The sequence below is a fragment of the Pelodiscus sinensis genome, chromosome 2 (assembly GCF_049634645.1).
Source record: "Pelodiscus sinensis isolate JC-2024 chromosome 2, ASM4963464v1, whole genome shotgun sequence".
NCBI lineage: Eukaryota > Metazoa > Chordata > Testudines > Trionychidae > Pelodiscus > Pelodiscus sinensis.
The window spans coordinates 229,879,529-230,452,483 of NC_134712.1; the positions used below are offsets into that span (position 1 = coordinate 229,879,529).

Below are 572,955 nucleotides of genomic sequence, written 5' to 3' on the forward strand. Positions count from 1 at the left end.
TGATAGGTCTCAAAATGTAACTGGAAACAGAGAATTATCGTCAAGAGGATGTGTTTCTTCAGGGACTGGTCCTTGGCCATATACTGTTTAACATTTTTATTAATGACCCAGAAGTAAACAAAAATCATCACTGAAACAGGTCACAAAAGGCACAAAAATTGGGGATGTAGTAAATAATGAAGAGGATAAATCATTGATACAGAGCAACCTGGATCACTTAGTAAGCTGGGGAACAAGGATACAACGTGCATTTCAATATGGATAAATATAAATTTGTAATAAGCCATATTTACAGGATGGCAGACCCTATCCTGGGAAGCAGTGACTCTGAAAAAGATTTGGGGGTTGTGGCTAGTCAGCTAAACATGAACTCTGATGTAATGCTATAGCCAAAAGGCCTCAGATTCATAAAGGGGAATCTTAAGTAGGAGTGGAAAGATTATCACTCCTGGGGGAATTCTGCATCAAAAAATTCTGCATATTTTGTCAAAATAACACAATATAATCAATTATTATTATAAATGTCTATCAAGGATGGGCTAGACAGTACTGGGTCCTGCCACGAGGGCAGGGGACTACATGCATCTGACGAAGTGGGTCTTTGCCCACGAAAGCTTATGCTCCTACACTTCAGTTAGTCTATAAGGTGCCACAGGACTCCTCGTCGCTTTTGCAGATTCAGACTAACACGGCTACCCCTCTGATACTTCTAGTCCTAGTATTCTATCATTCTGTGATATTTTGGTAATTTATTTAAAAATACCTTTCAGCAAGTATGTCTATGACAATTCTAATAAATATTTAAGAAATGTTTTTTGACAAATAACAAATTTTGACAAATCTTATTATGCATATTAAAAAAAGAATTCCACCACTAGTCTTTATGGGCACACCTATGCAGCAGAGCTTAAGTCCTCCAGCTTGTCGTTATTTCGAAATAAATGTTTGTAGTGTAGTTGCACTTTTTGTTATTTCGGAATAACTACGGTGTAGACATACCCAATGTGCCCCCTGCTGGACTACTATGTCCATAATACAAAAAGGATAGTGAAAAACTGGAGAAGGTTCAGAGACTAGCACAAGAACGACTAAAGGATTAGAAAACATGCCATATAGTGAATGAGCTCCTTGAGTTTATTTAACTTAACCAAAAGAAGATTCAGGGATGACTTAATTACAGTTTGTAGGTACAAACACCTGAAAAAAGTATTTATTAATCAACACTTCAATCTAGAAATGAAAGCGTTCTCAAATAGGGACTAAAAAACTTGGGCTACGTGTAGACTACACCTCTGTCGACAGAGAGATGTAGATTACGCATGTTGAAATTGTTAATGAAGCAGGGATTTAAATATCCCGCGCTTCATTAACATCAACATGGCCACCACTTTTTTCGAAACTGAGATTTTTTGAAAAAAACTGCAGTCTAGACACGGATCTGTCAAAAATAAACCCTTTTTCGACAGATCCAGTATTCCTCAAAAAATGAGGTTTACAGGAGCTGCCGAAAAAGTGTTTATTTTCAACAGACCTGCATCTAGACTGTCTTTTTTTCCCCGAAAAAGCTCCGTTTTGAAAAAGAAGTGGTGGCCATGTTTATGCTAATGAAGCGTGGGCTATTTAAATCCTTGCTTCATTAGCAATTTCAACGTGCCTAATCTACATCTTTCTGTCGTCAGAGAGGTGTAGTCTAGACACAGCTTGGGGATATATATTTGGCCAGTCAGACACAGGCAGAGGTGGAAAGATGGAGTGCTTGTGAGGACTATAATCACCCCAAAATTTGCTTTTGCCCCTCCTCCCAAAAGCCATCCTTCCCAACAAAAAGGTCAAACATAATGCAGAAGTAAGAGTTGCATGATATGGCATTGTCATCTTCTGGAGTTCTGCACTGCAGCTGGTGGCAGTGCTACAGAGCTGGGCACCCAGCCAGCAGCTGTTGCTGCTATCAAGCCACCTAGCTCTGAAGATAGTATGCTACTTACTGCTGGACGTAGTGCTGCCTTCAGAATTGACTGACTGTGAAAAGTGATTAACAAACATACAAATACCACATTTCACAGCAGATTCAGTACCCAGTTGCTGCTTTCAGAGCAGCGAAGAAGGAAGGGTGGCAGTGATGCATTAAGTCAGCTGTGAAAAGTGATATTGACAAAATTTATGTGCCCTCCACAGTATTAAACAGTAAATATTTTTAAAAATAATTTCTATACTTATAGCAATAATTCAATAAATTGTATTTCTGTCTTAAGAGTGAGAAAATGTAAGTTAATTTTAAATAGAGATATACATTTAGTATTTAAAATAGCATTAAATATAAAACATTTTAAATGTATAAGGAAGATGCACTCAGAGGCTTGCGGTTTGAAGGGCTCACTAATACAAAAAGCTTGAGAACAACTAGTATAACATAATCCAATGACTGAAAGTTGAAGCTACTCCGGGGTGGGCAATAATTTTTGATGGGGGGGGGGGCACTCCACGAATTTCGAAAGTGGTCAAGGCCTGCACTCTTCCATGATATTAATGAAGGTGGTACGGGGTCTGGGATGGAGGTTAGGGGCAGAAGGGAGGTTGGGGTGAGGGAGTTTGGGTGAAGGAGGCAGTTGTGACCTGGGGTGCAGGAGGTTGGACTGTGACCTAGGGCAGGGAATAGGGGAACAGAAAGGGGTGGAGGGGTTTGGGTTGTGAGCTAAGGCAGGGGGGGACTGTGATCTGGGGCAGGGGACTGGGGTGCTGGATCTGGGAGGGGATATGGGTGCAGGAGGGGGGCAGAAATGAGGGGCAAAGGGTTGGGGAATGGAGGGGCTGAGGTGCCAGAGGCAGGCTGTGGCCAGGAGACTTACCAGCTAGCAGCCTGTTCCTAAATCAGCCTCTCTCTGCCTGCCCTGCCCACACAGGCTGCAGCCATGTGCTCTGTGAATAATTACAAGCCCCTTGTGCTTTGTGGCTGCCTATTATTGAAATAGGCAGCTCCCATTGGCCAGTTTCTGGACAGAAGCCAGCGAATGGGATTATGCTGGGGGCAGGAGCAACTCCTAAAGCTTCCCCCACTTTCTTCTGGGCTCAGTTTAAGTGAAAACGCTCCGCAGCCACATTTCTGAGAGGCATGTGGGCAGGGCTAGGCAAGCAGGGAGCCTGCCTGGGGCTCTTCACAATGTCCACAGGCCAGATCTGGTGGTTTGGTGGGCCAGATGTGGCCACAGGCTGTATAGTGCCCAGGCCTGGGCTAGACAAATTCAGAATGGAAATGTAAACATTTTAACCGAGACAGTAATTAGTCACTGGAACAACTTACCAAGGGTCATGGTGGATTTTCTATCACTGCTAATTTTACAGTCTAGAAATTATATTGTGAAACTTCTATGGTATATTATGTGATCACAATGGTCTCTTCTGTATTTGGAGTTTATTAATTTGGTTTAAGCATATCTATATTATTATATTATAACATGGCAGCCCCTGGAATGTCGATTTTCCCCTATCCTTAACTAGAATTCAAGATGCAACTACTGTATATTTTAAGAACTCCACAACATCAATTTATCCAGGTAAAGATACCCTTTTGGGCCAAATTTAAAGCTCTATTCCAAGAACTCTATAGCTGGATTCCTTCACCTATGCAGAATCCCACTGAGAATTCATTTCTCAGAATAGGATCAAGGTCTAAGTTTTGTGCGTTTATAATAATCAAATCATTAACATATTTTAATATTCCAGTTAATGTTTTATTTGAATTTAAACAGGCCTCTGTTTTAAAGGTAAGTATCATGGCACTGTGCTATTGCAAGAGAGCCAGAAGACAAAACTGACCTGATTATTTTCTTGGAATGACGTGATAGATATGCTGCTTCTTTTGATGTACAATACGTGAATAGTGGGAAAAATTAATTATTTAAGTTTTAATAATTAGAGGTACTGTTTTGACATAATTGTTGAAAAAATTGTTTTAAATCTACCATTGACCCTATCAAAATAATAATGGGTTAGATTTAAGTATTTCCTGTATGTTGTTTGAAACCTTGCTAAAATTAAGTTGTTGCTAACAAAGTTTTAGTCCTGTGGTTGTGCACTTGGCTTCCTTCCAACCCACGCTCTCAAAGTGCTTTACACACAGTAATTAATCTTCACAACATCTCTGGGAGAGGTAATTATTTTGCATGTGTTTCTGATGGATAATAGAATATTTGTGGAAATACTAAGAAAGGGGCTGTTATTGATTGAAATATGATCTCTTTTTATATGATATTTTCAAATGTTAGAGCAAAATGGAAAAGTTTATATTAATTTATATTTTCACTAGGTGTTTCAGCATAGTGCTAACAATGTCATTAGATTTTTACCCTTTTATAAATTAAACATTAATATTCGTTCTGTAAACATAAATGCTTTCTTAATCACAAGGTAAGGAGTCTTTCAGTGCATTTTTTCTAGGGTTTAAACTTGCTGCTAACTTTACATCTGAATTAAAACTCAGTTGTATTGGTTTTCTTCTTAAGAGCAAATATTCAAAAGAGAAGGTTACTCACCTCAATAGTAACTGATGTTCTTTGAGATGAGTGTCCCAGTGGGTGCTCCACATTAGATCGGTGCGCCGCGACCAAGCCTCAGTTCGGAGATTTCATAGCAGATTTCCCTGGGGCCGTGCAGGCGTGCACCAGCAGTTGCACGCTGTTAGGCTGTAGCATTGCGCCTGCACAAGCCCCTCCCCTCCCACTCCTCAGTTCCTTTTCTACCCTGAAACCATGGCTTAGGAAGGCCAGGATCCTGAAGTAGAGGGGATGAAGGGAGGGTTGTGGAGCACCCATGGGGACACTCATCTCGAAGAACGTCAGTTACTATCAAGGTGAGTAACCTCCTCTTTGAGAAAGAGATGTCCCCGTGGATGCTCCATATTATGTGTCTACAAAGCATTTCCCCTTTAGGGAGGTAGGAACTTCAGATCTGGCAGAAAAGTGGTAGAAAGAACTGCCTTAGCTAGTTTCAAGTTGGAAAGAGGTTCCTGCGTAAGTGCATAGTGCTTTGAAAATGTGTGGTCGGAGGACCACGTGGCAGCTGCATGGATGTCTTTTATGGATACTTTATGAAGGAAAGCTATCGAGGTAGCCATGGCCCCGGTTGAGTGTGCTCGTATGTACTCTGGAGAGAGCACATCTGACTGTGCGTAGCAGAGCTTGATGCAATCCAAGATCCAGTGGGAGAGTCTCTGTGATGAGATGGCCTGGCCCCTATCGTGGTTTGCTATTGAAACAAATGGTACATGCCCTGAATGGTTTCATTAAGAACATAACATAAGAACGGCCGTACTGGGTCAGACCAAAGGTCCATCTAGCCCAGTATCCTGTCTACCGACAGTGGCCAGCACCAGGTACCCCAGAGAGGGTTGACCGAAGACAATGATCAAGCGATTTGTCTCCTGCCATCCCTCTCCAGCCTCTGACAAACAGAGGCCAAGGACACCATTTTATCCCCTGGCTAATAGCCTTTTATGGACCTAACCTCCATGAATTTATCCAGCTTCTCTTTAAACTCTGCAGATAAAAGGAGAGCGCTCTACGCAGGTCAAGAGTGTACATTTTCATCTCTAAAGAGTTGGCATGTGGTTTAGGGAAGAAAGTGGGAAGATGTATTGTCTGGTTGACATGGAAGAATGAGTGGTGTACTTTGGGGAGGAATTTGGGATGGATACGTAAAGTGACCTTGTATTTAATAAAGATAGTATATGGGGGGTCTGCCATTAGGGCTGTGATCTTTCCTACCTGTCTGGCCAAGGCAATGGCTACCAGGAAAACCGTTTTCATGGCCAAGTGCAATAATGAGGCCATCGCCATTGGTTCGAAGGGAAAGCTTACTTAGAGCATTCAATACTAAATGCAGGTCTCACGGTTGCATTGGTGGATTGATATCTGGATAAAGTGCCTACAGGCCCTCTAAGAACTTCCTGCTGAGTAGATGAGCAAATATGGATGAGTTGTCTATCATGGAGTGAAACGTAGTGATGGCCACAAAGGTGAACTTTAATGGAGCTCATTGCGAGACCCATTTGTTTAAGGTGCAGAAGATAGTCGAGGATGGTAGGTAAAGGGGCTGTTGAAGGAACCAACTGGTGACAAGCACACCACTTCGAGAATCTTTTCCATTTCTGAAGGCAAGTCTTGTGGGTGCTCTGTGCCCTACTGTGTAGAAGGACCATTTGCACTTGCTGTGAGCAGATCAACTCTAAGTCGGAGAACCATCCAGGAGTCATGCCTTCAGGTGTAGTAAGTAGAGGTTCGGATGGGCATCTTGGGAGCCCAAGTGAAAAAGGAGATCCCTGATGCAAGGTAAGTGGATCGGTGAGGTGCGGGTCATCACCGCTAGGAAGGGAAACCATGGCTGGTGTGGCCATGCTGGTGCTATAAGTATGAAATGGGCCCTGTCCCTCCTTATTTTGTGAACTACCCTGTTCAATAGGGGAATCAGAGGAAATGTGTAGAATAGGTAGGACATCCATGTGATGAAAAAGGCATCCCCCATTGACCTCTTGTCTATTCCTGCCCTGGAACAGAATAGGGGGCATTGACTGTTGGAGTACGTGGCAAACAGATCTATGGTAGGGTGACCCCATCGGCAGAAGATGTCTGCCAATATGTACGGATTCATTTGCCACTCATGCTCGACCAGAAGGGCTCTGCTGAATGCATCTGCTATTGTATTCAGGATGCCTGGAAGATCCATTGCGGTGATAATTGTGTTGTATTTCAAACACTAGTTCCAAAGTGCTATGGCCTCTGTGCACAGAACTCGAGCTCAGGCCACCTTGACGATTTATGTAAAACATTGCTGCACCATTGTGTATGTACAGTCTGACATGTCTGTTGGTGATGAATGGGAGGAATTTGGGGCATGCATTCTTGACTGAAGTTCTAGGACGTTTATGTGCAGATTCTTGTTGGTGCTGGACCACAGGCCCTGGCAGGTATGATGGTGCAGGTGGGTGCCCCATCCTTTAAAAGATGCAATTGTCGTCTTGGAGACGGATGGTTCTGGTGGGCGGAAGGAGACTCCAGAATATAGGTTCCTTGGACTCAGCCACTAGCTAAGGATTCCTTTACTACTCCTGGAAGAGCAAGGGACTTGGATAACAGATGGACATTGGGTTTGTACACCTGTCCCAGCCAGCTCTGTAAGCATCTCATGTGCAGATGGGCATTGCCAATTACGAAGTTGTACTCTTCCACGTGCTCCAACAATCGAAGGCATTTGAGTGCTGTTGTGCAGGGGCTGGATCGTAAGGTATTTATCGAGGCCACGATTTTTTGAAAATGGTCTGTAGGTAGGGGTGCAGTGGCTGTTGTCAAATCGAGGCATGCTCCTATGAACTGTATCTTTTGTGTAGGATAGAGTATCTATTTGGCTTCATTCACCTGAAGGCCCAGGGTGACTGACAGAGAGTGGCAGGAATCATGTGAGCATGACTTGAGGAGGCAGACATCTAGGTAAGGAAATATGATAACACTTTGTTTCCTCAAGTACGCTGTGATGACCACCAGCACTTTTGAGAAGACCCTCGGGACCGTAGAGAGTCTGAAACGAAGCTCTTTGCATTAGTAGTGATGAGAATCTACAACAAAACAAAGAAAACGCCTGTGAGCAGGGTGGATGGCAATGTGAAAGTATGCCTCTTGCAAGTCAAGGGATGAGAACCAGTCATCCTTTTCCAATGCTGGTAATATGGTAATAAGTGTTGCCATTTTGAATTTTTGTTTCTGTATGAATTTATTGAGCCTTCAAAGCTCCAGTATGGGCCTCCAACCCCCCGATCTTTTCTCTGTCAAAAAGTAGTGAGCAGAATCCCTTGTTTCTAAATTGTGTGAGGACTGGTTTAATCATCCCAATGTGTAACAGGTGCTCTATTTCTTGTTGAAGGAGGGTCTTGTGAGTGGTCCCTGAAGAGGGACTGGAAAGGGGGGTGGAGAAAGGGGTATGGACACAAAAAGGGATAAGGTAGCTTTTTTCAGTTCTCTGCAGGACCCATCCATCAGAGGTTATATGTTGCCAGTTGTTGAGGAAAGGCAAGAATCGATGATGGAAGAGATTTGCTTGCGTTGACAGTGATGGAATAGGTGAGAGGCTCTCCAGACTCTCGACTGATGATCAAATTTGCTTGTTGGGCTGCTGTGACTGAGGAGTAGTAGTAGAGGAAGGGTGGTGATGTTGGTTTCTGCCTATGTTCTGCTGCTGGTGATCTTGTCTATTGTAGTGTTGTGTATAGGGGGGGTATCCAGGTCTCGGATAAGGCTAATACCTATATTGCCTTCTTCTAGGTTCTTGTTGTGGATCCCGAGAGAGTGCAGCATTACTCTGGACTGGAGAGTTTTGTTGGTGTTAGCTGCAAACAACTTCTGGCTGTCGAAGGGCAGATCATCTACTGTAGCTTGAATCTCCCTGGGGAATGGAGTGGAGCTAAACCATTATGCCCTTCTCATTACTACCAATGTTGAACATGCAGCTGTCAGCGGCATCTAAGGCAGTCTGTAATACTGTTCTTGAAATTGTGTGACCTTTGGATATCAGTGCTATGTATTGTTGCCGCTTAGCCTCAGGAATGTCTGCAACAAAGTCACTCAGTTTGGTGTAATTTCTATAATCGTATTTGCTCATTAAAGCTGCATAATTCGAAATGCAAAATTGTAAAGTAGAAGACATATTTTGCACCCAAGTGTATCAAGTCTTTTGCTATCACGGTCTGATGCAGTAGACTGGTATTGTTGTTGCTTGGATTTTTGTTGTGTAGCCTCCACCATGAGAGAATTAGGTGCTGGGTGGGAAAAAAGGAATTCTGAACCACTGGGTGGGACATAATATTTCTTATCAGTTCTCTTAGCAAGAAAAGAGATTGATGCCAGAGTTTGCCACAGCGCCTTTGCCGGTTCCATTATTGCTGGATTGATTGGCAATACTATCTTGGATGGTGTTACTGAGTGAAGTATGTCTATTAAGTCATGTTGATTTTCCATCACCCCCTGGAGAAGAATGTTCAATTCCACAGCTACACGTTTAAAAAAGTCTTGGAAATGTGCAGTGTGGTCTGAAGTTGTTGAAGCTGGGGCCATCAATGACCCCAGCTGGAGGGGGGAGGGGTGTCCTTTGGATCAGGAGGAGTCACAACCTCCTGTGAGAGTGGTTCTCCCTGTATTTGTTTGGAGGGGGAGTATTGCACTCTGTCTCTCTTCCAGCTCCACTGGTGTTTCTGGTAAAATTGCCATTTGTCTCACTATTGCCAATATGAGTAAGGCTGAGGTGGAGGTGCTCAGGGATTGCCATAATATGGAGGCATATTCTCGAATCTGGGAGAGTAGATACTCTGAGCTGTGTAAAGGGAGTTCTCTGCTGAAAAACCCCCTGGAGAAGTCGTCGTAAGAGACAGATGAAAGTTTTTCCCGAGAGAGCGATCCCTGTGATGTTAACATAGGAGGAGAGCTCTCTGGGTATGTCTACATTACAGAGTTTTGTCGGAAAAATTGTCATTTTTCCAACAAAACTTGAGGAACATCCACACTGCAATTGTATTAGTCTGCAAGAAAATCGAAAGAACAGAGGGTTTTTTCTGGCATTGGTAATCCTCATTTGAGGAATGAAGCCTTTTTGCGAAAGAGCTCTTTCACAATAAGGCGTGGGTGGACAGGGAAGAGGGAGCATCCATTCAGCTTACATGTGAGAGCATGTCCATTCAGTCTGGATGCTCTCTTTCAAAAAAGCAGATCACTTTTTTGATGAACTTTTGCAGTGTGGACGCTCTCTTCCGAAAAAGCTTCTTCTGAAAGAAGCCTGTAGTCTAGATGTAGCCTCTGGCTGTAAAAATGGTGATTTAAACGTGGATGAGACTAGAAAGTTTCTGTGTTGAGTGTTGTGCCCAACAGGTGTAGCCAGTGCTGTAGTTGGGAGGCACGGAAGCTATCCGCAGCATGGAATCATGCCTCGGTGCCGAGGGCAGTTGTGGTGCATTAGACACTTCTGTGGTGGAAGCTGAGGCACCTGTTAACATAGTCGGTGCCACATTCTCATGCTGCGTGGGCAAGAGTGTATCATTGCCAGATGGTGCTGCAGCCAGTGAGGCAGGCAACTTGAAGCCTGTCACCTCAGAATGCAGTTTAGTGCATGCATGCTGTTTGCCTCTGCTGGGGGCTCCAGAGACACCATCAGAGTCATAAGTACTGAGACACAGTGCCACCACGGCTCTCGGCACCAGCCGTGAGGGGGATAGCCATTTTGGTGCCATAGCCCCTTGAGGCACTGAGGAGGCTCTCTTTTTGGTGGGCTTTTTGGATCCCTGCTGTTCAGGTTCCTGGGGCTGGTGACCCGGATTGGAAGCTGGTTGAAGCGAGTTTTCTAATAAAAACAATCTGAGTCGTAGGTCTCTCTCTTTTCATGCCCAGGTTTTAGCTTTGCGCAGTGAGGGCACTTCTGAGAAATATGCTGCTCTCCAAGACAACGGATGTATTGTGAGTGACTGTCCAAGAGTGGAATATGGTTTTTACATGAAGTACAGTGTTTAAAGTCAGGTGATCCAGGCATGTCCCCGTAAGCAGTCAGAGACTGCAAGGAGGGATTAGCTGGGAGAAAAAAGGAAGAAAGCCACTTATACTAATTAATATTTCACACACACACACACACACACACACACACACACACACACACACACACACACACACACACACACACACACACACACACACACACACACACACACACACACACACACCTGGCTCGACAAATTATGGAAAACTCTACTCGCCAGACAAAAAAGGGACTCACCACCCTCCCCCCCCAAAAAGTGTTTTCTTACGGCAGAAATTCCTAATAAGAACAGTAATTACTAATAAGTTATTAATAAATATCACCCACATTATTATTATGAAATATCTTATAAACCTCTACCTTTTCCCTCTGCTGCCATGTCTCCTCCCCTTGCTCCATCAGGTCCCCTGGTGCCTGCTGCCCCCCCAGCCCCTCACCCTCCTCTGCTGTCCTGACTCCTGCCCTTCTCACTGCCCTCAGACTTCCTAAACCTACCCCCCTCCACCAGCCCTTCTCTCCCCCCTGTGCCCACTCTTTCAGTAGCCCCACTCTGATCATGTGAGCTACCCCTTCTCATTCCCTCTCCTAACACCTCCTTCTACACACCTGCCCTGCCTCTCTCCTCTGGTGCTGGTCCCTCCCCTGCAGGTGTCTGCCCTTCTGCTTCACCCCCACAATCCTCTGGCACCTGCACCCTCCTGGTGCCTCCCCCTTCCCTCACTGCCCCTGCCCCCCTTTTTTCTCTGATACCCACCCTCTCACCACCCTCTGCCCTGTTCCCCTCATGGCCCTGTGCCCTCACACATGCCTTGCTCCATCCCCGCCTTCCTCATGCCCACTCCTTTCAAGCCTTCTCCCAGCACTTCCCCCTTTAGCCCCAGTGTCCTTACCCTCTCTTCTCCCAGCATCACCCTATTCCCCCCTCCAACTGACACCTCCCCTCCTGCCCTTTTCCTCATTGTCTGCACTTGGCCCCCTGGGATTTGTCTCTCCTGCACCCCTGTCCCTTGGTGCCTCCCCCTTTCTTCTTCTTCTTCTTGTCCTTCTCTTGACCTCCTCCCCTCAGCACAAGCCCCTTCCCCATATTTTTCCCTTTCCCCCTCTCCCCTCCCCACAGCCCAGCCCAGCCCCTTCCCCTCCCCCAGGGCCAGATCTAGGTTTTTTGCTGCCCCAAGCAAAACATTTCCCCCCCCCTTTTTTTGTTCTTTTACACGTTTGCATTTTGCAATGGGTGTTTTTTGTTTGTTTTCATTTTTGTCCTGGCATTTTAGCCCTATAAATAGGGAATAGCATTTTCATTCTTTTTTTTTTCCATAAAGGCAAAGGCGCTTCAAATGAACTCCCCCTTTCACTCGCAGCTAGGTCACAGCAGCCTTTTCCCTGCCCTGTCCAGCCCCTCCCTATGGACAAGCACCCCTCACTCCCGACCCACAGGGGGAGCAGGATGCAGGGACAGCACAGAGTCAGAGGTGTGGAGGGAACAGTGCGAAAGTACAGGGATGGCGCGGGGAACGGGAGGCACAGAGCCAGAGGGACACAGGAGTCGGGGGGAGCAGGGTGCGGTGGAGGCACGGGGAATGGGACACAGGGAACGGGAGGGGCAGAAGGATCGGGGTCTAGGGGCAGGGCAGGGAACGGACAGCACAGAGCTAGGGGGGCAGAGATCGGGGGGAGCAGGGTGCAGTGGAGGCATGGGGAATGGGATGCGGGGAACGGGAGGGGCAGAGGGATCGGGGTGTAGGGGCAGTGCAAGGAATGGGCAGCACAGAGGTGGGGTGGGGCACGGTGCGGTGTGCAAGGGCGGCACAGAGCCAGAGAGTCGCAGGGAAGAGGGAGAGCAGGGGATCTGGGGTGCAGGGGCGGTGTGGGGAACGGGCGGCATGGAGACAAAGGGGCGCGGGGTGGAGTGAGCCAGGCAGTCAACAGGGAGCGGTCTCTCGCTGGTGAAGGGGCTGGGGCTGTGGCAGGACTGGAGCCGGCAGGGCAGGGTGGGGCCTGGCTGCACCACGTGCCGCAGCCAGCTCCCGGGAATACGTGGCCAGAGCCGAGCTGCTACGGCCCTTTAAAATCGGTGGGGCCATGTCACACCAGCATCCTGGTGTCTGCCGGCGTCTTGCCCTCTGGCTCATGCCCTGCCACCTCGCGCCAGAACTACACGCAAGCAGCCCGGTGGCAAGAATCGCTGCTCTTCCACCTTCCTGGCAACGCTCTGCTCCTCTGCCGGCTGGCGGATCGGATGGGGCCGCGCTGCCCATAGTGCGGGCTTCGGCCAGCTCGTCACAATGGTCCACCGGGCAGTCCGCCCCTGCACTCGCCAGCTGGTAAAATCTACTCGCCGCGGGCGAGTGTATTTGTCGAGCCCTGTGTGTGTGTGTGTGTATATATATATATATATATATATATATATATATAAAAAAGTAACTATTTAAAAACTAATTAACAATTATAAAGAACTTTAGTTTTAAAAAGTATAATCATGTAGACGCGAAGAAGCTAGGGAGCACTGCTGAGTAGAGAAGAAACTGAGGAGTGGGACGGGAGGGGCTCGCTCATGTGTGATGCCTACAGCCTAACAGCATGCGACTGCTGGTGCACACCTGTGCGGCCCCAGGGACGCTGCTGTGAAATCTCCTATGTGAGGCTCGGCGGCAGCGCGACAACCTAATGTGGAGCACACATGGGGATATCTCTCGAAGAAGAACTTAAGTTTTAGCTCAAGCAGTTCAGATGTTTGGGTTGCTGTTAGATTTAGTGGGGATTATTTATTGTCATTATCAGGGCTCGACAAATAATGTAATCTTCTCACCCGAGGCGAGTAGATTACCACCCGAAAGAGCCGGCACAGAGCGATCTGCACATGCGCAGAGCATAGAACCGCGTGGCTGGCGAGCAAGGCTCACCGCCGCTTGGCAAGCCCTGGTGATTATGATGGGGCGTACTCGCTCTGCAACACTGAACGGGATGGAGTTAACTCCATCTTGAGAGTGGAGGAGGCCACACCCCCTTTACTCTACTGGGTATGCTCGGGCTGCAATGCTATAAAAGAGAGCAGCTCTGCTCAGTTGGATCTGGCAGCTGGAGGGAGAGGACATGGATGGCCAGCTCTCTGCAAGCACCAGCAGTGGCCCAGTTGCTGAGATTCTACCATGCAGGTCAAAGACCCAAAGCATCTAGAGACCCCTCAAGATTCAGAAGCAGGTGGAAGTAACCAGATCCCAGAGTAAGGAGGGGAGATGGAGATCCACTAGTGCAGAGAGACATTGGAAGCAGCCCAGGAATGGTGACGGCCATAGGGTGAGTGAGCCACCACTGGAGAGTCAGCATGTTACGACAGGAATTTCCCTGCTGACTCAGTGACTAGAACGAGCCACTAATAGGGCCCTGGATCCCCCTGCTGGGGGATGTAAAACATTCCCCTATTTATTACCTCTAAAAATGAACTTTGACCATTGGTCTGTATTAGGACTATGGACTTGTGCTGCCCTGCTAATGGGAGTAAGTTATATACCTTGGCCATTGGGTCATATTGAAACTATTGAATGATGCTGCCCTGCTAATTGGGACAATTTAGAGACTTTGACCATTGGTTCATATCAGGACTATGGACTTGTGCTACCCTGCTAATAAGGGCGATGTATAATTTTGGTCCATAGGGTCGCATTGGGATTAATGAACTGAGCCGCCCTGTCAATAAGGGCAAGATATAGATTGGGATTCAGGGGCTAGAGGACAGGAGTAATCAGACTTGGGTGTGCAAGATTGGAAGCACGGACTGGGGAAGAAAAGGGGCAAATGCAGGCATGACAGGAGTGAGGTAAACACCCCCTACCCGCCCTGGACAACTTCTTCACCTCAGTCATATGATAGTCATGTATTAAACATTACTGGTAGAAAAAGAAATCTTAGTGTGGGGGAGGAGGAGCGGGAGGGGGTTTGGCATAGAAATATCTTATTTTACATAGCTGCAAGCTGCCCTCTAGAAGCTGATACCTGTGCCAAAGCACAGCAGTTTATACATTTCTCGTATAAATTATCAGTACACAAGTTTCAGCTTTTATGCATGCAAAGTTTTTCTTCCAAATTTTATTGTTAGCTGTGAAATGTGTGGGTACATTGGCATTTATCAGTACTAGAGCATGTGCTGAAACATATCAGGCAGTTAACCAGAAGGTACCCCAATAAAATGTAACCCTTTTTTCCCATTAACATCAGGAAATCTAAATAATAAAAATATAAAGGATATGCCATTCTTAATAAAGGAAAGATATTCAGTCCTTATTAACTCTTGTGAAGTTTAAACAAGTGTATACAATATGATATACCACTTGGGCACGAACAGGGTACTGTTGGTACTGAAACTCTTTGGGAAACAATTGACATATCCCAGAAAAAGAACTTTTGCTGCAGACAGATGACAACTATTAATCCTCAAGTTACTATAAATAATTTGCTGAACGTGGCTCTTTTAAACTATAGTTGACATGATAATTTTGATATTGACTAAAATCATATGACATCTTTACTTAAATTCAGGATTTCTGCTCTGAGCAGATTACAGCATGGAAATGTGTGAAGAACCATTCAGAGGCAGCATTTACAATACAGGTTGTTTGAAGTTCAGTGATAATGTATAGCTTCCTTTCAAATGCTGCCATTTCTGGAGTCTTCAATGTAGGTAAAATAGGAATTGCCTTACTGGTATCTAGCCTGGTATCCTGCCTTTAATTATAGCAGACAGCAGGACCTATCCTCCTCAATCATTAGTTCCAGGGATACTTTGAAAAATATGGACATTTGCAGAGGTTTCACTTAGAAATTCAAGATGTGTAATTATATTGTCATACAAAAGGTGATAAGTTTTTTCCTTTTGTTTACTTGTTTATTAATAAGCTAAAGTAAAAACAGCAGCAAGTATATTTCTACCAAAATTTTATCATGTAGGAAAAAGAAATGTCTTATCCTATTACACTATGTAGCTTGTTTTGTTCAGCAAAGTAATATCAGAAGTGAATAGTATCTTTGAAGTAGTGACTGTTCTATATATAACCTTTATGTATTTCTATGGTGTTTTAAGCTGATCCAAAAATTACTATCACACATTTAAAAAGAGCTAATCATGGTATAGAATTCTCTCTGTTTGGAAAATTAAGTTAGTATTATTTTTGCAAGAAACAAAAGCTCTTTTGTGTGTGAGGGGGTATCTTTAACAATATACTCTCTCATCTGCAAAGACCTTTTTGATTAAAAATAAGAGATGATGCATATTTGTTGCCAGTGCCAGTTCCATCTGAAATTGAAAGTCTTCACCATCTCCATGTCTTTGTGTTGCAATCATAGAGAACAATGATCTGAACTGTGAAATATAGGGCTTTTGGTAAATAAATAACAACAATTACTGAGATACTGACAGCAAAGGTGTATGTCAGAGGCAAGATGGACAGTGAATTTTCCTGATTTGCTCTGATAAAAAGGGTCTGACTGATAACAGATTTTAAAAATGTAGATAGCTTTTACATCCTATAAATTGAGGTAAAAAAAGCCTGAGACATAAAGGATAAAGTTAAAGAAAGTTGCTTTTATCCATTCTTTAATGAATGCTTTAAAATGCGGGAGGGAGGGGGAGAGAAACCTTGCTCTAGTATTGGCTTTTGAACTAGACAGAATGACAGAAAGGAGAGCTGATAAAAGTTGCCCGATGAACACTAATGGATGTTTTAAATGTCCATCGAAGAACAGTAATGTTAGTTATTCTGAAAACGTGCACTAATTTATACACGATACTAGGGATGTCAATGTGAAGATTGAGTACACAATTAACGGATAAGACAGTGCCTGTGGGGAGCCAGTTTTAAGCTGGCTCCCCACGAGCACTGGATCTGCCTGCCTCCCTCTTCCCCCCCCCCCCCCCCCCCCATGCTGCTGCCTTGGATAGAGGCAGCAGCACAGAGGGTGAGCGGGGCAGGCAGGAGCCAATATGGCTCCACAGACCTGCTTACTCCCTCTTTCTGCCTCCTACAGATTGGGGGAGGAGGGAGGAGCCAGCTCTTAAGGATCAGCTCCAAGATGCTGCCTCTATCAAAGGCAGCAGCACGGAGCAGGGAGAAGCGGCAGTACGGGGCAGCAGGTAGGAGCCAGTCTGTGGGGAGCTGGTATTTAAATTGGCTCTCCTTGTGGACCAGCTCATACCTGCCACCCCATGCTGCTGCCTCTGATAGAGAGACAACAGGGTGGCAAGGGACTCTCCAGCAGTAGAGCTGGGAGCACACTGGCTGCTGGCCCCACCTCTGGGGACTATGTTATGTAACTGCTAACATGTAATTCAATTACACGCTATCTCACATACCTACACAGTACTTTAGGACCTAAACTCTCTCTACTATTTAAGAGTACATCTACACAGCAGACAGTTATTTCAAAATGTTAAAATACTGTCAAGCTGGAGGACTTCTTACTCCGACTCCTTTAGCCCTCACTGTATGAGGAGTAAGGGATGTTGGAGGAAGAGTGCTCTAATTCGAAATAAGTGCTGTGTTGACACTTCCAATTTTGAAATAAGCTATTTCAAAATAAGTTACACAATTGACATAGCTGTGATACACAAAGATGGGGAAAGGCATGATTAAAAACCATGTAGATAACTATGGTATATTCTCTATAGAATATATATTACTATAAAATAACTGATAGAGTTATGACCTTCTTTCCTGTTTTTCTACAGCAGTGATGGGCAACCTAGGTTAGTGTGGGCCGCAGGAGTGGCCCTCCTTCATCTCAGTAGGCCGCAAGTTGTCATAACCAAGACAGTCTCCTAGGATAGGGTAGTTTTGCTGACTAGAATTTTGCAGCGTGAGCTGATTGTACTGTAGCAGTGCTTACTGGATACAGAGTTAGTGCACAGCTCTCACATCCAATGTTACACACAATCAGCATGCACCCTCGCTTCATCTGCTCATTTTATGTGTGTGTCACTTTAATAATACTAGTAGGAAAAAAACCCTATGCAGATTGAAGCCAGAGGAATGTGACAACTCTGCATGTAGGCAATGGTAAACAAAATGTATTGTGGGTCACACAGGTCACACGTAAAACCTCGATAGGCCACATGTAACAGTTCCCCACCACTGTTCTATAGCAGCGGTTCTCAAACTGTGGGCCGGGATCTCAAAGTGGATCACGATTCTGTTTTAATGAGATTGCCACAGCTGGCATTAGACTTGCTTGGGTCCAGTGCCAAAGCTCAAGCCCTACCACCTAGGGCCAAATCATGAACCCCTCCCAGCCCAAGAACAAAACTGAACCCTAAGCTCCATTACGGAGGGCTAAAGCCCAACAGGGGTTAACGCGCTTGGGCTTCAGCTTTGCTCTCTGCCCTGGGCTATGGGAATTGGAGGAGCTCAGTCTTCAGTCCCCTTCCTTGTGGTCCTATAGTAAGTTTCCTTGTCAGAAAGGAGATATGGTGCAATCAAGTTTGAGAATTCCTGCTTCACAACAATAACTTGTTCTTGGCGTTGAAGCTGCTCAGTAATTCATCTGACTCCTGACTGACCTATGTGCATTTATCTTCCTTTTTTATTTGCCAGTAAGAATCCTCTTTCCATTTTGCTTGTATTCTATCAACACAATGAAAGCACCAGTTTAAAATGTTGTCCTTTTTCTAAATAAATGTAAACCACTAAAAAACAACAATATGTTGTATGAACTATTCAGAGTGAGAACAAACAACTTTATATTAGTACAGGAACAATTTGCAACATCAGTATTCCTCTCCAAATATTTAATTCATGTAATTAAAAATGTTTCAAAAGTCATGTTTATGAAAATTAAAATAATTTGTGTTTTGAAGCTGTCACGGACACACGTTAAGTATATCTAAACGTAGTATTGAAAAGAACAGAGTTCATGGTGAGCTGTTAAGGGAGCATATCCTGCGATTAGCTCCATCCATACATATCAAGTTACAGGCTCAAGGTTAGTTTACCTAAAACTTGACCAACTATTTATGTTTGGAACTACTATATAATAAAGCCCTTCCTCTTCCCCCGGACATTTATTTTACTGGAATTCCTGAGTAATGAAGGAAAGATGTTTTTCACATGAAAACTAATTTAACTGCTAAATATTTAATAAACAGTGAAAATAATGTTTTGGAAAGTTGTAAGAATACTTTGATATAGCGTTTCCCAAACTATGGTCCGCGGCCCAGTACCGGGCCTCAGCGTGCCTGGTGGCTGCTCATGCCCCTGCACCCGGAAGTGCCAGCGAGTTAAGAGCCGGGGCCCTGCTCCAACACTACATGGAGCTGGGTCTCTCTCCGGCTCTGCCTGGAGCGAGCCCTGGATCCCCCTCCCCGCCGGCCTCTCCGCGCGTCCTCCCACCCTGCCCCCAGAGCATTCCCCTCGGCCCTGCACCTTCCCTGCCGCACGCAGCTCCTCGCCGCCTGCCGCCCATAGGCGGCGTTGCACGTGGGCGGGGAGGATGCCCAGACGTGACGTGACATCATGGCCCGGGGTTTTGAAACCCGCGGGAGGCACGTTGTGGGGGCTGGCTGGCTCCGGGTTCATCCTCCGGGGCCTGAGTGCGGACTCTGGCCCCGCAACATGGAAGGAGAAGGTAGGGAACCAGCTTATGCGGCGGCGGTGAGGAGAGGCGTGGGGGAGGGGTGGAAGGAGAAGGGGCTTGGGCGGGGGAGGGAAAGGCACCAAGGGACAGAGGTGCAGGAGAGACAAATGGCAGGGGGCCAAGTGCAGACCATGAGGGAAGGGGCAGGAGGGGAGGTGTCAGTGGGAGGGGGACAGGGTGATGCTGGGAGAGGAGAGGGGAAGAGCACTGGATGGGGGAGGTGCTGGGAGAAGGCTTGAAAGAAGGGGTGGGCATGAGGAAGGTCAGGATGGAGGAAATCGTGTGAGAGAGCACAGAAGGGCAGGAGGGGAATGGGGCAGAGAGTGGTGAGGGGGTGGGTATTAGGGAAAAAGAAGGCAAAGGGAAGCACCAGGAGGGTGCAGGGCTAAGGGAAGGTGCAGGTGCCAGGGGATTCTGGGGTGAAGAGGAGGGGAGAGCTGGCCACCGGAAGCAGAACTGGACGGGGGAAGCAGAGCAGGCTGGGGAGATTGGGGGGCTGGTGGAAGCAGGGCTGCCGGGGGGCGTGAGGTTGGGGGCTGGGAGCTGGCCAGGGAAGATGTGGACGGGGTGGGAGAAGCGGCCGCTGGTAGGAGGGCTGGACACAGGCAGCGGGGCTGGCCAAGGGAGATTGGGAGGAGAAGTGGGGGAGAACTGGCTGCCCGGGAGGGGGTTGGGGGAAGTGGGGCTTGCCAGAGGCGCAGCAAGGGGAGCAGGGGGGAGGAATCAATCTGCCTGCAGGGAGTGGGACTGACCTGACCTCATTCCCCCCTCCCCTCCCATCCACAAAGCACAAGTTAGTCCAGCACAGGAATTCTGTCTCTCCCCTCTTCTCCCCCCCCCTTGTCTTGAGTAGTTGCGAACTATCTGGCTGGTAGACACACTCATGCAGCCTGAGCACATTTACCAGCCAGGCAGTTCGAAACTACAAACTGATACATCTAGTAATAATACAACTTACCTACTGAGAAAATACCAGACATGTTATATGTCTGGTATTTTCTCAGTTTGTTTTTCATGTGTTTATATTTTTGGGCTGCAAAAAGCAGAACTGAAAAAAATAGGGTTCCAATTAAAGTAAAAAGTTTGGGAAACCCTGGTCTAACCAGCTTTCTGTCTGTCTTACAGCCCATTTATCCAATCCATATTCCTTAACTTTCTGGCAAGAATATTGTGGGTGACCATATCAAAAGCTTTGCTAAAGCTGACACTGGGAGATTTGGGAGGACCAGAAACAACTTATTTGAATAGTCATCATTTGATTAATGAATATGCAAATATGCAAATGAACATTACTGGTCCTCCAAAAATTCGTGAATGGATTTACTGGTCCCCGTGTCAAAAAGTTTGGGAACCCCTGCTTTGATAGATTCCTATTGTTAACAAGAACTGCACAGGTTAGATACAGTAGTTTAAACCACAAAACACATCTCTCTGGAGCTAGCAAGATTTCTACATCTGACCTTTTCAAAATAACATTTCCTGGCAAATCTCAATTTAAATAGTACCCCTTCTGGAACTGGTGTAGCAGTCTTTAGATTCTAGTTACGATATGGTTGCATGTAAAGGATACACTGATGAAATTTTATGCTTCATTTTTTACATTATATTCTTGCTTCATCAAAAATGTGTATTCAGGTAATATAAAGATTTTTGTGGTAACTATTTTAACTACAACACATCTTTTTTAAAAAAGCATTACTGTTTTAGCTTTTTGTATTGAAACTATTTTTATCCAGTCTCATTGTTGATAAGCATCATATCAAGACTATTGTAATTTTGTGTAAATGAGTCTCTGATCTAACTTTCAGGAAAATTTGCACATTGTTTAACTCAAGCTATTTTTTTGTAATAGTACAATCATGAATAATTCAGTAGTACTTCGTATTTATAGTATTTTAAATGTTCATATAGTACCTCAGTTATGAACTGACTGATCAATGACACACCATTTGGAACTGAAATATGTAATCAGGCGGCAGCAGAGGAAAAAAAGCAAGTTATAATACTTTGTTAAATTAAAGCTTAAAAATATTTGACAATGTGAGGAAGCTGTTTCTGTGCTTGTTTCATTTAAATTAAAAATGTTTAAATGCTGAAGTTTCAAAGCAGCTAGTCAATGTTCAATTATAAACTTTTAAAAGAACAACATTTTGTGCAGTTACAAACATTTCAGAGTTACAAGCAACCCTCATTCCTGAGGTGTTTGTAATGCTGAGATTCTACTGTAGTTCTTCACAAACATGGATGTCCAACACTACTGTGAGGTATTATTTCAGTTTTAAAAATGGAAAGTATGAGACTGTGAAGTTAGTTGCCTACGGCCACAGAAATTCAGGGGTAGCACTCGGCTTAGAACAGGGGTAATTTTTACTCACAAACAGTATTCATCATACCTCTCAGCCTAAACTGTTACTTGCAATAATATTAAATTACTGCTATAGATCCAAACTGGACAAATGAAATACTATTAGAAAAATCTATATCACTATTTTATTCAAATTATTCAAATTTTTAAAATAGCTACTGAACTATTCATAAGCAGTAAAAATGTGCTGTGTTCAGAAAGTTTCAAATATACAACTGTAGTTATTTTAATACTTTATTTTGATTTAATTGTAGGTTCAACTTTAGTCCATGTGCTATACTAGATCTAGCTCAAATCTGCATATTATTTAATTACAAAACAATACTGGAAAACCCATTTTTGCCTTTTTTGCTTCATATGTGAACTATATTGGCAACTGATCTGACCAATTGTCATTGCCTATCTGCAAATATCCAGAGGGACAATCAAAAAATGAAAGTTTAAATTCTGAAAAATAAAGGACAATCAGTGTCAAGATGCAAAACATCAGTGGACTCCAACTTTTTTAAGCACAAGATCATTTTTTAAATTTGTCAGTCCAAGATCTACCTCTCACCCAAGTTCCTCTGCCCTGCCCCTTCTCCAAGGCCCTGTCCCTGCTGCACATCTTTACTAAGGCCCCATCCTCCTTACTCTGTGAAGATGGGGTCCAGAGGAGGGGGACAAAGGGACATCAGTGCCCCCTGCCTTTGTCTCCTGCAACCTGCACAACAAGCAGGAGGCTCCTAGGGAGTAGCTCTGAGACTCTGGGCAGGAGCGGCAGGGCAGTTGAAGTGCCAGCACTCAATAGCTTTCCAGCCAAACTAGTCAGGATCACCAAGATCTACCAGTAGATCCTGATCCACTGGTTGGTGATCACTGCTATAGCCATTTTGCAAGTGTGACTTCCAAAGAGGTTAAAAGAAAATTCACTTTTAATTACTGCCACCCAAGATTTGCATTGATGTATCTAGAAATTATCATATTTACAAAAGATACCTCTAGTAATCATACAAAGTTGAGAGAGTTTTCTTTGAGAAGAATGCATGACAACTTACTTATTTTAGTATTACATAAGTTCAGAGATGTAGAAACAAGGCACACTGCTAAGAGCAACTTTTTCTTTTTTAAATTTTTATTTTAAAAGATGCTATCAGGTAGATGCATAACTGACTGGATAACCATTCTCAGAGAGTACTTATTAGTTATTAATGGTTCACAATCACGCTGGAAGAGCATAACAAGTGGTGTTGTGCAGGGGTCTGTTTTGGGACTGGTTCTGTTCAGTATCTTCATCAACAATTTAGATGATGCCATAGAGAGTACAATTATTAAGTTTGCAGACAATATCAAGCTGGGAGGGGTTGCAAATTTGCAACCCCTCCTTTTGGGTTTGGAGTCTTTTTGGCCAAGTTTTGCTACCCTCCAAAACACAGCAGATGTTAACATATTGAAGTTCAGCACAATACATCTTTGAAAGTAGAAGCTTACAATAAAAAGACTGCCACATGGGTAAGATGACAAAAGTAATAGGCAACACTGCAATTCATGAATACAGTGTAGCTCTTTTAATACAATATCTGATAAAGAAATATGCTAATTAAATTTGAAACAAAGACAAATTTATCTTACCATTAATTGCTTTCCAGGATGTCAGTCAGGAAATAAATTTGAATTGAGAAAATTTTGGGACCTACTTGTCATCCTCTGGTGCTGTCTGCTAGCATAGAGCTTCTCAAACTGTGACAATTTAATCCTAACTTTAATTCCTATTTTATAGGAGTGATCATGTCTAGTGAAACAAGTTGGATGGGGGAAATCTATATCGGTAATGTATCTCCGAAAACAAACAGTAAGATAAAATGTGTTTTCCATCACAAGGTTTGTTTAGCAGTACTCTAATTTAGAGTGGGAGAGTTCTAGAAACCACAGGATCTGGCTGCAAACTTAAAGTGCCAAGAGGATGACAACACCACTAAGATACCCATGTATGCTACCTTCAACTAGGGGTACTTGCAGATACTCTGAAAGACCCCCATAAGCATGTCCCACATGAGGTGAGGCAGTAAATTCCAAATGGTAGTGCCCTGAAAACATTAACAGAGCTGGACTGTGGCTTCATGAAGCTCATCCAGGGAGGCTTGTTCAGCCGAAGCCCAAGAAAACCTCATTACAGTAAAACTTCACTAGTCCAGCATCCAATGGTCCGGCACTCCTGATGGTCTGGCACCATCTGGAACCCGGAAGTGCTCTGGGCAGCTGGATAATTGGAGCTGCTCTGTCCCCGGCTTCCCCGATTCAGCCACTGGTCAGTTTCAGCAGCGGCTGACTTGGGGAAGTCTGGGGCAGAGCAGCTGGGGTGCTGCCAGGTTGGTCCTGCAGCGCCAAGGGGCGCAGCCCCCCCCCTTCCGATAGTCCAGCATATCTGATAATCCGGCACCCCCTGGGTCCTAAAGGTGCCGGATTATCGGAAGTTTACTGTACTAAGAATGTTATGCGATTTCTGATGGAAGAAGCTAGCTTTGGAATAGAGCTGGATGCAGAAACTGATTGGCTACGTCTAGACTGGCATGATTTTCCGGAAATGCTTTTAACGGAAAAGTTTTCCATTAAAAGCATTTTCGGAACAGAGCGTCTAAATTGGCACGGACGCTTTTCCACAAAAGCACTTTTTGCGGAAAAGAGTCCGTGCCAATCTAGACGTGCTTTTCCGCAAAAAAGCCCCGATCGCCATTTTCGTGATCGGGGCTTTTTTGCGGAAAACAAATCTGGGCTGTCTACACTGGCCCTTTTGGGCAAAACTTTTGCGCAAAAGGACTTTTGCTCGAACGGGAGCAGCATACTATTTCCGCAAGAACACTGACAATCTTACATGAGATCGTCAGTGCTTTTGCGGAAATTCAAGCAGCCAGTGTAGACAGCTGGCAAGTTTTTCCGGAAAAGTGGCTGATTTTCCGGAAAAACTGGGCAGTCTAGACAGCCATTAAGTATGACAAGAATTATTTACAATTACTCTGCCTTTTATGGGGGCCCCATAAAATATGATGAGCAAAGATGGGAAATTATGAAAGAATGAAAAAAGCAAATCTTCAAAAATCTCCAGACACCCAGAGAATGACAGAGTGCCATTTTATGGCTTTTGGAATTTGGACAAATATTAGGAACAGAAGTTTCTTGGTTGAGATGGAATAAGGAAGTTGCTAGAAACTTCCTGGAATAAGGAGATAGCTAGAACAATTGCATAGGGCTATTTTATTTGTTTGGAATCTGAAGTAGTGAGGGTCACAAGCCAAAGCTACCAAGCATTGTGCCTTGCATATTTTGCTGAAGCAATGACCACTTTCCATAACAGGAGGTTAAAAGATACCAGGATAAAAAGGATTTTAAACAGAGGCTTTAAAAGAATCCTTTGGTTTTCACAGTTAACCCAGGGATTTCATTTGTGATTGTAGGTTTGAGCAACCTTGAAAAACCTTCTAACCCCTAAGGCACTGAACCTCTCTTCTTAGACCTTCTTTGAAGAAAAAGAAGATTTCCCTCTAAGCCTTTTCTTGCTCTTTTCTACATGGAACTGACCCAAGGGGATAAGATCAGGTCATATTATACATACAAGGGATGTAAAAAGTTGTTTAAAAATGTAACCTTGTAACTGCTAAAAATCCTAGTGCTTAATACACTGCAGGTTCCCAGGGAGTCATTGTGTAATCTGTGCTAGGTGAGGGGCAGAGAGGTCCGGGAAAGAGTGCCATTGACAGGACTGCTCCAGCTGGCAGGTGCAGCCACTGCCTGTGGTGGGCCCCGCAGGGGCCAGTTCTCCCCCAGCACTGGCTCTCGCCTGCCTTCCTGCCCCGCTGCCTCTGTAGGAGGCAGTGGGGGAGGAGGGTGTCCGTGGAGCCAGTTCCCCACATGTATCAGTTCCTTCCTGCTCCCCTCATCCTCCGCACTGCTGCCTCTCTATCAGAGGGACCATTAAAAAGCCAGCTCCCCACAGCCACCACCTCCCCCTCCTTGCAGCTTCTAATAGAGGCAGCAAGAGGGTGGGGAATGCGTGCAGTTAACAGGATTAATTGATAAGCCCAGGTTTATCGGTTAATTGTGTAGTCACCTACACATTGATATCTCCACTGGATTCCTATGATCAACAGACCTAGACAAGGGATTATGCAGTTGATATTTCTGCCATCATCCTGAAGGTGGTCAAAGAGGCAGAAGCATGCCCAAAAGTAACACAGTATGATTCAATGAAGCACAGCTCTCTGACTGAAGAAAGAATTGATCCAGAATTACGGTGATGCATAAGTGCACTTCCATGAAGTCAATAGATGCCAAAAATTGCTCTTCATTGATCACTACCAGGATGAATCACATACATTATTTATCAAACCATCATATTGGTTCTGAAGTAAAGTCATTTCAAATGTAGGATAACCACAAATAATCAGACTTCTTGTTGGCTACAAAATATCTTGAGTAGATCAATTTGTCCAACTCATCTAGGGAGAAAGATGTGATGGACCCAATCTTGAGAAGATGGGAGGTTTCAACTACTTTACCTCTTGTCTAGTCAGATGAAAGCATAGGATATCTGTCACGTAGTGCTCCTGAATTACTCAAAGGACCAAGCATCCAATATGACACTGGAGGAGATAAGCAGGAAATCCTTCCTCCTAGGATCTGCAGCTCTGAGGCAATAGAAAAATACTTGGAACCTATCATATCCTGATATTGGGTAAAGGAGAACAAGATTCCAGTTTAAAGTCTGTCTTCCAAAAGGACCATTTGTTGGAACTTATCACTATTGGACATGTAGTTAAGTGGAGAACACGAGGTGAAGAAACTGAGCTCTTTTATGAAACGAGAAAAGAGAGGAAATGGAGTCTTGCTCAAGAGGCTTGATAGAGCAAGAAAAGAGGTTTCTTCTTCTGAAAACTTGTTGAGAGTGAATGGACCCTTAAGAGTCAAGAAACCGAACTGTGAGGACATGTCCCCTCTGCAAGTAAGAAACCAGAGAATCTGATGAGGAAGCACTGAGAAAGTCAGGATGTTGGCTCTTACCCCAATGGGGTTTTGGATAATATTGTTTGCTACTAGAAGACACCTGGAGAGATTCCAGTGGGCCACATTTTGGGAAATGGTGGAGAAATTTCAATCACATTGAATTTGTTATATTGAGTTCATGTGTCCAGTAAGACACTAGAGTCTCTGAAGAGAACTGAGGAGGTGACTAGATGCAGAAGATCAGGCTTCTCACTTAGTCAGTATCCATTTCCATTATACAGCCTAAGAAGAGCATCTGCACAAAGATGGAGTGATAAGGCTGGATAGGCTTCATTAAACTAAACTTGGCCCTCCCTTGAATGGAAAGAGGGTAAAAAAAGAAATAAAGATCCCTTCTTTTGCAATGTGCTTTTGAGGTGTGGGCACACTTTTGCGCAAGAAGTCTTTGCGGAAGATCTCTTCAGCAAAAAGTTACTTGCGCAAAAATCGTGCAGCATAGACAAACACCCAGTGTCTACAAGGGCAGAAGCCGCATCTTAGAAAATTCATAAGAAGGTAAAATATAGATAATATGGTAGAAAGTTGATATGTTGACTTATTTTTATTCAATGCAGTTGCTGGATGAATTTTGCCCATTTTTAAGTAATTCAAGATATAATTTAAATAAATATGTTCTCGCTTTTCTGAAGGTGACCAGATGTCATACTGTTGTTGTCAATCTGTTATCAGCTATAAAGGAGAGATATAAACTGCCTATATTCATCTCAACAGTGTGCTAACTCTAAAATCTGCTACTATTGTATTAGTTCTACTTCTCAAAATGGCTACTATATATTTAGAGTTCTGGAAGGCATTAATCTTTCATTCCTTCTAAAATCTTTGTATATTTTGAGAATTGTCATAAGTATGAGATTTGACTACAGACTTAGATTATTTGTCAAAGATTGTGACTTATTTCTTGCACAATTATAAAACATTCTTCAATGAATTTACATTTAATACATTTCTACTGCAGTCTACACATGGTGCAAAGGAATCACTTAATGTCACCTCAATGTCTCAATTTAGTATATTACTAAAATGATGGTGCAATTTTATTATTTACAGGATGATTTATAATTTTTCACTGATACAAGAATAAATAGCTGTTTCTACTGATCTCTAATAGCAGAAAATCCCTCCACAGGTGGAGTCTCAATGATGCAGAGTATTCACAATCTTTACTATCTCATATAAGTAACCCAGAACAGATTAGTGCAGCCTCAAAAACGACGTACTGTATCTAGGGCAGCTTCAAGATGCACTGATGCAACATTTCCAGTCTATGCCACTGGGGCTTTTTTGCAGCCTGGATTGCACCATCTGACCCCTGATCACTGTCTTCTGAGATGCAGATGTCCCTACAGGGGAAAGGTTCAGACTGCACCTCCCTGAGCAAAGCAGTCAGATGAATCAATACCTCATAAATGTATACATGGACAGTTTAAACAAAACTATTTATATATCACAGGGTTTTACCCCAAATAAATATCTTCAGGTTATTGGAAAAGACCTTTGGTAAGTAAATGTGTTTTAAATATACATTTAGATCTTTAGAGAAAAGTTTAGAGGACCAGTAAAGTTCTGTTTAGAAGGGACAGAGAGAATCCACTCTAGAAGATATAGTCAATATTTCTGATGCAACGATTTTATAATTTGTAAATGTGACAAGCATCAAATTTATTATTGAAAACATGTAAATATAAAGCATGTGCATAAGTCAAGTTATAAACAGTCAATTACACAAGAATACTCTATGTTAATAGGCAATTTAATTCCTTTTTTTAAATATTTTGTTATCCACACTTAAATGTATTGGTTAACCTGTTGAGTTTTCTAGGCTGTGTTCTGATTATTTCAAATCCAAACAATGGACTAGTGGTTTTTAATATTTTATTTTGCTTAAAGTATACATTTCTCATGCTTGACTATATCTTCCCACCAAGATTTTTTTTCTTATAAGCAAAACAAACGTTTGCAAATAACAATACAATACATATATTTTGTGCCCTATGAAGGCTTGACTATTTGCAGTCTTTCTGAAGTATAGGAAGAAATTCAATGCAATGTTTTTGTCTACTCATGCTCTAGTCACAAAACAGAAATTAAAAAAAACAAAGAAAACCTTTAATGCATTTGCTTCAGAATTGGGAAGAAAACTATTGTAGGTTTTAAATTGCATGTAGAAAATATGTAACATTAAACAAAGGGCCCAATCCCTTATTCGTGATCAGAACTCCCAAAGACCCTAACAGAAGATGTGGATGTGCAAGGAAAAGGTAGGTCCTTCATATTAAACATTATTTTCATAGTTGATAATTAAACTTTACAACTGGAAGACAATGACCAGCTTGCACTGAAAAATGTACAAGCAAAACCTTTCCCCAGTATGTGTATGTAAAATGATTTAAACATTTTTCTTTTGAAGCCACTGCAAGATCATTTTGGGGGTGGGGCTTATCTTACTGAAGAAAAGAAAACTGATCTCTAAAGATACGGGATTAAAAAAATCTCCCTTTTCTTATTATGCAAAAAAGAGGCTATGAGGAAATGTTTGTTCCCATCCATAGTTCACACACTATTTAAATAATACAGTTTAATGAGCCCTTGCGACTAAACTGCTCCTACTTCAATACAAGAAAATGAAAAGATACAATAGATCAAATCTTGCCCCACCTTCTCCCAACCCCCCTCTCTCTTAGTGAAACGGACTTACATTGTTTAAGAGCACCACAGCGCCACCAACACAGATCAATGCAAAACAAAAAAGATCTCCCACCGTGTGAAAAAAAATGCGCCTAGAAAAATGCCAAAAATTACAAAATGTCTCCCAATTGCACCTTCTCGGAGAAAAACAAGACATCTCTGTGAAGTGTGGCTAAATAGGAGCCTTTATATAAATATGCCTTTGAGCTGAGTGCTGTAAAAGAGAGCTCATTTTCAAATAAAAAGGCCACTGTTTAGGAACAGACATAACAGGGTTTATATTAAGTTATGTCAATCTCCACCTTCATAAACCAAGGGCAGTCCTCCCCCCCCCGTAGTGTGAATCAAAGTAATCCATCAAGTGCTATCAGAAACGGCATAATAAACTATTTTAGCTACAGTCACAATAAATGTATGAATATATCCCTATAAAAATTAATTAATTATAAATTGAGTGTAGACAGACACAACGATGCATACATTTATCATTCCCTACAAAACAAGTCCATCTTAAAAATATCTGATTTCTTATACACCTAGCCATAATTTAAGTGCAGTTTATGCTTCAAATACATTAAACCTTAAAGACGGAAACAAAACTATTTATCGAAATTAACTAGACAGCTTTAACTGGAATACGCACGAGATCAAAGCTAAAGAAAAATACAAAGATATATTTTGCTAAGTAACACAACGAAAATCCTTTGTTAGATATTAATCGCAGAAATATAGCAACAAATTAAAAAAATACTGTAAACTTACCTTTCCAAGAGGCAAAAAGGACAGTCCTTGCAAAATGACTGTAACAATATCGGCTGTATACTTGTTCCCTTACAAACAGCCATCTCCATGCAGCAAAGCGATATCCAAACATCTTTAGAATATTTTGTAAATAGAAAGTGGTACTTTCTTCCATGATCGCTGGGCGAATTAAGAGGTTTTCTTGAGGGTCTGTGGGCGTTTGGAAAAATCGGAGAAATATCCAAAAAAGATTAAAAGCAGTAGGAGCCAGAAGACTCTGGGGTTAACAACTTTGTAATGGCAAACAGGCGTGTTCTGATTGGATAGGAGGGCAGTGTCCCTACAGTCTGCACTATCCCCCGCTCTCCCCCTTCTGCAGCCTGGAAAAAATGCAGTGTGCCATTTTACACTTGAATTTTAAACACACACCCAACAAAATGACCAAAGTCTATGCTTCACAGTCAATGACGACGCAAAACAAGTCTCTTCAAAAGTCTACATTGCTATTTCAATAAAAACCTCTTTAAAAGGGCCACAGAAATAATTCAGCCTTCTTCAGCCAGAGGCTTTACCATTTTTCCTCCTACTCCCCTTAAGTTTTTACCAAAAACACATTAATCAACGTTTTCTAAACGTCTCATGCAATTTTAAAAGAAATATATCAACATTATTATGTTTTTACAATATTATAGAATCCAAGAAAGCCAGTCATGCCTGAAACAAAATCCATGATTCCTTGATATTGGGAGGATTAAATCCCAGAGAATATTCAGTTGTTTACAAATCTAAATACCTACCTTGTAATATAACTAAAATAATATTAATTTCAACAGATACATCCACTGTGGCAGGAATAGTTTTTCCTTGAATAATGTTTAAAAACCCCTCCTTATACTGACTGACAGAATTTTACCATGCTGCCCACAAACAAAATGGCTGTGGCACTGAGTTTTTTGGATCCTCCCACCGTGCCTCCCCTTGGCCTCCAGGAAGTGGTAGAAATCCAAAATAAAATCAATACTAAAAGTACAATGCACGGTGTAAACTCCATACGACATCATTAGGGATGTTGGATGGTGAAAAATATGTACAAATGTCCCACTTTCTCAAGGATATTTATTGTTTTAAAAAGGGAATCAATCACTGGAGGTTTAGTGACTGTGTAATTTGAACTTCCTGCTTTACATATTTATAAGGTCTTTCACCTATTTTGGCAGGCTTTCAAATTAACTGGGTTGGGAAATTTGATGCTGTGTTTTTAGTTGTGAGCTGAGTCAGGTACTCAGTGGCTGGGACTGTGCTGTGGAAATGAAGGCAAATGCTAACACTTTAAAATTCAGTACAAAATAAAATAAAAATCCTAACATTGCAATGTTATAGTGAGAATTTAAATATGCAAAAGGCAAGATATTCAAATGTATGGTTCCCACAGTAACTGTAATGTAGGCCCCTTGCACATAAAAAAAAAAGCAGTTTGTATTCTGGTATGTTATTTATATATATGGCTTAGGGTAATGTGGGTGAATTATATTTTTTGTGGAACAACCTTGTCACATGCATCTGACAAAGTGGCTACATCTAGACTGACATGATTTTCCGCAAATGCTTTTAACGGAAAAGTTTTCCATTAAAAGCATTTGCGGAAAAGAGTGTCTAGATTGGCACAGACGCTTTTCCGCAAAAGCACTTTTTGTGGAAAAGCATCCGTACCAATCTAGATGCGGTTTTGTGCAAGAAAGCCCCGATCGCCATTTTCGCGATCGGGAATTTTTTGCGCAAAACAATACCGCGTTGTCTACACTGGCCCTCTTGCGCAAAAGCATTTGCACAAGAGGGCTTTTGCCCGAACGGGAGCAGCATAGCATTTCCGCAAGAAGCACTGATTTCAGACAGTAGGAAGTCAGTGTTCTTGCGGAAATTCAAGTGGCCAGTGTAGACAGCTGGCAAGTTTTTCCGCAAAAGCAAATGCTTTTGCGGGAAAAACTTGCCAGTCTAGACGCAGCCAGTGAGTCTTTGCCCAAGAAAGCTTATGCTCCAACTCTTCGGTTAGTCTATAAGATGTCACAGGATGACGCGCTGCTTTTGCAGATTCAGACTAACACAGCTACCTCTCTGATACTCAACCTTGATTTTTTACTTAGTAATAACTTGTGTATTTTTGCAGCTTATATCATGTTTAAAATAACTTATAACTAAAATTTAAAAGAAACAATTGCACATTCAAATTGAATTTGCTCATTCTGAAGTCTGTGTTGGCTCCTGTAATCACTGTGTTCACTTTGATTTGTATTCACTCTGTTTGCTTTGTTGTGCTTTATGTGATTCAACCGTCCTGTGATATTCTGGACTGACTCTGTGTTCGTGTGCAAACGCGCCTCAATTTCCCTGGGCAGTGCAGCACTATCTGGATGAAGAGGGGAAGGCTGGGCATGACTCACTGTGGAAGTCTCTCTCACATCCTGAGGACCAGGTGACACAAATAACACCTTGGGCCTGGAAGCAAGACAAAGCAGGAGGCAGGGCTGCCTGGGGGGCTGTGAGCAGTGGCTATGAGTGCGAGTTAGTTTTCGGCTGGCCTGGAGAAGGGAGCCTAGCCCTCTGGCCTCCCCTTTCTCCAAGATGGATTGTGTTGACTGTTCTGGTTTCTGTGGGTACATCTACACTAGCCCCCTAAATTGATCTAGGGAGGCTAATGAGGGTGGCCGAAATTGCAAATCAAGCCCGGGATTTAAATATCCCGCGCTTGATTTGCATGTTCCCGGCTGAAATTGACTAGCCTGAAGTAACTGCTCACATCTACAGGCAGCAGTGAAACAGGATTCCAATTTAAAGCCCCTAAATTGAATTAGCTGATAAACCTCATTGCAGGAGGAAATTCCGTTTCACTGCCGCGTGTAGACGCGGGCAGTTACTTCGGGCTAATCAATTTCTAAAATGGCGACCGGCCGGGAACATGCAAATCAAGCGCGGGATTACTTAAATCCCAGGCTTGATTTGAAATTTCGGCTGCCCTCATTAGCCTCCTTAGCTCTATCTAGGGGGCTAGTGTAGACATACCCTGTAACAACAAATCTGGGCTCTGCTGTGTCCCTGTGAACTGATAAACCTTCTGTGCTACTTGCTGGCTGAGAGTCACATGTGACTGTGTATGGAGCTACAGGGCCGGGTGACTCCATCACACTTTGTGACGGTGGCAGGAGTGGGATGGACTGCACCCCGTGGATGGAGCATCCAGCAATAAGTGACTGGGGCACAGTGGAAAGAAGGAGGGCTTGCAAGAGCCAGCCACGCTGGAGGCAGTCTACAATCTAAACCGAGTGTGATCCTCGAAAGGGGGTGGCGAGGAGTCCTGTGGCACCTTATAGACTAACTGAAGGGTTGGAGCATAAGCTTTCGTGGGCAAAGACCCACTTCGTCAGATGCAAGTAGTGGAAATTTCCAGAGGCAGGTATAAATATGCAGGCCAGAATCAGGCTGGAGATGACGAGGTGGATCCAATCAGGGAGGATGAGGCTCACTTCTAGTAGCTGATCTGGAGGTGTGAATTCCAAGAGAGGAGAAGCTGCTTTTGTAGTTATCAAGCCATTCACAGTCAATCTCTTGGAATTCACACCTCCAGATCAGCTACTAGAAGTGGGCCTCATCCTCCCTGATTGGATCCACCTCGTCATCTCCAGCCTGATTCTGGCCTGCATATTTATACCTGCCTCTGGAAATTTCCACTACTTGCATCTGACAAAGTGGGTCTTTGCCCACGAAAGCTTATGCTCCAACACTTCAGTTAGTCTATAAGGTGCCACAGGACTCCTCGCCGCTTTTGCAGATTCAGACTAACACGGCTACCCCTTTGATACTCGAAAGGGGGTGTCCCCTATAGGAAGGGTTCCACTGCCGACTGTGAGAAGTGGTCCCAGGAGGCGGAGGGGTCTCTGATCTAACCCCTGGGGGTTATGACACCTAAGGAGGCTGACACACTGAAGGGTTTCTTCCTGGGAATCGTGAAGCCCTATAGCATAGGCCTGTGCATCTGCACCCCTAGGAACATCAGGGAGATGGCCAATCCCCATCTTCTGCGGAGGAACAAGAGATTTGTAAGTGTAACAGACTAGTGAAAATAGATCCTGTCTCTTGGAGACAGACAAAATTGGAGAATTAAGCTGAAAGCAGAGGAAGAGATTAGTATCTACAGTACAATGAATCTTGTTACCTGACTGACTGGAGGGAGAAAACCTCCCTGCTGTTGTGAGCAGAGGGGACACACCCAGCCAGCCTTTTGTCTCAGTTAACCACAAGATTTCAGGATTTGAGTCCACAGGGCAAAAGGAGAAGGAAAAAAACTTGCTTGTACAAAGGAAAGCTGCAGTTTATTCCTGAAATGTCAGAACTCCGTTGATATTGAGGCAAAGTTGTGGCCTGACAAAAAACTGGAAATGTACAATTGGAATAGATGTGTTCTATTGCTGATGTTAATTTCTGTAGCCAGTATGCATGCTCTTTGGAAAAACTGTGGAACATGTTAAAAATTATACACATTGGGGATCATGCTGCAAAAGCAGATCTGATCCACTATTGTTCTTACCAAGGGTGTGTCTAGACTACAGAGTTTTGTCAACAAAAGTGGACTTTTGTCGACAAAACTATACCTGCATCTACACTACCGCTGAGTTCTGTCGACATAACATCGACAGAACTCAGCAGTTTTGTCGACGCTGGTAAACCTCATTTTACGAGGCATAACGCCTTCTGTCGACAGAGTTCTGTCGACAGAAGGTGTTATTGCATGTAGGGTTGTGTCTAGACTACAGGGTTTTGTCGACAAAGCAGCTTGCTTTGTCGACAGAACTGAATGTAGTCTAGACGCTCTTTGTCGACAGAAGCTTTGTTGACAGTATCTGTCGACAAAACTTCTGTCGACAAAGCCCTGTAGTCTAGACGTACCCCAAGTTTTACCTTGGGTTTGTAAAAGAGTGCAAGGATACTGTTGTCTTCATGATAAGCCTTGCTACGATGAAGCCTGTTTTAGGCAGCCCAGTATATTACACTCATAAATAATTTAAAATGTGTAATCCTCCTCCCCAGCAAAATTAGGATGCTACTTGACACTCACACCTTTCCTGCTGTAAGCAGTTTCTTGGGATCCATAGGGCCTGACTCACTTCCCATGAAGTCTTTCCATTTCTGTTAGCAGGAATGGATTGGGTCCTAATAGATGGAACTATGTTTTCCAATGTGCATTATTTTGCATTTATCAACATTGAGATTCATCTGCCATTTTGTTGCCCAATCACCCAGTTTTGTGAGATCCTTTTGAGGCTCTTTGCAATCTGCTTGGGACTTAACTATCTTGAGTAGTTTTGTATCACCTGTAAATTTTACCACCGAACTGTTTATCCCTTTTCCCAGATCATTTATATTTTCAAGAGTCACAGTCCTGGCCTGGTTTTTGAATGGGGCTCAAATGTGGGCTGGGTTTGCCCAGTCCTTGCCTGAGAGATCCATACTCATTGCAGACACCAATCCATTCGGACCTATCAACCTAAGTACTAGTGCTTTTCTGTGTGAGCACACCACCATCACCTCTCTCTGGACTTCTTCTGCATCCCTGTCCTTCATAGAGTCTTAGGGGTGGAAGAGACCTCAGGAGGTCATCAAGTCCAAGCCCCTGCCAAAGGCAGAACTAGTGCTTTTTTTGTGACGGTACGCCACTGGACGGTATACTGACACCTATTTTCCCTGCATACCTTAAATAAATTGCATTCTCCTCGAGCATACAGACACCTCTTTTCCTGGGGCGGCTAGGCTCCTGATGGAAGCCCGCTCAGGACACGTGGCTCTTAAAGTGGTCATGACCACATTTCAAGCCCACCGTGTTTTTGCTCAACAACTTTTCCCCTGGAGTACTGGCACCTTTTTTCTTACAAAAAAAGCACTGATCAGGACCAACCATAACTAAATCATCCCAGCCAATGCTTTGTCAAGCTGGGCCTTAAAAACTCCTAGGGATGAAGATTCTTCCACCTCCATAGATAATCCATTCCAGTGCTTCCACCCTCCTAGTGAAATAGTTTTTCCTAATATCTAACCTAGACCTCCCCCACTGCAACTTGAGACCACTGTTCCTTATTTTGCCATCTGTTCTCTGTCACTAATGAGAGCAGCCTCTCTCCATCCTCTCTGGAACCTCTTTTTTTCAGGTAGTTAAAGGCTGCTATTGAATTCCCCCTCACGCTCCTCTTCTGCAGACTAAACAAGCCCAAATCCCCCAGCCTCTCCATGTAAGTCCTGTGCTCCAGGCCTAATCATTTTAATTGCCCTCTGCTGGACCCTCTCCACTGCATCCACATCCTTTTTTGTAACGGGGGACCCAGAATTGGACAAATACTCCACATGTGGCCTCACCAGTGCTAAATAAAGAGGAAAAAATAACTTCTCTAGATCTGCTGGAAATGCTCCTTCTAATGCACCTAATATGCCATTAGCCTTCTTGGCTATAAGGACACACTGTTGACTCATATCCACTGTAATCCCCAGGTCCTTTTCTGCCAAACTGCTGCTTAGCCAGTCAGTCCTCAGCCTGTAACAATGCTTGGGATTCTTCTGTCTCAGGGGCAGGACTCTGCACTTGTCCTTGTTAAGCCTCATTAGATTTCTTTTGGCCCAATCCTCCAATTTGTCTAGGTTATTCAGGACCCTATCCCTACCTTCCAACATATCTACCTCTCTCCCTAGCTTAGAGTCATTAATAAAGATGTTGAACAAAACCGACCCTAGAACTGACTCTTGGGGCACTCCGCTTGATTCTGACCACCAGCCAGATATTGAGCCGTTGATCACTACCTGTTGAGCCCAACAATTTAGCCAGCTTTCTAGCCACCTTAGTCCATTTATCCAATCTGTACTTCCTTAACATCCTGGCAAGAATACTGTGCGAGACTTTATCAAAAGCTTTGCTAAAGTCAAGTTATATCATGTCCACCGCCTTCCCTATGTCCACAGAACCAATTACCTCTTCATAGAAGGCAATCAGGTTAGTCCTGCATTAATTGCCATTGTTGAATCCATGTTGACTATTCTTGATCACTTTCCTTTCTTCCAAGTGCTTCAAAATGGATTCCTTGAAGATCCCCTTCATGATATTTCCTGGGAGTGAGGTGAGGCTGACTGTTCTGTAGCTCTCCGGATTGTCCTTCTTCCCTCTTTTAAAGATGGGCACTACATTTACCTTTTTCTAATCAACTGGAACCTCCCCTGATCTCCACGAGTTTTCATAGATAATGGCCAATGGCTCTGCAATAACATTAGCCAATTCCCTCATCACCCTCCTTTAATCCTGAATGGATACAGAAAACAAGAATCATGGGGATAAACTGTCAATGGCTCTGCCATTACATCTGCCAACTCCCTCAGCAATCTCGGATGCATTAGATCTGGCCCTATAGATTTGTGTAGGTCCAACTTTTTCTAAATAGTTCGTAACCTGTTCTTTCTCCACCGAGGGCTGCACACCTCCTTCCAATACTATGTTACCTAGTGCAGTAGTGTGGGGACTGATTTTGTCTGTGAAGACAGAGGCAAAAAACACATTGAGTACTTCAGCTTTTCCCACATCATCTGTCACTAGGTTAGCTCCTGCATCCAGCAAGGATCCCACACCATCCCTGACCCTTTTATTGCTAATATGCCTGTAGAAACCTTTCTTGTTACCCTTTTTAGCTGCAATTCAAATTGCGCTTTGGCCTTCCTGATTACACATCTGCATGCTTGAGCAATGTATTTATACTCCTCCCTAGTCATTTGTCCAAGTTTCCACTTCTTGTAAGCTTCCTTTTTGTATTTAAGCTCATCAAGGCTTTTACTGGTATGCCAAACTGGTTGCCTGCCATATTTGCTTTTCTTATGGCGCATCGGTATGGTTTGTTCCTGTGTCTTCAATAAGTCTTCTTTAAAATACAGCCAGCTTTCTTGGATTCCTTTCCCCTTCGTGTTATCATCCCAAGGGATCTGCTCATCACTTCTGAGGGAAATCTCAGTCTGCTTTTCTTAAGTCCAGCGTCTGTATTTTGCTGTTCTCCTTTCTTCCTTTGGTCAGGATCCTGAAATTGATCATCTCATGTTCACTGCTTCCCAGGTTGCCACCCACATGTAATTCCCCTATTAATTCCTCCTTCTTTGTGAGCAGCAGGTTAAGCTGCACATGGCCCCCAGTTGGCACCTTTCAGCACTTGTACCAAGGAGTTGTCTTCAACTTCTCTCAAAACTTCCTGGATTGTCTGTGTACTGCTCTATTGGTCTCCCAAAAGATGTCAGGTTGATTAAAACCCCGCATGAGAACCAGGGCCTGTGATCTCCCTCTATATACTTTTCTCTATATACTTTTCTCCCTCTATATACTGGAGCTCTGAGCAATCATCCTGCTTTGTTACATACAGTGCAACTCCTCCACCTTTCTCACCTGCCTGTCCTTCCTGAACAGTTTATACCCTTCCATGACAGTCCTCCTATCATGTGTCACCCTACCAAGTCTTCATTATTTCATTCAAATCATAGTTCTTTGACTGGGCTACCTTCTGCATCTCTGCCAAATGGGCATTGTTCACTCCCCTGTCCATGTCCAGTGGGTGGTGCTCCAGGCCTTTCTTCCTCTTGTGGTGGCTTTTCTATCTTCAACCACCCAATGATCTCCTGCTCCCTGCATTGCCTTTTCAATGCATTTCCTCTGTACAAGGCCTACTCCATCTTGGGATCTGAACATGGTCCTCTCTGCCCTCACCAAGCCATGCTTCAAACCCTTTACCACCAGCTCCCTTGCCCAACTTTCCACGAAGGTGATCTTGGTGGCCATATCCTCCAGGCAGCACAATAGCAAACTGGCATCCACGATGGTGAATCAATCATTTACCATTTTCCACAAAGACACGGTCTCCTTATATCTTATTCCAAGTTCCTTCCTCCTTCCACCTCAAGTAGAGTACACATCACCTGGTCTTCTATCCTAACTGCACATGTTCCACTCCATTAATGTCTATTACGCAGTAGTCTTTTATCTCCACTGCACCTGTGACTTCCAAGCTTCTCCCTGGCTCAACATAGGGACATCATGTGACCATGACAAAGTGGTGCCAAGGTTGCACCCTTTCTTCCCAATGCCTCTCCAAGTGGATCTGCCCTTGTATCTGCTCTGCACTGTCTTGTGCTTCCCTTCTGTCAAAAGTCACAGGCCACTCCACACAGTTATATGCTGCCACATGGGCTTTCCTTGCATATGTTCCGTGACAAGAAATATGTCATATGGCTACTTAGGCCTCTATCTACACACCTTTTCCTCTCACTATACCATTGTCCTCTTTACGGTGACAGATGTCTCAGTCAGACATGCTGTACTACAGACTTGGTCTTCTCAGGTGCCCTTGTGTCTGCCTCCACACTGACTACTTCTTGCTAGCCTATGTTTGGAATCCACATAGGGACATCACGTGAAGAAGAAGAGGAGATGGTTACATATTGTAACTGGAGGTTCTTTGAGATGTGTGGTCCCTCTTTGGATTCAATCCTCCTTCCTCTCTTTTCCTAGCTCTATTTTCTTCATGGTATAAGGTAACTAGAGTGGTGTTAACTCATTGATCCTTTTAAGCCTTGGATATGCCACATGACTAACATAAGTGTGGGTCAACAGATGCTCCTAAGAACAGTTCTGGCTCTGGTGCATGCATGCCTGCATTTAGAAACCAAATTTGAATTAAGCATTCTGCTATTTTTAATTAATTTTGACATAGCAGTTTGCATGTATAGATGCTATTAAAGTTAATTCGAAATAAAGGCTGTTATTTCGAATTAACTTTGCAGCGTGGACATACCCTGACATAGTAACAGCATGGACAGAGATACAAGTGTGTCTTCACATCACATCATATTCTGCTGACAGACCTTCATCCTCACAAATGTTATCGTTGTTATCACATTCCTGGGTCTTTCTTTGGCTGAGACTATAATTTGTTTTGAATAGTGATTTTCTCATTTGGACAAATGACCACTAGGGGTAAGAATAAGATTATCCAACTCATTTTCACTTAGTTTGAATCATTTCTAGGTTTTAGAAAAATAAATGACAGTATAGATCTATTATTATCATAACAAAACCTATTATTTCCTTATGAAATTGTTGCCAACCAAAATAAAATAAAATAAAAACTTGCTGCATATATGTAGTAAAAATTCTAATGAATAGCATGAATTGAATGCAAGCTGCTGGAACATACTTTTCCTTACTTGAGATCAAGAATGGAGCAAAAAGCATTTAGACCATAAATTAGTTCTCATCACATGAATGTTTTATTTTTAAAATTTGAAGCTGTATGTGGACTGCAAGGACAGAACAGGTAATAGATCATTCACTTCTTTTGTTTATTTTATAATTCAAAACTATATTTACATTTTGTCACAAACTCAGATCTCATATCAATTTTCAAACAGGAGGAAATTCTTACTAGTAAATTATGAAACATCTGAAAATTCATATTTATAATGGTTAAGCAGTGTAAGTAGTGGCACTACAATAACTGCCCCTTAAGTACAGGCAATTTAATTGGTCCACTACCATCCTTCTTTACTTTATACAAACATTTTTTATAATTCAGTGATTGTTGGGAAGAACTGTGCTTTTGTTTCAACTTTTCCATTTTGTAACACATGAGGACTTTTGTTTTAGAATGCAAGACTTGAAATGAGGAACATTTTCGAGGAAGGTTCAAGTGAGTTAATGTAATATTGACTATCCTAATAAGACCGTTCAAATTTGCATTTCTCATTTTTCATACGTCATTGTTCTGTTGTTCTCTTTTTTCCTTTAAGAATACTAATGTAATTCTTATTCAGTACTGAGACTCACTGCAATCTGAAGTAAAATGCCAAGTGTCATCACAAAAAAAGAAAAGATTAACCCAGCCATATTTCCTTAGGACTGAATATTAGTAATGTGTTTACTGTCTGAATGTAATAATCACTGAACTTAGTTTCCCAAATTACTCTATAACAGCTGGCCACATAATGTTATTTCATTTATGTTTCCAGTTATGATGAGTTGTACAGCCCTTCTGGGATGTCACCTGACATGCTGGAGTCCCACTGAACCTGCACGTTCCACCAGCCTCTGTATCCACACCCTGTTGCACATACACACAAGAAGATTCAGCTCAGGGAATTGTCCAGCACATTGAGGCACATACCTTCTGGAATTGAGTGTAAACCTAAAATTGTATTGTCATGTGCTATATCTAAGTAGTCCATGGGACAGGTGGGAACCAGTGCTGGGGAGAAGCTGGCTTAAAAGTTGTCTCCCTGTATAAACTGGCTCCCACAGAGCCCCCTGAAGACCTGTGCTGCTGCCTCTGAAAGAGAGGCAGCACCACGGCGTTGGGGGGGGGGGGGAGGGGAAGGTGATATAGTTCTCTCTAGAATGCACACTTGCACATCTGCACAGAAATAATTTAAGTGCTGCCCACCTTCTTAGCAGAGCTGCACAGAAGTGTGATGGCAGCCCAGCCTCTTCCACAGTCCTGACGCTGTACCTGGAGGTGGAAAAAGGTAAGCTGGTGGACTTGGTGGGAGAATAGTGGTGAGGCAGTGGGGGCTGCTTTTTTAAAAAAACAACCTCAGCAGCAGCTTGGCAGATCTCTAACCCCCGCCCGCTCTTTGTCCTGGGTTTCCTCCCACTTCTCTTTCCAGGGCAGCCCCGTAGATCTCCTAAATAAGTAATTTCTTGTGTCAAAACAAAAATTTATTTTTGTTTCACAAGTCATAACAAAAGACACACACATACACATATATACAAAAATGTATAAAGACGCTAAAATTGTTTTCATGCGTGTCAAGCCAAGAGATGTAATCTTTAATTTCAAGCATAAACTGAAACAACTATTTCATTTCATGAATCAATACTACAAATAAAATATTTTATTTGCCATGTCAAGAAAATGGACAATTTTGTATTATTCCTCAAAGGAACAGATACATGTAAGATACCAAATAGCTACTGAAAATTTTGCAATATTAATTTTCTTTTTATTTGATTTCATGTTAAATAAACATTTGAAGTCATGCACCTTGTTAAATTATTCCTTGTTTTAGTATTCTTTCTTCCACAACATTTAAAAAATATAAATCTAAGATATTTGTTACTGGCTGCAACAGCGGCACACATCTGAACAAGTGCACATGATCTCAATATTGGTGCACAAGACAAAACTCACTCTGCTCATGGTGGAAACTCTTAGCAGGAACACTGGCAGGTGGTACATGTGGGAAGCTGGCTTTCAAGCTGGTTCGTACTGCGTCTGTGGAGCTGCCACCTCCACGCTGCTGCCTCTGATCCAAGGGGAATGAGGGGCGGGTAGGCAGGAGCTGGTGCTTACCAGGAGTCAGCTTAAAGAAGGCTCCCGACAAGCACTGGTTCCTGCCTTCCTCCTCTGTGTGTAAACAAACATGTAACCACTTTTACAAAAATAAATGTTTACTAACATCCCTAGTTATGACCCCAATTTAATGGGGTCACCATGATTAATTTAGATTTGCTGGGGCCCAGGGACAAAGCCATAGTCTGAGCCTCATTTCCTGGAGCCAAAGCCAAAGCCCAAACCTCACCAGCTAGGGCCAAGGCTGAAGCCCAAGCACACTATCTAGGGCAGAAGCTCAAGTGCTTTTGCCCTGGGCAGCAGAGCTCAGGTTACAGGTCCCCTGCCTGGGGTTGAAGTATGGTTGCCAACCCTCCTAGTTTTTTGCCTGAAGCAACTTGAAATCAGGCTTGATCTCTCAGACTCCCAAAAACCAAACTAGAAAATCAGCCTTCTAGGCTATGTCTACTCTGCAACACTACTTCAGGATACCGAAGTATCCCGAAGTAGCTATCCCGCATCTGCCCATTATTTTGAAAGAATAACGGGCTTGCTATTCTGATGTCCCCATAAACCTCATTCCTCAAGGAGTAAGGGATGTTTTGGATTAGCAGGTTATTTTGAAATTTGGCGCTGTGTAGACAGCGCCAAATTACGAAATAAGCTATTTCAAAATAAGATTGAAATAAGATACGCAGTTTGTGTAGTTCAGATTGCATGTCTTATTTTGACCTACAGTGCAGTGTAGATGCACCCTGAAAGTCCAGTGGCACAGCAGGACAAAGGCAGGCTCTCTGTCTGGTCTGGCTCTGTGTCTCTCTTAGAAATGGTCAGACTTCCCTGTGGCTCCTGGGCAGGAGGAGTCTCTTCAGTGGGGATTGGAGGTGGTGCTGTGGGCACGGGGTAGCACAGCAAGTGACCTGCCCCCACTCCTAAGGGTGGCATGGCAAGCGACCTCCCCCCCGTCCACTTACGGGCTGCAAGGATATGCTATCCACTTATGGAAACTGCACAGAGCCAGCGCAGGTAGGGACCCACTGGCTAGGACTCAGAGTCACATGAAATAAGCTTCCTACCCCAGCCCCAAGCTTCCTTCCTGAGCCCACACCTCTCATCACCTCCTGTACCCTAACCCGCTGCTCCACGCTCAGCCCAGATCCCCAGCCTGCACCCCCAATCACACCCAAATCCTATGTCCCATCCCAGTGAAAGTGAGTAAGGGGCAGGGCATGAACATGATTCATGGAAGGGGGCAGGACAAAGATATTTGGGTTTGTGTGATTAGACCAGGAATGGGCAATATGTGGCCTGTGGACTGGATGCAGTTTGCTAGAGTTAGTCCCTGGTGGGCCACCAAATGCTTTATCTACCTGCATGTTTGCAGATAATGCTGCTTGCACCTCCTGTTGGTTGCAGATTGCCGTTCTCAGCAAATTGGAGTTGCAGGAAGCAGTGTGGCGTCGGACACCAGCAGCTCTCATTGGACAAGAATGGTGATCTGCAAGTATCTGTACCTGCATATGCGTAAGAAAATAAAGCGTCTGGAAGCTCGCCAGCAGCTAACGCTCGCAAACTGCTTTTGGCCCACAGGATGCTTGTTGCTCACTCCTGGATTAGACAGTTGGAAACCCTAAGCTGAAGCCTTTGGGTTTTGACTTTGGCCACCTCGCCAGGGTGATGGGGCTTGTGCTTTATCTCCCGTGATGAAGGGTAGCAGGGCACAGGTATGTTTAGACTTCAAGTCCCCTCTCCTGCAGTCAATTTTTGTTGTCAGAAGGGGCTTGTGGTGCAATGTAGTTTGAGAACCCCATCCTACTCAGATCCTTAAACTAGGGATGTAATAGTATAGTCAAATAACTGATTAAATGATAAGCAAAAGCTTATCAGTTAATGCTATCAACTATAAGCATTTAAATGCAGAGCATGTAGTAGGAGCCAGGCAGGCATCCTGGCTCCTGTTGCCTTTTAAATGCAGAGCCATAGTGGGGGTTGGTCTCAGACCTGGCACGAGCTGGGACTGACCCAGGCTGCTTTCACTTATCGACTAATTATGCAGTCAATAAAAAATTCTATTGACTACACAGTTAGTAAATTACCTGATTCTTAACATCTCTACCTTAAACACTTGTCAAAGCCCCTCAATTCTATGACTTTACAGAAGTACAAAATTCTTCTTTCTACAAAGCTAATTCTGTCCCAAATTTAAGGTTAGATATTCCTCATTTTATAAACCAGGAAACAGAGGAGGACAGGATTATAACAGTAAGAGGAATTATTGTAGTGAATGGCACCCCACACCTGTCTCGTGCACCGTTCTCAGGCACCAGAGGCTTTCCCCAATGCTATCGGAGCAGTGGGAAAAGCCTCCAGGGAGTGTGTCAGTGCAATGCTGGTCCACTGGCCCGGGGAGCGAGAGGGAGCAGCAGCATGCAGCTGTTTCTACACTCCGTTTCTGGCTACCTCGGGGTTTTTCGCCCTCCCCCTATAGGAAGCCGGCACTGGTAATCTTGCAGGGGGCCATGAGGCTGTAGTGCCAGCACAGGATCCTGGCTGCAGGGGGATCAAAGTGGGGGGCCGGACTTGAGCTTCAAAAGAGACATATCTGGCTCCCTAGTGAGCTATATTTGGCTCTCAAACCATAGGTTGAAAAGTAATAGAGAGGTAGCTGTGTTAGTCTGATCTTGGTAAAACAAAAGGAAAAAATAAGTAGCACTTTAAAGACTAACAAGATAGTTTATTAGGTGATGAGCTTTTGTGGGACAGACCCACTTCTTCAGATCATATTCTGAAAGTGAATTGGCATGACCATATATAACAAAGGAATACAATGAAGAAAGTAAACAAATGATATACTGACAAATCAGTTATTAGAACAGAAGGTGGGGATGAGGGGCAAGGAAGAAACGAGGAAGGAGGAAATAGCTTATTGTAAATCAATAACTGGCTAATCTGGAGTTAATACAACTATCAATAAGTGGGGAGGCTGTCTTTGTAACGTGTAAGGTAATTAGCATCTTTATTAAGGCCCATTCGCAAACTGTCGAATTTAAGCATGAATAAAAGTTTTGAAGTCTCTCTCTAATCTGGTGTTAAAGTCCCTTTGAAGTAAGATGCACGTTGTCAGGTCTTTAAGGGAATGGCCAGTTAGATTAAAATGTTGATTAACAGGTTTTTCCGTGTGAAGATGTCTGATTTGTGGGCATTAATTCTTTGGTGAAGTGACTGAGCAGTTTGTCCAATATACATTGCAGAGGGACATTGCTGGCATCTGATGGCATAAATCACGTTGCTGGATGTACAGGGATATGAGCCCTTGATTGTATAACTGACATGGTTAGGTACAGTAATGGTGTCTCCAGAGTAAATATGTGGACAAAGTTGGCAATAGGGTTTGTGTCAGTCCCCGTAATACACGAGGTTCGAAGGGATGCCGGAAAGGATGAGACCACAACTGGGGGTTTCAAAAAGAACAAACTGATTTTATTTTGATGGCGCCAGACAATCATCAGAACAAAAATTAAACAGATTGCCATACAACACAAAACAATTCCCTGAGGCTTTTCTAAATCACAATAATTCCCAATAACTGCCCAGGGGTTAGGAACAGTTGAATTAACACTGGTATTATCCATAGGGCTGACTATTTACACAACTTTATACAAGGAAACAGTAAAAAACCTAAACCACAACTATTTATAAACTAACTTAGTAACTTTTTAGCCACTGTCACTTGGCAAGCAATAAGGACAACTAAAAAATCAATTAGGATAGGGATGATGGTGGGGGGGGGGGAGGTGTTATACCAGTTCTGGAGACAGCAGGAACACAAGTACCGGTCACACGCTCATAAACTGTCTCCACTCGGGTCGACCAACTCGGAGTACGCTCAGTAAGACTCAAGAGCGGTGGGTGCAAGGCGTCTGGGTGATCAGGCCAGGCGTTCACTCAATGCGAATCCCCAGTGAGAGAGGGGCTGCCTGCCTGTTTTATTGCCTGTGAACTTATCACCTTATAGGTTGGTTTTTGCTGCAGTGGGTGGAGTAGCAGGCCTGAGCACCAGTCAGCCCACTGGCTGATCTGTTACTGCAATGGGTGGAGCGAGCAGGGGAAGATTATTAATTTACATGTCCTTATATGGAAAACACTCCACCTCACAGACAGAGCCCCCTATACCAGCCTCAGAGGTATTACAGGCTATGGCTCCCTGCGACGGGCAGCCATTTCTAATGTTCTGTCTTGGACAGTTTGTTGCAAGAGAAAGTTCCAGGGTTAGTATTAATGTGGTATGCTCTGTGGTTGTTAGTAAGAATCTTCCTGAAGTTAGGTGATTGTCTATAGGAGAGTATAGGTCTGTCACCCAGAGCCTCTTGGAGTGTAGTACCTGTTCCACTATAGATTGTAGGTTATTGATAATGTGTTGGAGGGGTTTAAGTTGGGGACTATAGTTGATGATAAGTAGTATTCTATTATTGGTTTTCTTGGGTCTATACAAGTGGTGTTCTATTGTTGGTCTGACCCTATCTTAAATCCTGTATCACTGCCTAAGTCTGCACTCCAGGAAGGTGCCTATCTGTGGAGGAACTGGGAAAGATAAACATCCAAATACATAAATCACATGTGAGCCTCAAATCTAGTAGACATGCTCAGATGTCGCATACCAGATCAGGCCCTAGATGTGAATTAGGCATATAGATGCTTATGTTTCCTGGTTTGTGAATCACTCTGTTGTTTGGATGGGAGATAATCTCAGAGGGTATGTCTACACTACAGTGTTATTTTGAAATATCTTATTTCGAAATAGTTATTTCAAAATAGCTTATTTCAAAATAATGCATCTACATACAAAATGCATTTCAAAATAGCATTTTGCTATTTCGAAATAGCGTGTCCACACTGAGTGGACTCTGAATCGCATTTGAGGCTGGCCGGAACCAGTTCTGGCAGGGCACCAGGTCAGGATTTACTGTGTGGGTCTGCTGCCTGAGGCTAACTGAGGTCTGTGCTTAAAGGGCCCCGCCCCCCCAGACAGCCAGTTCTAAGGAGTCCCTGCTTGCTTGTCTACCTTGATGAGGGACAGCAAAGCATTTTGTCTTTGCATGCTCTGATTGCCATCACTCGGGACACCACAGCATTCTGCAACATGGGGCCAGAACTGCCCCTGGGCACTCTGGTGCTTCTCTTGGACGTGTTGCTGCGAGAGGGGGCTGTCACTATCCAGGAGGCCCTGTGGGAGAGCTTCCACCCTGAGGAGCACTAAGAGTCTCCCTGGTCTGCCCCACTGGGGGCTTGTGCCTCATTCCTTCCTCACCTGCTTCCACTTACCCCTCCCTAACCTCCCTTCCTGATGTCAAATAAAATACATGTATTTTCATGAACACAAACTCTATGGCAGCTATCCTGCCATAGTTGGCCGCGTTCTTCCGTCTAGTGCAGAGATCATGGACGTTGGGGGCATCCCCCCCCCCAACTTGAATAAGGTTCATGATCTCCACCCTGGACCAAGAAGGTGCCTGCCTTCTCTGGACCCTGGCAGGCTCCTGGGAGCTGGCAGACTGGTCCTGGGTAGCGGTGGAGGGCTGGCTGGCACTGGCTGCCTGGCTCATCCTGGGGCCACTGGGTTAGGTGCAGCAACTGCTGGCTCTGGGCTGGCAGACTTAGAGCTAGCACAGGCCCTGTGGACAGAGTCTACCCCTTTAAGGGAGGCGGGGAGGGAAAGGAGCTTTCTTGGTTATGCTCAGAGTGACCACCAGGGCACCCTGGGAAAGGCTGGAGGCTCCCTATTTCAAAATAAGCGTCTATACAGTGCTTATTTTGAAATAGCAATTTCAAAATTGGCGCTATTCCTCATGGAATGAGGTTTACCAATTTCGAAATAAGCACTCTGCTATTTTGAATTAAATAGCGGTTTGGCTGTGTAGACACTAGTATTTTGAAATAACGGCTGTTATTTTGAGATAACTTTGCTGTGTAGACATACCAAGAGACACCTAGCATGAGGAAGCATTGCACAGTGCTCACAAGTGGAAATATAGGCATCTAAGGAATTTTTACTGAAGAAATTTAGGCTTGGTCTACACATTAAAATGCTAGGTTGACATATGCTGTCTTGTGTCTACCTTATTGTTCATGTGCCTACTTAAATTTGTCTCCCACTCATGTCAGTGCTCCATTATGACAACACAGAAATCACCTCCTCGAGCAGCATTAAGCCATCATCAACGTTCTAAAGTAGACCCACAGCCTGAGTGTAGCCACTGGCTATTTTGGTCACAACTGTGAACTCCAGTGTGCAAAGAGGAAGAGACTGGAAGGTCTCCCTCTCCTTTAAAGCCCTGCAAATGTTTGAAATGTCTTTTCCTGATTGTCCTGCTTGGCAGGCACACCTAGCAGCTCTCCACTGCTGTGTACAGTTGACCAGCTGACTATACTAGCTACGTTTCAGACTAGGTTTCAGACTACATGTTTCATGCCAACTGTGGTTGGACGTAGTCCTGTAATTTAAAATTAATCTTTAATTCTTGAAGACTCAAAGACAATCCTGGAAGGTTGACAACTCTCCTCTAGACTAATTTGGAAAAGACAGAAGACAGTGGATCTTCTGAGCCTGTAGAAAGAAGAGGCTGTGCAAATTCAGCTATTAACCTGCCATAGAAACTTTGGGTATGTCTACACTTGCAGCCTACTTTGAAGTAGGGCTGCAAATGCAGGCATTTGGAATTGCAAATCAAGACCGGGATTTAAATATCCCATGCTTGATTTGCATCGTCCCGGCCGGGCGCCATTTTTGAAATTTACAAGCCCGAAGTAACTGCCCATGTCTACACACGGCAGTGAAACAGGCATTCGAAATAAAGCCTCACTGCAGGAGGAATAAGAGGTAGTTTGAACTAGGGCTTTATTTCCAACGCCCGTTCCACTACTGCGTGTAGACGCGGGCAGTTACTTTGGGCTTGTAAATTTCAAAAAATGGCACCCGGCTGGGAAGATGCAAATCAAATGCGGGATATTTAAATCCCGCGCTTGATTTGCAATTCCGAATGCCTACATTTGCAGCCCTAGTTCGAATTAGCAAAAACTACTAGCAACCCTTGATTTGGGGTGTTAGGTGTCAAAAATACTTTTGAGGACCTGGTTTTATTACCCAAACCCCACATCACTGTTCCTGGGAGGCTCAAGGGTCTGAGTGGGCTGCCATAAATCCCCACTGACCACTGCTCATTCCCATAGGGCCTTACTGTGTCCCTACTATTTTGTCTCTCTCCCAAGGAGCTTCTCCTCCCGCTGGTTGATTTGCCTGCCCAATGGCTATTTCTGAGACTATTAGTAGACTTTTTCATGTTTGTTTTAGGCACACTGATAAAGTCTAAAGTAAAACAAAAAACAAGCACAGACCCCAGGGGAGCAGCCTGAGCCGATGCAGCTGAAGGCTGCTTGGATTAAGCCGCGGACACCAGCCGCACAGCCCCGGACGCCGCCACTGGCAGCTCATCTTAAAGCCCAAAAGACTCTTCTGTCCCGCTCCTCAAGGCGCAACCGCTTCGCGGCAGAAAAGGCCAGAGAGAGGCGCGCTGCAGCGCGCGCTCCCGCCGGAGGGGCTCGAGCTGGCGTTTGAAATGCCGGGGCAGCGAACGGTGAGGGTGGGCGGTTGCGGAGCGACCGCGCGCGTCCCCTTTGACCTCATTCCCCGGGAGAGCAAAGACCAGCGGTAGCGGGAATCGTGCGCCCCGTGAATTGAACACCGAGCTTCGTCTGCCGGGGCTGCTCGGAGAGGTAGGACTTGTCCTGAGGACACCGGGGACCCATGTCGATTGGGTAGTGATGCCTTGTTTTCTAGGCTCTGGGGGAACTGAGTGGGGTGCCCAATCCACCCACAAAGCCTCCTCCCGTAGGGTTTTGGGTGAACTGAGTGGGAATGTCCGAAGGCTCCACAGACATCCCTCCCATAAGAAATGGGGAGCCAAGTGAGTATGCTCTAACTCCCCTCACTCCCTGCAACACTCCCTTTAAGGACTGGGTGAGCTAAGTGGGGATACCATAAATCTCTACAGGTCTGTTTCTCTAGGGTCAGGTTATGACTATACTACAGACCTTACAGTGGCAGAGCTGTACCAATTGCAGCTACTACTCTGGGGCTACGTCTACACTCCGGGTTTTGCTGGAAGAGGCAATGCAAATGAAGTGCAGATTAGCATTTTCTCGTGCTTCATTTGCATAATCTCTTCCAATCCGTTTTTGTGCAAAAACAAGCCGTGTGGACGTTTCCTTTTTGTGCAAAAAAATCCTTTTGCGCAAGATCCTTATGCCTCAAAAAAGGATGCATAAGGATCTTGTGCAAAAAGGGGGGGTTGCGCAAAAAGGAAACATCCACACTGCTTGTTTTTGCGCAAAAACCTCTTCTGCAAAAAGAGATCGGAAGAGGTTATGCAAATGAAGCACGAGAAAATGCTAATCCACGCTTCATTTGCATTGCCTCTTCTGGCAAAACCCATAGTGTAGAAATAGCCTGGAATCTCCTATGTATCTTGCTCTATGCTAATATGAGAGAGCTCTAGGATGTTCTAGACTTTATCTTGTGTAGGTGCTAGGGGCTGTCCTAAGGGGGCATGAAGCCTGGGACAATCCTCCCTACCCTGCCTCTTGCTACCCCTGCTCTGCCCCCGCCCTGTTTCCACTCAACTCCTTCCCGGAAGTCTCCATCTCTACCCCACCCCTTCCCACTCCTCCAATCCCCATTCCGCCCCCTCACTCTTCCTGTCCTGAGTGACAGAGTGCTGTCCACACTGGCACTTTTGTCAGTGTGTTTTTTCATATCCCTGATCGACAAAAGTTTTACCAGCAAGAGTGCTAGCGTACATATAGTCTTATGTGGGTATCACACAGAACCTCTAAGGGTATGTCTACACTACATTATTTTGAAATAGCCTCTAGTCACAAAATTCATTTCTAATTAGCATTTTGCTATATATCTACACTGATAGGATGCTGAATCCCATCTAAGACTGGCCGGAACCAGTTCTGGCAGGGCATCAGGTCAGGAGTTACCTTGTGTGGCTGCTGCCTGAGGCTATCTGAGCTTAAAGGGACCCCTCGGACAGCTGGTTCTAAGGTTTCCCTGCTTGCTTGCCTACTTCGCTGAGGGATGACAAAGCATTTTTTCTCTGTGTGCTCTGGTTGCCCTCAGGACACCATAGCACTCTGCAGCATGGAGCTGGAGCTGCCCCTGGGAACTCTGGTGCTTCTCCTGGACGTGTTGCTGCGAGCCTGGCAGCACTCTCTGCAGGCAGTAACAGTCTCTCTGGTGTGCCCCACTGGGAGCTTGTGCCTCATTCCTCCCTCACGTCCTTCCACTTACCCCTCCCTAACCCCCCTTTCTGCTGTACAATACACGACGTGTTCATTACAACAAAGCCTCTTTATTGAACAAAACTGGGGTGGGGGAGGGGGAATGAAACTGAGGTAAGACTGGGGAAAGGAGGTGGGAGAGGGAAGGGGAAACCTGGGAGGAGGGAGCTGACAGAGGGAGACAAGGAGATGAAGGGGGAAGAGAAGCTCAGGGCTCAGAGTTGGGGGTCTCGCTGGCCCAACTGTCTCCCAGCACCATGAGTGTGGGGGTCTTGGTGTCAATGGGAGTGTGGGGAGGAAGAAGCGGGAGAGGGAGAAGGAGTGGGGGGAGGAGCAGGAGACAGCAAGCTCTGCCCCAGGGTCGATGACCACCTGGGGGGCACGGACCGTCCTTCCTCCAGGATGTGGTCCACGGCATCAAAATAGGGGCAGGGGTCTGTGTCTGCCCCTGGTTGGGAGCTGCCCCCGGTGGCCCTGGCATAGGCCTGCCGCAGCTCCTTTATTTTCATGCAAACCTGCTCCTGGGTTCGCATGTGACCTTTGGTGGCCAGGCTGGCAGCCATCCGCCTGTAGACGGTTGCGTTGCTCCATTTAATGCGGAGATCATGGACATTGGAGGCACCCCCCAAACCTGAATTAGGTCCCTGATCTCTGCACTGGACCAGGCAGGCGCCCGCCTTTTCCAGCCCCTGGCAGGCTCCTAGGAGCTGGCAGACTGGTCCTGGGGATTGGTGGAGGGCTGGCTGGCACTGGCTGCCTGGCTCATCCTGGGGCCACTGGGTTAGGTGCAGCAACTGCTGGATCTGGGCTGGCAGGCTTAGAGCTAGCACAGGCCCTGTGGACAGAGTTTATCCCTTTAAGGGCTCCGGGGAGGGAAAGGAGTTTTCTTGGTTGTGCCCAGAGTGGCCACCAGGGCACCCTGGGAAGGGCTGGAGGCCCCCTATTTCGAAATAAGCATCTACACAGCGCTTATTTTGAAATATCAATTTCAAAATTGGTACTATTCCTCGTGGAATGAGGTTTACCAATTTCGAAATAAGCGCGCCACTATTTTGATTGAATTTCGAAATAGCGGTTTGGCTATGTTGACATTGGAAAAGTTATTTCGAAATAATGGCTGTTATTTCAAAATAACTTTGCTACCCTAAGATTTTAGTTAGCAGTGTGTGTGTATGTCTATTTTGCTTTACAGAGTCTCCTTTATGAAATCTCAAGCTACTGGGAATGCCATAAATCTTACATATGCAACTCTGTAGCATCTTAGTGTACTTAGTGGCAGGGATTTGGAGCAATCAAATTTTTGAATAGTGACTGCTCCAGTTCTGCTCCGACTCCGCTCCGCGCTCTGACTCAAATTAATTTTTAACTAAATAAAAAATTTCATACTGTAATTTTGAAAAAACATTATTTTTATTCAGAGTTTTAAAACAATTTAAATGTCATCAACAATGATACAAACTAGAATCATTCATAATTCAATCTGTAAAAAATTATTGCAGCACTCAAGTCGTCTTTCATAGCCTGCTGCAGATCATTTAAAATTCACTCTAAAGCTGAAAACAGTCGCTCTACACTAGCTTGCATTGTTGGCATGCTCGAAGCAATTCTATAGGCAGCTTGAATGCGGTGAGGGTAGCTGTGAATGGCCTCAAAAACAGACTTAACTTTTAGCCTACCAATAGACTCCATCGCCTCACAGTCTTCTCAAAAGTTTCTCTCGAATAATGTTTCATTACAATTATGAATCTCAGTAACTCGTCGGCATCTTTCTTGTTTATCCAATTCCTTTTCGAAGTCGTCATCTTCTGAAGAATTGGTGCTTGAATTATCTCCATTTCCCTGTGATGGTTGAAGATGTCTCAGGGATGGATGCTCAAACAAGTTCAGAGTGGAGACGGAAGTTTGAGAACAGCCTGCTATTTCTGAAGGATCTGAACTTTCCGAAACCGCAAATTTGATTGTTGACGACTCCTTTTGTTGTGTTTTGTTTTCTTTAACCTCTTTCGCCGAGTTCAAATATAGCAATAGATTTTGTTTTTCGAGTCGTCGAGCAATATCAAGGAGCCCTTCCTTTGCCTTTGGTATTTCCTTTGAGGTAAGAAGAATCCGATACCGTGGGTCAACATAAACTCCAGCAAGGAAATGAATATTGTCAAAAAGCTTCTCTTCATGTTTCTGCATGGAGGATAGAATTCCTTCTGCAATTTGTCCACCATTTTCTTGCAAGAATTTTGACAGTTTTCACCATTCCTTCATTAAAACTCCCGGGGTTATATCGACAGCTTGAAGATTCACGGTTGTTTGGTTTAGCTTTGCCAAGAGGTCTTGCAGGTTCTTCACTTCGTCCCATTCAGCTTTTTTTAACTTGAGTTCTCTTGTTCCAGCAGCAGTCACTTCTTCACAATAAGATTGAAAAACGAGAAGCCGATCAATCATCACAGATGTTGAACCTCAGCGAGTCACAGTATCCAATGATTGAGTTACCCCGTGTAGATCAAGCAGTACACTTCGAATACTTGGGGTTCATAGTTTGACAACGACTTGTCGAATTTTTGCCAGAAATTTATTCACATGTTCTTTGTTCAGTCCATCCCAGACTGCCAACTGAAGAGTGTGAATACCACACCTCATCAGTTGGACTTTTGAGTCGTCCTCATGAAGTCATGTTGGAAGTATGAGGCTAGGATCATTAACCCATTGCGCAGCAGCATCCATGTTGGGTTCGATTTCATCCATTCCTTTAGTTCCTTCATCAGGAAAAATAGCTTCAGTTCTGTCCACATCCCTGTTCTCAGAGGTAGAAATGGTTTCGTTGTCATCGCTGAAATTTTTGACGGCACATGTCACGTTTGGTGAATTGTCAATGCAGATGCTCAGCACTTTCATTTCACTGATACCAAATTTTTCTAAAATAGCTTTTGCTTGACTTTTCACGTAGGAAGAACTGTGACACCCTTCTGTGTCGATTATGTCCAAGTTTTTTACCACAGCTTTATCTTTTCCTTCTTCGTAGTACTGAGCATTGATTGCAAGGAAATTTCTGTTTCCACGGGTTGCTGCATCCATTTTCAGGTAGCACAATTTTTGCTTCAAAGCTTTCTTGAGCTCTTCGTGATCAGACTCAGCTGTACTGACAACTAAATGACGACCCGCGTCGTGCCCCATCGAAATGCTAAGCTGCTGACCCATTTCACCTGCAATTTTTTGGACTCCTTTGTTCTTTAGGCTGAAGGTAGTGAGCGGTGTTGAACTCAAGCAAACCATCTCCATCAGCCCTTCACTGAAGGTACTGGCATCCATGGTGACTGTAAACTTTGAGGACTTTAAATATGAGTCAAGTTTTGTTTGCTCAATTTTGGGTTTCTTTTCAGATGAAGCGCCGAAAAAATCTTTTCTCCAGGAGTTTTCAAAGAGCCAGATGGATGTTTAGCCACGTCAACTTTTTGTTTTAACTCATCTTCCTGGTCCTTTTTTGTAACCGGCACTTGCTTCACTTGTCTTGAAGCTACATGGTTTGAGCTCGCTAGTCACTTCCTTTTCCACCTTGCACGTTGCCGATTTCTTCTTTGCTTTCCCCAAAAGCCCAAATTTGGGCTTTTCAAATTCAAAAGTAAAGATGTCATTGAGATCCTTTTCCGTAAATCGTCTATCAATCATGGGGGGTAGATTTGATATTTTTCTTGAAGCCATGGCTAAATATTCTTGTGCCGCTACCACATCCAAATGTTTCTTGTTATGGTCTTCGAAAAGCAATGAACAAAAGCATTACATTTTTTTATAATGTACCTGCTTGTAATATCTTAACCACTTAAGGTACTTGGAATTTATTTTGGATTTTCTGGACAAAAATGATTGCATTTTCTTTTAATACAAAATTACTATTAAAGTATATTTTACTATTTTAACATGTTTCTTGCAGTTTTAATGAAGTAAGAAGTCTTTTTAATATACATAATTAATATATATTTGTATTTATAAATTGCAAGTTAGTTTTTCTTATGAAATTTTGCGGTAAAAATATTCAAAATATTTTCCAAGTTTTTAATTAATATCTCAAAAACGCTTTAATATAGATATAGTAATGAAATTTAGTATGTGCTGTAGCATTAGTATGTGCTATCGCGGTTCTACAACATTAATTGTTGGGACGTAACGAGGCTACACTTTACAAGGTTGAAAATAAACACATACTAATCTAACTAATCTACGCGAGTACATACTTGCCTAACCTTGGCACAAAGGTGGGAGCAGTCTGCAGTGTTGCCGGATGTCTGATAATTATCTGATTCTTTAATAAAACATATCTCCAAAAAACTTTTTAATTTTGTATCTGTACATTAAATCTTGATTTCGGCCGAAGTGAGAATAACTGTGACATATTACGTAAAGTGGTAAAGTAGATGTTAATATCAATTGTTACATAATGTAAAACTTTTTGGCACCTTTAGGACATTCTTGCTAAAATATCATTCATTTTGGATTGAAAAAAACAAAAACAAAAAAAACTGGAGCAGTGGAGCAGTCAAAGATTTTCTGTGCTCTAGCTCCGCTCCAGCTCCGGGCAAAAACCTGCAGCTTCACTGCTCCGTGCTCCAGCTCTGGGCTCCGCTCCAAAGCCCTGCTTAGTGGGATTAAGAATCCTTCAGATCTTCAATAGAGTATTGGTGTGTTGAGTGAAATTCCTTTGAATCCCATAGATCCTCTATAAAAAAGATTTACAATCTTTTTCATACTGTGATTCCACGTTACTAGAGAAGAACATTTGGGACTATTCATCCCATTTAGCAATAAAAATGTCCCTCTGAAACCTATTTGTAACCCCCCTGGGTTGGGTGCATGTGCATGTGTGTGAAAACTCCCTGAAGATTAAAAACCTGTATTCTACAGGATTCTAGCATGTTTAATGAAAATGCTACATTGATCCAAATTTTTCTGCGTTTTCTTTTCAGTTTTGGATCATATATCACCAGAAAGGCCACTGAAACATTTAAGAAACTCTCCTGATGCAGGTACTGCCATGAGGTGGGGCAGGGACAACTTGCTCTTTTCTTGATGCATTCTTTCAATGTGTACTCTAGATCAACTAGAACAGTGGCCAAATTAATGCATAGTTGAAGAACATATGACAGCCTTAGGGCCATACAGGTAGTTTATATACAACGTGGATGTGGCCTATGTAACATACAGAGCTACATATGCAGCCAATAAAGGTAAATAGGTTGAGGACCACTGAAGGTAGTGAGCTTCCGAGCCAGGGCTGACAGACTCAGTCTTGTGGGGTTTGTGCTAGTATTCTAAATATAGCTATATGGACAGACAGAGCTTTGAAGTGGTGGTTTGGGCTCTGAAGCCTAGGGAGCAGGCCGTTGACTCAGGCTAGATGGCATGCTGCCATGGGCTGTCAATATACCTGAAAAGGCCTGAGTCCACATCATGGAATTGGAAGGAACCTCTAGAATTTATCAACTCCAGTCTTCTGCACTTGCGGCAGGACGAAGCATCATCTAGATCAGTGGTGGGCTACGTGCGGCCCAAGGGCCATGTGTTTGGCCCATTGGAATTTTATATGCGGCCAGTGAGACATTTTGTTTACTTTTACCCATGTGTAGGGTTGCCAGATCATGCTGGTTTTTGTCTGCATAGTTTTTTCCTACAAATATTACTAAAGTGACACACACTTAAAGCAAGGTTATATGAAGTGCACTGTGTGTGGATTGCACACATCAATCCACTGCGCTCCCTCTGCAGCCAATAAAAGTGCTGCTGTGGTTCAATTAGCATACTCCCCAAATTCTAGGTAGGTAAAACTATCTTATCCTGGGAGACTATCTTGGTTACGACAGTCTAGTGGCCCACTAAGATAAAGGATGCATACTTATGCAGCCTACTAATTAGCCTAGGTCCCCATCACTGATCTAGACCACTGTTTCTTAAACTGTGTTCTGCGATAGACCGGTGTGCTGCGGAGAACAACAGAGTTCAAAATGGCTGCCCTTAAAGGGGTAGGCAACCTTTTTTTTTGCTCAATAACTTTCCCCCCGACCTTTTTTTTCTCAACAAAAAGTCCTTGGTGTTCTTCATAAAAAAATTATTGTTTGGTGTTCCTAGGTCTTAAAAAACATAGGAAACACTGATCTAGACCATCCTTGAGAGTTGTTTGTCTAACCAGTTCTTAAAAATTTCCAATGATGGAGATTCCACAACCTCGCTAAGCAATTTATGTCAGTGCTTAACTATCCTGACGGTTAGGAAGTTTTTCCTAATGTCCAATTTAAACTTTTCAATCTGCAGTTTAAGCCCATTGCTTCTTGTCCTATCACCAGACTTTAATGAGAATATTTTTTCTCCCTCCTCCTTGTGACAGATTTTTAGGTACTTGAAAGCTGTTATCATGTCCCCTCTCAGTCTTCTCTTTTCCAGACTAAGCAAACCCAGTTCTTTCAATCTTACCTCATAGATCATGTTTTCTAAACCTGTAGTCATTTTTGTTATTCTTTTCTGGACCCTCTCTAATTTGTCCATATCTTTCCTGAAAAGAGGTGCCCAGAAGTGGACATAGTACTCCAGTTGGAGGCCTAAGTAGTGCAGAGTAGTGTGGAAGAATTCTTTTGTCTTACTTATAATACTCCTTTTAAAGCATCCCAGAATGATATTTGCCTTTTTTGCAACAGTGTCACACTGTTGACTCATATTTAGCTTATGGTCCACTATGGTCCTACGGATGTAAGCGACTAGTCAACTACCAGAGAGAGGCAGCAAGGGGTGGGTGGAGGGGATGGCGAGAACAGGAGCTGATGTGTGTGTGTGTGTGGGGGGAGGGAGGATAGAGGGGGATGGCTTAAAAGCCTCAGGGGTAGGAGATGCAGAGATGTAGCTGAGGGACTGGGTGCAAGCCAGGAATCAGCTCATTCCCGGCTTGCGCCCAGTCCAAGATGCTACACCTCTGCTTTTTAAATGTATTAAGCACCTCCAGCTCTTAATACACTAAATCAGAAGTGCAACCTCTGGGACCAGGTATGAGCCAGGACAGCTGATTCCCAGTTCAGGCCCGGTCCCCCCCACTGTGCCTCTGTTTTTTAAATGTATTAAAAGCCTAGTACTATACTTTTAAATTACTGTTTAATTAACTTCCTGAAATTGAATGCTACTCTGATGGAGGTCTGGGGTGTTTTTCCTGCCAGTGGGATGTTACTTTTAATTATATTATGGTCACTATTACCAAACAGTTCATCAATAGCCATGGTGTCCAACCAGTTCTATAGTGGCTACTGTTACCTGTCCCTGGATCAGCCAAGGAAATAACTTAGACAAAGGGTGGCCTAGAGCAGCACTGGAGCTAATTTATTAGTATAGATTTTTAAGGGTAAGGTGATATTCATACACACATCACGTTCATACTGACAGTTAAAGGTAGGCTGCAAGTGTGGGGTAGTTTACTTTCAATTTCACAAGCTGGCCAGGCTTCAGCTTTCTGGAGATTGACCACAAAGGTGATGAGGTTCGCTAAAGTTCCTTTGGATCCATGGGAGGGACTACTGCCTCTGGTTCAATCCCAGGTTTCACGTCCCTTTTGAGAGGAGATGATTTCTTGGCTGCTCGTCAGTTAATTTATCTACATTGCAGGGTCTTTGTTTGCCTTAAAAGGTTACAGATCCTAAACTGCCTTTGATTGGGTATTTCTCATTCACACTTCACACTCATTCTACAGATTACATACATATTCATAAGCATACATTAAGCAATATGATTTCTAGGCAAAGTCTGGCCTCATGGCCTCAAGTAACAAGAAACTTATCATATAAATTGTATTGCTTGATACACTAAAGAAGACCTAATGTAAACAGTATGGGTTAACATAATACAAGGCATAATAAAGAGCTTAACATAAATCGTAACCACGGTCAAGGAAAAGGGGAAATCAGAGGGGTATACTCAGCCAGCTAGCAGTCAGTGTGTGTGTGGGGGGGGGGTCATTGTGACTGACTAGCTATAGCTACTGCTATAGCGAACTAACCACATTGTTCAAGCCAACTAGCCATACACAACCGGCCAATTAGCCACATTTGGCTAACATGTTGGACACCATGGAACTAAAGTCTCCTCTTGGACCTGATCCTGTACTCCAGTTAGGGCTAAATCAAGTATTGCCTATCTTGTGTTTCAGGAGTTGACGCTCCAAGAAGCAGTCATTTAAGGGTTCATGCTTTCTTGATCATTAATAGAGCTTTTCGCCTACTCCTATACTTTCTTTCATCTTTCTCTTGGTCCTAATATTATTTACTGACTCTTTTATTGACTTTTATGTCCTTTGCTAGGTGTAACTTATTTTGTCCTTTAACCTGATTTTGTCCCTACATGTTTGTGCTATTTTTGTAGTCATCCTTTACAATTTGTCCTGATTTCCAGTTTCTGTAAGAATCCTTTTTTGATTTCCAGATCATTAAAGCACTCCTGATGGAGCCATATTACTCTCTTCCTGTTTTTCCTGTATTCCTTTGCATTGGGAGAATTTGTTGTTGTGCTTGAAATATTGTGTCTGAAACTGCCCACTCTTCTGAACTCCATTTTCCCTTTTCTTCCATGGGACCTACCTTACCTACTTATTCTCTGAGTTTGTAAGGCCTGCCTTTTTGAAGTCAGTGATCTTTATTCTGTTTCCTCATTCCTTCTTTCCCTTAGAATCATGAAATATATTATTGCATGATTACTTTGGGTACATCTACACAGCAGTGTTGTTTGGAATAATTGATGTTATTCCGAAATAACATAGTGTGTGTCTACACTACAAACCTTTATTTCAAAATAATGTTGAGTTGAGGGACTTCTGTAACCCTCATTTTATGAGGAGTAAAGGAAATCGAAGGAAGAGTGTCCAGGCGGCTCTTGTACATTCCAAAGGGAGAGGAGCAGCAGTGGGACTGGTGTGAGTGAGACTTTTTCAAATCCCCACTCACGCTGTTTCCTCACTGCCCCTTGCCTCGTTGCCCCCTGAAGTTATTCTGAAATAACACTGCTGTGTAGACATACCCATAGTTAAAATGTTAGCAGACATGGAAGCCTGGTTTATATTGGCACTCCCATTGATACGGCTTTTGGAGTTATTCTAATGTCAGCAATAGCCTTTTCCAACGTTGCTTTCTTCTTAAACCTTTCTGTTTCTGTTTCTAGATATTTCAGTTCCTTTCCTGTCAGGTTTTCTCAGTTATTTACATTTTGATAGTATTGTCTAGGTTGGTTGGTCCTGCCTCAGCACTGAGGTTGGGCTAGATGACTCCTAGAGATCTCTTCCATCCTTTCATTTCTATGTTTGTGTTAACAACTTTTGTTGTCTTTCTGCTTCCACCACACATAGGCTACAAAAGCAATGTCTTAGCACCTGTGTTTGTAACCAAGGGAACCCCCCTGTTAATCTACTTGGATTAGCACTGATTAGGCTCAGCCATGTGTTTAATGCCTTGGGTAGTAGCTTTTATTTTTCTGCAGCTGTTTCATTACATAAAGGACTTAATTCCTCTATCTGTTAAGTCTGAAAGAGAGTGCTTGGCGTATTCCTTTGGTTTAATCCCAAAGACTGTCTTTGAATCAAAGATCCCTTTAGTTACCATTAGCACCTTTCAGCATTATAATCTATACGTTCTCCATAGTTAATAATACAATTTAAAAACATAACAGTCAACTTTATTTTCCTATTATTTTTTACTTTTCCCCTTGGCGAGTTTTATATCTTATGTTTCTACTGCAAAATCAACAGAAATTGATTCATTTGGTTTCATTTTTTATAGTACTTCACAGGTATCTTTCATGGTGTTTGTGCAGATATGGAAACCAGGATTTAGTTAAAGAACATTTCTAGAGATCTTGCCAAAATTATAGAAATTAAAACAATTTTAAATTTCTTTGGCTTTATTTAAAAAAAAAAAAAAGAGCAGGCAGTATTAAAAACACAGGAAAAAAAAAGGATTCTGCAGTTTGATTGGTGGACATCACTTGGGTTCAACACAGATGCAAGGGTCCACTTGTAAAAGTAATTGCAGGATCAAGGCTCAGACCACACAGGATTTTGCATAATCATTAGCTGTGATGGGTGTTTTGTCTGAGTTTTTATCCTACATACCTTTCAAAGCAATTACATTTAATAACTCTATTGCAAGGTGTTTATAATTGTTCAGATAATAAGCTACAGATTTTACTCTTGTGTCTTTTTTATTAAGATGAGTGTTATTGCACAAAATATTTGTAAATATGGGTACTTTTGTTTGTAGACATTTGTTGACTGCTCAGTAATTAATTTAAAACTAAGTTTTTCTATAATTTCACTCAGAATTTCTAGACAATGAACTTATATTTTTATAAATAAATATAAATGAGTTACGTTTTAATGAGAAATTGTGTACATTTCCTCCCCCAAATTATAGGGTGACATAATAAATCTTTTGTCATCTATATTTGGAAAGATAGCACAAATAGCAATATGAAAGCAACAAAGCAGATGAAATCCAGCACTACCAGAGAAACGAATGCGGGAACATCCACTTTTAAAAAGAATGCATCTGTGTTACAAGGTTCATCTCCTAATAATTCAAAGATAAAACATAAAATAAAGTTCTTGGCAAATGATAATGAGCCACTGGTCTTCATACCTCCAGCTTCAGGAGAGTCGATGGTAAAATATTGTATACCAATTCCATCTGAAAATAAACCTGATAAGGTAGATGAACTGCAGATGCTAAAGGATATCACTGATCATCTAAATGAGGTATACATTTCTTATCATTTGATTGTGAATTCTTAGTTCAGATAATATTTGCATTTTATTATTTTTTGCTTTAAGAGTTATTAGGAGAAAATATGCTTATTAATTAATATAAAATTATGTGAAAACGTTTTTTGCAGCTTGTGCACACAATGGAATATGTGTATGCTAAGAAAGTTGAACAGAATGAGGAAGAGGAGCAGGAAGAGGAAAAGGAAATGGAAGAGGAAAAGGAAAAGGAAAGCTCAGTTGTATGTGTTATATAATAGTTCTATATAATAACAGATGTAAAAATGTGTTTTCTAGCTTTAGTAGTTTCTCTTAAAATGTCAGGACCAACAATAACTTTAACTCACAAAATTGTCATATTCTTCCTAGAGCCATTGATTAATCACAGTTAACTTATGTAGTTAACTAAAAAATTAATCACAATTAAAAACTAATCATGATTCATCACACTGTTAAACAATAGAATTCCAGATGAAATTTGTTAAATATTTATGTGGATGTTTTTCTTCATTTTCAATATTGATTTCAACTACAACACAGACCAGGCCGACACAGACAGGGCCATTTTGTGGCTGTCTCTGCTCCGTTCACTGGTGCTGTACATGTAGGCGCTTGCTTCGGCATCAGGGTTTGTCTGTGTGCTTTTCCCGGTGTGGAGGATGAGTCGGTGATTGCTATATTCATGCTCTGTGTCAGAGCGGGTATTGCTGAGGCAGAGCTCAGCACTGTAGAGCAGGAAATGGCCTCCACATCTCCCCGGTCATTCTGGCTGAGGGACTAGGCAATAAGGATCTGGCAGGTGAGACCCTGGTCCTTTGATGTCCCTGAGGTGTTGGAGACGCTGACCTACGTTTGGGAGGGACTGCTATTTGATCTAATGAGAGGTCTCTCGTCGGCTGTAAAGCCTCTCCAAAAAGGACATGCGGAGCCTCAGCTCCCGATCTTTTCTTGCCCTGGCCGACACGCTTCTATAGTGTTCACATTTTTGTGGGGTGTATGACTCCCCCAGACAGCTAACACAGCAGCTTTGACCATCAGAAGCTGGTATGGATTCAAAATATAAACTGCTTTCTTTGTTTTATTATATTTATCACAAATATATGCACTGTAAAATGATAAACAAAAAATAATATTTTTCAAATCACCTCATACAAGTGCTGAAGTGCAGTCTGTTTGCCAAGAAAGTGTAATTTACAAATATTGATTTTTTTGTTTACCTTCTTTTATTCAAAACCAAAAAAATGTAAAACTTCAGAACTTACAAGTCTACTCAGTCTTACCTCTTGTTCTGCCAATTGCTAAGCAAACAAGTTTGTTTATATTTGCAGGATATATTGCTTCTTGCTTCTTGTTTAGAGTGCCACCAGAAAGTGAAAACAGCAATCCACATGACACTTCAGTAACTGGCACTGCAAGGAATTTACTGCCAAATATGCAAAATATTTGTATGCCCCTTCGAGCTTTGGGCAGACATTCGAAAGGGAGTGCTTCCATGCTGATGATGCTCTTTAAAGATGTAAGCAGGGTCCAAATCACTGCTTCCATTCCAGCCAGCTGGAATGGGAAAGAAATCCTGGTTGTGTTTATGTAAATACAGTTTGCCTCGGCTTTGCTTAGATATGTTATATATTTGGCTGTTACAATGGTGCTTTGCTCATTGTATCATCTTGGCTTGTGCTGAGTCACAAAATGTATTAATACTAATTGTAATGTCTGTAATTTTGGGGGAAATACAAAAGAAGAAAGTCTGTGCTGAACTTGATACAAAGGAGGGAAACATTTTCAGTTTAAAGAATGAGATTCTGGGTGTGTGCGTGTAAGTAGAGTTCACTCAGTTTTCTTAGGCCTCCTAGATATACAACTATTACAATGGTGTTTTGCCCATTGTAACCACTTTGGATGCTATGGCGTCACACACTGTGTTAGCACTGCATGCAAGAATTGTGAGATCTGATCACCAATGCTTGTCAGTTATTGCGGGAATGCAGAAAAGTCAGACTATGTTTAACTCAGCTCAAAGAAGAGAGACTGTCAGTATAAAGGAAAAACTTAAAAAAACAACAAATGGTCTAGTAGCACCTTAAAAACTAACAAAACATGTAGATGGTATCATAAATAATGGAAAGGAGAAAAAAGACAGTGAATAGATTGGAAATTTCTGGAAATTTCCACTACATGCATCTGACGAAGTGGGTCTTTGCCCACGAAAGCTTATGCTCCAATACATCTGTTAGTCTATAAGGTGCCACGGGATTCCTTGTTGCTAGTTAATAGATTGTTCAAGTTACAAGAGGCTGATAAGAACAATTAGCACTTCCATCGTGTGTTTGGTTAAGTCATTAGGATGTGGAAGGTAGTGTGGGAGTCAGATGATATCCATCTAGTGACTTAACCAACCAACCAACCAACCAAACAGTGCAGATGCTAATAGTTCTTATCAACCTCTTGTAATTTGAACAATCTACTCTTGTAACTTGAACAATCTATTCACTATCTTTTTTCTCCTTTTTTTCCTCCTCTCCCTCTTCTCTAAGGGTATGTCTACACTACCCTCCTAGTTCAAACTAGGAGGGTAATGTAGGCATACCGCACTTGCAAATGAAGCCCGGGATTTGAATTTCCCGGGCTTCACTTGCATAAGCGGGGAGCCGCCATTTTTAAAACCCCGCTGGTTCGAACCCTGTGCAGCGCGGCTACACGGGGCTCGAACTAGGTAGTTCGAACTAGGCTTCCTATTCCGAACTACCGGTACACCTCGTGGAATAGGAAGCCTAGTTCGAACTACCTAGTTCGAGCCCCGCGTAGCCACGCTGCACGGGATTCAAACCAGCGGGGTTTTAAAAATGGCGGCTCCCCACTTATGCAAATGAAGCCCGGGAAATTCAAATACCAGGCTTCATTTGCAAGTGCGGTATGCCTACATTACCCTCCTAGTTCGAACTAGGAGGGTAGTGTAGACATACCCTTATTTATTCTTGGATCTGGACTTTCAATACTTCAGTCATCTGAAGAAGTGGGTTGTGCCCATGAAAACTCATGATACCATCTACAGGCAGTCCCCGACTTACGCGGATCCGACTTATGTCGGATCCGCAGTTACGAACGGGGCTCGCCCCGGAGGACACGGACTGCGGGACCTCGCGGTCCTGCCGCCCGTGTACTCCGGGGCTTTCTCCGCGTCTCCCTGGTCTGCAGACCAGGAAGACGTGGAGCAAAGCCACGGAGGGGCTCGGGCAGCAGGGCAGCCCAGGCGCGCCTGGGCTTCCCCGCTGCCGGAGCCCCTCCTCGGCTTTGCAAAGCCTCGGGGAAGCCGGCAGCGGAGCAGCCCTCTGGGCACTACTGGACCAACCCGGCAGCACCCCAGCTGCTCTGCCCCAGGCGTCCTGATTCAGTCGCTGCTGGTCAGTTTCAGCAGCGGCTGAATCAGGACGCCTGGGGCAGAGCAGATGGGGTGCTGCTGGGTTGGTCCAGTAGCGCCGAGGAGCGTCGCTACTGGAGCAACCCAGCAGCACCCCAGCTGCTCTGCCCCAGGCGTCCCCAAGTCAGTTGCTGCTGAAACTGACCAGCGCTGACTACAGGAAGCCCAGGCAGAGTTGCTCTGCCCCAGGCTTCCTGGAATCAGCTGCTGATCAGTTTCAGTAGCAGCTGACTTGGGGACGCTTGGGGTTCTTAAGTTGATTCTGTATGTAAGTCGGAACTGGCGGTCAGTTTCAGCAGCGGCTGAATCTGGACTCCAGTTCTGACTTACATACAGATTCAACTTAAGAACAAACCTACAGTACGTAACCCGGGGACTGCCTGTACATATTTTGTTAGTCTTTAAGGTGCTACTAGACTACTTGTTGTTTAAGTTTTTGTATATTTCCTGTTCTGTTTTACCTGCATTCTGCCATATATTTCATGATATAACAGTCTTGGATGATGACCCAGTACATGTTTGTTTTAAAAATGCTTCCACAGCAGATTTGACAAAAACAAAGAAGGCACCAATATGAAATTTTTAAAGATAGCTACAGCACTCAAACAAGATTTAAGAATTTGAAGTATCATCCAAAATCTAAGCTGGATAAGACATGGAGTATGCTTTCAAAAGTTTTAAAAGAGAAACACTTTGATGTGGAAACTATAGAACCAGAACCACCAAAAAAGAAAATCAACCTTCTGCTGGTGGCATCTGACTCAGAGAATGAAAATGGACATGCATCAGTCTGCAGTGCTTTGGATTGTTATCAAGCAGAATCCATCATCAGCATAGACACTTGTCGTCTGGAATGGTGGTTGAAGCATGAAGGAACATAAAAATCTTTAACACATCTGACAAGTAAATATCTTGCAATGCCAGCTACAATAGAGTCATGTGAATGCCTATTCTCACTTTCAGGTAACATTGTAAAAAAGAAACAGGCAGCATTATCTCCTGCAAATAACCAAACATAGTTGTCAGTGATTAGCTGAATAAGAAGTATGACTGAGTGGACTTGCAAATGCTAAAGTTTCACATTGTTTAATTTTTTAATGCAGGTTTTTTGTACATAATTCTATATTTGTAAATTCAACTTTCATGAGAGATTGCGCAACAGTACTTGTGTGAGATGAATTGAAAATACAATATTTTGTTCTTTGCAGTGCAAATATTTGTAAGAAAAGTATATATAAAGCGAGCACTGTATTCTTTGCATTGAGTTGTAATTGAAATAAATATATTTAAAAACAGAAAACAGCAAAAAAGTATAAATTTTAAAAATATTTTGATATTCTATTAACAGTGTGATTGTGATTGATTTTTAATTGCACAATTTATTGCTATTAATTTTCAATCCTCTTGACAGCCCTAATTCTTACCAATAAAAATAATTTAGTACTATAAATTTACAAACATAAATAAGCTCTCAATCACAGGCATATAAATACCAAGATAGTTAGAATAACAACTTCCAGGTCGTAAAGGTTTTAGTATTTAAGGTCTTACAGCTCAAATCCTGAGAAGTGCTGAGGACCTTCAACTCCCATTAAAACCAGTATTTTGCAAGATGGGTCCCTGCATAAGGGATACTTTATGCATTGGTTTTATGTCTATTTAATTATATTGGTTTATTTTACATCAGTTTAGAACAGCGGTCTCAAACTTTTTGGCCTGTGACCCAATATGCTGAACACAGACCTTTCCATGGACCATCAGTGGACCATCAGCCCATAATAATAAAATGGGTGTGTGTGTGTCGGGGGTCCAGTGCAGGAGTGGGCTTGGGGTGGAGTCTGACTGGGATGTTGGGTGCAGGAGTGAGCTGAGGGTGGGGGAATCTGGGCATGAGGGGAATGGAGGGCATTTACTTGGCTCCATGCCTCCTGCCGCTCCTATGCACTCTAACTTGCTGCTACTATTGGCTGTGATTCCAGCTGAGGGAAAAGCCTCCGGGTGAGTAGTTTCCTGTGCTGCCGTTTCCCCAGCCAGGGGGCATGGAAGCAGCAGCACGACATGCTGATTCCTTCCCCTGAAAGCCAGATCCTTCCCATGGGGCTCACCCTCCTCCACTGGTGAAGGGGGTGGAGTGTTTATGGGGAGCTGGAGCATCAGTGCAGGCTCCCTGCTGTGTGTGTGTGGGGGGGGGGGGGGGCGAGGAGGGATCGGCTGAGCAAGATGGTTGTGGACTGTTAGTGGTCTGCAGACTACACTTTGACAACCACTGATTTAGAAACATATAATTTAATCAAATTAACTCACAAGCGGGGATCCACGTACACCATTGTAAAAGTATGTATTACAGACAAGGCTGGTAGCAGCATCTTTTATGAACATTATCCAACATTTCTCATTGCAAGAACCTATTTTTAGTTGCATATATGTTTGCCAAATGTCAGTCTTTTGGACTGAGAATTTCCATCCAAATTGTCTATATCTAGGTGTTCTTTTTTCTTTTGAAAATTTCAGCTAAAATAGACAGTCATTACTGAACTTGAGGTTAGGAAAAAATACAGTGCTTCACAACTTTAAAAATATTCTGACAACCTTTTCTTTAAGAAGCTATGCTTCTTGGGCTTTGAAATAAGGACCTGAGATTTGACAAGGGTTAACCTTTGTGTCATTGATTTGCCTGTTGCTGTTTTGGTAAAAATCTGTCCAATTTTGACTAAATCCTAAATCCACCTCTATTCACACATGTCCAATAGAGATGTAATGTTAGTAACTAAACTATCCTCAGTTTCTGTTCTCACTGAATGTGCTGACGCCACTCACAGAATTTAGTGCAGAATAGACTGCACAAACTATCCCTCTAGAGAAACTGAGCATCCACTCACAGCTGCTATATTTGACTAGGCTGTGCATGTGCCATCCTGCAGACCTATTGAGCATTATCTAACCCAAGGATACAGGGGAAAAGCCAGACTTTTCCTGTTTCTTAGGGCTAGGCTAGGGATGGGTCAGAAACCATTTGTAACCAGAACTCCACATTGCCCTATAGAACCTGGAATGGAACCCAAGTCTCATCATTTTTCTTCGAGTGCTTGCTCATGTCCATTCTGATTAGGTGTACACGCGCCGCGTGCACGGATTCCGGAGCTTTTTTTTCCCCTTAGCAGTATCCATAGGGCCAGCAGGGAGCCCCCTGGAGTGGCGCCGGTATACCGGTGCATATATACCCCTGCTGGCCCCTCCACCCCCTCAGTTCCTTCTTACGGCCTGTGACGGTAGCTGGAGCATGCTTTCAGGCTGTTAGCCTATCTCTTAGCAGCTGTATTCCTTATCTGTTGTATTATAGTTCTAGTTGAATTTTTATGTAGTTAAGTAGTTGTTAAGTGCTGTAAATATTTAGTTAGATAGGGGAGCACAGCGGAACCCTCCCCGTGAGCTCAGGGCACAATAATCACGGAAGTGAGGTTACTTCTATGCTGCAGCAGCCTCAGAGCTCGATGTTGAGTGATAGTGACAATGAGGATCAAGAGGAAGTAGTTTTCTCATCACAACAATCCCCTGCACCTTAAAAGAAATCTACTGAGGTTATACTGCTACCTAAATGACATCAGGCACAGTCACTTTACCTATGCTATGATCAATCATGGAAATGCATTCCCATTGTGGTGGTCATCATGGGACCCATGGGCAGCATACAAAGCCTGCCGACAATTCTTCCACCTTTCCTGATGAGGCCATCATTCCACATCCATCTACACTGGCAGATGAGTTTAAACAATTATAAACATTGTTTAAATGTATAGCTATTAGGACCTTTTCCTAGAAGAGGTTCAAAGAAATCAACATAAGCCATCATCTTCTTTGAAGACAGTTCATCCCATAAATACAGTTATCCTTGAACCAGCAGAAACAGGGTGGCAGCCACCTCTTCCTTACAAAAAATATTATGTGCCGGTTAAAGGACTGGATTTCCTGTTTTCTCATACACAATCAATTTTGCTACTGCTTGAAGCAGCAAACCGAGCCAAACAAACACAACACAACTCTACATCACAGGACAAAAATCATAAGTGTCTAGACCTCTTAGGCTACAAGATCTATACCGCCTAAACACTACAATTCCTTATTGTCAACTACAATGACTTCATAGCAAAATATAACTACAACAATTATGGAAGGCTCTTTGTGTTTACCTTGGACTTCCTTGAAGACGAGACCCCAATTCAAACCCATGCTCATTGAAAGACAACTGGTTGTCAGGACTACCTCACAGCCCTCACTAGATGTTGCTGATACTGTGACCCATACCACAGTTACAGCTATTTTGATGCACAGAGCCTTGAGGCTTCTGTCATCCAGTATCCCAAAAGAACTACAAGTAAAGATAGAAGACTTGCCTTATAATAATGATAAATTATTTTCATCAAAAACCAATGAAGTTTTCATACCATGAAGGACTCTCACGTGATTCTTCACATGCTTGGCATTTATACATTGGCCTCTAAGGGTACGTCTAGACTACATGCCTCTGTCGCCAGAGGCATGTAAATTAGGCTACCAGACATAGGAAAATGAAGCGGCGATTTAAATAATCGCTGCTTCATTTAAATTTACATGGCTGCCGCGCTGAGCCGACAGCTGATCAGCTGTTTATCGGCTCAGCGCGATAGTCTGGACGCGCGGGTGGCGACATCAAAGGTATTTGTCGACCACCCAAGTATGCCTCCTGGGATGAGGTATGTAGTCTAGATGTACCCTTAGAAGAAGCAATACCGACTCTACCACCAAGACAGACTGTATGAGTCAGGCAGACAAAGAAATAGATCACCTCGATATCGTCAGGCACAACTTCAACAACCGGTGTCTAAACCTACAGTGCACAAGCCTGTTGTACAAGAGGTGTACACTATATCTCACACAGGTTTACAAATGGCTCTTGATGCTGCTGACACAGTGGATACGTGTGTTCAAAAAAGGACACGTGTGTTCAAAAATAGAAAGTTTCTTTATTTAACAAAACTGGAGGGGGGGGGATTAACCTCTGGGGAAACTGGGAAAAGGAGGTGGGAGAGGGGAAGAGAGAGGGTGGGAGAGGGGAGGGGAAACCTGGGAGGAGGGAGCTGGAAGGGGGAAGCCAGGGGAAGAAGGAGGAGGGGAAGTATAAAGCTATGGTATGCCATATCTTCAGTACTGTGTACAGATGTGCTCTCCTCACCTCAAAAAAGATGTTTTGGCCTTGGAAAGGGTTCAGAAAAGGGCAACTAAAATGATTAGGGGTTTGGAACAGGTCCCATATGAAGAGATGCTAAAGAGACTGGGACTTTTCAGCTTAGAAAAGAGGAGACGGAGGGTATGTCTACACTACCCCCCTAGTTCGAACTAGCGGGGTAATGTAGGCATACCGCACTTGAGGTGTACCGGTAGTTCGGAATAGGAATCCTAGTCCGAACTACCTAGTTCGAGCCCCGTGTAGCCGCGCTGCACAGGGTTCGAACCAGCGGGGTTTTAAAAATGGCGGCTCCCCGCTTATGCAAATGAAGCCCGGGAAATTCAAATCCCGGGCTTCATTTGCAAGTGCGGTATGCCTACATTACCCCGCTAGTTCGAACTAGGGGGGTAGTGTAGACATACCCAGAGGGGGGATATGATAGATGTCTATAAAATCATGAGTGGTGTGGAGAGGGTGCATAAAGAAAAGTTCTTCATTAGTTCCCATAATAGAAGGACTAGAGGACACCAAATGAAATGAATGGGTAGCAGGCTTCAAACTCATAAGCGAAAGTTCTTCTTCACAAAGCAAATAGTCAACCTGTGTAACTCCTTGCCACATGAGGCTGTGAAGGCTAGAACTATAACAGAATTTAAAGAGAAGCTAGATAAATTCATGGAGGTTGGGTCCATGGAGTGCTATTAGCCAGGGGGTAGGAACGGTGTCCCTGGCCTCTGTGGAAGGCTGGAGATAGATGGTACGAGACAAATGGCTTGATCATTGTCTTTGGTCCATCCCCTCTGGGGTAGCTGGTGTTGGCCGCTGTCGGCAGACAGGCTACTGGGCTAGATGGACCTTTGGTCTGACTCAGTACGGCCGTTCTTATGTTTTTATGTTCTAAGCTCAGGGCTCAGGGTCGGGGGTCTCACTGGACCACCTTGATTTTCATGCAAACCTGCTCCTGGGTTTGCATGTGACCTTTGGTGGCCAGGCTGGCAGCTATACTGCCCTAGATGGCCACTTTCCTGTGCCTAGTGTGGAGGTCGTGGATGTTGGAGGCCTCCCCCCAAACCTGGATGAGGTCCACGATCTCCTCACTAGACCAGGCGGGCGCCCGCCTCTTGCGGCCTCAGGCAGGCTCCTGGGAGTCGCCAGCCTGGTCCCGAGAAGAGGCGGAGGGCTGGGTGGCAGCGGGTGTCTGGCTCATGCCGTGTCAGGTGCGGGGTCTGCTGGCCGGGTGCTGGCAGGCTTGCACCTGGTACGGGCACCGTAGCCAGACCGTAGCCCTTTAAGGGCTCTGGCGCTGGGAGGGGGCAGAAGAGTTTTCCTGGTTTGGCCCAGAGTGGTCACCAGGGCAAGCTGGGAAGGGCTGGCCTCCAACTAGTTCGAATTAAGTGGCTACACAGTCCTTAATTCAAACTACTTAATTTGAACTAGGCATTAGTCCTCATAGAATGAGGTTTACCTAGTTCGAATTAAGCGCTCCGCTAGTTCGAATTAAGTTCGAACTAGCGGTTTGCATGTGTAGCTGTTAGTTCGAATTAACTTTGTAATGTAGACATATCCACACTGATTTGCAGTTCTTGAGGTCCAAGATGCATAATTTCATATAATCATACATCTGACGCACAGATGCTTTCTGTGGTTCACGATAGCATTGGATCATTTTAAGTACAGAGTTCTTGCCTTCAGACTGGTTAAAAGACAGGAAACAAAGGGTAGGAATAAATGGTAAATTTTCAGATTGGAGAGGGGTAACTAGTGGTGTCCCCCAAGGGTCAGTCCTGGGACCAATCCTTTTCAACTTATTCATAAATGATCTGGAGAAAGGGGTAAGCAGTGAGGTAGTAAAGTTTGCAGATGATATAAAACTGTTTAGGATAGTCAAGACAGAAGCAGACTGTGAGGGACTCCAAGAAGATCTCACCAAACTGAGTGATTGGGCAACAAAATGGCAAATGAAATTTAATGTGGATAAGTGTAAAGTAATGCACATCGGGAAAAATAACCCCAACTATATGTACAGTATGATGGGGGCTAATTTGGCTACGACAAATCAGGAAAGAGATCTTGGAGTTATCGTGGACAGTTCTCTGAAAACTTCCACGCAGTGTGCAGCTGCAGTCAAAAAGGCAAATAGGATGCTAGGAATTATTAGGAAAGGGATAGAAAATAAGACCCAGAATATCTTATTGCCCCTGTATAAAACTATGATACGCCCACATCCTGAATACTGCGTACAGATGTGGTCTCCTCACCTCAAAAAAGATATTTTGGCCTTGGAAAGGGTTCAGAAAAGGGCAACTGAAATGATTAGGGGTTTGGAATGGGTCCCATATGAAGAGAGGTTAAAACAACTGGGACGTATCAATTTAGAAAAGAGGAGACTGAGGGGGGATATGATAGAGGTATATCATGGAGGAACCAGTCTAAGGAGAGGCCTGGAATCCAGGGGCCTAGGGACCCCATCTCAAGAGGTCTGAGGTATCCTCACCCAGACTCCTGTAAACACATCACATCTATACTGTGCTGTATCCTTTAGAAGCAATAAATCCCCTTTATTCTACCGGCTGGTGGAGTCTGTTCTTGCTGCTACGGGCGTGCAGGAACGGGGGAACCCTGACTGCGCCGTCACACCCATCTTCCCCAAAAATGTGTTCATTGGAGCAAGCTGAAGACGAGGTCATGAAAAGACAGGGACTTAAGATTTAAAATGATCCTGCTGGAGTAGTCCCTATGCCCTGCCTCAGTTCCAGGCCCTGAACCTTCTATGGCCCAATCTATTCCTTAGTCTTTGACCCACAAGAAGAGTTCAAAAAAGCGCTCGGCTTCTTCACCTCAGAGCGCTCTCCTGACAGTTTGGCACCCTTTGGCTATTTCAGGTTGCCCACCACCCCAACAACGGAGACCTTAATCACCTATGATGCACCAAAGGTCTCTGGCACACCTGTACCTCATTCTGTGGGTTCACACTGCCCAGGTGCTGATGCAGTAGGCTTGAAGTTGCCTGTCTCTCTCTCACTGGCACCATCCTGTACCAAAAGCAGTGAGCCAGTAGCGCCACTGGTAACTCTAAAGCTGTCCACCATTATGGCACTGCCGTATGATGGCACTGACATTCCAGCTCTACCATCTATGCTGGCATCACAGACCACTGCACTGTCTGTCTACAGCAATACTGTGTTTTGAGCACCATAGCGATCCTCTGGTATTGCCAACACTGAATTCACCATTCCTTGGCACCAATATCTCTCCAGGCGCATTGGTACCATACCATAACTTATCTCCAAATGCTCCTTCCAGTGATGATGAAGAACACCTGGAGATAGCTTTTTCACCTTATCATTCCCCTCTCACTCATCCATTCTCCTGGTTATCTTACACCAGAGATTTTTCTACGTGGTATGGTCCCCCATGGATGGGACCCCATATGTCTTGCCCAGCCACTGGCAGTACTGGATCCCATGAGCACCTCATCATAGATGGCTATCTAAAAAGCATCACCATAACTTGTAGCAATTCTCTCCCAGCACCATAAAACTCACAGTTGACAGAGGGACAGGACGATCCCACACCACCTCAAACAGAAATACCTGCTCCAGATGTCTCGCCAGATAATTCCACTTTGTGCTTTTCACCAAATGAGGCCATTATGCCTCCTCCTCCTATACAGCAGACAATTTCACCAATTTTCAGGAGCTCTTTAAGAGGATAGCTACAGAGCTCAACATCACTCTAGAAGAGGTAGCAGAAATCCAACATGAACTTACTGATATTCTCCAATTGGCATCATCATTTAAGATTGCACTTCCTATCAATCCTTCTGTAATGAACCTTGCCCAAACCATCTGGCAGACTCTAGCTACCATAACTTTCACCTGTAAAAGAGCAGAAAGGAAATACTATGTTCCTCTTAAAGGTTCCGATTTCCTCTTTAAACATCCAGCTCCAAACTCCCTGGCTGTAGAAGCTGCTCAACAAAAGAATAGCAGCATTTCCATTCTGTTCCTTCTGATTGAAATAGTAAAATATTAGACCTTTTCAGTCATAAAGTTTATGCCTATTTTACACTATAATTTAGAGTAGCCAATTACACATCCCTCCTTAGTAAAGGTCCACTGTTACTGCAATAATAATGCGATGGGCCTCTTAGTTTAACTTCTTTCTCATGGGAGATACAGTCCACTGTTGAGGACCTCCCATTTGAGGGAGAAAAACTCTTTACCACCACGACCACTGATGTTCTCCATACTATGAAGGACTCCAGGGCTACTTTCTGATCTCTAGGCATCAGCCCACCGGCACTTAGAAGACAACAATAAAGATATCAACCATACCCAAGACTACATTATCTGGCTTACTCTCAGCAACCCTGTAGGCCTTTTGACCACCAATCGCAGCATAGCAGACCCAGATCTCAGTGCAGTTGTCCTCCCAATGCCTACCATGCCTCATCCCTCCAGCCCAATAAACAGATTTGAGGCAGTGGTCAAGAGCTTGGAAAACCTTTAACCTCCTCCAGTTACTACAATACCTCCTAAAATATTTGGTCACCATCGCCTTCCTTTTGATAACAACTGGCATGGCATCACTTTGAATCAATGGGCTTTGCAAACTATTAAATTAGGCTGTACTACCCCTTTTATTTCAATATCCCCACCCAACTCCCACCCCATCCTCTTCAGGGACCATTCTCACGAACAATTGATCCTCCAGGTGGTACAATGTCTCCTCCACTTGGAGCCATTGAATCCTTACCTGCCTAATGTAAAGGAAAGGGATTCTTTTCCCAGTTTTCTCACAGAGAAGAAAAATGGGGGATGGCACCCTATTCTTCATCTCAGAGCTCTTAACAAATATGTAAAAAACAGAGATTCAAAATGGTGACCCTATTAACCATTATTTCAGTACTGGAGAGGGGGACTGGTTTTTATCCCTTGACCTGCAAGACACACATTTCCATGTGACTCTACATCCAGCTCACAGACATTTTCTTCAGATTCCTGGGTCACAATCACTACCAGTACAGAGTCCTACTTTTTGGCTTCTCCACACCACCCATACATAGTCTTTTCCAAGATGTTGGCAGTTGTTACTACTCTTCTGAGAAAGAAAGACGTTATTATTTTTCAGTATCTGGATGACTGCCTCCTCAAGAACCTTTCCTTCAGGACTCCCAACAAAGCACTATTATAACCATCTTCTGTTTCTAATACCTTGGCTTACAAATCAACAAAATCAAATCCATATTCATCCCTACTCAAAGGCTGCAATTCATAGAAGCACAATTAGATGCAACAATGGCAACCATTTTTCTTCTATGAGAAAGATTCAACAACATCAGGTCCCTGGAAAACAATCTGCAGGCAGTCCTGCAGTATACTGTTTATGACTATCTCCGTTTGTTTGGAAACATGGCCTCCTGCAGTGTAGTCGTCAAGAATGCTCACTTCTTCTTCGAGTGATGTCCCTGTGGGTGTCGGGCTCATCCCAGCACTGCAGATCAGAGTCTTCAACAGCAGTAGTCAGCTGGACCATGCATGTGCGGTCAGCATCTTGCGACATTCACACCCTTTCTCTCATGCGCATGGTCTGGCTCCTGCCAGTACTTTCCGTGAAGGGCTGATGGAAATGGTTTGCTTGAGTTCAACACCTTTCACTACCTTCAGCCTAAAGAACAAAGGATTCCAAAAAATTGCAGGTGAAATGGGTCAGCAGCTTAGTGTTTTGGCGGGGCACGATGCGGGTCGTCATTTAGTTGTCAGCACAACTGAGTCTGGTCATGAAGAACTCAAGAAAGCTTTGAAGCAAAAATTGTGCTACCTGAAAATGGATGCGGCAACCCGTGGAAACATAAAATTTCCTTGCAATGAATGCTCAGTACTTCAAAGAAGGAAAAGATAAAGCTGTGGTAAAAACCTTGGACATAATCGACACTGAAGGGTGTCACAGTTCTTCCTACATGAAAAGTCAAGTAAAAGCTATTTAAGAAAAATTTGGGATCAGTGAAATGAAAGTGCTGAGCATCTGCGTGTGCCATCAAAAATTTTAGCGAGGACAACGAAACCATTTCTACCTCTGAGAACAGGGATGTGGACAGAACTGAAGCTATTTTTCCTGATGAAGGAACTAAAGGAATGGATGAAATCGAACCCAACATGGATGCTGCTGCGCAATGGGTTAATGATCCTAGCCTCATACTTCCAACATGGCTTCATGAGGACGACTCAAAAGTCTAACTGATGAGGTGTGGTATTCACACTCTTCAGTTGGCAGTCTGGGATGGACTGAACAAAGAACATGCGAATAAATTTCTGGCAAAAATTCGACAAGTCGTTGTCAAACCACGAACCCCAAGTATTCGAATTGTACTGCTTGATCTACATAGGGTAACTCAATCATTGGATACTGTGACTCGCTGGGGTTCAACATCTGTGATGATTGATCGGCTTCTTGTTTTTCAATCTTATTGTGAAGAAGTGACTGCTGCTGGAACAAGAGAACTCAAGTTAAAAAAAGCTGAATGGGACGAAGTGAAGAACCTGCAAGACCTCTTGGCAAAGCTAAACCAAACAACCGTGAATCTTCAAGCTGTCGATATAACCCCGGGAGTTTTAATGAAGGAATGGTGAAAACTGTCAAAATTCTTGCAAGAAAATGGTGGACAAATTGCAGAAGGAATTCTATCCTCCATGCAGAAACATGAAGAGAAGCTTTTTGACAATATTCATTTCCTTGCTGGAGTTTATGTTGACCCACGGTATCGGATTCTTCTTACCTCAAAGGAAATACCAAAGGCAAAGGAAGGGCTCCTTGATATTGCTCGACGACTCGAAAAACAAAATCTATTGCTATATTTGAACTCGGCGAAAGAGGTTAAAGAAAACAAAACACAACAAAAGGAGTCGTCAACAATCAAATTTGCGGTTTCGGAAAGTTCAGATCCTTCAGAAATAGCAGGCTGTTCTCAAACTTCCGTCTCCACTCTGAACTTGTTTGAGCATCCATCCCTGAGACATCTTCAACCATCACAGGGAAATGGAGATAATTCAAGCACCAATTCTTCAGAAGATGACGACTTCGAGAAGGAATTGGATAAATAAGAAAGATGCCGACGAGTTTCTGCGATTCATAATTGTAATGAATCATTATTTGAGAGAAACTTTTGAGAAGATTGTGAGGCGATGGAGTCTATTGGTAGGCTAAAAGTTAAGTCTGTTTTTGAGGCCATTCACAGCTACCCTCGCCGCATTCAGGCTGCCTATAGAATTGCTTCGAGCATGCCAACTACGCAAGCTAGTGTAGAGCGACTGTTTTCAGCTTTAAAGTGAATTTTAAATGATCTGCAGCAAGCTATGAAATATGACTTGATTGCTGCAATAATTTTTTACAGATTGAATTATGAATGATTCTAGTTTGTATTATTGTTGATGACATTTAAATTGTTTTAAAACTGAAGAAAAATAATGTTTTTTCAAAATTACAGTATGCACTTTTTTATTTACTTAAAAATTAATTTGAGTCAGAGTGCGGAGCAGAGTTGGAGCGAAACTGGAGTAGTCACTATTTGTGCTGGAGCGGAGCAATTCAAAAATTTGATTTCTCAAAATCCCTGTCAGTAGGTTCTGTTTTTGTTACATAATGTACCATTAAAGTCATTTGTTCCTTATGTCTGATGTCAGGTGTGCAGTCCAGAATAACAGAGTAATATCTTGTTGACTTCAGATCTGCCATAATCTTCTATTTGACTTTTGTTGCCAGTAACTGTATGATTTCATTTTAAATTGTTTTTCCAAGGTAGTGGTGTGTGTACATTTCTTGGGTAGTGACTCTTCTTAGACGCTCCTGGAGTACAGCATCAAACTCAGCCGTCAGCTCCACAATTTTAAGGAAGTTTCCATTGTTTGGCACATACAGCTGATCCGAAGTGCCATTCAGTGCTAGGTTTTGGGTAGCAAGCATTCTCACAATGGCAGTGAGCTTTTTCAAAACATTTTGCCAGTAAAGAGACTCTGATGCAGTCTTCTCTTGATGCTGATCATCTATGGTGGCCTTTAATCTTAGTCTCATCTCAAGCTCTTTCCACTCATGGAATGCTCTCTGGTGATTTGCTGCCTTATCATGGCATGCCAGATTTCTAGCCAGATTTTTCCAGTCCTTTGTTCCTGTAGAATCCAATGTGGCTGGAACATTAGACTGGAAGAGTTTGCAACAAAAATAGTATGCAGTATTCTGCTTTTTTGAGTACATAAGCAATGGCCTCTTCAGTTTGTCACCATTGGTGATTTCACGCCAGTAATGCGTTGGATGGAAGTTTCTATTTTCATTGTCTTTGGGGAACATGAAGTTTTTCACTTGCTGTGGCCCATGCAGTACAAGGAAGTCCTTTAGGCTACTACTCAAGTGGGTCCACAGTCCTGGATCATCCAGACTTAAGGAACTCAGCAGCAGCTGTTTCTTGCACAGTCTTCTCCGATCTACACTTTTCTTCAGGAATGTGCATGGTTACATCAATTTGAGATGGAGATATGGATGCTGCAGTAGCTGCCAGGTCACCTGCACTCTGACTAACTGGAAGATCAGGCATCTCCTCACCACTCACATCCTCACTGGGGCTGGAAGGCTCATGGTGAACAGTTGTGTCTATGTATCTCAGGAGAGCTCCTTCCTGCTTAGATAGAAAAGCTTCCTTTGCTTGCTTTCTTTTTCTGAACGTTGCTCCAGAGGGGCGTTTTCTTCTTTCACTCATGACTGCTGTTCTGTGCCAGCTAAAGTGGCTCTCAACACTCAATTGAAGGGGACAGATAAGCAGGCAGGTAGCAGGGCCTGAGTAAGGGACGATATCAGCGTCTTAAGGGCCTAACTGGCTCCTACTACTTCAGTTGACTGCCTGTTCTCCTCAAGTGGGTTCAGGGAAGCAGCAGGAAACAGGAAGCTCCCTGAGAAGCTCGTGTTAATCAGTCCAGGCTCCTGGGGGTGCTAGGGAGATACATAAGAGGCTCCTCCTCCTCTGTTTCGCTGTAACTCCTGTTGCTTTCTGTTATTCCCTTTCACCTTTTCTCATGCCTGCCTGCAGGGGTGGCCCGTGAGCCTAGGCAAACTAGGCAGTTGCCTAGGGCGCTGCTGGCCCGGGCACCCGATGATGATGTCACGGCCATTGACGGCTGTGAAGGTGGGGGCACTGATCGCGCCTTCCGCCTCAGGCGCCAGCTACCGCAGCCTGCCTCAGGCCACTCCTGCCTGCCTGTTATGTCTCTTGTGCCCTCCTTCCTCCAGCATCTCTGTGCATCAAGAGCAGAGAGAATACATATGCACCAGCAGCAGACACAATTTTCTACACTCTGGGTCCTAGTGGTGCCCCCCCACAGTCTGGCACCTGAGGCGGCCGCCTCAGTTCGCCTCATGGTAAGGCCAGCCCTGATTAGTACCCTCCCTATCTATTGACTTTGATCTTTATCTGCTTCGTTTTAGCTGTCCAATCTTCAGGTGCTTACTGATGGCCTATTCTGCCTTCCTGTTTTTCCCTTTCATATTTTCATAACCTCTGCTCCTTGTTCCCCCCCCCCCCCCTTCCTTCTCCCCTTTTTAATTTGGGTCTGCACATCCTAAACTCAAAACTTCGGTCATCTGAAGAAGTGGGCTGTGCCCACGAAAGCTCATGATACCATCTATATGTTTTGTTAGTCTATGAAGTGCTACCAGACCAGTTTTTGGTTTTTAAGTTTAAGTATATCAGTACAGTAAAATAGTACAACTTTTGTGTATAGACAGGCTTTAACCACACAATGACTGAGGTAAATTTTAGAGATTATAATTGTAGATTAAAGGGGTGACTCTTCAGAAGTGAATGTGTGTCTCCTTGTGTAGGTACCATATCCAGGGCTGGAGCTACAAGTGCCAACTTTCCACTAGGCTGGAGGGTACTCACTGTTCAATCCCTAGTTCTGCCTTAGGTTCTTTCCCCCTAGGATCCTGCCACTTCCCACACTCTCCACTGAGCCTGTCACACCCATGCTTCCCCCCTTCAGTGTCTCCCACTGAGAAAGAGCTGATCACAGTGGGCAGAAGGAAAAGGAGGAGGCACTGACTGGTGGGGCTGCCAGTGGGTGGGATGGGCTGAGAGTGGTGGTGGAGAGATGATCAGGGCTGGTGATATATAACTGTTGCTCTTTGGCAATGTGCATTGGCAAATTCTGGCTCCTTCTCAGGTTTAGGTTGGCCACCCCTCCTTTACAGATTATAATTGAAACAAATATTTTCATTGTTTCAGCCTTAAATAAGTACACCTTTTTTCATTTTTTAAACATTTTAAAATAACTGCACTGGACAGGTATTTGAATGTAATGCATGTGTTCAGAATCCCTTACTTAAAGTACCACCACCAATAGATTAGGCTGATTTATCATCATATGTAAGATTCTACAGTATTTTAAATCAACTGCAATATCAAGGTGTAATAGCAAGGGAGTATTTGTTTAATTTTTTTTTAGCATAAAGTGACATTACTATCAAATAGGTTATACCTCAAAACAAGTTTTTCTTAAAATAAAATCATATTAGGATTTTAAATGCTCTAATAATTTAAAAAATTCCAATTGGAATAGAGTTCTGTAAGTTAAGTAATTTCTTAGTGTTGAAAACTCAGACCCAACATTATGATAGTTCTGTCAGTATGCAGACTGTGAAGTTAACTACTGTGTTTATTTTTATTCAACTTGTACAGTGAAATATTGTAATGCAAAAAGTGTTAAAATATTTCTATTTTAATAATCTTAATGCAACCTAAAATGTACATTAAATGACTTTATAAACACTTCCATGATTAAACTAGAATGTAATTGGTTCATTTAACCCAGGTCCATTTTTTGTCATATTTTAAAGGTTTTTAAGACAAAATATCACAGTATACAGAATTTCAGCAGAATATGAATGGATTGTGTATTTTTTTTTCTTTTCTCTTTAAAAGGAAAGTGTTAAGGATATGACTACATTCCTGTTATATTTTTCATCAGTTGCAACACAACTAGAAACAGCATGTGAGGAAGAAAAGCAAGTATGTAATGTTAAGCTTAGAAAAGAAAGGGAATGGATATAAACTTTTTGAATTTTTCATTGGTTTGCTTTTTGAGAATTGTCTTTATAGGTGTGCAATCAAGAGGTCTGTACAATTCTCATTCTGCAATCAGGTAACTATTTAGAAAGCAGTTATTACTCTTCTCACACATGTGTGGATAATTAATATGGGTATATATGAGAACTCATGATTCCTTTCCTTTTTATGACTGCCATAGGCTTTAAATTCAGGCCACATCTACACTGAGAGATAAGATCGAATTTATGAAGGTTGATTTTTTAGCACTCAGTTTTGTAAAGTTAAAGGTGCATGTCTCCACTTTGTGCAAGAATTCGATGTTGTTTGAAGTAGCACATCCCCAGTAGGTTGGCTACCATTGACTTCGAGAGGAATGCACTGTGGGTAGCTATCCCACAGTGCCTGCACTAGCAACAGGTGGTTCTGGATACATGTAGTCAATGTCCCATAATGCACTGCCTTCCATCTTCACTCCTGCTTGACAACAATGGCAAATAGTCTTTTCGCACCCTTTTTTACGTTGGTTATCATAGAATCATAGAATACTAGGACAGGAAGGGACCTCGAGAGGTCATCAAGTCTAGTCCCGTGCCCCCATGGCAGGACCAAATACTGTCTAGACCATCCCTGATAGACATTTATCTAACCTACTCTTAAATATCTCCAGAGATGGGGATTCTACAACCTCCCTGGGCAATTTATTCCAGTGTTTAATTACCCTGACAGGAACTTTTTCCTAATGTCCAACCTAAACCTCCCTTTCTGCAGTTTAAGCCCATTGCTTCTTGTTCTATCCTTAGAGGCCAAGATGAACAAGTTTTCTCCCTCTTCCTTATGACACCCTTTTAGATACCTGAAAACGGCTATCATGTCCCCCCTCAGTCTTCTCTTTTCTAAACTAAACAAACCCAATTCTGTCAGCCTTCCTTCATAGGTCATGTTCTCTAGACCTTTAATCATTCTTGTTGCTCTTCTCTGGACCCTCTCCAGTTTCTCCACATCTTTCTTGAAATGCGGTGCCCAGAACTGAACACAATACTCCAACTGAGGCCTAACCAGCGCAGAGTAGAACAGAAGAATGACTTCTCGTGTCTTGCTCACAACATACCTGTTAATGCATCCCAGAATCATGTTTGCTTTTTGTGTAACAGCATCACACTGCTGCATGGGTGTATAAGCATGGAACCCTTTGTGGATCTTGTTGAGCATCAACGCTCTCCTCATGTTAAAAAGGCACCAAAAAAGAGGAGTGATGGGGTTTTTTTGCTTCTCACTTGTGTGCAGCACCCAACTGATTTTTCTGTGGATTAGTGGCTCTTGACTCTAAAAAGGTTCCCCATCCCTGTTTTATAGGCAAGTTCTACTTGCATCCTTATTTGAGGTTCATCCCAAAGGTATTGTCATCTTTCCATATTAGCCAGCCAACTTATTTGCCTGCATTCTACCAAAAGACACATTCTAAAACCCTTCTGACAAGAAGGAACTGTGGACACTGGGGCTACCTCTAACCTTCATACTTGCATGCAGTGGTGTGCAGGAACAGAAGAAGCTTGAGCCATCCAGTGTGTACTACTGAGGTATTAGAAAATGAATTTGTAATGGTCATGCTTGTGGTACACAGATACCAAGTGCAGAGTGGGAATGTGCAAACCATTTCAAAGAACAACAGTTCTTCTTTGGGTGATGTCCCCGTGGGTGCTTCACTGTAGGTGACGAGTCTTCCCTGGAGCCACAGGATCGGAGACTTTTTCATAGCAGTTAGCAGTCGGGCTGCCCATGTGCAACAAGCATCTTGCACTGCTGGCGGCTTGACAGTTGAGCACGGACCGACCTCCTCCCCTCAGTTCCTCTTCTACCGCCCTTGGTGGAGGATGGAGCTCCCCTGCTGCTTCAGGCACTTGTCTCCTCACAGGAAAATTCTCACTCTCTTCATCACCGTTTGACCTCAATCAATTACAAATCATCTTGTTACATTCTTCCTACTTCAAAAGAAATCAAAAACCAAAAACACTGGGGAATATGCTGTTCCCTGCTGCTATGCCTCTGCGGCTTCTCTCTACCCCCGCCAGCTACACTCTTAAAACAAACAAACAAACAAACAAACAAACAAACAAACAAAGGACAGAGGAAGAAGAAGAAGAAAGAAGAAAGATGGGGGAAAAATAGAGACCTCATAAAATGGCAGCCTTTATACACAAGCTAGATGACGTTTGAAATAAGAACCCCCCCCCCCCCCCCGCTCTCAGCCCTGAGTACCAATGGCTTCCAATATGCCTGGCTTGCAGGGGTTTAAGAAATGGCTCCATAAATCTTTGACACTACCGCTCAGCGCAGCAACTTCTCCAGATGCCTCTCCCGGTGCAGGCTGCTGTCAGCTTGCAGGCTGACCAGACGGGGTCTAAAGAAATGCTGATGAACAACAAGGAATTTAGGGAGAGTGCCAGTGAGCACAGACAACCCTCTTCACTCCCATCAAGGGAGCAGTCCTCAGCACCGTACCCATTATACTCATCGCCACGCTACGGGCACGGGCACATAAAGGTGGCCAACTACAACCAGAGGAGTGCATTCTCCTTGTAGCATTTGTCTCCCACCACGTCAGCAAGGGCATCGCTATACAGCATGCCCCATACCATCCTCTGTGGCATCCAAACTGGTACTACCCGCCTCCACATTGCCCACTGCACTGGGCACCCTGGGATTATTGGGCACTGCCCAAGTACCACTGTGCTAGCCCACCACCCTCACCGAAAAGGCTACCTCCAGTCTCACCATCCCATACCCTGGGGACCATACCGGACTCAGAAGAGGATGACGATCAATTACTTGATGATCAGGATGACACTCGGCTTGCGCAGTCACTACAGGGCAACTCTTTTTCCCCTCCTGAGGAGGCTATAGCCCCTGATGATGAACATACCACAGTGGGCCTGAAGCAGTTTCAGGATCTTTTTAAAAGGGTCACTGCTACCCAAGAAATAAAATTACAGGAGGTCAAGGAGAAACAACACCATCTCCTAAAGAATATTTGCCCGTCATCACAGACAGAATCACGTTGCCCATAAAGGAGGCGATTATAGAGGTTTTCCAAGGATATCTGGTAAACACTGGCATTGGCCCAGCCAAATTGCAAGAAGGCCAGCAGGAATTATTTTGATAAGCACAAACCCCCTTTGATAAGCACTAGCTTTTTGCGACCAACACTGATGAGATCCTGCACAGCAGTAAAAATTTGCGTACCATGTTGCATATCCTAGTCATGTACACACCATCATACAAGCGCAGGCATTATACCCCCCTACAATAAAAACTGGGACTCATACTATAACCGTACTCAATATAGATCATATGAATACAATCACTCCAGACAGCGCACCCAGAGGAACCACAAACAACAACCATGTTCCTCTGGTGACCAGGCCCCTAAGCAGCAAATTTGAAACATTGGTTGAGGGCCTGCCTGACTTCCCTAACCATCCAGTGCAACAAAGCCAGAAACATCTATTCGACCACAAATTACACCCATTCCTTCATTGCTGGGCCTCCATAACTTCTGACCAGCGGGTCATGGAACTCATCCGAATGGGATACTCAATTCTATTCATTTCCCTCTTTCCTACCCTTCCTCCTACCCCGTCCCTCTTCAGGGACCCCTCTCATGAGATACCTCTCAAGCAAGAAATCAATCGACTTTTCTATCTAGAGGCTATAGAGGCAGTAGGGGGTTGTACTCAACTTATTTCCTAACCCAGAAATGCACAGGGGGCTGGAGACTGATCCTAGACCTCTGCAAACTAAACAAGTTCCTGCGAAAGCAGCGATTCAAGATGGTCATACTGGCTTCAATCATACTAGCACTGGACAGAGGGGACTGGTTCACAGCCCTTGGCCTACACGACTCATATTTTCACATTGTGATAGTGTCTGTGGGCAGGACGTATCGGAGATTCATGGTAGGGAATGCGCATTTCCAATACAAAGTCCTACCTTTCGGCCTTTCTTCGGCTCCACGAGTCTTCTCAAAGGTCCTAGTGGTGGTCGTAGCATATCTTTGGCATCAGGGGGTCGTCACCTTCCCATACCCAGATGACTGTCTAATAAAGGGCCATTCCAGAATGGAAATTGAGAATATGATACTAAAGACCAAACGACTTTTCAGCTGCTTAGGTCTATTAATAAACGAGCAGAAGTTGACTCTCAATACAGTTCAAGACTTGGAATTCATAGGGGCGCCACTTGACTCCATATCAGCCAGGACATATCTGCCATGGCAAAGATTCGATATGTTACACAACATTGTCACTACACTACTCATCAGCCCCAATACGACGGTGCATACCTGCCTTCAGCTCATGGGCCATATGGCAGCCACCACCTATGTGGTCCAATATGCGCCCTTACACTTCCGAGCCCTGCAGCACTGGCTAATGTCAGTCTATACACCATCATGGCATTCTCTGCACAAGGCAGTTGTTATACCCAGACACATCCTGGAATCTCTAAGATGGTGGACATTCCCCAGCAATCTACTCGAGGGGTGCCAGAACCATTAGTCCAGAACCGTCCATATTCTTACAGGCAACATGACCACCATGTTCTACATCAACAGACAGGGAGGAGCACATTCTCGATCTCTCTGTGCAGAGGTCTTTGAAACTGGTATATCCAATATGGGGTCACACTAAAAGCAGCATACTTACCAGGAAACAACAACACCTTGACAGATGCTTTGAACTGCAACTTTGCCATGGATCACAAGTGGGAACTCCACCCACAGGTGTTAGATTCTATCTTTCGCAGGTGGGGCCATCCTACAACAGACCTTTTTGCAACCGTAAGAAATGCCAAGTGCCCTCGTTTTTGCTCCCGGGCGGGACTGGGGAAGGGATCCAAGGGAAACACATTCCAGATCCCACGGGATGAACCGATTTACTATGCTTTCCTGTCAATAATACTAATCCCCAGAATCCTGTACAAGATCTATCTGGATACAGCCTGAGTCATTCTAGTGGCTCCATCCTGGTCTAGACAGACCTGGTTCCCACATCTACAGTACATGTCCATCGAACCACCCCACTCGCTCCCTCAGTGACGCAATTTTCTCTTCCAGAACTCTGGCAAGCTACTGCACCCAGATCCACACACCCTTCATCTCCATGTCTGGCTCCTGTGTGGTTCTGAGGTGCGGAAGTCGCCTGCTTGGATCAAGTAAGAAACATCCTCCTTCATAGCAGGAGGCAAACCACTAGAACGACTTACCAGCAAAAATAGAGACTCTTTGCATCCTGGTATTGTCAGAGACAACTCAATCCAGACAAATCTTGATCCATACGATACTCGAGTACTTATATGGCTTAGAGAGTGAAGTCCTATCAATGTCTTCCATAAAAGTACACTTGTCAGCCATTACTGCCTTTCATGACCACATAGAAGGGTCATCAGTGTTTGTATATCCCGTGACAAAAAGATTCCTTAAAGGCCTCCAGAACCTCTACCCACCTCATAGAACACCAACGTCCTCGTGGGTCCTGAATTTGGTTCTGGAGACCCTTATGAGACCCCTCCTTTGAATCCATGTCACTATTGCTCCTCACAATGAAGGTGCTTTTTCTAGTGGTGATCACGTCCGCAAGGAGGATCAGCGAGTTAGGAGCCCTAATGGTGGGTCCACCAAACACGGTCTTCGCTAAAGATAAAGTGACTTTGAGACCACATCCAGCCTTTATACCGAAAGTCAACACTTGCTTTCACATTAATGAACCCATAGTCTTACCTGTGTTCTTTCTGAAGCCACATACATCACCTACACACACCATGCTTCACACCCTGGATGTCAGAAGGGCTTTGGCTTTTTACATCGATAGGACTCAGACGTTTTGCAAGTCCCCATGTCTGTTTGCCTCTATTGCGAACTATTCCAGGGGCAACCCAATTTCCACACAACGCATTTCTAAGCTGATAGTGGGTTGCATTCCCCAGTGCCACTCATTGGTAACAAACCGCTAAAAACAGCACCAAAAGCACCTGTGTTACAGCAACATCCACAACATTCCTTAATGGTGTACCTCTCAAAGACATTTATTGGGCAGTCACCTGGTCATCGGACTATATGTTCTCAAAATATTATGCCATTATGCCCCAATTGGCGGTTGACACATCAACTAAAGAAGAAAAGGTAGTTACTCATCTTGTGCAGTAACGACTTTTCTTTGAGGTGTGTGTCCCCATAGGTGCTCCACGACCCTCCCTTCTTCCCCCCTACTTGGAGTCCAGGGGCTCTGCGATAGACAAGGAACTGAAAGGAAGGGGTCGGGCAGCACTCATCTGTCAAACCGCCAGCAGCACGAGAGGCTCACTGTGCATGCATGGCCCAACTGCTATGAAAAAGTCTCTGAACCTGCGGCTCCGGGGAAGACCCATCACCTACAGTGGAGCACTCCCAGGGGGACACACCTCAAGAACAGTTGTTACTTCACAAGATGAGTAGCTTTCTTTTACTGGACATATTAGTAACTTTTTAAAATTTTTGACATGTTAAAATCAGAAGAGTCAGTGAATTTCGGAGTTGGTTAGCTGATTTTAGAGAGTTATATTAAGGTATAAGTAGTTTATATGTACACTAAAATAAATATTTAATTAGCATAATGTTAATTCTATTGTTTTAAAGAGAAGGATTGGGGAATTGAAAAAATCTTTAAAATGTTAATCTTTATTAGCTATTTGTAATTAATACTGTACTTGAAAAATGTGTACTTTGGTTTGAATCTGTTTCCCTTTTCACTTGGAGATGTCTAGCACAGTATGAATGAATTACTGGAAACAAATATTAAACAATAAGAAATGTTAGTCGATATGAAATATTGTAATAGTAGGGAGGATCCACGATCACACAGCGTGTGTCTGATAATCCAGAAGGTAAATCTCTCTCTCTATATATAAAGAAGTTTTTCCTGATGAGGGACAGAATTACATCATCAGGTTTGAGAGGGAGGCTGGTGAACGTAGTGAGCAGTGGGTACAGTTCACTAGTGGATTTTAAAATTTAAAATAGAAAGTGATAATCTGGTTTAACAGGAGAAAGGAAAGGATGTATTTAAACAGACAACTCTTCAGGGTCCATTGTTGACAAAAGCTCTGTGTGGCGTTGCAACAAATGAGTAAGGGGAGATTGTGAAGTTTAGTTGTTTTGCTTACTTGAGGTTCTGGGCTAAAATTAACCCCTTTAAAAAAAGGTGAGGACAATAGTATCACAATAAGTTCTTGGTGTGGGAGTCCAGAACATCTTAATATATTCAATGAATATTTTGCACATGTCCACTCTCACCCTGACTTGATTAGTCTAATTAACTCAAGCAACTTCTTCCTTATATATACCCCTGCTTCTGTAACTTCCATTCCAAGTTGTGTGTGATGAAGTTGCTTTTATTCACAAAAGCTTATTCGTTTCTAAGGGCTTGTCTACACGACAGAGAAGATAGACTCCCAAGAGGTTGATTTTCTAGAGTTTGGTTTAGTGGATCTAGTGTAGACCCCCAGATTGAGGGTAGCTCCCACCAGTATTCTGTACGCCTCGTTTTGTGAGGAGTAAGAGAAGCTGACGGGAGTACGTGCTGTTGTCGGCCTCCTAAAGTGTAGATGCTGCAGTGGCTTGGATTAAGGTTAACCAAATCCATTTTGCATAGCTGGATGGTGCACCTTAAGCCAACCTGCCTGGTCAAGTGTAGACCAGCTCCAAGTGCCACAGGATTCCTTGTTGATTTTGCATAGGAGTGATTTTCACCCTTTGTCAGTGCTGAGAGACTAAAGGTTTTTTGCTTGGTGATAGGATTTGATTCTCCTCTAGGATTTTTTCCCCCAAGGCCATTTCTCTTCTTCTCTTTATCTCCTTTATCAGAAAAACATTCTTTTTCCTTGGCTGAACTGCTTCTCTTTGTCTCTCTTTATTTTTCAATATTCTGTATGCGGTATTACCTTAAACATTTTTATTTCTTTCTTCCATTTGTTAAATCTTCTTGCTAAATGTTCTCCTGTCAGCTTCAGCAGTACTTATTACAGGCAGTCCCCGGGTTACATGGATCCGACTTACATCGGATCCCTACTTACAAACGGGGTGAGGCAACTCCGCACTAGCTGCTTCCCCCCAGCAGACCAAGGAGACACGAAGCTAGCGCCCCCCCCAGCAGACCAGGGAGACGCGGAGCAGCTTTTCTCAGCAGACACCTCAGCTTGAGAATAAAGGACTGAGGGAAGTGAGGTGTGGGAGAATAAAACTGAGCTCTGGAGAAATGTTTGGCTAGAGTTTCCCCTACAATATGTACCAGTTCCGACTTACATACAAATTCAACTTAAGAACAAACCTACAGTCCCTATCTTGTACGTAACCCGGGGACTGTCTGTATTCTCTTTTGACTCTTTCCACTTTTTATAGAGGAATGGAATACCAGGTCTATACTTGACCATTTTTTCTCTCTAAACAGGAAGTACTGAACATTTGGTGCCAAAAAGTTGGATATTGAAATGTGTATTAAACATGTTGGTTAAATAAAAGGATTGTTTACCATATGCATTTGAATCTGTCAGACTAAAGCAGTACATTTTAAATCAAGCTAGTTTTTCCCTTGTATAGAAATGATGATGACTAATTCTGCCTCAAAGAGTTGATTGTTTTCCAAATAGGTAATCTTATCTAAAAATAAATTACCATATATTTGGTATACTTATAGTAGTTTAATTCTAATTATACTACATTCATTTAAAATTCTTAGTAATCTTAATTTTTGTCTTTCTAGATATTAGAATCTTTGCTGAAGGTAAGGATTATGTGTTGACATACAGTATTTTTATTATTTTCATGCTTTCAAAAGTAGTATTTTGATTGTGAGTGTCTGATAATCTATATATTTTTCTCTTAAAGTGGTTTGGAAAGGTAGTCCAGCAGATGGAAGAGGTAAATCTAACATCTATTATTGTTTTTAATTTTGGCTTAGTTTTGTTAAGAAAGAACTAGGATATAGGGAGAATCTTAAACATCTGCATAACTCTCATAGGGTATGTCTACACTACCCTCCTAGTTCGAACTAGGAGGGTAATGTAGGCATACCGCACTTGCAAATGAAGCCCGGGATTTGAATTTCCCAGGCTTCATTTGCATAAACTGGGCGCCGCCATTTTTAAATCCCTGCTAGTTCGAACCCCGTGCCGCGCGGCTACACGCGGCACGAACTAGGTAGTTCGGACTAGGCTTCCTAGTCCGAACTACCGTTACTCCTCGTGGAATGAGGAGTAATGGTAGTTCGGACTAGGAAGCCTAATCCGAACTACCTAGTTCGTGCCGCGTGTAGCCGCGCGGCACGGGGTTTGAACGAGCAGGGATTTAAAAATGGCGGCGCCCAGTTTATGCAAATGAAGCCCGGGAAATTCAAATCCCGGGCTTCATTTGCAAGTGCGGTATGCCTACAGTACCCCGCTAGTTCAAACTAGCGGGGTAGTGTAGACATACCCATAGATAAATACATTATAGTTAAGATTATGACTGTTGATTCGGTCAGATATTTTGACCTTCCTCTTAAAAATAATTAGCAAAACAAACCACCAAAAACAACTGCCCAGGGCTATACTTGGTAATGTATTTTGTTAAAGAAAGTGCTTTATTACATTTTGAATAACTGTCCATGAAAACATTTTAGAATCCTTTTCCTTTTGAAAATTTCTAGAGGAAAACATTAACATTTTGAATTTCTTATAGCTCTTGCTTCCCTTGTATTGTATGGCCAATAATACATAGCAAGATGTGCAATGATATTGAATATACTCAGCTGACATGGCTAGTTCATTAATTTTTTTGTTGAAAATAATTAGAATAGAGTAATTCATCCATTTTGAGCATCTTAGGTCTGTGAATAAACCATTGACCATCACTTGTAAAAAACAAACCACCACCGCTATTTCTTACTGTATAAGTTCTATAAACAAGTATGTAAAATGCTAGCATTCTAAAGTTTTGTTTTCGCTGATGGCTATGGAAAAACATTTCATAACAGATGCTTTTTTCTCCCTCTATTGCAAATAGATGTTAAGAGATAGAATATTTCTGTGTTTAATTATGTTTCAGCTAGGAGAAGATGAACTTGTTCCAGACTGGCAACTTCCTTTGGCTGATAAAGACATAACAAATAACATTACTAAATTAGTGCAACACTTTCAAAAGCTTGAAGAACTGAAAGGCCGTTTTCAAGATCTTCCCAAGTCCATCCAGATTCCTGCTGCAGCCAAGCAGTAAGAGAACTGTAAACTATCATTAGGATTACTAAATATGAGGAAAAGTAAAATACAGAAGAAAACTGAGTATTTAAAAAAAAGTTTTTTAGACCTATATAACCATTTATTTCCCTAACAATTACAAAGTGACACTTTAATGGATTTTAAATATAATATTTCAAGACAATGTAGAAATACATATAGGAAAAATGCTTATTTAAATATCATTTTGCAATATACTTCTGATCCTGTGTTCCAAAGCAGAAATTGTATCATAGTTTGAAGATCTAAGATTGACAGAGTTTACTTTAAATTATATAAAAATATGAATTTTAAGAAGTGGCCGGAAAGCATCCTAGCAATATTCAAATTGTCCTACTTTTGAAAGGAGAAATTGAGAAATTATTTCTAATCTGAGGCTGGGACATATGTGAAATCAAACTTCTTCTTCATAAAGGAGTTGAAATGTTTTAATTACTCTACTCTGACTTTACTAGCTGAGGAGTGGACTGAATATCTCCAAATGGGAGTCTAGTTCTGGTGAACAGAATATAAATGTTTGACGATGAGGTAGGGATGAAAAACGGGGACTGTCTTTCTGCTCTGTTAGAGAGGCAAAAAAAACTGGTTTAAAGTATGTATTTTTCATAGAATCATAGACAATTAGGGTTGGAAGAGACCTCAGGATGTCTGCTGTGTCTTCAGTACTAAATGCTGACTTCTATCCATACAGTCTTCATTTTTTATAATGTGCTGCAGGATGGATAGTTGGGTCTCTAGTCCTTTAACTTTCTCTTCCAATATGGAGATCATCTTGCACTTTGTATAGATGAAGTCACTTCTATCCTCTGGGAGAAAGGCAAACATGGCACATCCTTTGCAGGTCACAACAGCTGATCATTCAATATCCATATTGTTTTTCTTGCAGGAGCCTCTGCAGATCTTGTATTTACTGCTCATAGAAGCCTCTCAGGCATAACATGTCTGGGAAATCCCCGCAGGCAAACTCCCTCTGTTTGCTTACCTTCTGTTCTCTGCTCACTCAGTTCCCACAGGTTGCTTTTTTATAAGGCTGATGACTTGAAGCAGTTGCCCGGCTCAAAGCCTTCCCATCAATCAACCACTCAGAAAAAAAAGCACTCCCTCACACTTTTCACAGAAGTACAAGTACTCTGAGTCCTTCGTTGACCCTGGACTCCTGTAGGGGCTCTGTTCATTTTAAAGATTGAAACGCTGCATGGAGCCTAGGCTCCACTGACCCTGATGTGTTGGCCAAGATGGTGGTCACTGCAGTACCATTCTGTTTAAAGGATTTAATTTATCCTTTTTCTGGAGAGAAAAAAGATTATATGTTTTTGATCATTTGTAGATTTAGAGTTGCTTCTTTCTCTCTCTCTCTCTCTCTCTCTCTGTGTGCAGGGCCATCCGAGGGCCTGGGGCAAGTCCCCCAGTGTCTGAGGCCCAGGGCCCAGGATAACTCCCTCCCCCCTTCCTCACTGCACGCCCCATCTCTCCCCTGATCTTGCTCTACCCATCCACTAAGTGCTGGCCCTGCTCCTCCCCCTTACTCCCTTCCTGAGCAATGCGGCCCAGCAGCCTGCTGTGCCCTCCTAATACTACTGCACCTTGCTTCTCTATGGGTGGCAGGAACCAGAGTTCCCCAGGGGAGGGTGGGGCTCTCTGCTTCTTGCTGCCACTGAGAAGACATGCACAGTGGGCCAAGAGGGGGCAGTGCAGTGGAGCATAGCCACTCTTGCTCCCGCCACCGATGTGGTGAGTGTGTGAGAGGGAGGCGGTCCCTGCTGCTCCTTTAATCCCATGTACCTCCTGTCCATAGGACAGTTTGGGTGGCTGCTGCAAGGCCCCTAGAAATGTGGGGTCTTTCATCCTATGGATGGTGTGTTTGTGTGTGTGAGAGAGAGAGAGAGTGAGAAGAGAAGAGCAGAGAAGAGAAGAGCTTTTACCATGAGGGAGAAAATACCTTTAGGGAGGGAGGCAGAGTTCAGATAGCAAACTCAGGTTGTTGCCTCAGATTCAGGGCCCAAGATGGGAAGACTTTAGGGTGGATGGAATTCTCTCTGTTCAGTACTGAAAGATTGGTGGGAATCTACCCCAGGACTGATCGTATTACATAAGAAGCAAAAGAACCCCCTTAAAAGTGTGTGTGTGTGGGGGGGGGGTGGGGGAGGGGTGCTGGTGCCCAAACTGTGGCCTCATGCCACACCACCCCGAGGCCCTGTCCCCCCATTATCCATTTTCCCTGATACCCAGCCTGCTCTGTCCATTTTTACTGATACCCCACCCTCATACCACCTCTTCTCCCTGAGCCCTTGCCCTTGTGTTTCCCCTTCTCCCCGAACCCCCACCCTTGTGCTGTTTCTTCTGCCCAAACACACACCCCTCATTCACTTCTCTCTGCTCTTCTCTGTCCCCTGCCCAGTCACTTACCTTTATAGCTGGTAAAATGTGCATGTGTGGGGAGTTATAGTCCCTGATACTCCCTCTTTCACTGCCCCTGCATGACATTTTTACTAGAATAAGACTCCAGACTACAAGATAAAATGCAATTTGGGAGTACAGGTACAGTGAACAAATTGTAATTATGTCTTGCATCTTCACTTACATATGATGTTCTTTCTTTCTTTCTTTCTTTCTTTCTTTCTTTCTTTCTTTCTTTCTTTCTTTCTTTCTTTCTTTCTTTCTTTCTTTCTTTCTTTCTTTCTTTCCTACATTTATGCTGTTAGTGTAAGCTGCTTTTGTTTCATCCTAGAGAAGGTTGCATTTTAATATTAGGTGAAGTGTTCTATTTATATAGTGTGAACATATTGTTTTGTAAAGTGTGATGGTACCTTTATGTAAAGTACAATAAATTGCATTTCATGTTGCTGAGCTGTTAAAACACAGAGATGAGGATTTAGAATGAAAACCTTAATTATAGTGGTGTATAAGGAGCTGTGCAAAGTACAGTAATGCTTACAGGGAGGTAAAAAATACAATTATATGTATACATTACTTCTTCGAGTGCTTGCTCATGTCCATTCAACATATTGGTGTGTGCCTGCCACATGCACTGGTGTTGGAAGTTTTTCCCTAAGCAGTACCTGTGAGAGCTGGACTCCCTAGCCCTCCCTGGAGTGGTGCACATATGCCACACTATATAGGATGCTACCCGGGCCCTCCCTCTGCAGTTCCTTCTTATTGCCAGTGACTGTGCTTGGAACAGAGTGCTCCAGCCTTAGCTGTAGCAAGGCATTCCCTTTGTAGAGTTGATAACTAATGGAACTTAAGTACCTCTGAACTGTTGGACTTTGTTCTTCTAAAAGACTTTGCCTGGGGATGGTGCATGCCTTACTCCCCCAGCTTGAAAGTCTGCATTGCGTGCAACAGGCCTATGTCAATCAGTGATCCAAATGCTGACTGCCCTTATTACCTGGGGGAAGGACACATCTTGGACAAGTGACATATTTGTAGGTCTTTCTATCCCAGAACCATGAAAGAGCAAAGCATTTGTCTCAGAGTGCTCTTAATGGAGGCTGTCCTTACTCCGCAAGACCAGTGACTTTATTTGACACCAAGTATGTGTGCCTTGGTGCACAGTGCACTGCTGACATCGATGGCTCAGTGCCGTTTGTCACCCACTGGCCCGGAAAGGCCTGCTAGGAAACTGGGAAGAGACAAGTCCCCTCATAAGGACAAGGGGAAGAAGGGTGACCAGTCAGCCGACAGGCCAGAAAAAAAAGCTCTCAGCCCCCTCTCCGGGTCATCTTTCTAGGTGTTGGAGGTCCATCTCCCCTTCACGCTGTAGGCCTCCCAGGCCACACAGGACATAAATGCCATGCTGGTACTGCTGTTCCCAATACTCAATGGGGCTTCGGCACAGGGGAAAACCACCATTTGGCCTTTGATCATCTGACACAGTCTTATCAAGCTCTCCTTCAGTGTCTGAGACAAGAGCGCTCTGAAGTCCTCATACGTCTGCATGTGAGAGACCAGGGCACAACGTTGTGGTGCTGGAATTAGTGTGCAGACCTGTGGAGGCAAGCACCAAATGGCACCAAAGGGACAGTGACTCTCCCTATTTGCCACATCAGCAATGGGACTTCTCTCTACAGCACCAGCACTGTTTGCCACGCTGTAGATACTCACTAGCACTGAGTCACTCCGGCCACAGAGGCACGTCCTAGTGCTTTTGGTCCCTGTCCCAGTACCATGACTCCTCCCTCTGTTACCATTCCCCAGACTCGAGGAGTGATTCTTCAGGGCGCCGTAGCTCCTACAGACACATGGAATGCTCCTGGTCACCGAGGTCTCCATCGGTGGCAGAGTCCTGTTATCGAAGGAGTCCCCACTCCCACTCCTCGTCTTGGGTGTTGGCGATCTTCCGCTCCTGCAGTGAGGCCTAAGATGTGGTTTCCAATCCTCTTGCACAGCAGTTGGAAAAACCCTTGGCGCTGTCCACCTCAGCACCACTGGTGCCATCTCAGGGCACGCCATGGCCCCTGTCTTAGTGGCAAGCTCAGTGGTGCCCATGGACTCTGTGACAGACCCGGCCGGGTCCGCACTGACCGCGGGGGAAAGACCCCCGCGGTCCACGGGAGAGCGACTGCCGCAAGGGCCGGCAGCTGGCTAAACGGCGCGCTGCCAGAACGGACCCGCCAGAGGATGCGGGCAGATGCGTGCCGCTGGACAAGGAGGGAGGCTCAAGCCGCAGAGCCGCGCCCGGCTAGGGTGCTGCGCTTCGCCTCACAGGGCGGGGCCGCGGACGTATGGCGGGAGGAGGGCCGCGGGCAGGACGCCGGGGATGCGGGGCTTACTCCCACGGCGTCATTCACCTGCGCCTACAAAGGCGGCGGCGGCCCGCCGAGAAGGGGGAAGGGCAGGGAGCCGTCATCCTGGCTTCCAGGGGGACCAGGCACCCGGCACCCCGGACAACGAGAAAGGATGGCGCAAGCAGCTGGCGGCTCGCCTTGGGACGGACTCGGCACCTTCGGCGGGGTAAGCGAACCGGCATCGGCTCGGCCGTGGGGGCTGACCGACGGGGAGTGGAAGCAGCCCGGAACGGGACCCTTTTGGCGCCCGTGGGCAGACGAGTTGCGGGCACCAGCCCCGTCTGCCATGGGGGACAGCCGTTAGGTGCTGTACTCCACTTAGGGCTCTGGGCTGGGACCCGGAGGTGAGGGTGGGCCCGGGTTCCCCACTCCCCACTCACCCCAACCCCGAAGCACGTGTTCGGAAACTAGAGACGTTCGCACGGGGGCGGGGCGAGGACCGAGTCGCAGCCCCGACCCCCCCCAGACGATTAATAGCCCCTGAGGGGCGGGGGGGCCCTGCCCCGGACCACGGGGGAAGGGACTCACGTGGTGGTGGGTCCGCCAAACCCCCCCCGCCCAACCTAGGGCAGAGGGGGTGATAGCACCCATCGGCTGGCACCGCGATTAAACTGGGCTAGGGACGCCCGGGATGGTCGAGAGACGGGTGGGTCTGCAGAGCCCCCTCTAACCTCCCCCGGAGGGATAGGGGCGCGGTGTTCGCACCCAGAAACCCCGTCACAGACTCCCTGAGGCTTTCCAGTATAGCCCCAGCTTACCTGCTTGGTTACTGGAGTGTCCCAGGCCCCCTCAGTGCCACCAGTGTTTCACAGGCCTCAAGAGGATGTGGGAGGCATCAGCCCACCCTCTCAGCAGACAGTTGGGGTGAGTGACCAACCCCCATCTCATGAGGAAAGCCAGTCAGACCTGGCCTCCTCCTCTTCATCGCCGGATGAGGTGTAATGGCTTCTTCCATGGCAGTGCCTCTGGAGGATTCAAGAGCACATTAAGACCTCCTGAGGTGGATGGCTAATGGTTTGGATCTCTAGGCTGAGGAGGTGCAGGAGACCTTGGACTCATTGTTTATCCCAAGATAAAGACCCAAAATGCTTAGACTTGTTTGGCAGAAAGAGTTATTCTTCAGCCAGCTTTCAGCTGAGGGTGGTGAACCACTAGGCTTTGTTTGCCAGGTACGAAGTCAACACCTGGCAGGCACTGACCAAATTTGAGGCTTCCTTACTTGAAGATTCACGCAAGGAGTTTAAAAGCCTTGGTGGAAGAGGGGTCTTCGGTGTTGCTGGCAGCCTTACAGGTGGCATCTGACACTGCGGACTTGGCTGCTCTCTCTATGGCTTCCGCCATCTCCATTAGGTATGCAGGCTGGCTCCTCCTGTTGGTCTTGTCTCTGGTCCATCCAGGACCTCCCCTGTGACACTAATGCCCTGTTTGCAGAACAGACGGACACTAAGTTGCATGGGCTAAAGAACTCCTGTATGACCTTGGAAACCTTGGGCCTCTACGTCCCTGGGTTTGAGAGGAAGAGGTTTAAGCCCCAGTACTCTCAACCAAAGGGCTAGTATCCCTGCCAGAAGAGAGCCCATTCCTGTCCAAAGCCCTCTAAGTGGAGACCAGGCCTCCATCTTCCATCTAGCCAGCTATCAACCAGCCACATGAAGCCTCAGGGCAAGCATTCCTTTTGAAGGTGCGCCGGAGGACAACATACCAGACTACCAAGATCCTGCCTACCTGATCTCGCTCAGGCTCCATCTCTTCCTCCTGGCATGGAGGGACATCAGATTGGACTGTTGGGTTCTAGCTACTGTCCAGCATGGCTAGACCCTCCAGATCTCCTCCTCACCACCCTCCTACCCTTCACCTTCATCCCTCTTCAGGGACCCTTCATACAACCTTCTTTTTGAATAGGAGCTATCCCAATTGCTCCAGGTGGGAGTAGTGGAGAAGATACCACCGAGTTCAAGAGCAAAGGTTTCTACACTTGCTACTTTTTGATTCCCAAGGCAAAATGGGGTGTATGGCCTATATTGAACTTGCATGGCCTCAACAAATTTTTGGTCCACCTCAAGTTCCACATGATCTCCCTGGCCTCCATCATTCCCAATCTGGATCCCGGGGACTGGTATGCTCTCCTTGATCTCAAGGGTGCATCCTTCCATATTGCAATCTTCGAACATCGTAAGTGCTTCCTGAGGTTCATAGTGGGAAAGAACCACTACCAGTTTGATGTCTTGCCCTTTGGTCTGTCTACGGCCCCCAGGGTTTTCACCAAGTGCATGTCGCTGGTTGTGACATACCTGAGGCACCAGGGAGTACAGGTGTACCCTTACTTAGACTACTGGCTCATCAAAGGCCTGTTGAGACTAAAGGTCCAGTGTATATCTCCTCCTGGACACGTGTGTTAGCCGGTGGCCGGGGTGATGAGTGATCTGTGAGCCTTATCACACCCGAGTCTTTAGCTGCTAGGACAGAGTCCCTTCACAGCGGGCAACCCTAACGGCCGATGGATGCCCCAAAGATACACCCGAGTGTTTAACTGCTAGGACAAAGTCCCTTCGCAGCGGGCAGCCAGGGAGGCTGATGGGCGCCCCAAGAGTCAGCCCCATGAAGGCGGCACGACTCAACGCTCAGCTCTTATTGCGTTTACCCCTGACCACGGTACAATAGCCAAACCGGCTATGGTTCTTTTGATTGTGTTTGGTTCTGTTACAGCAACAGGAGGAGTCAGGTTAAGACTTAAACAGTTACTACTTGATTGTTACAAGGCAAACGTAGCTTTTAAATGTTACTGCTGTGTTACAGATAACACAGTCACTACAAAGACAAGACAGAAATACAATAAAAGTCACTTAAAGGTACCATGGAACCCTTTGGTTCTCTGAGCTCTTATTGAATGCGCGCAAAACAGACAGCTAGCAGGTATATTTTCACCCCTGTGATCCTTAGTCTGGCGAAGCCAGTGTTTCTCTCAATCCCAATGGGAAGCAGTCGGTACGAGACGAAGGCATCCCTAAAGTCTCGGGGGTCCAGGACTGCCTGACCGGCAGGTATATGGTTGGATCTCTAATTAGAGTGGGGCATAGGACCCCACTTTATACCCCTGTGGTCACGTAGACGCTTCTCTTGTCATAAAATGCCAATTAAGTTGGTGAACGAAAACACGAAATGCAGTTGGTTCTGCCCCTGGTTCAGCCTCAAGCTCCCTTCTGGATGTGTTTATGTATCCGTGGTCGGAAAGTCTTTTCTACACCTTCCCTCCATTTCCCCCCATTGACAAGGTCCTGCAGAAGATCAAGAGGGACAAGGAAATGGTGATCCTCATAGCTCAGGTCTGGCCTCGCCAGCACTGTTTCGGTGCACTGATGAACCTAGTATCCCGTGCACCCAAGTGGTTGCCACTGAGACATAAGAATATAAGAATGGCCATACTGGGTCAGACCAAAGGTCCATCTAGATCAGCATCCTGTCTGCCGATAGTGGCCAATATCAGATGCCCCAGAGAGAGGTAACACAACAGGTAATCTTCATCAGACTTGCTGTCTTAGGACCAAGGGCATCTGCTCCACCCTAACCTCAGCTCGCTCCACCTGGTTGAACCCCCAGGAGTGGGCGTGTTTGGGTGACATTCAGAGGGTTCTCCTGAGAATAGAATAGAAAGCTTTCGACATGGTCCACCTATACTGCCAAGTGGACCTGTTTCTCAGGTCTTGCTTTGGCCACCATTAGAATCCACTTGGCAGCCATTTCCTCATTTCATCCACCCATGCAAAGCCATTCTGAATTCTCCCATGATGTCACCTCTCAGTTCCTGGGAGGGCTGGAACATCTCTTTTCCCAGACCAGAGACCCTCTTCTGCAGTGAAACCTGAACCTGATCTTGGTGCAGCTGATGGGACCTCTATTTGAGCCCAGGCCACATGTTTGCTGTTCTTCATGATAGCCTTGCTGATTGCCATCACATTGGCTAGATGGGTGTTGGAACTCCGAGTGCTGCCATCAGAATCACTGTATATCCAGTTCTTCAAGGATAAGGTCTAGCTGTAGCCTCATCCTTCCGAAAGTAGTCTCTGCCTTCCAGTGGACCAGGATATTTTTCTGCTAGTCTTTTATCCCAAGCCTCATGCAAACAATGAGGGAAGCTGCTCTAATCACTGGATGTGCGCAGGGTGCTGGCTTTCTATGTGGAGAGGACACAGCCCTTTCAAAGGTCCACACAGCTCTTCATGGCCTTTGTGGACTGTGGAAGTGTTTCTCTGATTTCCTTACAGAGACTTTCCAAGTGGATAACTCCCTGCATCTGCACTTTACAAGTTGGCAGGAGCCCAGCTGCCGGAGCTGATCCGGGCCCACTCTATCAAGGCTCAGATTTCCTTGTGTGCTTACCTTGCACATGTCCCAGTCCAGGACATTTGCTGAGCATAGTTGTGGTCCTTGGTGCATACCTTAATGTCTCCTTATGCCATCACGCAGCAGGCCAGAGACGATGATGCATTTGGCAGCTCTTTGCTCCAGTCCTCATTTTCATAACTTCTACCCACCTCCGCAGACACTGCTTACAGTCACCTATGTTTAATGGACATGAGCAAGCACCCAAAGCAGAAAAGACAGTTTCCTGTTCTTTAAGGCTGTGTCTAGACTGGCATGATTTTGCGCAAATACTTTTAACGGAAAAGTTTTTTTGTTAAAAGTATTTGCGCAAGAGAGCGTCTATACTGGCATGTGCCTTTGCGCAAAAGATTTGCTTTTGCGCAAAAGCATCCGTGCCAATGTAGATGCTCTCTTGCGCAAGAAAGCTCTGATGGCCATTTTAGCCATCAGGCTTTCTTGTGCAAGAAATTAACGTTGCTGTAAGAAAAAGTATTCTTGCATGTAAGAATACTTGCACAAGAGGGCTTATCCCTGAGCGGGAGCATCAGAGTATTTGTGCAAGAACCACTGATTTTGTACATTACCAAGTCAGTGTTCTTGCGCAAATACTCATGGCCAGTGTAGACAGGTAGTAAGATTTTGTGCAAAACCGGGCACTTTTGCGCAAAATCATGCCAGTCTAGACACAGCCTAATTGCTGTTCTTCGAGATGTGTTGCTCTTGTCCATTCAATCTCCACCCTCCTCCCCACTGTTGGAATTTTGGCAAGAAGGGACTGAGGAGGGAGGGGCCAGGAATTGCATGTGTGTGCCACTCCAGGGAGCACTAGGGACCCAGATACTGATTAGGGGAAGACTTCCAGCACCATTGCATGTGGCAGGCACTTACACCCATGTTAAATGGACATGAGCAACACATCTTGAAGAACACCAGTTACAGAACAGGTAACTATCTTTTTTACTTTCCTGTTTTCAAAAATATTTTAATGAAAATAATGGATTGTAAGAATAAGACTGAATTTGGACTCACAAAAAGATTAAGAATTTAAACTTTGCTGTCTTGTCATCTGCATGGCAGTGATTTCTTACTTTTAAGGTAGCAAAAGATATGTGCAATAAAAGAAAGTTACACGTGTATTTCCTTGGCAATACAGATAGATTCAAAATGATTTGGGGCTATCTTCTATTCTCGTAAGACTCCCACTAGGAATTCCACCATTGAAACAAGGGTAGAATATAGTCTTTAGAATCTGAAGAAATCTAATCCAATCTTTTCTCATCAGATTGGAAAAAGTTTGAGGTGGGTACAATTTTTAGCTCTTTATTATCTTTTTAAAGCTAGGTTTAGTCTTTGAAATACTGTAAATTTTGACAGGGAAAAGAAAAAACGAGCAAGCCCAGTACCATCAAGTCATAGAGATCCAAAGGCTATATTAGAAGGTGAGAGTGATATTGATTTATTTCCATTTTTTGGAATGCAGAATTTTTAAGTCAACATTTCTATTCATGTAAGATATTAAAAATCCATGTTTTCATGTGTTCCATTAGTATGGTATACTTAAAAAGAACTATTTTAGTTTTAAAGAGTTCTGCAATTTTGATTGGTACTATTTTTTTCCTTTGCCAGGCTACATTAATTATTATGAATACAGTTTTACTGGCCTCAGAAGGAAAGACAGAGAGAGAGAGAGAGGATTATAGTTTTTTTCTATACATCACAACACTGTAATATACTTTAAAATCATATACTTCCTGGAAAAATTCCTCTTTTACTTCCTATCTTTTTTGAACTTAAAACTGTTCACAAGGTCGCAAGTTCATGTCTTAAACCTGTCAATAACTTAGGACTGAATATTATTCATCTAGGCGGGCAATATGATTTTTGGAGAAATAAAGAATATACATAGTCAGTGTATCATTCAAGCTTACCTTTTTCCTGAGATTTGGCTTTACTGGTAGTTGAAACAGCAATAACAGCATGAATCTCAACTTACATTTCTACCCAAGATTAGTTATTGCCTCTTTAGGCCTCTAGTAAGATACTGCTCTGCCATAAACCTTAATTCTTCTTCACATGCTGTCCCTGTGGATGCTCTACTTCAGGTATTGATTTATCCTGGTGCTATGAATCAGAAACTTATGGTAATAGTGTCCGCATATGCAGCAGGTGTCATAGTGCTGCTGGTATTGCATCGAGTGAGCACGACCCCAACCCCCCCAGCCCGTTCCTTCTTAACCGGCCTCAACTGTAGATGGAGCTCTGGGACATAGTTTATCACTCTTCTCAAACCTTTAGAAATAATAGTTTAAACAGTTAGTTAGGCATATAGATAGTGTTGGTTTTGTTACAAAAAAAGAAGTTTAATTCCTCTAGTTACCTTTCCTGTACCATGGAAGGTTAACCATTAAGATACCTGGCTCCACAAGTTTCTAGCAATGTGGCTTCTGCTGCAAAGTAATGCCCCATATGGGATGTGCACTCCTTGTGTGTACGTTGACTTGGGAAAGGCACATATCCCACAAAAATGTGTCGATTGTAGCAGTATCAAAACTAGAGCCTGGTGCAACTGGAATCTCAGGCTAAAAATGATTTTTCTCCTACCTGAAATGGGCATGAAGACTGTGTCTTGGGGTACTTCTCCCACTGGAACAGGTGATGTACCCTCCAAAAGACTTCAGAAGAGAGCACAGACATCTTGACAGAGAATACCGCAGGCACAATGGCAGTCTCCTGCCAGATTGCTGCCCCCAATGCCAACACTTGCTTGAGTGAGCAACTATGACACTTTGGGTACCTCTGACACCACTGAATCCTGAGCAAAGGAAATGGAATCAAGGCTCAGATGATGTAAGATATGCCTCCATCATGGCACCGAGTTCATCTACAAGACACTTGCTACCAAGCGTCTCCTCACCCTGGCTCCCACCCTCCAGGCCGCCCATGGCTCATAGAAGCACACTGCAGTCTAACCCTGCATCTCCCACCCTGAAGCCTCCCAACTCCATAGTAATTGACACTGCAAATCTATGTGGCAAACAAACTCAATTTAGATCGACACCACAAGATAAAGAACACAAGACACTCGCCCTACTCAGGTGCAAAGTTTATGGGTCTAACTCTAACATGTTACAATTCAGTCACCAACTATTCTGTCTTGTTGGCTAAAATGATTATGATAACTATTGGAACCTTAGCTTGTTCACGTCAGAGCTCCCTGAGGAGAAATCGTCACAGTTTCAGGTCATTGTCAATGAGGATCAACTTATAGAAATGTAAGCAGGATCTGAAAGAATGCCTCCATTACAGCTAGCTGGAAAGGGAGAGAAACCTTGGATGTGTGTATGTAAATACAATTTCTCGTGCTTTGCTTAGATGTGTTAGATATTCAGCAGATGGAGTGGTATTTTGCTTATTGTAAGCAACTTAATTTGTGACCCAATAGCAGCTATGTGTATATTAAATATAGGGCTAACTAAAATATGTTTGTAATTTTGTGGAAATACAGAAAAGTAGGACTGTGCTCCATTTTTCCAAATTAAAAGACTCAGTTAGCAGAAAGAATCTTGCAAGTGCGGGAGCTTGACTTTTCAGAGCCCTATAAATTTTTCTGGTCTGTAGGGGTATGTCTACACTACAGCACTAATTTGAACTAACTTAGTTCGAATTAATTAATTCGAACTAAGCTAATTCAAATTAGCGCATCTAGACTTAAAAACTAGTTCGAATTAGCATTTTGCTAATTCGAAATAGCGCGTCCACACTGATTGGACGCTGGGTCGCATTTAAGGGCAGCTGAAACCGGTTCCGGCAGGGCATCAGGTCAGTAGTTGCTTTGTGTAGCTGCTGTCTGAGGCTATCTGAGGCTCGTGCTTAAAGGGAAACCCCCCCCCCCCCCCGGACAGCCAGTTCTCAGCTTTTTCGCTTGTTTGCCTTCCTCGCCGAGGGACAGCAAAACGTTTTTCTCTGTGCCTGTCTGTGTCGGTGATTCCCACTGGGGACGCCGCCGCAATTGGCAACATGGAGCCAGAGCTCACCCTCGGCTTTTTGGTGCAGTTTTTGGACTTGCTGATGCAAGCCTGCCAGCAATGGGTGGAGGCTGCCTTGCACCACCTGGTGTCACATCAGCCCCCTGCCTCTCTCCCTGGCCTCCCCGAGGGTCGTGGAGGAGCGGGGCAGAAGAGTTTCCCTGGTTGTGCCCAGAGTGGCCACCAGGGCAAGCTGGGAAGGGCTAGCCTCCCACTAGTTCGAATTAAGTGGCTACACAGCCCTTAATTCGAACTACTTAATTCAAACTAGGAGTTAGTCCTCGTAGAATGAGGTTTGCCTAGTTCGAATTAAGTGCTCCACTAGTTCGAATTAAGTTCGAACTAGCGGTTTGCATGTGTAGCGCCTATTAAAGTTAATTCGAACTAACGGCTGTTAGTTCGAATTAACTTTGTAGTGTAGACATAGCCTAGGCTATCTGGCTTCCCCTGCTTGGACTAGTTTGACCGATTCTGCACCTTCCCCTCCTCCTGTACTGTTAAAAAACAGAGCTAATAAATGAGGAAGAACGGTCTTGTATAAGAAGACAAGTATCAGAGGGGTAGCCGTGTTAGTCTGAATCTGCAAAAGCGACGAGGAGTCCTGTGGCATCTTATAGACTAACTGAAGTGTAGGAGCATAAGCTTTCGTGGGCAAAGACCCACTTCGTCAGATGCATGTACCTACGAAAGCTTATGCTCCTACACTTCAGTTAGTCTATAAGGTGCCACAGGACTCCTCGTCGCTTTTGTATAAGGGGTTTCTTTTGTGCAAAAAGGAGCCATCTACACAGGTCCTTTTTGTGCAAAAGCCTCTTGTGCAAAAACAGCCCTTTGTCAGCATGTTGATATTCTACTCCGCACTTCATTTGCATAAGCTTTTGCGGAGGAAGGTTGTGGTATAGACATAGCCTGAGAATCAACAGGTTGGTGACAGAAAGATGTGATGAGCAGCCAGCGGAGTGGCAGCGGCATGACAGGCGGCCAGGAGAGGAGCGATGGAGAGGCGTAATGAGTAGCCAGAAGGGTGGCGGTAGAGAGGTGAGATGAATGGCCAGCAGGGAGGTGTCAGAGTGCAGTGAGCAGGTGTATGGTGAGTGACCAGCAGAGTGAGTAAGATGCCTTTTTACCACCCCCCAACTCAGGATGAGAGGTGAACTCTGAGGATGCAACTCTGAAATCTGGGTTTGCCCTGACTAAGGGCAGCAAATGTTAGTGGGGTGCAGAGAAGGGTTGGGCATATGAAATGGACTTAAGAATCTGAGAGGAAAAGGATATTGCTCAACCTACTTCAGGTGGGACTTTTACTCATGGTTTTGGTTATGAACTCTGGTGGTTTCCCAAATTAATGCCACATTACTTCTCTCCCCTTTTTAATATTTTTTTCAATACATTCAGACTCTGTGGTTGTGAGTGGGGAAGCATTGCTTCTCAAAGGGACCCAGGGATGTTTTATGAATTTTCCAGGTTACGGGGTGGGGGCTTAAGTGAGTTCTGTGTTGGATGGATGGAGAGGAACCCCTAGGCTACCTCTACACTACAGGGTTTTTGCGCAAAAAACCACAGAGCATCCACACCTCAAGCATGTTTTTGCGTAAGTAAATTTGCAGTAAATCAAAAGAACAGAGGGGTTCTTGTGGTGTAGGTATTCCTCTTTCTATGAGAAATAACTCTTTTTTGTGCATGAGTTCTTGCGCAAAAAGGTGTGTGTAGATGGGCAACGGGGTTTTTGCGCAAAAAGAGCCAGTTAAAAAAAGCATAGGTGCTCTGGTGGCTATTCTGTGAGGAGCAATCAGAGCTTTCTTTCGAGAGAGCGTCCATGCAGTCTGGATTCTCTCCTGTGCAAAAGTGCATCGCTTTTGTGATGCGCTTTTGTAGTGTGGATGCGCTCTTGCTCTTGAAAATTTTGCGGAAGATCTCTTTCACGAGGAGTAACGGTAGTTCGGACTAGGAAGCCTAGTCCGAACTACCTAGTCCGTGCTGCGTGTAGCCGCGCGGCACGGAGTCCGCACTAGTGGACATTTAAAAATGGCGGCACCTGGCTTTATGCAGATGAAGCCCGGGAAATTCAAATCCCGGGCTTCATTTGCAACTCCGGTTGCCTACATTACCACCCTAGTTCGAACTAGGGTGGTAGTGTAGACATACCCTAAGGTGCCATAGGACTCCTCGCCGCTTTTGCAGATTCAGACTAACACGGCTACCCTTCTGATACTTCATTTGCATCATAACTCACAACACTGCATGCATGTTTTACATCGATCACCAAGGAAGCACTCATTCCTGCTCACTATGCCCTGAAGCCATTAAACTATGGAACTAGTTACATATGTCACCAAATAAATATTTTGGTCCCCTACCTACCCAGTTGCCAGAATGGGATGACAGACACACTCACCAGGTATTTGTCTCGAAACCATGAATGGGAAATTAATGGAGGAATTTTGCTGTCCATTTTCCACTGGTGGCATCCTCCTTTCACTGACTTGTTCACATCTCCAATGAACCGCAAATGTGCCATATTCAGTTTAAGAGTGGGGCTGATATCCCCATCATTGGGGGATGTCTCTCTCATTAGCTGGGATGTAGAACTCATATTCCCACTGATTCCACTGACATAATGCATGATACCAGGGGTGAAAGTAACTTAAATTTCTTACAGGTATCATAGAATCATAGAGATGGAAGAGACCTCAGGAGGTCATCAAGTCCAGCCCCCTGCCCAAAGCGGGACCAATCCCAGCTAATTCAACCCAGCCAGGGCTTTGTCAAGCCAAGAATTAAAAACCTCTAGGGATGGAGATTCCACCACCTCCCTAAGTAACCCATTCCAGTACTTCACCACCCTCCTAATGAAATAGTTTTTCCTAATGTCCAACCTAGACCTCTCCCACTGTAACGTGAGACCATTGCTCTTTGTTCTGCCATCTGTCACTACTGTGAACAGGTTTTCTCCATCCTCTTTGGAACCTCCCTACAGGAAATTGAAGGCTGCTATCAAATCCCCCCTCACTCTTCTGCAGACTAAACAAACCCAAATCCCTTAGTCTCTCCTCATAGGTCATGTGCTTCAGCCCCATAATCATTTTGGTTGCCCTCCGCTGGACCCTCTCCAATGCGTCCACTTTCTTTCTATAGTGAGGGACCCAGGACTGGACACAACACTCCAGATGTGGCCTCACCAGAGCTGAATAAAGGGGAATAATGACATCTCTGGTTTTGCTGGCAGTGCTCCTCATAATGCAGCCTAATATGCCATTAGCCTTCTTGGCTACAAGGGCACACTGTTAACTCATATCCAGCTTCTCATCCACTGTAATCCCCAAGTCCTTTTCTGCAGAACTGCTACTTAGCCATTCGGTCCGCAGCCTATAACAATAATTGGGATTCTTCCATCCCAAGTGCAGGACTCCATTTGTCCTTGTTGAATCTCATCAGATTTCTTTTGACCCAATCATCTAATCTGTCTGGGTCACCGTGGACCCTATCTCTCCCCTCCAGTATATCTACCTCTTCCCCTAGCTTAGTGGGTACTGTCTTATCACAACCCATCCCCCTTTGGGGAGCACCTCAGGGCAGGGGGTGTTGTGATGTACTCCACCCCCCACCTGTAGGAAATATAAGGTGGGGGGTGGAGTGCAAGGGGCTCAAGGCAAAGGGTTGGGATATAGGGGGGGTGCTGGAGTCAGGGTTGGGATATATGAGTGGCTCAGGACAGGTGATTGGGGTGTGGAGGGAAATGCAGGAGGTGGAGCTGGGAGTGTGTGTGGAAGTTTAGGAGTCAGGGCAGAAGAGCGGGGGTACAGGAGTCAGATTTGGAGGTGCATGAGGGGGTTCTTTGAGGACTATCCCTGTGGGTGCATCACCTTAGGTGCTTCAGTGCCACTAAGTCCGAGGCTGGAGATTTGTGACAGCAGTACCCCTGGCCAGCCACACATGCAGAGATCCAGTGTGTATGTTCTGAGGAGGCTGCTGTGCATGCGTGCCCCTCCCCCCCCCAGTTCCTTCTCAACTGCTGCTGGCTGCAGTCGCTGATCAGCAGTCTCCCTTTACCTAATCTATTAGGATATGTCTACACTAGCTCATTAGTTCGAGCTAGGTAGGGTAATTAGGGCAGCCGGAGTTGCAAATGAAGCCCGGGATTTAAATATCCCAGGCTTCATTTGCATGTTCCCGGGCACCGCCATTTTTAAATCCCCTTTAGTCCGAACTCCGTGCCCGCGGCTACACGTGTCACGGAGTAGGTAGTTCGAATTAGAGATCCTAATTCGAACTACCGTTACTCTTCATTCCACGAGGAATCTCTAATTCGAACTACCTACTCTGTGCCGTGTGTAGCCATGGGCACAGAGTTCGGACTAAAGGGGATTTAAAATGGCGGCGCCTGGGAACATGCAAATGAAGCCCAGCATATTTAAATCCCAGGCTTCATTTGCAACTCCGGTTGCCCTAATTACCCTACCTAGCTCGAACTAACAATCTAGTGTAGACATACCCTAGGGTGCTACAGGACTCCTTGTCAATATGATAACAGACGCTGACCAAGAAAAAACAGCCCTCAGACCAATCCTCCGCTCAACAGCCATCAACATCCAGACAACAGTTTTGAAGCCCTGGTTGAGGGTCTGACAACCCCAAAATTTCCAAGGCAGCAGTCACATCATCCACAGTATTTGGGAACAGACTAGCTGACCTTTATATAGCATCGTCGACCATTACCACCGACAAGTGGGTGTTGGAAATTGTGAAGACAGGATACTGCATACCAGTCATAAACATCTGCCCACCCTATCCACCTTCCCCGACCCTTTTCAGGGACCTATCTCATGAGACATTGCTTCTTCACAAGGCAGAACACCTACTCAGCCTTGGTGCCATAGAGGAAGTACCAGAACAATACAGGGGCAAGAGGTTCTACTCTCACTATTTCTTCATCATCAAAAAGTTGGGCGGCTAGAGACCAATATTAGAACTACGCAAGCTCAACCATTTTGTCAGATACCAACACTTCAAGATGGTCACTCTTGCGACCATCATATTTGCCTTGGAAAAAGGAGCATACGCGGTGGCCATTATTATTTTAATGAAGCGGGGATTATTTAAATCCCTGCTTCTTTGACTATGCCGAATAAACTATTTTACATGGCTCCGTCGATGGAGCCATGTAGTCTAGATGTAGCCAAAAGGACAGACATTTCCAATACAGAGTGTTCTTCTTCGAGTGTTTGCTCATGTCCATTCCAACGAGGTGTGTGCGCGCCACGTGCACGGATCTCAGAGCTTTTTTCCGTCAGCAGTACCCTTAGGGCCAGCAGGGAGCCCCCTAGAGTGGCGCCAGTATAACAGTGCATATATACCCCTGCTGGCCCTCCATCACCTCAGTTCCTTCTTACCGCCCGTGCTACAGTTGTAGTATTAGACTCTTAGGATATGTCTACACTACAGCGTTAATTCGAGTTAACTTAATTCAAAATAGTTAATTCGAATTAAACTAATTTGAAATAACACATCTATACACAAAATGTATTTTGAAATAGTGTTTTGCTATTTCTAAATAGTGAGTCCACAGTGAGTGGACCCTGAACTAAAATTAAGGCTGGCCAGAACCAAAATTAAGTGCTGGCAGGGCATCAGGTTAGGACTTAGTGTGTGGGGCTGCTGCCTGAGGCTAACTGAGCTCCGTGCTTAAAGGGACCCTACCCCTGCCCCGGACAGACAGTTTTCAGGGTTCCCCGCTTGCTTGTCTACCTCAATGAGAGATAGCAAAACATTCCTGTCTTGGAGTGCCCTGAGTGCCCTCACTTGGGACACCACAGCACTTGGCCACATGGAGCCAGAGCTGCTCCTGGGCACACCAGTGCATCTCGTGGGGTAATTGCCATCAGCCCGGCTGCACTTTCTGCAGTCTGCCATCCTGTGGGTCCATCGGGGGGCTGTCAAGATCCAGGAGGCCCTGCGGGAGAGCATCCACCCCAAGGAGCCCTCAGAGCCTCCCTGGTCCTTCCCACCAGGTCCTGCCCCATTCCTCCCTCACGTCCTTCCACTTACTCCTCCCTAACCCACCTTCCTGATGTCAAATAAAAGACATGTATGTTCAAAAATAGAAACTAGATTTATTGAACAAAATTGGGAGGGAGATGAACCTCTGGGGAGACCAGGGAATGCTGGCGGGAGAGGGGAAGGGAAAGCTTGGAGGAAGGAGCTGGAAGGGGGAAGCAAGGGGAAGAAGGGGGAGGGGAAGCTCACGGCCCAGGGTTGGGGGGTCTCACTGGACCAACTTGATTTTCATGCAAACCTGCTCCTGGGTTCGCATGTGGCCTTTGGTGGCCAGGCTGGCAGCTATCCTGCCTAAGACGGCCACATTCCTCCATCTAGTGTGGAGATCATGGACATTGGGGGCATTCCCCCAACCTTAATAAGGTCCATGATCTCCACCCTGGACCAGGAAGGTGCCCGCCTTCTCTGGGCCCTGTCAGGCTCCTGGGAACTGGCAGACTGGTCCTGGGGAGCGGTGGAGGGCTGGCTGCCAGTGGCTTGCTGGCTCATGTTTTGGGGCCACTGGGTCAGGGGCCCCGGAAGCCACTGCTGGCTCTGGGCTGACAGGCTTGGAGCTGGCACAGGCACTGTGGCCAAGGTCTACCCCTTTAATGGCTCTGGGGCTGGGGCAGAGGAGAGTAAGTTTTCCTAGTTGTGCCCAGAGTGGCCACCAGGGCTCCCTGGGAAGGGCTGGAGGCCCCCTATTTTGAATTAAGTGTCTACACAGCACTTAATTTTAAATAGCTCATAGAATGAGGTTGACCAAATTTGAATTAGGCACTCCACTATTTCGAATTAATTTCGACATAGCAGTTTGCATGTATAGACACTATTACAGTTAATTCGAAATAACAGCTGATGAAGCTATTTCATATTTAGCTAGAAGCCATTCTGTATAACAAAAGCCATTTCAGTTTCTTGTGTCTGCACAAGGGAGTGAACTGGCCTTCACCAAGGTGGAAAAAAACCAAAGGAATGCGCTGTTAAAATGTGTTAATAAACTATTTTAAGCTGAAGCTCGAACTCCCTTTTAACCTGTTTCTTTCTCTACTAATAATAATTCCTCTTTAAAGTTCGCTTTGGTTTCTTGCCCTAACGTCAAACTTGTTTGGTTAAGGGTATAAAATACTAGAATTAATTGTATTAGCCAGCCTTACTGCTCCCCATGACCAGTCTGCCAGTTCCCAGGAGCCTGACAGGGCCCAGAGAAGGCGGGCACCTTCCTGGTCCAGGGTGGAGATCATGGACCTTATTAAGGTTGGGGGGGATGCCCCCAAGGTCCCATGGTGGACCCGGCTTTGCTGAGACCACGTTTGGCTCACTTTGCTTTTATTGGCCAATAAAACTGTCTGTTTAGCCGCGTAAACTAAGTAAGGCGTTTGCTTCAACACAGCTGTTATTTCAAATTAACTTTGCAGTGTAGACATACCCTTAGTCTTCCCTTAGCTCTTGTTCACTATTTAGTTTGTAAATAGTTTTTAGATTGAGTATTTAGCCTGTAAATAGTTACCCTGTAAATAGTTGAATAGTTGTCCCTTTTTCTTTCCTCTCCCTGGCTGGGGAGGAGATGCCAGGACCTCAAGGCTTCAAACCCTGTGAGTCCTGCCTCAAGTCTATGCCCTGTGGAGATCCTTACGTCTCCTGCTTAAAGTGCTTAGGAGAGGCACATTGTACTCAGACCTGCAAGATCTCCAGAGGTTTTAAACCTCAGACGAGATGAGAGAGAGAGACTCTTGTTTGAAGAGACTACTAATGGAGTCCTCTCTCCAGCCCCGGCACCAGACGACAGTCAGTCGGTGCGCAGTGCCCCTTCATCGGCACGTGAGATGTCCTCTGCACCGACCAAGGCTAAGGCTAAGTCTTGCTGGCACCGGTCGCAGGTCTACTTGTCACCAGCACAATTGGCATGGATGCACCCACCTGTGGCACTGGGAACACCAGCAACCACATCGGTGCTGGCTCCAGCCCTGCCTCCAGCACTGTCTGCTCTCAACCCCGGAACTATCTACAGCCCTGGCTCTGCCCTCAAACCTGGCTCCGGCACCAGTGTTGACTCTAGCCCCTGCACTGGGGCTCACAGCACCTCTGGTGCCGGGAACGACAATGATGCTTGTGGCACTTGCAGCGCTGGCAGCATCACCGGACCTCATGGCACTTCAAGAGCTATCAGTGGCACCGGCACTCATAGTGGCACCGGTGCTCGTAGTGGCACCAATGATTGTAGCACCTCTGGCATGGGCAGCGGCACCAGCACTTGTAGTGCCCCTGGTGGAGTTAGGGACATCGGCACTTGTAGTGCCCCCAGTGCAGGTAGCGGCACTGGCGCTTGGAGCACCTCCAACCCCAACGGCGGCACCTACGCTTGTAGCGCCTCTGGCACCGGCAGCATTTGTGGCCACGACCTCGGCATGGCTACAGACACAGTTTAATATACTGGCTCAGAACTTCCCTCTAGCTCCGGTACCATCCCCGGCACCGGGACCGGTGCCACTACCGGCATCAGCTCCCGTATGGACTGTGACAGACGTTGGCACTGGCACTTCTCCCAGCATATGCTATTTCGATGGCACCGCATAAGGTAACAACGTTGGCACCGATCCCAGCCCCAGTGGTGACGCTGCTGCCGATACCAAGCCAGGCGCCCACAACACTGGTGCCGTTGGCGTTTTCCAATCAGCTGGAGCCCCCGTTATCCTGGACTTCGGTTCCACCGCTGTGCAGGGCTATGGGACCTCACGGGCAGGCAGTATTGATACAGCCCTTTCTGCCCCCTGCTCCAGCCCCCGCTCTTAGGGGAAAGTCACGAGCTATGGCCCAGCACCAAAGAGACCAGGAGTCCACTGCCCCCCTATGGTCAGCAATGGACTATTCCTCTGAGTCAGATGCGGAGTCCTTGAGGTTGGGAAGGTCCTCCTTCCATTCCAGATCAATGCACCAGTCTCGTTCCCGGCACACAACTGCTTGTGTGGACCTGCAGCAGTATTCTTGGCCTCCCCAGCAATGGCCCTTTTGGACCTGGGCCTATCATCAGGCCCAAGGTCCGCCTCCTGCAGCATCCGTCTCGGGCTCCTTAAGACGGGGGACTCCACCATTGGCAACGCCAGTACATAGAGCCCCCACATCAAAAATGGATAGGTCAATTACAATGATGACTTCGAGACCCCAGGGGGCTCTGAGCGAGGTGGTGTCCAGACCCACTCCTGTGGAACCTCCCCAGGTAGCCCTGCCAACAGTACCAGAGCTACCGATGGAAGTGCAAATGGAGGATACGACTGTACCACAGGACTCCTTATCTTCCTCTCCCGAAGAGGCCCTAACAGACCCAGACCCATCTTTGCCATCGATGGATGCGAGGGCCCATCAGGACCTAGTACGAATTCTGGCGAAGAATTTAGCAGTCAAGGTAGAGGAGGTCCAGGAGGATACAGATCCCATGGTGGACATCCTCTTCACTACAATCGCGGGCAGGGTGGCATTACCCCTGATAAAGACGGTGGACAAGCTAGCCAAGACCCTCTGGCTGACACCGGCCTCCATCCCTCCCACCCAGAAGTGGGTGGAGAAGCAATACTTTGTTACCCAGGAGGGGCATGACTTTTTGTTTTGGCCCCTGCTCCTGAGCTCTTTGGTTGTACAGGCAGCAGGACAAAAAGAAAGACAACCCCTAAAGCCAAAGACCCCCCAAAATTGGACCTCCTGGGACGGAAGGCCTATTCCGCGGGGGGCCTACAACTGTGCATAGCCAACCAGCAGGCTATGCTGAGGCGCTATGCGGACAATACCTGGTCCGCTATGGACAAATGTGGGGACTGTTTGCCACAGAAGGACTGCTAGGAGTTTAGGGCCTTGGCAGACGAAGGTAGGACGGTGGCCCGTACGGCCTTGCAGGAGGCTTTAGACACTGCCTGGACTATGGCAACAGCTATTGTTATGCAACGGACTGCATGGCTAAACGTGTTGGGCATTCCTCCCAATGTTCAAACCCTTCAGGACTTGCCCTTTGAAGGAGCGGGTCTTTTTTCGGATCAAATGGACTCCAAACTATATAGCCTGAAAGATTCCCGGGTGACCCTTAAGTCTTTGGGAATCCACACGCCCGGTCCACTCAGGTGACCCCTAAACCCTAAGCCTGCGACAAGGCATTTCCAGTGGGGTTTTATCTCTGACCGTGGCAGAAGGTGGGGCTGTAGTTTTTCAAAAAACGACCCACCTAGAAACCGGCGCAGAGCTCAGAGATTGGCTCAAGATAAGGGACCCACTACATCCGCAGGATAGCACCCTAAACCACCATTCTGAGGGCACGATCGAGGACCGCACACCAGTCATGCTTTCTTCCCGCCCCTTTGGTTTCCATTTATCCCATTTCTATGAAGCCTGGGCATCGATAACATTGGACCAGTCCTCAGCCTACTGGCACGCAGCTACTTAATCCCTTTTACTTCTTCCCCTCCTCTGTCCCCTCCCCACTCCCCTTCCTCCCTTTTCAGGGACCCCTCTCACGAAGCGCTGCTGGAGGAGGAGGTTGCGAAGCACCTGAACCTCGGGGTGGTGGAGCCCTTCCCGGATGAGTTCAAGAGGAGTGGGTTTTATTCCCGCTATTTCCTCATACCAAAGGCAAAAGTGGGACTTCGTCCTATTCTAGATCTCAGAGGACTAAATTCGTTCATAAAGAAGACAAAGTTCAAAATGGTCACCTCATTGCAGGAGGAATAACAGGTTATTCAAAATAAGGCTTTATTTCGAATGCCCGTTTCACTGCCGTGTGTAGACGTGGGCAGTTATTCCGGGCTTGTAAATTTTAAAAATGGCACCCAGCCAGGAAGATGCAAATCAAGCCCGGGATATTTAAATTCCGGGCTTGATTTGCAATTCTGAATGCCTACATTTGCAGCCCTATTCCGAAATAGGCTGCAAGTGTAGACATACTCTCAATGACCTCCACAGCACCACTACCTTTACTTCTGGAATATCTGCTGGGGTTGAAATGCTTGGGTTTACCAATGAGCTAAGTCAAAGTCCTTCATGCTGTCATTATTGTATTCTGCAATGAGATCAATGTGACCCTGACTAAATATTTCCTCATGAGTCTCTAGAGCATATACCCAGAGATTTGCCACTTACCCCAACCTGGAACTTCACTCTGGTGTTGCAATTTGCCTAAATCTGCCAAACCAGACTGTCATTTGAACTGCTAGCCACCTGCTCCCTGATGCATTTATGTATGAAACTGGCATTTCTGGTAGATATCACTTCCACCAGACAGGTGAGTGAAATAGTGGTATTAATGGCCAATTCTCCCTTCACAATATTCTTCAAGGATAAGGCCCTTCTATGTCTACACCCAAAATTGCTACTGAAAGTAACATCAGTCTTTCATGTGAACCAATTAATCCATCCTCCTACATTCTATCCTAAGCCGCACAGTACTACAGCAGAGATAATCTTGCATATATTGGACATTTGGTATCCATTAGTATTTTACATAAAAAGCACCAAATTTTTCCAGAAATCTAGATTTTTCATTTCTACTACAGAGCATTTGAAAGGCCACATAATATCCACTTACAGATACTCTAAATGGCTCTCTACAGGCAACCAACTCTGCTACCATATGCAGAACAGAGACCGTCCTGCTCACATCAGAGCACATTCTACATGATCCATGTCAACTTTCATAGCATTTATACATAAGTTTCTAATACTAGAGATTAGTAAGGCGACCACTTGGGCCTCTGTCCACACATTTACATGACTACAGGGCTAACTCCATAGTTGGCCTAACACTATCGTTACTATGACAAACTCAAAGTCCTTTCCTGCCTTCTGAGGGGCACTGCTCAACATCCACCTGAAGTGGAGCACATGCAGGGACAGCACCCAAAGAAGAGATTACCCACCTTATATAGTAACAGAGATTCTTTAAGATGAGTGTCTCTGTGGGTGATCTTTTACCCACTCTCTGTGTGGTATAGAAGGGACTTATGTCATGTGTGCCTTAGAAGTGGCAGCAATGGCACCACAAGAAGCCTAATGCACATGCATGACCCACATGGACACTGTTGTAAATCTCCAAACAATGATGTCAGGATGCACCAACTTCTGAAGCTCCCACAGGGACTGAAGAACCTCTGTATTATTGCACTTCTCTCTGATAAGATGACTCTCACCTCATTTATATTTTGTTGGAGCTAATAAGTTGCTCTTCCTACATCTAGTAAAAGCAGAATTTACTCAGAAGATTGGTGCAGGAGTCTAATAATGTGTGTCAATAGAAGAATCCCACCACTTTTTTACAAATGGCATTAGGACATCTTTGTGTTTTCACATGTAATTAAAGATGTAAGTTGGATACTCTTTCTTCGTAGAAATATTTTTAACTTATCAGAGGCTATGGCTACACTACAAACTTTTTCTGGAAGAGGAAATGCAAATGGAGCGCTCATTTGTATATCTCACATTCTCATTTGTATATTCTCTTTCAATCCTTTTTGTACAAGAGGTTTTTATGCAAAAAAGCGCTCCATTTTCATTTCCTCTTCCAGAAAAAGTTTGTACTGTAGCGGTAGCCTAAGTGTTAATTTGCATACAATGGCTTTTTTACAGACCACCTGTATAATAATGTAAACAGTGCTTTATTCTTTTTTAGATCTGGTAATGAAACATGGGACTGAGGATGTGATCAGCATGGCACATGCTTTTGAAGATGACTTGACACCACGTAAGTTATAAAGATTTGCTAAAACATAAAATGTTAGTCAAAATATTTTAGTCTTTTTTACCCTTGAATGGGTTTTATCACCCTATTGAGACCCAGTGTCCAAGGACCACATCTTTGGGATTTTTATCTGAGAAGGAAAGGGTTGATAAGACTGGAAAATGGCTGAATTTGGTTAGTCTGACTGTAGCTTACTTGAAGCATTGTAAATCTGCTGGTAGGGTGCTTGGAGTTTTGAAGCAGTCTTTGTGTGGCTTTACTGTGCAGAGACTTATACCTCAGCCAACAAACCTTCTAAAGACATTTTCGTTTGGTTATTTTTTGTTTTCTTGTGGGACTTTATATTTGCTGTTCTAACGTTAAACAGATTTAAGGACAGTGGGAATGAAAAGAGTTTGGATGTCTTTGTTGTTGTCAACCTATTAAAAGGAATACATTTTCACTTTCTTTGGATGGAAGATTTGCAGAGACTGGCTAAGGCTATGCTCTACTTGACCTGACAACCACTCTTTAAAAGATGATCCAAGAGGTTTTGGGGGAGAAAAAAGGTTCACTTGAAAGGCAAAAGTGGTTTATGTTGTCATATTTTAACTACTGTCTTCATTCAGACTCAAGAGAGAAGCTCCTAGGTTGAGGAAGGGAAGCAACTCTCTTCTCCTCTTGACTATCAGAAGGCATCTCCTAGGTCTAGACTACAGTAGTAGTTTAAATTGAACTCAGCCACGTAAGGTCAATTTTCTAAACAATGAGTCCATATCATCATGTCTGTTCCATTGATCTTTAGAGCTGTTAAAGTCAGTTTTGGTACTCCTGCTTTTCACAAGGAATAACAATAAATTCGACCTTTCACACTCGACTTTAGAGAAGTGCAGATCCAGCACTGTGAAAATTGACATTCTTGGCCTCTGGGAGCTCTCCCTCAGTGCCCTACTATGACTCTTTGGGCTAGGACTTTCAACTCAACCGCTCTCCAAGTGCTCAGGAAAATTTCAATTTCATTTCCTATGTGGCCAGTGTGATGAGCAGACCTCACAACAGGCAGCACACCTGACCATGAATGCCCAAGGTCTCAAAGGAGCTCCAGTATGGAGCATCCAGGAGATCCTGGACCTCATTGCTGTGTGAGGAGAGGAATCAGTTGAGGCAAAACTATAAAGCATCAAAAGAAATGCTAATATCTATGCCAAGTTTGCACAGTGCATGAAGGAGAAAGGTTATACCAGGTATGCCCAGCAGTGCTCAGGCAGGCATACTAGAAGACAAAGGAGGCAAACGTATGGTCTGAGTCAGCGCCACAAACTCCCCATTTTGTGAACAGCTGCATGGGTTTCTAGGGGGAAACCTGAGCACTTTCCAAAGCTAGTCTGTGGATTCTTCTCGAGGCACTCCTCTGGCAGCAGTATGCAGGACAGCACGGACAAGGAAGAGGCGGAGGAGAATGGTCATCAGCAGGTGAGCAGAGCATCCGATCTCATCAACAGCCAGGACCTTTTTATAATTTTGGAGACAATCCCATCCTCCCAGGAAGTCTTGTTGCTGGACCCTGATGCCAGGGAGAGCAATTCTGGTGAGTTTATGTTTGTAATTATTCTACAAATGGGTTAAGGCAATTGGGTGTGATCTGTGGCACCCATTCTGCCTATACATTATGGACTCCCGGAACAGTTTGTTAACGTGTCTGGAGATGTAGTGGGAATCCTTCTTGCATATTTCTATAAAGCTTTCATAGAGGTACTCTTTCATCCTTCTCACAAGGTTTCTGGGGAGATCTGCCTTATTCCGTCTTCCACAGTAAGACATCTTCCCATGCCAAGCCAGCAGTAAATGGTCGGCATCACTGCAGCACAGAGCATTGCAGCATAACGTCCTGGTTTCTATCTGCATTCAGTCAGCATCTGATCCTTATCACTCTGTGATTTGGGAAAGACTGATATAGCATATGGCAACCTGAATGAAGTAGGAGAAGCAATGTAACTGATACCACAGCAGTACACCTCAAGTTGCTCATACCCAACAAACCAACCCCCGCCTGCATACTCCTTAGTGTCCGCAGGAGCCTCTGCTCTTCTACCAACCCAGACCACCTCCCCCTGCTGCCCACAGGCTCTTCAGCGTCCTCCTGAATCTCTGCCCTTCTGCTACAGCCAGACCATTTTCTGCTCCCTCCCACAAGCTCCTGTGGGAAGGGAAAGTTGCACTCCCAGCAAATGGGGGATGCCAAACACACGACCACTGCATGAGCTCCTGCCCTGTCCTGCTGCCATACCACTGTGCCCCCCCCCCTTGCAAACACAAATACTCGCCTAGATGTGGAAGCTGCTATTTGCAAGCTCTGTATTGCGCACAAAAGAGCAAGCCCCAGCCTGTTCCTTATGCCTGCCACTAATCCAAGTCCAGCTGCTTCCAGATCTCTGTGGTGTACCTGCTATATAGTGGACACTTAAAACTTTGGCGTTGTACATAACACATGCCTGTTGTCTTGGACAAACATCCCTGTATGCTAAGCAATTAGGTTCTATGCTCCACAATGTATCTCTGGTAAAATCTGCCCTTCACTTTTTATTTATTTATTTATTTATTTTTACAGTGGATGCAGCAGCGAGCTTGCTGTACGCTCCCCTGGGTCTGGCTTCTTCAGCTGTTTGGCTATCACAAATCCATAGGCAAAAACATACTAGGGATGACATGTTCAGTAAACAAATGCAATCCGCCCACTTGGACAGGGTGTAAGTGTGTGGAGGACAATTTTATTGCAGATGTGAGCAGAGTGTGAAGATAGAAAAGCATATAGGAACATGAAGTGAGGACACAAGAGAATATCTTGACAATCATGGCAGAACTGATGACACGTGGTAGACTCACAGGAGAGCCAGATGCTCCAACCCATGGTAACTCACATTCCCTCCTCACCAAGTTCCATAGCCTCCTCTCCCAGGGCAGCCTCAACACTCAATCTCCAATGATGTGTCCTGGAACAAAAGGCTGTCATTCTTTCACCTTACAATTGCTGAACAGGTAGATTGTAATACACACTTACCCTTCTCTCCTCCCTTCCCCCTCCAAGCTCCTTCCCTGAATTCCCTTTCTGTCTCTGCTTCCTTGGGTTCCCTAAATAAAGATGCTTCATTTCTCAATAACAGTATCTTGTTGTTTGTGTTGCATGGGGAGAGAGAAGTGGGTTACAGGCAAGCATACTTAATGCAGAGGGCATCTTGTTTAGAGCTACATGCATGACTGTCATGTAGTTCTCTGGATATTCAAAAAGCTATTTTTCAAAACCTCTCAGATTTGCAGTGCCCCTCGATGTGTTCTCATTATCTTAGTAGTCTGATTGCTAGTAATGACTGAGTAGGCACTGTGCCTCGAACCCCCTCCCCTACCATGCCACATATGTTTCCTCTTACTCTCACAGCTATTATGAAGCTGTCACAGGTCAAACATTCAGCGCCTTGGCATCTCCTGCTGGTTACTATGGGAATTAGCTCAAATCCACCCTTGGACACCCTTCTGGTATCTCATCTGCTGTATCCTATTTATGTGTTAGGGATTCTGCCACCTTATATTAGGACCTGCATCCCTCCCAGACTATGGTGCCCTCCCCTCTGGGTATTGCTCTACTGCCGTGCCACCTCACTCTGGGGTCCTTCCCCTCAGAGAATCCCCAACCACTGTTCCTTCTAAGCTGCATGGCAGTATAGCTTCACAGGTAATTAATCAGCCCCGCTCAGTCAGGCAGCTCCATGCAGGAAGCTCTGAGGCTCTGACTGAGCACAGCTGATTAATCACCTGTGAAGCTGTGCTGCTGCTCGACTTAGAGGGAACACTACCTCCAACCCCCTATACCCTTGCCTCAGTGTCCTTACTGCCAGACATGATGTAGCCCCTTTCCTCAGAGGCAAACGGCAATCTGAAATGGCTACTCATCATTGGCAAGGGATGTGGACCTGCTGCCTTCTCCTATCCTGGCTACCTGCAGCCCTAGTACACTCAGACCTTGCCTCAGGCCCTGTAACCTAGGAGTGTGGTCAGGCCAGAGCTCACCAGGTCTGCCTGCTTTTCCCCAGCACTACTCTGTCTCTAGCTTTCCTGACAGTCTGGTCCCTCTTGCTCCATGGGTGGAGTAAGGGTGAGTGCCTTTTAGGAGCCCTTATTTATACAGCCCTCATCTGGGCCCTGATTGGCTGCTATCTGTTGCAGCTGCTTGCTCCACTTCCCCAGCCCTCTCCCAGAGCTGGATTTCACCCTTCTTAGACCAGTGCAGGGCAGATACCCCATCACAGGAGCACACAGTTGGCTGTCACAACAGTGGCAATGTTGCTTTTGCTGAGGACTAATCTAGTCAGTAGACTGTGAAACCTTCCCTTTAATCCCCCAAAAGCACATTCTGCCACCTTTTTGAACATGCTCAGCCTATAGTTGAATTGCTCCTTACTGAGGTCCAGGCTTCCTGAGCCACAGGAGCAAGGGATAAGCTGGGTCTCCAAGGATCACTATTGGCATTTTAATGCCTTGGGTAATTTTCTAGTCTGGGAAGAGAATTACAGCTTGCAGCTTTTTTAAGAGACAGGAGTATTCACAAGACTTTAGATATAGCCATATTTATGTACACTAGTCCCTTTGAAATGAAATCTGATATTCATATAAAAATGATTTTCCCATCAGACACAATTTTATTAATGTAGGAGCACTAGCAATTATTTGGATTCCTTTTAAGTAAAGTGAATAGACATAGCAAATACATTGAGGCTACGTCTACACTGCAGGCTTCTTCCACAAGAAGCCTTTTGCACAAGAATTTTTGTGCAAAACCTTCTTGCGCAAGAGCATGTCCACACCTCAAAGCACATCACAAAAGCACCTATGCCTTTTCCCGGAGGGAGTGTCCACACTTCCATAGGAGTGTCCACACTTGCCTTTCCCTCTGGAGTGTTTACACTTGCCTTTTTGCACAATAGCTGTAGAGCAAAAGGAGTTATTCCTTGTAATAGGAGGTTTACCTACAACAGAAAAAGCCCTCTCTTCTGCCATTTTACTGTTGATTTACTTGTGCAAAAGTGTATTTGACGTGTGGATGCTCCACTGGTTTTTGCGCAAAAACAGCTGTTTTTGTGCAAAAACCTTGCAGTGTAGACATAGGAAGAAAAAAAGCTAAATTTACTTCAGTGTTGATAGCTTCCTTTAAAACTTCTTGCATAGCAAATGTTTTACAATGTTTTATTTTTGTCTACAGAAACAATTGAAACAATGAGCACTCGCATACTAGACATAATGAAAGTATTTGAAAGACAAACAAATAAATTACAAAGGTAAGAAGTTTTTCTAACAAATAAATATATTTTGTTTGTGGCCTGTATGTAAAAAGTCATATGTCTACACTGCATTCCTCTTTTGAGAGATAACCCTTACTCCTGGGCTGTGTCTAGACTGGCCAGTTTTTCTGGAAAATCAGCCGCTTTTCCGGAAAAACTTGCCAGCTGTCTACACTGGCCACTTGAATTTCCGCAAAAGCACTGACTTCCTACTGTAAGAAATCAGTGCTTTTTGCAGAAATACTATGCTGCTCCCGTTCGGGCAAAAGTCTTTTTCCGAAAGACTTTTGCGCAAAAGAGCCAGTGTAGACAGCAGAGATTTCTTTTCCGCAAAAAAGCCCTGATCGCGAAAATGGGTATAGGGTATTTCAAAATAGTGCCCAGGCACGGTTGTACAAATGAAGTGTGGGAAATTCAAATCTGTGCTTCATTTGCAATTCGCTTGTCTGCATTTGCATTCCTCTCTCAAAAGAGGAATGAAGTGTAGACATACTCTTAGAAGGTACTCTGTTAACTCATTAAATGATAATCTGAAGCAAAGAATAACTGTTTAAACTGAAAGCCATGCATTATTCAGAAGCAATTACTTGTGGAAATTGTGTTGAGTAGTATCAATAGCTGATAATATCTGAAATTTTTCACATTGTTCCTGATCTTATTGTCTGTCAGATGATGCTTTTGCTTTTAGGGCCTATTGAAATGTAATCTTTTAAACTAACAGTGGTCCCCAAACTTTCGGGGCTGCCGGGCGCCCGGGAGCAGGGCCACTCACGCACTGGGCATCCAGGGACAGAGCCGCTCACGCGTTGGCATCCGGGGGCGGGGCCGTGCATGCACTGTGCTCCCGGGAGCAGGCCGCCCATGCGCCATGCGCCTGGGACCGATACCACGCATGTGCTGCATGCCCGGGGCAGAAGCCGCCCATGCACCCCACGTCTGGGGCCAGCACTGCACATGTGCCGTGCGCCCGGGGCAAGGGCCACCCATGCGCTGTGTGCCCAGGGCCAGCACCACGCATGCGCCGCACACCGGGGGCAGGGCCGGCCCAGATCATTCGGCAGGCACAGATAAATGCCTCGATGGGCACCATGGTGCCCACAGGCACCGCGTTGAGGACCACTGAAAAAATATACATATCTTGAATTTCTTCGTCGAGTAGTATCCCGACTATGGGTGCTCCAATGTAGGTGTTTGTGCATTCCTGAGATTCTAATTGGAGATTTTTGGTAGCAGTATCCATGTGCTCTCCCTTCCTAGGCTCTCTGCTCTCCCTTCCTAGGCTCCCTTCCTAGGCAGTCCGTACATGTGCTCTCCCTTCCTAGGCTCTCTAGCACTGCATGAGCTAAATCCCCATACCTCCTTCTCAGCTGCCTCACAGGAGAGAGCAGTTGTCCCTTCCTTATCTGCATCTTTAGTATAAATAGTAGTTGTTTTTATTTCTTTTGTTTTCCCTAATAGCTAATGGGTTTTTTTTTAATCTCCCTTGGGATTAAAAAAAAAGTGAAAGACATCAAGCAAGCAAAAAGGAAAGAAAACTTTAATTTGTTCCCTGTCCTATCTGTGGGCACTTCTCTGTGTTTAGAAGACTAGATTTTTTTTCAGGTTAAAAAAAAGAAAAGAAAGAAAAGAGGAGTACAGACTTTTCTTCTTCATTCCTCACTGCTAGAGATTGATAACCCTCCCCACCTCCTACCTAAGGGCATGCTCAGCTGACCTAGCTTTGAAAGGTACTTCTCCTGGGAGCAGTTCCTGTGACAGCCAGACATTCACTGAGTGTGATACCTAGGACAGTCTCACAGAAGTGCTTCACCTGTCACAGCTAAAATGGATGTCTCATAAGAACTGGAAGCTGAAATTAAAACTCCTCTTAAGGCACTTTCATCTCCAAGGGTCTCGGATGCTGACAACTCATCCCCAGAGCCTTTAACTTCAAAGAGGGTAGAGTGATTAAAAAAAGTCACAGCAGACTTCTCTTCTAAAGGCTCCTTAAAAGGACTGAGTAATTTGCCAGTGAGAGGGCTCTGGGCAGGAGTGAAAGTAACTTAAGTTTCTTACAAGTACTGTCATGTCACCTCAGGGCGGGAGGATGAGGGGATGTGATAGAATAGTACCGGTAAGAAATGTAAGATTTGGTGTGGAGTGTGTGTGGAGGATTATGGCAGGGGATGAGGGTGTGGGGATAGTAGAAATTAGGGTAGGGGCTTGGGGTATGGTAGTGCAGGAGTCAGGATTGAGGGTGTGAGGAGGGGCTCAGGGATGGGGTCATGGAGGTGAAGGAGTCGGGGTTGGGAGATGTGGGGGTTCAGGAGTCAGGGTAGGAGGCTGAAGGTGTGGAGGTGCAGGAGTCAGGGCTGGGGTGGGAGGAAGGGCTCAGGATAGAGGGTTGGGGTGTGGGGATCAGGGCAGGAGGCTGGGAGAGTGGTGGAGGTGGAAGTCAGGGACGGTGCTCAGGGCAGAGGGCTGGGTGTATGTAAAGGTGTCCAGGGAGGGCGAGGACGCTATTGGGGGGGGAAGCGGGGGGGAGGAAGCACTGCAGCCACACATACTAGTCCATTGCTGCTCTTTTCCCCCTTCCCCTTACTATCTGACAACAGGGACAATAAGCAGTCCTCTCCCATTTGCTGAGGTGAGGGACAGAGGGGGAATGCAGCAGGCTGTCCACTTTCTCCTTGATCTCAGACAGGGGAAGGGGAAGAAGAGCAGCAGTGCCCTGGTATGTGATGCTGAAGTCCCCCACCTGCCCTCCCAAAATGGCACCTGGAGGAAGGGGCTCAGGGCTGGGCCAACCTGCAGAAATCCCTGTGAACCAGGTTGGGAGCACACCGCCCCCTCCACTGCAGTCAAGTGCTCCATCTGTTTGGCTTCTTGCAGGAGCGGTGCACCATGGCATACTGGCTTACCATCACCTCTGGCTCTGGGTGCTTGGCCAGCCAGAGGGGCTCCCCCATGCAGCCACCTCAGTACCGACAGCATCAGCAGCTCTGAAGTACAGGGTACCCAGAACAATAGACAGGACTATGCAGCACTGTAAAGACTAACAAGATGGTTTATTAGGTGATGAGCTTTCGTGGGCCAGACCCACTTCCTCAGATCAATATGTGGAAGAAAATTGGCACGACTATATATACACCAAAGTGATACAATTAAAAAAAAGTGAACACATATAAAATTCTCTCATCCCCTCAGTAGTTCTTCTTCCCCTCAGGGAACCTATAATTAGTTAATTGCAAATAGCTAGCCTTCTTTTGTTGCCTATTCTTCTCTTATCTAAGAAAGAAAGAAAGAAAGAAAGAAAGAAAGAAAGAAAGAAAGAAAGAAAGAAAGAAAGAAAGAAAGAAAGAAAGAAAGAAAGAAAGAAAGAAAGGAAAAGAAAAAGACTCTTGTTAGCATTTCCTTGAAGCTGCTCTCCGTGGTCACTGACTAGCAGTTCAGCAGGGATTTAACAAACAAACTTGTTCTTTTAGAAGAAAAGGATTAACCCAGTCATGCCTGGATTTCCAGGGTTTAAAAAGTGTGCCCAATGCAGTGAGCCCATGCCAGTTTCAGACGGGCATTCAGCCTGTGTACACTGCCTAGGGGAGAGCCACATTCCCCATAAGTGCGGGCACTGCTCAAAGATGACAGTCTGCACTCGTTGAGACAGGGAAATGTGTCTTAAAATGTTCCTCTTCAACAAGGCACTGGACCCCAATGTGAGGAATGCTGAACAGCTGGGGGGGAACCACAAGAGAAGGACTTCTTCCCCCCGAGGTACTTGTGGAAAAAAGAAAAAAGATCTCCCCTGCCAGATCACTTCTACCTGAAAGAATGGTGGGAGGTAAACCTGGATCCTCTGTCTCTGTCTCGCGACCTTCACTATCTGGGTCGGGGATTAAAGGGAAAAAGTCTGCAGCATCCAATAGAGCTTATTCAGTGCCAAAATCAGCCTTGGTGCCGACAAATGGTGCCTGTGTTACAAAGACCCCAGCACCGCACCGGTTAATTTCTAAAGCACAGCAGAAAACCACGCAGGCAGCAGCGGCACCGGAGGGAACTCTCCCGGCACCAGCAACACAGCAAGCAACATTGTCGGCACCAAAGGCAGCCTCCGTGCAGACAAGTGGCGCACATCTTTCAAAGGCACCGGCATCACTTTATTCAGCCCAGCAAGCGGCACGGAGCAGCAGACAACCGCAGGGGTGGCTGCGGCACCAGTGGGAACTCTGCGGCACTGGCATCACAAGTACTGTTTCTGGAGCCATGTGGTGCTTCCCAGTTCCAAACAGCCCTGGCACTGGCATATACAGTGGTGCCACAGCTGATTGAAAGACCAGCACTGGAGCAGGAGCTGGAGCCGGAGTTTATTCAGGCAGAGCCTCCAGCAAAGGCATCAGTTAAAGCACGGAGACAGGGGACTCCCCACTCCCTTTCTCCAAAATTTTCACCAGGTCCTTCTCCTTCTCCGCCAATGTATGTCTCACCTCTACCCCATACCTACCGGCACCACAGCCCAAGACACCAGGTCTATTATAGACGGTATTCTCCATATGGCCACCCACATTACAGCGACTGCTATAGACACTGATCCTATTCTCCACCATTTGGACGGTCGCCACGTTATTACTATTCCCCATGTGTCAGTCACGAGAAGTGACATACCAGTAATAGATCGTCCAGGTGCTCATCACCTCATCCGTCAAATCGATATTACGAGTATTGCCATCCTTCTCCGTACTCATCACATTCACATTCATATTCCCATCATCGTATGCATCAACAGCCCTCACGCGACATCCACCGTCAGCGGGGCACTCTCTACCACAGCAGCATCGTGACCGTCGCCTGACTTCTCAAATACGCAGTTCGGGGTCCACAACACAACAGTCAGACCTGGAAGATGGCAGTTGTTTGAAGCGGATGACCATCAGACTGAAAATCCAGTTCCTGACCATTCACCCTCTTCGACATATGAAGCGGTTTTCCCACCGGCCATGACTCCACCAGACAATTTTAAGCAGTTCCAAGACCTCTTCAAGCGAGTGACTCAGTCCCAAGAAATCCAGATAACAGAAGCACAAACGAAACAGCATCGACTACTGAAAAATTTGCATCCAAGGCAGAGCGCATAAGTGGCCATCCTTATTAATGAAGCCATTATGGAAGCAGCAGACATCTGGCAGACACCGGCTTCAGTACCACCAACCTGCAGGAGAGCGGACAAGATATATTTTGTCCCTTCCAAGAATTTAGAATTCCTCTTTAACCATCTGCAGCTGAACTCGGTGGTGGTAGACGCAGCGCAACAATGGGCCAAGACACCTCAGTATAAGACAACACCAGATGCCAAAAAGCTAGATATATTCGGCAGGAAAGTTTACTCCTCGGAGACCCTTCTCCTACGTATTTCTAATTATGCCGCCTTGCTATCGAACCAAAACTTTGACAATTATGAAAAAATATCACAGCTTCTTCAGTACCTCCCAGAAAACAAGCGCCCTCTCTTAAGGTCCCTAGTGCAGAAGGGTTTTACGGCATCAAGAGCGAGTCCGCAGATCTCCTTGGATGCGGTGGACACAGCAGCTCGCACCACCGCAACTGCAATAACAATGAGGTGCTCATCTTGGTTTGCTTCTACAGCAGTTCCAAAGGAGCTTCACATAAAAGTGGAAGACCTTCCTTTTGACAAAAACAAGTTGTTTGCAGAAAAGACGGATGAGATCCTTCACTCCGGAAAAGATTCCCGGTCAACGCTCTGCACCCTGGGGATGTATACACCCGCTTTTCAGCACAAGAGATATTATCCATACCAGTAGAGGTACAACTACCCCATCAAAGACAACAACATCAGCAGCGAGCCATAGACCAATCACGTCCAAGATAGCACCCGCAATGTAGACGGTCCCAACCATTCTGTCTGAACAATCAACAAAATTCCAAATAGCAAGTTTGATGGTTCGGTCAAGGGCATGCAACAAGTCCTTACTGTGATGGAACACCAAGTCACTCACCTCTTTCACCATCAACTTTGACATTTTCAAGATCAATGGGCAGCGATTACATCAGACCGCTGGGTATTACAACTGGTGGTATCTGGGCTCACCATCCCCTTCACTGCCATACCACCCGAAAATCCACCAACCCCGTCCGTTTTCAGGGACCCATCTCATGAGACCTGGTTGAAAGAAGAGGCCCAGTGTTTGCTCTTCATAGGGGCTATAGAGCCCGTTCCTCCTCAGTTCAGAGGAAGGGACTTCTATTCACGGTATTTTCTCACGGAGAAGAAGACTGGAGGATGGAGGCCCATCTTTGACCTCAGGAAGTTAAACAAATACCTCTGCCGTCCAAGGTTCAAGATGGTGACCCTTTCCAGGATAATACTGTCGCTAGAGAAGGACAATTGGTTTACAGCCCTCAACTTGCAAGATGCGTATTTTCATATAGCGATACATCCAGCTCACAGACGTTTTCTCTGTTTCACTATCAGGGACGATCATTTCCAATACTGGGTGCTACCGTTTGGACTGCATATTTATACCTGCCTCTGGAAATTTCCACTACATGCATCTGACAAAGTGGGTCTTTGCCCACGAAAGCTTATGCTCCAACACTTCGGTTAGTCTATAAGGTGCCACAGGACTCCTTGCCGCTTTTGCAGATTCAGACTAACACGGCTACCCCTCTGATACTTGACACGTTTGGACTTGCATCTGCTCCCAGGGTGTTTTAAAAAATCCTGGCCGTAGTAGTGGCTCACCTGCGGCGCAGAGACGTGGTCATAAAAGGCAGGTCAAGACAAGAGTTCCTTCGCATGGTGACACTAACCAGACAGACATTTCTATCACTTGGGCTCATAATCAACGAGTAAAAGTTGTCTCCAGATCCTACGCAGAGTATAAATTTCATAGGTGCACGTCTGGATTCCACCACGGCCCGTGTGTGCTTACCTCAAGAGCGCTTCCAAGTTATACATGAGCTGGCCATGGTAGTCATCCATGCCCCTACAGTCACCGTACTTACCTGTCTCCGCTTCATGGGGCATATGGTGGCCACCACCTTCGTGGTCCAACATGCGAGACTTTATTTTCTCTGTCTCCAACACTGGATGGCATTGGTGTATATTCCAAAAAAACCACTCCACACACAAAGTGATAACCCCAACTCTTTTACTTCGCAGATCCCTGGGTTGGTGGTTGAACCCCAGAAATCTGCTAGCAGGGGTTCCATTCAAATGTCAACAGCCATCGACCCAGTTGACTACAGACACCTCCTTTTTGGGCTGGGGGGCACACATCGATGGCATGTCCATGCAAGGCAAATGGTTGGCGGCAGAGGCAGTTTTTCATATCAGCCTCCTAGAACTAAAAGCTGTATTCCTTGCTTGCATACGCTTCTGCACACATATAAATGTTCCACCGCAAGCTTGGACCACCCAACAAAAATGTCTGTAAAGTGTCTCCAGTGGTCGACCAGGGCCCGCAGCACCATCGAAAAGTAGCCCTTTTGGTTAATGTCCTGGGCTGCTCCATGTTCTGGTGCTCAGATCAGAATGTGGGTCCCATCAATGGCTCTGCCATAGTTCGGGAACCCCAGGGCAGCAAATCCGGCCTCGGTCGCGTCCAGGTCTCCCAGACGGATGACCCTTCACAGCAGGATCAAGTTGATGGCCCTCACCACCTGCAGAAGGAGACAAAGAAACACACGAAACAGAGAATGAGAAAGGGGGTGCCTGAGCCCTTGGGAGGTGCCTGCCCTGCTCCCCTCCCCCCAAACACCCCACGAGTCACCTCCTATGAGGCCATCGCCCCCCAGCAGCAGGGCTGTCTGCCCTCACTCATCAGAAGCCCCTGTGGATGGGGCTCCTCCTCCAACTCCACAGCCCTCAACTCCCCTTTTCTGAGGGTCCCCCTTATCCAACACTTCCCTCCACATAAGGACCCCAGTGATGGACTTCCCCATGCCGAACTGGTTGCCCACTGACCAGTAGCTGTCTGGGGTGGTGAGCTTCCAGAGGGCTATTGTGACCTGTTTTCCTAGGGGGATGGCAGGCTGCAAGTGGGTGTCATGTCTCCAGAGGGTGAGGGCGAGCCAGGCACATAGCTCCAAAAAGGTAGCCTTCTGCATGTGGAAGTTTTTGGAGCCACTGTTGGTTGTTCCACCACTCCAGGACCAGTCGGTCCCACCAGTCTGATTTGGTGTCGATCCTCCAAAAATGCCTCTCCACAGTGGGGTGTGGTTGCCAGAGTGGAGCAGCCACACCCAGGGACAGGGTCCCTAGAATGAGCTCAGGGTCAAGCTGAGTCAAGATCAGGAAGGCAGCTGGCAGAAGGTGCTTCAAAAACTGCAGCATGGCCATGTTGCACCATCACATGCCCAGGGGCAGCTCTGGCTCCATGGCTCAAAGGAAAAAACCTGTGGCAGCTAAAAAAGAACAAGGCAACCACAGCAGTCACCGCTAATGCTTTGCTGTCCCTCAAAGAGGTAGCAAACACACTGCAGAAGCAGAGAAACAGCTGTTCAGGGTAGTCTCTTTAAGTGCACGTCTCTGCAAGGCTCCAGCACCAGCACTCAGGGTATGTCTAGACTACATGCCTCTGTCGATGGAGCCGTGGTAAACTAGTTTATCTGGCATAGGCAAAGAAGCGGGGATTTAAATAATCCCCGCTTCATTAAAATAAACATGGCTGCCACATTGTGCCGACGATCAGCTGATCCAGCACAGCGCGGCAGTCTAGACGCAGATCTGTCGGCTGGGGAAGCCTTTGCCGACGGATCCCTTATGCCTTGTGAAACGAGGTTTTCAGGATCGGTTGGCAAAGGCTTCCCCAGCTGACAGATCCACATCTAGACTGCCGCGCTATGCCGGATCACTGATTGTCGGCACAGCGCAGCAGTCATGTTTATTTTAATGAAGCGGGGATTATTTCTATCCCTGTTTCTTTGCCTATGCCGGGTAAACTAGTTTACATGGCTCCGTTGATGGAGCCATGTAGTCTAGACATACCCTCAGAAGCAACTGGTGACCTAAAACCCTGGCTGAAGTGGTTCTGGGTGGCCTTTTATGTGGGTCTGGACACTCTCTTTCGGAAGAAGTTTTTTCGGAACTTCTCTTCCAAAAGAAGCCTACATTCTAGACATAGCCATATAGTTCCTGTGCCTGACATCCTCTGCCATGGTCTTCTGGGCCCCTTCATGGTCCTCTGCCCCAGGGGCCTGCCTAGGTTGGCTGCGCTCTCCATTCCAAATACTCGGCTCTGTAGGGGTTTTTTCTGTACCATTCAAATGTTCTCTATTTTTGTAAAACCTACAGAAAAGTGTCTGTGCTCCCTAGATGCAGCAGTAGTTCATTCACCAGCATCAGTGGCAATGCCACTCCCCAGTCCTTGCCGGAAGGTCTGTACCCACACCCTCCTTTGCTTCCTGTCCCTGTGCTGAGCTGGCTGGCCCCTGCCCTTCTATTGCTGCTGCCCTGCTGCCTTTTTTCCTCTTGCTAAATGGTCCCTTTCCATGGGCACAGGATTACTCTTCTAATTTAGCAAGGAGAGTGGTCTTTTTAACTAGCCCCCACATCTGCTGGTCCTTTTCTTTACAAATTCAAATGTCCTATGTTTGTGTACCTCTCATTGAAGAGAGGGGGTGAGGAGAAAAGGAATTTTGCTTTAAAGAGGGGCAGAAGGGGTAACAGAAGTAGGAGGAGTAGGAGGGAGTAAGAAGCTTGCTTTAAGGAGTCTGCTTGACCCTTCAGGTCCAGGTTCTTTGACTTAAGATGATTAAAACTTGTCCATGCAGTTTTCAACCATTCTGGCTGCCAACACATTCTAATAATTAACAGTATGTTGCTCCTCAACAATCTGCTGTGGAGTTTCTACTTTACTTCTAAGATTAGTAACTTCCTCCTACAAACGTGACAGATCCTTACACAGAGCCTGTTCCAGCACAACCCTGGGAACCCCTGGATGCATGGTAGTCCCGTAACCACCCCTGGATGGCAGACCAATCCTGATGACCCCAGAAGGGAGCCACATAAGGATCCCCTCCCCATTTCCCCACCCACTTGTTAATAAAATTCCTAACAGTTGTTGCAGTAAAGAGCCTGTCAGATTTACCCATGTGATCCATCAAAACATGATGATCAGGCGCAACTCTTTCCTGGGATCCTGTTCGTGACGCTAGATGTTAGAGAAAAAACATGCAACCCAGGAGTGGATGAGGTAAACAGAACTGCTTTATTGCCCACACACGTTAATCTCAGACCCCCCAACACAACTTTCCGAGTGACAACAATTTGGCACAAGTTACACCCTTTTATCTATTTTAGTAAAAATCTATCATCACTACATCTATCACTACTTTCCCTAAAATCTTAACTCCCATAAAATGATTATTAATAAGCAGGCAACGAATACAATTATACGCACCCCTGTTTGTTGTTTACTAGTTTTTAGTTAAAATCAGCATTACATACTATCTTAATCAGCAGCTTATAGAGAGTGGGAAAGAACTCGGACTCTGAAAATGTTTTTACAGAACAAGTGTGAAGACAAAACAAGACACTGTTCAGTGCAACCATCTTTCAAGGCTGCCAGGAAAAAAGGGAAATACCTGTTTAAAGGGCAATGGCTGCTGTGGCTGACCCCTTACCACTATCCCAGACCCCTATTAATGTTTACATATCCCAACATTACCAGTACCAAAAAATGGAACCCCCAACAGGGACCAGTGACCAATTAACAAGATCAGATTCGACCTCACCTGCATTTTTACATAATGTTACAATCAGAGAACTATGCTCATCTGCCACTTGACCTTCTGTACACACTTTTGCAAATCACTATGCAGTAACACAGAGCTCAGAGGCCTATGCAATCCTTGGCTATACAGTACTTGCCTCAACTGTACAAACAACTCTGAAACCCATCATTCCATAATTGAGCACTGCTGTATAGTCATCTGACATGTAGCATCCACAGAGACATACTCAAAAAAGAAAAAAGGTTACTTTGTGCAATAACTTAGGCAGTGCAAAACAGCTACTGCATATATGCATCCTGACTAGACACTGTTACTGGAGATCTCCAATCAGTGGCATAGGGGTACCCCAGTTCCTGAAATGGAGTACCCCGCCCAGGATACGCATCTTGAAGAACCTCAGTTACTGCACAAGATGAGTAATCTTCTTCTATGTAATAACATCAATGAAGACACTAGTTTGATTGTATTCTAAAGTAGAGGGGAAAAAAATCTATACTTTACAAAGAAAACTAAACAAAATACAGAAACTCTATATGTTCAGAAGATATGAAGTTATAGTGATACCATTTAAAATACATTATTCACCCTGGGTGTAAAACCAAAACAATATATAGCCACAAATGCTGCACTACATTTTGTTCATTTAAATTCAAGAGGACTAAGTATTTAGTGAAATGTCATTTTATAATGACTTTGATTCCATGCAGCTTGACTTAAAATGACAATTATTATGGAAAATATAAATCAGAAGGATGTTGTGCTTCATTTTTCAGAATTTCAAATGAACAAGATGTCCTAGAGGGTGTAAGTATACTGTACTTTAAAGTTAAAATTGTGACTTTCCTAGATCATAGTTTGATGGAAAACCCGTTGTTTTATGTGAGATAATGATTGAATTATTACTGTTTACCCTCATTGATTCGGCAAAAAGAAAAGGCTTTTAAAGAATCAAAATAAAGTCCAGATGTATCACATATACACACCTATACTGGATAATCTAAGTCCATTTATCTTTCAGTTATAACACACTTTCAGCAGTATACTATAAAAACAAAAGGACTAATTTAATCTTAAATTTAATCTTAGTAAATTCACAAGTCCAAGAAATAGAAGACTTCAAATAAATAAAGTCTGGGGGAAATTAAGGGTTTGAACTTACACAGTGCTGAATACCTCCCTTAGCAGTGATGAGTAAATGGTCAGTGCTTTTCCAGCAAAACAGTTCTGCCCCTTCCTCCCCCCCCCCCGCCCCATCTGAAGAAGGGAGCCTAGCAGCCCCAAGAATTCTTGTTCCAGCATTGATCTTATCTCCCTTCTAGAGCAGCTAAGTGGTTTATGCATTCTTGTTAATTTTCATGTAAGCTGTGCAACTAACAAGAATGCCAATTTCACATTTTATTTTAGGAACACCATAGTTTCATGTTTCTGCAATAATATTCAGGATTTCCAGGTTGCCAAGAAGTTTTGGCAAATTTGCTTTGGTTCCAAATCGGGATGAAAGCAGATTAAAAAAATACCAAAACTTTTGATGAACCAAAATCTCTGAGTTTTAGCAAATGCTAGTTCAGAGTAACTACAAGCAATTTCAGAGTGTCCAGTGCCTTCCATGTTTAAGCCCTGGCATGTTTCTTCCTTCCCATTTAGACATTTCAGTTCTTCCTTATTGTCACGGGGCTGACTTTCTTGCCTCCTCCAGAGGACAGGAGAAGTGTCTCGAGTCTCTGTATAAAGTTCCTTTAATGCAGGCCCCCGTCTCAAGTCTCTACGCAAAGTCACCGGGTGGCCCTTTAAGGCAGGGCCCCTTGGCCCACTGGCCTGAGTCTCTATGCAGAGTTAGCGAGTGTCTCTAACGCAGGGCCCACTGGCCCAAGTCTCTATTCCCTGACTGGTTGGCCCTTTAAGGCAGGGCTGAAAGGCCTGCGATGGCAAGTCGCTGGAGGAAGGGAAATGGCACCCCTGGTAGGGGGATCCGGGCCCACCCTACTCCAGTGGGTCCTGGCCCAGGGTCCTGTGAGTGGCAGGATGGCTCACCACTCCCTCGGCGGGGAATCCGTCCAAAACGCGCCAACATTCCCAGGGCAGGAGAGGATGCTCCTGCAACCTCCCTGGGCCACTTCCTATGTGGTCCGACGAGGTCTCCTCCCATGTTCCCACAGGGTCCTCTAATGCTCCGGGGGTTGTTCCTTCCACGTAGGCAGCAGTGGAGTCACCCCAACATGCACGAGCAGCTTGGCTGTCTCCCCTTCTGGGCAGCTGGCTGGTGCTGGTCAGGAGCTCCTCTCTAAGGGTATGCCTACACTAGCTCAATAATTCGATAATTCGAGATAGGTAGGCAAATGAGGCAATCGGAGTTGCAAGTGAAGCCCGGGATTTAAATATCCCGGGCTTTATTTGCATGTTCCCGTCCGGTCGCCATTTTGAAATTTCACTAGCCCGAATTCACTGCCGCACGGCTACATGCGGCAGTGAAACGTTAATTCGAACTAAGTTCTTAGTTTGAATTAACTGTTACTCCTCGTGGAATGAGGAGTAACAGTTAATTCAAACTAAGGACTTAGTTCAAATTAACGTTTCACTGCCGCATGTAGCCGTGCGGCAGTGAGTTCGGGCTAGTGAAATTTCAAAATGGCGACCGGACGGGAACATGCAAATAAAGCCCAGGATATTTAAATCCCGGGCTTCACTTGCAACTCCGATCGCCTCATTTGCCTACCTACCTCGAATTAACGAGCTAATGTAGACAGACCCTAAGGTCCTTCTCCTCTGGCAGTCAGCCCAGACTGAGCAGCTCCACAGGCTTTTATAGCTGGGCTACAATCTGAGCATGCCCAGCAGGGTCGTCTGGGCTGGGCTCCTTTAGGCAGGGTAACCTGGCTAAACCCTGTGAATTCAGTGCAGGGCTGGCTCGCCCTGTCACACTTATGTAACAAGAATAGTTATAATAGGTGAACTGAAATGAGGGTATCTTGTTCTTACAATTAACTATAATATGTCTCTTTTTAGAAATACCAGAAAATTCTAAATGAATATCAGTTGCTATCAGAAGAAAAACAGATAATGGAGAATGAACTTCAAAAGATGAAAGAGGAAGAAAAGCTAGGGGTTAGTATAACTTAAACTGTTTTAAACAGTTTAAATGTCAAAAATGGGCATTCTTCAAAATAGCAACTCTTGTCTGATACCAGAAAAATGCCTTCAGAATGTCATGTGTTTCTGTAGTGTAAGTAAATAGAAAAAAAAATGGCATTCTCTCCTGTTTTTTTTTTAAATATTTCTTTTTTTGAAGTACTGGTATATAGTTCCATTTGTTATATGCACCCTCTCCTCTCCTCCTCCCCCTGCAGCCTATAATGGTGATACATTTTAGGTCCCTTTTATAACAGGGCTGTGCTTTCTATCATTGAAAATTTTGAACTAAGGCTGTTAAAAAAAGGCTGCATGGATATCTATAGTTTCACTTCATTCCTTTGAATGACAAGCTGAAACTGCAGGGACCTTATCTCTGTGCCTGGAGTATTTTTGTCTAATTTAAAATGTCCTTAACTGTTTTTGTTCTATTGTATGCATAGATGTCGACTCTATGGGTGCTCCAGGGCTGGAGCACCCATCAGGAAAAATTAATGGATCTTCATCATCCACTGGCAGCCAAGCCCTCCCCTCTGCTCCCCTTCCCACAGCACCTCATACCCTCTGGTGGCCCTGCTGATCTCCTTCCCCTTCACCCCAGCACCTCCTATCCACATAACACCTGTTTTGCAGTATTCAGAAGCTCCAGGAGGCAGGGTGAGGAGGGAGGATGTGGTGAGCTCTGGAGAGGGGGTGGAAAGAAGTGTGGCAGAGGCAGGAGTTTGAGGGAGGAGCTTGAGGGAAGGGGTGAAGTGGGAGTGGGACCTGGAGAAGGCGAGGTGTTAAACACCCTACCGAGTTAGAGCAGAAGTGCTCCTATGTTTGGGTATGTCTACACTACAAAGTTAATTCGAACTAACGGATGTTAGTTCGAATTAACTTTAATAGGCGCTACACTAGCGCTCCGTTAGTTCGAACTTAATTCGAACTAGCGGAGCACTTAGTTCGAACTAGGTAAACCTCATTCCACGAGGACTAAGCCTAGTTCGAACTTACTAGTTTGAATTAAGGGGTGTGTAGCCCCTTAATTCGAACTAGTGGGAGGCTAGCCCTTCCCAGCTTGCCCTGCTGGCCACTCTGGCCAACACCAGGCAAACTCTATTGCCCCCCTCCCGGCCCCGGAGCCCTTAAAGGGCCACGGGCTGGCTACAGGGTTTGTGCCAGTTGCAAGCCTGCCAGCACGCTGCCAGCAGACTGTGCACCGCACACCCCCATGAGCCAGCCATCCGATGCCTCCCCCTCTTCCCGTGACCAGCCTGGCGGCTCCCAGGAGCCCGCCCGGGGACGCAAGAGGCAGGCGCCCGCCTGGTCTAGTGCGGAGATCGTGGACCTCATCGAGGTTTGGGGGGAAGCCTCCAATGTCCACGATCTCCACACTAGCCACAGGAACGCGGCAGTCTACGGCCGCATGGCTGCCAGCCTGGCCGCCAGAGTCCACCACCGCAGCAGGGAGCAGGTCCGCTGCAAGATAAAGGACCTGCGGCAGTCCTACTCCCGGGCCTGCCTGCCAGGGGCCGACCCGGAGTCCTGCCCCCACTTTCTGGGACTGGACCGCATCCTGGAGACTCATGCCATCTCTGCCCCCCGGGTGGTGATTGACCCCGGGGCAGAGGGACCCCTCTCTGACATCGAGGAGGAGGAGGAGGACGCCAAGAGCCAGGAGCCTGCCGGCAGCCTGCCCAGGACCCCCGAGGCACCCCACTGAGCCGCTCGCCTGTGTTGTCCGAGGCCAGGGAGGCCTCCACATGTGAGTACCATCATGCTCCCCTTATGTGTACGGGGGGTGGGGGGAGAGGGAGCCAAGGGACCGTGCGCCTGGGCCTTGCCCACCACGGAGCAGCAGCTGGGTGTCATGCAGGGGCCCTGGCCTTGCAGAGGGGGGCTGGGTTTCACCCACCTGGGCCCCAGGGAGAATTGACCGCTGCTCTTGTTTCACCACAGCCGCAGCACCTGGGCCTGCAGGGTGCACCACCCCGCCTGCAGCAGCCGCCCGCACCCGGGCCAGCAGGAGAGCCAGGAACCAGGAGGAGTACCAGCGGCGGCACCTCCGCTTCCTGGATCACCAGCCCCGCACCCAGGACCACTGGGTCCAGGAGGACTTTCGGCTGCGCCAGCGGAGCTTGGAGGCGCTGGAGGAGCAGGGCCGTGCCCTCAGAGGCCACCTCCAGAGCCTCCTCGACCGGTTCCCACTTCCTCCTCCTCCTGCTCCCCCTGCTCCTGCTTCCTCCGCAGCCCCCGTCCCTCCTGCCCCAACCTCCACACCCATTCCCCCCCGATGCCCCCTCACCCGCAGTGTTGCAAGACGGGAGAAGCAGCCGGACCCCCACCCCTGAACTTTCCTCTCCCTTCCACCCCCTTCCAGCTCCCTCCTCCCAGGTTTCCCCCTCCCCTCTCCCACCCTCACGCCTCCGTCCCCCCACCCCACTTATGTTAAATAAAAAGAGATGTTGTTTGCCAAAACAGGTGTCTATATTTGACATTGGGAAGGGTGGTTAGGAAGGGGAAAGGGGAAGGTGGGGAGGGTGGAAGAAAGCCCCAGTGGGGCATGCAGGGAGAGTTCAGTCCTCCTCCTCCTTCACCAGGAAGCTCTCCCGCAGGGCTTCCCGGATCCGGACAGCCCCCCGGTGGGCTTCCCGGACAGTGGCGGTGCGGGGCTGACCGAAGTGGCCAGCCATGCGGTCAGCCTCAGCCGTCCAGGCTGGCAGGAAAGCCTCCCCCTTTCTCTCACACAAATTGTGCAGCAAAGAACATGCTGCCACTACAGGAGGTATATTGTGCTCGGTGAGGTCCAGACGGGTGAGGAGGCATCGAAAGTGGGCTTTCAGTCGCCCAAAGGCCCCCTCCACCACGATACGGGCCCTAGTCAGCCTGGCATTGAAGGCCTGGCGGGAGGGATTGAGGTGCCCCGTGTAGGGTTTCATCAGCCACGGCTGTAGGGGTAGGCGGCATCCCCCACCAGGCAGACGGGCATGTTCACATCCCCGACCCTGATGTGGCGGTCGGGGAAGAAGGTCCTGGCCTGCAGCCTCTGGCACACGGAGGAGTGGTGGTACACCCGTGCATCGTGTGCCTTGCCGGACCAGCCCACATTAATGTCCGTGAACTGTCCCCGGTGGTCACACACGGCCTGCTGGATCACGGAGAAGTACCCCTTGCGGTTGACGTACCTGGAGGCCTGGTGTTCCGGGGCATGGATGCGGATGTGCGTCCCGTCGATGGCCCCCCCGCAGTTGGGGAAGCCCAGGGCGCCGAACCCCCGGATGATGGCGTCCGGGTCGGCGAGGTGGACCACCCTGCGGAGCAGCACCCGGTTGATGGCCCTGACCACCTGTGGAGAGACACAGCAAAGCGCGAATCAGTGGGGCGCCCGGGTGGCTGGGAGTGTTCGTGCCCTGGGAGTGGCCCGTGCCCCACTCCCGGAAGCAACCCCTCCGGGTGGCGTGTAGCATGGCCAGGAGAGACCAGTGCGGGGCACTTTCGCCTCCTCCCTCCCCCCCCCCTTTTTCCCTGGGGCGGCTCATCCCCTCCTTGCAGTCCCCCTCCCCCTCTGGTCCAGTGGCCGATGAGTGCCGTACCTGCATGAGCACTGATCCGACGGTGGATCTCCCCACGCCGAACTGGTTCCCGACGGATCGGTAGCTGTCCGGTGTGGAGAGCTTCCAGAGGGCGATGGCCACACGCTTCTGGAGGGGGATGGCGGGCCTCATGCGCTCCAGGACGATGCGGTCCCACCAGTCGCTGCTGGTGTCCAGACGCCAGATGTGGCGGGGCACGCCGGCATCCGGGCGCCGCCATGGCTCCTCCATGGCCCCCAGGGCAGCCTGGCAGAGAGGCAGGGGGCTGACGTGCACCAGGTGGTGCCAGGCAGCCTCCAGCCATTGCTGGCAGGCTTGCAGCAGCAAGTCCAGAAAGTGCACCAGAAGGTGCAGGGCGAGCTCTGGCTCCATGTTGCCACCTGCGGTGGCGTCCCCGAAGGGAAGCACCGACACAGTTGGGCACAGAGACCAACGCTTTGCTGTCCCTCGGCGAGGTTGGCAAGCAAGCGGAAAAGCTGAGAACCGGCTGTCCAGGGAGGTCCCTTTAAGCACGAGCCTCAGATAGCCTCAGACAGCAGCCACAGAACGCAACTACTGACCTGATGCCCTGCCAGAACCGGTTTCAGCTGCCCTTAAACACGCCCCTGCGTCCAATCAGTGTGGACGTGCTAGTTCAAATTAGCAAAACGCTAATTCGAACTAGTTTTTAGGTCTAGCTGCGCTAGTTCGAATTAGCTTAGTTCGAATTAATTAATTCGAACTAAGTTAGTTTGAATTAGCGCTGTAGTGTAGACATACCCTTTGTGTGTGTTCTGTTGCATACCTAACGCTAGACTATAACAGCACAGTCAAAGGAATGGTACATGTGCTATCTCAGCAGCAGTGCAGAGAAGAGGTCATGGATTTCATGGATTTCAGAGTATGGTATACTTTGAAGCCCTTCTACAATATCTTGTGAGTGCATTTTTTCCAGTAATAGGCTCAAGAGTTCTACTTCACATCAGGAAAGTCCTCCAACACTGTCACTCTCAGACCATGTTCCTATGCTTCAGCACCCCTGATTCAAGTTGTTCCTTTAAAGGGGCCAATTTGTTAGCTTGCTGCATAAGTCACCTCTCTTGGAATCTTTGTTTAAAAAAAAAAAGTGCACACAACAGCACAGTTAAGTCTTTGTAAAACAGAGTATCATTTAATGATCAAAAGAAATACAGTAGTCAGAGATCATGGGTTAAAGTAACAAAGACGGCCAAAACAGTGAATTTTACTTCCCCTTTTAGCTTTCCCTTGCTTAGTTAAGGAGGTTATGCTTAACCCATGCAGCCTTGGTTTGGGAAGAGAGCCCAGATGCCTGCAGCGCCTGGTTCTGGCTCCTGGCCATCATCTCTCCTCTCAAGGCTGCTTTTTAATACAACCAAATGCCCTTTGTTTTAACTTTCCCTCCTCAAGGGTTACCCCTCTCTTTTATCCTAAGCCAAGTGTGTCTGTCTCGCTTGGAAAGAGACAGTATTTCTCAGCTGTATGACTGATGAAGCATTCGGTGAGAGAGAGCGCGCTGAATTTATTCTCTTTCTCCCCCTACCTCCAGGTCTCCTGCATTAGCCCATTGAGAACATGTAGCTCACAATACAAACATTAGTAGGTAAACTGAGTCACAATATTTTTAAAATGACAAAATCTATTATACACTTTACAGAAGGAATCATGCCTATGAGATACAAAACTTTCTCAGCACCTTCACTTGCCTACAGTCAGGACCAAACCAGTAACACATTACTTTTCCTTCTCTTTACTGGCTACTTATTGGTTAAATAGAACCAAGGCTCTGCCCAGTTTCCAACCTTCACAACCTTCCTTTTCTATTCCCCGTCCACCTGCTTGGATGGGTGAGTAGTAGGAATATAGATATAGAGCCCATTTACCTCTTTACATCCCTGGATCCAAGGTTAAGGGAGGCATCACAAGTTAGTGGATGTGACTTTGCCCCAAACCCCCATCCGTAATCTAGCCTTAAGTTCTTCTTTGAGGAGTGTCCCTGTAGGTGCTCCACCTTAGGTCTTTGGGGTGCTGCCTCATGCCTAGTCTGAGATTTACAGTAGCAGTACCCTCCGGTAGGCTGTGCACACGAAGCAAGTGGCACGTGCAGTGTCGTTATCACGCATGTGCGGTCAACTGTCCCTTCAGTTCCTTCTTTACTGCCATTGGTGTCAGTAGGAACCACAGTTACTTTCCAATTTCTTTTTGTAGCTTGAAAATCTCTGTGTTAATAGGCTTCAGGGGGTAGCCGAGTTAATCTATACAGAAAAAAACAACAACAAATGGTCTGATAGCACTTTATAGACTAAAAAACATGTACATGGCATCATGAGCTTTCACAGTTATTCTAGTTTAGAGTTAATATTTTTTGTTTTTCAATTTGAAAAAAACAAAACAAAAAACCCTCTCTTCTGTTAGATGGCTACCATTTTTGGTCACGCAGATTTATACTACCTGGGATACCTGGTTCCCCAGGATTCAAATGCTACATCACAGTGCAAGCATTGCAGGCAGTTAACAGCTTGCATGCGGAAGGCTCAGGAGCTTCAATTAAAACTTATATCACTTGAGAAAACAGTGAGACCTGCCTCAGACCCAGAGCACTCCTCTCCCTGGTGTCAGCCATTCTCCTTGGCCATGTCTGAAAGGGCCATGTCTGCCAGCGCGACACTGAGAGACTCTTCCTCCAACCAATCTAGGAAGAGATCTCATTCTTAGGGGAAAGGTGACTCTTCCTGTTTTCTTGAGGAACAAGCACCCAAAGTGCCCCTGCTCCAACCTCTGCTGTGGCTCCAGACAAGGAGGCTCTGGGATCATCTGGAACCAATGGTTCCGGAAGGTCCAAGGATCTAGCAAAGCCAAGTACCAAGGTGCCAGGCAAAGAAATCTAAATCTGCGCCATCAGCACCGTTGGCATACACATCCATGCCGAGGAAGGATAAGATCAAGCCATCTATGCCCGAGGCTCTGCCATCATAGAAGAAGCCGAGGTCTCATACGGCACCATCTGCACCTATGCCGCCCTTAGCACCAAAGAAGCATAAGCATGGGGCACCGACGGTTTCCCATTCAGTACCATCAGCATCTTAGGTAGCAGCCATAGTCCCATCTCAGCTGCCCTTGGCACCACAGATACTGGTACTGGCCCCATTCACCACTGCAGAGGAACTTAGGGTATCCTCAGTACCCACACCTCTGTTCAGCACTGATGGCATGCCTGCATCAGGCAGCTTTTTATGCTCAGCTACAACAGGTTCGGTATCACTGTTGTTGAGTGATGAAGACGAGGAGCCCTTGGTTGGAACCCATACCCATGGCATTCCTCCCCAAAGCAACCCCAGCCACAGCATATAGTGGTGCAACTGCAACCACCGCAATGGTTACTCCCTCCCATGCCACTTCCTTCCAGTTGGCCCTATTGGGATCTGTTGGGACCATATCAAGCCCAACATCCACAGCAGGTAGAATATAAGTCAATGGCAGCTCCTTCTAGAACAGCATCCTTCCCATCACTCAACAGATTGCTCTACAAAGAGGAAGAGGAACGGGCATTTAGTGACAAGGAGTCTTCTGTTTCCTCCCATCTTGCAACACACATATCCTCCCCTTCTCCCAACTACCCCCTCATGCCTCCACCTCCCAAGGCGCAGAGTGACAACAAGGAAGTCTTACCTCCACAAGTTGTGCAGATTCTCCACAGGTGGTGCAGATGTCTGGGTGGGCCAAAAATCCACAGATCCATCAACAATCCCACTGGCCAATATATTAGAGTACCTTTTAAACCTAAAGCAGTTGGGTTTTTCATTTAGTTTATAAAAGGTACACCTTGCAGCCATAACAATTTTTCACCAGCCCATCGAAAAGAAATCTGTATTTGCCCACCTGACATCTAAGCAGTTCTTTAAAGGCATTCAAAACACATTTCCACCAGTTAAAACCCCAGTTCCAGCCCCACCCACACACCATTCGAGCCTATGTCTATGTGCTCAGTGCTTCACCTGTTAATGAATGTGGACTGCTCTTTCATCAGCCAGAAAGGTGATCAAAATTGCGGCACCAATGGCTGACCCACCCTTCACCCTTTCATAAGGATAGGGTGGTTCTGTGGTTACACCCAAAGTTCTTACCAAAGATACTTACCTCTTTTCATTGCAACGAACCTTTAGTGTTACCCGTCTTCTTTCCAAAGCCTCACGCCACTGCCAAAGAAGCTAAATGACACATGCTTGATGTGCATTGCATGATTGCCTTCTATTTGGAAAGGACAAAGACAATTTGTAAAACAAACAGACTTTTCATCTCCACTGCTGAAAGATCCCCGGGCAAGCAAATTTCTAACCAGACGCTGTCCAGGTGGATTGTAGACTGCAACCGCCTTGCTTATACCAGTTTAAATCAGGAGCTGCCACTCCAATTGCGCGCACACTCCACGAGGGCCATGGCAACCTCTACAGCCTACCTTAGTAGTATTCCTCACGGACATTTGTAGAACTGCAACTTGGTCTTCTGCACACCTTCGCCAGACATTATGCCCTGGGCACTTACCTGAAACAGGGCACTGAATTTGGACATATGGTCTTTACCAAGGTCCAACATGGCATTTAGCCGAAGCACCCGCCTTCCTATTATGGGTACTGCTATATAGTCACATAAGGTGGAGCACCTACAGGGACACACCTTGAAGAAGAGAGGGTTACTCATCCTGTGCAGTAACAAAGGTTCTTTGAAATGGTTGTCCCTGTTGATGCTCCACCACTTGCCCTTCCTCCCCTCTGCTTTGGACTCATTTTTCCTTCTGGGGCAAAGAAAGAATTAAAGGTACAGTTGGCCTTGCATGCATGGTAATGGCACCTCACATGCCGCCTGCCTCACATGTGCGCCCTACCAGAGGGCACTGCTACTATAAATCTCAGACTAGGTGTGTGGCAGCACCCCAAAGATCTAAGGTGGAGCACTCACAGGGACCACAATCTCAACAAACCTCTGTTACTGCACATGGTGAATAACCCTCTCCTTTTGCCAGGACTGATATTTTAGATGAGCATTGAGCAAGGAAGTCTAAGCCTTTAAAGATCTGGATAAGAAGGGTAGTACAGGCTGAACTTTTCTAGTCCGGCACTCAGGTCTGGCAGCATTCATGGTCCAGCATGATTTTAGTTAGTCAGTTGTCCACTTGTCATGTTTCTGGAGTCCCATAAAGTTTCTTTATGGCCACCAGCTCTCAGTGCTCTGTGCTGTTATTTAGTTCTAAATTACCCCTAAATGTCTTATGAAAGACCAGCAAGCAGTGGAAGTTCTGGTAATGCCACTAAGCAGAAGCATGTTTTTTATTCTTTATCTACTTACTAGAAGATTTACCCAGCATTGCTCAGATCCTTGAGTCAATTAATTTTTGTTTTTTGGAAAATAAAACAAAAATGTACACACTTCCTTTAAATCATTGCTCTGGGATGGGACTGGCGATGAGGGGTTCAATATGCAGACTGCCCTTGGGAGTGAGGACTACCCCAGCTTTCTGTCAGTGCAGCAGCTTGGGGCCATGTGAGCAGCACCTCTCCATGGCTGCTGCAGCTCCAGCAAGTACAACTGGGGGAGGTTTGCATATCCCCTAGCTGAGGCAGGTTTGGGTTTGTCTATCTCCTGCGCCTCCCAGCCAGAGTGAGGAATGCAGCAAACAGCCTGCAATAATGAAGGGGAACAGCCAGCAAAGTTCCCATATGAATCAGGGGAAAAGAAAGCTTCAGTCCCCCTTTCCTCCTCAAAGGGTACCTAGGGTTTGAGAAGTTCTGGGTTGAGGAAGTCCTGAATGGGGGGTGCCCACAGCCAGCCCCTTACACCTGCATGCTTATTCTGTCTCCTTTGTGTATGATTTTATGGGAAGCAATACCATTCCAGGCATATTTCATTTTTCTCACACAATAAAACCCTTACCTTGCTTTAAGTTATGATAAGAGGAAGCCGTATACCAAATTTGGTTATCCTAGTTCTTACCATTTAGGAGGAGTTCTTGAACAGACAGACAGACACACAGACAGACACACAAATTCAAATATATAGTAGATTTACATGCACCAATACAGTAAAATTGTGCAACAACACTAATACTTTGTTATGAAGAGAGCTGATAAGCCTTGGCTAGGCGTAGGTTTATATATATCAGTACAGTCATACATTATTAAGCAGCATTACAAACACTGATCAATTTATTCACCTTGGTGAAATAAAAATAAAGAGACCCACTCACTACAATATTGATCTCCTGTGGTTTGGCAAATTCTCTGGTTCTTGTACCGGTCAGGTCCCAAGGGTGCTGGACTGGAGAGGTTCAACCTGCATAGCAAGGCAGTCACCCCATTCCAGGGCAATAGGAGTTAAACCCATCCCTAGAAGAGAGCTGGGTCTATGGGCTAAACAGAAGAAGGTTAGAGACAGCCAATCAGCCTATGAAAAGGGCTCCTGGAGAGGAGGAGCACTTACACTCTTGTTCTAGCTGTGGAGCAGGAAGGACTTGGTTACTTGTTAAGCTAAATAGGGTTCCTGAGACAGAGCAGTTCTAGAGAAGGGCAGGCAGAGCTTTGGCCAGGCAAACTCCCAGGCTTGAGCCTTGCTTTCAAGGCCTAAAGCATGGGTTCCCAAACTGGGGGTGTGTGCCCCTTTGGGGGGGCATGAAGAAATTCCAGGGGGGCACAAGACGACCCAGCCACACACACCCTCATCAATCCCATCCCAAGTTTTGCTGCTTTGGGGGGGGGGAAGGGCGTGAGGGTTTCTCAAAAATCAAAAAGGGGGCGTGATGCCAAAAAGTTTGGGAACCACTGACCTAAAGGTTATTAAGGCTGCAAGGCTACAGCCCTGGCAGGAGAAGGCAGTAGATCCAGTTCCCCTTGCTAATGATGAGTGGCCATTTCAGACTGCTATTTGCCTTAAGGAAGGGGCTAGATAACTGGTAGTGGGTTACTTAGGCAAGGTGGCTACAGTAGGTTAGGGTTCCCTGGGAGAGGAGAATCAGAGTGTGGGGGAACTGCTATGGGAAAGTATTGCAAGGGAACAACGGGCCAGGAGGGATATGGCCCTAAAGTAGTGCAGAAGACAGGTAACTGAGGATGACACACCAACCAACAGGAGGTGTGCCAGTACTAATTCCTGGACAGGCCAGCAGGAGGCACTGTACCCATGAGTATTTGAACGATTACACATGGCCTAGGCTGGCCACGGACAGAAGCTGGTCCAACAGCAGCCCCTGTCCACGAGGGGGTCCAATCTCTCTGCGGACAGTGGCTGCTCCTTGGGAGGCAGAGCAGCCTCTGTCCACGGTGAGTCTGGGCCCACTGCAGACAGAGGCTGGTCCAACAGTAGCCCCTATTTGTGTGGGATCTGAGTTTCCCATAGACAGAGGCTGCTCTGCCTCCCATGGAGCAGTCTGTCTGCGGGAAGCTCAGGCCCACTGTAGACAGAGGCTACTTTGTGGCAGCCCCCTCTGCCCTGCACTGCTGCCTGTAGTGTGTGTGTGGGGGGGTGAGAACAGATGGCACCTCAGAGCTGGTGCTTTGGAGAACCAGCTTGTAAGCTGGCTTCTCCCAGCTTCGGCTCCCCCCATTTGCCTCTAATAAAGAGGCAGTGGGAGGTTGGTGGGAATACAAGTAGTCAACAAGATTAACCAATAAGCCTAGGCTTATCATTTCATTGTATAATCATCTACTCATTGACATCCCTAGTGCACATCTGTGGAGGCCTTGTCCCTATTGGGATGGGATAGAAAGTCACACCCAAAATAGGTAAAGAGGCAAAGTCCTACGAGAACTCTCCATGTGCCAACAGCAAGGGAATGGTGAACATGTTGGGCCTGTGGACGGTGGGGGCACCTATGGACGGGTTTCCACAACCAAAAGAACACAGCCCAGAGTAACCCAGAGAGGCCCAGACCCAAGAAGGAGGAAGAGAGGTCCAAGGCCAGGAAAAAGTGAGGGGCCTGCTTCTTGTCCAGGAACCGATAAAGAGGCACTTTCCCCTGAAGGGATGAGGGGCAGGGTGCTTAAGGACCCAGGGAGGTTGAAAACTGACAGGGTTGATTCTGTGGTGATGGCAGTGGACCTGTCGGAGAGTCATCAATGGGAGGTGGCTGAAAGGGAGACTATAATGGAGAGGTCCCAGCAGGATATTGGGACAAACATCTAAGTGGTGGAGCAGGCTACTGTATGGTCCTAGAATCTGAAGGCAGAGAGTCCACAGAAGTTTGGCATGCTTGCGTGGACTGGAAGCAGTGGAAAAGGACAGGACAGATGTGGCCAGAGAGAACGAGGTCATGGTGGAGAAGAACACAGGTCTGCATGGCCAGGTGGAAGAAAGCGAGAAGTAGTGAGTGACCCTGGAGGGATACCTGTAACAAGTCCAGGCCATGAGACCCTTTCAACTTACAGAGACGGTGATATTAGGGGGATGTAACTGGGCAGTCACCCTGTTCCAAGGAAATAAGGGGTAAACCCAGCCCTGGGAGAGGGTTGGGAATGTGGGCCAAATAGAAGAGGGCTGGAGACAGCCAATCAGAGCCTAGATAGGCCCTATAAAAATGACTCCTGAAGAGGAGGAGCACACCCACATTCTTGTTCCAGCTGCGGAGCAGGAAGAACCTGGCTGCCTGGTAAGCTAGAGGAGGTATCTGAAACAAAGCAGTCCTGGGGAAAGGCAGGTAGAGTTGGGGAGTTCTCGGCAGGCAAACTCCTAGGCTGAGCCTTGCTCTCAAGTCCTAAGTGGTATTCAGGCTTCAGGGAGGCAGCAGGTCCAGACTCTTTTGCCAATGATGAGCAGCCATTTCAGATGGCAGTTTCCTACTGAAGCAGATGCTAGATAATGACTGAGAGTGGGTCACTGAGGCAAGGAAGGTACAGAGGGTTGGGGTTCTCTGGAGGAAGGACCCCAGAGTGTGGGGGCACTGCCACAGGGAAGTACCACAAGGGAAGAGTCACCATGAGCCAGGAGGGATACGGGACCTGAAGTAGCACAAAAGAAGACAGGTAACTGAGGGTGAGACACCAGCCAACAAGGGTGTTTCAGGGCTGAAAGAACTAAATCCTGGATAGACCACCGGGAGGTGCTGCACTGGTGAGTGCACAAACCCTTACAGATATTTTTTTGTAGTATTCATTATGCTTCTCCTCCCTCTGAAGGACCTACATCCTTTGTTTCTTTGAGCAGTCTCCTGTGGGTGCTCCACTACAGGTGTCGGGCTTGTCCTGGCGCCGCAGATTGGAGATCTTTTCCAGCCGTAGTCTGCTGGACTGCAGATGCACATGTCTCGTGCTTTTCGCACCGTTTGTGTGCGCACAGTCCGGCCTCCGCCAGTTCCTCCTGGCCATTCTCTGCAACGGATGGAGTAAACGCTCTCTCCTCAGTATCCTGTCAGGATTGAGAGAGATAATTAGTTAGGGTATGTCTACACTACCCCGCTAGTTCGAACTAGCGGGGTAATGTATGCATACCGAACTTGCTAATGAAGCCCGGGATTTGAATTTCCCGGGCTTCATTAGCATAAAGCCGGCGCCGCCATTTTTAAAAGCCGGCTAGTGCGAACCCCGTGCCGCGCGGCTACACGCAGCACGGGCTAGATAGTTCGAACTACGTAGCCATTCCGAACTATCTGTACTCCTCGTGGAACGTGGAACGAGGAGTACAGATAGTTCGGAATGGCTACGTAGTTCGAACTATCTAGCCCGTGCTGCGTGTAGCCGCGCAGCACGGGGTTCGCACTAGCCGGCTTTTAAAAATGGCGGCGCCGGCTTTATGCTAATGAAGCCCGGGAAATTCAAATCCTGGGCTTCATTAGCAAGTTCGGTATGCATACATTACCCCGCTAGTTCGAACTAGCGGGGTAGTGTAGACATACCCTTAGTTAGTTAATTATTCTTGTTATACTCGTAGCCCTTATTAGTTATCGTAACAGTTCATATCATTAAAAAAAAAGTCTTGTTAGTTAGTACGTGTCGATGCGACATGTAGTCCCCCCCCCCCAAAAAAAACCCCGAACAATAACGACAGAAGAAGAATATTCTACAGAGTTGCCATGCCTGGATCACCCGGTTTTAAAAAGTGCGGTGCGTGTTGAGAACCGATGCCTGCCTCCGATGGACATGCTCTATGTATAAGGTGCCTAGGTGAGGGTCACATTCCCCAAAAGTGTCCCCATTGTTCCAAGCTCATGATGCGAGCTAGACGAGACAGGGAGATGCAGCTAAAAATGCTCTTATTTGATAAGGCATTACAGCCACAAAAGACGGACTCATACCAACAGAACCCTCTGAGTCTGCTAGACACTGACCACAGTCACATAAATGGACGAAGAGGAGACCCTCTCCCCTTCATTCTTTACCCGCAATGCATATCTTCTGCACGCAACTCCGATAAAACCAAACAGAGCCGCAGCACATTGGCGCTGAACCCAACGTCATCGGAGTATACGGCACCGAATGTGGCGACGGCACCTCGTCCAGCACTAAGCCCAGCACAAGCAGTGACACCAGTACATATAGTAACACCGGAAGAGACCCAGGCACCAAGGCTCATCTCGGCACTGACCGCCACTTCAGCTCCAACTGCACCAGTGGTACCGTTAATCTTGGCTCCGGCACGCCATCTAGCAGTGCCACCGCCTACACAGATGGCACCACCATGCGAGGCACCACAGCACAGCTCAATAACGGCACCACCTCTCCATGCTGTGGCACATCCCATACCCAGGAAAATTTCGAATCCGGGGTCATCTTCGCCTGAGCAATTCCCAGCGCAGATTACGATTCGGCAGAAGCCTTGCAAGTTACCAACACCCTCATCAAGCCCAGAGCACATGCATTTCTCACTGGAACCACCTTCACCTTCTCCGGTGCAGTCAAGATATTCACCAAGACATTATACACGGAGAACTCATTGTTCCCCTCACGTCTCACCACATTACCACTATCGGTACCGACGCTCACCGGATCCATCTATGCGCTCCAGAGGAAGATCACAATCGCCTAGATCCCCCACACTCTCCAGTCATTCAGGACACCATGGGACACAGAGTCCTTTCTCGGAAAATACGAACCAAGTCCTCCACTAGGCAAGGACTCTAGAACCATGCTCAGAACTTTAGGGATGTATATCCTACCTTACCACTTCAAAAGGTACACAACCTACCAGAGACAAAGACCGTTGTCCCATCTGATGACCTGATATAGACAACAAGACCATCAACGCAACAAACAACATCAGAGAAGGTGACCTCAACCCAAAGTGTCTGGCCAATGAAACACCTGACAGCAAGTTTGATGCCTTGGTTGAGGGACTGCGAACCATACCACTGTACAACCACCCTCGTGCTGCAGATACACTATTCCACCATCGTCTAAGGCATCTACCACCGATGGACCCATATTACCACTGACAGATGGGTTTTGCAACTCATTGCGCTAGGTTACACCATTCCCTTCATCTCACTGCCCCCTCCTACCCCGTCCCTCTTCAGGGACCCATCTCACGAGCCTCTGCTAATACAAGAAGCACTTCGTTTATTGACAATTGGAGTGATAGAGAGGGTTCCCGACAAGTTCAGAGGCAGAGGTTTTTATTCCTGCTACTTCTTAACCCAGAAAAAGTCAGGAGGTTGGGGGCCCATCCTGGACCTTTGGAGTTTAAATCGGTGCCTTCGAAAACAATGTTTCTGGATGGTTACCCTGGCAACAGTCATTCCGGCACTACACAGCGGAGATTGGTTCACGTCCCTCGATCTACAAGACGCCTATTTTCATGTGGCCATTCATCTGGCCCAGAGAAGATTTCTACGTTTCCAAATAGGCACAGACCATTTTCGATACAAGGTCCTGCCTTTCGGTCTCTCGTCGGCTCCCAGGGTCTTCTCGAAGACGTTAGCAGTAGTCATGGCGTACCTACAACGACATGGTATCATGATATTCCCTTACCTCAATGACTGCCTAATCAGAGCACCTTCCTTTACTTGAAGCGCTTCATGCCACCAACACCATGAGATCCATAGTCTAGATGCTAGGGCTTATTCTTAATATCCCAAAGTCGTCCATGATACTGCATCAATCAATAGAGTTCATTGGCGCACACCTTGACTTGACCAAGGCATGTACCTTTTTACCTGTGAACAGATTCCTAACGATCCAAGACTTGATACAAGTACTCTCTACCAGCCCAAGACACCTGTACTCTACTATCTAGATCTCATGGACCTTATGGTGTCTACAACATGTGTCGTAGCACACACAAGACTACACTTCTGGTGTCTTCAACATTGGATAGCTACAATATATATCCCAAACATCCACGACATCCACAGGAGAGTTACAATACCTGCTCATGTAAAAAAAAAAAATAGCTGATTTAGTGGACCATCTCCGACAATCTGATGGGTGGGATGCCCTTTTATCGCCCCCCAACCAACAATGCAACTGATCACCAATGCATCACTCCTAGGTTGGGGCACTCACCTATAGGTCAGACAAGCCCAGGGCCTATGGTCCCCCCCAAGAATCACTGCTGCACTTCAACCTCCTGGAATTGCGGGCGGTCTACAATGCATGTCGGCACTTCCTCCCAGTTATCTGTGGTCGAGTCATTCGAGCCTTTACCGATAATATGACCACAGTATACTACATAGACAGACAGCTCATTCTCGATCGCTTTGCGCCGAAGCGATACGTTTATGGAATTGGTGCAACCAACACAAAATTATGCTCATCGCAGAGTACCTCCTTGGGCAGCAGAACTCCACAGCCCTAAGCAGACATTTCTCCATGAACTATGAATGGGAGTTGCACCCAGAAGTACTCTACACCATATTCCATCTTTGGGGGTTCCCATAAGTAGATCTCTTTGCCACACATCGCAATGCAAAGTGCCCTCAATACTGCTCGAGGGCTGGGATTGGATGGAATTCCATGGGGGATGCCTTCTTATGCAATTGGAGTTACCATCTTCTATATGCCTTCCCTCCCACTCCCCACTATTTGTGGAAAATAGTGATCGAGGGAGCTATGGTAATTCTGATAGCCCCCTTTTGGCCATGGCAGACATGGTTCCCTTACCTGTCTCGCATGTTGATCTGCTCTCCATATCTCTTTTCCAGATGCCACGATTTGCTGACACAGAACCATGGATGATTGATACATCCTCAGCTCGATCACCTCACTCTGACAGCCTGGTACAGTAAAACGCCATTAGTCCGGCATCCAATGCTCTGGCACTCCTGATGGTCCGGCACCATCAGGAACCCAGAAGTGCTTGGGGCAGCCAGACAATTGGAGCTGCTCTGCGCCGGCTTCCCCAATTCAGCCGCTGGTGAAACTGACCACAGCAGCTGAATCGGGGAAAGCCGGGGGCAGAGTATCTGGGGTGCTGCCGGGTTGGTCCCATAGCGCTGCCCCTCGGGGCTGTGGGACCAACCCAGCAGCACCCCAGCTGCTCTTGGGGACGCTTGGAGCAGAGCAGCCGGAGTGCTACAGAACCAACCCAGCAGCACCCCAGCTGCTCTGCCCCAGGCGCCCCTATTCAGCCGCTGCTGACACTGACCAGCGGCTGATTCTGGGAAGCCTGGGGCAGAGCAGCTCTGCCCCGGGCTTCCCGGAGTCAGCTGCTGATCAGTTTCAGCAGCAGCTGACTCGGAGACGCCTGGGGCAGAGAAACTGGGGTGCTGTCGGGTTGGTCTCGCAGCGCCGAGGTGGCGCTACCGGACCAATCTGGCAGCACCCCAGCTGCTCTGCCACAGGCATCCCTGATTCAGCCGCTGCTGAAACTGACCAGCAGCGGCTGAATCGGGGACGCCTTGGGCAGAGCCGGACTATTGGAAGGGGGGGCTATGAGGGGTCTGGAGTGGCATCCCCCCCACCCCACCCCAGATCCCTCATAGCCCCCCCCTTCTGATAGTCCAGCATATCTGATAATCTGGCACCCCCTGGGTCCTAAAGGTGCCGGATTATTGGAAGTTTATTGTACCTGGTTGGTTCCAACAAACAAGAAAGTTCTGTTCTGAAGCCGTCGAACGCATTCTATTACATAGTAGTAAATCTACTACATGGAATACTTACCTTCACAAGTGGAGATGCTTTTCTTTGTGATGCTCTGATGCATGTTTAGATCCATATTCAACACCTAGTCACTGCATTTTGGACTATCTTTTATATTTTAAAAATTCTGGTCTCACCTGCTCCTCCATTAAGGTTCATATAGCGGCTATCACCGCTTTTCATCATTCAGTGGATGGCTACTCCGTCTTTTCTCATCCAATGACAAAGAGATTTATTAAGGGGTTGGCTAATCTCTTTCCACACCATAGACAACCTGTGGAACTGTGGAACCTAGAGCTAGTCTTGAATGCCCTAACACAAATCCCTTTTGAACCCTTAGCAATGTATGATCTACACACCCTAACAATGAAGGTCATCTTTCTGCTGGCAACCTCTGCACAAAGGGTCAGTGAATTGTCTGCCCTCTCAGCATCACCACCTTACAGAATATTCACCCCTCAAGGAGTGATACCACGTCCTCAGCCTACCTTTCTACCGAAAGTAAATTCGGAATTTCACATAAACAAGCCAATTGTTCTTCCCACATTCTATCCCAAATCTCATTCTTTGGCATAGCAGGCACGCCTCCATATCTCGGATGTCGAGCGGGCGCTGGCGTTCTACATCGCTAGGACAAGATGCTTTTGCACGTCTCACAGGCTCCTAGTATCCATGGTGGAGCGCTCTATGGGCCATCCCTTATTGGTGCAACGCATTTCTTCAATCATCGTCTCATATATAAAAAGATGTTACACCTTACAAAAATCTCTACCGCACACACTGAGGGCTCACTCAATGCAAGAAATGGCAACGTCAACCGCTTTCCTGAAAGGGGTCCCATTACGGGACACTTGCAGGGCTTCTACATGGTCCTCCGGCTTCATGTTCGCTAAGCATTATGCCATCCCCAAACTTCTTCTACCTGATACAGTGGTTGCATCAGCAGTCCTTTCTACTGCTACAGGACAATAGCTCCAGATCCCGCCTCCGTTACAGGGGCTACTGCTGTAAATCCATCTATAGTGGAGCACCCACGGGACACTGCTCAAAGAAGAAGAAGTTACTCACCTTATGCAGTAACGATGGTTCTTTGAGATGCATGTCCTGTGGGTGCTCCATAACCCGCCCTCCTCCCCTCTTCGGAATATCTTGTCTCTTATGTTTTTCAGACCCAAGAGGATCAGGAGGAACTGGTGGGGGCAGGACTGTGCGCACACAAGATGCGCATGCGCAGTCCGGCGGGACTCTGGCTGGAAAATATCTCCGATCTGTGGCACTGAAACAACACCTATATTGGAGCACCCATGGGACATGCATCTCGAAGAAACATTGTTACTGCACAAGGTGAGTAACTTCTTTTCTTGGAGGCAGTACATGTGCTCTTTGCCTGTGGCACGCGGTCCGGCTCCCACCAGTTCCTCTCAACCGTCCTCAATCACAGACGGAGCTCCGCGTCTCTCTCCTGTCAGAAAGATTCGTTCATATAAAGATTAGTTTAGTATTAGTTTTTTTATGTGAATAGTTAGTTGTAGTCTTTGTAATAGTTTGTTAGTTTAAAAAACCAAACAAACCTGTTAGTCATTTTGGGAGTTCGTTCGGTAGCTCACACCAGTCCCTGAAAAAAAAAAAAGACAAAGAAGAGAAGAATTTCTCAACATGCCTGGCTCGCCAGTTTTAAAAAAATGCGATGTCTGCCACCAGGGACAGACGCCACAAAGAAAATCAGGGTGTCCCCAATACGCTCCTTGCCTGTCACTCCAGCCAGCAGAGTGAGCCTGGGCGATAAGCCGGGAACATCTGGCACCACCTCCACCAGTACAAAGGTGGTTAGCAGCACCGAACAGAAAAAGGCACCTTCCCCAGTGCCGACAAGTAGAGCACCAACCACGGTGCCGATTGCAAAGGTGCCAACAGCACCTTGATTGGCATTGGCACCGGAGGCCGCTACTAATCCAGCACTGATGCTGATGTGCCCAGCACCAATGCGCCTGGCACCATTGCCTAAACGGCCGGCACCAACACCTTTGGAACTGGCACCGAGTTCCCCAGCACCTAAGCACACCGAGATGGCTGCCGCACTGAGGAAGGCATCAGCTAAAACAGATACACACCGTTTCTCATGTTCTCTCACCCACCTTCTCCCCGGCACTGTCCTTAACACCTGCATCCAGTTCACCAGTGCGGAGTGTGTACCTTAAGCATACAGCAAGTACATACTCGCCACAACAGAGGTCCCCATCTCCATACCATATGGTACTGCAGAGAGACTCTAGGTATTATGGAAGGCAGCTATCTCCTTCATCAGCACAGTCACTAGTGTACCCACACTCTCCAACTATCTCCACGATCAATGCATCCATAGGCATCTCAGGAGTGTAGTGTCCTCCAGGCGATCCTCACTGGCACGGTGAGACCATTATTATTATCATCACTCCAGGACTTCTTATTATCATCGGACATATTCGCGTAGATGGTCTCCACGCTGCCACCGCTTGTCTAGACAGCACTCTCCCCGAACTGTAGCACGAGATCTACACCCTGCCACCACCCCTCCGCATATCCTGACACAACAATCACATCTGTCGGAGCCTGAAGAGGGTCAGCTGTCAGAGCTGGATGACCACCAATCCAACACTTCTTCCACTGATCTATCATCATCATCCCCTGATGATGCAGTAATCCCAAGGGATGTGTCACCACCGGACGACACCAAACAATTCCAGGAGTTGTTTAAATGGGTGGCAGAGAGTCAGGAGGTTCAGTTGACTGAGGTGCAGGGTAAACAATATCAACTTTTGAAAAACATGCACCCCCAACATCTGGCAAAAACCGCCATTCCAATTGATCAGGCGATACTGGACATGGCAGAGGAAATCTGGCAAACCCCAATATCCGCCCCACCAACCAACAAACAAGCAGACAAGAAATATTTTGTACCATCTAAGGGTCTGGAGTTCCTGTTTAATTATACGCAACCAAATTCCTTGGTGGTAGACGCACCATAACAGAGGGCCAAGATTCCACAGTATAGAAATACACCATTTGATAGCAAGAACAAGAAATTGGACTTTTTTGGCAGAAAGGTTTATTCCTCCACCACACTGTTGTTCAGAATCTCCAATTATGCTGCACTCTTGTCAAATCACAACTTTGACAATTACGCAAAGCTGACCGAATTGATGCAGCACCTACTGGAAGCCAAAAGGCCCCTCCTAAAGGCAATTGTGCAGGAGGGCTATTGCTCCACTAGAGCTGGTCTCCAGATTGCACTTGACTTTGCGGCCACAGCTATTGCCATGAGAAGGTCATCATGGCTAGCATCTGTTGGAATACCAAGAGGACCTCCCGTTCGATAAGCTAAGGCTGTTTGCAGAGAAAACAGACAGGGAAGTTACTCTCGTACCACCCCGCAAAGGCGCTATGATCAGCCTTACTTCCGGCAGCGGCAGCAGCATCGAACCTTTGACCAACTACGTACGAAGCAAGTACGTAGCATAGACAACCTCAAGCTAATCACACGTCCACCCAGGCTGCCTCTAAGCAGCAAATTTTATTCCTTGGTTGAGGCATGCAGACCTCACAGGTTGTCGACCCAGATCACCAAGGGTCCCTTATTTTCCATCATCATCTGAGACCATTCTGTCATCAATGGGCGACTATTACATCAGACCGTTGGATATTGGAGATTGTGGCAAAGGGCCTCACTATCCCCTTTCAAGCCCTTCCTCCCCTCTCCCCTCCCACTCTGTCCCTCTTCAGGGACCCCTCTCATGAAGACCTTTAAAAACAAGAGGTCTACCGCCTCCTGCACATCGGAGCCATAGAGAGAGTGCCAGCAGAATTCGCAGAAGAGGCTATTATTCTCATTATTTCCTCACCCAGAAAAAAACAGGAGGATGGAGACCAATACTCGACCTCCGCAAGCTCAAACTACATCTCCGGAAGCAACGGTTCAAGATGGTTACCTTGGCTACTATAATAGTTTTTGACAACAGAGACTGGTTTACAGCCCTCAACCTGCAGGATGCTTGTTTCCATATCACCATTCATCCAGCACGCAAGCGATTCCTTGATTTCACTGTCGTCAATGAGCATTTTCAGTATCGAGTCCTGCCTTTCGGTCTTGCATCCACCCCCAGGGTATTCTCAAAAACCCTGGTGGTAGTGGTAGCCCATCTATGTCGGGAGGGAGTTACAATTTTTCCCTACCTGGATGACTGCCTCATAAAGGGTCAATCGTATGAGGAGGCGAGGCATATGGTCACAAGAGCAAGACAAGTCTTCGACTTCCTGAGATTGATCTTAAGTGAGCAGAAATTGACAACTGAACCAACCCAAACTCTCAACTTCATAGGTGCTTGTCTGGATTCTCCCTCGGCATGAGCCTACTTACCCATAGAGCGTTTTCATACCATGCAAGACTTGTTGCATGTCCTGTGCCATGCCTGAACCGTTTCGATACTCACCTGTTTACAGATATTGGGTCACATGGCTGCTACCACTTTTGTTGTCAACCACGTACGACTGCACTTTCGCTGCCTCTAACACTGGCTAGCGACGGTATATGTTTCCACGAGGCACAATATCCACAAACTGGTAACCCCCCCCCCACTCACACCCACAAGTCTCTCATATGGTGAATCTAACCATGCAACCTTCTGGGGGGGCATACCGTTCCACCGACTGCAACTGTCAAGGCAGGTAACTACAGTTGCCTCCCTCACTGGCTGGGGAGCCCATATGAACGACATGACAGTGCAGAGCTGATGGTCCTCATTAGAAGCGACCCTTCATATAAATCTCCTCGAACTCAGAGCAGTCTGTAATTCATGCACACACTTCCAAGAGTTCATATCCAGTACAACTGTCAGAATACTTACCAACAATACTGCAACTGTATATTATATAAATCACCAAGGGGTGCACGATCCCGATCACTATGCACTGAGGTGGTCCGTCTATGGAACTGGTGCATCCGCCACAGGATCATGCTGGTAGCATCTTACTTAACAGGTATGAAAAACACCATAGCGGACTCTTTGAGCAGACACTTGCCATATGACCACAAGTGGGAAATATGTACTGACACTCTCCAACATGTCTTCTGACGTTGGGGGTTCCCCTCTGTAGACCTCTTCGCCCCATGCAAAAATACGAAATGTCACCGTTATTGCTCCACAGCCAGCATCAGTCAAGGGTCTTTGGGGGAATGCCTTTCTTATCCACTGGGGGAATTCCCTACTCTATGCGTTCCCTTCAATTGTACTAATATCTAGAGTTTTGGAGAAGATCAAGGCCTATGGAGCCCAGGCCATTCTCATAGCTCCCACCGGGCTACATCAGCCATGGTACCCATTCCTCCATCGAGTGTCTCAAACATCCTTACACTTTTCCTTATCTGCCACACCTGCTCACTCAAAATGATGTCTCTCTCTCCCACCCGACTCTGGAGTCGTGTCAGCTGACAGCCTTGTTCCTGACTGGTTCAACAAATCTGAGAACTTATGCTCGGAATAGGTTAAACACGTTCTGATTCACAGTAGAAAGGGTGCTACCCGAGCACCGTACCAAGCAAAATGGTGCAGATTTGCCACCTGGTGCTCTGAGAGACATATTAACCCATCTGCTTCTTTTTTGCACCAGATTCTCAACCATGTCCTTTATCTGAAGCAAACGGGTCTGTTGATCACCACACTAAAGGTACATTTATTGGTGATTACTGCTTTTCACCACTCTATAGACACCTTAGTGTTTGCCCATCCAACCACAAGAAGGTTTCTAAAAGGACTTTCAAACCTCAATCCTCCACGCAGGCCTCCTCCCCCTGTTTGGAACCTGGTCTTGGTACTAGATACCTTGACATGTCCCCCCCCTTCGAACTTTTGGCCACCATTCCATTCTATATGTTGACACTAAAGCTGGTATTTTTGTTTGTAGTAACATTGGTACACAGAGTCAGAGAACTTGCAGCTCTTATGTCTGAGCCACCATACACAAGGTTGACTGCGGACTTGGCGTCTCTATGCCCTCATCTCGCATTTATTCTTAAGGTCTCCACAGAGTTTCATATTAATGAACGAATTGTACTCCCCACCTTTTACCCCAAACTGCATGCTTTACCCAAGGAAGCATCCCTCCGTACCCTAGATGTACGTCAAACGCTGGCCTTTTACATTGAATGGACATGGCACTGTCAGAAAACCGACTGCTTGCTTATAACTCTTGCAGAACAATCCAAAGACCAGGTGTTATCTTCCCAACTTATCACCAGACTTATATCCTCATTTATCACCACTTGTTACTTCATTCGCAACAAACCATTACCATCCCAACCAAAGTCCCATTCCACCAGGGCAATGGCTGCATCTACTGCCTTTCTTCTAGGAGTTCCTCTCTGGGATATTTGTCGAGCAGCCACGTGGTCATCCAATACTATGTTTGCCAAACACCATGCAATCATGCATCACCATGCAGCGGTACTCTCATACCGAAATATGCCATGATTCTGGAGCCCACCAGCAGAACACACTGAGTACTGCTATGGAGTCACCTACTGTGGAGCACCCATGGGGACACTACTCGAAGAAGAAGTTACTCACTTTGGTGCAGTAATGATGGTTCTTCAAGATATGTCCTACCCTTCTCCCTGCTCCAGAATCTTGGTTCCATTTCTCTTGTTGCAGATGACCAAGTGCGTGAGAGGAACTGGCAGGAGCCGGACCGTGCGCAACAGGTAAAGAGAATGATCAGCATGAGGCGTTAACCGTGCATGCACAGTCTGGCTGACTACGGCGCTTAAAAAAAATCTCCAATCTGTGGCACCGGGATGAGCCCAACACCTACAGTGGAGCACCCACGGGGACACATCTTAAAGAACCGTCGTTACTGCACCAAGATGAGTAACTTCTTTTTTTCTAGATACCAAAGAAACTTGATCCTAGATAGATAACAACTAATATTTCAGTGATGTAGGTTTCTTTGGTACGAAGAACTTAATTCTGTTGGAACAAGCTGATACAGCTAGCCTTTTAGTGCCAGCATTTTCCTTGGTTCTATGGAAATTGATGCTCTTCTTCGAGTGTTGTCCCTGTGGGTGCTCCAGTCAGGTGTCAGTGCATGATGTCCAGAGTCAGGAAAGACTGAGAAATGAGACTTAAGAACCTCTCATGGGGAAAATCCCTTCAACCACCAGAGGATAAGTCTCCCAAACTGGTGGAGCAGTTAATGCCTCGAAAGAGGGCTAATTCATCGCCCTCAAGAGTCTCCCGTGCATTCCGGGCCTCTCCGGTGTGCTCTTTGATGTCCATGTCCTGGGCTGCTCGTTCACCAGTGCCATCTATTTCCAGCACCACGGTGTCAGCCAGTGGTCAGGGCAGTGCGTGGTGTATGTTGTACGCCCGAGTCTTCAGCAGCTAGGACACAAGGTCCCGTCGCAGCAGGCGGCTTTAGGGAAAGCCAACAGGCGCCCCGAGAGTTTTATGTCCGTGTCTTTGACCGCTAGGACCGGGGTCCCTTCGCGGCGGGCAGCCAACAGGCTGACAGATGCCCCAAAGTTTATAGGGAGAGCTTATTACACCTCAGACTTTAACTGCTAGGACACAAGGTCCCGTCGCAGCAGGCAGCCTAGGGAAGGCTAAGAGATGCCCCCCGGATCTGTCCCCTGGAGGCGACACGATCGAAATGCCCAGCTCTCCCTATATCTGTTCCTTATGACTGGCTGGAGTCTTTTATGTGTTCAGTTCGGGTACAGCAGCACGGGTTCAAGTCAGAAACTTGACACGCACTTGCTTATTTGTAGGAGAAAGAAAGAGAAAGAAAGGAAAGAAAACTTGGTTCAATATATAAAGTGAATGAGGGCACAAACTTATTTTTACTATAATTTAGGCAGCAGTCCAAAAGCAAACCGGGTGGCGATTTGATTGACAGGAAAAGGATTTCTCGGGGCTTTAAAAATGGCCACCCAATTTGTGAATGAAGCAAAATGGCCGCTGCACCTTTGATTGACAGGCTAATGCTTTTTCTGCAGTCTGATTGGATAATTGCTGACCGCAGGTCTCCAATGAAACAAAATGGCCACTCGCAGTGCTTCAATTAAGGAGAAAGTTTTCTTAAGTGTGATTGACAGCCTAACAAGATACTGGAGTTTACATAAAAGGGAATGGCCAATCAAGGTTTCTAATAGGAGTTAAATGTTTATTGCAATTTACAGGTAGATACAAAGACTCCCTGCGGTTTGATTGACAAGTTAATTGGGTTTTTACAGTTTATAGCTAATATCACATTATCAAAGGCAGTTTAACAATACAAATGAAACAGTTTGACTTAAGAAACTATAATAGAGTAACTAAACTTATAACATAGTAACAACTAAAGTGTACACACAGAAACACATTGCAGGTATAATTCTCACACCTGCGTTCCAGACTTGGTGTGGCCAGTGTCTTTCTTTCAATCCCTAGGGAAGAAGTAGAGCGAGGTTGGGCATCCCGCGGACCTCGGGAGACAATCAATACCTGCCAGTAGGTGTAGGTGATTGGAGCTCAAATGGGGTGGGCTACTAAACCCCTCTTTATACCCCTTGGGTCATGTAGGCGTCTTCCTGATCTCAAGTGGCCAATTCGGAAAAATGGCTTTGAACGCCAAGTTTCCCACGAAGGGTGCAAAGCATAGTTCACAACTGGGAAAATGCAGACAATGGGCACTTCTAGTATGTGATGGGCGAAGATTCCTCTCCTGGGACAGTGCTGTCATGTCAATTACTAGTACTAGCCATTAGGGTGACGGGAGGCCCCAAGTCGTCAGCTAGCCCATTTACTGTCTAGTTTCTGTTTATGGTAGAGTCAGGGACAGGCAGCACACCTGTGTTCCCAGGGCATCAAAGGCTGACTGCCTTTCTCTTGCTCTCTTGGGGGGGGGGAACACGAAACAAGATGGGGATCATGTTTGGCTACACACGGAGAAGTGAAAAATGGCACCCTTGAAGAGAGCAGAGTCAGAGCCAAAGAGGAAGTGTACCTCCTCCACACCGCCCGGTGCTATTGCTTCATTGGCACTGGACATGCCACCGCCCCCAGCACCTAGGCACTGTGAACATTCCAATCCCTGTCATTCAGAACCGAAGCACGCACCAGCACTGGAGCCAAAGAAGGCTTTGCATAAAACACATCATATACCACACTGAGTTCCGCAACAACGCATACTGTCTCTACCAGTGTCAAGCATACTTTTACCACCGCATTATCCAACAATCCGTCAACTGAGTCCTAACCGACAATCTTCAGAACCTATTTCTTACTCACTCACACCATTGTCACCAGGCACCAGTCACGGCATCAAATAGGACAGCAGATTTTCCTAACAGCTCTCCTCCCTAACAGGCTCAACGATTTCATGGCGTTCCACTCAGCATCGAGAATCACACCACCAATTGCAATTCCGATGGTTTAATCACCCTTGGCCTTATCCACCTGAGCAGTTTCAACCCCAGTGTCTCCCTTTGGAACCATGGAACCGATATCACCCCCATTCCTCCTACTGTCATCATTCACATGAGATAGCGGTATGCCAGCGCATATGGCAACATGTTTTCTGCCCACAACTACACACTCCTCACCATCTCATCCTCTACACTCGCCTTCAGTAAGAACCCAAACTGAGCCAGCAGACAAAAATGACGATTTACCTCACTCCGACTTGGACAGTTTCTCCCTGGTTCCACAGTTTCCTCTTCTCCAGATGAAGCTGTCTTCCCCTCATCTTCCGTTCCACCAGCTGATGACTTGAAGCAATTTCAGGATTTAATCAAGCGCGTAACTCAGTCTCAGGATATTGCACTGCAGGAGGTGCAGGAAAACCAACTGCTCAAGATACTCCAACCAGTGGCATCCTGTAAGTTTGCGTTGCTGATCAATGAGGTTATTATAGAACCATCAGAGACACTCTTGCAAACACTAGCCTCTATCTCTCCTACTAATTGCAGAGCTGATAGGAAATATTTTATCCCGGCGAAGAGCATGGATTTTCACATCCTTATTTAAATTCATTGGTTGTGGACTCTGTCCATCACAGATCCAGACAGCCTCAGTACAAGGCCATGCCTCAGGAAAAGGAGCTCAAGTGGTTGGATATCTTTGGCAAAAAAAGTCTATTCCTCTGCCACTCTCCAGTTCTAAATATCGAATTACACCGCTCTCTTGGCTAACTATGACCACATCAACTATGCTAGACTTCAGGAGCTCCTGCAAGATCTTCCTGAAAAAAAAAAAAAAGCGTCCCAGCTCCAATCTATAATGAAAGAGGACCAATCAATAGCACAAACAGCCCTTTAGGCATCTATGGACATAGCCGACACAGCAGCCAGGGCTACAGCGACTGCAATAGTCATGCGCTGGTCTTTGTGGTTGCAATCTTCTGGAGTCCCAAGAGAGTTGCAAACATAGGTAAAAGACCTCCCCTTCAACAGGAACCAACCCTTTGTGGCAAACACGGACAAAGTCCTACATTCAATGAAGGACTCCCACACCACACTGTGACCCTTAGGCATGTACACCGTCCCTAATAGAAGACACAGATACACTCCATACAAGAGGCCGAGACATACTAACAGAGACAACAACAGAGACCATATGATGATAAACCCAAAGGCTACATCTACATTGGCACCCTTTTCCGGAAATGCTTAAAACGGAACAGTTTTCCGTTATAAGTATTTCCGGAAAAAGCACGTCTACATTGGCAGGATGCTTTTCCGGAAAAGCACTTTTTCCGGAAAAGCGTCCGTGCCAATGTAGATGCGCTTTTCCGCACAAAAGCCCCGATTGTCATTTTCGCGATCGGGGCTTTTTTGCGGAAAAGAAATCTGTGCTGTCTACACTGGCCCTTTTCCTGAACAGTTTTCCAGAAAAGGACTTTTGCCCGAACAGGAGCAGCATAGTTTTTCTGGAAAAGCACTGATGATTTTACAGTAGATCGTCAGTGCTCTTCCGGAAATTCAAGGGGCCAGTGTAGACAGCTGGCAAGTTATTCCAGAAAAGCAGCTGATTTTCCGGAATAAGTGGCCAGTGTAGACACAGCCAAACAGTGCTCCAGCAGAAGGAGGGCACAACACAACCAGTCCTCCAATGACCAATCTACTATGACCAAACAGCAAATTTTAAGATGTGGTCAAGAGCCTGAGTGACCATCCCAGCGATCCAGTGCATACCACCACTATTTGAGGCTCTTTTGTCATCAATGGGCTCTCATCATTACAGACAAATGGGTCCTCGAAATCATTAATACTGGCTACACAGGATGAATTTCCTTCATCTCAATACCCCCTACCCAACCCCCTTCCTCGTCCCTCTTTAGGGACCCCTCATGAGCCCCTCCTACATGCGGAGGTACAAAAACTACTCAGCTTAGGGGCCGTAGAGCCAGTCCCTCCAGAATTTCAAGGAAGAGGGTTTTATTCCAACTACTCCCTGACTTACAAGAAAACAGGCAGTTGGAGGCCCATATTAGATCGCAGGAAGATCAACAAGTTCATATGCAACAGCAAGTTCAGGACTATTATACCAGCAGTGGACGAGGGGGGACTGGTTCTCCACCCTTGACTTTCAGTATGCATATTGTCATACAATGATATGTCCTACACACAGGAGGTTTCTCAGATTTATGGTAAGCAAAGACTACTACCAATATCAAGTCCTCTCTTTCAGACTTTCCAAGGCTCTACGAGTATTTTCCAAAATTCTGGCCATGGTCACGGTGTTCCTCAGGAGGCAGGGTATCATATTCCCTTACTTCAATGACTGCTTAATCAAGGGCTTCTCACATCAGCAAACACTAATCATGACAAATGCCACCAAGGAGTGCTTCTCTCGCCTGAGTCTACTCAAACATGGAGAAATCTACTCTAAAGCTGACCCAGAAGATAGAGTTTATTGAGGCATTCCTGAATGTCATAATAGCCAGAGCCCACCTTCTGCTACAGAAGTTCCAGATGCTATGTGATCTTATCAAGGGTGTCATACATACTCCCCTTCATGAGTGCACGCATATGCCTTCAGATTTTAGCATACAGCTACTACATTTGTTGTCTCCCCCGCAAGGTTATACATGCTCTTCCTACAGACTTTGCTCGCAACTGTTTACATTCCCAAATGGCACAGCTTTGCAAGATGTCTTATGCTCCTTCCACTAGTTTTCCAATTTCTCAAATGGTGGACCTCCTCACATAGTCTCCTCATGGGTGTACCTTTCCACTGTCCAGATCCATCAATGATGATCACAGCTGATGCATCACTATTAGGTTGGAGTGCCCACTGTGGCATGCAGACAATCCAGGGTAGATGGTCACAATCCGAGATGCGACTTCACATCAACATTCTGGAACTCAGGGCCATCTGCAGTGCATGTGCACACTTCCTTCCCCTCATCCAGAACAGAACCATGCATGTCCTCATGGACAATAAATCCTCTGTGTTTTACATCACCCAGAAGGGGGATGCCTGATCACGCTCACTATGTGCAGAAGCAATCAGGTTCTGTAACTGGTGCCTGAAGAACTACATAACTCCAACCTCAATGTACATACCAGGCTGACATTGGAGACAAATTGAGCAGGCACTTCTTGCGACACCATGGGTACGTCTAAACTACATGGCCCCGTCGATGGAGCCATGTAGATTTGTTGTTTTGGCAAAGGGAAATGAAGCAGCGATTTAAATAATCGCTGCTTCATTTAAATTTACATGGCTGCCGCGCTGAGCCGACAAACAGCTGATCAGCTGTTTGTCCACTCAGTGCGCTAGTCTGGACGCTCCCCTGCCGACATCAAAGCCCTTTGTCGGCAGCCCTAGTAAACCTCATCCCACGAGGAATAACAGGGCTGCTGACAAAGGGCTTTGATGTCGGCAGGGGAGCATCCAGACTAGCGTGCTGAGCGGACAAACAGCTGATCAGCTGTTTGCCGGCTCAGCGCGGCAGCCATGTAAATTTAAATGAAGCAGCGATCATTTAAATCGCCGCTTCATTTTCCTTTGCCTATAACCCTAATCTACATGGCTCCGTCGACGGAGCCATGTAGTTTAGACACAGCCCATGAGTGGGAGCTCAGCCTCAATGTCATTCTCCCAATCTTCCAACAATGGGGGTTCCCAGTCATAGACTTATTTGCATCAGCAGCCAACTGCAAATGCCACTGCTTCTGAGTGGGTCGAGGCAAGAGATCAGAGGGAGCTGCCTTCACCATACCCTGGACCTCTCCCTTCTGTATGCCTTCCCACCAATTCCAGGGTGATCAACAAGATTCGCTCAGACTGAGCCACAATGATTCTAATAGTGCCCTACTGGCCAAGACAACAGCAGTTTCCCTACCTACACCATCTTCCTCTCCATCAGTCCCCACTTACTGGCCCAGCATCAAGTCAAAACTCTTGACTGAAAATTCAGGACCCTCAAACTCACAGCATAGCTTCTTCATGGTTCCAAAATGAAGAACATATCTGTTCAGAGTGAGTGAAGCAGATCCTCCTACATAGTTGGTGCTCCTCCGCGAGATATACCTACCAAAACAAATTGAAATGATTTCAAGAGTGGTACTACCACCATCAATTGCAACCAACACTGTTCTGATACCTACTGTGCTGGAATACCTGATGGACCTCAGTGATTCTGGCCTTTCTATCAGCTACATTCCTGTCCATCTGTCCACCGTCACAGCCTTCCATTAACTAGTGGACGACATCTTGCTCTTCGCACAGCCTATCACAAATCTCTTAGCGGGTTTATGAAATACACATTCAAATTTATGCCCACCAGTGCTGTCTTGGGATTTAAACCTTGTACTTAGCACACTCGGGAACGCCCCCATTATGCCACTAGCTGCTACCTCCCCACTACATCTAGCTATGAAAGTGGCCTCCATAGTGGCAGTTACCTCTGCGAGAATGGTAAGCAAAATTGTAGCCCTGATGTCTCATCCTCCGTATACTATATTTACCAAGGATAAAATCATCCTGAGATTAAACCGTATTCTTTGGGTTCCTGTAGAAAAGGACTGGAGGGACACTTGCGCTACATGCTTAACCAATGGATGAAAACAGTATGAGATGGCTACTGCACATGCATGGCACAGGAAGACACTGCGAGGCAAAAATCTCTGCTGGTGCAAGGATGCACCGAGACTTACAGGGACACACATCTTGAAGAACCATCATTACTGCATAAGGTGAGTAACTTCTTCTTACACCATGACACTGTTTCTAGGAGTTCTATTTGGACCATCACCTAAACCACAAATCAGTCTTTGCTGGCGAGGATGCCTAAGCAATAAAGTCAGCTGACCTGAACACAAATGTTAGAAAAGAAGAACACACTGAGTAGAATTAAGTGCTGAAAGCTGTGGCTCCATCTCAAAAACTTTACCATAAGGCCAAGGACTATCCATCTAAGATGTAAGCCACAGCTCCATTCATACCAAAGGATCTGACTTTGCTGGCAATATTGATTCTTCAGACTTCACCCAGAAATGTGTAGTGTGGAACCTTTTGCACTGTTGCAAAGTATATGATTGTGCTCATTTCAATGAGTCTGGCTCCATTGGATCCAGATACTGAAACGAAGACTGGTTAAGGTCTGAGATTTCTTTGAGATATCTATGAACAACTGGCAAAGTGGGTACAATTAGTTGTTCACCAGGATTATGGAAAGGATTCAGCCTTCTGAATTAAAGGGAACTAAGTAGAAAGACAATATGAATCATGTGGAGAGCAACATCAGAAATTCTGGATGAAGTTTGTTCAAGTGAACAAAGGAAATATAAATGAGGGAATATGGACCTTATGCAGTATTCATAATTTATTATGTTAGGAGCAGAGTGATAATGGCAGTTCATATTTTATTAGCTTTTTGTTTTGATCATTTTTTTTAAAAAAGTGTCTTCCAGACTGCAAGGTAAATGTTCTTATACCAAGAAAATGTAGAAAAAAAATCCCACTTCAGAGGGCAGTTTTTTGGCCTACCTGCATGACATATTTACAGTGTAACTAAGAGCTGGTCATTATAGTGATTTAGTGCTGGCAAGCTGGGGTGTTAATCTTACACACCAGTTTGCTGTGCACTAAGTTGCCATGTGGACCTGCTACTGAACACTAAATGTTCTGCATTATGTAACACTGTGCAGCAGCAGGGTCTTCACAGTGGGATAATGTACAGTTGATTTATATCTGGCTTGTTGCACTCCAAATTGCACTATAGGTTGGTCCTCCCTGGTACAACACCATTGGGACTTGACTGGTCCTGGATGAGGGATTTTGCCAGACCAGGGGATGGCATTTCTGGACCCTTGCCACTGGCCTCTCTGGCCCGGCCCACTGGCCTCCCAGACCTCCTGCTGCTCTGCTGACCCCACTGGGCAGCCATTGCTGCTATGGCTCCAGGACCCTCCTCATAGACATGAGTGCCACGCTGGGGCTTCAGGACCTGCTGGGCAGCCACGTGTACCATGCTGGAGCTCCAGGACCTGCCAGGCAGTTGTGCACTGCAGCTCCCTACCCCACTGAGCTACCGCAGCTCCCAGCCATGACTGTAGCCATGACCGTAGCCAGACCGTGTCCCTTTAAGGGCTCCGGGGCCGGGAGGGGGGCAGAAGAGTTTCTCTGGTGGTGCCCAGAGTGGCCACCAGGACAAGCTGGGGAGGGCTAGCCTCCCACTAATTTGAATTAAGTGGCTACACAGCCCTTAATTTGAACTACTTAATTCGAAATAGGCGTTAGTCCTCGTAGAATGAGGTTTACCTAGTTCGAATTAAGCGCTCCGCTAGTTCAAATTAAGTTCGAACTAGCGGTTTGTATGTGTAGTGCCTATCAAAGTTAATTCGAACTAACGGCTGTTAGTTCGAATTAACTTTGTAGTGTAGACATACCCTCAGTATTTCTCTGGTTGAGGTCCCAAATGTGCAACATAACTTGACAGACATATTACAGGCATCTCTTTCAGATATATTACAGGCATCTCTTTAACAAAACCGTCCTTGATCCTGCCAAGATCCTGTGGTAAACTCCTGCTTCTGTTCCACCCGCATCCAAGAGGGTGGATACAAAATATTATGTGTCAGCAAATGGTGCTGAGTTTCTCTTTTCACATCCCACCCTAAACTCTGTGGTGGTTGATGCAGCAAATAACAGGGGGAAATAAACACAATTCAAGTTGACCCTGTACAATAAAAATTGGAAAAGGCTAGACCTCCTTGGCAGGAAATCACACTCCTCTGCACCTCTGTTAATTAGAATTGCGAATTACTCTGCTCTCCTTGCAAAATATACATACAACTATTTTGAGAAGATGAGACTTTTTATTGAAGAGGACAAGGCAGTCTATAAATCTAGTATCAACAAGGGTATCTTGATAGCAAAAACAGCCCTCAAGGCTTCTCTAGACATGGCTGACACAGCTTCAAGATCTCTAGCCACATCAGTAGTCATGCACTGAGTCTCGGCTCAATCTGCCAGGCGTCCCTAGAGAAGTACAAAACACCGTTGAAGACCTCCCATTTGAGGGCCAGAAACTATTCTGGGCCAATACTGACACTTCACTCTATTCTCTAAATGACTCGAGGGCAATCCTCAAAATTCTTGGTATGTATGTCCCCCAACAGAAGAAAAATGTCAATTGAATGTTTATGCCCCATGGTATAGTGGCATCCTATTCACCCCAGAGACCCTACAATGTGAGGCACTGCCAGAAACAACAGAAGAGGAGACAGCCACAGGAACAACAAACTACGTCTCACTTCACCAACAGCAGGCAGATGTTTTGAACCTCTTGTAGGGGGTTCGATGTTGTTTCCTCATGCCTGAAATTACAGATTCAGCCTACAACTTTTTTATGATGCCTGGGCTGCAATAACAATGGACAAGTGGGCCCTAGAAGTCTTGGACAAAGACTTAGTGATCCCATTATCAAATTTCCACCAATTTCCCCTTCCCCATCCCTCTTCAGGGACCCTTCTCATGAGCCACTGTTACAGCAAGAAATAAACAAGCTGCTACAAATGGCAGCAATAGAAATCATTCCAGAACATCACAGGGGAAAGGAGTTCTACTTCAGATACTTCCTCATGCCAAAAAAGTTGGGAGGATGGAGGCCCATATTGGACTTATGTAGGCTGAAGAAGTACTTAAGAAAGCAACAATTTATCATGGTAATGCTGGCAAAGATAATTCCTGTATTAGAAAAAAGAAACTGGATATCGTCTCTCAAACTTCAGGATGCATATTTTCATATTGCAATAAAAACATCTCACAAGAAATCCTCAGATTCACACTAAACAATCAACACTATAAGTTCCAAGTGCTACTGTTCAGCCTCTTAGCAGCTCCCAGGGCCTTCTCTAAAATTCTGGCCACAGCAATAGCCTACCTATGAAAATCAGGCATCATAATCTTCTATCTGCACGATTGCCTGATAGTAGCTCCAATGGAACAGCATGCCAAACAATCCACAGAGGCCACAATCTAACTTTTTATAGAGTTGAGGCTACAAATAAATGGACAAAAGTCCAACCTTACCCCATCACAAGAACTTGAGTTCATAGGGGCCACACGTGGTTGCATATGAGCACAAGTGTGGCTCCCTCTTCCAAGATTCCACACATTCGCCCCATAAGCACAATCTGTCATACACAGCCCCAATCAGACAATACTTGCAGTTACTAGGTCACATGTTGGCAACGACTTACATAGTTCCTTATGAAAGTTTACACATGAGAACTCTTCAGGCCTGGCTGCACACCTGCTTCCACCCACACAGGCACTCATTAAACAAAATCCTCGGCCCTACAAACAGTCAGAGAGTCCCTCTCCTGGTGGCTTCAACACAACAACTTCTGCTCAGGGGTTCCTTTCCACCGGTCTGTTCTGTTGATCCACATCATGACTGATGCCTCACTGAAAGGTTGGGAGCCCATATGCAGGATCACACTATCCAGGGGAGATGGTCTCCTGGGGAGTCGAGCATGCACATCAACACACTCGAGTTATGAGCTATAAGAAAGGTGTGCGAACACTTTCGCCCTCTAATTCAGGGTAAGACAGTCAGGGTATATACAGACAACACTGCTTGCATGTTCTACATAAATCGACAGGACAAGGCCAGATCTCATCAGCTGTGCAATGAAGCGGTTGTCCTATGGATATGGAGCATACTCCATCAAATAGACATATCCGTAGTATATGTCCCAGGCAAACAAAAAGCCACAGCAGACCAGCTAAGTTGTTTTCACCAGAAGCACGAGTGGGAAATATACCCTCAAGCTCTGAAGTCTTCCACAGGTGGGGCTTTGCGGAAATAGACTTATTTGCAATGTCACAATTCCAAATGCCTCAAGTACTACTCCAGGGCGGGCCTGGGCAGAAACTCCATGGGCAACACCATGATCAGCAATTGGCCTCACAACCTATTGTACACCTTTCTGCTCCTTCCCCTCATAGGGAAGGTCATTCACAAGATAAAGCCTGACCAGGCGAAGGTGATCATGATAGCATCTGGATGGCCCAGACAGACATGGTTCTTTACCTGTCTCAGATGTTAGTTGCTCATCTGATTCCTCTTCCTCCATAGCTGAATATAGTATACCAGGTCCAGCGATGGGTTATGCATCCAGAGGCTCACAGGCTTCATCTGACCGCATAGCTCCTTCACGGTTAACAGTGCAACCCTTCACCTGTATGGAAGAACAAAACATAATCCTTAATTGACACAAACAGAGCACAAGGAAAACCTACTTGCACAAATGGCTGCATTTTTCCCAATGGGCTACCCATAGAGTACCTCAGCTATGGTCAACACCGCTCACAGTGATCTTAGTGCATGTCTACACAGCAAAGTTATTTTGAAATAACAGCCCTTATTTCAAAATAACTTTCCTAGCATCTACACAGCCAAACCGCTATTTCAAAATAAATTCGAAATAGCAGAGTGCTTATTTTGAACTTGGTAAACCTCATTCTGTGAGGAATAATGCCAAATTTGACAAAGCTATTTTGAAATAAGTTCTGTGTAGACACTTAATTCGAAATAGGGGGCCTCCAGCCTTCCCAGGGTGCCCTGGAAGCCACTCCAGCCTCAACCAAGAACACTCCACTCCATCCCCCCTTCTCTGGAGCCCTTAAAGGGGTAGACTCTGGCCACAGTGCCTGTGCCAGCTCCAAGCCTGCCAGCCCAGAGCCAGCAGTCACTGCCCCGATCCTGTGGCCTCAAAACAGCCAGCAAGCCACTGGCAGCCAGCCCTCCACCACTCCCCAGGAGCAATCTGCCAGCTCCCAGGAGCCTGCCAGGGCCCAGAGAAGACTGGCGCCTTCCTGGTCCAGGGTGGAGATCATGGACCTTATTCAGGTTTGGGGGGGCCCCAACGTCCATGTGGCCCCCAACATCCATGATCACCGCTCTAGATGGAGGAATGCGGCCATCTATGGCAGGATAGCTGCCAGCCTGGCCACCAAAGCCCACATGCAAACACAGGAGCAGGTTTGCATGAAAATCAAGTTGGTCCGGCGAGACCCCCAACGCTGAGCTTCCCCTCCCCCTTTTTCCATTTGCTTCCCCCTTCCAGCTCCCTCCTCCCAGGTTTCCTCTCCCCTCTCCCACCCTCTCTTCTCCATTCTCCCGTCTCCTTTCCCCAGTCTCACCAGAGTTTCATTCCCTCCCCCCGTTTTGTTAAATAAAGAGAGTTTGTGTTCATGAAGATACATGTATTTTATTTGACATCAGGAAGAGGGGTTAGGGAGGGGTATGTGGAAGGACGTGAGGTAGGAATGAAGCAAAAGCCCCCAGTGGGGCAGACCAGAAAGGCTTTTAGTGCTCCTCAGGGTGGAAGCTCTCCCGATGGACCTCCCGGATGGCAGCCTGCAGAAAGTGCAGCCAGGCTCGCAGCAACATGTCCAAGAGAAGCACCAGAGTGCCCAGGGGCAGCTGTGGCTCCATGTTGCAGAATACTGTGGTATCCCAAGTGAAGGCAACCAGAGCATGCAGAGACAAAATGCTTTGCTGTCTCTCATCGTGGGAGACAAGCAAGCAGGGAAACCTGAGAACTGGTTGTCCAGGGGGGTCCCTTTCAGATAGCCTCAGGCAGCAGCCCCACACAGTAAGCCCTGACCTGGTGCCCTGCCATAATTGGTTTCAGCCAGCCTTAAATGCAATTCAGAATCCATTCAGTGTGGATGAGCTATTTCAAAATAGCAAAATACTATTTCAAAATGCAATTTTGTGAGTAGACGCGTTATTTCGAAATAAGCTATTTCAAAATAAAATATTTTGAAATAAAACTGTAGTGTAGACATACCCTTAGAGTATCTCCTCACACTTAAAACACAAAACTTGTCTCACGCGTCTGTTAAGGTACATCTCGTGGCCATATCTAGTAAGCATGACATGGTGAATTGACAAACTCTTTTCTCTCACCCAACTACCTAAAATTTCATGAAAAGACTTAACTCCAATAATCCCATTTTGGGATCTCAAGTTAATCATGGACACATTAACTCATCCTCCATTTGAGTCCATGTCTACTTGCTCTTTAGTGTATCTTTCCATGAAGGTAGAATTTTTAATAGCAATTACGACAGCCAGAAGGGTCAGCAAATTAGCCGCCCTCATGGCTGACCCTCCATTTATGACATTCTAGAAAGACAAGGTCATACTAAGACCACATCCGAAATTTCTTCCTAAAATAGTCTCACATTTCCATCTCAGTGTGCCTACATACTTACCAGTCTTCCATCAGAATCCTCATCTGGACACCAATGCACCAAGGCTCCATTCCCTGGACATCAGGCAGGCTATTGCCTTTTACCTAGGTAAAACAAGACAATTTAGATAATCACACAAGCTGTTTGTATCAATAGCAGATGGCTCTAAAGGACAAACGATATTCAAGCAGACACTCTCCAAATGGATTGTGAACTGTATTTGCGAGTGCCACAACATCAGCAAAGTTGCATTACCTACATCGATATGGGCACATTCCATGAGATCAGTGGCCATATCCACAGCCTTCTTTGCATAATGTGACCATCAGAGACATATGCAGGGCAGCAACATGGGACTCCACACATACCTTCACAAAACATTATGCATTAGATACTTACCATACCCTCCTTTGGGACAGCAATCCTCTTGGTGGTCCATCGATGAGATCTGAAGCCCCTCCTTCCTAGAGGCTAAGGATACTGCTCCACAGTCACCTACAGTAGAGTGCCCACAGGGACTATCCTTGAAGAAGAAAAGAGAGGTTACTATTCCACGAGGTGTACTGGTAGTTCGGAATAGGAAGCCTAGTCCGAACTACCTAGTTCGAGCCCCGTGTAGCCACGCTTCATTTGCAAGTGCGGTATGCCTACATTACCCCGCTAGTTCGAACTAGCGGGGTAGTGTAGACATACCCATAGATCTGCCTCTTCTTGGTGTTGGTGCAACTCTGAGACCTTCTCCATTCTTGTCTTTCTTGATGTAATTCTTCTTGTCTCCTTTTCTCACTTGGGCTACATCAACACTACGAGTTTTCTCTGCAAAAAATATGCTAACGAGGGACTCATTTGCATGAGTCACAATCTCATTTGCATATTTTCTGTCGATCCATTTTTGCACTAGGGGTTTTTGCGCAAAAACAAGCAGTGTGAACATTTTCTTTTTTCACAAAACCCCCTTTTCCTGCAAGATCGGTATACCTCCTGTTTTGGGTCATAAGAATCTTGCGGAAAAAGGGTTTTTTGCGCAAAAAGAAAATGTCCACACTGCTTGTTTTTGCTCAAAAACCCCTAGCACAAAAATGGATCAGCAGAAAATATGCGGATGAGATTGCGACTCATGCAAATGAATCCCTCATTAGAATATTTTTTGCTGAGAAAATTGGTAGGGTAGATGTAGCCTTGCAGACTTCTGCAGGTCACCTATTTTTCTATGACTCTACAATCTGTCTTTCTTGTAGATAGGACTTGTCTTTTTCCTTGCTCTCATATTCTGTAACTGCTATCCTGTCCTCTTCATTTTCCAACTCAGCAAACCTCTTCCTGAGCACTTTCTCCTTTACTAGCTGGTCTTTTCTTCTGTCTTGTTTTTTTAGTCAAATGCTTCCACGGACCTCTTCCTTCATCCAGCATGCTATTCAATTCTCTAATATTCGGCTTTCCCTTCAGCCTTCTCTCTTCTTCCCTTCATCATCTCTCAACTCAAAATAATAGTTTCTAATGCATCTCCAAAGCTTGGATCTTCTCTTCCACTAGATCTATTTGGCAGCGCTTCAGAACTATTTTTCAGGTAGCCTTCCAGAATAAAATACATTCTTCATCAAGGAGTGTCCCTCTGGGTGCTCCACCATGGGTGTTCCACCTTTGGTCACTGTGCTTCTTTTGGAGAATTATGATAGCAGTGCCCTCAATCGTCTGTTCATGTTGGGCAGCCGGCATATACCATTTGGAGTGGCTACTCAACATGTGCCTCCAACCATCCTTTCAGTTCATTCTCTGCCACTGTTGACTTCAGTCTGAACATAGCAGTCACCCTCAAAAATCAGTTAGACTCTTATTTGTAGGAATTAGATAGATAGTTACTTATTCTTAGTTCATAGTGTAATTAGTTGTAGTATTTTTTTGTCATTTAAAAAAAAGTTGATTTTTCATTGTTCCTGCTTTAGAGGTGACCCATTAAGTGGACATACCTGGTTCTCCAGCTTTTAAAAGGTATTTGACCTGCAGACTGTCTACCTATTTCAAACATACTCTTCCAGTGTGTCCGTTGCTTAGGTGAGATACACTCTACCAGTCAGTGCCCTCGGTGTAAATAGCTCACCACAAGAACTAGGAGAGCTAGGGAGCTTCAAGTCAAGATGTTGCACCTGGAGAACAACATCTGGCCTAGGACTCAGAGCACCTCACATTGCCATGACAACCTTCTCTTACGGTGGTGTCAGAGAGCAATGCTTTCAGGATTGAGCTCAAAGGACTCTGCTTTGGCACAGTCTTCTAAGAAATGTTCCCATTCAGCATCCTGGGGTGATTCCCCCATGAAGAAATGTGCTTTCAAAAAAAATATCAGCCCCAGCACTGGTAGCACCCAAGGCATTGGACTGTGAGGCAGTGGGCACATCCAGCAGTGAGATGGCCCAAGGAACAATGGACAGCATGGACAGCTCTAAGGCACCTGCCCAAGCAAAGTCTAAGACTGCTCTGCCAGCATTGGCCAAGACCCCCTTGGCACCGAGCACCTCTATGTCCCCACCTAAGGTACTATCGGCACAGAGCAAGCACTCAGCACCATCAGTGCACTGCCACAGCTCTCCTCGGTACTGAAACATTTCAGAACTGCAGACTTTCACAACCAACACAGACCTGCTGAAAACCTTGGTGTCTGGAACACCGCTCTTCAGCACCGATTGCATGCTGAATACGTCCCACTTCAGCTTGACAGCTACACCAGTGGAACTGGTGCCTCTGCTTTCCAGTGACGAGGAAGAGGATTCTTTGAGCCTACACACTCCAAGACATTCTTCACCAAAGCCCACACAATAATGTCCTCAGTTGCCACCCCCAGTGTCTGCCCACACTGATGCCTATGTCATCTAATTGGCATTACTGGGACTCTTGGGCTATATATTGAATGCAATAGCCTCAAATGCTCCCACAACTGCCTCTGGCACTCAGGTCCTGAGCATCTCCTGCCCCATCAGCTAGACACTCTTTGGCTGAAGAAGACTACTCTGACATCATAGAGAAAGAGCACCTGACTCTCACCAGCACATATATCCTCTTCATCTAAGACACCATTATGCTCCCATCTCCTACAGCAAGGGACAGCTTTAAATCCTTTCAGGAACTGTATAAAAGAATGACATAATCCTTGGACATTCCACTGGTAAACCTACCAGAGACTCAACACAAGCTAACAGATATTTTCCATGCTTCCCCCAGTGCCAAGGTAGCCTTGCCCATGAATCCTGCACTCATGGACCCAGCAAAAGCTATATGGCAGACTCCAGCCGCTATCCCTCTTGGCCTGTAAAAGGTGAGAAAAAAAAGTACTATGTGACTCCGCAGGGGGAAGACTTTATTCTCTTACCCTACTCTGAATTCTTTAGTAGTACAAGCTGTGAACCAGAGGGACAAAAAACAGGAAGCATGTACAGTGTTATGACAGAGATTGGAAAAGATTGGAACTTCTCCGCAGAAAGACATATTCCTCAGCCATCCTCCAACTGCAGATTGCCAACTATACAGTATTCTTGGCCAAACGCATTCACAACATCTTTGAGCAAATGACATCTTTTATTGAGCACTTGCCAGACAATGGAGCACAAGGAGTTTAAGGCCAACATTAACGAGGGGGTACTTATTTCTCACAATTCTCTTCAAGCAGTGCTTGATTTAACTGACACAGTGGCTCAATCATGTGACGAGCATTATGACTGCAACTGTCCAGCTTCCCGAGGGAGGTTCAGGCCACTGTAGAAGGATCAAAGCTCTCTGTGGAGCTGATACCTCTCTCCATACTCTAAGGCTGTGTCTACATTGGCACCCTTTTCCGGAAAAGGGATGCTAATGAGACCAGTCGGAATTGCAAATGCCATGGGGGATTTAAATATCCCCCGCAGCATTTGCATGAACATGGCTGTCGCTTTTTTCCGGCTCGGGGCTTTGCAGGAGAAAAGCGCCAGTCTAGACAGGATCTTTTGGAAAATAAAGCCTTTTCTGAAAGATCCCTTATTCCTGATTTTAAGAGGAATAAGGGATCTTCCGGAAAAGGCTTTATTTTCCAAAAGATCCCGTCTAGACTGGTGCTTTTCTCCGGCAAAGCCCTGAGCCGGAAAAAAGCAGCAGCCATGTTCATATTTAATTCCCCCACGGCATTTGCAATTCCAACTTGTCTCATTAGCATCCCTTTTCCAGAAAAGGGTGCCAATGTAGACACAGCCTAAGGGTACGTCTAGACTATAGCCTTTTGTCAACAGAGGCTTTGTTGACAGATACTGTCGACAAAGCTTCTGTCGACAAAGAGCATCTAGACTGCATCCAGTTCTGTCAGCAAGCCACTTTGTTGACATGAGAGGGTAGACGCAAAGGACAGGGTAGATGCAATAACACCTTCTGTCGACAGAACTCTGTTGACAAAAGGTGTTATTCCTCGTAGAATGAGGTTTACCGCCATTGACAAAACTGCCAACTACTTATGTCGACAGAACTCGGCAATATTGTAGACGCAGGTATAGTTTTGTCAACAAAAGTCCACTTTTGTCGACAAAGCCCTGTAGTCTAGACACACCCTAATAGACGTCTGGTCCACTGTCAAAGCCTTTGGTATTCAGGTGCCTGTGATGAGGAGAAAGCAAGGCAGGTTTTTCAGCTGAGATACAGACCAACTCCATTCACGCACCTGCAGAAATACTGTGATAATAAGCATAGACAATGTCAGAATAGATGTAGGCAATCAGCTAACCAATCGTCAGTCCCTCAACCCTCATCATCACGCCAAGCCTTTTGAAGGGTTGGTTGAGGGCCAGACAGTCCGGCCGTGTCCAGACTCAGGGTTTTTTTCGGGAAAAGTAGCCTTTTCCCAAAAAAACTTCCCCTGCGTCCAGACTCAAGCCGCGTTCTTTTGAAATTATTTCGAAAGAACGCGGCTTTTCTTTCGATGGCGGTAAACCTCATTTCACGAGGAAGAACGCCTTCTTTCGAAAGTTCCTCTTTCGAAAGAAGGCGTTCTTCAATGTAAAGAGGCCTTCTTCGAAAGAGAGCATCCAGACTCGCTGGGTGCTCTCTTTCGAAAAAGCGGATTTTTCTTTCGAAAGATCCGCCTGCAGTCTAGACGCGATCTTTCGAAAGAGCCTCTTTCGAAAGATGCTTTCGAAAGAGCCTCTTTCGAAAGAAGCCTGCAGTCTAGACATAGCCTCCCAAACTCTCCAAAGCAATATCTAAGCTTCCCCACACCATTCAGGAGCAGACTAGCCTCTTTCTATCAAGCATGGAGCAGCATCACCATGGACAGATGGCTGTTAGACATAGTGCAAACTGGTTACTGTGTCCCCTTTTCAGCTACTGCTTTACCCCCATCCCTTGTCCCTCTTCAGGAACCCCTCCCATGAAGTCATTTTTATGCAGGAACTGAGCCACGTTCTGAAACTGGGAGCAACAACACAGGGGGAAAGGGTTTTACTTTCGCTATTGTCTTACAATGAAAAAACCGGGGATGGAGGCCCATTCTTGACTTGTGTAACCTCAACTGGTTCACTTGCATGTACCGTTTCAAGATAGTAACTCTCGCCACTGTAATCATAGAATCATAGAATAATAGGACTGGAAGGGACCTCGAGAGGTCATCGAGTCCAGCCCCCCGCCCTCAAGGCAGGATCAAGCTCCGTCTACACCATCCCTGACAGATGTCTATCTAACCTGTTCTTAAATATCTCCAAAGAGGGAGATTCCACCACCTCCCTTGGCAATTTATTCCAATATTTGACCACCCTGACAGTTAGGAATTTTTTCCTAATGTCCAATCTAAACCTCCCCTGCTGCACTTTAAGCCCATTACTCCTTGTCCTGTCCTCAGAAACCAAGAGGAACAAATTTTCGCCTTCCTCCTTGTGACACCCTTTTAGATATTTGAAAACCGCTATCATGTCCCCCCTTAATCTTCTTTTCTCCAAACTAAACAAGCCCAGTTCATGAAGCCTGGCTTCATAGGTCATGTTCTCTAAACCTTTAATCATTCTTGTCGCTCTTCTCTGTACCCTTTCCAATTTCTCCACATCTTTCTTGAAATGTGGCGCCCAGAACTGGACACAGTACTCCAGCTGAGGCCTAACTAGTGCAGAGTAGAGTGGCAGAATGACTTCACGAGTTTTGCTTACAACACACCTGTTGATACAACCTAGAATCATATTTGCTTTTTTTGCAACAGCATCACACTGTTGACTCATATTCAACTTGTGGTCCACTATGACCCCTAGATCCCTTTCCGCCATGCTCCTTCCTAGACAGTCGCTTCCCATCTTGTATGTATGGAACTGATTGTTCCTTCCTAAGTGGAGCACTTTGCATTTCTCTTTATTAAACCTCATCCTGTTTACCTCTGACCATTTCTCTAACTTGCTAAGGTCATTTTGAATTATGTCCCTATCCTCCAAAGAAGTTGCAATCCCACCCAGTTTGGTATCATCTGCAAACTTAATAAGCGTACTCTCTATCCCAATATCTACATCATTGATGAAGATATTGAACAGTACGGGTCCCAAAACAGACCCTTGAGGAACTCCACTTGTTATCCCTTTCCAGCAGGATTTAGAACCATTAACAACAACTCTCTGACTACGGTTATCCAGCCAATTATGCACCCACCTTATCGTGGCCCTATCTAAGTTATATTTGCCTAGTTTATCAATAAGAATATCATGCGAGACCGTATCAAATGCCTTACTAAAGTCTAGGTATATGACATCCACCGCTTCTCCCTTATCCACAAGGCTCGTTATCTTATCAAAGAAAGCTATCAGATTAGTTTGGCATGACTTGTTCTTCACAAACCCATGCTGGCTATTCCCTATCACTTTATTACCTTCCAAGTGTTTGTATATGATTTCCTTAATCCCTGCCTTGGAGAAGGGAGACTAGCTGTCTACCCTCAATCTACAGGACTGTTTCCCAGTTTTATTTGGCCATTGAACCCTTTTCAGCTTTTCAGAATTTCAAGGAACTCCTACGTTTGTTAAGCCAAAAAAAAAAAAAAAAAAAAAAGAGAAAAGAGGGGAACCCACCAGTGCATGAAAATCACATTCCTTCCCCAAGACCCCACCTCTTTGAGGCCCCATCCTCTCTGTTCCTCTCCTCTCCATCACTTGCTATCCCCAGTCCTTATACACTCTCACTGGGTTGAGACAGGAGGTGCGGGTTCTGGGTGGGAATGAGGGATTTGGGGGTGAGAAGTGCAAGCTCTGAGAGGGAATTTGGATGCAGGAGAAGGGGATGCTGGCTCAGGGAGGGGGCTCCAGGCTGTGGAATGTTGGGCACAAGTGGAAGGTTGGGGTGCTGAGTAAGTCACAGACTTGTGGATGTGAGGGTGCAGGAGTTTGGGTTGGATATGTGAGGGGCTCAGGGCAAAGAGGCTGTGAGTATGATGGACTCAGGACACAAATTTGTGATGTGTGGATGGTGCAGGAGTGTTGTGGCAGAAGACTGAGGATGTGGGGATGCAGAAGTTTGGGGATGTAAGAGGCTCAGGACAAGGGGTTCAAGTGTATGATAGGCTCAGATTTGGGTCAAGTGGTGCAGGAGTGTTATGATGCTGCAGTGAGATGGGGATTTGGCCCCAATTGGGGACATGTTGGCCAGGCTTCATTTTTAAATAAAATATATCAAACTCAAAAGGTTTTAGCATTGTCTTTATTTATGAGAGGGGCGGGGAACCTGTTTTGAGTCAAGGGTCACTGACCCACAGAAAAGTCAGTTGGGGCCACACAAGTGAGATGCATAAAACCCCCTCCCAACCCCCCAACCCTCACTAATGTGGTCCCAACTGTGCTGGTGGGAGCAGGGGACAGGGTGCTAGTGGGTGTTGAGGCCGGGGAGAGGGTGCTGCTTGGTGGCAGGATGCTGGCACAGATGGCAGGGTCCTGGGGCAGGATGCTGGGGTCACGGACATGGTCCTGCTGGGCACTGGGGGGTGTGTGTGTGGCAGGGTGCTGGGACAAAGAACAGGGTGGTGTTGGGTGCTAGGGTGGATGGCAGGGTGTTGGGGCTGGGGACAGGGTGCTGGGGACAACGCTGGTGGGGACAGGGGACAGAGTACTCCTGGGGGGTCTGGGTGGGGGACAGAGGCAGCTGGGACCAGTACCTGGGAATCCTGCAGCACCTCTGGGTTCCAGGAAGTGTGCGACTGTACTTCCCATCCCCAAACAGCTGGTGTATGCGCTGCCTGAACAGTAGGGCTGTTGCACTCCAGCAACTTACTTCCACAATGCTATCCTGGGGGGTGGGGAGGATGCAGGGAGTTCCAGGGCAGAGAGCGCTGCCTGCACAGTCAAAGCTGTGCAGACCCAGGTCTCCTGACCTCCCCCCCACTGCAAAGAATGGCTGCGAAGCTAAGTTACCCGGTGCCACAGCCCCAGTTGTATAGGCAGTGCCCGTTGGCTCCTTTGGTGAGGAGAAGTGCTTCCCTCCCTGCTGTGGGTCACGTGGAGTCACCCCTGTATGGCACCCCCCCTAGTGTGCCAGCTGGGAGCAACCGTTCCCCTCTGCCCCCGCCTTGCTGTGCCTCTGCGTCACCAGGAAGGGGGAAACAAGTGTGCTGCTTCTTTAAGAAGCTGGTTAGCTGGTGCTCCCACTTTCAGAGGGGGCAGGAGAGTGCCAGCTCCTCGCAGAACTCCTAGTTTTGCTTCGCGGAACCCAAGGTTCTGTGGAGCACCAATTGGGAAACACTGATCTACAGGATGCATACTCCTATATTGCTATACACCCTGCACACAAACTTTACCTTCTATTTGCTATCCACTCTGTATTGGGGCAGTGTTAACGAGTACTCTTCCAATACAGAGTACTCCCCTTTGGGCTCTCCATAGCCCCACTGGTCTTCACCAAGTGGTGACAGCACATTTGTGCAAAATGGGAATTGTCATCTTCCTATATCTGGGTGATTGCCTACTATAATAATATATGGAGATATACCTATCTCATAGAGCTGGACGAGACCTTGAGTGGTCATCAAGTCCAGTCCCCTGTGTTCATGGCAGGACTAAGTACCACCCCTGACAGATTTGCCCCCAGATCCCTAAATGGTCCCCCTCAAGGATTGAACTCAGTATCTAGGATTTAGCAGGCTAAGGCTCAAACCACTAAGCTATCCCCCTGCACCTATTAAAAGGCCTTTCTTATCATGAGACAGATAAGAGTAGTCACCATTACCAGGGCTCTATTCAACAAACTCAGATTGCAGCTGAACCTCCAGAAGTGCACACTGATTCCCACTCAGCTCTTGGAGTTCATAGGCACTCACTTAGATTGCACATCAGCCACACTGACACTCCCGCTTCAGAGATTTGCAACCATCATAGACGTAATCTCTTTAACACAGAGGAGTTCCCAGATTATAGTGAAACTCTGCCTCCAACTGCTAGGGCATATGGCTGCAGCCACCTTCATGGTCCTACATACATGCATCCACATGAGGTCGTTGCAGACTTGTTTACACAGTATATATACCACATTTCCACCATATAAACAAACTCCTCTCCATGCCCTCTAAGATAAAAAAAGTCTCTCTCCTTGTGGATGAACCAGGGCAACTCCTGCAGAGGAATGCCCTTTCATCTGGCACCCCCATCCATGACGATCACCATAGAAATGTCTCTAACCGAATGGGGAGCCCATATTGAGCACCAGGCCATACAAGCATGCTGGTCTCAAGAGGAGTCCAAACTACACATCAATCTCTTGGAACTCAGAGCAGTCCACAATGCAGGCCAACACGTTCTCCCATTGATTCAAAACATAACAGTACAGGTACTAATGAACAACCTTACAACAGTGTTCTACATAAACCATCCGAGCAGAGCCTACTCTTACCCAGTGTGTCTAGAAGCGATTCAGCTATGGGAATGGTGCATTCTATGCAACATTCATCTAACAGCCGCCTATCTCCTGGGCAAAGACACTATTATGGTAGACAATCTCAGCAGATATTTTGCCCTGAATGACGAGTGGGAACTCAGCCACAGCATGCTAGTTCCCATGTTAAAATACTGGGGGTATACTACTGTAGACCAGTTTGCAAACAGCTTGAATACCAAATGCCCAGGCTACTGCTCCAGAGCAGGAATGTATGCATTTCCACTCTTGTCACTCCTTCAGTGAGTAATCCTCAAAATAGGACAGAGCCAAGGTCATCCTAATACAGTAGTACCTGAGGGTATGTCTACACTACAGCACTAATTCGAACTAACTTTATTTGAATTAGTTAATTCAAACTAAGCTAATTTGAACTAGTGCATCTAGACCTAAAAACTAGTTCAAATTAGCATTTTGCTAATTTGAACTAGCATGTCCACATTGAGTGGACCCTGAATTGAAGTTAAGGATGGCCGGAAGCAGTGCCAGCAGGGCATCAGGTTAGGACTTAGAGCGTGGAGCTGCTGTCTCAGGCTAGCCAAGGGCTGTCCTTAAAGGGACCCGACCCCCACCCCGGACAGACAGTTTTCAGGGTTCCCCACTTGCTTGTCTACCTTGATGAGGGACAGCAAAGCAGTCCTGACTTGGAGTGCCCTGAGTGCCCACATTTGGCACATCACAGCACTCAGCCATCAGCTTGGCTGCACTTGCTGCAGGCTGCCATCCGGGGGGGGGGTCAATCGGGGGGCTGCAGGAGAGCTTCCACCCCAAGGAGCCCACAGAGCCACCCTAGTCCTCCCCATCGGGGGCTCGTACCCCATTCCTCCCTCACCTCCTTCCACCTACCCCTCCCTAGCTCCCCATCCTGATGTAAAAAATAAAGGACACGTGTTCAAAAATAGAAACTCTCTTTATTTAACAAAACGGGGTAGGGGGATTAACCTCTGGGGAGACTGGGAAAAGGAGGTGGGAGAGGGGAAGAGAGAGGGTGAGAGAGGGGAGGGGAAACCAGGGAGGAGGGAGCTGGAAGGGGGAAGGCAGGGGAAGAAGGAGGAGGGGAAGTATCAAACTATGGTACGCCATATCTTCAGTACTATGTACAAATGTGATCTCCTCACCCCAGAAAAGATATTTTGGCCTTGGAAAGGGTTCAGAAAAGGGCAACTAAAATGATTAGGGGTTTGGAACAGGTCCCATATAACGAGAGGCTTAAGAGACTAGGACTTTTCAGCTTAGAAAAGAGGAGACTGAGGGGGGATATGATAGAGGTCTATAAAATCATGAGTGGTGTGGAGAGGTTGCATAAAGAAAAGTTCTTCATTAGTTCCCATAATATAAGGACTAGTGGATACCAAATGAAATGAATGGGTAGCAGGCTTCAAACTAATAAAAGAAAGTTCTTCTTCACAAAGCAAATAGTCAACCTGTGGAACTCCTTGTCACAGGAGGCTGTGAAGGCTTGAACTATAACAGAGTTTAAAGAGAAGTTAGATAAAGTCATGGAGGTTGGGTCCATGGAGTGGTATTAGCCAAGGGGTAGAAATGGTGTCCCTGCCCTCTGTTTATGGAAGGCTGGAGATGGCTGGCACGAGACAAATGGCTTCGTCTTTGCCTTTGGTCCATCCCCTCCAGTGTACCTAGTATTGGCCGCTGTCGGCAGACAGGCTACTGGGCTAGATGGACCTTTCGTCTGACCCAGTACGGCTGTTCTTATGTTCTTATGTTCTAAGCTCAGGGCTCAGGGTCAGAGGTCTCACTGGACACCTTGATTTTCATGCAAACCTGCTCCTGGGTTTGCATGTGGCCTTTGGTGGCCAGGCTGGCAGCTATCCTGCCCTAGACAGCCACTTTCCTGTGCCTAGTGTGGAGGTCGTGGATGTTGGAGGCCTCCCCCCAAACCTGGATGAGGTCTACGATCTCCGCATTAGACCAGGAGGGCACCCACCTATTGCGACCCTGGGCAGGCTCCTGGGAGCCGCCAGCCTGGTCCTGGGAAGAGGCTGAGGGCTGGGTGGCAGCTGGTGGCTGGCTTGTGCCGTGCCGGGTGCAGGGTCTGCTGGCTGGGTGCTGGCAGGGTTGCACCTGGCACGGGCACAGAAGCAAGACCCTGCCCCTTTAAGGGCTCCGGGGCTGGGAGGGGGGCAGAAGAGTTTCCCTGGTTGTACCCAGAGTGGCCACCAGGGCAAGCTGGGAAGGGCTAGCCTCCCATTAGTTCGAATTAAGTGGCTACACAGCCCTTAATTCGAACTACTTAATTCGAACTAGGCGTTAGTCCTCATAGAACGAGGTTTACCTAGTTCGAATTAAGCGCTCTGCTAGTTCAAATTAAGTTCGAACTAGCGGTTTGCATGTGTAGCGCCTATTAAAGTTAATTCGAACTAATGGCTGTTAGTTCGAATTAACTTTGTAGTGTAGACATACCCTGAGTGGCCAAGTCAGACCTGGTTCCCTTACCTCCTCCAGATGACATTGATGCCCCCTTGGTACTTTCCACCTGTTCCCTGCTTTCTCACTCAGAACAAAGGAGGCCTTCATCACCCCAGTGTTCAAACCCTACAACTCCAGGCTTGGCTCCTCACTGGCTAACACCACTTGAAATAGCGTGCTCTGCACTGTTTCAGGAAATTCTCCTTAGTTGTTGTAGGCATCTACAAGAAAAATGGCACCAGTTCACACTGTGATACAACAATCAACATATCTCCCCCACATCAGCTGACCTCTCTCAGGGTATGTCTACACTAGCCCCCTAGTTCGATTTAGGGAGGCTAATGAGGGTGACTGAAATTGCAAATGAAGCGCAGGATTTAAATATCCCGTGCTTCATTAGCATGTTCCTGGCTGATCGCCATTTTAGAAATTGACTAGCCTGGAAGAACTGTCCGATTCTACACACGGCAGTGAAATGGGATTCCAAATTAAAGCCCTAAATCGAATTAGCTGTTATTCCTCCTGGAATGAGGTTTACCAGCTAATTCAATTTAAGGTTTTAATTCAGAATCCCATTTCACTGCCGCGTGTAGACACAGGCAGTTCTTCCGGGCTAGTGAATTTCTAAAATGGTGACCGGCCAGGAACATGCAAATGAAGTGCGGGATATTTAAATCCCATGTTTCATTTGCAATTTCGGTCGCCCTCATTAGCCTCCCTAGATCGAACTAGGGGGCTAGTGTAGACATACCCTCAGACAGTTGAGTACCTTTTGCTCCTCAAGAACACTAGACTCTCCCTTAGCTCCATAAGAGTGCACCTGGCCTCGTTAACACTGCCTCACCTTCCCGTGGAAAATTACTCAGAGTTTGCACACCCTACCATCAAATGCTTCCTAAAAGGACTTCAGAATACATACCCCACAATAAAAACCCCAGCTCCTGCTTGAGACTTAACTCAGTACTAAGGACAATAATGGGCAAACCATTCAAACCGCTGGCTACCTCTAATATCATTAGCTCACAGACATTTACCTTCCCCCCCATCCTCCCTCTGTTCTGAAATTTGATTTGTCCTTTTTATGTGTTCACTTTTTTTTTGATTGTATCCCTTTGGTATATATGGTCATGCCTATTTTCTTCCACTATTTGATCTGAGGAAGTGGGCCTGGCCCACGAAAGCTCATCACCTAATAAACCATCTTGTTAGTCTTTAAAAGTGCTACATAGTCCTGTTTTTTGTTTCAACTTATCTATGAAAGTGATCTTTCTAGTAGCCCTCACTTCAGCACACAGGGTGGATGAGATTGGGACCCTCTGTATACCATCTTCCACAAAGATACGGTCATCTTCTGTCCACATCCCAAGTTTCTCCCAAAAGTACCTATGTCTTTCCACTGTAATGAACCTATATAATTATCAGTCTTCTTTCCAAAACCTCATGCTAATAACAGGGAGGTAGCCTTATATACCTTGGATGTCTGCAGGGCAATTGTCTTCTACATACAAAGAACAGGACCCTTCTGGAAGTCTCCGAGTCTCTTCATTTCTTCCACAGAGAGCTCTCAAGGCATGCGTATCTCTAAATAAAGATTACCCAAACGGATCTCCAGATGCATCTGCTTCACATTCAGCATTTTTCATCAGGAGCCCCCAACAACAGTAAAGGCCCACTGCACAAAAGCAGTGGCAGGATCCATGGCTTTCCTTAAAAATATACCTATAAATAACATCTGCTGAGCTGCCACCTGGGCATTTACACATACTTTCACTACATCATAGAGACCTGTTCAGTCTCCAACACCTAATTTGGATGCACCATACTATCCATGGTCAATACAGACTTACCAAAGTTCCCTGCACCAAGCACGGTTACTGCTTCATAATCACCTAAGGTGGACCACCCACAGGGATACTCCTCGAAAAAGAAAGGAAGGTTACTCTCTTTGTGCAGTAACAGAGGTTCTTCAAGATGGTTGTCCTTGTGGGTACTCCAACACCCACCCTTCCTCCCCTCTGCTTCAGAATGTTTCTTTTGTGGGCAGAGAAGGAACCGAAGGGGTAGTTGGCTACATGTGCAGAGTAGACACTCCAAATAGCACGTGCTGGCTGCTCCACATGCACAGCCTGCTGAGGGTATTCTTACCATAATTCTCTGATGAGAAGTGCAGCAGTGCTCCATCACCTAAGGTGGAGACCCCACAGGGGCAGCCATCTCGAAGAATCTCAGTTATCGCACAAGGTGAGTAACCTTCTTTTGCACAACTTACATTTTAGAGTCTCTTCCATTCTTTGCCTCACTACCTCTGTTGCTGTCATAGCCTTGTCACCTAAGCTTCTGTTAAGAAGAAAAATAAGCACATGCATTCCCTTTTCTACCTCCCACTCAACCTCCCCAGTTTTCAGATTTGTTAACTGCCTACTAAGCTTCTGGCTGCTCTCATGCTTTCAATAGACCTTGTACACTAGCCAGGATATTGATTTTTTACTGTAGAACATTATTTTAATCTTAACTGCGTAAAATTTTACAGAAAGAAAAAATACGACCAGAGTCTAGAAAGAGATTTTTGTCAAAACTGGAGCGAAAACAACCTGTTCAGAATGGTGAAGTGTCTTCCTTATTAGGAGTTCAGGCAGCAGGGTAAGAGTGAACAGAAAAGTTCTTGTTATAATATAGTATCTAGTTATATTTACAGTCTGATGTGATACACTGTTAAAAAAATCTTTCTTCATTCAGTGGTGCAATATCTGCTTATGAATTAATGAGTAGTCCTACTCTGAACAACATATATATAATTCAAAATGTATCCCTTTTCTGGGGATTGGCTGTTGCTGATAGTTGAAACAATGCTTGCAAATGTCAAACTTACTCTATAAACCCCCAACTTGGCTGTTCCTAAAATTTCTCTGCAGACACCTTTCTACATCAGACTCTAGTTCCCTTTCTTCAGATAGTCTCTTTCACCTCCCTTGTAGCTTGTATGGAGTTAAAGCCATACTTGTCACAATGTGGCTGAAGTTATTCAGCAGTTTCATGTACAGTTGATTCCATAACCACAGATTTTGCTGAATATATCCTTATGACTAATAAGAAATAGCCTCTTCAGGTATTTTAGGATCATATAATCAAGGGAAAAGTTGAGGCTCATCTGAGGCTATTTCTCTCTAGAAGTGTCTGCTAGATCTAGAACTGCAAGTGAGATTAGGGGCAATAAGATGGCTAGTGGACTTGAGGAAGAAAAACTCCAGTGAGGATCCAATCCAGGATTCAAGAGAAACTCTATTCAGCAGGAATAAACACAAGAAACAACGTCAACATGCACATTTATACACTGATGCATCGGATTTCTTTCAAATAATGTATTAAGGTTGACTCCGTAGCATCTACATTTACAAAGTCAAAGGTGCATGTCCTTGATGCGTGAGTTCGATAAAGTGTATCCCTAGTAGCATGGCTACCTTCAACTTAAATGGCAATACACAGTGGGTAGCCATTACAGAGTTCCTGCCGCCCATTTGCATTCTGGGTTAGACTCATAGGCTGTGTCTACACTGGGCCACTTATTCCGGAAAATCAGCCGCTTTTCCGGAATAAGCTGCGAGCTGTCTACACTGGCCCTTGAATTTCCGGAAAAGCAACGACGCTCTACTGTACAAAATCAGCCGCTATTCTGGAAAAGCTACACTGCTCCCGCTTGGGCATAAGTCCTTATTCCGGAACACTGTTCTGGAAAAGGGCCAGTGTAGACAGCCCAGTAGTCTTTTCCGGAAAAAAGCCCCGATCGCGAAAATGACGATCGGGGCTCTTTTCCGGAAAAGCACGTCTACATTGGCCACAGATGCTTTTCCAGAAAAAGGGCTTTTCCAGAAAAGCAGCCTGCCAATGTAGACGTTCTTTTTCCGGAAATACTTATAACGAAAACTGTTCTGTTTTAAGCATTTCCAGAAATTCATGCCAGTGGAGACACAGCCCTAATGCCTGATGGGACAAAATCATTACAGGTGATTCTATGTACATGTCATCCTCCTCCCATAATTCACTTATCTCCTCTCTCTGTTCATGCTTGGAAGCAATGGAAAACAATATTTTCATGCACTTCTTTCCTGGTTATCTGTGCAGATGCCATAACATGGCAAGCTCATACTCCACTCAGCTTCAAACTGCTGTGGCAAGCAGTGCAAACACCTAGCACATTATACTGCTGTTTGTCCAGAGTCTATCCGGGTATGTCTACACTACCCCGCTAGTTCGAACTAGCGGGGTAATGTAGGCATACCGCACTTGCAAATGAAGCCCGGGATTTGAATTTCCCGGGCTTCATTTGCATAAGCCGGCCGGCGCCATTTTTAAATGCCGGCTTGTTCGAACCCCGTGCCGCGCGGCTACACGCGGCACGGGCTAGATAGTTCGGAATGGCTTGCTAGTTCGAACTATCTGTACACCTCGTTCCACGAGGCGTACAGATAGTTCGGAATGGCTTGCTAGTTCGAACTATCTAGCCCGTGCCGCGTGTAGCCGCACGGCACGGGGTTCGAACAAGCCGGCATTTAAAAATGGCGCCGGCCGGCTTATGCAAATGAAGCCCGGGAAATTCAAATCCCGGGCTTCATTTGCAAGTGCGGTATGCCTACATTACCACCCTAGTTCGAACTAGGGTGGTAGTGTAGACATACCCTCCAAGAGCTGCTGGTACAAGGAAGAATGTGAGGAGCCCACAAACACAGATGTGCAGGAACCCATTGTGTGGAGCAGTTAGTGTATGCTGACAGCAGTCGGGCCTGTTGACAGAGTGGAATGCCTATTCTGGTCCTGGAAGACAAGCACGTAGTTATGCTGCTATGGGCTGATGACCAGTGGCTTTGAAACTTTTGCATGCGTAAGGCTACTCTCATGTAAGTTTTTGAATTGGTTTTTGAATTGGTTTTCCCCACCCTCAAGCATAGCAATACCAGAGTGAGAACCACTCTTGTAGCCCTATGGAGTTCCAGACTGCTATGGGTCAGCTGGGAATCAATTTGGAGTAGGTAAATCTACAGTGATGGGGACTGCTGTGATTCAAGTAGCCAGGGCAGCCAATATCCTTATTCTAGGAAGGATAGTGATGTTGGGGAAAGTGTAGGACATAGTGGTTGGCTTTATTGTGATAGGGTTCCCTAACTGTGGTGGGGTGATAGTTGGAACACATATCCCTGTCTTGGCACCAGACCAACTTGCCAAAGAGTACATAAACCACAAGGACTACTTCTCAATGATGGGGTAGGCCCTGGTGGATCACAAGGGCCATTTCACTAACACCAATGTGGGATGGTCAGGAAAGGTGCATGTATCTTTAGGAACTCTGGTCTAGAGAGATAGGACAAATCGGGGTGGCTGCCGCAGACCCAGAACTTTTGGGGCCCCTGTGGCAGCCACCCCAATAGTTCAATAGATGAGAAAAACCTGGGGCAACAGCGAGGTCACCCCCCATACTCACCATGTGGGCAGTAGGAGCCAGAGCAGGGTGCAGCATGCTGGGAGTGCTGTGGGAGTAAGAGGGAAGGATGAGGGTGTAAGCAGGGGCTGGGACTTCTTGCACAAGAACTGACCTCCGGGAAAAAACACAGGTGGCCTCTCCTAGACTCCATAAGTGCAATCACAACTCGCTGGTTTCCCCTAGATGGCCTCCCCTTAAAGGCACAAGCACCCTGCGTAGCCCTGTGGCACACGCAGCCTGGATAGCAGCCAGGGGGAGCGATGACAGCCGCTCAGCCACCGTGACATTCCACAGGCCTCACTAAGGAGCCACCCCAGCAGGCCCACGGGGCACCAAGCAGCGGGCACCATGCTGGGGCACCTCTGAGGTCAAGGCCCCCCTGGACCTCTGAGGCCAAGAGTAGGCCCTCTGGGACCCCAAGTCCAGGACGTGCAATGTGGATATCTTCACCCGGATGGCCCAGGTGCTGGTCACAGAAAGAAACCCGGCCCGGACCCTGGAACAGGTCCGGGCCAAGGTGAAAGACCTGTGGCTCAGCTATGTGTGGGCCAACGAGCGTGGGGGCAGCGGAGCCGCTGCTTGCCCCCACTACCAACGCCTGCACAGCATCCTTGGGTACACGGGGGCAGAGGCCCTGCAGGCACTGGTGGACTCATCGGTGGCCACCCTAGTGGTCTGGCCGCAGGAACCACAGGAGGAGGAGGGCAACCGGTCCACCGAGGAGGAGGAGGCAGAGGACAGCAGCCAGACCCCACTGGCCCGGTCTGGCCCAGGAGCCAGGACGTGTCCCGGGCCTCCTCGGAGGCGGGCGAGGGATCCTTTGGTGAGTGTCATGGCTATCACTCGCAAGAGTGCAGGAGACAGGGGGCCACAGGCTGGGGGAGAGGAAGCGGCACACGGCTCCACCTGGCCACGTGCTATGCAGTGGCACTCAGCATGTGCAACCTTGTGCAGCCAGACCGAGTGGCACCTGGACGCGGCAGCCAGCCCCAGCACATGCCTGGGGCCCCGGGGGTCATGCACACCCTGCCCAGGGTGGGAGCGTGGCCGGGAGCAGCCCAGCCCCAAGGGTGTAGCCCTGAACCCACACAGCCCGAAGGGTGCCGCCCACAGCACGCAACCATGGCCGCCCATGGGACACAGTTGCTGCCCCAGGAGAAGGCACAATGGGTCCCCCACAACATCCACGGCCCCCCCAGGGGAATCCCCTCACGCCGGCCACACCCATCCCCAGGCGTCGTGGCACATGAGGCACTGGGAGGAGGGCATGGGGTTCCCAGAAAACCATGGGGCAAGGCTCACTGACTGCCTTGTTGTCAACTGCTTCCCCCTCAGCAGGACCTCCTGCCAGCGAGGGACCCTCCAGCCCTGTCCTGCTGGCGCCGAGGAGCCAGGGCTCCCAGGACCGCCACCACCTGCTCCGCTGCTACGTTTGCACGATTGAGTGCATTGAGCACTAACTCAGTGCCAAAATCCACGCAGATGAGGAGTGATGGGAGCAGGTGTGGGGCCAGTACGTGGAGCGCTGTGACCATGTGTGTGCCCTCCTGGGCACAATTGCGGAGTGCATGGGCCTTGCGCCACAGTACAGCATGGCTGGGCTGTCCCCTCTGCCCTGCTGTCCCCTCTGCTGTACCCAGCCCTCCCCCTGTGGCCCCCACTGGCCATGCCCAGCCCTCCCCCTGTGGTCTCCCCTGCCATGCTCAGCCCTCCCCCTGTGGCCCCCCCTGCTGTGCCCAGCCCTCCCCTTGCGATCTCCCCTGCCGTACCTTTTCTCCCTCCCGTGGGCCCCCGATCTTGGCACCTCTTGGTGCAGCCCAACCCAGCACAAGGGGCACTGAGGCCCCTGCAACCATGGGGGCAGGAGATGCCACCCCTCCCACCCATGAGGGCCTCCCTGTTAGGAGCCTTCCTCCTTCCCTCTCCCAGTTAAGAGCCCCCCTCCACCCCTTGTAAATAAACCTGTGCTACCTGTTAACTGAGTGCATGATATTTATTGGGAGATGAGGGAAGGATGGGGGGAAGTGGTGGTGATGGGAGCAGGAAATGGGTGCATGGGGGGAGCCCTGCGGTCGGAGGTGTAGGTGCAGCCTACTGTGCGACCTGGTCAATCAGCACCCAGAGAGCTTCCCAGATCTGCACCCCGTCGCGGGTGACGGCCATCTGAGGCTGCTGGTAGGCCTGGCTCTTGCCTGCCATCCACCCCAGGAGGAAGGCCTCCCTCTTCTCCTCGATAATATTGTGCAGCATGCAGCACACCGCAATAACCTCTGGGACGTGCTGCACCCCCATGTCCAGGCGGGTCAGGAAGCACCTGAAGCATGCCTTCAGATGCCCAAAGGCACACTCCACAGGGTTGCGGGCCTGGTCCAGGTGGGCACTGAAGGCGGCCTGGCTGCGATCCAGTCTGCCCATGTATAGCCACATGAGCCAGGCCATTAGGGGGTAGGCCGCGTCCCCCACAATACAGACCAGCATGCTGACGGCCCCAACGGTGAGGTCCTGCTGGGGGAAGTAGGTCCTAGCCTGTGGCAGAGGCCCAACTGCTGGAAGATGCAAGAATTGTGGGCTCGGCCGGACCACCCCACATAAATGTCTTGGAACTGGTCCCGGTAGTCCACGAGGGTCTGGAGTATGACTGAGCAGTAGCCCTTCCAGTTGATGAACTGGGCCACTCGGTATTCCGGAGCCTGGATGGGGATGTGGGTCCCGTCCATGGCTCCCCTGCAGTTTGGGAACCCCAGGGTGGCAAAGGGTAACATGTCATTGATAGTGCGGACAACCTGCAGAGGGGCACATGGGAGCACAGAGGATGCACAGAATGAGATGCGGTGGGTACATGGGCTCTTGGGGCATGCTCGCCCCCCTTTGATGCCCCCTCCCCCCATGTACACCAGAGCCCCCTCTCCCAGGGGCTCCCCCCCATGCCGGTGGGGCTACATGAGGAAGGGGAAAGTATGACCCTCTGGGTGTGGGGCTTCCCCCTGCCCCCACAGCCTCCCCCGGCCTGGCCTCTTCCCTTCCCTGGGGCAGGCTCACGGTCCCCCGGGTGTTGTACCTGCCAGACGACTGTGCCGACTATGGACCTGTCCACACCGAAGTGGTTCCTCATGGAGTGGTAGCTGTCTGGAGTGGCCAATTTCCAGAGGGCGATTGCAACCCTCTTGTCCATGGGGATGGTGGGGCGAAGGTGGGTGTCCTGCCTCTGGAGCGCAGTGGTGAGCCAGGTGCAGAGCTTGTGAAATGTCCCCCTGCACATCTGGAAGTTCTGCACCCAGTGCTGGTCACCACACTGTCCCACCACTAGGTGCTCTCCCCAGTTCCCTCTGATGTCGTGCCTCCACAGGCGCCTGTCGGTGGTGGGGTGGGGGTGCCTGAGCACAGCTGCGGTATCGATGATGAGGGCCTGCAGGTGCTGCCTGGTCTCCAGCTTCGGCTGGAGCAGCGTAGCTCCCTGGTGCAGCTGCTCCATGGCCTCGATGATGGCAGTGAGGGGACGCTGTTGCCCGGGATCCTCCTCTGGCTCCATGGCTATAACGGGGAGGGGGGAGAGGGTGCCCAGGGGCACTTGCCAGGGGCTGTGGTGCCCAGCATCTCAAGGCGAGCTTTTGCGGGTGTGGCTGTGGCTCTCAGTCCCTCAAGGAGGTGCCTAAGAATGCAGCCACAGGGAAACAGCCATGCAGGGGTCCCTTTAAGCGCATTTCCCAGTGGGGATCCGACGCATGCCCACAGATGCCTTCAGATGCCATGGGCAAAGTGGTTCCGGGGCCACATTCCTGTGCAAGGGCATCCCGCCAGTGTGGATGCTTTCTTGCACAAGAACTCATCATTCTTGTGCTGTGCTTCTGGCTGTGTGGACACTCTCTTGCACAAGAACCCGCCAGTGTAGACATAGCCTAAGGGTACTCATATCACCATTGAGAAACACTGATCTAGATTATACCAGATAGATGGTTATCTAACCTGCTCATAAGTATCTCCAGTGTTGGAGATTCCACTGCCTCATTAGGCAATTCACTCCAGAGTTAAACCCTATGGCTACGTCTACACTGGCCCCTTCTTCGGAATAGCCATGCTAATTTAGAACTTTGGAATAGGGAAATGCGCGGGGGATTTAAATATCCCCCGCGGGATTTAAATAAACATGGCCGCCGCTTTTTTTCCGGCTTGGGGAAAAGCTGGAAAAGAGTGTCCAGACTGGCGCGATCCTCTGGAATAAAGCCCTATTCCGGAGGATCTCTTATGCCTACTTTCATAGCCTACTTCAAAGTAGGAATAAGAGATCCTCCGGAATAGGGCTTTATTCCGGAGGATCGGGCCAGTCTAGATGCTTTTTTTCCGGCTTTTCCCCAAGCCAGGAAAAAAGCAGCGGACATGTTTATTTAAATCCGCGGGGGATATTTAAATCCCCCACGGATTTCCCTATTCCCACTTTCAAAATTAGCATGCCCCTTCCGAAAAAGGGGCCAGTGTAGACGTAGCCTGGGAGTATGAGGAAAGGAGATCACAATTAGGATGATAAACTGGAGAGAAGGAGGGTGTGGGGAAGCAGTCTGGGGTCTTGGAGTTGTATTATAACAGGTGTCAGGGATTCATACATGTAGCTACTATCATAGGGCACTGGGCTGGAATCTGGTGTAGAGAGTGGGCCCAGGTTTCCCCTCTAATACCCACCTCCCCATTTCCACTCAGGAAAAAGGACTTAGTTTATTCTCCATTTTACCATATACTAGCCAATGATGAAAAGAGCTCAACAAACAACAAATTAAAGCCCTGGGTGTGGAGGTAAAATGGAAGGTTCGAGAATGTGGCCAGCCCCAGAGAGGTGCAGAAACAGGCAGCCTTGTATTTAATATTTTTAACTTTTATTAAAATGCTTTTAACTATAACTTTTTATTTATCAACTTTTTACATGCGTGGGCGCCAGATAATTATTAACAGTAACAACAAACAAACTGCAATACAGTAGAGGAAAATGCCCTGGGGTTTCTCTAAGTCTAAGTAATTATCAATAATACCCCAGGGATTTTTATCAGTTATATTTACATTAATTTCGCTCATAAGGTTTAACATCTATTTAACTCTTAACTGTACTATTTAACAATTTCTAACTAACTTACTCTTAACACTATTATTTATCAACCCTTTAACTAACTTTACACAGCAATACTCACAATTATCAGACATACAAGAGACAACAGAGACAAGAACATATTCGTTATTCGTCACGCTCTGCAAAAGATTCGGTAGATTCGGTGAGCGGGAGGGGGTCCTCGGGTGATCAGCCCTCAGAACCTGGCTCATATTCTGCCTTCCAAGTGTTCGGGAACCCTCAACTGCATGCAGGAGGGGAAGCTGTTTTATAGAGAGAGCAAGAGCTTTCCCGCGCCTAGTTGTGATAGGCTTGACAGATTCAGTCTGCCTAGTGACAGGCTGAGGAGGAAGGGGAGAGGGTGAGATGGCCCTTGAGTGGCGCGAACTTTGTATGACCCTTACCTGCCTGGTGTCTTACTCCTGGTTTTTACTGATATTAAGTCACATAGTGCAGGATTTTTGGTTTGAGGGGAAGGTAAACTTGGGCTAGGAAGGCTATGTGCATGAGGCCTGGCCAGAAAAGAGCCTGTTTTCACACTGGGCATGGTGCCTAAAAACTGTGGGCTGCTGTGAGCCTCTGAGGCAAGCACAGGACCCACCGAGTTTTCATAGAAGAGTTGTCATACTTGACAGGAAGTTTTTCCTAATGTGCAACCTAAGCCTTCCTTGTTGCAATTTAAGCCTGTCATGGCTCCTTCCCCAGTCTGGCATGATAAATGCAGAAGTGGGGGCCAGCAAGTGTACCCCAAAGCCTTATCTACCAGGCTTTGGTATAAAACTTCCCCCAAAATCTTAATAACCTAGATCTTGGGAATAAAACTTCTGCTGCCACCACCCAAATATTGATAAAGAAATCAGGGGAAAGATCATTTGGGAAATCTCACCCCTATTATAAAAATCAGGACACACAGGTAACCAATGCCAGGTTAATAAAAAGAAAAGAGAAGATTTTTATTATTACAACAATATTCCTGTTGCAGGCATAATGACTAGATGAGAAGGTAACAAAATATACTCATGGGCTACGTCTACACTGGCATGATTTTCCGGAAATGCTTTTAATAGAAAAGTTTTCTGTTAAAAGCATTTTCGGAAAAGCGCGTCTAGATTGGCAGGATGCTTTTCCGGAAAAGCACTTTTCCCAGAAAAGCGTCCGTGGCCAATCTAGACGCGCTTTTCCGCACAAAAGCCCTGATCTTCATTTTCGCGATCGGGGCTTTTTTGCGGAAAACACTACTGTTCTGTCTACACTGGCCCTTTTCCAGAACAGTTTTCCGGAAAAAGACTTTTGCCCGAACGGGAGCAGCATAGTTTTTCCGGAAAAGCACTGATGATTTTACATTCGATCGTCAGTGATTTTCCGGAAATTCAAGTGGCCAGTGTAGACAGCTGGCAAGTTTTTCCGGAAAAGCGGCTGATTTTCCGGAATAACTTGTCAGTGTAGACAAAGCCATGGAGAAACTCCATGGGCCTAGAACTTAGTTACAAAGAAAAGCCAAAACATCTCTTAATGTTCAGATCCCATACCCAAACCTTCAGATCCCATACCCAAACATCAGATCCCATACCCAAACCTTAAAACAATAAAGCCTAATGAAACTACCTAAACTTTACCCTACTTACAGAAAATGAAGAATGGTGTCTTGGAGAGAGAGAGACATGCTTGTCCCTCTCTGTAGCTGTAGAGAACACACTCAGAGAGACAAAAGGGAGAAAGGAAAAAAAAAACAAATTCCTTTGTTCCAGTTTGAAAGTCCCACCTACATTCCTACTGGTCACTCCACCTGGCTAGCTGTAGTTAGGCCCTTAATCCCCAGGCTGCTGGCTAACTCTCATAATCATGACAAAGCCCATTGCTTCTTGTTCTATCATCAGAGGTTAAGGAGAACAATTTTCTCCCTCCCTCCTTGTAACACCCTTTTAGGTACTTGAAAACTGCTATCATGTCTCCTCTTAGTCCTTTCTAAACTAAACAAACCCAATTATTTCAGTCTTCCCTAATAGCTCATGTTTTCTAAACTTTTAATAATTTTTGTTGCTCTTCTCTGCACCTTCTCCAATTTCTCCTTATCTTTCTTGAAATGTGGTGCCCAGAACTGGTCACATACTCCAACTGAGGCCTAATCAGCGCAGAGTAGAGCGGAAGAATGACTTCTCATGTCTTGCTCACAACACTCCCGTTAATGCATCTCAGAATCGTGTTTGCTTTTTTTGCAACAGTGTCACACTGTTGACTTATATTTAGCTTCTGGTCCACTATGACCCCTAGATCCCTTTCTGCAGTACTCCTTTCTAGATAGTCACTTCCCATTCTGTATGTGTGAAACTGATTGTTCTTTGAGAGATGCTCCTGTCAGTGCTCCACATTAGGTCAGTGTGCTGCTGCCGAGCCTTCAATCAGAGATTTCAGAGCAATGTCCCTGAGGCCATGTATGCATGTGACTGCAGCTGCGTGTTCCTAGGTTTCAGGCATCGCATATGCACAAGCCCCTCTTCCTCTTCAGTCCCTTCTCTACCACCTGTGGCCAGAGAGGTAGCTTGGCAGTGTTCCCTACCTAGTTCCGTGTCTAGATAAGTAATTCCCCTTCTCAGCCAAGATTTTATTTCCCAATTAGTTAATTGTTAGAAGTCAGCAGTTCCATTGGGGAAAAAAAAGTTTTTTTCCCAGTTAATCCCATCCCTCGGTTAGATAGATAGCCAGCACCATGCCCGGCTCACCGGGTTTTAAGCACTGCTCCTCCTGCAAAGACCCCATTCTGGTGTCTGATGAACACACAATGTGTCCGTTGCCTTAGTGAGGCACAAGTTGCTTAAAAGTGCCTGCACTGCGCAAAACTGAACTCCAGAGTGCGATGAGACAGAGACTTACGTCTCAAGCTCATTTTATTAGAGAACTCACTAAGACCTGCCTCTGACCCAAGTCAACAGCCTGTTGACCCAAAAATGCAAAGAGATAAAAAGCCTGTGAAAAAGTGAGCTTCATCTTTACCTCAGGAAACTCCAGCACTGAAACGGCCCTCTCAGTCATGGCTGGTGCCCAGAGATGTGGTGGCACTGTGCTTAAACACTCATGATGCACCGGGCATCTCTGGAACTGCCAGCACAGCTACAAAAGTGGTATGCTCAAAACCCCTCTTTGAGGCATCAGGCTTTAAGTTGCTTGCCTTCTCAGTTGCAGCACCATCCGGCACAGACAACATCCAAATCAGCAAATGAACTCAGCAATGGATATAACATCTGGCACCTACACTGGTGCAACAGTGGTGCTTAACTCATCTCCTGCCTGATCAGCACTGAGGCACAATCCAACGCCACAGAAAACTCTCCCCACACAGATCATTATATCTACTCTGCTAGACCATATTCTAAATATGGAAACATACCACCATGGTATGGTAAACTCCTGGGTGCCCTCCCATGCCATATCTGCATTTGCAGCACTGGAGCCTTTGGGAACCTCAGCAGAAACACCAATGCAACTGGAAACATCAGAACTCACTGCAATATTTTCCTCCATCACAATCCCCATCTCCACATTGAAAACAAGCCCTAGAAAGGGACCACCCTGACCACACATTGGACGTACCATTGGATGTAAACAAACCTGCCCCACCAGGTGAAGCTGTTATGCCCTCTACTCTGACTACCACAGATGATTTTGCACACTTTCAAGATAAAGGGTAGCTGCTGAGCTAAATATTGCCCCCTGGAAGTTATTGAAAACCAACACGAATTCATGGACATACTGCACTTGGTAGCATCTTCTAAAATAGCACTACCAAGTAACCCAGCATTAATAGAACCAGTGAAAACGGTGTGGCAAACCCTGGCATCAGCCACACCTACTTGTGAAAGAGCAGACAAAAATATTATGTTTCACCCAAGGGCTCTGAGTTTCTTTTTACTCACCCCATACATATTTCTCCAGTGGTAGAAGATGCACAGCAGATAAGCAGCAACAATTTAGGTCCATACCATTGGACCGTGACAGCAAAAGACTCGTTCATTTAGACTCAAAGTTTACATGTCATCCATATTGCAATTCTGGGTCGCCAGTTATGCCATTCTATTCAGTAAATATGACTACAGAAACTACACCAAACTCAATGACTTTATTTCAGACATTCTGAGGCAAAGAAACTACAGTTCAGAACCCTGATTACAGAGAGACACATGATCTCCAGAACAGCCCTGTAGGCTGCCCAAGATGCTGCTGACACAGATGCACAGCCTAATACATCAGCAGTGGTAACGAGGAGACCCTCATGGCTTAACTCCGTTTCTTCCCCCAGAAAAATTCAATCGACAGTTGAAGATCTTCCACTCGACAGTCAAAAACTTTTTGCGACAAACACTAACAAAATTCTTCACTCAGGATGTGTCTAGACTACAGGGTTTTTAAAAAACTTCCCCTGCGTTAGACTGCCGCTGAGTTCTTTTGAAAGTAAATCAAAAGAACACAGTGGTATTTTTGACCACGGTAAGCCTCATTTTATGAGTAATAATGCCTTTTTTCGAAAGTGCTCTTTCAAAAAAAGGCATTCTTGAATGCAAAGAGGGCTTTTTCAAAAGAGAGCATCCAGACTGCCTGGGTGCTCTCTTTTAAAGAAGTGGCTTGCTTTTTTGAAAGTACTGGTTGTAGTCTAGACACTCTTTTTTGAAAGTATCTTTCTAAAAAGCCTCTTTCGAAAGAGGCTTGCAGTCTAGACATAGCCTCAATGAAAGATTTCAGGGCAAAGCTCCTCTCCTTAGGCATTCAGAACCCTGCACCTAGAGAGGAGACAATACAGATATCAGCCCTATCCTAGGCCTCAATATCCTCAATACATCCAACAATACAGCAGACAGAACCACCATCAACAAAATCGGGGCAGAGGCACAAACCAACGATGACACCAGCCTTCTAGCTACAGGCATAAACTAGCTACAGGCATAAAGGGAAACAAGAAGACCTTTTATAAATACATTAAAAGCAAGAGGAAGACCAAGGACAGGGTAGGCCCACTGCTTAGTGAGGAGGGAGAAGCAGTAACAGGAAACTTGGAAATGGCAGAGATGCTCAATGACTTCTTTGTTTCGGTCTTCACCAAGAAGTCTGGAGGTGTGCCTAACGTAGTGAATACAAGCAGAGAGAGGGTAATTTTAGAAGATAGGATACACAAAGAACAAGTTACAAATCACTTAGGAAAGTTAGATGTCAGCAAGTCACCAGGTCCTGATGAAATGCATCCCAGGATACTCAAGGAGCTGATAGAGGAGGTATCTGAGCCTTTAGCTATGATCTTTGAAAAATCATGGCAGACAGGGGAGATTCCAGAAGACTGGAAAAGGGCAAATATTGTGCCCATCTATAAAAAGGGGAATAAAAACAACCCAGGAAACTACAGACCGGTCAGTTTAACGTCTGTCCCAGGGAAGATAATGGAGCAGGTAATTAAGGAAATCATATGCAAACACTTGGAAGGTAATAAAGTGATAGGGAATAGCCAGCATGGGTTTGTGAAGAACAAGTTATGCCAAACTAATCTGATAGCTTTCTTTGATAGGATAACGAGCCTTGTGGATAAGGGAGAAGCGGTGGATGTCATATACCTAGACTTTAGTAAGGCATTTGATACGGTCTCGCATGATATTCTTATTGATAAACTAGGCAAATATAACTTAGATAGGGCCACGATAAGGTGGGTGCATAATTGGCTGGATAACCGTAGTCAGAGAGTTGTTGTTAACGGTGCTAAATCCTGCTGGAAAGGGATAACAAGTGGAGTTCCACAAGGGTCTGTTTTGGGACCCGTACTGTTCAATATCTTCATCAATGATGTAGATATTGGGATAGAGAGTACGCTTATTAAGTTTGCAGATGATACCAAACTGGGTGGGGTTGCAACTTCTTTGGAGGATAGGGACATAATTCAAAATGACCTTAGCAAGTTAGAGAAATGGTCAGAGGTAAACAGGATGAGGTTTAATAAAGAGAAATGCAAAGTGCTCCACTTAGGAAGGAACAATCAGTTCCATACATACAAGATGGGAAGCGACTGTCTAGGAAGGAGCATGGCGGAAAGGGATCTAGGGGTCATAGTGGACCACAAGTTGAATATGAGTCAACAGTGTGATGCTGTTGCAAAAAAAGCAAATATGATTCTAGGTTGTATCAACAGGTGTGTTGTAAGCAAAACTCGTGAAGTCATTCTGCCGCTTACTCTGCACTAGTTAGGCCTCAGCTGGAGTACTGTGTCCAGTTCTGGGCGCCACATTTCAAGAAAGATGTGGAGAAATTGGAAAGGGTACAGAGAAGAGCGATAAGAATGATTAAAGGCCTAGAGAACATGACCTATGAAGCCAGGCTTCATGAACTGGGCTTGTTTAGTTTGGAAAAAAGAAGATTAAGGGGGGACATGATAGCGGTTTTCAAATATCTAAAAGGGTGTCACAAGGAGGAAGGAGAAAATTTGTTCCTCTTGGTTACTGAGGACAGGACAAGGAGTAATGGGCTTAAAGTGCAGCAGGGGAGGTTTAGATTGGACATTAGGGAAAAATTCCTAACTGTCAGGGTGGTCAAATATTGGAATAAATTGCCAAGGGAGGTGGTGGAATCTCCCTCTCTGGAGATATTTAAGAACAGGTTAGATAGACATCTGTCAGGGATGGTGTAGACGGAGCTTGGTCCTGCCTTGAGGGTGGGGGGCTGGACTCGATGACCTCTCGAGGTCCCTTCCAGTCCTATGATTCTATGATTCTATGATTCTAGTAATTCGCAACAATCTCAACAATCCAGCAAGCAAATTTGAACATCAGGTTGATGGTTGAGAGAGCCTCTCCCCTATTCCAATGCCACCCTCACAGGTTAAACTTTTTCACCACTTACTGCTTCCATTTTTTGGCAGTATATAACCTTTGACAGATGGTGTCAAGGCTGATTCCCCACTCTGTTATGATGAATGCAGAAGTGGGGGCCTGCAAAAGTACCCCAATACCTTATCTTTCCAGGCTTTTGTATAAAACTTCCCCCAAAAGCCTAAAAACCTAGATTTTGGGGATAATATCCACTGCCACCATCAAGTGCTTTTGAACCCACAAACAGGGGTGGACACTTGAAACCAACCCCAGGGCACCCAAGCTCTCTTCTACAAAGAGCTTGAAAAAGAAAGAGAAAATATAAACTGAAATCTGTGGCTGCTATCCGCTAGTCAGAGGTATGCAAATCCCACAGACAGATTTTCCAGGACACAGAACTAAACCAATACCAGGTTAATACAAAAGAAAGAACTTTTATTATCAAAACAATAATCCTGTTGCAAGCATAGGTTGTATCTAGACTACATAGTTCCATTGACGGAGCCATGTAGATGAGTTTACTAGACATAGCAAAATGAAGTGGCGATTTAAATAATCACCACTTCATTTACATCAAAATGGCCACCGTGCTGTGCCGATCAGCTGATGGTTGGCACAGCGCGGTAGTCTGTACGCTCCGGTGTTGACAAGGGAAGCCTTTGTCGACCGCTCCAGTATGCCTCATGAAATGAGGTGTCCATCCAGTTATGCACCAACCTTACAGTAGCTCCATGTAGGTTGTATTTCCCTAGTTTATTGATAAGAAGGTCATGTGAGAGTGTATCAAATGTTTTACTAAAGTCTAGATATACCACGTCCACTGCTTTACTCTTATCCACAAGACTTGATACCTTATCAAAGAAAGCTATCAGATTGTTTTGGTATGATTTATTCTTTAAATATCCATGCTGGCTGTTACCCATCTCCTTATTATCTTCCAGATGTTTGCAGATGAATTCCTTAATTATTTGCTCCAATATCTTTCCTGACACAGAAGTTAAGCTGACTGGTCTGTAGTTTCCTGGGTTGTTCTTATTTGCCTTTTTATAGATAGGCACTATATTTGCCTTTTTCCAGTCTTCTGAAATCTCTTCTATCTTCCATGATTTTTCAAAGATGATAGCTAAAGGCTCAGCTACCTTCTCTATCAGCTTCTTGAGTATTCTAGGATGCATTTCATCAGGCCCTGGTGACTTGCAGACATCTAAATTTTCTAAGTAATTTTTAACTTGTTCTTTTTAAATTTTAATCTTCTAAACCTACCCCATTCCCACTAGCATTCACTATGTTAGGCATCCAGTCACCATCAACCTTCTTGGTGAAAACTGAAACAAGAAAGCATTAAGCAACTCTGCCATTTCCAAGTTTTCTGTCATTGTTTTTTCCTCTTCACTGAGCAACGGGCCTACCCTGTCCTTGGTCTTCCTCTTGCTTCTAATATATTTGTAGAATGTCTTCATGTTACCCTTTTCGTCTTTAGCTAGACTGAGCTTGTTTTGTGTTTTCACCTTTCTATTCTTGCCCCTACTTACTTGTGTTATTTACTTATATTAATCTTTTATAATTTGACCTAGTTTCCACTTTCTATATGACTCCTTTTTGAGTTTTAGGTCATGTAAGATCTCTTGGTTAAGGCAAGGTGGTCTCTTGCCATACTTTAAATCTTTCCTACACAGTGGAATAGTTTGCTTTTGGGCCCTAAATAATATCAGTCTTCAAATCAGAGAATATGATGGGGAGAAGATGCAGACTGAATAGGCCCAGAAACTTGGACCTTATGTTACTATGCTTTGTGCTACAATGATGCCAAATCACTTACTGCTGCTGGATTGGCATGTGAAGGTGTCATACCAGGAGGACAGAATAAGGAAGGTCTCCCCAGAAACGTTCTGAGAAGGATTAAAGAGTACCTGAATGAGAGCTTTGTACAGATGTGTAGGGAGGATTCCTGCTCCATCTCTAGACACATTAACAAACTTTTCCAATGAACCTCTGCTGTGTAGGCAGAATGGCTGCCACTGTACCTCTCAGGGAAGATCAAACAAATAAAACCCAATTACATTTACCCACTGTAGCATGATTACAAATGTGAACTCTTCCAGAAGTGCCCTCCCTGCCATCAAGTCCAGCAGTGATAAGTCCTGGGAGGAAATTAGCTCCAAAGTTAAAAAAAATGTCCTAGCTGTTGGGTGAGATTTGATTCTCTACTTGCCTGATGGGCATTCTCCTTCTCATTTACAATGTCCTCTTTGTTGCCCATAGCTGCCAGAAGAGTCACCTAGGAGGTATCCACGGACAGTTTTGGGGCAGTGGCTGAATCCCTGCTTTGAATCCCATGCAGCTGCTTATAGAGGTGACATGTTTGAAGATCTGATGCAAACTAACCATTTGCCTCTTGTCTTCTGGTATGCCTGCCTTTGCTCCTTTATTTTCATGTGGCACTGCTGGGTGTCTGTACTCCATCCATTTTCCACCATGCTCTATGTCAGGGGTGGGGAACCTACAAGCCCAAGGGCTGGATGCAGGAGCGGCCCCTAGGCCGGCTGCGGCAGCTGGTGCCCTAGGCGGAAGGTGCGATCGGCGCCCCCACCTTCACGGCAGTCAATGACTGACATAATCATGGAGCACCCTGGCACATCATCATTGGGCGCCCGGGCCGGTGGCGCCCTAGGCAACTGCCTAGTTTGCCTAGGCTCACGAGCCACCCATGGCTGGATATAGCCCCTAGCTTGCCTGGATCTGGTCCATGAGGCTTGGGGCTCCCCCCACAATGGGTGGCCCTGCACTAGCTCTCCAGCCCCTCTCCCCACCATTCCCTCCTGGGGCAGGAACTCACAAGGTATACTAGCCTGGCTCCCCAGGCTCTGTTGTATGAGGGGAATATGAGGAGTGTCTTTCTCCTTCACATGAATGAGGGTTTTGTTGGGTTTATACCTATCTATCTCAGGGTATGTCTACACTAGCCCCCTAGTTCGAACTAGGGTGGTTAATGTAGGCATTTGAACTTGCAAATGAAGCCCGGGATTTAAATATCATTTTTCTGAAAAAGCTCTGCAGAGTAGACACAGCCAAAGCAGTCTGATCCAGTATCTCCTGAACCCTCTATGCTGGAGCTTGTTTGCAACCCTGAACTTTAATGGTCAAGTGTGCTGCTGAGGTGTGCTGTTGGGCTCACCATGGTTGCCAGGCTAACCTGAGCTTTCCCTGTGTACCTGGGAGAACTGTAGATTTGAAAGTGCTGGTGAGAGTGGTCACACTGGAGCACTGTGGAACACTTCCTGCCATCCAAGAATGTCAATCACAAAGTCAACCACACAAGGTCGAAGTTAATGCAATTCCTTTTGTTAAGGAGGAGTACAGAAATTGACTTTTACCATCCTTAAAGTTGGCAGGAGGGGCTTAGTGGTATGGAGTCATTGGTTTTAAAAATTGACCTAACTGTGACCTAACCCCATAGTGTAAACCAGGTCTTATACTATGTTTCCTTTGTTTTTCTCTCCTTTCCTTCTCTTCACCTATTCCTGTCCTATAATGCATTTAATGAAAAATCCACTGAAAACTATTAAAAAATGTCCTCAAGCACAAAAATTGTGGAACAAACATAACACTGGCAAACCATTATGAAGTTTACTTTTATGTCTCTACTCCCCATCCTTTGGATAGTTCAATGTAAGCTCCTTAAGACAGGGAACTATCTTTTACTCTGTTTGCACAGTCATATTATGGATCCTCTAGGTTTTTCCATAGTAAATATAATTGTGCTTCATAATTTAATAGTCAAAATAAAGTTACAACTATGATTTAGAAGAAAACTTTAAAAATGTAACAAATGCACTGTGTTCCTGCGCTCTCAGGGAATCTGGGGGTGGGGGTGGGGGGGTGGGGAGAGGACAGGAACTTGAGGTCCTGTTAGTATATATTCACTAATTTAACTCATGCTCCTTATCTTAATCATAGAATGAAAAGTTTTATTGAAGTGAATGTTTTCAAAGAAAGTTATGACATGTGCAAGTTAAGAAAAGGGAAAGTGAATCCAGAAGTCAAGGGTGGGTTAAGGGGAAACAAGAAAGCATAACATATTAAAAGCAATAAGCATAACCCACCTTGTCCCAGATGAAGGTGGGTGAGCTTTTAAAGCTACTCTTATAAGGGTGTGTCTAAACTACATAGCTCCGTCGACGGAGCCATGTAGATTAGGCAGGATGGCAAAGGGAAATGAAGCAGCGATTTAAATAATTGCTACTTCATTTAAATCAAAATGGTTGCCGTGCTGTACCGATCAGCTGATTGTCAGCACAGCATGGCAGTCTAGATGGGGATCTGCCAACCCCAGAACACTTCATCGGCAGATCCTTTATGCCTCATGAAACGAGGGGGTGTGGTATGCCCCACAGTGAGATGTGTCCCTAGGTCCTCTTCAGTTCAGTGGTTTTCCTGTAACAAGAAACATAGTCTGTCAGGGAAGGAAATGGCATCCATTGATGGTCTCCTCTGGCACTCGTGGAAAGATACAATCCCTGCAGAGGAAATAAGTGGGTGATGCACTCATCTGTGTCCCTCCTAGGTGGGTGACCTTGTGTGTCTCTTTGATAGCAAAGTCCATAGTCTATCAGGGAAAGTGGTGGGTGCTTTCCTTGACTGTATCCCTCATTGATGGCTTCCATTGTTTGCAGTGTCCCTCGTTATGGTCTCAAATGGTAGCTGTGGGGAGAAATATAGTCTGTAGGGAAAGAAATGGGCGATGTTCCTGACTGAGTCTGTTTTTGGTGGGCGATCTCGTGTGTCTTTATGGAAAAAGTATATAGTCTGTCAGGAAGGGAGTATTCCCTTCTCATGTTTCTCATCATGAATCTCGTGGGTCTCTTGGGTGTCTGTTGGGTGGGCAGTCCATTCAGGAAGTCCAGTGTAGAAGGGTGAGTGATCTGCATCACTAGTGGAGGCGGGTGACTCCTTGGTTGCATCTCTCGTGGGCAGTCTGTCACTCCTCCTGGTGCTGGTGGTGGCCCATGACATGCTCTATGTAGATAGAGCAGGATCACCTAATGGCATCAGAGACCACCAGCTACTTCATGATGCAGGCATAGTGCCTCATTCTACGAGGAGTACAGCTAGTTCGGATTAGAAGCCTAATCCGAACTAGCTACTCCGTGCCGCGCGGCCCGGGGTTCGAACTAGCCGGCATTTAAAAATGGCGCCGGCCGGCTTCATGCAAATGAAGCCCGGGAAATTCAAATCCCGGGCTTCATTTGCAATTGCGGATGACTACATTACCCCCGCTAGTTCGAACTAGTGGGGTAGTGTAGACATACCCTATGGGAGTAGGGTACCGGGGGATGGGGAAGTAGGGGGACCCGGCCCTGCCACTCCACTGCGTCCCAGCTTACGGCCCTGTTGGCAGTGTAGGATTTCACTGCCTGCTCAGTGGGGATGCTGGCCGAAGCACTCTGACCTCCCGGAGGACAGTCCTCTGCCATGCCGCTTCCTACCATCCCTAGTGCACTGCTCAGCTCTTGGGGCATTGCTCGATGTATCTGACCCTCATGGATGTCCTCCCTGGTTGGGGCTGTGGCTGAAGTGGCTGCTGCTGCGGTTGCTCGGGGCTGGATGTGGCAGCTGCTGCCACCGGGGTCGCTGACCTAGGGCGGCTGTGGCCGCGGCGGCTGCTGCTGCTGCTGGGGTTGCTGCTCCTGGGGCAGCTGTGGCTGTGGCAGCTGCTGCCAAGGTTGCTGTTCCAGTGGTGGTGGCGGTGGCGGCTGCTGCAGGAGCAGCTCAGAAGCTCTGGCCTAAGCTCCTTCCCCTCTGGGAGTCTGCCCTGACTGAGCACAAATTCTTAGCTCCCCCTCTTCAGTGCGGGGTACGCGCTCCCCATCACAGTTATCATGATGTCCAGTCTCAGCAAGCTGTTTGTTCCTGGAACGACAGAGTTTTGCTGCCCGGGGTTGTCAGGAGTACTTTGATGAACTGGTCCTGGATGACATTGTGGTGGACTTGCTAGGCCCTGGAGTGGATCTGGCAGCTGCACAGGATGTGGAGCAGGGTCTCATTGCTGAATCCACACCTCTTGTACCTCTTGTCACAGTCTCCATGGTGTATGGCCCTGTTCAGGGGATGAAGTTGAGTTGGGCCTGTGGATGAACTGCCAGTCTGCAATGCGGGTGTGTCTCACTTGCTGGTCACCTCGAACATTTTCCCTTCATCTGGCTTCTTCAGGTTCTCCATGTAGTGGCTGCAGATGGAATCTCTTAGGGTCCTCTTGAGCATAGTCCTGGTGGGCAAAGTGATGATGGTGTGCTCCAAGGTCTTCATGCATGGTATCAGGAATCCCAGCTCACAGCACTCTTCGCACAACATCCAATGGCAGCCAATTCTCTACTCTAGGCAGCACGAAGTGTTGTGGACATGGGACCACAGTGACAAGTGTTCCCTTTCTCTCCCGAATTTAACTTCTAAGGAGCCACTCAGGTAGGTAGCAATGTCATGCGTAGCGAGGGCTCTGGCAGTATGTTTCCTTACCATCCCTTGCATGGTGCTCTCTATGATGTCCCATACGTTGGGGTCCAGGCACATTAGGAAATGGAAGGCATGGGTGACCATCGCTTCTTTGCACAGGTCTTTCATGCATGGTACATTGGCACTCTCTTGCCTGTGAGAGATGTAAATAATGTCCATGCTGGCCCTCTGGGAGAGATAGAGCCACTTCCCGATGAGCTGTCATGTGGTGCTATCTGCCTTGTTCAGGGGTACCTTGGCCATGGCCAAGCCCTTGAGGATAAAGGAGATGTGAGGGAGAAGGAAGGTGTTGAGTGTGTTGATCTTCTGCCAGGGGCAAGCAGGAAGTTGTCTGGGAGGGTCACATCTTGTGGAATCTCAGCAATGGTTTCTTTGGGTATCTGCTGGATTCAGACTCCTATAGGGGTTCCCAGGTGCTGGTAATGTTGCCCTTCCTCAAGAGAGATCATGGACTCTATCTCAATCTGGAGGTCTCACCAGGTTCTTGATGCCTTTTCCCATGTGAAGAGAGGTGCACTTTCTGGTGTTAAAGCAAAGGCCCATCCATTCGGCAGCCTGGCTAGTGACATTTAGCATCTGCAGGTGGCCCTCCAAACTATCAGTGATCAGGACCAGGTTGTCCTCGTTGGCCACAACATCAATATGGAGGTCGAACCTGACTGGGCTGCAGGAAATGGCACACAGGAACAATTCCATGGCCAAGATGAATACAGTGAGGCTGAGAGGGAAGCCATGCTTCACATATGGTGGATGTGGATGGCAGCTGTCTCTCCATCCATGGAGCCAATGGTGGTGGTGCAGTCTTTGTAGAGGTCATGGAGCAGCTGGAGGAAAGTGTTGGGCATCCCGAACTCTGTGAGGGTGTTGAAGATGTGATGATGTGGGATGGAGCTGAAGATGTTGGCCAGGTTGAGCCAGGCTATGGCACACTGCCTGCGAGAGCTCCTGGCCTCCTGGATGGCCATCTGTTGGACAAAGTTATGATCATAGCACCCCTTGCAGGACATGAAGCCTTTTTGCATCGAGCTGATGGTGCCTTTGCACATTGCCCAGTCTGTGATCCTTGCTGCAAGACAGCTGGCGTAGAATTTGTAAATGATAGAACACAAAGAAATGGGCCTCCGGTTGCCTAGGTTGTCTTGATTGCCCTTCTTGTGGATGAGGACCATCATGGATGATTTCCAAGAGCCGCAAATGTGGCCAAACCACTTGCAGCAGTTGGAGATGGTGGCGAGCACCAGAAAGCCTGGGTCAAGTGTCTTTGTGGGGTTGGTACCTAATACCGTCTTTCCTGGAGACAGTGTTTGTGGTCCTTGTCAGTTTTGAATGGACTTTCTTTAGGGTGAAGTCCCTTTCTAGGTTGTCTGTGAGATTGACTTGAGGCATCTGGTAAAGGCACTCTGGGTATGGTGTACCAGAACAGGCCTCACTGTAGAAAATGTCCTTGAAGTATGTGTGGAGTGTCTTGGGCAGAATAGCACAGTAAGATGGTGTCCTGTTGAGGATCTCCCACATGACATAGGGATGGTTCACTCTGTATCCAGGTCAAGGCATCTGGGTTGTTGTGACAGCCAGCATCCCCTCTCCTGTCTTCTCTTGTCTTGGTGCTAGGAGTCTTCAAGGGAGCCGTGCATCCTCCTGTTGATCACTCCTCCTGGACATGGCTTCTGTGGACAGTTGGGTGATGAGTCTAGCATGGATTTGAAGTCTGTAGAAGTACCTGCTTTGGTCAGTTTATCTGTCCAGAAGAGTTGCCACGAGTTGGCAGCCCTTGCTTGGGGATGCCTCTCCTCATGTTGTCCAGTCTCCTCAGGATCAGGCTGGGAAGGGGCCATAGAGATAAAACTGATGCTCCACTGGGTCCTGAAGCAGGAACCTAGGTATTGTGGAAGGAAACTCGTTCGGTGTCTCTGGGTCAGTGCTGGTTCATATCCATTGGAAAGGTGTCCTGGGAGGTCGGATGCTGGGACTGAGCTGGTTGTGGTCATCCCTGGAGGTGCTGGTGTCTGCACTGGTCCTCTTGCAGGGAGTATCTTGCTGGGGTACTCTCATTGAGATGTGGGAGTGGTCAAGGTCCTTCTGGGTGACCGCTGTGGAAGCATTGGACTTCCTCAGGGTAGGGATCTGCTGCAGGACCTAAGGGCTGCGTAATGCTCCTTCTGCAATCTGAACTTGCTAGGTGCCTGGGAAGTGGGGCCAGTTCGTCCAACGGGAGAGCTTGCTGTGGGGGAGTGCTTACCTGCCTAATATCTATTCCTTGCTTGGTGTTCATGAGGTACATGCTGAGGTGATCAGAGAGGTTGTTGATGAGGGTTGAAATGGTGATCCTTTTTACCATGGAGTCCAGTGTGAGGATTCTGGAAATGGGACTGATTCTTTCTGCATTACTGTCCAGTCTGTTAGCTCCATGGGAAGGAAGTTGACTCTTCCTCAGCCGGCAGTTGTATCTCCTGGTGGTCTTGTGATTCCACGGAGTGCCAAAGCTGGAGCATCATTGATGTGTATGGTAGAGATCCACTGAACTGGGGTAGGTGGGGAAATTGCTCTTGCTCGGGGGCCCTGCACTGGTTGTCTAGTGGTATTTGCACTTTTTAATGTGTCTCGAAGAGCTGATTGCAGTATATTTAGCAGAAGTCAACTTGTTTGTTGTAAGCCTTCCAGGTGTGCTTACTCAGGACCCCATGGGTCCAGACTCCTCAGAAGGGGAAGCATTCAGAGCAGAGGAGGAGACATGCAGGGATTGGGAAGTCAAAGTCAAGGAATCTGCTTTCTTGCCTGGATGATCTTCCAGCATGTCCAAGGTCTCGCTGAGCAATTCTCATGGCATGGAATCATGGAGAAACAAGGTTGCTCTGAAGAGGAGGCTGGACTCACAGGCCAAAGTACCTCGTCATCTGGCAGGCCCTTGTGAGGCTTCAGGATTCTGAGTCATGGGGAGGTCATCTCTTGAAACATCCTCTAGGGCGGCAGGGTGATCAGTTGTAGTCAGGTCTCATATCCTCGGAGAGGTGCCTCCGGTTTTGTCCATATCCGGAGCTGCAGGGCAATGAGTAGCTTCTGTGCTTCTCCTTGGCGTAGCTTCTCCTTGGAGTGTCCTCTTCCTGAAGAACAGGCAAGATGATGTTTCTCCTGGTGGTAAGCAGTATTCTCTCTAAGCTGCAGGGCAGAACAGCTTCCCACGTGATTCATCAGCCCCGTCCAGTCAGTCAGCTCCGTGCACAGAGCCCTGAGCCTCTGACTGCCAAAAAAAGCCAGACTGTGTAATCTAGGTATCAAAACTAATCAGTTTACAAATACTCTCAACCTCTTGTAGTATATGATAGATCCAGTGAAAGCAGTCTGATGCATATTTACACTCAACGACTTAATTACCTGCATCCTGCTTCAAAAGCCTTTTAAGACTGCACTTGAAAGAGAATCTTCTGAACTGTTATTCATGCTTAAATTCGACACTTTAAACCTGAGTCTGAATAAACAATCTAATTATCTTACCCATTATAAAGATAGCTTCCCCAATTATCACCTCTAATATTAGCTCACAGACATTTACCTTCCCCCCCCCATCCCCCTTCTGTTCTGAAATTTGATTTGTCCTTTTCATATGTGTTCATTTTTTTTAATTGTATCCTTTGGTATATATGGTTGTGTGACAGACCGGGCCGTGTCTGGGCACAGCTGAGGGCGTCCGCTCAGGGCGAATTGCTCAAATCCAGGGCTTCTTACAGCCCCCTTGACTGGTGACCTCTCCAAACAGGCCACAAACCAGTCCCACAGAGCGCTTCAGCAACCTGCATGAAGCCTCCCGAGCAAAACCCCTCCGACACCCCCGCAATATCCGTGCCCCAGATGGCCCCGGGCCAATACACAGGTGGGGGGTCCTAGCACCCAATCCCACCTACCCCGAACAAGTTCTGTCCGGTTCCAAGAAACCAGCCACAGATCCCTGGTCAATTTACCCTCTGGACCTTACCCACAAATCACGCTGGGCCAATCCTTTAGAATCTATATCTAAAGGCTTATTATTACAGGAAAGAAAAGCATGAGAGTAAGGTTATTAAAGTACAGTACGTTACATGCATCGAATCTCCCAGTTCTCGATGCAGGCTCTAGCAGAGATGTTGCAGCTGCTGGTTTAAAAGTTCTTATTGCACATCCTACGATCAGGATGGGTTCACAGGTCTTCCGGGCTCTTCAATCCCTGCAGTGCTGCCTCTGGGATGAAGTGCTGAGCTGAGAACAAAATGGCATCGACCACATGGCCTCTTTATACCCCCTTCCTGGCCTCTTCTGGTCTCAGCCGGTCACCTGGTCCTCAGCCTCTCTCTGCTGGCAGCTCTTGGGTCTCCGCCCTCCTGCTTTAGGTGTGTCTTTGGCCCATCAAGTGCCATTGTTCCACAGGGCTTCGCTACTCAGCCTGTCCATAGCAATGCTTAACCACATTCCAAGAAATATTCAGCTTCCACACAGATTCCTATCTACACACACAGACATTATATACTCACATAAACAGTGTACACAGGATCAACAAACAATAAGCTTCCATTCAATACCCCACATGGCTCCCCCCTATACCAGTTTCTGGGGCCAACACCCCCACCTAGGGGTGCAGCAGCGATCTGGCTGCTTCCCTCCAATTCGGTAATGTGACAGGTTGTGACAATTTTCTTCTACTATTTGGTCTGAGGAAGTGGGTCTGGCCCACGAAAGCTCATCATCTAATAAACCATCTTGTTAGTCTTTAAAGTGCTACATAGTCCTGTATTTCTATCACTACACTCATGATTGTGTAAGTTTCTCTATCAGAAAGCCTTGGAATAAGAACATAAAAACATAAGAATGGCTATACTGGGTCAGACCAAAGGTCCATCCAACCCAGTACCGTCTGCCGACAGTGGCCAATGCCAGGTGTCCCAGAGGCAGTGAATCGAACAGGTAATGATCAAACGTTCTCTCTCCTGCCATCCATCTCCACCATCTGACAAACAAAGGCTAGAGTCACCATTCCTTATCCATACTGACTAATAGCCATTAATGGACTTAACCTCCATGAATTTATCTAGTTCTCTTTTAAACCCTGTTATAGTCCTAGCCTTCACAACCTCCTCAGGCAAGGAGTTCCACAGATTGACTATGCAGTGTGTGAAGAAAACCTTCTTTTTATTTGTTTTAAACCTGCTGCCCATTAGTTTCATTTGGTGGCCCCTAGTTCTTATATTACAGGAACAAGTAAACAACTTTTCCTTATTTACTTTCTCCAAACCACTCATGATTTTATATACCTCTATCATATCCCTCCTTAGTCTCCTCGTTCCAACCTGAAAAGACCCAGTCTCTTTAATCCCTCCTCATATGGGACCTGTTCCAAACCCCTAATAATTTTAGTTGTCCTTCTCTGAACCTTTTCTAATGCCAGTATCTCTTTTTTGAGATGAGGAGACCACATCATATATATAGTAGCCCAATGTCTGTGAGTTCCTGCCTTCCGCCATGGTTCTCGGCTGAGTTCTGTGCCATTCAGCTGGGCCGTGGCGGGGGAGCAAGCAGCAGCAAGAGGCCATTTGGGGTCCACACTCCCCATGCAGTACACCCGTGCTGCATGGGGAGCGCGGACCGCAAATGGCCTCTTGCCGCCGCTTGGTCCCCTGTCGCGGCCCAGCTGAGCGGCGCAGCACTCAGGCAAGCACTACAGTGGAAGGGGAAGGGGGGCGAGGTGGTGACGTACACGGCCAGGGGGTGGGGCCCGGCCGTGTACGCCACTGCCCCACTTTCCCTCTCCTCCCGCCGTGGCGCTTGGCTGAGTGCTGTGCACTCAGCTGGGCCACCGTGGGGGAGCCCAAATGGCCGCTTGCGCCACTTGCTCCCCCATGGTGGCCCAACTGAGTGGTGTAGAACTCAGCCGAGCACCATGGCGGGAGGGGAATGGGGGCGGGGTAGTGACATACATGGCCCCACCCCCTGGCCGTGTATGTCATTGGAGTAGGGTGTAAAAATAACTAGACACCCTTGATTGGGGGCGGGATGGGGGAGGGACCGGCTGGGATTGGAGTGGGGCTGGCTGCGGGGGAAGCAAAAATGGGGGGGGGGGGTCAGAGGCAGCGTAGCTGGCCAAGGGAGAATGGGGAAGGGGCGGCTGGTGGGAAGCAAAGCTGGTTGGGGGTGGGAGTCGGGGGCAGCAAGGTTGGCCGTGGGAAATTAGGAGGAGGAACTGGCTGGTGGGGAGCCGGACTCACCCGGGCATGTGCACCTGGGGTGCTGCCCGCCCCGCTCATGCATCCCCAATGGAGACAGAGGAGAGAGGAGAGAGAGTGAGAGGCAGGAGGAGGAGGAGAAGAGAAAGTGGGAGTGAGAGGCAGGTGGGGGAGAAGAGAAAGAAAGAGATGGAGAGAAAGTCAGAAGGCGGAGGAGAGCTGAGAGAAAGAGGGGGTGGCAATAGGAGGAGGAGAGAGAGAGAAAGAGACCGGAGGCTCAGGAGAGAAGACCGACATGGAGGAGAGACCTGAAAATCTCATCTTATGATGGGCTAATTGGCTAGTCTGTACATAGTATTCCAGATGTGGGCGTACCATGGATTTATATAAGGGCAATAAGATATTCTCCATCTTATTCTATATCCCTTTTTTAATTATTCCTAACATCCATTAGATTTACATTATATAAAATCTGAAGCAATTTCTGCTACATGTCTGAGAAATGTGTCCATCTAGGAGATAACAGAAGCTGCTACTTGGCATTCTGTTTGTACTTGTTTACAACTTGAGTTGGTGACTAGAACTGATGTCTAATGCATTAATGTAGTGTACAGTCTCAAGTATGCTCCAGCTCCTTCTTTCTTTGAGGTTTGCACTGCTAGTTAAAGTTGCTGAAATGAGGATTCATACAAAACATATGTGAAGGAGATCTGTATTTATCTGCATGTATTCCTACTTTTTATCTTTCTTTACTAGTATTTAGAATTTACTGTTGGTCTTGATTTGTGGCAAAAGTAAATGAAAGGTGATGGAGTTGCATTTCTTTATATACTTATATGGTATGTGCATACTTTGAACTAGAGCTAAAATTCCCAGCTCAAGAAAACATATCTGTATTAACTCTGATTCACCTAGGATATGGCTAGACTACAATTTTGTGTCGCATTTTGCATAGCTTTTTCCGATCATTTTGTTGGAAGAGGCTTTTCCGACATTTGGCCCATCTAAACTGGGCCAAATGTCAGAAAAAAAACCCTCTTTCAGAAGCCCCCTTCTTTCTCATGGAACAAGGAATGCAGGAGCTTCCGAAAGAGCATGTTTGCACTTCCACAAAAAAAAGTGGAAGTGCAAATGCGCTCCCTGGATGCAGCAGAGGTTTTTTGGGGATACTGGAGGTATCCCTCCCTTCCTCCCTCCCTCCCACAGTCTAGCTGTACCCCAGTGGGCTAAAAATTTAATATAGCCAGAATGCACAAATAGCAGAGATGTAGGATGCAGCTAGCTGTCACAAGGAAGTGCCTAGCATCTTCAATGGTATTGTATTTGGGGTGACCAGTATTTCCTATTTGCACAGCTGTCTACACTCTTGTTTTTAGTGTGTTAGCTTAATCAGAGCCAGCATAGGTAAGTCTCTTGGAGCTGGAAATTACACCTTCAGTTCAAAGTGTAGACATAGGTTCAGTCTTAATATTTGGATCAGTCTTACTGTGGATGGCCACGTGGGACATTGCTATAAAGAAAGTTCTGAGCTACTGTTCCAGGGCATGCATATCACAAAAATGTATGTACTAGAGGAGTTACTTCTATTTGGTAATTAACATTAGTTTATTTGAATGGCTTTGAATTTTCATCTCTGCAGAATTAAAATTGCTTCTCAAGTTATTGCTCTATTTATAACTTGGAATAAGAAGAATGAAATTGGAATCTAAGCTCACTTTTTAGAGTGAACATTTGGTTATCAAAGTTCTTAGATTGTCTGCATTATCAATAGCTTCAGTATTAAACATTGCTAATATGAACATATGTTGTTATTTACAGGGAAGCAAGGAGAGTTTCTTTTATTCAGTCTAAAAAAGGAAGTGAAAATCAGAAAATGAAAGATTTAATTAAAGCTCAGGTAATAGATATTCATCACTGTCTCAATACTGCATATAGTATCTATTTTTAGGGTTACAGTTGTTCTTTGAATGCATATGTCCATCCACTCCAGGTGTGTGCACATCTAGAGTATCAGTGGCAAAGGATTTTCCCTTGCATTACCAATAGGCTACATCTACACTGCACCTCTCTTGTGCAAAAGCCTATGCAAATGAAGCGTGGCTTAGCATGTGGCCACGCTTCATTTGCATAATTAATTAGGGGCCATTTTAGCGCAAGAGGCGTTTGTGCTTTTTTTCTCAGATATCAGGAAGGACTGCAAAGAGGAACGAGCAACAAAGGAGGACCCATGATTCAAATGCAGAGGGTTGGGTGATCAACTGGTTATCTAAGGTGTTTGTACACCAATGCGAGAAGCCTGGGTAACAAACAGGAAGAATTGGAGGCTCTGGCCTAGTTCACGAACTATGATTTGTTTGAGATAACAGAGACTTGGTGGGATGACTTTCATGACTGGAGCGCTGTCATGGAAGGATATAAACTGTTCAGGAAGAACAGGCAAGGGAGAAAAGGAGGAGGAGTTGCACTGTATGTAAGAGAGCGCTATGATTGTTCAGAACTCCAGTATACAGAAGGAGAAAAGCCTGTTGAGAGTCTCTGGGTCAAGTTTAGAGGTGTAAGCAACAGCAGTGATATTGTGGTTTGTGTCTGCTACAGGCCGCCAACAGGCCCGTCCTTAGGCATACGTGGAGTATGAAGTCTCAAAGGGCACCACGCTTTCTGGGGCCCCACTCTGCCAGCCCGGGACAGAGGGAAAGCATAGGCGTGTGCTCTGCACTGGAGCTAGTAGGGGTGCTGCCAGCACTGGCGGCCCCGCCAGAAGACCCCAATGGGCCGAGGGATTCCAGCGAGGAGGCCAGCAAGCTGACCCTGGCTGGAGAAAGGAAGCTGTCAGCCCAGGTGGCAGTGCTGGGAGGAGCCGGGGCTGCACCAGGGCCGGGGTCACGTACAGCGAGCCGGAGAGGGCGGGGTCATGCGCGGCTTGGCGTTGCAGCACCATTTTAAAAAACAGCCAAGCTGTGCCTCGGCAGGAGACGCACCGAGCGGGGCGTGGAGGAGCAGAGCCTCACTAGGGCGGGACTGGCTGTGTTGTGATGGGCCGGGGCTACTTTTTTTGAAAAAACCCTGCAGTCTAGACACAGCCTCATTCATTTTAATGTAGGTATGTACAACGTAAGATATAGAGAATTACTTCTAAGTGTTTTTGTAAAGAATGTGTGTATATTTAATTTCTTTGTGGGTGAAATTTACTTCTTTTTATATTAAGCCCAAATAGTTGGGCTTTGTTGAGGCTCCAAGCATATTTTCAATTAAATTCTTTCTAGTCTATTCTGAAATTCATTCACTATCATTCCACTCCCTGGATGGGTATTTTGGGCCACTGTGTCTCTCTAATCAAGTACTGTAACATTTATGTTATAGCCCCATGAGCTCTAGTCTGTATGGGCTCATCTAGACTATGCTAAAGTGTTGAAAGAGGATATGCAAATTCCGCAGCTTTTTCGGCGAACCCCCTGTTTTTTTAAAAAGCCGCATAAACCTAATTTTTTGAGGAAGAGAGGCTTTTTGAAAAAGGAGGGGAGGTTCCCTGAAAAAGCCATGTCTAAACTACTTTCACTTTCGAAAGCTCCACTTTCAAAAGTGATATCCTCTTTCAACACGTTAGCGTAGTCTAGATGAGCCCTTTGACTGTTGGGTATGGGATGTTGGAGAGGCCTCTTTGCAAAGCCACTATACCAACAGCCAACCTTGAGAGCAGAGGTTAAAGCAGCACTCCTTTGGCATGTGTGAGTGAATTTTTACCTTCTACGATATATTTGAGAGAGTTTGTGTTTCTGTATGTCTGTTTGTTCAACTCCTCCTAAACGGTAAGAGCTAGGACCACCAAATTTGGTATGCAGCTTCCTCTTATTATTACTTAAAGCAAGGTAAGGTTTCATTGTACCAGGAAAATGGGATGTGCCTGGAATAGGATTGCTTCTCAGAAAACTATATTGAAAAAAGAGTCAGAATCACTAGGCAGGTGAAAGGGGCTTACTGAGGGCATTCCCCCCCAAGCCCCACCATCCCCTGTTCAGGACTGCCTGAGCTTCCCATCTCCCAGGTGCCCTTTAGAGAGGGTGGGAGGGGCTGAAGCTCTCCTTCTGATTCATATGGGAATATTGCTGGCTGTTACCCTTAGTTAGGGAATGAGGGGAAAGTGCACAATTTGCTGCATTCCTCACTCTGCCAGGGGCATGCAAGGGGCAGACAAACCTGGGCCTACCTCAGCTGGGGGACATGCATTCATCCCCCAGCTGTGCCCTCTGGAACTGCACCAGTCACAGAGAAATGCTTCTCACTAGGCCCTAAGCTACTCCAATGAGAGAGGGCTGGGGTAGTCCTTTCTCCCCGGAGCAGCCTGCATAATGTGTGTATATATATATATATATATATATATATATATATATATATATATAGAATTACAGGCAGTTCCCGGGTTACGTACAAGATAGGGACTGTAGGTTTGTTCTTAAGTTGAATTTGTATGTAAGTCGGAACTGGCGTCCAGATTCAGCTGCTGTTTCCGGAGAGAGACAAAGGGAGGAAGGCGGGGTCCAAACCCTGGCTGTGGGACAGGGCTGAAAGAGAGGGTAGTTTCTGTCCAGAATCATGGAGGAAGCAGCCTAAGCAAGGGGGCCTAGGATTTAGGGGCCCAGTCTCCCCCATCTCAAGGGGGGCTGAGGCATCCTAGGCCTGGCCCTGTAACTAGATTACATCTGTGCTGTGCTGCATCCTTGGAGAAGCAATACATTCCCTCAATCCTACTGGCTGGCGGAGTCTGTTTGTGCCACTACAGGGATGCATGCCCGGGAGTAGATGCTGCCCCAAGCATGCAGGCATGCCCATGTGGTGTGTGCAGCACTGCTGTGTGTGTGTCTCTATGACCACATCCTCTGTAGTGATGGCTTGTGGTGGGAAGGTATCCCACCACGGGGTTGGGAATAAAGAAGGCCTGTTCATGAACCCTGTGAGCAGGAGTGCAAGGTTCCTGCATGGCAGCTTCATTGCAGCTGTGTGCTCTGGACTGGTGCTCCATGTGCAGCTATGTGCATAGGTGATCCCCAGGCCAAGAAGGCTGAGCGAGGAGTGCACAACCCCTTGCCACCCGCTGCCTTCCCCCATGTGTGTCTAGGGAAAATAATGGAATCGCCTGATGGGCTTTCCCTGTCTTTGTCTGATCCCTGGACAACATCTTGGGAGGGAAGTACCAGCTCCAGGGTGAGGATGACCTCCTGGCTGGTGGGAATCATGTCTAGGCTGGCCTCCTCTTCTTCCTCCTCTTCCTCCCGCACCTTCTCCTTGTCCTCCTCGTCCACAGCCATGCCCTCTGGGAGGTTGATAACAGGTATCTCCAGCCCAGAGTCCTCAAAAAGGATGGGAAGGGACTGACACCCCCAGAATTCAGTGGAGCTGGTTAAAATAGGGGCAGGTCTGGAGTACTGCCCCTGAGCAGGACCTACACTCCCTGGCCTTGTGTAGGCCTGCCTCTGCTCCTTGACCTTCACCTGCTCCTGGGTGTGCATGTGTCCCTTCTGGTCCAGACTGTCTACCATCCAGCCATAAATGGCTACATTCCTGTGTCTGATGAATGTGAACAGAATGGCCACCAGGGCACCTGTGAGAAGACCTGGAGGCCACTTATTTCAAAATAACCACAGCTGTGCTGTCTACACACAACCTATTTTGAAATAGCTATTTTGAAATAGGAATTATTCCTTCTGAAATGAGGGTTACAGATTTTGGAATAAGAAGCCCATTATTTCCAAATTATTTCAAAATAACGGGCTTGCTGTGTAGACGCTCACCTCATTATTTCAAAATAACTTTAGTTATTTCAAAAAAAATGCTGCAGTGTAGACATTCCCTAAGGTGCTACAGGATCAGTGTTGTTTCTAAGGTTTCTTTATAGCTTTTCTAGTCATCCCAGTATAGCTATCATTGTGGAAGAAAAAATCAAGAGATTTTAAACTTAGATATTAGTTACTAACTACAAATAAATATAAATCCAGAGTTGGACTCATAGATTTGAATGATAAACATTAAGAAATCACAAGATCTAAACAAACTTTCTTTCTTTATCATAGGAAAATATTCAAGTTCTTGAACAAGAAAAGAAAAACCTTGAAGAAAAATTACAAAAAGCTGTAGAGGTACTTTGCAAGTTGAGAGGTTTTGGATGAAAATTGTATTTATATTATTTGGATGAGTCAAAATTCTATAAAAAGAATTAAAGTTTATTTATAAATTTAAGGCTGTATAGGTTCTGAAAAAATGCAAATGAAAGGGCATGGAAATGAGCTGAATAAATAAGCATGTATTTATATGGATACCAAAATGGCTGAGATGTCTTTGAGATGTGGTTAAAATTAGATAATTATTTTACTAAAAAACGGTAACAATGGTTTTCTGAGTTCCTACTTTTTTCTCCATGAACTATCAGTTTATCTTACTGCAAAGTTAATGGCTATTCTAGAAATAAGAAAGATGTGTGCAAGTCCTTCTTTGAATGATTGCACATGTGCCTTCTATTCATGGTGTGTACACATGCTAAGCAGTTGTAGGAAAATTTTCCAACAGCAATGCCTGATGCGAACACTGAAGTGCTCTCTGCTTCCTCTCATCGCTATGTGCAGGTATAATGATGGAGGTACCCCTGACTCCCCTTAGTGTATTTTTTACAACCTGTGGTGGTTATTGGTATTTGTTGGTCATGATTTAGTAAGTTCTCTTTGTGTAATAGCTATATATACTTTTCTGTGTAGTTCTTAATCTTAGCCAGTGGTCTTCTCCAATCTTTTTACATCCAAGATCATTTTTTAAATGTCAGGGTAAGACAAGATCTACCCCATCCCTTCCCTAAAACACCACCCCTTCTTTGAGGGCCTGCCCTCTCCATTCTCCTCCTCTCCATCATTTGCTGTCCCCAGCCCTTACTCACTCTCACTGGGTTGAGACAGGAAGTGTGGGCTCTGCGGTCGGAATGAAGGATTTGGGTGTGGGAAGGGGTGAGAGGTGCAAGCTCTAGGAGGGAATTTGGATGCAGGAGGAGGTGGAGAAGGAGATGCTGGCATGGGGAGGGGAGCTCCAGGCTGGAGAGTGTTGGGGTCAGGTGGAAGGTTGGGGTGCTGAGCAAGCTGCAGACTTATCAGGTGTACGATGGACTCAGGAAATAGGTTTGCAAAGTGTGTGTGGTACAGGCATGTTGTGGCACAAGACTAGAGATGTGGGGGGTGTAGGAGTTTGTGGATGTGGGGGGCTCAGGGCAGGGCAGGGGTTTCAGGTGTCTGATGGGCTCACGGGTAGTGTGTGTGGGGGGGTGCAGTGGTGTTATGATGTTGTGGCCAGATGAGGGCTTGGCCCGGCTTCATTTTTAAATAAAATACTATGTCCAACACAAAACGTTTCAACATTGTCTTTATTTATGGGAGGGGCTGGGATCATTTTTTGGGACAGGAGGCCACTGACCCACAGAAAAATAAGTCGGGGACCACACAAGTGAGATGCAAAAAACTAACCCCTCCAAAAAACCCCAACCCTTACTCTTGTGGCTCCAACAGAGACACCTCACTCCTCTGGCACTCCAGTTCTATGGTAACGGGGGAGGTTTAAGGCCTCAGGCCAGATTAACTTTTATGGGGTTCCAGGGTTAGTGGATTTTGTGGGCCCCTTAGGCTCTGGGGCTGGCGACAAAAATGAGGGGTCCAGTCGCTTTGCTCTCCCTCTTCAACTCCCCTGTCTGCAGTCCCCTGTCCGCTTCGCTCCCTTGATCGCACTGCTCTGGCTTTTTAAAGCCTGCTTGCCTAGGTCAGGCCTGCCCCCTTCTGAGTCACACAGGGGAAGGCTGAGCCTGAGGCTAATCAGAGGCAATCAAGGGAACAATGGCAGGCTCTCAGTCCCAACTGCCACAGAAGCTGAAACGGAAACTGCTAGCACTCACCTGGAATCAGACTCAATTCACACTTCAAACTGTAAAATTCAAACAGTCAGGCACACTCACACCACAGCTTGTACTCTCACCGGGTAGCCTCTTCGGCGGTGGGGTTGCTTTGCTCTCCCTCTTCAACTCCCCTGTCTGCAGTCCCCTGTCCGCTTCGCTAGTTCTGGGCGCCACATTTCAAGAAAGATGTGGAGAAATTGGAAAGGGTACAGAGAAGAGCGACAAGAATGATTAAAGGTTTAGAGAACATGACCTATGAAGCCAGGCTTCATGAACTGGGCTTGTTTAGTTTGGAAAAAAGAAGATTAAGGGGGGGACATGATAGCGGTTTTCAAATATCTAAAAGGGTGTCACAAGGAGGAAGGAGAAAATTTGTTCCTCTTGGTTTCTGAGGACAGGACAAGGAGTAATGGGCTTAAAGTGCAGCAGGGGAGGTTTAGATTGGACATTAGGAAAAAATTCCTAACTGTCAGGGTGGTCAAATATTGGAATAAATTGCCAAGGGAGGTGGTGGAATCTCCCTCTCTGGAGATATTTAAGAACAGGTTAGATAGACATCTGTCAGGGATGGTGTAGACGGAGCGTGGTCCTGCCTTGAGGGCGGGGGGCTGGACTCGATGACCTCTTGAGGTCCCTTCCAGTCCTATTATTCTATGATTCTATGATCTGACTTCCTCACTTACCTCAGGGCTTTGGTCACCGTCCCCCCCCCCCTCCACCTCCCACCCAGTTTAAAGCCCTTCTCACTAGGTTTGCAAGCCTGCCCGCAAAGATGCTCTTTCCTCTCTTGGGGTATGTCTACACTAGCTCGTTAGTTTGAGCTAGGTAGGCAAATGAGGGCAACCGGAGTTGCAAATGAAGCCTGGGATTTAAATATGTTCCTGGGCGCCGCCATTTTTAAATCCCCCTTAGTCCGAGCTAACTGCCCACAGCTAGACGCAACAGTTAAATGTTAATTTGAACTAACGAGCTAGTGTAGACATACTCTTGGTTAGGTGGATCCCATCTCTTCCTAACAATCCTCGGGCCCAGAAGAGAGTCCCATGGTCGAAGAAACTAAAGCCCTCTTTCCGACACCATCTGTGCAACTACGCATTTGCTTCCTCAGTTCAACGATCCCTACCTGTACATTTTCCTTCAACAGGGAGGATGGATGAGAACACCACTTATGCTTCAAATTCCTTGATACTTCTTCCCAGCACTACATAATCTGCTGTGACCCACTCAAGGTCATTCTTGGCCGTATTGTTAGTTCCTACATGAAGAAGCAGGAAGGGGTAGCGATCTGAAGGTTTGATCAGTTTTGAAAGACTCCTAGTCACATACTGAATGCGAGCTTCTGGTAATCAGCACACTTCTTGAGATTCCAGGTCTGAATGGCAGATGGATGACTCAGTCCCTCTTAGGGGACAACCACCACCACCCTGCGTCTTCTTTTGGGGGTGGTGATCATGGAGCCCCCATCTCTAGAACTACGCATCCCATGCCTTCCGGTAGATGGTGTTCCCTTCGGATTTCTTCCCTGAGAGGTCCCTGCCATAGCATTCTCCACCACACTGCCTGTGGAGAGAGCCTGAAAGCGGTTATTTACCTCTACAGGAATGGGGGATACCTGAGTTGGCCTTCTTCTTCTTCTAGAGGTTACATGCTGCCAGTTTTCTTCCTTGTCCTGTACTGCCCTCATGGGCTGTTCAGCCTGCTGTGCCTGCAGGATTAAATGCTGCCTTCTATCGAGGGAGTCTTCATCCTCTCTGATGGAATATAGGGTTCATACTTGGGCCTCAAGTCCTCTAATTTTTTCTTCCAAAATGGCAACCAGCTTGCACTTAGTGCAGATAAAATCCCTTCTTTCTTCTGGGAGGAAGACAAACATGACACATGCTGTGCAGGTAACAACAGCAGACCTATCACTATCCATACCTGCCTTCCTTCTGAGAGATTCCTCAGATGTTATTAAATGCCTCCTTGAAAGTCAGGAGAGAGATTTTTTTTAAGGGAAAGAGCACCAACACTATGGGGATCTCCTAGAGTGAACTCCAAGGGTTGGTTGCTGCCCTGTTTGCTGCTCTCTGCATTCACTCTGGCTGCCTTTTTTATAAGGCTGAGGCTAGGCCTGGCTCAAAGCCTTGCCTCGGATGCCATAAACCCCTGAAGGCCCACCAGAGCTCAGGAAGTTTTGATAATAGGTTAGTGAAAAGATTTTAAAGAATGGCGAGTGTATCTCACTCCCTTCCCAACTCCCTCGCAAAACTCCCTGTTAGCAGCCCGTTCCCAAGCTCCCTGCTTTATAGAGCTCTGGACTGCCTGATAGCCCCTCCCCCTGATTAAGGCTCAACCAATGAGCAGAGGCTTCTAGATTTCAAACCTTAATTAGAAGCTCACAGCTTCCACCTGCCAGTCACAGCACACATCTGGGGGCGGGTGGGAGAAGGGGAAAAAAACACAGACAAACACAAGCTCAGCACACAGCAAGGAACCCCAAACACAGACACACACTACAAACAGCCACTTCCCTGAAGAGTCCTGTATTAGCTCCTCCTTCACCTGGAGAATTCCCTCTCAAAACTGCCTGTTAGCAGCTCCTGTTCACAAGCTTCCTGGTCACTGACTCACTGCTTTCTAAAGCCCTGGACTGCCTGATAGCCCTTCCCCCAGATTAAGGCTCAACCAATGAGCAGAGGCTTCTAGATTTCAAACCTTGATTAGAAGCTCACAGCTTCAACCTGCCAGTCACAGAAAATATTCCTTTCTGTTAATATATTGTGCTGCACGGTTGTCGGGGGCCTGGATAGGGATGTGTGTTCTGTCAATAGCCCACCTGCAGTTGGATAAGCCCAGGGCGGCAAATCCAGCGGTGATGGGGTCCACATTGCCCAGGTAGATGACCTTGCGTAACAAGATGGTGTTAATGGCCCTCACCACCTGTAAAAGGAGACAAATAAAGAAACAAAACAGAGAATCAAAGTGGGTGCCAGAGCCCTTGGGAGGTTCCCAAGCCCTTCCCCTCACTCCCCCCCAAACACCCCAGCAGCCACCCCCTTTGAAGCCTGCCCACCCCCCTGAAAGGTTGTGTGAGGGCAGGACTGGAGAACCCCCTTGGGATGGGGTTTTCCTCCCACCCACCCCAGGGTTCCCCCTTTCCAGTATCCCCCCCTCCAGGGACTTCAGCCAAAGAGTGCCATACCTGCGTGAGGAGGGCCCCGACGGTTGACTTTCCCATGCCAAACTGATTGCCCATGGACCAGTAACTGTTGAACGTGGATAGCTTCCAGATGGTGATGGCGAGCTGCTTCTCTAAGGGGGTGGCAAGGTCTCATCTGGGTGTTCCATCCTTGGAGGGCAGGGGAGCACCAGGAACACAGCTCCAAGAATGTCTCCTTCCTCATACAGAAGCTTTGGAGCCACTACTGGTTGTCCCACCACCTCATCACCAGTCAGTCCTACCAGTTGGAACAGGTGTCCAGCCACCAGAAGCGTCGCTCCACCTCAGGGTGTGATTGTAAGGGCATTGCTCCCTCACACAGGCAGAGGTTCTCAAGGATGAGCTCAGGATCGAGCTCATGCAGGGCCACGAAGGCAGTCTGCAGAAACTGCAGCAGAAACTGCAGCATGGCAATGTGGGGCCATCGCATGCTCAGAGGCTACGTGTAGACTGCATCCCTCTGTCAACAGAAGGATGCAAATCAGGCACGTTGAAATTGCTAATTAAGCAGGGATTTAAATATCCCATGCTTCATTAGCATTAACATGGTTGCCGCTTTTTTCCAAAACGGAGCTTTTTCAAAACCCCCCCGGCAGTCTAGACTCAGATCTGTCAAAAATAAACCCTTTTTTGACAGATCCTGTATTCCTGAAAAAATGACAATAGCAGCGCAGACAATAGGTTACAACTAATTATATAGGATGCTTAATGGGTGGATGAAGTGATGGGGAAGGAGGGGGAATCCCGGATCCCTGGATAGGTGCTAATCGTGAGGCAAAAGGAGAGCAATAATCTAAAGGTTACATAGTGTTTTCTGCCCATAGCTTACAGAATACCTTATATCTAGTTAAACAAGTACAGTAGACTTCTGATAATCTGGCACCTTTGGGACCTAGGTGGTGCTGGATTATCAGATATGCCGGAGTACCAGAAGGTACTATAAAGGGGCATACTCCCAACCCAATCGCCCCCCCTACTTTATGCTCAGGTCCCAGAGCCGCCGGTACAGCCACTTGTCCCCCTCCACGCGCTGGGGCATGTGCGCTGAGTGGCCGGCTTTTCAATGAGCTGACTGGGATGCCCTGCGCAACCCAATTCTGCTCCCTCCCCTTCTCTTCCCGAGAGCCAACACCTCCCCTCCCTGCTGTCACCCAATCCCACTTCTCCCCAACCTTATATCTGGGTCCTGAAGCAGCTTCCACCCCGAGGAGCCTGCAGAGCCACCCCAGTCCTCCCCATCGAGGGCTCGTGCCCCATTCTTCCCTCACCTCCTTCCACTTACCCTTCCCTAGCCCCTCTGCCTGATGTAAAAAATAAAGGACACGTGTTCAAAAATAGAAACTCTCTTTATTTAACAAAACTAGGGGGGGATTAACCTCTAGGGAGACTGGGAAAAGGAGGTGGGAGAAGGGAAGAGAGAGGGTTAGAGAGGGGAGGTGGGAACCTGGGAGGAGGGAGCTGGAAGGGGGAAGCCAGGGGAAGGAGGAGGAGGGGAAGTATGAAACTATGGTACGCCATATCTTCAGTACTGTGTACAGATGTGGTCTCCTCACCTAAAAAAAGATATTTGGCCTTGGAAAGGGTTCAGAAAAGGGCAACTAAAATGATTAGGGGTTTGGAACAGGTCCCACATGAAGAGAAGCTAGAGATTGGGACTTTTCAGCTTAGAAAAGAGGATACTGAGGGGGGATATGATAGAGGTCTATAAAATCATGAGTGGTGTGGAGAGGGTGAATAAAGAAAAGTTCTTCATTAGTTCCCATAATATAAGGACTAGAGGACACCAAATGAAATGAATGGGCAGCAGGTTTAAAACTAATAAGCGGAAGTTCTTCTTCACACGGCACATAGTCAACCTGTGGAACTCCTTGCCACAGGAGGCTGTGAAGGCTAGAACTATAACAGAGTTTAAAGAGAAGTTAGATGAATTCATGGAGGTTGGGTCCATGGAATGCTATTACCCAGGGGGTAGGAATGGTGTCCCTGGCCTATGTTTGTGGAAAGCTGGAGATGGATGGCACGAGACAAATCGCTTGGTCATTGTCTTTGGTCTATCCCCTCTTGGGTACCTGGTGTTGGCCGCTGTCGGCAGACAGGCTACTGGGCTAGATGGACCTTTGGTCTGACCCGATACGGCCGTTCTTATGTTCTAAGCTCAGGGTCGGGGTCTCACTGGACCAACTTGATTTTCATGCAAATCTGCTTCTGGGTTCACATGTGGCCTTTGGTGGCCAGGCTGGCAGCTATCCTGCCCTAGACGGCTGCATCCCTATGCCTAGTGCGGAGGTCATGGACGTTGGAGGCCTCCCACCAAACCTCAATGAGGTCCATGATCTCTGCACTAGACCAGGCGGGCACCTGCCTTGCGGTCCTGGGCAGGCTCCTGAGAGCCACCAGCCTGGTCCTGGGAAGAGGTGGAGGGCTGGGTGGCAGCCTCATGCCGTGCCAGGTGCAGGGTCTGCTGGCTGGATGCTGGCAGGCTTGCAACTGGCACGGGCACTGTAGCCAGACCGTGCCCCTTTAAGGGCTCCGGGGCTGGGAGGGGGGCAGAAGAGTTTCCCTGGTTGTACCCAGAGTGGCCACCAGGGCAACCTGGGAAGGACTAGCCTCTAACTCAGTGGTCACCAACCAGTAGATTGGGATCTACTGGTAGATCTCAGGGGCTCTAAGAGTAGCTCTTAAGCCCTCTGCCTGTGCAGTACATTTACATTAGATTTCCTCATTTGAGGAGCAACTACTCACCGAGCAACAACACAAGTGAGTAGCTGTGAGGAATGGTGGGAGCTGGGAGGTCGGGAGGGCTGAAACACCCCAGCCAGCTGACTGTGGCTTTCAGCTGAAAGAGGCTGCCCCGCGCTCCAGCTGATCGGGCGGCTTTTCCTCTGTGCCTGCCCACGTAGAGCTTGGTGCATCCTGGCTGAGCACCATGGCCAGCTGGCCAGGCAGCCACTTCTCTTCCCTCCAGCCCGGCCGCCCTGCGCTCAGTCCAGGGAGGCTGCGTCTAGCTCCAGCTGCGCTGGAGCAAGCTTCCCGGGCTGAGCGCAGGTCAGCCGGGCTGGAGCAAAGAGAAGCGGCTTCCCAGCCAGCTGGACATGGCACTCAGCCAGGGTGCACTAAGCTTCACATGGGCAGGCACAAAGGGGAAGCCGCCCGATCAGCTGGAGCATGGTTCAGCCTCCATTTCAGGCCAAATGTTGGAAAAACCTCTTCCTACAGAAGAATTTTTTTTAAAAAAATGCAGCAGTATAAGGATTGGGGATAGCAAGGGATGGAGAGGAGGAGAATAGAGAGGGTGGGGCTTCAAGGAAGGGGCGGAGCAGTAGATCTTGGCTTGGACTGTCATTTAAAAAGTGATCTTGGGTGTAAAAAGGTTGGAGACCACTGCTCTAACTACACAGCCCTTAATTCGAACTACTTAATTCGAACTAGGCGTTACTCCTCGTAGAATGAGGTTTACCTAGTTGGAATTAAGCGCTCCGCTAGTTCAAATTAAATTCGAACTAGCGGTTTGCATGTGTAGCCGCTATTAAAGTTAATTAGAACTAATGGCTGTTAGTTCCAATTAACTTTGTAGTGTAGACATACCCTAAGGTGAGATGAGGGTGACTAAACCCTGAATACTTGTATGCAATAGCATAAGGTGATAGAGGATGCTCAAGCCTCTCCAATGGGAACTGCGTGGAAATGTTGTAATATTTGTGCTTGGGGAGCTACCCCAAAAGTTGAAAAGATATGGATGCAACACATCTTGAAGAACAACAGGAAAGAACATTTTTGAGTTGAAAAGTGAAGAGGAGGAGTCCCTACAAGTTATTTATTAATGATCCATCCTGCCTGTTCCAGGGTACATGGAGAAAAACCTTATGCTATCTTGTATAGCAAATTTTCGGGTAAATGGAAATGTGCATTTCAAAGCCATGGACCCCAGGGTCAGCGGGGGACTTACAGTCCCCCACTGACCCTAGGCTTTATGCTACACCGCATGCTGCTAGGAGCCTAATGTCAGCTGGGGAGTCCCCAGCTGACCCTGGGTTCCGTGTAGCATTTCCCTGGAACCCAGTGTCAGCTGGGAGTTCCCAGCTGATGGGGAAGTGCTGCGTGGAGCCCAAGGTCAGCTGGGACTCCCTAGATGATCCTCCACTCGACATTTCCCCGGAACCCTGGATCAGTTGAGGAGTCCCCAGCTGATCCCAGGCTCCATGGCTGTTCCTTTGAATGGCGCACAGGCAACATTTTAAAGGGTTGGGGTTTCAAGTGTCAGTGCCGCTGTGCACTGCCACTTTGAAGTACCCCTTCTCCTCCCCTTGCTGCCTCTCTCTTATAGAGGTTGCAAAGGGAAGGTGATATCGACTAGTCAAAATACTATCTGATAAGCAAATGCTTAGCGGATAGTCAACTAGTCTTTTACATCCTTAGTTCCTATAGCAAGGCTAACTTGGTCAAAATGTACATCCTGTGAAATGAATGCTATAAATTTAATAATTTATTAAATCACATATTTAACAAGAAAGTCAAGAATGATCATTCTTCATATCAGCAGCACGGATAATATTTCTATAGGAACTTTATGTTTTGTATTTCCTTATTTTTATTTTTAACTATTTAACTATAATGTTTTGTTAATGTAAATTTTTGCATTTGATATGTGAACTTCTTCTTTGAACAGCGTCCTGTGGGTTCTCCACTGTAGGTGTTGGGCTTGTCCCGGCGCTGCAGATTGGAGATCTTTTCTGGCCGTAGTCCGCTGGACTGTGCATGTGCCATGTGCATCTCGTGCCTTTCGCTCCGTTTTGTGTGCTTGCAGTCCGGCTCCCGCCAGTTCCTCCTGACCATCCTTGGCTACCGACGGAGTGAACGCTCTCTCCTCAGAATCCTGTCAGGATTGAGAGAGAATTATAATCAGTTAGCTTGTTAGTTATAGTTGTTGTTATATACTTGTAGTCCTCATTAGTTACCGTTCTAGTTCATATAGTTGTTTAAAAAAAATGTTGTATAGTTAGTTAGCGTTTGTTGTGGTGACACGTTAGTCATCAACTTAAAAAAAAAAAAGAAAAAGAAGGGGAAAGAAGAAGAACCGTAGACTGTAAGAGACGACATGCTGGGATCACCCGGATTTAAAAAGCACAGCTCATTTTACGAGATGATGCCCGCCTCAGATGAGCATGCTCTCTGCATACAGTGCTTACGCGAGGGACACATCCCCCAGAAATGTCCCCATTGTTCTAAGCTCACGGCGCGAGCAAGACGGGACAGAGAGATGCGGCTTAAAATGCTCTTATTCGATAAGGCATGACAGCCGCAAGAGACCGACTCCTCCCGCCCAAAGGAACTCATTGAGACCAGTCGACGCCGACCATCGTTGCCTAAACAAATGAAGAAGAGGCCTTCTCCCTCTCATTCCTTGCCCCCGATGCGCATTAGCACAAGGGATAAGCCAGGCACCTCAGGCATGCTTCCTACATGCGGACCAGATAAAATTAAGCAGAGCCACAGCACATCAGTGCCAAACCCACTGTCATCGAGGTATATGGCACCAAAATCGTCTACGGTACTTCGACTGGCACTGAGTCTTGAGCCAGCACTGGTATCAACACCGGCACCAATAGAGACATCGGCAGCAGCATGCATCTCGGCGCCAACAACCACCTTGGCACCGACAACCACCTTGGCACTGGCACCAGCTGCACTGGCATCCTCAGCACCAGCGCAGACACTCCATCTGACGCCAGTGCTGCCACCACAGCCGGCACTGCAAGCACATTCGGCACCGAAGAATAGCTCACTGGCGGCACCACCCCTTCATGACGTGGTGCAGCCAGGGACATTTCCACCCCAGGCTCATCTTCACCTGAGCAATCCCCAGAGCAGATTAAGATTCAACAAAAGACTCGCAAGTTACCAATGCCCTCTCCGAGCCCAGAGCAAACGTGTTTCTCTCCAGAACTACCTTCACCATCTCCAGCTCATTCATTTTCGTCAAGACATTCACTGAGACATTATACCACAAGGCAAACTCATTATTCCCCTTATGCCTCATCTCATTATCACCATCAGCACTGGCACCATCCACACACTCGAGGGGAAGGTCACGCTCACCTAGATCCCCTACACTCTCTAGTCATTCAGGAACACCAGGAGCAGATGCTACTCCAGGTCCCCGCATAGCTCACACTATTACGATCGCTCTCCCAGTCACTACTGCTACTATAGACATCACTCATATTCACCTTGCTGGAACACATTGCCATCACCGTCTCCTCACCAGTCCCAACCGTCATCTACCAGGACTCATTCACCTGCACTGTCTTCAACAAGACCACCTACTACGACCGGAATTGAAACGTCCATGCCACAGCACACAGAGCCACAACAACAGTCGTCCGAACATGAAGAACTGCAGGAGCACTCACCCACTGACCAGTCTTCATTGTCACTGGATGACGCAGTTTTTCTGGGCGATGCATCACCAACTGATGACCTCCGCCAATTTCAGGAGTTGTTCAAGAGGTTGGCCGACAGTCAACGGGTTCAACTTTCTGAGGTACAATAAAAACAGCACCATCTTCTCAGAAATCTGCAACTGTCACAACAATCCAAAGTGGCACTACCAATCGATGACGCAATATTAGAAATAGCAGATGACATGTGGCAAATGCCAGCATCAACTCCTGCTACTAACAAGAGAACAGACAAGAAATATTTCGTTCCTGCAAAGAGCATGGAATTCCTTTTCATGCATCCACAACCAAATTCTCTTGTTGAGGATGCAGCACAACAGAGGGCAAAAGCTCGTCACCCCAAAACTAATAACGTAGACAAGGACACTAAGCCTTTGGATCTCTTTGGCCAAAAAGTCTATTCTTCAGCGACATTAATTCTTCGCATGGCCAACTATGCTGCATTATTGGCCAATCATAACTTCAATAATTACTCGAAACTGGCTCCATTCTTAGAACACCTGCCAGACAAGAAACGTGAAGTACTCAAGGTGGTGGCACAAGAAGGGTATGCGGCTTCCAGGACAGCTCTGCACATAGCCCTTGATACAGCAGACACTGCAGCACGGACCACTGCCACCTCAGTGGTCATGCATAGGACATCATGGCTGCAATAAGCAGTGGTACCAAAAGACCTCCTGTCCAAAGTTGAAGATCTCCCCTTTGACAGGCAGAGTCTCTTCTCAGAAAAGACAGACAAAGTTCTCCATTGAGGCAAGGACTCGAACCACACTGCGAACTCTAGGTATGTACACCCCGCCTTACCACCGCAATTGGTACACACCCTACCAGAGGCAAAGACCGTTGTACCATCCAATGACCCAATACAGACAACAAGACCACCAACGCAACAGACAGTGACAGCCGAGAAGGCAACCTCAACCCAAAGCGTCCGGTAAACAAAACACCAGACAGCAACTTTGATGTCTCGGTCGAGGGACTCGAACCATACCGTTAGACAACCATCCTCATGCAGCAAATACACTATTCCACCACCATCTGAGGCCATTCCACCATTGATGGGCCCATATTACCACCAACAGATGGGTCCTACAGCTCATCGCACTAGGTTACGCCATCCCCTTTAGCTCACTACCTCCTTCCACCCTCTCACCCCATCCCTCTTCAGGGACCCATCTCACGAGCCTCTGCTAAAACAAGAAGCACTTCATCTTCTGACAATCGGAGTGATAGAGAAGGTTCCAGATGAGTTCAGAGGCAGAGGTTTTTATTCCCGCTATTCTTGACCAAGAAAAAGTTGGGAGGTTGGAGGCCCATTCTGGACCTTTGAGGTTTAAATTGGTACCTTCGCAAATAACATTTCAAGATGGTGACCCTGGCGACGACCATTCCATCACAGCACAGTGGAGATTGGTTCATGTCCCTCAACCTACAAGATGCCTACTTTCATGTGACCATTCACCCGGCCCACAGATGATTCCTACATTTCCAAATAGATGCAGACCATTTCCAATACAAGGTCCTGCCCTTCGGTCTCTCGTCAGCTCCTAGGGTCTTCTTGAAGACACTGGCAGTATTAACGGCATACCTGCGACGACTGGGAATCATAATATTCCCCTACCTTGACAACTGCCTAATCAGAGCATCTTCATTCACCAAAGTGTTTCATGCCACCAACACCACAAGATCCATATTCGAGGTGCTTGGGCTTATACTGAATGTCCCAAAGTCATCCATGATACCACAACGATCACTAGAGTTCATTGGCACATGCCTCGACTTGACCAAGGTGCGTGCATTCTTACCTGTGAACAGATCCAGGACCTGGTACAACTACTCTCTACCAGTCCCAGGACACCTGTACTCAATTACCTGCAGCTCATGGGCCATATGGTGTCTACAATGTATGTTGTAGCATGTGCAAGATTACACTTCCAATGTCTTCAGCATTGGATAGCTACGATATATACCATAAAGGTCCACGATGTCCACAGGAGAGTTACGATACCTTCTCATGTAAGAAAATCATTGATTTGGTGGACCATCCCCAGCAATTTGATGGACGGGATTCCCTTTCATTGCCCTCAACCAACAATGCAACTTACCACTGATCCATCACTTCTAGGTTGAGGCGCCCATATACAGGACCAGCAAACCCAAGGACTATGGTCCCCCAAGAATCGCTGCTACATAGCAACCTCCTTGAGTTGCGGCAATCTTCAACGCATGTCAGCACTTTCTCTCTCTGATCCGTGGTCAAGACATTCGAGTCCTTACTGACAATATGACCACAGTATACTGTGAACAGACAGGGAGTAGCCTGTTCTTGATTGCTTTGTGCCAAGGCAATATGCTTATGGAATTGGTGCAGCCAACACAAGATTACGCTCATCGCAGTGTACCTCCCTGGGGAACAGAATTCTACAGCTGATGCACTAAGCAGACATTTCTCCACAAACTACAAATGGGAATTGTACCCAGAAGTACTCTACACCATATTCCTTTGCTGCGGGTTCCCATCAGTAGATCTCTTTGCCATGTGTTGCAACACAAAGTGCCCTCAATACTGCTCGAGGTCTGGGATCTGACGAAACTCCACGAGGGACGCCTTCCTATGCAATTGGAGTCACCACCTTCTGTACGCCTTCCCACCCACTCCCTTAATTTCCAGAGTTTTGAAGAAAATAGCAATCGAAGGAGCCACAGTAATTCTAATAGCCCCCTTCTGGCTATGACAGATGTAATTCTCTTACCTGTCTCATGCCGATCCACTCTCCATATCTTCTTCCCAGATGTCACGACTTGCTGATGCAGAACCACGGGCAACTGATGCATCCTCAACTCAACCACCTTGCTCTGATGGCCTGGTACCTGGTTGGTTCCAACAAACAGAAACGATCTGTTCTCAAGCTGTCAAACAAATCCTGATACATAGCAGAAAATCGAATACGTGTAATACTTACCTGCATAAGTGGAGATGCTTCTTTTCATGGTGTTCTGACGTAGACTTGGATCCATACTCGGCACCTATTCACCACATTTTGGACTATCTTTTACATCTTAAAAATTCCGGCCTCACCTGCTCGTCCCTCAAGGTGCATGTAGAGGCTATCACTGCCTTCTGACACTCAGTGGATGGCTATTCCGTATTTTCCCATACAATGACAAAGAGATTTTTGAAAGGGTTTCCTAACCTTTTCCCACACCTCAGGCAGCCAGTGGACCCCTGGAACCTGGAGCTAGTTTTGAATGCCCTAACTCAACCCCCTTTTGAACCTCTAGCGATGTGTGATCTCCACACCCTAACAATGAAAGTCATTTTTCTGTTGGCGATAACCTCAGCACGAAGGGTCAGGGAGCTGTCCGCCCTTTCAGTGTCACTGCCCTACACAATATTTACTCCTCAGGGAGTGATACTACAGCCTCAGTCTACCTTTTACCTAAAGTAAATTCGGAATTCCACATAAATGAACCCATTGTTCTTCCCACATTCTATCCCAAACCCCACTCCTCAGCACAGCAGGTACGCCTCCATACCTTGGATGTCCATCGAGTGTTGGCATTCTACAACAATAGAACGTGATGCTTTTGCAAATCTCAAAGCCTCCTACTGTCCACGGTGGAACGATCTAGGAGCCATCCCTTATCAGTGCAACATGTTTCCACAATCATTGTCTCCTGCATAAAATGATGCTACGCCTTACACAATAAGCCTCTTCTGCACACCCCGAAGGCTCACTCAACGCGAGTGATGGCAACATCAACTGCTTTCCTCAAAGGAGTCTCCTTACGAGACATTTGCAGGGCTGCTACATGGTCCCCCGGCTTCATGTTTGCTAAACTTTATGCCATACCTAATCTCCTTATAGTTGATACAGTGGTTGCTTCAGCTGTCCTCTCCACTGCTGCAGCACCATAGCTCTGAATCCTGCATGTGTTACACAAGCTACTGCTGCAAAATTACAGTGGAGGACCCCCGGGACACTGCTCGAAGAAGAAGCAGTTACTCACCTTGTGCAGTAACGATGGTTCTTCAAGATGCATTTCCCATGGGTGCTCCACGACCCGCCTTCCTCCCCTCTTCGGAGTACCTTGTTTCTTATGTCTTTCAGATTGTAGAGGATCAGGAGGAACTGGCGGAAGCCAGACTGCCCACACACAAAACAGCGTGAAAGGCACGAGATGAGCATCGCGCATGCGCGGTCCTGCAGACTACAACTAGAAAAAATCTCCAGTCTGCAGTGCCGGGACAAGCCTGACACCTACAGTGGAGCATCCATAGGACATGCATCTCAAAGAAACATTGTTACTGCACAAGGTGAGTAACTTCTTCTTTATTTAGAAAGTGCAATAATAAATTACATTTTCTTCTAAATACATAGCCATCCTATCTATTGTCAATTCATTCCTATTTGGACAGCTTGAAGCAGTTGTTTGGTACCTTTTTTAATTATAAAAGTTAATGGCTGTGACTTCAGTTCAGCAAAGCATTTCAGTATGAGTTTAACTTTAAATATGTAAGAAAACCACTTCTTAGTCTGCAAAGTACTTTAAAGTACATTCGTAAGATCAAGTCACTGGGGCTGTGTCTAGACTACATGCCTCTGTCGTCAGAGGCATGTAGATTAGACACATAGGGAAAGGCAAATGAAGCCGCGATTTAAATGATCGCGGCTTCATTTAAATTTACATGGCTGCCGCGCTGAGCCGACAAACAGCTGATCAGCTGTTTGTCCGCTCAGCACGCTAGTCTGGACGCTCCCCTGCCGACATCAAAGCCCTTTGTCGGCAGCCCCGTTATTCCTCGTGGGATGAGGTTTACCGGGTCTGCCGACAAAGGGCTTTGATGTCGGCAGGGGAGCATCCAGACTAGCGCGCTGAGCGGACAAACAGCTGTTCAGCTGTTTGTCGGCTCATCATGGCAGCCATGTAAATTTAAATGAAGCCGCGATCATTTAAATCGCGGCTTCATTTGCCTTTGCCAAAACAACAAATCTACATGGCTCCGTCGACGGAGCCATGTAGTTTAGACGTACCCTGGGATTTAAGCAGGTATTTAAATACTTTGCTGAATTGGGACTTCAGAGCAACATAAAGGTTACTGTAAATGTTTTTAATATTTTTTAAACAGGAAACTGGAAAAGGTAACAGGCAATTCACAAAATCAGTAATACCTCCTGGTGTTCAAGATATGCATGTTATTTATCCTGAGGCTGAGGAGGAGGATGCTGGCACTGATGTGAAAATAAATGATAAAGATTTATCAAAGAAAAGCAAACTTCCAACAAAATTTAAAGGTAAGGAAGAAGATCATACATTTTCAAGACAAAAATCTATTAATGGAACTGATAAATCAGTATCAAAATTACCAGCAATTGACACAGGGAAGCAAAAAGGTGAACTACTTTCAAGGAAAACTCCAGTAGAAACTGAGAAAAATCAAGAAATTATGACATCACAACTAAAAGATTTTAAACTAGAGAAAAAAGTATTAACTGATAAAGAAAACTCTAAAGATTATGGGGTTCCAGAAAACAGATTAAAGGGAAAAGTCCTTGTTCAGGAGAGAGGACAACTGTATAAAGCTAAAGACTCAGCTGGTGTCATGGAAGAGACCCCAAAACTTCAGTTTCCTCAGTCTGAATATGAAAGCGTACAACATACAACTCTTTCTACTGACAAAGAGCCAGTACCTGTTAAAATCAAAGAAGAATCAAAAGGAAAAAAAACCCAGACAGAAGAGAAATCAGAAACAGTAAGAAAATCAGTATTTTTCCTTATGAGCTCTTCTTAAAAATGTAGGTTAAATTAAGTATAAATGAAACCATGCTTAAAATACATTTAAGCCTTATTTTTCAAAGATAATTGTGGCTTTACCAAATATAAGAACTATTTATTATCAAATTCTCTGATTTTGTAGACTTTCTCCTTCATTTTTTTCAACAGCAGCCCTAATACGTTTTTCTAGTAGAGTGGGGGTAGGGTGAGGTGGGGGGCTAACATGTTAAAATTTTTTTAGAGTTTTTCATGTCCTTAAAAATTTATTTCTTTTTCTGAAACTAGAAGATTTACCGAGCATTACTCAGGTCCTTAATTCAATTAAGTTTTGTTTTTCTTCATTTAAATCATTGCTCTGGGGTGGGGTTGGGAATGAGGAGTTCAGTATACAGCCCTCTCTCACTGTAGCAGCTGGGGGCCAGATGAGAAGCACCTCTCCACGGCCACTACGGCTCTGTCTCGACTACACCTCTCTGTCGACAGAGAGATGTAGATTAGGCATGTTGAAATTGCTAATGAAGCAGGGATTTAAATATCCCGTGCTTCATTAGCATTAACATGGCCGCCGCTTTTTTCGAAATGGAACTTTTTTGAAAAAAAAAAAAAAACACCCAGAAGTCTAGACGCGGATATGTTGGAAAATAAACCCTTTTTCGAAAGATCCTGTAAACCTCAGTTTTTGGTCTAGACTGCCATTTTTTAAAAAAAGCCCTCCATTTTGAAAAAAGCGGTGGCCATTTTATGCTAATTAAGTGCGGGATATTTAAATCCCTGCTTCATTAGCAATTTTGATGTGTCTAATCTACATCTCTGTCAACAGAGAGTTGTAGTCTAGACGTACCCCTAGCTCTAGGGGGCAACAGCCATGTGAGATGTGCATGTTCCCTGGCTGGGGTAGGTCCAGGTTGATCTGCCCCCTTCACTCCCCTTTTTGAGGGTACGTCTACACTAGCCCCCTAGTTCGAACTAGGGAGGCTAATGAGGGTGACCGAAATTGCAAATGAAGTATGGGATTTAAATATCCCGCGCTTCATTAGCATGTTCCCGGGCGGTCACCATTTGGAAACTGACTAGCCCGGAATAACTGCCCTCGTCTACACGCGGCAGTGAAACGGGAGTTCAAAGTAAACCCCTAACTCGAATTAGCCGTTGCTCCTCATAGAATGAGGTTTAACAGCTAATTCGAGATAGGGGTTTACTTCGAATTCCCTTTTCACTGCCGCTTGTAGACACGGGCAGTTATTCTGGGCTAGTCAGTTTCCAAAATGGCGACCGCCCGGGAATATGCTAATTAAGCGCGGGATATTTAAATCCCGTGCTTTATTTGCAATTTCAGTCGCCCTCATTAGCCTCCCTAGTTCGAATTAGGAGGCTAGTGTAGACGTACCCTGAGTGAGGAATGCAGCAAACTGTGTACTTTCTTTTGTTTTCCTGATGAAGGGTGTAATGGGGCACTATTTGAAACTCCAAGGGTGGGTGGGTGCCCACTGACACCAAAGGGGAGGCGCCTCTCCTTGAGCCTTGGTGGGCAGCATCTGACCCTAGCAATTCATCTGACAGGAAGCCAGGAGGCAGGGCCAGGGATATAAAAGGCTGACCAGAGAGCACAGTCAAGCCCCAGCGACCAAAGAATCCAGAAGCCTCCGCTGCATTACCAAGAGAGGAGCTGGACCCTGGGGAAGCTAAGGACTAGCTGGGGCCACCGGGCCCATTACTGGAGGACTGCCTGAAGAGTTTGTTTACCTGGCAGGAGGACTCCCAACTACAGTGCTCAGATGACTGCCATGGACCCAGGTACAGCCGATGGGGGAAATGGAAACAGCCCAGGAATAGCTGCCCCATGTTTGCCAGAAGGTCAGTGCATTGCGGTCAGCTGATCTTGCTGACCAACTGCTCTACAGCTGGTAGGGCCCTGGGCTGGGACGCAGTGGAGTGGGTGGGCGTGCATCCCTCATGCCACTCCACTCTTGAATGGCAGTCTCCCCCCTCGGCTGTTCCCGTTTAGTGGCCTGCATCTGCCCGACACCCACGAGAGCAAGAGGACCTGGCTGGGGTTGTTGCAAACAGGCCTTGAATTATTGGTGTGTATTTGCCTGCTGCCCTGCCCTGAACCAGGCTTATAAACTGCCCGGGCTTATAAACTGCTTTCTTGCTGTCCTGTCCTGAACCAGGGCTCACACTTACAAACGGTTTCCCTGAAGGCCTGCCCTGAACCAGCCCAGGCTTATAAACTGCTTTCTTGCAGCCCTGCCCTGAACCAGGCTCTGGGAGTTGAACCAACTGCGTAGTTGCCTGTTACGCCTCCCTGAATTAGGGTTGGACCTAAGGACAGTCTTTGGGGTGTATTGTCGTCCTGCTCGGAACAAGGGCTGGCATGTAGAGACTTTTTATTATAGACTGTGTGGTGGTGTAGTGGGACAGAGTGTCCGCCCACTGACCCTTAAGAGGAGGATCCCTTTCCTGAGCCCCATCGGGCTACAAGGGGAACAGCCCTCACTGGCCCTATACCAGGTGGGGGAGAACTTCAGCACCCTAAAGGGCACCTGCGGGTGGGAGGCTCAGAACAGGAGTAATCCTGGAGAAAGCCCCTTTCACCTTCCTAGTGATTACGTCTCTCTTTTATATGGTTTTATGAGAAACAAGCCCATTCTGGGCAGATCCCATTTTCCTGGCACAACCAAACCCTCATCTTGGTTTAGATTATGATAAGAGGAAGCTTCATACCTAATTTGGTGGTCCTAGCTCCTAGAAGGAGTTCTTGAACAAACAGGCAGATGGACAGAGACTGACGCACAGATACACAAACCTCTCTCAAGTATATAGTGGATTTAAATATATGTCTCTGTTGTAATGCCCTCCAAAATCAAAGACAGCTCTACAAATTCCTGCCTGCCTGCCTTTCTTCCTGCCTGAAATGAGTTTATTGCTTGATTACTAGGACTACTAAAAAGTACATCTTTCTGTCTTATCCAGTGGATCCCACCATCCTGGAACCACATGCTTTGAAGTTTCCTTTTATCATGGTGGGCTCCTACTCTGTCTCTTTTTTGGCCTTTCTGGCACACTTCCTGGATCTGTTATCCCTTCTTGGAAGTAGAGCTTCATGGCCCAGCTGCTTTAGACCCCAGGACTACCGCTGAGTCCTCATGACACACCAATTACTTAAGCATTCTTATCATGGGGAACACTCTATTAGACTGCCGCCTTGGGCAAGATGCAGCATTTTAGGGACTCTTCCTACTCATTGACCTGGTTCTTCTGCGAGTAGGGCTCTGCTTTATATGTTGGTTCATCTCTACATCATTAGTTGGAAATTTTCAGTAGCAAGCATCCATGCAGGACATACATGCGCTATGTCTATCTTGCAACACATTTGGCTCCTCATCTAGTATGCACATGATCCAACCCCCAGTTCCTTTTCAATCATCTTTGGCCTCAGATGGAGCTCTGTGGTGGTGTCCCATATCTCCTTAAAATCTTGAGAAATAGAATTAGAAATACTTTTTAGATATTTAGCTACTGTTAGTTGAAATAGTTTGAGTCACAAAAATGAAAGGGGGAAAAATTTAACTGAGTGTGGATTCATTTAACCCACTTCAACAATGCCTGGCTTCCCATGCCACAAAGCAGTGCTGGTCTCAGATGTTCATTCTTTCTGTGTTAGCTCTCATAGTGAGTTGCACATTCTTCAAAAGTGCATTCACTGCAGCAATCTGAACATGAGGGCCAGCCATGAATGAGACCTCTGCTTAAACCTTATTTTGATGCAAAAATTTCTCCGGTCTCCAACCCATGATACCAGAATTATTTTGCAGAGAATTTCCTGAGCACGACCACTTCAACTAAGGACAACACTCATTTCTCTACAAGAACAAGGAAAGGAGCCACGACGGTTACCTAATTTCACTGGAGACCAAGGTCTTCTTCCTCATGCGGAAATTCTGAAGCCACTACTGGTCATCCCACCACTCCATCACAAGCGAGTCCCACCAGTCAGAACTGGTGTCCAGCTGCCAAAAGTGGTGGTGCACAGTTGGGTGCAGCTGGAAGATCTGCATGTACAGATAGAGGTCGAAGGTCTCCCTCAAACAACTAGGGGTCATGTTTTTGCAGGGCCTGAAACAGAAACAGCAGCACAACAGATAGGGGCCGTCACGTACTCAGAGGCAGCTCCGGTTCCATTGCTGGGAGTGCTGTGGTGTCCAAAAACAGGGCAACCAAAGCATACAGTGAAAATGCTTTGCTTTCCCTCAGAGAGGTAGGCAAGCAGGAGAAGAACATGAGAAGAGGCTGTACAGGGGTTCTCTTGAAGATCATGTTTCAGATAGCCTCAGGCAGAAGCTCCTGGAAGTAACTGCTGAGCTGATACGCTGCCTGAAGTGGTTCCGGGTGGCCTTAAATGTGAGTTAGCGTCCAATCAGTGTGGACGCTCTATTTTGAAATAGCAAACTGCAATTTTGATGTGCTTTTTGTGTGAAGACGCGCTATTTAAAAATAAGCTATTCTTGAAAATAAATTCTGGAATAGCTTATTTCAAAATAAGCATGCAGTGTAGATGTACCCCTACAGACTTAGAATACAAAAAGTTACATATCTTACATTCATATTATACAAGATTAGGTGGAAGATTTACAAAACAACTTCTCTGCAAAGAGCTGCATAAAATGAAACCGTTACTGCTAGATCAATGCTGACCACCCCATGGGAGAGCATGTTTGAGATGCCAGGCATATCTGGCATTGCCTGCACTGGGACCTCTGCTGAGCCCCATCTGAAGGATAAGGAGTCAAGGCACCAACCTAAGACTGACTTCTACACTGACAACACCAGTGAGAGATCTTGTATTGAGCCCTTCTCCAGTCCCTCCTCTATCTGTGCCAATGACTCAGTTGTTAGATAGAGGCAAGAAAGCATCATACTGAGGATGTCATCTACAAAATCATTAGCATCCAGGATAACATCTAAAACAGTAATATCAGTACCAACAGGGCTGAAACTAATGGCACTGCAGCAGTTCTTGCCACAAAAAGACATTGAAGTCTCCTTGTACTGTAGTCCCCACTCTGGCACCGAAGGCTCCTCTGAGTATATGGCACTGCACCATACAGCATTCTCTATTGACTCTCTTAAACAAAGACAATGATAACCAGCAGGTAGATAGTTCACACCTTCTCTTCACACCATTCTTCACCTATAGTTGATGGACCATACTTGGAACTCAGGAAATTGAAGGCACCCTATCAACAAGATATGAAACCGTGGAACAGACACTTGCCATTCCCCATACAATAGCTATATTGAAACCCATGGGCAATGTACAAAGTGTCAGCTCCACCCTGAGGAGAAATTAGATCACCATCACCATCTTTTATGTTGAAAGCCTTGGAAGCTCACAAAGAAATGGGAAATGAGAGGGAAGAAGGTATCGAGCAGGACGTAACATCACCAGTGCATAATTTTTATCCATCACCAGATGAAACTATAATGTCCCTATCTCTTATCACAGCCAATGATTTCAAACAGTTGCAACCATTCAAAAAGAATAGCTCAGTCAGGAGATTCTGTACTAGGACGTGCAGAATATCCAGCACAAATTTCTACAAATTCTACAGACATTGTCAACTTCCAACATAACATTGCCCACAAATGATGACATCATGGAATTGGTGGAGAAAGTCTGGCAGTTGCCAGGTACTATTCCAATGACATACATGAGGGCTGGAAGACAGAAAGCACTATGTGTATGGCCAAGTGTATGGACTTACTTTTTTCCCATCCACCACCCAATTCACTAATGGTAAAGGCTGCAAACCAATGAGACAAACAACTTGACTTTGAATGATTGCTCATGTCCATTCCATGTAGGTGTGTTCATGCTGCATGCACATGTTGTAGGAAGATTTTCTCTTAGCATTATCCGTTGAGCCAGCAGGGGAGCCCCTTGGAGTGGCGCTACTATATCGGCTAATATATACTGCTGCTGGCCTTCCTTACCTCTCATTGGAGCATGCTTTGCTCTTGCTCTGCAAGAGCCTCTCAGCAGTTCTTCCTTGGTGTTCAGCACCTTGTTAAAGTTTTTACAAGAGTTTCACAGTTCATTGTTTCTTATCTAGTAGTTAATAGCAGTAGTTAAGTTTAGCACTCAGTGAATAGTTCTTAGCTAGGTGGGACATGCCTGTGCCCAAAGGCTTCAAGACCTGCAAGTCCCCATGCAGTCTGTCTCAAGTACCTTGGCAAAGCCCATTTGCCTGAAGTTTGTAAGATCTGCAAAGGCTTCAAACCGTGCATTAAAGGGGAAAGGGAGTCTAGCCTCAAGATTATCCTCATGGAGAGGACCCTGCACTCGGCACCAGCATCTGACCCAGCATCAGTGACCCGGAGTGCACAGGCTATGGTGCGGGAGGCACCTAGCCTCTCGTGTGCCTCTCTGGCACTGCACAGGTCTCGGCACCAGTCCCAGTCCCTGGTGCCTCAGAAGAATAGGAGACCTAGGCAGGTCTTCTTCGAGGCATGTGACCTTCGTGCACCCTCAGCCTGCACTGAGACCCTAGCCCTTGGAGGATGTAGCCAAAGTCGTATTGATAGTCCTGATATGGCCAGAAAGTCTTGATGCCCTCACTTGTAGCACATAGCGATATGTGCCTGTCAAGGTGCACCTTGTCCACCTATCAGACAGGGTGGGGAAAGTCTGCTGCAGCCCCTCAGACTCTACTTCAAGATAGGGTGGCCTATCAGCCACAAAGTTTGTGTACTGTGCCTTGGGCTCAGAGCTATATGGCCTAGCAGCCATAAAGTCCAAACATTTCCCTTGTGTTCAGGGTAACTAAGCTTAGCTGCCAGAATTGATACACAGTATGGCCCAATGGCCTCAGTCACCATGAAGTCCCCCTGTATTCAGGGTAGTGCAGGTCTGTGACCACAAAGTCTATATACAATATGGCCCAGTGGCCTCAGTCAGTAATCAATCCCCCAGTATTCAAGGTAGTACAGCCCAGCATCCATAGAGTTCATATACAGTCCCTCTGGGATCAGGATAATATGACTCAGTACCCCCAAAATCAATATGTAATAGACAAAGCTCCCTCACAGAGGAGTGTCTGGGGGAGGTAAGGGGACCCAGGCCCTCCCTCTCTACTAAGTCCCTGCCCAGGGCCCTATCAGCAGTGGAGCGGTCCACTGCTAGCTTGGCAGGGATTCCCACCGTAACATTCTGAGACCTCAGGGAGCAATTCCCTGCCCTGGGCTACATCCTTCCCACTCCTTATAAGAAGACTTCTCTGTCTTCACACTCTGGTATGGAAGCTTTTACTGCAGTCCCTCTCAGCATGGCTGCCACTGTTTGGACTGGTTGGCTTCATCCCCAGGAGCTCCTGTAGCTCCCCTGCGGCAGTCAGCCCTGGCTAAGCAGCTCTAGAGGCTTTTATAGCCAGTCTCCAGTTGGAGCATGCTCAGCAGGGTTGTGAGGGTGTGGCTCTCTCAGCCATCTCAGCCAGGTTAACCCCTTTTGCCTCAGTGCAGGGTTGATATACCCTGTCATAGTGCTCCACAAACTTTCCATCTCATGATGAAAAAAACTTCACCTGAACATGTGGCTTCTTCAGGGTTATATGATGATAAAGTTGACCTGTTCAGAACAGATTAGACAGGTGTTACTAATCAGCAGGAGTTCTATCTCATGTAAGACTTACCTACAAAAATGGAGTTGTTTCACCTTATGGAGCAAGACTAAACTGATAAAACCCGTTTCTACACCACTTTCACTAGTGTTGGAGTACCTACTTGACTACTCAGGATTTGCAACAAATTCCACTGAGGTCCATCTCACAGCCATTACTGTCTTCCACCATAAAAATTGATGGAGAATCACTATTTATGCGTCCAGTTATCAAGTGCTTCTTAACCAGCATGCAGAATGTTTATCCAAAAGTACCTAAGCTAGCATGAGAGCTAACCCTGGTGTAAAGAAGCCTTACCAGGCCTCCATTTGAACCCCTAGCTACATGTTCCCTGCTGTACCTTTCTGTGAAGGTGATATTTCAGATTGTGATCATATCCTCATGCTAAGTGAGATGGGGGCTCTCATGGCCCATCTCACATATTTTTCAGGGACAGGGTCACTTTGAGACCTCACACAAATTCATACCCAAAATATCATCCTTTTTTAATTTAAATCAACCAATTCACCTTCCTACTTTTTAAGACTACATGGGAACCACACGAGACTTTTTTCTACCTTCGGATTTACATCAGCATTCTTTCAGGATAGAACTATAACCTTCCATATATCATCAAAGCTCTTCATCTCTATGACAAAACTTTCTAAGAGTGATGCTATCCCCACAAAGAAACTTTCAAAATGGCTCTCCGGCTACATGCCTCTCTGTTATCAATAACAGAAAACACAAACCCCAGTGTGGATAAGAATCATTGCACAAGAGCAATAGCATCTTCAATAGCCTCTTTCAGCAATGTACTAATCATAGACATATGTAGAGTTGCTGCATTCACAAACCATTACACAAGCACTCAAGGCCAGATGCCATATTAAGCCTAACAGTGCTCTCTTTCTTCAGCTATGCCAGGGCTAGTCAACACTTGGCCCATGGACTGCATGAGACCTGCAGCCCGTTTGTTTGCATCCCATGGTGTGCCTTGGATTTATGCAGGGCTCAACGGGAGCCTGTGGGTGGGAGCCAAAACAAAAAAGTAGTCAAATTAATGGTCTTCTGTTGATATGCATTTTAGTAGTTAAATTCCTGGACAGTCATTGCTCATTAAAAGTGGGTGGAAATCAGGTAAATATAGCATTTTATTAATATCAGCAGAACTGACTTAAATGGGACTTGCGTGTAGTGTAGTCTTGCCTTTATCTTTGTATTTATGCCCATCAGCGTGAAAGAAGCTATTTGCATATATTTGCATATATATGCAACCACACTTAAGTTGTGGCCCTCGGCATGTGCTGTGAGTATCATTGTGGCCCCCGGAGATTCTGAAGTTGAATAGCCCTGAGCTATGCAAACAACTCTGAAGACCATCCTTCATTGCTCTCCAGCAGGGCTACTCAACAGGCATGAATATGGAGGCTTTCCTGCCCAGTATGTCCACCTTTTTGGCTTTCCTACTTTTGGGCAATGAACCAGCTGACCCTGCCTTTCCCACTGGTTGACCACCTGGACAACCAGGGGCCCTGGCAGGGAATGGGAGAAGAGGTGCTCATTCCCCTCTTTCGGCACAAATTACCGTTGCCACATTAATGTCCTGTGCCAGTACTGGTGCTTGTGCCAGTACCAAGGTCACAGTTGGGGCCAGTGCTGCCACCAAGGATGGTGGGGCGGGAGGGAAGGGAGGCTGGTGCTGACATTGAGGTCAACAGTACAGGAGTCATGAAGTGATGACTTTTTGCATCTGGTGCTGGGGCACGCGGTGCTGTGACTGCAGCACCGTGCCACCTGGCATCATGCTCCTTAGCTAGGCCTTGGCCCAGTGTTGGGGAGGAGGTTATACCAGATAGGGCATAGGCTTTTGGCACTTCACAAGGGCTTGAAGCCTTGGGGCCCAGGCATGCCCCACTGCACATGCCCGGGAAGTGAAGCTAGCCCCGAGTCGAAGTAACAAACAGCTAAGTGCTAATGCTTACAGCTCTTTACTACTATTTAGAACAAGATAAGAATGAAACTTGTAAATGCACTAACTATGAAACAACGGGTAAGAACTGCTAAGAAGTGCTTGCTGAGCAAGAACAAAGCATGTTCGAACAACTGTCACAAGCGGTAAGAAGAAACTGAGGGGGAGGAGGGTCAGCAGGAGTATATATTAGCCTGTAGCTGGTTAGGCCTCCCGGAGGGGTTCCTCCACCTGCAGGTTAGTGGGTGGCCACTCCACCCCACTGCAGCAGACACTTAAAATAAACTCCCAAGTCAATAGTCTATGCCCGGGTCTCGGGCAGCACCAACAAAAAGAGGCCTTGGTTCAGGGAGGGCAAAAGGCAAATAGTTCAGGCCAGGCCTTGCTTCAGGGCAGGTAACAGGCAAACAGTTAAGGAGCACTAGCCCTGGTGCAGAGCGGACAGCGAATCAATCCAGCTAATACAGGCGCCCTGACTCTAGGGCAGGGTGGGACTATACGTAATAGTTTGACAGTTTAGGGGCCCAGGCCTTGCTTCAGGGTGGGGCAGCAGACAAACCTACAGTTTGAAATGGTAGGTCATAAGCCCCAGCCTTGGTTCAGGAGGGGCAACAAAAACACACAGACAGTTTATAAGTTCAGGAGCCCAGGCCTTGTTTCAGGCAGGGGCAGTAAACTCTTAGTCGGAGGACCCCACCCTGACCCTGTTTCAGGGAGGAGCAGCAAGTAACAGTTTAGCAGTTTTAAAGGCCCTGGCCTTGGTTCAGGCAGGGCAGCAAACAAACAGTTCAGTTCAGTTCAGTCAATGGTTTGTCTCCTTGCTCAGTAGGGGTGCAGGCATTTCTTCTGCGGTGCCGGAGAGGGGGAGACTGCCACCTGGTAGGTGGGTGGCAGGGGGGACACAGGCCCACTCACTCCACTGCATCCCAGCCCAGGGATCTAATAGTAACAGCGCAGTCAGCTGCTGAGTCAGTGGGAGCTCCGGCCCGAAATATGCTGACCTGAGGCACTTAGCTGTCCTCTGAATTCCCTGGGTCACTTCCCTTCTCCCCCTTGGCGCATACGTGGGTCACAGGCTGGTCTTTCAGGGGCTCAAGCGTGGTCAGGTCCAGCTGGGGTCCGGGTGGTCCAGGCCAGTCCTCAGTGGCTTGCAGGTCCATAGGTCCCAGCTGGTACTCTGTTGTTGGTTGGTCAGACTGGTTGTCCAGTTCAGGCCCAGCTGATGGCTCAGGCCCTTGTGGGTCCGTTAGTCCCAGCCAGTCCTCAGGTGCAGGCATTCAGGCCAGTCTGGGTCAGGCATGGCTGCAGATGTGGACCAGGTTGGAGGTCCAGGCTAAGTTTCAGCCTCCCAGGCAGGGAGCACTGAGCAAGCTTCTGATTCCTCCAGAGGCTGGGCCCTGACTGAGCACTCAGGCTGGACTTTTATGGTCCTAGCCCCGCATCCTGGCTTCCAGTCATGTGTCTGGGAAGGGCTAGGCTGTGCCCAAAATGGCTGCTGGAGAGGTTCTTCAGCCTCCGGGTCGGTGAGTGGCCACTCTGCCCCCACTACATAGCCAATATAGTAGTGCCACTCCTGGGAGCTCCCAACAGGTACTGCTAAGGGAAAAACTTCCAACAATGAATGCATGCAACGTGCACACATGATCATGGAATGGACATGAGCAATCACTCAAAGAACAAGGCCAAATTTGGTGTGAACACAGGTCCCAGAGAAGATTGATTCTGCAGTCATGACAACACCCGTACTTGATGCCCAAAGAACAAATGAGACCGTGAAGAGACTAGTATGTGTCGCAAAATGGATGCTGCAGGGAGTGACAGGAGGCACTTCTGGAGTAGGATCAGTTGCTCCTGGAGGTGGAGCAGCTTAAAAAGAATGAGGAAGAAATAAGGGCTGTGCTCTGGTGAGGATACAGACTATAGACCTTGCTCTGTAGGTTTTGGGAAGGAGGTGTGCAACAGAGTGTCCTGCCTCCTTAAGAACTATGAGGCCTGAGGCTAGTGAGTCCTGTTCAATTAGTGCTGGGTATAGGACTTAAAAAGGGATGAAGCCCTGCAGCTAAGGTTTAGCAGTGGAGGAAGAAAGCTGAGCTGGGTCTTGGCTGAAGATCTGATCTACAGGAGCAGAGCTAAGTCCCATGATGGGCCCCTGGAAGAAGAGGCCAGGCTTCAGGGAGACAGTCCTGGGGATAGTGTTCTGCAAGAGCAGGGAGCTGAAGAGGATCCCAAGATGGATTAGAAGCTTAAGCTCACAGCGGGGCAAAAGATGTTTTAGTACTGTTTAATTTTGTTTGTAATTTTTGAGCCTTAGGGTGCGTCTAGACTACATGCCTCCGTCGACGGAGGCATGTAGATTAGACAGATCGGCAGAGGGAAATGAAGCCGTGATTAAAATAATCGCAGCTTCATTTAAATTTAAATGGCTGCCCCGCTCTGCCGATCAGCTGTTTGTCGGCAGATCGGGGCAGTCTGGACACGCCGCGTCGACAAAGAAGCCTTTCTTGATCGGCACAGGTATGTCTCGTGAAACCAGGTTTACCTGTGCCGATCAAGAAAGGCTTCTTTGTCGACGCGGTGCATCCAGAGTGCCCCAATCTGCCGACAAACAGCTGATTGGCAGAGCGGGGCAGCCATTTAAATTTAAATGAAGCCGCGATTATTTTAATCGCAGCGTCATTTTCCTCTGCCGATCTGTCTAATCCACATGCCTCCGTCAATGGAGGCATGTAGTTTAGACGTACCCTTACTGAGGCCTCGGGGAGAAGCTCTGTGTCTTACTACTCTGCAAAAGAAGAATATGATTCTATTAGGTTCTGTTTGATTTGGAAGGATTTTACTGCTTGCCCTGGTGGGAACTTGCTAAAAAGACTCTGAAGAGGTCTATTGGGAAAAGCAGCAGGGGACTTAATCAATTATGGCTGGATTGTGATACACTGGAAGGATGTTGAACTTTTAAGTCAGACTTGACCACTATACTGAGGCCAAAAATACAAACAATTGATAGTGATAGTGATAGGATTTAAGGAAAAAAAAGAAAAAAAGAGAAGCAGTGTTCGCTTCACTAGGCTTAACGGTGCATACCAGCCTTGTGCTATTGCTGACTCTCCAGGATATGCTGGGTTTGCCCAGGTTCAAATGGTGTATAACCTGCAAACTCTCCATTTCAGTCTCCGATGGCCCCAAACAGTGCCTCTATTGTCTTGGGTAGCAGTTACAGACAACTGCCCACATTTCCAGAAACTGACCAACCAGTCCAGGAGAGCAAGGGAGCTTCAATTAAAAATGCTCCAAATTGAGAAAAACAGTAGGTCACTTATGGACCCTGAACAATCCACCCCTCCCAGACAGAGATCACCTGGGACAGGGTCAGAAAAAGCAGTTCCCTCCAAGTTGAGCCCAAAGGACTGGGAGAAGAGTAACCCTAACAAGAAGTCTTACTCCTCCTCAGGGACTGACTCTCCATTAAGAAAGCGTTCAGTCCCTATTTATGCTGCATCCCAACCCCCAACACAAAAGGGATGGGACATGCAATGATCTAAAGGGACTGGCAAGTAGAAGAGCTGAGATCCCAAGCACACACACCATGCATTAGATAAAGGGTTGACAGAGACAAATGGTAAAGCCTCCTCGTCGGCACCAACCAGGAATTCTGTGCCTACTGCTGCAGTGTGAAACAAATAGCGTTCACGCACAGCACCGAGCCGGAGTGTGTTACCTGAGGCAGCACCGCCGGCACTGCAGAAGCCCATGGCACTGACCATTCATATAAGGCAGCCGGCAATTCAATCAATACTGCTGCAAACCCCTCATACCTCCCAACCTCAACTACTATTGCTCAACCCCCCTATACCACAGTTCACAATGGCAGCTGAATTGACAATCCAATCGGTACCAGGTACTCCTCTGTTTGGTACCGACAGCACCCCAAACACTCTACGGGGCACTCTTGCAGCCCCTCCAGCCAGCTCAGTGGCAGTGAGCTTTAGTGATGAGGAGCATGAGGTGTAGAAACCACCTCACATACTGAGACATTACTCTCATAAGTCTCTTCAACAAGCTCAACAAGGGCAACCACCACATTGGGTCCCACCTCTGGTCATGTCTTCCTGGCCATATTGGGACCCTTGGGCTTTCTACAGACAACAATTTACATAGCCACATCCACCTATGACACCGCGGTCCCAGGCACCAACCATGCAGTCCATAGAACATTACAACTTGGGCACAGAAGAGCAGGATGCAGATATCACGGGGGAAGAACACAGTTCACCCTCCTCTCCATTCGCACACACTTTGGCCGTGTCTCCTGATGACATGATAATGCCTCCACCATCAACAACAGGGGTTGATAATAAATCATTCCAGGAGCTTTTCAAGAGAGTGGTGGATGCTCTATTGAGTCCTCTCTCCAATGCTCCACAGACGCAACATAAGCTGGCCATCCCCATGAATGAGGCTCTCATGGACCCAGGCAAGAATGTATGGAACACCCCAGCCACAATCTCACCAACCTACAAAAGAGCGGACAGAAAATACTATGTAGGTCCCAGGGGAGCAGAATTCCTGTTCTTTCACCCAACACCGAATTCTCTGGTTATAGAAGCAGTCAATCAAAGAGGGACACAACAAAATACACATACAGCTCCCAATGATAGGGATTGGAAGAGGCTGGATATGATGGGAAAAAAGGCATACTCATTAGCAAGCCTACAGATCAGAATAGCTAACTACATTGCATTATTAGCAAAGTATACACACCACATATTTGATCAACTAGCATCCTTTATTGATTCCATTCCACACACAAAGATAGAACAGTTCAAAGCAAACATTAAGGAGGGTTCAAAGCAAACATTAAGGAGTCCTACAAGCTGTGCTGGACTCAGCAGACACAGCAGTCAGATCTTTGGCCTCGGCTTTAATAATAAGGAGGGCATCTTGGCTTCAGCTCTCAGGCTTTCTGAGAGAGGTCCAAACCACTGTAGAGGTCCTCCCATTTGAGGATACAAAACTATTCGCAGAGTCCACAAACATGTCCCTTTACATTCTGAAGGATTCAAGGGCCACACTCAGAATGTTGGTCATCTAGATACCTGTTATAAGATGGAAATGAAATAGATCATTCCAAAAAAGATACAGACCTCAGCATTCAACCAACAACGACACCTTGACAATAGACATAGACAACATCAAAATAGACGCAGACAGATGTCTGAACGGTCTTCCATCCAGTAACCATCAACATCCAGACAACAGATTTGAAGTCCTAATCGAGGGTCTGACAACCCCGAAATTTCCAAGGCAGCAAGCTATTTGGCAACAGACTAATCAACTTCTGTCCAGCCTGGTCTTCCATCACCACTGTAAATGGGTGTTAGAAATTGTAAGAACTGGCTACTGCATTCCATTCATAACTGAATGGCCCATCGCCCATCGCTTTTCAGGGACCCCTATCACAAGAACTTACTCTTGCAAGAGGTGGAACACCTCATAACCTTAGGGGCTATAGAAGAGAGACCCAAACAATACACGGGCAAGGGTTTCTACTCCCATATTTCCTTACCACCAAGAAGTCAGGTGGCTGGAGCCCTATCTTGGATCTCCACAAACTCAACTGGTTTGTCAAATACTAATGCTTCAAGATGGTTATGCTTGCTACAGTTATACCTGCCTTGGAAAAAGGAGCATGGATGTCTACCCTCGACCTCCAGAATGCCTATTTCCACATATCAGTTCACCCATCACATAGGAGATTCCTCTGTTTCACAATAAAGGACAGGCACTTCCAATACAGAGCTCTACCATTCAGACTGTCAATAGCCCCATGAGTATTCTCAAAAGTACTCACAACAGTAGCTGCACACTTACACAAAAACCGAATTACAATATTCCTTTACCTAGACGACTGTCTAGTAACGAGCTCTACCCAATAGGAAACACAGCAAGCAGTCTCGACAATCAGAACCCTCTTCAACAAACTAGGTCTACTGTTAAATGTGGCAAAATGCACTTTGTCCCCTACTCAAACTCTGGAATTCATAGGAGCACACCTAGACTGCACAAAAGCCAGGACCTACCTATCACACCACAGATGGCTCTCACTCAAGTTCCTGATAGAAACAGTGCAGTTAGCCCCATGTTTAACAGTGTGAATATGCCTGCAAATACTGGGGAACATGGCAGCAGCCACATTCATAGTAGCGCATGCTCGATTACCTATGCGAACATTGCAAGCATGGCTACACACAACCTATAGACCTGACTGTCATCCTTAGAGCAAAAACCTTACTATGCCCAACAAGATAAAATCTTCCCTTATACAGTGGACAATACATAACAATGTATGTGTAGGAGTCTTCTTCCAACAGATTCTGTCATCAGTAACAATCACTACAGATGCCTCCCTCCTAGATTGGGGAGCCCATCTACATCACAAGCTCATACAGGGTCAATGGACACAAGATGAGACCAAGTACCATATAAACCTACTGGGCTACATCTAGACTGGCTCCTAATTCCGGAAAATCATGCAAAGCAGGTAAGTAAGAATAGGGAAATCCGCGGAGGATATTTAAATATCCCCCGTGGGATTTAATAAACATGTCTGCCGCTTTTTTTCCGGCTTGGGGAAAAGCCGGAAAAAAGCGTCTAGACTGGCGCGATCCTCCGGAATAAAGCCCTTTTCTGGAGGATCTCTTATTCCTACTTTCAAGGAAAGGAATAAGAGATCCTCCAGAAAAGGGCTTTATTCCGGAGGATCGCGCCAGTCTAGATGCTTTTTTCCGGCTTTTCCCCAAGCCGGAAAAAAAGCGGTGGACATGTTTATTTAAATCCCGCGGGGGATATTTAAATCCCCCACGGATTTCCCTATTCTGACTTACCTGCTTTGCATGACTTTTCTGGAATTAGGGGCCAGTCTAGACGTAGCCCTGGAATTAAGGACTGTAAGGAATGCCTATATGCACTTTCTTCCTTTCATTCGAAAAAAAACGTTACAAATACTCACAGACAACATCTCTATGATGTATTACTTCAACAGACAGGAAGGAACATGCTCATATCACCTGTGCCAGGAGGTCATTCGCCTCTGGGAATGGTGTATCCCAAGTAACATACACCTGATCTCAACCTATGTACCAGGCAAAGACAATATGTTAGCAGATAATCTAAGCAGACAATTCCCACAAAACCACGAGTGGGAGATAAACCCATCAGTGCTCACTCACCTCTTCAAGAAATGGGGATTCCCAATGGTGGACCTGTTTGCAACATACAAGAATGCTCACTGCCCATAGTACTGCTCAAGAGCAGGATCTATGGAAGATGCCTTCAGTATAGAATAGAAAGCATACCTGGCATATGCGTTCCCACCATTTCCCCTTATACAATGAGTGATCCTCAAGATCAAACACTACAGAGACAAAGTAATACTCATAGCACCCAACTGGCCCAGACAAACATAGTACCCAAACCTGCTACAGATGAGCATTCAGACACCATATCGATTCCCACCAGTCACATCTCTGCTGACACAACAAAAGGGTTGAATTCCCCATCCGGCCATCCACAAAGTACACCTTCAGATGTGGATGCTTGTTGATTAAATTCCACAGAAGGGACCTTACAAATTCCAGATGGCCTGCAACAAGAAAGACGTATGGTCAAAAATGGAAAAGGTTCATGGCCTGGTGTACAGCCAACAACTATGAACTGCTCCACATGGGAGTATCACACATTCTACAATACTTATTAGAACTACATAACGTAGGTCGCTCCATGAGTACTATCAGTGTGCACAACGTGTCTACACAACATGTTTCCCCCATATAAGGAAGCAATCCCAGCATGGGACTTGAACCTAGTGTTGAAGGCGCTCATGGGTAAACCCGTTGAGCCACTTGCCACCTGTTCATTATTACACCTATCAATGAAAGTAGCTTTCCTTAAGAACATAAGAATGGCCATACTCAGTCAGACCAAAGGTCCATCTAGCCCAGTATCCTATCTGCAGACAGTGGCCAATACCAGATGCCCGAGAGGGAGGGATCACAACAGGTAATCCTCAGGTGATCCCTCCCCTTTCACCCGCTTCCAGAGAAACAGAGGCTAGGGATACCATTCCTACCTATCCTGGCTAATAGTCATTGATGGACCTAACCTCCATGAATCTATCTAGCTCTTTTCGGAACCCTGTTAAAGTCCTAGCCTTCACCACATCCTCTGGCAAGGAGCTCCACATCCTCTGGCAAGGTTGATTGTGCGCTGAGTGAAAAAAACCTTCCTTTTGTTTGTTTTAAACCTGCTGCCTATTAATTTCATTTGGTGACCCCTAGTTCTTATATTGTGGGAATAAGTAAATAACTTTTCCTTATTCACATTTTCCACACCAGTCATGATTTTATAGACCTCTATCATATTCCCCCTTAGCCTCCTCTTTGCTAAGCTGAAAAGTCCAAGCCTTTTTATCTCTCTTCATAGGGAACCCGTTCCAAACCCCTAGTCATTTTTGTTGCCCTTTTCTGAACCTTTCCGATGCCAATATATCTTTTTTGAGATGAGGCAACCACATCTGTATGCAGTATTTAAGATGTGAGCATACCATGGTTTTATATAGAAGCAATAAGATGTTCTCCGTCTTATTCTCTATCCCCTTTTTAATGACTCCTAACATTCTATTTCCTTTTTTGACTGCCGCTGCACTCGACGGGTACGTCTAGACTACGTGCCTCTGTCGCCAGAGGCATGTAGATTAGGCTACTAGACATAGGAAAATTAAGGGGCGATTTAAATAATCGCCGCTTCATTTAAATTTACATGGCTGCCGCACTGAGCCGACAAACAGCTGATCAGCTGTTTGTCGGCTCAGCGCTGTAGTCTGGACGCGCGGGTGTCGACATCAAAGGCATTTGTGGACCACCCAGGTATGCCTCCTGAGATGAGGTATACCTGGGTGGTTGACAAATGCCTTTGATGTCGACACCCGCGCGTCCAGACTACAGCGCTGAGCCATGTAAATTTAAATGAAGCGGAGATTATTTAAATCGCCGCTTCATTTTCCTATGTCTGGTAGTCTAGACATACCCTTAGCGGATGTTTTCAGAGAACTAGCCACAATGACTCTAAGATCTCTCTCTTGAGTAGTTGTAGCCAAATTAGTCCCCATCATATTGTATATATAGTTGGGATTATTTTTTCCAATGTGCATTACTTTACATTTAACAACATTAAATTTCATTTGCCATTTTGTTGCCCAGTCATTTAGTTTTGTGAAATGTTTTTGAAGTTCTTCACAGTCTGCTTTGGTCTTAACTATCTTGAGCAGTTTGGAATCATCTGCAAATTATGCCACCTCACATTTACTCCTTTACTACTAAATGTAGATCATTTATAAATAAGTTGAATAGTATGGGTCTCAGGACAGACCCTTGGGGGACCCCACTAGTTACCCCTCTCCAATCTGAAAACTTACCATCTGTTCACACCCTCTGTTTCCTGTCTTTTAATCAGTTATCAATCCATGAAAGGACCTTCCCCCCTCTTATCCCATGACAACTTACTTAAGAGCCTTTGTGAGGGACCTTGTCAAAGACTTTCTGGAAATCAAAGTATACTATATCCACTGGATCCCCCTTGTCCACATATTTGTTGACCTCCTCAAAGAACTGTAGCAGATTAGTAAGGCATGATTTCCCTTTACGGAAACCATGTTGACTTTCCCACAACAAATTATATTAATTCATATGTCTGACAATTTTATTCTTTACTATAGTTTTAACTAGTTTGCCCGGTACTGACATTAGACTTACTGGTCTGTAATTGCCAGGATCACCTGTGGAGACCTTTTAAAATATTGGCGTCATGTTAGCTATCTTCCAATCACTAGGTACGGAAGCTGATTTAAAGGATAGGCTACAAACCACAGTTAATAGTTCAGCAATTTCCCATTTGAGTTCTTTCAGAACTCTTGGCTAAATGCCATCTGGTCCCAGTGACTTGTTACTGTTAAGTTTATCAATTTGTTCAAAAACCTCCTCTAATGACACCTCAATCTGGGACAGTTCCTTTTGTCATGTAAAAAGAATGGCTAAAGTTTGGGAATCTCCCCAATATCCTCAGCCATGAAGACTGAAGCAAAGAATTCATTTAGCTTCTCCGCTATCACTTTATCATCTTTGAGTGCTCCTTTAGCATCTCAGTCGTCCAAGGGCCCCACTGGTTGTTTAGTCAGCTTCCTGCTTCTGATGTACTTAAAAAGCATTTTACTATTTCTTTTCGAGTTTTTGGCTAGCTGTTCTTTAAACTCCTTTTTGGCTTTTTTTATTATATTTTTACACTTAATTTGAAAAAGTTTATGGTCCTTTTTATTTTCATCACTACGATTTGACTTCCACTTTTTAAAATATATCTTTTTACGTGTCACTGCTTCTTTTACCTAGTTTTTAAGCCACTGTGGCCTTCTTTTACTGTGCTTTTAAATTTAGGGTGTACATTTAAGTTGGGCCTCTCTTATGGTATCTCTGAAAAGTTTCCATGCACCTTGCAGAGATTTTACTTTTGTCACTGTACCTTTTAATTTCTGTTTAATCAACTTCCTAATTTTTGTGTAGTTCACTTTTTTGAAATTAAATGCAACAGTGTTGAGTTGCTAAGGTGTTTTTCCCACCATGGGGATTTAAATTTTATTACATTATGGTCACTATTTCCAAGCAGTCCAGTTATATTTACCTCTTGAACCAAATTCTGCAATCCACTTCGGACTAAATCAAGAATAGCCTCTCTCCTTGTGGGTTCCAGAACCAGATGCTTCAAGAAGCAGTCATTTAAGGTATCAAGAAATGTTATCTCTGCGTCCCATCCTGAGGTGACGTGTACCCAGTCAATATGGGGATAGTAGAAATCTCCCACTATTATTGAGTTTTTTAAATTGATAGCCTCTCAAATCTCAGTTAGCATTTCATAATCACTATCATGGTCCAGATCAGGCCGTCGATAATATATCCCTACTGCTATATTCTTCTTATTGGAACATAGAATTACTATCCAGAGATTCTGTGGAACATTTTGGCTCATTTAAGATTTTTACTTTATTTGATTCTATATTTTCTTTTACGTATAGTGCCACTCCCCCACCAGCATGACTTGCTCTGTCCTTCCGATATATTTTGTACCCTGGTATGATTGTGTCCCATTGATTGTCCTCATTCTACCAAGTTTCCATGATGGCTATTATAACAATATCCTCCTTTAAAACTAGGCACTCTAGTTCACCCGTTTTACTATTTAGACATCTAGAATTTGCATATAAGCACTTTAATAATTTGTCACTATTTATCTGGCTGCCATTTCCTGATGTGTTAGACTCTTTTTCATTTGATTATGTCTCATCTGATCCTACTCATACTTCCATCCTCTCTTCCTGACTAGAACATAAAGCATCTCTATTAATAGTACATCCCCTAATAGATGTCTCTGTCCAGTACATGCACTTCTCCACACCTGTTGGCTTTCCCCCAGTCCTTAGTTTAAAAACTGTCGTACAACCTTTTTAATGTTAAGTGCCAGCAGTCCTGTTCCATTTTGGTTTAGGTAGAGCCCATCCTTCCTGTATAGGCTCCCCCTTTCCCAATAGTTTTCCCAGTTCCTAATAAATCTAAACCCCTCCTCTCTACACCATCGTCTCATCCATGCATTGAGACTCGGAAGCTCTGCCTACCTACCTGGCCCTGCGCGTGGAAGTGGAAGCATTTCAGAGAATGCTACCATAGAGGTTTTCAATCTCTGGATTTCAATCTCTTTCCTTGCAACCTAAATTTGGCCCCATAACCTCTCTCCTACCCTTTGCTATGTCATTGGTACCTACATGTACCATGACCACCGTCTCCTCCCCAGCAGTACACATAATACTACCTAGATGTCTCAAGATCTGCAACCTTTGCACCAGGCAGGCAAGTCACCATATGGTTTTCCTGGTCATCACAAATACAGCTATCTATGTTTCTAATGATTGAATCCCCCATTACTAACACCTGCCTTTTCCTAATGACTGGAGTCCCCTCCCTTGGAGATGTATCCTCAGTGTGATAGCATACCATAACATCCTCTGGAAGGAGGGTCCCAACTATGGGATCCTCTGTTCCAGTTGAATGTTCTCCTTCCCTGCACCTTTCATCCTCCTTAACAGCACATGGGCTGTCTGACTAGAGGTAGGACAGTTCTACAGTGTCCTAGAAAGCCTTATGTACATACCTCTTGGCCTTCCTTAGCTCCTCTAATTCAGCCACTCTGGCCTCCAAAGCCCATACACGGTCTCTGAGGGCCAGGAGCTCCTTGCACCGAATGCACACATATGCCACCCGCATACAGGGCATGTAATCATACATGCTACATTTAGTGCAATAAACAGGATAGCTCTCACTCTGCTGCTTGGCTTCTCCCTGCATTCTCTCCTATAGTTACTTAGGTTAGTGATAGGGTTTTTATTTAAATCAGAAAGTTTTATTTTTAGTTTAATGTAAAAGTTTTAAAGAATGGCAAGTGTACCTTGCCCCTTTTCAACTCCCTCTTGAAATTCCCTGTTAGTTGCCCCTGTTCGCAAAGCTCCCTGGTTGCTTACTCATGGGCTTTATCAAGTCTTGGCCTTCCTGCTAGCCCCGCCCTCTGGCTAAAGCTCGACCAATGAACAGAGGGTTCTAGATTTCAAATCCTCATTAAGAAGCTCAGAGCTTCCAACTGCTGGCCACAGCACACAGTCCTTCAAATGAACAGCTCAGCACTTGAATCTCCAAACAGACAGATAGACAAACACAAGCTCAGCACAGTTTCTTTCGGGCAACTAGCAAGTAACCTCCAAACACAAACACACAGTACAGACAGTCAGTTACCTCAAGGGTCCCGTATTTGCTCCTTCTTCACCTGGAGAACTCCCTCTTGAAACTCCATTAGCTGCCCCTGTTCACGAAGCTCCTTGTGGCAATCACCTTTGAAAGATGGTGATAGAAATGTAGCCGTGTTAGTCTGGGGTAGCTGAAGCAAAATGCAGGACAATGTAGCACTTTAAAGACTAACAAGATGGTTTATTAGATGATGAGCTTTCGTGGGCCAGACCCACTTCCTCAGATCAAAAGATGTGTTGTCGAAATAGCAACCTTAATGGTGGATCCACCATACAGAGTATTTCATAAGGACAAGGTCAGTCTTAGGACTCATCCCAAATTCCTACCCAGAGTACTTACCTCATTCTTCTTGGAGTGATGTCCCTGCAGGTTCTCCATTATAGGTGCTGGGCTCATCCTGGTGCTGCAGATCAGAGACTTTTCCATAGCAGTAGTCAGCCAGACTGCACATGCACACAGTCCAACTCCCACCAGTTCTTCTCAGCTGCCCCCGACTGCGGATGGAGAGAATCACTCTCTTCAACCACTTATTTCTATCATGAGAGTATACAAAATTGTTGATTGTTTTATAGTTCATAGTTAATTATTTATTTGTTAAGATCCCTGTTATTACTTCTTGTTTAAAAAAACCCAACCTTTCGTTACTTCATAGATAGTTAGATAGGATATACTTCTTGTGACAATTATTATTACCTTGCACAGAGCATGTTGAGCATTGGAGATAAGCCCAGCACGTCCAGCACCACCTCTACCCATTCAAAGGCTGTCTCAGCATCAAAGCCAAAGAAGCAGGCAACTACGGTACTGACACCACGAGCACCAGCAGAACCGAGAGCAGCCTTGGCACCAGCAGCTCCCTGAAGTAAACCACCAGCACTGACACCTACCTAGGCATTGCAAATGTCAGCCTCACCAGCACTGCCACCCCCACAAGTGCCGATGGCACCGAAGCAGTCAGTAGATACTGCGGCACCGAGGAAGTCCTCTGCAAGAATGGCCAGGCACCAAAGTCCTACGCCATACTCTCCTTCTCCGACTTTCTCTCCGGAGGTTCAAAATGGTGACTCTTGAATCCATAATCCCTGCACTAAACCACAATGGCTGGTTTGTTGTCCTCGACCTCCAGGATGCTTATTTTCATATCACGATCCATCTTGCTCACAGAAGATTTCTCCGTTTTACAGTGGGTATGGACCATTTTCAGTACCGAGTCCTACCCTTCAGCCTTTCCACTGCCCCCAGGGTGTTCTCAAAGACCCTGGCAGTTGTCGCAGCGTACCTATGTCAAAAAGGAGTCATAATCTTTCCTTATCTCAATGATTGCTTGCTAAAGGGCCGTTCATCAACCAAGGCAACTATTATGGTAAATCCCATCAGGAAAACTTTCAACTTCCTTGGCTTACTGGTCAACAAGCAAAAGTCAACATTCTAGCCCACCCAGACTTTGGAGTTCATTGGCATCTGGTTGGATGCCACTATGGCAAGAGCTTACCTTCCCCTCCAAAGATTCCAAGCTATTCAGAGCTTCAAAGACATTCTACCGCACAGCTATACAGTACAGATAACCACTTGCCTAAAATTAATGGGCCACATGGCAGCAACAACGTATGTAGTCTGTCATGCGACACTACACTTCTGCAGTCTACAACATTGGATAGCTTCCATCTATACCCACACAAAACACCATGTTCACAGATCAGTGGCTCCTCCAGTCCATGTCCAAGACTCTCTCAAATGGTAGACAGACCGGAGAAATCTCCTTTCCAGTGTCCCCCTTTCATCAACAACATGGCATATCACCACAGATGCCTCTCTCATAGGTTGGGGAGGCCACATGGGCACTGTGTCGGTCCAGGGTCAGTGGTCACCTCAGGAGACATCCCTCCATGTAATCCTTTTGGAACTGAGAGCAATCTTCAATGCTTGCAAGTATTTCCACAAACATATTCAGAATACTACAGTCAAAGTATTCACAGACATTATTGCAACGATGCACTATATCAATCGTCAAGGTGGGGCACGATCTCACTTCCTATGTGCAGAAGCAAACCAACTCTGGAACTGGTGAATTCGGAACAATATCATGCTTGTGGCATCTTACTTACCTGGCATCAACAACATTGCTGCAGATTACCTGAGCAGACACTTTGCACCAGACCACGAGTGGGAGCTCCATGACAGGATCCTCTATCTTCTGTTTTGACATTGGGTATTTTCCCTCATAGATCTCTTTGCCACCTACCACAACAAGAAATGCCATTACTATTGCTCCAGAGCAGGGGTGGGCTGCGGATCCCTAAGCGACACTTTTCTTCTCAAATGGAATGGACCCTCTCCTCTATGCCTTTTCCCCCATAGTACTCATCCTGAGAGTCCTGGAGAAAGTCAAGGCAGACAAAGCCACCAGGATATTAGTGGCACCTGCTTGGGCCCGTCAACATTGGTTTCCCTTCCTCCAGTGAATGTTGCCATGCCCTCCTTATCCCCTCTCAATTCTCCCAGACGTCCTGACTCAGAACCTGGGATCCCTGTTTCATCCCCAGATCCACACACTACAACTCACAGCCTGGCTCCTAGTTGGCTCAATGCATCCAAAGATCTGTATTAGACACAAATCAAAGAAACCCTGATTCATAGCAGAAGACAGGATACTTGAACCACTTACCATTCCAAATGGTATAGATTTGCTTCCTGGTGCTCCGTACACTACATGGAATTCCACGCAGCTCCTCTGCCTGCAATCCTCAACTATATCTTACACCTAAAACAGACAGGTTTGGCCTTAGCTTCCCTGAAGGTGCATCTCGTGGTGATCACTGCCTTTAGACATTCCATTGATGGCACTTCAGTGTTTGACCATCTCACTACCAAGAGGTTCATCAAAGGGCTCACAAACCTGAACCATCCTCAAAGGCCTATCCCTCCACCATGGAATTTGGTCATAGTGCTCAGTGCGCTAGCTGCACAACCGTTTGAACTGCTAGCTACTACTTCCTTGCAAATGATGACCATGAAAGTGGTTTTTCTCCTTGCTATCACATCGGCCCTCAGGGTCAGTGAGAAGTCAGCTCTGATGGCAGTGCCTCCATATGTAATCTTCAATAAAGATGGTATAGTTTTGAGACCCCCCACCTAGCCTTCATCCCAAAAGTCTGCTTTGAATTCCATATGAATGAGCCAATTATCCTACCCTCCTTTTATTCTAAACCATACGTCTCATCATGTGAGGCATCACTCCACACCCTTGATGTTCATAGGGTGCTTGCCTTCTATATAGAAGGGGCTAAACTATTCTGAAAGACTGATCGTTTAATAGTCTCACTTGCTGACCAATCCAAAGGCGAGCCAATATCGTCTCAATGAGTAGCAAAAATCATAACTGCATGCATAGTCGAGTGTTATTCCGCGTGTCATATACCACTCCCAGCGCAACCAAGAGCTCACTCCAGAAGAGTGGTGGCAACATCAACAGCTTTTCTCAAGTGCGTTCCCCTTAGAGACATTTGCTGAGCAGCCACTTGGTCATCTCACAACACATTTGTGAAGCATTATGCAATCCAATGCCTGCTGGTTTCAGATACCTCATTGGAGTCAGCAGTACTAACAGTGACATCTAAACAGTGACTCTGAGTCCCTCCTTCCTATCATCTCAGAGTACTTCTACACAGTCACCTACAGTGGAGCACCCACAGGGACATCACTTGAAGAAGAAAGCGAAGTTACTCACCTTGGTGCAGTAACGATCGTTCTTCGAGATGGGTGTCCTTGTGGGTGCTCCACTACCTGCCCTCCTCCCTACTCTGGAGTCTCTTTCTTATATCTTTCAGATTCCGGGGTGGATTCGAGGCACTGATGGGAACCGGACTGCGTGCGTGTGCAAAAGGGCGGGAACGCCGCGAGGCACCGACTGCACATGTGTGGTCCAGCTGACTACCACTACGGAAAAGTCTCCAATCTGCAGCATTGGGACAAGCCCAGCTCCTACAGTGGAGCACCCATAGGGACACACATCTTGAAGAACAATCATTACTGTACCAACGTGAGTAACTTTGCTTTTCACTGCAATTAACCCATATACTTGCCTGTTTTGTTCCCTAAACCGCACAAGGACAATAAAGAAGAAGATCTCCATACCCTGGATGTCCGCAGAGCACTGGCATTCTACCTAAAGTGAACAAAGCCCTTTTGGAAAACCCCTCAGCTGATTGTTTTTTCAACAGAGAGGTCACAAAGGTTGCCTATATCAAAACAAAGACTGTCAAAATGGATATCTAGTTGCATTACACTAGAATATACCATAGCCCAGAGAGAGCCCCCACCAACTGTTTTCTCTCACTCGACAAGGGCAATTGCAGCCACAACAGCATTCCTACAGGGTGTCCCAATAAAACTTATCTGCAGGGTGTCAACACATACCTTCATGCAACATTATGCAATACAGACATTCGCCGAATCAGAAATTAAATCATGTGCCTGGCCTGACCATTCGACACAAATGTCTGTGAATTGTCCCTGATGGTCGACCAGGGCTTGCAGCACCATCGAAAAGTAGCCCTTTCAATTAATATACTGTGCTGCTCGATGGGGTGGCGCGTGGATCGGGATGTGAGTCCCGTCGAGTGCTCCACCACAGTTAGGAAAACTCAGCCCCACAAATCTGGCCAAGATGGTATCCAGGTCTCCAAGGTGGACAGTCCTGTGAAGCAGCTCTAAGTTGATGGCCGTCACCAGCTGCAGAAAGGGACAAATACAAACACACATAACAGGACATTAGAGGAGTTGCATGAGCTGATGAGAGGTGCTCCCGCACCCCTCCCCTCCCAAACCCCAAGAGTCCCTCCTCAGGCAACCCCACCTCGTGTCCCCCACACCACCGGAGGGTGAGGCCAGGCAGGCTTCTACCACTCCCACCCCATTCCCTGTGCCTGGTCCTGACCATCCCCCTTATCCATCCGCCCCCGCCCTCATGGACTGTCCCCCAAGAGTGACTTACCTCCATCAAGATGGCCCCAACAGTAGACCTCCCCATGCCAAACTGATGTCCCACGGAGATGGAGCTGTCGGGGGTGGCCAGCTTCCACAGAGCAATAGGGACACGCTTCCTCAGGGGGGTGGCGGGCCACAAATGGGTGTCCTGGCATTGCAGGGCAGGGACAAGCTAGGCACAGAGCTCCTGGAAGGTGGACTTCTGCATCCAGAAGTTTCGGAGCCACTGGTCATCGTTCCACTGCTGCATAACAAGCCAGTCCCACCAGTCAGAACTCGTGTCCAGCCTCCAAACTCGCCTCTCCAGGAATAAGTTTGGGAGCAAGGGCAGTAGAGCTGCAGCCTGAGTGAGGGGCTCAAAGTTGGGCTCTGAATTCAGCTCTGCCACAAACGTCAAGATGCTCTCATGCAGATGCAGCAGAACATCCAGCATCACAGTGTGGGGCCATCGCCTGCCCTAGGGCAGCTCAGGCTCCATGCCCAAAAACACAGTACAAAGCACAAAACCAAACCTGAAAATGAACTGCTGTGGTATCCAAAGAAGCAGGGCAACCAGAGCAAAAACTGCAGCAGCTTTGCTTTCCCTCTAGGAGGTAGGCAAGCCTGAAGCAGGAGCAGAGGATCCCTTTAAGCACGTGTTTCTGCAAAGAGTATGCAGCAGCTCCTGGAATGTAAAGCTGCTCCTTTGACGTGCCAGAAGCACTTCCAGGTGCCTTCTTTTGTCGACAGAGCATCCGGCAGTTTGGATGCTCTTTTTTGACAAAGAGGATCGCTTTTTCGATCCGCGTTATGCAGTCTAGATGCTCTTTTTTGACAGAGGTTTTGTCAACAGTATCTGTCATCAAAGCCTCTGTAGAAAAAGCCTGTAGTTTAGATGTACCCTGAGAGGGAACATGATAGCTCCAGGTATTTAAAAGGGTATCACAGGGAGGGGGGGGGGGGAATTCTTTTCCTTGGCCTCTGATGATAGGACAGAAAGTAATGGGCTTAAATTGCAATAAGGGAGGTTTAGGTTGGACATTAGGAAAACTTTCCTAAATGTTAGGGTGCTTAAACATTGGAATAATTTGCCTAGGGAGGTTGTGGAATCTCCATCACTGGAGATATTCAAGAGCAGGTGTCAAGGCCGTTCCCCACTCTGGCATGATGAATGCAGAAGTGGGGGCCCGCAAAAGCACCCTGAAACCTGATCTCCACAGGCTTTGGTACAAAAACTTCCCCCAAAATCCTAATACCTGGACTTTGGGAAATAAAAACTGCTGCCACCACCCAAGTATTACAAGAAAAAACCAGGGAAGAGATCACTTGGGAAATCTCAGCCCTAATGTAAAACTAGGACACAAAAATGAACCAATACCAGGTTAATTAAAAAAAAGAAAGAACTTTTGTTTTCAAAACAATACCCCAGTTACAAGCATAGTTGGAATGGCTAGATGGAAAGAGCCACCAATTAATATACTCATGGAGGATTCCCCCATGGACCAAAACTTAGTTACAAAAGAGAGGAAAAACCATTTATAATATTACAGATATCAGATCCAAATTCCCAAACCAGAAAACAATAAAACCTGACAGATTTATCTAGACTTTACCCTACTTACACATTATGAAGAGTCTTTTTCTTGGAGAGAGACATGTCTTCTGTCTCCCTGGCTACGTCTACACTGGCCCCTTCTTCAGAAGGGGCATGCTAATTTTGAACTTGGGAATAGAGAAATCCGCAGGGGATTTAAAACATTGGGTCTCTATGTACCAGGGATGGAGCAGAAAAAGTTTAAGCCCCAGCCCATTCAGCCCAAGGTGCAGCTCATGAGACAGGACCCAACTTGGGGCATAGGAAGTCATTCCAAAAGCGACAGAGATGACACCACAGTCAGGCTGTCAAGACTTGTCAAGCCACGCTAAACCCTCCAGCAAGGGTGTCTTTTGAGGATACACCCAAGGGCAAAATAATGGATAGCCCAGATCATCCACACACCTTCACGTCCCATCTCTGCCCTTTTCTTCCAGCATGGCTGGAAATTACGTCAAACTGACGGGTCCTTGTCACAGTATGGGATGGATTTACTCTTCAGTTGGCCTCTATCCTCCCTTCCCACCCTTCTTCCCTGCCCTCTTCAGGACCCTTCTAACAAGCAGCTTCTCAAGCAAGAGATAGTGGAGCTACTCAGCCTGGGAGCAGTGGAGGAGGTACCAGCAAGGTTAGAATAATAGAATCATAGGGCTGGAAGAGACCTCAGGAGGTCGAGTCCAACCCCTGCCCAAAGCAGGACCAACCCGAAATAAATCATCCGAGCCAGGGCTTTGTCAAGCCAACACCTGAAAACCTCTAGAGATGGAGATTCCACCACCTCCCTAGGTAACCCATTCCAGTACTTCATCACCCTCCTAGCGAAATAGTTTTTCCTAATATCCAACCTAGACCTCCCCCACTGTAACTTGAGACCATTGCTCCTTGTTCTGCCATCCATCACTACTGAGAACAGCCTTTCTCCATCCTCTTTGGAACCTCCCTTCAGGAAGTTGAAGGCTACTATCAAATCCTCCTCACTCTTCACTTCTGGGGTATGTCTAGACTACAGGCTTTTGTCAACAGAGGCTTTGTCAACAGATACTGTTGACAAAAATTCTGTCGACAAAGAGCGTCTCAACTACATCCAGTTCTGTCAACAAAGCAAGCCGCTTTGTCCGCATGAGAGTATAGAAGCAAAGGACAGTGTAGATGCAATAACGGCTTCTGTCGACAGAACTCTGTCGACAAAAGGCATTATTCCTCGCAGAATGAGGTTTACTGACATCAACAAAACTGCCAAGTTTTGTCAACGTTATGTCAACAGAACTCGGTGGTAGTGTAGACGCAGGTATAGTTTTGTCGACAAAAGTCCACTTTTGGACTTTTGGACAAAAGTCTAGACACCCCTGCAGACTAAATAAGCCCAGATCCCTCAGCCTCTCCTTGTAGATCATGTGCTCCAGCCGCCTAATCATTTTGATTGCCCTCCACTGGACCCTCTGTAGAGGAGAACCCAGAATTGAATGCAATATTCCAGATGTGGCCTCACCAGTGTCAAATAAAGGGGAATAATCACGTCTCTAGATCTGCTTGTAATGTTCCTGCTAATGCACCCTAATATGCCATTAGCTTTCTTGGCTACAAGGGCATATTGTTGATTCATATCCATCTTCTCATCCACTGTAATCCCCAGATCCTTTTCTGCTGATTTTTTTCCTATTTAAAGTCCTTTATTAACTTGAATATAAAAAGACAGAAGTTGTCTACAATATAGGACAGTTTTTGCTTCACGTGCAAACAAAATTTCTTTACAAAGTGAAAAAATAAATACCTCTTGGAGTAAAGTTTATATGCTAATATGTGCAATAAAAAAGTAGAGTTTTAATATTTTGACAAAATGTGCAAAGAAACAAATGCATAAATACACATTACTTCTGCATTAAGGCAATATGAAAAGTATACGCAGAAAAATCTCAGTAAAGTGATAGTGTAGTTTTCTAGCTTTAATTTAGCTAGTATTGCACCCAAAGTTGGTCTTCTAGTTTCCTCTAAATCATGGAGAACACACTTGTTGACTGAAGTCCAAAATGCCTAAATGGGGGAGAGGGGAGATAAAGGTTTTAGCGAGAAAGTTAACCAAGCAATTCAATAGTTAAAGCTTATGAAAGTACTTAAAAACTTATACAAAATTTACACCATTTTAGGCCAAAATGGATTTTTGACAGTTCAAGCAAAATCAGCTCCTACAGGTAAGTCAGTTTTACAGGATTACAGTTGAATTCACAGCAACCTGGCCACATCTTTAGAGTTGGGTGACATACATCCCATTCAAGTGGAATTAGTTTTTCCTTTTGATTTGTAGGCAAAGCGTTAGAACATTTCATCAGTGGAGCATCATTACTAAAATGGAGAGACCAGGGGTTCTACTCCCATTATTTTTTAACCCCCAAAACCAAGGGCAGTCTTAGACTTATCCTGGACCTGTGAGGACTCCTGAATTGGTACCTTGTCTGCTTCAAGTTCCACATGATCATCCTGGTGTCCGTCATCCCTGATCTGGAACCAGGGGACTGGTTTGCAGTCCTCAGCCTCAAAGATGAGTATTTCCACATCGTGATCTTTGAGGAACACACACATTTCCTAAGATTCAAGGTAGGACACAGTCATTATCTGTTTGCAGTTCTCCTATTTGGCCTAGCCACAGCACCCAGAGAATTCACAAAGTTAATGTTGGTGGTAGCAACTTATCTGTGACATATAGGGGTCCAGACAACTGGATCCCTATCTGGACAACTGGATGGTCAAATGCCATTTGCAGCCGAAGATCTAACAGGATGTCTATCTCCTCCTGTCCACATGTCAGCACGTCTGGCTCCTGATAACAAAAAATCGTCATTAATCTCAGTGCAGAGAATTGAGTTTATAGGCGCAGTACTCAACTATATGGTGGCCACTGTATTCCTCCCTTGGGACAGGTTCAGAGCACTACAGGACCTCGTCACCAACTGTCCCTTGCCACTCTGACCACAGCTCAAGTGTGTCTGTGCTTCCTCCACCATATGGCAGCCTGCACCTATGTGGTGCCATTTGTCAGGCTCAGGATGTATCCCTTACAGCTTTCGCTAGTGTCAGTGCACTCAGCAAGGCACCCCCTTGACTCTGTGGCTGCAGGTCTGCAGCATATCCTCCACTCCCTGCGATGGTGGATGGATTTGTGTAGTCGACTCACTGGTGTCTCATTTAAGCAGCCCTCACATTCACTAGAGCTGGTGTCTGATGCCTCATATCAGGGATGGGGAGCTTACCTTGGAACTATCCAGATACAGGGCCAGTGGTCCCAGGATGAGACAGCTCTCTACATAAATGTCAGGGAGCTCAGAGTGGTCAAGATTGTGTGCGAGGAGTTCTTGCTGCTCCTGCACAGCAAGGTGGTCCGGGTCCTCATGGACAACACAGCAGTTGTGTTCTGCATCAACATGCAGATAGAAGCCCATTCAGCACCCCTCTGCGAGGAGGCGATCAGCCTGAAGGAGTTCTGTGCCCTCCACAAGATCTCTTTGGAGGCTCCTCACTTACTGGGGAGCCGCAACATTGTGGTGGATCATTTGAGCAGAGAGTTCTCTTCTTACCATGAGTAGTGTCTGAATCTGGAAGCCTCCTTAGGGTTCTTAAAGGACTGGGGATCCCCCCTGAATGAACCTGTTTGCAATGTGGTACAATGCAAAGTCCACCTTCTATTCACGGATAGGCCTAGAGGAGTGCTCAATCTATGATACCTTCCTTTTTCCCTCCATAAGAGGTCTCTTGTACGTGTTCTCCCGTTCCCACTGAGCTCTCACCTAGGGAGTGCTCTGCACCATCTTAACCATAGGAACCAATAAAGTACCATGGACATTTGTCCATCGTACTCAGTGAGCCCGGGGTTCTGCATGAACTCTTGTACTTTGGAGACCTGATGTGAGAGGAAGAACTGCAATCCTCATTATGCAGTACTCGGGCCTTGGTATCAAGCACATCCAGGTACCTGGAATCACTCCTGGCACCAGGCCATATACTGCCAATACCCCAGTCAGTGCTGTTTCTACCTACTGAAAAGTCTGACAGTGTCAAGGGGGAAGTAATGGCCATTGTCAAAATACAAGGATCCTCGCCAGTTCCATCAATCCCATCCACAATCGTACGGGACCCATCATCCATGCCCCTCCCAATTGCCTTCCTGCAATCCTTGGGCAATGTACACCCACAGGTGGCAGACATCCAGTGTCTCTCAGAGTGGTTGGTCTCCTACAGAGTGGCTTTCCAGAGCCTCTGTACCAGGGAAGCAGGAAGCTTTTTCAGAACAGGGGATCTTGCCAAGAGGATGGCAGGTGAGCTGCAGATTCCCCTACAGGAGGTGGCAGGTGCACATCACAACTGCAAGATATTCTGCACACCTCCTCATCCAGAATTACCCCCACACAATTAATAAGGTGATTCTACACCCTACCAACTCCATCATTGTGGAGGTGGTTAATTTCTGAAGCAAACAAAATTCCAATTCAGCCCCACACAATTGAGTTTGGCATGATAGGGTAGTTGTTGCTGACATAACCATTTAGAAAGGCAAATTACCAAACTGTTATGGCCAAATAGGAGTTTATTAATTATAGAAGACTGAGAGTGTTTCTGGAATATTTACTGGACACACAAAAATAACAATTTCATCTTTAAAGAGGATCAGTTAATAACCAGATTGGTGCTAGTGACAGCACTGTATGTAGCTGATACAGTGGCCTGCCTGCTTTTTATGACAGTGATACTGAGGTGGACTTCTTGAATACACCTTTCTGGATTGCCCAAATTGTTCTAGTAGACAAGCTCTTTCACAGAGAAGACAGAGCCTTCGCCTCAATCCTGGATTCCTGGACCACATTATGCTTCCTAGAAATCTGTACCTCTCAGCTACACAATACCCACCATCTCAGCACTGTTATGAGCCATAAGGTAAGAGGACTGGGGCTCAAAAAGTGAAACAGTCTGCACCCCAATCTGCTACTTCTCAAGCCACCTTTTCTAAGCATTTTTCAAGGGGCAGTTGAGGGCGTGATATCTTACAATGTCAGCTGCCATTCACACATCTATCATGCCCCTCAGAAATCACCTGGCCCTAATTCCCAGCAGCAGTATCACCTCTGGCAGATAGGTCTTGGGGATTATTTCAAAAAATTATGCCATTCAACTCATGTCCCTTCCCCACTACAGCCTTCCTTCCCTGTCTCCCTTCAGGAACTCTTCTCATGAGAGCTTACTTCATCAGGAAATATATAATTTGTTATTCCATTAAACCAGTCCTGCTGCAACTCAGGAGCAAGGGGGTTTATCCTTATTATTTCCTCAAAGAGAAGGGAGGTTGAATTCCCATTCTAGATCTAAGGGCATTAAACAAATAAGGGAAGGCACAGATGTTCAAGATGGGCATGCTAGAAGCAAAAGATTTCCTATACTTTACCTTTGGGTAGGACCATTATCAGTACAGATTGATCCACCCAGGTTATTCACCATGTTTTTCCTCATTGACCTGGAACACTAACCCCAGTACATCTGGAGTTCTCGGCAACCTCTCTTGATGCAGTACACAGATTCACCACCTTGGGACAGACGCATTCCTAATAGGCTGGGGAGTTCACCTATTTAACCACAAGGTTCAGGGCAAATAGCCTTCCACAGAAGTGATCCTTCTTGTGTAGGTCATGATGTACTGAAAATGACCGCTGTGTTTTACATAAATCACCAAGTGTGTGCCAGATGGCCCTTGCTTTTCAAGGAAGCACTCAGATTGTGGAAATGGTACATCCCTCACAACATACTCATTCCAGCTATCTAGTCTCAGTCAGAATTTCTGTCAGGACCCTGAACGGAAACTGAATGCAGAGGTTTCTTGACATATATTTGCCTTCTGAGTAACCCTATCTACAGATATCTTCTCTGTATACCAGAATAAGTAATATCCTCATTTCTGTCCCAATTCTGGTCAGGGGAAGCATTCATGGGGAGGTGCCCTCATCCTCCCATCGCATAGTGACTTCTTATATGCCTATTCCTGGTTTTCTCTTCTATCGGAGGCCCAGTTGAAAATTCAACAAAACCAAGCAAGAGTTATTCTCATTGCACCTTTTGGCCAAGACAAGTCTGACTCCCTTACCTGACACAGATGGCTATATGCCCCTCAGTTCCTCCTCGGCTGATTCCTCATTTCATCTCTCAAAACAAAACCCTGCTCTTTTACCCCAATCTGTGAGTTTCATCTGCATGTGTAGCTCCATCTTACTTCTAAGGCTTAGAGGCAGAATTCTCTGATGAGCTAAAAGAAGTGTTGCTACTCAGCCAAAGTTGACCACTCAATATACTTACCCACAAAATGGAAATGATTCCAAGTTGTTATTAATCTAAACATAAACCCAATCTCATCTTTCCTCCCTCTGATTTTACACTACTTTTTAGACCTCAAAACTCTCACTCTGCTCCATTAAGGTACATCCTGCAGTGAAAACATCCTTTTATAACCAGGTAGACAAATACTCAGTGTTTGCTCACCTGCTGATGCATAGATTCCTTAAGGGCACTGAAAATCTCTTCCCATGTGTGACACCATCCGCTCTAGCCTGAGATCTTAACCTAGTTCTCAGGGCTTTGACTAGACCTGCCTTTGAGACCATGGCAACTTGGTCTCTTGTACACGTATCCATGAAGACACATGTAAAAAAGATGGTCAATTCCTTTTATAAAGGCAAATTAACTCTAGGAACACATCTGAAGTTTCTCCCTACAGTGTCTGCATTTTCCATATGAACCAACAGATTCATCTCCCTGTTTTTCCCAAACCCACTTTGTGATAACAGGGGAATGATTCTGCATATGGTATGTGTTAGAAGAACATTAGCATTCTACTTGAAGAAGACTAAGGGCATTAGGAAATCCCCTAAACTCTTCCTTTTATCCATAGACAGATCCCAAAGCTCTGAGATATTGGCTCAAAGACTATCCAAATGGGTCTCTGCTTGCATTAATAATTGTTGTCAAGGGTATAATGTGCTTCTATCCAGGGTCCATACACACTCCATAAGGTCAATTTCTACCTTGGTCACATTCCTTACAGATATTCCTATCTTAGTAATCTGTAGAGCATTGACTTGGGCCTCCTCCCACACACTCTCAGAACATTATGCAAACACCAAAGATTGCCTCCATGCCATCTTTGACTCCAAAGTACTCTATGTAGTAACACACTCCATTTCGAAGTCCCAATCTCCAGTGGTGAGTATTGCTTGGAGTCACCTACAGTGGAGTACCCATAAGGACTATACTTGAAGAGGAGGAGGAAGTTATTCACTTTATGCATAAACAACAAGAAGTCCTGTGGCACCTTATAGACTAACAGATTTATAGGAGCATAAGCTTTTGTGGGAAAAGACCCACTTTGTCAGATGCATGTAATGGAAATTCCAGAGGTAGGTATATATTTACAGGCACATAAAAAGAAAGGAGTACCCATCAAGAGGAAAGCCAGAGATAACGAAGTCAAATCAGTCAGGAAGAATGTGGCCCACTTCTAGCAGCTGATGTGGAGGTGTGAACACCAAGAGAGAAGAAACTGCTTTTATAGTTGGCTAGCCATTCACCATCTTTGTTTAATCCTAAATTGATAGTGTCAACTTTGCAAGTGAATTGTAGCTCTGCAGTTTCTCTTTGAAGTCTGTTTTTAAAGTTTTTTGTTGCAGGATGGCTACTTTTAAATCTGCTACTGTGTGTCCAGGGAGATTGAAGTGTTCTTCTACAGGTTTTTGTATGTTACCATTCCTGATATCTGATTTGTGTCTGTTTAGTCTTTTACATAGGAACTGTCCAATTCGGCCAATGTATATGGCAGAGGGGCATTGCTGGCACATGATGACATATATTACATCGGTAGATGTGCAGGTGAATGAGCCCATGATGGTGTGGCTGATGTGGTTAGGTCCTGTGTTGATGTCGCTGGTGTAGATATGTGGGCAGAGTTTGCACTGAGGTTTGTTGCAGGGATTGGTTCCTGAGTTAGAATTACTGTGGTGTGGTGTATAGTTTCTGGTGAGAATTTGCTTTAGGTTGGCAAGATCTGAGAGAGTGAGGGATCATTGTCCAGGATGGGTTGTAGATCACTGATAATATGTTGGAGAGAGTTTAGCTGGGGACTGTAGGTGATGGCCAGTGGTGTTCTGTTATTTTCTTTCTTGGCCTTGTCTTGTAGCAGGAGGCTTCCAGATACACGTCTGGCTCTGTTAATCTGTTTTCTCACTTCCTTAGGTGGTACCGTAGTTTTAAAAATGCTTGGTGAAGATCTTGTAGGTGTTTGTCTCTGTCTGAGGGGTTGGAGCAAATGTGGTTGTATGTTAGTGCTTGGCTATAGACAATGGATCATGTGATGTGTCCAGGATGGAAGCTGGACGCACGTAGGTATGCATAGCAGTCAGTAGGTTTTCGGTGTAGGGTGGTGTTTATGTGACCTTCATCTATTCGCACTGTAGTGTCCAGGAAGTGGCTCTCTTGTGTAGACTGGTCCAGGATGAGGTTGATGGTGAGGTGGAAGCTGTTGAAATCATGGTGGAATTCTTCCAGAGCCTCCTTCCCATGGGTCCAGATGATGATGTCATCAATATAGCGTAAGTAGAGGAGGCGTACTAGGGGATGAGAGCTGAGGAAGTGTTGTTCCAGGTCAGCCATAAAACTGTTGACATATTGTGGGGCCTTCAGGTGCCCAATTTATACCTTCAAACCAGTGACACCACTATGGACACCCACATGGCCCCACAATATGCCAACATTTTTATGGCTGACCTGGAGCAATGCTTCCTCAGCTCCCGTCCACTAGCGCCCCTCCTCTACCTGCTCACAGACAACACATTCCACCTCAGAGTTCTTCCCCTCCACCACACCATTCTGAACCTGAAGTGGGTCAGTTATCAGAACTGATGATCAGCAGCCCAATATTTCCTCTACAGATCAGTCCTCCTCATCTCCAGACGAACCATTATCCCAGGGGACACGTCAGCTATGGACGATCTTAAACAGTTCCAAGAATTGCTTAAAAGGGTGGTCACTAGCCAGAAAGTCCAAGTAACTGAGGTTCAGGAAAAGTAGTACCGCCTCCTCAAAAACCTTCAAACCTCCCAACAAACCAAGATCATGTTGCCAATAGATGAGGCCATTATGGAGGCTGCCAAGGAAATCTGGCAGACTCCAGCTTCTGCCCCGCCAACCAATAAGAGAACAGACAAAAAGGATTTTATCCCAGCTAAGGGTATGGAATTTTTATTTTCTCACCCTCACCCTAATTCCCTAGTCCTGGATGCAGCCCAACATAGGTCCAAGACTCCCAAGTATAAGAACCCTGCAGCTGATATGGAAAGCAAGTGCATGGACCTTTTTGGCAGGAAAATATATTCTTCCTCAATACTACTATTGTGCATCACCAATTATGCCGCTTTCCTGTCTAACCACGACTTTGACAATTACACCATGCTTACTAATGGAACATTTACCAGACGTGAAGAGACCCATTTTGAAGTCCATAGTCCAGGAAGGATACACATCCACTAGGACTGGCCTTTACATCGTATTAGATATGGCAGACACAGTGGCTTATTCCACTGCTATCGTTATAGCCATGAGGAGAGCCTCGTGGCTACATACTGCTGGAGTCCCATGAGAGCTACAGACCAAAGTGGAGGACCTCCCATTCAACAAACAGAAATTGTTTGCTGAGAAGACCAACGAGGTCCTCCACTCAAACAAGGACTAAAAAACCACTCTCTGTACCGTCGGTATGTATACACCTCTATATTGGCACAAGAGGTACACACCATACCAGAGACTTCTCGTACTCGAAATATCAGCAGTATGGGTTTGATCCATCCCGGATGAGACAAAGAACCCAAAAGAGGTGCACTCAAAATAACTGCACCCCTAACCAACCATCCAACAAGCAGCAAGTTTGACAGCTTGGTCGAGGGCTCGCAAATCCTCCCCGTGACACATCCACTTAGTCACATGGTTCCCATTTTCTACCACCATCTCAGACCTTTTTACCATTGTTGGTCCAGCATCACAGTTGATCGTTGGGTTCTTGAGATCATTTAATCAGGCTATCCCATCTCCTTCATATCACTACTACCAATCTCCCCACCCACTCTGTCCCTCTTCAGGAACCCTTCTCATTAGGACTTACTAAAATAGGAAGTCCATTGACTCTTTTCCATTGGAGCAGTAGAAAGGGTACCAACCAAGTTCAGAGGCAAAGGCTTCTACTCCCACTACTTTCTCACCAAGAAAAAAACTGGAGGTTGGAGACCTATATTCGATATTTGGACACTCAACCGTTACCTTTGAAAGCAGCAGTTCAAAATGGTAACTCACAACTATAATTCAAGCTTTAGATGATGGGGATTGATTTGCAGCCCTCGACCTCCAAGATGTTTATTTCCATATCACCATCCACCGCACTCACAGGCAGTTTCTTCATTTCACAGTTGGAGTAGAGCATTTCCAATATCGAGTGCTACCTTTGGGCCTTTCCTCCGCACCCAGCACTTTCTTGAAAACACTCATGGTAGTAGTGGCACACCTACACTGACAGGACATTGTGATCTTTCCTTATTTCAACGACTACCTCATAAAAGGTCCATCTGTGTCCAAAACATCCAATATGATTCTCATAGCAAGACGGACATTTGAGTCCCTCAGTATGATCATCAAGGACCAGAAAATCCATGCTAAAGCCAGCCCCAAACCTGGAATTCATAGGGGCTTGCCTTGATTCCACCACAGCTCGGACTTACCTATTCAGAGATTCTAAGCTATACAAGACCTAGTCTCAATACTTACTATGAGTCCCACAGTTCCAATCCTCATATGCCTGCAGTTCATGGGTCATATGGCTGCCACAACATATGTGGTCCACCAGGCATGATTACACTTTCAGTGCCTCCAGCATTGGCTGGCATCTGTGTATATTCCCACAAAGCACTGTGTCCACAATGGAGTCGCTCCTCTATCCTCTGTGATAACTTCCCTCATATGGTGGACTGAACCACACCACCTTCTTGCAGTAGTCCCATTCCATCGACTTCAACCATTTGTTCATGTTACTATGGACACCTCCCTCATCAGTTGGGGTGCCCATCTCAATAGTTTCTCTGCTCAGGGGCGATGGACACCACAAGAAACAACTTTTTGCATAAACATCTTGGAACTCAGGGCTGTTTTCAATGCCTGCAAATACTTCAAAATGAGTATTTGCTGCATCACAGTCAGAATACTACCGACAACATCTCCATGATGTACTCTACAAATTGCCAAGGGGGCGCTTGCTCTCACTCCCTTTTTGCAGAAGCAGTGAGCCTCTGGAATCAGTGCATTCACAACAAGACCATGCTAATCGCATCATACTTACCAGGAATCAGCAATGCTGCTGCAGACGCTCTAAGCAGGCACTTTGCACCCAACCATGAGTGGGAACTTTGACACGACACTCACCAACATATCTTCTGCTGATGGGGCTTCCCCCAGATAGACTTCTTTGCCTCCTACAAGAATTCAAAATGTTCCAGGGCAGGGATTGGACATGACTCTTTAGGCAATGCTTTTCTCCTCAATTGGGAAGGCCTGCTCCTATATACATTCCCTCTCACCATGCTCATTCCCAGATCCTCAAAAAGATCAACAGGGGTGGAGCCAAGGTGATTCTCATAGCGCCCTCTTGGGCTGGCCAGATGTGGTTTCCCTTTCTTTATCAGATGTCTCTCCTTCCACCATATCCCCTACCCAAATTTTCCAACCTACTGACCCAGGACCACAGAGCTCTGCTTCACCCTCAACCACACGTCTTCATCTGACAGGTTGGTTCTTTGTTGGTTCTGCAAGTCCAAGAATTGCCGGTCTTTATAAGTTAAACAAGTATAGATGCATAGCAGAAAAGATACCACACAATCAACTTATCTTCACAAGTGGAATAGGTTCATCTCCTGGTGCACTACCAAGCAGCTTGATCCACATGCAGTACCCTTGCATGAAATCCTTGAGTACATCCACTCCTTAAAGCACTCAGGATTAGCCATCGCCTCCCTCAAAGTACACCTTGCGGCGATCACCACCTTCCGACACTCCATAGATGGCACCTCTGAATTCGCACATCCAACTATGAAGAGGTTCTTCAAAGGATTGGCCAACCTCAGTCCGCCTCACAGATCACCACTGCCTTCCTGGAACTTAGATCTAGTGCTGGACACCCTTATTTAACCACTCTTTGAATCGCTAGCTATTGCACCACTTCCAATGATCACAATTAAGGTGGGTTTTCTACTTTCCATTAAGTCTGAACATAGGGTCTGAGAGCTGGCGGCCCTATTGGCAGTACTGTCATACACTACTTTTAACAAAGATAGAATCATCCTACGACCCCACCCAGCCTTCATCCCCAAGGTGCGTTCCAATTTCCATGTCAACGAACTGATTGTTCTCCTGTCTTTCTACTCCAAGTTGCATACCTCATCTCGGGAGGTAACTCTGCATTCCCTCGAAGTGCATAGAACACTAGCCTTTTCCATAGATAGGACTTGAGATTTCCGTAAGACTAAATGTTTGCTAGTGTCTCTAGCAGACCGTTCCAAAGGTGAACCACTCTCATCTCACCACATCTCAAACTACATAGTTTTGTGTATCAACAACTGTTACACCGTCCAGAGCAAGTCACTCCCGGCACCACCAAGGCTCATTCTACCAGAGCTGTAGCAACATCCATGCTTTCCTACAAGGGGTCCCTTTTCAAGACATCTAACGTGTAGCTACATGGTCCTCTAAAGACACTTTTCTGAAACATTATGCTATAGTATACCCTTTGGCTACTGATTCCTCAGTGGCCTCAGCAGTGCTCTCAACAGTTCTTAAAGTATGACTCTGAGACCCGCCATCCATGTGCTCTTGAATACTGCTACAAAGTCACCAACAGTGGAGCATCCACAAGAAGAAGAGCTGACCTCATGCAATAACGATGATTCTTCAAGAGGTGTGTCCCTGTGGGTGCTCCACTACCTGTCCTCCTCCCCAATTTAGAGTCTCTGCTCACAATTACATTTTTTCAGATACTCGGGCAGACAAGAGGAACTGGTGGGAGCCAGACTGCACTTGTGAGGAAAAGGGCGCAAACATTGCGAGACGCTAGTCACGTATGTGTGGTCCGGCTGACTACTGCTGTTCAAAATTCTGATCTGCGGTGCCAGGATGACCCAACACCAAGAGTGGAGTACCCATGGGGACACACATCTCAAAGAACTGTCGTTATTGCATGAAGTGAGTAACTTCCTCTTCAAGGCTTTGGTCAATTTTCTAGTCTCAATTATGCAAAGAAGCAATGAACTCTGGGATTGGTGTTTATCTCATAGAATTTATGATAAATTCATATGGATAAATTCGGTTGCTGTGCTCATGAAGGACCTTCAATGAGCTTAGAAACTAACAAAGCAGAGGAATAAATGGTGTCTGAAAGAATGAGTGATTCTGGATATCTTTGGTCTTTGGGGGTCTTTCGCATGAAATTCAGCACCAGATGCCCTCAGCTTTGTTCAAGAGCAGGCATGAGCATTCAGTCATTAGCAGATACATTTCTCCTCAATTGAAAAACAAATCTGATATATATTTTTCTACCTTTTCCATTAATGTTGAAGGTTATAAAAAAGGTCAGATAGGACTCAGACAAAATGATATTTATTTCTCTTGCATGGCTGACAATAATCAGGCTCGCCAAGCAGCGGCAAGCCCCACTCGCCAGCCGCGCAGAACCGCACGCGTGCATGCGCTGACCATGCTGTGTGACGCGCCAGGCTAAAACCTACTTGCTGCGGGCGAGCAGATTAGATTAATTATGAAACCCAGACAATAATAGTATGTGGATTTAATGCTCCTCTCCAAAGTGAAATGCAAATGGTTACTGTCAGGGGGCTCCCCCCTGGTTTGGGGTTGCCGTCCCCATCCGGGGCATAGTTCGGCTCACCTGGGTCTAGCCCCAAAGTGCAATGCCCCTCTTTTAGGGGAAATACGGCCCACTGGCCTAGTCCCAAAGTATGCTGCCCCTGTACCAGGGGAAATACAGCCCACTGGCCTAGTCCCAAAGTATGCTGCCCCTGTATCAGGGGAAATATGGCCCACTGGCCTATGCAGGCTCTGCGGCCTAGTCCTCAGGCTGAGCTTCCCCCTCGCCGGGGTTCAGGGCAGGAGGGGTAGGGGGGCCCGGGCCCTCCCTCTCCACCAGGCCCCGACCCAGGGCCCTATCAGTGGCAGGTGGCTCCCACCACTGGCTCGGCAGGGGGTCCTTCCCGCAACACACCGAGCCCTCAGGGGCTTTTCCAGCTCCCTGCCCTGGGTCACTTCCTACCCCCGGCCCAGCACGGTCCCACCTGTCGGCGTTGGTCAGGTGGCTGTAGCGACACTTCCCCGGTCAGCGTCGGGGTTGGCATCGTCTGGTCTGGTGTCTGGGTCACAGGGGGCCAGCCGGCGGCTCCATCGCTGGGGGCGAGCCCGGCTGGGGCCTGGCAGCAGCGCGTTCAGCAGTCCTGGCAACTCCCTCTCTGGCAGCTGGGTGCTAGCTCCCACTCGGGCCGTGGTCTGCCCCTTCTGAGCAGGCCAGCAGCCTTTTATATCTTGGCTCCCCTCGGAGCATGCCCAGTAGGGCTGTGTGGGTGGGGTCCTCTCCACCCCCGGCTCCAGGTGGTTTCCCTGGGCTTGAGTGCGGGGCGGGGTTGCCCCTTCACAGTTACCTAGACCTTCTCTCAATGTTCTGTGGTGTTATTTAGCTCTAATTTACCCCTAAATGTCTTCTAAGAGCCCAGTAAACAGTGGAAGTTTTGGTAATGCTGCTAGACAATGTTAACCTCCCATGATCCGACAAATTCTCTGGTTCGGTACCTGAGGGTTTTAATTTAGTTCTCATACATAATTTATTTTAAATATTTATTTCTAAAAGATAAGGATCTGTCTGTTTTTTCATTTAACCCGTGAATAATAAATCAGTTTTTCTTATTATATTTTCAAAAGGTTTCTGACAAGGTCCGCTGATTCTTATCTGCCAGTGAGAGACCCAATTCCACTTTGGGATTTCAACTTAATATTAACCAACTCATGTCTTCATCTTTTGAAACATTATCATCTTTATCTTTATTTCATCTAAATCATATTTGTTATAGCAATTACACCAGCAAAATCAGTGGATTTTAGCCTTTTTACATTTGCCAACTCCTAAAAAATTTCAAATGGCACTACAGACGCCTTTGGAAATATTAGACGTAAGTTGAAGATCATTGATCTAGATGAAGGAATTAATTTCCTGCCTTAATAGCTTACCCTCCATTTACAAGTATCAGAGGGGTAGCCGTGTTAGTCTGAATCTGCAAAAGCGACGAGGAGTTCTGTGGTACCTTATAGACTAACTGAAGTGTAGGAGCATAAGCTTTCGTGGGCAAAGACCCACTTCGTCAGATGCATGTAGTGGAAATTTCCAGAGGCAGGAATAAATATGCAGGCCAGGATCAGGCTGGAGATGACGAGGTGGATCCAATCAAGGAGGATGAGGCCCACTTCTAGCAGCTGATCTGGAGGTGTGAATTCCAAGAGAGCAGAAGCTGCTTTTGTAGTTAGCAAGCCATTCACAGTCTTTGTTTAATCCAGAGTTGATTGTGTCAAACTTAAAGATGAACTGTAGCTCAGCAGTTTCTCTTTGAAGTCTGGTCCTGAAGTTTTTTTGCTGCAGGATGGCTACTTTTAGATCTGCAATTGTGTGTCCAGGAAGATTGAAGTGTTCCCCTACAGGTTTTTGTATGTTGCCATTCCTAATATCAGATTTGTGTCCATTGATTCTTTTACGTAGGGACTGTCCTGTTTGGCCTGCCTCTGGAAATTTCCTGCCTCTGGAAATTTCCACTACATGCATCTGACGAAGTGGGTCTTTCCCACGAAAGCTTATGCTCCTACACTTCAGTTAGTCTATAAGGTGCCACAGAACTCCTCGCCCCTCCATTTACAGTTTTTTGTAAGAGCAAGATAGTGTTTTGTCCTAATCCTGACCCTAATGTCCTACAAAAGTAATGTCAATAATGTTAATTGTTTAAGCTGCCAGTGTTCTTTCAAAAAAACTCATGTCCATGAGAGCAAGTCAAAGTTGCACTGTCTGGATGTTAAAAAGTGTTTTACTTGCTATCTAGACAGAATCTTGTTTTTTAGGACTTCATGTAAGCTATTTGCTTCCTGTGTGGATAGTTATAAGGCTAAGCTGTTCTGGCTCAAATTTTATTTAGCTGGAAGAGACAATATATAGAAGAGGGTAATAAGAATGATTCACAATTGCTTCCTCTTTTTAGAACACAATCTACCAAAGCACTCACTACTTCTGCAGCATGTTTGAGACATGTTCCATTAATTACAATTTATAAAGCAACATATAGAGCTCAATACACACTTTAAACATTATGCATAAGACATAACTGCAAGGCTTGATGCTTCATAGGGAGGGCTATCCTCCAATCTTTAATTACTTAAGTCTGCTTGTCTTATCACCTGTTTTTCTATCAAACTGTCCCAAAAGTGGAAATGTCCAGAGGACACTTGAGGATGAAATTAAGGATACTTACATGTAACAGAGGTTTTCTGAGATGAAAGCTGCAAATTCCCACTTTGTTCCCTCCTCCTCCTGTTTTGTGGAGTTGTGATTAATCTCTGCTCCACTGTTCAGCTGCATTGGTTGGCACATAATTCCAAAAATGTGAGAGTCCATCTTAAAGAATCCTAGTCACAGGTAAATAACCTTCATTTCATGTACAGGTTGCTACCTCCCTCAACTGGGATTCCCTGGTCTGGCAACATCTGTGGTCTATCATGGACCACAGATATTCCTGGCCCACAGAAGCCAGGAAGGAGGAGGTCTGGTAGTGGAGCAGCAGCACCATAAGGGGTACCAGTGTCTCAGCCAGGAGCATAGTGTGTGGGGGGGGAGGGGAGGGAAGAATTGGAGGAGATTGGATGGCGTGGCGGGAAGTTCTGGCCCAAGTGGAGTTCCATGGTCCCAGCAGCCAGGGAGCTCTAGCCTGGCCACCACTGTGGAACTCCGGCCCTGGCCAGGGAGCTCTGACCCAAGCAGCAGCCAGGGAACTCTGACCCCATCCCAGCCACAGAGTTCTGGCCACATTCTAGCTCTAGAGGCCGGGGAACTCCAGCCCCAGTGGCAGCTAGAAAAATCTGGCCCAGGCCACAGAGCTCTGGCCCCATCTCTTCTCCCCACCACAGAACCAGATGGTTGCAGAGCACAGCCCAGGTTGTGCAGCTCTGGCCATAGCACTCAGTATCGGGACTGGGGAGAGACCTGGGGGGCTGAAGCAGCAGTGGGGGCAGGCTGGAGCCCTAGCTGGGAGCAGCACAGCCACGAGGGGAGGGACCTTCTATGGTCTGACAAATCCCCTCGTTCAGGACTCATCAGGTCCTGAGAGTGCTGGACCAATGAGGTCCAACATGTACTAGTTTTATCTCACTATCATTACTTTACTTTCTGCTTTCTGTCCTTCCTGTTGTCCATATTGTTCCATTCCAAATTGTGCAAAACACAGGGGCCAGAAGTGCGGTCCTTGCTGGTTTGACTATTTCATGCACCTATTTGAGATGCCTCATTTATTTCTCTTTGCCCACCATGTTATCGTTAAACCTATCCTTGTCTGTAAGGCCCCACACAACTCCATCTCTCATAGATATCTGTATTCCTCTTCATTCATTTTATGATATGCTGATGCTCCTGCATCAATTGCTATCTTCTCATATCCTGGTTTTGTGCCTTTTTTCTCCCAGGTAGATCTCTATTAATGGATCAACTCTTGAGTCTTCATGCCCCATGCTTTCATGTTAATAAAAACATTAACCTGGTCAGATTAATTTTTTAAATTATAAAAATGCATTTTCTAATTTTGTGCTTATCTTTTAGATTTTAAATTCTTCAGACCATGGACTTCCTTGGTATTTGCATCTTGTACAGTACCAAGTACATTATCAGAACTAAACCAATAATAGTATCTTGAATACATAGATTTGCCAACAGAATAGGCATATGTAATTAAAGTAAAATTATTTACCAGGTGAGATACTATGTATTTTGTTGTTAATTGACAATTTTTGTATTCTTTAATTATAATTTTCTTACAGCCTTTGAAATTAGATTCCCAAGGATCTACTAAACGTAAGAAAGCTGCAGAAACAAAAAGAGGAAATTCCATGAAAAAAAGGTAGAGATACTTAAATGAATGATAATTATAGTTTGATGTCCTACAATATTTTAACATTTAAATACTGCTTTTTGTTATGGATTTGAAATGGTCATTGTGAGCATTCTGAATTTGTAACTAACATAAGCATATCTGAAATTTAAAAGTGGGGGAAAGTCTTCTCTATGTTTTTCTTGCAGATTAGAGAAGAGCATGATACAGTGGCTGATAGTTATCCTGAGCAATGCTAGTTCAATTTTTAAAAACTATAGTGGTAATATACATAGGAAAAGTGGGATGCTTTCTGTGGTCTTTTGTCTGCAACAACCTGACCAGAAGCCTAACAATACTATCAAAAGTCCTGGAATATTTACTGTGGTGAATGAGACCAGAAAATTCCAACACATGCCTTCTTGATTGACCAGGGTTCCTGCAATCTTCTACAGACTTAATTACATAATGACCCCCTAGAACTACATATCATCTGCAACACCTGTCTTCACTCTTGACACTAACCTGTTTCCCCCAAAAGATCCAATATGCATGATGACTGACAACAACACCTGTATGCTCTAAGTAAATCAACAAAGAGGCTCCCACTCCAACTCCCTGTGCACCGAGGTCATGAAATTGTAAAATTGGTGGTTTACATTGTGATGTAAAATTACCACAATATAAACATCTCAGCCTAACTACCTCCTCAGTTTCCTGAATACAATGGTGGACACACTGAGCAGGTAATTTCCCCAGAATCATGAATGGGAACTGAACAGCAGAGTCTTACTATCCATATTCCAGTGATAGAGCTTCCCTCTTAACTATATACCTGCACAATAAAAGAAACTGCTTGTGTCAAACTCTAGTACAGTGCATGCATACAGCTGTTGAAACACATTAGTCAGTTAATTCCATGTAAGAGGACTTAATTATGATTGTTGTTTGTTATTACTTTGTGCTCTACTACACAGTAAATATTTCAGGGTAGGAAAACTTAATTACATGGGTATCTGGTGGGTAAAGCAGAGGAAGGCTCTGCCTTCCCAAACTGGCAGCCTGGCCCCGCCCACACTCCACTCCCCAGAATACCTACTGTAGGCATATTGGAGGAAGAGTGTTACTGCCCCCATCACCCACCCTACCAGTGCTGGAGAGATTGATCTGGGCTGCGCGGCACAGCGTGCCCTCCTCTGGGGCTGGAGAGGCTGGGTCAGGTGTGTGCCTGCCTGCACGCTTCCCCGTGGTTGGAAGGGGGAGCACGCACATGGCATGCCACTCCACCTCCTCATGGGGGAACAAGAATGGGGCAGAGCTGGAGGTGGGGCTAGGGGCTTGCCTCACCAGCCCTTCCTTCACCAACTGCCCATGCTTAATTATGATTTTTAAAGCAATCCAGCCCTATTTCCTTCTTTTCCCTTGCTGTCTCCGATCTAGTAGGTTAAAAAAAAAATTAAACTATTACAGTTGCCTGAGCAAGCCTGACACTGTTCCTTTATGTGTAAATAATCTAATAAATGTTAAAAATAATTATAATTAGTTGTATTTTAGAGCTATTATATTAACCCCCATCTGCTACTTCACTCTATATTTGCTTAGTCTGATCTGAAAAAGTCATTACGTTTTTAACATTTATTAGCTGATTCATTTCCTATAACTCAAATAAGGATAAATTGTCTTTTAACTTCCTAGCTAATATTGTATATTTTTAAATCCTAAAGTATAGGGAAAGAAACACACAGCACTACTAGCTCAGATCTCTCACAGTTACACAAAGTCCAAGAAGAATCACCTTTGGACAGCAGTCCAGATAAGTCATTTTCAGGAGCTAGAGGCCAGCTTATTTCAGCAAAGCAAGAGAAAATATCTCCAGAAAACTCTCAGAGAAAGGAAGCACAAGCTACAGAAACTCTTAGATCTAGTATCAAAGATCCTGCTGTCTTCACAGACAAGAACTTAACATTGCCATCAACTTTAATTCCCAAAGTTCAAGATTCCGTTAAAGATTTATTTCCCAGTCACAAAGAAACTTCTGCTGATTTTGCCAAAATTAAAGAAGAATCTCAAAAAACTGTTATTTTTCCAATTGAAATGAAACCTGCTACCATATCCTCAAAGATTCTTGAAGAAGTATCTGCAGGTTTTACTACAGAGGATAAGATATCTACTACAACTACTTCTTCTGTCAAAGAAGAAAGGGTATGTTGTTATTAAATACTAGCCAATTAGCCTGTCATAAGGGGATTTTCAGGACTCTCCTCCACATTGGTCTTCTCTCCTGAGCCTCCGGTCTCTCGCTCTGTCTCTCTCTCTCTCTCTCCTCCTCCTCCTGCCTCCCCCTCTCTATCTCAGCTCTCCTCCGCCTTCTGCCTCGCTCTCCGTCTCTCTCTTTCTCTTCTCCTCCTCCTGCCTCTCTCTTCGCTCCATCTCTCCCCGCCCTCTTCCCCTCCCGCCTTGGCGCTTGTCTGAGTGCTGTGTGCTCAGCCAGTCCGCCGTGGGGGAGCCAAAACAGCCGCTTGCTCCCTTGCAGCAGCCCAGCTCAGCAGTGCAGCACTCAGCCGAGCACCACGGTGGGAGAGGAAGGGGGGCGGGGTGGTGACATACACGGCCCTGCTCCCTGCTCAGAATCTGTAAAAATATACCATAGTTTTTAATAATTTTAGTCTTAGTGTTTCTTTAGTTGTTATAGTTTGATTTGTGTCTCCCTATCTTGGGGAGCTTCTCACAGAGGACTGTGCCCTGAGTCCTGGGATTTAAGAACTGTATCTCCAGCTAGCATTCCTTCTCTGGCAGTGATTAACACCAGCATTAATGCCTTTACTGCCTTGGAAAGGCTCCTATCTCTGCCAAGTGCAGCATTTGTAACTCCTTTCCCTAAACTTGTGAGGGAAGAGAACTCCATAGGAGGAAATATCTCATGGAGAGGGTCATGAGACTCCAGCTATGTCTACACTGCAGAGTTTTTCTGGGATACTGAAGGTATCCCGGAAAAACTCTGCCACATCCAGGGAACGAGTCTGCTCTTCCGAATTTTTTTTCAGAAGAGTAGACACGCTTTTTCAGCATCCCTGAAAACCTTGTTTTATGAGGAAGAAGAGATGTTCTGAAAAAGTGTAGACGGCTCAGTGTAGACGGGCCTCTGGGAGCTGATACAGTTGGTACAGGTGGAAAACTGCAGCACAGGGATTGTAATTTGCCCAAAGTCAACTAACAGAACTGTGACAAAGTTGATGATAGAACTCAGGTCTCCTGGATCCCAGTTCTCTGCTTTAGCCAGTAACACAATAAGGCTTGCTTGGTGTTTTTTAATGTCACAGATGTTGATGTTTCTGCTTCTTGAATTGTGAGGTTAGTTAGGATACATCTTCACAGTAGCGCATACCTCAAAATAAGCTACACAATTTGAGCTACACAAATCGCATAGCTTATTTCAAAATAGCTTGCAGATGGCCCCTGACTAGTGATGCAAGTCAGGGGTGTCTTAACTCAAACCCTCATTTATGATAGGTGCTGTGTGCCATTGTAAATCATAGAATCATAGAATCATAGAATAATAGGACTGGAAGAGACCTCGAGAGGTCATCAAGTCCAGCCCCCCGCCCTCAAGGCAGGACCAAGCTCCGTCTACACCATCCCTGACAGATGTCTATCTAACCTGTTCTTAAATATCTCCAGAGAGGGAGATTCCACCACCTCCCTTGGCAATTTATTCCAATATTTGACCACCCTGACAGTTAGGAATTTTTTCCTAATGTCCAATCTAAACCTCCCCTGCTGCACTTTAAGCCCATTACTCCTTGTCCTGTCCTCAGTAACCAAGAGGAACAAATTTTCTCCTTCCTCCTTGTGACACCCTTTTAGATATTTGAAAACCGCTATCATGTCCCCCCTTAATCTTCTTTTTTCCAAACTAAACAAGCCCAGTTCATGAAGCCTGGCTTCATAGGTCATGTTCTCTAGGCCTTTAATCATTCTTGTCGCTCTTCTCTGTACCCTTTCCAATTTCTCCACATCTTTCTTGATATGTGGCGCCCAGAACTGGACACAGTACTCCAGCTGAGGCCTAACTAGTGCAGAGTAGAGCGGCAGAATGACTTCACGAGTTTTGCTTACAACACACCTGTTGATACAACCTAGAATCATATTTGCTTTTTTTGCAACAGCATCACACTGTTGACTCATATTCAACTTTTGGTCCACTATGACCCCTAGATCCCTTTCCGCCATGCTCCTTCCTAGACAGTCGCTTCCCATCTTGTATGTATGGAATTGATTGTTCCTTCCTAAGTGGAGCACTTCTCTTTATTTCTCTTTATTAAACCTCATCCTGTTTACCTCTGACCATTTATCTAACTTGCTAAGGTCATTTTGAATTATGTCCCTATCCTCCAAAGAAGTTGCAACCCCACCCAGTTTGGTGTCATCTGCAAATTTAATAAGCGTACTCTCTATCCCAATATCTACATCATTGATGAAGATATTGAACAGTACGGGTCCCAAAACAGACCCTTGCGGAACTCTACTTGTTATCCCTTTCCAGCAGGATTTAGCACCGTTAACAACAACTCTCTGACTACGGTTATCCAGCCAATTATGCACCCACCTTATCGTGGCCCTATCTAAGTTATATTTGCCTAGTTTATCAATGAGAATATCATGCGAGACCGTATCAAATGCCTTACTAAAGTCTAGGTATATGACATCCACCGCTTCTCCCTTATCCACAAGGCTCGTTATCCTATCAAAGAAAGCTATCAGATTAGTTTGGCATGACTTGTTCTTCACAAACCCATGCTGGCTATTCCCTATCACTTTATTACCTTCCAAGTGTTTGCACATGATTTCCTTAATTACTTGCTCCATTATCTTCCCTGGGACAGACGTTAAACTGATCGGTCTGTAGTTTCCTGGGTTGTTCTTATTCTCCTTTTTATAGATGGGCACAATATTTGCCCAATGCGGGCCGAGGACATAAGTCAGGGTTTTTCAGCCCCTTCCGCACTAACAAAAATGGTTGTAAGTGGGGGGGGGGGGGTCGGAATTCTGGCGATCGCATGTTGGGGGTTTCTTGTATTTTGAAATTTGGCACTGTCTACACAGCACTTAGTTTAAAATAAATCACTATTTATTTAGATATTGGCTTCTTGTATGGACAGTGCATAATGTTATTTCGGAATAACAGACGTTATTCCAAAATAACTCTGCCGTGTAGACATACCCTTAGGGTATGTCTAGACTACACGCCTCCGTTGATGGAGGCATGTAGATTAGACAGATAGGCAAAGAGAAATGAAGCCACGATTTAAATAATCGCGGCTTAATTTAAATTTACATGGCTGCCGTGCTGAGCCGACAAACAGCTGATCAGCTGTTTGTCGGCTCCGCGCGCTAGTCTGGACGTGCCGCGCCGACCTGAAAGCCTTTTATTGACATCCCCCTTATGTCTCATAGGATGAGGTTTACAGGGGATGTCATTTCGACAGGGGAGCGTCCAGACTAGCGCCTGGAGCTGACAAACAGCTCATCAGCTGTTTGTCGGCTCAGCGAGGCAGCCATGTAAATTTAAATGAAGCCGCGATTATTTAAATCGCGGCTTCATTTCCCTTTTTCGAATACACAAATCTACATGCCTCCGTCGACGGAGGCATGTAGTTTAGACGTACCCTTAGAATCTAGCTTTAACAATAAGGAAGTTACATTATTGTCCTTCTGCTATGAACCTTTTTAAATGGTTTTCTGGTTGAAATGAAACTGTCAGGTCCTACAGTGTTTCTTAAAAGTAGTTTTCATTCTTTAGTATGCTTTCAGGGTCAGGACTACAGCCATGGGACTTGTGGAGAAAGTAAACGTGGAAGTACAGGCAGTCCCCGGGTTATGTACAAGATAGGGACTATAGGTTTGTTCTTAAGTTGAATTTGTATGTAAGTCGGAACTGGCTCCAGATTCAGCCGCTGCTGAAACTGATCAGAGGCTGACTACAGGAAGCCCTAGGCAGAGTTGCTCTGCCCCCGGCTTCCTGGAATCAGCCGCTGATCAGTTTCAACAGCGGCTGAATCTGGACTCCTGGGACAGAACAGCTGGGGCACTGCCGGGTAGGTCCCCGCAGGACCAACCCGGCAGCACCCCAGCTGCTCTGCCCCAGGCGTCCCGCAACAAAAGCCTGGTCTGCTGGGGGGAGGGGGGTGTGCACTAGCTGCGCCCCCTCCCCCCCAGCAGACCTGGGAGACCCGAGCAAAGCCGCGGAGGCGCAGAGGTCCCGCCGCCTGTGCGGCTTTGCTCGGGTCTCCCTGCTGTGCTGGGGAGTCCCCCCCAGCACACCAGGGAGACCCGGAGCAGCTTTTCTCGCCCCGGAGGACGCGGTGGTGGGACCGCTGTGCTCTGGGCGGTCCTGCCGCCCGCGAGCTCCGGGGCGAGAAAAGCCCCGTTCGTAAGTGCGGATCCGACATAAGTCAGATCCGCGTAAGTCGGGGACTGCCTGTATTATTAACTCCTCATAAAATAAGAACTAGGGTTCATCAAATGAAATTAATAGGCAGCAGGTTTAAAACAAAACAAAGTATTCTTTCACACAATGCACAGTCAATCTGTGGAATTCTCGTCAGAGGATATTGTGAGGGCCAAGAGTATACTAGGATTCAAAAAAGAACTAGATAAAGGCATGAAGGAGAAGTCTATCAATGGCTATTAGCCAGGATGAACTAGTCTTTGTTTGCCAGTAGCTGAGAATGAGTAACAGCTCTACACAGCTCCTTTTTGCACAAAAACCTCTTGTGCAAAATGGCCTCTAATTAATTATGCAAATGAAGCATGGCAATATGCTAATCCACTTCATTTGCATAAGGTTTTGTTCAAGAGAGGTGCAGTGTAGACATAGCCTTAGATGTGCTCTCAACTACTTTTACACCTCCACTGTCTTTCTGCAAGTTGATTTCATTGTATTTCTCCAGTGCAATCTTTATGTTCTGAAAACCATTTGCAAATGTTCACCTCTTTTCAGAGTATTTGTAATCTAATTTGTACCCCTTTAAATATTACTTTTCTTTTTCCAGGGTGAATGAGGGCATAGGAAAAGATCTTTTAATGATCAAGATGTAAAAACAAAACATAAAAGTTTAGGGACAATGTAAAATAGAAAATATTTTAAAGCTGTCCTTTTCAATGTGGTTGCATGATCATCTCAGTAGTAATGCTTTTTCAAAAATGTGTGAATCTTAAAGTATACTTTATCCAAAGTGCAAATCATTATATTTATCAGTATGCATGTATATTTTTGTGTACAATACTTTTTTCTCAATGAAAACAGACTGAGATCAGTGGATCAGAGAATCCTTTTTGTTCGTGCGCTTTCCTTATAAATGTGTTAATTGCTGTATATAGTTAAATAATGTTACTGCAGTATCATGAGTTTATTCTGAGCATCCTCTATGGTTAACAAGAATAAATGTAGATACTATTGAAAATAATGAAATAAGCCTTAGAGATCTAAAGCTACACTAGGAAGTATTTAAGGAGATCATGGATTGTGTAGTGCCCCAAACACAGTGGCTACGTCTATACTGGCCCCTTTTCCGAAAGGGGCATGGTAATTTCAGAGATCGTAATAGGGAAATCCGCGGGGGATTTAAATATCCCCTGCGGCATTTAAATAAAAATGTCCGCTGCTTTTTTCCGGCTTTTAGAAAAGCCGGAAAAGAGCGTCTACACTGGCCCCGATCCTCTGGAAAAAGCGCCCTTTTCCGGAGGATCTTATTCCTACTAGGGCGCTTTTTCCGGAGGATCGGGGCCAGTGTAGACGCTCTTTTCCGGCTTTTCTAAAAGCCGGAAAAAAAGCGGCGGACATTTTTATTTAAATGCCGCGGGGGATATATAAATCCCCCGCGGATTTCCCTATTACGATCTCTGAAATTACCATGCCCCTTTCGGAAAAGGGGCCAGTGTAGACGAGCCCACATGTGTGTTCAATGAATAAATAATATTACAAAACATGGTATCGAGATTTAATATTAATGATTGTCAATGTAATATAATATTTTAATAATTTTATAATCATAAGTATTTGAATGTTGTGATATGTTATCATTCTGTTATTACATTTTGAGTTCCAGGTTGCTCAAGCGGATATTCAAGGCGTTCCTAAAGACCAAGAGGTAAAATACTTTCAAATAATGTGAAATAAATTTTTAAAACGACTTTTATATTTTGGAGTGTTGTGATTTCTGTAGTAATGTATTAGATAAGTATCTTCAGTATTTGCAAATTGGTAAACTGGAATTATACATTTTGTAAATACTATTATTGAATAAATTAATTAGTTTGGTTAATTAAAATCAATTTACATTTAAACATTATTGTTTAATGTTGCATATATTTTAATTAAAGCTCAAACCAAGATCACTTGTTCACTTAAAACTTCATCTAGTTCCTTCTGAAAAATTGCAAATAAAGTATTTTAATTCTTAAATGTTTGTTCCGGATCAAGCCAGAGACTGATGTTGGCTTTATCTGACCTTTAGGGCATGTCTATACTGAAGTGTTATTTCGGAATAACAAGGTGAGTGTCTACACAGCAAGCTAGTTATTTTGAAATAATTCTGAAATAATGGGCTTCTTATTTCGAATTCTGTAACCTTCATTTCACGAGAAATAACGCCTATTTCAAAAGAGCTATTTCAAAACAGGGTATGTGTAGACAGTGCAACTGTGATTATTTGAAATAAGTGGCCTCCAGGGATTCTCACAGCTGCCCTGGTGGCCACTGTGTCCACACTCATGAAAACATGAGCCTTTAAAGCTGCAGCCACAGGGTAAAAGTTTTGTGGCACAAGGAAAGCCATTCTAGCCCTATGTCACACACCAGCAGCCTTCAGAGCTTTTGCTGCCAACATGAGCGATCCCCGTGCTCTCACCAAGCCCTCCTTGGCTGCAAGGAAGCCTGCAGTCACCTCCCAAGCCCCTGCCTGGAGGCAAAAGAGGCGGTCCCCATCCTGGTCTCGTGTGGAGATCCTGGATCTCATTGAGTTCTAGGAAGAGGAGGCTAACCTCCAGGATCTTTGTTCCAGATGCAGGAATACCAACATCTATGGTGGATGGCTGACAGCCTCAGCCAGAAGGGACATATACGCACCCAGGAGCAGGTGTGCATGAAGTGAAGGAGCTGAGGCAGGCCTATACGAAGGCCAGGGAATGCAGCTCCCACTTAGGGGCAGCACCCAAGACCTGCCCCTATTTTGACCAGCTCCACTGCATCTCCACAGCAGACTTCTTTGCCACCTTTTCTGCTCCAAAGGAGCATGTGGACACATTTCATTGCTCTCATATCACTGTGCCCCCATACCTTTCTATATGCTTACCTGCCTCTTCCTCTAATTCTAAAAGCCTTGCTCAAACTGCTACTAGAAAAAGTGATGGTTATTCTCACAGCATCATCCCGGTCTAGCCAAATGTGGCATTCAAACCTCCTTCATCTATCTGTGATAATAGCTCTCCCATCTTCCCCTCAGGAGGAACTTCCTGTCACAGGATCCAGGAACCCTGATCCTTGAACCTAAACACATAATTCCTAGATAGTTCTTGAGTATGAAACTAACCTGTTTGTATAGTTTCCCATCAGTTCTATCTAGCAAGAAATGTACAAACCTATCTTCAAGAGTGGAAATGCTCTTTTCATTCTTCTCAAGCACCAGACTCTCTGCTCTTCAAGTTCCTATACCACAAATTGGATTTAAAGACACAGTGTCTATCAGTAAGCTCATAGTACGTTTGTCTGTTATTATGACCCTTTCATCCATTCAGGGCTTTTCAATTTTTGCCCATCCTACTAGAATTACATTTTACATGCCTTATTTTCTCCTCTATAGTACCCAACTCCCCAGGAAGATCTAAATGTGGTTCTCAATGTCCAGCACCCACTCACCCCTGTGGGCAGGGCAGCTGCTCTGCGGGGGGCACCACCCACTCACTAGGTGGCAGCCAACAGCAGCGCAACATTACAGGGGCTAGAGGACCCAGGAGGAGAGAACAGCACAACTCCCCTTCTGAGACTTTTAACAAGGTAGTTCAGGTGGTGACAGACAATATGACATCATTGTGTTATCTGAATGAACAACACAGCGTTAATTTATTTCAGTTATGCACTGGGGCAAAGCATCTTTGGGACTGCTGTATAGAAATAATATTCACTCAATAGCAATTCATGTGTCAGGGAAACAAAACACTCTTGCTGATCACGGAGCAGATTGATCACTCTATGCCTGAGTGATCCTTGAAAGATGAAGCAGTAAACTCATCTCTTCAGGTCATGTGGAAATTTGGTTCTAGTTCTTTTTGCATCCAGCAACAAGAGGAAATTTCATGCTAGCTTTAGTTGCCAGCCAGGAGCCCTATCTTGTTTCCCTGTTCCTGCCCAACACTGCTCTGTCCAGGGTTCTAGCTTCATATTGGTTGCAAGGCAGCCAGTTCTTTCTCTTTGAGCTCCAGAGGATAACTGAAACTGCTCTGGTCTGCAGCCCTTTTTATATGGGCCAACCTGGCCCTGATTGGATGCTTTTTATAGCCCTTCTCTGATTGACTGCCTCTTGCCCAGCCTCCTAAGGGCTGCACTTAACCTCTTTTCTGTCTGAGAGGGGAATTCAACTCCTCACGAGCATGTTTGTCTTGGGGTGTGTCTAGACTGGCCACGAGTATTTGCGCAAGAACACTGACTTTGTACTATACAAAATCAGTGGTTCTTGCGCAGATACTCCGATGCTCCCACTCAGGGATAAGCCCTCTTGTGCAAGTATTCTTGCGCAAGAGGGCCAGTGTAGACAGCCAAGTTAATTTCTTGTGCAAGAAAGCCCAATGGCTAAAATGGCCATCGGAGCTTTCTTGCACAAGAGAGCGTCTACACTGGCATGGATGCTTTTGCGCAAAAGCAAATCTTTTGCATAAAGGCACATGCCAGTAAGATGCTCTCTCGCACAAATACTTTTAATGGAAAAACTTTTCTGTTAAAAGTATTTGCGCAAAATCATGCCAGTCTAGTCATTAGCTAAAAAATAGAACTGAGTGGACTTCTAGGCTCTAAAATTTTCCATTGTTTTGTTTTTAGGTGTAATTATGTAAAAATATTTTTACAGTTTTAAGTTTCACTTTCATGATAAAGAGATAGCACTACAGTATTTGTCTGAGATGAATTACAAATAATTTTACTTTTGTTTCTTTCTTACAGCATAAATATTTTTAATACCAATAATATAAAGTGCACACTATATACTTTGTATTCTGTGTTGTAATTGAAATAAATATATTGGAAAACATAGACAAACACCAAAAATATTTCTAATAAATGTAAAATGGTATTCTGTTATTGTTTAACACTGCAATTAATCACTTGCATTAACTGTAATTAATTGACAGTCCTAGTAATTATGGTATCCTAGGTAAAAGGACAAGCTAACACTGATCTAACCTGAACTACAGTTCCTCATTTAGAGGAACCTTTAGAGAAGCCATGCATAAAGAAATGACAAGATAGAAACAGAGCTTGGATTTGAGAGTGTGAAGAGAGGTACAAGTTAAAGATGATATTCTGGTTATGAGCCTGAGTTAGATGGAGTTTGGTAGCATTGCCCATAGTTAGTGGCAAAGTAGGGAGGTATGTGTAACTAGTAAAAGCATAAAGTGATCCATTTTTGCTATGGCTGTCTTAAATTGGAAATTATCTGGATGTGCCCAAGGAGTTAGAAAGACTGGCCAAGATTTTAGTTTGACTGGATAGAAACTTGCCTGGAGAGGAGAAGTAGATCTGGGTGAAGATAACAGTTGAAGTTGTATTTTCTAATAAGATTACCTTGACGTAAAGTGTAGAGGGAGCAGAGAAAGGAGTTGAGACCAAAGAGTTCTGTGGAACCCAAATTGAACATTGAGACATGAGTGAAGAGGGTCCTTTGGATCAAATGCTGAATTAGTGATTAGAGAAATAGGAGGAGAACCACAAAAGGAGAATCATGAAAGCTAAGAAAAGACCAAATTACAACATGGAAAATATTGTCAGTGGTGCCAAAAGTATCTGAAGGATCAGAAAATGAAGTCAGAGTATTAGTCCTAAGATTGGTGAAAACTATTTTACTGGAATGTAAAAGGTGAAAGCCAAATTGGAGTAGAACTAGGAAGATACTGGACCATAAGATCTCCACAAAGGGTGTGTCTAGACTACATGCCTCCTTCGACGGAGGCATGTAGATTAGCCAGATCGGCAGAGGGAAATGAAGCCGCGATTAAAATAATCGCGGCTTCATTTAAATTTAAATGGCTGCCCCGATCTGCCGATCAGCTGTTTGTCGGCAGATCGGGGGAGTCTGGACGCGATGCCCCGACAAAGAAGCCTTTCTTCATCGACACAGGTAAGCCTCGTGAAACCAGGTTTACCTGTGCCGATGAAGAAAGGCTTCTTTGTCGGGGCATCGCGTCCAGACTCCCCCGATCTGCCGACAAACAGCTGATCGGCAGATCGGGGCAGCCATTTAAATTTAAATGAAGCCGCGATTATTTTAATCGCGGCTTCATTTCCCTCTTCCGATCTGGCTAATCTACATGCCTCCGTCGAAGGAGGCATGTAGTCTAGACACACCCATAGTGGTTATACACTGCTGTTTCAGAGAAATAAGTATATTTAACCCAGAAAGAACAGCACAGAAATGGTCATAGGTATTTCAATTAACCTAAAGAACAAATTTCACTAAGATATTAAAAAGCAATTGTTTGTTGATACATTAAATAATAGTTCATTCTTTTTTTTTTTTTTTTTTTGATAGACACTAATTTTGGAGAATATCTTACCTGATGAAAAATCTCTTTCAAGGAATTACAAAGAGGCAGTAGATTTTAAAGGTATACTTTTTTTCTCTTTTGCAAGAGACAGAGAATGTTTGATAATTGGTGCGATCATGCCGTAATACATTATGGAATGTGGTGGAACACATTTGAGATGTATAAGTCTCTGATCTTTTATTAAGAATATTCTGCTGCAGCTCAGTCTGCCATACTTACTATACATTAAGGAAAATTTCTTAAAGCAATCAGTTCATTCTTTAGTCAAATTGTATTTTGTGAACATTTATAAAAGGCATTCATTTATAAGTATATACTGAAAAGCTGTTTTTCTTTGGGACCTTATACTTTCAAAAAAGATGGTTCATGATAAAAATATATTAAAGCTAGTGTGCATTCATTTTTAAAATATTATATTGTACTGTCTAACATAATTTCTCTTATGCAGGTAATAAGAGATGGGCTGTAAGACAAAAGGTTTTAATTTGCAACGCTTCCATCAAATGAGAACAAATTTGGTCAACAGTTCAATTAGAACCAAGCAAAACTATTGATATGTGCAGAATTAGTAATATCTTGATCGAAAATCATTATTTTCATAGAGTCTCCAGGGATTTAAAATGTAATATAACCATTTTCAGTAATCAAAATGACATTTTCTTAAACCACAGATTTTAACTCCCTATCACCTAGATTATCAAAAGAAATGAAAACATACCTCATCCCTTCAGTTCTGCCACTCATTTTCTGTTTGATCTTTTCCAAGTTAATTCATTTATTTGTACTTAATTTTCCATGTCTGTAAAGTAGAGATGATACTTACTCTACTTTATAAAGTTCTTTTTAGATCAGTTGATAACAGGCACTGAATAATAGGTAATTATTAGTATTAGTACTATATTATTATTTATCTCTAAATAAATATTTGACTGCTAAAGATTTGAAAAAGCTTGCAATATATTTCTATATGCTCTGGCTTGTTCTTACAGACACTATCATATGTGCTATCATGCCATGCTGTATATTACGTCTTCCCCAATTCCTATACCTAGTATTTATCTCTTCAATGTGTATTTTTGCCAGTGTACCTCCAAAAATACTATAAACACTGTTTCTCAAGATATATATTAATATACTCGTCTTATTTTTGCAGGGCAACTTTGCAGATCTCAGCCTTTTTCATACCTTTGAACTTTTAGCACACATGAACTCCACTAGCAATTATCTACCCCCAATATTTTCAGGAAAGGATGCTTTTGACACAATAAATGGAGTAACGGGTTCCTTATAAAGAAATAAATCAGTGTCTTGGTCATATTTAGTTGTGGAAAATTACCCCTTTGCTTGCTCAGAAGAGAGAGTCAGTAAACCAAGAAGTCCATTCTAGCCATGTTTCTTTTCCAAATACTCCCTATGTGATGATAATACTAGGCTGTTGCAGGAGTATTATTGCAGTAGCATTATTGTCACAGAGATGGGACTTGGAGATGAAATGACTCTTGTAGCATTATGCAACATAAACATATAGTCTTATTACTTGCTCATATGTAGGTCTGGTATATTATACTGTAAGTGGGAAGCATTTTATTTTAATTTTTAAGAGCGAGGGTAGGGAGAATCCAGACTCTATATATGTATCAATAGCAGGATACCTATCAAACATTTCAAAACTTACTTTTCAAGATAAATTAAATACATTGTTAAATAGGTGTTATTTTTATTGATGTCCATAATGATTTAATTAGAATGGTTGTTTGTTTACACAGAGATCTTTAAATTTTCCTTTATATATTCAAAACACAATGCTATTAATACGTGTCCAAGTTAGTATTTAATGATAAGATAACATACTGTTTCCTGAATAATATTATGTTATAGGATTTTACAGGATAAGTTGCTAGCAAATTATTTAAAAAATACCATTGTTCATTCAACCTTAATTTCCTGTATTTTAAATGTTTTAATGAGCGAATTTAACAGATATTCATTTTAAGCTTTTGTGTAGACTAAAATGTTCTTGATGCCTGATTTTCAGATATGCTGAGCATCCGTAGGTCCAGCAGAAGTAATTGTGCACTGTGGGTGCTCAGTACTTTTGCATATCAAGCCATTCATGACTAAAGAAGGCTCCTAAATCCATGTCCTCTTTCTGAGGTGACAACTTTCCCCAGTCAACAAAGGCTAATTGGTGTCTGTCTGTGTCATTACAAAACTGTATTGAACGATGTTAACAAACACTCTTTGAGCAAAGGTTAGTTAACATCAATTATGATTGCCGTTGTTATCTGGGTACAAACTCCTATGTCCATATATGTTAAGATAGTTTCAAAGTTTGTCAATTTTGATTTTTATATTTGTAAAAAATTTGTATTAATTTCCCTCTATTTTGGTTTCAGCTTTATTGAGATATACAAAACGCGGAAGTCAACACGTGGATCGGTCGACAGGGAAAGCTGTTGTTGACTGATCCCTTATGCCTCGTGAGAGGAGGAGGACTGATCCGTGTCTTGACTGCTTAGCCAGCACAACGCGGCGGCCATTTTTATTTTAATGAAGCGGGGGATATTTAAAGCCCTGCTTCATTGATTAGGTCGGGTAGTCTAATTTACATGCCTCTGTCGGCAGAGGCATGTAGTCTAGACATACCCTTAGTAGAACCCAGTAGAACTGTTGGTAAATGCAAATTTAATAGTGAAAGAATATATTAATGTAAAATTCTGAGTTCATTGAAATTTTGTATAATAAAATCAGAATATGATTTTTGATCACCAAAATTCTAACAAAACTTTCCTAGTTCATCTGTACAAATGATTTTTTTGTTATATTAAAAAAGAAAATGTATCCTTCAAAGAGCAGCGGATGAGAAAAGAACTTATTTCACAATCAGGGTTTAAAAAAAATTCAGCCTCACACAGAGAGGCCAACATTCAGGGATCAAGAGAGGCAGTTACTCCAGGGTGTAGTGATTCAAAAGGGCTTAGGGCTGCCGCTGTTGCTACTACAGGTGTGGAAGGAGCCAGGGCCCTTGATTCTTTAAATCGCTACCTGGTGCTCTCTAGGCAGCTCTCAGGAATGGCTAGGGCATGGGGGCGGGGGCACAGTGTGGCACTCTCCAGACAAGGCTGAGGGCTGCTTGTCCAGCCCTGCCCCTTTTGCCTAAGTCCTTGCCCCATATGTGAGCACAGATCTGCCACCCACCTTGCCCAGGGACCTGGCAAGTCTGTTGGCACCCATGCACACAGATATGTAGGTTTCCCTGCCCTATTAAATGTTTATCTCCTGCAAGGATTCTGGCTGCCTAGAACCAGATCTAATCATTACCTAGGTTTTTTACTCAAACTTTTCAAAAAATACATCTTTGAGTAGAGATAAAATTTCAGGCCTAGTGATGACCAGTTTGGAAAGCTTTAAGTTTGTGAAAACGAGGTCTGACATGGAAATGATTTTAAGCATAATAGGCTACTCACAACTTGCCTATTTGTGGAATATTTAGATGATCCGTTGCATATTTTCTGTGAGAAGAACCATTATATATATATATATAGATAGATATAGATATATATTAGAGGTGTGGGAGTGTTTCTGTCTGTCCGCAAATCCATTTGTTCAAGAACTTCTCCTAAATGGTAAGAGCTAGAACCACCACATTTGGTTTGCAGCTTCCTTTTCTCCTAACTTAAAGTAAAGTCAGGATTTGGTTGTATCAAGAAATCTGGAAGTGCCAGGAATGGGACTGTTTTCCATAATATGCAAAAGGAAGAGCTGCTGTTTGGAGGGATGTGTTATGAGAGTGGCCACTAGGGGCAGCAAGCCCACAGGGGAGAGCTATCCTGCAGAGTGTCCACCGGGGGCAGCTGTACCACCAAGGGACCTCAGAGGGCATGGCCCTGATCCTCCAGCACCTCCCAGCTTGCCGCCAGCCTTGTCCTGGAAAGAGGTGGAGGGCTGGGTGGCAGCGGGTGGATGGCTCATCCTGTGCCAGGTGCAGGGTCTGCTGGCTGGATGCTGGCAGGCTTGCAACTTGCACAGGCACCGTGGGCAGATTGTGCCCCTTTAAGGGCTCCGGGGCTGGGAGGGGGACAGAAGAGTTTTCCTGGTTTGGCCTAGAGTGGCCACCAGGGCAACCTGGGAAGGGCTAGCCTCCAGCTAGTTCAAATTAAGTGGCTACACAGCCCTTAATTCGAACTAAGCGTTACTCCTCGTTGAATGAGGTTTACCTAGTTTGAATTAAGCACTCCATTTTTATTTTAGATTTCGGATCCTAATTAAATTCAAAATAGCGGTTTGCATGTATAGCTGCTATTAAAGTTTGTAGAGTAGACATAGCCATAGAGATGAGTGTGGTGGAGGCAGTACCTGATCAATTTTGGGGCAAGGAATTTTACTCCTGCTATTTTCTCACCAAGAAGAAATTGGGAGGATGGAGACCCATCTGGACCTTAGCAATCTCAATCGGTATTTCAGGAAGCAGAGATTCAGCATGGTAACTCTAACTTCTATATTCCCAGCTTTGATTGGTTCACGTCCCTCAATCTGCAAGATGCGTATTTCCATGTGACGATACACCCAGCACAGACATTTTCTGAGGTTCGTTGTAAGCACACAGCACTTTCAATACAAAGTCCTTCCGTTCAGCCTCTCCTCCGCATCGAGTTTTCTCAAAGACCCTCGCGGTGGTGGCAGCGTATATTCTTCGTCAAGGTATCATGATCTTCCCATATCTAGACAATTGCCTGATCATTCGAAAGTTCACTGTCAGCCACTCAGGTCACAATAGACTTATTCATGGATCTGGGACTTGTGTTGAACGTCCTGAAGTCCTTGCTCGTACCACAAAGATCCCTCGTGTTCATTGGGGCACTTTTAGATTCTACAGCGGCCAAGGCCTATCTTCCTACAGAGAGGTTCCACATAATACAGAGCCTCACACAGACACTGTCCCTCAGCCCAAGAGTGTCAATACTTACTTATCTCCAACTCTTGGGGCACATGTCTGCCACGACATATGTGGTACAGCATGCCAGACTACGCTTCAGGTGCCTGCAACATTGGCTGGCGTCCATATATCACCTGGGCAATTGCGCCTACACAGGCTAGTAATATTGCCATCAACAGTGAAACGATCCCTCATGTGGTGGACTTCTCCGACCAACATGCTCTCCGTGGTTCCTTTCCACCGTCTACATCCCACTGTCCAAGTTACTTCGGACACCTCTCTCCTAGGATGAGGAGCCCACTGCGAGGGCGAATTCACTCAAGGCCAATGGAATGCTCATGAAGTCCTGCAACACATCAATTTTATGGAACTCAGGACGGTATTCAATGCATGCAAGACATTCCTTCCCAGGAACTGTGGTCAGATGGTTCAGGTCTTCTCCGACAACACCACTATGGTGTATTACATCAACAACAAGGAGGATCCAGATCCCTCTGTGCAGAAGCTATGGAATTGGTGTATCAGTCACAAAATTACTATGATGGCAACACACCTACCCAGCAAGGACAATTTCATTGCAGATGCGTTGAGCAGACACCTCTTTCCTCAACACGAGTGAGAACTCAATCCGGAAGTGATTCCACTCGATATTCCAGTGCTGGGGACACCCCACTATAGACTTGTTTGCCACACATCTCAATGCAAAATGTCCCAAATACTGTTCCAGAGCCAGTCTGGGCCCCAAGTCTCTGGGAGATGCGTTCCTGATAAGCTGAATTCATCATCTTCTCTACGCTTTTTCTCCTGTCCCACTTCTCCCAAGAGTGCTGGAGAAGATAATCGACGACAAGGCCATCGTGATACTAATAGCTCCATTCTGGCCAAGACAGACCTGGATCCCTCTTCTACTGCAAATGTCTCGCCAACCACCATATCCATTACCCAAACGACCGGATTCGCTCATGCAGCCAGGGATGTTCATGCCACAACCACAAATCAACCGAATGCACCTCACAGCATGGCTCCTAGTTGGTTCCATAGTACAGAAGTACTTTGTTCACAAGAGGTGAAACAAATATTACTTCACAGCAGATGTGACTCCACACGAAAGACTTTATAAGTGGCATCGGTTCCATTCGTGGTGCATAGCCAATGATTTCGATGCGATCTCCACTCCAATTCATCACATTCTTGATTACGTCCTCCACCTACACCATTCTAAACTAGGCCTTTCATCTATTAAGGTCCATCTCTCGGCAATTTCTGCATTCAGACAATCAATTGAAGGCTTTTCAATTATGTCTCACCCAATGACTAAACATTTCCTGAAGGGTTTAATGAACTTACACCCTCCATACAGGAAACCACCTGCTCTGTGGGATCTTGAATTAATTTTGGACACTCTCACATACTCACCCTTTGAGTCTCTAGCCACATGTGACATTCAGACCCTCATCATGAAAGTACTCATCAAAAAATGAGGAGTAGGTTAGTTCGAACCAAGGGGTTTGGTTCGAACTAACACATCCCGGCATGCACTTTCACTTTCGAAACAGCTGTTGATTGGAGTAACGTGCCAGCAAGATCATGCTAATGAAGCATGGGATATTTAAATCCCCTCTTCATTGACTATTTCAAATGCTTATATTTGCATCGCTAGTTCAAACTAGGGTGCAAGTGTAGACATACCCGAAGGAGTTAAGTTTGTTTGTGAGTTGGCAGGAAGGATAGAACATTTTCCAGTAAAAACCAGTTTGTGGACAGCCGAAGAGACCCAGATAAGGGAAGGAAACTGGGAGAGGAAACATCACTAGTGCCAGACTCAGCCAGCAGGAGTACTTTGGGATGACCATGTCATATGACAGGGTCCCCATCATCCTGGATCACCTTTGTACTGGCTGTTCTACAACAAATCCAAAAAGAGTCCCTTTATAGAGAGCTTACTCCCCAAGGCCCAGATTCAGCAAGCTGTATAAGTATGTGCAAAGCATATGAATATTTTTGTTGACGCATATCAGTTTGTGCTTAAAGATAAGGATGTGCTCAAGTGCTTTGCTTTTTCAGTGCCTAAATTAAGGCTAGATACAAACTGGCATAATAAATGCAGAGTGTAGGATAGATAGAATGAAAGTAACATTGATGCATCTGACAAAGTATTTTTTACCTATGAAAGCTTATTCCCAAATAAATCTGTTAGTCTTTAAAGTGCCACAGGATTCCTTGTTGTTTTTGAAGCTACAGACTAATACAACTACCCCTCTGAGACTTGTAAGATGTTAGTAATGCTTGCTGGCCACCTGCCTGGCCATAATCAAACCCTGGACAAAACTATAGTTTAAATTTAATAGAATTTAAGGCCAACAGTAACCATCAGATCATCAAGTCTGACCCCCTGTATCTGACAGGCCACTTAGATCAGCAGACAGAAGCAAAAAATTCACATGCTGATCGATTATTGAAAGATCTCTTCCTGACTTGTCTTCTAATATTGGTCACACAGAAATGTAGAATCCAAGGTCCTGAAGTGGATTCAGCTCTTGGTATGCCAGACACTCAAGTCACAGGTGGTGCTAGTCAAAAATTTTGCAATGGAGGGATTTTCTACCAAAAAAATGCCCTTTCTGCAAAAATCAAAATTTTCCACAAGAAATGTCAGCAAGCTGACAGATTTCAGTTTTCAATGCAGAAAAAATTGAAATGGGAAGAAAATAAATGGGGAATTAAAAAAATGATTTCCACAGCCCCAGTCTAATCCTTCTCCTGCCATCCTTAATACAGGGAAGTAGGGAGCCAAGTAAACTTAATGTCCGCAATGTAGGTGGACTGTTGAAGCTGGCCAACCAGATAATAGCACTGGTAAATGTATTATAAATGTAGTCAGTCAGTCAGTCTGTCTGTCTGTCTGTCTTTCCACTAACATCCCTCCCCAGCAACTCTACTTCACCCTGTCTTTCCTATGACTGGAACAAAGTTAATGGGCCACTGAACTTTGAATGGTTCCTTCAAATATTAACCGCTTATTCTAAACAATCTGTTCCATCATGTACTTAGCTGTGACACTATCAATAAGTTTCCCAGCGCAGAATTCCTCTGTGTAATCTCAAAAGCTTGTCTCTGTCAACCTCAGAAACTGGTTCAATAAAAAATGTTACCTCATTCACTTTGTTTATCTAATAGTTACAGGTAGTCATATTCAGTAATAGTGTAGTAGTTCCCTGAGGATTTTATTAAGAAAATAATCCAAAGTTTTAAACAGCATGCTACGTACAGGTCTGTTACCTTGGTTACAAGAAGGCAGAAGATCTACTTGTTGAAGACCACATGAGGACCAAATACTCCATTTGTACTTCCTTCCCCATCAGGGCTACAAGCAGAGGAATTTTCATCTTAAAGTTCACCTCATGAAGAATGTGATTTGCCCTTAGTTAGAGTTTAACCCCAACTATAAGGCAGAGGATTTAGAGTCAACCAGGAGTGCTCCTCCAACTGCTTCTGATACTAACCATGAGTCTGGTGATAAATGTCACACTTTATCTTCAATGTCAGCCTTATTAAAGCTCTCCACACATTCTGTTTCTGATAGGTGTGAAAGGTGTCAGATGTTTCCCAGAAAGTTTTGTGTTAAGTTTTCTGATAAAGGTATGAGACTTGATAAATTCAGATGCTCACCAGTTCTTCCGAGGCAGCACTCTCTGCTCCAGACCCTTCAGGGCTGTCAAGATTAGTATCTTCACCTATTCTGGATTGGTCATTCCTCCTCTGTTCAGCCAGTTCAGCATATTCATTCCAGGATGTACCCCAGCTCCTATCCTTCGTACCAATGAAAGCTTACTGAATCAACAAAACCCCTCTGGTAGACCCCAACCTCTATACCTTTTACAGCTAAGTGAGTGGGAAGTCAAGATCAAGACCTTCGACAAGATTTTGACTATTTCTTTACCCATCCTATTCCTGATTCCTAGGTGGTTAGAGCTTCTAATGAACAATCCAGTTCTGCCCTCAAATGATTCCCAATAATCAGAAATTTAAGAGACTTAATGTATATACAGCCAAAATGTTTATTTCACTGCCACTCTTCACATGACAGTTGCTAATTACCAAGCTTTTCTTGTCAAAATATAATTTTATTATTTTTTCTGAAATTTCAAAATTTGCTGCCAAATTGTCAAAATTGATAAAAAACAGTTTTTAGCTTTCGTTTCTGAGGGACACTCTACAGTTCAAACATCTTGTTAGGCATCACTAGGCACCACTAATATTGCTTCATATCCCATAGCAACTACTATGGCCATGAGGCACATTTCCTGGCGGCAGACTTTTGGTATTCTAAAGGAACTGCAGAACACAACAGATTTACACTTAAGGGGTCTAAATTGTTTTCTACCAAAACAGATGCCACTATGTGCTTTCTGAAGGACTGCCATACGTACACAAAGGGAACAGTTTAGGTCTCAATCTTACTCTAGGCCTTCTTTCCAACAGGGGCCATAGTATGCTTCCAAGAGAAGTCAAGTCTTCCTTGATGTTGCCAGCTGTCTTCATCAATGGCAAGACCTTCTCACCACACATATGCAACCTCTAAACAGTCATTTTAACTTTTTGATCAAGGAGAGCACACTAAGGCTGCATCTAGACTGGCATGATTTTGTGCAAAAGCAACCACTTTTGCGCAAAATCTTGCCAACTGTCTACACTGGCAAGTCTACATGACTTCGTAATGTACAAAATCAGTGATTCTTGCGCAGATTCTCTGATGCTCCCACTCAGGGATAAGCCCTCTTGCGCAAGTATTCTTGCACAAGAGGACCAGTGTAGACAGCAATGTTAATTTCTTGCGCAAGAAAGCCCAATGGCTAAAATGGCCATCGGAGCTTTCTTGCGCAAGACAGCATCTACACTGGCACGGATGCTTTTGCACAAAGGCACAAATCTTTTGCACAAAGGCACATGCCAGTCTAGACACTCTGTTGCACAAATACTTTTAACTGAAAAACTTTTTCATTAAAAGTATTTGCGCAAAATCATGCCAGTTTAGATGCAGCCTAACGGTGTGTCTACTCTGAAGGGTTTAACTTGAAATAATCTACACAAATTGAACTACATCAATTGCATAGCTTATTTTGAAATAGGGAGCATCTACACAGCACTTATTTTGAAATAGAGCCCTCTTCCTCTGACTTCCCTTATTCCTCATACAATGAGGGTTACAAGAGTCAGAGTAAGAAGTTCTCGAGCTTGACAGTATTTTGACACTATTTCGAAATAATCACCTGCTCTGTAGATGTGGGCTAAGTTATTTCAGAATAGAACTGGTTATTTCAAAATTGTGTAGCAGTGTAGATGTGTCCTAACTGTATTTCATCCCTGTGGATTATGCCTGTCCTCTTTCACTGTGTTGGGAAGGTATTACATATGACAAATCAGTCCCCAGCACAGTAAAAGAAGGATGTGTTATCAAATTTACCTCCATCCCTTTTCCAAACTCACTTTCCCCATTCATTTTCAAGGGCCTTCTCATAAGACTTCAAGACATAGGGTCTTTTCTAGATTTGGGAGCAATACACGAAGTTCCTTACAAATATAGAGGGAAAGCTTTCTATTCACAGTATTGATTGTCTCCAAAGAAATCTGATAATCTTCACCCCTTCTAGATCTAAGAAAGTTAAAGTATTTCATCAAGAAAATCAAGTTCAGGATGCTCACCCTCACTTCTGTAATTCATTCCTTTATGGCTAAAGATTGAAATGTTAACTTGATTTACAGGGTACATGTTTCGAAATTGCAATATATCCAAACCACAGGAAGTACCTTTGATACATCATAGGCATCACAGGACCAATGTGTAGTACATGGGATATCAAACACCCAGATCAAAAACAGCTCAAAGTCATCTGGACAGGCCATAGGCCTGAAACTAAATTTGGACAAATCATAGTTACAACTAACAAATAGAGCATATAATCTTTCAGAAGTCTAGACCTCAGTGCTATTATCACCATAGCTAACCTTCCAAAGCAGAGAGCACTTTAGCAAATAATTATCCATTATCTATGCTGAGGCAAAATACAAGTTCTAAGCAATTATAGCAGGCCAGAGAATCCAGCTCACGTAATCAAATATCTCATGTAAATCAGATTTTAAAGTATTTTCTTGCCATAGAGAGGAGACTGCGTGAATTATCAGAAGCGAGAAAGGCTTTGCTTGAAAGTCTGGAATCAAATCTTGAAGATCTACAACAAGCACAGGCTCTAGCATCTAGCCAACCAAGCATTATGGCTGGTAAGTACAGGGGTAGGTGCTGATCCTGCATTCCTAACTCTGCCAGAACTGCAATTTGAGTTTTATGTTCACATGTAAAGGCTTTTTGAACCGTTCTAAAAAGAGATTTGCCTGGTTAAGTAGTGCAAGATAGACACATTATTAATATAAAGATTTGTTGTATTGATAAAGCACATTGCAAAGACTCCCTGACAGCCTTTCCCAGCCCCTCCCACTGAGCTATTGCATCACTGTGTACAGCACTGAGGGCAGGAGGGTGGAGCTAGGAGCACTATGGCACAGAAGGAGCTGCTGGTATGGGATGGGAAAGGAAGGGGAAGAACATGGGAGTTGCAGGCTGTGGATGCGCTGGAGTCATGGGGAATCATGTGCCCCCCTTTGTTGGTGTATCTTCCCCTCCCCTACCAGTTATAAAGCACCATAGCTTATTACTTTCTTTGTGCAAGCTTAAAAGAATTTACCTTCAGAAAAACAGTATGCAGAAATAGGATGGCAACTTGGTCTTATTAAAAAAACTCAATCAAAACACACATTTTGATATTTCAATATGTTGCTATAGCAAATTTGTAAACTCACAAGGAATTATGAACACTTGTATAGCTTAAACATGCCCAGTTTGTTCTAGTTTTTTGTGTCTAACTTTTGCTTATCTTATTAAATGATTGTATTAATAGATTCCAAGATTAGAAGGGATCAATTTGATAATCTAAGTCAGGGATAGGGAACCTAATGCCCAGGGGTTGGACGCAGCTCCTGACTTGCCTGTATCCAGCCCTTGAGACTCAGGGCTCTTCTGTTGGGGTGCCTATCCCAGCCATCACCCAGGCTGTTTTAACCCTTTATGGACCAGAGTGGGACCAACGCCCTGTCACATGCCTTGTTTTAATCTATTTCATGTATGCAATCTTAATTTTTATATCTTTCTAGCTTTTCCAAATCCTTTTTTGGGGGGTTACTATTTCTTTATATAACATATTAAGATGAATTTTGTAACCATTCACCTGGAAAAGATTGAAGCATGCAAAACCTAAACTTGAACAACAGATTGATTCAGTGGAAGTTAGCTTTTTTAAAATTCTTCCTCTGGCTATGCCTTGTAAAATAGTAAGATAAAGAAAACACCGAGCCTACGTCTAGACTGCAGGCTTCTTTCGGAAGAAGCTTTTCCAGGAGACATCTTCAAAAAAAACTTCTTACGAAAGAGAGTATCCACACTGCCAAAGTGCATCGAAAAGGCGATCTGCTTTTTCGAAAGTTAGCGTCCACACTGAATGGATGCTATCTCGCATTTAATCTGTGATTACTATGGACGGAGTGGCCACCAGGGCACCTGAGCTTTTTTCTCTTTCCTTTTATTTGGAAAGAACTCCCATTTCTCCGTCCCCACACGCCTTTTTCCAAAAGAGCTCTTTTGGAAAAAGTCTTCTTCCTCATAGAAAGATGTTTTCCAATGTCGGAAAAATCCCTCTGTTCGTTCGATTTTTTTTCAAAAGAACTCAATTGCAGTGTCGACATAAGTGAAGGGTTTTTGGTTTTTTTTTTTTTTTTAAACGGCCATTTCTCCAAAAAAGCCCCACCTCTTTAATGTATACATAGTCGTAGTATGGAATGGAGTATATACAAAGTGGTGTTCTACATCAGAGGAGAGTCACTTAGAGGGGTTGCAGTTGATTGTGCTTTAAAGGGAATATGTTTTCTTTTAAATGTTTGCCATTATTAGATTTCTAGATATGTCCTGCTTCAGTATTGTGAGAGTTCAGATATACAAACGAGGCCTACATTTGACCATTCTCTGTCGTTGTACAGTGCTATAAGAGACAGTACTTAAAGTATAAGAAGGAAGGAGATTTTCTTTTATTTTGTCTACATATATTTGTACATATAAAAACTAGATACTGTTTTTACTAAATGGAACATAATAGTTTCTAAGGTTTCATTCTATTGTCTAAAAGATCTTTCTTTAGATAATTGCCTGTAGCAATTGTACACTACCTGAATAAAGAATGCTCATGGCAGAAACACAAAAGTCCCTTTTAGTGTTCCATATTTTGTATATTTCATTTTACAGAGAACACCTATGAAATATTTTCTCCATTTAATGCACAAAAACCTTCCTTTCTCTTTAGAGAGCAAAGTAGAGGAGCTAACCAAGAAAAGAGAGATTTTACTTGCAAAGCTGGAAGTAAATCTAAAAGATTTGCAAGAAGCACAGGTTTCTGCAATGGGCCAGATGGAAAAAGAGAAATTGAGTGGTGAGTGCAAAGTAAATAAATTGCAGTCATCAGGAATCTTGATGGCGGGAGGAGGGGAGCAGTATCCTCTGTGGACTGAATACTTGGACTAAGAATACAAATTCTTACACTTTCACTTATGAATACTCAGGACGAGATTAAAAAATGGGAGTTAGACTCAGCATTGCAACATCTAACATTTAGGTGCCCTGTTTCTCTATGGAATTCACAGTCCTAAGTTAGGTATCAAGGCTCCTTATACAATGCACAGAGAGGATGAGGTGCCTAAGAATGTGAATTACAAAAGCCAGCACACTGTGAGGAGTTGCCTAAGCTGGCTGGTAGAAAGCTGTTTCACTTTATAAAAATATGTATCTATTAATTGTGCCAGAGAAGGAATGACAGTGATTCTGTAGGCCAATGATTAGGACACCGAGAGACACAGGTTCCAGTACCTGTCCTCCGTCATAGATTAAATGATGAAATTACATAAACTGCCACATATTAAATACCCTAAACGTCATTAATGCAGACTTAAGATTCTCCAGTAGTGCCTTGTGCTCTTCCAGAATATTGAGAGTGGCTAACCTTAAACATCTGGAAACCAGGAATACAAGTCCGCCCCTTGTTTGTCTGCACAGCGAAGTTAGTCTGGACACTCCGCGGTCGACATCAAAAGCTCCTTTGTTGACCGCCCTGGTAAACCTCATCCCACAATCCTTCATTTTGATGTAAATGAAGCGGGGATTATTTAAACCGCCGCTTCATTTTCCTATGTCTACAAATCTCATCCACATGGCTCTGTCAGTGGAGCCATGTAATGTAGACATACCCTATCAGAGGCTCAAGCTTGTCTGACAAATAGAAACCCACAACCTGAGTGAAATTGAATCTTGTGTCTTTAGTAATGACTGTTGTGGAACCCAGTGTGTTTCCTGCCCATTTCCAGGTAATCTTCACACCTTTTCCACTCTATATCATCTAAGAGGTGTCAGGGAGCTACCTACTCAGATGCACCAGGTAATCAGCCTCGGTACTGGGCCCAGTGCCTAGCAAAGGAAAATTGCTTCTTTCAAACTTTTCTTGGTAGAATTAGAGGAGATACCACCAGTGAAACGAGGTGTACCGGTAGTTCGGAATAGGCACCCTAGTCCGAACTACCTAGTTCGAGCCCCGTGTAGCCGTGCTGCACGGGGTTCGAAGCAGCGGGGATTAAAAAATGGCGGCTCCCCGCTTATGCTAATGAAGACCGGGAAATTCAAATCCCGGGCTTCATTAGCAAGTGCGGTATGCATACATTACCCTCCTAGTTCGAACTAGGAGGGTAGTGTAGACATACCCAGAGAGACACTGGGAACATCGAGTACGCAGATGCCCTGAGGGCTAAAGGCAAAAGAATTGGCAGCCCCTAATTCTGGTGCACAAGTCAAGAAAGCAGTCGTCCAGATCGGCACCTTTGACACTGAAGAAGTCAGCACTGGCCCTTTCCGAGGGACCAGCATGCAAGTACAAGCACCTTCGATACCATCAGTGCAGACAATCACGTGCACCCCGGCACCAACCTTCTCGGTACCACCACTGCTTACAGCACATGCTGATTTAGCATTAACTTTGGTACCTGGCACACCATTATTCAGTATCAATGGTATGCCAATCCACCCAGAACCTGGGCTGATCACACCACCGGCTAGTTCAGCACAGCCATTCCCCTCAGATGATGAAGAGGAGGAAGACATGACCCCACAGACTCCATATCACTCCTCCCCAAACCATACCAATCCCACCCAAACAGGGGCAGCTGTACCCTACTTGGCCATATTGGGACCACTGGGCATAATATAGAACCCAGTCCCAGGCAACTCCCAAACCCACAACTCTTCCTACCACAAACCTCCTTCACCTTCATCTCCATCTCAAATGGGACAACAAGAAGATATGGATGAACCAGATGATGCAACTGGAGAAGAAGTCATGATGCTCACCCAGATGAAAATATAATGTCCCCTACCTCCTACTACTAGGGATGACTTCAAATCATTCCAGGACCTTTTCAAGAGGTATACAACCACGTATATGTAAGACATATAATCAGAAAAGGGACCACCTCCACAACTAAAGTATAACTCAGTACCTCTCGCCTCATTTGGTCCCATTACATAGAGTTTTGGATTATATCTTGGACCTCCAACAACACAGACTTGCTAGTAATTTCATCACCATACAATTAGTGGCTATGTCCATGAGGCATCATAAAATTGAGAGATACACCACATTTGCACATCCATCCTCTGAATATCTCCTGAATGGACTAAATAACTCGTTCACACTGCTAAAACAACCTACCTTGTGTGGGGCCCTAATATGTTATTGTACACACTTAAAAACAAACCATTTGAGCCTCTAACAATGTACTCCCTATTATATCTCTCAGTGAAAGTACTCTTCCTTATTGCTATCACTCCATCCAGAAGAGATGGGAAACTAGTCACCCTCATGGCAGATCCACCACACATGATATTTCAAACAGATAAAGTAATTTTAGGACCCCACCCCAAATTTCTCTCGAAAGTTAGTTTCACCCTTTCACTTGAATCAACCTTACTCACCTGATCGCCAACCATATTTTCTTTTCTTACTGGGCGTCGGGATGGTTTCTTCCTGTGCCTCTGGTAAGGCTCCTATAAAATAACTGCCTGCTCTCCAGGATAGCTTTCCCCTTCATGATAACATTCCAGAGGATCCTGCCCATCAGTTCTCTGAGGGAGTCAAAGTGCTTTTCTGGAGTCCAGGGTGTGTATTTTGCTGCTCTCCTTTCTTTCTTTTGTTAGGATCCTGAAATCTACCATCTCATGATCACTGCAGCCCAGGTTGCCATGGTCATCTACTTCCCCTTCTAGTCCCTCCATGTTTGTGAGCAGCAGGTGAAGCTGTGAATGGCCCTGGTCAGTTCCTTCAGCATTTGTACCAGGAAATTATCCCCAACATTCTCCAAAAACTTCCTGGATTGTCTGTGTACTGTTGTACTTGTCTCCCAAAAGATGTCAGGGTGATTGAAGTCCCCATGAGAACTTGGGCCTGTGATCTGGAAGCTTCTCTTAGTTGTCTGAAGAAAGCCTCGTCTCATTCATCCATCTGATCTGGTGGTCTATAGCAGACACTAACCACAACATCACCTCTGTCGCTCCCACCTTCAAACTTAACCCAAAGACTGTCAACAAGCTTTTCTCCCTCTGTATACTGGAGATCTTAACTATCATACTGCTCTCTTATATACAGTGCAATTCCTCCTCCTTTTCTCCCTTGCCTTTTCTCCCTGAACAGTTTATACCCTTTTATGACAGTGCTCCAGTCATGGGAGTCATCCCACCAACTCTCCTTTATTCCTGTTTGTTTCACAGGCTTCTTGCATTCCTGTACGAACACTTCAGATAACTATTTGGGTGTCCTACCTTCTCCGTTCGAATGAGAGTTCCTCCTTTGTTGCTCTTTCTTCCTTGTCCTTTTTTCCGGTATCCCACTTCCCCAATTACCTCAGGGCTTAGGTCACCATCCCCCAACGAACCTAGTTTAAAGCCCTCCTCACTAGGTTTGCAAGCCTGCCCGTGAAGATGCTCTTGTTAGGTGGGTCCCAGCTCTTCCTAGCAGTCCTTGTGCCCGAAACAAAAGTCCCATGGTCCAAAAACTCAAAGCCCTCTCTCCGACACCACCTGTGCAACCACGCATTTAATTTCACAATTCAATGATCCCTACCAGGACCTTTTCCTTCAACAGGGAGGATGGACGAGAACACCGTCTGCACTTCAAATTCCTTGATCCTTCTTCCCAGTGCTACATAATCTCCAGTGAATTGCTCAAGATCGTTCTTGGCCGTATTGTTAGTTCCTACATGGAAAAGCAGGAAGGGGTAGAGATCCGAAAGTTTGATCAGTTTTGGAAGACTCTCAACTGACAATAAGAGAGGGTCATTAAGCATTTATGCTAAAAGACAAAGAGGCAACAGGAGCTTGGTCTCTTTGGCAGAAAGCTTCATTCCATAAGGAGTCACCAACTGCAGAGCCATTTGCCGTTATCTTTGAAAACTCATGGCTAGAGAATCCAGCTCACATAATCAAATATCTCATGTAAATCAGATTTTAAAGAATATTTAAATACAGTTTAACTATTGATACATTTAAAGTATTTTCTTGCCATAGAGAGGAAACTGCGTGAACTATCAGAAGCGAGAAAGGCTTTGCTTGAAAGTCTGGAATCAAACCTTAAAGATCTACAACAAGCACAGGCTCTAGCGTCTAGCCAACCAAGCATTATGGCTGGTAAGTACAGGGGTAGGTGCTGATCCTGCATTCCTTACTCTGCCAGAACTGCAATTTGAGTTTTATGTTCACATGTAAAGGCTTTTTGAGCCTTTCTAAAAAGAGATTAGCCTGGTTAAGTAGTGCAAGACAGACACATTATTAATATAAAGATTTGTTGTATTGATAAAGCACTTAGGAAATCTGTGGTTACTATGGACGGAGTGGCCACCAGGGCACCTGAGATTTTTTTCTCTTTCCTTTTCTTTGGAAAGAACTTGCTCTTCCCCATCCACACATGCTTTTTTCCAAAAGAGCTCTTTTGGAAAAAGTCTTCACCAATGTCAGAAAAAACCCTCTGATCTTTCAATTTTTTTTCAAAAGTAGACAATTGCACTGTGGACATGAGTGGTCTTTTTGAAAAACAGACTTTTAAAAAAAAAACCAAAAAATCTCTGTATTAGCGGCGAGGAGTCCTGTGGCACCTTATAGACTAACTGAAGTGTAGGAGCATAAGCTTTCGTGGGCAAAGACCCACTTCGTCAGATGCATGTATTGTAGACATAGCAGTAGTATGGAATGGAGTATGTACAAAGTGGTGTTCTACACCAGAGGAGAGTCACTTAGGTGGATTGCAGTTGTTTGTGCTTTAAAGGGAATATGTTTTCTTTTAAATGTTCGCCATTATTAGATTTCTAGATATATCCTGCTTCAGTATTGTGAGAGTTCAGGTATACATGCTAGGCCTACATCTGACCATTCCCTGTCTTTGTACAGTGCTATAAGAGACAGTACTTAAAGTATAAGAAGGAAGGAGATTTTCTTTTATTTTGTCTATATATATTTGTACATATAAAAACTAGATACTCTTTTTACTAAATGGAATATAAAAGTTTCTAAGGTTTCATTCTATTTTCTATAAAATCTTTGTTTAGATAATTGTCTGTAGCAATTGTGCACTACCTGAATAAAGAATGCTCAAGGCAGAAACACAAAAGCCCCTTTTAGTGTTCCATATTTTGTATATTTCATTTTACAGAGAATACCTATAAAATATTTTCTCTATTTAACCCACAAAAACCTTCCTTTCTCTTTAGAGAGCAAAGTAGAGGAGCTAACCAAGAAAAGAGAGATTTTACTTGCAAAGCTGGAAGTAAATCTAAAAGATTTGCAAGAAGCACAGGTTTCTGCAATGGGCCAGATGGGAAAAGAGAAATTGAGTGGTGAGTGCAAAGTAAATAAATTGCAGTCATCAGGAATGTTGATGGTGGGATGAGGGGAGCAGTTCTTCCAGGATCCTCTGTGGACTCAATACTTGGACTAAGAATACAGATTCTTATACGTTCACTTATGAATACTCAGGACTAGATTAAAAAATGGGAGTTAGACTCAGCATTGCAACATCTAACATTTAGGTGCTCTGCTACTTTATGGAATTCACAGTCCTAAGTTAGGTATCCAGGCTCCTTATACAATGCACAGAGAGGATGAGGTGCCTAAGAATGTGATTTACAAAAACCAGCACACTGTGAGGAGTTGCCTAAGCTGGCTGGTAGAAAGCTGTTTCACTTTATAAAAATATGTATGTATTAATTGTGCCAGAGAAGGAATGACAGTAATTCTGTAGGCCAATGATTAGGAAACCGGGAGACACAGGTTCCAGTACCTGCTGCTGTGCTTATTTAAGGTCTTCTTACAAAGTAGGACAGCTTCAGCAAGAGATTGAGACCCACTCCAAAATATACTGGATAACTAAGTAATAAGCGACTCTCTTGTAAGGTACTGGGTTCAAGTTCCTCCTAAAATTCAGGTACTGTAGGAATTGGAACCTGGGTCTTCCACATTCTGGCGGAGTGTCCTCTGTCATAGATTAAATGATGAAATTACATAAACCATAATGAATGACAAAGTGAAATGTTTGAGATTGGTAAATGACACTATTTGCAATCCATAGTGATAAAACAGCCATTGTCCAACCACTGTCTTCTTGTGGCTTCTCTGAGATATATATTTCAGGAGATATTGCAAAGTATAAATGTTCTGGACCTGTGAGCATCTTCAAGGCAAAATGTGAATCCAGCTGACAACTAATAACATTTGACTCCCAAAAATCTTATGAACATTACAAAAAGATGCCCATGCTCCTAAACCTTGACATTCGTATGGAGAACATATGTAGAGTTTTACATTGATCCCAACATATTCTCCCAATCTCTTTTCCTTGGATGCAGTGGGCCAAATTACGTTAAAATATAAGGGGACATACCTACTGCTGTGGAGTGTCACCAGACATATGGAATTGAATAACTTATGTTCTGAGACCTATGTGAAGCTTCAAAATAAATTCTACGTTCTTGAAATACTAATGGCTTCTGTGAGCAGATTACTTTCCACCATTTAAATATATTTGTAAAATTATTATGAAAGGAATTATGTAAAAAATATATGTGTACAGTCTTTTCTGGACATGTACTACATAGCCACTTTTTAATATGAAAGATCTATCTTTGTTTCAATTTAGGTGGGAATGCTATATCATGCTGAAATAGAAAGCATATATGTTTAATAGATTAAATAATCTCTCTGTAGAGAAAGAGAGACTACAATTACCAGACTTTAAGAAGGAAGCAAGTGAACCATCACATTTACAGATACCAAAGTCAGTGTCATCCCTTGCAGGTCTGCAGCCAACATTAGGTGAAGTATCTGGTGAGTACAGAGTTAATATTTGTTAAAACTGCCACATATTAAATACCCCAAACATCATTAATGCAGAGTTAAGATTCTCCTGTAGTGCCTTGTGCCCTTCCAGAATATTGAGAGTGGCTAACCTTAAACATCTGGAAACCAGGAATACAAGTCCACTCCACAAGGCAACATTAGTTAATTCTGCCCTCTGGAACAATAGTCACTGGGAATGGTTCACTAATGTTAGTGCCATAATAAGTAGAGATAAAGAAAGACTATGAGAAGATGCAGTTTTTGTGTTGGATTCAAAATTTGAATTGCAGCTTTCATCTTCCTGCTCTCCAACTTCATTTACTGTATTATGGGTCGCTATACTGAATGATGGAGCAGACACACGTTTTGGGCAATCTATACTATTGACTGCATATACAGTTCTGAAAGGCCCACCTTCTACAACAAGACACTGCTCCATAGTTAGCTAACATAGAGCACCCACAGGGACAGTCCTTGAAAAAGAAGAGAGGGTTACTCACCTGGTGCTGTTACTGTGGTTCTTTGATATGGTTGTTCCTGTGGGTGCTCCATGACTCTCCATCCCTTCTGTTTTGGATTATTATGGCTATCTGAGGTAGAGAAGGAACAGAAGGATAGTTGACAGCGCGTGACAATGAACATCTGACCAAGTTCCCACTTCTTATAAGCTTCCTTTTTGTGTTTAAGCTTGCAAAGGATTTCCCTGGTAAGCCTATCTGATCGCCTACCATATTTTCTTTTCTTACTGGGCGTCAGGATGGTTTCTTCCTGTGCCTCCGGTAAGGCTCCTATAAAATAACTGCCTGCTCTCCAGGATAGCTTTCCCCTTCATGATAGCATTCCAGAGGATCCTGCCCATCAGTTCTCTGAGGGAGTCAAAGTCTGCTTTTCTGGAGTCCAGGGTGTGTATTTTGCTGCTCGCCTTTCTTTCTTTCTTTGTTAGGACCCTGAAATCTACCATCTCATGATCACTGCAGCCCAGGTTGCCACGGACATCTACTTCCCCTTCTAGTCCCTCCATGTTTGTGAGCAGCAGGTGAAGCTGTGAATGGCCCTGGTCAGTTCCTTCAGCATTTGTACCAGGAAATTATCCCCAACATTCTCCAAAAACTTCCTGGATTGTCTGTGTACTGTTGTACTTGTCTCCCAAAAGATGTCAGGGTGATTGAAGTCCCCATGAGAACTTGGGCCTGTGATCTGGAAGCTTCTCTTAGTTGTCTGAAGAAAGCCTCGTCTCCTTCATCCATCTGATCTGGTGGTCTATAGCAGACACTATATACTGCTGTATACTGTATACTGGAGATCTGAACAATCATACTGCTCTCTTATATAGAGTGCAATTCCTCCTCCTTTTCTCCCTTGCCTTTTCTCCCTGAACAGTTTATACCCTTTTATGACAGTGCTCCAGTCATGGGAGTCATCCCACCAACTCTCCTTTATTCCTGTTTGTTTCACAGGCTTCTTGCATTCCTGTACGAACACTTCAGATAACTAGTTGGTTGTCCTACCTTCTCCGTTCGAATGAGAGGTCCTCCTTTGTTGCTCTTTCCTCTTTGTGCTTTTTTCCGGTATCCCACTTCCCCAATTACCTCAGGGCTTAGGTCACCATCCCCCAACGAACCTAGTTTATAGCCCTCCTCACTAGGTTTGCAAGCCTTCCCGTGAAGATGCTCTTGTTAGGTGGGTCCCAGCTCTTCCTAGCAGTCCTTGTGCCCGAAACAAGAGTCCCATGGTCCAAGAACTCAAAGCCCTCTCTCCGACACCACCTGTGCAACCACGCATTTAATTTCACAATTCAATTATCCCTACCAGGACCTTTTCCTTCAACACGGAGGATGGACGAGAACACCGTCTGCACTTCAAATTCCTTGATCCTTCTTCCCAGTGCTATATAATCTCCAGTGAATTGCTCAAGATCGTTCTTGGCCGTATTGTTAGTTCCTACATGGAAAAGCAGGAAGGGGTAGAGATCCGAAAGTTTGATCAGTTTTGGAAGACTCTCAACTGACAATAAGAGAGGGTCATTAAGCATTTATGCTAAAAGACAAAGAGGCAACAGGAGCTTGGTCTCTTTGGCAGAAAGCTTCATTCCATAAGGAGTCACCAACTGCAGAGCCATTGGCCGTTATCTTTGAAAACTCATGGCTAGAGAATCCAGCTCACATAATCAAATATCTCATGTAAATCAGATTTTAAAGAATATGTAAATACAGTTTAACTATTGATACATTTAAAGTATTTTCTTGCCATAGAGAGGAAACTGCGTGAACTATCAGAAGCGAGAAAGGCTTTGCTTGAAAGTCTGGAATCAAACCTTAAAGATCTACAACAAGCACAGGCTCTAGCGTCTAGCCAACCAAGCATTATGGCTGGTAAGTACAGGGGTAGGTGCTGATCCTGCATTCCTTACTCTGCCAGAACTGCAATTTGAGTTTTATGTTCATATGTAAAGGCTTTTTGAGCCTTTCTAAAAAGAGATTAGCCTGGTTAAGTAGTGCAAGATAGACACATTATTAATATAAAGATTTGTTGTATTGATAAAGCACATAGGAAATCTATGGTCACTATGGACGGAGTGGCCACCAGGGCACCTGAGATTTTTTTCTCTTTCCTTTTCTTTGGAAAGAACTTGCTCTTCCCCATCCACACATGCTTTTTTCCAAAAGAGCTCTTTTGGAAAAAGTCTTCTTCCTTGTAAAAAGATATTTACCAATGTCAGAAAAAACCCTCTGATCTTTCGATTTTTTTTCAAAAGTAGACAATTGCACTGTGGACGTGAGTGGTCTTTTTGAAAAACAGACTTTAAAAAAAAAAAAAAAACTCTGTATTAGCGGCGAGGAGTCCTGTGGCACCTTATAGACTAACTGAAGTGTAGGAGCATAAGCTTTCGTGGGCAAAGACCCACTTCATCAGATGCATGTATTGTAGACATAGCAGTAGTATGGAATGGAGTATGTACAAAGTGGTGTTCTACACCAGAGGAGAGTCACTTAGGTGGATTGCAGTTGTTTGTGCTTTAAAGGAAATATGTTTTCTTTTAAATGTTCGCCATTATTAGATTTCTAGATATATCCTGCTTCAGTATTGTGAGAGTTCAGGTATACACGCAAGGCCTACATCTGACCATTCCCTGTCTTTGTACAGTGCTATAAGAGACAGTACTTAAAGTATAAGAAGGAAGGAGATTTTCTTTTATTTTGTCTATATATATTTGTACATATAAAAACTAGATACTCTTTTTACTAAATGGAACATAAAAGTTTCTAAGGTTTCATTCTATTTTCTATAAGATCTTTGTTTAGATAATTGTCTGTAGCAATTGTACACTACCTGAGTAAAGAATGCTCAAGGCAGAAACACAAAAGCCCCTTTTAGTGTTCCATATTTTGTATATTTCATTTTACAGAGAATACCTATAAAATATTTTCTCTATTTAACCCACAAAAACCTTCCTTTCTCTTTAGAGAGCAAAGTAGAGGAGCTAACCAAGAAAAGAGAGATTTTACTTGCAAAGCTGGAAGTAAATCTAAAAGATTTGCAAGAAGCACAGGTTTCTGCAATGGGCCAGATGGGAAAAGAGAAATTGAGTGGTGAGTGCAAAGTAAATAAATTGCAGTCATCAGGAATGTTGATGGTGGGATGAGGGGAGCAGTTCTTCCAGGCTCCTCTGTGGACTCAATACTTGGACTAAGAATACAAATTCTTATACGTTCACTTATGAATACTCAGGACTAGATTAAAAAATGGGAGTTAGACTCAGCATTGCAACATCTAACATTTAGGTGCTCTGCTACTTTATGGAATTCACAGTCCTAAGTTAGGTATCCAGGCTCCTTATACAATGCACGGAGAGGATGAGGTGCCTAAGAATGTGATTTACAAAAACCAGCACACTGTGAGGAGTTGCCTAAGCTGGCTGGTAGAAAGCTGTTTCACTTTATAAAAATATGTATGTATTAATTGTGCCAGAGAAGGAATGACAGTAATTCTGTAGGCCAATGATTAGGACACCGGGAGACACAGGTTCCAGTACCTGCTGCTGTGCTTATTTAAGGTCTTCTTACAAAGTAGGACAGCTTCAGCAAGAGATTGAGACCCACTCCAAAATATACTGGATAACTAAGTAATAAGCGACTCTCTTGTAAGGTACTGGGTTCAAGTTCCTCCTAAAATTCAGGTACTGTAGGAATTGGAGCCTGGATCTTCCACATTCTGGCGGAGTGTCCTCTGTCATAGATTAAATGATGAAATTACATAAACCATAATGAATGACAAAGTGAAATGTTTGAGATTGGTAAATGACACTATTTGCAATCCATAGTGATAAAACAGCCATTGTCCAACCACTGTCTTCTTGTGGCTTCTCTTTGAGATATATATTTCAGGAGATATTGCAAAGTATAAATGTTCTGGACCTGTGAGCATCTTCAAGGCAAAATGTGAATCCAGTTGACAACTAATAACATTTGACTCCCAAATATCTTATGAACATTACAAAAAGATGCCCATGCTCCTAAACCTTGACATTCGTATGGAGAACATATGTAGAGTTTTACATTGATCCCAACATATTCTCCCAATCTCTTTTCCTTGGATGCAGCGGGCCAAATTACGTTAAAATATAAGGGGACATACCTACTGCTGTGGAGTGTCACCAGACATATGGAATTGAATAACTTATGTTCTGAGACCTATGTGAAGCTTCAAAATAAATTCTACGTTCTCGAAATACTAATGGCTTCTGTGAGCAGATTACTTTCCACCTTTTAAATATATTTGTAAAATTATTATGAAAGGAATTATGTAAAAAATATATGTGTACAGTCTTTTCTGGACATGTGCTACATAGCCACCTTTTAATATGAAAGATATATCTTTGTTTCAAGTTTAGGTGGGACTGCTATATAATGCTGAAATAGAGAGCATATATATTTAATAGATTAAATAATCTCTCTGTAGAGAAAGAGAGACTACAATTACCAGACTTTAAGAAGGAAGCAAGTGAACCATCACATTTGCAGATACCAAAGTCAGTGTCATCCCTTGCAGGTCTGCAGCCAACATTAGGTGAAGTATCTGGTGAGTACAGAGTTAATATTTGTTAAAACTGCCACATATTAAATACCCCAAACGTCATTAATGCAGAGTTAAGATTCTCCAGTAGTGCCTTGTGCCCTTCCAGAATATTGAGAGTGGCTAACCTTAAACATCTGGAAACCAGGAATACAAGTCCGCCCCTTGTTTGTCGGCACAGCGCGGTAGTCTGGACGCTCCGCAGTCGACATCAAAAGCTCCTTTGTTGACCGCCCTGGTAAACCTCATCCCACAATCTTTCATTTTGATGTAAATGAAGAGGGGATTATTTAAACCGCCGCTTCATTTTCCTATGTCTACAAATCTCATCCACATGGCTCTGTCAATGGAGCCATGTAATGTAGACATACCCTATCAGAGGCTCAAGCTTGTCTGACAAATAGAAACCCACAACCTGAGTGAAATTGAATCTTGTGTCTTTAGTAATGACTGTTGTGGAACCCAGTGTGTTTCCTGCCCATTTCCAGGTAATCTTCACACCTTTTCCACTCTATATCCTCTAAGAGGTGTCAGGGAGCTACCTACTCAGATGCACCAGGAAATCAGGTATTGGGCCCAGTGCCTAGCAAAGGAAAATTGCTTCTTTCAAACTTTTCTTGGTAGAATTAGAGGAGATACCACCAGCCCTAGATTTTGCTTCCACTTCCTATTCTTCATCATCCAATGAGGGGATGGTATCCGAGAGTGCTTCCCCAGCGCTGGATGATTATACACCCATCAGGACCTGTGAAAAGAGCGTGGCATCTGCCTTAAATATTAAGGTAGAAGAGGTTCGTATTTGAGGAGTTTCCCTGTGGGTGCTCCACATTAGGTTTGCCAGTACCCTTCACTTGTAGCCAGAGATTTGCAGCAGCAGTACCCCCCTAGGTGGTGGTGCATGCACGGTACGCATGTCATGCTGGTGTGAGTGGTTAACAACTGCATGCTGTCAACCATCCCTCAGTTCTTTCTCTACTACCTTAGGCTTAGATTGCAACATCAGGCAGCTCTGACACATCACTCCCTGAATGACCTTTAGGTTATCTCACATTACATTATAACCTACCCTGTTTTTTTTCCCCTTGGTTCTTACCTCCATTATTTCTTTAAGAAAAAAAAATATTTAAACTCTAAAGCTCTCTGGGCAATCCTCCTGGAGATGAACTTCTAACAGCATTCCAGGCCACTGGAATTCAAATACTGCGTTACTTGCAGACTGTCTAATGCTCTTTCAGGTGACCACTCTCAGTTTATCTGCTATTTCGGCAAGTCAGACAGCCCACAAAAGTGTGCATGCTGTAAAAAGCTGTCAGCTACATTTCCTGAAGCCAGAGACCTACAACTGAAATTTCTCCTGATGGGAGATATCTCTTAGTCCATCGTCACAGCCAGAAACTAGGTCTCCTCCATAGGAAACATCTCCAGAAGAAGTCTCTGACCAGGGATCCCATCTAGCGTCTATAAAATCTCCTTCCAAATAGCTGATGAAACACAGGCTTCAAGCTTTGCCTCAGAGAGAACATCCAAAAAAGAAGCATTCCCCAGGCAAAATGATCATCCCTGGTAACAATGGCACCATCCACCTTGGACTGAGAGACACTGGGAACATCCAGTACGCAGATGCCCTGAGGGCTAAAGGCAAAAGAATTGGCAGCCCCTAATTCTGGTGCACAAGTCAAGAAAGCAGTCGTCCAGATCGGCACCTTTGACACTGAAGAAGTCAGCACTGGCCCTTTCCGAGGCGGTGTCCCCAGCCACCAGCATGCAAGTACAAGCACCTTCGATACCATCAGTGCAGACAATCACGTGCACCCCGGCACCAACCTTCTCGGTACCACCACTGCTTACAGCACATGCTGATTTAGCATTAACTTTGGTACCTGGCACACCATTATTCAGTATCAATGGTATGCCAATCCACCCAGAACCTGGGCTGATCACACCACCGGCTAGTTCAGCACAGCCATTCCCCTCAGATGAAGAAGAGGAGGAAGACATGACCTCACAGACTCCATATCACTCCTCCCCAAACCATACCAATCCCACCCAAACAGGGGCAGCTGTACCCTACTTGGCCATATTGGGACCACTGGGCATAATATAGAACCCAGTCCCAGGCAACTCCCAAATCCACAACTCTTCCCACCACAAACCTCCTTCACCTTCATCTCCATCTCAAATTGGACAACAAGAAGATGTGGATGAACCAGATGATGCAACTGGAGAAGAAGTCATGATGCTCACCCAGATGAAAATATAATGTCCCCTACCTCCTACTACTAGGGACGACTTCAAATCATTCCAGGACCTTTTCAAGAGGTATACAACCACGTATATGTAAGACATATAATCAGAAAAGGCACCACCTCCACAAGTGAAGTATAACTCAGTATCTCTCACCTCGTTTGGTCCCATTACATAGAGTTTTGGATTATATCTTGGACCTCCAACAACACAGACTTGCTAGTAATTTCATCAACATACAATTAGTGGCTATGTCCATGAGGCATCATAAAATTGAGAGATACACCACATTTGCACAACCATCCTCTGAATATCTCCTTAATGGACTAAATAACTCGTTCACACTGCTAAAGCAACCTACCTCGTGTGGGACCCTAATATGTTATTGTACACACTTAAAAGCAAACCATTTGAGCCTCTAACAATGTACTCCCTATTATATCTCTCAGTGAAAGTACTCTTCCTTATTGCTATCACTCCATCCAGAAGAGATGGGAAACTAGTCACCCTCATGGCAGATCTACCACACATGATATTTCAAACAGATAAAGTAATTTTAGGACCCCACCCCAAATTTCTCTCGAAAGTTAGTTTCACCCTTTCACTTGAATCAACCTTACTCACCTGTATACATCCCAAAGCTCCACACAATCAACACACAGCTCTACACTCCCTTGACATCCAACAAGAACTCGTGTTATGCTTAGAGAGAACAAAAACATTTAGGAAATCCCCATGTCAATTTTTCTCTTCTACTGAAAGATTCAATATTTAAGCAGATATCTTAGAGCTAAGTGGATCTTTCAGTGCATACAACTATGCCATGAACTCAACAATATCTCTGCTCCCCAAACAGTTTGCATTCATTCAACCAGAGCCATTTCCACGTCATGGGCCTTTTTCAATAATGTCCCCATCACAGACATTCACCAAGTGACTAGGTGGACATTAATCCATACATTTGCCAAACATTACGCAATACAGCAACATTCCCCAGCAGACACACGTTTTGGGCAATCTATACTATTGACTGCATATACAGTTCTGAAAGGCCCACCTTCTACAACAAGACACTGCTCCATAGTCACCTAACATAGAGCACCCACAGGGACAGTCCTTGAAAAAGAAGAGAGGGTTAGTCACCTGGTGCTGTTACTGTGGTTCTTTGATATGGTTGTTCCTGTGGCTGCTCCATGACTCTCCATCCCTTCTGTTTTGGATTATTATGGCTATCTGAGGTAGAGAAGGAACAGAAGGATAGTTGACAGCGCGTGACAATTAACATCTGTCCAAGTTCCCACTTCTTATAAGCTTCCTTTTTGTGTTTAAGCTTGCCAAGGATTTCCCTGGTAAGCCTATCTGATCGCCTACCATATTTTCTTTTCTTACTGGGCGTCATGATGGTTTCTTCCTGTGCCTCCGGTAAGGCTCCTATAAAATAACTGCCTGCTCTCCAGGATAGCTTTCCCCTTCATGATAGCATTCCAGAGGATCCTGCCCATCAGTTCTCTGAGGGAGTCAAAGTCTGCTTTTCTGGAGTCCAGGGTGTGTATTTTGCTGCTCGCCTTTCTTTCTTTCTTTTGTTAGGACCCTGAAATCAACCATCTCATGATCACTGCAGCCCAGGTTGCCACGGACATCTACTTCCCCTTCTAGTCCCTCCATGTTTGTGAGCAGCAGGTGAAGCTGTGAATGGCCCTGGTCAGTTCCTTCAGCATTTGTACCAGGAAATTATCCCCAACATTCTCCAAAAACTTCCTGGATTGTCTGTGTACTGTTGTACTTGTCTCCCAAAAGATGTCAGGGTGATTGAAGTCCCCATGAGAACTTGGGCCTGTGATCTGGAAGCTTCTCTTAGTTGTCTGAAGAAAGCCTCGTCTCCTTCATCCATCTGATCTGGTGGTCTATAGTAGACACTATATACTGCTGTATACTGTATACTGGAGATCTGAACAATCATACTGCTCTCTTATATACAGTGCAATTCCTCCTCCTTTTCTCCCTTGCCTTTTCTCCCTGAACAGTTTATACCCTTTTATGACAGTGCTCCAGTCATGGGAGTCATCCCACCAACTCTCCTTTATTCCTGTTTGTTTCACAGGCTTCTTGCATTCCTGTACGAACACTTCAGACAACTAGTTGGTTGTCCTACCTTCTCCGTTTGAATGAGAGGTCCTCCTTTGTTGCTCTTTCCTCCTTGTGCTTTTTTCCGGTATCCCACTTCCCCAATTACCTCAGGGCTTAGGTCACCATCCCGCAACGAACCTAGTTTAAAGCCCTCATCACTAGGTTTGTAAGCCTGCCCGTGAAGATGCTCTTGTTAGGTGGGTCCCAGCTCTTCCTAGCAGTCCTTGTGCCCGAAACAAGAGTCCCATGGTCCAAGAACTCAAAGCCCTCTCTCCGACACCACCTGTGCAACCACGCATTTAATTTCACAATTCAATGATCCCTACCAGGACCTTTTCCTTCAACACGGAGGATGGACGAGAACACCGTCTGCACTTCAAATTCCTTGATCCTTCTTCCCAGTGCTACATAATCTCCAGTGAATTGCTCAAGATCGTTCTTGGCCGTATTGTTAGTTCCTACATGGAAAAGCAGGAAGGGGTAGAGATCCGAAAGTTTGATCAGTTTTGGAAGACTCTCAACTGACAATAAGAGAGGGTCATTAAGCATTTATGCTAAAAGACAAAGAGGCAACAGGAGCTTGGTCTCTTTGGCAGAAAGCTTCATTCCATAAGGAGTCACCAACTGCAGAGCCATTTGCCGTTATGTTTGAAAACTCATGGCTAGAGAATCCAGCTCACATAATCAAATATCTCATGTAAATCAGATTTTAAAGAATATTTAAATACAGTTTAACTATTGATACATTTAAAGTATTTTCTTGCCATAGAGAGGAAACTGCGTGAACTATCAGAAGCGAGAAAGGCTTTGCTTGAAAGTCTGGAATCAAACCTTAAAGATCTACAACAAGCACAGGCTCTAGCATCTAGCCAACCAAGCATTATGGCTGGTAAGTACAGGGGTAGGTGCTGATCCTGCATTCCTTACTCTGCCAGAACTGCAATTTGAGTTTTATGTTCACATGTAAAGGCTTTTTGAGCCTTTCTAAAAAGAGATTAGCCTGGTTAAGTAGTGCAAGATAGACACATTATTAATATAAAGATTTGTTGTATAGATAAAGCACATAGGAAATCTATGGTCACTATGGACAGAGTGGCCACCAGGGCACCTGAGATTTTTTTCTCTTTCCTTTTCTTTGGAAAGAACTTGCTCTTCCCCATCCACACATGCTTTTTTCCAAAAGAGCTCTTTTGGAAAAAGTCTTCTTCCTTGTAAAAAGATATTTACCAATGTCAGAAAAAACCCTCTGATCTTTCGATTTTTTTTCAAAAGTAGACAATTGCACTGTGGACGTGAGTGGTCTTTTTGAAAAACAGACTTTAAAAAAATAAAAAATAAAAAAACCTCTGTATTAGCGGCAAGGAGTCCTGTGGCACCTTAGGCTGTGTCCAGACTCAGGGGTTTTTTCGTAAAAAGTAGCCTTTTTTGGAAAAAACTTCACCTGCGTCTAGACTGTAGCCGCGTTCTTTCGAAATTAAATTGAAAGAATGCGGCTTTTCTTTCGACGGTGGTAAACCTAATTCCACGAGGAAGAACGCCTTCTTTTGAAAGTGCTCTTTCGAAAGAAGGCGTTCTTGAAAGCAAACAGGCTTTTTAGAAAGAGAGCATCCAGACTCAGTGGGTGCTTTCTTTCGAAAAAGCAGCTTGCTTTTTCGAAATTCCGCGTGCAGTCTAGACTCTCTCTTTCGAAAGAGGCTCTTTCGAAAGAGGCTTGCAGTCTAGACATAGCCTTATAGACTAACTGAAGTGTAGGAGCATAAGCTTTCGTGGGCAAAGACCCACTTCGTCAGATGAATGTATTGTAGACATAGCCGTAGTATGGAATGGAGTATGTACAAAGTGGTGTTCTACACCAGAGGAGAGTCACTTAGGTGGATTGCAGTTGTTTGTGCATTAAAGGGATAATGTTTTCTTTTAAATGTTTGCCATTATTAGATTTCTAGATATATCCTGCTTCAGTATTGTGAGAGTTCAGGTATACACGCAAGGCCTACATCTGACCATTCCCTGTCTTTGTACAGTGCTATAAGAGACAGTACTTAAAGTATAAGAAAGAAGGAGATTTTCTTTTATTTTGTCTATATATATTTGTACATATAAAAACTAGATACTCTTTTTACTAAATGGAACATAATAGTTTCTAAGGTTTCATTCTATTGTCTAAAGGATCTTTTTTTAGATAATTGCCTGTAGCAATTGTACACTACCTGAATAAAGAATGCTCAAGGCAGAAACACAAATGCCCCTTTTAGTGTTCCATATTTTGTATATTTCATTTTACAGAGAATACCTATAAAATATTTTCTCTTTTTAATGCACAAAAACCTTCCTTTCTCTTTAGAGAGCAAAGTAGAGGAGCTAACCAAGAAAAGAGAGATTTTACTTGCAAAGCTGGAAGTAAATCTAAAAGATTTGCAACAAGCACAGGTGTCTGCAATGGGCCAGATGGGAAAAGAGAAATTGAGTGGTGAGTGCAAAGTAAATAAATTGCAGTCATCAGGAATGTTGATGGTGGGATGAGGGGAGCAGGTCTTCCAGGATCCTCTGTGGACTCAATACTTGGATTAAGAATACAAATTCTTACACTTTCACTTATGAATACTCAGAACTAGATTAAAAAATGGGAGTTAGACTCAGTATTGCAACATCTAACATTTAGGTGCCCTGCTGCTTTATGGAATTCACAGTCCTAAGTTAGGTATCCAGGCTCCTTATACAATGCACGGAGAGGATGAGGTGCCTAAGAATGTGATTTACAAAGACCAGCACACTGTGAGGAGTTGCCTAAGCTGGCTGGTAGGAAGCTGTTTCACTTTATAGAAATCTTCTTGGACTGAGCCGTCAATTGAAAGATCTCATCTTTTATGACATCTTTGATGAGCAACTAAACCAATCCTGGATCAGCAGAGCCAATTACAGATGTCACATAAAAGGCTGCCAACTGCAGGTGCTGTATGTTCTTTTCAGATCCTCCACTTTTCCTGTAATATCTGGATACTCTGGCTCTCAAAGTAATTAAGAGCCTGTATAATGGTTTATCGCCAGGACAAACTGTCCTTAACTAGAGTTTCCAGATCATTGGGAGATATGCCGTATGACTTGATATTGGCCTTAAGTTGTCTTTATAGTACTTATATTGACCACCGATAGAGCGCTTTCGATGAGCAAGCTGGCGATAAAAGACCATCTTTGGTATTCATGTATCATCCATCCTCATAACATGACCGATCCAGTGAAACTGTTTGTTCATAAGCATTGCTTCCATGCCCATGACACCACACAGCTTAAGAACCTCCTTATTAGGAATTTTGTCCCACCAGTTCACACGGACAATCTTTCTCAGACAATGCATATGGAACTGATCGAGCTTGAAAACATGGTGACGATATATTGTCCATGACTCCGAGCCATACAGCAGGACATTCAAGACAACTGCCTAATAAACCGCTATCTTGGTATGGAGTTTAATACCATGGTCATTCCATAGGCGTTTGGTCAGTTTTCCAATGGCAGCACTGGCTTTGGCTAGTTGAGCAGATACATCATGATCCACATTTATGCTAGAGGACAATTCAGTTCCCAGGTAGCAGAACTTGTCAACAGCCTTAAGGACTATACCCACAGCAGTAATCACTGGAGTTCTGGGCCCTTTCCAGACAGGCTGAGGCATAACTTGTGTCTTCTTGAGGCTCACTGAGAGTTCAAAATGGTGAGCAGAAGTGACAAAGCGATCAAAAAGCTCCTGTGAATCTTTCACTGACTAAGCCAGCAATGTACAAACAGAAGGTCACGAATAGTTGTAGTAACCACTTTACTGCAAGCCTGGAGTCTCCGGAGATTGAAAATACTGCCATCTGTTTGAAACTGAATAAGTATGCCCTACGTGCAGTCCTTAAAAGCAACTAACAGCATAATTGAGAAGTAGATGTTGAATAGGAGAGGAACCAGGGCACATCCTTGCTTTGTACCATTTGATATTTCAAAAGGTGCTGAGGTGTTTCCATCATCAAGAACACAACCAAGCATGCCATCATAGAGAGACCAAACAATGTTGATCAATTTTTCAGGACAACCAATTCATCCAAGTATTTTCCAGAGCCCATTTCTGTTGATCATGTGGAATGCCTTGGTCAATTGATGAAAATCACATAGAGGTCCTGATGTTGCTCTCTACGTTTCTCTTGTATCTGTCTGGCTGTAAATATCATATCAGCAGTGCCTCGACTGGCACAGAATCCACACTGGCATTCAGGAATAATACCATATTTAAACACATGTAGTGAGAGCTGATTGTTAAGAACGCAGGCCAGGATCTTACCAGCTATAGAGAGCAGAGAAATGCCCTGATGGTCATCGCAATATGCACGGTCACCTTTCCTCATATATATATTTACAATCAAGGCATCTTTGAAGTCCTGGGAGACTAGCTCCTTCAATACTTTGTGGAAATGTTCAGCCCAGTGGTCAAGGATTTTAGCATAATCCATGATCAAAGTGAGGCCATCAGCAGAGTGCCCTGGTATACAGCCAGGAAAGCGTGGCCCATAGACTGCCTTCAGCCCATCATAGAATGCTTTAAAATATGTCTATCATCTGCATCTTGGAGTTTAACTGCTTGATTTTTCCACCAGTCCTCTTTCGTTTGCCGTAATTTGACTTGTGCCTCCTGCTTAGTTTGTATATACGCTGATTTCCTGCAGGCATTCTCTTTGTCATTTATCCAAGCCAGGTGTGTCACATGAATCTTATCAAGAAGAACTTGTGCATCTCTGTCCTCGTCATCAAACCAGCCCTTGTGCCTGTGTTTTTGCAAACCGAGGATCTCAACAGCAGTCTGTAGGTTGTTTCTTTGATGTTTCTCCAATCATCCTCAATAGTGGGTGACCATTCTAGATCTTCGTTGCTGGTGACTAAGGAAGCATCAAGACTGCATTGAAAAAGTGCTTATGTCTCAGATATCTCAAGTTTACCTACATCCAGCTTTTTTTGGCATACAGCGGAATGATGATGTTTTGATGAACAAAGGTTCAAGGAGACAACACTACGTGACATATAGTGGTCAAACCAGGAGCCAGTACCACGCATTGCATGAGTCAACTTGACTTCAGAAAGGTCTTTTTGTTTGGTGATGAATTAGTCAATCATATGCCAATGCTTAGACCGAGGGTGCATCCAGGTTGCTTTGTATTTGTTCACCTGTTGGAAGAATAAACTTGCAGAGTACCATTTGAGTTCTCACATCCAGTACCATGATGTCCATGCACCTTTAGCCATGTGATGTAGTCCTGACCAACTCTAGCATTAAAATCATCAAATGAATATAGCTTAGATTTAAAAGGTACTGAAGAAATCATTGAATTCAGGCTAGCGTAGAAATCCTCCTTTTCATCATCTGCATCAGACAAAGTGGGTGGGACTCTAAACTTTGGAGTCATAAGGCGAGAACTGATGGCATGTGGCTCGGAGTCAAGTTGGGAACTAGCAGTGTCTGGTGAAGCCAACTCCTGCTTGCCTTGGATGATCCTCTGGGTGGCCCACACAATAATATGGATAGCCTGCTCCGAACTCTGTGAACTGGATGGTACCAGAAATACGTGTTTTGCTTAAACATGCGATGTCAATTTTATAACGTGCAAGTTCTCTACCAATGATTGCTGTCCTGTGTTCATGGTGATCATCATGATCAAGAAGTGTGCGTACTTTCCAGGATGCAAAGCATAGTTTCTATTTAGCCATTCATTTTCCCTTGTGACCGCAAAATGCTTATATGTTCATTGGGACAGAGAAGGTATGATAGTGATTAGGACCGCACGCCAGATTTCTCTTGAAAGTTAGTTTCACCCTTTCACTTGAATCAACCTTACTCACCTGTTTACATTCCAAAGTTCCACACAGTTACCACATAGCTCTACACTCCCTTGACATCCAACAAGGACTAGCGTTTTACTTAGAGAGAACAAAAACATTCAGGAAATCCCCATGTCTATTTCTCTCTACTACTGAAAGATTCAATATTTAAGCAGATATCTTAGATCTAAGTGGATCTTTCAATGCATACAACTATGCTATGAACTCAACAATGTCTCCGCTCCCCAAACAGTTTGCATTCACTCTACCAGAGCCATTCCACAGCATGTGCATTTTTCAATAATGTCCCCTTCTTCTTCAAATGATATTCCCGTGGATGCTCCACTTTAGGTGTCGGGCTTGTCCCGTGCCGCAAATCAGAGAGTCGCCAGCAGTAGTCCAATCGGACTATGCATGCATGGCAGGCATCACATGCCGATTCTGAGCACGCACGGTCCGGCTCCTGCCAGTTCCTCCTAACTGTCTACTCTTCTCACTCTACTCCTGCAATTCTGACAGAAAAGTTGTAAATAGTGTTAGTTTAGTAGCTCTGGTTATTCCAGTTTAGTAGTCTTAGTTGTTCTAGATAGTTTATAGTTTAAAAAAAAACTGTTAAAAATTTTCCTCATAGTTAACTAGTCACCTCAGAACATAACATGTCGGGATCCCCCGACTTCAAAAAATGTGCGACATGCCAAGACATGATGCCTGCCTCAGACGGGCATTCGCGATGTATTAAGTATTTGGGCGAGGGCCATATCCCTCAAAAAGCCAATGCTGTTCCAAACTCACAGTGCAAGCCAGACGAGACAGCAAAATGCGGCTCAAGATGCTCCTCTTTAATAACACACTGCAAGCAGCCGAGTCTGGCGCTTCTCGGCCTCCGGACGCTCGTGCAACGGATAAGCGGGCCACCCCAAGAGCGACTGGAAGGAGCTCTTCTCCACACAGCCACTCTCCTTCTAAGCGGATCAGTACGGCAGAAAAGCCGGGCACCTTGGGAATGGGCCTCTCCAATTTCCCTGATAAGCATAAGGCCACCTGCAGTACATCAGCGCCAAGTTCTGTCCTTTCAGGGGAAAAGGCGCATGTAATGCCATCGACACCTAGAGCAGAGTCAGCACCGGCAGCAACACCCAGAAGGACTTCCATGTCAGCACCTAGAACCACCACGGCACCAATGCCGAAGCCGGCACTGGTGATGAAGCCGGCACCAGTGACGAAGCCGGCACCAAGAATGGCCCTGACACCATACTTGCCAACACAAATGCACCAAACTGCACTGAGTGCGGGACTGATCATGGCGCTGAGTGTATGTGCACTTCCATCAGCACCAACATCGCCAGTACTGCCGAAGGAACTGGAGCCACAAGTGTTGCTACACCACCAGGGCCGGCCCAAGCCATTTTAGCGCTCTGGACCCGGATGGGCGGTGCTGCCCCCAGGTGCATGGCGCATGTGCGGGCCCGCCCCTACTAGGGTGTACGGGCCTGCCCCGGGGGCACACGGCACATGCACTGCCTGGCCCAGTCACAGCTGCTGGTGCACAGCCCAGGGTACGCCCCCGGGGAACACAGTGCCTGCGCTGTCCAGCCTGGACTGGCCACTGCTGCTGACACGCAGCCCGGGGCGGGCCACGCCTGGCTATGCAGGGCCCCATGGCCGTGGGGCGAAGGGTGCTGTTGGCCGGCGCCGCAGGGATTGGGGGGCCAGCGCTGTGGGAGCCGGGTGTGCGGCGGCTGATGGTAGCCATAAGGGATGCCGCGTGCCCCTTACTGCTACCATCAGGCGCCCCCCATCAGTTGGCGCCCCAGGCAGCTGCCCGGTGTGCCCACCACTTAGTCTGGCCCTGTATACCACCAGTCCTCACCGACACTGTCCAAGGCATTGCGCAAATACAGAAGGATCATCACTCCCTCTCTTAGCCCGGAACCGGTGCCTTTTTCTCCTGAGCCTTCCTCCCCCGCTTCGCCATGCTCGGTGCGTTCAGAGGCTGTGACCCATGGCAGCCCCATTCTGCATCATCAACACAACTCACCGCGTTATTCTCCATCCCCGCAGAGCTATCACTGGCACAGACCCATACTATCCCTGAGGCATGCAAGAGGCAGATCTCGCTCTTCGAGATCACCCTCCCTTTCATCTTACTCCCACTATCACCATTCTACGAGAAGATTATATTCCCCAAGGTATTCTCCAGATAGAAGTTACTATAGGCACTGCTATGAACAACATTGCTACGTTCACCGTTGCCCTTATTCAGCACGATGTACCCGCTCAAGATCGCCTCACTACCACAGCACACATGCTCCCCACGACACCATCAGTCCAATTGCTACATCTGTGATCACGGGACCCTAAACCCCGACCGGGAATGTGCATATTGGGCACATATTGGAGCAGGACCAGCCACAGGGGGAATCCCAGACAGACCAATCATCCTCATCCCCAGATGAGGAGATCTTTCCTGGTGGCTGTTCACCCACTGATGATGCCCGCTAATTCCAAGACCTATTCAAGCGTGTGGCGGAATCCCAAGAAGTGCAGCTAACCCAAGTCCAGCAAAAACAGCACAGGCTTCTTACAACCGTCACAAAAGTAGAAAGTTGCATTACCTCTGGATGAATCAATACTTGAAGTAGATGTTAAAATTGTGGTATAGGATGGCTATGCCACCTCTAGAAAAGCCTTGCAGATAGTGCTGGATATCGCTGACACAGCTTCAAGAACCACCGCCACATTAGTGGTGATGCGCAGAGCATCCTGGCTCCAACTGGGTGCAGTACCAAAAGAGCTACAGTCAAAAGTAGAGGATTTGCCCTTCGACAGGCAAAGCTTATTTGGACCAGGTGCTCCATTTGGGCAAGGATTCAAGAACCATGCTTAGGATGCTTGGCATGTATACCCCGCCTTACCGATGCTGACAATATACGCCTTACTATCATCAGAGGCCCTTCTCATATGTGGCATCTCGATTCAGACAATATGACCAACAACGACCTAGGCAGTGGCAGCAGAGGTGACGACCTCAAAATAACAGGGTACCGAACCAACAAAATAACCGGCAGCCTTGATAGCTTGGTTGGGGGTCTGCAAACCATCCCTATGGTGTACCATCCAGATGAGTCGCACAAACTGTTCCATCATAGATTGAGACCATACCAGCATCGGTGGTTTGCAATCACCACCGACAGATGGATTCGCAAGCTAATTACATCAGGCTACACAGTCCAATTCGCTTCTTCACCCTCCCCATCCCTCTTCAGGGACCACTCTCACGAGCCTCTCTTAAAAACAGAGATTCTCCAGCTACTCACAATCAGCGCTATAGAGAGGATGCCCAAACAGTTCCGGGCCAAGGGATTCTATTCCCATTATTTCTTTACCCAGAAGAAGTCAGGAGGGTGGAGACCAATATTGGAACGCCGATGATTCAATCGATACCTTCAAAAGTACAGGTTCAGGATGGTGAAACTGGCTTCCATCCTTTCAGCACTCAATAAAAGGGAGTGGTTTGCGTCCCTCAACTTACAGGATGCCTATCATCACGTGACCATACATCTGGCTCACAGGTGTTTCCTCAGGTTCCTGGTAGGCGATGAACATTTTCAATACAAGGTTTTTCCTTTTGGCCTTTTATCAGCGCCCAGAATTTTCTCAAAGATGTTAGCTGTAGTGGCCGCGTATCTCTGCCGACAAGGCATCATAGTATTTCCATATCTGGACAATTGCCTAATCAAGGCGCCTACTGTGGAGGAGGCATCACAAGTGATCAATATCACACAAGTTCTATTCAACACTCTTGGGCTCATAATCAATCTTGCAAAATCTTCCATGACTTCACAGCAATCCCTCGAGTTCATCAGAGCACGATTGGATTCTACCACGGCCACGGCTTACCTGCCCCATCCAGATTCCGGGTAATTCAGGATTTCGTACAGATACTTTCCACGAGCCCCAAGATCTCGATACTTACCTGCCTGGGACTTATGGGTCATATGGCCGCCACCACATATGTGGTGCAGTATGCAAGGCTACACCTCAGATGCCTCCAGCATTGGTTAGCTTCGATTTATCGACCAGGCAATCACGATCTTCACAGAACAGTGTCCGTCCCTCCTATGGTACAGGAATCCCTAACATGGTGGAGTACCCCCACAAACATGCTTGCCGGCGTTCTTTTCTGTCGTCCACAACCCCCAGTACAGATCACAACAGACACATCCTTGCTGGGCTGGGGAGCTCACCTTAGAGATTACCAAATTCAAGGCCGAGAGTCTGCTCAAGAGTCCTTCCAACACATCAATTTCCTTGAGCTGAGAGCAGTAGTCAGCACCTGCAAGCATTTCCTACCCCCATATCCAAGGCCGCTCTATTCAAATTCTCTCAGACAACATTACGGCAGTATACTACATCAACCGCCAGGGCGGTGCCTGTTCACAATCCCTTTGCACAGAGGTGGCACGTTTATGGAACTGGTGTATCCATCACAATATCTCCATCGTTGCAACATACGTGCCAGGCAAAGACAATGTCATTGTCGATACTCCCAGCAGGCACCTGATCCACCAGTGGCAGTTGAATTCGGAGGTAACACGACACATCTTCCAAAGATGGGGGCTTCCGTCATAGATCTATTTGCAACGTACCACAATACAAAGTGCCCTTCTTACTGTTCCAGAGCAGGCATTGGACCGAAATCTCTGGGAGATGACTTCCAAATAGATTGGAGTCACAAATGCTGTTCGCTTTTCCTCCGATTCCACTGATTCCCGAAGTCTTGGAGAAAATAGAGACAACACCAAGGTCATTCTCATAATCCCCTTTTGGCCCCACCAGATGTGGCTCCCATTTCTCCTCTGGACGTCCTCTTCCCCCTACCACCCACCATACCGACACGACATCCTGACACAGCATCAAGGGAGAATCAATCGTACACCCAGAGATTCATCGACTGTACCTCAAGGCCTGGTTCCTACCTGGTTCCAGCACACAGAAATGACATAGTCCCAGAAAGTCAAGCATGTGCTGATGCATAATAGAAGGGATTCTACACATATTACTTACCTGTACAAATGGTACCATTTCCAATCCTGGTGCTACGACAGCAACCTCAATCCCAATTCTTTTTCCGTCCATCGCATCCTCGATTATGTCCTACAATTACAAAGATCCGGTTTAATGCTCTTCTCTATCAAAATCCACCTTGCAGCAATCTCTGCCTTTCAACTTCTGATAGAGGGTTACTCACTATTCTCCCATCCAATGATCAAGAAATTCTTAAAGGAACTCGCAAACTTATACTCCCCACCCCACATAGGGAACCCACAGATGTGTGGGACTTGGAGTTAGTTTTAGATGCTCTAACCTGTCCCCCTTTCAAGGTTGATGGTGACGTCTGACCTGCCTACACTCACTATGAAGGTCACCTTCCTCCTGGCTATTATCTCTGCACGAAGGGTGGGTGAGCTTCCTGCCTTCTCAGCTACACTGCTAAATACACTTTTCACCAACCAGGGGGAAATACTATTTCCTCATCCCAGTTTCTTCCCAAAGGTGAATTTGGAGTTTCACATTCATGAACCTATCGTACTCCCAACCTAAACCGCACTCGTCTCCCTGTGAGTCTTGCCTACACACCCTAGATGTTCACCAGGCTCTCGCATTCTACTTGGACACAACACGAGCTTTCCATAAATGTGAACGCTTGCTACTATCCACTGCCTCGTCAACTTCATCCACCTGATCTGGTGGTCTGTAACAGACACTAACCACAACATCACCTCTGTTGCTCCCACCTTCAAACTTAACCCAAAGACTGTCAACAGGCTTTTCGCCCTCTGTATACTGCAGATCTGAACAATCATACTGCTCTCTTAGGGTATGTCTACACTACCACCCTAGTTCGAACTAGGGTGGTAGTGTAGACATACCCTTATATGCAGTGCAATTCCTCCTCCTTTTCGCCCTTGCCTTTTCTCCCTGAACAGTTTATACCCTTTTATGACAGTGCTCCAGTCATGGGAGTCATCCCACCAACTCTCCTTTATTCCTGTTTGTTTCACAGGCTTCTTGCATTCCTGTACAAACACTTCAGATAACTAGTTGGTTGTCCTACCTTCTCTGTTTGAATGAGGGGTCCTCTGTTGCTCTTTCGTCCTTGTGCTTTTTTCTGGTATCCCACTTCCCCAATTACCTCCGGCTTAGGTCACCATCTTCCAACGAACCTAGTTTAAAGCCCTCCTCTCTAGGTTTGCAAGCCTGCCCGTGAAGATGCTCTTGTTAGTTGGGTCCCAGCTCTTCCTAGCAGTCCTTGTGCCCGAAACAAGAGTCCCATGGTCCAAGAACTCAAAGCCCTCTCTCCGACACCACCTGTGCAACCACGCATTTAATTTCACAATTCAATGATCCCTACCAGGACCTTTTCCTTCAACAGGGAGGATGGTCGAGAACACCGTCTGCACTTCAAATTCCTTGATCCTTCTTCCCAGTGCTACATAATCTCCAGTGAATTGCTCAAGATCGTTCTTGGCCGTATTGTTAGTTCCTACATGGAAAAGCAGGAAGGGGTAGAGATCCAAAAGTTTGATCAGTTTTGGAAGACTCTCAACTGACAATAAGAGAGGGTCATTAAGCATTTATGCTAAAAGACAAAGAGGCAACAGGAGCTTGGTCTCTTTGGCAGAAAGCTTCATTCCATAAGGAGTCACCAACTGCAGAGCCATTTGCCGTTATCTTTGAAAACTCATGGCTAGAGAATCCAGCTCACATAATCAAATATCTCATGTAAATCAGATTTTAAAGAATATTTAAATACAGTTTAACTATTGATACATTTAAAGTATTTTCTTGCCATAGAGAGGAAACTGCGTGAACTATCAGAAGCGAGAAAGGCTTTGCTTGAAAGTCTGGAATCAAACCTTAAAGATCTACAACAAGCACAGGCTCTAGCGTCTAGCCAACCAAGCATTATGGCTGGTAAGTACAGGGGTAGGCGCTGATCCTGCATTCCTTACTCTGCCAGAACTGCAATTTGAGTTTTATGTTCACATGTAAAGGCTTTTTGAGCCTTTCTAAAAAGAGATTAGCCTGGTTAAGTAGTGCAAGATAGACACATTATTAATATAAAGATTTGTTGTATTGATAAAGCACATAGGAAATCTGTGGTTACTATGGACGGAGTGGCCACCAGGGCACCTGAGATTTTTTTCTCTTTCCTTTTCTTTGGAAAGAACTTGCTCTTCCCCATCCACACATGCTTTTTTCCAAAAGAGCTCTTTTGGAAAAAGTCTTCTTCCTTGTAAAAAGATATTTACCAATGTCAGAAAAAACCCTCTGATCTTTCGATTTTTTTTCAAAAGTAGACAATTGCACTGTGGACGTGAGTGGTCTTTTTGAAAAACAGACTTTAAAAAAAACAACAAAAAGACTCTGTGTTAGCGGCGAGGAGTCCTGTGGCACCTTAGGCTGTGTCCAGACTCACGGGTTTTTTCGAAAAATGTAGCCTTTTTTCGAAAAAACTTCATCTGCGTCTAGACTGCAGCCGCGTTCTTTCGAAATTAAATTGAAAGAATGCGGCTTTTCTTTCGACGGTGGTAAACCTAATTCCACGAGGAAGAACGCCTTCTTTCGAAAGTGCTGTTTCGAAAGAAGGCGTTCTTGAAAGCAAACAGGCTTTTTAGAAAGAGAGCATCCAGACTCACTGGGTGCTTTCTTTCGAAAAAGCGGCTTGCTTTTTCGAAATTCCGCGTGCAGTCTAGACGCTCTCTTTCAAAAGAGGCTCTTTCGAAAGTATCTTTCGAAAGAGCCTCTTTCGAAAGAGGCTTGCAGTCTAGACATAGCCTTATAGACTAACTGAAGTGTAGGAGCATAAGCTTTCGTGGGTAAAGACCCACTTCGTCAGATGAATGTATTGTAGACATAGCCGTAGTATGGAATGGAGTATGTACAAAGTGGTGTTCTACACCAGAGGAGAGTCACTTAGGTGGATTGCAGTTGTATGTGCGTTAAAGGGAATATATTTTCTTTTAAATGTTTGCCATTATTAGATTTCTAGATATATCCTGCTTCAGTATTGTGAGAGTTCAGGTATACACGCAAGGCCTACATCTGACCATTCCCTGTCTTTGTACAGTGCTATAAGAGACAGTACTTAAAGTATAAGAAGGAAGGAAATTTTCTTTTATTTTGTCTATATATATTTGTACATATAAAAACTAGATACTCTTTTTACTAAATGGAACATAATAGTTTCTAAGGTTTCATTCTATTGTCTAAAAGATCTTTGTTTAGATAATTGCCTGTAGCAATTGTACACTACCTGAATAAAGAATGCTCATGGCAGAAACACAAAAGCCCCTTTTAGTGTTCCATATTTTGTATATTTCATTTTACAGAGAATACCTATAAAATATTTTCTCTTTTTAATGCACAAAAACCTTCCTTTCTCTTTAGAAAGCAAAGTAGAGGAGCTAACCAAGAAAAGAGAGATTTTACTTGCAAAGCTGGAAGTAAATCTAAAAGATTTGCAACAAGCACAGGTGTCTGCAATGGGCCAGATGGGAAAAGAGAAATTGAGTGGTGAGTGCAAAGTAAATAAATTGCAGTCATCAGGAATGTTGATGGTGGGATGAGGGGAGCAGGTCTTCCAGGATCCTCTGTGGACTCAATACTTGGACTAAGAATACAAAGTCTTACACTTTCACTTATGAATACTCAGGACTAGATTAAAAAATGGGAGTTAGACTCAGCATTGCAACATCTAACATTTAGGTGCCCTGCTGCTTTATGGAATTCACAGTCCTAAGTTAGGTATCCAGGCTCCTTATACAATGCACGGAGAGGATGAGGTGCCTAAGAATGTGATTTACAAAAACCAGCACACTGTGAGGAGTTGCCTAAGCTGGCTGGTAGGAAGCTGTTTCACTTTATAGAAATCTTCTTGGACTGAGCCGTCAATTGAAAGATCTCATCTTTTATGACATCTTTGATGAGCAACTTAAACCAATCCTGGATCAGCAGAGCCAATTACAGATGTCACATAAAAGGCTGCCAACTGCAGGTGCTGTATGTTCTTTTCAGATCCTCCACTTTTCCTGTAATATCTGGATACTCTGGCTCTCAAAGTATTTAAGAGCCTGTATAATGGTTTATCGCCAGGACAAACTGTCCTTAACTAGAGTTTCCAGATCATTGGGAGATATGCCGTATGACTTGATATTGGCCTTAAGTTGTCTTTATAGTGCTTATATTGACCACCGATAGAGCGCTTTCCATGAGCAAGCTGGCGATAAAAGACCATCTTTGGTATTCATGTATCATCCATCCTCATAACATGACCGATCCAGTGAAACTGTTTGTTCATAAGCATTGCTTCCATGCCCATGACACCACACAGCTTAAGAACCTCCTTATTAGGAATTTTGTCCCACCAGTTCACATGGACAATCTTTCTCAGACAATGCATATGGAACTGATCGAGCTTGAAAACATGGTGACGATATATTGTCCATGACTCCGAGCCATACAGCAGGACATTCAAGACAACTGCCTAATAAACCGCTATCTTGGTATGGAGTTTAATACCATGGTCATTCCATAGGCGTTTGGTCAGTTTTCCAATGGCAGCACTGGCTTTGGCTAGTTGAGCAGATACATCATGATCCACATTTATGCTAGAGGACAATTCAGTTCCCAGGTAGCAGAACTTGTCAACAGCCTTAAGGACTATACCCGCAGCAGTAATCACTGGAGTTCTGGGCCCTTTCCAGACAGGCTGAGGTATAACTTGTGTCTTCTTGAGGCTCACTGAGAGTTCAAAATGGTGAGCAGAAGTGACAAAGCGATCAAAAGCTCCTGTGCATCTTTCACTGAATAAGCCAGCAATGTACAGTCATTGGCAAACAGAAGGTCACGAATAGTTGTAGTAACCACTTTACTGCAAGCCTGGAGTCTCCGGAGATTGAAAATACTGCCATTGTTTGAAACTGAATAAGTATGCCCTACGTGCAGTCCTGTGAAGATGCTCTGGTATAAGTATGCCCTACGTGCGGCCCGTGAAGATGCTCTTGTTAGGTGGGTCCCATCTCTTTCTAGCAGTCCTTGTGCCCGAAACAAGAGTCCCATGGTCCAAGAACTCAAAGCCCTCTCTCCGACACCACCTGTGCAACCACGCATTTAATTTCACAATTCAATGATGCCTACCAGGACCTTTTCCTTCAACAGGGAAGATGGACGAGAACACCACCTGCATTTCAAATTCCTTGATCCTACATGGAAAATCAGGAAGAGGTAGAGATCCAAACGTTTGATCAGTTTTGGAAGACTCTCAACTGACAATAAGAGAGGGTCATTAAGCATTTATGCTAAAAGACAAAGAGGCAACAGGAGCTTGGTCTCTTTGGCAGAAAGCTTCATTCCATAAGGAGTCACCAACTGCAGAGCCATTTGCTGTTATCTTTGAAAACTCATGGCCAGAGAATCCAGCTCACATAATCAAATATCTCATGTAAATCAGATTTTAAAGAATATTTAAATACAGTTTAACTATTGATACATTTAAAGTATTTTCTTGCCATAGAGAGGAAACTGCGTGAACTATCAGAAGCGAGAAAGGCTTTGCTTGAAAGTCTGGAATCAAACCGTAAAGATCTACAACAAGCACAGGCTCTAGCATCTAGCCAACCAAGCATTATGGCTGGTAAGTACAGGGGAAGGCGCTGATCCTGCATTCCTTACTCTGCCAGAACTGCAATTTGAGTTTTATGTTCACATGTAAAGGCTTTTAGAGCCTTTCTAAAAAGAGATTAGCCTGGTTAAGTACTGCAAGATAGACACATTATTAATATAAAGATTTGTTGTATTGATAAAGCACATTGGAAAGTTGTGATTACTATGGACGGAGTCAAGTATCAGAGGGGTAGCCGTGTTAGTCTGAATCTGCAAAAGCGGCGGGGAGTCCTGTGGCACCTTATAGACTAACTGAAGTGTTGGAGCATAAGCTTTCGTGGGCAAAGACCCACTTCATCAGATGCAAGATGCATCTGACGAAGTGGGTCTTTGCCCACGAATGCTTATGCTCCAATACTTCAGTTAGTCTATAAGGTGCCACAGGACTTCTCGCTGCTTATGGAGAGTGGCCACCAGGGCACCTGAGCTTTTTTTCTCATTCCTTTTCTTTGGAAAGAACTCGCTCTTCCCAATCCACACACACCTTTTCCAAAAGAGCTCTTTTGGAAAAAGTCTTCTTCCTCGTAGAAAGATATTTACCAATATCAAAAAATCCTCTGTTCTTTCGATTTTTTTTCGAAAGTACACAATTGCACTATGGAAATAAGTAAGTTTTTTTTTTGAAAAACAGACGTTTAAAAAAAAAACCCTCTGTATTGTAGACATAGCCGTAGTATGGAATGGAGTATGTACAAAGTGGTGTTCTACACCAGAGGAGAGTCACTTAGGTGGATTGCAGTTGTTTGTGCGTTAAAGGGAATATGTTTTCTTTTAAATGTTCGCCATTATTAGATTTCTAGATATATCCTGCTTCAGTATTGTGAGAGTTCAGGTATATACGCAAGGCCTACATTTGACCATTCCCTGTCTTTGTACAGTGCTGTAAGAGACAGTACTTAAAGTATAAGAAGGAAGAAGATTTTCTTTTCTTTTTTCTACATATATTTGTACATATAAAAACTAGATACTGTTTTTACTAAATGGAACATAATAGTTTCTAAGGTTTCATTCTATTGTCTAAAAGATCTTTGTTTAGGTAATTGCCTGTAGCAATTGTGCACTACCTGAATAAAGAATGCTCATGGCAGAAACACAAAAGCCCCTTTTAGTGTTCCATATTTTGTATATTTCATTTTACAGAGAATACCTATGAAATATTTTCTCTATTTAATGCACAAAAACCTTCCTTTCTCTTTAGAGAGCAAAGTAGAGAAACTAACCAAGAAAAGAGAGATTTTACTTGCAAAGCTGGAAGTAAATCTAAAAGATTTGCAACAAGCACAGGTGTCTGCAATGGGCCAGATGGGAAAAGAGAAATTGAGTGGTGAGTGCAAAGTAAATAAATTGCAGTCATCAGGAATGTTGATGGTGGGAGGAGGGGAGCAGGTCTTCCAGGATCCTCTGTGGACTGAATACTTGGACTAAGAATACAAATTCTTACACTTTCACTTATGAATACTCAGGACTAGATTAAAAAATGGGAGTTAGACTCAGCATTGCAACATCTAACATTTAGGTGCTCTGCTGCTTTATGGAATTCAAAGTCCTAACTTAGGTATCCAGGCTCCTTATACAATGCATGGATTGGATAAATGGACTGTAAGGTGGATAGAAATCTGGCTCGAACTTTGGGTTCAATGGATATTGTACTGACTGGTGATCAACGGCTCGATGACTGGTTGACGTCAGTATTAAATATCTTTGTTAATGACCAGGATGAGGGGATGTATTACACCCTCAGCAAGTTCACAGAGACATTAAGCTGGGGGAGAGGTAGATACGCTGGAGGATAGGGATAGGGTCCAGAGTGACCTGGACAATTTGGGAGATTGGATCCAAAGAAACATGATGAGGTTCAGCAAAGACAAGTGCAGAGTCCTGCACTTGGGACAGAAGAATCCCTAGCACTACTATTGTCTGGAGACTGACTGGCTAAGCGGCAATTCTGTACAAAAGGACCTGGGATTACAGTGGATGAGAAGCTGGATATGAATCAACTGTGTGCCAATAGTGGGCTAATCACACCACTCCAGACATAAGAAGGGTTAAAATAGCCCTAGGAGCAGGCTATAGGTAGGGCACAATAATGAGAGGCCTTGCAATAGCCAATCAGAACCCTAATGGGCTGTATAAAAGAGATGGCTGGCCAGACTGAGCACACTCTCACTCCAGAACTAGAGGAAGAAGGACTTAGCTTCCTGGTAGCCATGGTACCACTGGCAGAGCAGTGCTGGGGAAAGGCAGAGTGAGCCAGGAGGGCTCCAGCCTGAGTAGTCCCAGGCTGAAGTCCAGCAACAGAGGCCTGAGAGGCTCTAGGACTGTGGGGAGGCAGCCAGGGTAGGCAAAGTTAGGTGGTTCATACCCCCTTCGTCTGTAATGAGTGGTTGCGTCAGACTGCAGTTTTCCCGTAAGGTATGAGACTAGATGAAGACTGGCAGTAGGGTCGCTGAGGCAATGTAGGTATAAGGGTTTGGGGGTTTTCTGAGGGGGCGTGTGGGGGCACTGCCATAGAGCAATACCTGGAAAGAAAGGTGCTGTGGTTTGGGTCGGACACAGGTCCTAACGTAAGGCAGTAGAGCCTGAAACAGGGCCCCGCAGCCACTCCCTCCAAAGAGCCCCCTTTTCCGCAAGCCCCATCCCCTTTGTCTCTGTGTTCCCTCAGTCCCTTGCCCAGTCCAGAGTCTCAAGCAGCTTCGTCACTCAGCCACCACAGAGTCTTCCCGTCCAGGGTGTCTTGGTTTCCCCTCCAGCCAGGTCTGGTTGGGTGGTCCCGGTCGGCTTTTGTCTGGTCGGACCCCGGCTCCTGGGTGTCCTGCTGGGGAGAGTGCAGCCAGTCTCTGCTCTTTCTCTCCTCCCCCTTTTGCCACTTGCTCCTGCCCCCTCTTTCAAACTCTGTGCCCTGCGTTGCGCAGGCGTCACGTCTCCTCCCCCTTGCACCGTTCCCCCTGGGTCCTAAATGTGCTGGTTCACAGCACACTGCTGTGTGTGTGCAGCAACTCCAGTGTGGCCCACTGCCTGCTCCCCAGAGCAGTTAGTGTGGTGCTCCAAGCCCCCATCACAGAGCCATTAACAGAAAACAGATAACAGCAAGTGAGACACCAGCCAAAAGAGGGTGCTCCAGTGTTGAGCAAAGCTAATTCCCAGAGTGAACAGCAAGAGGCACTCAGGTGGTATGTTGCATCATGTTATAGTGCCCTTGTAGCCAAGAAGGCTAATGGCATATTGGGGTGCATTAGGAGGAGCATTGCCAGCAGATCTAAGGAAGTGATTTATTCCCCTTTATTCAGTATTGGCTAGGCCACATCTGGGGTATAGCATCCAATTCTGGGGCCTCCAATACAAAAAAGATGTGGATTCATTGGATAATGTCCAGTGGAGGGCAACAAAATGATTAGGGGGCTGGAGCACATGACTTCTGAAGTGAGGCTGAGGGATTTGAGCTTAATTTAGTCTACAGAAGAGAAGAATGAAGGGAGACTTGATAGCCATCTTCAACTTCCTGAAGGAGGGTTCCAAAGAGGATGGAAAGAAACTGTTCTCAGTGGTTACAGATGACAAGAATCAATGGCCTCAAGTTGCAGTGTGGGAGTTCTAGGTTGGATATTAGGAAAAACTATTTTACTAAGAAGGTGTTGAAGAACTTGAATGGATTTCCTAGGGAGGAGGTATCCCTACACGTTTTTAAGTCCCAGCTTGAGAAAGCTCTGACTGGGATGATTTAGTTGGGATTGGTCCTGCTTTTAGTAGCGTACTATAGTCTATGACTTCCTGAGGTCTCTTCCAAACCTATGATTCTATGCAACTCAAAGCTCCTAGCCAGCAGACATTGATGACATGCTATGATTTTAGTCTTTAGGACAATGCATTAAAGCTCAAAGATAAGTTTCCAGAAGAGGTGAGACAGGAGCTTATCACAATGGTGAATGTGGATAAAATGGTGGGCACAATCTTGTGACAGGTTAGCTTGGATGCTGTGGATTTGCCAGTTTGTCCCATAATGATTCATAGTGCAGTTCTGGCTTTAGTGGCCTGGTCTCCTTGAAGAGGCCCAACTGACCATGTAAGACCTACCCTTTGAGGTCATATTGTTTTTGTTTTTTTTAATGTACAAATCGCAAACTGCACAACCTTGATTCAAGTCTTCGGTCACTTTTACAGTTACTGCAAAGATAAAGCAGTTTTGTTTATAGCAGTGTACTGGTATCTGCTTTCACATCTTGCATCCAGGCCCTAACTTGAAGAAAGACGGTTTATTAGAAAAGACCACTGCAACTACCAGATTCTCAGGGCAGCCTAAGAGTTTCGTGAAAGCACCTTGCTGCATTGGTTAAGGACAGAATACCAGTTCCCAGATTACTGACTTGCTCTTTGCAAGCTGTCTGTCTCACTACCTCAATGATTGGATCTTAAGCCAGTGGGTCTTAAGCATAGCAACACATCATAGTCACAGGAAATTCCTCAGTCAACAAACCCCACAACCAATTTAAAATACTGCATTTCATCCTGTCTACAGCTGCACATAATCCATGGCAATGCTGATCGTCTTCCTGGGACAGTCAATTCACATGGTTCCTTATCTGGATGTTGGCTACTCAAGGGTCAGTCCCAAGGGTACTGTACAGTGTGACACTCATTCAGTCCACCTTTGATGGACATGAGGATGTCACACACACATACTGGAAAGTCAAACCTCTCACCTGTACAAACGGTAGAATGTATAGGAGTGTTTTTTGACTCTGTGGAAGCCAAGGCCTTGCTTCCACAGCTAAGATTCCAGATGACACTGCACATTTCGTTGGTCCTGAAGGCCCATTCTATTATGACAGTTCAAAATTTCCTCAGGACATGGCATCATGCACTTATGTAATTTGACATGGGGGTAGTTAGCATTGATCCTGAACTTCCCTGAGTGACAAGGCTGGAGAAGCACAAGGAGATGGGCCGTATTGCTTCACTTTACTGCTAGTGAGTGCAGGGGGCCCAGAACCCTGCTGTGCGAGCCAGGCTCCTCTGGATGTCCAGGGGCCCTACCCTTCCCACTCCCGGTATGTGTGGGCCACATGTCCCCTCATATTCACCCACACATCCACGTCTGAATGGAACCTCTTCTCAAACTCTGAACACATACAAATACACAACTTAATGCAACTGTGACCTATCCTCAACCAAAATCCGGTGCTATGTGGGGAAGCCGAAAAGAGGATCTGTCACTTTTTCTAAAAAGGTGATAAAAAAAACTAACTGCTTTAAGAACATTTAGAAATTATGTTTGTGTGTTAAAAAACTTATCTTTTAGAAATTTAACTTTGCTCTTTACTGTTTTTATATTTTTAATTTTTAGTTTTCTTAAAACTTTTGTCCTTTATATTTTTGCATATTGTTTTTGCTTTGTCACTCTGATACTTGAGAGATCACCTAGGCTGTGTCTAGACTACACCTCTCTGTTGACAAAGGGATGCAAATCAAGCACGTCAAAATTGCTAATGGAGCAGGGATTTAAATATCCTGCGCTTCGTTAGCATAAACATTCCTCAAAAAGGAATACAGGATCTGTCAAAAAAGGGTTTATTTTTGACAGATCCACACCTAGGCTGCCAGGTTTTTTTAAAAAGCTCTGTTTCGAAAAAAGGTGGTGGCCATGTTTATGCTAATGAAACGTGGGATATTAAAATCCCTGCTTCATTAGCAATTTCGATGTGCTTGATTAGCATTCCTCTGTTGACAGAGGGATGCAGTGTTGACATGGCCTCTGTGATAATATTTTCTAAAAGATAGTTACTGAGTATGTGCTTTCTCAATCTTAAATATTTTGGTAGTTGTAATATAGTTACTTACATATTTTTTTTACATTGGACAATCCATAGGCAGCAGAATGGCACATTTAGAGAAAAAGAGAGTCATGCCAGAAAGACCGCCAGTAAGTAATAAAATTGCACAGCTGGACCATACTCTTTCAGCACTCCTGCCTCAAGATGAACACAGTAGTAAGTAAAGAGTTTATAACTTGTTAATTTAGATTACTTTGTTCACTTTTTTTGGTCACACCATAGAAAATGCAGAAACGCTGTAACTTTGAGACCATATGGTATTTGGCAGTTTTCTCCTTTTGAGAAAGAACGGGAACAGGTGACACCGTGAAAAGAGAAAACGGAGGATAATAGGTTACTAAATTAGCTATTATTCAATCACAATTTTAAGGCTTTCTCTTATTTGATTGAATATTGGTTTATTCCTACGTTTCTCTGTAGACAGAGAATAGATACAATGTATTGCTTCTGAAAATCCTATTAAAAAAGAAATTTTAGTTTTGCAGTTACATAGTAGCAATTATAAAAAAAAAAAGGCCTGGATGCCACTAAACTATAAGATAGACAAGGTGGGTGAGGTAATATCTTTTATAGGACCAATTTAAATGGATGAAAAAGAGAAACTTTCAAACTTACACAGAGCTCTTCATGTCTGGAAAGAATGCTCAGAAAGTCACACCTTCAAGAATGGAAGTCTGTAGACAATTATGTACACAAGAATCCTACCAATCCCAACAGCTATCTTCACAGGTCAGTAACTACCTCAAACGCAGAAAGAAACCTATTTTCTATAGGCAGCTACCTAAAATATCACAGAATGTGATCTAGCGAGAAAATCTGAGATACTCACCTTAACACACTTAAAACAGCTTTCACCAAACAAGGTCACTCAACCAGAAAAGCAGATTTATTTACGGAATGGGCCACCAAATACCCTGAGATAAACATGTTTCAATGTGGGAAAAAGAATAATCCAACTTTACACCCTTATAGTCATCTATCACTTCATATTGAAAATCATGTGTGGCATCATTAAACAATTATAACCTATACTTGATGGGGACCACATCATGAAATTAATCTTTCTCAAACTCCTTCTTCTATGCTTCAAGCCTCCCAATCTCATTATCAGAAGCAAACTCTCCACATGCCCACCACCTCAAAGTGATAGTAGATTTTCCCATAACAACAGATGCAAACCCTGCAGATATCTCTCTCTACTATAATGATCAACAGAACCCTGCAAAGATACAAAACTAGTATACTCATCCATGTCTATATCTGCAAAATGGTTAATAGAATCATGGAATCATAGAATCATAGAACTAGAAGGAAACCCGGGAAATCATCAAGTCCAGTCCCCCTTCTCATGGCATGACCATGCACCGTCTAGATCATCTCTGATAGATGTCTAACCTAACCTTGAATATCTCCAGTGATGGAGATTCCATAGCCTCCCTAGGCAATTTATTCCAGTTTAACCATCGTGACAGTTGAGAAGTTTTTCCTAATGTCCAACCTAAACCTCCCTTGCTGCAGTTTAAGCCCATTGCTTCTTGTCCTATCATCAGAGGCCAAGGAGAACAATTTCCCCCCTCTTCCCTGTGACACCCTTTTAGATACCTGAAAACTGCTATCATGTCCCCTTTCAGTCTTCTCTTTTCCAAACTAAACAAGCCTGTAGTGAGAGATAAAAGGCCTGCCAGTGAGGCCAGTGAGAGGCTGGCTCCTGAAGAAGCCAGAAGCCTCCCCTGTGCACAGAGGAGAAGAGCTAGGCCCTGAACTAGGGTTGGGCCTTCATAGACCATGGGCTTACAAACTGCCAGCTTACAAAGCCCAATTCCTTCAGTGTTCCCTCATAGCTCTTGTTTTCTAGACCTTTAATCATTTTTGTTGCTCTCCTCTGGACCTTCTCCAATTTCTCCACATCTTTCTTGAAATGTGGTGCCCAGAACTGAACATGATACTCCAGTTGAGGCCTAATCAATCCAGAGTAGAGTGAAAAAATGACTTCTCAGATACCTGTAGATATAAAGTGGATATCCACAAATTTGCAGTATTCTAGATACAAAATTGGTATTTGCATCTGCATTTGTGTCGGCAAAAATGAGCTGCAGATATCTGTATCCACATCCACAGATGCTAATATCTGTGGATTTACAGGGTTGTAATGATCTATACCCCTGCCCAACATATCTTTCATCATCCTTGGGTTCAACATATGTCTATCACAACATGTTGTGTACCTCACTGAATGTACTAAATGTGGGTACAACTATGTGGGTAAAATGAGACGATCACTATAGTCTAGAATGAATTCACAAATTAAAATCAGAACAACACCTTCAAAAGATGAGCCTGGAAGCATAAATTCCTAATTTTTTAGACATTAAAAATCATGAATTCTATAAAGACATTGATTTATAGCTCATTATATACAATATAAAACATTAGAATGGCCATACTGGAACTTCCAGAATAACCTTTGAAGCCCTTTTTTTAGCAGCCTTATATTAGTTATCCTCTGGCACTCTGGCATATTTATTGATAGTTCACTTTGGGATACTTTCTCAGATTCATAACCTAAAAAAGGCTTCAGTGTGGGAATCTCCCTTACATCCTCTGCATTGAGGACTGGTGCAAAGAATTCATTTAGCTTCTCTACCACAGCCTTGTCTTCCATTAGTGCTCCTTTAGCATGTTGATCATTCAGGGTACATCTAGACTACAGGCTTTTGTCGACAGAAGTTAAAGACACATACACATGGTCTGGCTCCCACCAGTTCCTCTCAGCTGCCTCCAGCCATGGACGGAGTGAACTACCTCTCCTTAACTGATTCCAGTCAGAGACTCTGATCCATTTTAAATTGGTTCCCAAAGTCGTTAGTTAGTAGTTAGAGATATTCTGTTATGTGTAGTTTTTTTTAAAAATATTTGTATATAGTTATTCAGATAATGTTATGCAACCTCGGCATTGCTCTCGGCCTTCAGGCTGCAAAAAAAAAAAAAAAAAAAAAGATATCTTCCAAAATCAAGATGCCTTGTTTCCCAGGCTTTAAGAACTACGACACATGTCACAAAGCCATGCCCGCCTCTGACAGTCATTCATCTTGCATTCGCTGTCTGGGTGAGGCCCATGTTCCACAAAAGTGCCCTCACCATTCAAAGCTAACAGCTAGGGCGCGTCGAGACAGAGAAATGTGCCTCAGAATTATTCTGTTCAACAAGACACTTCAGCCGTCAGACTCGGAGTCCATGGCTGCTTCAGAACAGGCTGTTCCCCAAAAACGGAGAGCTTCTTCACCAGGCTCCATTCCATCCAAAAGACCAGGGCATCACCAGCGCGCTCTCTGCCATCCCTCTCTCAGAGCACGGTGAGCACTGGGGACAAGCCAGGCACATCTGGCACCGCCTCTTCTCATTCAAAGGTGGTTCCGGCCTCCAAGACCATAAAGGCGCCATCTACGATGCTAACATCACAGCGCCAGACAGAACCCAGAGTGATCTCGGCACCGGCAGCATCAGCCACCAGAACCACACTGGCTCCTCCATCATCACCAGCAGCCTTGGCACTGGCAACTTTATCGGCACTGGCAGCTGTGGCACCAAAACCTTCAGCACCGTGGGAAGCACCGCCAGCACCAGAGAGGTCTGAGGTGTCCCCGACTCACAAAAATACCTCATCCATATCTAACAAGTAATGGAGCCCTACTCCATGTTCCATTTCTCCAACTTTCTCCCTGGACCCATTGCCATCGCCTACAGCACCGGGATCACTGGCACTGCATACCCGACCGCTTGAACGGCCTGGCTCATCTCATTCCCCGCAGAGCAGGGTGCTGTCTCCATCTACTGTGGAACTGATGAGGCATTCTTATTATCATTCTAGATGCATTTCCATCTTCCCCACTGCCATCTTCCAGAACATCCTACATGCCTACTCATTCCCCAGCATCTCCACATACCACATACTGGGAAGATTACAGGCGCTCATATTCGTCTACACGATCATCCCTGGGCAGATCACACTATCATTATGGCCATTATCATCATGTACCTCATCGCTACTCTCATCACCATCACCATTGGTCGCCCTCTATGGGATGGTCCCCGTACGGCTGCATGTCACTTAGGCACCCATCGGCTCTGGTCTCATCACAATGCCACCCCCTCCACCACCACAGCCATCATCCCCTCAGCTATATCATTCAGATCCTGAGGAGGAGCAAGTTTCAGATACGGAGGAGCAATCACCTGATATTTCCCCCACAGACCAATCCTCCTCTTCCCCTGATGAGGCTGGTATCCTGGGGGATGTATCACCTCCGGACGATCTTAAACAATTTCAAGACCTGTTTAAGAGAGTGGCAGTGAGTCAGGAGGTCCAGCTGGCAGAGGTACAAGAGAAACAGTACTGTCTCCTTAAGAAACTCCAGCCCGCTCACCGCTCAAAGATAGCAATTCCGCTTGTCAAGGCTATCTTAGCGGCAGCGGAGGAAATCTGGCAGACCCCAGCTTCCGCACCACCAATGAACAAATGAGAGGATAAGAAATACTTTGTTATTTCAAAGGGTATGGAGTTCCTATTTACTGATTCCCAGCCCAATTCATTGGTCATTGATGCGGTGCATCATAGATCAAAAGCGCCCCAATACAAGAACGTCACCCAAACAAAGACAGTAAACATCTCAATTTATTTGGGTGAAAAGTGTATGCTTCGACTACTCCAAGTAGCTAATTATGCAGAGCTTCTATGAAACCATAATTTTGATAGTTGTACAAAGTTGACGACCCTCATGGATTTTCTTCCTGAGTCCAAGAAGCTGATCTTGAAATCAATTGTGCAGGAAGGGTACGCATCTGGTAAGACAGGCCTTCAAATAGCAATGGATGTTGCGGACACAGCCACTCGATCAACAGCTACAGCAGTTGTAATGAGGAGAGCTTCTTGGCTCCAAACTGCGTGAGTCCCGAAAGACCTGCAAAATAAAGACAACCTTTTGACAAACAGAAATTATTTGCAGAGAAAAAGGATGAGGTCCTCCACTAGTAACGACTCATGCACCACATTATGTACTCTGGGGATTTATACACCCCCATACCGACGGAAACACTACGTGCCAAACCAGAGATGGTATAACTACACATTCAACAGATAACATCAATAGCATCAACTGCACGGTTTCGACCAGTCGCGTTCTCAACAGTGACCTCAAAGATGTTGCAACCAAAATAACCACACACAGAATCAACCAGCCACAAAGCAGCAGGTCTGACTCTTTGGTCGAGGGCATCTGACTACTCCCAGTTATCAAACAAGAGCATCATGACTTGCCTACATTCCACTACCGCCTGAGGCCTTTTTATCATTAATGGTCCGTAATCACATCTGACCTCTAGGTTCTGGAAATAGTCACATCTGGTTATGCAATACCCTTTCTAGCTCTCCCACCAACTACCCCACCTATCCTGTCCCTCTTCAGGGACCCTTCTCACATGCACTTGCTATGGAAAGAAGTCAACTAGGAGCAGTGGAGAAGGTGCTGGACGAGTTCAAAGGGAAAGGGTTCTAGCTCACTATTTCCTCACACACAAAAAATGGGCAGGTGGAGACCAATACTAGATCTGCAAAAGCTTAACAATTACCTCCGGAAACAACATTTCAAAATGGTGACACTTGCATCCATAGTCCTTGAATTAGACAACAGCGACTGGTTTGCTGCCCTCAACCTCCAAGATGCCTACTTCCACACTGCCATTCATCCTGCCCGCAGGCGATTCCTTTGCTTCATGGTAGGCACAGAACACTTTCAGTACCGAGTTCTACCCTTCGGCCTCTCATTTGCCCCCAGGGTGTTCTCGAAGACCCTCGCAGTAGTAGCAGCATATCTACGTCAAAGAGTCGTCATAATTTTCCCTTATCTTAACGACTGCCTCTTAAAAGGCCATTCATCAGCCAAAACGCACACCATGATAACTATCACAAGACAAACCTTCAACTCCCTTGGTCTACTGATCAACGACCAGAAATCAGCACTCGTGCCATCTCAAAACTTGGAGTTCATCAGTGCTCATTTAGATGCTACCACAGTGAGGGCTTACTTACCCGTCCAGAGTTTCCAAGCTGTCCAAGACTTGATTTCAGTGCTACTTGACAGCATGACAGTCCAAATACTTACTTGTCTAAAACTCATGGGCCATATGGCAGCGACCACATACATAGTCCGACATGCACAGCTACACTTCCGTAGCCTGCAGCACTGGATAATGTCCATTTATGTTCTCGCAAAGAACATAGTGTCCATTTATGTTCCAGATACCTTGGCGATGCCTTTCTTCTCAATTGGAGGGGACCCCTCCTTTATGCATTTCCCCCCACCATACTCATGCCCAGAGTCCTCAAGTAAGCCAAAATGGACAGAGCCAACTTAATGGCACCCGCCTGGGCCCATCAACATTAGTTTCCATTTCTCCAACAAATGTCTCCCTATCCTTCATACCCCCTTCCCAACCTGATGGATCTTCTGACCCAGAACCAGGGATCCCTACTACATCCCCAGGATCATACTCTGCACCTCACAGCTTGACCCCTAACTGTCTCAACGCATCCAAGGATCTTTGCTCAACACAGGTCAAAGAAATCCTATTTCATACCCGAGCTACTTACCTCTCCACATGACGAAGGTTCACATCCTGGTGCTTTTTAAACCACGTTGAACCTCTTCATACAATCCAACTACATATTACTCCTGAAACACACAGGTCTAGCCTTAGCTTCCCTATGTCTTGCAGCGATCATTGCTTTCAGACACTCTATAGATGGTACCTCAATATTTGTCCACCCAATTACTAAGCGATTCCTTAAGGGGTTCGACAATCTTAGCCCCCCGAAGACCTGATCCTCCACCATGAAATTTAGACCTTGTGATAGGAACACTCATCAAATGACCATTTGAACTCTGGCTTCTACACCACTCCAAATGCTGACTCTAAAAGTATTTTTTCAGCTTGACATAACAACTGCCTGCAGAGTCGGCGAGATGACGACCCTGATGGGAGTACCACTATACACGACCTTTACTAAAAATGGTGTAGTTTTAAGACCCCACCCTGCCTTTATCCCCAAAGTTTTCTCCAAGTTCCACATTAATGAAAAAATTGTTCTACCCTCCTTCTTTCCTAAGCCATATGCCTCACCGCAGGCGGCGACACTCCATTCCCTCGACATGTGTAGGTGTAGTGAGCTTCCCGCTCCGCCACAGCGCCACCTACCTTCGGTTCGGGGAATTAGATCAGCTGGCAGGTGGCGGGATCCTTTCAGGACACTGCCCTCCAGCAATGTCCACAACAGCCTGAGCTTTTCCCCCTTCCAGGGGATATGCCTGCCTTACTGCGTTACCGTGCCCTAAAATAGTCCGGGCGGGCGAGTCTCTTCACGGCCTTGCTTCAGGTCAGGACAAGAGGTACTAGTCCGCGTGCCCGGCCTTGCTCCAGGTCCAGGCCGCAGAGGAATAAGTTCCCAACCAGCAAGTCTATTATCGCACAGTTCTGGGCAGGGCATCCATTCTAGTCCTGTCCCTTTAAGAGTTCCCACCTGGCGCGCGGTCAGTCCCAGACGCACCGTAGGGAAGCCCGCGCTCTCGAGCAGGGCGGACAACAAATACTGTCTATAAGGCCCGGCCCTCGAGCAGGGCGGGCCAACCAACACATCAAGCCAAACCCAGGCCCTAGCTCCGGGCAGGGCAGCAAACGGCAGCCAGGCCCTGAGGCAAGGCGAGGCTGCAAACAAACACCAGTCTGTAGACACTCCTTATTCAGGAGCGGAGCCGGTATGGCACCTGCAGCAGCGGTGAGGGGAAGACTGCCACCCAGTTAGAGGGTGGCGGGGGGGGGGCGCAGGCCCACCCACCTCACTGCGCCCCGGCCCAGGGGCCCTGAATGCAGCAGTGCAGCTGCGACTGGCTCAGCAGAGCTCCGGCCCGTAACTTGCTGGCCGCTCTCGGCCAGGGCTACCCCTGGGCCACTTCTCGTCTCCCCCTTTCCAGGTACCTGTAGCTCCAGCAGGTCCATCAGGGAGTCGAGGCGCTGTCGTCCCCGCAGTGTCCGGCTGGCCCAATCCAGGGGTCAAGCGGTTGGAGCTCGGCAGCGTCCTGCGCGCTCATCCGGCCCGGCGTTCCAGTACCCATCGGGGGTCCAGCTGGTCCACCAGGTCGGGCCCGTCCTCTGAGTCCATGGGGGGGTTCTGCTGGCGGGCTTGGCCAGGCCTCAGTAGCCTGGGCAGGGAAGCTTTGGCTGGCCTCCGGGGAGGCAGCTGAGGGCAGCCTAGCCCGGGTCTTAGCCTCCCCAGGCAGGAGCTCCGGACAGGCCTCCGGCTCCTTCAGAGGCTGGGCCCTGACTGAGCTCCCCAGCAGCCTTCTTATAGTCCTAGCCCCGCCCTTTGACTTCCGGTCAGGTGAGGGGGTGGGGCTAGGCTGGACCCAAAATGGCTCCCCGAGGGGTTCCTCTGCCTCTGGCTCAGTGGGTGGCCACTCTACCCCACTACAGTAGGGCACTTGCCTTTTATATAGAAAGAACTAAACCTTTCTGTAAAACAGACCGCTTAATAGTCTACCTCTCTGAGGGTATGTCTACACTACCCTCCTAGTTCGAACTAGGAGGGTAATGTAGGCATACCGCACTTGCAAATGAAGCCCGGGATTTGAATTTCCCGGGCTTCATTTGCATAAGCGGGGAGCCGCCATTTTTAAAACCCCGCAGGTTCGAACCCCGTGCAGCGCGGCTACACGGGGCTCGAACTAGGTAGTTCGGACTAGGCTTCCTATTCCGAACTACCGGTACACCTCCGAACTACCGGTCCACCTCGCCGCGCTGCACGGGGTTCAAACCAGTGGGGTTTTAAAAATGGCGGCTCCCCGCTTATGCAAATGAAGCCCAGGAAATTCAAATCCCGGGCTTCATTTGCAAGTGCGGTATGCCTACATTACCCTGCTAGTTCGAACTAGCGGGGTAGTGTAGACATACCCTAAGGCTGTGTCTAGACTACATGCCTCTGTCGTCAGAGGCATGTAGATTAGACACATAGGCAAAGGCAAATGAAGGTGGGATGAGGCAAATCGTGGGATGAGGTTTACCGGGGCTGCCGACAAAGGCCTTTGATGTCGGCAGGGGAGCGTCCAGACTAGCGCGCTGAGCGGACAAACAGCTGTTCAGCTGTTTGTCAGCTCAGCGCGGCAGCCATGTAAATTTAAATGAAGCCGCAATCATTTAAATCGCAGCTTCATTTGCCTTTGCCAAAACAACAAATCTACATGGCTCCGTTGACAGAGCCCATGTAGTTTAGACATACCCTAACTGATCAAAAGGTGAAGCATTATCATCTCAATGGGTTATGAAACTTATCACTTCCTGCATCACTACGTTCTACTCCATACAATACACACTGCTTCCAGTTCAGCGAAGGGCTCATTCTACAAGAGCAGTAGCAGCATCAACAGCCTTTCTGAAAAGTGTTCCCCTCAGAGACATCTGTCAGAAAGCCACATGGTCATCTCATGATACTTTCACAAAGCACTATGCAATCGTGCATCGACGGGCTGCAGATACTTCACTAACATCAGCAGTACTTTCCTCAGTGGTTATACCGTGACTCCAGAACCCTTCTTCCGGTCATCTCAGAGAACTGTTACACAGTTACCTACAGTGGTGCACCTATGGGGACATCATTCAAAGAAGAAAAGGAAGTTACTCACCTTGGTGCAGTAACGACTGTTCTTGGAGATGTGTGTCCCCGTGGGTGCTCCACTACCCACCCTCCTCTCCGCTTCTTACGTTTTTCAGATGCTGGGGTGGATTTGAGGAATTGGTGGGAGCCAGACTGCGCATGTGTGTAAATGGGCATTAATGCTGTGAGGCGCCGGCTGTGCATGCGCAGTCCGGCTGACCACCGCTATAAAGAATTCCAATCTGCAGTGCCAGGATGAGCCCGACACCTGCAGTGGGCACCCCCGGGGACACACATCTCAAAGAACAGTTGTTACTGCACCAAGGTGAGTAACTTCCTTTTCTCAATGGTGCTGTAGGTGCTGGTGGATCACAAGGGCTGTTTCACCAACATCAAAGTGGGGATGTTTGGAAAAGAGGCATGATTCACACATCTTTAGGAACTCGTGCTTCTTCAGAAAGCTGCAAACTGGAACTTTTTTCCAGACCAGGAAATTAGAGTCAGAGAGGTGGAAATGCCAATAGTGATTCTTGGTTACCCAGCCTACCCCTTGCTTCTGTGGCTCATGAAGCTGTACCCCCAGCAGCCTGGTCTACAGTAAGGAGCCATGCAACTATAGGCTGAGCAAGTGCAGAATAGTGGTGAAATGTGTTTTTGGACATATAAAGGGAAGGTTTAGCAGTCTACTGAGTAGGTTAGTCCTCAGCGAATTCAGCATTCCCTTTGTAGTGGCAGCCTGATGTCTGCTTCATAATATTTGTGAGAGCAAGAGGGAAAGTTATCTGTCAGGGTGTGGGCTGAGGCAGAAGGCTTAGCCAAATATTTGGAGTAGCCAGACCCCTACGCAATAAGGAGAACACAGCTCAGGGCAGTGCAAATCAGACACACTTTGAAAGAAAGTTTTATGAATGGACAGTTTTGATAATAATTCACGTTGCTCTCAATGAGGTGCCCCTTCACTTGGTGTGTTTGCCTGTAATTTCTCCCACCCCACCCCTGCAATATAAGCAATGCATTTTTATTTAGGGAACACAGCAGGGAGGGTATGTCTACACTACAAAGTTAGTTCGAACTAACTTAGTTCGAATTAGTTAATTCGAACTAAGCTAGTTCGAACTAACGCGTCTAGAACTAAAAACTAGTTCGAACTAGCGTTTTGCTAGTTCAAACTAGCAAGTCCACATTGAGTGGACTCTGAACAGGGCTTAAGGATGGCCGGAAGCAGTGCCGGCAGGGCATAAAAGGAGGACTTAGAGCATGGAGATGCTGTCTCAGGCTAGCCGAGGGCTGCGCTTAAAGGGTCCCGACCCCCACCCCGGACACACAGTTCTAAGGGGTGCCCTGCTTGCAAAGAAGTTCTGGCTTGGAGTGCCCTGAGTGCCCACACTGGGCACATCACACCACTCGGCCATCAGCCCAGCTGCACTTGCCGCAGACTGCCATCTGGGGAGAGGGAGTAATTGGGGGGCTGCAGGAGAGCTTCCACCCCCAGAAGCCCGCAGAGCCAGCCCAGTCCTCCCCATCGGGGGCTCATACCCCATTCCTCCCTCACCTCCTTCCACTTACCCTTCCTTAGCCCCCCTTCTTATTGATGTACAAAATAAAGATAACGTTTCTTCCAACATTGACTCTGTCTTTATTGAAAAAAAACTGGGGGAGACTGGGAAAAGGAGGTGGGAGAGGGGAAGAGAAAGGCTGGGAGAGGGGAGGGCAACTAACATGATCAGGGGTTGGGAACAGGTCCCAGATGAAGAGAGGCTACAGAGACTGGGACTGTTCAGCTTAGAAAAGAGGAGACGGAGGGGGGACAGGATAGAGGTCTCTAAAAGCAGGGGTTGGGTGGAGAGGGTGCATTCAGAAAAGTTCTTCCTGAGTTCCCATAAAGAAGGACTAGAGGACACCAAAGGAAAGGAATGGGTAGCAGGCTTCAAACTAGTAAGAGAAAGTTGTTCTTCTTGACAAAGCAAATAGTTAACCTGTGGAACTCCTTGCTGCAGGAGGCTGTGAAGGCTAGAACTAGAACAGAGTTTAAAGGGAAGTGAGATCAAGTCATGGAGGTTGGGTCCATGGAGTCCTATTAGCCAGAGGGTAGGAGTGGTGTCCCTGCCCAAAGTTTGTGGAAGGCTGGAGAGGGATGGCACGAGACAAATGGCTTGGTCATTGTCTTCGGTCCATCCCCTCCAGGGTCCCTAGGGTTGGCCTCTGTCGGCAGACAGGCTACTGGGCTAGATGGACCTTTGGTCTGACCCAGTACGGCCATTGTAAGCTCAGGGCTCAGTGTCGGGGGTCTCAGTGGACCCCCTTGATTTTCATGCACACCTGCTCCTGGGTGGCCAGGCTGGCAGCTCTCCTGCCCTAGACGGCCACTTTCCTGTGCCTAGTGCGGAGATCGTGGACGAGGTCCACGATGTCCGCACTAGCCCAGGAAGGTGCCCGCCTCTTGCGGTCCAGGGCAAGCTCCCGGGAGCCGCCAGCCTGGTCCCGGCAAGAGGGGGTGGGCTGGGGGGCATCGGGTGGGTGGCTCTGTGCCGTGCCAGGTGCAGGGTCTGCTAGCTGGGTGCTGGCAGGCTTGCACCTGGCACGGGCACCGTAGCCAGCCCGTGCCCCTTTAAGGGGTCCGGGGCCGGGAGGGGGGCATAGAGTTTCCCTGGTGTTGGCCAGAGTGGCCACCAGGGAAACCTGGGGAGGGCTAGCCTCCCACTAGTTCGAACTAAAGGGCTACACAGCCCTTAGTTCGAACTAGCTAGTTCGAACTAGGCGTTAGTCCTCGTAAAATGAGGTTTTCCTAGTTCGAACTAAGCGCTCCGCTAGTTCGATTCAAATTCGAACTAGCGGAGCGCTAGTGTAGCACCTATTAAAGTTAGTTCGAACTAACGTCCGTTAGTTCGAACTAACTTTGTAGTGTAGACATACCCGGACAGAAAAAGAATCCATGGTGGGACCCTTGGGGGGGAAGGGAGGGAAGGGAATCAGAAATGAGTGAAAGACAACCTTTTGCTTCACAACACTTCCCTAGAGGTTGAGTGTGAAACTGTCCTTTAATTGCCCTCCCTCCCATGCCCTAGGACCTTTGGGGGAGAAGGCTATGGAAATGAGTGAGGAGTGGATGTTGTTCTGCAAGAGGTGGGGAGGGAGAAGCCTTTCCAGGTATGCATCTTAGAAAGCTGCCATATACTCCATCACAGACATCAGGGATGATCAGACATTCTTCTGGTGCTTCATTTGCAGTTCCCTATATGTTCTCCTTTGCTGATGCTCAACTCTGTTACCTGATGCTCTGCTTACATTTTCTCCAGTAACGTATTCCTCCACATCATTTGCTCCTTAAACATAACTTCCCTTATCCATTTTTGCCTGTGGATTGGTGTGAGCTGGACAGCTGCTGGACCTGGGGAAGTACTAACCAAGCTCCCTGCTCTTACCACTGTAACAAAAAGTTGCAAGTGCACACATTACAGGAGATACATTGTGGAGTCTAATATACAGTGAAGGTCTCCCTAAAGACAAAAGAGATGTGTTCTGTGCAAGGCCAAAGCTATGCTTTAAAGCAGCCACTGTACAGCAGATATACAAGAGAATTCTCAAGGGAACATCAGGATTCATGTAGTTTGGAGGCAGGCACGGTAAGAGGTCTTGCAGGGCACAATCCTGCTGGCAGGAGGGGGAACAGGATCAGGTTGTGCCAGTGAGGTAGTGTGGTGGGCTCATGCAGTGTCCCTCTGTTTCAGGCATACCATGCTTATTGGGAAAGTCCTACTTTTCCATACTGCAAGTGACCCTGGGTGAGTGAAAGGACAGGGTCTAGTCATGCTGGTGGGGCATGGCAGCAACTCATGTGGCTTCCCTTTCTCTCTGCCACACCCCGCTTTCTGGAAGAGTACTGTAAGTGGGAGGAAGGGAGAGGGTGCCAGACACTGAGGCCAGGCTAGCAGCAGAGGCAGGAGCCAATAGCTTCCCTTCCTTCATCCAGGTTGCCATGGCAGATATCAGTCTTCTCCAACTCACATGGAGTGATAGGGAGCTTATACTAACTGAATGTGGCCAGAAACTTGGGCCTTATGCTGCAATGCTTTGTGCTGCAATGATGCCAGACCATTTACTATTGCCTTGGCATGGGAAGGTGTCCTACCATAGAGACAAAATTAGTCAGGTTTTCCCAGAAACCTTGTGAGAAGGATCAGTGTTTCTCTATGACAGCTTCATGGAGATGTGCAGGGAGGATTCCTGCTCCATTTCCAGACATGTTAACAAGCTGTTCTGCCCCCAACCTCATGCTGTTTAGGCAGAGAGTACACCACACATCACACCCAATTGCCTTAATCTGCATTTAGCAAGAAAAAATATGAACTCACCAGAAGTGCACTCTCTGGGATCAGTGCCTGACTGAGAGACATGCTAGGAGGAGTGGATTGTCTCCAACGTTATAAAAAGTTTTAAGTTCTTGACTTTCACCACTCACCAGCTGTCCATTCTCCTTGTCCTCCTCCACCACAACACTGTCCACTACACTGCTGCCTTGAGTGTCTTTGGAGGATTCCGTGTCCTGGCTTCGGAAGCTGGTTGTGTCCCCCACTAAGCTGCCTGTAGAAGTGGCATGTTTGTGGCAATGCACTAGGCCATTTATTTGCCTCCTTTGTCTTTTGGTAGGACTGCCTTTATTTTAAAACAGCACTGCTGAGTGTCCCTGGCATATCCTTTCTCCATAATGGACTTTGTGATCTTTGCATAGATATCGGCATTTCGTTTGCTAGTTCGAAGCTCCATGAGAATGGGTTCCTCTCCCCACACTTTGATAAGATCCAAGATCTTCATATTCTATGCTGGTGTCCTTTTGTGCTCCTGGGAACTGGAACTCATGGAACTTGAACTCATGGCCACATATGCTGCTCAATTGTGCTGCCTGCTTTGAGGTGTTCTTGCAATATTGTCCACATGGGAAATAAAATTAAAACTTTCCCAGGGCATTTGACCCAGGCTAAGGTTTTGGGGGCTCTGTGCTTAAGTAGGATGTGGGGCCTGGAAGGGATGGGGGCCAGGCAATGAATTGTAAAAAATATGCAGACTTGTAGAATATCTTATAACTAGTAGTACATTAGCCATTAATTTAAATTGTTCATATTTGGGGCTCTCAAATACTGTTTGAATGTTATCATCCCATTAGTCAAGTTTAAAATCATCTCAACTTTTTAGAAAATGAAATGGAACAGATAGCATTAAGAAAACGTCTCCTGCTTGCAAATCTGCCATCAGCTTTTCCATACATGTCCCCACCATCTAATCTACCACCACTCCAAATAAGATTAAATAACCTCCCTGGTAAGTAGAGGATTACTAGAATAATGCTTTATTCAGATAATGTTTTTTTTTAAGATTATGTTTTCTAGAGAAATTCAATGGTGGACTATATTGGGGTTCTTATTTACCCAGAATCATACGTTCAAAGATAGCACATAAAAACATACATGTAAAATCTATTAATAACAAATAAAAAGACATCATAAACACCAGCTTCTGAGACAAGTGTTAATTTTTTTATTTGAGTGGCTAGCCAATGTTTAGGGACTTGAGAGTTCTACATGGGAGTAGAAATTGATGATGGACTCTAGTAATTTCTTTGATGCAATCTTGCTTATTACAAGAAATGTTTAAAGGCCTGCTTCTCTGGTCATAGGCAGAACCAAAATCAGGAAAATACTTTCTTGTTTTCAGCACCAAATTCTTTCAGCCAGCTTGTTCAGGTTGTGTGTCTGACTTTCCATCTATTTGTCTCTCTTTCCTTTCCTTTTCTTGGGTGTTTCAGCATGCATGCAGTTCCATGAAAAGTCTTAGTTTTTGCATTTGGAATTCCTTGCCACATGTTTCAGCTTATATTCAGCTTTTCCATAGGTACTATTTGGGTACTATTGTTATTTTTTCAGTTACCTGATAACAGTGTTTTTTACATGATTTCTGAATAGTAAGTAGTGGCTTCACCAGACCCATAACAATGCTAATAGCTAGTGTGTCAGCTCTGCTTTCTTGAATTCTTAAGGTAAAGTTCTAGTTCAAATTATGATGTAACCAGTGATCATATATGAAGCAGAATTTGTTAATTTCAGTGTACTGAGCTAATTCTGTCTCCAAAGCCACAGGTTGATACAATATTATTTTTCACCATATGCCTAAAAATGTAGGGTGGTGTTACTGCGTGCTGTAAAAAAACCTATTTTTTTATCCATTTAACAGATAGTTGCCTTTTGGTCTTGAAAAGTTCTATGTAAATTTGAGGTAGAATTAAAAGTTATATATGGGATGAATAGTAGAAAAATAACCATTGGCATATTTTTACCCCTCATTGTGTGTATCTATATCTATATCTGTTTTAAATGTAATTAATGATACATTGTTTAAATATTTTCTTGGTGAATAATCTAAGTTATTTTGTCTCAATAGAGAATGAAATACAAGAATTATTAGACAAAAAAAGGCATCATTCTACAAGTCAAGTATTCAGTCTGGACTATCTGTCACAAGCAGAGGCCCTTGCACAGATTCTGGTAGAACAAAACATCATGGGTAAGTGAAGAGTTCCAAAAAAAAAAAAAAAAAAAAAAAAAAAGGCTGCAGTCAAATATATTTCTAAGTTCTGCAGAAATGCCATAGACTCCTCTCCTGTGCAGTGTAATCCTGATTAAAAGCAATCTGTTATGGTGCAATCTTCTGGTAAACCAGTGTTTTTCCAGATGCTTTACCTTTCTCACATTAATGTCACAAGATGGCACTTGTGATATTCTTCAGCATGCCTAAACTTATTTCAGGCTGTCATTTATGCATGTTTGAATAACAGGATATATATCTGGACAATTGCCTTCTGAAAGAGTCAACCTATAAAGACATAGAATGAGTGGTCAGCATCACCAAAATCCTCTTCAATAAGCTCAGCCTACAGCTAAATCTCCAAAAGCAACACTAATCCCAACACAACAGTTGGAATTCATTGGCACTAACCTAGATTGCATGTCTGTCATAGAATTGCTTCCTTGGTAGAGGTTTCTAGTGCTCACAGACATGGTAGCTACAGCACAGAACAGCCTGTAGGTTGCACACTCTCTCTACAACTCATAGGCCACATGACAGCAGCTTTATTCCTGGTCCAGCATGATCAACTACACATGAAAACACTACAGACATGGTTACAAACAGTATACAGACCATACTTTCACCACATCAACAAGCAACTATCTATGCCAGTCAGAATAAAGGGGTCACTACCCTGGTGGATAAATCAACTCATTTGCAATGGTATTCCCTTTCATCTTCAACCACCATCAGTTATGATCACTACAGAAGCTTCTCTCCTGGACTGAGGGGCCAATATCAACCACCATACTGTCCAAGCACATTGGTCTCCAGAGGAATCCAGGATTTATATAAATCTGAAACTCAGAGCAGTGTGCAATGCATGCCAGTGCTTTCTTCCTTTAATTCAGAACAGAATGGTACAAATTTTTACAGACAATCTAATGACAATGTACTATATAAACTGTCACAGCAGGACCCAATCTTACCTGCTATACTCAGAACCAGTTCAACTATGGAAGTGATGCATTCCTCACAGCATTCATCTGAGAGCCACCTACTTGCCAGAAAAGGACAATATTATAGCAGACAAACTCAGCAGACATTTTACATTAAATTACAAGTGGGAACTCAATTCCAAAATGCTCACCCCTGTATTCAAAGACTGGGGATACCCTACAATAGACCAATTATTCGCAACCATCATCAATGCCAAAACCTCACAGTTCTGCTCGCAAGCAGACAGCAGCCCTCAATCATTTGGGGACTCCTTCACAATAAAGAAGAATGCACCCCTCATATATGCTTCCCCATCACTACCACTTTTCCATCATGTACTCCGTAAAACAAAATGGGACAGAGCCACAGTCATTCTAGTAGCATTCAGTTGGCCCCGACAAACATGTCCTACAAATGATGATGATGACCTCATGATGCTTTCCATCTATCCCTCACCTTCTCATGCAGATTAAGGGTCAACTATGTCATCTGGTCATACAGACTCAGGCTTGGCTCCTTGCTGACTGACATCCATTGAAATACCCAACTCCAGACTGGGACCTCAATTTAGTACTAAGGGCATTAACAGGCAGACTATTTGAACCCCTGACTACCTGCTCCCTATTATACATATCCATGAAAGTGGCCTTCCTAGTGGCCATTACTTCATCAAGAAGGTGGGCAAACTCAGAGCCTTTGTGGAAGATGTCTTCCCTATACAATGTTTTATAAGGACAAAGTCATTCTCTGTCCACATCCCAGGTTTCTACCAAAAGTACCTATCTCCTTTCATAGCAATGAGCCAATATACTTACTTGTGTTCTTCCCAAAACCTCATAGAGACAACAGAGAAACAGTTCTGCACTCCTTGGATGTCTGCAAGGCAATTGTCTTTTATTTAGAAAGAACTTAGCCATTCCGCAAATCCTCAACACTCTTTGTTTCAGCTACAGAAAGATCCCAAGGCATGACTATCTCTTAACAAAGATTATCCAAATGGATCTCTTAATGCATTTGGCTCTCTTATTGCACCTTTAATCAAGAACCCCAACTGGTAGTGCAAGCTCACTCCACGAGGGCAATGGCTGCCTCTACAGCATACCTAAGGAACTTGCCTTGAACTGACACTTTCAGAGTCTCAACCTGGGTTTCTGCGCACACCTTTGCTAAGCATTATGCCTTGGAGAATTACTCAGACTCTGGTACACACTTTGGACATACTTTCTACGGTTCAGGCTAACAAACTGAAGCTCCCTGCTTCATAGTCACTTCAGGTGTAGCATCCACAGTGGCGCTCCTCAAAGAAGAAGAGAAGTTTACTCACCTTGTGCAGTAACAGAGGTTCTTTGAGATGGTTGTCCCTGTGGGTGCTCCACCACCTGCTCTTCCTCCCCTCTGCTTCAGAATCTTCCATTTCTGGGGCAGAGAAGGAACTGAAAGGCTGTACATGCATAGTAGACGCTCTGGTGCGTGCCAATAGCTCATTCTATGCTGGCTCTGGGGTTAACTACTTCCTCAAACTCGATAAGGAGATCTAGGTTGTCAACTGTGTCTCCTTGTCAGGGGCCAATGATGATTACATCTTCAAATTCAATTGCCACTAACTGGCTTAGGTTAGGGTGGCTTTTATTTTTCCTCCCCCCACTTCCTTAAGCCAAATGTGTCAGCGTGTGAGGGAAAGGTTTTGGCTGGTTATCGAAACTGAGGCTCTAGTGTCAATTAACATTTTGCACAGTTGACCCCCCACTTGTGCGTTAAGAAACATTCTAGGGTCGCCTGCAGATCCAGCCACGGAGGCCGCTGTTACCTATTTGCTAGCAAGGATCTTAAGAATCTCTTGGATTTGCTTGTCAGCTGTCCCTGGTTCCTGCACACTGTCCTGTGCCTCTCAGGTATTACGAGTGGTAGGTGTGTTCTGCTTGTTTGGCCATTGTCCTTCCTTCCCCCCGCCAGAGTGGAAACACTCCTCCTTAGTATGGCCAGCCTTCTTAAAGTTGCCACAAAGTTTGACCTTTTTCTTGCAATGACATTCCCGCATCATGTGCCCTGGTTTTCCACAGGTGTAATAGAGAGTGCTATTGAGTGCACAGATTGTGGCTTCCTCCTCCACTGCACTGACTGATGCTACCTCCTTTTTCTTTCTGTTCTCTAAATTGGTAGCCCACTTCATGATGTCTGCATAGGTGTTTCCGACCGAAATGCCTAGGGCCAATACGGCTTGATAGTCAGCAGACATCCCTTCCTTCAGAATTTGGAGGAACACCTTGTGGTATCTCTGGGTTACGCCGTCTAGACCAGAGTACGAATGGAAGGCGTTCCATTTTCTCTCAGCATATGATACAATGGACTTTCCCTTCTGTTGCGTGACTAAACCCAGAGCTCCCCAATTGGTGGTGTGAGCTCCTAAGGCTTCGGCAAGGGCGTTCTTGAGTCCAGTTATGGTTCCTGCCTGGTTATTCTCCATCTGTTCCCCCTCATGGATAGGGTCCAGGATGGTATCCTCGGTCCATCACCCAGCTCTCCACCGCCCATCCAGATTCTCCCACACATCTTTGGGACACTTACACTTTACTAGGATGTGCATATCCTTATTGTGTAAACCATGCATCTCCCCTAGGCTTTCCAGCTTATCCCAAAATTCGGTGTTTCTATGATCTCGCTTTAGGTCTGGTAGGTCTGTTACCAGGGCCTGCTTCTCTAAGGCGGTGAATGGATGGTACACGGAGGTGGTTTCAGAACGGAATCCTTGTGTAACATGTCCCTCATCATCAACATTCCGAATTTTCCTGGTTTGTATCTTGATCGAGGCCATATGTGCAATCTGGTCCCCTTCAGTCATCATCGGTGCCTTCTTCCCATCCTTGGTGTTGTGCTCTAACGACCCATATAGGGTTGGATACATAGGGGAGTAGAGGGGAGAATGCAGGAGCTTCCCCCCCACATTTGGGAGAGGCGGCGCAGTTGGTATGGGCACACCATCTGAGAAATCAGTCTCTCTCTCTTGGTGGCACCGAGGTGCAGCAGCTTGTGGGTTCCATTTTTCACTGTGGGGCAGATTTTTGCTCTTCTGAGCTTCAATCTCGTTCCTCAGGGCTTTATTTTCCTTTTCCTTTAATGTAAGGATATCAAGCAGAATTATCACTGCTTCCTCGATTTTGCCACTCTTTTGTTCAGTCCACCACTGGATTAAATCCTTCTCTGATGCGACTGCAGAGTAGCCTGCCTTCTTGACAGCCGCTTGTCGAATTTGTGCATGTTTGTATTCTAGATATTCTCATGGGCTGGCTTTCATTTCTCCCTGTGATGTCATAGTCTCAATCTCTCTGCTCCTTCCTTTATCACACTGGTTTGTATCTCCCTTTTGCTTAACCCTTTGCTTTTCTTTTCCTCATCTTTTCCAACCTTGATTCAGGGGCACAAACCCTCCGGATTAAGTGTAGGGGTTTTGGGGTTTATGGCATTTGCGCGAAGCTTTCCTCCCTTGGTCACAGCCACTGACATCCCACACACTGGGTAATCTTGGGAATCTCTCCCTCCCTTTTCTCTTCACACAGCTTTGCCGTTCCCACCAGGGGATGAGTAATCCTCCTCAATTGTCATGGCCCGAAGGGCACGGCCATGGGTCAGCCTTTCCCTCCTACAATTCTGTATACTTATACTGCACAGTCCTTGTGCTTTCTGGCACCCTCCCTCTGCCGGCTGGGTTGGGGATCTGCACTATTCGAGGGTGTATACATCACATGCCTGTTGGGGGGCTTCCAGAAGGTCTTGCAATGTTATGTGCAATGAGGGAGTGGACCACCAGTTCATACTGCCTGCCGCCTTGTGTACCCAGTCAATTCTGAGCTTAACGTATGGCTCAATAACTCACTGGTGGTTTTATCCAGTCCCTCCGTAACAGCCCCTTAGCTCAAACAGTATACTGCCCTCTTGTGCTTGTCCCCTCAGGCCTGCCTCTATGATTGGTTCACACCATCCAGGTGTCTCATGCCTCAAATGGGAACCGCCTAATGATTTAGGATTTGAGTTCTCAGTTCTCAGCAAAATACCATGGACTGCCTCAGTTTACTTCTACAGTGGGGATCTGCCATTCAAGGGTTCCAAGTTATTCAGATCTATGATGGGTGAGGCACTTCATTCCTTTAAAGGTTGAGCCTTGGGCCTTTTTCCTCTGGTTCAAAGGAGGATACAGAATAGATCTTGAGGCTCCTTTAGACAGTATCAGAGAATCATAGATTATAGTTGGAAGAGGGCTCAAGAGGTCATCTAGTAGACCCCCCTCCTCAAAGCAGGACTAATCCAAATTCAATCATTCCAGCTAGCGCTTTATCAGCCTGGCCTTAAAAACCTTTGACAAGAGGCAAAAAGGATCTGATGACAAATGGTTCTGGGGTCGGCTGATCCCCATCTAGACTACCTTGCTGTTCCGAAAAACAGCTGATCGGCACAGCGCAGCAGCAATTTTGATGTAAATGAAGCGGCGATTATTTAAGTCGCCGCTTCATTTCCCTTTGCCGAGTACACTCATCTACATGGCTCTGTCGATGGAGCCATGTAGTCTAGACACACCCAGAGGGAATGAGCCTTATCTCCTCAGATGATCAAGTCAGGAAAGAAAATTTACCTTTAGTGCTTAGTTGTAGTTTAGTCACATTCAGATAGTTTAGTTCTAAAGATAGTTGTACTTTTGTTACCTTACATTTTTTTCTATTAGTTACTTGTTAGCTGTTAGATTACAAACCCATTTCTCAAGGCACACGTGCAGACCTGCCATTATGCTGGGGTCCCCTGAATTCAAGAAATGTGCCACATGCTGTGGCACTATGCTCGCATCCAATGGCCATGCCGAATGCATAAAATATCTCAGAGAGGCACATGTGCCTCAGAAGTGCATTCACTGCACCAAACATACCATCAGAGCATACGGGGTTAGAGAAATGAGACTGAATATGTTCCTCTTTGACAAAGCCCTACAACCCACGGAATTGGAGCAATCAGCTCTTAGATTGTGCTCACCTAGGGCTGAAAAATGGAGAGCTGCTTCTCCAGACTCAACTCCTGCTTGCAAAAGAGCCTGCTCCTTTCCACTGGTCTTGAATGGCCGAGTGAGTGTGGATGACAAGATGGGAACATCAGGTACTGCGGGAGCACAACATAAAATGGCCTTGGAACCAAAATCTAGGCATAAAACTATGGCAGTGCCATCACCAGACATATCAGCTCATCAATCGGCACCACTGGCTACTGCATTGACCATTATGGCACCGCCGACTCTGACACCGGCCGTCACGGCACCGCCGCTAGTGGCACCGACAACTCTGGCACCAATCAACACTGCCACCATTGGTGCCAATGTTCACATCAGTGAAAAGGTCACACAATCAAACAGAGCTGGTTTTGACACTGTGCGTGCTGCTTAGTTAACCAATGCCTAAAAAGGCAAGACAAAATATGACTTGGTGAGACATATAAGCCTGGAATTGCTGACTTTTTCTCCGGCACCTGTCATGGCTCCTTCCCCACTCTGGCATGATAAATGCAGAAGTGGGGGCCAGCAAGTGTACCCCAAAGCCTTATCTACCAGGCTTTGGTATAAAACTTCCCCCAAGATCTTAAAAACCTAGATCTTGGGAATAAAAGTTCTGCTGCCACCACCCAAATGTTGCTAAAGAAACCAGGGGAAAGATCATTTGGGAAATCTTCCCCCTAAAACAAAAATCAGGGCACACCATTAACCACTGCCAGGTTAATAAAAGAAAAGAAAGAACTTTTATTATTACAACAATATTCTGGTTGCAAGTATAATGACTAGAGAGGAAGGTAACAAAATATACTCATGGAGAAACTCCATGGGCCTAGAACTTAGTTACAAAGAAAAGCCAAAACATCTTTTAAGCAGTGCCAGATCTCAGATCCCATACCCAATCCATAACACAATAAAACCTAACGAAACTACCTAAACTTTACCCTACTTACAGAAAATGAAGAATGATGTCTTGGAGAGAGAGAGAGACATGCTTGTCCCTCTCTGTAGCTGCAGAGAACTCCCAGAGACACAAAAGGAGAAAGGAAAAAAACCCAAATTCCTTTGTCCCAGTTTGAAAAGTCCCACCTACATTCCTATTGGTCACTCCACCTGGTTAGGTGTAGTTAACCCCTTAATCCCCAGGCTGCTGACTAAACCTCATAATCATGACAGCACCATCCTTGGCACCACCTTCACCACATTCATCCTGGCTAAGACGGAGTGAAACAGCACGGTCTACATGGCCAAAGCAGACACTACAGACCTAGTTATCATCAGGCACTGGCTCCATATAAAGGATATGCCTCTTGTTCACCTCCACCATCCTCAAGAGGGTCACCCAATTCTTCATGTTCTCCAAATCTTCCAATACATTATCATACTCATCATAGGAGTGCCTTTTCATCTAGATACTCTTCTCCTACTTGATCAGAATATCAGCATCGCAGCCCAGTATACTACTATTACTATCCTCATCATGGTTTGACACAACATCATTATCAACAGCCCGAATATTGCCTGCTGTGTTGCCATGGGTGTTCAGTCATTCATGCACCCACAATTTCTCTCCGATTACCTCAAAGGCAGGAGATGGCAGTCAGACATCCCACTTTTCCCTCCATGGCTCAACACTCTGAACCTGAGGAGGTGGAAGAGCAGCCTTGAGATATTTCACCAACAGATCAGTTTTTGTCATCGCCCAATAAAGCAGTTATTCTGTTGAACAATCTCCCCCAGACAATCTGAAGCAGTTTCAGGATCTCTTTAAAAGAGCAGCTGCTAGTCAGGAAATACAGTTATCGGAAGTACAGGAAAACAACATCAATTTCTCAAACATCTTCAGTCCTTGCAACATGCAAAGATTGCAATTCCAATAAATAAGGCCATTATGGAGGCCGCTGATGAGATCTGGCAGACCCCAGCGTCAGTACCGCCGAACAATAAGCACGGACACAGAAAGTATTTTTTCCCTCCAAAGGGAGCTGACTTCTTGTTTTCCCATCCACAACCTAACTCATTGGTGGTGGATGCTGCCCAACAAAGATCTAAGCTTCTGCAATATAAGAATACCACTGCCGATAAAGAGAGCAAGCTCATGGATCTTTTCGGCAGAAAGCTTTACTCCTCCTTGACCTTGCTTCTCCACATAGCTAACTATGCAGTACTATAGCCAAATCACAATTTCAACAATTATACCAAACTAACCACCCAAATGGAACACCTGCCAGACTCAAAGAGGCTGATATTGAAATCCATTGTGCAAGAGGGATACACCTCATCAAGGACTGCTGTTGGATGTAGCCAACACAGCAGCTTGAGCTACAGCTACAGCCATGAAGAGAGCCTTGTGGCTACAATCCGCCAAGATCCATCACGAGCCACAAATGAAAGTGGAGGATCTCCCTTTTGATAAGCAAAAATTGTTTGCTGAAAAAAACCCAATGATGTCTTACATTCCAGTAAAGACTTGAGAACAACCTTGTGTATGCTGAGGATGTACACCCCACCATACCGCCTGTGCCGGCTCCTGCACCCCCGTAATGGCACGGACATACTCCACCAGCCAGTAGAATAGAAGGAGTTTATTGCTGCTCCAGGATACAGGACAGCACAGAACAGATGTAATCTGGTTATAGGGCAGGCCTGGGCCCCTAAATCCCAGCCCGTTGCCTAAGCTGCTTCCTCCATGAAACCAGCCAGAAACCTAACTACCTCCCTTCCAGCCCTGCCCCCAGCTAGGGCTCCACTCCCCTTCTTCCCATTGTTCCTCTCCCTGGGAGATAACTCGTCAGACAGGTTCAAAGCCCCCTTGCATAATGACTCATCTCCTGCCCTGCTGGGCCATGCTGCAGCCAGCAGCCAGTGGAGGTCACTCACCACCCAAGCCTAGCAACCAGCAAGGTACCCACACTACGTCACACCGTCATAAACGATATGTCCCATATCAGAAACACCATGAGTTTTCATACTCAAGGTATTAACAATGCAAATTCGACCAATCCAGATCTAGGCAACGTCCCCAGAGGAGACACCCACAAATTAGCCACAACACCAACAACTAGTCGAACAAGCAGCAGGTTTGACTTTCTGGTCGAGGACCTGTAAAATCTCCCCATCATGCACCATCCCACTCCTGCCACCCCTACTTTCTATTATAGCTTGAAGCCCTTTCACCATTGTTGGACTGCCATTACATTGGATTGCTGGGTCCTCGAACTTATAGCTTCGAAGTACACCAATCACCAGATTGCCTCCCACATCCCCACCCTCCCTGTCCCTCTTCAGGGACCCCTCTCATGAAGATCTGCTCAAACAGGAGGGGCATCGACTACTCAACATCAGAGCAGTAGAAAAGGTACCCGAAAGGTTCATAGGCAAGAGCTTCTACTCCCACTACTTTTTCACCCCGAAAAAGACAGGAGGTTGGAGGCCTATTCTAGACCTCTGTAGATTGAATCGGTACCTTCGAAAACAATGATTCAAAATGGTGACCCAAGCATCAATAATCCCTGTGTTAGAGAAGGAAGACTGGTTTGCAGCCCTCAACCTGCAGGACACCTATTTTCATATTACTATACTCCCTGCACACAGGGAGTGGGATCAGACCACTATCAGTATCAGGTGCTATCTTTCAGCCTTTTTTCCCCACCCAAAGTGTTCTCAAAAATGCTTGCTGTGGTTGTGGCCTACTTTCGCAGGCAAAATGTGCTTATTTTTCTTTATCTGGATGATTGCTTGGTAAAAGGTCCATCTGAGGGGGAGGCATGTCGAATGGTACTATCAGCTAGACAAACATTCAAGCTTCTCAGTCTTATCCTCAACATCCAAAAATCAACACTACAACCTACGCAAACCCTGGAGTTCATAGGAGCTCAACTAGACTCTACCACAGCAAGAGTATATCTTCCATTACAAAGATTTCAAGTCATCCAAAACTTTGTTGTTGTTCTCATGATCAGTCCAATAGTTCCAAAACTTACCTGCCTTCAGCTCATGGGCCATATGGCTGCTACCACATATGTGGTCAACCACGCACACCTGCACTTCCGATGCCTCCAACACTGGATTGCCTCTGTTTACACTCACCACAGATGGTTAGTGCACAGACGAGTGTCTCCTTCTCATGTTGTAAGGTCCTTCAAATGGTGGACCAATCCACACAACCTTTTGGCAGGCGTCCCATTCCATGGAGATCAACTCTCTGCCCACATAACCACAGATGCTTCCCTCATTGGGTGAGGCACTCACACGGGCAGCATATCAATAGAAGGATGATATACGACCCACGAGGTGACCTTTCATATACATTTGTTGGAACTCAGGGCTGTCTTCAATGCATGGAAGCATTTCATTACACATATTCGAGGCAACACGATCAGAATATTGACCAACAACATAACAACAATGTATTATATAAATCTCCAAGTGGGTGCTTGATCCCATTCTCTGTGTACTGAAGCAGTCAGGTTATGGAACTGGTGCATACGCAACAGAGTCATTTGGTAGCTTCATACTTACCAGGCATCAAGAATGTAACAGCAGACACTCTCAGCAGGCACTTTGCCCCAGATCATGAGTGGGAGCTCCATCCCTGGGTCCTTCAACCCATCCTCCACTAATGGGGTCACCCAAAAATAGACCTATTCGCCTCCTACAAGAACATGAAATGTCAACATTATTTCTCCAGAGCCGGTATCAGATTAGGATCTCTAGGGCATGCCTTTCTCCTCAAATGAAAAGGCCCACTTTTATACACATTCCCTTGCACTTCTCTCATTCCAAGAGTGTTCAAAAAGATCAACAGAGATGAAGCAACAGTTATTCTCATAGCCCTGTTTTGGCCATGACAGATATGTTTCCCTTATCTGTATCTGCTATCTCCTCAACCACCCTATTACCTTCCCATTCATTATGGCTTCCTAACTCAGAACACCGGAACCTTACTCCACCCACAGCCACATGTCTTACACCTGACAGCATGGCTCATTGTTGGTTCTGTGAAGGGGAATGTCATCATTCGAACCAAGTGAAAAATGTCCTTTTGCACAAAAGAAAGCAGATATCTGGGTGGACCTGAGGAACTGGTGGGAGCTGAACCACACACATGATCAAAGGTGTGCAAACGGCTCGAGGTGCGAGCTGCACGTGCACAGTCTGGTTGACTAATGCTCATGAAAACTCCGATCTGCGGTACCAGGATGATTCAACACCAATAGTGGAGCGCCCATGGGGGGACACATCTTGAAGAATGGTCATTACTGCACCAAGGTGAGTAACTTCCTCTTCCTGTGCCCTCAGTAAGGCTTCATTAAAATACAGGCAGCTCTTCTCTTTTACCCTCATATTAGGCTCCCAGAGCAGCCTGCCCATCAGTTCCCTGAGGGAGCCAAGGCTGATTTTCTGAAGTCCAAGATCCATATTCTGCTGCTCTCCTTTCCTTCATTTTGTCACGATCTTAAATTCCATCCTCTCTTGGTCACTGCTGTCCAGGTTGCCATCTACTTCTATTTCCCTTACAAATTCTTTCCTATTTGTGACTGGCTGGTCAAGGGGAATATGACCCCTATTAGGTCCCTACAATATTTGCATCAGGAAGTTGTTCTAACTACTTCCCAAAAAATCCCTGAATTGTCTGTATATTGCTGTAGTGCTTTCCCATCTGATGTCAGGGTGATGGAAGTCCCCCATGAAAATGAGGCCCTGGGATCTGAATACTTCTTTTATTTGTCTGAAGAAAGCCTCATCTATTTCATCCTCCTGGACTGGTAGTCTATCGCAAACACCCAGGATGACATCACTCTTGTTGCTCTTGCCTCTAATGGTAACTTGAAGATTTGGAACAGGCTTTTCTCCAGTTTCATACCAAAGCTCGGAGCAGTCATACTGAAGCTCTGAGCAGTTATACTTATAGTGCAACTCCTTCTCCTTTTATAGCTCACCTGTTCTTCCTGAACCATTGGAGTTACCCCACCAAGTCTCATTTCCAATCACATCATAGTTTCTTGACTGTGCCAGGGCTTCCAATTCTTCCTGTTGGTTTCCAAGGCTTCTTGTGTTCATGTTCAGGCACCTAAGACAACTAGCCAGTTGCCCTACTTTCTCAGTATGAATCAGGAGGATTTCCCTTTTACACTCTCCTCCTTGGCTGTGTCTACACTGGCACCCTTTTCCATAAAAGGGATGCTAATGAGACACTTCGGAATTGCAAATGCCATGGGGGATTTAAATATCCCCCATGGCATTTGCATGAACATGGCTGCCGCTTTTTTCCGGCTCGGGGTTTCGCCGGAGAAAAGCACCAGTCTAGACGGGATCTTGCGGAAAATAAGCCCTTTTCCGGAAGATCCCTTATTCCTACTTTCAAGTAGGGAAAAGGGTGCCAGTGTAGACACAGCCCTTGTGTTTCCTCCCAGTATCCCACTTGCCTCAGGAGTTAGGTCACCATCTCCCAGAGAAACTAGTTTAAAGCCCTCCTCACTATGTAAGCAAGCCTGCCTAGTGTCCTTAGTTGGCATTTTATTTCCAGCAGAAATGTACTGATCCTCCTGGGCCTGATCTACACAACAGTGGAAAGTCAAAATAAGATAAGCAACTTCAGCTATGTTAATTATGTAGCTGGAGTCAATGTATCTTATATTGCATTTCTGCACCGTCCATGCAGTGAGAGGTTGACAGGAGAAAACCCTTCTCTTGTTATGTTTTTTCCTGTTAGAATTATTTGATATCATCTGAGTAATTGCAGTAGTGCTCAGTTGATTAAAATATAAAATAAATGCTAGTAAATATACCACATGGGATATAAAGAGATGACACCATCTATTATCTGTATAACATCAGATGTAACTCCAGGTCTATTAAGGTTTCCTGGTTTTCATAATGGACAAAATCCATCCTGTGGGTGCAAGAAACTGCAATTGTACTCATTATACATGTTGAGACTAGTGTGCTAGAAAAACATTCACCCGCAAGAAGTGGCTAAGAGGTAAGTAACTTAGATTTCTTGTGCACACCACTTGGTTTATAGATATAAACCAAGCTAACATTTTAGTACAAATGCCGAATTGAGCATGCAGATGAGTTATTTTACAATCCCATGGTTTTTAATGGAAATTAGTAGAGCTGTAAATCAAGCAAAAATTAATCATAATTAATTCCATCATTATAAATTGTTTGTGATTAATTATACAATTAATCACACTGTTAAACAATAATGTAATACCATCCCTTTAAATATTTGTGCATGGTATCTACATTTTCAAATACATTGATTTCATTTACATCAGAGAGTAAGTGTACAGTGCTCATTTTATTTTCATTACAAATATTTGCGCTGTAAAGAACAAAAAAATGTATTTTTCAATAAATCTCACGCAAGTACTGTAGTGCAATCTCTTTATTTTGAAAATTGTACTCACAAATATAGAATTGTATACAAAAAATCCCTACATTAAAAAAATAAAACAAAGTAGAACTTTAGCGCTTACAAGTCCACTCAGTTCTACTTCTTGTTCAGCTAAACAAATTTGGTTACAATTTGCAGGAAATAATGCTTCCTGCTTCTTGTTTATAATATCACTTGACTTTTAGGTGACATTGTAAAGAAGAAGCAGGCAACAATATCTTCCATCAATGTAAACAAAAACTTGTTTGTTTTAGCAATTGGCAAGATAAGAAATAGACCTGAGTAGACTTGTAGGGCTCTAAAGTTTTCATTGTTTTATTTTTGAATGCAGGTATGTAACCATAAAGAAATCTACGTTTGTAAGTTATACTTCTACAGAGATTGCACTTCATTTCTTATATGAGAGCAATTGAAAAATACTATTTAGTTTGTTCATCATTTTTACAGTGTATATATTTGTAATAAAATAATATAAAATCATCACTGTACGCTCTGTGTTCTGTGTTGTAATTGAAGCAGGGCCGGCCCGAGGTATTCTGGCGCCCCGGGCATGGGCACACAGCGCTGCCCCTGGGCGCACAGCGCAAGCGCGGCTCAGTGCGGCCTGGCCATCGCTCCTGGCACGCGCGCTGGGCCGTGTTGGGCCCTGCGGCCGTGGGGGGGGGGAAGGCGTTACTGGCTGATGCTGCGGGGATGTGGGTGGGCCGGCGCTGTGGGAGCCGGGCGCACGGCACCTGATGGCAGCTGTAAGGGATGCCACATGCCCCTTACAGCTGCCATCAGGCGCCTCCCATCGGTTGGCGCCCTGGGTAGCTGCCCGGCTGGGCCTGATTTGAAGTCAATATGGAAATATAGAAAAACATACACAAATAATTAATAATTTTCAGTTGGTATTCTATGTAATTACTCACAATTCATATTTTAATCATGATTAATTTTTTAAGTTGATTACATGAGTTAACTGTGATTAATCTACAGCCCTGGAAATTAGTAAATTTTGATCGGAGCTTATGCGTGACAGTTGGGTATTATGTGGCTTTTCTGTTCTTAAAAAGAATTGTGTCACTAGTTAAACCAAACTATTAGTTATAAAGGATTGAAAAACTAGGGCTATGTCTAGACTGCCCCCTCTTGCACAAAAAAATGCAAATGAGGCAAAGCGTGGAATACTGCCGTGCCTCATTTGCATAATTAATGAGGCTCCATTTTTGTTCAAGAGGCTTTTGCGCAAAAAGGAGCTGTCTACATGGCTCCTTTTTGCGCAAAAACCCCCTCTTGTGCAAGAACTGTTCTTCCCCTTTTTTTTCAGGAAGAAGAGCTCTTGCGCAAAAGCCTGTAGCGCAAAAGCAGAGCCTCATTAATTATGCAAATGAGCAGGGCTTGCCGCTTGCCAGCTGTGCGGAAGCACGCGCTGCGCATGCCCTGACCATGCTGCGTGGCCCCACCGGGCTAAAATCTACTCGCCACGGGTGAGTAGATTGCCTAATTTGTCGAGCCCTGCAAATGAGGCACGGTGATATTCCATGCTTCACCTCATTTGCATTTTTTTTGTGTAAGAGTGGGTGAGCTAGACATAGCCTATATGTTTTGAAACTGATTAGGTTAGACTTTCATTATTTTGTTTATGTTAATTTTAAACAAAATGTCAATGTACTGTTTTCTGTTTATCTGCTTTTTAAATCTCATATGCAGGGGCAGAAGCTCAGCGGTTACTAGCCACAGCAATTCATCAGAAGAAAAAGAAAGTGAAGAAATTCCCCATTTCACAAAATAAAGACCTTAATAAGGGTAACTTTTTTTCTTATGTTAACATTGCTTCTCAAAAACCTCAATTTAACCTCATTTTGTATTCTAGTTAGTGTTAGCACTGTTACTTTAAAAATCCCACTTGTACAAAAATGTTCATCCTTTCTAATGTGTAGCATCAGAGATTATTAAAATTGAGAGACAATAATAAGCTACGCAACTTGAGCTACGTAGCTTATTTCGAGATAGCCTGTTTCAAAATGTGGTGCTGTCTTCACAGTATTGAACTTTGAAATAGAGCACTATTCCAGCATCTTCCTTATTCCTCGTGCAACAAAATTTACAGGAAGCCATAATGAGATGCCTGTTATTTCAACTTTATTTCAGAATAATGGGCATGCTGTTAAGACACTCACAATGCTATTTCAGGATCATTATCCTGAAATAGAGTACGTCTACACAGCAGTGCTAAGTGACCTATGCCACTTCCCACAGTACCCAACTGTGGCCTCTGGGGCTACGTCTAGACTGCATCCTTCTGCCGGCAGACGGACGCAAATCAAGCACTTTGGAAGTGCAAATGAGTCCAGGATTTAAATATCCCAGGCTTCATTTGCATACTCATGCTCGGGCGCTGTGCCGATCACGCACCTTTTCGAAAGTGAAAGTAAAGTGTAGCTATAGCTCTGCCAACAGCAGGGAGCTTTTTTGGAAGATCCTGTACTCCTCATTTTTTGAGGAGTACAGGATCTGCCAAAAAAACTCCCCGCTGTTGACAGAGCTGTGGCTACACTTTACTTTCACTTTCGAAAAGGTGCATGATTGGTACAGCGCCTGAGCACGAGTATGCAAATGAAGCCCGGGATATTTAAATCCTGGACTCATTTGCACTTCCAAAGTGCTTGATTTGCATCCCTCCGCTGGCAGAGGGATGCAGTCTAGACATAGCCTGGGAGCTGTAAGCGGCTATTCCTGTGGATACTCAGGTCAATAAAGTGGCTGGCAGTCCACCAGGGACTAACTCTGGTGAACTGCATCCAGCCCACGGGTTGCTATTTGCCCTCTTATTTATTAGAGAGAAATAATTACATTTAGAGTATTTATTTGTGCATTGGACAATGTTCAGTGTAGTTTTGCTACTGCTTTGGTGAGCTGTTTCATATCCTACTTTTAAGCACTAATTTAATGGCATTGCCATTATGGGTATGTTCTTCTTCCACACATTCAAGAGACTGTATAATAATAAGACAACAACCGAAGTGCTAGAGGGACTATAAGGAAGCCATTTTTCCCTGGACTTCTGGGACAGGGGCAGATCATTAATAAGGATAGTTTTTCACCCTCCCAGGACCCTACAAGGTCATTTTTAGTTCTGTATCCCTTCACTAAGTCATGGAAGATATCATTCTTTCTTCCCCTAATCATACAGTGAGGTGGGAAAGGGAAAAGCAATGTAAGATTGGTTCTCGTTCTCTCAACTTTTTAAGCTGGATGAAAGATGAAGGGGAAAGTAAGTGGGGAGAAAAATACGCGGTAGGTTCCCTAGCCTGATTTAAGGCTAGGAGAATCAGGTGAGTCTTAAGGAGTCTATATTGAACCTTCACTTCCCAAATCTTAGGGCGCACTTGGAACTTAGGTGAAGTAGGAGATTCTTTCAATACCTGTGCTCCTGCATAGGGCCAATTGAGCAGTGTTCCCTGTAAGCTGAGCACTTGCACAACCACTCAGGTTAGTTTCAAATGTCCAGCTGATTAGCAGAGTGCACACAGCTCTCAAAACCAGAAACATGTGTTTCTACTGGTAGTGCACATCCACAAATTCCTTGGTGCGCATAACAAAACTTATTCCACACATGGATGAAAAATATAGAGGAAATACTGCACTTGAACCCCCTGCACTGTATCAACCAATGGTAATGTAGGGGGTTACTTAATGGAGAGTTCTTTCACTCCCTGCCTCCACGCCATTTATTGGCCCAGGAGCCATCAGGTGCTTTGGTGGAGGAGACCCCTTTTACAAAGCCAGGACCTCTCTCTGAGGCCAGGCATAGCAGAAAGAGCACCAGACATGAGTAAGGGCTCTGGGCAGAATGACCAGTAACATTGGGTGGTGATAGCCCAGAGAAGCAGGAACAGGAAACATATATTTCTTTCTATTTTATGGAGAGGATGCAGGAAGGAATTTTCCCATTTGCTTCTCTGTAATGTGTGGGGAGAGGCAGAAGTGGCTGAAGCAAGCATACCCACACTTGTATGGGGCTAGGAGGGTGAAGCAGCTGTCAACAAGGACAAGGACAACCTTAACCTGTTTACAGGGCTGGAATGTAGGACATATGAGATTGATTGCATTGCAAAATATTTATTCTGTGAAATAAAAATATTTTAAATTAACTAGCATGACAGTTTATAAAACTAATGTGAATTCATTTTTCAGTGTACCAGAATATTTTAATGCTGATATATATATATTGCAGTAAGATTCAATATTGTACTATGTAGGGATTTTTTAAACTCACAGTTATCCTTTTCATTACCTCAAATCATAAAATACTAAGAGGTATAGATAAGCTTCCATGATGGGTATGATATAACTACTGGTTTTGATTTTAGGAGTCTTACTGATTCCTCAGGACACAGACAAGGTGAGCAGATACAATTTATTTATGAACACATTTATTGTTCACTTGCACTAATTCAAACAGCACTCTTCTCCACATGAACATAAGTGAGATGAGCTTTTTGAAGAACAGTAAGTCACTTAAGATGCTTTAGGTGTTGTAAACCATCCCTATATATATTTTAGAGATGTGTGTAACTGTCTGTGTGTCTGTCTCCAAGTCTGTTTGTTCAAGAACTGTTCCTACATGGTAAGAGCTTGGACCACCAAATTTGATATGTAGCTTCCTCTTTTCCTAACTTAAAGCAAGGTCAGAGTTTGGAAGTGCTAGGAAAAGGACTGTTTTCCATAATATGCAAAGAGGGGCTATTTGAAAGGATTTGATACTGAGCGTGTCCACTGGGGACAGCAAGCCTCCGGGGGAGAGCTATCCAGCAGAGTGTCAACTAAGGGCAGCTGTATCACCAAAGGAATGGCCAACAGGGGTGGAGGTTTGCCATTTTGACTGCCAGCACACTGGGTAAGTAGCCTCCCTGACCCAAACCCTCCCCCCCCCCCCCCCCAGTCCTTGGTTGCAGCACTGGAGAGGGAGGGGAGAGAAAATGTTCCAGGTGGCCAGAAGAGGCGAGGTTGGAGGGGAGAGGCCCCTGGTGGCTAGGGGGGGAGGAAAAGGGGCCCCTCATGGCCAGTGGGAGGCTGGGGGAAGAGAAAAGACCCCTGGTGACCAGAGAGGCCTGGGGGAGAGAAAAGGCCCATGCTGAATTGGGCCTCCCACCCTGAACCTCCCCAACCCTCACTTTTGCACCCTCCATACAGCCTCCTGCACTGACCCCTCACATCCCCAAAGCTCTGTCATGACTCCTAAAACACTCCGCCCCCTACTCACCACCCCCCTGCCAGCTCCTTGCTCTGAAAGACCCAGGAAATGCTGGGTAAGTCTTCTAGTTTGTTTATATTTATAATCCTCCTTCTAGTGCCAGGATCATAATTCTACCACTTAAAACTTCTCTTTTCCTCTGTGACAGCTATACTGGAATGGAATAATTAGCAAATGGCAATTGTGCTTGGGGGAAAACCATTTGTGATGGCACATTGAGTTTAGTCCATCTTAACTAGAAAATATTGACTAGGAGGAAAAATCTATGGCTTTACGGGATTATAATTGGTCAGGTGAATCAACAAACAGATGAGTTCAAGAGCACTCTGGCAAAAAAATTATGATTAGATTTAAACATGGCTTACTGTGCTTGATCTAATAGATATGCTTTCTGATCAGTAATCCAGGCAAGTTAGAATCAATCATAGAATCATAGAACCATTGAGCTGGAAGAGACCTCAGAAGGTCATCAAGTCCAGCCCCCTGCTCTAGGCAGGACCAATCCCAACTAAATCAACCCAGCCAGGGCTTTGTCAAGCCGAGACTTAAACACCTCTAGGGATGGATACTCCACTACTTCCCTAGGTAACCCATTCCAGTGCTTCACCACCCTCCTAGTGAAATAGGTTTTCCTAATATCCAACCTGGACCTCTCCCACCACAACTTGAGACCATTGCTCCATGTTCTACCATCTGTCACTACTGAGAACAGCCTCTCCCCATCCTCTTTGGAACCTCCCTTCAGGAAGTTGAAGGCTGCTATCAAATCCCCCCTCACTCTTTGCTTCTGCAGACTAAACAGACCCAACTCCCTCAGCCTCTCCTCGTAAGTCATATGCTCCAGCCCCCTAATCATTTTGGTTGCCCTCTGCTGGACCCTTTCCAATGCGTCCACATCCTTTTTGTAGTGGTGGGGCCCTGAACTGGACACAATACTCCAGATGTGGCCTCACCAGAGCTGAATAAAGGGAAATAATGACATCTCTTGATCTGCTGGCAATGCTCCTCTTAATGCAACCTAATATGTCATTAGCCTTCTTGGCTACAAGGGCACACTGTTGACTCATATCCAGCTTCTCATTCACTGTAACCCCCAGGTCCTTTTCTGTAGAACTACTACTTAAGTGGGTGGTCCCCAGCTTGTAACAATGCTTGGGATCCTTCCATCCCAAGTGCAGGACTCTGCACTTGTCCTTGTTGAACCTCATCAGATTTCTTGTGGCCCAATCCTCCAATTTGTCTAAGTCACTCTAGACCTTACCTCTCCCCCTAGCTTAGTGTCATCCGCAAACTTGCTGAGGGTGCAATCCATCCCCTCATCCAGGTCATTAATAAAGATATTGAACAAAACCGGTCCTAAAACCGAACTTTGGGGCACTCTGCTAGAAACCAACACCATCCTGACATCGATCCGTTGATCACTACCCGCTGGGCCCAGCCTTCTAGCCATCTTACCATCCATTTATCCAATCCACATTCCCTTAACTTGCTGGCAAGAATATTGTGGGAGACCGTATCAAAAGCCTTGCTAAAGTCAAGGTATATCACATCTACTGACTTTCCCACATCCACAGAGCCAGTTACCTCATCATGGTAGCTAATCAGATTGGTCAGGCACAACTTTCCCTTTGTGAATCCATGCTGACTATTCCTAATCACTTTCCTCTCTTCCAAGTGCCTCAAAATGGATTCCTTAAGGATCCCTTCCATGATTTTTCCAGGAACCGAGGTAAGACTGACTGGCCTATAGTTCCCTGGATCATCCTTCTTCCCTTTTTTGAAGATGGGCACTACATTTGCCTTTTTCCAGTCATCTGGGATTTCTCCCAATCTCCATGACTTTTCAAAGATAATGGCCAAAGGCTTCTCAATGACATTTGCCAACTTCCTCAGTTACTACTCTTCTGTTACTTTTGGATCTGTTGCAGATAGTACATTTGCAAATGATGCTGCCCACCAGGTTTGCAAGGGATATGTCCAACACTTTGACTACCTATAACGATATTATATATGTTTATGACTATTAAACTTGTTTTGTGGATCATATTTAAGTTAGTTTTGTGTGTGATGGTTCACGGGTATGTATTTTTGGGGCCATACCTGTATCTTAAATGGTCTCAAATCTGTATCAGAGGACATGAAGGGTAGAATGAGTCCAACCATCTCTCAATTATTACCACTATGGCAGCAAGAGAGAACCCTTGCAGTAGCTGCCACCTTCTCTGTGCAATGTAATAACATTAGTGCTACCTTTGAATATTGCTATTTAAAGAATTGGCAATGATAGTTTTTTTGCCCATTGTCTCAAAATACTAACCCCCTCCTTAGTGCACATAACAAAACTTATTCTACACATGGATGGAAAAAAATTAGAGAAAACACTGCGCTTGAACCCCCTGCCAACTTTGTCAGATATTTAAAGACTAGACCTCTCCTTGCATGCAGGAACTGGTGAGTTCAAACTGGTGAAGCTTCACTGTTGCTTGATGGGCACTCCAGGTGCCCCTTATGTAGGAGGAGGACATATTCATGACCAATGTTCCATATGTTGCTCCTTCTCAAACAGCTAGAGAAGCCTTCCTAAAGGTTACCCTTCTAAGTACTCCATACAAGCTACCAGGAATCCTAAAATGAAAGATTTTGCTTGAACTCAGACTTCTGGTAAATCCCTCTCCATGAGTGCCATGGTGAGCATGAATTCCACCATGAACTCCTCGGTTAAATTAGCCCAGAGACTCAAGTTCTTCTTTGAGTATATTTCCCTATGGAAGCACAAGCATATGGTTCAAGCACATCCATATGCTCTCAACTGGGGATTATAAATAGAAATGGCCATAGGTCAGTGCCAGAGCAGAACAGCACCTCATTTCCCACGTGGGCACATATGAGGTGAAGTTCTGCCACCATTTCAGTTCCTTCCCAGTTACCTGTGGCATAAGGCAGAGCAATTGCAGCTTTCCTGACATTTACAGCTTTTCTGTCTTTTCTCTTACTCTTTGTTTTTCTGTGTTTATTCAGTTATTTCTAGTTAATTTTTTCCCCAGTTTTAACGTAATGTATGCAAACTTCTTGCCTTATCATTGGCAGTGGGATGGGAAAAGAAGTTCTCTGTTCCCTTGGCCAGAATGTAATATTTTGTATATGCCCACTTACAAGTTGGCAGATGTTTATCATAAGAAATAATATTGCCTTATTAATGGGTAGAGCAATTATACTCTTAAGGTGGTATCACAGCCATAATATCATCAGACTAGAAGTGTGATCAGCAGGAGAAGAGGAGGAACAGTTTGGTTCATTTAAAATTTTTAATTCATTCAATTCTTTGTTTTCTTTCACATATAATGCCACTCCCCCACTAGCACAACTGTTCTGTCTTTCCAATATATTTTGTATCCTAGTATTACTGTATCCCATTGTCTATCCTCATTTCACCAAGTCTGTGTAATGCCTATTATATTAATAATCTCATTCAATACAATGCACTCTGATTCACCCAACTGCTAGCATTGTATGTAAGCCCTTTAAAAAACTTGTCACTATTGAGTTGTACGCCATTACATGTTGTAACTGAATGAGACTCTTTCATTTGACTGTTTCTCATCATATCTTAATAATATTTTATCATCTTCCAAACTTTCCTCTTTACTAGGATATAGAGAATCTCTATTAATAGACCCTCCCCTAAAGGATGTCTCTGTCTGATCTATGTGCTCTTTCATATCTGTCAGCTTTCCCTTGACCCTTAGTTTAAAACCTAATCTACAACCTTTTTAATTTTAAGTACCAGCAATCTGGTTCAGTGCTCCCTCTAACATTTGCAATACTTGAGCAGGTTGAATTTTCTTATGTGCAACATCAATATTGAGGTCATGTGTGAATGTGCACCACCAGTACAAGCCAAAAACCTAGGTATAAATATATATTTTATTAAACTGGCCCTACATATGGAAGAAGAAAATTTTTTAAAACAAGGGGTAATGATCAAGGATCAATGCTTAAGATGTTTATTTAATATGAAATCAAATAAGAAAATTAACACTACCCTTGGAGTACATGTATTTTATCATCCTGTCTAACAACTCACTTTAGTAAACACACCAAAATGGGCATACTGAAAACAGCTTTATAAATAAAACAAAGACACGGCCTTTAAGTATAAAAAATAAGTGCCAGAGCCACAATTTAACAACCTACTCCCTTAGACCACTAAATTTTCAGAATTTCCGCTAAAGCTACTCTCAAAAAAATGAAGCATCTAGCTTCACTAGCATTTTGCAGTTCATAAAACTATCTCTCTTGCATGCATATTATCCACACATAAGCTCAACTATAAGATGCTAAATAAATATCAACTAGAAGTAGTCATGCTCTCCTTGCATACATTAATGCAATATTTAGTGACACTAGAAAAGAGAGTAAAAGGCATTCACTCAGGCTTACAGTATATAGTTTCTCTGGGATGTCAACTCAATCTAATTTATTGTGCACAAATAGAACAGAAAAACACAATAAAGCAACACAGATAGCAATCAAAGCCACAAACAACTGACAGTTTTGAAAATACAAAGGGAAGTAAAACATCAAGTGGTTGGTTATGGATATTTTAAATGAATGTTTAGGATCCATTCTATGGAAGTGAAACAGAGGCCTGTAAAAACAGATAAAAGTTCTCCTGGTTTTAAACTTTCACATAGTGTATGTTACCAACTCAAAGAGTAGAAGCCCCAGAGCACATTAACACATGGCTTCAGAGTGTAGTAGGGATGTGAAGGACTAGTCAACTATCTGATATGCAAATGCTTATCAATTAGTTGACATGCTAGTCAACTAGTCGCTTCCCCCACCCCTTGCTGCCTCTATCAGAAAGAGGCAGCGGGGGAGGGGGGAAGGAAGAGGTACTTCAATGTGGCAGCGCTACTTGAAGCCTAGGGCCATACCCTGGGCTCCAGGTGGTGCTGCCACTTTGAAATGCCACATTCAGCCTGACGTTAGGCACCCTGAGGCATTTCAAAGTGGCAGTGCTGCGTGGAGCCCGGGATCAGCTGGGGACTCCCCCGCTGAACCCAGGTTCCATGGATCACTGCTACTTTGAAATATCATGGGGAGCCCGGCATCAGGCTCTTCCAGGAGTTTCAAAGCAGCAGAGCCACATGGAGCCCAGAATCAGTTGGGGACTCCCCCACTAACCGAGGGCTCTGTGTGGCACTGCTGCTTTGAAACGCCTCAAGGAGCCCGGCATCAGGCTGCAAGCGACATTTCAAAGTGTCAGCACCACGTGGAGCCCAGGATCAGCTGGAGCCTTGATCCGGTTCCATTTTGGTTTAGGTGGAGCCCATCTTTCCTGTATAGACTCCTGGTTTCCCAAAAGTTTCCTCAGTTACTAATAAATCTAAACTCCGCCTCACTATGCCATTATTTCATTAATGCATTGAGACCCGGCAATTCTGCCTGTCTACCTGGGCCTGTGTGTGGAACTGGAAGTATTTCAGAGGATGCTACTGTTAAGGTCCTGGATTTCACTCTCTTTCCTAGCAGCCTAAATTTGGTCTCCGGTGCCTTTCTCCTAGCCTTCCCTGTGCCATTAATACCTACATGTACCACGACCACCAGCAGTACATATAAGTCTATGTAGATGTCTCAGGAAAGCCACAATCTTTGCACTAGGCATGCAAGTCACCAGGCAGTTCTCCCAGTCATCACAAACCCAACTGTCTATGTTTTTAATGATCAAATTCATCATTGCTAGCACCTGTTTTTTCCTAATAACTGGAGTTCCCTCCCCTGGAGAGGTATCCTCAATGCAAGAGGATACCGCAACATCATTTGGAAGGAGAAACCCAATTATGGAATCATTTTCCTCTGCTCCATATCAATGGCAAAGGACCTGAATAAACACTATCTTTTGGGATACAAAATCTATTCATCTGCCAGTCTCTGGGTGTGCATGGCTAATTAATAGCTCTCCTATCTAAATTGGACTATGTGATGTGGGACCTAATATCTTACTTTGTGGACAAGGTGCCACAGGAACAAAGAGAGGAACTAAAGCCATCATTCCAAGGGACAGCCTTTAACCCTTCAAGCTGCAGAGTACACATCCAGTACAGTAGAATGTGCTATGGTCATATTGGAGGAGATGTGATATTCCCAAGGAAGTCCTATTCACAATTGAAGACCTTCACTTTGATGATAATTTTAACTTCAAAAACAGGGTCCTCCATTTGTTGAAGGACTCCAAAATTACACTGCATTCTTTGGGCCTTTACTCTCCAGCCCTAAGAAGGAAGCAAATAAGACCATAAACTTTCGCCAGGAAGCATCCCTCTGTCCAGTATTATTATCAGCCTCAAAGGCACTTGGTGCCACCAAGGAAAAAAAAAATCAGAATTTCCAGCAATGATACTCCTTTGCTGTTGCACAATTTATGTCTTCTGCCAGAGAAAAGGGTTGATACCAGTGTCTAGAGCGTGACAAACTCCCAAGGATTCCCTTTTACTCCCTTTGATGATGCACACTTATGTTTAGAAAGTCTGGTCTTGTTTTATCTTGAACTGGTGGGTCCTGGAAACTGTCAACAAAAGGTATTCTAATTCAAACCCCTTTTCAGGGACCCTTCTCATGAGATATTCTTTAAACAAATGGACTTCCTTCTACAACTTGGAACAATGGAGGAAATATCGTTAGAGTTCAGGGGTCAGGGTTTTTATTCACACTATTTTTTCATCCTAAAGAAAAAAGGGATTGGTATTCCATTCTGGATCTTGGATGTCTCAGTAGATTGACTGTATTAAAGTTCATGAGGGTGACTTGGGTTGGTCTAAATGAGTCCCTCAGAGCCTGAAGATGTGTTCACATCCCTCAAAGAACAGGGGAGATTAAGGCTTATACTGCATTTCAGAAGATCAGGGTTACTCTCAAACCCCATCCCAAGTTCTTGTCAAAAGCTGTTTCAGAGTTCCAGGTGAATCAGTTTATCCATCATCATTTTTTTCTCCAAGCCACATTCAACACTGGCAAAAGAATCTTCACACACTTGATGTAATGTATGGGCATTTTCCCTACCAGGACAAATTATTCAGGAACATACTTAGACTATTCATAGCCTCTGCTGATTTAGTTACAAATAGATAATATCTTAACTAATATTAAAATTTCCAACTGTATAAAAATAAGTTACAAGATAGCCAAGTTAGAGCCAATTAGTTACATTACAGGTCATTCCATTTGAGCTCAGGCCATCTCTGCTGCTTGTTTGATGAATGCACCTGTTTCTGAAATTTGTAGGGCAGCAACAAATGTGTACTTCAGTCTACACATTCACAGATATTTTCCTTTGATAGAAAATTCCAGATTAGATGCCCAAATGGTAAGATTGTCCTGCAATCATTATTTAAATAGGACACCTAGTACCCATCTTCAGGTGCATAGATAAGAGTAGAATCCATGTGGACAAAGAAAAGGAATTACTTAAACTTCACAGTAATTGTGATTCTTTCAGATGTGTTGTCCACATAGATTCTGACACCTGTCCTACCACTCCACTAACTATGGAGTCCTAGTCTTTTGGGATTCTATATTGGTTAAGGAACAGAGGACCTGGACTTGCTTTGCCATGTATGTCTTTGAATGCATATGTGTACACTGGGGTGCAGGGTGATGAGAGAAATCTAGAGTGTAGGTGCTGTCCCAGTGGATAGTGCTGGCAAAATAATCTGATCTCATGTGCAATTTAAATACTTACAGTTACTGCAAGATAAGTAACTGGTCTTTTTTGGAATGTACAAAGTTTAATTTTACATCAATATTAAGCATTTCCATGCATCAAGCCAATACTTACACAATCACAAAGTAATACAATAATCTCCCTGAATTATTATTCACTACACTAACGTAACCTTGGCTATTACACAATTTATTATGTGAGAAATTAAACTGTGTGGTGTTAAATATTTGGTCATATATTCCAAACAACCTGCAATTCTGTAAAATACAGCATAACTCTGTTTTGTTTTCAGGAATCACTCTCTATTTCTGGAAAGGCTTACAATGTGCTGAGCTCAAGGTCTTCAGAATTAAAAAAGGATCCAAAACATTAACGAGGTGGCTCTATCTTACTTGCTCATTGCAGAACAGTTCAGTGATTACAAGTTTGTGGCATAAATAAAAAGTCAATGGCCTCTGTACTCTGGTTTGGAAGCCTTATTATTTTATATATCAATGTACAGATTAGTCTAGATCTGAGTTCTATTATGACAGAAAATCCTTACACAGCAATGTAAAGTATAACAGATAGAATCTGAATGGCAAAAACTGAGTAAAGCCATCCTTTTATTTTTAACAATTTAACAGAATTGATTTGATTATACTAATTCTTAACCAGACTTGAATTTCGTATCTTGTATGGCACTTCCTACGGTAGGATTAAAAAAAACTAAGATATATTTTAGAGTTGTTTCCAAAGTTTGTATCTGATCCTTAAATGCCTTCTTGCCAAATAAGTCTGAAAAACAGTTATAGTACATGAAGATTATTACAAAACAAATTGAGAAATGCTGCAACATATGCTTTATCTTTTGCAGGTGGCTGAGAGAATGTGGTGGATTTTTTCCCTCTTCCTTATCATTTTTCCAAGCTAACAAATAATGAGTGTGGGCCAAATTAATAGGCATCATGGCACTCATTGTAATAGTTGTCATGGTTAGAAAACTAACCTAATTTGTAATAGAATTTTTTATAGTTATGCCAGTTTAATCAGTATTGAAGAAATATGGCCTGACTCTTTGCAATCCTGTCTTTAAAAGTCATTAACAATCAAGGGGAGTTCTTAAAAGGTCTTGGTCTATAAAGATAGAATGATGACTGTGAGCACAACATCAAGGATATGTGGTTTAGCTTCCCCCTAATTCAAGGGTTCTAGGAGAGAAAACTGGGAGGTGCATAAATTCCAAAACAATCTTGATTAGAAACTTGAAGCCCTGCTAAACCCAGGGTTGTGAGTTCAATCCTTGAGGAGGCCATTTAGGAATCTGGGGCAAAATCTGTCAGGGGGGGGTATTTGGTCCTGCTGTGAAGGCAGGGGTCTGGACTCGATGACCTTTCAAGGTCCCTTCCAGTTCTAGGAGACAGGCATCTCCATTCTTTAAAAAAACAAACAAAAAAAACTTAATAGTCCTTATGGAACACTATGAAATGAATCAGCCACGAGGGCCTAAATTTCCTCTGCTCTCCAAACTGAAGGCAGTCTTTATGGACAGGTGATCGGAGAACTCATTAGACATAACAACACTTAACTGAGGTTCCAAGAATGCAGAGGTTCAAGCACTGTGAAAATAAGTGTATGTGACCTTTGAGAAATTTAGCAGTTATAGGATGGAAAATATGGTATATTGCCCTGAACAGGAGAATATTGTGCAAAAATTGATGTGAAGTATAACCTTATAAACAGATGGAAAGTGCCACTAGACTAAAGCAACAGCAATGGGATTTTCCAAAGGAGGCAGGTGATGTTGACTTAATTTTGTAGTGTAGACTTGCCCTTCTGCTTCACGCTGTCTGCAGCATCAATTCACTGGAAAGAGAGGTTTTTACTTTCACTTCTTTTATTAGCGTGGCTAAATTATCAGGCGGTGCAGGTGGGTTATCAGTTCCGTCTATGGGAATGGGTGACTGCACAAAATTTCTGAGATGGAAGACTAGCGAATGCTATTTTGATAGAAGGACAATATGGCAAAACATGCCCAAAGAGCATCTTTTAATGCTTCATACTCTTCTGTTACTTTGAGGAGAGATGCTTTGCTCTGTTCATTTTCCATGGCTGAAGGCACTAATATTAAAGTTGAAGATGTCTCCTTAAAAGGGGATGGTCTTTTTCAGTAATAAGATTGATGAACTGTTAGAAAAATTAAAGGAAATTAGATCCATTGCTCATTCAGTGGGTTTTTATCCATCAATCAAAAGGAAAGCTTCTACTCCTTTTTGATGGACAATTTTACTCTCCGTTATAATTATTTTTCCTCAATTCAGAGACATCAGCAACAGCATCAGCAATGTACGTCTTCTTTCCAGAGCCAGCACAAAAAGAGGTCTGTCTCTAAGCTTAAGATGAAACAGCCTACTTTTCATTCTTCATCTTCATTGAATGCTAGGAATCTCATATGATATGAGGATTGAGAGTCATTGGCTAACTATCAAAGACACCACTCTTATTTTATTTGGAGACAGGCTAGCCCAATTCATCAAAAAATGGAAACTGATTACATTGGATTTATGGGTCCCTGAAATTAAAGAGAAGGGCTATGCCGATCAGTTCAAAAAACAAACCCTCTTTAAATTCCTCCTATCTTTCCCTTTTCAGGGAAACTTCTCATGGGGTTATTCTACTTGCAGACAAACACAAATTGCTCCAGATAACAGCTGTCAAGGGATATACCCAAACACCTGTGGGATCAGGTTTTTGTTCAAGATACTTTCTAGTATAGAAGAAAGATGGTGATTTTCATCCAATTTTAGATTTAATAAAAGTGAACAGATATGAATCAGAATATCTAGACATATGTTAACACTAACCTCCATAATTCCTTCACTTGTAACTAAGGATTAGTTCTCAACTCTTGATTTAAAGGGTGCATCTTTTCATATTTCTGTCCAGTGCAGAAATAAAAAATATCTTCATTTTGTAGTAGCTCTACTGCATTTTCAGCAGAAAGTCCTCTTGTTTGGCATGACCACTGCATCAAGAGTTTTATAAAATGCCTTCTGTGGTAGTGGCACATATGAGAAAACAGAATATTTTTGTTCAACAACCATTCAGGTAAAGGCTGCATGAGGATCAGGTTACTTACCTGTAACTGGATGTTCTTTAGGATGTATAGTCCCTATGGGTATGTCTACACTACAAAGTTAATTCGAACTAACAGACGTTAGTTTGAATTAACTTTGATAGGTGCTACACAAGCACTCTGCTAGTTCGAACTTAATTCGAACTAGCGGAGCGCTTAGTTCGATTTAGGTAAACCTCATTCTACGAGGACTAAGCCTCAATCGAACTTACTAGTTCAAATTAAGGGGTGTGTAGCCCCTTAATTCGAACTAGTGGGAGGCTAGCCCTCCCCAGCTTTCCCTGGTGGCCACTCTGGCCAATACCAGGGAAACTCTACTGCCCCCCTCCCGGCCCCGGACTTCTTAAAGGGGCACGGGCTGGCTATGGTGCCCGTGCCAGGTGCAAGCCTGCCAGCACCCAGCTAGCAGACCCTGCACCTGGCACGGCTCGAGCCAGCCACCCGATGCCCCCCAGCCCTCCCCCTCTTCCCGGGACCAGGCTGGCGGCTCCCGGGAGCCTGCCCGGGACCGCAAGAGGCAGGCGCCCGCCTGGTCTAGTGCGGATATCGTGGACCTCGTCCACGACCTCCACACTAGGCACAGGAAAGCGGCCGGCTAAGCAGGAGAGCTGCCAGCCTGGCCACCCAGGAGCAGGTGTGCATGAAAATCAAGGTGGTCCATTGAGACCCCCGACCCTGAGCCCTGAACTTACAATGGCCGTACTCGGTCAGACCAAAGGTCCATCTAGCCCAGTAGCCTGTCTGCCGACAGCGGCCAACCCTAGGGACCCTGGAGGGGATGGACCGAAGACAGTGACCAAGCCATTTGTCTCATGCCATCCCTCTCCAGCCTGCCACAAACTTTGGGCAGGGACACCACTCCTACCCCCTGGCTAATACCACTCCATGGACCCAACCTCCATCAGTTATCTCACTTCCCTTTAAACTCTGTTCTAGTTCTAGCCTTCACAGCCTCCTGCAGCAAGGAGTTCCACAGGTTGACTCTTTGCTTTGTGAAGAACAACTTTCTGTTACTAGTTTGAAGCCTGCTACCCATTCCTTTCCTTTGGTGTCCTCTAGTCCTTCTATTATGGGAACTAATGAAGAACTTTTCTGTATGCACCCTCTTCACCCCACTCATGCTCTTATAGTGGAAGATGATGGAACCATGGAATGGAGAACAGCTATGCCATGCAAGGCACCCATCAGAGTCTCGCACCAAGATGCAATGGAAAGGGAAGGTATGTACTGAACTCCACGTGGCTGATGTACATATATCAGTACATGGTACATCATGAAGTGCAGTTGCAGTCAGTGCTTGCACTCTTGTGGAGCAGGAACATGTCCCAAAGCAGGGATACAGTCCTGATAATTGATGAGTAATGCATCCCAAAATACACTTAGAAATCCTATGAGTTGAGATGTCTCAGCCCTTAACCTTTACTGCTATGGTGATGAATTGTCTAAGAACTTTCTGAATGATCCCTTTCTCTGAAGGTCTAGAAGTCAGGGACTTGTGGACCTTGAGAAAGTCAAGGCACTGATCCTCTATTGAGGCATGCAGGTTCAGAAAGAAAGCAGGAAGTGTGTAGATTGGTTGAGATGAAAGTGGGATACAACCTCCGGTGGAAGTTTGGGGTGGAAGCTCAGGGAAACTTTGTCATTATGGAACATAAAGTGGGTAGTCTGCCATTTTGGACCTCGATTCACCTACCATTCTTATAGAAATAATGGCTACCAGAAGGATGAGGAGGAGAGGAGAGACAGGGAGAAAGAGGCCAGATGTACATAGAGTGATTTCATCGATTGTGTGAGAAAGCCCCATTGAGGACCGATTGCTTGAATGGGAGGCTAAGTTCATATTGGGCCCTTCCAAAACCAGGTTCCCCTCCGCTAATAGGGTCTGCCTACACTAAAAAGTTAATTCGAACTAACAGCCGTTAGTTTGAATTAACTTTAATAGCGGCTATACATGCACTTAATTCAAACTAGGTAAACCTCATTCTATGAGGAGTAACGCCTAGTTCAAATTAAGTAGTTCGAATTAAGGGCTGTGTAACCACTTAATTCGAACTAGCTGGAGGCTAGCCCTTCCCAGGTTGCCCTGGTGGCACTCTGGGCCAAACCAGGGAAACTCTTCTGCCCCGCTCCCAGCCCCGGAGCCCTTAAAGGGGCACGGTCTGGCTACAGTGCTTGTGCCAGTTGCAAGCCTACCAGCATCTAGCCAGCAGACCCGGCACAGGATGAGCCTGCTACTCGCTGCCGCCCAGCCCTCCACCTCTTCCCAGGACCAGGTTGGTGGCTCCCAGGAGCTTGCCTGGGGCCGCAAGAGGCGGGTGCTCGCCTGGTCTAGTGCGGAGATCATGGACCCCATCGAAGTTTGGGGGGAGGCCTCCAATGTCCACGACCTCTGCACTAGGCACAGGAATGCAGCCATCTACAGCCGCATGGCTGCCAGCCTGGCCACCAGAGGCCACATGCGGACCCAGGAGCAGGTCCGCTACAAAATTAAGGACCTGCGGCAGGCCTAATCCAGGGCCTCCCAACCAGGGGCCAACCCAGAGGCCTGCCGTCACTTTGAGGCCCTGGACCGCATCCTGGGGGCTCACACAGTCCATGCCCCCGTGTAGTGGTTGACCCCGGGGCAGAAATGGAGGAAGAGGAGGATACCGAGAGCCCTTTGCTGTGGGTGTTAGTGGGATTTGCCAATACCCCTTTGTGAGGTCTAGCGTCGAAATAAACTCCGCCTTCCCCAGTCACTCCAGCAGCTCATCTACTTGGGGCATGGGGTAGGCATCAAACCTTAAGATGGCATTTACCTGGCAAAAGTCCTTGCAAAACCTAATGGTCCCGTCTGATTTAGAAACTAGCACAATCAGGCTCCGCCTTGACAAAGATGGTCTCAGTTTTTGGCCTGGGGTGGTGGCAATATGGTGACTGGTTAGACTGGTCCTCCCTGGCTTGGAGGACAGGAGATGTGGGAATTGGGACATCAGGACCCGTAACTGTTCTTGTTGTTCAAGCAAAACGTCCCAGCCAAGATCTACTGGGCGGTGTGCCTATGGGTCCCCAGCTTGTGATCCCAGTTCAGGCTCTGGGGCAATCATCATGGCTTCATGTTCTTTCCAGGCCTTTAAGAGGTTAAACGTGGTAGATGCAGGTTTCCTTCTGCCTCCCTGGCAAGCGTATCTCGTAGTCTACTGAGCCCAATCTCCATGTTATTTCAAAAGGGCTTTGCCACTTCACTAACAACTTGGACTCAGCTGATGGGAGCAACAGTAGCACCCAGTAGCCGGGCTTGAAGGTCCTTCCCCTTGCTCCCTTGTTATACTCGCAGGCCTGTTCTTCCTGGGCCTTCTGCAGATATTCTCTAGGTAGGTGTCCCAACTCTTCAAGGCATTCTCTCAATTGCAGGACGTAATGGATGAACTCTTGGGTGCGGGTCTCCTGCTCCTCCCAGGTCTCTCTGACTAGGTCCAAAATTCCCTGAAGGTGTTGTCCATATAGCAGCTTAAAGGGTGAGTACCCTGTCAAGACTTGGGGCACTTCCCTCACGGCGAAGAGTAAGGCAGGCAGCCACTTGTCCCAGAGCCATGGGTGCTCCTCTACAAATTTCCTCAGCAGGGCCTTTAGGGTTCGGTTAAAGTGCTCCACCAGTCCGTCTGTCTGGGGATGGCACACGGAGGTCTTCAGGGCCCTGATGTTCAATTGGTGACATAACTCCACCATGAGCTTGGACATCATGTTGGTTCCCTGATCCGTTAGTATCTCTTTTGGTAGTCCGATCCATGTGAATACCTTCAGGAGCTCATCTGCTATAGTGCATGCTCTTGTGGCTCGCAGGGGGATCGCCTCTGGGTAGCATAATCTACTATGACTAAAATATATGTATTCCCACTCGTACTCCTCTCTAGGGGTCCCACCAGGTCTAAGATGACGCATTCGAATGGGGTGCCCACCATAGGTAAAGCACCAGCAGGGCCCATGGAACTCCTCCAGGGCTGGTCCTCTGGCACTCTGAGCATGAAGCACAGTAATCTCTGACCTCCCGGTGGATTCCCAGCAAGAAGCAGCATGGGGCCACCCTCTGAAGGGAGCGCCTTTCCCTCCTGTGGTCAGCCCCAACTGAGCTGCTCCTCTGGCCTTTATACTGGCTCTGCAGTTGGAGCATGCCCAGCAGAGCTACGCGGGAGGGGCCTTGAGAGATCATTGAGTCCAGTTCCCTGAGCTCATAGCAGGACCAAGTACCATACCTGACAAATCTACCCCAGATCCCTAAATGCCCCCCTCAAGGATTGAACTCACAACCCTGGGTTTAGCAGGACAATGCTCAAACCACTGAGCTATCCCTCCCCCACCAGCTATCCCTTCTCAACCCCGCAGGCCTGGTTAACTGCTCCCTGACCAGTTTGGGGTTGGTACACCCCATCACAGAGAGGATCATGAGTCTGAGGAAAGAGTTGTTCCAGACTCTTCATGAACCGGGTTGTGATGTCATGTGATAAAACAGAATAGCCTTGGAGGGACAGATGAAATGCAGAAATGGCCATTAGGTGGACTCTAATTATGGCTAGAGCTAGCCCCTGAGGTTTCAGGTGGAGCAGGTAGTTCAGGATCTCCTGAAGGGGAGCTTTGGATGGGATGACCTTCCCCTGCCATGCCCACGCAGAAAAAAGTGTCCACTTTGCCACATAGGTAGACCTTGTTGAGGACTTTCTACTTTCAAGGAGAACCTTCTGAATCTGGCCCAACCACACTGCTCCTGGGGGTTCAGCCAAGAGGAACCATGCAGTCAGATGTAGCGATCTCAGGTTCGGATGCAGAAATCATCCGTAGTCCCGGGGCAACAAGTCCAGTTGCAGAGTCAGCTGCTTGGGCACATGGGGTACTAGCCTCATGATGTCCTGAACCAGTGTTGGCAGGGCCAGGTTGGTGCAATGAAAATCACTGTCACCTTGTCCTTCTTGACTTTCTGCAAGACTTCGTACCTTCCCTCCATTTCCCCTCATCAACAGAGGCCCTCTGATCCTGGAAAGAGGAATGCATCCAGCAGGGAGCCCCACTAGAGACTGAACTGGGAACAGAATCTGCTGCATCTCGCATTGTCTTTCGTCATAAAGAGGTCCACTTGGGGAGAGCCCCACTTGTGGAAGTGAGAGGAGAACTCCCTACTGAGACAGTCTGTGGGCATGTTCTGCACCCCTGGAAGGTGAAGCATCTGTAACACAATGCTGTGGTGTGCGCAGAACTCCCAGACCCACATTGATTCCCTGCAAAGCTCTGGCGATCAGGCACTCCTTGTTATGTAGTACATGGTAGTGGTACTATTGGTGAGGACACACATCACCCTACCCTCAAGGTGAAGAAGAAACACCTCACATGCTTTTGATTGCCCTAAGCTTCTTTATATTTATATATTGCCCTAAGCTACCTCAAATGTGGTTGCGGATGGAAGGGGTTGCTGGACATGACACATTCTGTCCTGGTCCACCACTCTAGGGTCCGTAGGACATGATGTGGGACCATCACCATTCTTTCTAGGGAATGTATATGGATGCTAACCACAGCTGGAGAGGTCTTATCTGAGCCTGGCGAAGGGCACAACATATATGCCCCAGAACCTGCAGAGACACTCTTGCCATGGTCATGGATGAGTGAGTGAGCTATTGTAGAATGTTTGACTGGGCCTTGAACTTCTCTTGAGGGAGTAATTCATTGGCCCTGGTGGAATCCAGGATGGCCCAGATCAATTCTATCTACTGGGTGGGCACTAATAAGGACTTCTTTTAATTTATTAGGAGGCCAAGGTGGCACGTGTTGAGGAGATCCACATTGTGTTGGATTTTGAGCTTTGATGGACCTTTGATGAGCCGGTTGTTCAAATAAGAATAATCTGCACCCCTGGCACCTCAGGTATGCTGCTAACACCAACATGCACTTGATGAAAACCCTGGAGGCCATGGACAGGCCAAAGGGCAGGACAGCAAATTGGTAGTGGTTTATGTCCATTGTAAACCTCAGGAAGTGTCTGTGACCCTTGAAGCCCATGTTATGGAAGTATGCATCCTTGAGGTCGAGGATCGCATACCAATCCCCAAGATCCAGGTTGGGGATAAGGAAGGCTAGAAAGACCATGCAGAACTTGAGGCGGGCCAGGTACTTTTTGAGGCCATGAAAATCCAGGTTAGGCCTTAGCTTTGGGAATTAGGAAATAGCAGGAGTAGAAGCTCTTGTTCTTGAAAACTGGTGGTACCTACTCCACTGCTCCCACCTGGAATAACTGGGATAATTCCTGTTATGAGAAGGGTCCCTGAAAAGGGACAGAAAAGGTGGGTAGGAAGGTGGAGTAGAGATGAGCTGGAGGCTGTACCCATGTTGGATGGATGGCTAGGGCCCAGTTGTCCAATGTAATGTCCCTCCATGCCTGGAGGAAACGGTGGAGTCTGGAGGTAAACAGGCAGGGAGGATCCAGTATATTGTCTTTGGGCTCATTCTCAAAAGGTGCGCTTGGTCTGTGGCTTAGACTGGCTAGTTGATGGATGGCCAGACTGAGGATGGTGGCCCTGCTTCCTCTTGAAAGGCTTTGGGCAAGTGTGGGCTATATCCTGCTGAGAATATTGGCCCTTTGATTGAGAGATCTGAGGCTTAAACTTTTTCCTCTCTGTCCCAGGGATGTATAAGCCCAATGTCTTCAACATGGTACGGGAGTCCTTAAGCCTATGAAGCTTATTATCTGTCTGCTCCTCAAACAGTGAACCTGTGTCAAAGGGGAGTTCTGTGCCTCTGGAGAAAGGCATTGAATGGGAGGAGGGAGGAATAGGAAGCTGGCAATACAGCATCCAAAATCCTTGAATCCTAAAAACTACTCCTACACTAAAAACTATTAGCTAAACAGCAAAAAATACTTCTATATTCAGGAGTAAAAGAGTCCTTTTTAAATAGAACTAAGAATTGTAGGAAATCATGTAGATTGTTTCTTATGCTCAGAATGAGATCATAGAGCCCTGCAAATCTAAAGATAATCACAGGCTATGATTACAGATGAACACAGATTCAAATTTTATATCTATCAACAGATCATGTTTACAGATTGTGGACATACCAATTTAAACTCCACCCAGAGCTCTAGTCATAGTGTGTCTGCTCAGACTATTCTAGATGTAATATTGAACGTTACATATTGACAGACTTCTAGACTTACTATTGTACAGCCTCATTCTAATAGAGCTATATAACAGGACCATTTGATTTTTTCTTAAATATGTTCCTACTTTAGAAATGTATAAGACTTCTACTTGGAAGTCAGTACATTCATTCACTAAACATTACAGCCCATATTTGGCTTCAAGAGCAGGTGCCAAAATAGGCAGACCATTGCATCAATCATTATTCAATTGAAGTGCTGTTCCCTACCAGAGTTCTCTGAACTGCTTGTCAAAATACCTACAAGTGGGACTATGCAGATTCTCCCAAGAAACAGTGAAAGTTACTTGCTTTATCTGTAATTGGAGTTCCTCAAAATGACACTGCATAGACATGCTTCCCATCCATGTTCCTCTCTTTTTCAGAGTCCCATTATGGCTTCTCTCGGATAAAAATGGAAGGAACTGAGGCAGTAGACAGCCTGTTCCTTAAAAAGTTCAGAAACACTGAGAAAGCGTAGATCAGAGCTACTCAACTTTGGAAGCCCCAGGGGTCACAGTGATACTCACAGCACATAAAAATAGCTTATTTTACACCGATGGGTATAAATACAAAGATTAAGGCAAGACTACACAACATGCAGGCCCCATTTAAGTCTGTTCTGCTGATATTAATAAAATGCGATATTTACCCGATTTCCACCCATATGACAGCACTTTTAATGAGCAATGACAGTCCAGGAATTTAATACTAAATCTCATATCAACAGAAGACCATTATACTGACTCACCTTTGTGGAGCATGTTCCCAGTGGAGGCCATATTCAAAGGGTCCCACCTGCAGGCGTGATGAGCACTGCGTAAACCCAAACTGCACCATGGGCTGCAAACAAATGGGCTATGGGCCCACATGTTGAGTAGCCCTGGCATAGATGTTCATTCTAAGGGGCATAGCTTGGAGAAGGTTATATAATTAGGTGGCACAATACCCATAAGTGGGAGAATGCAAAGTTGCCTTAAAGAACTATGGTTACACATAACTAGCCTTTTATTTTGTGGATAGTGTAAGAATTCTTTTTTTGTTATTAATTTGAGTATAGTTTTATATAATTAACTCACTTTCTTAATACTTGGTACAATATATAAATATAGCCTCTTTTCCTCCTCCCTCAACTCTAAAATTGACAGCTAAATTTAAGATTTTTTTTTAAATAGCTTTTGGGGAACCCTAGTATTGATACAATTTTGTACATAAAAATATCATATAAGTTTCTTGAACAGTATTAGTATCCCCAATATAGAAAGACAAGACAAGGTTTAGTTATTTTTAGGTATTTTAATTAATAAATAACTTCAGTAATAGCACTGTAAAAAGTGAACATCTGTTAAAATAAAAAGGCACTTAAAACAACATAACCAATTTGGAACAGATGGAGTCTGAATGTTCAAAAGCAAATATACATGGCACATGTCAAAAATGAAACCTGACAGTGACACTTAGGTCACAGTACAATTTATGCAATCTCAGCTACAGAGTAAAGGCAAATGTACAGCCAAGACTGCAAAAGAAAGTTGTGCTGATACAAAAACATCACAAAAATTGCAACCAAATACATTAAAAGGTTAGAAAGGTGACAAGGCACCAGGCTTAGAAGCAAGGAAACATTATCAAAAGGACACTATGTGAATTAAGGCCCTCATGTATTTATAGAGGATGTCCTGGCGAGTGCTTCATGGTACTGCGAGGATTTAATTTAATTTACAAAGAAAAGATATTCAAGTTACTAAGCAGCAACTCCTTGAAAAATGGCACACATTTTAAAGCTTTTCCTTTCTGAAATTTTCTTCCTAACCCCTTCAATTTGTCCATAACCTGGCTATTGACAATTTAATAATAAGTATACAGACACTTTTCACAGCCTTTCACACCATTTCCAGCCTATCAATCTTATTGTTTTTAAATCAGATACATAACCGAGACCCAGTCATTGACAAACTTTTTAATCTGTTAGGGTACGTCTACACTTGCTCCCTAGTTCGAACTAGGGCTGCAAATGTAGACAACCGAAATTGCTAATGAAGCAGGGATTTAAATATCTCGCGCTTCATTAGCATGATCTCGCCAGCGCGTTACTCCGCTCAACAGCTGTTTTGAAAGTGAAAGTGTGCGTGCACCTGGATGCGTTAGTTCAAACCAAACCTCTTGTAAAAAAAGAGGAGTAATGTTAGTTCGAACCAAGGTGTTTGGTTCGAACTAACGCGTCCCTGAGCACACTTTCACTTTCGAAACAGCTGTATAGACGTACCCTTAGAGTTTGCAAGGAACTATTTAGTTTTACACATTAACTATGTCTGCAAACTCAAGCCCTGATAACCCTGTAAAGCTAAAACAATTTTTAACACTCAGTGGTTAAGCAGAGCTCTCATACTGATTGATCTCACTGTTTCCACCCCAGTCACATCACAGCAATATCTTACGCTTCCCACAGAAGACCTACATTTGAACAGCACAGTAGGGAAAAATTCAAAAAGGCACCATGTGACCTTAGCTGACTAGGCTATGCAGTCTCAAGTTTTCTGTCAGTCCCCTGGCACTGATTATTTTATTTAAAAAAAAAAATTACATATTGTACATTTTCAAAACCTGCATAGGAAACAAAACTACATGTAATGAGTTAGTAAAATCACTGCAGAACTGCCCTAATTCTATCTTACTGTGACTACAAAAATTGCTACATTGCATACAGTGTTGAGAATACAAATAGTGTTCATTTTCCTTCATATTTAGGATTGACCACAGTTGTCACTGCACTCTTGTAAATAGGATTTTCACCCTTAAAAAAAAAAAAAAAAAAAAAAGAGAGAAATGTTTACATTAGTATTAAAGTATACACAAAGAGCACTGATTTTGTGAAAACTGTAAAAAATATTTTAAAACATTCTAAACAAAGCAAGATTTTTTTCTGTCAGCTTGACTAGAAGGCATGCTTAACTAATAAACACTAAAGTGTTAGGACAGATCTCTATTTTAGGATCATTCCAGGATTACCTGTTCTGTTCTTTCCCTCTAGAGCACCTGGGATTGTCTAATGTCAGAAGACAAAATACTGGGCTAGATAGGTCACTGGTCTGACCCCATATGGCTGTTCTTATGTTAGAACATACCACATGCTTCACTTTTAGTCATTTTTAGACCATATATGCTCATCTAAGGGCTCAATGGTCAGCCAAAAGTTCTACATCTTCGATCTTATGGCATATTGATGAAGGTGTTGGAGGGAACATTTCACTCAGCATTTTAACTGGAATGCCTGCAGTTGGGCTCTTAAATAAAAGTTGCCTAAACTTCAAGGTTATTGAGCAGTTGTGGTTCTGATTGACTTTGTTCACAGATGATAACATTCAGAGAACAGAGGGGTGTGCTGTCTGCCAGGAGCTAAGATATGGGATGTAGAGATGAGGCTAAGAAAATCATCAAGGGAGCAGGAAAGAATCCAGTGATGATCCTTGATGTGGGAACAAATGATAGTACTAGATAGTTGCTGGTACATATTCAGGGAGACTATCCAGGGCTGGGGATGATGCTTAAGGAAATAGAGTCTTCGGGTGATCTTTAGTGGGATTCTGCCTGTCCCTAGAGAAGGAGAACAATGGTGAAACAAAACTGTGATGATTAACTGATGGGTTAGGCCAGGGGTCAGCAACTTATGGCTTGCGAGCTAAATATGGCTCGCTAGGGAACCAGATATGGCTCTTCTGAAGCTCGAGGCCAGCCCTCCCCTTGCTCCCCCCACAGCATGGAGCCTGTGCTGGTGCTACAGTCTTGTGGCCCCCTGCAAGATTAGTGTGCCAGGGCCAGCTTCCTGTGTGTGTGGGGGGGAGGGGAGGAGAGAGAGGGAGAAAGCCCCAAGGTAGCCAGAAACGGAGTGCAGAAATGGCTGCGCACTGCTGCTCCTCTCCCCTTCCCCCTGCCGGGGAACAGCAGCATGACGACACACTTCCTGGAGGCTGCCTGGGAGCAGCGCAAAAACAAATTCCATCCCCATCAAATAACCACTAAAGATGATCTCTTTAGTATATTTGTTGGTCTTAGCAGAGAGAGGTTACAGATCAATGTAGTAGTGGACAGTTGTTCAACAGACCAAACCCGTTTCACCCTAGGGAGGCTAAGGACTAGTCAACTAGTCACTTCTACCTGCTTGCTGCCTCTATCAGACAGAGGCAGCAAGGGGTGGGGGGAAAGAAAGGGGTACTTCCTAGCAGCAGTGTTTCATAGAGCCCGGGGTCCCAGGGTCTGTGCGGTGTTTCAAAGGGGCAGCGCCACACAGAGCCTGGGGTGTAATAGCATCCCAAGGACTTAAAAAAGGGGTGCAATCAAATGTAGGGACCTGCCCATGTTTCTGTGCAAGAGTGGGGCTTTGGTTTACTATAGTGGCTGTTAACCAAGAAACCTGTTGAAATGCTAGGCATACTTTTATCAATGATGCTCACTTTTATACAAACATTAGTAGAAGTCAACCCCTTTTGCTTTCTGTTTTATAAATATTATAAAAAATAACTAATTCAGATTCATATCTGCCCAATTATGTTGTTTGTTAGATTATAGAGTCTTTAATACATTAAGACTAAAAAGTTAAGAAACTTTATAAATTTAACATTGCATTAGTCTAGTTTTCACATGTTCTATCTTAGCCAGCCAGCCAGAATACTTTTTGGCATTAACATGCTCCTATATATTCATGTCAAATTAAGCTAAAAATATTCTTATTAAAACTCCAACACATGAGGAGGGATCCATGAAGAGAAGACTTGGGCTGCTAAATTCCAGACTTAGGTGCCTAAGTTCCAGTTTCAGCTCCACTGCAATCCACAAGACTTGTCAAATACCTTTGTCTACACTACCACCCTAGTTCGAACTAGGGTGGTAATGTAGGCATACCGCACTTGCAAATGAAGCCCGGGATTTGAATTTCCCGGGCTTCATTTGCATAAGCCGGCCGGCGCCATTTTTAAATGCCGGCTTGTTCGAACCCCATGCCGCGCGGCTACACGCGGCACGGGCTAGATAGTGTGGAATGGCTTGCTAGTTCGAACTATCTAGCCCGTGCCGCGTGTAGCCGCGCGGCACGGGGTTCGAACAAGCCGGCATTTAAAAATGGCGCCGGCCGGCTTATGCAAATGAAGCCCGGGAAATTCAAATCCCGGGCTTCATTTGCAAGTGCGGTATGCCTACATTACCCCACTAGTTCGAACTAGCGGGGTAGTGTAGACATACCCATAGATACTAAGTGAGTTTAGGCACCCTAAGTTTTTCAAGTTAAAGTTTCACTAGGTGCTTATGTTTCTTCATCTGATTACGTGGACTGCTGCCTCCTTCTAAGCATCTGTTTAGCCCCAGCACTGTGCAAGCCAAAATAAGCTGGTAAAAATACAAAGTCTCTGTCTCAAAGAATTTAAAATATACACAGACAACTCATTAACAAAGGAGGGGCCGGGATAAAAAAATGATTCAGTCCATAAGACTGAATGATAACATTTAGTACCATCTGAGATCTGAGATTTTTAGTTTACTTTTTTTTGTAATGGAGTGAAGACACTTTCATCTTGGTTGTTACTACCTGTTTGAAGAAAAAAAAGTAAAGAATAGTAGTCCTTCAAAATAAATGCAAAAAAAGAATGACAGAGCCAAGAGGAATCAAGACATACAATGATGCAAGGAATGAGATATGGAACAGAATGGAAAGAGGATGCCAAAGGGGTAGTTAGATGTTTGTCTTGTACACAAGAAGTAGGCAGGAACTGGATTGGGTAGATTTCTCGGAAGGGGGACGAGAAACTTGCATCATTCAGGGAATGTCAAAGGCCCTATGAAGGGATTGGAAATAGAGCTAGATATGGTTTAGAGTTAGGGGCAAGGTAAATAATTTTTACAGATGGATTTTGGATAGATTGAACAAGTGTGTGTTTTATGAGGTGAGAATTTAGGGACAGAGTTGAGAAGAAATATTCAGGGTTTGGGAATTTTTTTTATCGTTAGAGTTTAAGGATTTTGGAGAATAAAGGAAAACCTGGGAGAAAATGACATGATGATAATATCAGGGCATAACCCCCACATGACACTTCGCCAAATGATTAATGCCCACAAAACAGATATCAGACAGGATCACAAAGAAAAAACAATTTCTTGCCATTTCAACCAGAAAGGACATTGTCTCAACGACTTAACTACCTGCATTCTGCTACAAAGACCTTTTACATCTGCACTTGAAAGGGAATCCTCTGAACTGTCATTCATGCTAAAATTCTATACTCTCTGGGGGGGATTGAACAAAGACCCCAACTACCTTACCCATTACAAAGATAGCTTCCCCAATTATCACCTCTAATACCATTAGCTCACAGACATCTACCTTTCCCCACCTCTAATATCATTAACTCACAGACACTTACCTTCCTTCCCCCTCCCCGCTGCATCCCCCTTCTGTTCTGAAATGTGATTTGTCCTTTTCATATGTGTTCATTTTTTTAATTGTATCCTTTGGTATATATGGTTGTGACTATTTTCTTCCACTATTTGATCTGAGGAAGTAGGTCTGGCCCACAAAAGCTCATCATCTAATAAACCATCTTGTTAATCTTTAAAGTGCTACATAGTCCTGCATTTTGCTTCACCTCCACATGAAATATGACAAAGGACCAGACAGGAGAAAAAAAATCAAGTTATGGGTGTGGGCCTTGCCCAACAAAAAACATTGAAATAATAGGTGATGGTCAAATTGTTACTTTTCCATTTTGATTATTAGTCCCCTCTACTATCTTCCTCCTGACTCCAACCAAGATCTTCCATCTTTTTCACACCCACCCACCCTCTTCTGTCACTGTTTCTCTATCCATCCTCTCTATTAGAATCCTAGGGCTGGAAGAGACCTCAGGAGGTCATCAAGTCCACCTCTTGCCCAAAGCAGGACCAATCCTAACTAAATCAACCCAGCCAGGGCTTTGTCAAGCCGAGATTTAGGATGGAGATTCCACCACCCCCTAGCTAACCCATTCCAGTACTTTACCACCCTCCTAGTGAAACAGTTTTTCCTAATATCCAACCTAGCCTCTCTCCATCCTCTTTGGAACCTCCCTTCAGGCAGTTGAAGGCTGCTATCAAATCCCCCCTCCCTCTTCTCTTCTGCAGACTAAATAAGGCCAGATCCCTCAGCCTCTCCTCATAGGTCATGTGCTTCAGCCCCCTAATCATTTTGGTTGCCCTCCACTGGACCCTCTCCAATGTGTCCATACCCTTTCTATATTGTGTGTGGGTGGGGTTGCGGGGTGGGGGCAGAATTGGATGCAATACTCCAGATGTGGCCTCACCAGAGCCAAATAAAGGGGAATAATCACTTATCTAGATCTGCTGGCAATGCCTCCTAATGCATCCTAATATTCCATTCGCCTTCTTGACTACAAGAGCACACTGTTGACTCATATCCCCAGCTTCTCATCCACTGTAATCCCCAGGTCCTTTTCTGCTGAACTGCTACTTAGCAATTTGGTCCCCAGCCTGTAACAATGCTTGGGATTCTCTTGTCCCAAGTGCAGGACTTTATACTTGTCCTTATTCTCATCCCCCTCTCTGGAGACCCTGGGGAAGGAGGAGAGCAAACTCACAAAGACAAACCATCTCCTCTAGCTTCCTGACCTGTGCATCAAAAAGCATTTTCCTGTCACTGTCCCTGCTTCTTGTGCTTTAGAAAGAAGAAATAAATTCTTTGGGCTGATGACAGTCACCATCTTCTGCCTTTTCCCTTCTCCTACAGTGTCAAATACTAAGAAGATCTAAGTTATTACCAACTATGAATCTCAGAATCCAATGTCCTTGTGATGGGCTTAATGCTAAGCCAAATGGAAGGTTGCAGCTACTGCTTCCCTCCCTCATGCCTGCGGCTGTTGTAACAGCAGAACAGGAGCAGTCAGCAATGAAGAGGTCCAGTCAGCAGTTTAAGACAGAGGACTGGCATGCTTAGCCACAGCTTCAGGAGGAAATGGAGGCAGGAGACTAAGTGTAGACTATGGAAGAAAATGCCTTTTCCTCATTCCCATAGTGCTTGTCTCATATAAGATATCTGAGGCACAAAGGATTGTGATATTGCCAGCTATGGTAGAAAAATTAGGAGACAAGGATGTCTAATCATCATATCATAGAATCACAGAACACTAGAACTGGAAGGGGCCTTGTGAGATCATCAAGTCCAGTCCCCTGCCCTCATGGGGAATCAAATTATTAATCAACATTTTACACACTTAAAAGGTATGTTTAGATAGAGGGCTCCACCCCTTTTACCTTGAACTGACTGCCCAAAAACTGATGTAATTAATACATTTGTAAAACTAGTCTGGATGCTCCCCAAAAGTTTGTTCCAGTGAAGCCACAAACATTTATATCTCAGATAAACTGTAAAGGCTATTCAGGTCATTCCCTAAAAAACATGTTAACTACCTTGAGTCAACTGGCAATCAACCCTCCGCCCCCCCATTGTAGAAAAGTACAAAGAGATTCTCCTTCCTCCACCAATCTAAAATGTTGTTCTATTTCCTTTATACAAAATACTGTTCTTCAACTTCACATATAAACTCAGTTTCCAAGCACGTACTACTGATATTAACAAATATGCAATGTTGCTGTTAATACAGATTAAAGATTTTCAAGCTCCACTCAAATTTCAGAACTGAAGCAGCAGTAGAACAGAACAAGGCTCAAACTGTGATTAATTGACAATGATACTGAATTTTAAAAGAGTTAAAGGTGACATGCAAAGAAAAAGAAGAAATTGAAAAGAAAATACAAACTGAGACTTAGAGACCAGCTTTACGTCCATAGTTTGGATTCTTGAAATTATTAATAGGACTCTTGTATATTGGATTTTCTTGCTGAAGTAAAAGAAATGGTCAATGTTGAATAATTCAACGGAAAAAGAGAAAACATTTTCAACTATCATAAAAAGGAAAGGGCATGCTGTATGTAAAGGAAAATTCTGTTAGTAATTTTCTTTCTATTTAACAGTGATCTTGAATGGAAATTTTAAAAGCCCTTGGCAGATTAATAAACAAGGATAAAGCCCTTCACAAGGTATAGCTGAAGCATTTTAAGAATGCATATAAGGATGCACGAGTGTTGATTCCCATGGGATTTCACTACATCGATACTGAGGTTTGATGTTCAATAATTATTGATCCTTCTCACAGATTTTAATGGAAATTTAAGTTCTCCTAACCAACCAAAACAAGTTACTTACCTTTCCGTAACTATGATATTATATACACTATATCACTATATATATTTTTTGTTAGTTTCTAAGGTGCCACAGGTCTACTCCTTCTTTCTGTAACTGTTATTCTTCAAGATGTATTACACATGTCATTCCATAGTAGATGCATGCATGCTCTGAGACAGTCATTGGACATTTTTCCCTCAGCGGTACTCATTGAGGTGGCTTGAGCACCATGTGGTGCAGCATGCTCTTAGCTCATAAGTGGCCCAGCTAATCCCATTTCCCCTCAGTTCTTTCTTTCTCACTAACTGACATATACAAGAGCAGGAAGGTGGGTCATTTAATGCACATGTGCAACATGTTTTGAAGAACAGTCCCAGAAAGTTAAGTAACCACTTTTTCTTCTTCAAGTGCTTGCATTTATTCATTCCCCACTGTAAGTGACTCCCAAGCCCCTGCAGAGGAAGTGGGATTAGAACTCATTGTCAGACTGATAGCAAAAGAGCTCAATAAAATTTGGAATCATACAGAGACTGTTAAGTGATGGCATGTTGAGCAGAGAACGTACATAGTGACAACCAAGTCACTATTCTGCAAATATCCTGAATCAGAATCTGTGCTAGGAATATTGCTGAAGACGTTTGGGCTCTCATGGAGTCAAAATAACTGGCAAAGGAACATCTGTTTGCTTGCAACATTGCGAATGTACAATGTGATTCAAGAAGAAATTCTCTGATTAGAGATGGAGATACCTTTCATCCTGTCAGCTACTGCTATGAACAACTGAGTACCTTTATGACATGGTTTGGTCCTATCTAGGTCACGTCTTACATCCAATACATGAAACTGCTGTTATTCCCTATTTGCATGTGCATTGGGGTAGAAAACTGGAAAGAAGATTATGCAAGTACGAAACCACTTTTGAGAGGAGTTTGCGTGAGGACATAACTGCACCTTATCCTTAAAGAAGACTGTGTGCAAAATTTCTGCTGAGAAAGCTTGCCATAGCAAAGGCAAGAGTTCCAGCAATCATCACAGACAGTAAGAAGGAACTGAAGGTGTGCAGGGTCAACTGGACTCTTTTTACTGCTCTCTGAGAACAGAGCACCAGAGGACAATTCATCAACTCTGATGGGTGCCACTGAAGGAAACATTTCTGGTGATTGCACTTACTGAAATGGACATGTGTAAGCATTCAAACCAGGAGGATGGTTTTTGCTCTTCTACACTTGTATAAGAGCAGCTCCCACTAACTTAGTAGAAGCTCTCTGAATATTTGAGGTAACAATTTGGTCTAAAGACATGGTGTGATACTCTGATGTCACATGACAAAGTTGGACTAGTCTAGGATCCAAATTATTTTAGTAATTAAAACTCAAAACCTAAAGCTCTGAGTATATGGTAATTTATCTAGTCAGGTTATATATCCTAAGTGAAAGATGTTATTTTACAATTCATCCCTCTTAATGGTATGTGCAGGTCATCTTCAAGACCAATTCGAAATAAAGGTTTTTGGTATTTCAGTTTTTATCCTATAGCGCATATTTGGGGCACACAAGCAAAACTTTTGTATTTTTCGTAATAGTAGTTTTATTGAATTTCATTCCATGACTCACCGTGTCCCACTTCGCATTCATCTTCTCCTTTTCAAATTTAGCAAATTCTCTTCTGTCATGAATGATCATAAGTAGTTTCCAAATCAGTAATAAAGCAAGACCAATCAGAACAATTCCAGCAACCACACCAGCTACTATGGGAATGATGTCAGGGCCACTGGGGCATTCTGGGAAATAGAATAATTACAGTATAATTTTAGCTCAATGTAAAAGATACACAATCAATGAAGAATACTCTACTGTGCAATATTCAGAGTGTCCAGCTCATCAAGAGCAATGCCAATAATAATTTCTTACATTTAAAATGCATCTGTAAATAATATTTACCAATTTAAAGCTACTGAGATATACAAAGATTCTTATTCTAATTTTGAGAAACACAGATAATGAGAAAGCAAGTTTTGATGCCAGGGAGAAATTACTTCTGTCGACAAAAACAGCTTTTAATGATAGACAGAGTTAAGAATGTCATAGAACTTGTAAACTACTAGACCATTTCTGAGCAAGCTGATTATGAATTATAAACATTACAAGACATAAGTAAAACTTAGGGGTTCAGAGGAAAAGTTGACTTTATGAGTGTAAATATAGATTAAAACCAGATACCCTTAGTTTTATAGAAAATGTCCTAGTTTTTACCTCAAGTTGCAATATTCATACAAAGCCAAATTGTAATAGCATGATCATGACCTGACTCAGAGGAAACAGAGGCATGTTATTAGTTTTTTACAAGACTTTTTCAATACAGGCAGTCCCCGGGTTACGTACAAGATAGGGACTATAGGTTTGTTCTTAAGTTGAATTTGTATGTAAGTTGGAACTGGCTCCAGATTCAGCTGCTGCCACTGAAATGGACCAGGCCTGACTACAGGAAGCTGGAGACAGAGTTGCTCTGCCCCCAGCTTCCTGGAATCAGCCTGATCAGTTTCAACAGCTGCTGAATCTGGAGCCTGGGACAGAACAGCTGGGGCGCTGTCCGGTAGGTTCCCACAGGACCAACCGGGCAGCATCCCAGCTGCTCTACCCGAGGCATCCCGCAACAAAAGCCTGGTCTGCTGGGGCGGGGGGAGGAGGGACGCACTAGCTGCGCTCCCTCCCCCCCCAGCAGATCAGGGAGACCCGAGCAAAGCCGCACAGGTGGAGGGACCCTGCCGCCCATGTGGCTTTGCTCCTTTGCCCCCGAGCAAAGCCGCCCAGGCGGTGGGATGCTGCCTGTGCCGCTTTGCTCCTGTCCCCCTGGTCTGCTGGGGGGGTCCAGCAAAGCCGCTGGACCCCCCCAGCAGACCAGGAGCAAAGCCGCCCAGGCGGTGGCTTTGCTCGGGTGTCCCTGGTCTGCTGGGGGGGTCCAGCGGCTTTGCTGAACCCCCCCCAGCAGACCAGGGGGGCCGGGAGAAGCTTTTCTCGCCCCGTTCGTAAGTGCGGATCCGATGTAAGTCGGATCCGCGTAAGTCGGGGACTGCCTGTATGGAAATCCATTTCTATGGTGACCAAAGAGATGTAAAAACAATTGACATTTTGATTCAAAAGGGTGAACAATTACAGAACAAAAAATAATAGTTGTGAAAATAACTAAAACCATACAAAGAAAATCAAGTTATTTGTATGCAGAAGAGAAGAGTAACTAGCACTATTGTGAAAAAACAACCTCTTTTACTTAATACAGAATTCTGAATAGTCACCTAAACTAAGGGATTGATCCTGTTCCCCTTCTAGTCAATGAAAAAAATCCCATTAACTTTCTTGATGCAAGATCAAACCCCAAGTGAATTGCTGGAATCCATCAAGGTGCACAGTCAGTGTACTAAATCACCGCAAAGGACCCTGATTTTGAGACCTGCCCCTCTTCCTAGGGATGACATTCCGACAGAATGTTAATATTATTCATCACATTTTAACTTTTAAAATTTAATACAATGAGAAAGTCCATTAATCATAGAAACATGGAACATTAGAACTGGAAGGGCCCTCGAAAAGGTCATCAAGTCCAGTCCCCTGCCCTCACAGCGCTACCAAGCATGGTCTGCATCATGTTTAGCCCCATCTAGGTTGTATTTGCCTAGTTTATTGATGAGAAGATCATGTGAGACCATATCAAATGCCTTACTAAATTTGAGGTATACCACGTCCACCACTTCTCCCTTATCCACAAGACTTGTTATCCTATCAAAGAAAGCTATCAGATTGATTTGACATGATTGCTCTTGACAAATCCATGCTAGCTGTTACCTATCACCTTATTTTCTTCCAGATGTTTGCAGATGAATTCCTTAATTATATGCTCCATTATCTTTCCTGGCACAGAAGTTAAACTAAGTGGTCTGTAGTTTCCTGGATTTTTCTTATTTCCCTTTTAATAGATGGACACTATATTTGCCCCTTTTCCAGTCTTCGGGAATCAATCCTGTCTTCCATGATTTTTCAAAGATGATAGTTAAAGCCTCAGCTACCTCCTCTATCAGCTCCTTGAGTATTCTAGGATGCATTTCATCAGACCTTGGTGACTTGCAGACATCTAACTTTTCTATGTGATTTTTAACTTGTTTTTTTTTTTTTTTTTTTTTTTTTTTTAAACACCTACCCAATTCCCACTAGTATTCACTATGGGTATGTCTACACTACCCTCCTAGTTCGAACTAGGAGGGTAATGTAGGCATACTGCACTTGCAAATGAAGCCCGGGATTTGAATTTTCCAGGCTTCATTTGCATAAGCGGGGAGCCGCCATTTTTAAAACCCCGCTGGTTCGAACCCCGTGCAGCGCGGCTACACGGGGCTCGAACTAGGTAGTTCGGACTAGGCTTCCTATTCCGTTCCACGAGGTGTACTGGTAGTTCGGAATAGGAAGCCTAGTCCGAACTACCTAGTTCGAGCCCCATGTAGCCGCGCTGCACGGGGTTCGAACCAGCGGAGTTTTAAAAATGGCGGCTCCCCGCTTATGCAAATGAAGCCCGGGAAATTCAAATCCCGGGCTTCATTTGCAAGTGCGGTATGCCTACATTACCCCGCTAGTTCGAACTAGCGGGGTAGTGTAGACATACCCTATGTTAGGCATTTCTTCGTCATCAGACTTCTTGGTGAAGACCAAAACAAAGAAGTCATTAAGCACCTCTGCTATTTCCAAGTGTCCTGTTATTGTTTCTCCCTCCTTACTGAGCAGTGGGCCTACCCTGTCCTTGGTCTTCCTTTGCTTCTAATATAGTTATAGAATGTCTTCTTGTTACCCTTTATGTCTCTAGCTAGTTTGAGCTCGTTTTGTGCCTTTGCCTTTCTAATCTTGCCCCTGCATATCTGTATTGTTTGCTTATATTCATCCTTTGTAATTTGTCCTAGTTTCCACTTTTCATAGGTCTCCTTTTTGATTTTAAGATCATGCAAGATCTCCTGGTTAAGACAAGGCAGTCTTTTGCCATTTTTTCTATCTTTCCTATACAGTGGAATAGCTTGCTTTTGGGCCCTTAATAATATCTCTTTGAAAAACTGCCAACTCTCTTCAGTTGTTTTTCCTCTTAGTCTTGTTTCCCCTGGGACCTTACCTACCAGCTCTCTGAGTTTACTAAAATCTGCCTTCCTGAAATCCATTATCTCTATTTTGCTGTTCTCCCTTCTACCATTCCTTAGAACCACAAACTCTATGATTTCACGATCACTTCCAAACTGCCTTCCACTTTCAAATTCTCAATCAGTTCCTCTCTATTTGCTAAAATCCAATCTAGAACAGCTTTCCCTCTCATAGCTTTTTCAACCTTCTGAAATAAAAAACTGTCTTCAATGCAGTCCAAGAAATTACTGGATAGTCTGTGCCCCGCTGTGTTAGTTTCCCAACATATGTCTGGATAGTTGAAGTCCCCTATCACCACCAAATCCTGCACTTTGGATGATTTTGTTAGTTGTTTAGAAAAAGCCTCATCCACCTCTTCTACCTCGGTAGGTCATCTGTAGTAAACGACTAGCATGACATCACCCTTGGTTTTTTACCCCTTTTAACCTAACCCAGAGACTCAACATGTCTGTCCCCTACATCCATCTCCATCTCAGTCCAAGTGTGAACATTTTTAATATTTAAGGCAACACCTTCTCTCAGTTTACCCCGCCTGTCCTTCCTGAGTAAGCTGTACCCATCTATACCAGTATTCCAATTGTGTGTATTATCCCACTAAGTCTCTGTGATACCAACTGTCATGGTTGTGTTTATTTATTAGGACTTCAAGTTCTTCCTGCTTATTACCCATACTTCTTGCATTTGTATATAGGCATCTAAGATACTAATTTAATTTTGCCTCTCAGTTCTGCCTAGTCCCTCCTTTTTCTCTGCTATTATAGCCTATGTTCCCTCCCATTTTCCATTAATGAACTTTACAAAATTTTCAAAGTCAGATGAGACAAACAGTCTATAGAGACTGTAAACTCTTTGGGATAAGGCTTACCTTTATTAAAACTGGATACAGTTCCTAGCACAATAGCATAGAAATCTAAACATTCTCTGGGGCCTCAATACTGCAGTGCAATAATAAATTTATAATGATAATGATTAAGGCTGTGAATTTGTCACAGAGGTTATGAAAGACATGAGAACATAAGAATGGCCGCACTGGGTCAGACCAAAGGTCCAACTAGCCCAGTAGCCTGTCTGCTGACAATGGCCAGCACCAGGTACCCCAGAGAGGGTGGACCGAAGACAATGATCAGCGATTTGTCTCCTGCCATTCTTCTCCAGCCTCTGACAAACAGAGGCCATGGACACCACTTCTATCCCCTGGGTAATAGCATTCCATGGACCCAACCTCTATGAATTTAACTAGCTTCTCTTTAAACTCTGTTATAGTCCTAGCCTTCACAGCCTCCTCTGGCAAGGAGTTCCACAGGTTGACTACACGCTGTGTGAAGAAGAACTTTCTTTTATTAGTTCTAAACCTTCTACCCATTAATTTCATTTGGTGTCCTCTAGTTCTTCTATTATGGGAACTAATAAATAACTTTTCTTTATCTGGCCTTTCCACACCACCCATGATTTTATATACCTCTATCATATCCCCCCTCAGCCTCCTCTTTTCTAAACTGTAAAGTCCCAGTCACTTTAACCTCTCTTCATACGGGACCTGTTCCAAACCCCTAGTCATTTTAGTTGCCCTTTTCTGAACCCTTTCCAAAGCCAAAATATCTTTTGGGAGGTGAGGAGACCACATCTGTACACAGTATTCAAGATGTGGGCGTACCATAGTTTTGTACAGGGGCAGTAAGATATTCTGGGTATTATTTTCTATCCCTTTCTTAATAATTCCTAACATCCTATTTGCCTTTTTGACCGCCTCTGCACACTGTGTGGAAATTTTTAGAGAACTATCCACGATAACTCCAAGATCTCTTTCCTGATTTGTCATAGCCAAATTAGCTTCCATTATACTGTATGTATAGTTGGGGTTATTTTTCCCGATGTGCATTACTTTATACTTATCCACATTAAATTTCATTTGCCATTTTGTTGCCCAATCACTCAGTTTGGTGAGATCTTTTTGGATTCCATGACTTTCCAGGACCTCTGTGACTTCTGCAGTGGCTGGTGCAGCTGTTTTGGGGAGCACCAGAGCAGCTCATGCAGCCCTTGTGCCAGATGCACTGGCCACTGCTGGGCAGTCTTGGGACACTGCTGCTCCTCTCCCTGCCCCCTCCCCCCACTGTAGCAGGAGTTTTGGTGTGGAAGGGACTCAGGGCTGAGAGTTGGGGTGTAGGAGGGGGTGAAAGCTCTGAGTGATACTTACTTTGGAGAGCTCATATGTGAAGGTGCAGCCAGGCAGCTTTACACACTGCCTCTGCCAGCAGGCAGAGAATCAAAAGAAGCCAGATAGGGCACCTGCCAGCCCTGCCAATCCTCTGTGTGCACCAACAGGGCGGCCCCAGACTGCACGCTGCTGCCAATCTCCCTCCCCGCCCCCGCCAACAGTTGCAGCCCCAAGCTCACATGCAATAGCCTTAATAATGATCTGAAACAACTTAAAGCTTCAGAGTGATACACTGCCTCTCTTCCTCTTCTTTCCCTATTCTCTCCTGATCCTCTCTGCTCCCTTTTGTTCACCACCATCTGACCAAGTGTCCTGGTCAGATCATTTATAGTAACAGCTTTAAGCAGTGTGTGGTCTCTCCTCCATTTCATGACAAATGATGTGTTCAATAGAAACACGTCACTCGCAAACTTATTTTTAAAATCAAACATGCTAAGTGACTGTTTAGTTTTAAATTAATGGGAAATGCCTACTTAGGAAGGAGTACTGCAGAAAGGGATCTAGGGAGCCACAGTAGACCACATCACAAGCTAAATATAAGTTAACAGTGTAACTCTTTTACAAGAAAAAAAAAGGAAAAAGAAAAGAAAACCTCAATCTGGGAAGTATTAACAGAAGTGTTGTAAGCAAGATTCGGGAAACAATTGTTCTGCTCTACTATGCACAGTTTAGGCATCAACTGGAGTACTGTGTCCAGTTCTGAGCACCATGTTTGAGGAAAGATGTGGACAAATTAGAGAAGGTCCAAAGAGGAGCAACAATGATTAAAGGTCTAGAAAATATGACCTGACCTATGAGGGAAGATTGAAAAAAACTGGGTTTTTTTAAATGAAGACAGAGGGGACATAACAGCTTCCAAGTACCTAACGGACTGTTTGCAAGAAAGAGGGAGAAAAATATTTTCCAGAAAGATCTGTATCAGTACACTGTGGACTTGATTAGAGGACATTGTTGAAATAAGATTAAACTATGTCAATAGGAAGAAAAAAATCTTTAAATACAACATATATAAGGCAAGTGATGTGAACAAATCAATTTCAGTCAATGTACAAATCTATAAAAACAGTGTCAATATCTGAGACACAGAAATACCAGTCTCAAGTAGTCCTAGTTTCAGAGCAGGGAGTGGGGATATTACTTCTGGATATGGTGTGAAGGTTCAGAAGGGTCAGCTAATGCAATTATGTTGAATACAGAGGGAACACTACAAAGATAGTCACAAAGGTGAAAAAAACATACAATAAGAAGTTTGTACCTGGCATTTGTACCACGTGAACAATTGCTTCATTGTTTGCATTGACAGAGTATGTGAAATAGAACCAGCAGTCATCAACATCCTTCTCTTTACAGTGAGACAGTGGATCAGGCTGGCCAGGCTGTGGTAACTTGTCCCGACTTTCCACTAGTGTCATGTTGAAATGCATACACTCCTGAGAACATGAGTCTTTCTTGTCTCCCTTTTTGAAAGCTCTGCATTGAACACAATCCCTGTTGAAATACAAATTAGAAACACCACTTTTAAATATGTTCATAAAAGGGAAATTTCTAGTACAGTAAACTTCCGATAATCCGGCACCTTTAGGACCCAGGGGGTGCCGGATTATCAGATATGCCGGACTATCAGAAGGGGGGGCTATGAGGGGTCTGGGATGGGGTGGGGGAGATGCCACCCCAGACCCTTCATAGCTCCCCCTTCCGATAGTCCGGCTCTGCCCCGGGCTTCCCGGAGTCAGCCGCTGACTCGGGGACACCTGGGGTAGAGCAGCTGGGGTGCTGCTGGGTTGGTCCCATAGCACCGCCCCTCGGCGCTGCGGGACCAACATGGCAGCACTCCAGCTGCTCTGCTCCAGGTGTCCCCAAGAGCAGATGGGGTGCTGCTGGGTTGGTCCCACAGCCCCGAGGGGCGGTGCTATGGGACCAACCCAGCAGCACCCCAGCTGCTCTGCCCCTGGCTTCTCCGATTCAGCTGCTGGTCAGTTTCAGTAGCGGCTGAATTGGGGAAGCCGTGCGCAGAGCAGCTCCAATTGTCTGGCTGCCCCAGCACTTCCGGGTTCCTGATGGTGCCAGACCATCAGGAGTGCCGACGCATTGGATGCCGGACCAATGGAGTTTTACTGTATATTAATTTCCATCTCATTGAAAAATCTGTTGGCAAAGGTGGCAAATATACCACCTGGTATGCGAGACTCATTTCCCTTCCCTCCCCCAAAGAGATGTATTTTCCTTCCTCTCCTCATTTCTTGTCTTTTTTATTACTCTCCTTTTTACTTCTCTCTAACAGAAGTCTGACCAAGACTATATTTTGCAACATTGCTGTAAACTTTGTGCCATAAAGAGGAAACTAAAAGCAATGCCATAAACAGCCTGACGCTGGTAGAGTTTTCTAGGTCTCAGAGTACTGGTAAACCCGTTTGCTGTGTTGGTGTTTCTCCCTCAGTGAAATTACAAGTGAGACTATGTCTATCCTGGCAATTGAACAACAAAACTTTTGTCATTCATCAGTGTTAAAATGACACCTTCCAAAAAGACAACAGTTTTTCTGACAAGCAGCATCGGTATAAACTGTGCTTTGTCGGCAGCAGTGCTAAACTCCCTCACTTTTAGCAACATGGCTGTAGTGACATTGCCATGTTGCTGAAAGCTGAGTAGTGTAGGCAAGCCTAAGACACAACACCAGAGACAAAAACTACATTTTCTATCTTTGCTATTCTTTTATATTTCATTTTGTGTGTGTTCAGATTACATAGGGAAAAAATATCTATTTTAAGAAAACAGCAAAAAATGATCAAGCAAAAAATGATCTTAACTATTTTTCTTCTTTTTTCCCCCCTCAAAAAAGGGTAGTTATTATCCTTTTGATATCATCTAAAAGACTGACAAACAAGATGTTTCTTCTTTTAAAACTTGTTTCCATCAAAAGGGAAAGGAATCAAAGGATGTTGTTAAAATTAAATCAATATTTAACAGTTTACATTTAAAATACTTCAACTGTTTTTCTCTCTCTTCTGTATCTTCAATAAACGTTTTTAAAGATTTTGGAATGGTACTAAGCAGGCTGCAGTCTCTCTACCCTAAATGCCAAACCTTCATGATGTTTCATGTAGGCCAGTAACTGGGTTATGGCTCATATATCTTAATATATATTTTAGAAATGTGCATCTATCTGTCCATCCATCTGCGAGTCCATTTAAGAACTCCTCCTCAACTATAAGAGCTAGAACCACCAAATTTCCTCTTATTAGAACTTAAAGCAAGGAAAGGATTTGATTCCAGGACAATGGGAAAAGCTGGTCCCTTTTACACTTTTACTGACAATATTCGCTCACTGCCCTGTGAAGCCTTCTAGATTTCTTTTTGATTTCTTTTTGATAGGGAAATGTAATTTACTCTGTTTACTCATACTGGTGGAAATTATAAATTCAATACCTTATCAAGCATGGGTTAATGTTAAGCAGCTGACTGACAGCATCCATAGCAGCCATGCCAGCATTAGGGGCACTGAGGGCCTTACCTTGCCCCCCAATTCACAGTGGGCCCCTTACTGCTTAATGTTTTATCCTTCAATAGTTCTAGCCCCTGGCTCTGTTATTTTTGACACAGAATACTGAAGGGAAGGGCCTTGTCTGTGCAAGAGGGTGGAAGGTGCTGGCTTCCCTCAGCTGTGCTGGGTAACAAGTGAGGGCTAAAGACAGCAGTGCAAAGACCTGGTCGGGGTGGCAGCTTTAGGGCAGGTCTCTCCGCTGGCAGGCAGGATCCCCAGAGCAGCAGCAAAGCCGGCCCTGCTGCTGGCCCTGACACACTTCTCCCCTCTGGGCAAAGGGCGCAACCGAGATGCGGAGCTTTCCCAGGTGGTTGCAAGCCAGGCGCAAAAGCACGTGAGGAATGCTTGTAACCCTGCCTCATTTCTGTCTCGTCATCACTTGCTCGCCTGTGGCCAGACAGCCTGCCTCCATATTATCCATCTTATTTGCCTCTCTGAAGCATACAGGACAGAAAAGGAGCAATAATATCAGCATAGTCTATGCTGGCTCATCTGATCCTGAGAAGCTGAAACATAGATATGAGGAGAGATCAGGATATGTGAGACTGCCACCGGCTGGCACCTATGTTGATTCGAACACACAGTCCCAGGAAGAGGAATTTCCCACTGAGAAAACAATGTCCAGTACTTCAAAATTTAATCACCTCAAATCTCTCTTACAAGTGTAAATTAAGTTCACAACTCCCTTGTAAGAACTGGTCTCACAGCAGACAGACCAGCATCAATTGGCAATTAAGATAAGAAAGAAATACGTGACCCCATGATTATAAAAGATGGGCCCAGCACACACTCACTTTGAGTGTCATTCTACCCTCTACCTGCTGGTCGGGTTAGGTGTTTGACCTCCCGAGGTTCTATGGGGACGCCCACCTCGTATTTTCGTCTTTCCTAGGAATTGAGGGACCGGCCCTGGCCTGACATGCTGGAGTCGAGAGGCACAGAAGGGGGTAAAAATGGTACCTGGATGTGGTCCTCTGTCTTAAGTGTACACATAGAAAGAGTAAGCTGTTACTTGGTACCATTATTTCTATTTTTCTATCTTTATCTTCTTTGTAACCATTTTTAAGACCTATATTTTGCTAATAGTTAAGAAATAGAACAATAGCCATTGCAACCATATGATTTATAAGCTTCCTCAATAAACCTGTAACTGTTTAAGCTTTAACCTGACTCCTTCAGTTGCTGTAACAGAACCAAGCACAATTTAAAAGAACTTCAGCCGGTCTAAAGGGACAGTTATAGGAAGAGCTTGGGCGTTTGGATCTGTGTCACTCCCAGGTGACAGGACCCACTGGGGCATCTTTCAGTCTTTCCTCAAGGCTGCCCGCTGCGAAGGAATTATGAAATTCTAGCAGCTGAAATCTAAGATGTAATAAGCTCTTCCTATATAACGGGGCGTCTGTTGGCCTGCTGGCCACCCTCTGCGATGGGACCCCGGTCCTAGCAGTAAAGGCACGGACGTTAAACCTTTTCTCGGAAACATACACACACACACTGCCCTGACCGTCGGCTGACATCGCCTCTTCTGCCCTTCACGTGGAAGCACAAGAGAAGGTATGTGGGTAGCTCCGCCTCATTTCCAGCCGCATCACTACTTACTCACCTCTTCACACCACCTGCTGCGTCTCAGCAGCTCTCACGGCCATTTTTTTTTTCTTCAAATGGCCGTGGCACACCTGTGTGTTCCGCGGAACACAGTTTAAGAAACAAGCTACTATATAATTCAGAGAGTTTGTCTGTCTATGTGTCCATCTGTCTCCAAGCTGTGCTTGCTGCAGCTGCCATGGACAGGCACTTCTCACCTGGTCCCAAGCTGCTGCGGTGGGAGAGGGCTGGGATTGTACTCTTTACCTAAGGCAGTTTGCATACTGAACTTCTCAACCTCAGCCCCACCTCAGAAGAATGATTTAAATGAAGAAAATCAAAATTTGATTAAGGACCCAAGCAATGCTAGGTAAACCTTCTAGTTCTATCTAAATTAACATAATACGGGTAAGAAAGTACAATGCCCTTTTATCTTGACTGTCTTGCTTATCAGCATCAATATCCAAAGCAATGGAGAGAATGCATAAAAAGGCCCCTAAGCCACAGAACAAGAAAAGCATCTCCTGGAGGGAGAACAACCCTTCTGTCAAACAAAATTGTTTGCATTTTCTGGTGGTGGTGATGGCAGCGAAGAGGTCCTTTTTTGGAAATCTCCAGGTTGACTGAGCATTAATGAGTGCATCTCCCATTCATAATCTTGGAAGAAGTGCTTACTGAGATCATCCATGTTTTACAGGACTGGAAAGTAATCAACTGAAAAGAGGATGTGGCTGTCTATATACTAGTTCTACAGCTTTACTGGTTTATCACAAAGGGAAAGTGATCTTATCCACCCACCCTGCTGGCTGATGTTGAACGTGCAGAATGTAATGGCGGTCATTAATTTTATAGATTTATTGCTGACCAATGGAAAGAAGTGAACACAGGCATTTCTGACTGCTCTCAACTCTAAGAGGCTGATGCAAAGTTCTTGGGCAGACCTACTAGAAATTAAAGGAATCTTTTGTGAGGACAAATTGTGACATGAGAGTACAATGGAATTACATCTGAGAGAGTCACTATTCTGAATTTTTGTGTTTTCACAAAAGTTATTTAGCAATCTTAAATCTAGAATCAATCTCTATCCCTCATTCTTCTTTGGGATCAAAAGTACTTTGAGTAAAACCCCCTCCCTCTGAGAAACAAACCAACCCAACCCCTCACTGGCCTGGTCCCCAAGAAACACACAATGCAAACAAAAAAAGTCTCTCTCTCTCTCTCTCCCCCCCCCCCCCCCCGGGGGGGGTTCCCTCATATTCTTGCCCTGCGGGGTCAGATCAGACCTGTGGGTCACAGGTTCCCCACCACTGTCACAGCAGGTCCATATGCAAGAGGTAACCCAACTGGAAATTCCTTCTGACAAAACCAGAAGGCCCTTCATCCTATCAGTCACAGCAATTAAAAGCTGTGTCAACCTGTGATAGGAAGATTGCAGGCTGTAACTTCCACCATGCATTTGGTACAGACCTTCAGAGCTGTAAGCCAGGTCAAACGTAAGGACTGCAGACTAGCAGTGGGGGGACCATTGTAAAATGGAGAAAACATTTGGGACCTGGAAAGACTGCCACAACCTACAGGTCAAGGATGGCATACCAGTCTCCCAGCTCCAAGAAAGGAATAAATGAGGGAAAGGACACCATATGGAATTTGAGCCTCTTTAGGTACTTGTTAAGGTTTTGCAGGCGTAGGGTGGACCAAAGACCTCCCTTGGCCTTCAGGTTTAAGAAACATTGGAAATAGATCTTCCTATTCCAATACTTAGATAGAAATTCCTCTATTACTCCTAGCTATAGTAGCTCCTGGACCTCCTGCATGTGAAGATTCTCATGAGAAAGGTCCCTGAAAAGGGGCTGAGAGGAGTGTGTGTGGAGAGGAATGAGAGGGCATAACCCCATGAAACTGTCCAGGATTCAGCAGTATGATATGATGGCAGACCAAGCCAAGAGGAAATGGGGGAGATGCTTGCTAAAGGGGGGAGAAACTGGATCCATCAGGAAATCTGGTATCTCGCCCTCGAGGGCTCCCTAAATATGATTTTTTAGCTTTGTACGTGGAGTGGTTCAAGCCTGACTGGGCTGAGGGTGTTGTCAGTTGACACATGTAGCCCCATCTATTCTTGGTAGGCTGCTCCTAAAAAATATTGGTTCCTCTAACACAGACTGTGTTGAGGCTGGAACCTTTTCCAGGCCAGCCCAGGCAAAGGGCATATAACCCCAAGATCTTTAGGATAGTGTGGGACTCCTTAAGCCCATGTAATTTAGTGTCGATTTGCTCCACAAAGTGTTGCCATCAAAAGGAAGGTCTTGCACTGATTGCTGCATGTACGTTGACAGGCCAGAGACAAGCAACCAGAACCCTCAACATAGATATGACTGATGTCATCATCATGTGTGTTGTGGAGTCTACCATGTTTGTGGCTGCCTGGAGTGCTGTCCTACTGGCTGCCATGCCCTCCTTCCTGGAATCTTCAGGAAGTGATTCCTCAAGCTTGGTCATGGTTTGCCACATATTAAAATCATCACAGCCATGGAGAGCTTGCTGATTTTCTACCTGCAACGGGGGCTGGAAGACTAATGCATTTTTCTCCCAAACAAATTTAGTCCCTTAGTGTCTTTGTTGTTGCCACTGCCTTTCTTTCTGGTTGACCTCTTCTACTGCCAACAAGTTAGGGGCTGGCTGAGTTTATAAATATTCATGGCCCATTGTGGGACAAAGTATTTCCACTCAATCCTTTTGAAATTGGAGGTGGAAGGGGAAAGGACAAGGTAGTGTGCCAGAGGACATTCATGACTTTCAAAACCCCCTCAAGCAGGGGTAAAAAACTACCTGAGTAGGTGCAGTGGAAATAGGGCATCTGCTAATTAGTTCCTCAAACTCCTTCGCATGCAGCCCCCGTTTAAAAATGACCCTTAGTTCCTGTTCGACTTTTGCACTGGCTTGCAGCTCCAGGTGAGGAGAACTTGCAGAGCCCTCATCTGGGGAAGATGAGGATGATGCTGGTACTGTGAGTTCTGCTCCCCCCTCCTCTTTCCTGAAAAGCAACTAGTTGGCCCACTAGAACCTCCTGGGTTAAGGGAGTTTCCTACTTAGGGACCTGTGCCTGCTTGGGAGGCTGGGATACCAAGGCTGAAGGCCTCTCATATATATGCCCCAGAAACCAACCAGGCAGCCTGAGATGGCTGGTTAAACCTTTATGGGTTCCAGGGATACCAGGGTACTAGCCACTCTGGGAGATGCAGCGCCAAGGGCGAGGCAGGGAGCTCTATTTAATGCCAGCTTCTGAAGTCACATGCCCATTCCCTGGCATTAAGGAGCGGGAGTACTGCAGGCCTGCTAGGATCTTTCCCAGCAGAGTGAGTCTGCATCATGGGACCTCAAAGGAGGTTGGGGATAGGCAGAATAGCAATGGGAGCTCGGAGATTAACGCCTTCCCTTCTCCACTCAGTACCTGGACCTTGAGCAGGACTGAGAGTCTAAGCAAGTCCAGCACCTGAAGACCAAAGAGACCACAAGGACCTGTGTGAGGGGGACTGGTGCTAGTATGACTGCGATTGATGACACTGTTCATCCAAATGGCCCCAGAGCAGCGCTGAGGTCTGGCAGGCACACATCACGACTAGTATTCACCATGATTCCAGCTACCTTTGCCCCTAGTCCTGCGTTTGGTGCCCAGAGTTAAGGGGACTAAAAGAGCATTCATGAAACCTCCCTTTGAAGCCCAGAAAGCTGGAACCAGGATGCCAGACACATGAGCACCGCTATAGAAACAAAATGAGGTGCAGCATCAACTGCATCCAACAAGGTCCTAGCTAGCAGTGGATGTTCATTAATAATGGACTGGAGATGCTCTCAGTGTTCAGATGGAAAGCACTCAAAAAGATGGTAAACCTAGAATAATTTCTGTGTTCATATTTTGCCATAAAATCTTCCTAACTCTGCTTTTGAGGGACATGTATCTCCCACTAATAGTAGGTATTGCTGGGTGTCCATTACTGGCTGGGATGGTTTCCCAGCATGCAAGACAACACTGGAAGCTTGGATATCCTAGCATATTCCACAACAAAAAAGATTCCCAAAAGAAAAAAAATAACCTTTTTAAGGGATTATAAAACAAGCCTCTAGAAAATGAGAGAGATAAAATAAATTACAGATGATATCTAGTCTAAAGAATATATTCAAGACAGTTATAAACTGGCGCACTAAAGGCTATATTTCAGATTGGATCACAAGAATGAAATGAGAATAAATATCAAGGGCGTCATGTCTGATGTTGAGAATATGTAAATACAAAACACGCAGATACATACAGCATATCTGAAAGACTTGCTTCAATTGTATTGACACTTACTTGTGCTCTGCACACACACCAAGGCAGGTCTGACACATCTCACATGTGGGGCCTTGGAATTTGGCATCTGTGCAGTTACAGGTTCCACACTCACAGGTTCCTCTTCCATTGCAGATTTGCCCATTGGAAGCCATACATGAAAATGTATCCAAAGAGCAGTCACAAGCACTGCCAGTGAAATTGGGGAAACACTCACATACTCTACATTTGCAGATACCATTTCCTGCATGTTAAAAAGATATTTTAGTGAATGGACATTTTGTGGCACCAAAACACATAAATCTGAATGTTTATTAGCAGGGGCGATTAGTAATGTAAACTGACTGATGCAAAGATAAACAGATAATGAGCAGAACTTATGAATACACTTTTAATCACTGCCACCTCCTTTGAGAGCTTTTCAGTTAGTGACATTTTTCTTTTCTTTTCACAAAACCTCAACAAAAGAACTGGAAAGATTGGTGAAAGGTCAGTCATGGTGACCATTCTAAAATAAAGCTCTTTCCCAACAATGGCTAATCAGCACACTGGCAATGTTAGTACCTCTCAAATAATAATTTCACTTTTATATCATGCTAGTAAATTAAATGCCTCAATTAGGTTGGAGCCCTATTCTACTAGGTACTATGCAAACATACAGTAAACAACAATTTGCACCTCAACTCCTTGCCTTAGAAAAGCTTTGTCTCAGGATAAAAGTAGAGCCATGCAAGCAGAAAAATGTCTGTCCATGGATAGAAACGGGAATATGTTAAACCATAAGGCTCTACTCTTGAGAAACACAGCAGTCACAGGGAAAAGAATGTGGTGCTGCTACTTCCAGAAGTCAGTGCCCTACTTTGGCAGTTCCACCCAGCCATGCTGTTGTACTGCCTCAGGCAGGGCTGTAGAACCCTGACAACTGTATGGAAGGTCTGGGGGTGGCGCTGAGGACAGCATAGCAGGAAGGAGTAAGCAGTGCAGGGCGCTACATGTTCTTCTCTTTGGCTACTGTAGTTTCTGGGAGTAGAGCCCGCAGGTTCAGCAAATACAGATTTCTATCTGCGGACAGATATTTGTATCCACACATGACTCTAGACAAAATGTCAAGCTGTCTTCATGATTGATTAACTGCTTGGCCTCTTAGACCGCTCAGATGGATACTCAATAGCCACCTGTACTTTATACAATGTGAACAATAATCACTAGTATCTTGACTGAGATTACCAACTCATTCTGTATTGCTAAAAGTAACAGTAAGCTAGTATAGTAATAGAGTCTCAAGACACTTGACTCAGAATTTACGACACCCACCTTGCCAGATCCAGCCTACATTTCTTAGATAGTTTTTATTCCATGTCCCAACACAAAATTCTCTCTCAAATATTGCACTAGACATTTTCAAATAAACTTGATTTATGATGATTTCAGCTCTTTTAAACTACTATATATTTGAGAGCTTGTGTCTGTCTGTCCATCTGTGACTCTAAGAGCTCCTCCTAAATGGTAAGAGCTAGGACCACCAAATTTGGTATGTAGCTTCCTTTTATCACAGTTTAAAGCAACACAGGGTTTGGTTGTGCAAGGACAACGGGATGTGCCTGGAATGTGATTACTTCTCATTAAATGGAAAGGGAGGGGGCTGGCAGGAGGGACAGCTGTACTACAGAATGAGCACAGAGGGAGCATCAAGGGGCCAGAGATGGGATTGGGACACCTATAAACTACACAGGACTAGGGGTGGAGAAAGGGACAGCTATCTACCATATATTTCAGGGAGTTTGTCTGTAAGCGCGTGTTTGTCCCCCAGCTGGGGAACATGCACCTGTCCCCAGCTGTGCCCACGGCATCTGCAGCAGACATGGACAGGTACTTCTCACCTGTCACCTAGCTTCTGCTGTGACACATGACAGGAGCTGCTCTCCCAAGTGCAGCCTGCATACTAACCCCTCATCCTCAACTCCACCATACAGCAATGATTTAAACAAAGAAAACCAAAAATTATTTCAGTTTGAGGGCCCAAACAATACTGAATAAATCCTCTAGCCATTTATATATTTTATAGTAATACATATTGTAGGTATTTGCTTAATGTCAGCTTTATGAGATATATGATGCACTCTGGTCCCTTTTTAAAGGGCAAAAGTATATTTTGTAAATCTCTATGGTACCACAGGATTACTTGTTTTTAAAGTTACAGACAAACATGGCTAGCCTTCTGAGATTTTTTTAATTTTTGAACTTCTTATAGCATTTTACAGCTTTTGTCAAATTCTCTTTACATCGCAGACTGGAGCCTTGATCACGGGGGTGATATTTAATCTAAAGTGTTAGCATTTGTACTAACACATATCATACCTTTGGCTGTAGATTGATGGCCATTATATTATTAGGTAACTAGCTTCAGACAGTATCTACTCAGGCCAGATCCAAATGGTTCTGTATTCATTTGTTATATCCTCTCAGTCACCTAGTTTCTGTTTACATTTGTCAGCCTTACCCTGTAATATATTTGCAAGGTTTTACATAACTGTGAACTGTATTTCTTACCTCCACAAATTTGGCCATTAGATCGATCACAATTGAAGTTATCACATTCACAGTGTTTGCCAGAATAGACTTCATTGGTGTTTTCCCTTTTCTTGCACACACATTGTCCACAAATACACTCCCCGTTGTTACTGCATATTTCTGTACTGTTCTCTCTTCTACAGTAAGCATCCATATCTTCACTATTTACTTCATCTGTGCTACATTCACACTCTTTTCCAATACGTCCTTCATTACATCTAGAAGAAAAACATATGTCTAAAGATTTAAACAAAATAAAACTCATGTGAACTGAAAATCTTTACATACAATATATAAGAGCCACAGGACAGAAGACACTAGTTACTGTTTCTGTAGAGAATGTTTTGAATTTCAGACTAAATACCAGCTGAGACTTAACTGTTAACATCCTTGGGACCTAACTGTGCCATTAAGCAGTTTCTGACCTGTTTACCTGTTCCAGGTGAAAAACTGAGGGCTGCAACCTATGAGCTACACAGCCATTGACTGGCCTTATTTCTGTACAATCATATAATTACTTACTACTTTTACTATAAAAATGGTACCAGTGGCTATTTACTACCCCATCCTATTGAATCTCTCTATCAAAGAAACAATCTCTATTGGACACTAGGCATTCAAGGGCTGGATTCTCAAGAGATATTCAACACCTGCAGCTCCCAAGGACTAATTGCAGTGATGAGTGTTCAGCACTTAAAAAGATCAGGAAAAAGTGTTTATGAACAACCTTTTATTTCTTATAGTTATCAGAAATCAAACTGAGAGCCACTTAAAGTAGAGATGAAGATTTCATCTGGAAATCATTTAGGGGTAGAAAAGAGCAAGGAATTATTCTTAATACTGAATCCATTATTGTTTTAGTTTTTGTGTATTAAGTCAGAGATGCATAAGAGAAATCTTGTCTTTCTTCCCCCGCTGGCATGCGTAGGAATTTTACTTTGTTTAGCCAAAGGGAATATGGAGAAAAACTAGTTTGAAAATGAAACAGAGTACTTCAGGCAGGTACTATTTATGAACTGCCCATTACCAAACGTTTAGCAGAGAAACATGCTCCAATCTGCAAATATTCAGTTCACATACCACTTTCACTGACTCCAAAGGGAATTCCATATAAAATATCCTGACAAAAATCAGGTTCTACATTAAACACAATCCTGAAATCTTTCCATTAAATTCGTATCTATGGCTGTTTGTCTTTAACAGATAACTGCATATGAGGGAGCTGTGAAAAAAGTTGAAGACACAAGATGAGTGAGGCAATATCTTTTACTAGACCAGTTTCTGTTGAAGACATACATGCTTTCAAGCTTACACAGAGTTTTTCTTCTGGTCTCAGGGCTTGTGTATAGTTCTGGCTCAATTGGCATTGCCGTGATCAATGCAGTTGTGTTGATTTAGTGAGTCTGGTGAAGACTAGCTAAATCAATACCAGAGCCCTCAGCCATCGACATCTGTACTACATCTCCCCAAGAAGGCGAAGGTAAGTCGGCAGGAGAGCATCTCCCATCAACTTAGTGTCATGTAGACACAGTGTAAAACGACCTAGGATACTTTCACTTCAGTTACATAAATCACGCTACAGTAAACTTCCGATAATCCGGCACCTTTAGGTCCCAGGGGGTGCCGGATTATCAGATATGCCAGACTATCGGAAGGGGGAATTATGAGGGGTCTGGGATGCCACCCCAAACCCCTCAAACCCCCCCCCCCCCTTCTGATAGTCCAGCTCTGCCCCAGGCGTCTCTGATTCAGCTGCTGCTGGTCAGTTTCAGCAGCGGCTGAATTGGGGACACCTGTGGCAGAGCAGCAGGGGTGCTGCCGGGTTGGTCCCGTAGCACGGCCCCTCGGCAACACCCCAGCTGCTCTGTCCCAGGTGACCCCAGGAGCAGCTGGGGTGCTGCTGGGTTGGTCCCGTAGCCCCAAGGGGCAGCGCTACGGGACCAACCTGGCAGCACCCCAGCTGCTCTGCCCCCAGCTTCCCTGATTCAGCTGCTGGTCAGTTTCAGCAGTGGCTGAATCAGGGAAGCCGGGCGCAGAGCAGCTCCAATTGTTCAGCTGCCTGGAGCACTTCTGGGTTCCCAATGGTGCCAGACCATCAGGATTGCTGGAGCATTGGATGCTGGACCAATGGAGTTCTACTGTACTTCAGATACATAAGTTAAGCTGACGTACAGTGTTAGCATAGATTAGCACTCAGAAATGTACTCTAGGGTATGTCTACACTTAAAATGACATGTTGGCACTAGCAAATGTCTACACAAAGATGTAGTTCAGTCTAACAACATCACCCTAGGATGTGGATTTTTCACACCCCTAACTGATGCAGTTAAACAGACCTAGTTTTCTGGTATAGACCAGGCCTCACATTAAATACAAGGTAGAACAGATTATTTAACATAATTGGTTAATTCACTTTTTACCCAAGCATGGCAGGATAGGCGTTAATGATCCACTTCACCTTAAATGGTCCTTTGAAATATGAATTATCTACTTGCACTTAAGTTTAGCTGTGACACTGTGCCTATATCTATACAGCAAAGAAAATCTGTGGCTTTCTTTGTCACCCAGCTCATGTACATGGGGCTCAGACCGTAGGGCTTTTCCCATCGCTGAATGTAGAATCATAGAATCATAGGACTGGAAGGGACCTCGAGAGGTCATCAAGTCCAGCCCCCCGCCCTCAAGGCAGGACCAAGCTCCACCTACACCATCCCTGACAGATGTCTATCTAACCTGTTCTTAAATATCTCCAGAGAGGGAGATTCCACCACCTCCCTTGGCAATTTATTCCAATATTTGACCACCCTGACAGTTAGGAATTTTTTCCTAATGTCCAATCTAAACCTCCCTTGCTGCACTTTAAGCCCATTACTCCTTGTCCTGTCCTCAGAAACCAAGAGGAACAAATTTTCTCCTTCCTCCTTGTGACACCCTTTTAGATATTTGAAAACCGCTATCATGTCCCCCCTTAATCTTCTTTTTTCCAAACTAAACAAGCCCAGTTCATGAAGCCTGGCTTCATAGGTCATGTTCTCTAGACCTTTAATCATTCTTGTCGCTCTTCTCTGTACCCTTTCCAATTTCTCCACATCTTTCTTGAAATGTGGCGCCCAGAACTGGACACAGTACTCCAGCTGAGGCCTAACTAGTGCAGAGTAGAGCGGCAGAATGACTTCACGAGTTTTGCTTACAACACACCTGTTGATACAACCTAGAATCATATTTGCTTTTTTTGCAACAGCATCACACTGTTGACTCATATTCAACTTGTGGTCCACTATGACCCCTAGATCCCTTTCCGCCATGCTCCTTCCTAGACAGTCGCTTCCCATCTTGTATGTATGGAACTGATTGTTCCTTCCTAAGTGGAGCACTTTGCATTTCTCTTTATTAAACTTCATCCTGTTTACCTCTGACCATTTCTCTAACTTGCTAAGGTCATTTTGAATTATGTCCCTACCCTCCAAGAAGTTGCAACCCCACCCAGTTTGGTATCATCTGCAAACTTAATAAGCGTACTCTCTATCCCAATATCTACATCATTGATGAAGATATTGAACAGTACGGGTCCCAAAACAGACCCTTGTGGAACTCCACTTGTTATCTCTTTCCAGCAGGATTTAGAACCGTTAACAACAACTCTCTGACTACGGTTATCCAGCCAATTATGCACCCACCTTATCGTGGCCCTATCTAAGTTATATTTGCCTAGTTTATCAATAAGAATATCATGCGAGACCGTATCAAATGCCTTACTAAAGTCTAGGTATATGACATCCACCGCTTCTCCCTTATCCACAAGGCTCGTTATCCTATCAAAGAAAGCTATCAGATTAGTTTGGCATGACTTGTTCTTCACAAACCCATGCTGGCTATTCCCTATCACTTTATTACCTTCCAAGTGTTTGCATATGATTTCCTTAATTACCTGCTCCATTATCTTCCCTGGGACAGACGTTAAACTGACCGGTCTGTAGTTTCCTGGGTTGTTCTTATTCCTCTTTTTATAGATGGGCACAATATTTGCCCTTTTCCAGTCTTCTGGAATCTCCCCTGTCTGCCATGATTTTTCAAAGATCATAGCTAAAGGCTCAGATACCTCCTCTATCAGCTCCTTAAGTATCCTGGGATGCATTTCATCAGGACCTGGTGACTTGCTGACATCTAACTTTCCTAAGTGATTTTTAACTTGTTCTTTGTGTATCCTATCTTCTAAACTTACTCTCTCTCTGCTTGTATTCACTACGTTAGGCACACCTCCAGACTTCTCGGTGAAGACCGAAACAAAGAAGTCATTGAGCATCTCCGCCATTTCCAAGTTTCCTGTTACTGCTTCTCCCTCCTCACTGAGCAGTGGGCCTACCCTGTCCTTGGTCTTCCTCTTGCTTCTAATGTATTTATAAAAGGTCTTCTTGTTTCCCTTTATGCCTGTAGCTAGTTTGATCTCATCTTGTGCCTTTGCCTTTCTAATCTTGCCCCTGCATTCCCGTGTTGCTTGCCTATATTCATCCTTTGTTAGTTGTCCTAGTTTCCATTTTTTATGAGACTCCTTTTTTATTTTGAGATCATGCAAGATCTCCTTGTTAAGCCAAGCTGGTCTTTTGCCATATTTTCTATCTTTCCCACACAGCGGAATTGTTTTCTTTTGGGCCCTTAACAGCGTCCGTTTGAAATACTTCCAACTCTCCTCAGTTGTTTTTCCCTTCAGTCTTGCTTCCCATGGGACCTTACCTACAAGTTCTCTGAGCTTATCAAAATCTGCCTTCCTGAAATCCATTACCTCAATTGTGCTGGTCTCCCTTCTACCTTTCCTTAAGATCATGAACTTTATTATTTCGTGATCACTGTCCCCTATACTGTCTTCCACTTTCAAGTTCTCAACTAGTTCCTCCCTATTTGTTAAAATCAAATCCAGAACAGCTTTTCCTCTGGTAGCTTTTTCAACCTTCTGAAACAGAAAGTTGTCTCCAATGCAGTCCAGAAACTTATTGGATAGCCTGTGCCCCGCTGTGTTAGTTTCCCAACATATGTCTGGATAGTTGAAGTCCCCCATCACCACCAAATCTTGGGCTTTGGATAGTTTTGTTAATTGTTTAAAAAGGCCTCATCCACCTCTTCCACCTGGCTAGGTGGCCTGTAGTAGACTCCTAGCATGACATCGCCCTCATTTTTTACCCCTTTTAGCTTAACCCAGAGACTCTCTACACAGCTATCTCCTACGTTCATCTCCACTTCAGTCCAAGTGTGTACATTTTTAATATACAAGGCAACCCCTCCTCCCTTTTTTCCCTGTCTGTCCTTCCTGAGCAAGCTGTACCCTTCCATACCAACATTCCAATCGTGCGTCCCATCCCACCAGGTTTCTGTAATACCAATGATATCATAGTTGTATTTATTTGTTAGCAATTCCAGTTCTTCCTGCTTATTACCCATACTTCTCGCATTTAGGTATCTAAGATTTTGCCTCCCTGTTGTGCCCTGACCCTCCTTTCTCCTTGCCATTATAGGCCGTAGTCCCCCCCCATTTCCAACCCACCTCCCAGTCCCGCACATTCAGCAGTCCTGTACTTTCAGGCTCATTCAAAGTAATTACTCCCCATTGCCTCCTGGCACTCTCTATCGAGGTAGCACATCCACATTAGGGAAGCATGTCTTGGACTAATTTTGAGGCTTCCTTGTAGTGTAGACGTGCTATTTCAAAATAATCTATTTCAGAGTATTTCTTCCAGAATAGCTTATTTCAAAACAAGTGTGAAGTGTAGACATACTCTAAAGGATTTTAGAACATGTAAAAATTTAAAATATCTACATAATTAGAGGCTGAAACACTAAGAATAAAGAAAAAAAGCAGATGAGGAAAATCACACAAATCTTAAAAGCCTTTTCTGTAAAACAATGATTAGGGATGAATGAAAATTCAAGCCAGTCATGAGCATTCGGTGCCAGCTTGCCATACATTCCTGCCAAGATGCTACAAAAGACACTGAACACCTGCTTGGCTCCAAGAAAATCCAGACTTCATGTTACGAAGTAAATTTAAATCAATCTTAAAGCTCACAAGATTATATCTTATGTTCCATTTTTATTTCATTCTTGCAGTATTTCTCATATTAAATGGATCTTTACATTTAAATAAGCAACTTCTCCCCCCCCCCCAAAAAAAGCCTCCATATTCCTTGAAGGACCAACTCATAAAGGGCCAGATTCTGATACTTTGACTTAGGCTTGGTAGTGCCTTACCACATGAATAGTCACCCTTATGTCAATGGGACTATTTGTGGAGGTAAGTTCGTATTCAATGTGGGTAAGGCTCTAAGATGGCCAATAATTGCAATGTTTCTTCCAGCAAACCCGCCCAAAATAAATAATAAAAAAAGACTGATTAAAGAAACTATGTGCTCATATTTCCACTCTGCCCAAAAGAATAGAAGGTCCATTTATTTACCTGCAAGCACCACACTCAAATGTTCCATTTCCCTCATGGCACAGTGGACTATTAGGAATTCCCTTATTTTGACACTGACATTCACAGATGAACTGAAGATTAATTTCCACTTCTTCAGTGAAACCCAGTGGTTTTATTTTAATGGTTTCATTTTGTCCTTTCTTTGGACATTCATTAGCAGTTACACTAATCTCAAATTTAACCTGTAAGCAAAAAAAATAAAAAAATAAAAAAAGGATTCTTTTATCAGTACTAAAAAGGTGCTCTGCCTAAATGATTAAAAAGTAAAATATTTCAGAGATTCTTCAGAGGACTGCAATCTTGTTCAATTCTTTAGATATTAAAAATGTATGTTAAGTTACTTCAACTGAACAGAAAATTACCTCATCCCCAATTGAAATGTTGGAACACTTTCTGCCATTTTCTCCTGTGCCATTCACTCCATTCTTGCAGTAAGATTTATAATTGATTGTCACTCCTTTTGGTAGCTTGCTGTTTTCCAAGATAACCTCTGAAGACAAGGACTAAAACAAAAATTATTTATTAATTACATACCATCTAGCTTTAAAAGATTTGACTAATAAAGGTGGGGCCTATTAAATGAACAGAGACTTTCACAAAAATACACCCTTTACAGACCAGCCTCGACTACAGGAAAGGAACAAAGTCTGGAAAGAAATAAAATTGCACGTTATCCTTATTGGTGGGCACTGTTCAGAACGTTCTTAAGGAGCACCCTTAAAATTGTAAACAGTCCTCTCTCAGCCCAGGGTATTTTCTTAACAGTTCCCCAAAGATTCACTACTTCTGTTATAACCCACTTTCACTATTCTTTGAAGTACTACCATCATCATTCAAGGATCAGATGTAGTTCTTCTCCAGAACTTAATAACATGGCTCAAAGATTATTAAACATAGAAGTTGCTAGAAAAGCCTGGCTTCTTCCCTCTCCTTACAAAAAGAAAAGACCATGAAGGGAAAAATAAGTCATGACTTGTAGATTGCAAGAAAACGTTAGATGGATTTGAAAAGAGAAAATATTTTTTTTTCTTATTGGATACTTATGAATAAGATCACACAAAATATTTACATACGGCTGTGCAGTTTACATCAGAATTTGACAAGATTATGCATTTATCAACTTTCCATCTTCTACTCCATTCACAATGTTTTTTTTTTTTTTTTTTTTTTTTTTTTTAATAAAGAGTGTTCTACAGCAGGTTTCTCTAGATACTGATACCAATATAGTTTGAGAGGAACAAGGATAAAAGTTATGTGAATTAAAACTTACGTTGTAGGCATCAATAATCAGCTGAATCACATTGCTGGAATTTGCAGATAGAGTTCCAACTGCTGACTTTGGGATGAGATTTTTCAGTTCCTTTTAATATTAAAAGTAGAAAGTATAAATTCCTTTCACACAAATATAAATCCTACTCTAAAAGCTTCTTTATTTTGAAGACTGAGATACTTTACAACTGAGTTATTTAACACTAGAGTTACAAACTGGCCAGTCAATCATAGGGATGTGAACTGTTAACTGGTTCCCTGGGGAGCAGCCCCTCCACCCATCACTGAGGGCTGCTTTAGCCCAGCATCCAGCCAGCTCTAGCCCCAGCCCAGGGGCTGGGAGCCATCAGAGTCAGCCGCTGCTCCAGCCCAGTGAGATCCCGCTCAGTTGGTTAACTGGTTAACGGTTAAGGTTAATCTAACATTTAACCAGTTAACTGACTAGGAATATAAAATTCCGGTTAATCAATCACACCTCTCATTTCAAACCGTAAGTGTGCAATCAGAGAGCAGCAGAGACCAAACCACCCCCACCAAACCCTCCTACGCCCCCCCCCCCCCCCCCCCACCATACACACACACACCGAATACAGTACTGTGTTAAATGTAAATTCCTACAAAAATAAAGGGAAGGCAGCATTATTGTTCGACATAAAGTTTCAAAGCTGCATTAAGTCAATGTTCAGTTGTAAACTTTTGAAAGAACATCCATAACATTTTATTCAGATTTCAAACAACTTTCATTTCTGGGATGTTCATAATTCTGAGATTCTACTGTATGCTATCAGCAACTACAGGCAGTCCCCGACTTACGCAGATCCGACTTGTCGGATCCGCACTTATGAACGGGGCTTTCTCGCCCCGGAGGTTGAGGTAGCGGATTGCTACCTGCGAGCTCCGGGGCGAGAAAGCCCCGTTCGTAAGCTGCTCCGGTGCCCCTGGTCTGCTGGAGACCGTCTCCAGCAGACCAGGGGCACCGGGCGGGTTCCCGTGCTTCTGAGGCTTTGCCAGAGCAAAGCCTCAGAAGCGCGGGATCCGCCGCTGCTGCCGCTTGAGACCGGGTGCCTGTGGTCTGCTGGGGACGGTCCCCAGCAGATCACAGGCACCGGGACTGAAGCCGCAGCCGCAGGGGGGGGGGGGGGGGGGGTGTCCCGCGCCTCTGAGACTTTGCCAGAGCAAAGCCTCAGAGGCGCGGCACCCCGCTGCCGCTGCTGCTCTGCTCCCCGTGTCCCTGGTCTGCTGGGGGGGCGGGGGGGGGCGCGGATAGTGTGCCCCCCCCCCCCCCCCAGCAGACCAGGCTTTTGTTTTGGACCCTGGAGCAGAGCAGCTGGGGCGCTGCGGATTGGTCCTGCAGCACCCGCTCTGGGCACTACTGGACCAACCCTGCAGCACCCCAGGTGCTCTGCCCCAGATCCTGATTCAGCCGCTGCTGGTCAGTTTCAGCAGTGGCTGAATCAGGACGCCTGGGGCAGAGCAGCTGGGGTGCTGCTGGGTTGGTCCAGTAGTGCCGAGGAGTGGTGCTACTGGAGCAACCCAGCAGTACCCCAGCTGCTCTGCCCCAGGCGTCCCCAAGTCAGCCGCTGCTGAAACTGACCAGCGCTGACTACAGGAAGCCTGAGACAGAGTTGCTCTGCCCCAGGCTTCCTGGAATCAGCGCTGATCAGTTTCAGCAGCAGCTGACTTGGGGAAGCTTGGGGTTCTTAAGTTGAATCTGTATGTAAGTCAGAACTGGTGGTCAGTTTCAGCAGCGGCTGAATCTGGACGCCAGTTCCGACTTACATACAGATTCAACTTAAGAACAAACCTACAGTCCCTATCTTGTACGTAACCCGGGGACTGCCTGTACTCCCAAGACTAAGACAAACATCTTGCCATGTTTCAGTAACTTATTAGGAATAAAAAAAAAAGCATAACTGGAACATTGGAAACAAAATTCTGCAATCTTTAAAAATTATTTTAATACATATTTTGATTGAAAACCTTAATTTTCATTTATTTTATCCTTAATTTTTAACTTTAGTCACCTTAATTTTAAGCTAAAAATTCAGGCAATATTTAATTATGAAGCTACTTCTGTAACTATAAAAGGTTTGCATAGCCATAAGCCATATTTGCTTCTGCTGCATTAAAACAGCCCAAGAGAAAAAAAATCAACTGTCATCAAATGAAGATGAAAACAAGCTAGTTCTGCTGGTAAACCCATAAAACACATATAATGGAAAAACACCTTTTCTATCTCTCTAAATCTGGTATTGACATGAGTAGTTTTAATATCTGCTTAAGAGTTATTTGCTTTTCCAAAACCCCTTTCTCTTAAGCTCAGCTGAGATACCCATTCTCTTTTGGGTAAGTTTCCCCATATCCCTATTTATCCCAGGTATTTTGAAGCCAATGTGTATTTAAGGAAGTACTGCACATCAACTTCATCCTTAAAAAAGTAGGACTGTTATTTATAACCTCAAAGGAAGAAAGATGAAATCCCTTTTTGTTTGAAAAATAAAAACAGACTGGTAGGTTTGACACAGGAATAGGCAACTGCTCAAGAATAGTGCTTTGTAATTAGCAGACAGCAAAAAATCACTTTCATGGTCCCTAGTTTTCATACACATTTTAATTTTAAATCAAATTAATTTTGATGAATGCATACTAGATCATTAGAATCAGTCTCTCAATTGTCTGGAAAAATATAAGCAACAGAAGCTTTTCTCACTTATCTCACCTTGTAAACTGCCTGAAACTCCTCAGTTACAGCAAAAATTGTCTGAATGTTGTTCTCACTAAGCTTCTGTACCAGATGAGCAATAGAGGGATAATCCTGTAACATTAGACATGAAACTTAATTCAAATTTTGCAGATGCAGAATAATCTGTCTGAGTTTTTATTCTTCCATAATATTAATTTTTTTTAACTTTAATAAGCATACTTTAGACAACACTATAATATAACTCAAATCTTCAAATTCCCCATCCTATAAAGTCTCTAATTAACATTAATGTCTTCAACATATCTCCAATCCTGTTTCATAATACTTTTGTCATAATATATTAGCCCTTTGTGGTGTTTTATCCAGTAAAAAGTGAAAGAAACTGTGGAGCAAACAAAACTTTCTATTTTAATCTATGTAAAATGTATTAGGGAATGTGTACATGCATAAACCGTTTACAGCTATTTGTCTTTAACCTAGCCTTTATGTATTTTTGACATATATTTTATTGTATCTGCTTACCAAAAGCCACAAAAGCACAGTAGTTAACCACATTCTTATCTTAAAACTATTAGGCTACGTCTACATTGGCCCCTTCTCTGGAAGAGGCATGTTAATTTCCAACTTCAGAATAGGGAAATCTGCAGGGGATTTAAATATCCCCTGCGGGATTTAAATAAACATGGCCGCCGCTTTTTTCCCCGGCTTGGGGAAAAGCCGGAGAAAAGCGTCTAGACTGGCGCGATCCTCCGGAATAAAGCCCTTTTCTGGAGGATCTCTTATTCCTACTTTGAAGTAAAAGTAAAAGGGCTTTATTCCGGAGGATGTTAAGTTGTAATAAATCCTGGAATAATGAGGAAACACCACAAGACTGGAAGAATACTAATATTGTACCAATATTCAAAAGAGACAAGTGGGATGACCTGGGTATGGGTACATCAGTTAGCCAGATATCAGTCCTCCACAGAAAACAACAGAAAAGCAGATATGGGATTCAATTGATGAAGAATTTAAGTACAGGAATACAACTAATGCCAGTTTGTCAAATAAATTTAATTGTATTCTTTTGATGAAATTACAAGTTTGGCTGACAAAGATAGCTGTGCAGACATAGTACACTTTTGTATGATGTTTGACTTGGTACTAAATAACATTCAGATTTAAAAAATTAGCACTGTACAGTATCAACAGGGTTACCATTACATGGACTAAAAATTGACAAATCTAAAAGAAGTAGTTGCAAACGAGGAATAATTTAAGGAGAAAGTATCTAGTTGGCTCTGTGAAGATCAGTACCAGGCTTGATGCTAGTCAACATTTTCATCACTGATCTGGAAGTAAATATAAAATAAATGCTGATAACTTTTGGGGATGACAGAGACTGGCATTTAAAAAAATTTACTAACCTGTTCTGTAACTGTTGCTCTTCAAGATGTATTGCACATGTCCATGCTACTTCAAGGTGTATGCATGCCCAGTGAGATTCTTCCATTAGTGGTACCTGCCAGGGACGCACATATGCCTCTGATGCTTTCTGCTGCTGTGTGATGGCAGAAAGGATAGAACCACCCCCAACCACCATCAGTTCCTTCTCACCAGACTGATATAGAAGAGAAGCTGAAGGGACTGTGACATGTACACATGCCACACATCTTGAAGGACAACAGTTACAGACCAGGTGGGTAACTGTTTTTTCCTTGAGATGCATTGCACATGTCCATCCCATTTCATGCAATTCAAGAATACTTCAGTCTGGAGGTGGGATCAGAGTCTATTTGAACAACAATTTAAGGACTACTCATCCAAACCTGGTCCCTAAAATGCTGAGAGGCAACGGTGTGGGTCAATGACCAAACTGCAGCTCCACAAATGTCCTGGATATCTATAAAAGCTAGAACTAGAAAAACTGCAGAAGCTGTCTCTGATCTCACTCCTTAGAGCCAGGTGTGAGTACTCAAAAAACAGGAATTGATAGATCTACTAAACTCTTTAAAAAATGAAACACATACTAAACTAACTATATGTTTATAAAAAATGTACCAGCTATATACTCTAAAAATAAAAGGGAAAACATTGCCAGTGCAAGCTAGAACACTTCAACTGCTAACTCTGCGTAGTACCTGAGGGGGACTCAGGGTTGACTCCATTCCTTTATAACATTGTAGAGCAGCACAAGGCAGCAGAGGACGTACCTGCCTCCCGGGGAGGTTCTGCTAAGGGAAAGATCTTTAATGCTGGTGCACCGGAAGTGCTGTGCACATGTGCAATCACACAAAGAAGGATAAATAGGGACGAGGACAGCAGTCATTGGTCCAGTCAAACAAAATACATTTTAGTACAGCTTAATGTTGTGTTACACATCTAAGAATATGGAATGCAGGCCATTCCTGCAGATTTAGGGTTTATAGTCAACAAGTAACTAAACACAAGCTCCTAGAATTTATGCTTTGTACGTGTAAACAAGAGAATAGCAAGTAGAGAGACAATTTTACTTCTGTATATAGCATCTGAGAGAGAGATATCAGAATACTGTATTCAGTTCTGGTGGCCACATTTTAAAAGGGTATTTGAAAAATTGGAGAGGATACAGAAAAGAACCATAAAAAAGATTTGAAAGCAAAACAAAAAAAGTTTTAGATGAAACTTAAAGAGCTCAGTCTCTTTAGCTCGTTAAAAAGACAGGTGGTTTGATTACAGCATAGTATTAGTTTCACAAGGAGAAAGTATCAGCTACTAAAGGGCTTTTAAATCTAGCGGAGAAAGGTAATACAAGAACCAATGGCCAAACAAATTCAAATCAGGAAAAAAAAAAATCAGACCTGTGATTGTGATTAACCATTGAAACCAACTGAACAGGACCATAGTGCAGTGGTTCCCAACCTATTTTTATACCGCAGACCAGCAAACCCATTCATAAACTTTTGGTGGATCAGCAACATGTATTCACATATTTGCATATTCATTATGCAAACAACAAATATGCACATATGCAATAAAATGTTACCGGTCAGCCAAAACATGTATCCCAGCTCCCAGAGTCACCATGAACAGCCAGCTTCAGCTCCAGCAACTGCCAGCCATATGCCATGGGTATACTCCAATCCTGGCCCTGGAACAGCTGGCATGGGCGTGGCTTGGTAGTATGCTACGACCCGGTGGTCAGCGGTTGGCAACTACTGATGTAGTGGATTCGTATCTCTTGATCTTTTCAAGTTACAACTGGATGTCTTTCTGGAAGATATGCTATAGCTAAACAAAAGTTATGAGCCTCAATATAGGAGGAATGGGGTAAAATTTAATGGCTTGTGATATACAGGCAGCCAGGGTAGATGATCTAATGATTACTTTTTGGGCTTACAGTTTATTCATTTACTTTATTTTAGGCATCAAGACTTACATAGTAATGACTCATTGTGTACACGTTATTTTCCAGATGACACTTTCCATCATTCGGTAAAACAATTCCACCAAGTTTACCATCTCCAGCAAAGTGGAATCCAGCATCCGTAGAAAACACCAACAATCGTGTCACATTTCTCCATCCAATTTGTGTCTTAGGGGAAAAAAATGTAATGATTTTTTTTTAAATGAATAAAAAATAAAAATACCCCCTGAACTAATATATTTCAAGTTATACAACACACACTTAGAAATAAATACAAGAAGGTAGCCATGACTGGAATATTTAAAAAACACACACACACACACACACACACACACACACACACACACACACACACACACACACACTTAAAAAGGTATGGTTAATTTATGCACATATTTCACTCAAGTCTGTCCTGTATTATCAACAACAGCAATACTTGCAGAACGTCTTTCATCAGAGGATAACAAAACACTTTCTTACCTAGACTCGTCTGTTCTGCTCTCTGACTAGTATCTTGGTGGCACTTAGAGAAAAAACTGCCTATTTCATCTCATCTCGTCTGTTTTTAGCATATATTTTAAAAGAAATTTATGAAGGATACATTATATATGAACTTGTTTCATCTTGTTAAACATCCATCCACTTGCCTCAAAGTAGCAAAGATTTCATGATTGTGACTCTTCTTTTACACAAATTTTTGGGAAGAGAATGTTCGTGATCTGCCTCCCCTCCACAAAGAGGGCTCATATAATTTCAAATGTGCCAGTATTTGCCTTCAGTGAGTGGAATGTACATAATGTTTAAGTGCCTGCTTCCAATTCTGTTTGCTCTATCTCCACCTGCTGGCCTAAGGATAAATTTCTCAGTTTGGGTGGTAAAGTGAAATGGAGATTTTAAAACTTCAAGTCAACTGCAGTAAGACACTCAGATTTCATTAAACTAGTTTGATCTAATATAATAGTAAAGAAAATCGATATACACTTACCCCACAAACTGCAACTTGCATTATTGCATCAAATCCACCTTCAGGAGAATCCAAATTGCCAGAAATGTGTTGTTTACCTACAAGTTCATTGAATAGTTTTCCTTCACTGGTAAGGTTGAGCACATTTTTGTAACTAAATGGACTTGTACAGTTCTGGTCACCTGTACAAGGGTTCCTAAGTTTGGCTGGTGTGGTACTTATATACGGCATCACAGTTTTTTCCACAAAGGAGCCAAATCCTAAAACAGAACAACAAAACCTCTCAGTCACAGTGTAATGTTACTATATATAATCATGATGAACTACTGTACAGTTCCAAAAAATTCAATTTGCCCTCTCAATATTCCATGCATTCTTTTGTTTATTTTGGAATAGTTTCTAAAATCTATTTTACTAGAAGAATAGCAATAATATGAATTCTGTTCAATTTTCTTTTGCTAATTTTCAATCAGAATATATCAGTAATTTCAACTTTAAACAAAAATCTACAAATGGGAATTTCCTCTTTTCCCACACCCATTAATAATGAATCCTTTTTTACCAATTCGAAAATCTGAAGTTATTTTCTCCATTTCGGTCATTAGAGCAGTTCCAAGACTCTTCACATTCTCTAAATCATCCTTCATGGAGTAAGAGAGATCCATAAGGTAATAAAGATCAATAGGGTAATCTTCAGCTCTCTTAAATTTTAATGAAAACATCTGTGGTTCCCCTAGACCAACAAAAATAAACCCCATTCATTACAAAATGCAGACTAACCAGACTAACCAAACTGATAATAAATATACATTCCTTATTGAAGGTCTTTTACCAATATCCTAAAAAAAGGTCATACCTAACATGAATTAGTTTATTTGTATGAGTGGCAGTGATTAACTGAAAATCAATATGTTCAGGGTTTTTAAAAGTGAGTAACAATTTTGCATCTCCCATTTGTAACACCTTAAAGAAGCCTTGTTTTCGGAAAAGGTCTGAAGGCCAGCTCTTTCAATTCAGGTCTGTACATAGATTGTCTTATGTTGGTACTTGAAAATGTGTGACACCAAAAATCATTAGTCACTTTTGAAATCTTGGCTTCCATTTTAATTTCAACAAATAATGTTATTGCAAGACAAGTAGCACAGCTTTTTCCCCTTCTTTTTTACACCACTAAAACACGCAAAGACGATGCATATGTAAATGAAGGAAATTGAGTTAGTTTACCTTTCAGCCCTAACTCACCCCATTGATACTTATTGCAGTCTCAAAACACGAGGTTATAACATGTAATAAAAAACTCCAACATAAAATGAAAAAAGCAAGGATGAAAGACTTATTTCTAGGTTCTTTTTGCAGAAACATTGAAAAATATAGTCAACTAAGTGCTTCATGGTGAAACTAATCCTTAGAATTCCACTGCCAACTCTGCCCCAATGAAACAATGCTTTCCAAGATTATTACAGATAGAAGCTTGTCCCCTATGGCTCTACATAAGATATGGATATACACAGAGTCCAAATGAAGCCTACCAATGTGACGGTTTCTCCCTGGAAGTGCAGAACTGACACTTGGAACTTCAGGCTACACTCAGAATCATAATGATATTCTTAAGTCTTGAAAAGATTCTATCATAAAATGCTACAGAACGATACGGAAAACCTAACGGCGGCAAGAGTGAAATCTAAGTCTCTTCATGAGACACAGCACTCTGTTCTAAATTCTTCTATTTTAAATTACCCACAAGCCAAGGCCATGCTTTTGAGGTTCTGAAACTCACCAGAAGCAACTGTCTCCCTTCATACTTCCTAAAAGTTATTGCCATTGTGAAGGTTCAAGTCAAAATGCCACCTGTGATAAGTCACTTTAGTTTTACAAGCTCCCATAAAGCCACCTTTCAAACTTCTCACAAAGCTTCTCTCTTCCATCTACTTCTTAGTTTGCAGCTGCCTCAACTAGAATCCTAGTTTTAATTCTATCCAGATAAAGTAGTTCTTGGATGAACTGATCCCTAAATCAATTCTCATTTTACCCAAAAGATGGCCAGACTTATCAGTTTCCTAGCTCTCTGGAGTACTATGAAAATTTTCTCTTGTAAAAAGCTCTATTTTTTTGTTCAAAAGGAGCCAAATTCTCTATTTCATGGATGAAAATGGCTACAGAACTACTTGGTGCTCATTCATCTAGGTCTTCACCCAATTCCTTGGCTCCCTAGAACAAAAAATTATCTTATCTGGAAATCTGGCTGCTGGACTTTAGCTCTCATGGTTACCAAGACTCAAAAAGTATACCCTTCATTTCTCAACTAGTGCAGCCTTTGGGCACAGAGTGCTCTGGCAGACAGCAATGCCCTCATAACTTTTCATTTTCTATTTTCCAAAAGGTCACATTCCAGGATGACAAGTGAAAAGCGTTAGAAAATGTATCAATTTTGTTTTAACCAGTAAATTTGTCTTTTCATAAAATACTTTTAGGAATACAAGCTCCCCCATCCCCCATGTTTTTGTTATTTTGTTTTTCTCTCAAGAATATTCTGTGTAAATTATGTCCATCTACCTAAAGTTTATTCTCATTTGCCAGGTTATCTGAGAGTCTGTGGAGTTACAGGGATGGGGCTTCTCGCCTTCAAATCTCTGTGTTCCCTACTAACATTCATAATTTTTGCAAAAAGATATGATCATAGATAATATTGGAAGCATAAAAATTATATGAAGATAAGAATTAGTATCTTCATACCTGTCCGCAACTTCAGTACTAATTGCTGGGGCTGGATCTGGGTAATGTCCTCTGGTTTCAGCTTTTCTGCAGTACCTTTGCTACGATTTGTTACCTCTTTATTTTTGTGGACTTCTTTGGTACCTCTAGGATTTTCTATTTCACTCACAGAGCATCCCTTTTTCATTAGTGCTTCTAACTCATCACATCGGGCTGAAGTTGGCTCTCCTTCTTGTAAAAAGTTCTAAAAGATATGGGGAAAACAACATCAAACTTACAGTAATTTACAATCTGTAACACATGGCTTGAGTATACACTACTTCTTTGTATTTATTCCATTATTTTTATGCACCAACGACCTCTAGAGCAGTGTTTCTTAAGCTGTGTTCTGGTGTGCCCGAGGCAGACAGAGGTCTGCCGCAGAGAAAAACAGAATTCAAAATGACTGTCCCTCCCCAACCAAAAATCCTTGATGTTCCTCATTAAAAAAAAATATTGTTTAGTGTTCCTCGGTCTTAAAAAGTTTAAGAAACACTGCTCTAGAGACCTGGGCAATTTCTGAAGTGTATTTTAAATTCAGAGTTTTATCTTTTACAAACATATTGATTTAGTAAATTTAGTAACAACTATAGTGAAAAATTTATCCAGTGCAGCAGTTTATGGTTAACTTTAATAGACAATTTGTACATGTGACTGACGCCAGGTAAACGAAAGTGTACAAAATAACTCTTCCAACAGAAACATGAAGTCACCATTCAATTAGCTACTCTGACTGAAAGTCACATTTGGTGGTTTTAGAGCCGATCTGCCTTTCCTTAACTACCATGCAAGAAACTGAACACATTTAACTGATATGTGCTGTGACAAAACTTTAGTTTTGCTTTCATTGCAAGTGTTGCAATTAAATAGTACACCATAGTATCTGGATAGACTGTAACACAGAGGTGGGCAATAATTTTAGAAGGGGGGGCCACTTCTCAAATTTCTGAAGTGGCCCCGGGATGCCCCACAAGGGATGGGGCCTCAGCCAGAAGCGATGGGGCAAGAACACTTCCATGCACTCTCCACCCACAGCTCCTGATTGGCCTGGGGGCAATGGAATCCCATGAAGTCTTTTCTTCCTGGTGCCTCTAGAGAACTCCAACAGCTGGCGGTTCCCTCTAGGCACCGCACACCCCTTGCAGGGTGAGAGACTTCGCGCATTCTCCTTGCCCCCAGGCCAATCAGGGCCTATATGTGGGGGAGCATGTGAAGTCTCTCATTCCCTGCTCCCGCTCCTCAAGTGGCATGCAGTGCTTAGAGAGAACTGCCAGCTGTTCAAAACAGTTGGGCTACGTCTAGATTGCAAGCCTCTTTCGAAAGAGGCTTTTTCGAAAGATACTTTTGAAAAAGCCTCTTTCGAAAAAGAACATCTAGACTGCAAGCACTACTTTCAAAAAAGCAAGCCGCTTTTTCGAAAGAGAGCACCCAGGCAGTCTGGATGCTCTCTTTCGATAAAGCCCTGTTTGCATTCAAGAACGCCTTTTTTCAAAAAAGCACTTTAGAAAAAAGGCATTCTTCCTCGTGAAATGAGGAGTACCGCCGTCGAAAGAAAAGCCGCGTTCTTTCGATTTTATTTCGAAAGAACACGGCTGTAGTCTAGACGCAGGTGAAGATTTTTTTTTTTTTTTTAAAGCTACTTTTATTCGAAAAAACCTTGCAGTCTAGACACAGCCTTGGTGGTTCACTCTAGGTGCCGCACACTCCTGACAGGGGGAAGAAACTTCTCATGCTCCACCATCCCCAGGTCTTGTTTGGCCTGGGGGCAGGGGAGCAACAATGCTTTCTTGCCCACCTCTGTTGTAATAGAATTACAGTGTTTTGGTGACCTGAAGAGCTCTGTGTAACTCAAAAGCTTGCCTCTTTCACCAACAGAAGTTGTTCCAGTAGAAGATATTACCACATGCACATTCTCTCTTTAGTGCTCTAATGCATACAACTCCTGACACAGTTGGAAAAAAATTCAGTGAGGAGAAAGAGAAGCAGGAGTAAGGAATATACTTTTAAACTAAAAGTTGTTGGGAAAAAATTGTCTTGAACAAAAGCTACAATCCACAAAAAGCATTTTGACCTGTAAATACAGTATGAATACATGCACTCGTAAGGGCTTCCAGCATAAAGTACTTTTAATAACAGAAAGAAATAGGACTTCTTTCAATACATAAAACAAATTGAAAAAATCTTATGTACACTCCTAAAACATGTCATACACATTTCTTTCATGTAGTTCCTCACCGGTTTCACATAATCTGCAGCCAAAAGGACAAAGTTCAAGTTAACTAGATAAACTAAATACATTCCAATATTTACTAGGGCGATGGACTGCGGTGTGTATGAAATAGTAAATAAGTAATACTGTCTTTATGTATTCAATCTTCTTATTAAAAATCAGGAAACTTATGTTATAACTTGCATTTGGAAACAACCATTCTAATTAATGTAAAACACTCTCCAGAAAAGTTCCTGCTTTTAGTTTTTTAAAATTTTCTGAAAGCTTAACATTTTCCATACCCTGCTCCTGTTCAGTTCTCTCTCTCTCTTTCCACTCCCCATCCCACCGTCCCAAGTTGGAGAAAACAATACAAATAAATTGTATGATATTATCTGATACAGTCCCTTTATATCCAGTCTTAAATTATGTGCTTCCTGACTTGGGTGCTTAATTATATAATCTTGCATTCTCTCTCTCTCTCTCCCCCTCTCTCTCTCTACATATACATAAATAAATAAATAAATACAATCTTTTCCTGTGGGATGGCAGAGTAACACCAAGACATCACTCACGTTGCTCCGTCCCCTGCTCCAAGGCCAGAACGGCCCCTCGCCATGCTACCAGCCTTACTGGCTGCAGCCCCTCCACATGACAGCCCCTTTACTTACCACCATCCCCTGCCAACAACCTGCAACCTCCAGCCCCCTCACTCAAACCCCCGCTATGGGTGTCTCAGAGGAGACCTAAGCTCAGACTAGCTCCTCCCCGGCCAGCCACATGCCTGCAAGGCAGGCAAGGAGGCACTCGGGCAGCATAGACCTAGGGTAACCCTGCTGCAGTTCTTGGCGCTCATGGGGTGCTGGGCCTGCAGGCTCAGAAGCAGCGCAAGTGCAGGGCGAGGCACCCTGTGTCTCCGGCTGCCCATTGCTCCGTCCTCCGCTGCATCCTGAGCCACTCTGGTGGAAACCGATGCCGGAACTCAGCAGCATTTGGAGTGACTGCCAACCTGGCTGAGTGGATTCAGGGTAGCCAGGGAGAGGGCACCTGATTCTGCATGACGACGCCCAGAGACCCCCCTCATTGCCTGGCCCCACAGCCCTCTTTCCAGCCTTTATGTAGTCAGTCCCTCCCTTCCTCCCTCCCTTAGTCTCCCACCCCCCATTCAATGTGGCAAGTGCCAGGTGCAAAGCGAAATGTTACACATCCATGGCCTCCCCATCCTCCATTGCACCGCGAGTGGCTGCATCCTGAGCCCAGTTGAACCTGACCGCCATAGCCCAGCAACTCCTGAGGCTTCACAAAGGGGCAACCCAGCAGCATTCAGAGCGGCTGCCATCCCACTGGTGCCATATCCTTGGTAATTAGGTTGTCCGTTCGTGAGAGGCGGCAGGGAAGAAGGGGGATAGGATGTATGTTGGGATGAATGGTGCAGTAAGAGGGGGTGGGGGTGAGAGGGATATAGGAATGGAGGCAGGGGGATGGGCAGTGTGAGGATATGGAGGGGGCGAGGTTAGAGAAGGATGGGGGTGTAGGAATGGAGGAAGGAAGTGGTGATAGGGATAGGTAGGGGAGGAGTTAGGAAGAATGCGTAAGTAGGAATGGAGGCAGGAGGATGGGCAGGGTGGGGAGGAGGCTTGGGAACATGGTGGATGTAGGAATGGAGGCAATGGAATAGGAATGGAAGGAGAGGGGTAGACTTTGGGCTATGGAGTTCCAGGCTCTGGCTCTCCTCCTTGCCAGGGCCGGGGAGGAAGGGAGAAGAGCTGGGACTACCTACCCCCAGAGAGAGGGAGGTTGGTGAGCAGGGGGCTTCACTCCGTAGTTTGTATAAAATATAAAAAAACCTGCCAAACCACGCTAAGAATCAAATGGCAAAAATGCCAGCATTTCAGGTATAAAACATATCTAAGCTTCTCAAATGCTCCTCTCCCAGCTTCTCTCTTTCATTTTGTCTGCATCTAAAATTACCAATCCTCAAATGTCACTGGTAGAATATAATTAAAACATATCCAGACAGACTCCAGGCTGGGATGATTTTAAATAACTATGAGACAGATCGTAGATCTATGCGCCCTTAACACTTGGCAATGAAAGAGAAATAAAAATCTCTGGCACTTTCTTATGCGCAGATCTAGCCAATGCAGATTTCATCCCAGTTATTTCATAAAGATATTTGAATTGTTCTTTTAGCTTTGATTTAGACATCGCAGACATTGAAGTAAATGGCTACTACAGAAAATCATAAAAGAGATAAGAATAGATACAGTAGGCTTCCAATAATCTGGCACCCGTTGGACCCAGGGGGTGCCGGATTATCGGATATGCCGGAATATCAGGAGGTACTCCAGTGGGGTGCTGTGACAGATCTGCCGGGACCTGCACTGCATGGGGGGGTCGGTGTGGAACGGCACAGGGAGGGCGAACCCTCCGCATTGTTGCGGGGAGGCGGTGGAAGCCCCGTGCAGCCGGCTTGCAAGCAGAGAAACTTGTAAGCGATGGCAGTGGAGAGGGGGCGAGAGGCAGGCAGCTGTTTAAAGCGGGCGGGAGAGAGTGGGAGGGTCATTGGGGAACGTTGCCTGCCTCTCGCCCCCTCTCCACCGCCACCGCTTACAAGTTTCCCCGCTTGTAAGCCGGCTGCGCAGGGCTTCCACCGCTTCCCCGCAACACTGCGGAGAGTCCGCCCCTCGCCGTGCCATCCCCAGTCCACCTGCCTTCCTTAAACAGCTGCCTACCTCTCGCCCCCTCTCCGCCACCGCCTCTGGGCAGCTCCGATTGTCCAGCTGGCCGGAGCACTTCCGGGTTTCAGTTGGTGCCGGACTACTGGATGCCGGACAATTGGGAGTTTTACTGTAAATCATTTTAGGGTATGAAAACATCTAGGACAAAATATCAGAGAAAGTATTTCACAAATATACTCACTGGCTCTTTGCACCAGCCACAGTTTGGTCCTGCCTGTATACATTCCCCACATGATTTTGCATTAGCCTTTATACAATCACTTCCACCTGTCAGGGAACATAAATAAATTATTTCATTTTACAATATACTGGTAATCACACTTATTTTTTTAAACCAATTGCTCATGACTAGCCCTGTAAAACAAGGTTAATCCAGTTCAAACAGGCCACAAAGAAAAGCAAAATATAAGCTATTTTATTATTATTATTGCTTCTCTGTTATAATTAAGTACATGAAGGCAAATGTGTGCTATTTATATTAAATGTAACCATGGTAAAATATACAGTTCAAATTAATCTATTTCTGAATTCAAGGATTTTACAAAATTTAAGATGTACCTGTTTGGGCCAATCCATGCCATATCGAGCAACATAGTAATACAACCCAGAGGAACAAGTTGAAATTTGTCTGAAAAATAAAATGTAAGTAGTTGAACCATTTATATATCAAACGTAATTGGGCAACATGATAAATATGGACATGCAAATACAATTCAGACATTATTGTGATGACACGTTTCAATTATTCTTATTACATAGATTAGATAAATGTGTTATGACCTGACTAAACAATATATTATTGTAGTTGTAGTATATGCAGACTAGGCATTATTCTAGAAAGGTGCCACTGTGGAAGGTTATTTTCAAATTATTTTTTTAAGACTTTCTTGTCTTGATACGAGTGGTCTTATGGAACCTTAGAGATTTAACAAAATATACAGAATCATGAGCTTTTGTGAGTAAGAAGTATTGGGTTTTGCTATATATTTCTATATATTATGATTAGTTTCTAAGGTGCCACTGGACCACTCATTTATGAAGTTACAGACTGACAGCTACCCTTCTGAGACTGCTTCACTTGCTACAATTAAGTTATGAGGGCCTGCCTACAAGCACATTCAGTTTTCAGCAAACTAGGTGGTGAATGTGCCCCTCACTTGCCTGCTGCAAACTAACTGTCCATGGAAAACCTGCTGATGCACAGTAACAATTCCTCACTGTGCTGTGATCTACCCTGCTTTGAAACAGAAATAGATCAAAACATACTAACCATTACTTCAAGTTAGCTGGGTCTTATCAGCGATGGGCAACCAAGAATACCTGAGTGGCCTCCATCACAGTGGGCCACAGCAGTCCGTGGCTCACTGGGGTTCCACTTCTGGCCCACGGACTCCTTATCTGCCCACGCGTCTCTCGTGCACTGGACACTGGAACCCCACACTTTCAGTGCTTCCCAGCATTTTTGGGGTACCACAAATACACTGATTCTTGCTCAGTCCCCATCCCGCTCCCTTCCTACCAGAGCTGGAACGCTGTAAATCAGCTGTTTGTGGCTGTTCAAGCTCTAGGAGGGAAGAGGAGAAGTGGGACGGAGTGCGAATCAGGCGATTTCAGAATTTGGTAAATTTTCAGATTGGAGAGGGGTGGTGTCCCCCAAGGGTCAGTCCTGGGACCAATCCTTTTCAACTTATTCATAAATGATCTGGAGAAAGGGGTAAGCAGTGAGGTGGTAAAGTTTGCAGATGATACCAAACTGTTTAGGATAGTCAAGACAGAAGCAGACTGTGAGGGACTCCAAGAAGATCTCACCAAACTGAGTGATTGGGCAACAAAATGGCAAATGAAATTTAATGTGGATAAGTGTAAAGTAATGCACATTGGGAAAAATAACCCCAACTATACGTACAGTATGATAGGAGCAAATTTGGCTCTCACAAATCAGGAAAGAGATCTTGGAGTTATCGTGGACAGTTCTCTGAAAACTTCCACACAGTGTGCAGCGGCGGTCAAAAAGGCAAATAGGATGCAAGGAATTATTAAGAAAGAGAGATAGAAAATAAGACCCAGAATATCTTACTGCTCCTGTATAAAACGATGGTACGCCCACATCTTGAATACTGTGTACAGATGTGGTCTCCTCACCTCAAAAAAGATATTTTGGCCTTGGAAAGGGATCAGAAAAGGGCAACTAAAATGATTAGGGGTTTGGAACGGGTCCCATATAAAGAGAGGTTAAAGCGACTGGGACTTTTCAGTTTAGAAAAGAGGAGACTGAGGGGGGAATATGATAGAGGTATATAAAATCATGTGTGGTGTGGAGAGGGCCGATAAAGAAAAGTTATTTCTTAGTTTTCTAAATAGAAGAACTAGAGGACACCAAATGAAATTAATGGGTAGCAGGTTTAAAACTAATAATAGAAAGTTCTTCTTCACACAGCGTGTAGTCAACCTGTGGAACTCCTTGCCAGAGGATGCTGTGAAGGCGAGGACTATAATAGAGTTTAAAGAGAAGCTAGATAATTTCATGGAGGTTAGGTCCATAAAAGGCTATTAGCCAGGGGATAAAATGGCGTCCTTGGCCTCTGTTTGTCAGAGGCTGGAGAAGGATGGCAGGAGACAAATCGCTTGATCACTGTCTTTGGTCCACCCTCTCTGGGGCATCTGGTTCTGGCCACTGTCGGCAGACAGGATACTGGGCTGGATGGACCTTTGGTCTGACCCAGTACGGCCGTTCTTATGATTTGTGGTTCTCCGAAAGTGCTGGGAGAAAGTGAAAGGAGAAGGAAATGCATGAATGGAGCAGACAAAACGTCCATAGGCCACAGATAGGACCCCAGTGGACCACATGGAGTCCAAGGGCCACAGGTTGCCCACCACTAGTCCATATGATTAGTGACTAATGGCAGGCCACATAGACTTGAGCTTGTTGCAAACTAAATGTTCACATAGACAAGTCATAAGTGTATTATTTTGCATTTATCAACACTGAATTTTATCTACTATTGTGATGTCCATTTTCTATGGTTAGCTCCCTCTGATTTCGTCACATTCTCACCTGCAAAATTTTGCTACCTCTTTGCTGTCCTCTCCATCAGTTTGTTAACAATATAAAACACTTCACATAGTATAGGCCCTGGAGGTATCCTCTTGATAATCCTTTGCCATGATGAAAGCTGATGATTTATTCTTTAATCTTTGTGTCCTGTCCCTTAGTCAGGTTTGATCAATGACAATACTTTGCCTCTCATGCCACAATAGTCTCCTTAATTTAACAGCTTCTAGTTACAGATTTTGCTAAGGCTTTTCAAAAGTATAAATAAATTATTTCAGGTGGCTCTCCTTCACATATATTGAGTGAATTCTAACAGATTTGGGGTTTTGGGGTCCCCCCCCCCAGAAACTGCATTCTTTTGAAGCTAACGTATCTGGATCTTCTAGGCCTTTTGTTTTTCTGTTTTAACTGTTTCTACAATTTTACTAAGCATAGATATAAGGCTTATTCATCTCTAATTCTCTGGCTTCCCCATAAAATCTTTTTCTAAATTTAAGAACAACAACAACTATCTTCCAGTCTTCTGGTGGTAGTTCTTTTTAATAAGATATTTCATATTTTTATATAAAAAAATTGGCTTTTTAAATTTAAATCAAATAATAGGATTTTTTTCACTAAACCCGTTTAAAATTAATTTTGATATGTGTCAAACTATGTTAAAGTAGTACATGTTTACTGCCAAGTTTTAAAGAAAATCAAACCACTGAGCAGGTAGAATCTCTGGCTGAACACTCAGAACAAACGTTTGTTAAAGTGATAAACCAACTTTTAACAGCAGCATACTCTTCTGCACATGCAGAGAGAATATCTTCCTCGCTTTCATTTATTCAGCTAGTTCAGTTCAATTATAGCTCCCTGAAAGTTAAAAAACCAGCTGGAAGTTGAAAAGTAGAAGGACTTGTCTTCCCTCTTCCAATTTATGAATAAAAGCTAGGTGTAGGAAGATGAGAGCTACCAGTTTTAAAAACCAGAAGGATATGGTGCCCAGACAATCAGCTCAATTAACTTACTGATCATATTTAATTTGTTTAATAAACTGGTTAAATGCAAAATATATTTTGATTAACTCGCTTTTTTCTTATATATCCAGCTCATTAAAGGTAGCTTTATTTAATCAATAAAAATTAAAAATGCTGTTTGTGCATTTGAATGATAATTTCCATGCAAATAGAACTTGATACAAATCATAAGTAAAAAAAATAAATCCAGTGAATAACTGTATTGTCTACCATAATTAAAAAAATGTAAAAAAATAAGAATCTGGATAAATGCAAAATATGCTTCATAATTTCTTAATAAATATAGTTATTGTGTATTCTCTTCATTACCACAAAGAAACATTAAATTTATTGTAAAGGCTCTATTTAACTGTAAAACAACATGATTTAATAGTGAAATGTCAATATGAATCAAATGTTCTGTAGGTAAAGAATTAAGAAATACAAATGCAAAACAATATTAAAATCAGTTACTTAAATCAAGGATTCCTGCTTGACAATTTAAAATCATAATTAAAATTGGTGATTTAAAATGGCTTTGGTTTTAAATCAGTCCATCTTGCTTCTACTTCATACTTAAGCTCCATCAAATCTCACGGACACATACTTGATATTCTATAAATTATCATTTTGTACCAACATTTTTCTTCTGGCACTTCAATAAATGATAGTACCTCATTTTTATTACCAAAAAAGAACAGTCTGATTCACAGAAATCATGTATTTTATAAACATTCTTAATTGGCCCCTTTATCCTTGGTGCTTGAGAAAACCCACAAATTTAAATGAAACATTAGAAAAAATGTCCTATTTTTGTGATATGTTGGGCTAAGTACCAGTCTCTCAAGGAAATCTGTAGAAGCATCATTTTTTCAGTTATTTAAAATGAGATTGAACAAGACACTGCATAACATGCTATAGAAAACATGCCTACATTTAGCTATGACCTAAAAGGTTTTCCCTCCTTTTTTACCTTCCAGGCAATTGCTATTTTAGGAAGATACCACAATGATGAAAACACTCTTTTGCTATCATTTCATCTAGTTCAAACGGTCATGAATTAGTTAAAATCATGCACCATTTTCAAAGTTAAGATTCTCCTTCTGTTCTCAGAATGAAGGTTGATGGAAGTCATAGATAATCCAAGGTTAGAGTGGAGATTCTAGTGTGTACAATAATGTTCCATAGTGTACTGTAGGGATGTAAAATTTCAATTAATTGGCTAATCGAATAGTTGATGCAATTTGCACTGACTTTTCGATTAGTTGATAAGGGCCTCTCTGCCTTTGAAATGTAGCAACAGGCCTAAGGAGCACGGGGCCAGTGCAGGACTCAAATAGTCTCCCTCTGGCCCCATGCTCCCCGGGGCACTTCAAAACGGTAGAGCTGTGTGGAGCTCAGGGTCAGCGCTGCCGCTTTGAAATGCTGTGTGCAGCCCGGGGGTATCTGGGATTCCCAGCTGGCCCTGGGGACTGTATGAGGCATTTCAAAGCGGCAGTGCTGACCCCTGGCTCTACATGGCACTGCCACTTTGAAGCACTCCCTCCTCTTCCCCCACCTAGCTGCCTCTTTCTGATAGAGGCAGAAAGGGTAGTGAGCAACTAGTTGACTAGCGTGTCGACTATGCAATTAGCATTTGCTTATCAGATAGTCGACTAGTTGTTCACATCCCTAGTCCACTGGAATATAAATACATATGAAAGGTTTTTATTTCCATGTTTTCATTCCATAGGAATCTGAGGCCCTTCCAAATATCCTGAAAGTATCAAAATGCAACCTAATGAAATTTAGACAGGAAGAAATCAAATTTAGTAGGATATTTTACTGTAAAAATGTAAAAAAAAAACTTAGAGACAATATTTTAAAAAAGACATTGATACAAATTAAAAAAAAAACATTTTCATATAACTATTTACAAAAGAAGCATCTCATTCTCAATGTAAAATGACTTTAAAACGGATCTGAAAATACCAAGAACCAGGCAACAAATAAGCGCTTTGTTGGCGCTAGAAATCTTAATAATAATATCCCTAAAAGATATACCAGTAAGTCACATATTATGCATATTTTCTTAGAAAAGAATAGGATTTGAATGTTTACAAAACACTATATCCAGAAAATTACTGGACTGTTAGCTTTCATAATTATTATGGAAACACCTGGAAGTGATTCCATAGCATTCTAAAACAGACCACATGTTCCTGTTTTTCTCTAAAAGTATATTACTAGTATGAAATTTCACATCTCAGGCATGTTAAGTAAATCTTATCTGGTTTCTATTCATAGTATTTTTATCAGAAAATACTTGACAATGGACTGTTGCTACAAATTTTCTTGGGCAGTTTTACATTTCTTTGGAGTCAGATTTCTTTTGAAAAAACCATATTTGCGAAAAATAGATTGGAAAAGAATGATTAAATGTGGAACTATATGGATTAGGGATGTAAAATCCCATTTAATCAGTTAACTGGTTAAATGTTATGTTTAACTAGTTAACTGCTTAATTGGGATCCCACAGGTGGTGGGCCCAGCTGGAATGGAGTGTCCCCCCACCTGCGGCAGGGGGGTGACTACTCCAGCCTAGCTGGGCCACAGGTTTAAACAGTTACCAATAAGCATGTCTCAGTAAGGGTGATGCTTACCAGTTAACTGGTTACATCTCTAATAGGAATAAGCTTTTTGTTTCCCTCCCCCTCCCCATCCATCCACGATTCAGGAGCATTTATAGTTGCTACTGAAAGTTTACAACATATGTATCCAAGCCTGAATGATAGGAGCACTTAAGTCTGACTGAAAATCTTCTCTATTGGAACCTATACTTTTTTAAAATCCAGTTTTATCCTACAATGGATAGTAAGAGTGCACTTCTATCCTCAGAAGATCTGTGTTCTCCATTCGACTGTTAACCCTAATCTAAACATTTTAAAAAAAACAACCTAGGAAATTAAGACCAAAAAAATTGTGCAGCAGTTAAGGTTGCTACACTCACGTGTGCACATAATATACTTGACAAAAAGAATTGGAAAGTTAAGCTACCTAACAGAGCATACATAATCCTCTGTGTCTCACACACCAGCATTCCCTCTGATTTTTATGGCCATATGTGGAATTAATTTTGTTGTGTGCACCTGTATATTGGTTCAAGTAACAAAATTAATTCTTCATGTGGACTAAGGATGTTAAGGACTAGTCGACTAACCAATAAACAAATGCTTATTGGATAGTCAAGTCAACTAATCTCTTCCTTCCCCCTCCCCCTTGCTGCTTCTATCTGATAGAGACAGCAAGAGAGGTGGGGGGAGAAGGGGTACTTCAAAGCAGAAGCATGAACTCCATGCGGCGCTGCTGCTTGAAACGCCATGGCAGCGTTTCAAAGTGGCAGTGTCGCACAGCTGATCCTGGGCTTCGTGCCACGCTACCCCCTTTGAAATGCAGCAGTGCTGCATGGAGCTGACCCTGGGCTTCATGCAGCATTTCTGCAGAACCTGAAGTCAGCTGGGGAGTCCCCCACTGAGGGCTCTGTGCAGCACTGCTGATTTGAAATGCACTAGAGCCCACACTGGGGACTCTTGTCCATTTCAAACCTGGCACACCACATGCAGCCTAGTGCCAACGGGAAGTCCCGCTGACTCTGGACTCCACGTGGGCACTTCAGCTTTGAAATGCACAAGAGCCCCCACTGGGGCTCTTGTATATTTCAAAGGCGGAACACGGAAGTGCCTATCGACTAGTCAAGTAGTCAATGGAAATTCCATCAACTACTTGACTAGTAAATTAATCAATATTTAACATCCTTAATGTGGATGATTTCTGGTGGGGGTGGGGCCGAGGGGATGAGTTTATAGCTGGGAGGTGCAGGTTCTGGAGTGGGCTTGGTGGATGAGGTGTTTGGGATTCAGGAGTGGGCTCCTGGCTGGGGCCAAGGGGTTTGGAGAATGGAAGCAGGCTCAGTGCAGGAGATTGGGGTGGGGTTGAGAGTCTGGTCATGAGTTAGGATGCAGGAGGGCACTCAAGGTTGAGGTGTGGGGTCTAGGAGGGAGCCCAGGTGGTGGAGAGGATTAGGGTGTGGGTGGCTTACATGAAGCAGCTCCTGTGTGGGGAAGGGGAGAACAAGTGGCTCTGTGTGCCTCCATGCGGGCACTACCCGCCCACAGCTCCCACTGGGAATTGCAGCCAATGGGAGCTGCAGGGGCAGAACTTCCCAGTCTTTGTGGTAATGCAACTCTAGCCATGGGAAAAAGGAACGGTAGCGCACAGAGCCTCGTGCACCCCTCCACAGGAAGGGCTGGCCCAGAACAAAGGAGCTTCTTGGGCTTCAGCCCGTAAAGCTCCTTTCTTAATCAGGCCCTGCTGCTTAGGCTGCAGGAGCACACCACTCCCGGGTCATGGCAGCTCCTGGCTAGGGCCAGAGGAGTGTATGTGTTGTTCAATTTCAGCAGGGAGCTGCTGTGGGCAGGAAGAAAGACATGTTCCTCTGGCCCCAGCACAAAGATACAGTGGCTGCGGGAGAGGGGCCTCTACTCCTGGCCATGGCAGCTCCATATGTGGCATCTCTGAACTCCTGCACAGAGCTTATTAAGTAGCTACACGGCCACATGTATGTGCAACTTGGAGGGAACCTTTTCATATACCTGACTAATGCCTCACTACCGTACACCAGAGACCATGCTTTGTATCTTGAACTCTGCCTCAATAGGGTTGTGACTCTTCTTGTAACTTTCCATGTGCATATGCTCTCTGACAAACTAGCCTCTTGGAAACCAACAGACTATCACACTCAACATCCACAAGTATTAATATTTGGTAAAAATGACTGGACAAAGGAGTCTGTCTGGAGGGCAAAAGAGGGGCAGAGTTAAAGTTGCTACATGTGGTGTACAATACTTTTGGTGATGGAAAAGAGCATGCCTGTGTGTAGAGAAAACTATGTATTGGTAACTTTGCATTTCCTTGCTCTCCTGGGTTTGTACCAGACATATTTTCTATGAAGCAAGCCTGTTTCATAATTAAGTTTTCTGAGTTTTAATTTACAAAAAGATTCTGTTTAAATATATACTGCCTTTTCTCACTGTATTAAATTCAATAAGTAGAATTAAATTGCTGGCACCCACAGCCTTTAAGGTTAGAGGAAATGAGAAATTACAAACAGATCACCTTTTTAGGGCAGCCTAACTGTGGATGCCCAATCCATGTAGACTATATAAATAAGTCCACAACGATGTGACACACTGTTTAAGCTATGACTAAGACAGCTTAGAACAGAAACATTCCTGAGGAAATGCAGCCCTATGATGAATGTAGTTCTGGGCATAGATTCCTCATAAAGTTAACAACTACAATGTCTTTTTCCATATATGGGAAGGCCAATGCCTCTCCTGAAAGAAGCGGCCTACCTATCCTATATATCCAATATTTAACTGTATTGCTTAATAGTTTTTCCATCTGGGCTGCTAAATAAAACATTTCAACAAAGATTTGTATCTCTGCCAATTACAGATACAGACTCCAAGCAAAGTCACAAGCACCCTCAAGCTCCAAGCACCTCACACACTAAACCACATGATACTGTACCAGAATATAATTGATTGCTACAGCAAATGCTTGAGGGCACTGTTTAAGTATTTAAATAAACCACTTAAAATTTTTTGCAAAATGCTATGTTTTTTCCCCTGAATAACTATTTTCAAATTAGAGAGACCAGGCCTTCAAAAGGCTAACTCCTTGCTATTATTTAATGAACATTTTTCCTACTATTGAATCATCACATTTTGTTCACCTGCAAAACAGCTTAAATGATATCCTCATGAAAACTTGGCATACAATATTTCTGCACATTTATTAATAGATTAATAGCAGTTTAACAGAAAGAATGAGGAGATTTGTACATAAATCTTGGGCCTTTGGACATGTGGCTCTCTGAGATCACTTGCTACAGGAGGCCCCCACTTTGCGGCAGCCTGATTTACAACTCCCCGCACTTATGACCATTTCCATAAGTGTGGAAGGGGCCGAAATTCCCTGACTTACATCCTCGGCCCTGCATTTACGACGGCGTACGATGCCTGTCGTCAATGCGGACTCAAGTTATGACGCCCCCGACTTGTGATGCTATCCCTGGAACCGATCGCGTTGCAAGTCGGGGGTAACCTGTCTTTATATTCATTTCTATTATATTTACGTGGAAGTTTTAAAAAAAAAAAATAACAGTGAAAAAGATTAAGGCTACTACTTTCTAATCACAAAAATTACTCATTAGGTCCATTCCAACTGTCAGTGAACAAAAAGGATGAAGGGTCCTTTGCAATGTAAATATTTTTGAACTAAGAATGAAATATGTATATTGTTTAATGTACCAGATAGAGTGATATGTAGGTGACAAGGTTCTCCCTCAAGAAAACGAAGACATCTTGAAAACTTTTTTTCCTCTATTACAGGCCTAGGCAAATACAGCCAGCAGGCCGCATCCAGCCTGCCAAGCCATCGGATCCAGCACGCCACGCCAAGCCATCGGATCCAGCGCACGGACACTATGGGGAGCCCCAGGCAAGAACACCGCTTGCCTCGCCCCACATGAACGCCACTCAGAAATGCAGCTGTGGGGTTGGTTTTTCTTTAAAAACTGAGAGTCTGGAGGAGAAGGGGGAAAGCTTTAGGAGCTACTCCCCTCCCCAGCAAAATCCCAATGGCCGGTTTCTGGCCAGAAACCAGTCAATGGAAGCTGCCTGTTTCAATAACAGGCAGCCACAAAGCACAGAGAGCTCCAGAGCACATGGCTGCAACCTGTGCAGGGGCAGGGCAAGCAACAGTGTTCCCTCTAATCTCAGTGGCAGCACAGCTTCACAAGTGATTAATCAACCCCATCCAGTCAGAGGCTCAGGGCTCCGTGCAAGAAGCTGACCAACTGAGCAAGCCTCATTAATCACCTGTGAAGATGTGCTCCTGCACAGCTTAGAGGGAACACTGACTGGCAGGGAGGCTGATTCAGGAACAGGCTGCTGAATGTTAAGTCTCCTGGTCAGACCCTGCCTCTGGCACCCCAGCCCCTCCCTTCCCCAACCCTCTGCCCACCACTCCTGCCTCCTACTCCACATACCCAAATCCTCTGCCCCCCTCCTGCACCCATAAACTCTCCCAGATCTGGCACCCCAATCCCCCCGCAACAGATCGCAATCCCCTCCTGCCCTAGCTCACAACCCAAATCCGTGCACCCCCTCCTGTACCCCAATTCCCTGCCCTAGGTCACAATCCAACCCCCAGCACCCGAGTCCAGTGCCCAGGTCACAACTGCCTCCTTCACCCAAACTACCTCCCTTACCCCAAGCTTCCTTCTGCACCCAACCTCCATCAATATCATGGAAGAGTGTGGCCCCTGACCACTTTCCAAATTCTTGGAGTGCCCCCACACGCCTCCCTCATAAAAAAATTATTTCCTACCCCTGCTCTACTACATTAACAGTTAGCTGTCATTTCTTGAATTGGTGGTTGCATACAGAGAATGAGAGTTATGGAACTATGAATCTTTCCAAGCCACCCCATCCCTTTGCATAAGTTCAGATACTTTGTTTTACACAATGGATGTGTTATGGCATACTACCTGCTGGGAAAGTGGAAGCTTCAGGATTCTGGGAGTCAAAGGTTAATGGGCAGGTGGAGCCCATTAACTTCCTAGGGCAGAGACCAGATGCAGGTGAAGCCCATTTAGTTGCTGATGCCACTAGGAAAGCTGTACAGCTATAGGGAGTGACGTTGGCTGCTCATTTTCAGAGAGGATGCAGCTAAAATGAGGGAATCTGTTTCCAAGCCTGTTTTAAAGGTAATTTGAGATTTCTGTTTATCTTTCCAAAAGAAAGAGAAAACTAGAAATGTTTGTTTATTAAATACTAGGGATATTAAAAAGAGTTTTTTGGAAAATGTGTAACTGCTAAAATTCAGCAGTTACATATTTACATGTGGGGGATAACCTGCTTAAAAGGTGGCTCCCTGAGAACACTGGTTTCTGCCTGCCCCACCCTGTGCAGCTGCCTCTCTATCAGAGGCAGAAGCACAGCGGGAGATAAAAAACTGTCTGCCTTACAGGTGAAACAAATGGCTTCTTTATGACATTCAAATACTATTGCCATCTTAATTTATGATGCTATTATATGATGTATAGTTGACTGGATAGCTATTGGGTGCCAAGTAAGGATGTAAAATCCCATTTAATTAGTTGGCCCAGGTTCACTGGTTAACTGTTTAACTGTGTACACTATTAAATCCCTACTAAATATTGACAGAGGGAAATTTAGAACTGGGTACAGAGTAATTCTAAGAAGAATTTTTTGTTTTATTGATTTATTTTCCCCAGGTTGTTTTGGGAGGGATAGGGTTGGGGGTGGCAGGAGAGGTGTTCAAGACCTTTTGCCGAGAGTATGTTCAACGCCATTGCAACACACTCTACCCTAGACACTAACTATGGATATCTTTAAGTTCTGTGTTCTGTAACCAACAACTTATGTTCCACAGCAACATTAGACCACCAACTCTAAGTATTCTGCAAACTGCCCTCCCTTTCTTATGCCTTCCACCCAAATGGGGTATTCTTACTTTGTTTAGGACTACAGTTGACATGATTCAAAATTTTTCACAAAGCTCTCAGTGAGAATTCTTAGCAATGTGTTATATGGAAGGCCATCTCTACTTTGCAACAAGCTTGATGTCAGTTCTTCAACAAGATGTCTACATTCTGTGGATGCCAGCACAACAAATGAAAGTCTGTAGTGGCTTCAACCCAAAAATCTTTTTTAAAATGAGCTAAACTAAACAACACTAAATACAATTAGCTTTAGATGTTACTTTAATTAAAATGGTAACCTCAATTTAGCTGATTCAAAACTATTGCCCTTGACTGTGAAAGCCCTAAAACAAAAAGAATATTTAAACAAAAACTGTCTTGTACTAAAGTCACCTCAATTTCAATTTCATGTGACAGTCTGAGCTGATTTTAAGATTGTGCCTTTCAGACAATTTGTATTATTCAAAACTTCTGAAAACTAACAAAGGACTAAGGGGTGTGCACAGTGTGGGGCAAGCAGTAGGGATATAAAATCCAGTTTAATTAATCAGTTAAACATTATGTTTAACTGATTATCTGATTAAACAGGACAGCCAATTGGGCTGTAATGCCGCTCCTCTTCCCCCCTTCCCCCAGCTAGCATGCCTCCCTGGCTCCAGAGTTATGACAGGGGAGTTGACAGCTCCTCCAGACCTGGGAGAGCAGTGGGAGCACAGAACATGTTCCATTTTAATTCCTATACGCACCCCTGAAAAGTACCAGTCTTTCTTGTGGATACTAGTAATATACACTGCAAATAAATGCACAAAAAATCCCCAGTGTACAAATTTACATTGGTAGAAATACATGTAGAGATATAAATAAACAATCTGCCTTACAGGTAAAACAAATGGCTTCTTTAAAACATTCAAATAGTATTGTCATCTTAATTTATGATGTATATTTGTCTGAATAGATAGTGGGTTCCAAGTAGGCATGTAAAATCCTATTTAATTAGTTAACTGGTTAACTGATTAAATAAGGGTAGACAGGGGAGCTATTCCAGCCCACTGGGCCTGGAGGAGTGCCCGTTCCCTCCTCCCCCCAACCCTTCCCAGCAGAGGTGGGAGTTGGTAGCCTAAGGCGAGATGGAAGCGCAGAAGCAGCAGTAAAGAGAGGTCCTCCTTCCCCTGCTGCCACTTCTAGCCTGCTGCATGTGAGGTTGCCGATCCTCACCCCACTTCTGGCCACCAACCCCTCCCACATGAGGATATTGCCGACTCCCACCCTGCATAGGCTGGAAACCAGGAGGCTTCTCCCAGGTAACAGTTAACTGGTTACCCGTTCATATCCCTACTGCCAAAAACCATACTTTTCTTCGCCAATGTTTTGTCAGGGCTACATAAAAAATCCAATAAAAACCTAAACTAAAACTTAATTTGAAAAGGCAACAGGAGAACTTAAATTACTTTCTGGTTGTGCACCTTTCTAGTAAAGCACTTGACACAGTATTCCAAGACATCTTTCCACTCAGCTCCCCAAGATTTCATTTAGACTCTAGCCTTTGTCACTCAAGTACCTTTATTTGGCAAACAATAACATTACGCTAAGTTAATCCGTCTCATAGGTGGGAGGGAGGAGGCATACCATGGATGCAGGGTACATCACAGCTCTGATACACAGTTATCCTCTCCCTTTATATACACATGACATCTCATTGTGGTTGCTATATATTCCGTCACATGTTCTTGTACTGGCATGTTTACTTCACAGGAGCTGATCACTGTCTACATCCTATCCACAGTTTGACTTTTTTAGGTCAGGTTTACACTATAAGGCCGTGGTCCCCAACATGGCGCCCGCAGGGGCACTTGCATGCGCCCGCCAGGTGCTCAGGGCTGGCCTGGCCCCGGGCACATGGTGCGGCGCTTGCGAGGGAGGAGCGTCGGCCCCGGGCGCGCGGCGCTTGCGAGGGGAGAGCGTCGGCCCCGGGCGCGCGGCGCTTGCGAGGGGGGAGCGCCGGCCCCGACCCCGGGCGCGCGGCGCTTGCGAGGGGGGAGCGCCGGCCCCGACCCCGGGCGCGCGGCGCTTGCGAGGGGGGAGCGCCGGCCCCGACCCCGGGCGCGCGGCGCTTGCGAGGGGGGAGCGCCGGCCCCGACCCCGGGCGCGCGGCGCTTGCGAGGGGGGAGCGCCGGCCCCGACCCCGGGCGCGCGGCGCTTGCGAGGGGGGAACGCCGGCCCCGACCCCGGGCGCGCGGCGCTTGCGAGGGGGGAGGGGGAAGCGCCGGCCCCGGTCCCCCAGGCGCATGGCTATGGGGGGGCCCCAGCCCCGGTCAAGCGGCTATGGGGGGGGCCCGCCCCCGGGCGCGCAAGTGTCCCCACTCCCTGGCGCCCGGCGGGCGAACGGCCACGCCCCCTGGCGCCCGACAACCTCAAAAGGTTGGGGACCACTGCTATAAGGGAAGGTCAAATTAAGACACGCCATTGCAGCTACATTAATTACGTAGCTGGAGTCGACATACTTTAATTCAAGTTTCCTCACGATCTCCACAGCAGGAGATCGATGGGAGCAAACACTCCTGTTGGCTTCCCTTATTCCTTATGAGGAACAGGCATACCAGTGTCGATGGGGCACCCTCTGAGCTCATTTTAACGGATCTTTACTAGACTCATAAAATCAAACTCCAGAAGATTGCCTGCAGCAGTGTCAATCTTCCACATAGTGATGACAAGCCCTTATTTCCTCTCTCCATATGTTAATTACTCATGACAGGACAGGCCTCAGCGACACCAATAAAGGGTAATTCACTTGGGTGCTGAACTGATATTCTCTTGGTTGGTAACACAATGCTGCTAGGAGACGTATCCAGCGTTGCCAGGATCTGGGGCTGGCCCAGTGTGGCAGCCAGGCTTCAGAGAGGAGTTCCCAGCCTCTAGTTCTGCTCTGGCCTCAGAGAAGCCCCCCGAGTATTGATAAGCTGCAGTCTATATCTATATATAAAACTGACACACTACAAGTTCAAATTCTCTGAGAGGACAAGGGAAGCTGACAAATACTGAAAAATTCAGTGTTCACAAAGTTTGAATTTTAAAACCACTGGACCAAGTAACCACACAATAGGCTTTTTTTTTTTTTTTTTTTTTTACTCTCTGTAAAATGCATTGAGAATTGAAAAGCAGGAAATCTTGCTATAAACAAATGTCCTCCTGAAGTAGGAATCTTTATAAAGCTGATAAAGGGACAATTGTCTTATGCCAGGGAACTTCATTTCCTACATTTTTGTATCTAAAGATCAGAATAACTTTTATCTAGCACATCCACATGCCATAAGTAAATTGAAATTAAGACTCAATTCTGATCTTGCAGTAGCACAGATAAATATCTTACATGGGGAAAATCAATAGACAGGCATTGGGCTAAATCCAGAACATAAGACACTATTGAACTTTATTCTTTAGTTATTTTCTCTGGGGTCTGGACTAGGGATGTTAATTATCAGATAATTTGAACAGTCGATTAACCTCATGAATTGTTATCGGTTAGTCGACTATTCTATAGTCCCTGGGGGTGGTACTGGCAGTCAGTGCGCTCCGGCTCCACTTTTGGGGAGCCCCCGCCACCATGCACTGCTGCCTCTGTATCAGAGGCAGCAGTGCAGAGTGCCAGGCGGAACCTGTCTCGCAATGTGAGCCAGTTTAAAAACTAGCTCCCCTCACGGACTGGTGGCCTACCACCCTGTACTGGTGCCTTTGATACAAAGGCAGCAGCACGGGGTTGCAGCAGCCTCTGTCTGGGGAAAGGAGGGATCTGAGCTCCTGGACCCGGCATGAGCCGGAACTGAGCTGGGCGGGCTGCCTACCTGCCTTCTAATACACCTTAAATGCAGACAGGGTAGCAGGGGTAGATCCCGTACCTGTATCAAGCCAGGACTAAGCTGGACTGCTGGCCAGCCTGCTAAAAAAATGTACTGGTTGTGGGGTGGGAGAGGGTGCGGAGGAGAGGATGCATGTAGTCTGTAGCATTAACCTATAGCCTTTTGCTTATCTGTTAATTGTTTAATTGACTACAATATTACATCCCTAGTCTGGACCTTGACTATACCTTGACCAAGAAATTTGTACCTTTCCTTACACAAATTAACTATTGACTTAGTTCAAGAGGATACCTAAAGTTGAGTGTAAGTTTTCCAAAAGTATTCTCTCCTGAGATTCACAATCCAAAGTATATAAAAATAAGATCTGCATACTACAGAGTAACATTTGCCTATAGAGCACGGTGTCAACTTGTTTTCAGAAGTCAGTACAAACATTTCAAAATAAAAATGGTTTCCAACCTTGACACACGAACTGACCTAACAATTACTAATATGGAAAAACTGGAGAACTGCTTTCCTGCTAAATCAGATGGTCTTTATGCAAAAGAATAAATGGACACAAATCAAACATTAAGTATGGCAAAATCCAAAGACCAGAAGGGAGCATTTTAATCACCCTGGGTACAAACTTTAGGACTTGCAAGTTGTCATTCTCAGACAGAAAATTTTCAAAAAACAGGCTGCAGAGAGAAACTGTGGAGCCAGAATTCATATGCAAATTTGACACCATGAACCAAGGTCTAAACCAGGGATTGGCAACCTGCAGCACACGTGCCATAAGCAGCATGAGAGCTGATTTTCAATGGCACGCGGGGCAAGAGCTCAGCCCTGCCCTTCCTCCCCCACACAGCTGCTGAAGTCCTCCCTTTTCCCTGGCAGCAGGGTAGGCTGTGGTGAGAGGAGGCATCACTGGGGCTCCTCAGCAGTGCCTCTGGGGCTGGCCCGGGACTGTGTGGCTGCAGAAGCAGCACCTCCAGCCTCCAACCGCCCCGGAGGTGCTGCTCCTACACAGTTCTGGGCTGGCCGCAGAGGACAGATGTGTAGGCTGCCACAGCCAAGCAGTCCCAGGCCGACCTGGAGGCACCGCTGCCGAAGCCACACAGTCCCAGGCTGGCCCCAGAGGCCGGAGGCACAGCTGCTAAAGCATACCATGGTCCTAGGCCAGCCCGGCCAGGGAGCAGCCACTTGCCGTCTCCCAGAGTCCTGAGCCCCGAGCCAGAGCGTGATACAGTCAGTAAGTTTGGCCATGACGGGCTCTGCTGAAAGAGCTGGGCCTGGGGTGCACCATGGGGAGCCCGGACAGAGTCACGTTCTGGGGGGAGAAGGGCACAGCTGAGGGGAGTGAGGGGAGGATTCTATTGGGGGAAGGAGCTGTATGGGAGGGAAGCGGGGGGTTGGGGAGAGTCCCTTATAGGGGATGGGGCTGTACAACAGGGAAGCTAGTGAGGAGCTATTGCAAGGGGAAGGGCTGGGGGAGAGGAGAACTGCAGGCAAAGAGCTGTACAAGAGGGAGGCTCCCACTACAAGAAAGCGGATAGCAGGGGAGAGGGAGGATTGTAGGGGAAGAGAGGCTGTATGGGCAGCGAGAATGTGTGATGCCTGTGTCAAAGTGTAGCAATGGGTGTTAAATCGTGGCTGCAGTTCTGCTCCTTGGATTAATAGGGCTCTCGTGTCTTTGCTTATACCAGTGGGGATATTGATGGTTTATTATTGCTTCTGGGAGACTGTTCTTTGTTCCTCTTCCCCCATGGAAACGGAACGTCAGTCTATGGGTTGGAGGAGGATTGCCTGTAGTACCCTAAGGTAAAAGTGCTTTGCAGCTGCATAACCATCTAGATAAAATTTAAACTTGTGCAAACACTAACCTTCACAATGCCCAAGTGACATGGGCAGGCCCTGAACCTCAGTCCTCTCTGTTCTTTCCCTTCACCTTGCGAGGCTAGAGCACCAGAAGAATGAGGTGTCTCTGTTGGGGGCTACATCAGTTGATAGTTGGGAGGAGGGGGGTTGAGTTTTTTTGCTTCTCACTTGTGTAGTCCCTAACAGATTCTTCTGTGGGTCAGTGATCCCCAACCCAAAAAAGGTTCCCTATCCCTGCCATAAAGAAAACACTGAAACCTTTTGTACTGGACATAATATTTTCCTTTATTTAAAATGAAGTTTGATAACTGAGAAAGTTAAAATGCTTAGTCTGTTTAATAATTTAAATTAAACCGTTCTCCCTAGCTGCAGCTGGTCCAGAAAATATGATCAGTGTCCAGCCTGCCCCCCCACCCCACCTCTTTCCCTCCAACCAACACATAGATTGGTGAAGAAGTTAAATCTTAGCATGCCACTTCCGAAAGGTTGCTTATCCCTGGTCTAAACAAACACATGCAGTGGGGTTCTCACATTACAATTTCCCATTCACGTGCTCTCAACTTCTCACTGCTGTTGGAGATAAACCACATCCGTTCTAATTTAAATTAGCACATCATGGTCCCATCTCTGCATCCTTTTTTTCTTTTCCTCCTATCTTTCTTTGTCACTTCAGCATCTGAAGGAGTGAGTTATAGCTCATAAAAGCTTATGCTCGAATATCCTAATACATTTGTTAGTCAAGTGCCACCGAACTCCTTTCTGTTTATACTCTTGTTAAAGTCTCTATAGGCTCAAAGTAATTCTATCCATATTCAAAACCCCTGCGTGGATATGAGACAGCCAGTCTTTCCAGCTGAATACTGTCAGAATTAATTTGCTTTTTGTCTTGGTTGTAAACTTAGCTTCAGGGCACTTTGTCTCCATGTATTTCCATATATCCCGTGTACGCGAACGCACACACACACGCCTTCCCAAATATTGAATTCACTGACTACTGAAATTGAAGATGCTAAACTTCACCTAATTCAGAATCCAAAGAAATGTTCACATAATTCAAAAGCTATAATGGTTAGAAAGCTTTGGAGATCACACATACACGCTACTAGAAGACTTACCTGATGTTGCCTAGATCTTTCAGGCAGAGAGCTGGCAGTGTGTGTGTGTGGGGAGGGGGGGGGGGGGAGGGGAGAGGGGCGGCTCAAGAATCAGGACAGGGCAGAAGTCTGGGGAAGTTGGGGGGCGAGGAGGGGCTCAGAGTGGAAGTCCCATCCAACAGGGCTTTCCTCCTTACCTCCAGCCACTCCCCAGGCCACCAGAGGCCTTCTATCTCCTCCCCAGCTCTCCCTGGCCACCAGGGGCTTTTTCTTCCTTCCCTCCCTAGCACTGCGGCCAAGGGCTGGGGGGGGGGGGAAAGGGTTTGGGGCAAGAAGGCTATTTACCTGATCTGGTAGCAAGCAAGATAGCAAGCCGCAGCCCTGCTGCTCACTCTCTTGGTAGTAAAGCTACCCCCACTGGTGTCTCTGCAGTATCTTGCTTTCCTCTGAGGTCTCACTGTCCCCAGTGGCCACTCTCAGTACTGTGTCCCTCCTCTCTGCCCCTCCCTTTCCATGTTATGGAAAACAGGCGATTCCCAGCACTTCCTGTTTTCTTGGCATAACCAAACCCTGATCTTGCTTTAAGTGAGGATAAGAGGAACCAACATTCCAAATTTGGAAGCCCTAGCTCTTACTGTTTAGGAGGAGTTCTTGAACCAATGGACTCACAGGCGGACAGAGGGCACATTTCTAAAATATATACATTATGTAGGAGGCTTCAGCAACAACCACGGCAGATTCCTTACATTGACACGTCATGTGTGAGAATTTTTTCTAACATGAAGTAACTTGACACTGGCACATGACAGGCAGAAAGGAGGAGTGCAACAGAAGCAGAAAGAAGTGGGGAGGATGGAGTGACAGGAAAAGAGGGCACAAACTGTAGAGAACAAAATTAGTATAATATGAAGATGAAAAACTCAAACGTAGGCAGGGAGAAGGGAAGAAACAGAATGAAACAACTTCAAATTAGCCACAGATAAGCTGGGAACAAGGGTCCTTTGAAGGAACCAGGCTACAGGAAACAAGGCGAGGAGGCTGCAACTGGCAGAGGCCTGTTTCTTTGTCAAAAGCCCAGTAAACACTGGCTGCATCCATGTATATGCTCCATCATTCAGTGCACTACAATGGACTTCTAGAAGGAGCAATGTGGATTCGACTGTTCCTGCTTCAAGACTTTACCTTTTTTCAGTCTTTAATGGTTCCACAGTATCCTGTACAGTGGGATACCAGGGCTCTTAAGAGCTGCTATAATACTAGTTTTGATTTAAAGTGTTAACCAGATTTGTACTGTTTAGTTCTATCCTAATGCAGACAGAGCCTAATTTGTACTATGCTTTCTTCATATTGTTTGTTTTAAATGTGTGCTCAAGTCAAGATTTCATGGTTTAAGAAATTATTCTGACATTCATATCAATGTTAGAAAGGAAAGTACTGCTTATTAACATGGGGGGTGGGGCTTACAGCTATCTTAAAAAAAAATCTGCCATGAACACAGCACAAAGGAAATTAATTAGTTAGAACCTCACTGAAACTTAATTCCTGATGAGATTGTAGCACTTTATTTCTTCTACTCTTATTCAGACATATTAACTAGGGTTTAGCCATTTGCTGCAGTTGCATTATTAACTCTATTACATTTTTCCTTTGACACGCTCTGGATTTTTGTGTTACAAACAATCAAAATCTGAATATATCAACATTTAAACCTGAATTTTAGGTACTTTAGATGTATGTGAACAATGAAAAAGATTCATATTTTTCCTGGCTTATGTCGTTCAAAAGCATGGCAGGCAGAGGTCTCTAGTTATATCTAACTAAAATGCTAGTAATACAAATCCATTAATTTATTTTACTTGTGGGTTATGCGTAATCTCAACTGCAGTATCTGCATTCTTTTTGCCAAAGCTCCTTTGGCACTTCACAAATGTATAAGTCCTTGCTATCCTATAACTCAGATGCATTATCCAACCAACATATTAGAGAAAAAAAAAAACAAGAGAAGAGTCTTTTTCTTATCTTCCTCCAGCGTGTCCTGACTTGTGTTAATCCAAGCCCCTAGGAAACTGCAGAGTACAGGCAGTCCCCGGGTTACGTACAAGATAGGGACTGTAGGTTTGTTCTTAAGTTGAATCTGTATGTAAGTCGGAACTGGCATCCAGATTCAGCCGCTGCTGAAACTGACCACCAGTTCTGACTTACATACAGAATCAACTTAAGAACCCCAGGCGTCCCCAAGTCAGCTGCTGCTGAAACTGATCAGCAGCTGATTCCAGGAAGCCCGGGGCAGAGCAACTCTGCCTCGGGCTTCCTGTAGTCAGCTCTGGTCAGTTTCAGCAGAAGCTGACTTGGGGACGCCTGGGGCAGAGCAGCTGGGGTGCTGCTGGGTTGGTCCAGTAGCGCGGCCGCTCCTCGGCGCTACTGGACCAACCCAGCAGCACCCCATCTGCTCTGCCCCAGGCGTCCTGATTCAGCCGCTGCTGAAACTGACCAGCAGCGGCTGAATCAGGACGCCTGGGGCAGAGCAGCTGGGGTGCTGCTGGGTTGGTCCAGTAGCGCCCAGAGCGGCGCTGCTGGACCAACCGGCAGCGCCCCAGCTGCTCTGCCATAGGCATCTGGAGAAAAGCCTAGTCTGCTGGGGGGGGGGGCGTACTAGCTTCGCCTCCCACCCCCACCCCAGAAGACCAGGAAGACGCGGGCGGCAGACCGAGACACACGCGGTCCTGCCACCTGGGTCCTCTGCGGCTTTGCTCCCAGTCTCCCTGGTCTGCCAGGGAGACGGGGAGCAAAGCCTCTGAGGACGCCAGCAGCGGGACAGCCGCGGGGCGTCTGGGCTGTCCCGCTGCCGGCTTCCCCGAGGCTTTGCAAAGCCGGGTTACGTACAAGATAGCGACTGTAGGTTTGTTCTTAAGTTGAATTTGTATGTAAGTCGGAACTGGTACATATTGTAGGGGAAACTCTAGCCAAACATTTCTCCAGAGCTCAGTTTTATTCTCCCACACCTCACTTCCCTCAGTCCTTTATTCTCAAGCTGAGGTGTCTGCTGAGAGAAGCCGCTCCGTGTCTCCCTGGTCTGCTGGGGGGGGCGCTAGCTTCGTGTCTCCCTGGTCTGCTGGGGGAAAAGCAGCTATTGCGGAGTTGCCTCACCCCGTTTGTAAGTAGGGATCCGATGTAAGTCGGATCCATGTAACCCGGGGACTGCCTGTACTTTAAATTGAAGCTAATGATCTAATCCAGTTTCTGGAAGGAAACTTACTATATGATTAAATCATGTCCAACCAACAATGCCACTAGTCTTTCTATTTAAGGGATCAAGAATGATAAATTCACGGCTTACTTGCAATTTGACACTACTGTAAGCTTTCTGGAGACTATTGCATTGGGTATTTAATACTTTAAGTCCAGTCTGTAGAGGCCTTATTAGCCTGCAAGAAACATATTCCCTCTTAAAATTCCACTTCAGCTGGATAGAAGATAAAAATCCCACATAGCAATGTATATTTTTCTACTGGAATACAGGTATCCTCTGTGCCATTATTAAGTAATCCTTTTAAGATTTCCAGCCTCCACTCCTCCCATTAGAGGCTATTTTAGTTTGTGAACCTTACGGGCAGAATTTATCCACACAATTCCAGCATATAAAGATAGTTCTTACTAGGGATGTAAGTGAATAGTTGACTACCCAATAAGCAAGAACTTACCGGGTAGTTGACAGAAGTATCGATTACTTGCTCCCCCCACCTCCGCTGCCTCTCTTAGAGGCGGCAAGGGAGGGTGGAACCAGGAGCCAGTGCTGAGGGAAACTGGCTTAAAAGCCGGTTTCCACCAACACGGTCTCCGCGATGCCGCCCTCTCTCCCCCACCCCACTGTCTCTATTAGATGCAACCGGGTGGGAGGGGTGGCTGCTGTGAACAGGGGCTGCTGAACTCAGCGGAACCCAGGACTGAGCAACCCTGGCTCATGCTGATCTGGGACTTTGTACCTCTGCATTTTAAACGTAAAAAGAACCCAGTGGCTCTTCCTATATATAAAATTCACAGCCACTGCGTGGGTAGCTCCCCAAGCCAGCATGAGCGGGACTGCTCAATCCTTACTCGAGCTGGCTCCTGGAGCTATGCCCACTCTGCAGAGTGGTCCTTATCGACTACATGATTAGCTAGACAACCACAATATAACATCCTTAGTTCTTACACAGCTGACCACAACTGTTGCTCATGATTCAGTTCTGCCTTTGAAATATGCCTTGACCTTCAAAAAGGCAAGCCATCTTATTCTTACTATAAACAAATAGCAGAGCAACACATGTATTTTATTTTTAAAAACTGCAGACACTTAAGCAAGTCAGGTTTATTAGCTATTTGCTTTTTGAAATAAGGTCTGGAAATATTTCACTGCATATTACCATAGCAACATTTACATGGAAGTAATCAGTTGACAGATCACTGAAGAAACCATATTAACCATCATTTAAGTCATACATTTAAAAAAAACCTGAATTTTATCAAGCTTTGCTATATTCTACCCCAGATCCCATCAAAATCAGGGCCACAGCACTAGCCATTGTATAACCCTTTTCAAGTATGTAAAAGGGTGTTACAAGGAGCAGCGGAAAAAAATTCTCTCCTTGGCCTCTGATGATAGAACAAGAAGCAACAGCTTGAATTGAAGCAAAGGGAGGTTTAGGTTGGACATTACAAAAAACTTCCTATCAGGGTGGTTAAACACTGAAATAAATTGCCTAGGGAGGTTGTGGAATCTCTATCACTGGAGATATTTAAGAGCAGGTTGGATAGGAATCTATCAAGGATGAGATGGTGCTTGGTCCTGCCGTGAAGGCAGGGGACTGAACTTGATGACCTCTTGCAGTCCCTTCCAGTTATAGCAGAGCTGGGCAAAATATGGCCCGCGGGCCGGATGTGACCTATCAAACCACCAGATCTGGCCTGCGGAAGCAGCTAGGAGCCCCACGCAGGCTCTCCTGCTTGCCCTGCAGCCCTGTGCAGAAACGTGGCTGCCGGGCTCCATTCCTGTTTCAAAACTGGAGTGGACGGGGGAAGCCAGTCACCCCTGCCCCCAGGACAATCCCATTGGCTGGTTTCTGGCTAGAAACCAGCCAATGGGAGCTGCTTGTTTGAATAACAGGCAGCCAAGAAAAACCATGTCCCCTCTCCTCAGCTCAGTTATTCAGTGAAGCACATGGCCAGGCAAACAGGCTGGCTGGCTAGGAAATGTTTTAAGCTCTGCAAGCATTAGCTCTGCAGGCAGGCAGGCTGGTTTGGCTACTGGCTGGTAAGTCTCCTGGCCATAGCCTGCCTCTGGCACCCCAGCCCCTCTCTGCCCTAACCCCGTGCCCCTCTCCACTCAACATACCCAAACCCTCTGTCCCTTTCTTTTGCTCACATTCCCTCCCATATCGGGCACACTAATCTCCTGCCCCAGATCACAATCCCTTCTATCCTAGGTCACATCCCAAACTCCTGCACTCCAGTCCCCTTCCATCCTAAGTCACAACTGCCTCCTTCACCCAAACTCCCTCTCAGACTCCAGTGTCCCTCCTGGACCCCAATTCGTTACCGCAAGCTCCCCTCTGCACCTGGCCTCCATCCCAGCTCCCGCATCTCCTCCATTAATATCATGAAAGAGAGTGGCCCTCAACCACTTTCCAAAATCTTGGAGTCGCCTGTCAAAAATTATTGCCTACTCCTGAGTTATAGGATTCTGTGATCTAAATGGAAATCTTGTTTGATAAATCCGTGTTCACCTTTCAGTCGCTAGTGCAAACACATGATCAAATAACCTCTTTTTTTCCCCCTATTTGATAGAACATAATAAGTTTGAGCTGAGTTACCTTTAACCGTAATTTTAGGCACAATTCAAATCCTGAGAATAAATCAAATCCTGCAGCAGTTAACAAAAACACCTATTTAATTCTAGTGGATGTTCATTGCTTTTTCTTCTGCCACAAACCAACCTTGGAATGAAGCATCCCATTTTAGTGGGATTGTCTAGAGCAGTGGTCTCCAACCCTATTATGGCCAAGATCAGTTTTGAAATTTAAGGGAAGTCCAAGATCTACCCTGCCTCTTCCCAAAGACCCTGCCCCTTCCTAGCGATGTTAAATATCAGTTAATTGAATTGTTGAGTAACCTCAAGAATTCTTATCACTTAGTCGATTATTCTGTAGCCCCTGGGGGCGGGGCTGGCAGCCAGTGCACTCTGGCCTTACTCCTGAGAATCCCCCTGCCACTCCATGCTGCTGCCTCTGACACAAAGGCAGCAGTGCAGGGTGCCAGGTGGGAGCTGGTCCACAAGAGGAGCCAGTTTAAAAACCAGCTCCCCTCAAAGACTGGCTGCCTGTTGCCCTGTGCTGCTGCCTCTGATAAAGAGGCAGTAGCGCGGGGTGGCAGCAGCCCGTCTAGAGTGAGTCTGAGCTCCTGAACCCAGTACAAGCCAGAAGTGAGCCAGGCTGCCTTCCCATCTGGCTCTTAATACGCTTTAAATGTAGAGCTGTAGCAGCGATAGGTCCTGGACCCATTTCAAGCCAGGAATGAGCTGGATTGCTGGCCAGCCTGCTAAAAAAATGTACTAGCAAGTGGGAGGGAGAGGGGGGAAGGATGCATGTAGTCTGTAGCATTAATCTACACGCTTTTGTTTACCAGTTAATCAACTATACTATTACTGTTCTAGATTTGATTTAACAAATAGGGAGGAACTGGTTGAGAATTTAGAAGTGGAAGGCAGCTTGGGTAGAAGTGATCATGAAATTAAGAGTACATAATTCTAAGGAATGGTAGATGGGAGAACAGCAAAACAGAAACACTAGATTTCAGGAAGGCAGATTTTGGTAAGATAGACTAAGGGGAAAAAGAACTCAAGAGAGCTGGCAGTTTCTCAAAGGGACATTATTAAGGGCCCAAAAGCAAGCTGTTCTGCTGCAAGAAAAGATAGAAAGTAAGGCAAAAGACTGCCGTGGTTTAACAGGGAGATCTTGCATGATCTAAACATACAAAAGGAGTCTCATAAAAAATGGAAACTAGGACAAATTACAAAGGATGAAAATAAGCAAACAATACAGGTATGCAGGGGCAAGATTAGAAAGGCAAAGACACAAAACGAGCTCAAATTAGCTACAGACATAAAGGGAAACAAGACTTTCTATAAATATATTAGAAGCAAGAAGCAGACCCACGGACAGGATAGGCCCACTGCTCAGTGAGGAGAGAGAAACAGTAACAGGAAACTTGGAAATGGCAGAGGTGCTTAATGACTTCTTTGTTTCAGTCTTCACCAAGAAGTCTGATGATGAAGGAATGCCTAATATAGTGAATACTAGTGGGAATGGGGTAGGTTTATTAACAAAAAAAGTAGTTTAATATCACTTAGAAAAGTTAAATGTCTGCAAGTCACCAGGGCCTGATGAAATGCATCCATGGTAGAGGAGGTATATGAGCCTTTAGCTTTCCCCCAGTGCTAGCACCAGTGCTAATGTAAGCCATTTTATCTCTAACTACATCAGCTCCAAGCAGTCTCAGTCATAATTATGTCAGTGGTTAGCATACACAAACCCTCAGTAATATTAGAGCAAAGATGGGAATATTTCACAAAAATTGCTAGCATCAATATATTACAATACAGGCACTCCCCAGGGTTACGTACAAGATAGGGACTGTAGGTTTGTTCTCAAGTTGAATTTGTATGTAAGTCGGAACTGGCGTCCAGATTCAGCCGCTGTTGAAACTGACCAGCAGCGGCTGAATCGGACACGCCTAGGGCAGAGCAGCTGGGGTGCTCTGGGTTGGTCCTGCAGCGCCGCTCCTCGGCGCTACTGGACCAACCCGGCAGCACCCCAGCTGCTCTGCCCCAGGTGTTCCCAAGTCAGCCGCTGCTGAAACTGACCAGCAGCTGACTACAGGAAGCCCGAGGCAGAGCTGCTCTGCTCCAGGCTTCCTGGAATCAGCCGCTGATCAGTTTCAACAGCGGCTGAATCTGGACGCCTGGGACAGAGCAGCTGGGGCGCTGCCGGGTAGGTCCCCGTAGCGCTGCACGTCGGCGCTGCGGGGACCAACCCGGCAGCTCCCCAGCTGCTCTACCCCGGATGTCCCCAAGTCAGCCGCTGCTGAAACTGATCAGCAGCTGACTACAGGAAGCCCGGGGCAGAGCAGCTCTGCCTCGGGCTTCCTGTAGTCAGCTGCTGATCAGTTTCAGCAGCACTGACTTGGGGACGCCTGGGGCAGAGCAGCTGGGGTGCTTCTGGGTTGGCCCAGTAGCGCTGCACCTCGGTGCTGTGGGACCAACCCGGCAGCCCCCCAGCTGCTCTACCCCAGGCGTCGGCGAGAAAAGCCTGGTGTGCTGAGGGCGGTGGGGGGTGCGCACTAGCTGCGCCCCCCCCCCCAGCAGACCAGGGAGACGCGGAGCGGCTTTTCTAGCCGCGGAGGACGTGGGTGGCGGGAACACCGAGACGCGCCGCAGTCTCGCCGCCCGCGTCCTCCGCGGCAAGAAAAGCCGCTCTGCGTCTCCCTGGTCTGCTGGGGGGGGGGGGGTGGCGCTAGCTCCACGTCTCCCTGGTCTGCTGGGGGGAAGCGCCCCCCGCGCGGCTGGAGGCGGCGACAGTGGGGGAGGCACCCCGCACTAGCGGCGCCTCCCCCCAGTTCGTAACTAGGGGTCTGACTTAAGTCGGACTGACGTGACCCGGGGACTGCCTGTATGCTAAGAAGCCAAGATTGCTGGGTCCTGTTTCAGTTTGGTTTCTAAAAAGCTATGTAAGCAAATGCATCCAAAGATGCAAATTCTTACCCTATCCACCACATCCTTGGGTAAGAAAGAATACCCACTGCATTGGCACTGTTGTTTATGAAGCATACTGCTTTCAGCTATAAGTTAAAAGAATTTGCATCAAATAATGTGCATACTGTGTTCTTCAGAAAAAGGAAACCCATCATTTCCTTTTATAAACTGAAGCGATATCCCCACCCAAGAAAAAGTAACACTGACATCCTAGAACACTTGTTTTCCACACACTGACAGATTTGCCTGTGTACAATTCGATCAGTGTATTATGGATCATTTGGAGGCTATTTTTAAAATGACTAGAAACTGGCTTCCAAAGTGTTTAGCAAAATCAACTGGGGAAGTATTTAGAAGTGCTGTTCTTAGTATGTCCTGCATGTGCTTACATACTTCACATGCACATAAGTTGCATCCTCCCACAGTAACCAAGACTTAGATGGATATTTAGCTTACCTTCAATGAACCAGGACTAAATTTCCACCTCAAGTATAGAGCTCACACCCATTCATCTCAAGATCAGGACAATCCTTAAACCAACTTCAGAAATAATGTACCTCCTTTTAATACAAGGGATGTTAAATGTGCTTAATTAAGTAATCATGTAATTGCTGAAAAATTCAGTGGCAACCTGGTTACGCGTGTGTCAGAAGTCAGCTCCCTGCACATACAGGCTCCTGCTTGCCCCCCCTCCCACACAGCTGCCTCTGATATACAAAATGTCTCATTATAGTTGAATGTGTGTTACCATTCCTGATGTCTGATTTGTGTCCATGTATCCTCTATCACAGAGACTGTCTGGTTTGGCCAATATACATAGCAGAGGAGCAATGCTGGCACTTGATAACATATCACATTAGAGAACGTGCAGTTCCTTTAATGTGATATATGCCATCAAGTGCATCATCCTCTGATGAGATATATGTGATCCTGAACATTCTCTAATGTAATATATGCCATCAATTGCCATCCACATCTATATCTTCAAAAATGAGCTGCAGATATCTGCATCCACGGATGCGGATACTAAGGATGTTAAAATGCAGTTAATTGACTAGTCAACTTATTGGATAGTCTTTTGACTAGTCTACATCCCCCCCTTGCTGCCTCTATAAAATAGAGGCAGCAAAAGGGGGCGCTGCCACTTTGAAACCCCAGGGCAACCGCAGCACAGATGATCCGCAGATCGGTTGTGCGGTGGGCTGCCCCTTTAAAACGCTGCCTGCGTGCAATTCAAAGGGACAGCTGTGGAGCCCAGAGTCAGCTGGGAACTCCCCAGCTGATCCCCGGCTCCCAGTGGCATTTCCCCGGAATCCAGGATCAGCTGGGGTTCCGGGGAAATGCTGCGGAGAGCCCGGGATCAGCTGGGGAGTTCCCAGCTGACCCAGGCTCCACAGCTGCCCCTTTGAATCATGCAGAGGTGGTGTTTTAAAGGGACAGCCTGCCATACAGCTGATCCGCAGATCAGCTGTGCTGCAAGCTGCCCCTTTAAAATGCCACCTCTGTGCATTTCAAAGGGGCAGCTGCTGTGGAGCCCGGAGGCAGCTGGGAACTCCTACTGCCTTTTAAATTGAAGAGCCTCAGTGGGGTTTTGTCCTGGTGTGAGCTGGGACTAAATGGGACTGCCTTCCCCCTACTGAGTAATCAATAAAAATTCTATCAAGTACTCAATTACTAAAATAATCCAAATGCAACAACCCTATTTTTCAGTGAGGATGTAGGTGAAGCTACTCATGGTATACCTAGACTTTAGTAAGGCATTTGATACGGTCTCGCATGATCTTCTTATCAATAAACTAGGCAAATACAACTTAGATGGGGCTACTATAAGGTACATGTATAACTGGCTGGATAACCGTTCTCAGAAAGTAGTTATTAATTATTCACAATCCTGCTGGAAGGGCATAGCAAGTAGCCTTCTGCAGGGATCTATTTTGGGACCGGTTCTGTTCAATATCTTCATCAACAATTCAAATATTGGCATAGAGAGTGCACTTAAGTTTGCAGATGATACCAAGCTAGGAGGGGTTGTAACTCTATCCTGCAAAGCAGTTGTAATTCAAAATGATCTGGACAAACTGAAAAAATGGTCTGAGGTAAATACCTTGCAGGATCCAGTTCTAAACCTCCTGAATCTGCCATCTTGACCAGCCCTTGTATTTCTCCCCAAACGGGAATAAAATCCGGGGCTCTGCTTTGCGGTGGGAGTGCAGCCCTCACCCTATGCCACTCCACATCCCCCGGCGATGATTTTGCAGAGCTGTGTGTGGACTGCCTAAGCCATGACGCAGGGAAAGGTGCTCGCTGCTTTCCCCATAAACAGGAAAAAAGCAACTTTGCCAAAGGCGAATTTTAAAGCCACAAAAGGGCACTGCAGACCTGCCAACCAGAGCTCCCACCCAGCCCTGGAAAAGGGAAAGGGAAAGCAAGGCCATTGTGGTGTGAAGCGTGCGTGGAGCCCGTTGATGTGACGGGCAGCATGTTGGATAAAATGAAATGTTGGATAAACAGAGGTCAGAAAATCAAGACTCTTCTTTACTCCACTTAGGAAAGAACAATCCATTTCACACATACTGAATGGGAAGCGACTGTCTAGGAAGGAGTACTGCAGAAAAGGATCTAGGGGACATCATGGATCACAAGCTAAATATGAGCCATCAACAATGTGATACTGTTGAAAAAAAAAAAAAAGATTATGGGATACATTAACAGGAGTGTTGTGTGCAAGACACGAGAAGTCATTCTTCTGCTCTACTCTGAGCTGATTAGGCCTCAATTGGAGCGTTGTCCCCAGTTCTGGGCACCACATTTCAAGAAAGATGTGGAGAAATTGGAGAGGGTCCAGAGAAGAGCAACAAAAATGATTAAAGGTCTAGAGAACATGAGCTATGAGGGAAGACTGAAAGAATTGGGCTCGTTTAGTTTAGAAAGGAGAAGACTGAGCGGGGACATGATAGCAGTTTTCAAGTATCTAAAAGAGTGTAACAAGGAGGAAGGAGAGAAACTGTTCTCCTTGGCCTCTGAGGATAGGACAAAAAGCAACTAGCTTAAACTGCAGCAAGAGAGGTTTAGGTTGGACATTAGGAAAAACTTCCTAACCGTCAGGATGGTTAAACACTGAAATAAGTTGCCTAGAGAAGCTGTGGAATCTCCAACTCTGGAGATATTTAAGAGGAGGTTAGACAGACATCTATCAGGGATGGTTTAGACAGTGCTTGGTCCTGCCATGAGGGCAGTGGACTGGACTCGATGACCTCTGAAGGTCCCTTCCAGTTGGATGGATTCAGTTCCCGGTCTGTCTCTGCCCAGAATCATATAGAAAGCCAGTGGCAAGTAGCTGCAACTCTCTCTGCTTCCTTTTCCCTTTCTGTAAAATGGGAAATTGACCATCCTGTAAAGTGCTTTGAGATCTATGGATGAGACACCATGTAATAGCTAGGTTTTAAAATTTAGACAGTACTAATTAGGGATGTGTGGTTAACCAGGTGATGCTTCCCAGTTACAGTTATCTGGTGAGCTGGAGCAACCCACTACCCAATATAAACAGGGGGCTCCAGCCCAGCAGGCCGCCACGGGCCTGGGAGCTGCTCCAGCCTGGCAGTAAGGGAGGCCCACTCAAACCCTGCCGTGGCAAGTGGGGGGGCAGTACAGCCTAGTCGAGCTATAATGCCCCCTGCCAACTGCCCAAATTTAAGCAGTTAAATATGTTTAACTGGTTAACTGAATAAATGGGATGTTGTTACATCCCTACTAAGAATTTAAGGTCACAATGAGTCCCAGTTTAGGTGAGGTAACTCCCAACAGTTACAAAAAATCCAAGGAGAGTTACTAATTCCACTCAATTATTATTTAAATGAATTACACACTGAAACATGTTATGCTTTAAGTGGGGTGTCAGTAACTGAGGGCCTTGGAATTCATGCTACTGCAGCTAAAATGGCAATAATGGCTTTTCTTTAATGTCTCTACTATGAAATTTGTGGGCTATTACTTAACATTCTCCAATGTATTACTTAACTATTCTCCCTTAATATGCCTGAAGTTCTGTTTGCTTTGCAGAACTGTTCTGGCCAGTCCACCTTTCTACTTCCAAATAAATTACCACAAGCTTGACAGTGGCTGTGAGGCACACCTTACAAGAGGAACATAAAGAGGCTATCCTTGGAGAGCCAGTTTCTATCAGATCGTAACTAAGAAATGTATTAACAAACGTATGACTGCAATGGCATGACAGAATTACTTGTGACAGTGGGGAGCAAATCTCAGCATCTCTGGTGTTCACTTCCACTTTGCTTATCAGATAGTCGACTCAACTAGTTGCTCCCCCTTCTTCTTTCTATCAGAGAGAGACAGCGGGTGACAGGAGCTGGTGGGAACCGATAAAGCAGAGGCACAGCAGGAAATGGGGCAAGGAGGGACTGCTTCAGTCCCTGTTTGAGCCAGTTCCCACTGTGGGCGCTTCTGCTTTCGAACATTTCAAAAGCAGAAATGCTGCGGGGAGCATGAGGCGAGCAGGGATTCAAGCAGTCCCTTCTCACCCAGTGCTCTCTGTGGCACCCCCCCCTTGTTGCCTCTATGAGAGTCAGCTAGTGGAGGACAGGAGCCAGTGCTGGGGGCCAATGGGGGAGGGGAGGGGGGAATGAAGAGGGGGTATAGGGGACGCTGCTGCAAAGCAACCCCAGTTCACAGCAGACAGGGCTGGCTGCGCATGGGCAAGGGCTGCTCAGGCAGCAGCCCCTGTCCGTGGCCAGCCCTGGCTGCCATGAACAGGAGCTAGCGCCGGAGCAGTCTCTGTTCGCAGTGGCCAGGTTTGGCCGCCGTGAATAGAAGCTGCTCTGGCAGCAGCCCTGAGTCGCACTGATCGCTACGCCTCTGCATTTGAAATGTAGTAAGCGCAGGAAATTTAAATCCCGACTTCATTTGCAATTTCAAAGTGTCTAATTTACATCCCTTTTTGGAGAAAAGGGATGTAGTCTAGATCTTACTGATCAGTGACCAGCAGTAAACTTTCCTTTAAACTTTCCATGAATGGAATGACTAAGACATCAATTTCTGTATGTACCAATTTCCTGGGTTTGTACATATCTTGTGCTTATACTTCTTGTCAGTTTTCCCTACCACTAGCAGCACAAAATTAAGATGCTGATCAATTTCACTTATGCTAGTTGGAACCTTAGCAGAAAAAGTAAAAACCAGAAGAATAGCTTTAAAAATGTTGAAGTTATTGTTTAAAAAATAATGTATGTAGTACACAGGTCAAGACGAAGAAACTGTGTGCATCTGGGTGTCATGCCTGGATTATTTACAAATAAATGTGTAGCTTAAAGGTTAAATAATAAATATAGTACATAACCAGCAATAACGAATATTTAGGTGTGACAATTTAACAAAACTGTTTGGATATTAGCAATCCAGTATTTGGGTACATCATTCACGGAAAGCTTTACAGAGAGTTGGTGGGGGAAAAGCAAGAACATCACTCCTCCTCTGAAAACAAGTGGCAACCAGTTGAGAGAATGAAAGTGCTCTCAGAATAACAAATATACTCTATTCCTCTTTGTAGCAAGTAGGAGGCTAGGGAGAAGTTGTGGGTAACTAACAACCCTAAACAGTTAGGATGTTGCTACAAAAAAGGAGTAAAATCTCCTCAGCTCTGAGTCACTGTGGTAGTTCCACATTTATGAAACAGTTTTCAGCCTGGTACCTCACTTTTTTTTGTAGAAGTATGCGTTTTCACTTTATGAATGATCCTGGCTCTACAAATCCCAAGTCTTTCACAAAGCAAAGTTACTATGAATATATTTTTGGGAAGAAGAGGATAGCTAAAAGTTGTACAATATCCTATAGAAAAAGGATATAAATACCTCATCTTGCTAATGATCTCTTGGTTCCTTCCATTTGAAGGTTCTCGTGCAAGGGTGGGGGCCGCTGACTCGCAGAAAAGTTAGTTGGGAGCCACACACACGTGAGAAGCAAAAAAAGAGGAATCCTTCACAGCTCTCGACTGAGAAACTGATGTGGCGCCTGAGAAGAAGAAAGACACTCCCCACATTCCTCTTGCACAGCAGAGACTAGGAGGCTCTAATTTTGTGTGCCTGCTGTGGGGCAGCAGGTGCAGTGGAGCGCCAATATGGACTCCTCAATGCTGGAGGGGGCCCTGAGCATTAGCAGTTGGATCCAGGCAAGCTGAGACACACATCTGGTCTGAGGTTCCCCACCCCTGTTCCAGTGTAAGGAATTATCCATGCCAAGACCAAACTACACTCTTCTAGCCCTTCCACTTTCTTCAGGAAAATTCAAATGTGATTTCTTCCTGCAGCCATGTGGACAGGAACTTGTGTGTCAACTGAAAATTGACACGAGTAATGATACCACATGATAAATAGTATGGAAACCCATCTATCTAATGGGAGGAACTGTTGCTGTTTATGTATCAGTTTTACAATGTGTTAACTGCTTATACAAAACAAACTCTCATAGAACACATATTTAAGAGCACACTAAATGGGATTTCTACATTTCAAGGCTCCATCTACACTGCATCATTTTTGCGGAAGAGGAAATGCAAATGAAGTGCTCATTAGCATTTGTTGTGCTCTCATTTGCATATTCTCTTCCAATCATTTTTACGGAAGAGGTTTTTGTGGAAAAAAACGAAGTGTAGACGGGGCCATTTTGCACAAAAAAGCCCTTTTGTGCAAGAACCCTTATTCCTCAAGAAATGAGGGGGAAAAATGAGGCATAAGGGTTCCTGCGCAAAGGTTTTTTTTGCACAAAATGGCCCCATCTACACTGCGTTTTTTCCACAAAAACCTCTTCCACAAAAAGGATCGGATGAGACTATGCAAATGTGAGCATGAGAAATGCTAATGAGTGCTTCATTTGCACTTCCTCTTCCGCAAAAATAATGCAATGTAGACGGAGCCCCAAATTCAATTCTAAACACCGTTACCATAAAGATATTGACAACTACAGAGTTGAGAAGAGCAACAAGTCTGATCTTGGTGCTAAAAAGTCTGACTTATTAGGAAAAATTTAAGAACTAAGTATGTACCGCATAGCTTTTACTAACCCAGGACATAGAATGAAGGGAGACATGACACCTGTTACAAATAACTGAAGAGTATTCAAACTGAAAATAACACAAGAATTATTTTAGTGTAGTAAAGAGGAGAATGACTAAGAGAAAGAGATGAAATCATAAACAAGATGACTTATTCTCAACATCTGGAAAAGCTACCAAACACTGAGATGTTTTCACCTGTTGGATCATTTCCCAAGGTGGAAGCATACGCTTATCAGGTAGTCAACTGGCGCATCGACTACTTGCTTCTCCACCCCCTTGCTGCCTCTGAGAGGCAGCAAGTGGGGATGTGGAACAAGAGCTGCTGCAAGCAGCTCCAGCCCCCCGTGTGTGGCAACCTGGCCTGGTCACTGCACAGTCCCTGCACAGGGCCAGCCTCCCCTATTCTCCTGCTGCCTCTGATAGAGGCAGTGGGGGGGTGGGCATGGTGGCACCCTGGAGACAGTGCTGGGAGGACAGGGCTGGCCGTGGGCAGGGGCTGTTCCGGCAGCAGCCCCTGTCCGGGGGAGTCTCAGCGGGGAGCTGGACCCGCCGCAGTCAGTGGCTGCTGCTGCAAAGTAGCCACTGGCCGCAGTGGCTTGGGTTGGCTGCAGCAAACAGGGCCTGCTGGACTCAGCACAAGCCAGGACTGAGCAGTCCCGGCTCACTCTGATCCGGGACTCTGCACCTCTGCATTTTAAATGTAATAAGAGCCCAGCAACTATTACTACATTTAAAATGCAGAGCCGTAGCGTGGGTGGCTCCTGGAATTGACATGAGCAGGGACTGCTCAATCCCCGCTCCTGGAGTTACCCTTTCTGTGGCTCTACAGTGCGGTCCTTATCGAGTAGTCATGTAGTTGATACAAATACAGGCTACACGATTAGCCTTGTAATCACAATTTTTAACATCCATTTAAGTGGGAGCACTTAAAATTATCTCGCTATAAAGCTATAATAAAAGAATAAAACATTTAAGTATGACACTGGGCGTACAAAAATCGCCAATTGTTCACTGAGATACTTGAACATACATAAATACTTCAGAAAAATAACCCTTTTCAACTGAATGTCAAAGTCTTTTACAAGGATGCATACAAATTAACATACAGATTAAGTTAATGAGAAAAAAGCAGAGTAATTTGCCCAGAACAAAAGAGCAAAACTGTGACAGTCAGTAAAAGGTACTCTGCTAGAGAAGTGTGTATATTTCTGAGCACCACATTTCAGGAAAGATGTAGACAAGCTGGAGAAAGGCCAATGAAGAACAAGCAAAATTATGGTCTAGAAAATGTGACCTATAAGGGAAGGCTGAAAAAATTAGGTTTGTTTAATCTGGAGAAGAGAATATTGAGAATGGACACAATAATAGTTTTCAAGTACAGTAATTCCTCATTTAACACTACAGATATGTTTCAGAAAATGATCTTGTTAAGTGAAAATGTGTTATGTGGGGTCACTTTTCCCATTGAAAATAATGGAAAAGGTAGGGGTTTGCGTTTCAAGTGGTGTCTGTTGGGACCAGGACATAAGGTTGGGGGAGAAAGGGGACTGGGTTACTGCAGGGAAGGGAGGTGTTTGGCTCTGGGAAAGGGAAAGGAAGGAGGGGGAGGGGGATTGGGTTGAGAGTATGCCCCTGTGACAGGTCTGCCAGGACCCGCACTGCGTCCAGCAAGGGGGGATCGCCAAGGAACAGCGCGGCGAGCAGCAAACCCTCCACCGCTTTGCAGGGAAGCGGGGGAAGCCCCGCGCAGCTGCCAGCAATGGACCGGCTGGGGAAATTGTGTTATTCCAGGGACGGTCGTGTAATTCAAAAAACGTTCCCTAAAAAAAATCGTGCTATTGCGAAAACGTGTTAAGCGGTCACGTGTTAAATGAGGAATTACTGTTCATACAAGGTTGATATAAGGAGGAGGGAGAAAAAATTTTCTCCTTAATCTCTGAGGATAGGACAAGAAGCAATGGGCGTAAATTGCAGTAAGGGAGCCTTCGGTTGGAAATTAGGAAAGTATTCTAACTACCGTATATTCCGGCATTTAAGACGACTTTTGATGTTAGAAAACATCCCCCAAAAATCGGGGGTCGTCTTATACGCCGGGTATACAGGCGGTGGGGCAGCCCAGGTGCACCTGGGCTGCCCTGCCGCCCGAGCCCCTCCGCGGCTTTGCAAAGCTTCGGGGGAAGCCGGTGGCGGGGCATCCCAGGGCCGCCGGCTTCCCCCGAGGCTTTGCAAAGCCGCGGAGGGGCTCCGGCAGGGGGGCAGCCCAGGCGCGCCTGGGGTGCCCCCACGCCGGCTTCTCGCGAGGCTTTGCAAAGCTGCGGAGGGGCTCCGGCGGCGGGGCAGCCCAGGCGCGCCTGGGATGCCCCCCTGCCGGCTTCCCCCGAGGCTTTGCAAAGTGTCATGCTCTGGCAAAGCCAAAGATACACGGGACCCCGCCACTGCTGCAGCTTTGCTCCTGGTGCCTCTGGTCTGCTGGGGACCGTCTCCAGCAGACCAGGGACACCGGGAGCAAAGCCAGGGAGGTGGAGGGGCGCTGAAGTATAAGACAAAACCCTATCTTTTAACTAAAAAATTAGGGGGTCGTCTTATACGCCCAGTAGCCTTATATGCCAGAAAAATACGGTAGCAGCAAGGTTAAGCACTGAAATCAATTGTGGAATTTCTATTACTGGAAATTATCAAAAGCAGGTTAGACAAACACCAGCAGGGATGGTCTAGATCAGTAGTTCTCAAATTGTGAGTCAGGATCCTAAAGTGCATCGCAACCAGCATTCCCTCTAAGGTGTGCACTTGCACAGCCACTCAGGAAAGATTCAATTGTCACCCAGCTGATTAGCACAGCACCCACAGCAAGGTTTCTTCTTTCTAGTGATGATGTACACTCGCACGTGCCTCAGTGCACATAAAAAATGTATTCTGCACATGGATGGAAAAAATTACAGGGAACATTGGTCCTCAAAAAGTCATTTAATCCAGTCCCATGAGTCTATGAAAAGAATCCAATTCATCTCACTACCAGTCTAATGCTCAATACATTACACCAGAGATCCAATACAGGCAGTCCCCGAGTTACGCGGATCCGACTTATGTTACGAACGGGGCGTTCCAGCAGACCAGGGAGAGGAAGCAAAGCGGCGGAACACGTGGGCAGCGGACAGGGTTGTCCGCTGCCCACGCGGTCCAAGGCTTGGCTCTGCTTTGCCCACCCCAGCCCCTCCCGTTCCCCTGGTCTGCAGACCAGGAGAACGGGGGGGGGGAGGCAAGGCAGAGCCAAGCCGCGGAGCGCCCGGCCAGCTGACAGCCCAGACGCGTCTGGGCTGTCAGCTGATCGCGCGCTCCGCGGCTTGGCTCTGCCTTGCCCCCCCGTCCCCCTGGTCTGCAGACCAGGGGGACGGGGGGGGGGTCAAAGCAGAGCAAAGCAGAGCCAAGCCGCGGAGCGCGCGATCAGCTGACAGCCCAGACGCGTCTGGGCTGTCAGCTGGCCGGGCGCTCCGCGGCTTGGCTCTGCCTTGCCTCCTCCCCCCCTCCCCCTGGTCTGCAGACCAGGGGGACGGGGGGAGAAGGGGGGGGCAAAGCAGAGCCAAGCCGCGGAGCGCACGGTCAGCTGACAGCTGTCAGCTGGCCGCGTCCTCCGCGGCTTGGCTCTGCTTTGCCCCCCCCCCCATCTCCCTGGTCTGCAGACCAGGGGGATGGGGGGGGGGGGGGGCAAAGCAGAGCAAAGCCACAGAGCCCGAGGGCAGCAGGACAGCCACGGCGCGTCTGGGCTGTCCCGCTGCCCCCGTGCTCCATGGCTTTGCTCCAGACACCTGTGGTACAGCAGCTGGGGCGCTGCCAGTTGGTCCCGTAGCACCGCTCTGGGCGCTACTGGACCAACCGGGTAGCACCCCAGCTGTTCTGCCCCAGGCGACCTGATTCAGCCACTGCTGGTCAGATTCAGCAGCGGCTGACTTGGGGACGCCTGGGGCAGAGCAGCTTGGGTGCTGCTGGGTTGGTCCAGTAGCGCCGAGGAGCGGCGGCGCTACTGGACCAACGCAGCAGCAACCCAGCAGCTCTGCCCCAGGCGTCCCCAAGTCAGCCGCTGCTGAAACTGACCAGTGGCTGACTACAGGAAGCCCCTGCCCCGGGCTTCCTGGAATCAGCCGCTGATCAGTTTCAGCAGCAGCTGACTTGGGGATGCCTGGGGTTCTTAAGTTGAATCTGTATGTAAGTCAGAACTGGCGTCCAGATTCAGCCGCTGTTGAAACTGATCAGTTTCAGCAGCGGCTGAATCTGGATGCCAGTTCCGACTTACATACAGATTCAACTTAAGAACAAACCTACAGTCCCTATCTTGTACGTAACCCGGGGACTGCCTGTACTGAAATGCTGACAAACATTAAAGGTGTTTTCTACATGTAGATTTTATTAAGACAGGATTCTAGTCTCCATGGCTGTCAATCAAGCACTTATGAATATATTTAATGTAAGGCTGTCAATCACAGTAAATTCACACAATTAACTCAAACAATTAGTCATGACTAATCACACTTAAACAATAGAATACCAATTCTACATTTTTAAATATATTGATTTCTATTACAACACAGAATAAAGTGTACAGTACTCACTTAATATTTTTATTATAAATATTTGCACTGTAAAACTAATTTTAAAAGAAATAGTATTAAACAGTTCACCTCATACAGTACTGTACAACAAACTTTTTATGGAGGAAGTGCAACCTACAAATGCAGAGATTATTTTTGTTACATACTACACTCAAAAACAAAACAATGTAAAACTTTAGAGCAGTGTTTCCCAAACTATGGGCTGCGGCCCGATACTGGTCTGCAGGAAAAAAATACTGGGGCTCAGCGTTGCTGCCGGGGTGTTTCGGGCTCCCAGAGTACCTGTGCAGTGCCGGGTCCCCCAAGCCCTGGGCCGGGCTGAGCGGAGGATGAAGCGCATGTTCCAGGCTCCCGGCAGAGGCATAGCGAAGGGAGAATAGGGGGGACAGTTGCCCCCCGGGCGCCACACTAGGGAGGCGCCAGACTGGGATGTGGGGGGGAGAGGTGCGGGCCGCTGGGCTCACCAGGGCTGCAGAAGGAGGGAGGTGCCGGGAACGCAGGGCTAGACTCAAGGGGAGGGAAGGAGGAAGGGGAAGGAAATCAGAGCTGGGTTCAGCAGTTCTGCAGGGCTTGGGGGGAGGTGCAGGGAAACAGGGCTCTGCTGTGCTGTGGGGGAGTCATGCAGGGAACCAGTGCAGGGCTTAACTGGGCTGAGGTGGATGGGGGAAGGCATAGGGAACAAAAGGGCAGCTCAGCTGGGCTGTGAGGGGCTGCAGGGAACTGGTGCTGCACTCTCTTGGATTGTGGGGGATGGTTTTGGGGGAGGTGCAGGGAACCAGCAGGTGTGGGCAGCTCAGTTGGGTTGCAGGGGAGAGAGGTACAAAAAAGCCTAGTGGGGAGGGGAGGAATCAGGAGCCCTGAAATATCCTCCCCTGGTCCAAAAACTCCCTTATCTGGGACCAGTCAGGTCCAGAGGGTGCCAGACCAGGAAGGTGCAACTCCTACCCAAGTCCCCTCGGTGCACCCTCCCTCCTAGCCAGATACCCTACCCCCAATCTGCTCCTGCTCCCGCCTCCCGGAGTGCCCGTGCAGCGCCAGGTCCCACAAGCCCTGGGCCCAGGTTGGGCGGAGGATGCAGCCAGGTGAAACACTGACAATTTATTCATTTTTCATTCTTATTTTTATATGCGTTTATATTTTTGGGCTGCAAAAAACAGTACTGAAAAAAAAACGGGTTCCAGCTAAAGTAAAAAATTTGGGAAACCCTGGTCTAGCCAGCTTTCTATCCATCTTACAGTCCGTTTATCCAATCCACATTCCCTTAACTTGCTGACAGGAATATTGTGGGTGACAGTATCAAAAACTTTGCTAAAGCTGGAACTTGGGGCGTTGGAGGACCAGAAACAACTTATTTGCATATTCATCATTTTCTTAAAGAATATGCAAATATTGAATTGAATGTTACCGGTTCTCCAAAAGCTCGTGAATGGATTTACTGGTCCCCGTGTCAAAAAGTTTGGGAACCCCTGCTTTAGAGCACTGATTCTCAAACTTTTTGCCCTGCTGCCCATCCTACTCCACACAAATCTTTCTGTGGACCACTAGCCAACCACCCATGATGCAAAATGCTTTAGCTTATCTCTACATACTGTAACGTAGATACTAAATTATTCATATTAGGCTACTGGAGCTATAACATAAAGGGATATATATAACCAAGAAGAAAGGAGCTATTAATTAAAATCAAAATAATTAAACAGAATAAGCGCTTTAACTTTGGCATGTTAGTTTGCCAAATTTCATTTTAAATAAAGTAAAATATTACTTTATGACCAAAACAAAAGGCTGCAACATTGTCTTCATTTATGGTAGGGGCAGGGAACCTTTTTTGTGCAGGGTGCAACCGGTCCACAGAAAAGTCAGTTGGGGACTACACAAAAGTGAGAGGCAACCCTTCCCCCCAAAAAACCTTAAATCCCAGCCCTCACTGATGTGGCCCCCAACTGAAACAGCTCACTCCCCAGGCACTCCAGCCCCAAGCGGGGGGGAAGGGAGGGGGAGAGAGAGGACCGGGAGGACCAAGGTTCAGGGCTTCAGACAGCCCAGAATGACTCTTCTGAGGTCCCAGGTTTAGTAGATTTTGTGAGCTCCCCCAGACTCAGGAGTGGGGCCAAAAATGAAGTGTTCAGTGTGCAGGAGGGGGCTGCCAGGGAGGGGGATAGGGATGGGAGTGCAGAAGGGGATGAGGATGGAGGGCCTAGATGGGAAGTAGGGTGCTGGACTGGGCTGGGAGTGGGTACAGGAGGGGGTGAGGGTGCGAGGTCTGGGAGGGAGGAAGGGTGCAGAGGAGGCTGGGGGTAGGCTGTCTGGACAGGGGGACTATGCAGTAGTGGGCTGCAGGTAAGGTGCAGTGACTGGCCAGGAGGAACGGTGGGGGAGCAAGGGAAGGTGAAGGAGCGGGCTGGGTGTTACCAGGCTTTGAACCCCACGCTGCTCCCAGGTGCCACTCCCAGCCACTGCATTCGAGGCATGCTTTCCACTGTTCCCAATTACTGTATCACAATTTCGGCCAATGGGAGCAGTGGGGAAAGCCTCCAGGCAGTGTGTCTGTGTGCCACTGTTCCTCCAGCCAGAGGAACGGGGAGCAGCAGTATGCAGAGCTGCTTGCTCCACTCACAGGCCGGATCCAGCAGCAAACCTCTGGGCTTTCTACCTCCCCCCAACAGGAAGCTGGTGCTGGCATTCCAATCTCATGGGGATACGGGAAGAGCACGACTGGAGCACCAGCATAGACTCCTTGTTGCAGGGGAAGGGGCTGAGTTTTGACTTGTGGCCCATTTGCAAGGTGATTGTGGACCACTAGCGGTCTGTGGACTGCAGTTTGAAAATCACTGAGCTAGGGAGGAGTTGCACCAAGGGGATGAAGATCCACATTTTTTTATCTAAGGCTCTAATGCTGACCTAGCACACTTTAAGAACACTTTCACAGCAAATTTGACAAAATGTAAAGAAGATACCAATGTGAGATTTCTACAGCACTCAACCAAAGATTTAAGCATCTGAAATGCCATCCAAAATCTGAGAGGGATGAGATATAGAGCCTGCTTTCAGAAGTCTTAAAAGAGCAACACTCCGACAGGGAACAACTGAACCACCACCACCAAAAAAAAAAAAAAAAAAAAAAAAATCAACCTTCTGTTGGTGGCACCTGACTCAGATGCTTTGAATTGCTATTTAATAGAACCCATCATGGTCACTGATGCGTGTCCTTTGGAATGACAGCTGATACATGAAAGGACACATGAGTCTTTAGCACATCTAGTACGTAAATATCTTGAGATGCTAGCTACAACAGTGCCATGGAAACATTTGTTCTCACTTTCAGGTGATTTTGTAAACAAGAGCAAACCACATTATCTTCTGCAAATAACCCAAACTTGTTTGTTTGAATGACTGGCTGAACAAGTAGATTCTAAAGTTTTACATTGTTTTATTTTTGAATGCAGTTTTTTGTACACAATTCTACACTTAAGTTTAATTTTCTTGATAAAGAGACTGCACTACAGTATTTGTATTTTAAAAAATGAAAAATGAGTAGTCCTGTAGCATCTTGGAGACTAACAAAAATAATATATTATCATGAGAAGGTCTTGTGGGCACAACCCACTTCTTCAGAAAGCCCACGAAAGCTCATAATATATATTTGTTAGTCACTGAGATGCTACAAGACCACTAGTTTTTTAAGTAACAGTCTCTACCCCCTGAGTACTTATATTAGGTTAATTGAAAAATACTTTTTTTTTTTTACAGTCCAAGAATTTGTAATAAAAAATAAATATAAAGTGAGAACTGTGCACTTTGTATTATGTTCTAATTGAAATCAATATTTTTGAAATATGTAATATTTAAATGAATGGTATTCTGTTAGTTTAACAACTCAATTAATCACAATTAATTTTTTAATCGCTCCACAGCCCTAATTTAATTTCAAACATTTTAAAGGACAAAAGTTAACACTGTTTTATCCTTAATTCATTTGATCTCACTTACTTATTACTAGTTGTTCCCTATTTCCACAAGTTTTATATATATAGCTTTAAGGAGCATTACACAATGCTACTTAATGATTTGCCTGAGGTAAGTAATTTTTGTGACAGGAGCGTGAATCATCAGTAGGGCGGAAATATAAAGTATATCTTTATTACCACGGCCTCATGATTTCAAAAGGCTTATTTAAATCTAGATATTTCTGAATTCACTTGGTCAGTGGCATTACTCAAAGTACTTAAAGAAAACCACAAAATCCAAAATAGCAATCCCTCTCAAGTTTTTTTTTTTTTTTTTTTTTTTTTTTTTTTTTTAACATAATAGAATTTGCAGATCTAGGAGGCTCTCTGTGATTTTTTTTTTTTTTTTTTTACTGTGGCTCGGTCTTTGCTCAAGCCTTCCTTCCCTGTTGCCTTCCTGTCTAAAACTTTTTCGGGACAGGGAAAGACCTTGTCTTTTAACTGTTTTTCTACTGCACCTTAGGAACACATCCAAGTGTGTTAAGAAGTTAGCTAGTACTGTTGGAGTGAACGAGGATTAAGACTGAACTTCCACAGTCTCAAGACACCCACTGCATTTCACAAACGCCACTGAGAAGCAGCGGTGCTTACAGCACCCTTCACAAGGCAGGAGCAGAGGAGATGAGCCCCCACCCTCCCTCCTTTCAGGGAGGCCCGGGACAAAGCGCCCAACCTTATGGAAAGTGCCACGGGGTATGTAGCGGCCACTCCGCACGGGCAAGCCCTGCGGCCGAGCCCCAAGGAGTTGAATGGCTGGGCGGCAGCGGACAAAGGGCCAGGGCATGTCCTTGTCTGGCTTTAGGGCCGGGAGCCCTGGGCCAGGCTGACACGGGCCAGGCCCGGTGAGGGGCAGCCCCGCCCTGCAGCGAACCCGGAGCCAGCCCTGGCGCTTCCCGAAGGTGGGCGGCACTGGCTCCCCGCGCGGCCCAGACCCAGCACCGAGCCGGGTGGCGCCGCACACATTAGCCCCCAGACTGGGCCGGGGCAGCAGCGGCCGGTGCCCTGCACCAGCCCGCTCGGGAGGGGGCCCAGCCCCGCGTACCTGGGGGCCCCAGGCAGCCCCCCCCCCGTCTCTCCCGGGAGCTCGGGCTCCTCGCACAAGGGGGCATGTTGGCCCGCGGCACAAGCGGGCGGAAACCCGCCCCCGCAGCGAGCGCGGCCCCCGGCCCCGTACCTTGGCCATGGCCGCGGGAGAAGGCGGCGGCAGAAGCGCGCTCGGAGCCCGGCTGGCTCAGGTCTGTCCCCACGGATGCCCGGGAGCCCTGGCGCGGTTCCCTGCGTGTCGCGGAGCCCGGCGCCGCTCCCTCCGTCCAGCTCGCTGGGCGCCCTGTGTGCGGGCCGCAGGGGGTGGGAATTGGGTGCGGGCCCAGCCGCGCCGCTCCTCCTCCGCCTCCGGAAGCGCATTCCTCCCTGCTGCCGTCAGGCCCCGCCAGTGGGCGGGGGAGCGCGCAGCTAGGGCCGGGGGAGGGATCGGTGCCCTGTGGGCTCTGGGCGGGAAGGGCCCGGAGCTGGGAACAGGGCACTGGGCCAACTCCCCTACCTCCCGGGACAATCCCGCCCCTGCAGCGCCGCTCGCCCTCGCACCGCTCTGCCCGGGCTGCTGGCAAAGCGTGAGGGACTCCCCCCCGCCAGGTTGCGGCAGTGTGGGCTGCCAACGCGCCAGATTTTCATTGCCAGTTGCGCGATGTTTGGTGTGGCGGCGGCGGCGGCTTATTTGCGGCCTCCTCACCTGGTTCCAAGTGATGGAATGAGACCCGTGGCTAAGAGAGAAAGTGTCTATCCTTCCTAGTTGGAAAGTAGGGAAAGTCTGGTTAAAAAGGGACTCTGGTAGCAGGGGGAGGGACATGTTTGCAGACATGGTGCCTAGACCATCCAGAGGGGCTCTTCTCCCCCACCAAACTGCTTGAATCCCAGCTCACTACAGGTTCCCTGCTGTGCCTCTGACTTTTAAATGTAGTCAGAGCCCCAGTGGGCCCCTTACTACATTTAAAAGACACAAGTGGGAATAGGGAGCATCTTACTCACCCCTAAATTAAATTAATGGAGATTGCCTATCTCCTAGAACTGGAAGGGACCTTGCAAGGTCATTGAGTCCAGTCCCCTGCCTTCATAGCAGGACCAAGCACCATCCCTGACAAATTTTTTGCCCCAAATGGCCTCCACAAGGATTAAACTCACAACCCTGGGTTTAGCAGGCCAATGCTCAAACCACTGAGCTATCCCTCCCCCCTTATTGACTAATACAAGTTGTCGATGGAGACTACTCAATTAGCTGATTAATCAAAATTTAACATCACTAATATGTGTGACATCTTTTCAGTGGCGGCCCATGACTATAGGCCGACTTGGCCATCGCCTAGGGTGCCTCCTTCAATGAGGAGCCTGATGATGACGTCACTCCATTGACAGCCATGCAGGCGGGGGCACTGATCACGCATTCCTCCTGGGCTGCCAGCTGCCGCAGCCCGCCTCAGGCCATGCCTGCATCTTTTGTGTACAGGCAGTCCCCCAGTTACGTGGATCCAACTTATGTCGGATCCTCAGTTACGAACGGAGATTTTCTCGCCCCGGAGGACTGGAACGGCGGGACACCTGGTCCCGCTGCCCGCCTCCTCCGGGGCGAGAAAAGCTGCTCCCTGTCTCCCTGGTCTGCTGGGGGAGCCAGCAGACCAGGGAGACGGGGAGCAAAGCGGCGGAGGACCCGGGGCTGGACCCGCGGCGCTTCCAGCTGATCTGGAAGTGCCACGGTCCGGCCCGGGTCCTCCGCCGCTTTGCTCCGCATCTCCCTGGTCTGCTGGGGGGGGACGCAGCTAGTGCCCCCCCCAGCAGACCAGGGAGACGTGGAGTGAAGCCCGGGGCCTGTGGTAGAGCAGGTGGGGCACTGCCGGTTGGTCCCGCAGCACCGCTCCTTAGCTTAACTGGACCAACCCGGCAGCACCCCAGCTGCTCTGCCCCAGGAGTCCTGATTCAGCCGCTGCTGATCAGTTTCAGCAGCGGCTGAATCAGGACGCTTGGGGCAGAGCAGCTGGGGTGCTGCTGGGTTGGTCCAGTAGCGCCGAGGAGCGGCCGTGCTCCCGAGCAGCACCCGAGCTGCTCTGCCCAGGCGTCCCCAAGTCAGCCGCTGCTGAAACTGACCAGTGGCTGACTACAGGAAGCCGGAGGCAGAGTTGCTCTGCCCTGGGCTTCCTGGAATCAGCTGCTGATCAGTTTCAGCAGCAGCTGACTTGGGGACGCCTGGGGTTCTTAAGTTGAATCTGTATGTAAGTCGGAACTGGTGTCCAGATTCAGCCGCTGTTGAAACTGATCAGTTTCAGCAGCGGCTGAATCTGGATGCCAGTTCCGACTTACATACAGATTCAACTTAAGAACAAACCTACAGACCCTATTTTGTACGTAACCCGGGCACTGCCTGTATTGGGTTTCTTAGGCACATTTGGTTTAGTTAACCATTAGAGATAGATGAATTCATCTAACCACTGGTTCTTATCTATGGGGTTCTGAAAATTTCATTCATGGACTACATTTTAATACAGAAACTGTTCCATGCTCCCACTAATGGCTGTGCAGACCATTTCCTTCTGTGTTTCACTGCATAACACTCATGTGGCAACTACAGTAATTGCTTACATGAAGAGTAATTTTAGAAAAGTGTTTCATGTTTTTAAAGCTATTCTTAAATGCAGTTTAAGGGTTGGCAGTAAAAAGGAAGAGCCAGCTCTGTGGACCACCAGCAAGTGCTCTATTGACTGTCAGTGCTCCATGAAACACAGTTTGAGAACCTCTGATCTCTTTGGGTATGTCTACACAAACAAGAAAAACTCACAACAGTTCCATGCCAGCTGACCTGGCTCAGGGAGTTTGGGTTATAAGGCTGTTTCATTGGTGTTTAGACTTCTGAGCTTGGGTTGGAGCCTCAGCTCTAGGACCTTTTCACACGGTGTGGTTTTTTTTCTTTGCTGTGTAGACATACCCTTTTTGTCTCAATTTCACCAGTAAAATGGAATAATTATACTTGTTTGCCTACTGAGGAATAGTTATTTAGTCTTTGCAAATTGCTTTGATGTTGTAAAGTACTATATAAGTATTAATAATTATTATTTATATTAAAGTAGCAGCTAGTGGTTCTAATAGAAATCAGAACCTCCTTGTGCTAGATACTGTACAAAAGAAAGACACCGTTTCTGCTCTGAAGGGTTTAGAGTCTAAATCAACAAGCCAAAAAGTGAAAGAGGAAGGAGAGAATCCAAGTAACTTTCTTGATATCACTTTGCAGGTCAGTAACAGAGCCAGGTCTCTTGAAAGTCAGTCCAGTGCTCTATCCACTGGATCACACTGTCTCTGTAGTATCAGCACTTTTATTTTCCAGTTCTTTCACTGAGAGCAGAGTTATCCAGGGTATCTTGTCTATTGTTACTATGTGCCTCGATTCTGTACTTTTGTAGCGGGAACATAGTAAGGATGTTAAGTATCGAGTAATTCACGAATTGAATAGTTGATGCATTTTTGCATGAACTATTTGATTAGTTGACAGGGCAGCGCTGCCCCTTTGAAACTCTGCTGCATCATTTCAAAGGGGCAGCACTACACAGCTGATCCTGGGCTCCGTGCGGTGCTCGCCTTTGAAACACCGTGGTTTTTCAAAGAGGCAGTGCCACCACTTTGAAATGCTGCAATATTTCAAAGGGGCAGCACCCCATGGACCCTCGGATCAGCTATGCAGTGCTGCCGCTTATTGGACATTTGCTTATCGGATAGTGGACTAGTCAACTAGTCCTTAACATTCCTAGAACACAGAAGAGTTTTCAGAAGGAAAACACTGGATATCTCCAACAGGAAGGGAGTAATGTGTCCTAGAGGATAAGAATGAAGAAGATGCTAGGCAGAAATTATTATTAGAAAGCATGGTCACTTTGTCCAGGAAGTGATGATGCTAGAGAGTTGCAGTAATACTTTTGATCAGAGCCTCTTTTTGTTTCTTCTCTTCTCTAATGATAACACTTCTTGGGGGCTTCGTCTATACTGCAGCCTTCTTCCACAACAGCTTATGCAAATGAAGTGTGGAGTAGAATATCACCATGCTTCATTTGCATAAGCAATTAGCAGTCTTTTTTGTGCAAGAGACTTTTGCACAAAAAGGAGCTGTGTAGACGGCACCTTTTTGCGCAAAAACACCCTCTTGTGCAAGAGCCGTTCTTCCTCATTTTTTGCACTAAAGCCTCTTGCGCACAAACTGCTGCTAATTAATTATGCAAATGAAGTGCAGTGATATTCTACTCTGTGCTTCATTTGCATAAGCTTTTGTGGAAGCAGGCTGCAGTATAGATGTAGCCTGAGAGTAGGTAAGTGAATTTAGCCAGGCAGCTAGTCAACATCATAAAATGTGGCCATTATGGAGTTGTCGGTTTACATCAGAGTTAGGCTTCCAGCCTAGGACAAGGATCTGAGTGGAGTGAGTCAATAAATACTTGGTGCCTAGTTGGAGAACTAGAGTTGACAACATATTTACAAGGCTTTGTTCGCTATAATCCTGGTTTCCCATGGTGTGTAGCACCTTCCTATGATAAGGTGGCCATTCTCAACTCCTGTTGGTTTTACAATGTTCATCATCTAGCAGGAATGGGTCCTATAAGACAAATCCTAATTTCTGATGAGTACTTGAAATTCCACATGTTATTGAGCAAATAGAAGATAATATATTTATTTTTTCCTATTGAAATTGATATAGAATTTCTCGCAAATAAATAAGAAAGGATAATTATAAATCAGATTCTCAGACAATAGCCAGGATCCCTGACTTATAGCATTATTTTAAACAATCTTTTGCCTGAAAATAAAAATTTAGGAAAATTAATTGTATATTGCAATATACATTAGCATCTGATAGTCGCAAAGCTTTAGAATTTCAAGATAAGGATTCTACAAATTGATTAAACTGTTGTTTTTACCTCTCCTAACACAACTTAATTCCTTAAGAGCATAAGAATGGTCATACTGGGTCAGACCAAAGGTCCATCTAACCCAGTATTTTGTCTTTCATCAGTGGCCAATGCCATATGCCCCAAAGGGAGTGAACAGAACAGGAAATCATCAAGCAATCCCTTTCCCATCACCCATTCCAAGCCTCTCAGAGGCTAGGGACATCCTGGCTAATAGCCATTGATGCACTTAACCTCCATGAATTTATCTAGTTCATTCTTGAACCCTGTTAAAGTTCTGGTCTTTGCAACCTCCTGGGAGGATTCTGTGTCACTGCATGTGCAGAATTCATGGGCCCTTGCAGATTTCTTTGCTTCCATGCAGAAAAATTACTTCTGATGGAGAAGTAAAGGGAAGCTGCAAGAGCAATTATGAGTCCTTCCCCAGAAGTGCAGGTAACTTGGATTGGGTGCCCAGAGCAACCAGTAGAGATGTAAAATCTGTGCTAGGAAGACCCTGTCATGCACATGAGAAAGAAAGGCACTCTGGGCTTGCAGTATGCTTGCCTTAGACGGGCTTTGAGGTGTTTCTGTGGAGGTAGGTGTGAGGCAGGCTCTGTCTCTTCAGACAGAGTAAAATGTAGTAGCCTTACTGCTTAGTAAACTGTTCACATTGTGCTTAGTGAATTCCTCCAGGAGTATAAAACAGGTAGAAGATGTTTAAGGCTCCTTTACATTGCCAAAGCAGTGTAAAGGAGCCTTATTGTAAAGGATAGTATGGCTTTATACATGCTTATGGTACTTTAGTTCTGGTCTAATTTTTGGACTGAACACATTTCCTATCAAAATGTGGTCCATGAACTGTTTGCTACTGACCTTTCTGGAGGGGGTCCATAGTCAATATAAACTGTGAGTTTGAGTCCCCAACCCTCACTTGCTCTTCAGTTGCCTACAATATAATCCATGAGCATTTGGCTGCATGGATTTGTTGGCTAATAACTAGAAGTAAAGAGTCAATACTAGCTACTTAAGTATTTTACAAGGATTTTTTCCAATGCTCCCTAGTCCCATTCTCTATTATGTACTGTAGTTTAAATAAATTACCAAAATAATTAAAACCAGCATGATTATATTGTGTTATTTTAAGGAACAATATGCAGAATTTTAAAATATTGTGTGCAGAAATTCCCTGGGAGTAATTAAGATACATTGTTCAAATAAACCCAGCTTTCCAACTGACCCAGATTGCTCTGTATCACTAACTTATGTATATTCCACCAATTGTTATGCCAGCTGCTAACTATGTAAATGGTTAATCAGTAAGCCAGTGGAGTCTGGAGCAGCTCGCGGCAAGTCGGGGGCTCCTGCTGTCCCACAGGCCCTCTATGGGCAGCAAGTGCTCCGGCTCAACTGGAACAGCCTCTCTCCAGTCAGCCCAGCCCGTCCAGAGCAGCCCCAGTCTGCGGAACGGGGTGGAAGGGTGCACCAGCCTAGCTGCAGCCCCACTGTTGCCCCCCACATTTAACTGGTTGTGATGGTGCATTGGGGAGACCCCGGCTCTGCACCCCAGTCCGCAGCCAGATGTGACTCTCAATCAGGCCGTAGAATAGAAGGTTTATTTGCTTCTCAGAGATACAGCGCAGCATAGGCTCGATGTTGCCACAGGATCCAGGGCAGACAGCCTTAGTTCTCTTGGGAGGAAGGGGTTCACAGGCCTCCGAACTCCCCTGTCTGGAATTAGTCTGCTTCCTTCATGCTTCCCTCCGCCAAGACTGCTCCAGCCCCCAGCAACTTGTGCCTCAGCCCCCAGGTAGCCACACCCCTTGCTTTGTTTCAGGTTCCATCACCTAGTTCAGGTGTCAGGCTGAGCCATTGCCTATGTGCCTCTGGGGACCATCCCCTCCTGGGTCCCTCACATACACACTGTGGCTACGTCTACACTGGCCCCTTTTCCGGAAGGGGCATGTAAATTTCACGAGTCGTCGTAGGGAAATCCGCGGGGGATTTAAATATCCCCCGCGGCATTTAAATAAAAATGTCCGCCGCTTTTTTCCGGCTTTTAAAAAAGCCGGAAAAGAGCGTCTACACTGGCCCCGATCCTCCGGAAAAAGTGCCCTTTTCCGGAGGCTCTTATTCCTACTTTGAAGTAGGAATAAGAGCCTCCGGAAAAGGGCGCTTTTTCCGGAGGATCGGGGCCAGTGTAGACGCTCTTTTCCGGCTTTTTTAAAAGCCGGAAAAAAGCGGCGGACATTTTTATTTAAATGCCGCGGGGGATATTTAAATCCCCCGCGGATTTCCCTACGACGACTCGTGAAATTTACATGCCCCTTCCGGAAAAGGGGCCAGTGTAGACGTAGCCCCAGAGTCTCTGCAGACCAGCATAGGCCAGTAGCGGTCACACACAGCACAACACAGCAACCAGTGAATGCCCAGCCAGAGTGGATCCAGGGAGTGTACAGCACCCCCACTGAGTCAGACTGGTTAATAAATTAAATGTGATTTTACATCTCTACTATCTGCAAACTTTACCAGCAATGATTTTATATTTTCTTCCAGGCTATTGATAATGATATTGAATCACATTGAGCACAGAAGCAATCCCTGTTTGCTCTCTCTAGAAATATTTCTAACTGATAATGATTCTGCATTCACAATTTGAGATCTATTGGTCAGTTTTTAATCCATTTACTATCTGCTATGTTGATTTTTATATAGGAGAGGTAGGCTCTGAGGGTCACAAAACACAGACTGCCCTGGGTTCTAGGGAATCCACAGGGCATGGGAATAGGTAGGAGATAAATTTCACCCTCCCACAGAGATTTCTTTCTGTAGATTCTTTTCTTTTGGCTTTTACCATTGAGAGGGTTCTCGAGCCATAGGATGGTGGGGGGAGGGGTCATTGCCTTCCCAAAATGCCAGGACTGTTACATAGAAAGATTTGGCAGAGCTGCTCATACTAAAGAAGATGATTATACTACAATTCCAATGATTCACAGCCAATGTCTGTCCTACTTTCAAATGTATATTATAGAGAGCGTAGTTCTCATAAGGTTTTTGGTTGGTTGGTTTTGGTAGTTTGTTTTTGATTCAGTAGGGGCTAAATCATGAAGTTAATGGGAGTTTTGCTTGAGTACAGATTTGCTCCATTATCTTTTCATTTCATTTCCATAAGACTGAATTCTGACTGCATTCTGTGCTTTACACTTTGTCTCTTTTCCTCTTTATGCCAGCAGCTCTGATTGTTTGATAGCTGACATCTCGTTAGTTTGCAGCAGTACTTGCATATCCCACAGAACCACCCAAAACAAATATTCAGTATTTTTTAAAAGCTTACTTAGTTTACTTTTTGCACAAATGCCTTTTATTGGCCAAAATATGTTATAATTTATCAAAATCCAAAATGTCATTCTGACTCCAGATAGGTTGAATGAACAGACCAGGACAAAAAGAATTATTAGCAGTGAACTAATAATAATTAGAATGTTCAGGAATAATTCCTTTAATAACTATCCAAGCAGGCGGCTGATTAGTTCAATGAGGTTCCAGCAGTGAAGATATCTGGTAAAGTCATTTGTTAGAGAAATGTTCTAAAAGCAAAATCTTATTTAAAATAGAACAACCACAGTATGTGTCTGCATTTCTCGGTACATTTGGCCTTCAGCCTTTTTCCTCACAACATACTCAAAGTCTGTGGCTATTTTGTATAACCACACACTTTATCGTGTCTTTGCTTTCATGCAGTAGCTGAGGTTTAGCTAAAACTAAAATTAGTCTAGTTGACCTTAGTCAGTCCTCAGAAAAGTATATGCTGAAATAAACAAAAGTTTGTGTCTCCTTTGTCAGCCAGTACCAATTTTTCTGCCATACTAGCTCCTTGACCCACGCTTCCTCTCAGTCCCAGACTTTCCCCAATCCTAATTTCCTCCCTTGGCTCCCAGCCTCCTTACCCAGCTAGTCCAAGTATTATGCTTACTCTGGCTCCCAATCTCTGGTTCCCCTCTGGCGCCTTATGGTCCTACACCATCCAGGTTGAGCTGTTCCTCCTCCTTCATGTTGCTTGAGTTCCAACAATGGAAGCAATGAAAGTACAAGAGAGGCAATCTAATATCACAGTCATAGGTGTGAGATTATATGGGTCCATGAGGCTAGGGTTCTACCAGTAGTTTAGACAGCTGGCGGAGACCAGTGTTTGTGCTGGGTGCAACCAAAAAAGGGGGCCCAAGTTACCTGCCCAATTCCCCAGATTTGAGTAGTCTTGTGAGCCCATTTGCCAAGTCTGATAGGGTATGTCTACACTACCCTGCTAGTTCGAACTAGCGGGGTAATGTAGGCATACCACACTTGCAAATGAAGCCCGGGATTTGAATTTCCCGGGCTTCATTTGCATAAGCGGGTAGCCGCCATTTTTAAAACCCCGCTGGTTCGAACCCCGTGCAGCGCGGCTACACGGGGCACGAACTAGGTAGTTCAAACTAGGCTTCCTAATTCGAACTACCGTTACTCCTCGTGAAATGAGGCATAACGGTAGTTTGAACTAGGAAGCCTAATTCGAACTACCTAGTTCGTGCCCCGTGTAGCCGCGCTGCACGGGGTTCGAACCAGCGGGGTTTTAAAAATGGCGGCTCTCCGCTTATGCAAATGAAGCCCGGGAAATTCAAATCCCGGGCTTCATTTACAAGTGCGGTATGCCAACATTACCCCGCTAGTTCGAACTAGTGGGGTAGTGTAGACATACCCATAGAGGTAAGCCAAGTATTTTTCTCCTACCCGGATCACCCCTCATATTTTTCTCCTACCCTGGTCCATTCCTTATACCTCACTGGGGGCTTTATACTCTAGCCTCTGGGCTGCATCAAAACTTTTACAAGCTTGGTACCTATCGCTCAGGGTATGTAATAAACTATGGAGACTGTACTGGCATAGTTATGATACAGCTGTGCTGTTATAAATAGGGATGTGATAGACTCGTCAGCTACCCGATAAGCAAATGCTTGTCGGATAGTCAACAGGATAAAATTCACATTAAAAACATGCTCTGTAAATCATAAAAATTAAATTACAGTTGTAAAACATTCTATTTTTATAATTTAAATTATTAGTCGTAACAAGTATTTTTAAAAAGTCTGTTATTGTTATTTGTGATCATAATGTCCCTTTAATTTTTTCTTAATTTTTTTAAAGAGCAGCAAAAACTTACAAATTTAAAGTAAAATAGTAATCTTACTGTTTTCCCTACTTGTTAAATAAAAATCTATATAACTAAACTGGTTACACCACAAATCCAACTTTTTGTCAGAGATTTTCACTTCTGGTGCTGTATAAAATCAACTATATTGCTCTTCAATATTTGTCCAGGGTGCAGGGGCAAGTCTTGAGCTGTTGTAAGTTGTCATTGCTTCACTGGAGTCAACAGCCAATGGAGCAGTGACAATTTACACCAGCTGAGGAGCTGTCCCATTAATATTTCCTGCATGCTTTGTCAACTGTTGAGCAGACAGTCTGTGCTCCACTTATGCTAGCAATTGCCAATGTTTAAACTTGTTTAAAACATTATTCAACAGGTTTCTGAGTAACAAAAAATGAGTGTGTGTTTGATTTGGGGTGTAACAGGAAGCTCTATAAAAAAACATTTTGTTAGATTAGAAACTACTGGCCAAGTCCTGAAACCTTACTCAGTTCTTACTCAGCCTTTGTTAAGTCTAGACTGCAGGCTTCTTTCAGAAGAAGCTTTTCCAGAAGAGACCTTCTGAAAAAACTTCTCCAGAAAGAGAGTGTCCACACTGCCAAAGTGCATGGAAAAAACGATCTGCTTTTTCAAAAGATAGCATCCCCACTGAATGGACGCCATCTCTCATTTAAGCTGAGATTGCTATGGATGGAGTGGCCACCAGGGCACTTGTGCTTTTTTCCTCTTTCTTCTTCTTTTGAAAGAACTCCCTCTTTTCCGTCCACACATGTCTTTTTCTGAAAGAGCTCTTTTGGAAAAAGGCTTCTTCCTCATAGAAAGAGATTTACCAATGTCGGAAAAACTCCTCTGTTCTTTCGATTTTTTTTCATAAGAATGCAATTGCACTGTGGACGTAAGTGAAGTTTTTTCAGAAAAACAGCCGTTTTCCCATAAAATCTCTGTAGTGTAGACATAGTCTCAGTGAAATATTTGCACTTAGGGTTCTGGCCAGTCAGTGGGGATGGTTAATCAGAAAACTTCCTGCAATGTAAATCAGACTTATCATGCTTCAATACAAATATAACTCATATCAGCCAAGAAGTTATGCATAAATGTGGGAGGGTAAAAGGGAATACTTGGAAGCGTTCCATAGTCATTTCAATTTTATTACTATCGCTTCTAGTTTACTTAGCATTGTATTCAAAACTGTCACATAATTTAATGGAATGAAGAGTTCACTAACAAAAGTTTCAAAGTGATTTGCTCAACAATAGGTGATTTGGACTCCAGCTACAGATACTGGAATACAAATACAAAACATGGAATTGATAAAAATACTGGGTTTTACCTGTTCTATTAACTTAATTGCAAATTTTTAATGGAGAGTGCCCCCAAAACATACAGTCATAGGATTTTCCTGTGCAGTGAGGAGTATTGCATTGCTGCAAGCCATACTAGTACCATAAAAGTACACAGCAGTGACTCAGGCTGACTCATAATTAGGGAAAATAATGCTTACAGTTCAGCTGGATCTGGAAGGACTCATAAGTTGTTTATACAAGAAAATTCTGAGGCTTGTTCATCTTCCTTCACTTAAATGTTTTATTTTAATCAAGTCATTTTATCCATTTAGCCTCCTTTTATTTTAATTGAAATAACATCATTAAAATCATTGGATATAATTTCCTTTGGGAAATAAAATACTGTTACCCATATAGTCTATTACTGTTTCCCATATAGTCTATTTGGGAAATAAAATACTGTTACCCATATAGTGTATTACTGTTACCCATATAGTCTATTTGGGAAATATAATACTGTTACCCATATTTCGTGGGCAAAACCCACTTCTTCAGAAGTCCACTTATTATACTCCAGTCATCTGAAGAAGTGGGTTTTGCCCATGAAAGCTCATGATACCATCTATAAGTTTTGTTAGTCTTTAAGGTGCTACTAGACTATTTGTTGTTTTTTAAGTTTTTCCTGTTACAGACTAATTCGGCTACCCCTCTGAAGCTTTTGTTACCCATATGTCTGCTATCCTCTTATATATCATGAATTGAGAAAGACAGGCTGTGATATACCCAGTTAAATGGTCAGATAAAGACCGAAATGACAATGTTATTATTCAAAAGCTTCAGATGAATAGAGTTAATAAAGGTCCAGTTCCAAAATATATAGCAGATAGGGGGAGGGAAGAAGGAAAAGGGGAGAAAGAAATAGTCAATTGGAATGTTCATGCCACATGAAGCTGATAGAGAAGGTGCAAATTGTTCTTAAGTACCCATTATTTGTTTTTTTAAGTCATTAGGATGTGAAATGTAATGTGCTAGCCAGGTAATGTCTTTGTTTATACCGTTGTGATGGGTCCCAAACCTGTAAATGAAGTTTAAGTTCCAAGACTTCCCTATGTATTTGGCTTGTGGAATTGGCCTGACACTACATGGTGACTTTGAGATATATTAATGAGTGCTCAAGCAAGTTAAAATGTTATCCAACAGGTTTCTATGTGTTGCGTTTTTGGATATGATTTGTGTCCAAGAGGAAATTGATTCATCTGAGGGAGGAGATTAGGACTCACAATTATGAGAGCTTTGCGCGGTTAATAACAGTTTGTTCTTTGCTCTTTTGTGATTATTGCAGGAAGAACAAATTATACAGTACTGATAAATACATCATAAATCTGTTGCACAAATCCTTGTTGTAACAAATATATTTCTTTAAGAGAGTTATGTTATTTCTTGAAATGTACTCTGGATTGGAATGCATTAATTTAAGAGACGGTTCAGCATGTCAATTTTTGACATTTTATTTTTAGTTTATTGGAAGTTTATGGTTTTCAAAGGCTTTTTTATTATGATTTATTTAAAAATACTGTATGTGTTCTGTTTTGGCATATGGAAAATTATTCACTATAAGTGGACTCATATACTATACTATGCTCTGGAATTAATTTTAAACTTTTGAATACTGAAAGAAGCCTCTTCCATGAACGATTTGTTTACTTTAAGCAGTAAAGGGCAAGATTGACAAAGAAAAAAGAAATGTAGATGTGGGGATGTTCCTTGTCGCCATATCAGGCTTTTGGACTCCTAGAAAATAGCTAAGATTCACAAAGTCTGAGTTCAGTGCTAAGTCTTAATATGCAATGAATGGGATGAGGTAGACATCTTGGAATGGCATTCACAAAAGTCAATATGGTAGGAAGCTCCTTGCCTAAAGTAGACCATGAAAGGTGCCAAGTCAAGAATGTGTGTGCTAAGCCCCACTCCTCTCATAGAAATAGGCATTAAGTCCGGGATGCAGAGGGGCACTTTCCTTTGCTTGGGATTTTGAGCAGCTTTGTTGCATTCATCACCTATGTTGTTTCAGCAAACAAGGGACAGATGGAGGAGAAGGAGGAAGACCACTTCTCTCAGCTTTTAGCCCAGTTGTTGTGGTACTCACTAGGGTGTGGGACACCCATAGAGAGAAAGGTTTTGAATAAGGATCTGCCACATCTCAGGTGATTGCGATAACACTGAGGTATAGAATATCTGGTGGGAGGCTCTATCAGTCTCTGTCAGTCTCTCCTGTTGAAGCTCTTCTGTGATGAATAAATAAAGAACTATCGAAGCAGAGGGTCTGGAATCTGGTGGAACAGCTTCAACATTGGGCCAAAGAAATATGGGTCCTCTCCCATTCAGGTGAGAACTCTAACCAGAGGGCTAAAAGTTATAAAGAAGGTCCTCGTCCACTTCCAAGCCATTTTGCATAAGCTTGCCTGTACAAGCTGGATCTGAGCATGCTTATTGGAACAGGTCCTGTGGCAACATAGGTGAAGGAATGCTTATACTTACCAATTAATGCATTGCTCTGGGATTTACGCGTCCACACATCTGGCATGGGAATGCAATGTTCAAGTACAGAAGCAGAAACATAGGCTCCTAGGGAACTTCTACTGAAAATATTTAGGTACAAAATGATTTTAGATGCCTGCAAGGCTTCAGGTAGCTAGGTTGGGTTGTGTGAATCCCCACAAGGCCTGATTCTGCAATGTAGGTGTCTAATTCCTGTTGTGAATCCATCCCAGAGATACATTGAAAGCTTGGTTGTAACTTTGAAAGCTTGGTTGTAATGTACACATCTCTTCACTTGATGCTACTGCAGAGCAGTTTTGCTTTGAATTATTGCACACAACCTTCATGTCATGATTTATCACCAAGAAAGGATGATAGCTCATTTTACATTATATACCTAAATTTGAATTATTTTATTTTACGATATTTAAAGCATACGTCACCACTCCTCTGTCAGTGTACAAATATTATACATATGGCATGAATTCTCTTCTTTTAGAAATTAAAATCACTACCATATGTACATTTCAGTGCCTACCTGTCTTCAGAGCATGAATTTTGGCAGTAGTCAAATTTCCTGTATGGTACCTGGCCAACCTTATGTTCATTTCAACATTATTAAATAGATGAACAGATAAAAAATACTCTCAAGGACCCTTTACAGTAAGAATGAAAAACTATGTAATTATAGCATTTGTAGAATGCTGCAGTTCAGACTTTGACCCAGGTGATATCAGGGGTGGACAAGATGTGGCCCAGGGTCTGAATCCAGCCCACCAAGCCTTTTGATCCAACCTGCACCCATCCCTGCAGCATGGAGTAGCCCAACCAAAGCGGCTAGCTGCTCCCTGTGGCTTTCTGTGTAGTGGGGAGAAGGGAGGGAGGGAGACACTTCAGCATGCTGCCCCTCCCACACACACAGCAAAATCTCTCTGTTTTTATTGGCCAAAAATCGGCCAATGGGAGCTGAGAGATTTTGCTGGGGACAGGGACAATGCAGTATAATAGCTGAGCTTCCATCGACCAGTTTTTGACCAACAGGAACTGAGAGATTTTGCTGTGGAGCTGGGGGTAGCGTGTGAAGCCTCGCCCTCCCCTCTTCCTGCAGTGCAGGGAGCCACATGCACAGTCAGTGGTGTGGGGGTACCAAGAGCTGGCCAAGAGCTGCTTAGTTAGCCTCCCTAGAGCAGCCAGGATGACAAGGGCCATGCTGCCTGCCAGCAACTACTCCCCAGGGCTGGGGTGCTTGCTGCCCCCCCATGGTCATTCATGAATGTAACTGTTCCTACTCTCACACCCCTCCCTTTCTCATAGACTCATAGACTTTAAGGTCAGAAGGGACCATTATGATCATCTAGTGTGACCCCCTGCACAGTGCAGGCCACAGAATCTCAACCACCCCTCTTAGAATAATCCTCTCACCTATATAATAATCCTCTCACCTATATAAATATATTCTACTTGATGTGAAACAGTTGCACTCCATGTACATCCCATTGTCCTGGCACAACCAAACCCTGACCTTGCTTTAAGTTAGGAGAAAAAGAAGCCCCAAATTTAGTGGCCCTAGCACTTACTGTTTAGGAGGAGTTCTTGAACAGACTCACAGAGGGATGGATGGACACAGACACTCAAACTCTCTAAATTTATAGTAGATGATTTTTTTAAAATAAATGTCTAATTATCTGTCTTTATGTTTTTACCAGAAGTGATCAATTTAGAAGTGGCCATCTTTTTCCTGTGTATCCAAAGAATAACATTTTAGTTAAATCACAGTGGCAACAATCTGTAATTTTTAATGTTCAGGACATTAAATGCCTCTTTTAAATATGGTGGATATTTCCTGATATCTTCAAACATAATAGGCCAAATTCAGGAGTTTGCACACAGGCAACCATGTTCTCAACTTCAGTAGCTTGAATAAAAGTTACAGAATCTTCAGATATGTCAGCATGTCATATGCTAAGAATTATGTAAGCAGGCCCATTGATGGGAGGGAGACATAGGGGACAGCTGTCCCAGGGCCTGGTAATTCAAAAAGGCCCAAGGTCCCCAGCCACTTCCACTGCTACTGTGGCGGGAGGGCCAGAGCTCTGGTCCCTTAAAATCACTATTGGAGCTCCAATACTGTCTGGTAGAGGTCTGGCATGCTCCAGGCAATGCTACCTCCAGCCTCAACTCTTCCACCCAAGACTCCATCCCTTCTGGGGATGTAGAGCCAGCTCCGTCCCAACTTGCCCAGGAGCCCAGAAAATCTGTTGCCCTCGCTGTATGTAAGCGAATTATGTTTTTTCCTTTCCTGTTCCATACCTCTAGCATTCTCTTTATTTTTTTAGGGATAAATAGGATTTCAGGCATATATGTAGGCCTGATCATTTCTCTTTGGCTGATATGTCAGATGGTCCTTGGAAATGAAGGGATTTTAAGGATACATTGAGATTTATCTTGATTACCTCTGGGTAATCATAAATAAAATTAATGACTTTTCTAGTGAAAAGAAGCCAAGAGAACACATGATATAGAAAGTATAACCAGGGCACAAGTATTTTGCTCTAGTATACTACCCAGTCTTAATTATGTAAATAAAGCATCTAATGTGCATGACTGAACAGGAAATTCACACCCCATCTCTGAGAACTTAGCTATTCTGATATTTTTTTTCATACCTCCAAAGCAATTTTTCCCACATGACTTTTGAAAGTTTTCTGTATGTCCTTATTTTTCTGTAATGCTGGTTAAAATATATTAACTTGGAAATCAGTAAACTTTAATCAGAGAAGTGAACAATCTCATGAATTTGAGAAACACAAGGACCTTTTCTGAAAGAATGAAAGAGATTCTTTAACAGTTATTCAATCAACCCTATGCTATTTCTGTCAAAACATTTAAACATAAAAAGATATGCTTTAAAAACAATAAACTTCTGTGCACTATTTTTTAGTCTGTTTAAAATTTGTATGGTGTTTTAAATACAATTTAATCTAATTGATTTAAAAATATGCCCACAGGGTGAAATTAACCATTCCCTTTCCCAGGGAAAAAAAACCAGAATAATAGGGCTTGTGTGAGGAATTCAACAGGCATTAGGAAAGTCAACTCTGATTTCATCTACTAGGCGAGAATGCCTTCTGCTGCTCCTGCCATGTAGAGTGGTTGGAACATGGGATCCATATAAACATAATTCTGGTGTGTGACAGGTTGAGGTCACAGCAGACCCCTTGGGAGTGCCTCCTGGAGTGCCGACAAGGCCACTGCCACTCACCTTCCTGTTCTCTGGGGCTTCTCACCACCCGATCCCGCTGGGCCATCTCTGCTGGTCTCCCCCAACCTAGGCACCAAGCTGAGATCACTGCCCCCCCCCCCCCCCCCCCGAAGCAATACAGACACTGAATCTCTTCAGGTCCAAGGAAAGTGAACTCCAATGAATTATTTGGGTAAGCCTCCTTTAACAATGAAAGGGAGAATGTACACACTAATTGCTCCCCCAGGTAATAATTATTTACACTGGGCTTGATAGTAAATAAAAGTGATTTTATTAAATACAAGCAGTAGGATTTAAGTGGTTATAAGTGAGAACTGGCAGAGCAAAGTAGATTACAAATTAAAAGCAACAGGAAACGCTTAGCTATTTCTAACTCTAAATCTTCAGTACGAACTGATTACAAACTCACCCTAAAACTGTTTCTGTTCCACCTGCACCTTCAAAACAGGGAAATCTCCACTTCCCCTGGGGTCTCTTGTTCACTCTTCTGGGGTGTGCCAGTCAAAGACTAAAAGACTCCTTGTTTCCTGTTGTTTTTAAAGATTCCCTTTTTGCATGGGAAGTCACCTAGCCAGTTGGGGTGGACATGTGATTCCCCAGACCAAACATGTCTAAGACTTAAAGGACAGAATAGATTGTTTAATAGTCATCAAGACATTGAAGGTAACCCTTGCAATGGTTTTCATCACACATTTAAAAACCATAAAGCATTCTACACTCCCTGGCTACGTCTAGACTGGCATGATTTTCCGCAAATGCTTTTAACGGAAAAGTTTTTCCATTAAAAGCATTTGTGGAAAAGAGCGTCTAGATTGGCATGGACGCTTTTGCGCAAAAGCACTTTTTGTGGAAAAGCGTCCGTGCCAATCTAGATGCAGTTTTGCGCAAGAAAGCCCCGATCACCATTTTCGCCATCGGGGCTTTTTTGTGCAAAATGGTTCTCAGCTGTCTACACAAACAGGAGAGCCACTGTATTTGCAGAAGAACACTGACAATCTTACATTAGATCGTCAGTGTTCTTGCGCAAACTTAAAGTGGCCAGTGTAGACAGCTGGCAAGTTTTCGCTTTTGCGGAAAAACTTGCCAGTCTAGACGCAGCCCCTATGTTTTATACCCAAGAATGATACTTTTACCAAAATACGATAAACAGATCCAGCAGATTATGACATGAAGATTGATAGCTTTCATGAAGCAATTTTTCCAAAGCACTTTTGAGTAGGGTTGCCAGGTGTCTGGTTTTCGCCCAGAGAATCTATTATTTCTGGCCCCTGTCCGGTAAAAAAAACAGAAGATACCGGATATGTAAAGTGTCTGGTATTTTTTGTTTCTCTTGGACAGAAGGCTGGTGGGGACATTCTTCCCCTGCTGCATTTGGCAAGGGCAGGAGGAGCAACGAGCATGGGGATATTTAAAGGCATGCTTTTTTTTTCTCAATAATGTTAGTTCCCAGTTTTTTGTTTTTGTTTTCCTGCCAGGTTCAGGATTTTTTTGTGAAAGTATCTGGCAACCCTACTTTTGAGTTATATGCATTTGTGTCCATAAGTCCATTTCATAAAGTATGGGAGAGGGGGTGTCCATCACATGGTTTCTTCCTTCCTGCCTCACTATCAAGTCTACCTTCTGCAATTTTGCAGTGCAGTGTCTTTCTTAGGCCGCTTACATTTGTATTATTTTCAGCTGTTATCAACAACTTTCAGAAGTTATGGGCTGGTCAAATCCAAGGGAAGTTTGTTTGTTTTTTGCAAATTTCAGTAATGTTTGAAAAAAGCCAAAAACTGGAGCCCATAAAATTTCCTCCACTCCTCAAAGTTCAGTTGGGAAGGAGTTGGACAAAATTGTTTGGGTTTGTTTTCAGTTAGTTGGAAAAAATTCTAAAGAACAGAAAACAAAAATGCTCAGAATATACAACAACTCTAAAACTATTTCAAAAGAAAAGAGCTGTTCTGTGTTTAAAGGTTTGGGGGGATTCTTATGTGTTTTTTTCTCTTTTCTTTCTGATGACACAAATACATAGGAATATAGAGCTTTTGCAAAGCTCACTTGGATTAACAGTAAAAGAAATCAGCAGCCTGAAGCTATTGGCACAAGCTTTCACAATATAAATCATGATAGGTGTGGTTTGCCTTTCCTCTGTGCAATACTTTAAGCAGGCAGAGCAGCATTGCTGAATGTGGGATTGTCTCATTATCACACTTACACAAGTAGTTAGGCTATGATTTTTTTGTTTTGTTTCATTGAATGTTGCCAAACATTTTTTTGAATATGTTACATCAAAATGAGTCAGAAGGTTTTGCACATACGTCAATAATAAAGACGCTAGAAGCTGGGTAAAGAGAGCCCCAGAGGACTGGGATCAGCATACAGCCCATCTTATCCCTCCTAAAGCGTGGAGGAGTGCCTCTGACAGCAGTGTCTCCTCTGACCTGTTTCTTTCTTTCAAGAAAGCAGGGGAAGAGATGCTTCTGCTACATTGTGGTGTCCAACCAGTTCTGAAGCTATAGTGAACTAGGCACACTCAACCAGCCAGATAGCTACATTGTTCAAGCCAACTAGCCAAACTCAATCAGCCAATTAGCCACATGTGGCTAGTGGCTAGCTATAGTCTCCTGGCTAAGAATCTGTTATGTCGTGGGGAGTTTCACAGTATAGGAAGAAATCAGTGGAAATGCAGAGAGCTTGAGTAGTTGGAAGTGTCCATTTTTTTGCATAGCACAGAACTCACTAGCACAAGCACAGACTAGCTGGGCTGACCCCAGTGACCTACTCAGTTACTATAACAACAAGATCTATATCTACAACCCAATACACAACATATTCCTCCCCCCCTTAATAAAAATGTCCCCTTAAGAAAACAAAAACTAACTAAGAAATGACAGTAGACTACCTCAAATTCTCAGCTAACTCTGGGGATTATTTTGCCCCAACTGTGAGTAATCTCAACTAAAGGTCCAGCTGTTGAGGAGGCCTCCTTTCTTTAGGTGGATTACGGCGGACATCTGGCGTTCTCGCACCCGAAGATGTTATGGGTGCAGGCCTCACACTGGGCTGGGAACTTGAAGTGTGACCAGGGGAGGCTGTTGGATCAGCCTGCACAGGGAGGGAGTTATTGTTCACTGCTGGTGGTGACGGAGGAGGAGAGTCAGGAGCAGGTGATTCTTGACACGGTAGCTTACCAGCAGTGGAAAGGACGGGCAACTCAACTGGAGATGTGCCTTGGGGGCAGGAATAACCTGTCAATAACTGATCTACATGCCGCTGCCAGATGAGATCCTTCGCAGTCCAGACAGTATAGGAAACAGGTCCTGTTTGAGCAGTAATAATGGCAGGGACTCATTTAGCTCCAGGAGCATAGTTCCAAGCCAAAACTGGCTGTCCAGGACTAAAGGTTCGATCTTTTGCTCTGGACGCACACCTGATGACTTGACCTTGCTGCTAATGTTGCACAATTTGTCGTGGTTCTGAAGGTTTTGGCAAATCAAAGCATGTGTGCAGCTGACGTCCCATCATTAGAAAAGCCGGGGACACTTTGGTTGTAGCATGAGGAGTGTGTCTGTAGGATAGTAAGAAGGTGTCCAGACTCTTTTGTATGAGTGAATGTCCTCTAACTGATTTCAAAGCTTGTTTCATTGTCTGAACAAACCTTTTAGCCAATCCATATGTGGCTAGGTGATAGGGTGCTGAAGTGATGTGATGGATCCCATTTGCTTTCATAAAATTTCCAAACTCCTGAGACAAATTGTGGACCGTTGTCACTCACAAGTTGTTCAGGAAGACCAAAATGGCAAAAGATTCCCTGTAGTTTTGTGATAGTACTCTCAGCAGTAGTGGAAGGCATTATACAGACTTCTGGCCATTTGGAATGAGCACCTACCACCACCAATAACATGCTACCTTCAAATGGGCCAGCAAAATCATCATTCATACGTTGCCATGGTTTTTCAGGCCAGTCCCATGTGTGTAGAGGTGCCAATTGAGGTGCATTCCTCACACCGTGGCAAGAAATACAAGCTCTTGCCTTCTCTTCAATGTCACTGTCCAAGCCAGGCCACCAAAAATAGCTTCGTGCAATTTCTTTCATGTGCACCATTCCACAGTGACCTGAATGCAGCTGCTCTAACATCTGTTGTCTGAGTATTTTTGGAATAATGACACGCATTCCCCACAACAAGCACCCTGAATGGGTTGATAACTCCGTTCTCCTGGACATGTAGGGGACAAGGTCAGATGAGACCTGAGAGTTCCGTAGAGATATTCCACGCATCACTAGTTCCATTACTTGGGACAGTACTGGGTCAACACGAGTTGCTCTCTTAACTTGTGCAGCAGTGATGGACATGTTCTCTACCTGTTCAAAGTAAAAGATTTCCTTCTGGCCGCTATCTTGATGTTTGACTGGCAAAGGCAACCTAGAGAGACCATCTGCATTGCCATGCCAAGTGGCTTTCCAATATCTGATCTCATATGTGTGTCCTGACAGCCACAATGCCCATCATTGCATACGACTAGCAGCCATTGGTGGAATACTTGCGTGTGGACCAAAAATTGCCGTCAGAGGTTGATGGTCAGTGAGAAGTGTAAACTTCCATCCAAACAGGTACTGGTGAAATTTCCGAATCCCAAAAACGATTCCCAATGCTTCACGTTCAATTTGCGCATAGTTAGTTTCAGCCTTGCTTAAGGTGTGTGAAGCAAAAGCAATTGGTTTCTCCTCTCCTGAAGGCATAACATGTGACAAGACTGCTCCCACTCCATAGGTGGAGGCATCACAAGCCAACTGTAAAGGTAAGGATGGATCAAAATGCGTCAGGACCTCTGCGTTTAGCAATGCACATTTAGCCTTGTTAAATGCAACGTCACAGGCGTCAGTCCACTTCCAGACCTCGTTCTGGCCAATGAGCTCATGAAGTGGTTTTAATAGTGTGGCTAGCTGTGAAATAAACCTTCTATAATAGTTCAATAGTCCTAGAAATGAGCGAAGTTGACTAACATTTTGAGGGGGTGGATCCTCCACAATAGCCTTAACTTTTGAAGAGGACTTATGAAGACCGGTAGCATCAATGATGTGTCCCAAATATTCAACAGAGGGCTGAAAGAATGCACACTTATCTTTACGGACTCGTAGGCCAAACTCTTCCAGTCTTTGTAGAGTAGCCTCTAAGTTCTTAAGGTGATCTTCCTTATTCCCGCCTGTGACCAGGATGTCCTCAAGATAGCACTGGACTCCTGGCAAGTCACACAAGATCTGGTCCGTAGCTCTGGAACAAAGCTGGGGCAGAAGTTATTCCAAAGGGTAAGCGACAGTAACGATAAAGCCCTGTATGCGTCACAATAGTCAACAGCTCTTGGGATTCCTCATCCACTTGCATCTGTAAATATGCTTGACTCAGATCAATCTTGCTAAACTTTTGTCCCCCAGCCAGCCCCGCAAAGATGTCATCGATGCGAGGAAGGGGGTATTGCTCTGCACATAACACAGGGTTAACAGTGACCTTAAAATCCCTACAAATCTGAATAGAACCGTCTTTCTTCAATATTGGAACTATTGGAGTTGCCTATGGACTATGGGTAACTGGTATTAGGACTCCATTTTTTACTAGTGTTCCAGGTCCGCTTCAACTTTTGGCCTGATAGCATATGGCATAGTTCTGGCCTTCAGATATTTTGGTTGGCTACCAGGTTTAATGTTCAGTTTCACGGTGATTCCCCTCATACTTCCCAGATCCTCTCCAAAAACAGTAGCATGTTTCTTTAATATATCAGTCAGACCTCTTTCTTCTTTAGTCATCCGGTGCACTTCTGCCCAGTCCAGTGGGATCTTCTTAAGCCATGATCTCCCCATTAAGGCTGGGTACCACAAACAGTGGTAATTCTGCAGTCTGTCCATTTATTTCCACCTTAACATCAGTAGTGCCTAATAGGGGTACTGCTTCTCCTGTATGTCTTCAGAATGATCTTTGTTGCCTTAAGTGGAAGATGCTTCAGCTTTTCCTTATACACTGTGTTTGAGACCAATGAAACTGCTGCCCCAGTGTCCACTTCCATGCGTACAGGTTTGCCATCCAACAGTGGGGTTACCCAGTATTCATGGGAGCCCCCTTCCAAAGACAAAACATAGCATGGCACTTCTTCTTCAGACAAGGTGTCACTTCGAACATCAGGCATCTGCTCGATGGTATGCAGATTTTCCTTTTTGTTCTGCCAGCCCACTGGCCTCTTTTTCTTTTGTTTGCAGGCACGCTCAATGTGTCCTTTTTTTCCACACTGTCGACACACTAGATTCTTACACCAGCATTCTGATGCATGGTGACCACCTGGCTTACCACAGCAGTAACATTCCTGGCTCCCCACTGTTTTGTGAGTAGGTTCTTGGGACATTTTATGCACCCCAGGGGGTGCGCTAAGGTATTGTGCCTCCTGTGTGGCCAGTTCCATGGAGACCGCAATATCAATGGCCTTCTGTAGGTTGAGCTGAGCTTCTGTCAACAGACGCCTCTGTATAGCTTCACTGTGCAGGCCACACACTAACCTGTCACATATAGCATCATTTAACATCTCCTTAAATTCACAGTGTTCAGCAAGCTTTTTCAAATTGGCTATAAATTGTACAATTGTTTCACTTTCTTTTTGGTCTCTGTTATGGAATCTATGCCTTTCTGCAATTACCAGTGGTTTTGGAGCATAATGTGACCCCAGGATTTCCACAATGTCACTGTAAGATTTGGTCTCCGCTCTACTCTGCACTAGTTAGGCCTCAGCTGGAGTACTGTGTCCAGTTCTGGGCGCCACATTTCAAGAAAGATGTGGAGAAATTGGAAAGGGTACAGAGAAGAGCGACAAGAATGATTAAAGGTTTAGAGAACATGACCTATGAAGCCAGGCTTCATGAACTGGGCTTGTTTAGTTTGGAAAAAAGAAGATTAAGGGGGGACATGATAGCGGTTTTCAAATATCTAAAAGGGTGTCACAAGGAGGAAGGAGAAAATTTGCTCCTCTTGGTTTCTGAGGACAGGACAAGGAGTAATGGGCTTAAAGTGCAGCAGGGGAGGTTTAGATTGGACATTAGGAAAAAATTCCTAACTGTCAGGGTGGTCAAATATTGGAATAAATTGCCAAGGGAGGTGGTGGAATCTCCCTCTCTGGAGATATTTAAGAACAGGATAGATAGACATCTGTCAGGGATGGTGTAGACGGAGCTTGATCCTGCCTTGAGGGCGGGGGGCTGGACTCGATGACCTCTCGAGGTCCCTTCCAGTCCTATTATTCTATGATTCTATGATTCTATGATTAACAGGGAGCAGCAAACTGCATAGCAGAGAGTAGGTCTTAGCCCCTACAACGCTTAAAAATATTGGCACTTTCTTCTCTTCTTCAATGTCATTTGCAATAACAAAAAGTTCAAAACGCTCAGTATATACATGCCATTGTTCTATAGTCTCCTCAAAAGATCCCCGTGGCCCTGTAAGTATAGCCATGGCTGCTGCACTCCCCCTTTTTTTTTTCTTTTCCAGTCTCTGGGCTCCTTGATCTTAGTTTCAGTTTGCACAGTGTAGCAGTCAGTTCTTACCCCCACCTTCCAGAACAGCCAAAAAAAAGTTTGTTTCCTTACATTGACTTCTACTTCTTTTGTTGCTAGAGGCAGCACAGGTATCCTACCCACATCGTCACTTGTTATGTCGTGAGGAGTTTCACAGTATAGGAAGAAATCAGTGGAAATGCAGAGAGCTTGAGCAATTGCAAGTGCCCATTTTATTGCATAGCACGAAACTCACTAGCACAAGCCCAGATTAGCTGGGCTGACCCCAGTGACCTATTCAGTTACTATAACAACAAGATCTATATCTACAACCCAACACACAATAGAATCTGCACAGAAATCTGAACTATGGGCCTGATCCTGTGAGTCTGTCAGCTCACAAACCCCAGTGAACTAAGTTCATCACCAAATGGATGAAGCCCTGTAGCTGAGGGATATACCAACACATAAATATTGAATTGGAGACAGCTTAGTCCTCCTCCTATCAATTTAAACATAGTCAGCTATATCTAGGGAGTAATGATACAAGCCTTTCTTCTTACCAGGACCCCAAAAGTTATTAAGCAAATAAATAAATAAATTAAAACAGCGTGGCCCCTTTAAATGTGAGAGAGGAGAGGTTGAATGCTAAGACCCAGGGAAGGCATTGCTTCCCCTTGCTTCAGGTCTTTTTGCTGGTGGCCATCTTGTTTTCTTGATTGAGCTCCCCCCAGGTAAGCAGAGGGGCTGGGGGGCTGGGCCCAGTTGCTGAGTGTGTCTTTGGGTTGCCAGGTGTTTGGTATTTTCGCCTCCAGGCAAGGAAACCCCCCCCCCCAAAATAACAGACATTTCAGGTGTCCAGTATTTTCTGGATTTTTTTACCAGATAGGAGGCGAAAATACTGGACTGTTCAGGTCAATATCGGACCCCTGGCAACCCTATTCTTGTGCAACAGTTTTTGGCCTCTCCATACACTAGTAACCCAAGTAAGTTTATTCTAGATTCAGGATATGTGATAGAGACTTGGGCTTACTCTCTCAACTTAGTACCAGCCTTCAAGTTTATATAACTTTTGAATATATTCTCTACATTATATATTGATTTGGGATGATACTGCTAATTTATTTGAAACAAAAAAAATAGATGGGATCTTAACTGCAATATTGCTTGGGCATTAGCAGAATGTGTTATTGAGGTACATCAAATCTGTTAGCTATTTCCTAATGTAAAAATTTTAAGTAAAATCCAAAATTAAAGTTGTATTCTCGCCCCTCCCTTCCAAAGTAGTTTTTTTTACAATCATATTTACTATATGACAGGACTGTTTTTTGTTTTTTTGTTTTTGTTCATTTTTCCAGTTAAAGCCTAAGCAAGAATGATGACTTTTCATCACCCTGAGTTCAGGTTTAATTAATCCCCGCTACTTTTCAGAAATGCAATGTTGAGCAAAGACAACTATATCTTCAAAAGTCAGTGTTTTCCAGTAGCCTCTCAGAAAAAGGGAAGGGCATTTTCCCTCTATTCAGGTTAATGACACATTGAACAGATCATGGAAGTCAGGCCAACAAGTCCATTCTAGTAATAAGTGAGACTGTCTGAACATGTACTAAAAATCTGTGTACCGAATTTGGCACCGATAAGCTTTGTTGGAGACAATGAACTAAGATTCCTGTTACCTGTACTCCTAAGAGATAAGATCTCTGCTATTTTTCAGAAAAGAAGAAAATATAATCAAGGGATGAAATCCTAGGATCATTGAAATCAATTGAATTTTGTCTTTAATTTCGGGGGGATTGAGGGGGCCAGGATTTTACCCTTAATATCTAGAGACCAACATTCTCCACTTCAGTAAATGTAAAAGTCATTGCTGTCATTTCCACCAGACTCACTGCATGCTTTCAAACTGTCTGTTTTAAACCTGTCTTAATATAGGCCTTAATCCTGAAATGTGATCTGTGTGGGCAGTCCCTTTGCTCCACAGATTTCAGTGGAATCCTGCACAGTCATCCTCAGGTGTCATCCCCGTGGATGTGATTGCAGAGTGAGAGCCTGGGACTGTAATCACTTCAGGGCAGGATCAGTGCCTTTTTTAATCTGTAAAGTGCCATGCACCATTATGGACTATATAAGTAGAAAAAAGCAATAATAATTTCCAAAGCACTATGAAACATGAGTATTAGATAATCTCTTCCATCCCTCCGCCCTGGAAGAATTGTTCTATATACACTACTCTAGAGGGTTTGTAAATTACTCAAGTGATGAGTCTCTTGAATATGTTATAGTCTAATAAACCTAGGACTCTTCCCTGATTCTTGGCCAAAATATGCTTTTGCTCTATTTATACGGTTATGTTTAGTTATGGTATATTCCCTTGATCAACCTAAAGAATTCTTTTTTCTCATTCATTGATGTCTGCACTCTTCAGATACTTGATAACCAATCTCCCCTTAATTTTTTTAGCCAAACTGAACACATTAAGTTATTTTAATCTTCCTTCCTAGCTTCCTAATCCTTTTGGTTGCTACTCTTTGAGTACCTCCTAAAATGATAAAGTGTAATCTAGGTGCAGTATCCCTAGAGCCCTATAGCAAAAGATCATGTCCTTGCTTTGACATGCTGCCTTGAGAATGTCAAGTCAGCTTGGTTTATTCTCATTCCCTTTATGACACTGCAAGCTTATATTGGATTTTGGGGGCATGACCTCTATCTAAGGCCAAGTCTACACTACAGATCCATATCAATCTAATAACCTTGCTCAGTCACACCCATGAGCCACATAGTTTTACCAAACAAACCTTCTGTGTAGACATTGCTAGTTCCATTGATACAGCTAGGCCCACCCACAGCTGCCACCTTTTATGGAGGAGAATTAACTGCACTGATGGGAAAAGTGCTTTCATCAATATAGGAACAGCTTCATGTTACAGCTGTGTAGCTGTGCCACTGTAGCACTGTATGTGAGGACAAGCTGTGGCGGGGTTCGACTCACCACTGCAGTGCCTCCTGCTGGCTGTCTTGGGGATTAGCTCTATATGCCAATTTGCCCACTTTCTGGTGGTGCTTCGCCCATGACACTTCTGCTTCCAGGATGCATATCACTCTCAGGTCCATGGCATTCTCTTTGTGACACAGTCCTCCAGATGCACACTCTATGCTCCCCCCTTCCAAGAGGCAGTATTACAATCCCTCAGTCCAGCCATTTCCTGGTGAGTGGGGGAGAGACCCAGGCGTACCCACTACTTCATGACCCAGCCTAGGCATCCTGTAGATGGCTGCTACTTGCAGTGTTCCCTCTGTCTCCTCTGTAAATCTCACTGGACCACTTCCCTTTGGCCCCAGTACCCTCTTTGCCCTTGTCTCAGAACCTCTACCTGCAGATCTCTCCAGTCCACCATGAGCTGTCTTTAGCTCTCTAGGTATCTACCTGAAGCACTACTATGTCCAAGATCCTTGTTGCCTTCCACCTGGAACGCATCTAGTCCTCCTCCCTCCCTAAGCTCTAGGGAGTGACTGTGCAGTTGTGCTGTATTGCAATTCTTATATGGGCTTTCCCAGCCTTGACTGGCTGCTCCTATAAGCCCTTATGTGATTAGCTACCTCCTGTGCAGCCTCTCTAGCACTCTGTTTACTCTGGGAGCCCAGTTTGGAGCAGTCACCCCATCACACAAGCCCAAAGGGTATGCCTACAAGTTGTGAGACTAAGGAATTGTGAATAACAGTGTACACCAAAGGGCTGAACTGTATCTCCCCCTTTGTGGATTCTGTAGGCATTAACGAAAAGGTCCCTATTTCTCATTTATGTAGTCCTGGATTAAATTGTGGCTTGTCATAAATTGTATCTATTGTGTTCCTTTCGTTCTCTGCTTTAGTAAATCAGTAAATAAAGTGGTTTAGTTTGTCAAATATTGTTCCTTATAAACCAATACTGATTCTTGCTATGGTTCTTTTATTTTCTGGCTGCTCAGAGCTGTTTGCTCTTATTAATTGATTCATTGTTTTGGGAGGGCTGAACTTCACAGATGGTTGTTCAATACAGTTGCTCATTTATCTTTTCTCAAAGATCAGCTCCATGTTTACTTTTTAAGATTCTGATCACTGTAAAAAATTAAAAAACAAAATAGTATTAGTATTTAAGTGTAGCTCTGTCCCTAGATAGAACATGGTATTAAGTTGTAACCAAACTCTATGTGGTATGAAAAGTGGGCATTGGAAGAAACCATTAGAGATGTAAAATCCTGTTTAATTAGTTATCCAGTTAAACATTATATTTAACTGGATAACGGATTAAACGCCCTCTTCTCCCCACTGTGGCAGACCCGGCATGGATGTTCCGCAGATGGGGGCTGCTCCAGATGGGCTGGAGTGGCCTCTCACTATGGCAAGCCCTTCTCCAGTCACTGCTGGTTAACTGCAACCAGTAAGCATCATCTGGTTAGCCATTCACATCTCTAGTTTCTATAGCATTTCTTGTATGTGTCACTCTGTGCTCTGTGCTTTATCCATAATCTGGATGGTGCTTTGATCTTTAGCTTCAGAGACAAGTAAAAAAAATAGTGGTTATTGTGTGCCATCTAGTGTTCTGCCTACGAAATATAGTGATAGAAATGTAGCCGTGTTAGTCTGGGGTAGCTGAAGCAAAATGCAGGACAATGTAGCACTTTAAAGACTAACAAGATGGTTTATTAGATGATGAGCTTTCGTGGGCCAGACCCACTTCCTCAGATCAAATAGTGGAAGAAAATAGTCACAACCATATATACCAAAGGATACAATTAAAAAAAATGAACACATATGAAAAGGACAAATCACATTTCAGAACAGGAGGGGGATGCGGGGGGGGGGGGGGAGGAAGGAAGGTAAGTGTCTGTGAATTGATGATATTAGAGGTGGGGAGAGTGGGATGTTTGTGAGTTAATGGTATTAGAGGTGATAATTGGGGAAGCTATCTTGGTAATGGGTAAGATAGTTCGAGTATTTGTTCATAAAATACTTATCAGGTGATTTCTTAATTTCTTGGATAGTGTGAGGCAGAGTCTTTCACTGTAGTCAGTGCAGTATGTTGATCTTAATGGATTGTTCACTTTCAGTCCTTTGGGTACGATGTCCATCTTCTTGCACTTGGATAGAAAGATGATGTCTGTCTGTGTCTGTGCAAGTTTCTTCGTATGGTTGATGGATTTCCATTCCAAACGGCTAAATGTAGTGCCTTGCATGTAGACCTACGAAATATGGTTTTCAAAAGAAAATGGTCTACCCTGCTTGATTTGGTTATCATCAGGATCCTGCCATGTACAAAACCAGCTTTTCTCTGTTCCCCACAATGATACTTTATATTGTGTGGCATCACTAGAGTAGTTCCCATTCCACCCACTCCATGTTTTTGTGAATATTTTTAGGGACATTAGGAAAAACTTCCTGTCAGGGTGGTTAAACACTGGAATAAATTGCCTAGGGAGGTTGTGGAATCTCCAACTGTGGAGATATTTAAGAGCAGGTTTAATAGGCATCTATCAGGGATGATCTAGAACAGGGGTCTCCAAACTTTTCTGCCCGAGGGCCGCATTAACTATCAAACAGCAGTTCGGGGGCCGACTACACACTTGAGGTCCAAATAAAAAACAATCAAAACATGGATGTTGTTTTTAATTATTTAATATTATTTTATTCAGTTATTATTTAATAACACATTGATACACTACACATGAACACCTGTATTAGTGTGAATGGTGAAATTGTTTCCTGGATGCCAAAATAGCAGACATTTCTGGCTTTAGAAATCACTGTTTGAAATTGGGGGTGGTGCTTGTCCTAGTCCTGCAGGAGGGGCTCCAGAACGGGGAAACTGCTGAGAACTCATTTCCACCTGCGCAATGTGATGAAAATTGTAAGCAACATAATCCTGGCAATATGTTCAGCCTAAGACACTCACACTTGAAGAGATGTGATCGCTCTCCTATCATGCAGGGAATGAGGTGACAATTTGTAACATAGCCCCATGGAACAAGGGGCATGCATTTTAATGGGAAAAGCTGGTTTGAAAGCAGACACGTTATCACTTGGTAAAGGAAGTTGGAAAGCAGTGCCCAACGCTCCCACAGACTGATACCCGGCAGGGCGTGCTGCTCTGGGTTGTGGATGAGAGAGACCAGACGTGGAAGGGAGAGGGATGTTTCTTCAGGGCGCACTGCAGGGACCAGGGCAGCGCGCTAGGCACGGCACAGCGTCACCCAGAGGCTGTGCCACAGCAACCAGACCGCCTCCTGCAATGGGCACCAGCTCCTCAGCCCCGCCCCCGGAGAAGTAGCCCTCGCTCCTAGCCCCTGAGAAACCACCGTCGGGTTTCCTCCCCTCCGTCCAGCCTCCCGCGATCCTCTGCCGCCGGGTCTGATCCGGAGCCCGCCTTCAAGACCCCCCTTTTTCGCCCGCCCGGCCAAGCGGCACGCGGAGCCGTCCCTGACCTGGGCTACCTGCTGTCCCGTGCGCGCGCTGGGGCCTCGCGCAGCCGCCTGCGAATCCGTTTCTCCCGCTGACACCAATGCTCGGACTCAAGCTCAGGGATAATCTCGCCGGCATGCGGAAGAAGGCGGGGCCAGACAAAAAGGTCTCCACGGGCCGGATGAGAGGGCCTCGCGGGCCGCATCCGGCCCGCGGGCCGTAGTTTGGAGACCCCTGATCTAGAATGATGCTTGGTCCTCCCATGAAGGCAGGGGACTGAACTCGATTACCTCTCAAGGTCCCTTCTAGGTCTATAATTCTGTGACTTCTCACTCCGACTTGTGGTAACCCTCATTTCACAAGGAGTAAGGGAAGTTGAAGGATGAGTGTTCTTCCTTTGACTTCCTGCTGTGTAGACAGTGCCCTATTGACCTAATTTTATAATATGATATGCTGATGCCACTATGTTTGATGCATATGTTGGAGTGTCCTTCTCCTACAGATTAGTATGTTGATGATCTCAACTTTTTACCTCATATGTTTTTGGTTTTTTTTTTAACCTGGCCCTCTTGTCGTCTGGTATCTGCAGATGTAACCCAGGCACCCATTACGTATGTCATTTCAGTGGGTTGTGCATTGACTGTTCATGATACCATCTACATGTTTTGTTAGTCTTTAAGGTTCAGCTAAATTATTCATTGTTTTTAAAGTTATTTCATTGCTATAACTTAAGACTGATCTCATTGTCCTGTGGTCAGCAATTTCTCTTAAGCAGTCTATTTTCAGCTCCCCAATACTTGGGGTTTTCCGTTAGCTGTTTGATTGACGTTCATAGTGTTGATGCTTTATCTAACTAACTCTGCTTGCTGATGAAGCTAATGTTTTACAGGATATTGACCTGTTGGTTCCTTGAATTACTGCTGAATATAATAAAAAGCAGAATACAATGAATGCAAGCTAGCTGTGTGGGCTACTATATTGTGGGGTGAATCGCATCAGCCCTGCTGACTTGAATTCATTCATGTTAGATAGAAAATCTCCCATGTGTTTTTTACTTACCTTGAGCTGCATCCTTTCCCCTTTTGTCTTTGGTAACTTCACTAGTAGTCCAGTCACATGTTATTTTTTGTGAGAAGACTGAAGCAAAGTAGTCATCATTCAGGTCTGTGTATATAGTTCTGTATGGATATATTTTATGGTACTGTATAACTCAAACAGTAAATGAGGCTGAACACACCTTTCCTCAAACTTTACCTTTTCCAAATCCAATATATATATATTTAAATGTGGTGACCAAATCTGCATATTCAAGATGTGAGCATACCATGACTTCATATAGAAGCAATATGATGTTTTCTACCTTGTTATCTATTCTTTTCCCATGATTCCCAATATTTTGTGCTTTTTAGACTGCCACTGAACATTGAGCAGATGTTTTTAGGGAACAATCCACAATGATTTCAAGATCTCTTTTTTGAGTGGTAACAGCTATTTTAGAGCCCATCATTTTTTAACATATCGTTTGGATTATATTTTATTTATATTAGTTTATATTTATATTTTTATGTGTCTATTACTTTGCATTTGTCAACACTGAATTCCATCTGCCCTTGTTTTGGCCAATCACCCAAGTTTTGTGAGATCCCTTTGTACTTCTTTGCAGTCAGCTCTGAACTTAACTGTTCTGAGTCATTCTGTATCATCTGCAAATTTTGCCACCTCACTATTAACCTCTTTTTCAAGATCATTTATGAATAAGTTGAACAGCACTGGTCTATATGCAGACCTGTGGAGCATACCATTGTTTATTCCTACTCTTTCCCCTCTGTCTTTTAAGTGGCAATATTTTCATGATCAACTAACCATCCTTCAGTTACTTAAGCTTCAGAGGGGTAGCCAAGTTAGTCTGTACAGGATAAACTTAAAAAATAACAAATAGTCTGGTAGCACTTTAAAGACTAAAAACATGTAGATGGTATCATGAGCTTTCATGGGCACAGTCCACTTCTTCAGATGACGAAAGCTCATGATACCATCTACATGTTTTTAGTCTTTAAAGTGCTACCAGACTATTTGTTGTTTCTTCAGTTACTTGAAAGACAAGCCTTTGTTATCGTAATTACTCTGCCTCCCTCTGTTTATAAGCAAACTTCCTGCACCAAAGGCAAAGCTGCAAGTAGCACTAACTCTGGTGCAGTTAAGAGCTGTCTGTGGAGTTAGGGCATGTGCTTTAAGTAGAACTCAAGTATGAAATCCTGGGATTGAAACTTCAGAGGAGGACTACAGACCCCTTTATCCTCTAAATTGTGCCTTTGAAGGAAAACAAAACTCAGAGTGAAATACTGGTCCCGTTGAAGTCAATGAGAGTTTTGTTCCTGACTTCAGTATAGTCAGGATTTCAGAGAGATTTCAGGTTAAGTGTCTTGCTATGGATTATATTAAAATAGTTTGAGATAACAGTGGAGCTCAACTGTCATTTTAGTTTCTTCAGAAGCTCTTGCATATTATTACTTAGCAGTTATTTGATTTAGATGATTGGGAACAAATACAATTAGGACTGGAAACAGTGGACCACAGCCTTAGTTGGTGTAAATTGATGTAATGCTTGATTTCAGTGAATAGCTTCTTCTCTTAAGTACATGAGGCATTACACGAAAGAACTTACGGTATTCAGAATACACTGACTTATCTGGACAGTAAATGAAAGTAAAACAATCAAGATGGCTGCATATGTATCAGTAAACCTGAAGTGCAGGAAACTGAGTAGATAGAAATCAAACTTTTAAGTCATGTGACAGACCCAGACCAGCCATCTGCCATTCACTGCTGGAGGGAATGCATGCTAGAGCTTGAGTAAACAGCTTTCTCTTCCCTGAGTTAAAAAAAAAAGGCCAAAGCCTAAGTCCAGTATAATCAGGTAGGCACCTGGGGTCAATTGGAACTTGCTAGAAGCCACAGGCTAATTAAACATCTGCAGCCAATTAAGGCCTGTGATGCCACTTTAAAAGGGCTCCCCCAGGCAAGGAAGGGAAAAGGAAAAGAGCGAAGGACAAGAAGGAGGAAGTAGTTTGTGCAGGACATGGGCAGTAGGTACCTCCATCCCCACCTGCAGCCCCGCCCCCTTTGCCGAGGCCTTGCCCCCATGGGGAAAGGAAGGCTTTTTATTGCAAAAACCTCTTCCACAAAAAAGATTGGAAGAAGATATGCAAATGAGAGCACAAGATATGCAAATGAGCATTCTATTTGCATTTCCTCTTCCACAAAACACCCACAGTGTAGATGTGGCCTGGGGGAAGAGAGGTGGTTGCGTGATTTCAGCCTCCCCAGCCAGGAACATGGGGGAGGGCAGGTGCTGGGAGCAGCAACACTCCGCTCCCAGAATGACTATGGGTATGTCTACACTACCCCGCTAGTTCGAACTAGCGGGGTAATGTAGGCATACCGCAATTGCAAATGAAGCCCGGGATTTGAATTTCCCGGGCTTCATTTGCATAAGCGGGGCGCCGCCATTTTTAAATCCCTGCTCGTTCGAACTCCGTGCCGCACGGCTACACGCGGCACGAACTAGGTAGTTCGAACTAAACTTCCTAGTTCGAACTACCGTTACTCCTCGTGGAATGAGGAGTAACGGTAGTTCAAACTAAGAAGCCTAGTTCGAACTACCTAGTTCGTGCCGCGTGTAGCCGCGCGACACGGGGTTCGAACGAGCGGGGATTTAAAAATTGCGGCGCCCCGCTTATGCAAATGAAGCCCGGGAAATTCAAATCCCGGGCTTCATTTGCAATTGCGGTATGCCTACATTACCCCGCTAGTTCGAACTAGCGGGGTAGTGTAGACATACCCTATAATAGGCATTCTGGGGACACAGCATGGGTGGGGCCAGGCTGGTGATTTGGGAAGGCAGAGACATCCCCCGCCTAAGCCACTGGATGCCCATGATGCAGGAACTGTGTAGGTGTGAGCGGAGGACTGACAAGCAGGTACCAAAGGAAAGGTACTAGAAGGGATTGATTGAAGAAGTGGCCCAGATGAAAAGCTGCCAGGTTACGAGTGGCAGAAACGCTGCCTGTTGCCACTGACTTAGGATTCCTGGGACAGAACCCCGAGTTGTGGGCAGGCCCAGGTTCCCCCCAACCTCCTCACAACATCTCAACCTCTGCCTTGAGAAGGGAGATTAAGACTCCAGAGGGGATTTTACCCCAAACTTATGAACTAGCCTGTGATGAGTATGGCCCAGTAGCCTGTGACTCCAGCCTCCAGTAAAGAGAAAGAGGTCATATGGAGGGTCACAGGGAGCCTCTGAGGCTAACACTATCCGCTACTAGTGCTAGGCCCATGGGGAATAGCTGATGCTTTGCCACAGTCAATGTATGCAAATGAAAAGTTATAGAACAAAAGATGAAGTTCCTTAAAAAATAAAGTACTGTAATGGCAAACATACAGAAGACCTAGATCTCAGTGAGTTTGCAAATGGGATAATCCTTACCATATAGGATTTGGATAATGATTCACTCTGTGCAGAACAGTTTTCTGATCTCTTGAAAGAGAGAAATAATCCTGACAACACTAGAATTCTTATAACAAAACATTTGGGAGAGAGGATGCTTAAGGAAGTGAAAGCTAAGAAAGAGTTTGAATATGAGGGATCCTGGGTCCTCTTTTTCTCCTGCATTTAAAATCAGCAACAGCTGGCAAGTTGGGACACTTCATATTTATACAGTAAAGATTTCTGGATCTAAACAATCTCAGCAACTCTTTTTTAATATGTGAATGAAATTCATATTGTATGATAATTCTGCCAAGAAGCTTTTAAAGAAAAAGAAAATTAGAAAAGTATAGAATTGGACTCTAATTTAGATGTGATTGTTCTACCATGTGATAGGACTTTTAACTATGTTATTAGATTGGCTGAACAACTTGAATACAGAGCTGGCAGAATATGGTTTACAAATTAAAGTCTACATAAATCTGTCAACAAAAAATGCTTAAATGTTTTAATAAATATATTATCATCAAGAGAATGAACATATCACTAGATCTAGATTTTAACATTCTGAATTATATGTATAATTCAGAACAGATGACATTAAAGATGGAAGTGCTTTTTCCATATGTGACACACAAAAAATATTTTATAGAGATTTTCTGTTTCTTTATAATGGTCTTTCCTTTTCCCTTCCAACTGTGATAGTAAAATGTTTGTTGTTGATGGTCTCTTATTTAAATTAAATTATTTTCCTCTCATCTACATCCAGTACAAGGGTCTATTATGAAAAAAGAATCTAAAACATAAATCTGAAGTTGTATTCCAGTGGAGTTTGTGGTTATTTGACTCAAACAATTTGTTCTTAGTATTTTCATATTTATTTTATAACTTGACGAATCAATTACAGATATTTCACTTGTATGAAAATAAAAAAAGCAATGGATTATTTTTTAAATTGTGCTATCAAGAAGAAACAAGAAAGATACATTACTTACTTCATGCTACAACTTGAATTAAATTCATTTTCAGAAGAATCTAAATTGACAGAGATTGTTTTCCTTTCAGATCATTAAACAAATTGTTCTTACTTGTAAGAGTGGGCACATGTTTTATAGCTTAATGAATGTGTGTTTTCATCACTGTTGGTATTTGCCAACTCAAGATCTGATGCTGCTACACTTCCTCCTGCTGAGCTGTATTTAGTTCCATCTTAATGTACTACTTAGCATAAATAGAATTGGCAGAATTGGACTTTAAATAGATTACAATACATTGAAGGCAAAAGTGTGTTTTAAATGAGAGAAGGAATTAAGTGATGTCAACTTAGCCACCATAACTATAGAGCAATTGTTTTAGGATCTGATCTAGATATAGAGCAACTGTTTTAGGACCTGATCTAAGACCCAATGACAACTCCAGGGAGCTCTGAATTCTTCCATGTTTGCCCATGAATGGTCCTTTAGCACCAGCAAAAGGAATGCCAGAGGAATAGCATGTTTTTCTAATGGCCTTTAGCCACTGAATGTACGAAAGAAAATGCAGGATTTTCTTAAAGAAACATGGCTGATAAAATTGTCTTATATTTACTTAATATATTTGTAAACGTTTTTGAATGTGCTCAAACCCATTCCATCCCAGAAGCAAATCCATGTCATCACCATCTGACAAACCGGCTGCCAGACACCTCTGGGAACAGCCCATGCCATCGGAAAACCATTCTCTGGATCCCAAATGCAGCTGGCTTCCCAGAATGAAGAGCAAAGTGCTCCCTTTCTATCACTTGGAGCTTCACAGGTGTAAAAATAGGCTCTTTTCTGGCCAGGCCTCGTGCGCATAGCCTCCCTAGCTAAAGGTCACCTTCCCCTCGATGGAAAAATCTTACACAATGTGACTTAAAGATCAGCAAAAGACAAACAGGAGCAAAAACCAGACATGTAGAGTTCATATAAAGTTTGCTTTGGCTGTGCCATGCCTGATAAGGCAGAAAGAGAAAACAGAATCATCTCACACCCTCCTCTTCCCCCACACTCCTGTCACGTAACAGACAGAGTCTGCTAGCCTATCACAAAAAAGCACAGGAAAGCTCTCGTTATAAATCAGCTTCCCCTCCTGTATCAAATTGAGGGTTCCCTAACAAAGATTGGAAGGTAGAACATGAGCCGAGTCCAAGGACTGATCACCCAAGGGCCCCTGCCACTCATAGAACCAAACGAATTCCCCGTATAAGGCAAAAAGCCACATTTATTGTAGAGATAATAATAATAATAGATAGATATAGATATAAACATTCATTCAATCATTCATCCATTCATTCAGGTTATAGTTACCAGCCTGGAAGTTGTTTGTGACAGAATACTGGCCAGGCATTCTGTACACAAGTGATGGTAGTGGGGAGCGAAGTCCTGATCAGATGCGCATCTGAAGCTCCTGGTGGGCTGGCAGCAGAATTTTGGACTCTGACTCCATAGTCTTTTGGTCCAATCTTTATAGGATTTTCTTCCTATGCCAGTCTATGGGAATTGCTGCATCATGCTGATGTCTTCAGGGTGGCTGTCCGCCGATGGTCAGGGCAGTATGTGTGGGTGTGTATCCTAAGTCTTCAGCTGCTAAAACACGAAGTCTTGTCGCAGCGGGCAGCCCAGAAGGCTGAAAGGAGCCCCGAGAGTTTAACGTCTGTGACTTTACTGCTAGGACCGAGGTCCCGTCTGTTATCATTTCTTATGTCTGTTTTATGTCCATTAATACTTTGTTGTAGAAAGTGTTCAGTTTAGCCAATATACGTGGCAGAGGAGCATTGGTGGCACTTGATGGCATATATCGCATTAGAGGATGTGCAGTAGTATGAGTCTCTGATGTGATGGCTTATGTGATTAGGTCCTGTGATGGTGTTGCTAGTATAGATGTATGGACAGAGTTGGCAATAGAGTTTATTGCAGGGATAGGTTCCAGGGTGAGTGTGTCTAAAGTGTGATATGTGGCTGCTGGAAAGAATTTGCTTCAGGTTAGGGGGTTGTCTGTAGGACTGGCCTGTCTCCCAAGGTTTGTGGGAGTGCTTTATTTTGTTTTAATGCTGCTGCCTATTTATTTCATTGAGTGACCCTAGGTTATTGTGTTATGAGGAGTAAATAACACTTCCTTATTCACATTTTTCACATAATTGACGACTTTATAGACATCTATCCTATCTCCTCTCTTTTGTCAAACTGTCTCTTTTCCCAAACTGACAAGTCTCTCCTCATAAGTAAACAATTCCATACCATTTTTGTTGCACTTTCTGTACCATTTCTAATTCTAGCATATCTTTTTTGAGTTGGGGTGACCATATCCATATGCAGCATTCAAGATGTGGGTGCAACATGGATTTATATAGCAGTTATATGATATTTTCTATCTTATTCTCCATCTCTTTCCCAATAATTCCAAACATCCTGTTTGCTTTTTTTGACTGATGCTGCAATTTGGAGCCTCTGGTTGTTTAAGTCCTTAAGGTAGATGACTCAGTCTGTTTGTTGAAGGCTGCAAAATAACTGAATCTGCAAAGCCAATTCCACAGGACTAGTGGCCCAGCCTGTGAGAGGATCCATCTTCCCCATACTTCCCACAAACTTACAAACAGGAGTCACTAGATTCGACCTCCCAAATGCTTCAGTAGGCGATGCTTGTCCAGAGTCAGTTCAGTGGGCTGGCTTATAGAATGGCTGATATGCTTGAGATCTTTCAGAATACTACATGCCAGTTACTGGCAGGATTAATCATAGAACAATTAGAACTGGAAGGGACCTCGAGAGGTCATTGAGTCCAGTCCCCTGCCCTCGTGGCAGGACCGAGTACTATCTAGACCAGGGGTTCCCAACCTTTTTTGCTCCCCATACCCCCTTAGCTTTTAGTAAATCTTCCTGTATCCCCTATTCAATATGAAAGGAAATACATTCTAGACTCTAGAATCCACAACTTTTTTCACTAACACTACTACTTTTGGAATATTTCAATTAGGATAATCTAGTTATTTACCAAATATTCCCTGTACCCCCTTAACAAGCTTCTTGTACCTCCTGGGGGTACACGTACCCCAGGTTGAGAACCCCTGATCTACACCATCCCTCAGAGATGTCTGTCTAACCTGCTTATGATTGCCTATGACTGTATGTTATCTCCGCACTACACCAGGCGGGCGCCCGCCTCTTGCAGCCCCGGGCAGGCTCCTGGGAGCCGCCCGCCTGGTCCTGGGAAGAGGGGGAGGGCTGGGTGGCAGCGGGTGGTTGGCTCATGCTGTGCCAGGTGCAGGATCTGCTGGCTGGGTGTTGGCAGGCTTGCAACTGGCACAAGCACCGTAGCCAGACCGTGGCCCTTTAAGGGCTCCGGGGGCGGGAGGGAGGCAGAAGAGTTTCCCTGGTTGTGCCCAGAGTGGCCACCAGGGCAAGCTGGGAAGGGCTAGCCTCCCACTAGTTTGAATTAAGTGGCTACACAGCCCTTAATTCGAACTACTTAATTCGAACTAGGCATTAGTCCTCGTAGAATGAGGTTTACCTAGTTCGAATTAAGCGCTCCGCTAGTTCGAATTAAGTTCGAACAAGTGGTTTGTATGTGTAGCACCTATGAAAATTAATTCAAACTAACGGCTGTTACAAAATGCAGGACAATGTAGCACTTTAAAGACTAACAAGATGGTTTATTAGATGATGAGCTTTCGTGGGCCAGACCCACTTCCTCAGATCAAATAGTGGAAGAAAATAGTCACAACCATATATACTAAAGGATACAATTTAAAAAAATGAACACATATGAAAAGGACAAATCACATTTCAGAACAGGAGGGGGGTGCGGGGGGGGAGGAAGGAAGGTAAATGTCTGTGAATTGATGATATTAGAGGTGGGGAGAGTGGGACGTCTGTGAGCTAATGGTATTAGAGGTGATAATTGGGGAAGCTATCTTGGTAATGGGTAAGATAGTTTGCGCATTTGTTCATTCCTTCCCGGAGAGTGTCGAATTTTAACATGAATGACAGTTCAGAGGATTCTCTTTCAAGTGCAGATGTAAAAGGTCTTTGTAGCAGAATGCAGGTGGTTAAGTCATTGAGGGTATGTCTACACTACAAAGTTAGTTCGAACTAACGGACATTAGTTCGAACTAACTTTAAAAGGTGCTACACTAGCGCTCTGCTAGTTCGAATTTGAATCGAACTAGCGGAGCGCTTAGTTCGAACTAGGTAAACCTCATTTTACGAGGATTAAGCCTAGTTCGAACTAGCTAGTTCGAATTAAGGGGTGTGTAGCCCCTTAATTCGAACTAGTGGGAGGCTAGCCCTCCCCAGGTTTCCCTGGTGGCCACTCTGGCCAACACCAGGGAAACTCTATGCCCCCCTCCCGGCCCCGGACCTCTTAAAGGGGCACGGCTGGCTACGGTGCCCGTGCCAGGTGCAAGCCTGCCAGCACCCAGCCAGCAGACCCTGCACCTGGCAAAGCACAGAGCCACCCACCCAATGTCCCCCAGCCCACCCCCTCTTCCCGGGACCAGGCTGGCAGCTCCCAGGAGCTTGCCCTGGACCGCAAGAGGCGGGCACCCTCCTGGGCTAGTGCGGACATCGTGGACCTCGTCCACGATCTCTGCACTAGGCACAGGAAAGTGGCCGGCTAGGGCAGGAGAGCTGCCAGCCTGGCCACCCACGAGCAGGTGTGCATGAAAATCAAGGGGGTCCACTGAGACCCCTGACCCTGAGCCCTGAGCTTACAATGGCCGTCCTGGGTCAGACCAAAGGTCCATCTAGCCCAGTAGCCTGTCTGCCGACAGCGGCTAACCCTAGGGACCCTGGAGGGGATGGACCGAAGACAGTGACCAAGCCATTTGTCTCGTGCCATCCCTCTCCAGCCTTCCACAAACTTTGGGCAGGGACACCACTCCTACCCCCTGGCTAAGACCACTCCATGGACCCAACCTCCATGACTTGATCTCACTTCCCTTTAAACTCTGTTCCAGTTCTAGCCTTCACAGCCTCCTGCAGCAAGGAGTTCCACAGGTTGACTCTTTGCTTTGTGAAGAAGAACTTTCTGTTACTAGTTTGAAGCCTGCTACCCATTCCTTTCCTTTGGTGTCCTCTAGTCCTTCTTTATGGGAGCTAATGAAGAACTTTTCTGTATGCACCCTCTCCACCCCACTCCTGCTTTTAGAGACCTCTATCCTGTCCCCCCTCCGTCTCCTCTGTTCTAAGCTGAAAAGTGCCAGTCTCTTTAGCCTCTCTTCATATGGGACCTGTTCCCAACCCCTGATCATTTTAGTTGCCCTCCCCTCTCCCAGCCTCTCTCTTCCCCTCTCCCACCTCCTTTTCCCAGTCTCCCCCAGTTTTGTTCAATAAAGACAGATTCCATTTTTTAATACAATTGTCCTTTATTTTGTACATCAAGAAAAGGGGCTAGGGAAGGGTAAGTGGAAGGAGGTGAGGGAGGAATGGGGTACAAGCCCCCGATGGGGAGGACTGGGCTGGCTCTGTGGGCTTCTGGGGGTGGAAGCTCTCCTGCAGCCCCCCAATTGTCCCCTCTCCCCAGATGGCAGCCTGCGGCAAGTGCAGCCGGGCTGATGGCCGAGTGCTGTGATGTGCCTAGTGTGGGTACTCCGGGCACTCCAAGCCAGGACTGGTTTGCAAGCGGGACGACTCTGAGAACTCTGAGAACTGTCTGTCCGGGGTGGGGGTCGGGTCCCTTTAAGCGCAGCCCTCGGCAAGCCTGAGACAGCATCTCCACGCTCTAAGTCCTCTAAGTTCTTAGAGGAGAATCCGTTGATAGAGATTCTCTAAGCTGTAGTCAGAAAGAGAGGAGGGGAGAGGGCAAACCATTGGCCAGAGCTGACAAACAACCGCATAGAAAGGAATCCAATGCATCAGGGAAGGGCAGACAAATAACCAGTGGCAAATTTTTAAAGTGCTTGTACACAAATGCTAGGAGTCTGACTAATAAGATGGGTGAACTAGAGTACCTCGTATTAAATGAGGAGATAGACATAATAGGCATCACTGAAACCTGGTGGAATGAGGAAAATCTGTGGGACACAATCATACCGGGATATAAAATATATAGAAAGGATAGAGCAGGCTGGGTGGGTGGTGGAGTGGCACTGTATGTGAAAGATAATGTAGAATCAAATGAAATAAAAGTATTAAGTGAATCAACATGTTCCATAGAATCGCTATGGATAGAAATTCCATGCTCCAATAATAAGAAATTAGCAGTAGGGATATATTACCGACCACCTGACCAGGACAGCGATACTGACATAGAAATGCTGAGGGAGATTAGAGAGGCTACCAAAATAGAGAACTCTATAATAATGGGGGATTTTAATTACCCCCATATTGACTGGATACATGTCACCTCAGGAAGAGAAGCGGAGATAAAATTTCTCAATGGCTTAAATGACTGCTTCTTGGAGCAGCTAGTGCAGGAACCCACAAGGGGAGAGGCAATTCTCGATTTAGTCCTGAGTGGAGTGCAGGATCAGGTCCAGGATATAACCGTTACAGGACCGCTTGGGAATAGTGACCATAATATAATAACATTCAACATTCCTGTGGTGGGAAGAACACCTCAGCAGTCCAGCACCCTGGCATTTAATTTCAAAAAGGGGAATTACACAAAAAAGGTTTGTTAAACAGAAATTAAAAGGCACAGTGACTAGAGCCAAATCCCTGAAAGCTGCATGGAAACTTTTTAAAGACACCATAATAGAGGCCCAACTTAAATGTATACCCCAAATTAAAAAACATAGCAAGAGACCTAAAAAAGAGTCACCGTGGCTTAACCACCATGTAAAAGAAGCAGTGAGGGACAAAAAGGTATCTTTTAAGAAGTGGAAGTCCAATCCTAGTGAGATAAATAGAAAGGAACATAAACACTGTCAAATCAAGTGTAAACATGTAATAAGAAAAGCAAAAAAAGATTTTGAGGAACAGCTAGCCAAAAACTCAAAAAGAAATAACAAAATGTTTTTTAAGTACATTAGAAGCAGGAAGCCTGCTAAAAAGCTTGTGGGTCCCCTAGATGATCGAGCTATAAAAGGAGCAATCAAGGACGATAAAGCCATTGCGGAGAAACTAAATGATTTCTTTGCTTCAGTCTTCACGGCTGAGGATGTTGGGGAGATTCCTGAATCTGCACCGTCCTTTGTGGGTGATGAATCTGAGGAACTGTCCCGGATTGAAGTGTCATTAGAGGAGGTTTTGGAACAAATAGAAAAACTTAATGTTAACAAATCTCCGGGACCGGATGGCATTCATCCAAGGGTTCTAAAAGAACTTAAATGGGAAATTGCTGAGCTATTATCTGTGGTTTGTAACCTATCCTTTAAATCGGCTTCCGTACCTAATGACTGGAAGGTAGCCAACGTGACACCAATATTTAAAAAGGGCTCTAGAGGCGATCCTGGCAATTACAGACCGGTAAGTCTAACTTCAGTACCGGGCAAATTAGTCGAAACAATGGTAAAGAATAAAATTGTGAATCATGTAGAAGATCATAATTTGTTAGACAAAAGTCAACATGGTTTCTGTAAAGGGAAATCCTGTCTTACTAATCTATTAGAGTTCTTTGAAGGGGTTAACAAACATGCGGACAACGGGGATCCAGTAGATATAGTATACTTGGATTTTCAGAAAGCCTTTGACAAGGTCCCTCATCAAAGGCTCTTTTGTAAATTACATGGCCATGGGATAAGAGGGAAGGTCCTTTCTTGGATTGAGAACTGGCTAAAAGACAGGAAACAAAGGGTAGGAATAAATGGTAAATTTTCAGATTGGAGAGGGGTAACTAGTGGTGTACCCCAAGGGTCAGTCCTGGGACCAATCCTTTTCAACTTATTCATAAATGATCTGGAGAAAGGGGTAAGCAGTGACGTAGTAAAGTTTGCAGATGATACCAAACTGTTTAGGATAGTCAAGACAGAAGCAGACTGTGAGAGACTCCAAGAAGATCTCACCAAACTGAGTGATTGGGCAACAAAATGGCAAATGAAATTTAATGTGGATAAGTGTAAAGTAATGCACATTGGGAAAAATAACCCCAACTATACGTACAGTATGATGGGGGCTAATTTGGCTACGACAAATCAGGAAAGAGATCTTGGCGTTATCGTGGACAGTTCTCTGAAAACTTCCACACAGTGTGCAGCGGCGGTCAAAAAGGCAAATAGGATGCTAGGAATTATTAGGAAAGGGATAGAAAATAAGACCCAGAACATCTTACTGCCCCTGTATAAAACTATGGTACACCCACATCTTGAATACTGTGTACAGATGTGGTCTCCTCACCTCAAAAAAGATATTTTGGCCTTGGAAAGGGTTCAGAAAAGGGCAACTAAAATGATTAGGGGTTTGGAACAGGTCCCATATGAGGAGAGGCTAAAGAGACTGGGACTTTTCAGTTTAGAAAAGAGGAGACTGAGGGGGGATATGATAGAGGTCTATAAAATCATGAGTGGTGTGGAGAGGGCTGATAAAGAAAAGTTATTTATTAGTTCCCATAATAGAAGAACTAGAGGACACCAAATGAAATTAATGGGTAGCAGGTTTAAAACTAATAAAAGGAAGTTCTTCTTCACACAGCGTGTTGTCAACCTGTGGAACTCCTTGCCAGAGGAGGAGGTGAAGGCTAGGACTATAATAGAGTTTAAAGAGAAGCTGGATAAATTCATGGAGGTTAGGTCCATAAAAGGCTATTAGCCAGGGGATAAAATGGTGTCCTTGGCCTCTGTTTGTCAGAGGCTGGAGAGGGATGGCAGGAGACAAATCGCTTGATCATTGTCTTCGGTCAACCCTCTCTGGGGTACCTGGTGCTGGCCACTGTCGGTAGACAGGATACTGGGCTAGATGGACCTTTAGTCTGACCCAGTACAGCCGTTCTTATGTTCCTCTGATGCCCTGCCGGCACTGCTTCCAGCCATCCTTAAGCCCGGTTCAGGGTCCACTTAATGTGGACTTGCTAGTTTGAATTAGCAAAACGCTAATTCGAACTAGTTTTTAGTTCTAGACGCCTTAGTTCGAATTAGCTTAGTTAGAATTAACAAATTCGAACTAAGTTAGTTCGAATTAGCGCTGTAGTGTAGACATACCCTTACAGATTCAACTTAAGAACAAACCTACAGTCCCTATCTTGTACGTAACCCGGGGACTGCCTGTATTAAACAGTAGTAAGTCACCTGGATCAGATGGTATTTGTTGCATAAAGCCTCCGCCTGAGCTATTATTTGATTTACAAACAAATTTTCTGGAAATGCATTAAACTGTAAGGTCCTAACAAATTATGACTTAGAGAATGACAACACCTGCTGCTGTTCATTGCTGTGAACACTATTTAAGGGGGCAGTTGTCTTCTAAGTCACTTTATTACAGATGATTAAGTTGGAAATTGTTCTCAGTCAGATGCTGCACTCTGGAAGGTATCTTTGTAACCACTGAGCTTTGAAGTTTGTACTTGTCTCTTTGTTATTCTCAGCTACCCTTGCCTTTTACATTCTGCACCTTGTTGAGCTTTGCAACTTTGTAACTCTCAGCCACTTAGCTTGTAACTTGCTCTAAGCTGCATGCCACTCTGTGGTAAGATAAGAGTGTGTGTGTGAATGGAGCTTTTTTGGGGTGAGAGGAACAGCAAGGCTAAACATGTGGACCGGGCACCAGGTGGTGACTAATTAAAGAAACAACGCTGCCCTAAGCAAACAAAAGACCTGGACTGAGGGAGGTTTGGGCATGTGCTCCTCTATGAGGAAGGTAGAGGTAGGACACCTGCATGAGTGACAGGAGCCACCTAGTTCTTATAAAAGGAGAGAGCACATGGCAAAAGCCCTCTTTTCTGATCAGCTCACCAGCCAGGATTCATGGCTATAGGCAAACCTCCAGACTCAGTATGCCTTGGCTTGCTCTGCAGCCTTTTGCCTGCATAAGTAAGAGTGTGCCTGGGGGCATGAATAAATGTAAGTGTGAATAGACTTAATGTATGTGTGTGTTTGTGTGGGTGAGATAGTTCAGTCCCCTTCAGTTTAACCCTACAGTGGCATTCAATGACAGCTCAATCTCCTTGAGTTTAACCTTGTAGTGGATTGTTAATTCCTCATTTAATAAATCTATATGAGTGTAACCCTGGGGTGGTCTCAAGTGAAAATGGGGTAACAATGTTCACTCAAGAGTCCCTGAAAAAAACTCAAAATAGTTAATTTGAAATAAGTGCTGTGTAGACACTTATATAGCAATAGGGGGCCTCCAGCCTTCCCAGGGTGCCCTGGTGACCACTACAGCCTCAAACAAGAGCATTCCTTTTCCTTCCCTCCCTCCCTGGAGCCCTTAAAGGGGTAGACTCTGGCCACAGTGCCTGTGCCAGCTCCAAGCCTGCCAGGCCAGAGCCAGCAGTCACTGCCCCTGACCCAGTGGCCCCAAAACATGAACCAGCAAGCCACTGGCAGCCAGCCCTCCACCGCTCCCCAGGAGCAGCTTGCCAGCTCCCAGGAGCCTGCCAGGGCCCAGAGAAGGTGGGCGCCTTCCTGGTCCAGTGTGGAGATCAGGGTGGACCTTACTCAGGTTTGGGGGGGATGCCCCCAACATCCATGATCTCCGCACTAGATGGAGGAACATGGCCATCTATGGCAGAATAGCTGCCAGTCTGGCCACCAAAGGCCACATGTGAACCCAGGAGCAGGTTTGCATGAAAATCAAGTTAGTCCAGCAAGACCCCCAACGCTGAGTTTCTCCTTCCCCTTCTTCTCCTTGCTTCCCCCTTCCACCTCCCTCCTCCCAGGTTTCCCCCTTCCCTTCCCACCTCCTTTCTCCAGTCTCACCAGTTTCATCCCTCCCTCCCATTTTGTTAAAGAGAGTTTGTGTTCATGAAAATACATGCATTTTATTTGTCATCAGGAAGGGGGGTTAAGGAGGGGTAAGTGAAATGATGTGGGAGAGGAATGAGGCACAAGCCCCCAGTGGGGCAGCCCCCAGTGGAGGCTTTTAGTGCTCCTCAGGGTAGAAGCTCTCCCGCAGGGCCTCCTGGATACTGACAGTCCCCCGATGGACCTCCTGGATGGCAGCCTCCAAAAAGTGCAGCCAGGCTCGCAGCAACGTGTTCATGAGAAGCACCAGAGTGCCCAGGGGCGGCTCTGGCTCCATGTTGCAGAATGCTGTAGTGTCCCGAGTGAGGGCAACCAGAGCAGGCAGAGACACAAATGCTTTGCTGTCCCTCATCGAGGTAGGCGAACAAGCAGGGAAAGCTGAGAACCGGCTACCCACAGTGCCTGGGGTGGGGGTCCCTTTAAGCACAAGCCTCAGATAGCCTCAGGCAGCAGCCACACAAATAAACTCCTGACCTGATGCCGTGCTGGACCTGGTTCCAGCCAGCCTTCAATGCGATTCAGTGTCCACTCAGTGTGGATGCGCTATTTCGAAATGCACTGTGTGTGTAGATGTGTTATTTTGAAATAAGCTATTTTGAATTAACTATTTCAAAATAATATATTTCAAAATAACACTGTAGTGTAGACATACCCTTAGGTAAGTGCCTCCCAGCCACAGCCTGCCCCTGGCACCCCACTCCCTCTTACACTCCAACTCCCTCCTCCAGGTCACCATCCAAACCCTCTGCAACCCCCTACCTCAGGTCACAACTCGCTCTCAGCCCCTGTACCCCTTCTACACCCTTCACCCAGGCCAGAATCCTCTTCTGTACCCAAACATCCTCCTAGACCCTGCACCCCAATCCTCTGCCCCAGGTTACCACCCAAACCCTCTGCAGTTTGCACCTCCTTTCCCCCTTCTCTCCGATCACAACTCCCTCCCAGACTTTGCACCTTCTCCTAGAGTCCCGTCCCTCTCCCAGGCCAGAATCCTTTCCTGCACCCATACTCCCTACACCCCAATCCCTGATCCAGGTCACAACTTCTCCTTCACCCAAACTCCTTCACAGACCTCACACTGTCTCCTGCACCCCAGTGCCTTACCCCATGTGCCCTTCTGCATCCAACCTCCATCCTAGACACCACATCTCCACCACACAAAAGTGCGGCTGTTAATCACTTTCCAAAATCTTGGAGTGGCCCCCACAAAAATTATTGCCCACCCCATGTTGGAGAGACAAGGAGGAGGAGGTGATATTTTATTGGACCAACTTCTGTTGTTGAGAAAGAAGCTTCTTAGCCACCCTGACCTCTTCCTCATCTCTGGAAAAGGTACTCAGAGTATCACAGCTAAATACAAGGTTGATGACATAGTTTAATGTAAATAATTAGCACATTTTCTACTTATGTAGCTGAAAAGTTCATCTCTCTTACCAACAGAAGGTGGTCTAATAGCCCTGCTGGTCTCCAATATCCTGGATGAATATGGCAACACTGCAACAGCCAGCATGTTTTGGCTCTTGGAGAGTTGCAGTTTCTTTCCCCTTCCCCAGCCTCACATTCCTGAATAAATATTTTCACATTTTTTTCAAAAAAGAGACAATCTGATCCTACTGGAATGGCCTCATTTTGCTTGCCACAGAAATTTCATATTTATTGAAATAATACTGTCACCAAGGTAAGGTAGAAGTGAAAACAAAGCAGAATATATTGATGCTAAGCTTACTCTGCAAGGCTCAGAAGGTCTTCAAAGAAGGTTGTGCCCTGTCTTCTCTGCTGAAAGGGCTTGTCAAGTGTGAAGATATATTGTCACACAGAATTAGGTGTGAAAGCCACAGGTTTTAACAGCAATACATATATGTATGAACCTTATCTAGAAGCTTAGAAGAAACATCTGCAATATGGTTTCCTGCTTGGAAGTGTAAGAATTTAAGAGGCTGTCACACATACAAATGTTTTTCTTATATTTCAGTAGCTGGAAATAAGAGAATTGGAACTACAGTACCAAAAGCCTTCAAATGTTATTAAAATTGAATGGTAATTTCCTGTGGTGTTAACTCCAAACTAAATTGCTGCAAAATATTAGGCAGACTATTAATACCAAATAGTCTGACTTGAGAGACTCCATTTTACTCAAAATAGAAAGTCACAATAATTACTAGCTTATGGATTTTACTGAATCTTCTCAAGTGGAGCCGAAATAGTAAATACAATGCAAGTGCCAGCCTCATAGTTCCCTTTGAGCTGCTTATAGTTTACTGCCAGATCCGTAATATCTCTCACCTCTCATAACTTAAACCAAAGCAACCCACCATTCTCAGGAGAAAGAATCCACATTAATTTAATCTTTCCTCCACTCAGTGTGAAAAGGCTAGACAGATAGTTGTAAAGAATATATCCCATTAGGATTTCACTGTAATGCACTTTATGATCACTTAGAGCTCATGGCAGCAATAGAAAAAGAACTGAGATCTTTCTCATCTAAAAGTGTTTAAGCTAAAAGTATTGGGGTTTTGTTTGTTTTTCCCCTCTGTCTTTTCAGCATCAGAGATGGGATACTGGATGGGGCGAGTCAGTGCTCTGAGATTCCATAACAATTTCCCTCTCTCAGGGCATGTCTACACTAGGAAATTATTTTGAAATAACTAAATTTGAAATAATAACTCTTGAAATAACAAATAGTGTATCCCCTCAAAGTTAGCCTGAGGTGGGCTCTGTTATTGTAGATGTGATACCTTGACTTAGAGCCCCAGGAAGCACTGGGGAGTAATTACTTCAAAGTACTATGGAGAGTAGTTATTTCAAAACAAGAGCAGTGGAGCATTCACACTAACGCTAATTCAAAATAACTATTTTGAAATAAGCATTATTCCCCAAGGAAAGCAGGAGTACAGATTTCGTAATAACCAGCCTGTTATTTTGAAATAGTGTGAATGCTCTGTTTATTATTTCAAAATAAGGGAGGTTACTTCAAAGTAACTCCCTAGTGCAGACCAAGGCTGAGATACTTGGCTGGCTGGTTCTTGATTACATACTTAGGGTCTTACTTATTGCCACATGTGGGGAGGGATGTGGGAGTCAGGAAGACATTGCCCCCAGATCTGATTAGCAGCAGTCTTGGCCCTCGGGGTGTTTTTACCTTCCTTGGCAGTGTGGGGCTTATGTTGTTTGCCAGAATTACCTGGATATAAGTCAGATACCCAATTCCCTGCCTTGCAAGGGCTTTGAGCACTTGTGGATGTTGGTTTCTCTTATTCTCTGCCTGTGGCATTAAATAGCCTCTCTGAGGGCAATAGTACTTTAGTCTAATTTCAGTTGTATAGTGTATAGGTACTTGGTGATGTTAGTGGCCTGAACTGAACAGGAGTTCAGACTAGTACCTTCTGGCCTTAAAATATGATTCTTAAATGAGAAATTTTGTTTGTTGTTTTTGTGGCCTATGACACACACAACTAAGTCATTCTGGCAACACAAAAGCTGGTTTAAACCCTAAACTAATCTTGACCTGGTAGGGATTATGATGACATTTTCATGCAGACAGGTTGTCCCATGTCTTCAGAGAAAGTGTAAGAATTGCCACGCAAGGAAACAACTTGTTCTGACCATTGTTGGTGACTGGACACTAGATTGGCTGGACTTCAGATCTGATCCAATATGGTAATTCCAGTATTCCTGTTATAATTTGTTTTATAAAGTAATGGAATATGAATTAAAGCACATAACTTAAAGGCCTGTCTTCTAGCCAGGCCTCAGCCACACTATCACTTCTATGAGCACAAGTAAATTCTGGTGGAAAATTAGACATACTTTTGGTTTGTATATTGTGATGCAAGCTTGGGCCAGCTGAGGCTGTTTTTGAAAAAATTAGGGTATATGGAACTGAGCATTATGTTAATTTAAAATGTACTTTCCCTTAAAAAGAGACTAATTATGTTTAGAATTAGATTTTTATCAGTAAGGGTACATCCAGGATACGTGTCTACTTTTCCAAAAAAAAAAAAATTTGGAGAAGTAGATGTGTTTTTTCAGCATCCCTGTAAACCTTGTTCTACAAGGAAGAAGTAGGGTTGCCAGATGGTTTCAACAAAAATACTGGACACACTTGACATTACATCACAATCTATATTACATCTTATTTAGAAAATACTGGACATTTATATTTTCTCATTTATATTTTTTCAATTTGTTTCCTGAACAGAAAGCTCAAATACTGGACTGTCCGATTCAAAACCAGACACCTGGCAACCGTAGGAAGAAGGGATGTTCTGAAAGAGGCTTTTTTCCCCAATGTTTGTCCCAGTGTAGACAGGCCAATTGTTGGAAAAGCCTCTTTTGGAAGAAAAGCGGAAAAAGATAAGCAAATTGTGGTTAACAATTTACATATCTTTTTCCAGCTTTTCTTCGTAGTCTAGATACAGCGTAAATGTCAGTAAACATTGTTTTCACTGTACAAATCGAAATCAACACAAACAATTTATTCTTTACTTCATTTACAATTAGACAAAGGAAGGAAAATGCTTCCTGAGAACTTAGTTTGATTTACAGATGTTTACTTAGTATATTTTAATGTGCGATGTCAAACATTTGTTTTAATAATTATCAAGCTTTAACTTTTAGAATCTCAATATCTACTGTCTTTAAAGAGTAGATTTCCCTAATATTTTTTCACTTTTGTGAAAGCTTAATAAAAATAAAAAATTCTTAAAGTAATAGTATTATCTTTGTTGAAATAGTAAGAAAATATCAAACGTGTCAAACCTAAATTATATGTCAAAGTCTGCTCCACAGAGTAGTGAGACTTATGCCACCTATGTTTGTCCCACCCAGTAGAACCTTCTTTATTCTTTTGGTCCTCATCTGATCTCTGCTTCCTCCCACCAGGTCTCCTTGTACACTTCTGTTAGCTCCTGTATCTCTCTGCTACAACCTTGCTCCCTTCATCTTGCCTCCTGATATAGTCTGGCTCTCACCCATGTTCTATTTTTAAAGCTTAAAAATTAGACTTCATTGATTGATAGTGTGGAGTGCCCCTGCAAAGGGATTAATTTAATTCTCTATGCAGAGTGTGCAGATTAGGATGAATATGTTGATTTTTTTAAATAGGAAATTGTGCAGAAACCCCAGATCATGCTCTGACCCCAGAAACAGCTGCCTTGAGTTTCTGTACCTCTGCAAAACTCACACAAAACTCAAACAGACCCACATTTTGTGCTCCCTTTCCTCCCTCAATTCTTGTCCCCTCATCCAAGACTCTCTGGGCTGCTCAGTTTGGAAAGGAAGTGTGGCTTGACTATTACCCTGTCTTTCGTGCACCACAACACAAGGGACAGGCCTCAACTAAAGCACAGAAGAACAAAGTATTCTTTCATTTCAGACAATCCTTGTCTTAACATCTCTGGCTGTAGTCACTGCAAATTATCTTCAACTCTGTCTATTGAGAGTTCATCCTGGGTGCTTATACAGCAATGACCCCTAATGCCACTCGCACCTTTTGTCCTAGCATTATATTGGGTTTTGTATTCATTCAGCATCTCACCATTCGCTCAAATGTCTGGTGACATGTTTCATTATATAACACATTGGCACTTCTACTTAGTAGTGGAATGAGATTCAAGTCCTCAAAAGGCATGCCTCTAATATATGCAGTATCAGTGCCAAAGTGGAGACTATCTGTTTTAAAATGACTTTGATACATTGATAAATGGAGATAGCTGACAAAAATTCTGTAGCAATGAAGTATTTCAAAGCCAATATTTTTTTAAGTGCTGTAAGGTACAAGCAGCCTTTAATGACTAGCTGAAGATTATTATGTATGCAGGTACAAAATGAAGATGACAAGAATTTTATATCAATCTCTTGCACTATGTGCTCACCTGCCAGCAGTGAGTTTTTCACCCCTTTATTTTCTGCAGCCAAATACCACAGAGGCAGTCCTGTAAGCAGAGCATTTGGGGGCAGCATTTACATTAAAAATGAACCTTTTACATAAATTATGACCTCTTTTGTTTCCCTGATGACTGATGCACTTTAGCTGTCACATTCCCGTTGTAAAGAGTCTGTTCTCTCATTGATGTGTTCATGTAGCTCTCATTAACATTAAGGGGAGTTACATGCATTCATGCAGGGGCAGACAGAACCCCCAGTGCCTCTTCTAAAATATAGTTCCATGGTACAGGGAATGCAGGGGAGCGTCACCCCAGCAGCAGGGCTCTGCGGGAGCATGGTTCACCCCATTTCTGATTGTGGAGTCACACCATGCATAAATAGTCCTAGTGTTTGGCAGAGCAAGGGAGGCAAGATCCTTAAACCCTCTTTCCCTGTCCTGTTTGTGGAGGTCCTTACTGCTGTTGGCTTGTACAAGGACTGGAACTGATCTGGGCTCCTACAAAGGAGTATTGGTGTGTGGAAAGATAAGATTGCTTGTTAGAGCTACGGGACTTTTTCCCAAATAATAGTTTGATGTGTATGTGGGTACAAGCATTTTTGGGTCCCAAAAGCTATTAGTCAAATTCAGCAAAAGATTTCAGTTGAACAGTATTCTTTCAAAAGAGCCAAAATGTTTTGTTTTGATCATTTCATTTCACGACATTTCGTTGTGAGAAAGTCAAAACGTTTTGAGTTGACTCAGAATGGTATTTTGCAATTTTAGTTTTGATGAAAACTTTTGGGGCAAAAAAAGATTTGTGGTTCAAATTGAACCACAATACTTTAGGATTTTTTGGGGGTTAGGAGGCTGAACCAAAAAAAGCTAGTAGTTGCTCAACCCTTTCACCCTCTGCCCACTTTGTAGTCAGACAATCTGATGCTAAAATTAGACATTCCAGAGTGACACCCTGATATAGCATCATTTCTCAACAGAGGACAGAGAGTAGAATAGCGGGGATGTCATTCAAACAGACCCAAGCACAGGGATCCTATTCCAAGATGCTGTAGTCAGAGGGCCAAATAGAAACTGCTTTTCATTTGCCACAAAGGCAAAACAATCCTTCCCCTCAGAAATATCCCAGGTGGTGGATCGTAATGTAAATCTGATGTGTCTTCACTTGACCCCAGAACCAAGCATCTGTCATGGTGAATAACTATCACTGCATTTCTTAGGAACAACCACCTGTATCCAGGATGACCTTCTGAGACATTGGGGTCAACAGATCACAGTCAGAACAGGAAATACAACACACTTATTTCCAAGAATTTGATCCATTTGCCAAGAGAGAGTGATGGATGGAAGGACTGACAGCATGCAGGCTTACCACCTGCAACTCTGATCCTTGGTTTTCCTGGCTTGTGAAATAATAGAGAATGCTTAGGGCCTCTAGTAACTGAAACTGTCAGTTCCTCTTAAGACTCCTGTTTCCCTCTCTCTCAGGGGTGTGTCTACACAGCACAGTTATTTCGAATTAACAATGAAAATGTCCACACAGCAATTCCATTATTTCAAAATAATTTTGAAATAACAGATGGCTTATTTTGAAATCTGTAAACCTCATTCCACAAGGAATAATGCTTACTCCAAAATAGTTATTTCGGAATAGCAATAGTATGGACACTCCACTGCTGCTATTTTGAAATAGCTCCTCCCCAGGGCCATTCAAATTATTCTCTAGTGCCTCCTGGGACTCTAATTTGTGGTAGCACATCCACATTAGGGAAGTCTGCCTCGGACTAATTTTGAGGCTTCTCTGTAGTGTAGATGTGCTATTTTGAAATAAGCTATTTCAGGGGAAAAATTCCAGAATAGCTTATTCAAAATAAAGCGTGCTGTGTAGACGTACTCTAAAACATACAATAGTCCAGCTAGCACTAAAGAAACCTACCCTCAACTCAAGTAATTTATCCAGAGAAGGGAGATAGGGTATGTCTACACTACCCCGCTAGTTCGAACTAGCGGGGTAATGTATGCATACCGCACTTGCTAATGAAGCCCGGGATTTGAATTTCCCGGGCTTCATTAGCATAAGCGGGGAGCCGCCATTTTTAAATCCCCGCTGCTTCGAACCCCGTGTAGCGCGGCTACACGGGGCTCGAACTAGGTAGTTCGGACTAGGGTCCTATTCCGAACTACCGGTACTCCTCGTGAAACGAGGTGTACCGGTAGTTCGGAATAGGCACCCTAGTCCGAACTACCTAGTTCGAGCCCCGTGTAGCCGCGCTACACGGGGTTCGAAGCAGCGGGGATTTAAAAATGGCGGCTCCCCGCTTATGCTAATGAAGCCCGGGAAATTCAAATCCCGGGCTTCATTAGCAAGTGCGGTATGCATACATTACCCTCCTAGTTCGAACTAGGAGGGTAGTGTAGACATACCCATAGGGAATAAATTATCTGGAGTATTTTATCTAGCACCTACTCCGAGCTTATGGAAAAAGGTTTAGCATCAATAAAAACAATAAGGTCCCACAAATGTTCACAGTTTGGCATAGGGAAGAGCACAACTTTTTTAAGGAAAAGGAAGTTAAACAGTGACCTTCCTTGCTTGCCAGCTTAGGCTGAGTATCCATTACATTACTCTTAAAATTACAAAACTTGAAAGAGATAAAAATGGCAAGAATGAATACAATATAATACAGGGTAGACACTCAGCCTTTCCCTTCTCACTCCAGATCTGGTTTTCTGACCTTTCATACAGTGTAGCAGTTGCTTCATCTCAAGTTAGTGTCTTCATTTACATAAGTAGGGATCCGGCCTTGCCTTTGGGGAAACTCTGACATAAGCCACTTCCTACTCCAGTCTTGGAGCTTGGTGGCCTTGCCCTCCCCTGAGCCTCCTCTGTTGATCAAGAGCTGTTCCCTCCCATACTAAATGGATCTGGAGAGCAGGATGCTGTTGTGGTTCCAAAATACAGCAGGGAGGGGCAGACAAACTGTTTCTTTTGCCATCTGGCTCAGTGACTGAATATAAGCCGGGGTTTCCTAGCAACTCAAGGTTATTGGGCATTTAAGACTGAAATGAAACTGAAATGTCTTCTAATCGCTTGAATTTGGTTGCTATGAAACCTTAAGGGATTCATCAGCTACAGCCCTAGAGTGTATTGTGTGTTTTCCAGCTCCAGTGCTCTGGCATCTTTTATAAACACTAAATTAAACAAACACACACACACACACACACTCCTGGCTATTTTATAATGATAAAAACACACTTTGGGAACATACATCCTCGCACTAAACATTTTTCTCCTGCCAGGCAATTGAAAGCCTTTCGTTGCACAATGCATCAGAGCCATGTAAGTTTGGCCTAGAAAAACACATCATGATGTGTTGCACTCCTTCCTAGAAAAAGATATTTCTTCTTGAAAATAACTATAATTTGTTTCTATAAAGTTTCCTTCTTGGGAACTGGTCTTCTTAATAATTGGCAGAAAGTCTTATTTTTAAATGTAACCAGATGGATGGACTGCCAGTGTGGCAGAGTATAATTGTAAGGCAGAGCAACTGATAGGGTTTGAGAGTTGTAACAGAGTTATTTGAAGGAACTTTAATGTGTTTGAACAACCATATTTGCTTTACCTTGGCTGTGGGTTTGGTCTGATTTTTTTAGACACTTCCCCTATGAAGAAGTGCAGCCATCATGTCAAGAGTATCAGTGCTGAGCCAATCCACACCATTATCAGTGCCAAAGACAGCCTACTTTTCCCCACTGCCTCAGAAAATAATAAATCCTATGGATTGTTGTGGTCTCCCAGCTGGTGTTATGGAATGCCTGATTTCCTGTGTTAGTCAGGGGGCCAAATAACTCACCATTACTATCAACTGGTTGCCTCTTGGGTCAGAGGACAGTGGAAAAATGAGAAGAAAACAGATGGTGAAAAAGCAGTCAGAAAAATGAGTTAGATGTTAAAGGCAGACGTGGAGAAGGGGATAGAAGACAAATCAGTGAAGTCTTGAGGCAGTTTGAGATTATGCCCAGGTGTCATGGTGTTCTGTGGATGCAGACTAGATCAATAAGTTGTCTCACTACATGCCCTGCATCTAGGGTGGACAGGTGCCCAGTTTTTGACTAGAAAGTCCAGTTAAAAATAAGACCTGATAGTGTCTAGTTAGATCTACTGACTGGATACCCAAAGACTGGTTACTGTGAATGGGGGAGATGGGGATGCCCCAGGTCTCATCCACTCCAACTCCTACTCAGTTGGGGCTGCCTCCTACCTTGGAGGGCTGCAATTCACAGCCCCAGCTCCCCAGGCAAGTCTATCCTGATCTGGGCATTGGGAAGTAGGCAGGGGAAAGCTGCGGGGGGAAGATAGGGGGTGGAGACCCAGGGGAAGAGGCAGGGTAAGGATAAAGGGTCTGGGAGAAGGGGGGGGCAGAGGTAGGGCTTAGGGGGAGGGGACGAGGCAGGACAAGGGAGGTTACTGCTCTCCTGTTGGAGTGTCCTGTTTTTAAATATATTACCAAGTTAGAAACCCTACCTGAAACACTGGTGCCTTCCAGTGCTTTGCTGCTGTAGCTTCCAGTCTGTGGAATTCATGGCCAGCCTATAAGCAAGCAAGTCATAGCTTGTGTGTTAGTTGGTTCATCGGCTCTTAACCCAGCAGCCTGACTATAATTTCCATCAGGCGTGGTTACAAAAAGCAAGGCGAATACACCCCCAGTCTTGAATTTTCCCGAAACTATGTGGTCTACAATGTCCAGCTCCATAGCTCAGAGAAATAAGGTTTGTTGCTCCTTTAAAGAGACAAAAACACATCATAGTTTAACTGAAGTAAATAGACCTTTCCATCAAAGACACCAAGTTGGTTAATAGTAAAAATAAAACAAATATATTTAGAAAAATACTCACTTTTAAAAAAATGGTTTTGTAACATCAACAGGCAGAAGTGAACTTGGGATCTAGGGGTATGTCTACACTACCCCCCTAGTTCGAACTGGGGGGGTAATGTAGTCATACGGAGTTGCAAATGAAGCCCAGGATTTGAATTTCCCGGGCTTCATTTGCATAAAGCCGGCCGGTGCCATTTTTAATGCCGGCTAGGTCGGACCCCGTGCCGCGTGTAGCCTAGTTCGAACTAGGGGGGTAGTGTAGACATACCCTAGGTGAGTAATCTTTGCTTTGCCTAAGCAGGTTTCTCAGTTTCCAGAGACTTCAAGCCTGTCGTGGTTAAATAACTAATCTTTGTCAGCTTGCAAGAGCTCTGTTCCCTTGTATCTGCCTGCTGATAGATATCAAAAATGGCTTTTGTCTTTGCTTATATCTTCCAAAGTCAAATTGCCTTGTTTTGAGAGGTAGGATGACCTTGTGCAATTCTCCCTTTCCTGTGGACTTCTCAACCTCCTGCTTATCTGAATGTAAATGCAGGCCCATACACAGGAATTTCTGTGTGTGTGTGCTTCCTTTGTAAAGGTGGACTACAAGGGTGTGAACGCACCCCTTATAGTCCCCCAAGTACGCGAGGAAATCAACCCCAGCCTTCCCCCAGCTGCAAAAGCATGGGGGAGGGAGGTTTGGGCAGCACACTGCTTCTGCCTTCCCCTGGTTGGCTGGACCATGCTCTCTTGGGGAATCATGGAGGGGCGGGGAGGTGCTTTCGCACCCTTCACACATACCCTGCATACGGGCCTGAAATGGGGATTCCATTGTTTTTCATCTCACCTTGCTTAATTTCCTTGGAGACAGGTAGATAGCTATGATGTTCCTTTCTGTGTGGGACAGACCTGTTTCTCCCTTTGGTCATAGCTGCAAAGCATAATATTACCAAATATCCTTATGTAATATTAATACATACAATTTACAATTCTGTTAGTCACCAGTATGTCATGGGCTTCCATAAAACACCTCACTTTACAAACTTTATTAGTCATATTCAGGGGCAGTCTGAGGCCAGCTGCAGCAGCTGGCACCCCAGGCAGAATGCGCGATTGGTGCCCCCGCCTGCACAGCCGTCAATGGCGTGATGTCATCATTGGGCGCCCCGAGCGCCCCGTTGAAGGTGGTGCACTAAGCGACGGCTGAGTTGGCCTATACTCACGGGCCGCCCCTGGTCATATTGTTTACAGTCAGTTGATTCAATTGTTTATCATTTGAGACCTTATCAGGACTCCTGTCTTTATAGCCCAAAAAAGTTTTTTTCTCTCCCTGCTTATTAGTTTTGTTTACCTAACACATTAAATTAACCTTCATTGTCTCTATCTAATGCTTGGGCTAATCAGAAAACCAATTACACATTGCTTTTTAGGGTTGCCAGGTGTCTGGTATTCTACCGGACAGTCCGTTTTTTTCGCCCTCTGTCTGGTAAAAAAAATCAGAAAATACCAGACATGTGCAATGTCCGGTATTTTCTGTTTTTCCGGCTGGGTGCCGGACAGAAGCCTGGCGGGGGCGCGGGGAGTGGCTGGGAGGTGGGGCCGCGATTGGCACTGGGAGCCTGTGGTAGCGTGCAAAAGCCTGGTGGGGGCAGGAGGAGTGGCTGAGACTCCCAGCCACTCCCCCCACCTGGCTTCTGCATGCAATCACAGGCTCCCAGTGCCGATTGCGGCCCCGCCTCCCAGCTGGGAGCCTGTGGTTACGTGCAGAAGCCAGGCATGGTGAATGGCTGGGAATCCTAGCCACTCCCACCGCCCCCGCCAGGCTTCTGCACGCAACCAGAGGGAGTCCCAGGCTGGGAGGCGGGGCCATGATCAGTGCTGGGAGCTTCTGGTTGCGTGCAGAAGTGGGGCGGGCAGAGTGGCTGGGAGGCGGGGCGCAATCGGCATTAGGAGCCCTCAGCTGATTGCGTCTGAGGAGGAGTGATGCCTTGGGGAGGAGGAGAAGCCCTGTCCCTGCTCCTGAGCGCTATTCAAGTGCATTGTGGCACCATAGTCCAGGAGAGAAGCCCGCAGGTGCTTTGCGGTTGCGTTTAGGCGCCTTCCACAGGCTCTCAGCCAAAACTGACTGGGGTGGAATTTCTGTGTCTTTCCACTGGGACACCCAAAGACCTGGCTATGGGGAGTCACCTTCCTACCCATGGTCACCTCCCCCCCCCCCGGTGCCATTGTGTTGCCCTGGGATCTGCCTCTGTCTGCTTTGGGTAGCAGGCGGCTGCTTTGCAGAGCAGGCTCTGCTGCCTCCCCCTTTGTTCCCAGCTTGGTGGCTCTTGGTAATAGCCACACAGGATGTGTGTTCGATGTGGGTGCTCGACAAATTTTTAGCCCATGTGTTCGGTATTTTTTGGGAGACCATCTGGCAACCCTAATTGCTTTGTCTAGGGCAGATTTGTTTACCAACTCACCCCGGCATGTGGCTTTAACACATTTTTGTTGTCATTCCAGCATATATCCATAATTCTTAATACACATTATGCAAGAATGTACATTTCTTCAGATGGCCAGAGTTTACCAATGGCATATTACATGACACCTTTTAGATATAAATTATAACACATGAGTTGGGATACATTGAATTGGTCAGGCCAGCTAGAGACCAGTGAATTTATATTCAGTAGTACAAGACAATAGTACAAGAAGAGCAGGAAGTAAAAGATACTGTTTCTATTTGAAAATGCTAAGGAACTTAGATAGTCATAATTGTCTATTAAAATTGTTCAGGACATTCAGATTAAATCTAGTTATTTTTAGAGAACTATGTAGTGAAGGCAGTAACATAACTAAGTTGTGTCTCCATAGGTAACGTCTTCAGTGAAGAACTATCAAAAAAGTAGAATTGAAAGGTATACATTCTCCTGGGTAAAAAGTTAGGACAACTTGCCATAGTACAAACCTTGCTTCACTGTGAAGGAAAGATTTTGATGACTCTTGGTTCTATTTTACATAGTGCAAACAATGAAAACTATTGTCTATGTGAAGATAAATACAGAATGTAAGGCATCTCTGTAATTACACTCTTTGATTAAATAGAAGTGAAGGGCTGTGTTTGATTATGCTCTCTGACTGTACACACAGAAATCTAAGTTCAAATGAAAATGGTAGAGATTTAAATGCTCTTTCCACATCTATTTCAACATCTTCACATGAATGTTGTTGAAATGAGTTTCAAGCTGAGCTTTCAATATGTTCCCACAGTGCATGACCTCTGCTTCAGGGGCTCATTACATCTTTGTCAGCTGACAAGATATGTTGTTATTTAGTCTCATAGATGTGGTTTGTTTTAAAAGATTTAAACAATCCATGGTCTTTGGGGGATTCAGGCTGGAGTTCATACTGAATATCCCCTTAGAGTGTGGGCAAATTTCACAGACATGTCAGGAAAAGAATGGTGGCTTTGTAATCAAACTATAATGATGTTTTGAAAAGCTTGACTCTGATTTCTAGCAGCTGCATGAGAGTTCAAATGGTGTAAAGATGGAATTTAAAAGAAGTGTTTAGCAATAGCTATCAAACACATTTATCCATAGGTGCTGGAATTATAGGTATGGGGTGGGTGCTGCAACACCCTCTGGCATGAAGTGGTTTCCATTATGTACAGGATTTATAGTTTGGTACAATGACTATCAGCACCCCCACAATACAAATTGTTCCAGCACCACTGCATTTTACAGTAAAGAATGATTAGATTTGTTTTGTGCAATGCTAAGATTACACCAACTTTTGTGTAGATATGGTTTTAAACTATTTGATTTTTTATTATATAACATATGGTGGTTACAGATTCTCTGGTCAAAAATCCTGGACAGATACAATATGTATATAAATATGTGGTTGCTATTTTGAAGGCTTCCAGTAAAGTTGAGAGTAGAAGAGTTTAAGTGAAGCTGTGCAAAATTGCCAAATGTTCATGAGTTGTTTGCCAACTGCCTGTTTGATACACTATGAGTAGCAATGGGAACTGTTCATGGCATAAGGTTCCTGATACATGTTGTATGATATAAGAACTGACTTCATGGAGAGTACTTGTAGAATAAGGGGTTACTCAGCTTGTGTAAGGGTATTAAAATCTAGCCCTACATGTTTTGAATCATTTGCCATATGAACATTGATTTGAGTAAAAAATTCTAAAGATTTATGATATATCCCAGTGTGAAAATCACTTTCATTTTACCACATTTTGCAATTCACAGTTGTAGTGTACAGGAATTGGGTAGTATCCTTTTAAATAACTCGTGAGTCTGTTTAGTGGCCTCCCTCTTTCCTATTGCAAAAGCCACCCAAACCTAATCAAGCCACAGCACACCTATAGATAGGCATTGTATGTTTGGATATAGCTAGCAAACAGTTATTTGGAACCCAACTGTCCATGTGGTTTCCTCATATTCTTTATATTGTCTATAGAACAGAGACATAACTAAAGTCTGAGGGTGTGTCTAGACTACAGAGTTTTGTCGACATAAGTGGACTTTTGTCGACAAAACTATACCTGAGTCTACACTACCGCTGAGTTCTGTCGACATAACGTCAACAGAACTCAGCAGTTTTGTCGACGCTGGTAAACCTCATTTTACGAGGCATAACGCCTTCTGTCGACAGAGTTCTGTCGACAGAAAGTGTTATTGCATGTAGGGTTGTGTCTAGACTACAGGGTTTTGTCGACAAAGCAGCTTGCTTTGTCGACAGAACTGAATGTAGTCTAGACGCTCTTTGTCGACAGAAGCTTTGTCGACAGTATCTGTCGACAAAACTTCTGTCGACAAAACCCTGTAGTCTAGACGTACCCTAAGTTTCAATGTTAAAATTACTTGAATGTTGGGGATCAGAGACTAAAATGCTTGGCAAAGACTAAAATGCTCCTAAGGCAAAGTGTGATTTTAAAACTGGTGTGAATTGTTAATGCACAGTTTATCCTTTATTTCAGCAATTGAGTAACAATTTCTTATTTCTCTTCTAATGGTCTTATTAATGTCTGATTCCAGAGGAGAAGGGGCTCACTAATACCCTTCTCAAGCACTGGTGTTGCCATAGAGTGCACCTCCGTGGACACTGACCCTGAACACGTACCTTTTACTCAAGTGAAAATCCCATTGATTTTAGTGGAAGTTTCACTTGAAAACAGAGTGCAGAATTGGGCCCATTAGGACTGGCAAAAGTATAGAGCATTTGTGCTGTGCACTTTGCCAGTGCCAGCACTGGCCTGGGAAGCCAGGACATCTCATCAGTTCAGTGTGAGAGACCTGCAAATTTTGTACAGTATCTTTTAGCTGTTTTATATTATCTCCATATCAGGGGTGGTGGCTATCTGCTGCTTTCACTCAGATATGGTTAGGGGGTTGTACTGGACCTGAGTCAACAATCCTAAAAGGATGAGATATTTCTTAGGATGACTGAAGGAGGAGGCACAGCCAATAATGATATTATTCCTGAAGAGGGGGTCAAGGAGAAGTGGGAGATTGTTATTTTTTTATATTGATCTGAGAGTCGTCAACATTTGGGGTAACTTTGGCTTTTATCTCCTGAGAGACAGAGTGGATGCAGTCTCCCTAAACACACTGGCTACATCTACACTGTCATGATTTTCCGCAAATGCTTTTAACGGAAACGTTTTTCTGTTAAAAGCATTTGTGGAAAAGAGCGTCTAGATTGGCATGGACGCTTTTCCGCAAAAGCACCTTTTGCGGAAAAGCGTCCGTGCCAATCTAGATGCGGTTTTGCGCAAGAAAGCCCCGATCGCCATTTTCGCCATCGGGGCTTTTTTGCGCAAAACAGTTTTTAACTGTCTACACTGGCCCTCTTGCGCAAAAACATTTCCGGAAAAGGGCTTTTGCCCAAACGGGAACGTCAAAGCATTTGCGCAAGAAGCATTGATTTTGGACAGTAGAACGTCAGTGCTTTTGCGCAAAATCAAGTGGCCAGTGTAGACAGCTGGCAAGTTTTTGTGCAAAAGCGGCTGCTTTTGTGGAAAAACTTGCCAGTCTAGACACAGCCACTCTGTGGGCAGCAAGCACGGAAAATGACATGCATCACCAAACTGGTAATTTTCTTCATACATGTCATCTGCTGTAGTTTGTCTGATTTGCCATATAAATGCTAAGGGAGGAAGTGAGGGAAGGTGGGTTGTGACGCTGCTGTTGAAAATGCCATTTTAAAGAGGAAATACAGGCACCACTAATAAGAGAGAGTCTGAAAAGAAGTGGAGGCTAATTGGAGTAAAAAAGGATGGAAATCATCATCATATAAGTAATGCATAGAAACATCTGTGGCCCTTTCTTCTAGGTCACTTCAAGTTTCTCTCTGGCTTTCACTTTGTTCAATATGTTCACTTTGATTCTCTTAGGGTCATCATATGGTATTCTAGGCACTAAATAAATCTTAAGAAAATGAGAATGGCCAAATTGGGCCTCATCAGTGATCCATCTAGCCCAGCATCCTGTCTTCTGACTGTGGTTGGTGCCAAATGCTGCAGAAGGCATTAATAAAACAAGGTAATATATAAAGTGAACCACTCCCTGATGTCCTGATGCTGCTTCTAGCAGTGGAGTGTTTAGGGACACTCAGAGCATGGGGTTGAATCCCTGATCAACTTAATAAATAGCTACTGATGGAACCAGAGCTGTCCCATCCATAGGATGGATCAGGGTAGTTGCCCCAGGACCCATGCTTTGGGGGACTCTACTTCAGGGGGGTCTCAGGGACTGGGTAGCATGGGGCAGGCGACAGTGTGTCTGCCCCCACTTCACTCCACCCCACCTCCACTTCAAAATGTAGGGCCTGGATAGCAAGGGGACTGGCAACAGTGGTTCCAGTACCATTCCATTTCTTTTTGCCAGCTCCGGACATCACTCAGGAGAGGAGGGAGCAGGGGCTTGGGGGAAGGGCAAAATGAGGTTCGGGTGAAGCAGAGATTGGAAGAGGTGGTGCTTGGGGGAAGAGGTGGTGTGGGTCCTGTGTGATAGGACACTTCAAAATTCAATCCTGCTGCAGTAGTCTAAGTTATGATAAAAAGAAGCTGAATATCAAATTTGGTGGCCCTGGCTCTTACCGTTTAGAAGAATCTCTTAAACAAATGGACTCGTTGACAGACAGATAGACAGATGCACATTACTAAAATACATAGTAAGATTAAAAAAATTAAAAAAGGTTTTTTTTAAAAGCTATTTAAATGTCAAGTCATGGCAACGGCACAAGCAATGTACCAAGAAATGTCAGAATGAATGAATGGGTAATCTGAATGGACAAAAAGAAAAACAGGGGGAAAGAAAGAAGAGCATTTAAATAGAAAGCAGGTATCTAATGCTTTGTCTACACAGCCTCTTTTTTGCAGAAGAGGCAATGCAAATGAAGTGCTCATTAGCAACTTTTCGTGCTTCATTTGTATATTCTCTTCCGATGCTTTTGCAGAAGAGGTTTTTGCGCACAAAAAACCCTTTTGCCAAGAACCCAAAAAATGAGGTTTAAAGGTTCTTGCGCAAAAGGTTTTTTTTTGCGTAAAATGGACCCGTCTACACTGCTTTTTTGTGTGCAAAAACCTCTTCCACAAAAAGCATTGGAAGAGAATATGTGAATGAAGCGTGAGAAGTTGCTAGTGAGCGTTTCATTTGCATTGCCTCTTCTGCAAAAAAGAGTCAGTGTAGACATAGCCTAAATGCTACAGAACTTTTATATTACATGAGTCTGAGTCTGTTTAATGTTTTTTTGGTAACATGCATTGATAATGCTCCTTTTTAAAAATAAACATGTCCATAATCTCACAAACTCTACAATGGTAAAATGAAATTGTGTGAGAATGCAAAATTACTGAACAGATTATGCAAATAATACATATACTGTTAAACAAAATCATACCGCTGTATTCAAAATGTGCTTTGAGTGTTGCCTTGTGCATTGCATGCAGAAATGGCAGAAGATGCTTTACTTCAGCACTACAAAACCAGAAATGGGATATTTCCAAGAATAATATGATAGTGAGTTGAAAAAAGTTTTACTGAACAGACAGTCTCTTACAATGGGTATGTACAATATGTAGCAGAATGAAGTCCCAGTGTTTGCTGAGCTTTCAATGTATTCTAATACAAATAATTATAAGCAGTAATAAAGTATCAATACAAAGCAAATTAAAGCATGTACACTAAATAGCAACCTTTAAAAAATATGGGGCATTTACATGAACGATATGAAATTACAGCACTTCTGAAACTAGCTTTACCTTCTATTGTTGAAATATGTACTTCTGTGCTACGTCTAGACTGGCATGATTTTCCGGAAATGCTTTTAACGGAAAAGTTTTCCGTTAAAAGCATTTTCGGAAAAGAGCATCTAGATTGGCACGGACGCTTTTCCGCAAAAGCACTTTTTGCGGAAAAGCGTCCCTGGCCAATCTAGATGCGCTTTTGCGCAAAAAAGCCCCGATCACCATTTTCGCAATCGGGGCTTTTTTGCGGAAAACAAATCTGAGTTGTCTACACTGGCCCTTTTGCACAAAAGTTTTGCGCAAAAGGGACTTTTGCCCGAACAGGAGCAGCATAGTATTTCCGCAAAAAGCACTGATTTCTTACAGTAGGAAGTCAGTGCTTTTGCGGAAATTCAAGCGGCCAGTGTAGACAGCTGGCAGGTTTTTCCAGAAAAGCGGCTGATTTTCCGGAAAAACTGGCCAGTCCAGACACAGCCCTGGTGACTGTGGCAGAATCATGTTTGTGCATCAAAAACTCAATATATGTATATATAAGTGCATATCTATATGTCTGTCTGTTCCTATGCACTGTTCTATACGTTAATATAAATATTAATACATATTACCAATTATCAGCAGTCCCAAAGAAAGCCAAGAAAATGCCAGAAGGCTATAACAAAGTGCCTGGAGCTAAAACTACAAAGGTCAGACTACAGAGCTGTTCTGTACTTTATCGTCCAGATTTAGGAGAATGGCCAAGCTGAATCAGAGTTCAAAATCTACAGGAAACTGGGTTTGATTAAAATAATACCAGTTGTTATCTTTGAAGCAGTTCTTTATGTGAAGGAAATAAAATCACAACACAATCATTCCATATATTATTGACTTCTTTTCATCTGAGTTTAAAGTAGGGATTGGCCTTGTAATAAAGCACTAGATGCATCTATAATGTAGGGTCAGTAATACAGGTAGCAAGAAGAATAGCATTATATTAAAGGAAACGAAAGAGCTGGCTGACTCTATCAATTTACCCCTATTACTCATGATGAAAAGTAAAATGAAGCTTGTGACCCCTCCACTCAGCCTCCATTCTCCACTCCTTCATGTCCTTCTTCAGAGTGCATTTCTTCAAGAAGACTCAGAAGCCCATTGTTTTCCCTCAATATTGACATTCTCTCTCTCTCTCTCTCTCACACACACACACACTTACATAAACAAATGGAGAAAAGAAACACTGTAATTCCCTTAGGCTACAACAGTGTCTTACATTTGTCACTCTCATCCTTCCCTTTCCCAGTCTCTGTTTGTCGGTGATAGTTGGGTTTTTTCCTCTTAATCTAGACTGTAAATGCTTCAGAGCAATGACTTTGTTTTACAATGAAGTTTCATGCAGATTTATGACACTGTGTAAGTAACAAATAAAAACTACCAAGAAAGTAAGCTGATGCCAATTTATTTTAGCTTAAAGGGTAAACTCATTGCTTTAGTAACCACTACTACTTAACTTTCCCTGAGAGAGCCCTGCTAAACAAGACCTTCAGCAAGACACTTATCCTCTGTAGAAATCCATCTTTGCAGAAATAGCTACTAAGAGCCATAAATTAATTGTAGATAATGGCCTACACTATTCAGCAGCAGTGAGTTCAGCCACTTTGCTAAGAAATATGAATTTAAGATGTCCACTTCAAGACCTCATTATGTACTTGGAAAGGAAAATGGATAGTGAAAAGACTCCTTATAGCAGCAGAGATGATCCTTTCAAGCCTACCCTTTAGAGAGCAGAAAATGTTCAGCTGAACTTCTAATGAAACATGTATTGTAAGTGGTATAAAAAAGTTGCAGAAGAGGCAGTAAAAATTCTGCAACTAAAATGCTCCTGCAGTCTGCTTAGCACTCCCAATTCCATAGACCCAGATTTTTAAAAGTTCAAAGGTTATTGCTTCAGGCAGCATTGCAACACCTCATCCTCAGTGACTTGCCAACTCATCCCAAAACTAGGCTCTCAGGATCTCCATATAACATGATGGGGAGGAGAGTTAGATGTCTAATAAAAGATTCCTTAGAAACCAGCGAGCTGAGTGAGGAGCCTTCAGAACTGCCCAGGATTGAAATAGGAAAGGAGCATGGAACAGAGTTTATCTTGTGGATGTAGGCACCTGAAAAAGAGGCAGATAGGTGCATGAATATCTTTATAGGTCTGGGCCCCTGTGACTAGTGGGGAATCAGGTGCTCTGCACTATGCAATCCTGAGCTTCTTGTTGGATCTTACCTGAACTATTTGGTGATGGATCAGACACAAAAGGAAAAGAAAGAAAGGCTATAAAGCCATGTTCACTGACAAAATTTGGCTGGCAGCAAACAGGGTTGTGAAGGAGAATGCAGCTAAGTGATGTAAGCAAATTCACATCATTTCTTTCTAGTACAGTAGCTAAGGAGCCCAGAGAGAGGAGAAGAGAATGAAAACGGGGGCTCAAACAATCTGACTGAAAATTTCTGCAGGTATTATCTATACACTACCATTAGTTCCACTTTAACTCCATCTTGGGACTTGTGCAATATAGACACTCTGTACTTGGCCCATTTTTGGAGTTGCAGACCTGCTTTATAGGTAAGCTGAATATGGCATAATCACACCATTTCCTTGGTAAGGGCCTCGTCCCTAATCAAATCATGGCTGGCAGTTTGTAGCAATAGTCATTCTATTAACAATATGAATTTAGGAACAGGATCTTTGTCTGTTTACACCTCCAACTTTCTGAGGCCCAACTAATGGTGAAATCAATGGAGTCCAGCAAAATATCACCTTTCTGGTTCACACATTGCAACAAACATTTTCCTGCCTTGTCTCTTTCTGTCTCTCTCTCTCCACCATCACAGGAGTCAAAGGACACAAACTCTCATAACCAACCTACTCTGGTGCCCTCATGTCCTAGCATTCAGGAACATTGTTCAGCCCTCTCAATTACCATAAAGTGGCAATCAAAGTAGTTACTGTTGACTGCATGTGTATGTTCTCTTGGGGTGTGTCTACACTGCACCATAGGTTGAAATAAGATATGCAATTTGAGCTACGCAAATTGCGTATCTTATTTCGATGTTGTTTCAAATAGCTTATTTCAAAATTTGGTGCTGTCAACACAGCACTTATTTAGAAATAAATCACTATTCCAAAATGTCCCTTATTCCTCATGGAATGAGGTTTACAGTGATGTCGGAATAGCAAGCCCCCTTATATTTTGAAATAACTGGCACACTCAAAAGATGTGGAATAGCGGTGCAGTGTAGACGTAGCCCTGGTCTGCTGCAGACCTTGGTCAAAATAGCCACAAAGTTCACAAGATTGATTAGTAGTGAAGGTATATGGCCAGGTTTATTGCCAGTGAAGCATGATACTAATGACTTGACTCAGTAGTTACATACACTAACACGTATGCCTG

At 44.9% G+C, this 572,955-nt stretch overlaps 3 protein-coding genes and 3 long non-coding RNA genes across 17 annotated transcripts in view; 2 read left to right on the forward strand and 4 right to left on the reverse strand.

The window, feature by feature from the left end:
• Positions 1-10,689, forward strand: part of LOC112545718 (uncharacterized) — a 13,152-nt gene extending 2,463 nt beyond the window's left edge. The window contains exons 2-3 of the long non-coding RNA XR_003089267.2: positions 8,001-8,105; positions 8,307-10,689. This is a non-coding gene — a long non-coding RNA (uncharacterized LOC112545718). The remainder of the gene's footprint in view (positions 1-8,000; positions 8,106-8,306) is intronic.
• Positions 1-30,956, reverse strand: part of EPC1 (enhancer of polycomb 1) — a 139,834-nt gene extending 108,878 nt beyond the window's left edge. The window contains exons 1-2 of the mRNA XM_025184459.2: positions 30,805-30,956; positions 30,029-30,217 (exon numbers count right to left, since the gene is read on the reverse strand). The gene's annotated coding sequence lies outside the window, so the exon portion shown is untranslated. The remainder of the gene's footprint in view (positions 1-30,028; positions 30,218-30,804) is intronic.
• An 18,950-nt stretch (positions 30,957-49,906) lies between these two features.
• Positions 49,907-397,272, forward strand: CCDC7 (coiled-coil domain containing 7). 8 transcript variants are annotated; one of them, XM_075922670.1, is made up of 41 exons: positions 49,940-50,163; positions 56,685-56,744; positions 62,382-62,491; positions 62,629-62,739; positions 82,085-82,171; positions 91,000-91,020; positions 91,125-91,157; positions 92,322-92,485; positions 103,033-103,097; positions 118,363-118,434; positions 123,662-123,737; positions 135,242-135,272; positions 137,472-137,570; positions 190,807-190,916; positions 220,197-220,275; positions 224,444-224,509; positions 241,088-241,711; positions 288,997-289,076; positions 290,771-291,248; positions 297,149-297,196; positions 301,844-301,919; positions 312,955-313,074; positions 315,201-315,326; positions 319,499-319,618; positions 320,695-320,820; positions 322,187-322,306; positions 324,571-324,690; positions 325,783-325,908; positions 327,278-327,397; positions 332,532-332,651; positions 334,104-334,229; positions 344,468-344,587; positions 346,064-346,189; positions 348,189-348,308; positions 349,536-349,661; positions 354,202-354,321; positions 369,056-369,181; positions 370,298-370,420; positions 385,543-385,638; positions 388,206-388,237; positions 397,105-397,272. In XM_075922670.1, the coding sequence occupies exons 3-41, from the start codon at positions 62,396-62,398 to the stop codon at positions 397,183-397,185; spliced, it is 4,710 nt and encodes a 1,569-aa protein (XP_075778785.1). In that variant the 5' UTR covers positions 49,940-50,163; positions 56,685-56,744; positions 62,382-62,395; the 3' UTR covers positions 397,186-397,272. The 8 variants fall into 8 exon arrangements, with proteins under 8 accessions (XP_075778786.1, XP_075778785.1, XP_075778780.1 ...); XM_075922665.1 differs by having other exon boundaries at positions 49,974-50,163; positions 62,151-62,491; XM_075922666.1 differs by having other exon boundaries at positions 49,974-50,163; positions 62,151-62,491; positions 297,155-297,196.
• LOC142827379 (uncharacterized) lies at positions 233,970-267,417 on the reverse strand. 4 transcript variants are annotated; one of them, XR_012902099.1, is made up of 9 exons: positions 266,920-267,417; positions 266,389-266,492; positions 264,594-264,748; positions 264,243-264,338; positions 258,834-259,000; positions 245,632-245,850; positions 238,710-238,827; positions 235,909-236,034; positions 233,970-234,371 (listed from the first exon to the last, which is right to left on the reverse strand). It is a non-coding gene; the product is annotated as an uncharacterized LOC142827379 (long non-coding RNA). The 4 variants fall into 4 exon arrangements; XR_012902101.1 differs by lacking the exon at positions 235,909-236,034; XR_012902100.1 differs by lacking the exon at positions 245,632-245,850 and having other exon boundaries at positions 266,920-267,413.
• Positions 272,511-285,583, reverse strand: LOC142826849 (uncharacterized). The gene is made up of 3 exons (XR_012901116.1): positions 285,216-285,583; positions 273,259-273,393; positions 272,511-272,844 (listed from the first exon to the last, which is right to left on the reverse strand). It is a non-coding gene; the product is annotated as an uncharacterized LOC142826849 (long non-coding RNA).
• An 11,092-nt stretch (positions 397,273-408,364) lies between the features above and the next one.
• On the reverse strand, positions 408,365-503,493 carry ITGB1 (integrin subunit beta 1). Of its 2 annotated transcripts, XM_075922675.1 has the most exons (17): positions 503,258-503,493; positions 458,771-458,840; positions 458,394-458,479; positions 453,245-453,467; positions 451,074-451,244; positions 450,533-450,771; positions 449,560-449,715; positions 446,178-446,273; positions 443,460-443,549; positions 442,552-442,692; positions 442,169-442,371; positions 435,703-435,941; positions 433,174-433,396; positions 424,956-425,188; positions 417,925-418,091; positions 415,887-415,967; positions 408,365-409,882 (listed from the first exon to the last, which is right to left on the reverse strand). In XM_075922675.1, exons 1-16 carry the CDS (start codon positions 503,264-503,266, stop codon positions 415,893-415,895), a joined length of 2,421 nt encoding a protein of 806 aa, XP_075778790.1. In that variant the 5' UTR covers positions 503,267-503,493; the 3' UTR covers positions 408,365-409,882; positions 415,887-415,892. The 2 variants fall into 2 exon arrangements, with proteins under 2 accessions (XP_075778790.1, XP_075778791.1); XM_075922676.1 differs by lacking the exon at positions 415,887-415,967 and having other exon boundaries at positions 503,258-503,491.
• Positions 503,494-572,955: the final 69,462 nt, after the last annotated feature.

Excerpts from the sequence above, each read along its gene's own strand:
- ITGB1 (XM_075922675.1), bottom strand. Across the intron at positions 446,274-449,559 it reads ACACAATGAGTCATTACTAT|GATTATCCCTCTATTGCTCA; the intron begins GTAAGTCTTGAT and ends CTAATGTTACAG. Across the intron at positions 435,942-442,168 it reads TTTGAGTGTGGTGCTTGCAG|ATGTAATGAAGGACGTATTG; the intron begins GTAAATAAATGG and ends TTTTTCTTCTAG.
- CCDC7 (XM_075922665.1), top strand. The coding sequence starts at position 62,207 with ATGAAAGCAACAAAGCAGATGAAATCCAGCACTACCAGAGAAACGAAT. Across the intron at positions 91,021-91,124 it reads TATTAGAATCTTTGCTGAAG|TGGTTTGGAAAGGTAGTCCA; the intron begins GTAAGGATTATG and ends TTTCTCTTAAAG. Across the intron at positions 344,588-346,063 it reads CCAACCAAGCATTATGGCTG|AAAGCAAAGTAGAGGAGCTA; the intron begins GTAAGTACAGGG and ends CTTTCTCTTTAG.